The following is a 572,463-nucleotide window of genomic DNA, read 5'->3' on the forward strand; positions in this document are numbered from 1 at the left end:
TGTCTGGTTGCACCTTATAATCACGTAATGGAACCAGTTAGTCGTTATTAGAGCTAAACGTCCTCAGCCTGGTGTTTACCACCTCGCCCAGAAGCTCCTTCACATTCCGTCTCCCGGCCTCCTTTTCCAGCCTGCAGTTCTGCCTGTATTTGGAAAAGTCCGGCAATTCCCACGCACTTGGCCCATTTGCCGCTCCGTAGCTGCTCTGCGTTGTGAATACGAGGTGGCTTCTTGCAGGTTCCGTGTTCCCCCCGGGCCTCAGGTAACCCAATGCCACTCCGTGCAGCTCACCACGCACCAAGGTGGCCTGGTGACACCTGAGAGCGAGGAGCAGCCCAGAGGCTCACAGAGAGAGGAATTCCAGCAAGGTCTCGTGTTACTGCCACCGCTGCGCCACTGTCCCTCTCCGGAGACGCTGCAGCCTACGTGTCCTCTGTATTTAACCGTCACCCTCGGTGAGCAGTGGGCACCATGACAGGCGCCCGGGGAGCAGCGTGTGGAGACGGGACCTTCATCAACGGCACCTCAGTGGCACCTTGGCCAGTCCACTCTGATGCAATATTGCAGAACTCTTAAATGTAATCCAATAATATTAATGAATCCTTTTTCTGACGCTGATTTAAGACGTACGACCTCCTCTCTGTCTCAGGTCAGAATTGTTCAACATCCCTGAATGTTTCTCTGGAATAAACGTGTCAGCAGGAGATGCCGTGGTCATTCTGGTTTTCTATGCAACTCATGTTCAATGGTTGTGGTTTGTGTCCCTGCTGTAAATTAAGGGATCTGTTGCAAATCTCAGTATCAACTTTGGTGCTGGGGGCCAGGCAGCTTTTCCCCTAAACCACTTCACAACCATCATCCACGTGGGGGGAGAGCTCAGAAATGCAGGCATGTTCCATGGCTAAAGAACATTTGTAAATGACTTCCAGAGGAGCCGTCTGCCGGGCTGGGTTGAGTTAGGCATGTTTTTGTTGGTTTCTCTCTTCTCTTCGAGGAAGTCTATCATGGAGGATGGAGCGAGCAGGAGAAGGAGGGTTTGTCTCTCTCACTTGCTGGCTCTCTGACTCGCTGGCTGACTCTCACTGACTCCCTCTCACTGAGTGAATCTGACTCTCGCTGAATCTGACTCTCGCTGAATCTGACTCTCGCTGAATCTGACTCTCGCTGAATCTGACTCTCGCTGAATCTGACTCTCGCTGAATCTGACTCTCGCTGAATCTGACTCTCGCTGAATCTGACTCTCGCTGAATCTGACTCTCGCTGAATTTGACTCTCGCTGAATCTGACTCTCGCTGAATCTGAGACACTCTTTCTGACTCTCGCTGAATCTGACTAGTTTCTCTGGCATATGACCTTGATGCAAGGTCTGAGGTCAAGGAACTCACGGTCACCTCTGCAGGTCTTCAGTGCAACTACAAGACACAAACTCCGAATAGCTCACAGTACACACATCTTGTTTTTGCATTTTGTTGACTTATTTTTCTCATAGACTAAACTTTATTTGAACTATATATGCTAATAGATATGGTAACCCCAGCCCTGGTGTAATGATGAATTTAATGATCAGGAGAGTGTGTGTGTGTGTGTGAGCGCCCATTTAGATGGAGGAGGGAGTAAATTGGCTTCCAATTGCTTTAGTTTGTATAAAACCCAGGCACATGGTGAATAGCCTCCTGACAATCACAGCTGCATACATTAACATTCCTGGACGTGCGGCTGTGGCGCCTTCAGTCTTAAGCCATTTATAAATAATACGTTATCTGTTCTTAGACTTTTTTTTCTTTTTAGTGATTGGCTATAATTTTGAATATTTAAACCAGTAAGGAGTTGATTACCCCAACTAAGTTTTAGCAGTTTTGTTTAAGTTGCAATTAAAAATATGTACGTAAAGTATATATGCTGTTTCATATTACAAATGACACATGTACGTGTGTCTGCTCCCCCATCCTGGTGGCTAATACAGCGCATCTCTGAGCGGAATGTACGTATAAGCAGTGCAGCCGCGTCGCTGGTTGTCCATCCATGACTAGCACCATCTAGTAAAAATCTAAAACGAAAAAGCATTTTTTTAACCAAAACGAGGTCTCTTCGCCAGGCGCCGTGTCTCCTGTGGCCCCTGAAGTAGCTGATGTTCTGTCAAAACACGAGGCCCTTCAGCTGCTGACGTCCCCGCGGACCCCTTCGGGCCAGTTTATTAGTGTTTAAAACCCCGTCACATCCCGTTACTGTCACACGGAATATCTCAAATTAAAAGGAATGTGTTGGGGTTCAAATCGACGCTCGGCCCGTACGTGATTTATTTCGCATGTTCCGGAATCGTGGGGGAAAACTGCGCCGAGCAGCTGCACCTCATTCTGCCGTGAAAGTATCCCGATTCCTGGCTATTTTCTCTGGATATGCTCCCACCGCCGCTCGGTGTCCAGGGCTGTGGGGTGGAAGCCATTTTGGGATTTCCTTTTCCCTCATGTTTTGTCAGACATCAAAGCCCATTTGCCCCATAATGAGGAACAGATTAGCTAATTCCAGCAACTCTGACACTGAGGGGTGTGTGTCCCCGTCCTACCTGCTTCCCGTTACAGGAGGACCATTGTCCAGTTCTGCCAAGTGGCATGAGCTTGTAGAGCAAATTGCGAGTGGATGTTTCGCTCTTTGACATCTAATGACTGACAGTTTAGGGGCCAAAACCAACAGGTGGGATCAGCACGTCCCGTCCAGACCGACGCGCCAGGGCGGGGCGAGTTGCGGACAGCCTCCTGTGGGAGGGAATTCGAGGTGATGAAGGGTTTCGTCTCTCCATCGCTTCTTGCAGCCCAGGCTCATTCTATCTCCCGGTTTATTTTGGCAGGGAGCGGCGCAGACGATCTGTCTTTGTCGGGCCCTCAACACACGGCAACTCTGCCAATTCCAAACCTGCCTCGTATTAATAAAGCCCTTCGTCCCGTTAACTCCCTCTCGCTTTTCCTCATGATAAATCTCTCCGTCTGAGTATCAGTCGGGGAGCTGCGTAGCTTCATTCGAACTTCCTGAAGATCTTCCCCTTTCCTTCAGAACGACATTTTATTTTTATTATTTACTTGAGGGCGGCGTGTCAGACGCTTAACGTGCAGTAAACCCCACTGATTCGGGGAAACTCTGCGTATTTATCTGTAAAAGTTTCAAATATTACTCCAAGCTTTAGTCTTAATAATTAATAGTGATTAATCAGCTACCTTTTTTTTTTTTTAAAAATGATTGACAGCTTTATTAAAGATCAGTTTAAACGATTACGTCAGTCGGTGTCCTGACGGAACGAACGTGTGTCCGTTTTCCAGGCGGATATGATGTTCAACTCGGGCGTGTTCTGGATGGGCCTGTTCTTCGTCCCGGTCACGTCCCTGGCGTTTGATGTTGCCTACAAAGTGTGAGTGTCCTCCTTATCTCCTCTTGGTCCGTGTGCCAGGAACCGCAGTAGGTCTTCCCAGAACATGCTAACAGGGCTCCCGCCTTTTATTAATATTTCGTATGATCTCGTATTCTTTCTGCTGTGCGGTGGAGCTTATTTCACCGCGTGTTCAGAATGAATGCCGATACATGTGCTTTCTCCGCAGGATAAAGAAGGCCTGCTTTAAGACGCTGGTGGACGAGGTCCAGGAGCTGGAAGCCCTGTCTAAAGACCCTGGAGCTGTGGTGCATGGGAAGAGGTACAACGCTGCTCTCGTGTCGCTCACTTTCTTCACGTTCTGAAGTCTGGGCCGCTGTTTTGGTAAAATCCCCGGTGTGCGTGTGAGGAATGAGAAACCGGATAGCGGTCCAGTCGTTCCTGACCACGTGTTAAATCAACGCGAAGACTCGTGGAGTTGTGAGCCGGCCGCGTTTTAACACGTCCAGTTTCATGTGGCCGGGCGTGGCCGGGCGTGGCCGGGCAGCGGCCTGGTGACTGGTTGACTCTCTGGTCTTTATGTCCTCCCTCCGTCTCATCTCCAGCCTGACCGAACGAGCCCAGCTTCTCAAGAACGTCTTCAAGAAGAGCACGGTCAACCTGTACCGCTCCGATTCCATGCAGCAGAACCTCCTGCGTAAGTCCACGCGACCGACACCGCCTGTGTGTGTGTGTGTGTGTGTGTGTGTGTGTGTGTGCCATCAACATACTGACCTGCGAAAACCGAGTTTAATTCAGTGGTGGCGTTGGAACAGGTAACCGCTTGTCCCCCCCGGTCCTCCGATTGGACGGACGGCTTCGTGTTTTTCTGCATTTTACGTTCCGGTTTTGCTGACGCCTTTTGTTTGTGTGTTTTTTTTGTTGTTTGTAGGAGGGGATGGGAGACGGTCATATGTAGTCTGACACGTTTTCTGGCATTTTCCTTTAGCCGTAACGCCCCCCCCCAAACACCCCAAATCCCGTTAGATCCCTGGAGGCCGATCCCACCCCCCCCTTCCTGTGTGTGGTGCCGTGTTAACTCAGTAGTCGTGTAGCTTTTATTAAATGTTCCCACAATGTCATTTCCCACAATGCACTCCTCCCGCCGGCCTCATGCATGCGGCAGCCAAGCCGGCAGCTATTTGCCGATGTCACATGGCACTCGAGGTGAGTGAGGGGTCAGAGGGGTCAGATGGAGGTCTTGTTCCGCCCCAGTTTGTGTGTGTCGGTGGTTCTTCCTTGGTCCGCGTTGCCTTGACTGACTCTGGTCCTGTCCCTCCCCGCAGACGGATACGCGTTCTCCCAGGACGAGAACGGTGTGGTGTCCCAGTCCGAGGTGATCCGCGCCTACGACACCACCAAGCAGCGCACCAGCGAGTGGTGAAGCTTCCCAGCCGAGCCCGCCGCTCTGCTCCTTTAACCTGACGGGATGCCGGGCCGCGTAATCCTGGCCGGAGAGGAGGAGAAGGAGAGAGGGATTTCGTAAGAAGGGAAGAAGAAGAAGAAGAAAAAAAAAAAAAAGAGGAAGGACGATTTTTAAAGCCGTTGCCTGAAGTATTCACCGCGCTCTAGTTGTGTACGCAGCGTTTTTATCTCAGTCCATTGTTGTTCCGTGGGGGGACGGAGGGAGACGCCTTCTATCAGACAATCTCAAATCCCAAACGTTCTTACGGCACCGTTTACACCGAGATGTTCGCGCGCAGTCCTCGTCCTCGCTTTCGCTCTGCTGCTGCTGGTGTTGTGTTGGTGTCGTGGTGGCTCCTCCCCCACCAGCTGACGCGTTCTGATTTGATGTTTCGTTCCAGTGCTCCTGGCCACGTCCACCGTGGGCCCTTTGGTCCAGGCCCAGGACGACGACCTGGTCGAGTTCGCGTGCGCCGAGGACGGCGGCTGTTCTTTATAACCCCCGTCCCTCCCGAACGGAGGGTCTGTCCTTCAAACATAAGTGCCATTAGCTGACGGCGAGAAGAAATCCACACAGTATTGAAACCACATTGTGTCTACAGTCGGTCTGTGAAATTTGTATTTTTATATTTGGACAGGTCTGGGTTTTTGGAACGATCAGCTTTTTGTCCTCGTTTCTTCTACGACGTGGTGAATGATCTGCTTTCTCTCCGTGTGTGTGACTAAAATCTCTTGCTGACTTGAATATTAACGCTTCTTTAATTTATGCTGTGTGTGTGTGTGTGTGTGTGTGTGTGAGTGTGTGTTTGCTTTCTTCTCCCTGTGGGAGAGCAGGCTGTACTGTGGGTTAGAAGTGTGTTCGCTGCATGTGCATGAGAGTGTGTGTGTGTGTGTGTGTGTGTGTCATTGTTGTTGTCCTCTGTCTGACGGATGGTGTGTGTGTGTGTGTGTGTGTGTGTGTCTGCATGACTGTACGGTTCATGGTCATCTACTGTGTACGGCTGCATGACTGTGTGTGTGTTGACTGTTAAAATCCAAACTACTGAGCTGAATACAACGTGGCTAAAATGTCAAATTTATTATCAGTCTTTTTTTTTTTTTTTTTTTTTTAGATCACAATATTGTTTTATTGATATTTTACAATTCCTGTCAATTTTCCTGATCCTCGCATACCTTGAGTTTTTAGAGATTTTTGTAACATAATTAGACCTTTTGTGAGCCGAGTAATCATGACGCGAACTTCATGCGGCTCGGTGGTCGGGTGGTGAGGTTCGGTGAGGTTTGACCCCCGACCCCCCGACCCTCAGGCCGCCGTCTGTGGCGCTTGTTGCACGGTGGATGCTCATGGTTCTGCTACTACATGTATACCTGTCCTATCTAGAACTTTCTCGATATTCCGAACGCGGTCGTCCTTCCTTCTCGCTGGCCAGCGGTCCTCACACGTGGAAGTTGTCGTGACGAGTGACTGTTGCTCTTTTTTTAAATCCCCCCCCGACCGGAACCATTATCCATGTTCGTGGCTGCATGTGCGGGGAAAAGCGGAATCCGTTTTTACGTGTTGACTGTACTCGGAGTTCTCTCGTGTTGGACACTTTTATCAAGAAGTAAATGCACTTTTTCTGATTTGTTTCCAGGCTTTTCTTCTTTTATGAAAATGTTTCTATGTCTTCTGTTTGATTGTTCAGCATGTTGGGACTGCGGAAATCTAAGTGTTCTGTCTTTTACTGCCATAAAGGACTTACTGGAATAAACTGGAACGGAAACCAAAACCCGGTGTGAGTTGCTTCGTTATTCAGATGCACCATGACAAGAATCAGACCTGCTTTCCATCGACTAGAAATTCATTATTTTTCAGCAGAATATATCAGATGTTCTGTCGGAGCGCCGGAGCAGGTCACTTTCCCAGGACAAATCAGGACATGCCAGATTCTAAACAGGAAAATGACATTTTTCCATCTTTAGATAAATAGATAGCATAATTATCATCAGGACTTGTTATTTATACTTTTTTTTTTTAATTATGCAGCAGAGATCAGAGACGCTGCGTGTTTAAAAATATTCTAATAGTAATAGTTTGACCGATGGTGGATCACATGACACATTTCTGGAAGATCAGGTATTTATTCGGTATTTATGATCATGTTTGAGCCGCGCTGTATATTCTAGAGAATAAAACGGAGCCGACTGGAGGAAGAAGGAAAATAAAAGTTTATTCCACGTTTCTGAGCGCTTCACTTTTTTATTTCTGTCCTTTTGAAAAGTCGTTTTGACGGGAGTGAGAAAGTGGGGTGAAAAGAGACTCTCGGGGGACCCCTCAGTTCTGGCTGAAGTCCGTGAAGCCCTTGGCGCCGGGGTAGGGCTCCGCCTGCAGGGGGAAGAAGAACTGCTGGGGCAGCAGGTAGGCGGCGGCCTGCGGCGCGTGGAGGTGGGCGTGGCCGAACGCCTGCGTCAGGTTCGCGGTGGGGGAGGTGTAGGGCGGCGGCGGCATGGCGCCCTGGCTGCTGGCGGCGGCGGTCTGCGCCCGCCCGTCCACCTGGCCCAGGGAGAAGCGGCGCAGGGAGCCCCCGCCCGCCGAGCTGGAGCCGGTGGTGGCCGTGCTGGACTGGCGGGACGGGGTGCGCAGGCTGGGCGGGGCCGGGGTGAGGATCATGGGGATGGTCTCGCCCTGGCAGCTGCGCAGGGAGAAGCGGATGGGCTGCGGCGTGGGCTGCTTGGGTCTCAGGCAGGTGCAGCAGTAGACGGCCACCAGCGAGCCCACCACCACGAACGCCACGAAGATGGAGCCCACCATCAGGAAGGGGACGTACACGGGCTCTGTGTGGGAGAAAAACGCACGAAACTCAGCTACGTACCATCATCGTTAATCCCAGACATTTACACGCTGTGTAATACTTCACGCCACACTTTAACACCTCCTGATCTGGGGGTGTTTTCCAGGGTTCCCACTCAGAATTCCCATGACCTCCCACATAAAGACAAGTCCAATAGAATGTCTGGCTGCTTAAATTCTTCAGCCAAGTATCTGGGAACGTGCACTTGGCCGGCATGTTTGGTGAGTTAGTGAGTAAGGACGCACGTCGAAGCCTCACTGGTTCAAAAAAAAAAAAAAAAAAAAAAAAGCTGCATAAATAGCCGTCAGGTTTTGGTTACAAAATTCCCGGATTATTCCCTGATTGTCCCTCTCTGGAAATTCTTTACTGAAATTCCCTGATATTCCACAAATTCCCTGACCTGGGGGAACCCTGGTTTTATGCTTCAAGTTAAAGTCCCTCATCCCTCCGTAAACGTGGTTCTTCAGCAGGAGTTCCCGCTGAGAACGTCGCGGCACCCTAATCTGCCTCATTTCCTGGCCACATCTGGGAATAAATCATGTTTGTTGGGGACGCCCGGCTCACCCGCGGTCAGCGGCTTTGCTATAAAACCAGCTGGAGAACATGAATATTTCTGCATTTAATATTCTGCGAAAGTGATTCATATGAGTAAAAATAACTCCCATGGCGGCCGTGAAAACATAAACACTGTTTACTGTACACAGCAAGTCCAGCGTTTCAGTAAAATTGATAAAGTTCATGTGCAATACATTTACATTTACAGCATTTACCAGGCACCCTTGTCCAGAGCACCTTACAGTCAGTAGTTACAGGGACAGTCCCTCCCTGGAGACACTCAGGGTTAAGTGTCTTGCTCAGGGACATGATGGTAGTAAGTGGGGTTTGAACCCGGGTCTTCTGGTTTACAGGTGGGTGTGTTATGATGTCATTAACATGGTGTGATTTGGTTTATTTAATGTGTGGTTTTGATAAGGAGATGTTATATTGTTACGCTATTACATGATGTGACTGTGATATTATTTTGATGATATGTTATATTGTTACAGTATTACATGATTTGACTGTGATATTAATTCGATGATGAGGTGTTATATTGTTACAGTATTACATGATGTGACTGTGATTTGGTAGATTTGACTGTGATATTATTTTGATGATATGTTATATTGTTACAGTATTACATGATTTGACTGTGATATTAATTCGATGATGAGATGTTATATTGTTACGGTATTACATGATTTGACTGTGATATTAATTGGATGATGAGATGTTATATTGTTACAGTATTACATGATTTGACTGTGATATTAATTCGATGATGAGATGTTATATTGTTACAGTATTACATGATTTGACTGTGATATTAATTCGATGATGAGATGTTATATTGTTACGGTATTACATGATGTGACTGTGATTTGGTAGATTTGACTGTGATATTAATTCGATGATGAGATGTTATATTGTTACGGTATTACATGATGTGACTGTGATATTAATTCGATGATGAGATGTTATATTGTTACGGTATTACATGATGTGACTGTGATATTATTTCGATGATGAGATGTTATATTGTTACAGTATTACATGATGTGACTGTGATATTATTTCGATGATGAGATGTTATATTGTTACAGTATTACATGATGTGACTGTGATATTATTTCGATGATGAGATGTTATATTGTTACAGTATTACATGATGTGACTGTGATATTATTTCGACGATGAGATGTTATATTGTTACAGTATTACATGATGTGACTGTGATATTAATTGGATGATGAGATGTTATATTGTTACAGTATTACATGATGTGACTGTGATATTATTTCGATGATGAGATGTTATATTGTTACGCTATTACATGATGTGACTGTGATATTATTTCGATGATGAGATGTTATATTGTTACAGTATTACATGATGTGACTGTGATATTATTTCGATGATGAGATGTTATATTGTTACGGTATTACATGATGTGACTGATTTGGTAGATTTGACTGTGATAATGAGATGTTCTAGATTTGATGTCTGGTTTGACGGTGATGTTACAGCGTCATGTGATTGACAGGTGTCAGTAAAAGTGTCTCACGCGCCGCGACGTCCGCCTGCTCCAGCTCTCGGTCGTTGGTGCAGCCGCTCTGGTCCAGACGCGCGTCCGGCGCGGCGCAGCAGTAGCGCAGCGCGCAGGATCCGCAGCAGACGGTGGCGTCCAGCGTGTCGAAGTCCTCCGGGCAGGTGAAGCCCTCGTGGTAGACCTTCCCGCCGCCGTCCATCCAGCCGTGGCAGTACTCCCCCCGCGTCCACGTCACGCTGCCCAGGAGCACCAGGAGCTCCAGGAGCCGCCGCATGGCGCCCACCGCCGGGTCCCGTCAGCGCGTCCCTTCATCCGGCGTCATGCGCGCCAAAAGAAGTCAAGTCCAGTAAAGTCCAGTTTTACAGAAACCCGACTGAAAGTTCCACTTTTTTTACACGCGGGGTCGTGGAGCCTCCATCCACGCACCTCTCCATCCGCGCAGTGGCTTCTCCCCGCAGAGACGCGCTAATAAGAGCCGGAGCGGGGAGCGGGGAGCGGGGAGCCAGGAGCGCCCCTATTGGACAGCCGTGACCCCGAGACCAGGGCGGACCTCGCAGCGCACACACAATGACGATTTATCTTATTTATCACAAAAACAAACGCTCATTTCTACATGCACTGGTATAAAGTTAACTAACTCGTTGTAGACTATATTGAATATAGAATCGCCAAATAAAAGAATTCTAATAAATGCAGTAGTGATTATGTGGATTTAAACGATGGAAATTATTGCCAGGAATAGAAGTGTGAGGACGGTGTGATATTGATAAAGAATAGAAGTGTGAGGATGGTGTGATATTGATAAAGATTAGGAGTGTGAGGATGGTGTGATATTGATATAAAATAGAAGTGTGAGGACGGTGTGATATTGATGTAAAATAGAAGTGTGAGGACGGTGTGATATTGATAAAGAATAGAAGTGTGAGGATGGTGTGATATTGATGTAAAATAGAAGTGTGAGGATGGTGTGATATTGATAAAGAATAGGAGTGTGAGGATGGTGTGATATTGATGTAAAATAGGAGTGTGAGGACGGTGTGATATTGATGTAAATAGGAGTGTGAGGACGGTGTGATGTAAAATAGAAGTGTGAGGACGGTGTGATATTGATAAAGATTAGGAGTGTGAGGATGGTGTGATATTGATGTAAAATAGAAGTGTAAGGATGGTGTGATATTGATAAAGAATAGAAGTGTGAGGATGGTGTGATATTGATGTAAAATAGGAGTGTGAGGACGGTGTGATATTGATGTAAAATAGGAGTGTGAGGATGGTGGATATTGATGTAAAATAGGAGTGTGAGGATGGTGTGATATTGATAAAGAATAGAAGTGTGAGGATGGTGTGATATTGATGTAAATAGAAGTGTGAGGATGGTGTGATATTGATGTAAAATAGAAGTGTAAGGATGGTGTGATATTGATGTAAAATAGAAGTGTAAGGATGGTGTGATATTGATAAAGATTAGGAGTGTGAGGATGGTGTGATATTGATATAAAATAGAAATGTGAGGACGGTGTGATATTGATGTAAAATAGAAGTGTGAGGATGGTGTGATATTGATAAAGAATAGAAGTGTGAGGACGGTGTGATATTGATAAAGAATAGAAGTGTGAGGATGGTGTGATATTGATGTAAAATAGAAGTGTGAGGCTGGTGTGATATTGATAAAGAATAGGAGTGTGAGGACGGTGTGATATTGATGTAAAATAGAAGTGTGAGGACGGTGTGATATTGATAAAGATTAGGAGTGTGAGGATGGTGTGATATTGATGTAAAATAGAAGTGTGAGGACGGTGTGATATTGATAAAGAATAGGAGTGTGAGGACGGTGTGATATTGATGTAAAATAGAAGTGTGAGGATGGTGTGATATTGATAAAGAATAGGAGTGTGAGGATGGTGTGATATTGATGTAAAATAGAAGTGTGAGGATGGTGTGATATTGATAAAGAATAGGAGTGTGAGGACGGTGTGATATTGATGTAAAATAGAAGTGTGAGGATGGTGTGATATTGATGTAAAATAGAAGTGTGAGGATGGTGTGATATTGATAAAGAATAGAAGTGTGAGGATGGTGTGATATTGATAAAGAATAGGAGTGTGAGGATGGTGTGATATTGATAAAGAATAGAAGTGTGAGGATGGTGTGATATTGATAAAGAATAGAAGTGTGAGGATGGTGTGATATTGATAAAGAATAGAAGTGTGAGGACGATGTGATATTGATGTAAAATAGAAGTGTGAGGATGGTGTGATATTGATGTAAAATAGAAGTGTGAGGATGGTGTGATATTGATAAAGAATAGGAGTGTGAGGATGGTGTGATATTGATGTAAAATAGAAGTGTGAGGATGGTGTGATATTGATAAAGAATAGGAGTGTGAGGATGGTGTGATATTGATGTAAATAGAAGTGTGAGGATGGTGTGATATTGATAAAGAATAGGAGTGTGAGGATGGTGTGATATTGATGTAAAATAGAAGTGTGAGGATGGTGTGATATTGATAAAGAATAGGAGTGTGAGGACGGTGTGATATGAAGGGTGTAATGGCGCCATCTTCTGGTCCCAGTTTGTCATTACAGCCCAGCCGCGCTGCTCACGGCCGTTCTAACGCGTTTCATTGGACAGGAAATGCATCAGGTGACGTAAATAATAACAACAACAACATTATTAGTATTATTATAAAGTCATCTTAGGACGTGGACGTATGCGCTTGACCAGTTAAATCCACATGAATAAAGCCCGAATTTTGACACGACATGTCTCCTCTCTGCCTCCCTGGGACGTGAATTGGCGCTTTTCGTGTCCCCCTGGTGGCGGCGCAGGTCCCTCCTGTCCCCCGGGTGGAGCTGCTGTCTGGGGATCGGAGCGGCGGCGCGTCACTCCACCCGCCCACCCGGACCGCGCGTCTCAGACGAGGGTCTAGACGGCGACGCGCGTCTCCGGGCGATGGAGGAGGAGGAGGACCTGCCGCCGCCCGCCGCCAAGATCCGCCGCCCCTACAGCAGCCTGAAGACGTTCCCCGGCAAACGCGCGTCCGCCAAGCCGAGGTACGAGCGGCCCACCATGGTGGACATCCCGCAGCTCCACCACCCGCGCGTCCCCGTCCTCAGCAGCAGCATCAGCAGCATCAGCAGCAGCAGCTCCCGGCAGCCCCGGGAGAACAGGCCGTGCGGCCGCGTCTCCACGTCCGCCGACCACCGGTACCGGTACCGCGGCCCGCCGACCACCGAGCGGGCCGACTGCAGCTACGGCATGAGCAAAGGTGAGAGGTCAACGAGTCACGTGCTCTGCGTGGCTTCAGGCGGAGGACCAGAACCTCAACTTGCACTGGTATCTTCATCTGAAGATCATGCTTCTCTTCCATCACGTCTTCAAGCGTCTCTCGTATCTTCATCTGAAGATCATGCTTCTCTTCCATCACGTCTTCAAGCATCTCTCGTATCTTCATCTGAAGATCAGGCTTCTCTTCCATCACGTCTTCAAGTGTCACTCGTATCTTTATCTGAAGATCATGCTTCTCTTCCATCATCACATCTTCAAGCATTCCCTCGTATCTTCATCTGAAGATCATGCTTCTCTTCCATCACGTCTTCAAGCGTCTCTCGTATCTTCATCTGAAGATCATGCTTCTCTTCCATCACGTCTTCAAGCGTCACTCGTATCTTCATCTGAAGATCATGCTTCTCTTCCATCACGTCTTCAAGCGTCACTCGTATCTTCATCTGAAGATCATGCTTCTCTTCCATCATCACATCTTCAAGCATTCTCTCGTATCTTCATCTGAAGATCATGCTTCTCTTCCATCACGTCTTCAAGCGTCACTCGTATCTTCATCTGAAGATCATGCTTCTCTTCCATCACGTCTTCAAGCGTCACTCGTATCTTCATCTGAAGATCATGCTTCTCTTCCATCACGTCTTCAAGCATTACTCGTATCTTCATCTGAAGATCATGCTTCTCTTCCATCATCACATCTTCAAGCATTCCCTCGTATCTTCATCTGAAGATCATGCTTCTCTTCCATCATCACATGTTCAAGCATTCCCTCGTATCTTCATCTGAAGATCATGCTTCTCTTCCATCACGTCTTCAAGCGTCACTCGTATCTTCATCTGAAGATCATGCTTCTCTTCCATCACGTCTTCAAGCGTCTCTCGTATCTTCATCTGAAGATCAGGCTTCTCTTCCATCACGTCTTCAAGTGTCACTCGTATCTTTATCTGAAGATCATGCTTCTCTTCCATCATCACATCTTCAAGCATTCCCTCGTATCTTCATCTGAAGATCATGCTTCTCTTCCATCACGTCTTCAAGCGTCTCTCGTATCTTCATCTGAAGATCATGCTTCTCTTCCATCACGTCTTCAAGCATCTCTCGTATCTTCATCTGAAGATCATGCTTCTCTTCCATCACGTCTTCAAGCGTCACTCGTATCTTCATCTGAAGATCATGCTTCTCTTCCATCACGTCTTCAAGCGTCACTCGTATCTTCATCTGAAGATCATGCTTCTCTTCCATCATCACATCTTCAAGCATTCTCTCGTATCTTCATCTGAAGATCATGCTTCTCTTCCATCACGTCTTCAAGCATTACTCGTATCTTCATCTGAAGATCATGCTTCTCTTCCATCATCACATCTTCAAGCATTCCCTCGTATCTTCATCTGAAGATCATGCTTCTCTTCCATCATCACGTCTTCAAGCGTCACTCGTATCTTCATCTGAAGATCATGCTTCTCTTCCATCACGTCTTCAAGCGTCACTCGTATCTTCATCTGAAGATCATGCTTCTCTTCCATCATCACATGTTCAAGCATTCCGTCGTATCTTCATCTGAAGATCATGCTTCTCTTCCATCACGTCTTCAAGTGTCACTCGTATCTTCATCTGAAGATCATGCTTCGCTTCCATCACGTCTTCAAGCGTCACTCGTATCTTCATCTGAAGATCATGCTTCTCTTCCATCACGTCTTCAAGCGTTACTCGTATCTTCATCTGAAGATCATGCTTCTCTTCCATCACGTCTTCAAGCGTCACTCGTATCTTCATCTGAAGATCATGCTTCTCTTCCATCACGTCTTCAAGCGTCACTCGTATCTTCATCTGAAGATCATGCTTCTCTTCCATCACGTCTTCAAGCGTCACTCGTATCTTCATCTGAAGATCATGCTTCTCTTCCATCATCACATGTTCAAGCATTCCGTCGTATCTTCATCTGAAGATCATGCTTCTCTTCCATCACGTCTTCAAGCGTCACTCGTATCTTCATCTGAAGATCATGCTTCTCTTCCATCACGTCTTCAAGCGTCTCTCGTATCTTCATCTGAAGATCAGGCTTCTCTTCCATCACGTCTTCAAGTGTCACTCGTATCTTTATCTGAAGATCATGCTTCTCTTCCATCATCACATCTTCAAGCATTCCCTCGTATCTTCATCTGAAGATCATGCTTCTCTTCCATCACGTCTTCAAGCGTCTCTCGTATCTTCATCTGAAGATCATGCTTCTCTTCCATCACGTCTTCAAGCATCTCTCGTATCTTCATCTGAAGATCATGCTTCTCTTCCATCACGTCTTCAAGCGTCACTCGTATCTTCATCTGAAGATCATGCTTCTCTTCCATCACGTCTTCAAGCGTCACTCGTATCTTCATCTGAAGATCATGCTTCTCTTCCATCATCACATCTTCAAGCATTCTCTCGTATCTTCATCTGAAGATCATGCTTCTCTTCCATCACGTCTTCAAGCATTACTCGTATCTTCATCTGAAGATCATGCTTCTCTTCCATCATCACATCTTCAAGCATTCCCTCGTATCTTCATCTGAAGATCATGCTTCTCTTCCATCATCACGTCTTCAAGCGTCACTCGTATCTTCATCTGAAGATCATGCTTCTCTTCCATCACGTCTTCAAGCGTCACTCGTATCTTCATCTGAAGATCATGCTTCTCTTCCATCATCACATGTTCAAGCATTCCGTCGTATCTTCATCTGAAGATCATGCTTCTCTTCCATCACGTCTTCAAGTGTCACTCGTATCTTCATCTGAAGATCATGCTTCGCTTCCATCACGTCTTCAAGCGTCACTCGTATCTTCATCTGAAGATCATGCTTCTCTTCCATCACGTCTTCAAGCGTTACTCGTATCTTCATCTGAAGATCATGCTTCTCTTCCATCACGTCTTCAAGCGTCACTCGTATCTTCATCTGAAGATCATGCTTCTCTTCCATCACGTCTTCAAGCGTCACTCGTATCTTCATCTGAAGATCATGCTTCTCTTCCATCACGTCTTCAAGCGTCACTCGTATCTTCATCTGAAGATCATGCTTCTCTTCCATCACGTCTTCAAGCGTCACTCGTATCTTCATCTGAAGATCATGCTTCTCTTCCATCACATCTTCAAGCATTCCCTCGTATCTTCATCTGAAGATCATGCTTCTCTTCCATCACGTCTTCAAGCGTCACTCGTATCTTCATCTGAAGATCATGCTTCTCTTCCATCACATCTTCAAGCATTCCCTCGTATCTTCATCTGAAGATCATGCTTCTCTTCCATCACGTCTTCAAGCATTCCCTCGTATCTTCATCTGAAGATCATGCTTCTCTTCCATCACGTCTTCAAGCGTCACTCGTATCTTCATCTGAAGATCATGCTTCTCTTCCATCACGTCTTCAAGCATTACTCGTATCTTCATCTGAAGATCATGCTTCTCTTCCATCACATCTTCATGCGTTTCTCTGCTTTTCATCAACAAACAAATGCAATAGTTCTACATGCCTACAGTTTACACCATGACATCAAATTTCACCGCTTTTCCCAATAAACTATGATTCAGGACTGTGGAGATCTAGAATAACAAAGAATATGAGCGTGTGTGTGACCTTTAAAGGCCTTTTTTCCACGAGAAGCAGAACACACATTTCCACTTTTATAGAGAAGAAGAGATGAATTCTGTTCAGTAGAAATATGGGGTGAAGAGTAGAAAGTCGGACCTGTCTACACAGTCATGTAGCCTAAAACACACACACACACACATATATATTGTGTATTAATATATATACACACACACACACATTATTATAGTAATTTATTTGTTTCTTACCAGTGACAACAGGAGTCATTTGTGCTCAAGTTATTATTCTAATTGTTATTATAAATGTAAATATCGTTTGTCGCTGTCTGTAGTCTGGTGTAAATGGCTTTAGGACATTTTCATTTCGGTCTCTTGAAGGAGGGAATTGGATTTGTGTATTCAGGTTTAATTCCTATACTTGAACCCTGACCCACCTGTCTGCTGACGCATCCACCTGCCAGTCCCGTACGTTCGGTAAAAATGGCCGCAGTTCGGTTGTAACCGGACACGGGTTTTAATTCAGAAAGGACAGAGGAAGGGGACACGGCTCCGAAAATCTGCGTAATAACGCAAAATTGCATTTAAACGCTCTTCCGGAGAGACGGTGATGAGAATAAACGAGGCTCATAAATCCCTCTCCCCGCTGCGCGGTGCGTTTAATGGCATTTTATGTGCGGCTCTCTGCGGCGCAGCAGCAGGGCGGGGTTCGGGGGGGTTGGTGGAATATCAGATACGTCTTCCCTGGTAAACAGAGACGCTGGCGCATATTAATAAATCTGCTCATCTGCAGCGGCGCCGTAGCCCTGTCACATGACCGCCGATCACCTGCTGGTGACAGAGCCCTCCTGGACGCCGCCTCCTGCCAAAATCACATCGAACCTGCTGAGACACTGCTGCGCATCTGCCCGAAAAGGTCAAAAAGGTCAAACGTCCCCACCAGACACGTGGCGAGGTCCTGAGCAAAGACGAAATTCTGAAAAGTCCTTCCTGTAGACGCGCCCATCCCCCACCGCCAGGCCCCCTTTTCACAGATGTCATCTTCCGATAGTGACAGACGGAGGAAACCACAGGCTGGTGCTGCAATGGACCGCGTTAACGTGTAAAACGTCACACGCGCCGTTCACCGACGCTTTTAAAATGAGCCAAAAACCACTTTATACCAGTTCTACACATTCAAATAATCCTCACTGAACACATGCCGGCCGCGAGCGCCTTTAACACCAGCCTAAAAACAAGTGACACGACGGCACAGCACACGGTGACACGGCGAAACGTGTCCGCTGTATTTAACCGTCACCCTTGCTGAGCAGTGGGCACCATGAGAGGGGATGGCACCTTCATCAAGGGGACCTCAGTGGCACCTTGGTGGGACGGGATTCGAACCGGCAACCTTCTGATTACGGGGCCACTTCCTTAACCACTGGGCCCCCACTGGCCCCTCCGCTTATACCAACGCTACGCCCTCAAGTCGTCATTACTGAACACACGCCGTCCACGACCGCTTTTAAAATTAGCCTAGCGGTTAAGCAAGCGGCCCCGTAGTCAGAAGGTCGCCGGTTCGAGTCCCGAGCCGCCAAGGTGCCACTGAGGTCCCCGTGATGAAGGTCCCGTCCCCACAAGGGTGACGGTTAAATACAGAGGACACGTTTCACCGTGCCACCGCGTGCTGTGCTGCAGTGCACCACAATGCTAAATCACTAATACTTTCATTGCGAGAAGAAGCACTGTGTTGAGGCCCCATCATGGTAGTCGTGACTGGACGAGAAGGTGGATTTCTGGCCTCCAGAGGTGATGGATGGTGATGGTGATGGTAGGGTGGTAGTAGCCTAGTGGACCAGAAGACCCGGGTTCAAATCCCACTTACTACCATTGTGTCCCTGAGCAGGACACTTAACCCTGAGTGTCTCCAGGGGGGGACTGTCCCTGTAACTACTGACTGTAAGTCGCTCTGGATAAGGGCGTCTGGTAAATGCTGTAAATGTAAATGTGTAAATGATGTGCTGAAATCTCGGTCTTTTCCTCCAGAGAACCGCCTGGTTCTCGACGCGTTCGCCCAGCAGTGCAGTCGGGTCCTCAGCCTGCTGAACAACAACGGGCGTTTCCTGGAGCCCCGCCCCGCCGCCAACGCCGCGTCCTCCTCCCTCACCGCCCACATCAAGCAGGAGGAGCCGGGGGGCTGCCGGGGCGCGCCGGGGACGGTCCGGCTGGAGGAGGACCAGGAGGACGAGGACGCTCGGTGGAACCAGCAGCAGACGTCGGCGTTGCTGCGCGTGTTCACAGAGTCGCTGCAGAACTACCTGCTGACCGGAGCCCAGGCCTCGCCCGAACCCGCGGCCGCCGCCTCGCCCGGGCCGAGCGGCGGTGGCTGGGCGTCGCCCGCGCCGTCAGAGTCCTACGGCCACCCATCCTCTACGCTGCCCGAGGAAGAGGAGGAAGAGGAGAACTGCTGCCCACGCTGCACAGAGCTGGAACAGGAGGTGCTGAGCCTGCAGCAGGAGAACGAGGAACTCCGGAACAAACTGGACAACGTCCCAGGTAGGACACCACAGGGCAGTGTTTGATTTATATTCCCGTAATCAGAAGGTTGCCGGTTCCAATCCCGGTCCGCCAAGGTGCCACTGAGGTGCCACTGTCCCCACACGCCTGTCCTGGCCGCCCACTGCTCCCTCAGGGTGCAGGATGGTTAAATGCAGAGGACACGTTTCACCGTGTCACCGTGTGCTGTGCTGTCGGGGTGAGTCGGTTACAGGACCTGCGAGGAGATACGTACGGCGTCAGGTACTGCGCCGAGGACCTTGTGTTCGTCACCTGGTTCTCGTAATAACGTCTGCTGCCTGTCATCACTGTTGGTCTCCCTTGCAGCTCCGTGTCAGAGTGTTCTGGACTTCTTCAAAGCCGTCCTGCAGCACCACAACCAGTTCCTGCAACCTCCAACCGAGGAGCAGCTGACAGAGGTCCCCATTTCACCTCATTCACCATGAAGAGCCTGAAGTGTGCACGAAGCTGCTTCGTAACCGCCGAGTCTCCACTCTCTTTCAGGGCAGCAAGCAGCTGCTGGGGAACTACCCCCTCTTCATCACCAACAAGCAGTGGGACGAGGCCGTCAACTCGTCCAAGAAGGACGGCCGGCGCCTGCTGCGCTATCTCATTCGCTTCGTCTTCACCACGGACGAGCTCAAGTACTCGTGCGGCCTGGGCAAGCGGAAGCGCTCCGTCCATTCGGGCGAGACGGGACCCGAGAGACGACCTCTGAACCCTGTCAAAGTCACCTGTCTCAGAGGTAACGTCTCAGGGACCTGCATTCTAGAAACTATATTTTCAACGGGAATACAATAAAAAGAAAAGAAAAACAGTGATAAAATAAACCAAAATTCTAAAACTAAATTCTGTAATATTTGCACTTCTACTTGTCCTAATGTTATGGAACATCATTTCATTTCAAAGCATTTGACAGTTCATTTTAATAACATTCTAGGCAAATTATTATCATAACCCAGACATTCAAAGTTCAGTTATTATTCAGTACAGGCCAAAAGTTTGGACACCTTCTCACCATTCAACGTGTTTTCTTTCTTTTCATGACCATTTACGTTGGTAGATTCTCACTGAAGGCATCAAAACTATGAATGAACACATGTGGAGTTCTGTACTTAACAAAAAAAGGTGAAATAAGTGAAAACATGTTTTATATTCTAGTTTCTTTGCTCTGATTACTGCTTTGAACACTCTTGGCATTCTCTCGATGAGCTTCAAGAGGTCGTCACCTGAAATGCTTCTCCAACAGTCTTGAAGGAGTTCCCAGAGGTGTTTAGCACTTGTTGGTCCAGCTCATCCCAAACCATCTGGATTGGGTTCAGGTCCGGTGACTGTGGAGGTCAGGTCTCCACTTTTTTGTTAAGTACATAACTCCACATGTGTTCATTCATAGTTTTGATGCCTTCAGTGAGAATCTACCAACGTAAATGGTCATGAACATAAAGAAAACACGTTGAATGAGAAGGTGTCCAAACTTTTGGCCTGAACTGTGTGTTATATTGAATAGTGGATCAGGCTAAAATATTCATACAATGGGCCGCATTTTAACTCCTAGTACTGTCCATCCAATGTTATACGTAACTGCGCTCGAGTAGCGTTTAGACCAGTGACCAGTCACACCATCTTGGTCATCTTAGTTGCATATATTGGTATTGCATATTATTTTATTGACACCCATTATAAACTGGAATATTTGGTGCAAGTGAGACTAGTTTTCTAGCAAGTTTCTAAACTGCTTGTATGGCTTTTGTCAGAAGTTCATATTGAACTACACAGTACATACATACACGTCACACTTGTTCACCTGACAGCGCACTGTCTCTTTGGAACAGAGTTTATCAGGATGCACTGTGCTTCGAACCCGGACTGGTGGATGCCCTCTGAGGAGCAGATTAATAAGGTGTTCAGCGACGCGGTGGGACACGCCCGGCAGGGACGGGCCGTGGGGTCCTTCCTGGTCGGCGGTGGCGGCGGCGGCGGCCTCTACCTGGAGGGCTTCGATGGACAGCTGTCCCAGGATGGATTCTACCTGAAGCCTCCTCAGAACGGCCTGGGAGACTGAGGCCAGAGACTCAGAGTAGCACTTCTTTATGGATTCCTGCATATCAGTCCGAAGTAGAATCAATATAAACCGACGCGTCGTCATGTTCTAGGTGGTTTGTTGTCCCGTTCCCCACGCAAAGGCAGGTGACATGAATAAAATTCCCTGTCCAGGACCTTCAGATGGTGAGTTTGAAGGCTGGTCTCAGATAACATGAACACCGAGTGACATGTTAACATGAACACCGAAACCTTTTCCGTTTCCTCGCGGCGTGTGTTGGCGGATTCGTTGTTGTCGTCATTAGTACTGTTATATTACTGCAATATTCCGCTCCGACTTCTGAAATGCCTTTCCAACGTGTACGGTGTTTGATCGCTCAGGTTCTGTGTTCCGATCATGTTGTCCCTGAACGTACTGGGGTTTGCGGTTCGAATCTGTGTGAGGATGGTAAAGGTGCTACAGGACATGTCCTTCAGTAGGACACATCGGAAGACAAAGTTCCATGTCGGTTGTCATTTCTGCAGTATAAACAGGATATTTATCCACATGTCCCTCTATATGAGTTAACTAGTGGTGCATTTATATTAGAACGTTAGCCTGTAATTGTTAACCTGGGTGGTAGTAGCCTAGTGGGGTAACACACTCGCCTATGAACCAGGAGACCCAGGTTCAAACCTCACTTACTACCATCATGTCCCTGAGCAGGACACTTAACCCTGAGTGTCTCCAGGGGAAGACTGTCCCTGTAACTACTGACTGTAAGTCACTCTGGATACGTGCGTCTGGTAAATACCATAAATGTAAATGTAAATGTAACCTGACGCCACCAGAATAAGATATTTACTGTAAAAGACGATGCCTTACGTCTCCGCCCATTTCAGAAGGTTGTGTGTAGAAAAGGACGCGTTTCCATGATCTTGTTGTAGCCTTTAGCAGCCTGTCACTGTGGTGTGTACTGATGTTGTGACTGTGAATATTTACCCACAATCCCCCTCTCCAGACTGTGACAACACTGTGAAACGCTGAGACGGAACAAGCTGTTGTGGTTCTTCCCGTGTGTCTCTTCTAATCCTGCTCAACAGACGTTATTTATCAGAAAATAAAGGTCATATCAGCAGGTGATGTGGTGGTTTCTTCCTCATCGTGGTGATAGCCTGGTGGGTAACACACTCGCCTATGAACCAGAAGACCCAGGTTCAAACCCCACTTACTACCATGTGTCCCTGAGCAAGACACTTAACCCTGAGTGTCTCCAGGGAGGGACTGTCCCTGTAACGCTGGATAAGGGCGTCTGGTAAATGCTGGAAATGTAAATGTTCTCATATCTCCAGCTGCACATCATCAGACTGACCTCCAACATTTAATCATAACAGAGTTTTGGATTCCAAATACTGATGCTGGCCTACAAAGCCAAACATGGAGTAGCACCATCCTACCTCACAGCCCTTATTACACCTCGCACTGCACCTGGTATACTCCGAGCCTCCAGTACTGCTCGCCTGGTCCCTCCATCTCTGAAGGTACGAGGAAAACGCTCATCTAGACTCTTCTCCGTCTTGGCCCCTCGGTGGTGGAATGAACTTCCAGCTCAGTCACTGAGCACCTTCACACGGCAGCTCAACACCTTCCTCTTTAGAGAATATTTAGATGAACTTGTAACCTTCTTCTGTATAGAAACTAGAACAGAGTGAATAAAAAGATTGTATTCATATTTGGGGGTCCTAGTGAGCCAGATCTGGATCAGGACGTCTGGTAAATACTGTAAATGTAAAAGTGCTGGAATGTTGAAGCCTGATGTTCAGTAATGACGCGGCTGGATAGACGGACGACGCTGATTGGCTGTCGCCCCCTGGCCCCGCCCACACCCCCACTTTCGCTTTAAATCCCCCACCATCTTGGTCCCCAGTAAAACGGCGGGATGCCGCTGCTCAGCCTGGACGACGAGGAGCGCCGCTGGCTCCCCACGCACGTCAGCGTCACGCTGCTGGCCGCCCGGGGGCTGCGGAGCCGCGGCCGCCAGGGAAGCCGCTTCGTGTACGCCGCGCTGCAGCTGGCCGGGGAGAAGCGGAGCACCGCGCTGGTGGAGCGGAGCCGGGCCGACGTGCCGGACTGGGGCGAGGAGCTCTGCTTCGAGCTGCCGCCCGGCCGCCTGGAGTCCGGCCCGGGGGGCTGCAGCCTGCTGCTGACCGTCATGCACCGCGTCCTGATCGGCCGCGACGTCTTCCTCGGCCAGGCCGCCATCCCGCTGGACAAGGTCTTCCAGGACGGGGCGTGTCCCAGGAACGAGTGAGTGTGCAGGGCCTGTGATGGTGATGTCAGTGATGGAGGGACGATGCTGTGACTCTCTCTCTCTCTCTTTCTCTCTCTCTGTCTCTCTCTCTCTTGTTCTCTCTCTCTTTCTCTCACCCTCTCTCTCTTGCTCCCTCACTCTCCCTCTCTCTCTCTCTCTCTTGTTCTCTCTCTCTCCTTCTGTGTCTCTCTCTCTCTCTCCCTCCCTCTCTCTCTTGTTCTCTCTCTTTCTCTCTCCCTCCCTCTCTCTCTCTCTCTCTCCCCTCCCTCTCTCTGTCCCTCCCTCCCTCTCTCTCTCTCTCTCTCTCCCTCCCTCCCTCTCTCTCCCTCCCTCCCTCTCTCTGTCTCTGTCTCTCTCTCTCTCTGTCCACCCTCAGGTGGCTGAAGCTCCACTCCAAGTCGGGACGGAAGGAGAAAGACTGCGGGGAGCTGCAGGTCACCGTCCAGTTCACCCGCAACAACCTGACGGCCAGCATGTACGACCTGTCGGTGAAGGAGAAGCCCCGGTCCGCCTTCGGCAAGCTGAAAGACCGCGTGACGGGCAAGAAGAGGGACGCGGAGTCGTCCTCGGCCATCGTCCCGGGGCGCTACGCCGCCCTGGCGGCGCAGCCTGCAGGAGAGGACGAGCAGGGGGACGAGGAGCGCCGCGGCAAGGTCAAGGATCTCCTCCTGAAGGGGAAGCTCCGCAGATCCTCGGACACGAGGTCCTGCTCGTCCCTGGCCTCGGAGAGCAGCGTGGCGTCGTCTCTGGGCGACCCGGCCTGCCCTGTTGTGGAGCCGCCCCTCTCGGCCACGCCCGTCTACAGCAGCAGGGTCCTGGCAGATGGATTTCACCGAGAGGTGGACGGAGGGCAGAAAGGTAAATTTCACACCCTTCAGGTGAATTCCTGCGTCTCCACAGAGATCATGCGATGATGCAGGGATGCCGACGTGGAATTTCACTTCCAAATCAGGTGAACTCAGTTCAGTTCGTCCATGGCGGTGGCGTATAGAGGTAAACAGCCGTATTTCACGTGAATTACATCGTTATAGAGCAGGTTCGGGCTCTGGCAAACGTCTAATATTCCACCACTGACCTGGTGATAATGAACCAGTCGAGCATGAAGACTGGTGCTATTAAACAGGAAGACCTGCTGCCCTCTGACCTCTCCACCGCGTCTCGGAGATACCTTCAAACCTTTATAGTTCTGTGGTGTCTGTTTGTTCTGTGGTGTTTGTTCTGTGGTGTCTGTTTGTGTTGTTTGTTCTGTGTTTGTTCTGTGGTGTCTGTTTGTGTAGTTTGTTTGTTGTTTGTTCTGTGGTGTCTGTTTGTGTAGTTTGTTTGTTGTTTGTGTTGTTTGTTCTGTGTTGTTTGTTCTGTGTTTGTTGTTTGTTTTGTGTTGTTTGTTTGTTCTGTGTTGTTGTTTGTTCTGTGGTGTCTGTGTTGTTGTTTTTGTTGTTTGTTTGTTGTTTGTGTTGTCTGTTTTTTCTGTGTTGTTTGTTTGTTCTGTGTTGTTGTTTGTACTGTGTTGTTTGTGTTTTTTGTTGGTTCTGTGTTGTTTGTGTTTGTTGTTTGTTTTGTGTTGTTTGTGTTCTGTGTTGTTTGTGTTTGTTCTGTGTTGTTTGTGTTTGTTCTGTGTTGTTTGTTCTGTGTTAGTTGTTTGTTTGTGTTGTTTGTTTTTGTTCTGTGTTGTTTGTGTTCTGTGTTGTTTGTGTTTGTTCTGTGTTGTTTGTTCTGTGTTTGTTGTTGGTTCTGTGTTGTTTGTGTTTGTTCTGTGTTGTTTGTTTTGTTCTGTGTTGTTTGTTTTGTTCTGTGTTGTTTGTTCTGTGTTTGTTGTTGGTTCTGTGTTGTTTGTGTTTGTTATGTGTTGTTTGTTTTGTTCTGTGTTGTTTGTTCTGTGTTTGTTGTTGGTTCTGTGTTGTTTGTGTTTGTTGTTTTTTCTGTGTTGTTTGTTCTGTGTTGTTTGTTTTGTGTTAGTTGTTTGTTCTGTGTTTGTTGTTTGTTCTGTGTTGTTTGTTTGTTGTTTTTGGGAGGACTCGCTGGGTTTATTTACAGTACGTCAGTGTGTTGGACGCCACGTGGAAATTGTGCGTCTGGGTTTGTCTCATCATTACAGAAACGAAGCTGCTTTGTTGATTTGTTTCCGTGTCGCCAGCCTTCTCGCCACCGAGGGTCATGACCCACAAGCGCGCCCGCAGCGACGAGGCCGACAGGGTCGCCACCTCCGGGCCCCGCCCCTGTCCGGCCGTGGACCAGCTGAAGGGACAGGGCCTGGTGTCCTCCAAGTCCTCCCTGTGCATTAACGGCAGCCACGTGTACACGTGCGAACCCGGCGCCGCGCCGGCCCGGCGGAGCCTGCTGGAGAAGTGCTCGCCGCTGTCCCGCTCCCTGCAGAACCTCGCCCGGCGCGCCGAGGACCCGCGGTCCCTGGAGAAGAACAGGAAGGAGAGCGGGGAGGCGGAGCCGGCGGAGGCGGAGCCGGCGGACAAGGCGCGGCGGCCGAGGAAGTCGCTGTTCTCCGGCGGCAGGAGCGACTCGCTGCCGGCGCGGACCGACCAGGCTGCGCCCCCCCACGAGGGGCGGGTCCGGGGCTGGTTCGGCGCCGCCGATCCCCACAACAAGCCCAGGTGAGCAGCGTCCCGGGAATTCCCTCCTCGCGCCGGAATTCCTCACCTGATCGGTGACATTTTCTAAATAAACGCCAGTTTGGCACGTACGGTTCCATCGGCGCGTTGAACTGCATGAACGCATGATGATTCGTCAAGGCGACATCAGCAGCCGCGTCCACTTCAGTCATGCATTTCTCTGTTTAGTTCTGTTTGGTTTTCTTTTATTTCAGCCGCCATTTTTGCCAACTTTCGTTCTCCGTGTCCCCGTCTCGCTCCGACCCGCAAGCACACGTTCGGTGGGGACATACGAAGAACAGAGTGTAGATCTAACTGTGCCTTCCCTCCACAGCCTGGAAGTCCCTCCTAAGGTAGACACGGCCCTTCCCATCAGACCCCGCACCTTCAGCCAGCCCCTCCCCTTCCCGAGCCCTGCTTGTTCCCATGGCGACAGCCATCACACGAACCCCTTCGCGCCCCCGCCTCCGACCTCCATCCCCATCTCTCCGTCCAACCCCTTCCTCACGCGGCTGCAGTACAACCCCTTCTTCCAGGAGCTCTTAGCCGAAGAGGCCCTGAGGTCTCCGCCCGCTTGCGGCTCTCCTAGCCCCGCCCACCGCGGCGGCGTGCCAAAGAACGCGCTGCCCGCCAGGAGAGAGCGCCCCAGGAGCGTAGCGAGACAGCGGTCCCTTCCTGCCATGATGACGGGGGCGACCGGGGCGGGTGGAAGCGCCTTCCCCAGATCGCCCGCCGACTCCTCGCTCCCAGAATGCACTGGGGAGTGGGACGACTCGTTCGAGGCTTTTGCAGCTAGCAGGCTTCAGTCGCCTTCCCGGCAGGACGTCCCCCCTGTCCCTCCACGTAGACCCGCCAACATGGACAGCTGGCTGGGCCGGCCCCAAGCCGACCAGCGTCTCGACCGTCCAACGGCACAGAGACACAGCGGTGGACGTGTGCCGGGCGCGGCCCCCAGCGCTGTGAGCGAGTACCATTTCCATTCTGGAGCCGACCTGCGGACTCCGGGCATTCCGAGTAACGCGGAAATCCACATTCAACCGGAACGCGCCAGTAAACCCGCCTCCGTCCCCAAAGCCAGCGCCGAGGACGCAAAATCCGGCCCGAAAAGCAGCCTGGACAGCCCGGAATTTGCCTTCGTGGACTCTGATAGTTCCCCGTCTGACGCGACTGTGATCGAGATCTACGATCGGAACGCCAACAAAACCACAAGTCCGACGTTCCCAACGTTCGCCGCGCCGGGAAACTCGCCGGGAACGGCTACGGAGTGTGGCGCTCAAGCGACAGATCATGTGGTCACGACGAGGGGACCGGGCGTCTCCGGCCGCCGGAAATCCGACCTTGAATCAAAGCACGCCGCCCCCGAGATCACAGGGACACAATGTCCTGCCGAGGACAAGACGGTATCACAAGCCGAACTGAAAGAGGACGCCTTGTGCGACAATGAGCGGTCTGTACCGCGCCAGGAGGTCCTGCAGCCCCAATCCCAGCTGAAGGACGGGGACGTCCACCTGAAGGAGATGAGCTTCGAGGACCTGCATGCTAGGGTGGCCCCAGACTCCAGAAACCCCTCAAAAGCCGTCCCCGAGGCGGGACTCTCTCTGCATGACTCGGCTTGTCCCCCTTCCCCTTCCCCGGTCGCCCACACTAACGCTAAACCCGCCCCCGACCCCGCGACCTCCGCCCAAAACGGGAGGCTCCCAGCAGGAGGCACCCTGGCCGTGGCCCCCTACGCCGCCACGCCCTCCACCGTCCAGACACTGGGCGACGCCCGGCACGTTGTTCCGCCCGAGGAGACGCGGCCGGCCAGCCAGAGCAGGTGAGAGCACCCCACTTTCTCCCGCCGGCTGGCGCAGACCCGCGGAGAACCCTCTCCGGCGTCCAGTTCGGGCCCCTCTCCTGTTTCCTGTCCTCCATTCCCCGCTCTGCTCCTCTGTTCCGCCGTTACGTTGCCGTTTGCCCGCCCGCCCGCCCGCCCGCTTGGCTTTCTGTTGGTACTCGGGGCGTCTTGCCGTCAGGAGAAGGGGCCGCCGGTTAGTCCGCTAGCGGGTAGAACCCGAGTTGCGGCCGCGAGTTGCACGTCGCCCTCTGACCGCGGTGCTCCGCCGTGTCCGTTTCCAGCCCGCACCCGGTCAAGCCGCTGACGCCGCCGCCGCCGCCGCCGGGGGAGAAGAGGTCGGAGGGCCGCTCGGTGCTGGAGAAGCTGAAGTCCACCATCCACCCGGGCCGCTCGGCTCCGCCCCCCGCGGCCGAGAGACAGGTGGGGCTCCGCAGGAAATACCTCGTTAATACCGCGGTGCCAGGATGAACATGAGTGGGAGGAGCCTGAAATGTAATCGAATCGGTTCATTAAATGATTGGGCTGTTAGAGAATATCGACATTTCACGAGGTGATCGATGCAGGGACATCAAATTTGGCGGTTAAGGAAGCGGCCCCGTAATCAGAAGGTTGCCGGTTCGAATCCCCATCTCCCCGGGCGCCTGTCATGGTGCCCGCTGCTCACTCAGGGTGATGGTTAAATGCAGAGGACACGTTTCACCGTGTGCACCGTGTGCTGTGCTGTGTATCACTTCACTTGGGGAAAAAAAATCTCTATTTTGGTACACTAGTTTCGTCCACCGGGTGGCACTGCTGAGCTCAGCAGCGATGAGAATCAGCCTACAACCTCCACTCCAGTAGATGGCGCTGTGCAGCAGGGCATTTTTTTTCATGTTTACTGTAAAATATGGCAAAATGCGCATATTTAAATGAACTCGTCCTCAGCAGGCGTCCCTGTCGGAGGCCAGGGCGCAGTACCAGAACCTGACCAACATGGAGCTGATCGCGCTGCTGCTGCAGCAGGAGGCGGACGGCGAGCGGCTGCGGGCCGACGGCGAGCTGCAGCGCGCCCTGCTGGAGAAGCGCGAGGCCGAGCTGAGGAAGATGAAGGTGCAGGTGCGGGACCTGGAGGACTACATCGACAAGCTGCTGGTGCGCATCATGGAGCAGACGCCCACGCTGCTGCAGGTGCGCTCCAGGTACAAGTGAGGACGTCCCCTGCATGTCCCCCGCCCCCGTCCATCAGCTTCTGTATGTTAACACGCCGCCTTCCGTAGTCCAGGAGGAACACTGCCTCCAGAACATTCTGCACTGCAGTACTATGAAGAGGAATCCTGCTAGATTTCTGTATGCAATAAAAACCAAAAAGTCACGTACTTCTGTTGCTCATTATGCTCCGAACCGGCGGTGCATCTTATGAGCAGCACTTTGTATTCTACACATGAACTGTAAATAGTTCCTCCAGTTGTGTATATAACACTGTAATGCTTTGCAAGCCTTTAAATGCACTACTGCAATATGTTACGACAGCTGCTCTTCATGGACATTCATGTTAATGCAGTATCTGCTATGCACACACAGTCCAAAATATAGCATTTTAGCAGGTGCTTCACCTCGCGTTACGACGGCTTTCAAGCTGCATATATACAGACCTTCAGCTTCCCAGCATGCAGCTCTGTCATATTTTACACCTGAACCACACCTGGCTTCCGAGGCGCTTTTAAATGTGGCATAACCACTACGGTCCTAAACAAAATGTGAGATACGAGTATTTTTTAAGTGCTCTGTCAATTCCATGATAGGAAGAAAAAAAAAAATCATTCCTCTGAGTATTTCTATTTTATTTTATTTATTGGATTATGTGACAGACACCCCTTGAAAATAAAGGCAAACTGTCAGGTTCTTTTGTGTACGCGTGTCTTTTTTTATCTCCATAAAATCAGCAGTTGATGAAATATTGATGCGTTGTCCAAGATAATGTTAATATTATAATACTGTCAATTTCTGCAACATGCAATACTTCTCTTTGCAATCATGATGCGAATGTGAAGAAAATGACCCTGAAAGGATTACGCCAGGATTTTGGTGATTTCCAGTCCCTGTTCAACAGGCTGAAACTGCTGTTCCCCTGTCCGCCACAGGGCGGCGCTGCAGCACAAGTTAATTAATTACCCAACCCGGTTCCACACTTTCACATTTTTAAAATCTCTTTTAATGAACATGGATTACTTTAGCAACTAAACGTCGGCTGTTCTTCGCCGAGATTCGTAGATAAATGCCATCCAGGAGGCAGCCGCCGTTTTACCCTCATTACATTTTGGAGCTAGATTGTTGAGACGCTCATATTGCAGCAAACGTCCTGGGATTCAGGACCGGAGGCGTGTGTTCTGCTTTATAGCTCCGCGTCGATTTTGTTCCTTAAACTTCATTATTTGCCGCTCGTTGCGCAACACCTTTGATTGGAAACATCGGTTCTCTCGCGTTCACCCGTTTAAACTACAGCTCCCATGATGCACCATTCCATTGAGCGCAACGCTGGCTGGGATTTGTAGTCGTGCGCGCTCGGCGGTCAGCGGCGGAGCGAATGGTAGAAACTACGCCTCCCATCGGCCACTGCGGCCGACCGCTTGACTAGTTTCCCCACTCGAGTTCACACTTGTTTAAAAACCCCGTTTGATGATTCGCGTCAGCGTTTAAGAATTTTTTTTTTACTGTCCGCGGACATGTCGGGTCCCGGGACCTGCCCGACCTTTCAGCTGGGGAGACCGCGCTACGACCAGGTAGCCACTTCCTCTCTCTTTCTCTAGTTTTGTAAAAGAAATTAATCTGTGCAAAGTGCATTGTTTGCCTCCATCAGCAGCAGCTTGTCCGGCGGAGAACCGGATTCGGGTTCCGTCGCAGCGAAAGTTGCGGATCGGCTTAACGCGGACATCTGACCCGCGGAGCATCATAACGCATCGATATAATTCGATCAGTCAGCGGTGATCAATGGAAAACGATCTCAGTTTTTTTTAAGTAGGGAGAGCAATCAAACGAAAAGAAAAAAAAAAACGAGGCATTAATAATTAATAAGTTTATTGTCATGCAATAATTCTTATTTATTTTTCTGCTTTGTTTTCTTTTAATAATGATATTAGTAAGTTATTAATTTTCCATGCAATGCCGCTGTTTTGTCTGCAGTTCTGAAATCTGGGTCACTTCCATGCAGTTCATCTCCTGTAATGAGTCCAGACTGCAGATCATCTCACGCTCCTCATTTCATTAACGGTGCAATCAGTCACATTTATATACATTTTTACATTTACAGCATTTACCAGACGCCCTTATCAGAGCGACTTACAATCAGTAGTTACAGGGACAGTCCCCCCCTGGAGACACTCAGGTTTAAGTGTCCTGCTCAGGGACACGATGGTAGTAAGTGGGGTTTGAAACTGGCTCTTCTGGTTCACTCGGCTATGAACCATATATATATATCGTGTGAAGCTACAAGGAAAATGAAGGTTTATTTGATGATTGTGTTCGTGCTGCATTTCTTCCTGACCCTGAAGCAGGAACCATGCAGAACATTTCTGGGCCAGATCCTCACCGGCATGGGTGCAGTATTTCTGACTTCTGTATTTGTGTGTTGAGGTGTGTGTGTGTGTTTTATGCCGGGTTTAATCCTGGCTCTTGCTGGATTCCGGAGGATTCCGCCTTTGTTGAAATGAGGCCAGTGCTGGAATGGGGGGGTTCTGTCTGTTTTCCTGCTTATTCTCAGGAGAGTCGGAGCGTATGAATAATTAAAGTTCGTCTTTCTCGCATGCCGACTTCCCGTCTCGTGTTCCGAGGCTGCAGCGTTCCCTCTTCCCCCCAAAACCAAGATCCTTCTTCTCCGTCCCGGCCTTGTTTTGTGGGAAGGAGGCGGGCGATTGGCGCTGCCATGCTGCTGGCGGACCCCTCCACCGGCCCCTCCTGAGACTGGCACTCATTAGTGCTGGCACTGCCACACAGGATTCTGGGAAACTCTGAAGTAAAGAACTGATTCAGACATTTTAAACCCTTTCGTATTCCGCGCGTGAATTTAATCCATCGTACCTGTAATAGTTTAATAACCATTAACATTCAGCGTATTTCCACGTGGTTCCTACGGGAGTAGAAGAGAGGAGCTGATTACAGATTAGACCCTCTGCAGATCAGGAGTTCCACCAAAATGCTTTGATTCTATGGAGCATTTGAATTCTGATGCCCAGACTCAGACTGACGCTAACTAAGTTGGAGCCCAAGGCAACATTTGTAGGTGCTCCCCCAGGGGTTGGGGTTTGGGTTGCAGCCTGAACGCTGCTTTTCATGCCAACTTGGCACGAACGCATTTTACCACTGAGCAGCATAAAAGACTGCGACGTGGAGGGTTGAACAGCGTTTTTTTTAAACCTTTGTTGCAACCTTTAGAGATATGGAGATTATTGTCCCTGTTGGCTTGCCATAGTGGGCTGGGAATCGCGGTGGTCTGATAGGAAAGTTACATCTGATTTAATAGTATTACTAATACTACTAATAATACTAATTCATGTGGTCCTTGTTCCTTTCATATTAAGACACAACACAACAATATTTTATTTTCTTCCTTCATTCGTGGAACGCCTGGATGGATTTGGACTATTACCTTTGGTACCTATAGTACCTTTTAGTACCTATATTAGGTATGTTACCCATATCTATAGTATGTTTTAGTACCTATATTAGCTATATTAGGTATGGTACCTATATTACTTATAGTACCTTTTTAATACCTACATTACCTATATTAGGTATGGTACCTATATTATCTATGGTACGTTTTAGTACCTATAGTACCTATATTAGCTATATTAGGTATGGTACCTATATTACTTATAGTACCTTTTTAATACCTACATTACCTATATAAGGTATGGTACCTATATTACTTATAGTACCTTTTTAATACCTACATTACCTATATAAGGTATGGTACCTATATTACTTATAGTACCTTTTTAATATCTACATTACCTATATAAGGAATGGTACCTATATTACTTATAGTACCTTTTTAATATCTACATTACCTATATAAGGTATGGTACCTATATCATCTATTGTACGTTTTAGTACCTATAGTACCTATATTAGCTATACAGGGAGTGCAGAATTATTAGGCAAGTTGTATTTTTGAGGAATAATTTTATTATAGAACAACAACCATGTTCTCAATGAACCCAAAAAACTCATTAATATCAAAGCTGAATGTTTTTGGAAGTAGTTTTTAGTTTGTTTTTATTTTATAGCTATTTTAGGGGGATATCTGTGTGTGCAGGTGACTATTACTGTGCATAATTATTAGGCAACTTAACAAAAAACAAATATATACCCATTTCAATTATTTATTTTTACCAGTGAAACCAATATAACATCTCCACATTCACAAATATACATTTCTGACATTCAAAAACAAATCAGCGACCAATATAGCCACCTTTCTTTGCAAGGACACTCAAAAGCCTGCCATCCATGGATTCTGTCAGTGTTTTGATCTGTTCACCATCAACATTGCGTGCAGCAGCAACCACAGCCTCCCAGACACTGTTCAGAGAGGTGTACTGTTTTCCCTCCTTGTAAATCTCACATTTGATGATGGACCACAGGTTCTCAATGGGGTTCAGATCAGGTGAACAAGGAGGCCATGTCATTAGTTTTTCTTCTTTTATACCCTTTCTTGCCAGCCACGCTGTGGAGTACTTGGACACGTGTGATGGAGCATTGTCCTGCATGAAAATCATGTTTTTCTTGAAGGATGCAAACTTCTTCCTGTACCACTGCTTGAAGAAGGTGTCTTCCGGAAACTGGCAGTAGGACTGGGAGTTGAGCTTGACTCCATCCTCAACCCGAAAAGGCTCCACAAGCTCATCTTTGATGATACCTGCCCAAACCAGTACTCCACCTCCACCTTGCTGGCGTCTGAGTCGGACTGGAGCTCTCTGCCCTTTACCAATCCAGCCATGGGCCCATCCATCTGGCCCATCAAGACTCACTCTCATTTCATCAGTCCATAAAACCTTAGAAAAATCAGTCTTGAGATATTTCTTGGCCCAGTCTTGATGTTTCAGCTTGTGTGTCTTGTTCAGTGGTGGTCGTCTTTCAGCCTTTCTTACCTTGGCCATGTCTCTGAGTATTGCACACCTTGTACTTTTGGGCACTCCAGTGATGTTGCAGCTCTGAAATATGGCCAAACTGGTGGCAAGTGGCATCTTGGCAGCTGCACGCTTGACTTTTCTCAGTTCATGGGCAGTTATTTTGCACCTTGGTTTTTCCACACGCTTCTTGCGACCCTGTTGACTATTTTGAATGAGACGCTTGATTGTTCGATGATCACGCTTCAGAAGCTTTGCAATTTTAAGAGTGCTGCATCCCTCTGCAAGATATCTCACTATTTTTGACTTTTCTGAGCCTGTCAAGTCATTCTTTTGACCCATTTTGCCAAAGGAAAGGAAGTTGCCTAATAATTATGCACACCTGATATAGGGTGTTGATGTCATTAGACCACACCCCTTCTCATTACAGAGATGCACATCACCTAATATGCTTAATTGGTAGAAGGCTTTCGAGCCTATACAGCTTGGAGTAAGACAACATGCATGAAGAGGATGATGTGGACAAAATACTCATTTGCCTAATAATTCTGCACTCCCTGTATTAGGTATGGTACCTATATTGCCTATATTATTACAGTACCTATACCACAGGCCGGTGTTATAACAGATCAGCATATCAGAATGGCGTACCCTTGGGTAATGCGTTCCGGTCGAAATTGCGTGTATTGTCATTGTCCGTGTGGGGTCATGAACTATCTGAAAAATCCACAACCCAGTGGAAATTCTACAAAAAATCGGAAATGCATATGAAAGGTTGAAAGCTATTTTTGTGTCTTTGCGATGCATATCATGTGAAAGCTCTCGATCCATAAAATGACATTAATTAAAAAAAACAACGACTTAACGAATGAACACAAAGAAGAGGTTGGTGCCAAAAAAAACCCCGCAGAGAACACCATCATCTGTGTGTTGAAAATGAAATGAAACCAACACACGGAGTTGGATCAGAACATGGTCATTTTCTGTTTTTTGGTTATTTTGCGTCAATATAAGAATTATTTTTCTCTTTTTTGCCACATTGGATTTTCTCTGCATGATTTCTGTGTAACTTTGTTGAAGGGCGTATATCTGCATGCTGCGGGTGGGACTGACGGTTCTCTCTCTCGCTCTTCAGAGCACGTTTCTGGGCAGGTTGAGGCATTTTATTGAAGTCATTGATCCCGGAACCTTGTTTGTATCACAGGTAAAAGACGCGTCTTCCCATCCTCCCTTCCCAACCTTTTAATAGACATTTTAATACAATTAATGTTTCCTAAAAATGTTTCCTGATCTCCTATGAGAAAATGTATTAATTTATTGATTTGATACAGAGTCGTTTAAACGCGAGCGTGAAACTCCTGGATGATTATAAGAGCGGGAATCTTCCTCCTGGAGTCACGGATTTCCAGGTAACACCGGAAATGAGTTGTAGGCTCATCTGGACAGTCCTGTCATGGTTTTACTTTTTACGTTTTTTTTTTTTTTTTTTAGCTCTGGGAAGCTCAGAAGATCAAGCAGGTGAGGACGCCGGTCTTCTTCTCATAATCCCGGGATACCAGTACGAACAGCCTACTGAACAGTCAGGGGATCAGAGATGATGAGTGTGTGTGTAATTACAGGCCATTATTCATCCAGACACTGGAGAAAAGATCTTCATGCCTTTTCGCATGTCAGGTAGCTCGCACTGCCTGTTATTATATTCTGGGTTTTAAACTGTTCTGTTCTCTCATCGTATATTTTCCACTCTTGGAACAGGCTATGTTCCATTTGGAACGCCAATTGTGAGTTTTCCTGTTCCTCCCGACGTTATTTCGACTGTAGATGTTTGTGCCGCGGTGAAAAGTGGGTTTCTTTGTGACTCAGGTGGTCGGGCTGCTGCTGCCGAGCCAGACTCTCGCGTCCACCGTTTTCTGGCAGGTGAGAAGCATGCACACGTCTTATCTAAATGAAACATTAATGCCAGGAGAAGAAGAGATGAGACAAAGTCCCTCAAACGTCCAGCACTTACAGCAAATTGGTGAGAGGGGTTTGGGAACATTTTGTGAAGCTTTGAATTCTGTGCACCGCCTTGAATTGAGTGAAGTTATGCCTGGCGGCATTAATTGAACCGGAGTTTATGTTTTGTTGACAATATCTTCAATATTTCAAAGCAATTTGCAGTTCATCTTGTGGCATGAATATTCGTGGCTGAACGGCAATTAAAGCATTAGTGAGAGAGAGAGAGGGAACGCTGTCTGTCGGGCATCATAATTAGCTGTGACCTCATTTGCATCTCGCAAGGGCAGCTGAAAGCCACCAATTCAGCTCGGCTGGGACGAACCGGCTGAACTATCCGGTCCGTGGCCGTACGATCTCCGTTTAAAAGCCGCGGAAACGTGAGCAGATGGTCCCAAGCGCCTCGTCGATGTTCAGAAACCAGACCAGTCGCGACCTTCACGCTTGTATTGCCTCTCAGTCGGTCGAGCGGGTAGAAAAGTGCACCCATCTGCCACACTAAAACACTGGTTGCTAATAATATGAATTAGTGTGATTCAGTAATACTAATATAACACCAACTGGATCAGTAATTAGGACGCAGTTTATGCAGCTCGTGTTATGAGTTAGTGTTGAAAATGGTTTAATCTTTTCCGATATTCATATGTTGTTTAAATGTAAAAAGGTATAATAACCCATCGTTTTGTAGTGAATACACTAGTTTGGCATCTAATGCTGCATCTTCTTCTTCTTCTCCTCCTCCAGTGGTTGAACCAGAGTCACAACGCTTGTGTGAACTACGCCAACCGAAACGCCACCAAGGTGAAAAGATGGACGGAAGCTCTTGGATGAGTTTGATTCTCTAGTATAAAATGAACAGATTGGCCTTCAGTGGGCAGAATTATGTAGATTTACACAATTCAGATTCAGAAAATATCGAATACCGTTCTTACATGATGTTACATGCTTTATTTGTACTTTATTAGCCCACGCCGACATCCAGGTTTTTAGAGGGGTATCTGGGAGCCGTGACCAGCGCCGTCTCCATTGCGGTCAGTCGCCGCTTCCCCGCCTCTCGGTCCAACGTTCCACGTACGCGCCGGTGAATTTGTGTTTGTGTGTGAAAAGGTCGGGCTGAACGCTCTGGTGCAGAAATCCAGCCGCTTCAGTCCCGCAGCCCGGCTGCTGATTCAGAGACTTGTCCCCTTCCCGGCCGTGGGTATGCAGGATAAAAGCACTCCGGCTCGTCTTCACCGGCGGCTGTGTGGACGGCCTTCTTGCTGACGCGGTTCTGCTGTTCTTCCGCACGCAGCCGGCGCCAACATCTGCAACGTGGGCCTGATGAGGCACAGCGAGCTGGTGGACGGTATCGATGTGCTGGACAACAAGGGGAACGTGGTGGGGTCGTCCCGCATCGCCGCCAAGCACGTCAGTGTCCGCCGCAGGGTGCCACGCGTCTGCGGTGATCAAACGTTCTCATTCGTTTTCTCTCTTTTTTTTACAGGCGCTGATGGAAACGGCCTTGACGCGAGTGGTCCTGCCGATGCCCATTTTTGTCCTGCCACCAATGATCATGACCTTTCTCGAAAAGTATGTTATGGTGGAATTATGTTTGTCACTGTGGCAGGTATGAAGATGGACGCAAACGTGCACAATTACCACAAACGGGAATTAATACAAAGTACGACATGACTTACAAGGACAGGCAGACCATCGTCAACCTGAGGACGAGAAACGTCAACTCGGTTCAATTCAAAGAGCTTCATTTGTCCCCGAGGGGAAATTCAAAATGCACAGAAGCGCACATATATAACAGTCGTTACATTAGACACACAATAGCAATTTTCTGTATATTGTACCATTTATTACAACAACACACATGCAAACAATCACAGCAACAGGATAATAGTCGAGTCTTATGATGATATTAATGGCTAGTAAACACCCCACTTGAAACATGGGGTTCCTCAGGGTCCTGTTTTGGGACCATTGCTGTTTTCACGGCAGCACTGTGGCGTGGCGAGAATGCTCTCCCAGTGTTGACGTGGGTTTCTTCTCGCCGTCTAAAGGCGCGTACGCTTGTTGGACGGGTGAGATTTTCACTGCATGTGCTGCCCTGATATTTCAGCTGTTTCCCCTGTGTGACCTACATTACATTCCTGCTGTTTTTAATCGCGCGCCAGACTCCCGCTGCTGCAGACGCACCGCCGGCTGATGCTGCCCATCCACAGCCTGGTGTGCCTGGCCGCGTTCGCCGTGTCTTTGCCCGTGGCCATCAGCCTGTTTCCCCAGATGTCTGAGGTGCCTCCTCCTCCTCTGCCAGACAGCTGCTGTAACTTGTTCCTCCATCACAGTCACGCCGCTGTTTATTTCTCACCTTCCACAGATCGAAGTCTCTCATCTTGAGCCAGAAATCGCCATGGCAACAGATTGCAAGGTGGTGACCTACAACAAGGGGCTGTGATGAACCGGAGAGCCGGAGGAGACGCAAATCGGCAAAACAAAGACTGAATCTGGGAAAGTCCCGTAGGAGGACGGCGTGTAACTAACCAAGCAATACTAACTCAGACCTGTCGTAGCTGCAACCACCGCCGTTCAGGCAATAACAATACAAATACGGTGTTCAGATCGCACCCCTAATATAATGACCGGTGAGAGATCACTGACTAGGGCTATTTTAGGCAGAAAGTGAACATTTTGTCCTTGGAAACAGGAAAAAAGGGGCAAGCGTAAGGATTTGAACCTTGTGATGCCAAGATGGGCCACGGCATCTCCAAAAGTGCAGCTGTTTTGGAATGTTCCTGGTGTGAAGGTACGAAACATGGTCCAGGGAGGGAAAACCGGCTTCTGTGGTCTCCATGGATAGATGGTTTTAATGTTGTGGCTGATTGGGGATTTTTTACATTTTTGTTAGCGTTTAGAATCGTCCTTTGCATGTGATCCTTTTACAAATGTACCCCTGTTCCGTTACTGTATATATATTTTATCAGTGTACATTTTATGCTTTTTTCCCTCTTCATTCAATTACAAGTAATTTGTGGGCCCTTGGCTGCTAATACATTTCTCTTATTTTTCAGTCTTATTGCAATAACAACTTCCTTTTGACATTTACACACACACACACACACACACACACACACACACACACATATATATATATATATATATATATATATATATATATATAATAGCATATGCCACATTTTTCAATTATTCAATATTATCTACTAAAAGTAGATGCTCTGTCAGGTATGGACTGGTCTTTAACAAATTAAAATATTTAATAAATATGTATTATTGTCTCTTAAACGTCATTTTCTCTCTTCCTTTGAATCAGCATTATGGTAGAATATTGCAGCATCAAAAAACCCCAAAAAGAGTGTTGACTAGGCAAGTAGAACATTGATTTTCATCAGAATAAATGTAAAATGTGTTTTTTTTTTTATCTCTTATTTTGACTCCCAATATATTACTGTTTGGGACAGTCCCCCTGGAGACACTCAGGGTTAATGGCCACGATGGCACTGTGGGTACATAATTGTGGTTACATTTGGGGGCTGCACAGACTGTTAACAACTGTTAAAATTGGGTTCAAACCCCACTTACTACCATCGTGTCCATGAGCAAGACACTTAACCCTGAGTGTCTCCAGGGGGGGACTGTTCCTGTAACTACTGACTGGATAAGGGCGTCTGGTAAATACTGTAAATGTAATAATAAGTAATTTTGTGGGCTGGCGTGACCGCACTGTCCGTGGCCTGCTGATACAGGGGCGCCCGGCAGGTGGCAGCAGCGCTCGTCACCTCGTTGCCCGCGGTAAAGGGGGAGAAGAAGCGCGGACGAACGGGCGCTCTGATTGGTGCAGCGGCTTGCGGGGCGGTTTCAAGATGGCGGCCCCCCAGGACGACATGTTTTCCCTCTGCGTGGACCCGCTGAAAGTTCGGCAGAATGTGGAAGTCCGGTTCATCGACAACGTCAAGGTCAGTCGCGCCGTCCACGTGTGAAAAGTGACGTGCGGCGGCGCGAATCCGGCGCAATTCCCGGTTTTCCGCGAACGCGTGCAGCCTGCGTGCCTGGAGCAGCAGGGATTGCTGGGAATTCGGGCTTCATTTACGTCCGTTTAGAAAATGTTGGCTAAATTTAACTTGGTCGGCGACCTTCTCCCGGCTCCTCACACATTAAACTACTCAGTGCTGGTGTCCCTCTTTCTCATGGACTTTAGCTCAGAATCACAGTGCTGGACATGTGACGTCACGCCCACACGCTCATTCCTTCATACTAATTACCCCCAATATTTACTCTAGTTTTTTTATGACGTTTCCTTTCGTATAATTTCTCTGCCGTCCGTTTTAGAGGGGCAGAATAGAAAACAGTCATGTAAATTACAGCTGATGACCTGATGGGGTCAACTTGGAGGAAGAAACACTTGCTTAAGTTCGGCTTTTCAGGGTTTAGTTAAACGATATTTTGGTAAATTTGACTTCTGTGTGTGTTTTTGGACATTTGCACAGAAAATTTTCCTAAGTCATTCAAAAGTCATGGAAGTTCTTTTGTAAAAATGTGTAAGAACCCAGCAATGTCCTCCAGTCAGACCACGCCCACCGTTGGCTCCCTGCGGTTTACGGAGCGGCGTTTTCTTTGCGGTTAATGTGCGTGTACTGATGCTGAAACTGCCAACTTGTTTCGTTCATCTTCAGGGAAAGGGGATATTTGCGAAGAGAGACATCCGTAAAGGAGAGAGCATTTTTACAGAGCGCCCCCTCATCTCTGCCCAGTTCTTGTGGAACGCGTTATATAAGTATAAAGGTGAGAGCCGTGCATGCTGAAGTCTGAGGACCGATCCAGACGGAATGTCCCTGCGGACATAAGCCTAAATGATCAACATGGAACCATGAAACCGTGCTTCTTGTCTCATTATGATGGTTGTCACAATAACAAGGAGTTCTTGGTTCTGTTCGCCAGCATGCGAGTACTGCATGCGTTCTCTGGAGACGGCGGAGGAGAACGCGCAGCGGCTGAGTGGGAAGCCCGGCCTCAGCCTGCCACGGCCGGAACTCTGTAGAGTACGTCCCGACCTACAACAAGCCTGCCCACAGTGCCAGGTGTGTATAGGACGGACGTCTACGTGTTTCTTAAAGGTCCCCTGACATGAAAATGTGACTGCGAGGTTATTTAACATTAATACGAGTTCCCCCAGCCTTTCTATGGTCCTGCAGTGGCTAGAAATGGCGATGGGTGTAAAGAGTGTTTAGTTCATTCTGCTTCACGCCTTCCAGTCCGCGCCAAACTTTGTGGTTGGTGGATGGTGTTGATGACGTCCCGCCTCTCTCCTCCTCATTAGCATTTAAAGCTAGAGACGCAGATATGGTGCGTCCTGGGAAATCTCACCAATTCTGCACCAAGACTGAATTTCAGAAAGAGACTTTAGATACAGAATTAGGGGACCAACAAGACTGATATAAAATCAAAGAAAAAAGTTCATGTCAGGGGACCTTAAAATCCACCTTAAGCACCCATGCTTGAGGTAAGATCCAGAAGACCCAGGTTCGAATCCCACTTACTACCATCGTGTCCCTGAGCAAGACACTTATTCCTGAGTGTCTCCAGGGGGGGGACTGTCCCTGTAACTACTCATTGTAAGTCGCTCTGGATAAGGGCGTCTGGTAAATGCAGTAGATGTAAATGTAAGAGCACCACCCTCATCACCACAGTTCGGAAGATGTTGGTCGCCCTCTACAGGTGATGTACTGCAGTGCAGAGTGCAGACAGGCGGCTCTGGACCAGTACCACCGGGCGCTCTGTCTGGGCGGCTCCCACGAAGACCCCGACCATCCCGTCAACAAACTGCAGGAGGCCTGGAGGTGCATTAATTACGCAGAATGGACCCTCAACCATCATGTGTAGCAGATAGAAATTTACACCTTCTTAAAATAAGGGTGTAGGATCTTAAATTTAAAGGATCTGAGTCCTTCATCTTGCCCTCAGGAACGTCCACTTCCCACCAGAGACCTCCAGCATCATGCTGATGGCGAAGATGGTGGCCACAGTTAAACAGGTGATCAGAGGCGGAAATTCTTTTTTAAATGTTCCTCGAGTATTTTGTTTAAGAGCTCGTAGTTTTTCTCACTTACCCAAGATGCAGCGTTCTGAGCCAATGTGCTCGTCTTTCTTTACTTCATCAGGCTCAGGACAAGGGCCGCTGGCAGAGGCTCTTCTCTCAGTTCTGCTGCCGCTCTGCTAATGAGGAAGAGGAGCTCGCACACAAACTGCTGGGAGAGAAGTTTCAGGTGCTTTACCTTCTCACTGCAGTGCTAACATGTCGAGAGAAGGAAACTCTCTCGTTTAAATAGAGCACGAATACTCAAAAACCCCCCGTTTCTCCCTCCTGTGTTATTATGAATAACTTTTTATGTTCAAATGTTCGATCAGGGTCAGTTGGCTCTGCTCAGAGGTCTGTTCACAACGGCGCTTTATGACGAGCACCTCGTCCGGGTACGTCTGTTTCACCTGCGTTTACGTTTGATTTATGTAATGTCCGTGTACGAGGTGTGTAAAAATGTAATATTGTGTTGGTCTCCAGTGGTTTACTCCGGAGGGCTTCTGCTCCCTCTTTTCTCTGGTGGGGACGAATGGACAGGGCATTGGGACCAGGTGAATAATTATTATTATAATAATTATAATGATTTAAATTTTAATTTGATTATTTGTGTGTTTTTGAACGATGTGAAGTTCCCTCAGCCAGTGGGTTCATGCCTGTGACGCGCTGGAGCTGCCAGACCAGCAGAGGGAGCAGCTGGATGCTTTTATTGACCAGTTATACAAGGACATTGAGAAAGGTCACACACTCACACTCGCACACTCACCCCGACGCACGGCACTTCACCGGCGCGAGAACCGATATCCTATTTCCTGCCTGCAGAGACGGGCGACTTTCTGAACTGCGAGGGTTCCGGACTCTTCCTGCTGCAGAGCTCCTGTGAGTTCGCCGTTCCGCGGGCTTCTCGCGTCCTCTGCCGGTTCTCCGTTACCGACCCCGCGGCCGCGTCTCTCTGTCGTCTAGGTAACCACAGCTGCGTGCCGAACGGCGAGGCGTCCTTCCCCGACAACTACTTCCTGCTCCATCTCACAGCCCTGAGCGACGTCCGCGCCGGCGAGGTGAGAGGATGGGAGCGGTGCATGATGGGAGTTGTCAGTCAGGCTTACAGGGAGGACGCGCCGAGGATTTTTATCTGGCTGAACTCGGTATGATTACACGCGGTAATTGCCGCCTGAGGGCTGATGGAACTTTCGCTTTTAGCTTCCGATCAAAAGTGACAAGTTGACCGGACGTCCAATTAGGACCGCGGACACGATGACGTGGACGCTAATGCAGAGTTAATCGTCGGCCTAATGTCTCCGTCAGCGAGGCCGTGTAGAACCTGGAACGATCCACGGCTAATGGAGGCTTTAGAAGGAGAACGTTCCAGATTTACCTCCTCCTCCCCAGGAACTCCGCCCGCTTCACGATCCCATCAGATTGTAAAATTGGAATTTATGTAAAGAATTGAGTGAGTCTACTAGCAGTAGGAACCTGGCCTGCAGATATTCAATCGAATTGGGGGATATTTTCCCCTCTTGAGAGGAATTGGGGGTTTGACGCCGCGGTTCTTGCAGGAAATCTGCATCAGCTACCTGGACTGCTGCCAGAGGGACCGGAGCCGCCACAGCCGCCACAAGATCCTGAGGTGAGATCCTGAGTTACCCCCCGGCGGGACCCGCGTCTTCATTCACGTATGTCTCCCCTCCAGGGAGAATTACCTGTTCGTCTGCTCCTGCTCCAAGTGCACGTCCCAGGCGGACGAGCCGGATGTGACGTCAGACGAGGAGGAGGACGGTGAGGCGGAGGGAGAGACCGAGGACGAGATGACAGACGTGTGACGCCGCGCGGTCACCCGGAGGGCCACCGCCATACCCCCCCCCAGTACGCCCTGGTATTATTCCAGTATGCAAAACGTGTTTTTTTTTTTTTTTTTTTTTTTTTTTTTTAATCTGTTCTTTTTAGGAGACGCGTCTATGCATCAAGATCTGGTTTTCACTGTGGGCTTTGCGGTAACTGCTTAAGGAAGACGTGTACAGCATATTGTTGTTATACCGTTTTATTATTGTCACCGTGTCTGGGGCCCCACCCGCCCCGCCCGGCCTGGCCCGGTCTCTCAGTTACATCTGAGGGGTTTGTAATGCAGCCAACTTGTTCCCTTACATTCAATAAAAGAGACGAGGTGAAATAACCGCGTTTTTGTGTGTGTGTGTGTGTGATTACCATAATTGGTTTTTACACTGAAGTCTGTTCGCCACGTTGCATAACTACGGGTGGAAATGCGAGATTTCTGCGTTGTGAAAATTGTGTGTGTGCGTGCAAAACGTGATTGGATGTTGGGACATAATCAGAAGGTTGCCGGTTCGAATCCCGATCTGCCACTGAGGTGCCATTGAGCAAAGCACCGTCCCCCCACACTGCTCCCCGGGCGCCTGTCATGGTGCCCACTGCTCACTCAGGGTGATGGGATAAATGCAGAGGACAAATTTCACTGTGTGCACCGTGTGCTGTGCAGCTGTGTTTCACTTCACTTCATGTGTCAACCCCCCCCCACTTGTTCATGAAATGTTTTTCATGACGAAAAACATTATTTCATGAACAAGTGCAGAAACGTCACTTTGTGTGGCAGGGGGAAGATGATGTTAGGACCGGAAGTGAATGTCCAAATATCTGCAAGTAACCGGTGCTCAGCGGTCGTTCACCGTCCTCGAGGACATGTATGGAAACCATGAATCTAGATTGAGTGAAGAATGTTGCGGCCTTGACGTCCTGGTAACTACCTCGTCCCCTCTTTGCGCCGCTCTCTCTGCCAAAATGAATCCTCCCTTTGTGACGATTACGTATTTCACCCTCTCGTACCTCAAATTCCCCCGCCGGTTCAGTTCCGCTGCGCCATTACCGCCTGAAGCACGCCTGTCTCTGAAAAGGCGGGTGGAGTTCGGCACGGGCCTTCAGCTGGAGGGCAAGGTTGTGGAGGTTTCTGCTGCGGCTGTTATAATATTAAGCTGTCTGTATTATCATGGTAAATTTCACACTGTAACGGAACAGTAATTAAACAGTATATGTCCTCCGTGTCATGTTTTGTAGTTCGGGTTTCATGCGGATTCCCGCGCTTTCTCACACTTCGTACTGAAAGCGAGTGGAGGAAGGACGGGGCCCGCCTGAGCCGCTGCCCTTCTGGAATGTTCCGCAGAATGGCCTACTGTCACCGCCGGCCGCACAATGGCGCCCCCCTCTCCCCCCTGGCGGGGCGCAAAGGTCAGCGGCCGATAGAGGCGTTCATCTGAAGATGGCGAGTTCAGGCCAGAGGCGGAGGGTGAAAATGAAAGACAATAATTAGAAGCGGCGAGTGAAAGGGATCTTTATTTCATCTTGGGCCGAGGAGGAGGAGGAGGAGGCTGAAACAACGCAGTCAATGTCTACGCCTCAGATAAAAAAGAAATGTCTCATATAGATTTGAAGACGTGCGAATCTGGCGTGGTGCGAGTATTGCTCTGGCTCTCAGATGAAGGTGCAAATCAGACGGAAGGAGAGCCGAACGGCAGAGACGTGGGCCAATCAATACTGAACGGGTTCCTGATCCAATATGTCCATCGTAGTTTTGTGATAGAACGACCCTGTAACTGGAAACCAAACCAATGATGTTGGCTGAATGGACTTGTCTCCTGGGGTAAGTGAAGAGCAGAAGCAGCTGTTGGAGGCAGATGTGATGAAATTCCCGGAGAGGGCCACTCCGGGGCAACTTTCACCTGCAGTTACAGCTGCGCTTGTCAAGCCGGGTCGTCATTTCCCGCCAGGACGGGCCGGTCTCAGCATTGAAAAGCCACTCCGCTCCGAATGGCCTTGTTTTGTTGCGGGGAGCTTCTGGCATCTGGCTTCGTTCAGGCGTGGGTTAATAGAGTGGGTTATGATTGTGCTGGACGGACGATTAGCTTCAGTTAAAAACAAACAGAAAGCGCCGACGTGGCAAGGACGGAAATGTCCTGTCCATAAAATTACAACTTGGACACTGACACATTTCTTTTGACATTCGACTTGCCAACGCTGCATTCACATTTCTGGCATTTATCAAACGCCCGTATCCAGAGCGCCTTACAGTCAGTAGTGACAGGGACAGTCAGGGACACGATGGTAGTAAGTGGGGTTCGGACCCCACCCACCCGGTCAACGCCGCCCACCCGATCTACCCGGTCCATCCCACCTGACACGCCCACCCAGTCCACTCGGTCCACCCTAAACCGACCCGCCCACCCGGTCCACAGCATCCAAATCTTGCAGAAACACAAGAGACTCGTAAAAAAACTCATACAAACAATATAACTAAAAATTAAATACCAAAGAATTTGGTCGGAAGCAACTTTTCATTTGTTTATTTTGTTGCATTTCTTAAACAAATTTCCTCATTAAAAATGTCATATTTGGTGCGTTCTTCTTATAATCCTTGTCTAGTTCCTCAGTGTAAGAAACGTACGTGTTTCTGGGAAAAGAAAAACCGAACGTATATTGAGGTTAGCTGGACCGTGCACGTGTTTTGTGTGCCTACGTTAATGGTTTTAATAATTCCCGTGCGGATCGGCGGTAATTGAACTGTGAACTGTCTCCTCGCTGCTTCGCCAGTCTCCCCACGTACTGCTGCTTTGGCCGGAGACCTTTGCAACATGCTGACATTTTGCTAAATTTGTGGCGCTCGGTCCAAGTCCGTAACGATATCGCCACGGCGAGAACCCTCCCCAGGAACCAGGAACGTGGGCCGTTCGGCATCTCCTGCATCATCAGTATCTTCAGACCGGAATTCCGTTGAAAGTAATGAACGAACTGTGAACTTTTGTTGTCAGTGGAAACGTGGAAAGCAGCGTTCCGTAATATTCCGGAATGTTTTAGACGGCCATCATGATTTTGTTGGAAGATAAGACCTCTCAGGAAGTGGGGTCACAAAAAGTCACTTTCATTGTCGCGTCCGAATTGTTCAGACCTAAAAATGAATGCAGTTATTGTGGATAAGTAGCCTGCCGGGGATATTCCTTCGCCGAGTGGAATATCTCTCGAATGTCATTGGTTTTTCGGAATGGAGAGGAACCGCGCGACTTATTTCAGCTCATCCGCCGTGGCTCATTAGAGGAAAAAATAATGGTCAAGTAGATTAAAGCTCGTTCAAGCACTTTCAACGTCCTGAAACGAGGAACCTTTCATTTGTCTCTTATTAATAGTGCATCGCTGATCTGAATCCGCAGCAAGCGAAGGCCCCGCCGCTGCCACTTCAATGTCACCTCAATTAAAAGCGCTTTCTGCTCACGGGGCTTCAGTGGAAACGGGACGAGGCCGGCACGGTTGCATTGCAGAATGGGGACAGAGACGCACGTTAAAAAACTGGATTTCCTCGTACTCGCCGTACAGGAGTTATTCTGAATTTAATTTATACAAAGAAAAAATGAAACCCGACTGATGTTGGGATTTAAACGGGTTTGGAAAGAGAAGAAACCCTCCTGGTCAGGGTTAGTCTCTCATTCTGCCTTCTTCCCATCCCAGTTCTGCCTGGCTGCCATTTTGTGGGCCCTCGGGCGCCTCGATAATGCAAATGCTCATACGGGCTCTCAGGGCTTTTGGGGAAATGAACCTTTGGAGATCAATGGCGGCTAAACGTGCAGCATGTACTTAATCACTAGTGAAGTGGGCTGCTGACGGGGGTCATGAGGGACCTGCTCTCTCCTGGCCTGTGGTACGAGCGGAAAGGGAGGACGTCTGTGGCTTTCTGAGATGTTCCTGCTTCGTCCTGCTCCAGGTCATTAGAGATGACGGGTCTCGTGGGAAGAGGTTTTTCACAGGACCCTTCTGGTTCCGGTTTGCTGGACAAACAACACAAAGAGTTCAATTATCTTTTGAATACCGTACTTCAAGCACAACTTCATCTCCATCTTCTCCATCCAGTGCCTGCAGATCTGGGTCACTTTATTGGAAATAAAAGGTGCCTGATCATAACTCACCATATTTACACAAAGTCTGCACTGAAGTAAGATGCGTCTAATCCACCAGATCTCGTTTCTGCTCCCGAGTCTGTTAAAGCCCATCGTTTTTATTCCAACAATTCAATACGTGCCAACGAACGAATACATATCCAACATGGACTATGTTGTGGGTGAAGACGTGTGTGTCAGCTAGAACTATAACAACAGTGTAATGCAAATTCCGCTTGTGCACGTACTGAACCGCATTCCCACCAGGAACAAACTGCAGGCAGAATATTTCACAAAGTGATATTCCGAATTCCCCGCCTGTTCCCGACAAACCGATTTCTGGCCGCTGGGAAGATGTTTTCAGTTTTTAATTCTTTTAATTCTCCCTCAGCGTTAATAAAACACGACTGATGTTGGGATTTGAACTGGTTTGAAACTGTCCAGGCGTCCCAACTGAGGAGCAGCCCAGCCGAACCCCCCCTGACCAGGGCCGGAACTTGGAAATCCGCTGGAAATACGTCTGATTCCTCACCGCGGGGCGAGGAGGCCTCACGTTACATTTACATTTACATTTATGGCATTTATCAGACGCCCTTATCCAGAGCGACTTACAATCAGTATTTACAGGGACAGTCCCCCCCTGGAGCAACTTAGGGTTAAGTGTCTTGCTCAGGGACACAATGGTAGTAAGTGGGGTTTGAACCTGGGTCTTCTGGTTCACAGGCGAGTGTGTTACCCACTAGGCTACTACCACCCTACGTTGCCCCTTCACCGTACCCACCATCTGTCGTGCGTGGGGTTCAGCATTCAAGTTTGTCTCCCTGAACTTTTGCAGAGTTACCCTCTCGCTGGAGGAATCCCAGACCGTACAGGGTGCAGAGTTGGCAGCATCGAGCCGGCAATGTGATTAGAATAGAGGGGGGCTTTAGATTGCTGCGGGGTGGTGGGGGCTCTTATTTAACATAAACCTGTTTAGTGTGGCACATGATTAGTGGCCCTACGTGGCTTCTGTTTAATACGGTGAGGCTCCTTGGTCTCTTTGTGGAGATAATATACTTGTATAAACCTCTTTACAAAACGCACCATCAACTAGAGGCATGAAGGATCCCCCACACTGGCCAGCAGAGACCCGCGAACCAGGAACGGTGGGGTCAGGTCCATGTAGGTCTTGGAACTCTACACATGATTAAACCAGAGAAAACGTACCTGCCTCCTGACCACCAGTCGCACCGGGGTTTCTCATTCTGGTCCCGCCGGTACTGTGACAGTTTTAGGGCAAGAAGTCACATATTAAACAGATGTTGATCAAACCACAAATTTCAATAAGTCACCAGTGGGAGGCATTTTTAATGCATGGTGGAGTGAATAAAAAAAAAAAGCTTTATAAAGGGAACAGTTGTAATTGTGAAGAAAGAAGTGAAGTGATTGTCACATGTGATACACAGCAGCACAGCACACGGTGCACACAGTGAAATGTGTCCTCTGCATTTAACCATCACCCTGAGTGAGCAGTGGGCAGCCATGACAGGTGCCCGGGGAACAGCGTGTGGGGACGGTGCTTTTGCTCAGTGGCATCGAGATTCGAACCTGCAACCTTCTGATTACATGGCCACGTCTTTTTACCTTCATGGCTGCTTTGGTCACTACTGTTTATGAGATGCTCATTAACACAAACCTTCAGGACTGTTGGAAACCGTCCCCATTGTCCAGCTTAAGGTGGTGGAGAGAAGACGCGAGTGTGAAATGATGCCATCAGATTTTATGCCTCACAGATTTTATTTCATAGTCCTGCGTCTTCAGTTTTGACTCATAAATGAGTATGTGCGTCCAGACTATTGACCGGCGGTGTATGGAACGATATTTAGGTCACATATACACAGTCCTTTTAATAAAAAGTACAAAATGCACAATGATTCCAGGAGGTAGTATGAACACAGCAGGAAATAGCCATGAATTTACTGATAATATAAAAACAATTCTTGGGCCATAAACCTTATAATAAAATGGAATAATTGTCATTTGAGTGTCTAGGCTCTAGATTAATAGTATTCATAAAACCCAGAACCTTTGGAATCACTTTTATTGTGACTGTTTGTGCTCAGGCCATCTCATAGCTGAAGAAAGCGTCCAACCTCCACACTCTTCACTGGAAGCTCTTCACTGGAAGTTCTTCTTTGAAGCGCGCTCCGAGTTCCTCTCCCAGCTCCAGCACGTCTGTGTCGCTGCTTCAGAGGAAAATCCACCCCCCCCGGTCCGGACCCCCGCCGCCTCGGAATTATACACGGAGCAACAGGAAATTCCTCCCCCTCGGCTGCTGTCGCTCCGGCTGTGACCTTTCACCTGGCCAATTAACCGAGCTCCGGGCGACCCCGCAGGGTCACCGCCGTGTCGCGCTTTCTTCTTTTTATACGGTCACCTCCCAGACATGCAGCGTGCCGGTGACCCCATGGTGGGTGGCCAGGGACAATCCTGCTCATTCAACACAGCATTTCAGCTCGTTCCAGGGTGGTAGTAGCCTAGCGGGTAACACACTTGCCTATAAACCAGAAGTCCCGGGTTCGAACCCCACTTACTACCATCGTGTCCCTGAGCAGGACACTTAACCCTGAGTGTCTCCAGGGGGGGACTGTCCCTGTAACTACTGATTGTAAGTTGCTCTGGATAAGGGCGTCTGGTAAATGCTGTAAATGTTCCAAATCCTCTCTTTTGGAACCCCGATGACGTCCTCTCCGTCTTCGTCCTGTAACCTGATGCTGGTGTCCAGACCCTCATAAATGTTGCATGCTTCCATTCTTCCCGCGTGTGTCCTTGTGTCCCGGATAAGCGCTTTTCTCCCATTAATCCCCAGCAGCAGGGGGGTGGATGGTATCATGAATTAACAGGGGAGTGAAACATGATGGCGGGAGTCAGGAGATCCGGGCGCCTCGTCCCGCTCCACTGGCTGTCCCTGGTGTGTGACTGGAGTGTTTGTCACCGGCGGGAGGCAGGCGCAGGTACGAGGGTACGGAGGCGCTAATGAACAAGCCGGTGACCTTTACGCCGGGGGTGCGTGTTGTTTTGTCACGACATTGCCGGAAAATGAATCAGCGAAGCCACACGGGTCTAAGATGGAGGGATAATAGGAATAATAACCCCCTGACAAAGATGGAGAATACTGCAATTTAAAAGCATTTACCTGCCACTAACCACACATTTGGTTACTTTAATAATAATAATAATAAAGTGACGTGATTGTGATACAAAGCAGCACAGCACACAGTGCACACAGTGAAATTTGTGCTCTGCATTTAACCCATCACCCTTGGTGAGCAGTGGGCAGCAATGACAGGCGCCCGGGGTGCAGTGTGTGGGGACGGTGCTTTGCTCAGTGGCACCTCAGTGGCACCTTGGCGGATGGGGATTCGAACCGGCAACCTTCTGATTACGGGGGCCGCTTCCTTAACCGCTAGGCCACCACTGCCCCACCTGCATGCTGGAGTGGACCAGCTAACTACCCACCCAGACCTAGTTATTTCTGACACCCAGAATATGAACCTTACTGATGTTTTTTATGAACGAAGGGGAGGGGCCTGTAGGCATGATTGACAGCGGCTCGGAAAGGCCTCTCAGAATGAGGCACGTTTCAAAGCAGATGCGAAGCAGCGCACATCGCCGGGAAAAATGGGAAATAACAACTTGACCGAGTAGCTAGAAAATAATGAGAAGCGAATGTCACACTAATGGACACTCTGTAATTATCCCAGCCAGTGGGCTGTTTTACTCCCCGTAACATCCTGCTATTCGGCCGGTTCTCTCTTCTTCTGACTGAAGGAGCGAGCGGAACGCCCATGAAAGCTGACTGTTGGAACTCAGCCGTCGGTCCGGTTTAATTCTCACTGCGGGCAGGATCTGACATTGCTTTGAAAGAAACTTTTGCGAACGTTGTGTGTTCATTATTCCGGTTGGTAAGGAGGCTGGAGGTTGGCAGGGTCACCACCGGCCACCCCGTCACCCCCAGACCTGGTGGGGAACTTTAGAACCACGTCTTCGGCGGGTTTTTGTGCGTGCTGTGTCCTGCCTGTGGTTTTCACGGTGGTTCTGTTGACAATGAAGTCGTGCAAATGCGTCCAGAACCGCGACAGTCGTACGTGGGCAACACGTACAGCAGTAGAATGCAGAGCAGCTCTGACGAGGGCATTATGATCATAGTGACCGACTGTAGGAGTATTAGTTCGAGTTTTTTTTAACCACTTTTAACATAGTACATAGTTAACATCATTTTGTAATCTTTGTCTAAGAAATTTCCAGATGCGTCTTACGCAGTGAGCAGCAATCGTAACTTATTTACTTCTAATGGACTTCTTTTAATTCACTTCTGATTTCCGTGTGAAGGACGTTTTGTTCACAGAAAGCCATAAACGGAATGTGTTTCACTCGAGCCACTCGGCGTCGTTCTGACGCGGCTCATTATAAAATGCTAATGATTTTCTTCTCGGCATGATGGCCCACCACTTTCAGACAGAACCCGGTTAAAGGCGGTGATCTGAAAAGAAAAGAAGTTTTAATACAGAGTAAACAGGGTCAACGGGGCTGTTGGAAGGTGAAAAAACCCACAAAACGGTACGGTTTGCAGTAAATCCATTAGGAAGATCGTCCTTCTACATTAGTGTCACTGCTCTGTTTGTTTTGCACCCACTGGTGTCCACATAAGCACGTTTCTCACCTGACCTTTGACCCTCACACGCTGTTTTACCCATAATTTTGCTCATTATCGTCGGCTTAAGGGTCATGGCAGCGCGACCGCCCTCTCCGGACGCAGGCCGGACCAAACCACAGGTCCGCTGGGTTTTTTTTAACTACATTGTTGGAGGCCCCGCCCCCTACGCCACGCCACGCGGACCCGCTGACTTCACCTCGGGAAAATGTGGCTGTTGATACAGGTGTCATTCGACAGTTTTCCTGTCAGCGGGGGGGGGGGGCATTTGGGCGGGGTCAGAGGTCAATGCCAGATGCTGGGGCCCGACCTTTTCACCCTGTCAGGGGACGAAAGCGGCGTAGCTTTTGATTTCGTGGATCTAACATCCGACACCGATGGCGGAACCTGATCTCGCTGGTATTTCTGGACTCGTTTCCCCATTAAAGAGGCGGGAAAACGGCGAGAAAAACACGGAGACGCCCTGAAAAAAGGGGGAGAAGTGGTCCGGGTTGTAGTGGGGTTTTTATGCGTCAGTGTGTGTGTGTCCGTAACTCCAACACGCACCACCTGCTGTAGCGAGCGGGAAGACGGCCGCCGTGCCGCCGGTGGCAGGTGTTTAATACCAGGAGATAAATCCAGGAGCGGCGGCGGCCTGCGAGGGCGAGCGCAATAACCACGGCTCTCCGTGGGCGCGCAGATATATGCGGCTAATTGTGCATGGCTGATAAGCCCATCATTTACTTATCTCCTCGTGGTGAAATAAGTCACAGCGAAACGTGTTATTACCGTTAAAAACAACAACAGCATTTTTTATCGTCTCCAGGAGACGCGTCGCACCTCTTAAACCCGTTCGATTTAGTGGAATAATTGTAAAAAGCAGCGGATAATTAGTAAAATAGACGTGAAAAAGAGATGCGTTTCTTACTACCTGACCAGCTGCCAGGTCAGGCTCCGCTGTGGTGGTCTGCTGACCTTGACCTCCGACCTTCAGATCATCGCATTGATGCGCGTTGAAACATCTGAGCCCAGGGAGGCCTGCTGGGAGTCTCAGCATGGAACGAACCAGAGGGTCACCACAGCCACCACCACCGTAACAACTACAGCTTCAGGGATCTTCAAATGGACCAGTAGCATCATAATGGACACGTAATGTACACCATGACACTGGACTACATTCTAGACTTCTCCAACCCTACAACTGTAGGACAAACCATCACCAGCCCGGCACTGACACAACAACAACAACAACATTTTTTTATTTCTTATTTAGCCCAAAATCACATACAGTATGTCTCAATGGGCTTTGACAGGCCCTAGAGTTGACACCCCCCACACTTGACCCTTCTGCACACTAGGAAAAACTCCACACAAAAAAAACTTTAGGAGAGAGAAAAAAAGAAAGGAAGAAACGTTGGGAAGGAGTGATAGAGAGAGGGACCCCCTTCCAGGGTAGAGTGAGCCTGCAAATGGTGTCAGTGCAGGGTTGGGGATGATATAATAATAAGTCCAACAGTTGTAGGGTTGGAGAAGTCCAGGATGTAGTCAGTGTCATGGTCTAGATTACGTGTCCATAATGATGTTACTGGTCCATTTGAAGATCCCTATAGCTGTAGTTGGTGGTGGTGGCTGTGGTGACCCTCTGGTTTGTTACATGCTATGTCCTTGTTAAGCAGTTGTCTGGAACCAGGATTTATTTGCTGGTCTCTTCACTGGGGTCTGCCAGTAGTCTGGGCGCTTGATTCCGTGTCTCGGAGAAAAACAAACAGAAGCAGCGGCAGACGGTTGCACTGTACGACCGATACTGAAATATGTGGTTATGGTGGTATATTGGTGCTACAGTGGCCCGGTACCCTAACTAGGACAGCCTAACTAGGATGAATTTAACTTTGTCTGTGTCTAACAGGGGGACTCTGTGATAAACTGGACTTTATAATTGACACTGTGTCAAAATGAAGTGAAATGAGGGTCTAGGACTTTAGCAAAAAGCCAGAGAAAACAGATAGGTTTTGAGATTGGATTTAAACACTGAGACTGTGTCTGAATCCCGGACACTGACAGGCAAGCTGTTCCACAACTGCGGAGCTCTATAGGAGAAGGATCTGCTCCCATCTGTGACCTTCTGCACCTTTGGTACCAGTAGTGACCCCGCACCCATTGATCGAAGGGGGCGTGGCGGTTCGTAAAGAACCAAAAGTTCACTCAGGTACTGTGGGGCGAGACCATTTAGAGCTTTATAGGTTAAAAGTAGGATTTTGTAGTCAATCCTAAATTTGATGGGTAACCAGTGCAGTGATTGTAAGACTGGGGTGATGTGGTCAAATTTCCTGGTTCTGGTTAGTACTCTGGCTGCAGCATTCTGTACTAGCTGGAGTTTACTCATGTATCTACTAGAGCATCCAGACAGTAATGCGTTGCAGTAATCTAACCTTGATGTAATAAATGCATGGACCAACTTTTCTGCATCATGCATTGAAATGATATTTCTTATTTTCGCAATATTTCTAAGGTGAAAGAATGCTATCCTAGTGACATTATCTACGTGCGAATTGAATGAGAGACCTGCATCAATGATTACACCTAGATCCTTCACTTCAATACTCGGTGAGATAGAAAGGCTATCCAGGGTTATTGTGTAGTCAGCCAGTTTATGTCTGGCTGCTTGAGGCCCAAGTACAAGCACTTCTGTCTTGTCAGGGTTTAACAGGAGAAAGTTGGTGAGCATCCACTGTCTAATGTCCTTCAGACAATTCTCTATTTTGTTCAGCTGCTGCCTCTGATCTGGCAATGCTGACAGATACAGCTGTGTGTCGTCAGCGTAGCAATGAAAGCTAATACTGTGTTTGCGGATGACGTCGCCTAAAGGTAACATGTATAGAGAAAAAAGTAACGGACCTAGGACAGAACCTTGTGGAACACCAAACTCTACTTTACTATGTGAAGATGAAACACCATTTATACCGATCGGTCAGGTATGATCTGAACCATTCAAGGGCTGTTCCCTTAATCCCAATAACATTCTCTAACCTGGCAAGGAGAATAGTGTCGATAGTGTCAAACGCTGCACTCAGATCAAGCAGGACAAGCAGCGAGATGCGTCCCTGATCAGAGGCCAACAGCAGGTCATTAACCACTTTAACCAGCGCTGTCTCAGTGCTATGATGAGGTCTAAATCCTGATTGATATACTTCATGGATGTTGTTACAGTCTAGGTATGCGCTCAGCTGCTGGGCTACGACTTTTTCTAAGATATAAACGGAAGGTTGGATAACGGTCTATAATTTGAAAGCTGACTGCGATCAAGATCCGGCTTTTTAATCAGGGGTCTAATGACTGCTACCTTGAACGAACTTGGTACGTGGCCGGTGCTAAGCGACGAGTTAACAATTTTGAGGATAAATTTATAATATTGGGTGCTATTTGCTTAAGGAACCTTGTTGGAATCGGATCCAAAGCGCAAGTACATTGATTTGACGGAAATATCGGCGGAGCTATTTGTTTTGCTTTTAATCTTTTCTCTATTCGCGACAATTTTAGTATTAAAGAAATTCATAAAATCATCGCTACTATGATGATATTGAGTGGTAGTATCCGTTTCTGTCTTATTCCTGGTTAGTTTGGCTATAGTTTTAAACAGGAATCCGGGATTATTAACGAGGACAGATACGTTGATCGAGCTGCACTAAGAGCCTTCTTATAGTTAAGTAGGCTCTCCTTCCAAGCTATTCGGAATATGTTTAATTTACTTTGACGCCATTTGCGTTCTAATTTCCGGGCGGTCTTCTTAAGCGAGCGTGTGTGATCATTATACCAAGGAATTAAGTTTTTATCTCTTACTATCTTCCTTTTGAGGGGAGCGACTATATCTAACGTACTACGCAGTGTTAATTCTAGACATTTGGTCGCTTGGTCGAGTTCAGTGGGGTCTGACGGTGAGTTTATCAGCGTTGATAACCTCTGTGCCGTACTTGATGTAATTGTCCGTTTGTCTCTATAACGAGGGGGATTGAGTTTGTTGTGTCTGAGACATATTTTAAAAGCGATGAGGAAATGATCTGAGACCATTTCAGATTGCGGAAGAGTAACTATATCTTCTATATTTAAACCGAAGGTCAACACAAGATCGAGCGTGTGACCACCTTCGTGAGTAGGTCCTGTTATATGTTTGTTAACTCCAACTGAGTCTAATAAAGACAGGAATGCTGTTCTTAGTGAGTCTTCTAATTTATCACAGTGGATGTTAAAGTCGCCGACAATTAGGGCTTTATCCACAGATACAACTAAGTTGGAGACAAAATCTGTAAATTCACTAAGAAACTCAGAATAAGGTCCAGGGGGTCTATAAATAATAATCAATGGAATGAATTTAGGATTTTTATTTTGTGTGACTACATGAGTTATATTGGTATATAGAATCTCAAAAGAGTTAAATCCTTGTCCGGGTTTATGAGTAATACCAAGGTTATCCTTATAAATTACTGCGACGCCACCTCCTCTTCCAGTTAAGCGAGGTTGGTGTACATAGCTGTATCCAGGAGGACTAGACTCGTTCAATGCTACAAATTCATTTTGTTTTAACCAAGTTTCAGTCAGGCACAGTACATCGAACCCCTGATCTATAATAATTTCATTGACAATGAGCGTTTTAGGTGTAAGGGATCTAACATTTAATAATCCTATTCTTATATCGGGGGTGCTGGTGGTACGTTCAGAAGGAGTGATAGTAACGGGTAGTAAGTTCCTGAAACAGACACCCCGCCCAGTCCGTGGAACAGACACAGTGTCAGCATATTTATGAGTTTTATTAATGTTTCTTGTAGAATCTCTTGTTTTAATAGAGCGAGGTACAGACACAGTGTCAATATTGTACACGCTGGGTGGCGGCTCTACGCAAATGGCAGATGCTCGGTTTAGCCGGTCTGTCTGCTGCCTGGTCTCGGCTCTGGCGAGTCAGTTTTGTTTTTTGGTTCTAAGACTATGAGCCAAATTTTTAGACAACTGAGTGGCACCCGCCCAGTTGGGGTGGATGCCGTCTCGCCCAAAAAGACCAGGCTTCCCCCTAAATGTTGGCCAGTTGTTAATAAAACCCACTTTATTTTTTGGACACCACTCCGACAACCAGCGATTTATGTCGAGGCGAGTAATACAGGTCTCGTCGCTACACCACTTGCAGGCTCCTGGAAGGGGGTCCCTCTCTGTATCACTCCTTCCCAACGTTTCTTCCCACCTTTTTTCTCTCTTCTAGAGTTTTTCCGTGTGTGCAGAAGGGTCAAGTGTCAGGGTGTCAACTCTAGGGCCTGTCACATGTACTGTATGTGATTTTTGGCGATATAAGAAATAAATGTTGTTGTTGTTGCAATTTCGTTGAAAAGACGGACTCGTTCCATTTAACGTGGTAACGTGAAGAAGGTGGAGTTGAGAAATTCCCGCTTTGTCTCCTATTATAACCTTCTTTCTTTTCACTTTGTTCAAGTTCACGGCGTCACCAGAACGCCCATCAGCAAATCGAGAATAACACACTCCTTCCCGCTGTGTAAATAACTCAAGATCTCACGCAGACGTTCACACACTGTATTCCCACGGAGCCGCGAGTAGACCCCGTCCATCCCGGCCTTCAGTCCAGCTCGGGATAATTCATCTTTCCCCGCTTCTTCACCGTGAGTTGTACCGTTTAACAGTAACGCTCCGCCAGCGCTGAGCTCCCACAAACAAGACGTCAGAAGACATCAAGCTGGCCCTCGTCCTGGAGATGCTTTTGGACGCCTGGCTCATGACTTGTTATGAGCCTCGGACCGGCTTGCTGAGGTTCTGCGCTTTGCCGAGTTAAAGGAACCTCAAGGAGAACTTATCACAGCGTACGGTGACCTGAGGAAATTTATATTAATGACGTTCATCAGAAGCCTTTATCGTCAATGCAATTTATGAGGAAATAACTTTTTGAGGTGACAGAAATGGCACGAGACGCAAGGTTGGTCATGTGATGATAACTATAATGATAAAAGTAAAGTAAAGTAAAGTGAGTGTATATATATATATATATATATACACACACACACACACACACACACACATATAAGTAATATTGTTGATGCATTATAATCAACTGAACGTGTCTAAAAGATGGAAAACGAGACGAGAAGAGAGACCTGTGGAAGAGCGTCTTCCATGTCTGGAATAGATATAGAGTATTCTTTACTTTACTTTACTTTACTTTACTTTACTTTACTTTACTTTGCAGACGCTTTTATCCAAAGCGACTTACAAGAGGACGACACCATTTGATTCTCATTTGATTTCTGTAGATTTTGAGTTTATAAAACTAAGAGCCCTGATAAGGAACATTCTTCAGTCTGTAATGTAATAACTTGTGAAATGCTGTTTTTGTCGGTTCTAATCGGTATTTGTACCGTCGTGCCGCGTCATGAATTGTCGCACTATTGTGATATAATCGTATCGTGACCCGCACAGTCGAGCGTGTTGAACCACTATATTCCACATATTCTCTCGCCGCTTTCCCTTGGAGAAATGTCCAGGACAGGACCAGCTGCGGACAGCCTGTCCAGGGAGAGCATCTGATGCTCAGCATCCGCCAAGGTGCCAGCTTGTTTCCAGCCAGCACTGTCCTCGTCCGGCCCCGCCCGAACTCTGCGGCCAAAAGAGCGGGAAGCCGAGGGTCCGGCACTCCTGTCCATCAATAGCAGAAGCCCTTCAGGCATTAAGAAGAGCGCTGACCACAGCAGCGTTGTGGTGGAAGTAATGGAGGACGGATCTCTCCTTCATACAGAGTTATTACCAGCACGGGTCACATAGTTATTCCAACATCTCCCAGGTTCTGCAGAACAACATTTTCATGCCAGTCACACACCACGGTGCCTCGATGGCAGATCCCATCACGTCTTCAAAGTCTGAAGTGACTGGGCGACCATCAGAAATCTGAGTCATTTCAGACATGAAAGCAGTTGGTTTTCTTGCTTGAAGAATGGATGTCAGTGTAGGCTGGTGAAGGTCTCTCCCTCTCTCTCTCTCTGCATCTCTCCATCTCTCTCTCCATTTCTCCCTCTCCATCCGTCTCTCATCCCTCTCTCTCTCTCTCTCCATCCATCTCTCCCTCTCTCTCTCCCCTCTCTCTCTCCCTCCAGCCCCCCTCCCCCCCCCTCTCTCCATCTCTCTCTACCCCCCTATTCCTCATTCACTCTCTCTCCCTCCCTCGCCCCCCCTCTCTCCCTCTCTCTCCCTCCACCCCCCTCCTCCATCTCTCTCCCCCCCCCCTCTCCCTCTCTCTCCCCTCCACCCCCCCCCCCCCTCCCTCCCTCTCTCTCCATCTCTCTCTCCCTCCCTCCCCCCCCCTCTCCCTCTCTCTCCCTCCACCCCCCCCTCCCTCCCTCTCTCTCTCCCTCTCCTCTCCTCCTCTCTCTCCCTCCACCCCCCCTCCCTCCCTCTCTCTCTCCTCTCTCTCTCCCTCCCTCTCCCCCCCCTCTCTCCCTCTCTCTCCCTCCCCCCCCCCCCTCCCTCCCTCTCTCTCTCCCTCTCTCTCCTGCTCGGACCCGGACAGCCATGATCTCCGCCGCGTCTCCAGACGCCGTGTTACGGGTGTTGGTACCGGGCGGTACCGGTAACTGGTGACGGAACCGCTGCGTCTCTCCACGCGTGGACGCGGAGCGGGAATGCGGAGCGCGCCTCCGCCGCGGGGTTTTTGGGCGCCGCTTCTGCGATAGTTTCGGGGAGCCGAACCGGGGATCTTGGACCATGGATCTTGTGGGAATTTACCTGCTGCAGCTCGTCTTCGTCGGTGAGTGATTTTTATTCCTCTTTTCTAAATGAATATGTTTTATAATCCGACTTGACGCCCTCTGGACGTCATGGTCAGATAAAGTTGGGGTGAAGTTGACTTTTTATCTGGGTGAAGGTGCGTGTGGTTCCTTGTTCGTATGTAGATCAGGTCCATGGATGAAGGGTCTGGTCTGGTAATATGGATCAACTTATTAAACCAGGCCGACTCGTCTCAGATCACATGGAGTTCAGAGGTCAATATGAGACGCTCAGTAGGGACCTGAGAGGGTTAAAGGTGGAAAAATGGGAAGTTATGAATTTGGCCGGCGGTACCAGCCTCATTCAGAGATTTGGTCATGATTCTCTGGCCGAGTCCCGCTGCCACGTTCGTGATTTTTCTCTTGCTTCAGGTTGGGAGCCATCAGTGTCCATTAGAGACGAGCACGGCCACACGTGTTGATCCTGCCCACCAGTAATATCAGTACGGTAATATCTTCACGGACGAGAAACCGGGCTGGTTGGAGACGTGGAGAAGTTAGGACCCAGAAAAATGTGCATTTGATGTGCTTCTAGTAAAGCATCGCTGCTATCGTACGGGAGACGGGGTCCCAGACATGAACTACGTGGAACATGGGGTCCCGGTGGTCCGTGTGGGTCGGGTCTGAGAGAAGTACAAGCTGAACCCCAGTTTCCTTCGCCCACCTTTACACGCATGACCGGGGAAGAAGATGAAGCGGGTGGAGAGCACACCAACGTTCAGATTGTAGAAGCCTAGCGGGTAAAACACTCGCCGATGAACCAGAAGACCCAGAGCAGGACACTTAACCCTGTGTGTGTGTGTGTGTATTATATCGACTTCAGTTATGCTGGTAAACACATTTTTAAAGATCATAGTCACCCCGTGTACTGTGATAATGAGGCCTTCAATTTGCTCAACTCCATCAACTCTGTATTGTTGTAATAAAAACATGAAGGATGTTATTATAGAATTGGATGGATTTATTGGATTAGTGTATTTCAACCGCCCATAAATGCATTGATCAATTATTAGGAACCTATTTGAACAGAAAAATACTATCGATGGCTGAGTTGACGGACAGTTAACCCATTTTTTAGAACCGGCACAAAAAATATTATCTAAATATCTGCTTATGCACACTGCAATTCATATTTATTCATATAAAATACTTTAATATACATTTTCACCAAAGAGCATGTTGCATTACTGCTTATGTAAGTTTTTTACGTCTTAAGACTGGGCGATATATTACGTATATATTACGTACATGTACGTATATAGAACTTTATGAACAGGAGATACTTGGAATTATGACTCCTTGTGATGTTCTGTTTGCTGTAAGAGTTGCTTTCATTTGTTTCATTAATTATTCCAACTGCAATAACTCCAATATAAGGTGGTAGTGGCCTAGTGTGTAACTCACTCGCCTATAAACCAGAAGACCCAGGTTCAAATCCCACTTACTACCATTGTGTCCCTGAGCAAGACACTTAACCCTGAGTGTCTCCAGGGGGACTACTGTCTCTGTAACTACTGACTGTAAGTCGCCTTGGATTAGGGCGTCTGATTAATGCCATAAATATAAATGTAAAAGCAATAAAAAACAGCAGAAGAGACATGCAGAAGAGACAGGCCAAATGAACTCTTTAAAACATTTAAAAATGGCCCTAAAGGACGCCGTGGCAGCAGCAGCAGTCGCGTGGCTTTTATCTTGGAGCGAAAATCCATGGTGGCTGGAAAGGGCGTGAAGAAGGCGTCAGCGGCTGGTTCCTTCTGTTCTCTGTCACACTCCGGACCTTTTAAAACGCTCTTCATCTGTAATTATAGACGCCCCGAGCTCCGGCGCCGGGGCGACTCTTTGCCATTCGCCGAGTGTCAGTGGGTTTGATGGCTCTGACCTTTCTTCCTGGCATTATTCAATACCGCACGTAATCATCTGCCCACAATATTAAACCGTAATAGCTCAACACAGTACATAACACGCGGGGCCGTACGGTGCCGCGGTCGAGGAGCCCCGGGTTCGCCGCGGCAGGTCATTTTTAAAATGGCCACTGAGTCCCGACCGGATGCCCCGGTCTCTGCGTTGCCAGGTGAGAGTTTTGGAGGACTGATGGTTGAGGAGCTTCCATGAAGTTGATCCTCCTTGTGATCCTTCTCGCGTCGCTGCTGCGTTGTGATTGGTTCGGAGGTGTCTTCACCAGTTTCTCTATCGTTTTCACCACGTTCCTGCATAAATGTGACCGACAGCCTGGTTACAGGACATTGGCAGTGACAGTTTGACATCCTTTTCATTCTTGTCTCCTGACCCAAGCTTGTCACGCATGCGCTCTTGTTTAGTTATTTTAGTTTGGTGGCAGTGGCCTAGTCTATAAAGTCCCAGGTTCAAATCCCAATTACTACCATCGTGTCCCTGAGCAAGACACTTAACCCTGAGTGTCTCTGGGGGGGGACTGTCCCCGTCACTACTGAAGTACAGTGGTGGAAATCGGTGTGTAAACGGTGGAACTGGAGCGCGGGTCGTCACTGGGAACAGTCCGGTTGTATGGTGGCCGAGTTACTATGGCAGCCAGGATGAATGGCTTCTCTCCTCTTTATTGTTGTTTAACCGCCATAAATATGAAGTCCCTGTTTTATCAGCGGCGGCGGAACGTTCCCTCCTCACAGTCAGCCCGGGAGGGAAGAATCCGGCCTCGGCCCGGCCGTGGAAACCCGAGACGCTGGTTCAGCCGCGGAGGAAGTGGCACCGGCGTCACCAAAAATAACGAGGCCCCGGGGAGGCTGTTCGGCCCCCAGAAAACACCTGTTTGTACTCAGACGCCCCGCCCGCTATTCCGGGAAGGAAGCGGGTTGTGAAGGTAGCGAAGGCGGAGATGCCCGGGCAGGCCGCGGCGTACCGGCCACAAGTGTTCTGCACCGAGCCTCCTTCTACATGAGGAGCAGTTAATAACCGGAGGGCCCTCAGGAGAACCATCGCTCCACGTTTGGCTCTTTTATGGGGACGTGGGTCCCATTTTGAGTTACTGTACGTCTTTTTTGCCAGATATCAGAGAGGTGTTTTTATTCCGCTGCGGATGATTTATCGACCTCAGGGACGGTAAGATGATCCTGGAGGAGCACCATGTAACATTGCGCCGTGGAGAAACATCTGCCCGACATCTGGGAGGCTTGTACTTGCAGCTGTTGAGGAACGTTACCATGTTTTAGTCCGTACGTGCATTCACCCACACCTCCAAAAAATCCTTCACCAAGTCTTTTAGAAAAGGAGCAGAGTCTGGACGTATTAAAATGAGCTGTTGGTGCTGCTCTCAGAAGTAAATCTCTCTAAATAAATACAGAATCCTTAACGTAGCGGACGTGTTTATTAAGAATTGGTGCCGAAAACATCCAGATGGTCTGACGTCACCATCATCTCCATATTCCGTTTTTTAGAAGTCTGTTATCATTGGAAGGATTGGGGTGGCCCTCATGTAGTAGCCTAGTGGGTAAGACACTCGCCTGTTAACCAGAAGACCCGGGTTCAAATCCCACTTACTACCATCGTGTCCCTGAGCAAGACACTTAACCCTGAGTGTCTCCAGGGGGAGTAAAACAGCTGCAGGCTCGGTGGACATTTCGCCGGCGGCGTATGTCCGCTGCGACACGCATTTCCGGATTTCTCCCAAATTTCCGAGAGGGTCGCACGAACCGCATGTGGCATCCGGGCGAAAAACGAAGCATCAAGAAAACACGACGCCATCAAACTCCTGGCGTGTGACAGGCTACTTCCATTAGTGGGTGTCACGCCGTATTTTATTCTCCTCACGTGGAGGCCCGGTCTTCGCGTCCCAACGCCGCTGAGCTGAGGAAGTCCACTTACACGCCGACTTTTCACAACCAACATCCCAGAATGCACCTCCACGCTTCTGTGCACACCGTGGCGTCACTTTTTCCGTGAGAATTAGTGCCACAAGGAGGGCCACCAGGCTCTGCTTTATCAGCAGCGTTCCGCGTGCACATTCCACGCGCAAGCTAGTTTTCATACCGCCCCCTTGTGGTCTGTATTATTCCAGATGAACCAGCCGGTCAACTCCACCAGCAACAGAATAAGAGCTTTTAACCGCCATGTTCTGCGGTGAAGGCCCATGATCAGTCCCATCGCAGGTCCACAAATTCCAAACCAGCCCCCCAGATGACATCTGGCATGAGAAAACTCGCATACCCGCGAATGACGGCGACGTTGCCAGGAAGGGGAGGAGCTAATACATAAGGTTCACAGGTCTCACTGCCTCCACGTCTAAAACAAACTTGGGCTTCGTAAACGTTATTTTACTGCGCAAGTGGCAAATGAGGCGTGAGAGACAGATGTCAAACCTTTTCTGCTGCGGCAGACGTTACGTGGGGCCATTACGGGGTCTACCTGGCGAGCGACGAGGGACCAGACGGTGGATCCCATTCTTTTAATTACAAAACGCTTTCCAAACCTCGTAATTCTGACACGCTACTTGTTGAGAGGCAGGACGCCAGTTTTCACCACCAGCGCAAATGGGATTTTCCAAATCGGTATTTAAATTCATATTTTTATTTGTCACATACACGGTGTGATATGCAGTGAAATGCTTTAGCGACTGCGACAGACCAGAGTATTGCAAATATTGCAAGTAAACAATGAACCAATATGCAAATATTGCAGACATAACCAAATATTACACTTTTACGTCTTTAACATAAAATATGTGTAACTGGTAGGGTGAAGGTGTGCAAATGAGTTACAGACAATGTTTAAAGAAAAGAGAAAAAGAGCCATAAAAAAAAGAGCAGTAAGGTAAAAAGCGCAGAGTGATTTTGTGCAAAGGGACGGTATTACGGGGACGGTATTTACAGGGACGGTATTTAGAGGGACGATCCTGCTGGACTTGCTCAGGGATTAAAGCGTCTCATAGGCGAGTGTGCCGCGCAGTAGGCCACTACCACCTAGTACCACCTTCGGTTTCCGCCATTTTAAACAAAGCCGCTGATTGCTTCGGACTTCGAGCAAAAGTCCGTAGCGGCCCCTGCCGTGTCTTTACCGTTTCTGGTTATTCTGCAGAACGTGCAGAAACTCAACTGTTGGCTTTCACAGCCTTGTAGTCTCCAAACGCGGCGAGACGAGGCGCATCTGAAGTCAGTGTGAGAAGGGGACGCCGGCACGGCCAGACAGGGACATCCCCATTAACGGTGCTACGAAGGGGGCGTGTCACGCATACGTCAGGACGTTCTACATTTGACCTGGTGCTGCATGTTAGTTTGTAGTGTGGTGGTGGCACAGTTCCTCTTGCAGATCATAAGGAGCACAACGCCACCAGATCCGTTTTCTGTTCACCTTAAACGAAGCAACCGTATCTTCATCTTGATCTGCCTCGCTGGTCCTGCCTTCTGGTCCACCTTCACCCTGACCTTGGGCTGGATGTGTAGTAAATCCAATCTGGAGGAAGGCAGAAGAGCGCTGTAGCGTCCCCGGGGGGGACAGTTCCATGTGCTCTGGAACCTGCGTTCGTCCTCTGGGGCTGCGTTCTTCTGCTGTCCCCTGTCCCCATCTGGGACTGTCCACAGCTGGCAGGTCACGGGAGTTCGTTGTCAACCGAAGTTCTACATTCCAGCTGAGATCCAGATGCTCAGTTATTGGCTCTCCGTGGCGGCAATTTACGTTACTTCTCACGTTCTGTGGACACCGCGGTGAGGGAACTGTCCTCCTATTGACGGGGCTGCTGATCAGATACTGTAATTGGCGACATTACGAGCCCATAAAAGCCACTGCGCCTGTGTCACCGCCGGTCTGGAGATAAAAAGGCGCCGAACTTGACGGCCTGTCGGGTCCACAATGAACCCGCCGTAATTTAATTCCACCACACGGCTCTGGAATAATTAACGTCTGTTTCAAATATCGCCGAAATGGACCGTGTGTCAGAATAAAAAAACTCTTCTGCGCACCAAGACAATTGCTCTCCGCTCCCGCGCTCTCGTCGGTGACACATGGATCTGGTGGCTCCGGCAGATGTGTCACACAGACTCTTTTGTCGTTATTGTGCGAATGACTTCCAGGCGGCAATTACGGTGGCTTGGAAGGCGTCCATGGGAACGGCACCTGGTCAGAATATGTAATGGCGGTCGTGCAACGTCTTGTTATTTATTTCATTTGCTCAACAGTCACTTGTCCTCCTCAGCAGGACATCTAGGCTCTGGGCTGGACGCCGGAGGTCGCGATCAATAATCAGAATCAGAATCAGAATCGCGTTTATTGGCCAAGTCCGTACAGGAACATACAAGGAATTCGATTCCGGTAGACGGTGTCCCTCAAGTACGGAGAAGAAAAGGACGCGTGTCAGTGTTATTTGTACAAGGTGTAGAATCTGTTTATAAATGCTGAATATTAATATTCAGCATTTTTTATTGGGGGGCAGTGGTGGCCTAGCAGTTAAGGAAGCGGCCCCGTAATCAGAAGGTTGCCGGTTCGAATCCTGATCCGCCAAGGTGCTACTGAGGTGCCACTGAGCAAAGCACCGTCCCCACACACTGCTCCCCGGGTGCCGGTCATGGCCGCCCACTGCTCACTCAGGGTGATGGTTAAATGCAGAGGACAAATTTCACTGTGTCCACCGTGTGCTGTGCTGCTGTGTATCACATGTGACAATCACTTCACTTTATTATTAGTTTTTTATTATTTATATGTATGAATGTACATTGTCTATAAGTGTATAAAGATGAACAATGTGCAGTACAATAAAAAAAAAATCCTAAAATCCTATAAACAGAGTAGATAAAGTGCAGCGTGATGTTTAGGAGGGAGATGGCGAGGGGGAAAGAAAGTGCGGCGAATGTTGTTGGTGAAAGTGACGTGATTGTCATTGTGAGACACTGCAGCGCAGCATGCGGTGACGCTGTGAAACGTGTCCTCTGTATTTAACCATCACCCTTGGTGAGCAGTGGGCACCATGACAGGCGCCCGGGGAGCAGCGTGTGGGGACGGGACCTTCATCAAGGGGACCTCAGTGGCACCTTGGCCTTGAATTAACCGTCAGGCCTCCGCTGCCACCAAGGCTCCTGCCGTTGCCGTTTCTACTGACCAGGTCACCGGTGTTGGACTGTTTTCTTCCTGCAGTTTCAGCCAGTGCAGAGTTACGATCGCTTGTTAGATCTCTTATCTGATCAGGGGTCCAATCTGCAGGGGAGAAACGGGTCTCTGGAAGTCCTTCAAATCGCAGGTCTATTGCAGCCACATGTCCTGCCTCAGGTAGGGGACGCTGGCTAATCGGAAGGATCATGTTGTTGGTGGCTGGAAGCCACGTGGGAGATGCAGAGTCGCGCCGGAGGGCTTCGTTCCCGCAGCTTAATCACAGACAGATGCAGCAGCGGAGACACATTCATCACCGGACCTGTGTTAAGCGCTCCTTTCATGGGATTTTCTCAGAGTAAACACTTCCTGTCCTTTTACATTAACTACGCAATCAGCAATTTATAAAGTAAAAGTATTTTTTTTTTATAAAAAAAATTGACTCTCAGATATTAATCGATAATTACCAATTAGTACTGGTATCGATACTGGTAACGTATCAGGTCCAATTACAGCTCTAATTGCTCAACACAAACATGTTTTCTTTATCTTCATGACCATTTACGTTGGTAGATTCTCACTGAAGGCCTCAAAACTATGAATGAACACGTGTGGAGTTCTGTACTTAACAAAAAGTGGAGACCTGACCTCCACAGTCACCGGTCCTGAACCCAATCCAGATGGTTTGGGGTGAGCTGGACCAACAAGTGCTAAACTCCTCTGGGAACTCCTTCAAGACTGTTGGAGAAGCATTTCAGGTGACGACCTCTTGAAGCTCATCGAGAGAATGCCAAGAGTGTGCAAAGCAGTAATCAGAGCAAAGAAACTAGAATATAAAACATGTTTTCACTTATTTCACCTTTTTTTGTTAAGTCCATAACTCCACATGTGTTCATTCATAGTTTTGATGCCTTCAGTGAGAATCTACCAACGTAAATGGTCATGAAAATAAAGAAAACACGCTGAATGAGAAGGTGTCCAGACTTTAGGCCTGTATTGTATATATATATATGTGTGTGTGTGTGTGTGTGTGTGTGTGTGTGTGTGTATAAAAACAGGTCCATTTGCAGGGTTATGCGTCTGGTTCTGTCTGCATAGTTCTAGCAGATGATTTTCACAAGCCCCATCCTTTCTGAAGCGGAGCTTTAGGCCGGAACATCTGGATAAGTGATCGGCTCATCTCCTGGTGATTTATGCGGCAGGATAAGTGAAGACTTAGTGGAGCATCTGAAGGAATTGATTACTGACATGGCTAATTGGCTAAACCCACTGCGACACTGAGACGGGCTTATTAGAAATGTCAAATCGCGCCGCGCATTTGCATCCGTGATGCATGGCGTCTGTTCCAGCTTCTGGCAAGGCAGCAGCAACTGACAGAGCAGAGCTGGAACCATCATCTGTCCTTTCACGACACTCGTCCGGTCAGATGCCGCCACTCGCAAATATATGAAACAAATGCTGCTCACAGAAGTTTTCATTGTTTGGCCTTTTTGGAATAAACATTTGATCAGCAATATTGGAAACTGCACCGAACACTGTGAAATGGCAAAATTACTATCCTTCATAAACAATTAATAAAACACTGCATAATTTATCATCTTTCGACCCACTGATGAATACAATTTGCTGACATCATAGACATTGTAAAATTGCAGGAAAAGGACATAGAGCTACACATACTAGAGGCGTTGAATAGACTGGCATGTATCTTTATTTATTCTACGCTCGAGAACAAAAATTATGGTCAACTTTCTGTTCTTTTCCTCCTGGCCACTCAGGACCCCCCCACTATGTACGACCCCCCTGCGGTGAAGAGACCCTCGGCTACAGCGCAGAAGATAATCAATATTCCATTTGCTTGTCAACCACGAGCCTCTCTTAAATGCACACACGCTGTGATGCAAGGTCAATAATCCTCAGGATGAAGTTAACCGTACAGACGTTCCTTTTTATTCTTTTTTAAACAAGCTCAACACAGACCTTGAAAATCAATATGGCGTTTACAGAGTCAGTTTTTGCCCAGATCTTGAATGAAATGTCATTAGGTCAAGCGTCCATCTCGCAGAGCTGGAGACCAGCGCTGGTGGCCGTGCTGATGATCAGAATCAGAAAACTTTATTAATCCTGAAGGAAAATGATGACAACGATGTGGGTTGCACTTGACTGATATGAACATGCTGCATAGTATTGACCTGCAGAACATGATATTGTCCCTGATTAAGCCAGTCTACCATAATGCATGACATGTTCATACAGCGGGACAGCCTGGAGGAAAGGGCGGATGATCAGTTCAATACTGATTAGTATTGACATGGAATGTTGTTTTTATACTTACATTTATGCCATTTGGCATTGTTGATTTGTTTTGTCCCGAACATGGAAAAAACATGATTTTATCTCTATATCCACTAAGGTCCACTTCCTCACTCGCTAGGCCACCACTGGCCCTAGCAGCAGTGCAGGAGCAATAAGAACAAATAAAGGGCCGCATGGGTACAGATTTCTGCTAGAGAAGTTGCACGGATGGGTGGTGGGTGTGGAGCTCCGTCTAGAGAGGTGGCCAGGTCTGGTGAGATGGTTCTCTGAGTGGCCTTCAACCACACATGTTCTCCAGAACCTCCCTCTCCACACATTCCCAGGATGGGACGGTGATCCAAACGTTCTGGTGGTACCACACACTACAGTCACTGTGCATTGTAGACTGTGTTGAGATGGAGCTGCTACTCTTGCTTGTCAGCTTTGCTCAGTAAACCTGAACCAGTAGCACCATCGTGGTGGAACCCCCCGCCTCGAGTGTCCTTGGAAACGTTTGACTGAATTAGCACAAACATGCTGGTCTGGAAAGGAATGGAGGGGTTTCAACTGTGTAATTGTCCCCTCAGTAGACTCACTTCTCATGCTGATTGTTCTCCGGCACATGAAAGAAGCTGTACAGTCAACGCACGAGCGCGGCTTTCCCGGCAACTACTTCCACGGATAAACAAATGCGGAGATGCAATTAAAAAAAGAAGCTCGGCGCGATGAGCTGAACTGGAAGGACCTTCACGCAACAGCTTCACTTTCCTATGAATATCAACAGGATCCGTGTGCACATTACCTTCTGGTCCCTACTGCTTTTCAGACCCACGCGAGATGTTCCCGCTGCCACAATTACTTCGTTTGACGCTGCGCTGCCGCTGCCATAGAGACCGGGCCGGCCATGACAGTGGCCCTCTGGAAATATATGAAAATATTGTCCTTGGCATGTCCTCGCCACCCTCCGTTCTACCGCAGCGTAATTCCTGTTCGTTTTTACGCCGTATTAGACGTTGACGTTTAAGCAACGTTTTATATTTATTATTGATTCCGTTTTTTAGAGGCAGCAACTGGAAGCAGGAAACTTCACAAATTTCCAATGACAGTCTGGACACACCTACTCTGAAGAATCACCTCTTATGAAGAATCTAAAAGTCTGTTTGATGTTTCCTCCCTCTCATCATAAGCATCTTCATGAGATGAACATGAGTGAAGTTCTCAACACAGGAACCCTTTGAGGAAATCAACAGGACACATAACTCTTTCTAGTCACCTACGTGCTTTACATTATCTCCGAATGGAAGTTTTTGGAAGTCGTATGATGACTGTAGATGGGTGTAGGTGAACCAAAAATGGTTCATTGCTCAAATTCGTATTTAACCTAAAAGCAGAGATTCGGTTAGACACCAAAACATTGATGGTCTTTTCTTGGTACTTCCGAGTTCAGGGGAGATTCATCTTGATAAATAAATTCCACCGACGTCCCTGTAGAATGCTAAATAAAACATTTGGTCCAGTGATAAACCTCGGACTGATGTGCAGCTCATCTGAGCTCATGTGCAATATTTATTCCTTACTGCTGATGCCAAGTTCAATACTGGCAGGAATATTCGTAGCGGGAAGAAGAATGAACCAGCGTATATCATGCAGACAACACGAATGATGCGATTATTGTGCAGGCTCGTGTACTCCGGCATCTCAGAAGCGTTCGATTATATTATCTTTCATCCCTTCAGCAGTGAACATAAATCAAGATTCTTTGAGATGCACCAGTGCTCTTCAACCTTTGGAATTCTCCGTCTCAAATCTGCTCGTGTCTGCATAGTTTCTGCTGCTGTTGTTAGAGGTGTGAACCTTTACTGGTCTCACAATTCGATTCAATTACGATTACGATTATCAGCGCCTCGATCACCATGCATGCCACCACTTTTCAACATGTTCACTCTCGTATTGGTTTCAAATACACAAGCTAAGGATCAGCCACTGAGGTCCCCTTGATGAAGGTCCCGTCCCCACACGCTGTAAGACAACAATGTCGTGCTGGACATCTCTGGACAGATCAACGTTCAGATCTCCATTCCCGCTTCGGAAAGAACACTCACCCGCTTTGATTCTAGCCGGTTGAGGCCACCACAGTCCCTACCGGCACTACTTTTTAACGAGGATTTTTATACCGCTGCCAGATCACCAAGCGACGTCACTATGATGTAATCGATTATGTTCTACATTTACATTTACAATATTAACCAGTCAGTAGTGACAGGGACAGTCCCCCCTTGAGTCCCGCACTCAGGGTTAAGTGTCATGCTCAGGGACACGATGCTAATAAGTGGGGTTGGAAACTGGGACTTCTGATGTTCTGAGGCGAGTGTGTTACCCGCTAGGCTAGGGACGTGACAAAGACAATGACAAAGGGACATGACAAAGACAATACGGGGAACCTCAAGTTTTATATTATAAAAACGTTGTGTAAATTAATAGGTTGTGATAAGTGATACAGTGAAGTGATTGTCACATGTGATACACAGCAACACAGCACACTGTGCACACAGTGAAATTTGTCCTCTGCATTTAACCGATCCCCTGAGTGAGCAGTGGGCAGCCATGACAGGTGCCTGGGGAGCAGTGTGTGGGGACGGTGCTTTGCTCAGTGGCACCTTGGTGGCACCTTGGCGGATCGGGATTCGAACCGGCAACCTTCTGATTACGGGGCCACTTCCTTAACCGCTAGGCACATACCATGCGACCATGTTGCATTTAAATAGTCAATTTTTCTGTTGCATTTATGTGTAGCCCATGTCAAGGCCGAGGAGCGAGGGGCATATAAACGATTGGACTCCTGAAGAGTGTTAATGTAGAACTTTTTACTCTCGGCCGAATTTGGTCTACGTTAGTTAGTTTGTCATTAGCCTGTTAACGTGTAGCCCTGCAGGAGGCGCTGTCCGCGGGAGGAGACTGCCTGCTGGCGGGCGACGCCTGCTCCGCCGACGAGGCCTGCAGCCCCCGCCTCCGCACCCTGCGCCAGTGCGTGGCGGGAGACGGCAGCGTGAAGCTGGGGCCCGGGGCCCGCAGCCATTGCACCAACGCCGTGTCGGCCCTGCTCTCCAGCCCCCTGCGTGGCTGCCAGTGCCGGCGGGGCATGAAGAAGGAGAAGAACTGCCTGAGCATCTACTGGAGCCTCTACCAGTCCGGCATGCACGGTGAGGAGGACGTGGACGGCGGGAGAACGTCCGTGTGCTGTGGTTTCGCGGCCCGTGGAGTGTTGAGTGATGGTGGTGATGGTGGTGATGGTGGGTTCGCAGGTCTCAGCCTGGTGGAGAGCTACCCCTACGAGGCGGTGCAGAAGGGCTACGACTACGTGCGCCTGGCCTCCATCGCTGCGGGTAAGTGATGGAAGGCATGTGAGGGACTCGGGAGTCTCATTCAGAATCGCTCGTTTGTTCCTCAGAAACCACGTCTGCGTCCTAAAATCTGCACCAGTAATAAACCTGTTTAACTATGAGCAATTAGCCATCTATTACATTATTATTACGGTATCTGCCAGCGGTTATGACTAATAATAAAATATTAGCATGGAACCAGCAAACGTGATCAGTCCGGATCGTCTGTAAATTTAAATTCTTTTTCCATCCCCACAACATACCTTAGTTATACTGCAAAGTTGTGTTGACTTGTTTTACTGTTTGGTGTTGTTCCTTATTATATTTTATTTCTTATACTATTGTAAAAATATTTTTTATTACAATTCTTGTTATATAAGAATATGCCTCTTAAAAACTAGCTTTAAAAAGATCAATTATTATTATTATATAAGAATATAGCTTTAAAAATAGCATTTATTATTAATTATTACAGCAATTTCTACGATTCAGCTGGCAGCAATGCAGTGAAGTCCTCGTCTTAAAGAAGAAGCTGGATCATGGATATAATTTCTTCCCTGACGTTCCTCATTGAGATTTTAAACATTTATTGCCACCGTGTCCCTCAGCCTGCATTTGCGGGATTGTTGTCACCTGTGTCATGATCACATGACTCGTTTGGCATCCAGTGTGGTTGGCACGCCTTCCTTGGTATGGTTATGAGGTTCTGGCAGGGTTTGGCCTCTTCTTCAGCATTGTCCCTGGACCATTTTTTGCGTTTTGGATTGGGATTAAAATGACTTTCTTGTCTAGACGAATATAATTTTTGGGGGATTTGGAACGTTTGGCTGCTCAGACTCTTAAATGACGGTCATGGGCTGCTCCCACCTCCAGACACTGGGTGAAAGTTGTCACCTTGTCCCCTCGGTAACGCGCAGGTCCTTCACTCTCATGTCTGCACCTCATGGCGAGGAAATAAACAAGCACCCGACCATAAAAAAGTGATATTAATATATAATATTTTCTACTGAACATCGCAGCCATGTGGGAAAAAAAGTCTGCAGGACAACGGTTGTTCCTTTCATACTTGATAAAATTGATTCATTCTCAGTGGGATAATTATATGGAGTCGTTTATTGACACTGACATTTAGTGACTTAATTAATCTGCAAGCTTTGAATGAGCATTGCATTCAAATGTACCAACTCGATGTAATTTCAATAACCATTACATGCTTTATTACATTAATAATGAATGTTTCCATGTTTAATAATGGTAATGGCATTATGCTCTGTTCGGAATTTAATTTGGTGGAACAGATGTAGGTTATTAAAACTCTCTATAAAAGTAGGCAAATTAGCTCTACTAATTCTATAATGCCAGTACTTATATTACATATTATACAGAATATATTTCTGTTGCTTGCACTCTGTAGAAATGAAGTCCATGTATTGTGGGTCAGATAATAAAATCTCCTACATCAGGCATTATTAGTCTTTCTCAGACTGTATGAAGTGTGAATTATTGATAAAAAAGATAAGATGAGATAAACCTTTTAATAGTGGGGAATTTACTTGGTCACCGTTGAAAGTGGACAGTATGAATTTAAGAGCATCAAAAATGAAGAAAAACAATAGAATACTAGAATGAAGTTCTATGTCACAGCACAGTATAGAAAAAGAAAAGTACAGTATAAAATCTAGGAATATTAATATGGACATTTGTATTGTAAATATGTGCATATATATATATATATACACAGTACAGGCCAAAAGTTTGAACTCACCTTCTCATTCAATGTGTTTTCTTTATTTTCATGACCATTTACATGAAATGCTTCTCCAACAGTCTTGAAGGAGTTCCCAGAGGTGTTTAGCACTTGTTGGTCCAGCTCACCCCAAACCATCTGGACTGGGTTCAGGTCCGGTGACTGTGGAGGTCAGGTCTCCACTTTTTGTTAAGTACAGAACTCCACATGTGTTCATTCATAGTTTTGATGCCTTCAGTGAGAATCTACCAACGTAAATGGTCATGAAGATAAAGAAAACACGTTGAATGGGAAGGTGTCCAGACTTTTGGCCTGGACTGTATGTATGTTGATTGTCAGAACGTTCCTAGAACTTAGTAGGCCAGACAGCGTGTGTTGATTGAGGTTTTCTTCCAGATTCATTGTAAATTACATTAATGTACCATGTTCATCAGATTCCGACGTTGGCATGATGACGGTGAACCGTTGCTTGGACGCGGCCAAGGCCTGCAACGTGGACGACCTGTGCCAGCGGCTGCGCACCGACTACGTGTCGGCCTGCATCAAGCCTTCGTCCAAGTCGGGCCTGTGCAACAGGGCCAAGTGCAACAAAGCCCTCCGCCGCTTCTTCGACCGCGTGCCCCCCGAGTTCACCCACGAGCTGCTGTTCTGCCCCTGCAGCGACATGGCGTGCTCCGAGCGGCGCCGGCAGACCATCGTGCCCAGCTGCTCCTACGAGGCCGGGGAGAAGCCCGGCTGCCTCGCGCTGACCAAGACCTGCAGGGACGACTACGTCTGCCGGTCAGCCTGCCGGCCCAGATCACCTTCTCAGACTCGCGCCTCGCGGTGTGTCAGGCACGAATGACGGCCGGATTTTCCCCGCAGGTCCCGGCTACGACAGTTCCAGTACGACTGCGAAGCAGACGAGGGCTCCGCCAGCGGCTGCAAGCAGGGAAGCCACGCCTACTGCCTGCTGGCCTACACGGGCCTGATAGGTGGGTGGAGGTGACGTGCTCCGAAAGTCAAAAACTGACCGATTTAATCACCCAGGATGACCGACAGAATCAACTTTCCAACCCTGAACCGGTGATGGCGGAAAAGTCTGAGGCGAGGGTCCGAAAACCATAAAAAACGAGGAATAAAATGGGAATAAGTGTGTTTACTTCTACGTTAGAGACACAAAAACCACTCAAGGCCGGACAAAGTAGAGGCTGGGAATACAGTCCGTGACGCAGGAGACGAGGACATATTACCAAATGCCTTTGATGGCGATTGGCTTGAAACGCTCTCTGGTTGTTATATTGCCTTTTTTGTCACGCTCGCTAAAAAGTGAGCCAAAGAAGAATCCTAATGTGTTTACCGCACGCACAGCCTTTCATGAAGACCCTCAAAAGATTTTCACCTCCTCCCCCATTTCTGCACGTTTCGCTGCATCTTCCTGATGCTTTTCCAGAAGTAGATATCTGTTCCACCCATGAGGTGCCAGGCTCCTTATTTCACCCACCTAAAGTTATTATATCAACGCATAATCTTTGCCTTCTTATTGCCATTGATATTGTTTCAGGAGTCAAGCAGAAGTAGGCGGACGGGGCTTCTTTACAGCATTACAGGTGGAGCAGCCTCACAATCAGTAGTGACAGGGACAGTCTCCCGGAAGACACTCGGGGTTTAGTGTCTTGTTCAGGGACACGGTGGTAGTAAGTGGGGTTTGAACCTTGGACTTACCTGCTAGGCTACTACCACCCTTATTCATCATCATCATATTTTAAGTTGCAGGTTCGTACATCCAGATCCTCCCTGCAATATCGGTACCTGAATTTTAGATAAAAATACTTTTTTTTGGGGGGGGGGGGGGGGTTACTCCATGGACAACATTGTCCTGTGCTCTCCAAAACTCACGCAGGTGTCACAACAGTTACGACATGTAAGTTTGGTGGTGAAGGTCTGTAAAACCAGGTTTATGATGGTCATCAAGGCCGTCCTGTTGGATTCTGTACATCCACATGGGCACATGGACCGTGATGTAATCATTTATCACCACATACTGATGATGAACACTGGTTGCCATTTGCAGTCATGCATTTGTTCTCCTGGACGAACAGGAAGTAACAGTATGCTGTGAACATTTTAACTTGTTTATTACTCAGACTTCACTGCTGGAGGATTCATTCAAGGAATCGATGTTTCCACAGGAAGTCCGGTGACACCCAATTACGTAGATAACTCCACCTCCAACGTGTCACCATGGTGCACCTGCGTCACCAGCGGCAACCAGAGGGAGCAGTGCCTGGAATTCCTGGAGATTTTCACCAACAATATCTGTCTAAGTACGTCCTCTCAGTATCGTGAAATTAACCAATACAATTTAATGTTGTAATGTAAAAATGACATGCAAAGCTTTTTATAATAATATCATTATCAACAGAACTATTATCTGTGTGTAACATTGATTTCCAACCTCTGGTCTTAAATCAGATGATTAATTTGTACGATTAGGCTGACTGTTTTAATTGCGGCTTTTTAAATGAAGCATTTTTTGACATGGTCATCTGAAGTCAAAAGTTGACATGGCCCAAGTGACACCTAAAATTGGGGATTTTCTGACATTTCCGTCACACTGTATGGAGAGAGCTTGACCGTTCTCTCAGCTCCGTTCCGGTTTCCTCGTAATGACAGCAGATAGTCCAGTGTCTTGGTGTGAGGAATCTTTATTTGTGTTCTACAGACTACAGAAGGGCAGAAAGAAATGGCGCTTCCATAAACTGTCTCCATATGGCGCTTCCATAAACTGCAATAGAAGGTCTTGCATTGCATTGAGCTTTGGCGTGAGCTTTGTCAGTCAATTCTGATTGTTGTTTCAAGAAAAATAGCTTTAATAATCCTGTGTGAGAAGCTGCACGGTCAAGCTGATATGTGATTGACGAGATGGGAGGGCTTTAAAGGAGTCTCTGTCACTGCAGGAATGTCCTTCAGGTCAAAATCCTTCTCTTCTCTGCCAGAGAAGATCACCAGGCACCATGACAGGCACCAGCCTGGGGAGCAGTGTGTGGGGACGGTGCTTTGCTCAGTGGCAGATCGGGATTCGAACCGGCAACCTTCTGATTACGGGGCCACTTCCTTAACCGCTAGGCTACCGCTGCCCCAACAGTGGAGATTTTGGTCCAACATTCTTCCCTTTGGAGAAGCTCTGATGTCTGTCCTGTCCAGGAGATAAGTCAAGTCAGCTTTATTGTCAATTCTGCCACATGTACAGGACATGCAGAGAATTGAAATTACGTTACTCTCTGACCCATACAAGTAACATTAAATACAAAAACAGTAACAGTAACATTGAATACAAAGTATAAATACAATTAAAAAAAACAAACAAAACACAATATACAATTTTAAAAACACCATATACAAATAAGGGCACATGGTGGAGAGTGCAAAACCATGTAGTGCAACAGAGGTAAGTTTAAAGTGACGAAGTGACAAGTGAGGAAGTTGGCAGACCAGAGCTGCACAGAGTGACTGGTGCATGGTCAGTTTGTGTGTGTTAGGGTTCAGAAAGTTTGTGGAGCTGAAGAGGGGAGTGAGGGGAGTGGGGGCAGAGCTGGGAGGGAGTTGAGTTTCCTCACAGCCTGTTGGGTGAAGCTGTCCTTCAGTCTGCTGGTCCTGGCCTGGAGACTCCGCAGTCTCCTCCCTGATGGCAGCAGGCTGAAGAAGGTTTGCATTGGGTGGGTGGGATCAGCTGCTATGCCGAGGGCTTTCTTGGTGAGGCGTGTGCTGTAGATGTCAAGATAAGCTATAAAGCAAATATGAGGTGGAGATAGAGGAAGGCTTCAGAGGTCTTCTGGCCTGAGCCCGTGGTGTCCGGTGCCAGTGAGCGGCAGGTGCAGCTGCGGATGCTGAGCGGAATACTGAGCCGGCCTGGCTTTGCTCTCCGGAGCGGAATTCCGAGGCGGACGTGACTGACCCCCGTCTTGGTGTCTCGCTGACAGAAAACGCCCTGCTTGCCTTCGGTGACGGAATCGAGGTCACCCCGAGCCCAGGCCAGCCGGCGCCGCCGAGCCGCTCCACGGAGACGGAGGACCGCCGCACCGCTTCCGTGCTCGTTTCCACGGGAACCGAAGAGAGTGTCCTGATTCCTCGGATACCCACACAGGTAAAGAGGCTTAAATACGGTCATTACGGTTCTGAAATCCATCGTTCATCAGAAAGAGTTCATCAGAAAGAGTTGACTAATTAACGAACTCGCCTCACAGGCGATGGAGACAAACAAGCTCTGGAGCGACTCCACCAGGTCGTCCCGCACCCTCGCCAACTCGGGCCCGCCGGCGCTGTCCCGCCCCGCGTCCCCCCTCGTCACCGGGACGCTCCTCCTGCTGCTGCTCCGCCTTGACGAGTGAAGTCCGCCTCACCGTGGACCGGAAGCGCGGGACCGGCGCTCTCAACACCGTGACAGAACGTGGGGGACTGTGGAGACGGCAGCCTTGCAGGGACCTCTGTGTCCTCAGCAGCGTGCTTCGTTTGTGTTGATGTGGACCATTTAGGACGTCACTGTGACAGGGACACTTGTATGAGAGTGAGTGTGTGAGTGTGTGCATGCTGGAAAACATGTAAATATGTACATAACCGTGTCAGGAGGTGTGCAATGTCCTCGTGTAGGACGGTCCAGAAAGCTCTTGGCATGAAGACGCTGCTGCCATTAAGTCCCAGATTACCAGCCAGCAGGAATAAATCAGTGTATCATGAAATGTGGGCTGTTTGGAAAGACCCTTGAGGAAATGGGGCTTTAAGATCATTCCGTTCAACTTGACTGAGGAAGGAGCAAAATCAATACATTTTGGGTGGAGGTACGGCGACTGGGAGGAAGCAGCTCCGCTCCGTTTCTTCTGGCCTGTCCTCTCACCAGGACTTCTGTTCCTGCTTCAGATGTCATTCCGTGCGTGATGTCCCACTGCCGTATGGGCAAGAGACCAGCTGTGGTTTACCTACATAACGTATTCCTTCACATTTCACTGCCAATAAAAGTTGCCAGGTCGTGTTGTATCGGGGTATAAAAATGACCAGACTGTCAGCATAACAAACACGGAGATGGTGGGAAATGCCAAAGTGGCCCAGACTGAAGAACCATGTGGGCGTAAGGGACATTTTGGGCAAAATGAATAAATTCTTAATAATAAGAGTTATTAAACAAACAAACAAAAAATGTGGTGCCAAAAGCCTCATGTTACCATTTTTAAAATAAAAAAATATAGATTTTTTTTTTGATTAAAACATAAAATATTATTCACTGCCTATACTGTCATTTGTGTGTTTAAAAAAATAGTTTTTAATCAAGTTATTGCAAAAAATCAATCGTACTTACAATTTCTTGTATAATTGAGTAATTGTAAAAAAGTGAGAAGTAGTTTGTTTTACGTTTTTTTAACGTTTTTTTTACATAGGAAGGTGGCTGTGACTGACTGGCATGATGTGGCTGTGGCTGAGCAGATGGCGGCGTAGAGGTGTGGGGCTCTTCTGTTCCACGGCGACACTGAACATTAAATAAATGCTGCACAATGTTCTCCTGACAGCCACAGGCTCGAAGTTCAGCTCCCGTAACAGAGGCAGCTTCTTTTTTTTTTTATCTCAAATCCTGGAAAGTGAAGTGCAAATGGTGAATTGTGTCTGACACAGGACACTAAAAGTCATTAATATTCCCCATTTCCAGGATCAGACGTTCAGTGATGTCGGAACAGGGTGCTGTTTCATGCACACATCAGCATCGATAGAATAGACTCATCAGAATCCCAGCCAGGTCTCCTGAGGACAAACCGGTTTTTATGGCAGGCCAGAAACACAGCGTGGCTCCTCTGTGCACACTGCAGATTTTATTCTAATGCCTCTAAAGATCAAGCTATGAGAAATTCTGAGAATTAAATTCACCTTTCTCAGCACAGATCACTGAGAGGCATTTCTAAAGCAACCAGGAACACTTTGGGACTGAATTTTAAAGCAGGCAGAAAACCAACAATATCTGTATCTAAGACTACAGACGATTGCAGATAAAATCTACGATTTAGATGAAATGACAAGTTTGCATTTTGTAATGCAAAAACATGGTGTGAAATGCAGACTTCTTTATTTGCTGTCTGCCGAGGGGATGAAAAGAACGCTTTTCTTTTTGGTTGTGCATTGGACACGGCCTGAAAGCCCCACCGCGCCCCGCCAGCGTCATCTGAAGAACATCTGAGAGCTGGAGGCTGCCTTGCACAGAGGTGTGATTATCTCTGGTCCAGCTGGCAGAGAATCCAGCTTCAGTATTGCAATGAAAGCAGAACACAGTACAGTTTATTATAAAATGTATTATTTTTTACATCCAGTCCATCCAGGCTTGAATCTTGGAATGGATGGACACTGTTGTCACAATTGCTGACAAGGGGGGGGGGGGGTTAGAATGTCCAGAATGAGGAAGAAGGGTGTGAGAGAGCTGTCAATCATGTCTACAGGCTCCTCCCCCTTTTAAACTTTGTTCATTAAATCACCATTGAAGCATGAAACTAGTTCCTTTTTTCTAGCAGTTTTTTTTCCCCAGGAAGTCCATGCTTGAAGAATTCAGCAGTGGACAATTCATGGACAAAGATCTTCTCTGTTAATAGACACGAGCGATGAGCATCCTGCATAAGAATCTGCAATATCAGGGCTCAGGTCTTATAGAGGATTATTTATTCATCTATACAGTTCAGCACCCCAACCCTGCATTTCCTCTGTTTTTATTGCCTCTGTCTTTGTAGTTCTCCTCCTGAACACCAGGACATGTGGCCTTCTATCCACCAAGCCTCCATTTTAAACCCTGCACACGATCAATAGCAGAACGCTGGGGATCACAGGCCTCGCCCCTCCGCCAAGTTCTCTGGCAGAGCCGTGGTCGATTCCTCCTGAGTTCATGAAACATGACAACTTCATTTTCTTCCTCGTTCATTCCGCCGAGTAACGACCCGCCGGCTACCGGGCCTGGATTCTCAATCTCGACAAAAATAAGTACACCTTCGACCCCAGGGGGGCGTGATCTGATCGATGGAGAGGCAAATAATACCGATTTCTACCATGGAGCCATGTACAGGTCACCATAACAGGGACGGAAGGATAATATACGTTTACAATGTATATAACCTCGGTATATAATCTACAGGACGCGTCCGGACCTCAGAATCGGTGAAAAGGAAAGTGGCTGGAGGAGCTGCTGCACTCACTGACCTGGAGAAGAAAGAGAAGCGAATTCGAGTTCGGAACAAACACAGAGCATTTCACATTCATCTACCGCATATTAATAAATACCGGGACTGACTGAGTTCGTTTGCATTCGGCGCTTATTGAAACGCGTCACGCCTCGTGGGTTTTTCGAGATCAGATGGCCTCGCCGACTTCTGCTCCCGTGGGATCGTCCTCATGTGACACCTGAGACCCCGAAACCCTCACTGGGGTTAAAATGCTCTCTCGCTCTCACTCCCTCACCGCCCCAATCCAGACCTGGAGCCCATCCCAGAACACCCCAGATGTTATGGCGCATGGAGGTTCAAAAGAAGTAAAAAATGTGCGCTGGAAAGATTTGAGATGTTTCGTTGTCACATTCCCACACACGCACAGTTCTGCTCAGATGTTCTTCCATTTGTCTCATCTCCCTTTCGGTGTAATAACCCGGAATTCTGCGGTCCCGCCCGTTGTCTTTGCCTGTGCCCTCTGAGGATTTCTGCTCGTACCTCCTTCTCCTGCAGGCAGGTTGCAGACACCACTGACATGTGCGTCGGCGAACCTTTCATGCCGGATAATTGAGCCATAACTTATTCATGGTCCAAGGTCACTTGTACAGTAGCGCCGGGCGCGCCGAGGAAACGAGCCGCAGCAAATCAATAGCCGGAGCCGGCAGGAGCGCGCCGGGGGCCCGGAGAACTCTCCAGTTCGCAGAAGATGCTCTGATTAGAGGTTAAAAGCAACTCGCTCCACACATGGCTGCGTAACCGGTAATTGCCGGCCTCTCAGTCAGAAACGGGGACAAAGAACGTCAACAGCGCACTCGACGGCGGCGAAACTGTCCTTTCACGGCACAAAATGGCCGTCAAAGAGTTCAGGACTTGCACTTTCGCTCGGAATAAATTGCTGCACTTGTCAGACGCCCTCGAGGCAATTAATCCCGGCAAAAAAACTGGATTTTGTGGGTGAAATGACTGGTTTAGGTTGCGACGGTGCACGTGTAGGTGCTTCCCTCCAGATGTTCCCGAACGTGGCTGAAGAAATGCGGAACGCCATACCCACCCCACCTGGGAGTTGCCACACGTCCCGTAAAATACACCATCGTCCCGCACTTGGCGATTAAATCGCGTGTCCCATTTTTAATTAATGTGGGTTTGCTTAACTTTGCAGAAAATACTTGATTTCTGCTTTTCTGGCCACACAATGAACCTGTGGGGTGTCCACTGTCCCCCCTTTATTCAATTCCTTGCTCCACTTCAGGGTTAACGAAGTCTTAAATCTGCTATTTTGGTGGTCTTGGATAAACCTGTGGCATTGACATAAACCTCTGCTCTCCTCCAGACTAATACATGCGTATACAAGGCCACGCCTTTTCATCAGAGACCATCCAGTTTGGACATGCATGTGAATATGAAAACCATGCATGTATATTCATATGAATGAAAACCGTCTGTGGGACGGCACTATACTGATAGTATAGGACAGGCACGCTGCATTACAGATGCCGTTATTAACTAGCACACTTTTACACATGAGGATGGAACTCGTAAAATACTGGACGTGCCAGCTTTATATAACACGATTCGCATAAATAGCAAGCCAAAATGACGAAACAAGTGCAAAACACAATCATGTGTGTGTGTGTGTGTGTGTGTGTGTGTGATGAGACAGGTTCCATGGTGTTTGAGGACACAGAGCCCCCGCTCACCTGCTGAAACGCTGCCCCCTACTGAACAAAGATAGAACTGTAGAAGTGGAATTTCAGTTCCAAAATGAACAAAACCAGAACAACCAGAATAATATAACCTGCTGCTAATGGACAATGACAGAAATATAACCTGCTTCTTACTGTAGATGATTTTGGCAGCAAGTCTTAATTTTAGCTCTTGTCTAGTCCATCGGTGGGCCGTTTTAAAAGTCAATGTGACCCTTGAGCTTAAACGTTGACCCACCACTGGACTAGACTTTCGGTCAAGCTGTGGTTTTAGTTTTTGTAAGTCATGTCCGGACTCATTTTAGTCCAGTCCAGTTTCAGTCTGAGCATTTTAGTCAGAATTATTCATGATTATTTTAGTCTAGTCGATAAAAATGTATTTTAGTCTAATTAAATTCTATTGAACCCAGTACAAGTTCTGAGTAGACCAGACAAAAACATTTTCAAACTTTTTAGACATCCACTCCAGACACGGAAGACCTTGCATGTTGCGTGTATTACATACATGAGACAGTCCATAGCTAATATTAAACGTCCTAATGTTGCATCCAACAGCGAAACCATAATCGCTCCCAATGCCACATTACCAAATGACATTAATGTGAAATGAAATGTGGGCTGCCATAAAAAATAGAGCCAGTGAGACCCCAAATCCCGACGAAGCAGTAAAAAAGACTGCAGCCTTCACAGTGACGTCCCCTAATGAGGTGTATTGTGCCTCGAATTTTACAGAAACATGTTGGATTTACTTTCAAGCCTGTTAAATCCACCCATCCATGAGGAAATAGCGGCATGAATATGATGCCCAGTCTGTTGTGAGTTTACAGGGTCCCTGCTGGAACTCCATGCCAGTGTCGGCCAGGACACGTCCCCAGCTGTCCCCGGGCAGAAGGGACTCTGTGCCGATGCCAGCCGCTCAGCTCTGGTCAGATGAAATTTCCAAATCGCACACACACATCTCATGTATGATTTTACAGGTTAAAAGGATATTTTAAAGACCAAAATTGTTAATTGCACAGTTGTTATTTCACATTGTACAACAGTGCACACAAATTAATGATTCTTCGCAGCAAAACCGGTCCATATTGTGCCAAATGTAGATTTTATTTATTATTATAGTAATAATATAATTCCCATGATTTAGTATAAAACTAGTATAACCTCAGCAATTACGGTTAGACTATAAATATTAAACAGAACTGTCTCTTTACCAGATGTGTGATTTCCTATGATCTCCACAATAATAAGAGAGATTTTACATGAAGACATAAGCAGCTGGAAAACTGTCTGATGTTGCAGCAGGTGGAGCAGAAGCAGGTTTTTGGGTGCCGCATCAGGCTGTGTGGATCTGCCACCATCACTTCTCTCACAAGGACGGCCAGCACCTTCAGGCTCTGTGCTCATGGCTCAGCATGGTGAACCTGTGAACTGACGGTGGTGCTGGAAGGCCTGCGTTCCTCGGCCCTGACGTTTCTCCAGGCCTGCTCGTTTTCACGCGCTCCGCGATGCTGGTCATGAACCGGACCTCGTGCTGCAGCAGGAGTGACGTCGGTTCTCAGATGAAAGAAAGCTCTGTTCCAGATTCATAGCACCTCGCCTGGTTCTGCAGGACCTGCGTCTGTTTCGCCTTGTCTGCTGCAATGCTGAAGAAGGGCCACACAATGAGGGTTTCCTGTCACGTGACAAAGCTCATTTTATTCTGTTGCATTATGTGTGTTCAGTGTTATCATGCTATGCCAATGCTGAAATGTTCTTATTACATAATGCAAAATTCAAACAACGAACATCCTTAAACGAAGTTCCCTCCGAATTTAACTGAAATGCACGCGGCCGACATTCCCATATCGGTACTTCTCTCCATAAATCATTTCATCCTTCTGAATTATTCATCTGAGCCGTTCTCATTACTCCTCCTGCACATGCATATGTATATTTTATACATGTTCTGGCCTCATTTCAAACTAATCTACTGCAGTACTTAAATTACCAAACTTATTCTGCACAACTTGACAATTACCATCTTCTGTCTTGGTGTATATAAAATTCAGAAGGGGAATTAGGGTTTAGATTTGAAATTCATATAATTCCAATAATTAAAGGATTACACTTTATTCCAGATTGAAATGAAAAAGGGAATAATTTCATATCTGCGTGAATGCAATTCAACATCATTTCACAATCTTTATTGCTCGCCTTTCTTCACTCGTGAATCAGAAGGTTGCCGGTTCAAGTCCCGAGCTGCCAAGGTGCCTCTGAGGTCCCCCTGATGAAGGTACCGCCCCCCCACACCGCTGCCCACCGCTCACCGAGGGTGATGGTTAAATAAAGAGGACACGTTTGTTTCACAATGACAATCACTTTCACTTTTAGTGGCCTAGCAGGTAAGACACTCGCCTATGAAGAGCACAAAGAGCACGAAGTCCCAGGTTCAAACCCAACGTATTACCATCGTGTCCCTGAGCAAGACTCTCGTCTGGTAAATGCTGTAAAAGTAAATTTAAGCATATTAAACTCAACACATGACGGGACCTAAGAGGTCCTGAAGACATGTTGGCATATTATCTTCTTCCTGAATTTGTCAGTGGCATCCATTCACACCCCTGGGGCCCCAGGACGTCAAACGCCATGAGGACGGCCATGTCACCAGTTCCAGGCCAGGCCGCGGCGAGCTTCAGCTGGGTGCCGGCGCGGCCCGTGAAAACGCGGCCCTCCCACGCGCCGCTGGCGTTCAGCTGCAGGTCGGTGCGCTCGGCGCCCTGCACGCTCACTCGCCGCGCCCCGGGAACCCGCGCCCCGAAGCGCACCCAGGCCTGCGGCTGCAGCAGGCCGCTGCGAGGCTCCAGCAGCACGCAGCCTTTGCGCCAGGCAGAGTAAATGGACGGGAACGGGCAGGGCGGGGTCGTCTCTGACCTGTTCTTCACCACGAAGTCACACAGAAGGTTGAAGTCTTGGTCGGCAGCCACTGCCTGGCCGTAGAGGCTTAGCTTGTAGACTCCGGGCTCTGGGAGGGTGACACTGATGGTCACGTGGCCCTTGTTGTGGGTGAGGAGCACATATCGGGAGAATGGGAGAACTTCCTGCTTGCACTGCTCTTTTGAAAGTACAGCGTGAATGTCCAGATCTCGCTGGTTGTGGAAGGAGATGTTGCAGTTGCCGTGCTTGCTGAACAGCAGAGCACTCGTGTGGCTGAAGTTGGAGAGACCTGCACTGAGTGTTCTTATGCCAGGTCCACAGGAAGCACTAAGGCCGGGCGGGAAGAGCTGGTTCAGGTTGACGGCTCCACCAGTGCAGTGCAGCAGTAGATTAGCCGCGTTCTTATAGCCGCGTTCATCATGGTTCTCGTAGTCCCTGACGAACAGGGACAGACGGTAATATCCAGCGTAGGGACAGAGAACGTGACAAGTGAGGCGATCAGGTTGAATCTGGGTCAGCAGGCATCTTCTGGCAAGTGTCTGGTCCAGGTTTTTGTGGCTGAGCTCACACACCATCGTCAGAGGTCTGGTGGTCTGTAGACTCAACTCAAAAGATCCGGAATGGATCTGAATGGCTTCGGTTCTGCAGTTACTCTCCATTAGGCCCAGGTTCCTGGAATTTTGCATGAACCCCCAGGACAGGAAAGGGTTCTCAGGGAGTTCCTCCACGTCCTTGGGTTCTGGACACTCCAGTAGGAAGGAGCAGATCCAGTGAAAGGAGCATGGGGCATGGATGGGACGAGCAAAAACCATGATGTTGAAGGTCCCAAGTGTTGGTGGCACCAGGTGTAATTTCATACTGCTTTTGGTGACGGTGAGCAGGCCAATAGGGACATTCACTTCCACTTTGTCCTCATTTCCACTTTGCTTGTACGCCTGATACATAAAGTCCAGTGGCTGAGAAGAACCCATGGAGATGGTACCCTCACCTTTTTCTGCAAAGTGTACCAAGAAGAGAAGAGCAGTTAGTTCACAAGTTTGTTCTGGCTTTGCTTCTTAGCTATTTGTAGGTATGGTGACCCCAGAATAAGGGAATATCTTTTAGATTTCTCAAGTAGGGCCCCTCACGTCATGCTCAACTATCTGGTTGACTGAGGCACCTCTGTGGTTTGGTTGCCCATCATCTGACAATCATATGTCGAATCTTATATTGGTTGGAAATATGGGTCACTCTACTCTTGAGACCAGTGTGAAGCATAAAAACTGTCAATATCAGACCTGTCACCAGCAGGAAGTGTTGTGGATGGAGCAGCGTTAGACCTAGCCGGTAAAACTCAGAGGTTCTCAGCACGGTCTTCTCGAACTCTTCTTGCGTGATGGGCTGTTCCAGCAGCTGCCATTCAGGTTCATCAGGATAATGGGAGTTTATGAAGTTCTCTGGATCGACCAGGAAGTAGAAGTTGTCAAATCTGAAAAAGGAAAACTGAGGTCTTGATATGGGGGTGGAGGTGGGTTGTAACATGCTGAACTATATTCCTCGACCTCCTGACCTCTTGATGAAGGTTTGATTGTCCAAGTCCACCCTGCCTGCACCCCAACAAGCATCCAGCAGGTACCACTGTCCCCCTAAGTGAACTGCGTTCCACACGTGGCTCGACTTGTTCTCCTGGTAGCTCTGGCCCTGCCGGTATCCGATGCCCTTGCCATGTCCGGGAACTTCTCGGCACTCAATGCCCACCTCCCTGCATGGCCATGGGAAGGAAGTTCAAGGTCAGCATTCTTTACTTGAAGATCCACAGTCCAGTTCTCTGGCGTTTTGGTCTCACCTGCACATTTGGCGGCAGATGCCGGAGTATCCGCTGCACACCCCTCGGCCGGCTTCCATGACCCGTTCAGGAGAGCAGAGCTTTTCTGACAGGCCCAGGTACCCGCTGACGTCGTACTCTACACACAGAACACAGTCTTCTGGAAAGGTCCAGTCTCCCCGTCATTTTACCAGCTACAGGGATGGTGGCTTTCAAGCAAAAGCATCAAATATATGAAATCCTTTCATATTCTTAATCAAAAAGACATTAAACTAATGGTGCAGTATTTGCAGACCAGGTCCTAGAGAACAAAACGAGGGATTTTAACTTATGGAAGTTGTCGCTCTGCATAAGAGCAGCTGTAAATGTACATGAAAAATGGGTCTCCTCTGGTATAGTATTCATTATCACTTCAGCTGGTGTCTCTTCACAGTCTCTGTCCATCTTGTGTTGTCTGTTTATTTGAGGCCTGGAGCTTTCACGCCCCAATCAGGAACCTGCGGCCTCAGCATAGCGTCTTGAGGACAGCTGTTTCCCCGTCGGGTGGGAATTATTTAGAGGAGCCGTTGAGTAATTCCTGCTAATGCCTGACATTCAGCTGGTGAAATGTGGAGGAGTGTGTAGGACATCGGTGGTGAGATGGGGTGTGAGGATTAAAACAACTTAACCAAGATTTTAAAACTGCATTTAGTTGATATCTCCTTAAATCCCCCCCAAAAAACGGGGTATAAACTGACCGATGTTGTGACAGATCCAGACCCAGATGCACCGTAACTTCTGCAAGTCATTGGCGGCTCCTTGAGTGATGACCCGGGTGACCGCTTCTACTGAGAAGATCTTTTGGCTCCTCAGCTGCAAAAAAACATCCACGCAGGAGCTTACATTTTCAAATTACATTTACATTACATCGCACATTTATATTCGTCTCACCTCTTCTCCAGCCCGGACAACTCGGGCATCAATACTGCAGAAGACGTCTTCACTGGGGAAGAGGTCTTCTCTGGATTTTCTGCCTGGATTCCGTGGGACGACGTTTTCCCCTCTTTGCTTTGTTATAGCATGTGAGCCGCGGGCCGTCGGTGTTCCTTTCTTTCCTTTTTCATCCGTATTCCCCGCACCTCCCTTCATGGTCTTCTGACCGAGGTGGGTTGATGACTTCCCTGGCTCCACACTCAGGACAGGAAGATGATTGACCAGGTTGGACCTGTGCAGATCTTTGCTTATGGTTTTCAAATGGAAAATTTTATCCATCTTCACGTACCCTTGGGCGTCACAACTCCAACCTGTCCCAAGGTGAAAGGTTATTAGAAACACCTTCCAGATGAAAAGTCACCTCCTAACCCTCACGGCCAGCTTTATACTCCACCTTCTCTGTCCAGTCTGCACGCCTCGGGGATGACAGGCCTAAAAATACAGCGAAGCAGCTGATAAGGAGCTGCTGGAGTGGAGAGGGAGGGGACGAGGTGGGGACATGAGGCGTCCGAGTTCACCTTTTTATACTGATATGTTGGAGCCTGTCTGTGCCAAATGAGTTTATTGCAGACACTTATATTTGGAGTCCAATGGTAATGTGTGAATGCATTAAAAATCCATGGTAACCTTCTCTACACATGGGATCTCGTGCCCTGATGAGATGTTGTTGAGGTTTTTAGACCACAACTCAGCTTCCTGTGTGCTGCGTCAGTGCATTTCTTCTTTATTCAAAGTGCAAGTTGGGTTGCGATCAGGTTACATCTGCAGGCCAGACTCATTATTTTAATGAATTCAGACATTGTAATGATTATTTTGACTGTGTTGCATTACGTTGTCCTTGACCATGCCTGTTCAGATGTCCAAATGTGTGCTGAGTATAACAACGAGTGGAATTTCATTAAAAAGTCAATGTTTACGCCGGCGTGAGACATCACACTGGGGACATTTCTGACCGTTTAATGAATTATTTTCTAGAGCAGAATACATGACCACCAACGACTGAATATCACAGATTGAGACATGAACATGATGGAACTGGCTGAAGGTAAGCACTGGAGCAGCATTGTGTGCTCATTTTACAGAACTGGTGATTGGTGTGGATTCGTGCCGTGCTTATTGCTTATTGACTGTTGAATAATATGTGACCATACAGTATATGGAAATATTAATTGCAATATGAATATGAATGTGTTGTATAGGATGGAAATCACCCACTAACATTTCTGAATGCTGTGATGTTGGGGAAAATGCTTGGTTAGAGCATTGCATCTAGTTTTGCTGATTTTATTAACATTAATAAGGGTTAGGGTTAAGCAGAAAATCCAATTGACTTCTTTAAAAGTATTGACTTTGCACACTCTTTTCAGTGGTAGAATCTTGAGGTATGCCTTTCCTGTCACAGAATATCAAGATTCAAGTCAAGATTCCACATGCAGGGTCCATTTTAAGATATTATATTTTCCTCTAGGTAACTTGAGTGAAATCATGGCCTTTACTTACAGTTAATGTTTTACTGTGCAATTTATCCATCAACAATTAAGAATTGTGGATTTTATTTGTAACTTTAACTTCCAGAATTCTGTCCTAGTGACAGGGCTGCATGGTAAATAAAGTATGGTTTATTTAAGTATCATTATTATATTGATAACGCTGAATATGTTGCTCATGTAGTATGCATTATGCCTTTATTGAGTTCGTTTGTGAGATGGCATTTCCACTGAGGAGATCAGTTCATTTGCTGCATGCAGCCGTGTGTGTCTGTGTATTCCTGCCCTGAACTGGACCCCGGAGGCCTGAGCCGACAGACTCCCTCCCAGGTTATAAATGAGCATCTCAGTGCAGACGGCACAGGCAACACTGGCTGTCTGCTTCATTAGAATCATGCTCGGCCAATTAGTGCGTTAAGTCGTGTAAAGACACGTTGGTAATGGGATCTGTGTGTGAAATGCACTCTGCTGCCAGAAGATGGTGTTGGTCTCTACCCTGGACCGTGTTTCATTACCGTGGGACGGGACTATTGGACAGTAAATACATTAAGAAATGAAAGGGAAATGAAAATGTGTGCTCAGTATAGTCACTTACAGCATATTACTTTCATTACATTGTTGCACTTGTTGCTACCCATTGCACTACATCTAGTTCTGGTTTTATATACATTATTATAGAGCCACATATTTCAGACATATTCCATATTTCAGTTGGAATACTCATCATCAATATATTTTCATAACCGTATATCAAACTGGTGCATATGTAGAATATACACCATTTTGCATAAAAAGGATAAAGGCAGTTTTAGATTTTCATTTGCTGCCCCCTAGTGGAGTCAGGTCATGGAGAGGGTGGCCACCAGCATGCTTTTACCACCCAGAGGCCTGTTTCTGGCTCGTGTCTGACAGGGCTATGCCCGTGTTTCTCTCGCTCTCTTTTAAATAGGGCGCCTCGGGGGGTTCGTGAAGGCCCTCTTTGATGTCGGTTTCAAATGAGGGAAAAAAGCGTAGGTTTACAAGGCATCTAACCCCTACAAAAATAATTAGCCAGTGTGCCCTGAATGATTGCATTGCTGAGGAGGAATTCAATGGCAAGCGTTCGTGTCGAGGGCTTGGGAGTGCTAGCTGTTTTAAATGGATTTGGTAGTTGGACGTAACGGAGTGACCTTGACATTAGTTTCTTTTTGTCCAGAACGAGTCTTTACAAAGTGCAGTAGAGGTCAACTGGACCTCAAGTCATAGCACAATACATCTCCTATACTTCATCCGAACAAAATGCATATAATCGGACTTTTTAAAATTCTAAGCTGGCTGAACCTGAACACTCTCCAGCACGCTAATTCTGCACAATTTCCAACATATTGCCATTGTGGAATTGAGATAAATTTCTGAACACCATCAGAATCTTTTTATTCTAACAGCATGAATCCAGTAGGTTCCAGCAGGCTGAAGGGACGAGCACAGGGACCCAGCGGCTCCCCGGCGGCCCGTCCATGTGCGGACGCGGGGGTGTGGCGGGGTGTGTTTGTAGTGTGTGTCTGTCTGCGTTGGAGGTGGAGGAGGTGGGGGCTTGTTTTGCTCACGTTGTGACATGGACTGAGTGCAGCAGGGGCTTCTGGAGGTGACAGGGCTCAGATGATGAGATTAAAAACAGACGATGGATGGAGAAAGTGTTCTTCAGCATGGGCCAGTTGGTAAGTGGAGCTGGGTGGAGATGTTTTGAAGGCTCCTGAGTGGCAGTTCACAGGAATTAAGGATATGTGAGAAAATATTGTATTTCGGACTTCAGACTGAAGCTGAAGTTTAGTTAAAGTTTAGCAAGTGTGCAATCTGCATAAAAGGATTTCATTTCTGTTTCCTGATTTGTATACTTTCTAAAATAGTTTTTGAAACAGCATCTATGGGAATATAAAGTGTTGCAAAGAAGACACGTCTTCTTCAAATTTTCAAGAAAAAGAAGCAGCGGCTAAAGAATCACGATCTGCAATCTTCTCACTGAATCGTTTCCAGGAAGTCCTCGTCACTGTTCCTTCACCGAGACTTTAAAATGAGACGCCAGAGCTCTGCTGATGCCTCTAATGCAGAATGTTGTCCTCAGCACACAAATCATTGCACCTTCAAGGTTACTTTATTGTCATTTATGTGTACAAAGTGTGATGAGACATCCTGGGAGATACACCTCAGAATGTTCAGTATTGCTCGTGTCTTTTCAGATTTGATCTCTCTAAAAATGTGGCTGTTGTAGCGGGAAATGTTTTAAACCCCGTATGTGGGGTCTTCATTTTCATCAGTGCCAGATATTCAGCGTTAATCAGTTATTTGGTCTCATTTGGTCTGGCGCTCTTCAGAGGAGCTCGGGCCTTGACATTCAGCTGTAATCCTGTCAACACCGGCCTGCTAGGAAACGGACTAACAGGAAGCCCACAGAAACCAGCAGCACGTCCACTGGGAGGACAGGGGACCAAAACAGAGGCATCAGCGGATAACAATACCTGCCATGAGATCTGCACACTTTTCCATCGCTGCTTAAATGTGCTTAGGATGTAGTTACAGCTGGTTGTGAGTCGCTCTGGATGATGCCGTAAACGTAAATGTCCTTTTTATACAATATATAACCTGACCTGGTTTGATTCTGTAGACTGCACCGAGGCACCACCGCCACTGACACCCACGAATGGACATCTTCGCCAGGAGACGGGTGGGTGACGAACACTGCGGTCATCATGCGTGATGTTGTTTTAAACAGTATCGCGCTCTGGAGTCCGTTATCACGTGTAGTAAAGACCCTGAAGATAAAAATGATGACATATTTGCCCAAATTTTTTTGTGAAGCCGCTTGTCAAATGCTGAGAGATTAAAGTGGAGCGAATAAACATGTTTTCAACTATATATATATAATTTTTAAAAATATCTATAATTTGAGCTTTTGTTCCTTTAGAAGAGAAACAAAACGAGCGTAAGGAGAGCGGGGCATTTGAAGAGGGTCACCAGAGTTCTCCTGAACCCACGGAAGACCACAGGCACAGCTATGGAAGTCACATACTAGCTGAGGCTTCAGGTCAGTGGTGTGTCCCACAAAAACAGGAAAATCTGTAAGTGGCGTAGCCTGGATCAGAAAGCGGAACGACGTCCATGCTGGGAATTACTACTAAATTCCATAAACAATACTGCTAGATACCGAGCTACCAACATCATCTGATTCCTGGACTTCTTTAGAAGTGCTCCAGGTATTCGAGATTGAGAACATTTCATCATGACTTCCAGAGCCAACGAGCTGAGAAACAACTTCTTCTTGCAGCAGTTTGTGGTCAGAGTATTAACGCTAAGAGAAGCTAAAAGGTTCCCTCCCACTGAGCTGCTGGATGACCTGCCCTCCTTCTGATGTTCTTGCTAGCGCAGGTTCGAGTACGGTGGTGTGTGTTACGGGAGTTCTGAAAGTGAACGCTTCTGTAGCACTTCCCGTCGGACTCTCCAGCACGTCCCTCTTCCTCTTCCAGTTGCCCAGCCCTCTGCGTTTCTCTTTCGCCGCGAGAACAATGCCAATTGTTCCCATATTTCTGGTGGGGCCCGTGTGCCCTGTGTGGAGGGTTCAGGGACACGGCGCAAGTTAAACTCGGGTTCCCCGCACTTACGTCGTCCGGCATGAATTAATGTGGATTTCCTATGTCCCCCCCTTCCCTCCTGTCCCTGTCCTTTATCAATAGATGCTGCCAGCTCTGGATTTGGTCTGCTAAGCACATCAAGAAGAGTAAGAAGAGTTTTTCTATCCCAATCTGCTCACTAGAGCGGCTTCTAAAGAGCCCGGAACCATGTAGACACACCAGGGGCTGCATCACTCACACTGTTCATCCAATATGAAGCACCACACGTCATTCCGTGCCCGTTTTGTGGATGAACCGATATATTAAGAATGGTAAACTTATGTAAGCAATAATATAGAAAAACAGGTCAGCTAAATTACGGTCATTCGATTTGAAATTTTAACTTTGTCTTTTATTAATGAAGTTACAGTATGTTCAAACGTGGTATGTATGGAGATGAAGTTGTCACATGTAACAATATGAGTAATATCACCTATATTATAATACCGAGAGTATTATGTACAACGTAATGACAGACACGACTGTGTGTGACGGACTCCACAGTACGTGAAAATGACGAACTTCCAGGAAGAAGTGCGGGCGCACCGGGACTTGGAGGGCTTCCTCGGCCGGGCCAGCATTCTTCTGGAGGAGAGGGCGGCCTGCCTGGACCAGGTCCTGCGGCGCATGCTGCAGCATGTGGCCGAGGACGGACAGGGCGGCTTCAGCATCGACCAGGTCATGCGGGGCCTGTTCACGGACGCGGGCGGCCAGCACAACGGTGAGAGCGCCGCTGAAACGCCTCCAGGCGGTCACTCCCCGTCAGTCCGTGACGTTCTTCTGCTCCACCTGCAGTGCACCTTCTGACAGAAACCATTCAGGGGGTGACGACCACAGCCACCGGGGTGCGCTACCAGCAGTCCTGGCTCTGTGTCCTGTGAGTGGCTGGCTTTCTGAAACGTTCATAATTTAGACCTTTCCAGATTTTTGTAGGGTGGACATGCCAGTGATGAGAACTACTCATAAACTGTCCTCTATGGGCTAAATATTTCAGATCTTCTGGTCCTTGATTGAAAAACGCAAACATTAGTGACATATGCAGGACTAGGAGAAGCTGACCAATCAGAACACAGCACACTACTGCTTGGAAATGTCCAGATGAAAGATGTATTTGTGTGTGGTCCAGCTGTAACGTGAAGACCCTGCAGAGACGCCGGGCCTGTATTGCTCGTCTGGAGAGGCCACAGAACTGGGGGGTGAACTGTGCTGAGGTTCGCTACATCATCCTCATCCTCGCTCCACCCAGGACGGTACGTGACACTCCGGTCGCCTGCGAGCCTTCTGCTGCATGACAACAGCTTGATGCTCTCCACCTTCCCCAGAAAAGCACCAAGACGGCCGTGGAGCTGGCCCGCACCTTCGCCACCATGTTCTCGGACATCAGCTTCAGGCAGAAGCTCCTGGCGGCCAGGAGCCGAGACGACTTCAAGCAGGAGCTGGTGCTCCAGTGGCAGCAACTGTCCACCGTCACGAGGAAGCCCGCGCCGGAGGAAGAGACCAACCCCCACAGCAGCAAGCCCCTCAAGGTCTTAACACACGAGCCTCACGAGCTGAGACAACATGTTGATATTTTACTGTTGTAGAACGTGAGTCCCAGGTTCAAATCTCAATTACGACCATGGTGTCCCTGAGTGTCTCCAGGGGCGGACTGTCCCTGTAACTACTGACTGGATAAGTGCATCCGGTTAATGGCATAAAATGCAATAATGATTTTTAGTTCATCTCATGCCCTCCCCCAACGCCGAGACCACCCCAAGGTTCCTCTCGCCGGGCCAGATTTTTATTCCATATTTATTTATTTCCCACCCACTCCCCACTATCAGCCATTAGCTGGTGGATTATAAGGCGCAGTTAAAAAGCAGCTTGGCTGAGTTCTGGAATGGTTTCATTATGTGTGGCACCCAGAAGGGTAAAATTTCACTGCTTCCCTGAAACTTTAATGATGCAGGTGAAGCACCTTCAAAGAGGATCTTAACTATTATATGTCCTGCTCTGCTCTGGAAGGACGAGATTACAAAGAGTTTGAGTGCATCATAGTTTTCCTGTCCTCCCTCGTCTCCTCACTGCTCTTCTCCGCAGGTCGCAGACTTTCTTCGGGTCGGCCGGGGCGTTTACGAAGACCTCTGCCGCAGGCTGCCGTTCTACCCGTCAGACTTCACAGACGGTGGGTCGGACAGAATAATCCGCTCATTCCCAGAGGGAATGAAGGATAAAAACACAACTTTTATTTACATAGAGAAGAAAATGCATGTCAACTTTATTTTTGAAATACTGATTTTTGTAAAATACTGATATCTGAATAACATTCATGTGTTTGTAAGAAATCGTTGGAGATCTTTCAGTTGATTAGGGTGTTAGTAACCTATAGCGGGTAAGAAACTGACCTCTAAGCCAGAAGACCAGAAAGTCCCAGGTTCGAACCACACTTACTACCATCGTGTCCCTGAGCAGGACACTTAACCCTGAGTGTCCCTGTAACTACTGACTGTAAGTCGCTCTGGATAAGGGCGTCTGGTAAATGCGGGAAATGTAAAGAGGTTTAGGCGCTGTCACGGTCACAGTACGGTCCTAGTTCTCTTGGCTCTTCTTTAAATCAGATTCTTTACAAAGTTAAGATCTTGATCCCATTCTGACTTGAGAAAGGGGAACTGAACAGGCCACATGGTCCATGACCTATTCAATGCTCAATTTATGTACGTGGACTGTCTGACTCTGCTTGTTTCTCAGGTTTATGGGGGCCCAACAGGTCCTGGCTGAAGTTCACGACCACCGCCTTGTTCCTCTACATCGCCATCCTGCTGCCTGCGATTGCGTTCGGCTCCCTCAACGACGAGAGCACGCAGGGAGAGATAAGTCAGTCACAGACTTAGATATTACAAAGGCCATTAACACACAAACACCCACACACACACACACACACACACAAACGTACATCTGCTGTGACTATTTAGATGTACAGAAGACCATCATTGGTCAGAGTATCGGAGGGATCATTTATTCCCTCTTTGCTGGGTCTCCTCTGGTCATTCCGTTGACCACTGCCCCTCTTGCCATCTTCATCAGTGGTAAGAGTCACTTACAGCTCAAGTGTTTCTTGTCAAAAGCGTTTCTGATACCATTTTTGTTTTTTGGTTGTTCGTGGTCGTGTGTTGCAGTGATCCGAGGAATCTGTGACGATTATGACCTGAATTTCCAGGCCTTTTACGCCTGCATTGGCCTGTGGAACAGCTTCTTCCTCATCCTGGGCGGTATTTTCAACGTCAGCCTGTTCATGAAGCTCTTTAAACGGTCAGAAACTGCATCAGAGACACCCTCGACCCACATGCTATCCCGATGTCCGTAAATAGCTTTCCGATAAAGGAAATCAGCTGAATTCCTGGAGCTTTGGTACATTTCTAACAGCTTTGTCTGGGTCCCTTTGTCTGTAAACACGTCTCCGGCCGGTAATCTCTGCATCATTGCTTGCCTTGACGGTCGTGTTTTGTCTCTGCTAGTGGCTCACAGGTCGGGCGTTGCTCATGTTTCTGCTCCGCTGTCAATCCAGGTCCACAGAAGAAGTGATCGCCCTGTTCATCTCCATAGCGTTCGTGGGCGATGCCGTGAAAGGCACAGCTAAAAGTAAAACGATCGGCTCTCGGATTCTCTGCGACAGCTCTGTCACGTGCCTTATGCTCCCTCGCTCTGTCCCTGCAGTTTTCCACAAGTATTACCACGGGCCCCAGTTAGCGGTAGCCAACGGCACCACCGAAGGCCTGCAGCACGTGGTGAAGGGCTTTCAGAACTCCACCTCCGGGCCCCCTCTTCAGATGCCCGACATGCTCATCCTGTGCACCAGGGACCAGCCCATCCTCTGTCTGCTACTCATGCTGGGAACCCTGTGGCTCGGCTACACTCTCTTTTTAATAAAGAGGAGGTCATTTTTCTTTTCAAAACGGGTTTTCATTTGTTCATAGGAATTAAATTTAATATCAGTTCATTGCATCTAAATAATAATGGCTTTTGGAGACTAAAGGTTGTGTGTCAAGTAACCTTGATAACCTGCACTTTTGAAATAAAATAGCACCATCTAGTGGAGCTTTCTTAAACAACACAGAAAAACCATCACAACTTCAAGTCTGTTTGCATCTAATAAGGCAACAAAACTAAAATTTCCAAAAAACACAAATTTTATTCTTATTTAATTTAACTAATTAGCTTGTATAGGCTACAGACAGCTGCATTTTTTGAGAACCTGATATTTACTGAGAACTTTAATTAAATGTGTTTTATAATGTTATGATTTTAAAATAATGAATTTTTTTTCATCCACATGAATGATGCTTTTTCCTCACAGCCCCTTCTTGCATGTCAAAGTGAGAGAGGTCGTGTCTGACTGTGCTTTGCCCATCTCCGTCATGGTTTTCTCCTTCATAGGCTCTTATGTTTTCAACGACATTGAGCGTGAGTTTACACCCAATGTAAACCAATAACCAGGACCTTCTCTCTTTTTCCTTCGTAAAATAATCTAGACTAAATCCACTTAAGATATGCACTTTAATATACATATATGATAATTTCCTCATTTCTTATCTGTAATTGTATTTATGCTGCGGTTCACAGTTCCAGTCTTTAACTATTACAACGAGTCCCTGTCCAACATGGCTCCTTTCAACAAGCTCACGGCCCTTAATACGCTCAGTGCCTTGGGTCTCGGGTTCCTGCTGGCCCTGCTCATCTTCGTTGACCAGAACATTGTGGTGTCCCTCACGAATGCACCGGAGAACAGGTACTCTGCGCTTTTCCCTCATGTCTGATGTTCTGTAGCCTCTTATGCAAATTATTTTAGAATTTATTACCCTAGGCTGATTCAGAGAGACTAAATGTATTATCTCAGAAATATATCTTTTATGTATATACTGACATTTTTTTATTTTTACAACTCACATTCACAGTTTTTTCCTCTTCCAGGACTCGTTTGCTTTCTTGTACATTGAATCTTATATTATACAGTGGATTGTACTGTCCACTTCCTGCCGTGAAAATGTAAATTTCCCACTTTTGCGACAAATTATTTTATCTTAAATCCATCGTACCTTGTAGTCATAGCACAACACCATCTTTAAACTTTTTCCATTAGAATACACACGTAGAACTTGCAGGCTTGGTGAGTACATGAACTTGACGTTTGATATTACTCAGTTTTGAAGTTCAGTTCAGACCTCAGTTCAGGGTTTGAGGGCATGTTGCTCAGTCGAAAACCACAATCTAAATCTCAAACCAGAACACCATGACCCGTAGAGGGCAGCGGAGCTCAACTCTACCGCTTCTACTGCATGATGTGTCTCAGGTTGCTGAAGGGCACCGCCTACCACTGGGACCTCGTGCTCTCCGGCTGCATCAACGTCCTGATGTCGGTGCTGGGGCTGCCGTGGATGCACGCTGCCTTCCCGCACTCCACGCTGCACGTGCGTCAGCTGGCGCAGGTGGAGCAGCAGGTCGAGGGGGGACACTTGTACGAGACGTAAGACCGAACGCTCTAATTTCCTGAACGAGAAATGAGGCATTGGAATGTGAGGATGCCGGATGTCGAATTTCTTGGCAGGATTGTCAGTGTGAAGGAGACTCGTCTCACTGCCCTGGCGGCCAACGTCCTGATCGGCTTGTCCGTGTTCCTGCTGCCGGTGCCTCTGCAGTGGATCCCGAAGCCTGTGCTCTATGGCCTCTTCCTCTACATCGCCCTCACGTCCATCGACGGAAACCAAATGTGTGACCGTATGGCGTTGCTGCTGAAGGAGCAGGCACGCTCTCGCCCGTTCGAACCGACTCTCGAACGCTGGGGGAGGCGGCCGCGCGCTCACGCTTCTTCTCTTCCTCCCTTCTGCAGTCCTCATATCCTCCCACGCACTACATCTGCCGCGTGCCGCAGAGGAAGGTTCACTACTTCACCGGGCTGCAGATGATCCAGCTGGCCGTCCTCTGCGCTTTCGGCATGTACCCGCTTCCCTACATGAAAATGATCTTCCCGCTTCTCATGATCCTGCTCATTCCGGTCAGGTACAGAAGCAACTTTCATCTTCACCTAGAATGTGAGGTTTTATGGCCCAGTGAAGCCTTGTAACATCTACTCAGCTCTAACGCATGTTCTGTTCCTGCTGAATAGCATCTCTAACGTGTTCCCCTACCAGGAACAGCCTGCTACCCGGGATCATCGAGGCCAAATACTTAGATATCATGGATGCGCGGCACACGTGATGTGACAAAACACTGGAGGGACAGGGTGCCGGTGTCGACTGTGGACAGATTCTGGCTTCCTTCGGCCTTTTCATATTTCTTGTAACATATTGCATGAGTATTTTTGATAGCTGCTCCTTTGAAATAAATCATGCATCAAATATATGTTTTTTGTAAATGGCAAAAGATTTTCCTTGTTTGATTAGTGTAAATCGAGATTAACATTTCAATGCAGTTTTCTCCATTTTTAGGAATATTTGCTATGTTGTTATCACACCTGCACATAACTCAGTTTTGCACAGTGGTGCAAAATATACTTTTACAGCGTTATCCTGATCGGTTAAGTGTCTTGCTCAGGTAGTAAGTGGGGTTTGAACCTGGGACTTTCCGGTCTCCTGGTTTATAAGCGGGTGTGTAGGCTACCACCACCCCGATAATTACCGATTTATAATTTGTTCGGAAAAGACGTATTCTGCACAATAAAATGATTGAAGTTGTTGCTTTTTCAGTTCATTATGTTTGTAAGAAATGCCGGTTAACAATCAGTTGATGTCTGAAAGACCAAGACAACTTTCTGGGAGAGAGGTTTTTGGATTGCTAGATCCTAGTTGGACTTCAAAAGACCTTCAGAAATATAAAGTGTCACGGTACAAAAGGACCAGGCACCAGCGCATGACACAAGATTAATAAACGAGAACAAAAATGGCATGATGGCTGGAAACACGGAATCATGTCAACCAACGTGGACATGAGAAACCAAGTGGAATATGAAGAGTCTGGACTAGCCAGGTGATGCCAGTTCTCGGAACAAACCTCTCAGAGGACCTGATTTGGACCACTAATACAGCCGCCTTAATGAAGAAAGCCTGAGGGTCCTGAAATGGAACAGGCTGCACGCCGACCTTCTCGTGTCCTTCTATCCAGCTACAATAGAAAGTGTGCTGCTGTTCACCCCAGGATGACCCGGCTAGTGGCGTGACAGTCAGACCCTGGAGATTCTCGGTTTCCTGTTCTACAAACGTGACCTTCATGGTAGAGCCTGCAGAAGTTTATAAAGGCCCATTTTTTGTATTTTGAACCTGTAAATGATGGAAATTATTTATTTTAGTGGACATTTTATCATCTGCACTTTTCATTATTCACAGGAAAAGGCATTTAACGCTGTTTTGCATGCATGCAACCGCACATCTTAGTCCATTTATGTGTGCCACAGAACCGAATACACAGCAGGAGCAAATAGCCCTGGCTCCTCAAGGCTCCTCAAGGCTTCCAGCTGGAAATGAGAGAGGAGCAGGGTCAGTAGGCAGGTGCGCGGCGGTGGAAGTGCCACCTCGAAAGGTCAGCTGTGTAATTAAGGTTCTCCTTCTGCAGGCTGCATGGCGATAAACGTGGGCATTTCACCGCAGCGTTCTGAGGATGCGGCTTGGACTGTTTCTTGGAAGTGAGGTTCATGACGTTAAAGTGGAGCGTGTCTTCCAGTAGGAGGGTGAAGCCTGAGAGGGGAGTTTTGAAAGGAGCGTCTTTGCGTCCCAGAATTATTCAAAGGCACTTGACAAATAATAGAATAGAAATAGAATCTCAAGACATTTTATTGTCATTGCACAGTTAACTGGGCAACGAAATTTATTAACAAGTCCATGAAGGTGCAAGAAAAGGGACAAGTGCAAGATATAAAAACACAAGAGTACAAGTACAGACCGTGTCCTCCAACAGATTATCATTTTCAGCATTTACCAGACTCCCTTATCCAGAGCGACTTACAATCAGTAGTTACAGGGACAGTCCCCCCCCCTGGAGACACTCAGGGTGGAGTGTCTTGCTCAGGGACATGATGGTAGTAAGTGGGGTTTGATCCTGAGTCTCCTGGTTCATAGGCGAATGTGTTACCCACTAGGCTGCCACCACCCCACAGACAGTATAAAACAGTACAGGAGACACTGGGGGGAGGGTGCATATACAAGGGCATTATAAATATAATAAAATATACTGTATACTGTATATTTAAGGGGGCAGGGCTATGGTTAGTAGGAATGAGTGAAACTATTGTACATTTGCTCAGATATTGCACATGGTCATAGGTGGTAGCAGAAGCGGGAGAATGTCAGCGATCTGGTGCATGATGCTGTTCTTCAGTCTGTTGGTTTTACACCTAACGGATCTGAAACAGGAGGGCAGTATGTCGGTTGGCATGGAGGTGTTCTGCTAAAGTCCAGGGAGGGGAGTGGACAGTCGATCACCTTCTCACCTGTTCTGGAGACCCAGACAAGCTGGCGTACTACACTGTACCACGCGGGGATGGCGTACAGCAGCACACTTTCTATTGTAGCTGGATAGAAGGACACGAGAAGGTCGGCGTGCAGCCTGTTCCATTTCAGGACCCTCAGGCTTTCTTCATTAAGGCGGTTGTATTAGTGGTCCAAAACAGGTCCTCTGAGATGTGGGTTCCCAGAAGCTTGAAGGAGGACACCCTCTCCACACATACACCTTCTCAGGAGAGGGGTCGGGGATCGGTTTTGGACATGGTTTTGGACACGCAGATGCTTTGTAATGGCACAGAATTAATTATTGTTAGCTTGTATTAAATTATTCTTTGAGTGATAACACTATCTGTTCAAAATAAAATTGTTATGCATGCAGAGATTTAATTTCTGTGCTCAGAATGTCACATGTTGTTGATGCACAAATCTAATAACAACATGCAATAGTAAAAGGCATCTCTCTCTTCTAAATCCCCATTTCCAGTTACCCACCATCCTCTGGCCCGTTCAGTGGGGCGGTGGTGGCCCAGCGGTTAAAGAAGCGGCCCCGTATCAGAAGGTTGCTGGTTCGAATCCCGATCCGCCAAGGTGCCACTAAGGTCCCCTTGATAAAGGTCCCGTCCCCACACGCTGCTCCCGGGGCGCCTGTCCTGGTGCCCACTGCTCACCAAGGGAGATGGTTAAATACAGTGGACACTGTGCTGTGTCTCACAATGACAATCACGTCACTTTCACTCCTCACGTGTAAAATACACCGCTGAAGAGTTGTGTGTCTTGCCCAGGGTTGGTAATAACTGGAACTTCTGGTTGTGGCAGTACCGCCATCCCGCCGCCAGATGTCGCTGCCGGGCCGCGTTTCGCCGCGGACGAGCCACGTGGTCCCCGGCGTACCCACAATCCCGTGCGCGCCGCGCGTCTGCCCGGCAGCCGCTTGCCTGGTAACCGGGCGTCCGGAGCCGCGAAGCTGGCCGCGTTTCTCCGCCACGGCAGGTATTTACTGGGTTATTCTCGTTCTTTCCGCGGTAACGACGGCGGCCGCGACCGGAAGCTTGACGTGAAGTTGAACACCAGACTTCATCTTTTCCTCCACATGTCCGCGTCTCGATCATCTTTAATGAAAACATGCTGGTCCCACGTCTGCAAAAAGAACCAAAACTTTTAATAAAGTCAACCGCACGACTGATATCAGAGCACTGGTTTAGGTAATAACCAGTGAATAGAAATTAACCAGCTAGTAATAACCAGTTAGTTATGACGACAGGAAACTCTCCCCTCAAATAGTGTCTCTGCAGCTGAACTCCACGTCGTATTTGCTGTGAAGTGAAGTCAGTTACCCACCTGCAGAGACACTGCAGCACAGGACACGGTGACACGGTGAAACGTGTCCTCTGTATTTAACCATCAGCCTTGGTGAGCAGTGGGCACCATGACAGGGGAAGGTAACTTCATTCAAGGGGGCCCTCAGTGGCACCTCGGCGGATCGGGATTCGAACCGGCAACCTTCCGATTACGGGGCCGCTTCCTTAACCGCTGGGCCACCACTGCCCTGGTGCTGCCCGAGAATGACACTCCAGCTCATCCTACAGCCATTAAAAACCTGGACAAGTCATGCAGTTTGAAAAGAGAAGTTTCAGGCTGAAATAAACACATAAAGTTCTGGTGCGGTCATGAATTTTTCCCCCTCGAGTAACTGAGGTCATGAAAGAGTCCTACTATGGTCCTTTAACACCACGCTGTCGCTCACCTCCACATCTTCAGGTATGATCCGGTCCGGCAGGGGTCGACTCCGGGTCCGGAGTTTCATGTCAGTCTTGTGCAATGTTCCCTGATTGTGTTCGCCTGTTGTACAATTATACGAATGTATGAAGCTGCCCGGTTGTGTCCGTCCGTCGTCGGGTCATTGTCTGGTGACGTTTCCCCTGTCTCGTGACGTCGGCGCATGCGTCCTCCTTCCTCGCCATGTCCAGCCATCGTGACACCGGTGTTGAGAAAGCGGAATAGTATAATTGGTGGTCGGTGGCCAAGTTGCTAGGAAACGCATCAGTGTAGAATTGATCTTTAGCGTAACTAACAATAAGTGACAGAAGTTCCGTGTGTGTTGTGGGATTTTTATATAAAACGTGATTGTGGGTGCTGAGAACGTCTTGAAGGCGTCCTTCATATTGATCTCCGCGGATAACCTTGGGAGGACCTGGCTGGAATCCCATGGGGGGAAAATGCATGTCATTACGCATCGCTTGTCTCCATCGCCGCCGCGCCGTATGCGGAGTCGAATAAATGAAACATTTATTTTCTCTGAGTATACTTGACATTACGAGGATTGGCTTCTGTGAGCAGATATGAGAGCAATAATAAGCTGTAATTCAATAAGAGCTACAAAAAAAACCCAACTTGCTCCAGTTCTTCCCAAGCAGTGCGCAAAGGAGGCGGCCGGGTCAAATTTCTGCCTGGCACACGCCATTCATTATTAATCTCCTCTGTTCTGAAATGAAAGGGGAGATGTTTGTGGGAAATAATCCATTATTTGGGATCGTGTAAAGAGAATTATTCAGCAGTCGGAGTGACGATACTGTTGTACTGGCAGCCTGTGGAAGTCTGCAGCCGTAGCTGAAAATTGGTATCTGGGCGATATTTCAACATGTCAGTGATTGCAGCATGAAAAAAAATAAAATAAATAATAATAAAAATTATATATATATATATATATATATATATATATACACACACACACACACACACACACACACACACACTGCAGTCTGCAGTCATCTGGAAGTTTAATCTGGAGTGAGGATGGGTGGCCTTCTTGTCCTCCTATATTTCTGATAACTAGCAGGGCCATTTGAGTTGAAATTGGACCGTTATTACGGTCTCATTATTGCCTAATTGTTCCTCATGTCATGCTTGTTGATACTGCAGTGGTCTTATACTGGACTGTAGGGGTGTGTATTGGCATGGATCACACTAAACGATACATGGGGCAGTGGTGGCCTAGCGCTTAAAGAAGCGGACCCGTAATCAGAAGGTTGCCGGTTCGAATCCCAATGAGCCAAGACGCCTCTGAGGTGCCACTGAGCAAAGCACCGTCCCCTGTCATGGCTGCTCACCAAGAGTGATGGTTAAATACAGAGGACACATTTCACCACATCACAGTGTGCTGTGCTGCTCTGTATCACAATGTACCGGCTGTACAGCGCCATCTACAGGAGTGGACCTCACTAAACGCTCGACTATACTTAGTTTGTATACAAAAAAAAATATTTTGATGGCCCTCTGTCAATATCAATATTTTCTGGCATAATGGTAGTGATAGATGGAAAACTATTGAATTTATGCATGGTTTTAAACAGATTGCAATTTTTTGCCATTGTTTGAAACTGAATGCAATTTTTTAATTTACACATTTTATTTAAGTGTATTTTGAGGAATATTACAAGCCATGTGTGAGTACTTGACCAAATGTTCTTATGTTAAGCAAAGTTTGATTTTTATTGCTGTCCCTTCTAACCAAACAAAATGGCAAGAAAAAAAAAGTAAATGGACAGAAGCAGCAGTGTCTGACTCGGTCAGTACTAAGAAAGTATCACAGGATTTAAAAAAGCACTGTATTTATCGCTTCAAAATTTTGCAAGATGTTGCTCATTTTATAATAATTTTTTGCCGTTCCTCTTCTAGCCTGTTCGTTGACTGCAGGCCAGTCCGAAATCTGCATCAGGCGTTCAATAAATTGTAAAAGTTACCTGGGAACTCAAATGGAATTGGGGTACGCAAACTTTTGCATGGTGACAAAAGTAAAAAAAAAATTTCCAAAAACTTGGAAATCGCCACGTCATCTTTGACTTTATGCCTTTTGATTGATAATTTCATCTTCCGCCCACCTCACAGTCCACGGTAAAGGACATTTAAAGCTGTGACACCACAGTTCTCATCATTCTTTATACTTCATGGCTAGATGTTAATGACATTTTAATTACTGCTATTCTTCTGCTTGGCAGCAGATATGTTGTACCCGATGCTTTTACAATTTGATGCATCCTGGAATTCTTCTTCTTCTATGGATAATCAGCCAGCCGGTGCGGTTCCTACTTCTTCATTGGACACGTCATTGTCACTAATGCATTTTTGCACATCTGTATGTGGCTAAATCCATTTCTGACCTTTTTTAAAAGAGGATGGGCTCGTTTTTACTTGGCACCTTACGTTACATTGCACTCATTTCAATGGATTTAGCTCAAAATCTTTTTCCTATAAAGAATGCAGAACATGAAACGGTTGTGCAACATGAGGATGGCAGACAGTGGTAATGAGGTTTATAGCGGACTCTGGTGGTCAACTTTTCCAAAGTGGAAACGTTTGCATACGCCAGAAAGAAAACTCTCAGACTTTTCTTTCATCAGCTGAGTATTAATTTCTCATTTGTGGCCTCTGCAGTACGTAATAACAGCCCATTTTTGCGTTTTAATAATGACAATGTTCCACGATTTTCCAATTATACAGGTGTAAGAAGTGGTTCTACAAACTTGATTCAATTACGGTGAAACATGCTGGGCCCACAGGGCCCTCAGAAGGATACGGTTGAACTTTGAAGAAGATTCTCAGTGCATTATAATGGGGGCTGAAATTGAGTTTAAAACGGCATTGCAGAGGCCTGGCGGCGTGAGCAGGAACACACAGAACCCTCTTCTGCTTCAGGCTCGCCGCTCTCTAGATTTTACACTGGCTCTGCATCCGTGGAAATACACAGGAGCTCATCGTGTCCACACTGTTTCACTGGGAAGGCTCTTGTATCCTAGCAACGCTGTGAAGAAACGCTGGCTGGGGGCAGCCGGCTCGTACTCGAGAAACTGATGAACAGCTGTTTACGTGGAATCACACGCGTGGTGGAACGAAAGGTGGCCTAGTGCTGCTGCTTTTTATTGATTGGATGGAATTTGCATAACTTTAAATTCCCCCGACTCGTATAGCAATATGTATTTACAGCATTCAAATCTTATGGATTCATAGAAATAGTCGCTAGTTATCTGTATTATCAGTAACGACCACCCAGCCCGTTTTGTTGGTGTGTGGACATCACAAATGTAGACATTTTGGGACCACGCCCACTACTGAACTAGTGAATGTGGTGTTAGTGATCACTAACCATGAGCATTGGTATCCAGTAGGGTTATGTATCACGATATAACGGGTCATGATGCAATTATATCACGATATATTGCGATACTGTACCTATTACGATATTCTACAGCTCACTGAAATTGTTAAAAAATAGAGCTGATATACAATGTGCTGTGATCGGTCTGTCATGTTTTGTGATTTCACTCCGCCTGAAATGCCAGGGAGAAATTCAAAGTAGCCATCTGTACAGCGCTGTAAAAAAGGAGTATAATAACTCTGAATTGCACTGTATTAAAACCACTCCGATCTGATGTTACCTAGCATGAAAGAGGCATTATGGCACAAACGAGCACTTTCTAATTGATTAACACCAGTAGATTACTATTGCCGTTACATGTAAATATTGTATGTAAAAATGTACCAATGTTACAGAAAAACCCCAAAAAAAAGAAGGGAGAAAGAGATAGAGGAAGATACAGAACAGGCTTGAACCAAGTTTCATAGAGGTCGCCTGGTCCAGGAGAGAAACACAGTTAGCGAGAAAGGCCCAGAAACTGGAGGGAAAAATTCCTCAGTTCCCAATGGAAAGGAAAATCAAGTGCCCGAGACCATAAGAGAAAACTCTTTTATACATTTGCTCTCGTTGTCATTTGCCGGCCCTTGTCGTCTCCCGCTTGGGGGTGTCGCCGCTGTCCAACAAAGACACAAGTTAAGATCCCCGAACAAATAGCTGGCCTTTCACGCAAGACAAAACTGCAGAACGTTCCATCTTACAGCGCCATCTAGTGGAGGTTGTAGTTGCACACTGATTCCCATCTCTACTGACCTCACTATAGAAAACAGCACCACGCGGTGGACTAAATTTGTATACAAAAATTTAGATATCTGTTGTCCCTGTATCGATACTATATCACCAAGTAAAATATCGCAATATATTATACACCCTGAGTATTCAGTGTAATATAAGGAATCACCACTAGATGGCACCACTAAATGATAATGACATTTAAAGAGAGCTGTCAGGTGATGCAGCTCCCTAGATTTCATATCACACCTGTGTAAATTACATTACTCAAAAGGCCAGTTGAATAGACCATGACATCCCTCACAATCTTTCTGTATTGATCCTCAGTGACCCTAAACTCCGTGGAGACAAGTGGATCCCAACCACGAGTCCTGAGCGAACCCTGCAAACGAGTGGAGGGGATATGAGGGCCGGATATTGGCAGTCTAGACAGTTTTCATTTGGCAGGAAAAATGAACAGCCTCTTTTTCTGAGGATAACAAGTTTAGTGTGGATCTGTGTGTGTGCCATTTTCATCTCCACCTCTCCTGACTCATTAGTCCCGCGCTGATGCCACTATTCTTCAGGCCTGTGACCAGCACCGGCGTTCCCATCTCAATTCTTCTTTCCTTTTAACATTCAGAGATCAGGGCTCAGAAAGTCTGGGTGCCAATCATCGCTGATTTCCGAGATCTTGCTCCCCCATCAGACCCTCCGGCCACCCTGCAGTTCTCTTTTATTACCCCTGGTTTCTTCTTTAATAGCTCCATTTCTTTTTCTGGAGTCCAAAGATGGTCAGATTAAACAATGTGAGAACGAGAACTTTTACATGAAAGGACCCTGTCTCAGTATTCAGTGCCTCTGTACGAATTGGGGGCAGAGACCGTTAAACGACTTCGGGATCTCGCATTTATATCTGGACATTAAATCCACAACAGAGTGCGCCCACAGTTCGGACGTTATGCTAATCACCGTGGTGATCAACCAAACCTCTTAAGTTACAGCAATGCTGCTGACGATGATTTCATTGCGTTTCGTATTTTTACGGGGCCTGGGCCTCGTATTAAAGCACTTAAACACTTTCGCCTGGATTTTTTATGTGCGAACAGCATTTCTTCTGCCAAGGGCAGCCAAGGGATGCAGAGTAATGATGGCCAACGGGGAAAAAATCAAAGAGGCTGCGCCCTGAAATGTGATACTTTTGTCGTTTTTGGGTTTAAGACAGATTAGTAATAATGCTTGCACTCTCAGGAGGGGACGGAGCATCCATTAGCCTCTGCTCTCTGCAGACTTTTTGATTTCTGATTTTGGACTCTCGTGTGTGCACGTCTGCGGCTGCGTTGAGACGCGCCATTTACATAACTTCCAAGCATTCCGAATAGAAGTCCGTTGCTTCATCTCTTTCCCTCCAATTTTCACACAGAAATAAACGTGGTCTCTCCTTCTGACGTTCCGCTGATAAGCCGCGTGGGGGGTGGGGGGGTGGGGTAAATGCAAAGAGCTTTCCGTCATTGATGCGATCATTCCGTGTCTTTCGGAATAAATCAGTGTTGTGACGCGATATGTAAATGCGACGTGCGTTTTGCTCGGTGGAAACTGGTAAAGCCGCCGCCGCCACTCACGTAGGGCCACTTGCGGAGACGCGCGTGATGTAGCAGCACGTTTAGCCTTTATAAAAGTGCTTAGTGCATGACGATCCCACTTCTGGCAGAAAATCCTGTTTGGGGCGGTGGTGGCCTAGTGGTTAAGGAATCGTAATCAGTAGGTTCAAATCCCGATCCGCCAAGGTGCCACTGAGCAACGCACCATCCACACACACTGCTCCCCGGGCGCCTGTCATGGCTGCCCACTGCTCACTCAGGGTGATGGTTAAATGCAGAGGACACATTTCACTGTGTGCACCGTGTGCTGTGCTGCTGTGGATCACATGTGACAATCACTTCACTTCACAGAAACATTGCATGTTTCAGAGGTCCCAGAGATGAAATAGAAAGGTCACGTGTGCACGCCAGCGCTCGTGCGCTCTTGCCTGCCGAATGGAGCGTGGATGGATTATATTGCGCGAGGACGTTTATTCGAAGCCGTGCTCATTAGGAACCGAATCCTCCAGAAAGGCTCTGACTTCTGAGAGATTGGGGGGATTACCGGGTTATTCCTCTAATATTGGCGGAATGTGGGCGCCCTTCGCAGGGCAGAGAATGACCTATAAATATCAGTCCGGCGGTGCGTGGCAGAGCCAATCCCCTGCCCCTGGATTCCTCTTTCTTTTGATAGTGCACATCGCTGACGCCGAGGTTAATCCTCCTGATTGATTAAGAGGCTTGAGCATGCCCGCCACTGCTTTTATTTGCTAGATTTCGACACTCTGCTGTGGAAAGACAAGCAAAATGAGAAATCTTAATTGCTTCTGAGGCTGTTGGGTCGCTGTGATGACACTTGCAAGTGCATCTCGTTTTCAGCAGTACCCCTGCGAGGCTGGGCGAAGCTGAACTGTACTGAACTGTGACCACGCCCATGATGCCGATGAGGTCTTGGCTGCGATCTCTTTAAATCTGGATGACTGATATGGGTCGGTTGGAGGCATTGACCGAAGCCAGGGCAGTTTCTCAAGTTCTTGTCTCCCGTGGCCCCGTATTGGCAAAGTAGCACCACTCAAGCCTGGTATCCATCGATCAGGAGACTCCCAGCTCCCCGAGATACAATCTACAGGGCATTAGAAGCGCTAGACTGGCTGACCTGATGGAGTCCTTGGCAAGTCATGTCATACATTTGGATGGCGTGCAAAACTCAAAACAGAATAGTTTCAAATGTTTTAGTTTGGCAGCATCCTAGATTGATACAGAGTTTAAAACTGGATGCTGGGACCACACGACAGGAATGCTGATGAACTTCACCTTTACTGGCAAATCGCATGGTGCAGAACACGGACGGTGTAGGTCCAACATCTGACCTAAAGTTTCATGTCAAGGCTGGCGACTCGTCACAAAAAAACACTCTCTCATCGGCTTCTGAAAGTGAAGTGATTGTCATTGTGATGCACAGCACACGGTGAAATGGTGAAACGTGTTCTCTGTATTTAACCATCACCCTTGGTGAGCAGTGGGCAGCCATGACAGGCGCCCGGGGAGCAGTGTGTGGGACCTTCATCAAGGGGACCTCGGTGGCACCTTGGTGGTTTGAGATTTGAACTTGCAACCTTCTGATTACGGGGCCGCTTCCTTAACCACTAGGCCCCCACTGGCCCTGTTCTCAGGAACTATTTATACTAAACTGCCACTGTGCGCCAATTGGCTGATGCCAAAGTCAGTCATGCACTTCCCATTACGGCATTTTGTACCGCATGCAACACCGCGGTTCGAATCCCGATCCCCGACCTGCCAAGGCAAATCACCCAGACGGAGTTTCACTTATTTCAGCAGTTTCACAGCAACTTTCCCCCGGAAAGTTTATCACGAAATCCTGCAGGGACTGAATGAAGAATTTCCAAAATACAAAAGGCAAACATATTCATGGTCTTCAGTGTAGAGGTGGTTTACATTTACATTTCCAGCATTTACCAGACGCCCTTATCCAGAGCGACTTACAGTCAGTAGTTACAGGGACAGTCCCCCCCTGGAGACACTCAGGGTTAAGTTGTCTTGCACGATGGTAGTAGGTGGAGTTTGAACCTGGGACTTCATGTTTTACCCCTGGGGCAGTGGTGGCCTTGCAGCTAAGGAAGTGGCCCCGTAATCAAAAGGTTGCCGGTTCGAATCCCGTCCCGCCAAGGTACCACTATCACAATAACAATCACTTCACTTTCACTCATGAATGAATCTATTTTGACGGCCCTGATGCAATAATGAATAATTTCAAAAGCACTTCAGCTACAAAAAAACTGGCTGGTATGAACTAACGCTTCAGAGTCTGTGAGTGCAGAAGAGGCGACGGCAATGCTATCCCAAGTTCTGGAAGACTTTTTCACGGTGTAGGCAGTCCTTCCATCCCGGTGCTGAAGTGTTTTGCCTGCACTTGTACTCCATCAAGTTGTCTGTATCAGTAAATTAAACAAACTGACTGGGCCGTTTTCGGAGTGAAGAGGAGCTGTCAGCAAATTGCAGGACAATAATGTCGGCTGTTTCAAGCCAAGGAAATGGCGTGGCATTCTAAAACCCTCCTTACCGTCCAGGTTTGTTGTAGAAAGCTGGTGAAATATGCGGTAACACTGCGGTAACGGTGGTGAAATATATCCTATCCAAAGCACGCTGCCGTCAATCAAAATCAAACCACGTTTCTTCAAGGAATATCAGATATCAAGTCATTAAAAGAGACAATGTGAAGGTTTAACCCTCCTTACCGGATTTGCCGTTAAGTTAATGAGGTGGTCGGTGTACTGATGATGCAAGGTCATTATTTTGTGCATGTCCATTATTTTCCACTTTTTGTAATGGTGTTGGTTTTAAATTGAATTGTATGCGTGATTGAAATTTCATGGTAATGAGGGGATGAAACATTTCTTTGTTTTAAAATAATTATCTCTGAAATATAGAGATGTGTTTTGATTTGATGTTGTTCTGGCTGTGATGGGGACAGTTTAGATACATTTTTTATCACGTATCGTTATCATCTATATCATTTAGTGTAAGTTGGCTGTTATTGTTACATTTACGTTTTTACGCTTCTGCCGTTTACCAGACGCCCTTATCCAGAGTGACTTAAAATCTGTATTTACAGGGACAGTCCCCCCGGAGACACTCAGGGTTAAGTGTTTTCACTTTTACTTGTCTTAATATTGAAGATAATGTGGAACATCATTTAATTTCAATGTATTTAACCTGAAGGTTTTGCAGAAACATGGTTACCTCTCGTGATGTACAGTTTTTACTAATGAAATTCTGGGGAAATTATTATCATAACCCAGAGATTCAAAGTTCAGATTATATATGTTAAATTGAATAGTGAATCAGGCTTAATTAAAATATTCATACAATGCACTACATTTTAACTCCTAGTACCGGCCATCATATGTTAAACATAGGACACAACACTCTTGTAGCTTTTAGACCAGTGACATTGTTGTCCCCTACATCACGCCCCCCACATCATGGCTGTGTGTAGCAGAGAACTACTTCCAAAGAAAGGCACAGGTAATTCCGTCATTTGGAACTGGTTTGGTTTTGATGCAGCAGACGAAAGACAGACGAAGCCTTGCTGCAAAATATGTTTCAAGGCTGTTGCTACTGGAAGCAGCAGTACAACAAATCTTTTCCAGCACCTGAGGAATAAACATCCCGAAGAAAACGGCTCCTCTAGCACACCTGCTAAAAAGCAAACTACACTTCCTGACAGCTTTACAAACTGTGTGCCTTATGATAAGAACGGAGCGCGATGGAAAGCGATTACGTTTTATTTTGCCACAGACATGCTGCCAATTTATTCTGTCGAAAAGCGAGGCTTTAATCACATTAGATGCGAGGTACGTTGTCCCCAGTCGCAAGTATTTCGCCGATGTAGCGCTGCCTCTACGCATTTTAACTCGTGAGGACAATCATAGCAATAAAGTTGCACTTTTGACATCTGATGTGTGCAGCCATTTTTTAAGTGCATTGGGAAAAAAATCGAAATTCAAATCAAAACTCAACTTTTTCTTTAAAAATCAAAGATTTTTTTTTTTTAGGCAAAATCGCCCAGCCCTACATGAAAGAATAAAGTTACGTTAAAACCAAATAAATTTGATGTGGCACATGACCCTCTTCCTATTGAAAAAACCGTCACCGTCACCACCCATCTTGAAAAGTTTGCCCCCTCACGTATACTAATGTGCCACAAACAGGACGTTAATATCACCAACCATTCCCATTTTATTAAGGTGGATCCATATAAATGGCCCCCCTGTACACTGGAATATTTTGAGCAATTTTTGTCTGAATGCTTGTAGAGTTCATGGAATTTTATTGTGCCAGTTGGTTTTAACAAAGCGAGACTAGTTTTCTGTGCCCCGCGCCCCTTGTGTGGCTTCCGTCATAACTTTATATTGAATGACAACAGTAGTAAGACACTATGTGCATGTCACACTTGTTCATAGTTCTGACCACTAGTTATGAAGATAAAGTGTTTTCAAAATGTCCCATGCACCACAAGAGAATCCTGCTAGAACGTTTAAAACTTCAGAGAATTTGTGGTCATGAAAATTTGCCCTCGAGTAATTTGAAAAGTTCTTTCAACGTCATGGACACTCCGGACAAGCACGCGGCACCAGAGCGCCCCCCCCGCAGTCAGAACTGACACACATCAGCCCCAGTCCCCAGTAATATAATGCCAGCCATTCAATGCTGTAACTTATTTAAGAGCATGTCAGACATTTTCCCTTTCAAAGTCCTACGTGTAATTCACTCACTCAAGCCATTTAGTGCATATATAAAAAAAAAATCTCGAACGGCTTTATTCATACTTCTGTATACGTCCGTATCTGTGGAAGCCGTGGTACCTGTAGGTGATGCCAAAGATTTCTTTAAAGGCTAACCACCCTTCTTAAAAGGGGTGGTTAACATTTATGCTTCCCTGCATTTCAGTTCTGTAATTGAAACGGAACCCAGAACAAGGTGTAAAGAAATCCCCTCAGTGGAAGGAAGTCATTTCCTTTACAATCAATGTGTAACGTCTCCTCAATGAGCTTCTTTCACGCCGCTCTGCACAATAATAACACACATCTCCACTTGACTGTTGCTTTATGAGACGTTTTTTTTTTGCGATTGGCCTTTGTGTGGTGTGTGCCGTACTACTTCAAGGCAAAGCTCGCTCCTGCAGGTTCCTGTCGGCAGGACGTCCATCATCCCGCTTCTGAGATGATGGGCATGGTGCAGTAATTGGACTGTGTGCTGCCCTCTGTTTGCTCGGGGGCACCGGATTGGTTGTGTGCCGCCATTCTTTTCCGCTCCTTTTATATTTCCGCCTCACCGCCGAGGTTCGGTCCAGCCCGGCACAGTGTTGGTGGCGTCCCCTTCATATATTACCTGTTCGGGGCCGCTGTCTCTGTCTGCTCTCCTGTTCCTCGTCTTCGAGAACGCTTTATTTTATTTGTTGACCCTCGAGGGCACCGGGAAATGAGAAAAGATGCAGATGAGGACGGATGCCACCCTCGCCAATCAATATGTCTTTGTTTGCCGTCCACCCTTGTCCATCAAAGAAGCCTGCCGACGCCCCCTGAATATTGAGGTTGTCTTTGAAGATGTCTGACCGAGACGTCCACCCGCCCCGCTGCGAGCAATTTGTCTGATTAGGCCGGGACATCAACGGGGCCCTCCTGATCGATAAATGCTTATTGTAACCCGGTGTCTCTGTTCCCCGCGCTGTCCTGATCTGCTCCTGTCAGCCGACACCACGTTCGTGGCCGAGGACCCTTCTCGCGGTTGGTTATGCGCTGCGCCGTACCTGGAAGCAGCGTGAGCCCCGCGGTGCCAGTCGCAGTGTTGGCGCCCGGCAGGCGTGTATCTGGAGTGGCGCCGATCTGTTTAATATGCAGATGGGGGGCGTTCGAGGGGCTTTGCCAGCATAATCATTCCCACCTGTTCAGCAGGGGCTGCTATTCTCTATGCAACATAAAGCCGTGTTAAAAATAAATCCTCCCCTCACAAGTTCCGCCATTTGTTACCTTGCCGTACGAAGAAAGGGGGCGAGAGGGAGAGAATGACGGAACTGCGGGTCCCTGGAGACGTTTAAATGTACCAGTTTCAAAGGCTCCAGGCTTAAAATACGAATGAACATGTGTGTGTCTTTGCTATTTTAAACAATAATGGGTTATTTTATTTGCTAAAAAATGTGTGACCAGGCAGAACTACTATGCACTGTGTATATATATACATACTAGAGCTTAATGTTTCAAACCCCACTTACTACCATCGTGTCCCTGAGCAAGACACTTAACCCTGAGTGTCTCCAGGGGGGGACTGTCCCTGTAACTACTGACTGTAAGTCGCTCTGGATAAGGGCGTCTGGTAAATGCTGGAAATGTAAATGTGAAATGTATTAATGCTGTGGAAAGTTAATTAGCTTCATTTACATGTTTAACTCCCAGCTGCACCAGAACCTACTGAAAGTACATCACTATGCATAACCGCTCAGTCTCAATCCCAGGCCCCATTCGGGACATTGGGTGCAGGGCGTGGCACCAGCCCGAACACACGCCGCTCAATGCCTACGTACCTTCTCCAGTCCACCTTCTTGACCACTCGACTGTCACCTTCTTCACTCGCTTCTGTCGCTTTACAACGAGGACCGAGTAAATCTGTCTAGTAAAATCACGTCAGGTCAACTTTCACACATAAAAGTTCCCATCATCCCATTAGATCTATTCTAATATGTGTTTAAAAATGGTGTTTTATCACTAATGTGTAGGCCGTGGTATCAGCTTGATCCTGTGTGAGATTATTATTCGTTTCTTAAACTAAGATAATGTAATATTTATTTCATTTTCAGATGAAGGGACTCGCATTGCCCAAGGTTTAGTGCACAGACTTCAAAGACACTTCGCTGATTCGTGCGCGCTTACAAATAGTCTCTTAAATCTTTGTTAAGGGCCGTGGAAAAAAAAAAGTTGCACATTTTCCATCTTATTTTGTATTCCGCTCAAGGTTTTCGGCTTGGTTTGCCGAGCAAACACGATTAAATAAGAGACAGAGACTCTGTGTGGTATTGAGCCGTCTCGTGCGACGACGGCGGTGCGCCGAGCCCCGGTGCTTGTTCGGGAAATTCACTTGACTGACATTAAGCCAAGATTACAAGCGGGTCACCTGCAGCAATTCTGCTCTGCGCCTCGGTTATGGGCCGCCATGCTTGTTGGAGGGAACATCTTGCTGTGCGTGGACTCCTAATCACCATAAAAAGTCACGTGGTCTTTATTTACCACCAGCTCGGAAGGGCGAGGAAGTGAAGCCTCACCCCAGGCTATCCATCAGTGCGGTGCCCCACCTTCGCGGCCGCGGTGCTACCTGGGGCATGTCTGCTCACCTTTGGACATGATCAGGGGACTGTCTGACCCCTCGCACTCATAAACAACACATATTTCTCGCCGACAGTTAGTCAATGAGTGGACTGATTGTATTTTTGCCGGTGGAATTGGACCATCCGTTTCGGTGATGGATTTGGCGAGCTGGAGTATAAACCAGCCGTAATGACAATGAAATCATTTCAGCGAACACACGCGGCTGTCCAATCACTGCCCGCCTGCCATATAAATCACACGACGGACGTCTAAAAATAGAGCGGGGCGGCGGCCCGGTTGGAGGGCGGGTTCCACGTGGCCGGGAGGGGAAATGTTTGGGTTCCCACCCTGTTGTTTAGTTATTGGTGGAGACACGGAGCTTCTTCTCATTGATCTGTTGCTGACGGAATCAACAGAACCCGGTGCGAGCGCCGGTTCCACCTCATGCCGTTTGTTTGCCGTCGCCGCGTTGGACTTTAATGATCTTCCTTGTGCAAGAGATCTTGACCATTTCAGGGTCTGTTTGGAAAGGACAGATGATGCCGGTTTTAATGCTGTGTGCAGTATTCTGAAAAGTAAAATAATTGAAGTTGTTGCTCCCCATTCAGTTCATTAGAATGAAATGGTGGTTAACAAGAACGGTGAAGGACAAGTTGCAGTCTGAAAGACCAAGACAACTTTTTGGATTGCTAGAAGGACAAATTAAAAGCTCTTTTGGACTCCAAAAAGACATTCAGAAATATTTATCAGACTCTGGAGATTCTCGGTTCCCTGTTCTACAAATGTGACCTTCGTGGTAGAGCCTGCATAAAGGAAAAACATTTTTTGTATTTTGTACCTGTAAATGATGGAGATGATTTATTTTGGTGGACATTTTATCATCTGCACTCATTATTCACAGACATTTAAAGCTGTTTTGCATGCATGCAACTGCACATCTTACCTCTTCTTAGTGCGTTTAGGTGGGACTTTTACCGGACGCCCTCATCCAGTCGACTTACTATCAGTAGTTACAGGGATAGTCCCCCCCTGGAGACACTCAGGGTTAACTGTCTTGCTCAGGGACACGATGGTTGTAGGTGGGTCTTCTGGTTCATAGGCGAGTGTCAAAGAAACTAGGCTACTACCACCAAATACACAGCAGGAGCAAATAGCCCTGGCTCCTCAAGGCTCCTCAAGGCTTCCAGCTGGAAATGAGAGAGGAGCAGGGTCAGTAGGCAGGTGCGCGGCGGTGGAAGTGCCACCTCGAAAGGTCAGCTGTGTAATTAAGGTTCTCCTTCTGCAGGCTGCATGGCGATAAACGTGGGCATTTCACCGCAGCGTTCTGAGGATGCGGCTTGGACTGTTTCTTGGAAGTGAGGTTCATGACGTTAAAGTGGAGCGTGTCTTCTGAGAGGGGATTTTGAAAGGAGACACCGGACTCTTTCTTACGTTTCAGCTCGTCAGGCAGGTTTTCAGTCGCTGTGGCTGATTTCCATCAGTTGAGTTCACCAAAGACCTTCACGGACCGAACCTGTCCAGCGTGGTGCCGCGCTCTGAGTAGGGATGCGTGCCTGAAGAGCATGTCGAGCAGACACCACGGTCAAAGTCGAACATTGTTGAACTCTCATTATTGTACCTATTGAGATCGTTGAGATCGTTTACGTGCAAACGCATCGGATCTTAACAGAGTTACAGACGTTCATTTCTTTGAATGATCATGTTTGTTACTCTCATTGGATAGTTTATGGTACTGTATGTGCATTCGGTAAAATACCATTTACGCTTGACTAGTTGGTTCTAAGCAGTGTTGTACAGGAATTGGACGATCTCCACCTTTTATTTTACATAAAATGGTTAAAAGTCAAGATCAAATTCAGTCAGATGCTTCTTACAGAATTGGGATGAATTAAAGTCCTTATGATATAATGGACGTTATTAAAATAAACATTAAGCGAGATATGATGTGTAACTAATCAACAAGCATTTGCATGTTGAGCAGTAATGTTTAACGTCAGAAAAAAACGGAGCAAAGTAATGTGAAGAACATCAAAATCAATCACACATGTCTGCATATCTGCAAAATAAGTCTACTTTAAATGACAGTTAATGATGTAAAAATGAGAACATTTTAGAGAGGCTAATTTTCATCTTTATGGCGCATAAAACAAATCAAAGGGTAGTTTCTAACCAATTAAGGATGAGTGGGTCGGGGCTGGCCAGTGAGGCATAGTTGCCGACACAGGGGTTTGGTTTAAAAAAATTGTAAAGTTCAGTCAGATGTTGTTGTTTTTTTTATAACTTTAATACCTTGGGAACCGTATTTGTAGTCAGCTGGCACATCAAATAAAAGCTGTTACTCTGACATCAGTTTTCTTCTCATTGGGCAACATTTAGCCGCATTTTGTGCCATGAGCCCTGCAGTTGTTATATATCTTACATAGGGCTGCATGATTATCGCCACAACCATAATCAAACAATTATTTTTATCAATATTGTAAAACACATTTCATTGCACTTTCTATTTTAAACGAACAGTACATGAACACGTCTTTCAGTTAAACCTCAAATAAATGTAATTCATAAATAATAAAACTAAATTTACAAAAGACCACGGGCTAGCAAAAAATATTTTCAACTATAGACAATGAACTGTGATATATGCAGGTGTCACTGGAGGTGGGATGACAGATGCTCTGGTCTGTAGCATGAATAACGCAATTTGTCAAACACAAAATTTCGTAACATGATGTTGTCCAGTTATGTCCTGTTTAACCTATTCATTGTACAGAAAAGTTATATTTTTCACCTATACCGAAACCTGTACAGTATTTAGTTTTAGTTAGTATAGTTTAGTTTAGTGCGTCTACCACTATGTACCATCCGACCTCTACAACTACTACAAAATGCAGCAGCACGACTGATCTTCAACCTTCCCAAATTCTCCCATACCACCCCTCTGCTACGTTCCCTCCACTGGCTCCCAGTAGCTGCACGCATCAGGTTCAAAATACTGATGCTGGCCTACAAAGCCAAACATGGAGTAGCACCATCCTACCTCACAGCCCTTATTACACCTCGCACTGCACCTCGTTTACTCCGAGCCTCCAGTACTGCTCGCCTGGTCCCTCCATCTCTGAAGGTAAAAGGAAAACATTCATCTAGACTCTTCTCCGTCTTGGCCCCTCGGTGGTGGAATGAACTTCCCCTCGAGGTCAGAACAGCTCAGTCACTGAGCACCTTCAAACAACAGCTCAAGACCTTCCTCTTTAAAGAATATTTAGATTAAACTGTAATTTTCTTGTTGTCGAACTTTGTGTACAGAATCTACAACAGAGTGAATAAAATAGATGTATTCATAGTTGGGGTCCTAGTGAACCGGAATTGATCTCTTCATCGATGGTAACTTGAAAGCACGTTGTAAGTCGCTCTGGATAAGGGCGTCTGCCAAATGCCGTAAATGTAAATGTAAATGTATATACGTCTGTATGAAACATTATTTCAATACACGGTAGACTGTGTATGCCGTTGTACTGACACATAAACCAAACTTGAATCTTGAATCTAATTTTACACCATCATGACCGCTGTGGCGATATCACTGACCGTGATATTGATGAATATGGTAATGTGAAAATGAAACCTAACATCTCATAAGGCTTTCTTGAAATACTTCATCTCGATTTTGCTCTCATGAAAGGTTTTATGCACTACATTTAGTTCTCGTATCTGGTGACTTTCTTCATAATTCCTGTAAAAACGGACCAGCGTTTGTGGTAATGGATGAAATCTTTGGTTTCATCCGAAAAATATTCATGATAATACTTTGCGTAAATTCAGCATGAAAGGATTTCACGGGAGCCTCTCTCCTTACGAGACGTGCAAATTTAAGAACTTCCCGCTCTTGGGTTTTAAAAGCATATCTTATCGAGCTCCTTTGATATTTCTACTGTTGTTATGCCAACTGCTTCAGGTTTCATTGCAAGAATCCAAGGACAGAACAAAAAGTCGTGAACAGGAGCATTTCTGACTACATCACTAGAGTTGAAGGTCTAAATGATTGTTCTCCAGAACCCTGCAGAGAACTCGGAAAAGGGGAATGCAACCGCTGGGAGGTTGGGAGTCGGAAAGTGACATCTAATCTACAATTAAAGAGGCCAGGGCTGACCCTGCCTGACCCGCCAATCGATGCTCGCTGTTTTGGACGCGGTGTTGTTGGCGACCTGCAGTGTGTTTACGGGCTAATAACCGGGGGCTTCAGGTGGACCTTCCGAGTTGTGCGACTTGTCAATATTTTTAAAACTGCCATCGATTCTCATTACGGTTAATAGTTTTGCCGCTCCACCAGGTCGAGTAAGAGGAAAATATTTTAGGAAAGGCCAGGTGAGACTAGCATTTCACTCCTATTTTAAACAGAGAAAGAAAATCCAAAAATTAGGTCATATTAAGGACGTTGTGTATAATTATGACCATGTTTGTTAAATTCAGATGTAGGACCATTAGCAAATATTACGCAGATTTTTTAAATTGCTTAGCATTTTGTATTAAAATACCATCTGTACAAAAGAATCCTACTGATGTTATAACACGGGAGTTTTAATTCTAATTAGACTGGTTTGGATGAAATTTTTTTTTAACTTTCATCTCGACTAACTGGTGTTTCCAGGCGCCAGCACGAGCAGGTTTTATTACCACGATACGGGCCAGGCACATGCCCATCGATGGCTGCTTCACTCCTGGCAGTGCAGTCAGAACTTGGCCCAGGGCGCTTCGGCCAGGCCCATCGGAAGCAGGGTGGATTTGCACCGTTTGTCCAATTGTCCCCTAACAAATCCTCCCTCGGAGATGCCTCCAATATGATTCGCTAACCGGGAGGAAAATGATAATAAATAGCCATCTCCTTCTAATCCCCCTGAAACAATTTGTGATTTTGCTTCCCCGCAGCAATTTGTAATGCATTGTTGCCCCCCCTCCACTCTGCCCCCCCCCCCCCCCTCTTTTTAAAGCAATAAATAGCTTTGCATATTTTAGGGGAGTGCCAAGCCGCATGTAATACTGCTCTGCATGGCTCTAATTAGTGCGTACTTGAGAGAATGGATTGTCACCGGGGGCGTGCGCAGCCATGCGTCCCCTCACCAAAATACAGCAGAGACTTCAGTTGCGTAGTCAATATTGCATCGCGGTGCCAGCAGTGTGAAACGAAGGAGACTAGTGTGGCATATTTCTGGATAAAGATGTCAACCGGGTATCTTTTTCAGTGTGGGCAGACACAGTGTCCTCCATCAATCTAGCAGAATTGTCTGAGGGCGTTCTCTTTCAAGAATTCACCCAGTAAAACGTAACAAGCAACTGTGACCCGACTGATGTCGCTGTACGGTATCAGCTCTTGCTCGTGAGATCATGGCTTTCATGAACAGTAACCCTTAAAGGGCAGCTCTCAAGAACTGGAGTGAACCTTTAGTGGTCCATATTTTACTAAATCAATATATTTTATAGTATATTTTAAGGATCTTTTTCATATGCTTTCCTAATATATTAACCAAAAATCCAACAGAAAATGTATAATGTGTTTTAGATCCAGTATTAAAAAATATATGGAAATAGTTATGGCTAATATGGATATTTATCATATTTTAAACAAAATAAAATTCTTTTCTTTGTGCACATATTCTTTGCTGACTTGAAGGATCTTGTCAGGTTGGTTCTTGAATGCAATTTTGGTTAAAATTCTAAATTCTTTATCCTATCAGAATGCCAGACAAAAAGGAAGGTATTTAAACAGATTTGAGTAATTATTTACATACTGAATACTGCATATGTTACATATAATTCTTTTTGCAATTTACTTGGCCTTATTAATACAATTTCTGAAGAAGACTTTTGAGGGTGACGATCCTCAACCAGTAGTGACAGAAATTGCAGATGTTGCCGTAGAAAATCCTCTTCACAAAACGGACAGGACGTCACAACAGATGTTGAACAAAATGGCTGAAGCTAGCAGTATGGAGGAGAATGAGATCTTCGAGCTTTCACTGAACAGTGATGAAGCAACTGCACAAGACATGCATGGTGACATTGAAGCCAAGACATAACTTAGTGACTTCACACTAAAAACATCAAGCCCCTCTCTCAAACCTCAAAGACGTACAGGTGACAAATCAGGACAATTTATGATCATGTGCAAGAAGGATAAAGATGTTTCCTCAGAGGAGGAGTACACTGAGGGTGTTGAACAGACAAGTGACAAATCTGGACAATATACGATCATGTGCAAGAAGTATGATGATTTTTCTGAGGACACTGAGGATGTTAAGGACCACGAATACATAGACCACGAATACGATTTGATAAGCATGATCCAAAGTGAGTCTGTCAATGCTCTGGCCCAGAAGATAACTCTCGAAGAGATTCTGTAGCTAAAAACAAAAAACCTGTTCACGTCAAAGTGTGAAAAATGTTTGAGACTGCAGAAGTTCCTTAGGCTAAAAACTACAGAGGTGAACGAGATGAAAAAAAACTTTTGCCAGAAGGAAAAAGACAATAGGAGCCTTCTGCAAAAAATCAAGAACCTCGAATACAAAATCAGTGTTCTAAATGAGAAATTATACAACATGTAACAGAACGATAAGATGATCTAATTGAAGAACTCTTTGCTCCTCAGCAAGTATGCCCATAAAAAGACGAACAAAGACAAATATAATTATCACTGAGTTATATCACAGTCAACAACAGCAACATTTTTCTTATATAGTCCAAAATCACATACATTTTCAAGGGCTTTGACGCCCTACAGTTCGACCCTTTGTAGACACTGCATGTCCATCATATATATACAGCGCATCACTGTTCCACATTTTATGTTTCATTAAATAAATTTTTTTCCCGTTGTTCACATATAACCTATCAACTTAGTGTTTTTGGGATGATAATGAATAATTATAGATGAACATTTCTTCAACAAAAAAAATCTATTTCATTTTTGCCAAAAAATGTGATAATAATAAAAACTAGAAGCCAAAATTCCAGGGGAAATTTTGATGGGTCTGTCCGGGCATTGGTCACAGCTGCGGGCATGTAATTTGTAAAATGGGAATTCTTTAATGTGGTACTGCAGTATCACTTCAAAGAAGTTTTTTTTTACAAATGCTACCAATGCTAAAACTAGCGATCAAAACATTCCAATGGGAAATTACCCTGTTTCAGCGTTAATAGCTCGGCCAGGCCCAGTCCGATCGCTTATAAAAGTAATAGCACACCTCACGCAACAAAGCTCTAATTTTTGATATATAACACGCGGGTGTGCGTGCTTCGGTACGACCCGCATTAATTGCCGAAAAAAGGCTGAAATAATAAATAAATAAATTTTTTTCGCCCATTTACACTTTTTTGTTTTCCCAAATTTGTGCATGATCCGTAAGTCCGACCGAGGTAAACCATACGTCAAATCGTCGGCCTTGGCGAGATCTACGAGACGACATCAATATCTTCTTTGTATGTCAAACCGTCTGGACGCAAACTCCAAAAAAGTCAAATTTTGGGCTAGAATAATAAACGCGTTCCGAAAACGCTTTTTGGCTAATTGCGCGCGGACCGTAAATCCGGCCGAGCCGAGCCATACGTCAAACCGTGCGTAACGACAAGCCGCACGATTTGATATGAGAGTCGTGTGTGTGCTGTGAAGCGTTTCATTGCAAATTCTTGGAAACCAGATTTTTTCACACTTTTAATGTTTTGGACGTGATTTGTGGCCCTCCTGTAATCCCCAAAGAAGCAACCAATACGTTATTGTGTGCGGAGAGGTCAGGCCTTTGGCCTGACCTCTCCGTTTTTTTTGTGCGTCTCACGGCCTTAGCGTGGAAGCCACAAATGCGAGACATGGCCTTTTTGGCCTCCTTCCCTATTTCCCATGTTTTCCTGACCACTGTTGGCGGTAGCAACACATCCAATATGTCAGATCGTGTGTCTCGGCGAGGCCTTCGGCCTCGCCTCGACTCCCGTGTCTCTAGCTTTTACGGCTGGTCACAGGGAGCTGAAAACCTCTTCCTCTGCGCAACAGTAAACCGTACTTTTTACGCTTTGAACCCGATTTGTGGGCGGGCCGTGCGACCTACCAAAACAAAAAATATATCATCGTGTGCGGAGTGGTCAGGCCTTCGGCCTGACCACTCCGTTGTTTCTGTGCGTTTCACGGTCTTATCGTGGCGGCCTTGGACGTAAGACGTGTCCTTTTATTGCCTTTTTCCCGGTTTTCCGGCTTTTTCCGGGTTTTCCAAACCCCCGTTGGTGCCACCGACTCGTCCCATACGTCGGATCGTAAGACTCGGCGAGGCCTTCGGCCTCGCCTCGATTTTCGGGTCGCTAGCTTCAACGGTTAGCCTCGGGGAGCCAAAAACGCGTTCCCGGCACGATGGTAAACGGTACTTTTTACACGTTTTAACCCGATTTGTGGCCGGGCCGTACGACCTACAAAAACAAAAAATATATCATCGTGTGCGGAGTGGTCAGGCCTTCGGCCTGACCACTCCGTTGTTTCTTTACGTTTGACGGTCTTCGCGTGGCGGTCTTTAACGTTCTTTAATGTTCTTTTTTGCCATTCTCAGCACAATAATAAATGGTCTGTCTTCCTGACAGACCCAACTAGAAACCAAAATTCCAGAGGAAATTTTGATGGGCTTGTCCGGGCGTATTTCGCAGGAGCGGGCATGGCCTCCTGAACTGGTTGGTCTCAGCTGCAAAATCAGGCGGTGTTATTAAAGAAGGCGATGGAGCAGGCGGTCACATGAAATTTGGTGACGTTTTAGAACATGTTGAAAAGATAACATGTCGTCATGTTAATGCTAGCATGCTAACATAAAAATGCTAACAAGGCGTGACCAAGATACGTCACATTACATTTGGTGACGTTTGGAGCATGCTGAAAAATTAGCATGTTAGCATGCTAATGCTAGCATTGAATATGCTAACGGAATGGCCAAGATGCGTCACATTAAATTTGATGACGTTTAGTAACTATTGTGTCACGTTAAATTTGGTAACGTTTTGGACTATGTTTAAAAATGAGCATGTTAGCGGACTGGGTGTGGCCGAGCTATTAACGCTCAAACAGGTCATTTCCCCATTGGAATGCATTGAATGCGAATTTTAGCATTGGTAGTATTTGTAAAATGGGGCCCCTTTTTGAGTGTTAATAGCTCGGCCACACACAGTCCGATTGCTTATAAAAGTAATAGCACACCTCACACAATAAAGTACTAATTTTTGATATATAGCACGCCGGTGTGCGTGCTTCGGTACGACACGCATTAAGTGCCAAAAAAGTCTGAAATAAAACTTATTTTTTTTGCCCATTCAAACTTTATTTGTTTTTCCAAAATTGTGCGTGATTCGTAAATCAGACAGAGACAAACCATATGTCAAAACGTCTGTATTGGTGAGATCTACAAGACATCAAACCATCTGGACACAAAGTCCAAAAAAGGTCCAATTTTGGACTAGGATAATAAACGCGTTCCCGAAAACGTATTTTCGTAAATCCCACCAAGCCGAGCCATATGTCAAACCGTGCGAACGAAAAGCGGCACGACCTGACATGAATTATGTGTATGTGCGTTGAACCGTGTCATCGCAAATTCGAAAAAAACAAATCTTTTCATGAACACTTTTACTAGTTTGGTCACGAATTGTGGGTGTCCCGTAGTCCCCAACGAAGAAACCAATAAGTAATTTTGTGCGGAGAGCTGACCTCTCCGCACAAAATTACTTATTGGTTTCTTCGTTGGGGACTACTAGCGACACATCCAATATATCAGATTGTGTGACTCGGCGAAACCTTCGGCTTCGCCTCGACTCCGTGTCACTAGCTAGCTTTGACGGCTGTTCACAGGGAGCTGAAAACTTCTTCCTCTGCACAACAGTAAACCGTACTTTTTAACACTTTGAACCCGATTTGTGGGCAGTCAGTATGACCTATCAAAACAAACAATATATCATATTGTGCGGAGAGGTCAGGCCTTTCACGTTCTTAGCGTGGCAGCCTTGAATATAAAACATTTTCTTTTTTACCTTTCTCCGGGTTTTTCTGGGTTTTCCAAACCCCCGTTGGCGGCACCAACTTGTCACATAAATCAGACCTAGGTCACTTGCTTCAACGAGTGCCCTGCCCTCAGGGACCCAAAAACGTATTCACAGCACAATATTAAATGGTCTGTCATACTGACAGGCCCAAATAATAATAGTTTCTTTAAGACTAAAGACTCACAAGTTACAAAGTGAAGTGATTGTCATTATGAAACACTGCAGCACAGCACACGGTGTCACGGTGTCACGGTGAAATGTGTCCTCTGTATTTAACAGTCACCCTTGGTGAGCAGTGGGCACCATGACAGGGACGGTACCTGCATCAAGGGGACCTCAGTGCTATGTTGTGTATCCGCAGGGATGCGAGCAAGCAAGTGTTTGTGTTACTAACCCAATTCAGCAGTCTTTGCTGACTTGAGGGATCTGGTCAGGTTGGTTCTTGAATGCAGTTTTGGTCAAAATTAAAAATTCTTTTATTCTACCAGAAGATAGAAGAAAAGTATTTAAACATATTTAAGTATTTAATTTTTGAATACTGAATATGTTAACTATAATCCTTTTTGCAATGTACTTGTTCTTTTTAATACAATTTCTGAAGAAGACTTTTGATGGTGACGATCTCCAACCAGTAGTGCCAGAAATTGCAGATGTTGCCATAGAAAATCCTCTTAACAAAATGGACATGACATCAGAGCAGATGGTGACCAAAATGGCTGAAGCTAGCAGTATGGAGGAAACCATGGTTATGGAGAATGAGATCTTCGAGCTTCCACTGACCAGTGATGAAGCCACTGCACAAGACATGCATGGTGACATTAAAGCTTTTGATGGTGACGATCTCCAACCAGTAGTGCCAGAAATTGCAGATGTTGCCGTAGAAAATCCTCTTAACAAAATGGACATGACATCAGAGCAGATGGTGACCAAAATGGCTGAAGCTAGCAGTATGGAGGAAACCATGGTTATGGAGAATGAGATCTTCGAGCTTCCACTGACCAGTGATGAAGCCACTGCACAAGACATGCATGGTGACATTAAAGCCAAGACTTCACTTAGTGACTTCACACTAAAATCATCAAGCTCATCTCTCGAACCTCAAAGACGTACAAGTGACAAAACAGGACACTATATGATCATGTGCAAGTAGGATAAAGATGTTTCCTCAGAGGAGGAGTACACTGAGGGTGTTGAACAGACAAGTGACAAATCTGGACAATACACGATCCTGTGCACGAAGGATGAGGATTTTTCCTCAGAGGAGGACACTGAGGATATTGATGAAGCCGCTGCACAAGACATGCATGGTAACTCTGAAGCCGAGACTTTACTTAGTGATTTCACACTGCAATCATCAAGCTCCTCTCTCAAACCTTAAAGACAATCTCAATCTCCTCTCTCAAAGCTCAAAGATGGAGCGGTGACAAATCTGGACAATATACGATCATGTGCAAGAAGGATGAAGATTTCTCTTTAGAGGAAGACACCGGGGGTGTTGAGGAGAATGTGGAATGCATAGACCACGATTTGATAAGTGAGTTAGTCATTGCTCTTTCCCAGAAGATAACTGTGCAAGTACAGAATGAGGTTCTGTAGCTAAAAACTAAAAACCTCCACACGTCACGGTGTGAAAAATGTTTGAGACTGCAGAAGTTCCTACAGAGGTGAACGAGACGGAAAAAACTATTTTGCCAGAAGGAAAAAGACAGTAGGAGCCTTCTGCAAAAAAAAAAGAAACTCGAATACAAAAATCAATGTTCTAAATGAGAAATTATACAACATGGAACAGAAAGAAAAGATTCTCTCCTTGAAGAACTCTTTGCTCCTCAGCAAGTATGCCCATAAAAAGACGAACGGAGACAAAGATAATTATCACTGAGTTATATCACAGTCAACAACAGCAACATTTTTCTTATATAGCCACAAAATCACATACATTTTCAAGGGCTTTGACGCCCTACAGTTAGACCCTTTGTAGACACTGCATGTCCATCATATATATACAGCGCATCACTCTTACACATTTTATGTTTCTTTTCAGCCTTATTCTATACTGGACTAAATTCATTTTCCCCTCAGAATTCTACACACAACACCCCTTAATGACAATGTGGAAAAAGTTTACTTGACGTTTTGGCAAATTTATTAAAAATAAAAAACAGAAAGCACATGTACATAAGTAGTAAGTATTAAAAGTAAAGAAAGACATGTTTTAATTCATTATAAATAAAGATTTTTCCCATTGTTCACTTGAAACTAATCAACTTAGTGTCCTTTTTTTGCATGATAATGAAGATCAAAAGTCATGAAGTTAATTATAGATGAACATTGTACATTTACAGTATTTACCAGACGCCCTTATCCAGAGCGACTTACAATCAGTAGTTACAGGGACAGTCCCCCCCTGGAGACATTCAGGGTTAAGTGTCTTGCTCAGGGAGACGATGGTAGTAAGTGGGGTTTGAACCTGGGACTTCTGGTTCATAGGCGAGTGTGTTACCCGCTAGGCTACTACCACCCTATTTAGCAGGAAGGATGCGCTCTGCGTGCTGTACGGAGCTGTTAGCGATCAGCAGAACGTACACCCTGATGGACTGTTCGTTGTCGCCGGACATTTCAACCGTGCGAATCAAGTCAGTTCTCCCTAAATTCCATCAACATGTGGACTTTGCAACGAAATGTCACTGTTATGCTAATTCCAACATACAGATCGCTCGTTAGACGCACAAAACCGGTTCTGAAGCAGGTGAGAACCAGAGAACATTCAAGACTGTTTTGAGTGCTGACTGGCAAATGTTCAGGGCCAGATGATGGGCAGTTTTTTGCTGGTACTTGTGACTAGTGACATGGTGTATTGCAACAGCAATAAAGGCCTTTCGTCATCAGATTGCTTCTTTTTGCTTCAGACTAGAGAAATGTCTTCCTAACCCAATTCAGCAGTCATGTCAGGAAAGTAGGATTGAAAATCATGAATCAGGGCGGTCAAATTTCACACTATGATCGACTTGACTGGAGCTCTGTCCACATCCTCACTAGAGAAGAAAAAAAAACATCTACTTCGCTAAGGCTTCCTTCAGGAAGCCACCCACCTTGTCATATAGGTTTAAAATGCTGGTGTCCTTGCCCTGCAGAGACACATTCAGTTCGTTCAGTTGGCTGAACCCATCTGCCATGTATCACCGCTTTGCAAGTCAATCTGTGTCCTGGAACAAGGTAGCAGGGGAAGATCTCTGCAGTCATTGATGCAGATGCTGCTTCACGATTTCCAGCTCAGGCCATATTCACAGAAGAAAGTGTTGACAGCATAAAATAATGTCCTCCCACCAATGTTTTGCAAAATAGTATGTAGCATACTATGGTATTAAAAAAAAATTCAACTGGTAGTAAACTATTTTCTCTTTTGAGAAGAAAGGGAGCTTAGAGATTGGCCTAAATGTGAAAGTACAGAAGAGTTGACCGCACCGCTGCGAACTTTGGTTGCATGTGTGAAATAGGCTGCGCTCTAGAGCCCTGGCATACAGTAAATACTTTTCATTGTAAATATATTTGTACAAATGAGCCATGTATCTTATTCTGAAATTAGTGTTTTACCAGTCTTACCAGTTTTAAGGGCCCATATTTAACCTGGCATTGGAAATAAACGTACGGGAACCCTGAACCTATGGTTAGGTGGTTTGCCTGCCCATAGAGGAGGGCAATCAGTCATTAAACCTTTACACATACCAGAAAAATAGCACCTGGATTAATATACGTATTCAGTGGCGTCCATTTCCCCTTGTGCCTATAGCTATATTATGCCAATATCTGAATGTTAGTTTTTTTCTTTTTATCTTAATTTTTTAATTTGCTTGGGAAGATTAAAATTTTAGACCTAGCAATGCTTCCATATCATTGTAATGTTGTGACATTTTTTGGTTTTAGTTTTTGAATCAGTTTGTGTGTACTTTCCTAATATATTAACCAAAAATCCAACAGAAAATGTATAATGTGTTTTAGATCAATTATTATGTATTTAAAAAAAATTTAATAGTTATGGATAACATGAATATTTATCATATTTTAAACAAGATATTTCTTTTCTTTGCGCACATATATTGTGCTGACTTGAAGAATCTGGTCAGGTTGATTCTTGAATGCAAGAATTTTGTCAAAATTCTTAATTCTTTATCCTATCAGAATGCTGGACATAAAGAAAGTTATTTAAAAAGATTAGAGTAATTGTTTACGTATTGCATATTGCATATGTTACATATAATTCTTTTTGCAATTTACTTGGCCTTATTAATACATGTTCTGAAGTAGACGATTTATTGTTAAAATCTCCAGCCAGTAGTGCTAGAAATTGCAGCTGTTGCCGTGGAAAATCCTCTTCACAAAACGTACAGGACGTCAGACCAGATGGTGATCAAAATGGATGAAGCTAGAAGTATGGAGGAGACCATGGTTATGGAGAATGAGATCTTCGAGCTTCCACTGAACAGTGATGAAGCCACTGCGCAAGACATGCATGGTGACATTGAAGCCAAGACATAACTTAGTGACTTCACACTAAAATCATCAAGCCCCTCTCTCAAACCTCAAAGACATCGGCTGTGGGACAAATCAGGACAATATACTATCAAGCATAAAGATGCTTCCTCAGAGGAGGAGTCCACTGAGTGTAATAATGAAGACACAAAATCTGGACAATGTACGATCATGTGCAAGAAGCATGAGGATTTTTCTTTAGACACTGAGGATGTTAAGTAGAATGCAGCATACATAGACCACAAATACGATTTGATAAGCATGATCCAAAGTGAGTCTGTCAATGCTCTGGCCCCGAAGATAACTGTGAAAGAGGTTCTGTAGCAAAAAACAAAAAACCTGTTCACGTCAAAGTGTGAAAAATGTTTGAGACTGCAGAAGTTCCTTAGGCTAAAAACTATAGAGGTGAACGAGACCAAAAAACAGTTTTGCCAGAAGGTTAAAGACAATAAGAGCCTTCTGCAATAAAACAAGAACCTCGAATACAAAATCAATCTCTTAAATGACAAATTATACAATATGGCATAGAAAGAAAAGATGATGTAATTGAAGAACTCTTTGCCTCTCAGCAAGTATGCCCATAAAAAGACGAACGGAGACAAAAATAATTATCACTGAGTTATATCACAGTCAACAACAGCAACATTTTTCTTATATAGCCACAAAATCACATACATTTTCAAGGGCTTTGACGCCCTACAGTTCGACCCTTTGTAGACACTGCATGTCCATCATATATATACAGCGCATCACTGTTCCACATTTTATGTTTAATTAAATACAATTTTTCCCATTGTTCACATATAACCAATCAACTTAGTGTCCTTTTTTGGGATGATAATTCAGATCAAAAGTCATGAAGTTAATTATAGATCAACATTTCTTCAACAAAAAAAATGTACTTCATCATAATAATAAAAAAATAATAATTTTTTTTAAGACTAAAGACTAACATCTTAAAGTTACAAAGAAAGTGAAAGTGAAGTGATTGTCATTCTGAAATACTGCAGCACAGCACACGGTGACACGGTAAAATGTGTCCTCTGTATTTAACCATCACCCTTGGTAACAGTGGGCACCATGACAGGCTCCTGGGGAGCAGCGTGTGTGGACGGTGCTTTGTTGTGGCACCTTGGCGTCTCGGTATTCGAACTTGCAACCTTCTGATTACGTGGCAGCTTCCTTAACCGCTTTTTCTTCTGAATTCCAGGTTTTTTGTTATAAACGTATTTATTTACCCCAAAACTATGTGATTTATGGTGTACGTGGGGAAAAAGTAACCTGCAATATGACAAATCACATTTTTAATCACTGTTCAAAGTGCTTCAGCACTTGTTGCTGTCTGTTGGTTTTTTTATTTTTAATTTACATGTAAATAATATGAGCATGCAAAGAACTATTTCACGATATTGCAAATATTTCATTATTTTGGCGTGGAAAATCTGGTTTACATTTACATTTTACATTTACAGCATTTACCAGACGCCCTTATCCAGAGCGACTTACAATCAGTAGTTACAGGGACAGTCCCCCCCTGGAGACACTCAGGGTTAAGTGTCTTGCTCAGGGACACGATGGTAGTAAGTGGGGTTTGAACCTGGGTCTTCTGGTTCATAGGCGAGTGTTTCAGAAATAATATCATTGTAATGTCCGCATACGGTTTTCTGTGCCAAAAGCTGCTTTGTGTTATGGCAAAATCTGCAATTATTTATCTACTTGTTATTTTTATGTTTTATAGTTTTGTGTATAATTTTGAATAAGGCTGTTGCATAACACAGTGTGTTAATAGGGAAGCGCTGTGAATACTGGATGCATATCATAATTCATCCCTCACTTGTAGGTAGGTGTTTTACTGTCTCGCATGTCCACCCTCCGTTCGCATCAGGGTAGAGGCCTGAGCACCGGTTCCCAGCAGGCTCCCTTATCAGGGTCGTGAGCACAATGCATCTGCGGGGCCCGGCGCATGCTCTGATTAGCATTATGTGCAGCGCCACGCGTCCTGCTCCCGACGGGATGTGAGGAATCTGACGGCAGTCACCTTGTCTGGGGCTTCAGAGGAGCCGATGTGCAGATGCATTCTGCATATCAAACGCATTTTTCCATGTTTGCAGCGCCTCAGATGCACTCCTGCAAGGTCACAACTAATTGTGGGAAACTTCCAAACGCATAATTAGCATTTTATTTCATTAACTGTCCATAAATTGTTGATTTAAAAATAAAAACAAAGGTCCCACTTTTGCAGGATCCAAAATCAGAATAATTTAATCTATGGGACACTTTGGTGTTGATGAATGTATTAATTACCCATGTCATATCGACAAAATGATTGGAAAAGAAGTAATTTATTCATTAGTTTCACTGTTGGTTAAATACAATAATTGCCCTGCCTATTACGGCGGGATCAATCAACTTTGAAATTTGTCTCCTGCTTGCTGCCGGCCCGTTGAATATTTTAAGTTTTAAACGATTAATCGTCGATTCAGAGCAAAAGCAGCATTTCACCAGAAAAAACCATTAACGCTGTTATTTTAATCGGCCCGCAGGGTGAAGATACGGGACCACGCGTGGCCTCCAGGTCCTGACCCGTTGATGTTCTGCGGGACGGAGACTGATGGTGAGCTGGCAGGCCGGGTGCACCAGGTCAGAAGGGCGCGTCCGGGGTAATTACCCGAACAGCGGGTCACCGCCCCTTCCCTCGATCCCACTTTGCCGCTCCGGAAAGGTTTGTTGCGTGTGCAAGATGTAAATAATTTCCAGGTCCCCTGCAGCCCGAACACGCGGTGTCCCTGTAGTTGTCTTCGGCAGGCTCAGCTGTCACCGCGATCTGTCAGCACGGTCGCTCTCGCAGCTGGCGCTCTGCTTGGTGTCCCGGTGATTTGCATGGTTTAGAGCAAAATCTGTGCCTGTGGCTCATAAAATGACAATGATAACTGCCAGCTTAAGAGTCTGTCTGCTGTGTAGACCTGTAGGGCGGGACGCCGTCTTCGTATTTCATGTCGTTCTGTTGTTCTTGAGGAAAATAGCTGATGGACAATGATTTTGTCTGACTAATTCATAATAATGATATAAACAAGCAGTCTCTTATTCTTTCATCATTTAAGGATTTTAAAATGATAGACTATTGAATAATTATACAGAGGGGTGAGAACCACCACCACCACCAACATTTATTTCTTATATAGTCCATAATTACATACAGTACGTCTCAATGCGCTTTAACAGAACCTACACTTGACCCTTCTGAATACAAGGAAAATATCCATAAAAAAAAAAAGGAAGAAACGTTGGGAAGGAGTGATAGAGAGAGGGACCCCCTTCCAGGGTAGAGTGAGCCTGCAATTGGTGTCAGTGCCGGGCTGGTGGTGATTTGTCCACGAAAAGAAAAGAAGTCCAACGGGTGTAGTTAAGAGCATCTGTACATGTTTGGCGGTACTGGACAGTGCAGAGTAGGTTGTAGTCCAGTGTCCTGGTGCCCATTGCGTGCCCATTATGATGCTACTGGTCCATTTGAAGACCCCTGAAGCTTTAGTTGTTACGATGGTGGTGGCTGTGGTGACCCTCTAGTTAGGTTCATGCTGAATCGTCTCGTCAGCAGTTCATTGCCATGGACCAGGATCCCTCTGGTCCCTCTGGTCTGGGCGCTTCATTCGGAGAGTAAACAGAAGCAGCGCCAAACGGTGGCATTTTACGACTAGTACACAAAAACGTGGTTGTAGTGGTACATTTGTGTAATAGTGGCCTAAGGTAGTGGATAATCCCGATGGTATCTGGCAAACTTTAGACGGGCCTGGACATGTGCTCTCTTAAGCAGGAGGACTTTTCGAGCGCTGCAGGATATTAATCCATGACAACGTGGTGTGTTACCAATAGTAACCTTTTTTACTGTGGTCCCAGGTATTTTCAGGTCATTGACCAGTTCCCCCTCATGTAGCTCAATTTGCTTTATGTGAATTTTAACTCTATTTAGAGCAGCGTAGATTTTTTTTAGGGGTTAAAACAATGTTGTGTGCCATCTGGGTCATAGTCGAGTTCTTCCACTCAAATATAAATTAGTTTGGTGCCTAAAAAGAGTTGGTTCTTTGAAGGGATCCTGGTTAACATCAGCACGACTCCCTCTGCTGTCACGTCCCTAGACACACTTGCTGGTGGGTGCTGTTCGGTCTCTGTCTGTCTGTGTATTTGTGCTTTTTGGCTCTTTTAGGCTGGCTGGGTGGAGATACTAATTTGCGGATTCCGCCCACTCCCGCCTGGTCTGAATGAGACTTTACCGTGTGGAGTATTTCACAACAACGGATCTCATAGCCATCATACAATTACTACTTCCTGTGTTGGATTTGGCGGCATATGGATTGTATTTAGTTTTTATTTAGAACCAGAATACCCAGGTTCAAACCCCACTTACTACCATTGTGTCCTTGAGCAGCACAACTAACCCCGAGTGTCTCCAGGGGGGACTGTCCCTGTAACTACTGTTTGTAAGTCGCTCTGGATAAGGGTGTCTGGTAAATGCAGTAAATACTTGCTATTCTCACAAAAAGCAATATAGAGTTCCTCTGGAGTTCTGGGTAATATCACGCAATCTCTCTAGAGCAAGACTGGAAACAATCGAGGCAAACCAAGAGCGCTTTGTGTTCAGGACGGGCAGGTTAAGCTATCTCAGGAGGCATCAGCTCGATTCCATCCAGAGCGGTCTGAGCGAAGTTCTTTAACTCGCTGGAAAAGACCAAGCATGAAAACACCCTGGGCTGCCCGCTGTGGGTTGTGTTTTGAGGATAGGATGGAGACCCCGGGGCACACCTCATCAGAATATATGAAGTGTGGTTCCTGAGCTGGCTCCCCGCTCCTCGCAGAGCCTGAGGATCTGGATTAGCGTCAGGCCCTCCGCTTTATGAAATGCACTCGCCGGCCATTGTGCCGCTGCGCCTCTTTAGCGCTGCAGGAGAGGCACCTTGATTGGAAAATCATTCCGTGTTCATGTGTAATATCCTCCGCTCGGATAATTAAGCGGAGCTGTTGTGCCAGCTTCTCCCTCGCTGCCGCATGGCTGCAATTAAAGCCCTTTTTAAAAGTCTATCAGAGGAATAAAATTTGCTGTTTAAAATCGCATCCTGAGGAAATTGGATTTGAGCTAAAACAGACGGCTGAACTCGCACAGTGGAGCATAAACAGTCTTTTCTAATGAACGGCGGGATTATCAATTTGTACAAAAAAAAGAAGAGCCATAAATGCCACCCAAATGAATAGGGGCTGAAGAGCGGGTCTGTTGTGGTCGTGTCGTTTTATATGGGTTTTAACGTGCTTGAAGCGTTTTATTAAAGGTGATTATCGGTTTTGCCTTACGGGTCGTAGATCATCGTTCTGTATCTTCCACTCTCTCACCTGCAGTAGAAGTTCACTGTTGTTATGATATTAAACAGTGCTATTGTGGTGAGTGACCTGAAGCAGAAATGCGTCTTGTTATGCATTAAGTATTTAGCATTGTTTGTATGTGCATTATGCGCATTATGTGCGTATTGAGCTGGAAGAGTCCCCTATTTGTCTTTTAGCAGCAGTGTTTAAGCCTGATTTCGTCTACACTTTTAACAGTGTTATCAACGTTGTCCACATTAGCATAGTTGGCATATAGCATACCTCAAAGCTGATTGGGTCAGATAGTCCGGCCGTCCGTACGTTGCAATCAGAATGGTGTTTATTGCACCAGGAATTTGGTTCTTGCTCTTGGCGTCTCTCGAGCAACACAGTACAATAAAACATAATTTTTGAAACGGTCCTTGAATTGAAGTCCAGCTAATTGCAGCATGTTATAACATGTTATAATACGAGAAGTGTCCTTTGCTCCTCAGCCTGATTGCGTACACGGCCGACGTCCCAGTATTATCGTGAGCGGCTGGTGCGTGCAGGCTCCGTATTGAGCCGCGCCGCAGTCGCGCTTGGGGCTTGGAGGACACCGGAGGATCAGATGGCATTCCTCCGGGTGCCAAGCCTCCCGCAAGCAGGCGGGGGAAATGAACCCCGACAAGTGCCCGAGGTATTAGTAGCATCAGCTCCAGGTATTTCGCTCCTTGGCGCTTTGGGTGGACTTGTAAGGGCCCGCACGCTTCCCTGGTCCACCTGTTTACAGACCTCACCCGCGGGCGTCCTGGCAGGCCCGAGAGCCGCTGTCATGCTGTCCCCAGTCGCCCCAGAGGGAGAAGGCGCGTGCCTACGTAATCTCATTATACCTACTAGTAATCGCGCGTATCCTGCTTATCTCGATTGGTTAATCCCGGCGCATTATGCTGAGGGCTGATAAATAACAGCATTCCATGTGGTTATGAATAAATAATCAGGAATTTCGGTGGAAGCAATTAGGTGTAAATAAACAGATGAAGTTATTAAGGTATTGTACAATTCAACTCGTGTGTTCCAGACCTGCGCCGGTGGTGCGCAGCCGAGGTGAATTATTTGAAGAATATTTATAGAACATGAAGAAATTCTGATTATAAGAGCATGTCCTCTAGTAACGTTCATATGCAGTTCACCTGCTGTGTGTGTTGCATTGCATTCCCTCATTTGGTGGGCGTTTGCACACACACTGAATTTTTGATTAAAATTTTTGCAAATTGATGGCCAACAAAAGATCTATAATAATTCATGTTGATATCCGTCCTTTGCATGTATTAAAATGGAAGCTGCGTGGTTCGTGCCACATCGTGACATATTTTTAGTGGACTCAGCCGAAGTGATAACTCTCGAGGATGACAGGCTGCATAATAGACGTTTGTTTCTCGTCTCGGAGGCAGAAATAGATTCTCGGGCCCGTGGCCGCGGCGCTCCTCTCATTACGGAAAAAGGAGCGTTATTCACCACTCTTCTTTTACCTCGTCTCCTGACGGACAATTAGCGAAGTTAAATTCCGTCCCGAATCGACAGAACGCCGATGACAGCTCTCTCCTTCCCTCGGCAGCTCGTGGAGTGTTAAGTAACTCCGCATCCATACTCCTTCCCCTGGATTTCAGACGACCTTTCCCGGAATCAATTCTCCCCGGAGGAGAACCGAGCGAGCAGACGGCACCATCTGTCCGAGGAAATCAGGGGGTCGCGGTCCGACCGGCGGTCCTGGACCCGTCAGAGCACCCACGTGAGGTCTTACTAGGAAATAAGCGATAAAAAGATGGCCACCGCCGGCCCGCCATGTTCACAAAGCCAATCAAACAGTGTTCCTTCCTTTATTCAGTTCTGAGGCCGCGTTCTGCAGCTCCCTCTGAAGCTCTTATCTTTGTTGTACGGAGCGCGGCGAGGAGGAGCGGCCGGCGCGTTCGGAGTGAATATGATGCGTGTGTAAATAACGCCGGCGGCACTTAACCTCCCCGCCCGCTTCCCGTCCTCCGCTTGCCGGCTGTAATTTATTGTCGCGGGTATTAATAGGACGGCGGGCCGGCGAGGCAGGTGGTCCGATCTGCAAACTCAGCTGCAGGCCACGCCCTACACGCCCTAGAAGGCTGAATAATAGGTCACAGGAACATTTAACCGTATTAATCGTTGACCTTTAACTTATAAATGAGGCGGTGGTGGCCTAGTGGGTTCGAATCCCGAGCCGCCAAGGTGCCACCGAGGTCCCGTCACCACACGCTGCTCCCCGGGCGGCTGTCACGGTGCCCACTGTCACCAAGGCTGACGGTGAAATACAGAGGACTCGTTTCACCGTGTCACCGTGTGCTGCGCTGCAGTGTCTCACAATGACAATCTCGTCACTTTCACTTTGACTAAATAAACTGCTGTCACGGCTGGGATTTTGGTCCTTTTGCCGTGCAGATTCAGCCTCGGCCGCTCGATATCCTATCGCTCCACAATGCGGCCCGGATTGCCGGAACGCCAAAATTCCGAGTGTGGCAGCAGCAAATTGCCCCGCTGTCAGAGGGCCAGCTCGGCGGGCCGCCGGTCGCCGGGGGCAGCGGCGGCATCTGGAGACAGAGGAGGGCTTTATCTGGGGAGGCAGACCTTCTCTCCAGCCTCCTGCCGGCGCCGAGCCGCACGCCGAGATAAGGCGCCCCGGCCACCCGCCACCCTCTCGACTCGTTCGGCTGGGCGCGTCCGCCTGCAGTACGACAGGAGAAAAGAAGAGGAGATGTCACCTTGCGGCGCGGCCCCTCACCCGGAATAGTGCGGCGGTAATCCCGCTAATGCCGGCAGTCCTGCGCCTTTATCTCGTGCTTCCGCTGCAGGTAGATTGATTGATTAATTGCGAGTTTTTGTCATCCTCGATGCCGTGAGTGATGCGCCGCAGCTCCTTCAAAGCCAACCATCTGCGGCCGGTGGGATAACTTCTCGTAATCCGCGCGGTAAAACCAACTCATTACTTGTCTGTGGATTTTGGTGTGAATGCACTCTGTATTCATCCATTAAAAATGTAGTTCAGAGTATTTAGGAAGTAATTATAAATCTGCCATATGCATGATGATCAGGGTGGTAGTAGCCTAGTGGGGTAACACACTCGTCTATGAACCAGAAGACCCAGGTTCAAACCCCACTTACTACCATCATGTCCCTGAGCAAGACACTTAACCCTGAGTGTCTCCAGGGGGGGACTGTCCCTGTAACTACTGATTGTAAGTCGCTCTGGATAAGGGCATCTGGTAAATGCCGTAAATGTAAATGATCATATGCATTCATAATAATGCATATTATCTAGTCTACAGAAAAAGAATCTACATTACATGGAATTTAAAAAATCAGCTGAAACAGAACATCTGAGTTTGTTAGAAATGATTCACGAGTAACAGCTAATATTAAAAAGGCTTAAATTTGATTATCGAGCCCCCCTCTGTGTATTAAAATAAAGTTACGCTGACATCATCAGGCGCCTGTTCGCTTAGAACATCCCCTTGATCAGCTCATCTGCTTTATTCTGTTCTTCAAAGCCATGTGAGAACTTGATTACACACTTGATTGAATAAAGGGCCGAGACAGATAAGAACATGGCAGCAGAAAATGTCTGTGTGTATTGTTTTCATGTATAATTTATTCCTTCGTTGAAGTTATATATGTTAAATAAGGCCGAACTGAGAAAAAGAAAATGAGATCGAGTCAACGGTTAAAATACAACACAAGCGCTCAGAAAAGGAGCTGCAGCGCCTTTGATGGACTCTGTTCATCTATAATTTACACTCCTAACAAAAACAGTTTGATGAGACCATTAGGCTGAGTGAGCGCTGGCGTTACTTCTTTCAGACGCGTGTCCTTGGCTGCGCCGCATCCTGCCCCGTAGACGCGCCCGCCGAGCTCCGAGCGAGCCACGTGGGAATGGCTTTTGACTATCTCGGCGCGAGCCCATCCGTGACAGCCTTCTTAAGACGGGCCATGAAGAGATCTGGCTCATTCTGTCCGTCTTCATGAATAAAAAGTCCGGTTTCAGTTCTATTATCTGAATCTGGCGCTGAGAGGCGTATGGAAATGCGTGTGTGGAGATGGATGCTTCACTTGAGAAACTCCCTTAGAGGGATTTTTAAGAGTTTTTCCTCTTTTGACCTCAAAGTAATTGAATTTTTGAGAACTCCGTATAAATTAACCCACAAGATTTCTTCAATTATGTGTGTTTATTTCTATGCACTACAGACTAAATTATGGGCCATAATTTCTCATAACTATATAGGGCCGAGTGCATGGTCACAACATGTATACCTTCTGGATTAAGAGAAACCAACACTGCTGGTTATCTGCAAGTTAAGGAACAAACTAGCTACCCACCCAGCCTTTCATGTTGGTGTGTAATTATTCCTAAAACCAAGAAAATGAGCTTGAACGAACATTTAAAAGGGGGAGGAGCCTGGAGGCATGATTGACAGCCCTCATTCAGGACGATTGAGACCCCCCTCCCGTCAAGACTGCGACGAACACGTTTCATGTTTGCATTAATTCGAGCTTCATAATATCGGAAGTTCCTCTTTTCATCATCTTTCTGCCACCTGTCAATCCAGCCAACAGGTTTGATCAGACACCACACAAAAACCAACACAGCCCAAGTTTCCATGACTACCAGTAATCTTATCCCTCCTGGGCTTGCTGGAGTGAAGCCCGTGGGAAAAGTCTATTTGATGATCACCCGTGCGTTTTATTTTATTTAACGTTCCGTGAGTGTCGGTTTCACTGCATGGCATCATGGCCTGGGAGAAGAGCAGCAGAAATGACAGGAGCCCCTCAACAGCCGGCTTACTTCTCTGCAGCGTTCCTGGTTCTCCCCCTCTCGCCGTCTCCGTGGAAGAATAAACAGCGCGAGTCGGATTTGATTACACGGGTTATTAGAGGCTCTCATATCCGCCCTCCCGGAAGATCTGGAGATCTCCCGCACGTTGTCGCACGTACAGCGAAGCAATAATGCAGAACGCGGCTACGGCTGCACTCGCCAATGCTTATCAATGCACCGGTGTGAATCCCGAATATTGCCACTCCGGTCGAGATGCCAGGAAGCCAATGTGCCGTAATTAGCAGCGGTTACGAGAAGCTCGCTCTCCGTAGTCGCCCCAAGGCCCTCAGTAGGACAGTGGGCTCCGGGTGTGTTTTTGTCGCTTTGCCCGCCGCTTCGGTGGCTCGAGTGTCCGTGGAAGTAATTAACTTGGTCACGCCGCTCCCGGACAACAGTGGTCCGGAATCGCCGAGCCCTGGGAGCCGTAAAGCCGGACCGCTTAATAGCCCGGGCTGGAGATATGAAACCCAGACGTGGTTTTCCTCCAGATTACTACCACGTCGGAGGGTCCCGGGTTCAAACCAAAGACGTTTGTTGGCTGGTGAGGGAGAAGTGAAGTTGATTCAGCGTCCAGCAGCTGTGGAGAAACGTTCCTCACTCAAAAGAACATGTCAGATGTGCCGCACACAGCGACAGTAGGACCTCTCTTCTCTTGTATCTGCGGGTGCATCTCGCGGTCTGGGAAGATCCCTGGCTTCAAACCCGCTATTCGCCACGGAGGTTTATGTTTGTGCACATTAGAAGATTAAACAATTTAATACCTTCTTGTTCTTGGTGAATTTTGACGTCTAATTCGAGGTCCCCAAGGTGCTGCACAATCTAGTCTTTAAATCTAGATTCTTAAAAACTGCCGTTTTGCAGCCTTCAGAAATGTGCTGAGAAGGAGCGGCCGTGCAACCTTCTCACAACGAAGAGGAATACATTTTGTGCCGTACATAATCCCGGCCGGGTGAAGCTCTCCAGCCCAGAGCCCCGCTGAGGAACCTCCTCTTGTTCTCCGCATAGTCAACGCCGCTCCCTGCACGTCCGGCCACGGGCCGAGCTTTGAACGGGTTGCCAGGTAACCGCTTGTTTGCCGGGAATTGCCGGTTCGGTGCCGCAGAAGTTAATGACCTCAGGTACCGCAATCAGCCTTGATGATCGCTCCTCGCAATATGGGGGAATTGGTATTCATTGTGTCCGCCCCAAACAATGAATAATTTATCGCCGGCCTCCAGCCAGCGCTGGGCTCCGCGGAGGGGCGCGGAGCCACCGAGTCTCGTTCTCATATTCGTTCGCCCGCGGGGGCAGGAGCAGTGCGTGTGACGGGCAGGGTGACAATTTCAGCCTCATTAACGCTTTCCGGGTCGTCTCATTTTAAACCCGCCTCCGAGGTCACAGGTCAACCGGAGGAAGGATTCGCTCATAACAGCTGAACGTTTGCCCAGGGAGCTCCTGGAATCGTCGGACGTGAGGGGCCTGCAATATTATTCCATGTTAATAACATTGAATAATGTTAGAAAGATGTCCTGGTTGGCCTGTAACGTCTGGAGTGTTCTTTTTACTCCAAAATCTTGCAGGGACGATAATCCGAGCATCCGGAGGTTGGAATTCAGAGGAGTGTGTGTGTGTGTGTGTGTTTGCCTGGGCTTTATTTGTCTGGGGAGAAATGCAATCTATCCCTCACCGCGCTTCTCCGTGCACCACGTGAGCCACGAGTCTCGAGATGAATCCTGCCGCATTACTGCGAGTTTTTGCGCCGGAGCAGGGGAACGCCATGCATCTCAGCCTCTGAGGGTGGGTGGATCCTGATAGGAGTTCTGTTGCGGGTGGTGTGCCTCCAGACACGCCCCTTTCATCTCTTATAGACCTTCCTCCGCCCGTGCCAGGTGTGTTCGTGTCACGGCTGGCTCGTGTACTGTTATGTTAGATTTTTCTCCGTTTAACTCCGCCCCCACCCTCTAGTTGCATGTGCGCGTGGCTCCTCCCCATTTCTCTGTGTCTGCATGAGCAAAACAGGACGGAAGGAAGTGGATGAACGCAGGGATGTAGTCCCTGATCTGAGATGAGTGGGGGGGGGCGCACTGATGCGGTGGGACCCCGCCCTCTCTCTCTGTTCACCTGCTGCTCCGCCCACTAGGGGTGTCGAAATCGATTGATAATCGATGCATCGCCATGCAGGCATGGATGACGTTGCATCGACGCAGTGCGCAGCATAATTGATTCGATCATAATGATGTTGCCTGGTGATTTTCTGGCCGCGGTATGAAGAATACAGCGCCGCCGCGGGCAGAAGTTTTCATTTATTTAGTTATTTCCCCCTCTCTGGTTTGATGAAGAACGTTAACCAATCGGCAGCAAATTGTCATGAGCTTCATCCTCTCTGCTCTCTGATCACATGGACGGATTTGCCCGGAAACACAGAAGGAAATGTGTCTGCTTTAATAAATTCAAGGTGTTTTATTCACAAAATCCCAAATGTTTTTTTTCTCGGTCCACACCTCCCGGCACGTCACCCTTAATACAGCGGCACGGGTGACGTTCCTAGTCAGTGTTGATACGTGGCGGCCGCTTAACCCCTTCATTAGACGAACAGGAAGTGGGTAATTAGCCTTTCCTGCATATTAGAACTGGGGCTCATCGTTTTTTTTTTTGTCCCTGCAGAGCAATAGAGAAGCCGTTCGGCATCAACAGGATCACGTCAGACGTGAAGTTCTTTATTTTATGCCTGAAATGATCGTTACAGGATGTGTAATTTTGCAGGGCCCTGGCTGTTCTTTTTTTTGTTGTTGTTAATTGTTGACAGGTGCTGGATGTTATTATTGTTTGTTTTTTTTTAAAGTGACGTGATTGTCATTGTGATACACGGCACACGGTGACACGGTGAAACGTGTCCTCTGTATTTAAACATCACCCTTAGTGACAGTGGGCACCATGACGGTCTCCTGGGGAGCAGCGTGTGGGGATGGGACCTTCATCAAGGGGACCCCAGTGGTACTTTGGCGGATCGGGATTCGAACCGGCAACCTTCTGATACCTTCTGAAACACTTCTTCATGGTCTTCCAGTCCTGACAGCTTTACAACCGACCAGAACCTTCCATTGGCTCGGGTTTGCCAATAAACACACCTCTGCATGTACGGGCGGCTCAAACCTGGTTGTGCTGCATTTGGATTTGAGATGCCGAGCAGGTGCAGGTGCTTCAGGATTTCAGGATCCGAAGCTCACAAACTCACATTCTGGACTAGTTCATTTGTTCATAACGGATTCTACTCACCTTTCCTTGTTAGGATCCTACTTTTATCACTTGGAGAAGAAAGAAAGGCAAGATTCGTCAGTGGTCTCATGACTCTGCTGTTTCTGTAGCCACGGTGTTGTTCCTCGACGTCTGCGATGGGACGTCCATTCCTGGTGAACTGCCTGGCAACCGGGGGTGAAAAGTCCTCAGTGCAGACGCACCAATCAGACGCTTTCGCTTCTGTTCCTGCTTCCGTCTGGAGATGAATGCAGGTAAACATCTCTGCATAACGAGCCCACGTTGGCGATGATGGATGATTCCGTCTCTCCTATTCTGCATGTGGAGCTCCTTGCGAGGAATTGTTTTATGTGTGCCGTTTCGCCAAGAGTCAACCGTGGTCATGGCGCCGCAGTCAACAAGATGATATTTCCTGATATGATAGATAGATGCATCAATGATTTTCATTAACTTGCATTTATTAGGGACCTCGCATCTTATCACTAATCCTCACGTGTGCAGTTTCAAATGGACAAATACGTCGTATGGAACCCAGAACCGAAGTTACGTATCGTTGCTCTGAGTAATATTTATTTAACATTCAATGCTTTATTTAGTCTCCACACTTTGCCAGATTGCTGCTCCTGCTGCTGGCACGTTGCTGCGTGTCACATGGGCCACACGTGTCATCGGGGACTAATTAACGTACAAGCGCAGAGCGCCGCCGTTTTGTCCAGAAAAAGAAAATGCTGTTTTATTGTCTGGATGGGGAATGACAGGCAGATGTGTGATGATGGAAGGCTGAGCATTTTTTATTCAGCGTCTAATGAGAAAGGGACGGAAATCAAAGCAGATTCGGGAAGCGACAGCTCTGCGGCGTCCTCGGGGGACAAAGTGCATTGTTCCCGTTAGCAGGAAAATCAATGTTTTTCAAAGAGGACGCGCTACTTTTTTCCTGCGCTTTTCTGAAAGAAGCCCGTCACACCGCATCTTTTCTCACAGCACGGAGACCGAAAAACAATCAGGGAAATACACGCTCTGGGAAAACGAATACAAAAACCAGTTGTGGTCCCTCATCGGTGAATAATGTCAGATGAAAAGTTGGGTCCATGTGAATGTATGTGTAGTGGATTTAGAGGATCAGCTCGACCGGTAGGTGACCCGTTATTGGAAAAACGTTCCTGTTTGATCATTATGGCAGAAAAGAATGATAGGAGGGAATAACAAAGCACTTCATTTCAAGCTGCAAAAATATAAGTGTAAGTATAATATTAGTGTTGCATGTGTAGCTGTCTGGACGTGGGTCTTCTGTGAAAGAAGGACTGAACTCGCCTGACGTGACCCAGCAGTCACATGACTCCGGGAACTCGGCTTGTCACGATGTGGAAATTTCAAACTTGATATCGAGTTGCTACAGGGGGAGTAACAAAAAATATGAATTACAAACAGAGAAATTGATCAATAGATTAAAAAGAAAAAAAAAACTAAACTAAAACAATGCACTCCTCATGCATATTGTGCAATTACATAATTAGAGAAAGGCAAAAACACAGCCATTCTTATAATTAACAGTGTTGTTTGACAACTAAAATATGCATATAACGTTTGAACGGCAACTTTACTCCCCTCTAGAAACTTTGAAGCTCTTGTCCACATTTTTTGATCTTACCCATCCATCTGGTTGATATCTGAAATACTGCCGTACACTTTGTGCACTGGCAGTGTTGCCAGATCCTGTATGTTGAAGTATCATACCAAGTATCATGGGGTGGTAGTAGCCTAGCGGGTCAGACACTCGCCTATGACCCAGAAGACCCAGGTTCAAACCCCACTTACTACCATCGTGTCCCTGAGCAAGACACTTAACCCCGAAGGGCTGTTTCAGGGGGCTCTGGATAAGAGTGTCTGCTAAATGCCTACATGCAAATGTAAATACCAACAACTTACAATTATTATTTGAGAAATTCTCGTACTCACTCATTTTCCATTCTGACGTTGCTCAGAAAATCTGCTTCAATAACACATTTACATTACATTTACATTTATGGCATTTATCAGACGCCCTTATCAAGAGCAACTTACCACCCCCCCCCCCCCCCCCCCCCCCCCCCCCCTCAGGGTTAAGTGTCTTGCTCAGGGACACGATGGTAGTAAGTGGGGTTTGAACCTGGATCTTCTGGTTCACACTACCACCCATAACACATACCATCACAGGCTGTGCATATTATAGTGCATAATTCAGCCTTCATCATCAAGCCTGATGGCGATGTAGCGTATGCGTGCAACAACGTGCCTTGGCGAGTGAGAGGTCAGCCGCTGTCCAGTCCATGCACTTGCACTAGTGCACGAGGACAGTGGTGAAGGTAGGTTTTTCAGTGTTTATTCTCACACATTTATATAGATTCTCTGTTCCTCATGGCTAATCGCGTGCTGTCAGACAGAGTCTGTTTGAGGACCAAGGGACCTCCAGGTTTGTAGGATTTATTGCTTTATTTATTTCATCTACTACTGAAAGAGATGCTTTTCCTCGGAGTACAACAAGACAAAAGAATACAGAGACTACAGCACAGTACAAGACAGGGCAAAATGTAGTGCAGGAAAAAAGTATAAATAATGTCCAAAACGTCAACTGCACGTCAGCAGTCTTTTTCCTGGACGATTCGCCTGCACAAAAATGACGTATTTCCTCCTGTAGAACATGATCATTGAATATGAACTATTTTAAGTTCATTCCACCCTCTCAGAAAGACCCGTCCTCCAACCGTCCAAGGGTCTAAGATTGGTGGTGTTATCTGTAAAGGTTCTCTTACTGAGTATCTACATTAAACCCACTACAGCCCTGAACTGTTTTACTAATGAATTACATTTTTTTTTTCTAGCTAACCAATGGACCCTTAATTCCATTTGTGAATAAGCTTCTTTGTTGATGCCTGAAGCACCGGGTCCCTCTGAATCCTGCTGGCGACAAGTTGCCTGTGTGTTTTTCCCCTTTTTCTGATCTCCAGCAGCAGGCCGACATGATTTCTGACGTCCTGTAGGAAAAGCCTGATCGCTCGGCTCGAGGCGCTTTTCAGAAGATCACTTTGTGTCTCTGAAGACAGCTCGGGACGTGGTGGTGGGGACCGAGGTGGCTTCGTATTCTGTGATTCAACAAAAGGAGCCTTTAGTCTATTACGTGAGCCGTGGGGGTGCAGCATCGGGGGATCGTCAGTGTTTTCCCCTCCATCTCTCAGATCCTTCCACCGTTTCTAGAGCCTGTGTTGAAACTGGGAGAAAGAAAGGGGCCGAAAATCGATGGCAGAATCGAGTCAACGGGGAGATTTGAACCCCCCTGACCCGCGTGTCGTCCCACTTTCATTTCTTAACGCCTCTGTCGCAGTCTGCCGCAGTTTGTCGCCACTTTGCGTTACCGTAATCGAGCTCAGAGTCGATATCTGCCGCAGCCCGGCTGCTTTTCCGATTGTGGCCCGATTGCCGAGCGTCCGGCCTCCGTTTGGCGGGGTGAACGCATCGAGTTCTCGTTCTTCACACCGCCTCTGGTGAACCTGTTGCTCTTGCGCTTGTGGAGATGCGCTGCGCTGCGCTGCACTACTGGACGCATCAGGTGATTATAAAGCCCTCTTTTTCCTGTGCTGCTGACCTTGTGCTGACTAATGAACACATTTCAGGCCAGGGCATCTATAGGGAATGTATGTTTGGAACACCTTATTATCTTCTAATAAGCTGCCGTATACATGCTGGCCTAAACATTGATTTATTATTAATGGAATGCTGCGGCTTGATGTTGCCTGAACATGAAGGAATCTCCTCTGCTAGTACAGAGATGCACAAATAAAGCAGTTGCACTCAGGGGTGCATCAGGTCTGCATTTTGAATGCATTTTTTTTTTCCAGAGGAAAAAATCATTAAGCTGCTACAGGCTGGGCCAAAAAAAATCTATAAAACAACTATATAACCAAAAATGATCACTATGTATTGGGATTTGTAAAAAAAAAATGTATATTTGTATCACAGCACATTGGTATGACACTCTGCAAACATAAAAGAACAGAACGGACCCAGTTTGGATGTGCACCCTTCGCCATCTTTGCTGACCTTTGACCCTTTTGTTCTACAACCATGTTTGGGCGATTAGGGTGACCAGACGGAATCAGACCAAGTGCAGGACATGTAGAGCGTCCGTGTGTGAGGATGTGGGACAAATGACCAGAGAAGCCAAAATCTCACAGAACCCCAGTTAGAACAGAAACGATATGGAAGTGCTGACCGTCATCCCAACAGACCCCCACCAATCCCCATCCAGCAACCCACACCGTGCTGGAAGAACATGTTCCGTTCTCTGTCGACGCGATATCACCAGCTCTGCTTTTGTGTGGCGAGCGGTAAATGCGGGAAACGGGACGTCTGGTCAGGCGAGAAGACGTCCTTGCGCACAGTGCAGTGAGGCCGTGTTCAGATGTTTCAGGGTGCTCGCTCAAAGTTCCCCTGCTCGTTCAGGGAGCTGCTCTAATGCAATTTGTTTCCCGACATAAGATGGCAATAATAGTCAATAATTAATGCGAGCGCGGCTTGGAGCGTGTGGTGAGGTATTGTGTCAATTTCCTGAGCCGCGGCTCGACAAATACGGCACGTTAGGTTTCCGACGAGAAGCATGCATACTTTATTAGGTGTGCAGTCAACAGCAGGAGGAGAGGGATCCAGGACGCCGTCCGGATGTGGAGAAGGCGCATGGTTGCCATGACAGTGACATATGAGGATAATAACTTCAGCTAAAAGGGCCATTTTGGGTGCAGCCCTGTCTCTGGTGGAAGAACATTGCGGGGTTGCCCCTGACCGGGGGTCTCACTTCGCTGAACAGATGCGGGCGACCAGCGGGCACATTTATTATGAAAGGGAATGTCAGAAGTTCTGGAATTGAAATAACGCTGGTGCTGGTGTTTCTGTCAGTTTTGTTTCCTGTCCTGGGGTCTAAGAAACGCGACAAGGCTGTGGACATAAGTGAAAGCGAAGTGATTGTCACATGTGGTACACAGCAGCACAGCACACGGTGCACACAGTGAAATTTGTCCTCTGCATTTAACCCATCACCCTGAGTGAGCAGTGGGCACCATGACAGGCGCCCGGGGAGCAGTGTGTGGGGACGGTGTTTTGCTCAGCGGATCGGGATTCGAACCGGCAACCTTCTGATTACGGGGCCGCTTCCGTAACCGCTACACCACCTGTGCCCCTAACTGAAAACTGGACGTAATGAATTAATGGTGGGGATTGACAACTAAAGAGCAATCAGCAATTTGAAGATATTCTGAAAATCCAAATTGCGGTAAGAGCGCATCATAACTCAACCACTTTATTCTTCAGATTCCATTACATCATTACATTACATTTACAGCATTTATCAGACGCCCTTATCCAGAGCGACTTACAATCAGTAGTTACAGGGACAGTCTCCCTGGAGCAATTTAGGGTTAAGTGTCTTGCTCAGGGACACAATGGGATTCGAACCCAGGTCTTCTGGTTCATAGGCGAGTGTGTTACCCACTAGGCTACTACCACCCTAGATTCATTCTTATGATGATGATGATGATGATGATTGACACGTTTTATTTATCGGCACCTTTCAGTGCATTCAAGAACACATTACACAGAAGAAATAGGCAGATCGTAACAAGCTGAAATAAAGTTAACACATTACACGAAAACATCAAAACTACTGAAATGAGTGAAAAGTGCAGCAGTGCCCAGTTCAAACAGAATAAGCAAGTTTGGAAAGTTTTGGGATCTGAAGGCCGTAAAGGAATCGATATTCCGGTGGTCGTGGCAGAAGGTGCTAGACAGAAGAGAGAAATTTCATACATTTGCATGAACAGACTCTGCATTCTGTGAGATCCATTTATACATTTGTCTGGTTGTTTTTAGGACAACTCTTGTCATATTGTTGTCATATTTCCCCCCTGCGTGTCGGCGCCTGGAATGTAAGTGGGACAACATGTTACATATTTTCATCATAAACCGAGTCACCAGGCCCCCATCCGCAGGGACGATTTCATTCCTTCCTCCTCTCATCGCCAAATTGAGTGACACCTGAGTTATTGTCTGAAGAAAAGCCGCCCGTCGGTGCCATCAGGGGGTCACGGTCACCGTGCCTGCTCAAAACCAGCGGCCTGTAAATAATATTATTTTTGGCTAATAACGATCAGTAAAAGGTGTTTTATTAAAAGACTGTAGCACCCGCGAGTCCCTGCTTATAAACGCATACACACATGAAACCCATAAAGGAAGATGGCGGTGGAAATGCACACAGCAGCAAGTAATTAGATGTACCGTCCCAGTCCTTCCATACGCGGTGAAAGACAGAGCTGGAAGCTTTCTGGGGACAAAGCAGGAATGAATTCATTTTCAAGTCCACATTCCAGGTCATTTTGGTGTTAGTAATTCAGCTCTGGCGAACAGCGCTGGAATCGATGGCGCCGCGGTTGGCTGTCTGTCCCGCCTCACAGTTCCGGCTCCTGTCCAGATGCAAGACGAATGGCCTGGGATCCGCGCTGATCTGCTATCTCCCCATCGCAGTGTGGACGTGTCGACACTGTCAGATAAGCCTTGTTTCATCTGAGGGGGTCCACCGGTCTATTCCATCCTCAGACTGGTGGCCTTGCTCCTGAGTGGCGGCCTCCTCGCTTTACCCCCGGGTTGTGTGGGATATCGCGTGGAAGAGCAGTGGCGCCTGTCAATAAACATCACAAGGCATGCCAGCCCCCCGAGAGAATAAAAAAAGCAAGCTGCACCTCTGCATGAAAAATGTTCTTTTTCGCTTCGCAATCGATTTTGCATGGCCGTGCACGGTGCAGTTTCTTATGAACTGTCTGCGATAATTCCGTAATTAACCGGCCTTAATAGCCCCCCTTTTATTTACATTTACATCTACAGCATTTACCAGACGCCCTTATACAGAGCGATTTACAGTCAGTAGTTACAGGGACAGTCCCCCCCTGGAGACACTCAGGGTTAAGTGTCTTGCTCGGGGACACGATGGTAGTAAGTGGGGTTTGAACCTGGGTCTTCTGGTTCATAGGCGAGTGTGTTACCCACTAGGCCACTAACACCCTGCTTTTAACATGCAGGAATCCCAACGCGCGTCACAGGCCTGTAATTATCACGGGACTTGCTGCACTTCCTGAGAGGAGCAGGGATTGGAATTCCAGTCAACCTCACATGAATCGCTGTGAGAACATCCAAGGTTACACCTCCAGACATCAGTGATGTTCGGCAGGATGAGTGGAGCTGGATGTTGTGCCATGTTTTCACAGCGTTTTATCACAGATTTGCAATTTTCAGGCACGACAGATGGGCCCAAGCTTATTACCTGGTGGTGGTGTGAAGAATTACATAAAAGCTACTGACTCGATTCCCATGAAACTTGGTGGACTGTTGTCGCAAGGCTCATGAAATGGATCCGTGTCACTGGGCCAGTTTCACTTTCGCATTGGAACAGATGCCTGGACTTTACCATCCTGCAGATGGCAGTAAAGATCATTAGTGAAGAAACATAACATGTACATGTAACTGAAATTGGAACTTCTAAACTAAAGTTGGACTAAAACATCCAGATAATGAAATCATTTGTCGAGCTACTCCTGCATGTACTGCATGGACCCAACCTAGGCTACGTGCTAAGAAAAAAAATATTTTGGTCTGTGGATGAATCTGAGTTGCTACTTGTGAAAGTGAAGTGATCGTCATTGTGAAACACTGCAGCACAGCACACGGTCACACAGGGAAATGTGTCCTCTGCATTTAACATCGCCCTTGGTGAGCAGCGGGCACCATGACAGGCGCCCGGGAAGCAGTGTGTGGCGACGGTACCTTCATCAAGAGGACCTCAGTGGCACCTTGGCGGACCGGGATTCAAACCGACAACCTTCTGATTACGGGGCCGCTTCCTTAACCACCAGGCCACCACTGACCCAGGCCACCAAACCGTGTGTGAAGCCTGCAACTTAAAGTTCTTAGTACTAATTGTTGTTGAATTTCTGTGAATGTTCAATGTTCATATAGCTAGAAGAGCTTTAATTTCTTCAGCGCTCCACATTACTGGCCCTGTCTCTCTGCCTTCTCTTCTAAAGCTACCGATCACCCTGCCCACTGGTCGTGACGTCATGGGTTCTCGCTACTAAATATTTTGTCAGGATCTGGTCATGGGGGCGCAGTTGCAGACATTGCTGAAGAACTGGGGTTGGGCTGAGTGCAGTGGGAAGAGGGATGAAACGCCTAGCCACAATGCTGGGAAGAGCTCACTGGAGGACGCCAATAAATCAATCCATCCAAATTGGTTTGACCAAATTGGTCTTCAGGCATTGGCGAGGGGGAATTCAGGCCATCTCCAGACATGGTGCGGAAAGCCTTCACGAGCTAATGCCCTGGAGGCTTTTTATGAGCTAAAACCAAGAAACTATGCATATTAGGTGAAGACCTTCTATTATCCACTGCTGTTGTACTAGCTTAGACCACATGGGCAGAAATGCAGTGGAGAAATGTAATTGATAGCTAATTTATTAATATACATGTTTGTATTTATAAATAGTTTAAGAGACCACTACAAATGAGCAATGATTTGCACACATTGATGGGGTTTAACTTCTTATTTTTTTTTGTTAACCGATAGACAGTTTAATAAGTCTGACACAGATTGTATGTATTCAGTCGTGGCCAAAAGTTGAGAATGAGACAAATACTGGTTTGCTATTTCTGTTTTTATTATGGCAATTTGCATATACGCCAGAATGTTATGAAGAGAGATCACATGAATTGCAAAGTCCCTCTTTGCCATGAAAATGAACTTCTAAAAAGATGCTAAAAAGAACATATTCCCTGCATGTCAGCCCTGCCATAAAAGGACCTGCTGAGATCATCTCATTTTCATTTCTCATGAACGCAGGTAAGAGTGAGTGAAGAGCACAAGGTACGAGATTCTGTCATGCTGATTGAGTTAGAATAACTGACCGGATGCTGTAAAAGGAGGGGGATGCTTTGTTCTTTCTCTGTTAACCATGGTTACCTGCAAGGAAACTTGTGCAGTCATCATTGTGTTGCATAAAAACTACCCTGGAAGTGCGGCCCTCTCTGTATTACTCCTTCCCAAGGTTTCTTCCTTTCATTTTTCTCTCTCCAGGAGTGTGGGGGGTGTCAACTGTAGGGCCTGTCAAAGCCCATTGAGCCCATACATTTGGTTGTTGTGGAAAAAGGGAAAGGACTCACTCACAATTTTGCCTGAGAACACAGCCATAAATAAAGGAAGTACCAAAACATCACCTGACAGCAACATCTCCCGACCATCCAAGACCAGTTTGGTGAAGAACAATGCATTTTCCAGCATGATGAAGCATCGTGCCATAAGGCCAAGGTGAGAACTAAATGCGAATTGCAGAGGTCCTCGTCGTCTTCCTCCGCTTATCTGGGTCCGGGTCGCGGGGGCAGCATCCCAAGTAGGAAATCGCAGACAGCCCTCTCCCCAGCCACCTCCACCAGCTCCTCCGGCAGGACCTCAAGGCGTTCCCAGACAAGACTGGAGATATAATTTCTCCAGCATGTCCTGGGTCGACCCGGGGGCCCTCAACTGGCTCCTTTTGATGAGGAGGAGCAGCAGTTCTACTCTGAGTCCCTCCCGAATGTCCGAACTCCTCAACCTATCTCTAAGGCTGTGCCCGGCCACCCTACAGAGGAACTTCATTTCGGTCGCTTGTATCCGCGATCTCGTTCTATCTCTCATTACCCAAAGCTCATGACTATAGGTGAGGATTGGGACGTAGATAGACCGGTAAATCGAGAGCCTTGCTTTCTGGCTCAGCTCCCTCACCACGACAGATCGGTTCAGCCCCAATCCGCCTGTCGATCTCCTGCTCCATTCTTCCCTCACTCGTGAACAAGACCCTGATATACGATTTGGAGGTGCTGATCCTCATCCCAGCCGCTTTACACTCGGCTGTGAACCTACCCAGCAAGAGCTGAAGGTCAGAGACTGATGAAGCTAGGAGGACCACATCATCTGCAAAAAGCAGAGACGAGACCAAACTCTACACCACGGCTGTGCCTAGAAATTCTGTCCATATAGGTTATGAACAGAACCGTTGAAGGGCAGCCCTGGCGGAGTCCAACCCTCACCGGGAAGAGGTCCAACAGCTATGCGGACCAAGCTCACGCTCCTCAGGTACAGGGACTGAATGGCCCTTAACAAAAGGCCATCCACCCCATACTCCTGGAGTGCCCCCCATAGGGTGCCCCTGGGGACACGGTCAAAAAACACATGTGGATTGGTTGGGCAAACTCCCATGCCCCCTCCATCACCCTAGCATGGGTAAAGAGATGGTCCACAGTTCCACGGCCAGCACTAAAACAACATTGCTCCTCCTCAATCTGAGATTCAACTATCAATCGGATCCTCCTCTCCAATACCTTGGAGTAGACCTTTTCCACCCTTTGGTCCCACTTCTTAAAAACGACGACCACCACCCCAGTCTGCCACTCCACCGGAACTGCCCACGATGTTCACACAATGTTGCAGAGACGTGTCAACTACGACAGCCCTACAACATCCATAGCTCTGATTCTTCATCGGTGGGATTGAGGAGCTCCTCAAAGTATTCCTTCCACCGCCTGACTATAACCCCAGTTGACGTCAGCAGCTCCCCATCCACACTGTTAACAGTGTGTGCGAGTTGCTGCCTTCCTCTCCTGAGGCGCCGGATGGTTTGCCAGAACCTCTTTGGAGCCGATCGGTAGTCTTTCTCCATGGCCTCACCGAACTCCTCCCACGCCGAGATGTTGCTTTGGCGACTGCCAATGCTGCACCCCGCTTGGCTGTCCGGTACCTGTCTGCTGCTTCTGGAGACGCACAGACCAGCCATGCCCCATAGGCCTCCTTCTTCACCCTGACTGCTCCCCTAACCTGTGGTGTCCACCAGTGGGTACGGGGGTTACCGCCATGACTTGCACCGGCCACCTTGCGACAGTTAGCAACAGCTGCCTCAACAATCGCAGAGCGAAACAAGGTCCATTCGGACTCAATGTCCCCAACTGCTCTCTGGACACTCTGCCGGAGGTGGGAATTAAAGACCACCTTGACAGGTTCTTCTGCCAGACATTCCCAGCAGACCCTCACTATACAGGGAGTGCAGAATTATTAGGCAAGTTGTATTTTTTAGGAATAATTTTATTATTGATGGGTTAAATGCAGAGGACAAATTTCACTGTGTGCACTGTGTTGCTGTGTATCACGTGTGACAATCACTTCACTTTCACTTTCAGTTCAGATCTGACGGGCCGTTCCTCCCAATCACGCCCCTCCAGGTCATGCTGTCATTGTCCAGCAGGACAATGGCGTCCCCATTCGGAGCACTATCTAGCACTCGTCCCAGCGACTCCAAAATGGGTGTGTATTCTGAGCTGTTCCATTTCCCAATAGACAGTCCTTGTCCCCGGATCAGACCGCCAAAGCTCCGGCCTCGGTCTGCCACCCGATCCTCATTGCACCGGGCCAATTTGTCATGGGAGACCCTACTAGGGGCACCAAGTGCACCAGACAACATAGCTCCTAGGAACATCAGGGCTCCACCACGATAAGGTGACAGTTCAAGGAGGAATTGCAGAGGTCTTGAAATAAAAGGGCCAACACTGCAAATATTGTCTCTGTGCACAAACTTGGTGTAATTGTCAATAAATGCTTTTGAAACTTCAATGCTTGTAAATTAAACAAGTGACAAAATAATCTAAAAGCAGAAAACGGTGAAGCAGCAAACTTTGTGAAAACCAGTATTCGTGTCATTCTCAAAATTTTTGGCCACTACTGTAAGGACTGTGAGATAAGTCAGTGATATTTAGCGTTCGCTCTGTTCTTATTATTCTTCACCATCATGTTGTGGAGCTCCTTGTTCTTCTGTTCCATGTTGTATAATTTCTCATTTAGCACATTTATTTTGTATTGGAGGTGGTTGTGTTTTAGCTGAAGGATCCTATATTCTTTGTCCTACTGGCAAACGTGTTTTTTCATCTTGTTAACTTCTGAGAGTGGAGAAAAAAACTGTGACTGTTGCAGGTTCTGTGCCTTCTGCAACTCCACCACTAGCCTCTGGACCAGACCCTGGTAGAAAGGAAGAGACGCATTTTCGATCATGCTTATTATAGCGTATTCGCTGTCTGTGGATCCTGCATCCTCCTGTTCAACATTCTCAGTGCCCTACTACTCTGAGGACAAGTCTTCATCCACATGATCGTACATTGTGCCCCATTCGTCACTTGTACGCCTTGGAAGTAAGAGTGAAGCTTGATGATTGCAGTGTGAAATCACTAAGTGAAGTCTTGGCTTCATTGTCACCATGCATGTCTTATGCATTGGCTTCATCAACACCCTCTGTGCACTCTGAGGAAACATCTTTATCCTTCATGTGCTTGATAGTATATTGTCCTGATTTGTCCCACAGCCGATCTCTTTGAGGTTTGAGAGAGGAGCTTGATGATTGCAGTGTGAAGTTACTAAGCGATGTCTTGGCTTCATTGTCACCATGCTTGTCTTATGCAGTGGCTTCATTACTGGTCAGTGGAAGCTTGAAGATCTCAAGGTTCATAGCCTCTGCACTTTCTTGCACTATTGGTCTGGTATTTGCACAATCCAATGCTGCCTTCAGTATTTGTACTTACACAAGGAAAAGGACTATGCACATACCGAAAAGAATTATAAGAAACATATTCAATGTTCAAAATATAATATAATGAACTTAAATACATGTGTACAAGTCCTACATGTCTTCATTTTCTGGCTGTTGAAACAAAAGGTCTAATCTGATTGGCTGATCAGGATAGAATAAAGAATTTAAGAACCAACCTGACTGGGGTCAAGAAGTTAGGGTCTGCTTCTTTACATTAATTGCTTGTTAGTGAATCGACTCCCCTCCTGTGCGTGTATACTGGGACAAGGACAGTGGTTCAGTAGTCCGATTGAATGGTTAAAGTTGGCCGTCACGTTCCTAAGTCCAGGGGTCTAAGAAACGCGACAAGGGTGTGGAGAGGAGGACGTCCACTGTTACACACGCAACCAAACAAAGCGTACAAACAGTGCTTTTATATACAGTCAGCTAACAGGTACAATAAAACAGCGGACTCAGGACAGCTAACCTACATCAGTACAGCCTAAAGGAAGGGACGGTCCAGCGGGGACAACTCAAACACGCACAAACGTTAACGAAAAGGGCACATAAAGCTAACAGGCTAACACAGGCTAACAACAAAAGCTCTATCACACAAAGCAACAAGAAACATGAATGAGATCCCCAACAGATCTCCGTGGACCCTGGGGACCTCCCAAAAGAGTGCGGGCCTAGCAGACCCTGGGGACCTCCCGAACACCATCCGAAGTCTCTTTATATAGGTGGAGGTGACCAATAGGCAGATGGTAGGTGGAGCTAGTAGGCTTCAACTCCTCCCACGAAGTCAACCTAAAAGTGACAGAACACGTGGGAGCGTACATCCATTGGCAAGGAAAACGTACAATACAACCCACAATCACTCATGCAGTTCGTCAAAAGTCTTTCAATCTGCTTGTAAGTAACGACTCATTAAGGAAGAAGAAAGGGACATTTTATGATATGATTGATGTCTGATGACGAACCTCAGACAGGGCCTGCAATGGTTTCTCCCTGTTTCTCATTCTCTGTCAACATTACAGAAAACAATAGAATCTATTGAATACAAATGTGCATGTACAGGTGCAGTGGTTCCTCTCGATTGCCTGCTCAACTAAATTCAGAATATGATCAATAGCATTTACAATATTTACAAAGCAAATGGGCATTAAAATTAAATTTACATTTATGGCATTTATCAGATGCATTTATCCAGACCGACTTACAGTCAGTAGTTACAGGGACAGTCCCTCCCTGGAGACACTCAGGGTTAAGTGTCTTGCTCAGGGACACGATGGTAGTAAGTAGGGTTTGAACCTGGGTTTTCTGGTTCACAGGCGAATGTGTTACCCACTAGGCTACTACCAACCTGGTCTTGTTATTCTCTTTTCTGGCCTGTTGCATGAACTTTGGTCTTAACATTGCAGACATCTGGTCATTGATTCAGGAATTAGTATTTTGGTGATTCTGAAAGTGGCCTGGATGCACTCGTTCAGTGGAATTTTGAGAAAGTTCATTAAATACCAGTCCAGTGTAAAGCGTGTCCGCTGTTCTGGCTCCAATAAAAAGTTGAATAAAGTAACGTCTCTTAAAAATAAAATGGCTTGGCACAATTCAGCTCCTGCGTTCGCTGATGAGGGGCAGCCGTGGATGGCCGGAAGCCCCCGGAGATCCATCAGGTTGTCAAGTTTCTCATGCGAGTTTCTCATCCGTGCTCTTGCTCATCCGTTCCAGCTGGGAGTTCCGTAATTCTCCCATTTCCTCCTCGAGTTTCAAGTAGGGGCTCGATAGTGGCTCTTCCCTTCTATCTCTTCTATTTCTTTGTTCTCTCTGGTACTGTGTAATTTGGGGTGATTTTTCCCATTCTAATGCCCTTTCATGAATGCAGTTTTCCACACTGTCCAGGGAGCACGGCTCAGATCCGTATATTTATTTATTTATTTATTTTTTAAATAAAAGAGGCAGAAAGCAAAACAACAGCATGAAAAAAAAAAAACTTTAAAAAAAACTTTTTTTTTTTTTCCTGGCGCTGAAATATCCTCGCCGTGGGAACCCGTCATTAGTGGTCGTTACACGCTGCCACTCCAGAGGTTTGAGTGCCGCCGGTTCGCAGGCCGCTGTGAAAAGTGCTTATGGGAAATGAAGAATATGAGAGACGATTTCAATAATGAATGTGAGGGCAGACTGCAAGGGAGGAATAAAGTAGATCGATCGAGAACTATTATGCTGTCACCAGCGTAGGCTGTTTTGTGCAAATATTAAATAGTCGTGTTTTATCAGTGCTGCTTGTGGGGTCATAATTGAAATCATTCTTTAGGTTTTTTTTTTTGTTTTTTTTATGCTGTTCTGGTGAGGAGCTGCTTCTATTCCATCCATCAGCTGAGCTTTTATTTATGGATGGATTTTATTATTTTTATTTTATTTTATTTTTTTTGAGCCGAGTAGAACTCGCTGTCAAATGACATTTAATGAAGCTTTCAGCGATGATTACTGCGCCCTGGACACAAACAGGTGGAAATATTTGGTGCGGCTCCCTGCACGACGCCTGCCTGGCGCACACGTGGGAAACGTGTGTTGGCCCTTGCTCTTCGGCCCCCGGCTTTGTCCGCTCGCAGCCGGGGACGGGCGATGGAGTGCTGCTGCCCGCGGGTTTCCCATTACACCCTGGGCTGCAGAGTAAATTGAAGAGTGCGCCGAAGAACCTAAGTGCCTGTTCCTCGCCGGGAACCAATCTGAGGTTCGGCACCGGCCGGCTTCTCCCGTGACCCGAGTTCAGATTTGGAGCGGCTCGGTAAACACGCACTTACCGGCACGGCGACCCGGCTCCCGGGCAGAGTGCATGCTGGGAGCCGATTAACAGGCAGCCTGACTCAATGGAAATAAAAATCAAGGTGCTGCTGCTGGCTGATTCCCAATGTGCCACGTTTGAAATGTATTGATTAAGGGATCATTAATCGCAGGCTGTGTGATGGGAAGCTTGTTGCTTGCAGCAGTTCACCAAGCCCACATCTCGGTAATGGCTCGGTCATGGTTTCCATTCGGTATCACATCCAGAGATATGAACTCAACATGGTTACTAAATCAGGTTTTACTTTTAAAAAATACAGTTTTTAAAAATAATATCCTGTGCATCTACATAAAGAACGACATATATTGCATGCATTGTGTTATTGGGGTCAATAGAACATTCAAAATGAGCATGAAACTATTCCAAAACACCTCAGTTCATTGGATGGGTAACCCTCCAGGAATGAAGATGGTAGAAGAGGTCGGATTTAAAAAAAAAAAAAAAACTCCTTCTGGACTGCTAAATATATACGGGTCGACTGCCCATACATTTCCCATACAATAAAACACACGTTCAATTATACACTAATAAGAACGATCCAGTTTCTGCCTATAGATTCCCATCAAATTCTACATATTCCAGATGTTTTTTTTATATTTCACAATGCAAAGAACATGTAATTACAAGAACGTTGGAACGTTATCAGTCTGCTACCAACTGTAATCCCATTCATACGTTTGTCCTGGTTTATTCTTCCGAGGAAGAGACGTGGAACAGTCAGTCTCTGTCTTGTGAAAATGAAAGTGTCTGAATCATTAGTCACGGGCCGACGCCCGTGCTAAATGTTATTCAATCTCCAGCACGCATAACATAAACCACGTCTGATGCATCCAAAATCGCTTCCTGGCTGCGACCGCAGTCTGTTGTCATGGTTTCGCATGTCCCGCACCAGGACCAGCCCATACTCTTAATTCCTGATTTCCTGTGAGTCACTTTCATCTGGAAGCCAGGGTTTGATGTGTGTTCCTGGTTGTCAAGACGAGGAACATCTTCTCGAAAGGTGTAATTTGTATTCCCTTTGTTTGCTTGGCTCTTTCAGCTCGCCTCGTTTCCACTGGACGGCTCTTTATTGTGATCTGGCCTGGTATTCCGTAGCAATATAACTTGATGTCAGGTCCGCATTTCAAAAACCACCCCATGCCATTTCCACTTTCATACAAGAGGCGCAGACGCCCACACGCTGTCTGTGCACGACTTGATAAAACACAACATGCACCGAAGCTGTGGGATGTTCTCCAGAAGAGGCTTGTGTCTGAGCAGCCCTGCTGGTTGTCAGGAATATTTTACACTTTCAACGGGGCAGCGGTGGCCTAGCGGTTAAGGAAGCGGCCCCATAACCAGAAGGTTGCCAGTTCGAACCCCAATCTGCCAAGGTGCCACTGAGCAAAGCACCGTCCCCACACATTGCTCCCCGTTAGGGACAGTGGTGGCCTAGCGGTTAAGGAAGCGGCCCCATAACCAGAAGGTTGCCAGTTCAAATCCCGATCCGCCAAGGTGCCACTGAGCAAAGCACCGTCCCCACACACTGCTCCCCGGGCGCCTGTCATGGCTGCCCACTGCTCACCAAGGGTGATGGGTTAAATGCAGAGGACACATTTCACTGTGTGCACCGTGTGACACATTGGTGAGGCAGGAAGTATGTTCAGAGCGTCTCCAAAAACGTTGCCGCTCTGCAGGGGTCTGGACCTACAAAACAGTAGTCCAATAGTCACATATTTTCTAACACTGGAAACAACAGGAGAGCTACTGTAGCAGGGAACCGCTGAAGACTTTGTCGACCCCACCACTAAAAGCTGCTACAATGCACTCATGAGCGTCTGAAATGGACTACGGGCCAATTTCGCTCCGGTCTTACATTGTTGCCTGGGTGATAATGGCTGAACTTGACACTGGAGCGTACTTGAAAAGGGCAGCGGTTCCTGGAAACGCTCTGGCCAACATGCATCTCGCTTGCTGAGGATCCCAGATCCCGTGTAAGATGTGCACGACGGTCACATGTGCACGGGCGGGGGCAAGATTTGCCAAATCTTCTCTGGATCTGGGGTCTGGTTATGTTTGGATGCTTGCAAACGAGATTAGCACTCGGCGCATTTGTCGGAAGAGATGATTCTTCAGCATCTCACGGATTATCTCAATATTTGTTTTTCATTTAGGCCAGGCTCATTTTGCAGCAGAGCTTTTTATAGAGCTCTACAAAAACGATTTTTACAAAACAATAAAAGAAAGGTGGGTACGAACAGAATGCTTTAAAACGAACGTGTACGAGCAACGTGAATCAGGTCGTGTAATTTGAGGTCCTTGTGCGCAGTACTTTTCCCCCTTTGCTTTTTCAAATTGTACCCGTCTTATTTTAGCAGCCAATGCAACTTTTTCCCAAGACTAAACCATCGCAAATACAATGGCGGTGAGGTGAAGAGGGTTTTCCTCCTGCGGTGCATGCCACAATATGTTGTTATTCTTGGACACTTGGAGGCTTCTTGGTTGTATAAGGCCGTTCTTGAGCAGACAATCCCTTCAATAACCTCTGAAGAGGTTGAGTACCGAGAACCTGGTCCATTGACGGGGATTCTCAGAATATCTTCGTTATACCTGCACGGTTTTTTAACTCGGAATTCGATGGTGGCCTTTGTGCGAACCCAGCGTAGAAGACATGAAAAGGCACTTGGCCACTCCAACGACTCAGAAGGAAGATGAGCGTGCTGTGGTCCTGTCTGTCAGCTCCTTCTGAAGGTGATCACGTAAGTTCTCGAGTGGTGGTAACTTTCATTAATAGCCGCAAATGGACGGAGCACTTAAAGCAAATGAAATCTGCTTCTCATTAGGCTGAGGAGGCGGCGTTATTGTCTGAATTAAAATACCATCATCGACTCTTTGCTCATTTGGCAAACAATACGTCTTGATTGACTAAATGTGCTTCTGAGAGGGCGATTGGAAGAGAGGGAGAAATTAACAATGGCTACGTGATTTTCAGGTGATTTATGGAAGTCGGACGGGAGAGAACGTGGAACAGATGTATTGTGTTATCATCCAACGCTAGTTCAGCAGTGAAATGAAACGCAGTTTTTCTTTATTTGACACTTTCTGAGTTTGAGTCGCAGCGACCCACCTCTTCCGGAGACGTGAGACGAGCACAATTTGGACTCTGTTCTTTTTGTGCCAGAGAGGTTGATGTGTTAATGAAGACGCCTGTTTCCGTGCTGAACTTCTGCCTTCCTATTAAAAGCAGGGGGTGGGGGTGGGGGGTTCTTAGCTCAGATGTCCCCAATGTAACAGCTGTGGCTCCACGGATGCGTGCACGAATGAGGGGTCAAGACTGGTGCGGTGGAACTTGGGTCAGAGGTCAGGTGACAGGTGGCTAACCGAGGAGGAGAATATTGTTTCTGCTGTGACTCCTCCAGGATTATTCTGTTTTAAGTGGTTTGTACAAAGGTGGTGCTTGGACAGCCGTATAATTTACCAGGTGGGACTCATCATTGCATATAAAATCAAAATATCGAGTCCACAGGTGATCATGGTACAAGACCTGCAGTTTTTATATCGCCCCCTTGTGGTCTCCAGACTGCATTAAATGGAAAGTTAACTGAAAATATATGCATATGCATGGATGCCGATTAGACAATATATAATTTAACAATATCTCATTTTTCTTTCATCAGGTCTGGAGCAAGCTGAGTGATGATCGCAGCCGGCCCATCCCCGACTGGTGTACACGTACATGGACCAATCCGGTCTGGCCAGAGGTAAGAGGCATTTTTTACCAACACGTCGGGGCCAGTGTCCAGATTGTCCAGAGTGTACTGCTCGCGCAGTACATGCGATAAGTCTGCACTTCGCTGTGACAGTCCTGTGTCTTCCTGCACTTCACTGAATCTGCCGCAACTTCGTCGTCTATCAGCAGCCCCGGAGCCCGGCTTCGCTCTTCTTCGCTCTTCTTCGCTTTGCTTTGTTTACTCGCTGGCTTGTTTGTAGTCCTGAGTGACAGAAGCTGAGCGACATACGCTACCTTGGTTTAGCGAGATGAGACTTGTTTACTGTGACTGTCAAGATTCCCTCACCCGGCGGTGTTACGCAAGTCTAATGTAAGAATATGCAGAGTGACACGCTCACATTCGCTCACATTCGTAGGGCGAGTCAGAAGACGAATCTGTTCGTTCCTGTGAGCCTATGTAAATGTGCATATAAGTCGTAATCATTTGATCTCTGCTTGTTTTATTGGGCTCCCTCTGTGGAAGTCGGACCAGTTGACCCGCCTCGGTGGGATGACTGGGATTCATGTTTCACTGGTGCCGGGCTACAGAAAGTGATAGAGGATTAGCACTTAGTGAAATGGAGCTGGGCCAGACGCCCACAGAGAAAGGGGGGTGGAGGGGAGGAAGAAAGGAGGAAGGGAGGAGGGAGGCGGAGGAAAGGGAAGTTCATTCTCTGAGAGGGATTTAGAAGATGAACGTGTCCGTTTCCATTAGGCTCCGGCCGCGAGTTGCGGGGCGATAATGAATTTGCAGGCGGCCGCCTGGCCTGCCGTGATGATCGCTGTCCACTTCGCCGGTGGTCTGTCTCAGATGGTGTCCAGCTGGGTCAAATCGGGCCCCTGACCGCCGCCTCAGTCTGCGCTGGCGCTGAAGCCGTTAATATGCTGCTGTGTATTTATTGTGCTGCGGCTTTGCTCAATGTCCACAGTCTGTCTGTATGAATGCATTTGACCTTGCACCATGCACCCAACCCATACAAAGGCTCCATTCTGTATGTACTGCAATTACGCTGCAAAAATGGAAAAGATGGCATCAATGGCATTCTTGCATTTTATTAACCTGGCACAGGATGTTTGTCACAAAATATTAAACTAAATATTAAACCATTTATGTTCCACAACAGAATACAAAAGGCATAACATGGCCATGGGCTTCCATTGCATAAATTGCATAATAATAGACTGTTAATTTTACATTTAAATGCATAAGAAATCCAGAAAAAGATGAAAAAAATGCATGATGTGCTGCATGTTGCACAAAAAGCCAAACCGCATGGCGTGACAAACGCATGGAGCTGTTTTTGCCCAGGGTGCAGGGGACGCGAGGGCTGAATGTGGCACGCTGCGCTCGAGTCTTGGCTGGCGCTGGAATGCACAGTAATGCGGAGTGTGTGCACGCGCGTGTCACCCCCGTGAATCACTGAAACGTGGTGAGGACTTCGGAGGCGCCAGCACCGCGCCCCCCGCCGCTGATACGGTGTGACGGGGTTCGAGTCGGGCAACGCGTGGGTTCAAGCGTCGGTCTGAGTTGCACATCCAGAGTGAATTGAGCATTTCAGTTTTTTATCATTTAATATTATTTATTTCATATGAAAATGTTATGTTTCACTGATCCTGAAACCATACTAATCCACCATTGTTTTATATTAATTCTGTTTTTTTTCACTAGTTCTGCTGCTAACTGCTGTAGGCAAAGAGTACTTGCTCAGGGTTGCCAGATAACTGATTGTTTCAGGCCCAAATTGGCCAAAATAAATTGCCAAAATGCACATAATACTATCTAAAAGGGATCTGACTGCTGCACCTGTGTCCTGTATTTTGAGAGGTCTGTTCCCCACAAGCAAGTATGGCTGCAGTACAGCACCTTCCTAATGGGTATGCAGATGACCAATCCATGAACAAACCAGTGCATGGTGCATTCTGCTGCATTGCTTTTGGTATCAAATGAAAGCAAATGACCTTTAACCTCTGAATAGAAACATTTTGGAGTGTTTCACTATTACTTTCAACTGTGTGTGTTTTATGTATTTTGCATAAATAATCATTTCCATCGGCAGATGCCAGTTCCTCATTATGCATTGTTTCCCTTGTCGGGCTGAAGTGAAATTAATTACTTAATCTGAACGTCCTGTCTCGTGTGGAATTTTACGCCCGTCTCCTCGCTCCCGTGGCCTTTTTTATGACTTAATTGTGAAATTTGAGCGCCGTGACCCCACGGACGCCTCACCGATAATGCGCGCCGCCTCCACTGTTGACCGCTTTAAAGGTTAAAAGGTATTTGGTCTTCTGTGAGCAGCCGGGCTTCATTCATATTCATGGGTTTGGCACATATTCAGCGCCGAGGGAATTAATATTGCCCCGTTAATTCTGCAATAAAATCATCTGCAAATCCTTACATCGCTATGTGATCCACCTATACATGTGCCCTAAAGCACAAAATAGGACTAATTTTCCTGAAATTCATTTGCTGAAATCATAAAAAAAAAAAATTTAACCATGGCTCCCACCGGGCTGTTTACACACACACAAAAAAAGTAATTTTCCAAAAATAATTGGTAATTCATTGAGGCTGAGTTTGGTGTGTGTGACCATCCATGAGACGGACTCACCTCAGTCTGTATTTAATCCGGTTTGTGGAATATATCCATTTTTTATCAGCTCGCACTGCTAAAAAAAAACTGAGCCTTCTTCCCAACTTCCATTTCCAACCCCTGGCTTCCCATAAATACGCGTTTGAACCCCTTGGGATGGTCTCTTATGAAGAGTGACTCAGATGAATCTGGAAAATAACCGAACTTCGTCTGCTCACTCTCGGTCCTCGAGGGGAATGGAGAAGAAAGAAGAAGAAAAAACGGGGAAAAACTGACTACTGAAAGAGGAAAGAAAAACCGGGGCGGAGGGCATCAGGATTTATTCATGGCTCTTGGTCAAAGTCATCCGTTAGAGAACTCCCCATTTAGGGAGCAGTGTTCATGCAGCAGCGTGGACCTCCGGAGCTCCTCCCTGTCTGGGCCGCAGCAGGCGGGTTTCATCGATTCCGGAACGGATGACATCCCAAAACTGGGTAAAATGTCCATTATCGCTGTGATTATTGCTGTGAAGCGCACGTTTTACAGTGCAGATGACACTCCGTGGTGGCCCTGTTGCAGCACCGTCAATTTCCTGAATCCCGAGTGGATTTTGCTGTGCCGTGCTGGGCCACGGATCTGGGTTCCCTCTCTGCGGGGCTGGGGAGCAGATTTCAGAGAGCTCGCCTGTCACAGCACCATTGTTAAATGTTTCCACAGGGAACGACAGAAAGTCGTCTCTTCTCTCTCCCTGAATCAGGTTCTGATGCCGGAAATTATTTTTCAGACTCATTTACCCTTCAAATTTTACTGCTTACATCAATTCAAATTTAATTTTAAAATCCATTCGATTCGACCATTTTTTTTGCCATCATCCATGTTTGCTCCAAATTGATTGAAGTATGGAAGCCATTTGCAAGTTTGTAAAATTCAACTCTAAACCACCAAAAAACTAAGAAACTGGTTGTAATGTGAAAATTGGACATGATTTGAGTCCACCGGTCCCTTCAATGATAGAGATGCACTACAAGTTCAACTGTAAACACTACATCTTCTCTCATGCAGCCACAATCTGAGGAAGATGAAGGTTCTAATTTATCTTGTGACCCAGGAACGGATTGATGAGACTGTGGGAAAATCATATTATTTACCTTGGATTTATGGAAATGAGGTGATTGTTCTTTTAACTGCACATCATTGTTTGGGGGCACAAGGAGGGAAAATGCAAGCGTATTCCTTCGGGGGGTACCAATTGAACTAGAAAAGTTTTAATAAACTTCAATGTTGGCTTGGAAAGCAGTTTAAAAAAAAATTAAATTAGTTCATTTCGTGAAATTGGTTGAAAATTTTGTTTATTTGGGCTTTTATATGCATAATAACATGCTAATTTTAGTATACTAGCATCTAATGCTAACGTCATTTCATGAGTCATATGAAATTTGGTGACGTTTAGGACTTGTTGAAAAATTAGCATGTTAGCATGCTAACATAAAAAAAATGCTAACGGTACTTGGCCACGATGAGTCACTTGAAATATATGAAAAAATGCTAAATATGTTGCAAAAATGGTAATGTTAGCCTGTTAACATATAAAACGCTAATGGGGTGTGTCGTTGATGAGTCATGTGAAATTTGGTGACGTTTAGGCCATGTTGAAACATTTGCATGTTAGCATGCTAACATCAAAAATGCTGTCAGGGCTTGGCCACAATGAGCCTTGGTGAATTTGGTGACATTTAGAGCATGTTCAAAATTTTGCGTGTTAGTGGGTTAATGCTAGCATGCTTACTTCATTAATGCTTACAAGGTGTGGCCACAATGCGTCACATGAAATTTGGTGACATCTGGGATATATATATAAAAAAAAATTGCATCCTAGCATGCTAACATCATAAATGCTAACATGGCTTGGCCACCTGAAATTTGGGACATGTTGAAAAAAATTACATGTTGGTATGCTAATGTTAGTCTGTTAACATCTAAAACCGTAACAGGGTGTGTTGTTGATGAGTCACGTGAAATTTGGTGACATTTGGAGCATGTTCAAAAATTAGCATGTTAGTAGGTTAATGCTAGCATGCTTACATCATTAATGCTTACAAGGCGTGGTCACATGAAATTTGGTGACAGCATGGGCTGGTTTTTAGTAATTTTCTGTCGATAGATAGAAATAGTTGCTTTGTGAAAACACAGATGTGGAGCAGGCGAGTGACAATGTCACTGAGTGCTGCAAAAAGCCAAGCGTTTCGCTTTTTTACATTTTTTTTTTTTTGCAGAGTGCTGCGACCTACCTCTCTAAAAAAGCAATTTCAGAAGCGGAGCTCCTGACTCTCAGAGCCCTGATTCCATGTCGAGAGGTGATTTGAAGCAACACAAAGTCCTGGACCATCAAGCAAAACTACTTAGTGTCAGCTTTCAGGGGAACTCGGTCAAAGGACAGGAATGCACTTTATAAACCTTCACAACCCCAATTCTTCCCGAGCAAATAGCTGATGCTTTTAAATATGCCAAAGGTACGATCAAATAGCAGTAGACTCACAAAATGACATTAAAAACAACTCAGAAAACAGAGTGGCCGAGTCGACATGTAGACTACGACTTTCCCCTTATAACAGTCAAATTTTCTTCACCCACTACCTGAAAAGCAAGTTTTTTAAACCGGATAAAGGTCAGTTTTAATGTCACTGTGTAGATATACAGTACAGGCCAAAAGTTCATAACTCCACATGTGTTCATTCATAGTTTTGATGCCTTCAGTGAGAATCTACCAACGTAAATGGTCATGAAAATAAAGAAAACACAGAAGGTGTCCAAACTTTTGTCCTGTACTGTATATAGCATGAAATGTAATAAACGACTAGCTGGTAACATGTTGGAAAGTGAAATGTTCATATGCAGTTCAATTCAAATGCATATATAAAGCATCAATAAAATACAGAACACACAAATGCCTCAGAACAGTCAGAAATGTAAACTGAGATTTTTTTCTTGTTGTTTGTGTTGTTTTTAAATTACTTTTAACCCACACAGGTAGACGTGGAAAGATAAAAAACACATTTACATTCAACAGATTAAGATGAATAAGAAAAAAATGCATAATGTCTGCAAAATACTAACACACTTCAACTGGTGTTTTCTGCAGTGAAACAACCCCCTCCATGACCACAAATTATTAACAACAATAATAATAATGAGGGGCAGTGGTGGCCTAGCGGTTAAGCAAGCGGCCCCGTAATCAGAAGGTTGCCGGTTCGAATGCCGATCCGCCACGGTGCCACTGAGGTGCCACTGAGCAAAGCACCGTCCCCACACACTGCTCCCCGGGCGCCAGTCATGGCCGCCCACTGCTCACTCAGGGTGATGGTTAAATGCAGAGGACATGTTTCACCGTGTCACCGTGTGCTGTGCTGCAGTGTTGCACAATGGCAATCAGTTCACTTTGCTCGATTATTTATTGTTTTATAATTATTGCATACAGTAATTTGGGCCTGTCAGCATGACAGACCACTTACTATTGTGCTGGGAGCAGCAAAAAAGGACACGTCTTACGTTCAAGGCTGCCACGCAAAAACCGTTAAACGTACAGAAACAACGGAGTGGTCAGGCCGAAGGCCTGACCACTCCGCACAATATGACGTATTGTTTATTTTGGTAGGTCGTACGGCCCGCCCACAAATCGGGTTCAAAGTGTAAAAAGTACCGTTTACTATCGTGCTATGAACAAGTTTTTGGCTCCCTGTGACCAGCCGTAACAGCTAGAGACAAGGGAGTCGAGGCGAGGCCGAAGGCCTCGCCGAGACACACAATCTGACATATGGGACGAGTCGGTGCCACCAACGTGGGTTTGGAAAACCCGGATAAACCCGGAACACTGGGAAAAAGGCAATAAAAGGACATGTCTTACGTTCAAGGCTGCCACGCAAAAACCGTGAAACGCACAGAAACAACGGAGTGGTCAGGCCGAAGGCCTGACCACTCCGCACAATATGACGTATTGTTTATTTTGGTAAGTCGTACGGCCCGCCCACAAATCGGGTTCAAAGTGTAAAAAGTGTGGTTTACTAATGCACAGAGGAAGAGGTTTTCAGCTCCCTGTGACCAGCCGTAAAAGCTAGAGACACGGGAGTCGAGGCGAGGCCGAAGGCCTCGCCGAGACACACAATCTGACATATTGGATGTGTTGCTACCAGCAACAGTGGTCAGGAAAACATGGGACATAGGGAAGAAGGGCAAAAAGGCCATGTCTCGCATTTGTGGCTGCCACGCTAAGGCCGTCAGACGCACAAAAAAAACGGAGAGGTCAGGCCGAAGGCCTGACCTCTCCGCACAAAATGACATATTGATTGCTTGTTTGGGGACTACAGGAGGGCCACAAATTGTGATCAAAACATTAAAAGTGTGAAAAAATTTGGTTTCTTAAGATTTGCGAACAAACGCTTCACAGCACACACACAAGTCTCATATCACGTCGTGCGGCTTTTCCTTCCGCACGGTTTGACGTATGGCTCGGCTCGGCCGGATTTACGGTCGGCGCGCAATTCGCCAAAAAGCGTTTTCGGAACGCGTTTATTATCCTAGTCCAAAATTGGACTTTTTTGGACTTTGTGTCCAGATGGTTTGACATAGAAAAAAGATTTTGATGTTGTATCGTAGATCTCTCCAAGACCGACGCTTTGACGTATGGTTTCTCTCTGTCTGATTTACGGATCATTGACAAATTTGAAAAAACAAAAAAGTGTCAATGGGCGAAAAAAAATTTATTTATTTATTATTTGGGCCTGTCAGCATGACAGACCACTTACTATTGTGCTGGAACCAGCAAAAAAGGACACGTCTTACGTTCAAGGCTGTCACGCAAAAACCGTGAAACGTACAGAAACAACGGAGTGGTCAGGCCGAAGGCCTGACCACTCCGCACAATATGACGTATTGTTTATTTTGGTAGGTCGTACGGCCCGCCCACAAATCGGGTTCAAAGTGTAAAAAGTACCGTTTACTATCGTGCTCGGAACACGTTTTTGGCTCCCAGTGACCAGCCGTAAAAGCTAGAGACACGGGAGTCGAGGCGAGGCCGTAGGCCTCGCCGAGACACACAATCTGACATATTGGATGTGTTGCTACCACCAACAGTGGTCAGGAAAACATGGGAAATAGGGAAGAAGGGCAAAAATGCCATGTCTCGCATTTGTGGCTGCCACGCTAAGGCCGTGAGACGCACAAAAAAAACGGAGAGGTCAGGCCGAAGGCCTGACCTCTCCGCACAAAATGACATATTGATTGCTTGTTTGGGGACTACAGGAGGGCCACAAATTGTGATCAAAACATTAAAAGTGTGAAAAAATTTGGTTTCTTAAGATTTGCGATCAAACGCTTCACAGCACACACACAAGTCTCATATCAGGTCGTGCAGCTTTTCCTTCCGCACGGTTTGACGTATGGCTCGGCTCGGCCGGATTTACGGTCCGCGCGCAATTCGCCAAAAAGCGTTTTCGGAACGCGTATCTTATCCTAGTCCAAAATTGGACTTTTTTGGACTTTGTGTCCAGATGGTTTGACATAGAAAAAAGTTTTTAATGGTGTCTCGTAGATCTCATCAAGACCTAATTTTTGACGTATGGTTTGTCTCTGTCTGATTTACGGATTATGCACAAATTTGAAAAAACAAAAAAGTGTCAATGGGAAAAACAAAAATTTATTTATTATTATTATTTCAGCCTTTTTTCGGCACTTAATGCGGGTCGTACCGAAGCACGCACACCGGCGTGCTACATATCAAAAATTAGTTCTTTATTGTGTGAGGTGTGCTATTACTTTTATAAGCGATCGGACTGGGCGTGGCCGAGCTATTAACGATCAAACAGGGTCATTTCCCATTGAAATGTATTGAATGCTAGTTTTAGCACTGGTAGCATTGGTAAAATGGGGCCCCTTTTAAGTGGTACTGCTACTGTGTCATTGCCAGCAAAGGGGGTCCTACAAGGGGTACTGATACAGCAGCAGCGACAGCACTGTGATTCAATGGCAGATTAAACCAGCAGCTTCATTAGGATGACAATCATCCACATTATTAAGACCCCCTGGTCCTTTGGCTGCTTTATTAGGGACATTGTCCAAACATCACCAAATCTAACATGACTCATCTCGGCCACACCCTGTTAGCGGTTTTGATGTTAGCATTAGCATGCTAACATGCTAATTTTTAAACATGCTCCAAACGTCACCAAATTTACAGTGACGCATCTTGGCCACGCCCTGTTACCGTTTTTGATGTTAGCATTAGCATGCTAACATGCTAATTTTTAAACATGCTCCAAACATCACCAAATTTAACGTCACGCATCTTGGACACGCCCTGTTAGCGTTTCTGATGTTAGCATGCTAGCATTAGCATGCTAACATGCTAATTTTTTAAACATGCTCCAAACGTCACCAAATTTACAGTGACGCATCTCGGCCACGCCCTGTTAACATTTTTGATGTTAGCATTAGCATGCTAACATGCTAATTGTTAAACATGCTCCAAACATCACCAAATTTAACGTCACGCATCTTGGACACGCCCTGTTAGCGTTTCTGATGTTAGCATGCTACCATTAGCATGCTAACATGCTAATTTTTTAAACATGCTCCAAACGTGACCAAATTTACAGTGACGCATCTTGGCCACACCCGGTTAGCGTTTTCGATGTTAGTATGCTAGCATTAGCATGTTAACATGCTAATTTTTAAACATGCTCCAAACGTCACCAAATTTACAGTGACGCATCTTGGCCACGCCCTGTTACCGTTTTTGATGTTAGCATTAGCATGCTAACATGCTAATTTTTAAACATGCTCCAAACGTCACCAAATTTACAGTGACGCATCTTGGCCACGCCCTGTTACCGTTTTTGATGTTAGCATGCTAGCATTAGCATGTTAACATGCTAATTTTTAAACATGCTCCAAACAACACCAAATTTCATGTGAAGCACCTTGGCCAAGCCCTGTTAGCATTTTTGATGTTAGCATGCCCGCGCTCCTACGAAAAACGCCCGGACAGGCCCATCAAAATTTCCCCTGGAATTTTGGCTTCTAGTTATTATTATTATTTCAGCCTCGCTCTTCGGCAATTAATGCGGGTCGTACCGAAGCACGCACACCGGCGTGCTATATATCAAAAATTAGTACTATATTGTGTGAGGTGTGCTATTACTTTTATAAGCGATCGGACTGGGCGTGGCCGAGCTATTAACGCTCAAACAGGGTCATTTTCCCATTAGAACGCATTGAATGCTAATTTTAGCATTGGTAGCATTGGTAAAATGGGGCCCCTTTTAAGTGGTACTGCTACTGTGTCATTGCCAGCAAAGGGGGTCCTACAAGGGGTACTGATACAGCAGCAGCGCCAGCACTGTGATTCAATGGCAGGTTAAACCAGCAGCTTCATTAGGATGACAATCATCCACATTATTAAGACCACCTGGTCCTTTGGCTGCTTTATTAGGGACATTGTCCAAACGTCACCAAATCTAACATGACGCATCTCGGCCACACCCTGTTAGCGGTTTTGATGTTAGCATTAGCATGCTAACATGCTAATTTTTAAACATGCTCCAAACGTCACCAAATTTTCAGTGACGCATCTCGGCCACGCCCTGTTACCATTTTTGATGTTAGCGTTAGCATGCTAACATGCTAATTGTTAAACATGCTCCAAACATCACCAAATTTAACGTCACGCATCTTGGACACGCCCTGTTAGCGTTTCTGATGTTAGCATGCTAGCATTAGCATGCTAACATGCTAATTTTTAAACATGCTCCAAACGTCACCAAATTTACAGTGACGCATCTTGGCCACGCCCTGTTACCGTTTTTGATGTTAGCATTAGCATGCTAACATGCTAATTGTTAAACATGCTCCAAACATCACCAAATTTAACGTCACGCATCTTGGACACGCCCTGTTAGCGTTTCTGATGTTAGCATGCTAGCATTAGCATGCTAACATGCTAATTTTTAAACATGCTCCAAACGTCACCAAATTTACAGTGACGCATCTTGGCCACGCCCTGTTACCGTTTTTGATGTTAGCGTTAGCATGCTAACATGCTAATTGTTAAACATGCTCCAAACATCACCAAATTTAACGTCACGCATCTTGGACACGCCCTGTTAGCGTTTCTGATGTTAGCATGCTAGCATTAGCATGCTAACATGCTAATTTTTAAACATGCTCCAAACGTCACCAAATTTCATGTGAAGCACCTTGGCCAAGCCCTGTTAGCATTTTTGATGTTACCATGCCCGCGCTCCTACGAAAAACGCCCGGACAGGCCCATCAAAATTTCCCCTGGAATTTTGGCTTCTAGTATTAACATTAAACTCATGTGGATCGTTGGGAAAATGCTGGGCTGGGAAATGCTGTTGTAGTACATATTTCTATGGGCAAATAACAATAATCATAAGCACCCAGCATCTAGAAATTACCTACATACATTTAGCATTCATGATATGGTTATAAAAGCGTTAAAAATACCTTACAAAACCAAAACACTAATGGATCATTACACTAACATAATTAAATGAATTATGTATTGTAGTAACCACAGTCGTATGATCTCTGTATGAAAGTACTTTCAAATTAATCTTCAAGCCAATTGTAATTTCGAGTGTTAAAGTTCATTATTTTTATAAAAAAGTTAAAATCCTCCATATCGATGTGTATATGCAGTCAGCTTTTAATATTCAAAGCCATGCTCGTATTGACACGCCCCCAGGGAGGCGGGATTTGCAGTGGCTCATTATAATAACTCTTAAACCCCCTGGCAGTTTTTCCAGGCAGGAAAGATGCCGGCGCGACTCCATGCTTGTGGCATTTCGACCGCAAGGCGCCGCGGGCATTTCACCGAGACCTCAGGGAGCCGTCCGCGCTTTATAAAAAGGCGTATAATTTGTCACCTTTAAGTCCTGCTCTGCCTTCCATTCCAGATATGTCCCTCAGTCAGCACTGGCTTCATTTACATCCGCTTTGCAGGAGCGACTCGGTGTAATCATGCAATTTCCATATCCAGGAAGTGGCTCTGGAAGAGCAGCGGCAGACAAACACGGCTCGTTTCTCCTTCTAATTGCTTCAAAGTTGCTTAAAAAAATCAATGCTGCGGACGTTTTAATAGAGACGAAGCACATGTAGGCCCCGCCCACGCCGTGGGGCAAAACAGCGCCGCGCCTGCCATTGATTTGCGCGGCACAGTTCCCTTCGCCGCCTTAAAAGCGAACAAGGATGTTACAAGATTAAAAAAGTAATATCAAGGCTCTTGGGTCTCACCAGCAGATGAGACATTTCTCCACGGCAGTGGTGCAACAATTCAAACTTTTCCATATGCAGTCGGTTCCAAAGTTCGACACCTAGACCAACATTTTATTCATTTATATATATATATCTACAGCATTTACCAGACGCCCTTATCCAGAGTGACTTACAACCAGTAGTTACAGGGACAGTCCCCCCCTGGAGACACTCAGGGTTAAGTGTCTTGCTCAGGGACACGATGGTAGTAAGTGGGGTTTGAACCTGGGACTTCTGGTTCATAGGCGAGTGTGTTACCCACTAGGCTACTACCACCCAATATTCCAATTTCTACACAGGTTGATGTTAATAGTGTCATGGCTGGCCACTGCTCACCAAGGGTGGTGCTTAAATTGGGGCAGCGGTGGCCTAGCGGTTAAGGAAGCGGCCCCGTAATCAGAAGGTTGCCAGTTCGAATCCCGATCCGCCAAGGTGCCACTGAGCAAAGCACCGTCCCCACACACTGCTCCCCGGGCGCCTGTCATGGCTGCCCACTGCTCACTCAGGGTGGTGGGTTAAATGCAGAGGACAAATTTCACTGTGTGCACCGTGTGCTGTGCTGCTGTGTATCACATGTGACAATCACTTCACTTTAACACACACTGCTCCCCAGGCGCCTGTCATGGGGCCCACTGCTCACCAAGGGTGACGGTTAAATACAGAGGACACGTTTCACCGTGCGCTGCGCTGCTGTGTTTCACTATGACGATCACGTCACATTAACTTCGACTTCACTCGTGGCGTTGATCACGTCACAGCGGCAGCGTTTTTTTCTGTGGAGTGGGTGTGTCCGGTGGCCTTGTCCCCGCCTCTGTCCCACCACGCACAGCAGGGGCAAGTGCTTCATTTCCACCCTGGAATCAGTCTGACAGCTGATCTGTTGTGAGAATAAAACAGGACGCGTCACAGTGAACTCCTACGGTGGCTTTCGGTGAAAAGGCAGAGGGTTTATTTTTAGTCCCGCGGGCCCGGCAGCACGATTGTGGAATATCTCGACGGCGGCGAGGAGGCCGCAGTTCCTCGCCGTCGTGGAGTCGTGATGAACCTGATTAGAGGTTCTTTACCTCGGCTTCGAGCGGCCGCCGGGTGTTAATGAGGTCGGGGATAAACAGCGCAGCCGGCCGCCGCCCGCCACATTCCACCCGAGCGCCACGTTCAACCAACGGTCAGAGGTCACGGCGCAACGCCCTCCTTCCATCACTGCCCCTCTCCGGGGCGCCCACGTCACCGCCCTCGGCCGCAGGTGCCCTCCAGCTCCACCCCGGCTGGGAGGGGTCCCGGCGGTGAGACGGGCCAGCAGCAGGGGCGTCGCAGCCTTCAGGCTGACGTCACACACGCGGTCGGAACCCGGCCCTGCGGGTCCCGCTTCGAGCCTGAGAGCAGCGCCCCCTGCCGGCCGTCCCGGTACACGCACGCAGGGCAGAACGCGGCGCATTTCGGTCATGAAGAACCGAGACCGTGAAACGGCTGCGGGGTCTGGGACCTGAGTGGACGTGAACATGCGCGTCACGGCGAACGTTGTCGCTGCGGCGGCGGCGGCGGCGCGCTTCATCTAGCAGGATCCTCCTCCTCCTCCTCGTCTTCCTCCTCCTCCTCCTCCTCCTCCTCCTCCTCTCCCAGCGCGCAGTCCCGTCTGTCGAGCGGGCAGTCCGAGCAGCTGCGCTCCGTCTGCGGATTTTACCGACGAGAGGAGCCGCCGCGATGTTCCTGGTCCAGTACACAGGTAGGCAACTTCCGCCGCTCCGCGACACTCAGGTGACACGCTGCATGTCACCGCGGCCACGTCGGAGGAGTCCGTGGGTTCGGATCTTCTGGCGCGAAGAAGCAGTAGAGAAGCTGCACCTTCATGAGCAGGTCCGTCAAGTTCCGTCGCCGCTCGGTTTATTCTCTTATAATCACAGCTTCCAGCCAACACCGGCAATTCTGCGCAGAGCCGAGCTGTGTTCTTCTGGTCCGCAGATCGCGGCTCCCTCCGCTCCTCCGGGTTTAAATAAGAGAAAAGATTCAAGGACGGAACAGAATAAAGTCGTAACTGACCCCTCAAACACACACTCACACACACATACACACACACACACACGCACACTATATATATATATACACACACACATACACACACACACACTATATATATATACACACACACACACACACACTCACACACACTATATATATATACACACACACACACACACTATATATATATATATATATATATATATATATACAGTATTGTATTGTCTTAATATATATTATATATTAATACAATAAAGGTTTTTGTCTAGATTCAATAGATAAATTGCACAATGAAGATATCGTGATTTTATATTGTAATTGTGAGTGAATTTATTGTTGTTGTTTTTTCTGGCGTTATCGACCGATTTTGTCGGCGGCTCCTCCACATCGACCCGGCTAAACTTTGATGCCTGCGACGGGGAAGTGGCTCATCATGCGCTGCGACGAGCCACTTGCGGTCCTACCACGCGCGTCCCAGTTGATGGATGGGGTGGGCCGGGCAGATCTTCACGCTTGAGGATGACAGGAAACTGTCCCCTCAAATAGTGTCTCTGCAGCTGAAATCCAAGTCGAATTTGCTGTGAAGTGAAAGTGACGTGATTGTCATTGTGACACACTGCAGCGCAGCACACGGTGTCGCGGTGAAACGTGTCCTCTGTATTTAACCGTCACCCTCGGTGAGCAGTGGGCACCATGACGGGCGCCCGGGGAGCAGCGTGTGGGGACGGGACCTTCATCAAGGGGACCTCGGTGGCACCTTGGCAGTTCGGGATTCGAATTACGGGGCCGCTTCCTCAACCCGCGGGGCCACCACTGCTGTAGTGTGTGTGTGGGGTCATTTTGTACAAAGCGCCATTGAGTTCTACTGACTGCGAGGAGAGCTGAACAACCGAATATAAAAATATGACTGTTATACTAAGACTTCAAATAGACATCAAAACAGGAAATATTATCATCCACAGAAAAGTAGCTGCGTCCACCCGTCCTCTGATTCCATCTGCGTCTCCTAATGGACAGACATAAAAAATAATTCTTGCTCAAGATGCTTTCTAATTGCACCATTTGACAAGCGCCCTCCAGGTGAAGATGTTGGGGGTCTTTACTGATGAGCTCGTCTGGACGATTCGTACCTAGGGCCCATTACAAGACATCTGGTGAAATATCTCGCCGCCACTTCATGGGCTGCGTGAGAGCTGCGTGAGAGCTGCGGATTCCGCCGTTTTACGCCCGCAGTGGTGGAGGGTTCTGCTCCTCTCGCTTTCATCGAGTTGATCTGGAACATTTCTACTCTGCTGAGATGTTGTCGGCTGATCTTCTCCAGTGACCTTTCAAGAGCAAGGCTGAGCTGAGGATTGAAGTGGAGTGTCATTGTGAAACACTGCAGCACAGCACACGGTGACACGGCGAAACGTGTCCTCTGTATTTAACCGTCACAGGCACCCGGGGAGCAGTGTGTGGGGATGGTACCTTCATCAAGGGGACCTCAGTGGGATTCGAACCGGCAACCTTCTGATTACGGGGCCGCTTCTTTAACCGCTAGGATGACACTTTGTACCGTCGTAGCCACATAGAGGAACAGGAACCGTTGAATCATTTTCCAAGATATTGTACAAAATGCTCATGGAAATGCAGTGATTGACAGGCAGGGACCGCTGCATGGCGAGGCGTGGCTAACAAGTTATTAGGTGTATCTGATGCTGGCTGACACCCGTATACGATCCCACGGTTTCTCCATTCAAATTCACTCTTGCCTCATTTTGAATGTATTTAATCGTAAAACTCCAACTCGGCTCATGTTGCCACTCCGTCGAACCAACCGGCCTCGTCTTTCCATCCTTGGCGTGTCAGGGTCAGTAAAGACACATCGAGCTGGGAACGCGGCCGATGTGGCGTGAAACCGTACAGGCTTTGGCGGCACAGATTACGGTGCCTGCAGAAACTGGCGTAAAATAAGGCGTTAGCTCTGACGTGTCCGTTCAGTTTAATTAAAGCCGAGGTACAAGCACACCGTAGCTGATGTCACACGTGGAGATGTGTCGCAGAGTTACGTTCGGCCTCCGTAATTAAACCGATGTTTACGCTCTTTGCCAGATCCCGGCGGAGTGCGTGTGCGAACGTTGAAGCCGTAATTGAGTAAATATGAGAACTCGGGATTGTGGGAAGTTGGGTCGTCGTTGTCATTTCCTGCCTCCTCGGCAGCTTCAGATCTCCACGCCACCCCGACCCGCCTCCTGCTTTCGCTCGATGACATTAAACGCGAGCGGCCGTTTCGCAATGTTCTTGTTTGTGCTCCCAGACTCGTGTCGACAAGAGCCGCGGAAATGTCCCACGCGGTCCCAATGCGTGCGAAGTATTTGAATTATTCGGTGGTGTTTTGGATGTGGAATCTGCTCGGCGGATGGTGAAAATTTGGCCGCGGGAACATGGCCGAGTGCAAATGCAGCGCGAAAGCCTGAACATTCCTGACCGGGATCTCCTCTTCTTGCGTTTGATTGGAGCAGTGGGACTGGAGGGGCCTGACGGGTGTCTCCAGGGTTCAAGTGTCCGTGAAGCAGGAGAGAGAGAGAGAGAGCATGTGCGGACAGATGCAACCACATACGAATAACGAGGTGGAAACGATGGAAGATGGAAGGTCTCCGGTCCTGATTTTGCCCCGCGGGTTCGGATCTCCCAGCTAATTGTTTAATCAATTATTGGTATTGAACGGCCCGGCGGTTGATTTTAACATTTACGGCATTTACCAGACATTTTTATCCAGAGCGACTTACAACCAGTAGTTACAGGGACAGTCCCCCTGGACACACTCAGGGTTAAGTGTCCTGCTCAGGGACACGATGGTAGTAAGTGGGGTTTGAACCTGGATCTTCTGGTCCATAGACTACCAAATGGCGACTACCGTTTTTCACATGTTGGAATTGAACCTCGCCGATGGGGACCGTGCTTTTCCTTCCTTCTTCCCTTCCTCGGTGTGTAGAAACGCGTAAAAAAAACCCGTCCCGGTGATTCCTCAGAGAGAGCCGGCGCCGCCCGGGAGAGGCGCGGTGCAGGATGGATGAGGTGGAAATGGACAGAGGGAGGAGAACGTCAGGCGGTGATGGATCAGCGTGAGGGGCGGGGCGGCGGAGGTAATATTGTAAATATATCGCCTCTCCGGAGATAAAACGGACCCGAGTTTTTGTTGTTGCTCCGGCATTTCCCCCCCCCCTTTTTTTTTTTTGGTTTGTCGCCCGCAGCTCTGCCAGGAAAAACAACTGGAAGTAGCGCAGCACGCGCCATGATGGATCGGCCATGGGCCACGAGACACTACTACAGCTTTTTACGCCGGGCCAGTATTCCTGGCGGCTGCTGGCTGATTACCGATTACCGTTCGTCGGCGCCTGCCGGCTGAGGGCTTTGACCACGGCCTTGCTCTGGAGTGTGACGTTCCCGTCGTGGAAATTATATGGAAATAAATCGTTGTGAAGTGTCCGAAAAACAAACATACGCAAATCCACCTGAAGCCTTGTTGGGAGGAGTGCAGTCAGACGGTGAATGGATGGAATAAATACGAGTGGAGGCCGCGGCGACCTCCGTACCCGGAGCGCTGTGGCGTTGGAGGGAGATTCATCTCAACACTTGACTCTCTGTTTTGCCCACCTTGAGCCCCCAGAAATGCGAAGGCCTCGGAGGGGGAGAGGGAGGCTGGCTAGGCGGCTGCGTACACGAACGTCTGTGGGTTTTTTTTTTTTTTTTGGGGGTTTCGTGCTTGGAATTCGTTGTGCACTACAGTGTTTCTGAGAAACGTGGCAATAATGTTTTTTTTTTTTTTTTTTAAGGTTCCTTATCATGGAAATGTGATTTAGTGAGATTATTGACCATTAATCCAAGTTCCTCCAGCCTGTCTACGGTGCTGCAGTGGCTAGAAATGGCGGTCGGTGTAAAGAGTGTTTCAGTCGTTCTGCTTCACCGTTCAGAGAGCGGCAGCTCAGACGGTCTGGTCTGGAATTTGTCCCCTAATGACATCATAAGGGGAAAGGTTACCTCTCGTTTCTCATGCTTTTTCTGCCCAGAGAATTTTCCACCCCGCCCCTAAAACATCACCTCTACCGACCGTCATGGCTTTGCAGTTGCTCGGTGTTTGGATGTTAGTTCCGTCACACGAGAACATCTCTAGGAACAACTCTTTTCCATGGAAAAAGCGAAGACACGACTTCCTGTCTGCACCAAACATTGGTTGGTGGATGGTGCTGATGATGCCATTTCAACTTCTATAGTCCTCTCTCCTCCTCATTAGCATTTAAAGTTACATTTAAAGACGATGAAATGGCGCATCCTGGGAAATCTCAGTGTGAGACGGGATCAAAGTGGCTGGAATTCTGCACCACGGCTGAAGAGACTTTTAGGGACCTTTTAACAAACAATTTCAGTGAACTCACTGAAACTCGTGATTTTAAAAAGGAATTAGACGTGCGTCAAGTAAAGTTTGAGTAGATTTATGGTCCGTGTTATCAGCAAGTCGAGTCAACAGCAGTTCCACTGCACCAAAGTGCTGTACCGAAATACATAAGAAGAATACAGCAAAAGACAATGACTGTAGAGGCAACAAACAGTCATAAAATACATTTTTAAAATAAAAAATGAATTCCGTTCAGTAGCGTGCTCAGTTGTGCTGCCCTCAGTAAATTTCCACCGCGTGGCGAAGGCGTTTTGCAGTCCTGTACTGTTTTTTTTTTTTTTTTTTTTTTGCCGGCGAAGTGAAAACACCGAACCCATCAAAGACACCCTCTGTGTCGTGTTTTTCTTTCTCCCAAACCCCAACGTGGAGCTCGAAAGGCACATAACCAGCACGATGGGATCTGAGTGGACGTCAAAGGGAGGACTGTAGCTGGCTGTTTACCGCCCCGGCGGTGGCGGCTGTCCGGACCGGCCCCTACCTTTCCAGCGGATGAACGGCCCCCGCTGTGTGTGCGATTTGAGCCTAAAATCGTTTCACCTGCAAGATAATATTTCATTTCCTCCCCACGTGTCGCACGGCTGAAGAATCAATGCCCCGGGGTGCGTGGCTTTGCAGCGATTTCTATTTTTACCGCAGGAATGTTTCGTATGAGAGGTCAGTCTGGAGCTTGAGAGCTTCTAGTTGCGATAATGCACCACATTCACATTTCACATGCAGATATGGCCGGGCGCATAATTCAGGAAGGTATGAATGCAGTATGCCCCTCATTAACTTTACCCTTCACACTCTTACTACCCCAATATTATTACCCTAAACCATGTTTATTGCAGGTTTTGAGCCAGAGTTCTTCTTAGTCTAGACGTCTAAGATCTAAAAACGCACAAACCTCAGAAACGAGAATAGATTTCTGCCATGAAATAAAGGACTGTGAGGGCTTTTTGTTGACAAAATTAAAGCCATGCAAAAATGTCCAACCTCCGTCCATACCGCCCATGACCTTCCGCTTGATGCGTCTGTGGTCCTGGTGTCCGTCTTTCCCTATTGTCCAGATCGCGGGACAAAAAAAGGCTGCGGCGCTGCGGCCGGCCGCAGGCTTTTTCAAGGTCTTTCATCCATCAGCGTCTGGAGAGGAGATGCCGGCTGAAAGCGCCGGTGGAGCAGGCCGCTGAAAGCAGGCAGCTGTGCCCTCTGCCCCCTCGGGCCTGCCAGTTAGGCGGACTGGCGGGGAAAATGGCTTCCTTGTGCGCTTCCGTTATGCGGGATTTAATCAGTAAATCACGCGCAAGGAATCTTTTTATTTTTTTTCGTATTAAATTAATGTTTTTACGTTAATTTAGCTGTTCTTTCCCCCTTCTTTTTCCCGTACCGTGCCCGGGGTCATGTGATGCGATGCCAGCATGTGGTTTCGAGCATGTGGCATGTGTGCACAGAAGCAGCAGCACCGGCAGCGATGGAGTCCAGAGGGACCCCGTCCCCGTCCCCGGCGTTCCTCTGTGAGAGCTCATCTGCGTCCGCGTCTCAGCGGCGTCCGCGGTGGCCGTACACGAAATCCCAGAGGCCATCTCGCGGCACGGCGCTGCATGCGTGCGGCTTTTCATGTCCTCCGCCTTTATTATCGTAACTCCACAGCCGGGGACGGCGAAATAAACTCCACACGCACACTGGCGTTACGGCAGCCCACGTCGGTAAATAAATCGGCATTTTCTCACAGCTACGCCGCGTGCTTTATGTCTGATGCCTGGCTTGCCGGGCAGGAATGAAGCCAGAGCTCCGTGGGCGCCGTCTGCTGACGCCGTTTTTTCATCGTCTCCACCGCTCTCCCCGAACTGTCTTCATTGGCCTTGTTTCTCTCTGCGTTATAAACCAGACGCAGGACGTTGCAGAGCTTCTGGAAATAATACTGTGGAGGGAGGCAGGTCATGATGTTCTGGCACGTCAGTATGTGTGGCATTTATCATCATTCTCAGTCCCTCCCTCGCTATCCATGTCCAGGAACCTTTTCAGGTTCAAGTTCAGGTCTGCAGGAGTCGGATGATGAATTACAAATGCACTTCGTCCGTGGGGTGTTAATGAAGACAATTTCAAAATAGGGCAGAGGGCTAACTGGTTCCGGAGCGGCTGTCAAACACCCCAAGTCGTCACAACTAATTTGCTGTACAGTAATTATAGTGTCCTTGCACAGCAGGGTTGGTCAATATTGTCCATTTTAAGGGGACATTAGTTACTGCTGATAACGTCTCTGAACCTCTCGACGTGTTGAAGTGGAAATGCCAGCACTGCCGTGAATAGTGGCCCTCTGCGCCCTGTCACCATCCTAAACTGTTTTCGGGGGAAAGCTGTGGTCCCCGCGCCCTGCCACACCTCTCGTACCCGGCGCTGACAGCTGCATCAGCCTCTCCGCCTTACGGGTAACATCACACCATGCGGCCGGGCAGCTGTGAACTTCCTGGTGGCAGTAGCCTGGAAAATGCCGTCGTGCCCTCTGACCGGAATTTTCCCCCCAGCTGGGTCATGACCGTGGAGCCACCAGATACCCGTCCCTCCGAGATCCTCGTATCGCACTGCATCACCAACATCACTTGCCTGTTATCGTCCTTTGTGACTTGACTGTGTTCCTGTGAGGTTCTATAACAAGATCCCTTTAATTTTTAACTGTCATGGACTTGCATTTTGGGGTGCTCTGGTTTGTGGGGCAGTGGTGGCCTAGCAGTTAGGGAAGTGGCCCCGTAATCAGAAGGTTGCCGGTTCGAATCCCGATCTGCCAAGGTGCCACTGAGCAAAGCACCGTCCCCACACACTGCTCCCCGGGCGCCTGTCATGGCCGCCCACTGCTCACTCAGGGTGATGGGATAAATACAGAGGACAAATTTCACTGTGTGCACCGTGTGCTGTGCTGCTGTGTATCACAATGACAATCACTTCACTTTTTTTGTATTAAATCCCCCTTTATGTGCATAAGTCGAGAGATCGCGACCTCCAACCGAGACTACAATGAATACAGCCATTTTACACCCCCCAAAAATACAGTGAAGTTGTGGAGGGGCTGATATACCGCTCTTCCCTGTCTGGACTGCACCTCGGGAGCTCAGGGCTTCTAACTCCTGCCCACCCTGCATTTCATCTGCCTTCGGCGGGCTTTGTCGCCTCTCAGTCCAGTCCAGCTTCCTGTAGAAGACCGGCGGGGGGAGGCGGGGCAGCTCCAGTCGTCCGTCGGAGGTCAAGAGCCGGGGGGACAGGTGTGCCGTGCTCGGGTACCGCCGGGCCCCTGGGATAGATGCTGACAACAGCCGACTTCAACATCATGGCGCTGAACAGCGCCATTACGGGTGGTGGGGGAGTAATTGGATCCACAAATCACGGAATGGGTGCAGGTTTATGGTGGCACGCTGCTTTATGGCCCTGTAATTCAGCGCCCGGTGGGGAGCCTGTCGAGGGCGTTTTGACGCGCTCGGTGACAGCAGATTTGGGCGGGTATTGCGACCCCCCCCCCCCGTCTCTGCTGAAGAAGGGCCGGTTTGAGAGCAAATGGCAATTATGGGGCCACGCTGGGCCTAAGCACACGGGGACTCTCTCTCTCCGGGCCAGACCCGTCTGCACGGGCTCGCCGGGCCATCTCCAGCGCCGAATTACAGGCGGTGGCCTTTGTTTTGTCGGCTCCCCCGCCAGTTCCCGCTGTCCCAGCCGTGAGGAGGGGGGGTTATTAATGGAGCTGTCCGCTTTTACAACGCTGGTTGATTACAGCCTTTCCCCCCAACACCGCTGGCCTTGTTTGCTGGGAAGGAGTCTCGGGAGGACGATCGGGGCGCCTGGGTAATGGTGTACTAACCGCCCCCTGATACCTGTCTGTGCTCAGTGTCTACGCTGGTAGGTGTGCGTGGTGCACAGATAGCCAATCTGTCCAGGAATCATGGGGCTGGCTACACCCAAACTAGCCATAGTGCAAGTGAGTTCACAATCCGGCACAGTAAGCAGTCGGTCACCTTCTGTCCCGGTTCTCGCCACCACCCACCACCTTCCCCGGCCCTGTGAAGCTGGGCAGGGCCAACGCTGGAGAAGTACAGCGCGTTCCGTCTTCCTCGGCTGACGAGTGAAGTGTGGACCTTCGGGGGTCAAGTGAAGCCCGCGGGAAGCTGGCAGGGCACGAGGAGGCTGAGGCGGCACAAAGATCCTCTTTAATTTTTCAAGCCCATCACTCACTCCCTCCCGCCGCCGTCCCGCTCCCCGTGGACCGGGCCGGTTGGCAGCGGGAGAGCGGGCGGACCTGAAGATTAATTGTTTTCTGTAGGTAGGCGGGGGCACCGCCGACGGCCGGCTTACTTGCGCCCCCGCCGCGTGGCCATATGCCGCGCCGAATCTGTTCCTCCTCCTCGCCGGGCCCGCGGCTGCTTCTGGGAGGGGTCTAGGCCAGGACGGCCCTCCGTGCCTCGGGCTCGTTCATCTTTCCCGCGGATCCGTGCTTGAAATGAGATTTGTCTTCTGAGGGCTTTTTACACGTTTTCTAGTCAATAATTAGAGAGCAGCGGGGACCGCCAGGCTAATATCATGTAGCTTTTCTTTTTACCTCATTGATTCAAAGGCTGTCAAAATGTTGGTAAGAACTGCGGAAGTGTTCCTCCCTGCCATGTAGATGGCCAAATTTCGCCGTTTATTTCCCTGGACGATGCATCTCGATCTGCAAGATGAGGAGAAAGTGCCGGCAAGTGCTTTTCTCGATTTTGCCCCCGCTAGGTGTTTATCACCGTAAACTCTTCATTCGAAGTCCACCTGCTCCGACCACAACGGGGCCCTAAAAGTCCAGTCCCAGAAGGTCATTTATCTCGTGAGTGATGAACAGCAGCACGACAGCGTCTCGCCAGAGTGACAGATGTCTGGCGCTCACGTCACCCCAGGGGCCATTGGGTTGGAGGGATTGCAGACTCTGATGAGCACAGCACTTGGGGAGGAAGAAGAACAGAAGCTAAATTGGTCTCAGTGAGGGAAACATTTCTTTCACTTATTGAAGCGCAGTACGTGCCACAGCCATGTCATTTTGTGTCAAGGAGGCCACTGTACCTTCTAATAAATTTCTAATAAATATCATTTCTAATTATATTTATTTTATAAATAATATAAATAATATTACCACGAGCTGAGCAGGAGGGTTACTGCCCTGCACCTCCAGCCAGGAGCCTCGTAGGATTCCTGCTTTAAACGAATCGTATTAAACGTGCGAGATGTTTTCCGAGATGACGTATGGTGGGGCCACACCGTTTTTTCTCCGCCAGCAGACGATTCGATGGGGAATTAGCTGCAGACGCTCAAAATGTGTTTGCCATCGTCTCTCATGCCCGTCCACATACTTTCCTTCCGCGAGCAGTTGGTCAGTAATTGACAGAGTAATTAGGCCATGTCATTAGAAACAGGCTTCCATTAGCGCAGAGAGGCCATGGCTCTTCTTTAATGAGATCTAATGCTTTGGAGCTCTTTCAGGAACCGCTCCGGCTCTGTGGAAGTCCTTAAAAAAAAAAAACATTTTTTTTTAATAAATCGTTTAGTTAGCCCTGTCGGTTTGACAAAATCTCGAGCCTTTTTTGTGTGCGGTGATTGTAAAGTGGCGTTAGGAACCGCCCTCTGTAAGCTGCATATCTGTCGTTTTTTACTGGGGTCAGGGTTAGTGAAATGTTTAGTTGTGTTGTTATTTCTGCCTCTTACGTTCTTGTTGAAGGGTCCACCCGACTGCAAATGTTCAGAAGTGTTTGTGTGTGTGTGTGTGTGTGTGTGTGTGCGCACTGTGTGGCCTTTGTAGTTTCCCATCGCCTCGAGCATCTCGAGCAGCTCCTCCCGCCTCGGTAGCACAGCTGGGGCTTCAGCATCGGATGGAGATGCAGAAACTGTCCCAGTTCACGCGCAGAATTTGGGACTCGAGTCCAAAGTTGCTGGGAGTTCTCACGTCTTAAATAAATCAAAATGTAAACGAGGCCAAGCAAACAACCTCTGCAATTCGAATTCAAAACAGAATCTTGTGCATTTGTATAGTGAGTAGGCCACTTTTGTCAACTAGCACTTTCTGGACTTTGTGACATTTGACATTCTGTATTTCCAGATGTTGAAATCCCTCTAAAGAACTCTGGCAGAGACGTTTTTTTAGGACCAGGAGCATCCGGGATTAATGGAGGTCTCTTCATTTAACTCTGCACCCACCTTTTAAACCACCACAGCTGTGTGTGTGTCTGGGGTGTGAATGCATCTCCAGGTGAGTGTGTGTGTGTGTGTGTGTGTGTGTGCATGAAAGCGCTGGGGCCGGGGAACCCCACATCAATCCTGCCTCCTCTGATCAAATGTTTGCCCTGTCCGGCTCTGGAAGGATTAAATTTTAATGGTGTCGAGAAGCGGACCCCTCGGTTGAGCTCCGACGCCGCGGCGAGAAGCACATCTGTCCCCCGCGGCCCTCGGCGATGGAGACGGATGGTCTGTGGCGGCAGCCCTTCGCCGGACACATTCGTCTTCGCCCTCCGCCGGCGTTGGATTGGTAATTAACCAGTGGAAGGTGCGGCTGGATCTGGCTGTGCAATTCCGGCACCCACGTCCCCCTCCTCGGTTTCCGCTTCCTCGTCGGCGTCCTAATGCTCTTGTAAGAGCAGATAATTAATGTCGGGGGGGCTTGCCGGGGGAGTCGGCCCCTTTGTGTTTTCCCGACACCGCCGTGCCGCCGGTTTGTTGGCGCGGTGGAGGGTCGGAGGCCTTCTGCGGGCAAGGTCGAGTCCAGCCAACACGCCGGAGACGGGTGGACTGAGGCTTTTAAAGTTGAGTCCTATCACTTGCTCGGAATCAAAGCCCCCCACGCCGGAAACCCACGGCGAGGATTCGCCTAATTAACCGCACTTCTCTGTTCTTTCCGTGTCTCCGTCGACCGTTAAAAATCCACCGCCGAGCTGCGAAAGTGGCCGGCGAATCATTAGCATTATTCTGGTTTTCTGGGCCATGCCGGAGACAGAAAACACTTTGTTTTCTCGTCGGCCCTGGAAAATGAGGACTTTCCGCGTGACATGGACGACTGCCGCCGGGCGAAGGGGATTTATGCTCGCATAAGAAAGGCACCGACAAGGCAGCTTTAGGAAGCACTCGTCTCCCCGGAGACGCCTTTTTTTCAGGTCGCACTGGCACCGCCGGCAGGAACCGTGGAAGGTGAAAGTGAAGGGATTGTCATTGTGTTACACAGCACACCTCTGCTTTTAACCGTCACCGTTGGTGAGCAGTGGCCAGCCAGGAGCCCAAGGACCTCGAACCGGCAACCTTCGGATTTACGAGTCCGCGTCCTTGACCACTAGGCCACCACTGGCCCACTACGCGTTTGCACCGGAATGTTCTAGGTTCTGGTGTTTTTTGGGGGCTATAGAGGGTCCAACTCTGGGATCTCTATTGAAGAAGAAGAACTGTCATATCTACATTTACGGCATTTACCAGACGCTCTTATCCAGAGTGACTTACAATCAGTATTTACAGGGACAGTCCCCCCCCTGGACACACTCAGGGTTAAGTGTCTTGCTCAGGGACATGATGGTAGTAAGTGGGATTTGAACCTGGGTCTTCTGGTTCATAGGTGAGTGTGTTACCCACTAGGCTCCTACCACCCTACATCTGGGTGATGTGTCCCCTTCCTGCTCAACAGCACAGGGGCTGGTTGTCCTTTGGTAGGTGAAGAATGTGTCCAGGGGGCGTGCAGGTAGGAAAGAGAGGCTAGTGTGGTCACCGCACCAGACCGGCCGTATTTCTCTGCAGTGATGCCCCCTACATGCTCTGCTCTTCTCCGTAATGGTTTTTTAGCAGTGCATGCTGGGTAGTTGTCTCTGTGGGTAGCTTGGACTGGAGTGTGACAGTGAAGGTGGCCGTCAGATCAGCACTTCCTCCTCCTTTGTTTAGTTATTTATTTTAGTAAGTGTAGTCATAGCAACAAGGCATCATATTTTTGCCTTCCCGAGGAGTCTTTCAGAAGGTTGTAGACGTTGTCACCAGGCCTGACAGTCAGAAGGATGGGGCGCTTGTTCGTCTGCAGTGATGCTCCTCCTAGCAGAAAGAGGACAGGCCAGTGGGACGGGTCTCTCAGTGCATGCTGGGTAGAGCACCTGAGAGTGACAGTGAAGGTGGCCGTCAGATCATCGCACGCTCTGCACTGATCCATGTTACCCCCCCCCCCCCCCCCCCCCCCTTCACTGTTGTTATTTTTGTTTATATATATATATATATATATATATGTATGTTTTTTGAACGAGTAGTCATAGCAACAAGGCACTGGCCTCCGCCCAGCTGGCCGAGCGTGGCGCTGAGATCATTTTAAGTGTAATCCGATGCTGGTCGAGGACCGCTCGCCCGCTGCCTCTGGCTTGATGTGAATGCCTGATGAGGGGACAAGTCTCCATTAGGTGAAGCTGTGCAGACGTGACAAGTCCCCCCCCCCCCCACCCCGTCCAACAGCACTTTTTGTCACTGTTAATTATCGTGCTTTTTGCCTCATCGCCGGCGCTTAAGACAAATAAATAAATAAATGAAGCGGAAACTGTCACTTCCTGCAGGCTGCGAACGCCAACTTTTTATCCACCTCCAGAACGAGTCATTTCATGTCATTCAGGTCAGTGCACTTGCAGGGACGAAATACGGGAAGATGAAAGTGCGCCGTTCCCGTAACGAGGTCGGGTTCGCGCCGGCTGTGTCACCGGGGCGGACGAAAATGGCCCTGCGTCCAAAATAAACCCGGAATCGACACGACGGGCGTCTGTCACCGCGCTGGCCGCCCACGCGAGCGGCGCGGACGAGCGTGAAGCGTCTCCGAGGCGCGGCTCCCATGCAGCCGCCGGTGCCAGGGTATTGGGGTGTTTACACGGAGCCTTGCCCGGACTTTGTCGTGCGTTTTGCCCACCGCGATCTTGCGAGGCCGCTCCTGTCCCCCGGGCCACTTTGCTCTAATTATCGAGCGGCGAAGGGGCCTGAAATAGGCGCGGTTTACGAGCCCGAGATTTTATTCCATGACACGGAACATGGGTGTGGGTTCAACGTTCCAGCAGGACCCTAAATAGGTATCGAGTGTCGCCGGCGGTGGATTTGGCAGGGCCTGCGGGCTTCTGGACGCTTTCCCGCGAGGGGTGTCTCCACAGCTGGGGAAATCAATTAAAGGAAGCTGCTCTGTCCCTCCACGGCCGTAAATCCGAGCCGCGCTTGAGGACCGCCGCGCGGCCAACGCCACTTCGTGCTGAGTGTTCTGCGCCTGGACAGGAAGTGGGGACCGATGGAGCGTTCTTCTGGGATCAATGTGCTGGCCGTCATGGTGACAAATCAGGGAGTCTGATGGGAGTGGGAGATGAAAGCTGCCAGAACGCCGTTTTTATTATGAACTTACATGAACATGCGTGTAGGAAGCCCATGACGTTTGATCACCTCCAAAACCCAGACGGACATTTTCGGGGAGATCAGGTCACCCCAACTTAGTTGCACTACGCTACACAACTCTACACAACTCAACATATGCAGGTCATATAGTCAGATTTTAAATGCTACTGTAATTTAACAGCTCCGGTGGGAGTGGTCGGGCGGGGTGGCCAATCAGATTTTAAGGGTGGCCTGTGGCCACACCCCTGCACGTGGAGAGCGAGGCTAATTTGGCACTGGCTACTTACACTGGCAGCTTAAATGGGCCTAAAATAGGAATAACAGCTACAGTAAAATTTGCTAATGAACTTAGCATCGGCTTCAAGGCTCTTTTCGCTCACGACAAACGATTGAGACGTCACTGCTCTTTACATTGGCAAGGGAAGGCGGCGATTTAGTCTGTCCCTGACCGTTTTATTAGCTATTTCTCTACAGCTTGGTACGGAAGTCTTGTCACTGGTGACCTTTTGTCTTATTTGTGTGGTCTTGTTCGGATGGGGAGCCTGCAGAGGATGTCAGTGCGTTTCATGTTATGCCCGCGCATGCATTGGAGACATTTTCCAACCACAGTTCAAACACAGATTCTTCATGTTGTCTTCGTTTTGGATGCCGAAGGACAAAACGTCATTAACGTTGAAGCCCGTGCGTCTATTTCCCTAAAAGGAACTCCACAAAGGTTGCAGGGCAGTAAAACAAGTGAATTAAACATCGTAGAGCGCTTCTCTGCGCAGCGGATGCATTTAGTCATCTTTAAAGTCTCCGTCTCCCTGAACGCGGTGAAAATGTCAGGGCGTCGCAGTGTGCCGGTCGGTCGACTCTCTTTATTATGGGGATCCCGTTCGGTCCCCGCTGGGCCGGTTCCACCTCGCAGGGCTGAGAAATTGGGATCCGTGGCCAAAATAATTGTCCTCGTTTCCTTCATGGCGGAAATGGCCGCAGCGAACCTGCCGTCTTCCGGGCTCTGAAGGGCGCTTTCGCATCTCCTGCTGTCGTTTTTACAAAGCAGATAGTTCCTAACAGGCATGTGCTCAATATGATTATATTAGAAAAGGTTGTTTTATTTATATAAAGTTTCATACAAATTTTCCCTTTCGTGAAAACTGCAGCTAAATATATTTTTTCATAACAAAACAATGAATTTCAAATAATAATCTAAACAAAAAATAATTTAAAAAAAGTACATTTCCAAAGTAAAGTAAATCCAAGTGTTGCATGCGTAGCTGATTTTCGGTGAAAGAAGGACGTTACTCGACTGCTTGAGTGTTGTGGGTAAAACACCAGGGCGGCTTCCCTCGCCGCCACCTCCATGTTTTACCGCCTCCTACGTTACGGTCTACGTTTTTTACAATGCAAAAAATTGCACTGGAACTAATGAACAACACTCTCAAATTGAACTAAACAATGGTTCAATTGGCCTCTGGAGTAGTCATGAAATATTGATTATTCTTCGGCATATTTTTAAATTAGCTGCACATTCGGCATCTGGAATTTGGAGCATTTGGAGAATTCTTGTACGTCTTAATTTTTCTGAATTTTACTCACTCCAAACAGGCAAAAGATCGAGGTCTCGGCGAACGGGGGAAAATCCACCCGTCTTAAATCCGCAGGCCTGCCGGACCCGACCCAGTGTGCAGCGGGGCTCCGGCCCTCCTTTATTCACCTGTTTGTTGACTGCTGCCATTGTTGTTGTTCTTTAATAGGGTCTTTCCGTTGAAAGTTGAGCGCCTGGGGGGACGTTAGGATGACCGTTCAATCGGTCCACTGAACTCCTCCACACCAGGAAAAACCGAAACGTCTCAATGCAGCGGCCCTCCAGACATGCAGCGGCGTTCCTTCTGTAGGTGGGAGGAGTGGGATGAGGCATTTTTTAACATTATAGTCTGTGTCAGACTGGCCCACATGTTTCAGATGAACGTCAACTATCGGAAAATTTTACGGCATTTACCAGACGCCCTTATCCAGTAGTTAGAGGGACAGTCCCCCCCCCCGGAGACACTCAGGGTTAAGTGTCTTGGTTGGGAAATCTTAAATCTGTAATTCGACATCAACTTTTATGGCGGTTACCTAGCAACCCACACTTTTTTTAGATAAACTCTCTGCAGTGGTGTTTCCCCTCCACGTCGGCATTTACGTCCTGGTGAGCACCTAGAGATATGGCCCTGACCTCCTCTTCTGTCCCTGTCTCCTCTCGTCCTACTTCGGTCGCCGTCTCTACTTATTTCCTGGACAGGCGTCACCAGTCCAGGGAGACGGTGTCTCACTTCGCTCTCCTCCCTTCCTCCGACGGGCCGTGTCGTGCTCCATTAAAAAATTTGCCCTGTTGTGTCGTGCCAAAAGCCGCTGGCCGCGGCACTAACGGAAAGACGGTTTCTTGCCAGGAGGGAGACGGGGACAAATAATTCAGGCGGCGAGCGCCGCCTCCGCTCACCCGCCGGTACATTAGCACTCTCCTATGTGACAAAACATTTTATTAGCACCTCGCTCCAGAGCTGCTGCTGCGAGCGCGGCGCGTCACGCCATGTCATGGGAAAGTAGCTGGGCCGGGACCCCGGGGACCCCCGCCCACGCCGAGGTGCCATTCTCCCGTCCATTACTCGCCGTGGAATGGAGGGCGGAGTGGCCGCTCTGATGGTGCCAGTGTCGAGTCGTCTTGGCCAACAGGGTCTTCGTAGAATGCGCAGCACAGCACACGGTGACACGGTGAAACGTGTCTGCTGTATTTAACCGTTGATTTGATCAGTGGATTTGAACCCACAACCTTTCTGCTTACGAGTCTACCTCCTCACCCGCTAGACCAGCACCCCTCCGCCCTTCGCCAGAATTTGAGTTGTACGTTACACGGCCGCTCGGGTGGTCTGAGCCGTGCGGCGGGGGGTTCGAGGTGCATGACATCGTCCCCCGTCGTGGCGATTCGTCCCGCTGAATGATGAAGGGTGGAAACGTGAGCCGAGGTTAAAAGGTTTGCTGGTCTGTCGTGGCTTCTACGAGGCTTGGCGGCCGTGGGACGTGCGTTTTGTTCGCCGGAGTCGGATCTCTCTCTGCAATCGATGGCGCGTCGGGTTTCGTACGCCGGAAATAAAAGCCTCGCCGGTTGCCCTCCCGATTTGTCAAGATGGCAGAGAGGATGGAACAATCTGGTCCCTTCACACTGGCACCGCGGAGGATAATCACCCACGCACCGTCGAGTGGGCTCGCCAAGCCAAGGATCCTCGTTTTTGACGCCCGTCTCCCGCATCACGCACGTGGGATTATGCGGAGATTATTTTTAATTAGAATAAATGGTAATAATTTTCCGGCAGCACAGTCGCGGCCGTAACGGAGACGTAGGTCCCGCATTAGCGCCGCCTCCGTCCGGATCGGATCTTAAGCCCCCATCAAGGAGCAAGACGACACGAGAGACGCAGGAAATGGCACTTTCAGAAGCCGATCAATGCGGGTAAACGGCCGTGAAATTTCAGCGTGGAGCCCAGATTTATAAAAAGAGGAGGATTAACGGCCTGAACAAAAACGCCAAATGAGTGATTATTGGCAGCTGCTGGGTCGCTTTACGGAGGCGTCGGTGGAGCAGCGTCCAGGTTTCGCTCTAAATCAGGAGCCGTACCCACCTTCCACTTACATGCCGGGACCGTGCCGTGACTCGGCCGGTGCAGCTGTTGTTTCATGCCGCTTATCGTAAATTAAGGCCGCAGGTCGGCGAGGGGGGCGTCGCTGACGAATCCTCTCTTCTTTATTTAACACGAATTCAATCGATCATTTTCCTGCATTCCATCAAATTCAAACTATTTTTTTTTTCTCACAAACACAGTCGTACACGGTATGATATGCAGTGAAATGCTTTTAGCGACTGTACAGACCACAGTATTGCAAATATTGCAAGTAAACAATGGTTACCAATATGCAAATATTGCAACAATAACCAAATATTACACTTTTATGTCTTTAACATAAAACATAAAATATGTATATATGTATAATATGGTATAAAGTGACAAAGTATAAAAAAAAAAAAGAGTTAAAAGTTAAGTTTGTGCAAGGATTTCTGGGGGATTGAGTCCAGAAGTGATTGAAAGAATCAGCCGTACAGTTTGCAATATGAATATGTAATGAAGGACTTCGATAAAGCGCCGCGCCATTTGCTCCACAAAGATGCCGCAACGTTGTTATTGTTTCATGTTATTACAACGAAAATTTTGTTAACACTAGAACTCCCAGGTTTTTCTGACCCGCTCAGCCCTACCTGAGGTAGGCCAAATGGCCCCGGGATTTGACACTGAGAACTCAACCCTATTCATTTGTAAATGGGTGGCCCATTGGAATGTGTCACTCCCCGTCCACCCATAAAAACATGTAAAAAACGTAAAAAAACGGCCCCTCTCTGGGAGTTCTAGTGTTAATTACACGTTCACGCCAGCTTATTTAGTCTAAGAGGTCAGGTGTAAACTTTTCTCCAGGAAAAGACGCTGTTTACATTTACATTTACAGCATTTATCAGACGCCCTTATCCAGAGCGACTTACAATCAGTATTACAGGGACAGTCCCCCTGGAGCAATTTTAGGGTTAAGTGTCTTGCTCAGGGACACAATGGTAGTAGGTGGGATTCGAACCCGGGTCTTCTGGTTCATAGGCGAGTGTCTTACCCACTAGGCTACTACCACCCTAGTAGCCTGTTATTGGGGCACAGCGTGGAACCACATGAACATTTCTTGGTCAAAATCATTCTGCGTTTAGTTCGACTTGAATCCGACTTTTTGCGCGTCCCTGCTGACGGTTGCGCTGGCAGGGTTCCCGTCTTCAGAGTCTCTTTAATTGCAACATCTGCTTCCCGCACGTTCGGAGGTGTAACTCTTCATCTTCTCGCAGCCAAGGTCTTGCTGCGTTTAATTGCGAAGTGCATCGAATTAATGCAATAACACGTTGATGGCTGCAAAGTGTAAAAACAGGACGGCAAGGAGGCGGGACAGGGACAGCCTCCGTGTCACGGCGAGACCGCCGACGGGCGCGGCTCTTCTGTTGACGATTAGCGTGGCCTTTTTAGCGACGCCGTTGCCGCTGATCACTCATTTTAAACAGCTTGGCCGCGGCGTCCCCGGAAAGATCCAGGGCCCTTTCAACGCGGCAAAGTTGATTAGGCCGCAGAGCCGAGACTCATTAGTTTTGTTTAATGGAAGTGGAGGGAGTGGCTGGCAGATTTAAATAAATTAACCTTCAGCGACGCCCCGGCGGCACGGCGGTGGGGGACTTGTCCCTCCTGCCACTGGTGTAATGGGCTCTGATTACATTATTTCTGCATGGAGTGCGCCGTTGTTTAACCCCGAACCTGCGACGATTAGCCGCCTCGCTCCCGCCGCTCCGCTCTCTACAAACAAGCCGCTGTTCTTCCTGTTTTTCCCCCCCGAACAACAAGCACACAATTTGCGCGTCTCGTTTTATTATTTGACTCTCGCCGCAGGGCCCTCGTGCACGTTTTTCCGTTGTTCTGCCCGAAATGAGATTGCAGCCATCGTGCGCCGTGCACAACAAGCTGTGATTTACAACCTCAGGAGGGGGGCGGAGCTCCCTGCAAGCGCGATTAGTTGTAATTTACATGCTTTCACGGCACGGGCTGAACTGTAAGTAATGTTTTCTAATGATTTGGTGCTTGCTAATGGATGAGAAATTAAAGGAAGAATGGGAATGAGGAATAATGGAGCCATTCATTGTGACCACCAGCATCATTGTTGCCGTGGTATCTTGTCGTGATGCATCATGGGAGTGATGATCTATTAGAGCTGTCAATTGGTTAAAAATATTACATGTTAAACTGTTAATTGTGATTCACTCTGTTCCAGAGTCTGCTGTGGGAAAGAGGCATCAGTTGAGGAAGCCAATCAAACCTATTTACACAGTTTTATTTATTATGGCATAAGTGTCACTGCTGCGGTCCCTTTTACGTCACCCACTGTCACCCTCACACGTTTCTGCAGCTGCGTTTTTGTTTACTGTATGCTCACACATACGCATTGCAGAAACGTTAAATATTTGCCATGAATATTATGCATTGCGAATATTATGCATTAAATAACCACAGCCATTAGCATGTCAATTTTGAAAGCCATATTTCTATTTTCGTGTTCATGAATTATTTCATTTTGAATTCGTACTTTTTCTTCTCCAGTCAGTTCAGATCTTCTTCAGATTATTAGAACGATCATCGCCATAATTAAGGTACGGTGACAAGAGACCGGAGAAGCTGGAACCAGGACCGCTGTGGTAATGTTGCTTGTTTGAATGCCGCTAGGCTGTTATCCTCATTAAAGGGGATTTAAAATGGAAATTTATCCTGAAATTTTTGTATCTATTCAAATGGGAATTTAACCCTAGAACTAAAAGAAGGAGCACATGTGGTCAAACTGACCGTTATGACCCCCCTGGACGGGGACGTCTGCTCTGGCCAGACCCAGGCTGCAGAGGTGCAGGTCTGCAGATGCTAGAGGTGAAAGTCCTGACGCCCAGGGCCCATCTGCATCTCATCAGCACCACGTTTACTGCGCTGAAACGACCCCTGACCCCTGTCTTGGGTGAGGGTCGTGCCGCCTGACCCAGACTGGATGAGGAGATGTCTGCAGAAATTTAGTAGAGAAAATGTCATGTTTTCAGCCGGGAATGCATGAACTTTTACTAAACGCAGAAAGCCGCTCTCGGTTGTTGGGGAATAATAATGACCTTCATTAGTGGTTTTTTTACCGTAAGACACCGCTGTGGTTTTAAATCAGGCGGACACGCCTTCCTTTTTCCTGGACTGGAAAATGTACTTTTCTAAAAGCCTCACTGGTGCATCAGTCAGTAGAATTGGAGGAGACGGGGTGTCTGCTGTGCTTAGAGGGTCACAGCAAGCGACCCTGCGTTGGTCTGGACATCATCAGCCCCCTAAAGCCTGTCACTGCCACCCGGTTCTACATAAAGCTCTGTTTTAGGCTGAGGCACACTGATTACAGCACGAAACCTGACACGTCTGATGCGTGTGTTCATGAGTGTGATATCTGATTATGTGTCATTATGAGTTCTGGGTGTGTCTTTGTACATTTGTGCATGTGTTTGCGTGTAGTTTTAGTCTAGTCTAGTCGTTTTAGTTTTTTAGTAGTCTTGTCATGTCCAGACTAAAAGTCTGACTTATCCATGACTATTTTAGTCTAGTTTTACTCAATGCAAATGGTATTTTAGTCTCTTCTTATTAGTAATGGAATTATATTCAGGCCCGTCAATATAGTAGAAGTACCAGATAAAAATAACCCATTTCATAATTAAAAGGAGGTTATTTTATTATTGTATTATTGATTACTCGATCAGCAGACATCCTGTTCTCCCTGGGTGTTTCGGCACACATTCTGTTTTCTTTTCCACTTCATTGTAAAGAAAGTGTCCAAATTTGGCATCGTCTTTTTTCTTTGCTAACCGAGCACCATATAGCCCACCACAAGCAATAATGTGCAGGAAATGTAAATAATAAACAGGAAGTGGGGAAGTGAGATGGGAGACGCAGGAAACAGAAATACTGCGTAATAATAATAAGACGATTAAACGAGAGGAAATAGCGAAAATAGACATTTTGGTCCAATTTCTTTATTTGTCGACAATATTACATAATTAATTTAATTATAGTTATTGTCACATGACCAGCGTTTTGTCACGTCATGAAGGTTTGTTGACGACATTTCATCCAAAATGTTGTTGATAAAAACAACACTATTTGCATGCTGTGTGTCTGCAGACTCGCTGCAGGATTGTGGAGATGACAGGTGGTCTGACTGGGGCCAGCAGTGAGCCCTGCTCCTCCGTGAAGCTGTGTGTGGTGTGTGTGTGTGTGTGTGCATGCGCCTGTGAGTGTGTGTGTGTGTGTGCGCCTGTGTGTGTGTGTGTGAGTGTGTGTGTGTGCGTGCGAGAGTCAGAGTGAAAACAGTAAAAGTGAATAACAACAGGTCTGTGGCACCGGCAGCCAGAGCTTGTCAACATGGCCCGGGCGCGGCAGCTGCTGTCATGCGGCTTCTCCGTCCCTCCTGCCCACGACTCGTCACCCCGGCTGCCAGCTCACCGTCCTCCTCGGGTATTTGTCAACAGTAATTGTCCCGGTTGAAGGCGAGGGTCCATCTGAGCCGCGGAAGAGCGTGAGAGAGAGGGCGGGGCGGGGAGCCGAGTGTCTGTCCTCATTTGGACTTTTTAAGCACATTGTTCCGTGACCTGATTCTATCTCTGCCCGCGGTAATTAGCGTTTAGGAATAATGTGGCACATATTATTCCTGCCGCCGTCAGAGAATTGCAGCCTCGCAGTCGCCGTCACAGTGTCACGAAATGTGTCCTTCGTCCCTCTTCTCCACTGGGAATGTGACCGCATAACACTACACGTCACAGGATCCATACCATACATCATGGTGCATTATGGGAAGCTGTATATGGCTGTGAGGTGTAAATACAATGATAGGATATTTTTAATGAACACGACTAGACAAATCACAGCTTTTCATCAAAAACAAAGAAATAAGTGTCATTAAATACAAGAAACGTCTTAAATAAATCATTCACCAAAATTTGCATGGAACTTAGACCATATTGCTCAGTATTTGTGTGGTCATAATGTTGCATAAATGAGAATGCATTATTATTTTGCCATAATTTTGCAGAATTGACTTGAAAAGCAACCTCCTGCATCATTTTACCGTGTTCTACCAACATCTCGATAAACAGGACCTTCCGCGGAAAAGAGAAGCCAGTCAACGTAGCGTCAGCTGATCAGGCCGCGGGGCGCGAGTGTCCCCGGTGTCCCCGGTGCGTACGTGTACAGGTGGAGGCGCGGCCGCACTCGCCTCCATTGAACAGTCAATAAAAGCCGTTTGCGAGCAGCGGGAAACCGCGGCAACGTCGGCGGCCCTGTTTATGCCGGGCAGGCCGCTCTCCGCGGGTGCTAATCGATTCCATCACGGCTTCAATTCAAAGTCGATTCTGATGTGCCGGTGCCCTCGGAAGCCGGACGTGGCTGGGAGTTGGCCCCGCGTTCCCTTCGTTTGTTCGGAGGGGACGCGGTGAAGACAGGAAGAGCCGGTGATAAAGGGATGCTGCTTACATCTCACTTCGACGCCTGGCCGGCGGCTCAAATGTAAAACGTGTCACGTTCGCCGCTATTAATACGCCGTCCCCGCTCGGGCGAAAAGCTACGTTAATGGACTTGTACGAATTCCCGGGACAATTGGCATGTTCCCGCTTCCATGATAAGCCGGATCAGTCAGGCACCTTGTTTATTCATCTGTCAGGGGACATAAATCACCGCGGCCGCTCGCCGGGCACGCCGGCTAATCTGCGCAGCCCGCACACGCCGCTAAGAATAGGCGGCCACTTCATTGTGTCCTCGGCTCCGTCCGTCCCAAACCGCCCCGGGGGGCCCTTGTGACCGGGGTTTCGTCACCAGGCGTCTAATTTTGTACCGGGCGGCCCGGCGTGCCAACTGCCAGCGCGACTCCAGACTCGTGCCGCTTGACCTTGAGAAGTTGCCGCCACTTTACTTTCGATTCCTTCCATTATTTTGTGGCAAATGGTGTGGGCTGAGTGAGGTGCATTGTGGGAACATCACCTGCGATGGAGCACTAATGCATTGTGGGTCTCCAGTGACTGGCGCGACCTCTTATTGACACCTGGCCGTTGGGCGAGGGCGCCTCCGTGGCCTCTGGTGCTACGCCGCAGCGGCGAGGATTTCCGCACACGGCAGAACGCTCGGGGATTCTCAGTCGCCTGTGTATAGGCGCGTCTTTCCCGGAAAGTCCTGCCCGTCCCCACAAACCCAGATCTGGAGCAGAGGAACCGTTGACCGCAACCTGTCACCGTCACGAGTGTACGCAGATGTCGAATTTCACCGTCGGCATTTTAAAACCCCGCTCATTCGTAAATATCGGTTATTTAACCATGTAGTCGCCACATGCCGAGATAAATTCGTTCTTCGGCTGGAATGGCCGTAAGCAAAAACGAAGTCACATGTGACAAAGTCCAAAAATGAGCTGAACATTATTGAGGGAGGTTTAAAATCTGAAGTGACACCTGAAGCCTCCAGTGAGGAGCGGTGTGCAAGTGGTGGCCCTGGCGGTTAAGGAAGCGGCCCCGTAATCGGAAGGTTGCCGGTTCGAATCCCCATCCGCCAAGGTGCCACTGAGCAAAGCGCCGTCCCCACACACTGCTCCCCGGGCGCCTGTCATGGCCGCCCACTGCTCACTCAGGGTGATGGTTAAATGCAGAGGACACAATTCACCGTGTCACCGTGTGCTGTGCTGCTGTGTATCACATGTGACGATCACTTCACTTTCACTCTCTTTAAAAATTTGTGAAAGTTCTAGAGTGATCTGTCGATCTGATCTGACGATGAGGGTGAGAGCATTGCACCGTGCACAACTGGTTGTTTTTGATTTGCCGTGACCATCGTTACCGTGAGAGGAACCTGTACCTGACGCGGCATCCTCACCGACTCCTTCTGTACGAGTGTGTGCTCGTGAAAGGTTTTATTTCGTGCGTCTGCAGCTACAGACGACTCGTCCCCGGTTCACCACGCTCCTCCGGCGTGGGCGAGACGCCTGCTCTGGAGAATAGAAAGCGCGGCTTGAAACCCTCCGCCGCCGGTGCCATTAGGAAATGAAAATGCTGCGACCGCAGCGGAAAGCCACACAGACGCCACTTTCAGCCCGGTGGCACTCGGCAGCGGCGGCCTTTGTTCTCCGGCCGAGTGCCGGGACTCTGAGAGGGACGCAAATTAAATTCATTAGGTCGGTGATGCGCCGCAGCCCGGCGACTCCCGGGGACGGGCGGTTTGGGCTTAATCTCCGTGTTAAGTTGTTTTTCATGCGCTGGCAAGATTAATGGTGTAGCCAGCCAGCACACGGCCTCCGCCCTCTCTCTCTCTCTCTCTCTCTCTCTCTCTCTCTCTCTCTCTCACACTGACAGAATGTGAGACAGGCTTCGCGGAACTCCGTAAACAGCCGTGCATGGTGTGAATTCCGCTTTTCCCACCCAGCGCAGTTATCGCACGTCTTTATTGTTTCTCCTACGTGTGGACGTGGCGGTAAAATGCACGCGTTTTGGCCGAGTTTTGGTCTACTCCAGGTTCTTGGTGACCTGTGTCACCATTATTAATAGCGGTGGAACTGATTGTAGAACTGGCACAGTTCTGACCACCGGCGTCTCCCAGTTCCGGACTGTCGGGATGGCAGAAGTGTCCCCGGCTGCGAGCTTGTCCTCGCGCCGAGACCATCAGAGCCCCCACAGTGGCCAGATCTGCCCCCCCCCCCATCTCCGCCGTCCCCACCAGAGCCCCAGAGGGTCTGAGGTAGGTGCTTTTGATGCCATCTGCTCTGCAAATGCAGCCTGGTCTCATTTCCGGGCGATCCCGCCGACGCGGTCGCCGGTACGGCCCTGTGGGTTGGATGATTTGCGCCGCTCGGCGAGGCATGTGCGCGTGTGTGGCTGCTTTAATAACACTGGGTGTCACGACGTGAGCCTCTCGTTGTCATCGGCGATATCGATCCTCAGCTGTCGCTAAGTGAGTTCGACGCCTGGCAGCTGCCGTTACCATCAGGACCCGGCGCTCAGAGATCTGTCAAAAATCAACGTGCCAGAAGAGGACAAACGGCCCGAGACGTCAAACAATGTCTCGAGACGAGTCGTGCGGTTCAGTCCGCAGGACGAAGCGGAAGGAAGCAGGACGGGGAGCTGGACAGGGGGACATTTACATTTACAGCATTTATCAGACGTCCTTATCCAGAGAGACTTACAGTCAGTAGTTACAGGGACAGTCCCCCCCTGGAGACACTCAGGGTTAAGTGTCCTGCTCAGGGACACGATGGTAGTAAGTGGGGCTTGAACCTGGGACGAGTGTCAGGCGAGTGTCTTACCCACCAGGCCACGGATTAAGGTAGCGGGATGGACGGGCGCGGGAGACGTACACCCTTCGCACTCGCGGCGGCGCGTTCCTGCAATCCCAGCATTCTCCCCACGGGCGACCGCATTAGCGGCGGTGTCGTTTACACGGCCGCCCATCGATCGCGGGCTATTACAGACACTCTATTAGCGGTAAGCAGCCTGAAAACACGGCCCGTGCGCTCCGCGTGTGGGCTGTGCCCTTGTTGACTTCATCCGGCTGCCCATCTCTCCTCCACCGACCGTCTCTTACGTCGCGGTTTTGTTCCCTCATATCAGCGCTTTTTTTTTTTTTTTTTTTACGCCCATTAGCCAGTCCTTCCTGCTCGCCCGGCCTCACTTCCTGTTCACCCGCTGGGTTCTCCTCCCCGTTTCTACAGCTCGGTCCAGGTGTTGAGCAGGAGGCAGGGCTCCGTGAGACGGAGCAGATGGAATAGGAAGTGAATTTGAGAGACAAGTTTCACTGTCCTGCTCCGCGTTCTTGTGCATGTCTCGCGTGTCTCTGTCTCGCTCTTCCTCCCTCCTGCCTGTTCTTCTCCCGCCGGAGGCCCACAGGCTGGAGGGATCTCAGAAGCGGTCTTAATTAAACTGGATTGTATAAATCAGACACTTTTACCCCGGCCAAATCCAGCTTCGTAAGAAGAAATGAAGCTCGTACCTGAGAAGAAGCTGGGAGTGGAGGATCTACCAGGTGCTCCAGATGGCTGTGACTGGGCTACCAAAAGCAGGGGGGGGGGGGCGTGAAAAGAGAAGCGTTGTTTTGTAGGAGAAGTGTCTGTCGCGTGATGTTCTCCTGACAGCTTCTGAGCTCGCAGTGACTCCCTGTGTCTGATTTGCAGGTTTTGCAGAAGTTCATACATCTGGATGACATCAAGCATGTAAATAAATACCAACTCGAGTCGGTCCCATTCAGGGTGACTGTCAATGAGAACGCAGGACACTGCTGAGTGACAAACGACTTCTTTTAATCCGGTCCAGCTCGCTCTGCATCCACGTACTCCGTCCAGGTGGCGATCAAAGCTCACGTTTGTTCATTTGGTTTTTATTTAATCTGTTTAAATTCTGTTTTCAGGCCAACATCTGCAAGCCAGCTCCCCCACTCTGTCCACCTCGCCCTTTGACTTTAGGCCCCCAGAGTCTCATCGGTTTGTCCGCGCTCGGCCATTCAGGTTCGTACGTGTTCGTAAGAAGGTACAGTGGCCTTGACCTCCAAAGTCCAACTGAAAAGGGAGATATAACACTCATATGTATGAGGTCTCAGTACGCTTGACCATGGACACCAAGATATAATCAGTTTGCCTTTGAGATGCTCAGAAGAACAGGAGCCCAGTACCATGGATATGAAAAAAATAATTTTAACCGGTAATTATCTCACAGGAGTTCTAGATTAGAGCTAATGTTCTGTTTTAATTGAGACACGTGATAGTGAAGCAGTTGTCATTGTGATCACAGCACACGTGTCCTCTGTATTTAACCATCACCCTTGGTGAGCAGTGGGCACCATGACAGGCGCCCGGGGAGCAGCGTGTGGGGACGGGACCTTCATTACGGGGACCTCAGTGGAACCTTGGCAGCTCGGGATTCGAACCGCCAACCTTCTGATTACGGCGCCGCTTCCCTAACCGCTGGGCCACCACGTTCGTTTTATTCGTCACCTGACTGTTGCGTCTCAGTTAGCGTCTCGGTTGTGTTTATTTATTCCAGAAAAAAGACGCTCTGAGGAACATCATCTCCCTGGAGAGTGACACACCCGCTCTCCTAAAAATAAAGTCTCACACTTTCTTCTCGGTTCCTCCATTATTATGGGGTCATATCTGAGTTCCCTGTTGAGGGCGAAGTGGCAGTCTGGAGCAGTGACGGTTCTCCTCTTTTTTTGATGGTTTTGTCTCGTCGTGTTTATGAGCTCAGTTGTCTCTGCCTGTCTGGAACGACAGTGGAAAGGCGGGGTGGGGGGGTATTGTGATGAAAATGTGCTTACGCAAAATGGGAGATGTGAAGAGAGAGAGAGAGAGAGAGAGAGAGAGAGAGACAGGAGGCAGGGGTAAACAGGGGGCTTCAGAATGAAACGTTTCCATCGGCTTCTCCTCTCGCTGCCTCTCCCTCGCTCCTGTTTCAAAACCGGGGGGGCAAAATAAAGAGAGAAAGATTTGCAGAACGTGGCTGTGCAAATTGTGCGAGACGCTGCTGAAAATCCTGCTTGTAAACACATTAGGGAGCGGCTCGTCTTTCTCTCTGGAGCGGAGATAAAGAGGTGTTCATCAGGAGGTTCCCACCCATCCATAAATACATGAGCTTGCCGGGTGTCAGGGGCCGCTGTCAGCCTGCAGACTGTGTGTGTGCAGAATCAGAAGGAGACCTGCGGTCCCACAACGCGCAGCCTCACACACACACACACACATGCACATGTAGTCATAAACACACATCTCTGTGAGGACCGTCTTTAGCGCTATACATTAAATTCCTAAATACACACCTAAATAGTCATCCTTCTCACACACACACACACACACACACTTACACACACAGACTGTATTACTTTACACACTTACACGATCATAAACACGCACACTTGTTTTTACCTCTTTGTGAGGACCTAAATACTCTCTCTCTCTCTCTCTCTCTCTCTCTCTCTCTCACACACACACACACACACACACACACACTTATACACACAGACTGTATATCTGTGCACACTTACACAATCATAAACACACACAGTTGTTTTTGCCTCTTTATAAGGACGTAAACACTGTCTCTCTTACTCACATTTATACACACAGACTGTATATCTGTGCACACTTACACAATCATAAACACACACAGTTGTTTTTGCCTCTTTATAAGGACCTAAATACTCTCTCTCTCTCTCACACACTTATACACACAGACTGTATATCTGTGCACACTTACACAATCATAAACACACACAGTTGTTTTTGCCTCTTTATAAGGACGTAAACACTGTCTCTCTTACTCACATTTATACACACAGACTGTATATCTGTGCACACTTACACAATCATAAACACACACAGTTGTTTTTGCCTCTTTATAAGGACCTAAATACTCTCTCTCTCTCTCACACACTTATACACACAGACTGTATATCTGTGCACACTTACACCATCATAAACACACACAATTGTTTTTACCTCTTTGTGAGGACCTAAATACTCTCTCTCTCTCTCTTTCTCTCACACACACACACACTTATACACACAGACTGTATATCTGTGCACACTTACACAATCATAAACACACACAGTTGTTTTTGCCTCTTTATGAGGACGTAAACACTGTCTCTCTTACTCACATTTATACACACAGACTGTATATCTGTGCACACTTACACCATCATAAACACACACAATTGTTTTTACCTCTTTGTGAGGACCTAAATACTCTCTCTCTCTCTCACACACTTATACACACAGACTGTATATCTGTGCACACTTACACAATCATAAACACACACAGTTGTTTTTGCCTCTTTATGAGGACGTAAACACTGTCTCTCTTACTCACATTTATACACACAGACTGTATAACTGTGCACTTACTCAAATATAAACACATTCTTGTTTTTGCATCTTTTTGAGGACCTAAATACTGTCTCTCTCACCTACAAACATATATGCACATACTGTAAAACTATGCGCACTTACACAATCATAAACACACACTCGGTAGTTTTTGCATCTCTGTGAGGACCTAAATGGGTGCCTAAACACTATATCTCTCTGACTTACTAAGCCTGCCTTGTGCCACTTCTGACATCTGTGACACTCAGAGAACAAGCTTTTCATGGACCTATTTGCTGCTCATGGCTGCTCTACATCACAGTGAAGGTGGTAAGGGGGGGTTGAAGCAAATTACGGTAGGGGTAAGTAAATTAGGCCACAAACATAGAAACCCCCAAAAATCAGTGTGCTGGAGAGAGAGGCAAATTAAATGAGTGTAGAGCACAGGCCCGGTCTGCCGCTGTCAGATCTGTACTGATGTGCTGCCTCAACAAGTCCTTTGACAGGCAAAGCACTGCTAATAAGTGATCCGTATACCTATTCAGCGCTGACAAATCAAAGGGAGCACAGATCAAGGCTCTGGATAAGATCTGCAAATGGTCTGTAAGACCTCACACACCGACGTACATTACTTGGCCACCAAACACCGAAAGAGGCAAAAGGAACACAAGGCTTCGATGGATGTCTTCAACACTAGGGGGTCCGGTGACCCTAGCCTGACCCCGGGTCTTTTCCCAACAGCTGCTGATGCTCTAAATATCCGCCATATAGCTGACTGGTACAGGAGTGACGTTTTGGGGTCACCCAGCTGCGCTGAAAAAAAAAATGTGACCAGATTTCATGATTCACATAAGACCATGTGTTAGCACCATTCATCTGCACAGAAGCTAGACAACTATCCCAACATTTCTCCCAGGAATTAGTGCAACACCTTAAATAATCTCAATTCAGCAGCCTTGCTAGTTTGCGCAGACATTTTTTTCAAAAGTATTTTTAGCTGCTCATATATTCAGATGTTCTCCAAATGGCATTTCCCCAGTGTTTCTGAAGGCCACTGTTAAAAGAATAATTGCCTTGACTGCTTTCGCACATATTTCGGCGAGACTGCTCTTATTATGGTGCTACATGACATCTGTCTGAGCGTTGACTCGGTTAACTCTCCAGGTGCGGTACACTTAGGTAGATTGTAGAACAGTTTCTCAGTGGCTCAGAACATACGTGGAAACCAGAGATCATTCTTTTTATTTGATAATGGTGTCCCTCAGGTTCCCACAATTGGACCCCTGATGTTTAATCTTGACATGATTCTGGGGCCCAATTCGTATCATAAGCATGTAGAGGTTACAAAGACGCATGAACTGTTTATGAAAACCCACTCAAAACCAGAAACCTTCTGTATTATTATACAGAATAATAACAACGTATTAATGTTTTTTTTGTTTGGTTTTAAAATGAATCTAGAAATCATTGTGCAATTAGAACAGAATTTCATTTTAGGGACTGTTTTTTTGGGATTCCACTCCTCCTGCGTGGGAATGAGAAGGGAGGAAGGATAGATGGATGGATGGATGGATGCATTTCATGCTGGCTGTTATTTAGTGGGGCGGATGGTGGGTAGACGCACATCTGTCTCCGATTTGGCGAATGTTCTCATTGCATGTTTTATTAGAGAGGGGAGACTGTGTGCCTTTTCATATGTGGTTGTGAGTATCAGATGTCGTCATGGGAATGGGACATTTCAGGGACGGTCAAACTCCCGTTGAGGTTAAGTTTATGGGTGGGGTTGGGTTTAGGCGCGTAGTTATTACCCTTGCCGGTCCAGAGGTGTCCTGCAGGCAGGAACGTAGAGGTGACATTGCGACTCTAGCCTGCTTTTATTATTTCATTTTATCTCGAACAGAACAGGTATAAAGCCGAAAATGAATATTTCATGAGTGTTAAACCCGGCATCCCTCACATTCCCCTGTCCTCCTGAAGCGAAAATAATGTCCCGTACCTTCTCAGTCATAGGACAGCGTTGGTTCGTTATAGGCGTTAACGTGGCTTCCCCCAAGCTGCTCTCCCTCTTCTACTCTTCTGTAATTTAGATGTTTTTGTCTTGATATATCAAGGTATTGATGAAAAGTTCCTGTTTTGCCTGACAGGATTAGAAATCGATTGTGCTGCTGTCCCCGTCCCTGCGTCGTAGCCTGCAGTTAAATTAGATAATGAGATGCTATTAACTCCGATTGAGGGCGAACGTGTGATCACAACCTTTTGTTTTGCGTAATCCCGGTCTTTTCTCCAGAAATAAGAAGCCTTCAGTAAATCAGTCCTGCCATGAAGCCGTAATAGAGAACGAGGAGCATAAAAATAGTTTTATTGTATTTTTATATGGGTCCTGTGAAGGCTGATGGTGGGCTGCCGTGGGTTTATTCCCGCAGTGCATTGACAGCTTTGGTCCTGCTTTTTACGGTTATGGATGGATTTGAACTAACCATCTCTCTCCTTCACAGGACTTAATGCGCTGCCCTTTGACCCCGCCAGCAACAACGAACCGCTCCAGTTCAGCAGCTCGGGAGGGCCGCTGGCGCCAGACTGTCCCATGGAGAACAGCCCGGAAAACGGCAAGAAGAGAAAGAGAGCCAACCTCCCGCCAGGTACGTCCCTCGCCACTCGGACAGTGGACAGCCTCGTCCTGCCGCCGGCCTCCCCCAATTCTCTCCACCGCGTGGACCCTACGGGGTAGCGCTTTAATCTGGAGGTTTGCAGCCGCCAGAGCCGGTCAGGCTGCTTGAGCCCACGGCTTATTCTCTCCGTGCGATGCAGAGGGACGTGAGCGAGGGGACTGAAGATGGAGGGAGAGAGAGAGTGTTGCCTGGAGCATCTGTCTGCCTCTCTGTCACCAGTTGTCGCTTTTTTAAATGAGGGGCCTAATTTTAATCAGTTCAAATAATAATTAAAGTGGAAGTGTGTAATTAATTGCGTTAGGATGAGTGGAATAAAGAGGCCTCTCTGGAAGGAGAGGTGCTACCTTACATTGCGAGCTCTCGCTCAGACATTAATTGGCCGGGATTAATTGGTGCTGTTAATAGACCACGCTGTTAGCTATTTTGCCACCACCTCTGCTAACAGCTGAAAGCCAAGAAATCATAATGCACATCTGCTCCTTCAGTACGCTACCTACGCTATCTTCACGTTGAAGGAGTTCACCATGGCCAAACGCCAGCCCCTATTTTTTACAAAGTTCGACCGGCTCCATGGCTACGAGCTTGACTGACGTCCTCATTCTGGACGATCCTGGAGCCATCACATTTTCCCCTGACGTACATCCCAAAGTGTTCCTGGATTTGTGTGGAGTGCGGCATCGACAATCACCACGATTGTACTTGCACTACGAAAGTGACGCGAAGTGCGTGGATCGGGTCCGGGGTAAAACTGAAGGGGCTCTTTCTTCACCCAAGATGCATCTGTCCAGCAGGTTTTTCATGGAAATCGGGGCAGTAGTTCCCAAATCGTTGCACTTTCACGTTAAATGTAATTTTTTTCGTGGGCCAATTCTGTGATTCCGTTTTCAGGGGGCCGAAGCTGTGAACTTTGCAGCATTTCTGTCATGTCGCGTGGAAGGCGCAGTCAACTGGCGTTAAATCAGGAACAATGGCTGCCACATTACTGCCCAGCTGCGGTTTTCCCCTAATTAAATCCGAACGTGCTTCACCGCGCCGTTTTTAAACGGAATCAATGCTTTTGGAAATTACATATCATCAGAGCCCGAAGCTATTGTTCTTCGTAAATTACGCCGTGTTTTTTTTTTTTTTCCTGATGTGAATTCGCACTGTAATTACGCCTCGTGTCGCCGGCTTCCGAGAGCACCGCAACCTCCGTGCTTTTTATGTCTTTTAAGAGTCGCATTAGCGGTGAAATCAGGGGGAGGCGCTCCTCTTGAATGTTCCGTTTCATCGTTGGGTCGCGGCGCGTTGTGCACGCTCCAATACAATGGAGGCAAGCGGCCCTGAAATGGAGCTGATATTGCGTGATGGGCGCTGCTTCCCCACATCAAAGGACGCCAACAGAACCCCCACATCAAAGCCCCCGTAATCTAATCTGGCCGTTCCAGGAAGGCCTTGTACGCCACTGAGTGTTTTTATGAGTTCCTTTCTCAAGTGGAATTGAGGGATGGTGGAAGATACGATGCGCCGTCAAATGGCAGCTCCGCATTGTTGGGGCTGAACCACGGGCTTCGCGATGCAAACATAATCCCATAGATTTTTGCGCCATTGGGGAAGAGCCATGTGTTGTTGAGTCTCACCCACAGCAGGAGAAGCCATGATCACAAGCTCCTCCCAGGCAGGCCGGGGTCGTGGGGTCAAGGAGATCAGTCGCTCGCCTAAAAAGCATCTTCAGAATTCACAATCGCTTCTTCTCACCATGTTCAGCTGCAGCAATATGCTTTTGTCCTTTTGTAAGCGGATGGATTTGTCCCATTAGCCTCGGTGCATCATGAAGGTGTCAACCGTCTGTGGCCGCGGTTCACCTGCCCGAATTTCACCATCGAAATGGTGTCGGTCGAGAAATGCTTCAGCTTCGCCGCCTTTGAAAGGGGCGTGAGAAGCAAAGCATAGAGACAAATGTTCAAGCGAGAGACGCGTACAAATGCCTGCTTTTTTGTGGTGACCTATTTTGGAGGAACTTGAAAGTGCTGAGGAGCGGATTTCGGTGTTATCCCGGCACCTCGGGCCAGTTAACATGGACCTGCTGAATATTTGAACATGTTAGCCTTTCTCCGTTACGGTCCTTCACTTCGTTTGTTCATGCGCGTGTTTCTTTTGTCCAGCAGAAACGGAACAGAATTAGTAAAGTAAAGTTAAGTGAAATTTGTACTCTGCATTTAACCATCACCCTTGGTGAGCAGTGGGCGGCCATGACAGGTGCCCGGGGAGCAGTGTGTGGGGACGGTGCTTTGCTCAGTGGCACCTCAGTGGCACCTTGGCGGATCGGGATTCGAACCGACAACCTTCTGATTACGGGGCCGCTTCCTTAAACGCTAGGCCACCACTTATGCTCATTTTAATGTGGCGCTAATGTGTTAGCTTTTTAAGTTAAGTGAAGTGATTGTCACATGTGATACATTCTACCTTCATAATTCTACCTTCATAAGGTAGAATTAAAAACTAGCCGTGTGGGGAAAAAAATGTATTTAAGTTCAAATTAATTGTGATTAATTGCGAGTTCTACTGGGTTTTGTATGTCGTTTTCTTTCCTTCAGTGCGCCTCTTTATCTTTATTTACATGTCTTTTCATAGATAGTCATATATTTATTCACCTCATTGCCTAATAAAAAATGTGACAACATGACACTTCCCTCCCTGTCTTATACCTTCTTTGTGCTTTGTGACATTTTAAATAATTATGCGATGTAAAATTAACACATTGCAGTTTCCATATGATGTGATGAAAAGTGATGAAAAGTGAGACCAGGTTGTTTTTTTTTATAATGGTACCAGGTCGGACATGATTTTTCACGTTGTCTTGTTGAATTCTCCCGTTGCTTGTGGCTGTTCGAACCTGCCGTTAACCATCATTTAGAGTTGCGCTTCCTGCAGGTGCTGTCGCAGTGGTTGCGACGTGAATTTGTACGTGGGCACGGTGTGGCCCAGGACACGTTGCTGCTATGCGGCTATATGCATCCCACAGGCGCCTCTTGGGTGCCTTCACACATAACATCAGATCACCAGAGACTGAGGGTCACATGTACGTAGGTATTTACCGTATAGGCTCGTCGGCGTAATCTACTGGAATCGAGTTATGTGTTTTTGTTTAGTATTTTGAGAAAAGTAAAATTGGCTCTGTGTGATACATGCGCCCTGCTGGTATAGGGCCATGCTGGCATAGCTGTGTCGAGTGGGATCGTCTCACGGGCGCTAACCTTTCTCCCGGCGCTATTGACCGAAGCCGGGCCGCAGATAAGTGTAGACAAATGGATAAAAACGGTGCCTCCTCTCCCACACACCGCATCAGGCTCCACGGTAACCGGCGGTGCGTGGGCGCGCTCTGGAGCTGCGGATGACGCCCATTGTGTGCCGCGCTGCAATCTGGGTGGTATATTAATATGCCTGGTGTGTGTTGTGCGTGTTTCTATCTGATTTCTATTTTTTCTATTTTTATTAATCCTCATGGCGCCTACAGACCGGTCCCCAAGAATTGTTGCGTTTCATTGGTTTATGGGTGGAATTTATTGGAATTGTAGACTGAAGAATCACTTCCCATTGGTCCACAACGACCATGCTGCAGCGATGAGCTTCTCTCACTACGTGTACACTGTGTGTGTGTGTGTGTGTGTGTGTGTGTGTGTGTGTGTTTGTGTGTGGGGTGGTTGAACTACGGCCCGTTGGTCTTTTTAATCCAGCTCGCAGAAGATTGGTACAAAATTGCCAAAATCAGACTGCTTTCGTTTGACTCTCCCGTAAAGCCTGCCGTTCCACCAGGTGGCACGTGAGGTGCAGATGGAGCTGGTGATGTTTGTCCGAACCCCACGGGTTTTTACACGGGCTTGCACAGTATCTGAGCGGTCTGTTTCGATCAATGCGAGAAAGATACGAAAATGGATGAAGAGTTGAGACGCTGGCCTCTGTCGATTATGGTTAGTTGGATGAAAGATTTGGAGCTCGATTTTAGGGCCGGTGTAACGAGATAATGTGCAGATCTTTCGCTGAACCAGGACTAAGAAATGCGGGGTTGGAATGAGAGCTGGTAGGCGGAGTTAACAGTACAACACGCCCACTTTTCACGCCCAGTGGTACCTGCACTAAACTGTGTTTAACCCCCTATATCAACATGCAACTACTTACATCCGACCGGCACGTTTCCTCCCTCTCTTTCTTTCTCCGACGGGAAGGCTTATCGGCAACACCGTTCACAGTAAAAGTGAATATTAACAGTGTAACGTTTATTTTTATGTCTGATATGTCTGCATCCGGTGCCGGACCGACCCGACCCGGCCCGCCTGTCCAATTATAAAACATCGAGGGCTTGATCATCCCTGCCGGCACCCTGTGACGGTTTCAGGCCGGTTCTGCGTTCCTCAGGGCAGCTGGACGTTACTTATTCATGCCCTCGCTTCTCCTCACGCGCCTCCGTGTCTTCTCGTCATCAAACGTGTGTCTTTTCTGACTATTTGCGCCCTGGGCTGCCTGCTGAGGGCCTGTCTGTGTGTGTGTATGTGTGTGTGTGTGTCTGTGTGCGTGTGTGTGTGTGTTGCCCGGTGGGGGGGGCGTGGCCATCAGATTGTAGGGCGCGTGATGACTGGGTGTTATCGATGCCCGCGCTCCGACAGCCCGGATTATGGATGGTGTGGAGTGACGGCTGACGCCGAGGGTTCGGTGTCAACACCAATCCTCTCCCCACCGCCGCGTGACGGCGCCGCTCCGCGCGGTTAATCAATCACCCACGCCCCCCTACCACCCCGACCTGTCACCGTGGCGACAGACGGCTCCCGCAGGTCTCCGCCGCGCTCCTGTTCCACCTGCTCCGGCTTTTACAGCAAAATGGAATAGAAGGAGTTTTAATGAAGCACATTTATTCACCTCTGCTTGTGTGGTGGGTGTCACTTGGCACGTTGGTTTGGGGACGTGGCAGGTGCCGTTGACTTGCACCAGTTGTGCTGCTTTTTGTGTGTGTGTGTGTGTGTGTGTGTGAGTTCGCTAATACATGATTTGATTATTACTCTGTTGGTAATAAAAGCCTGCAACTATTATGCACACTTCAGACTCCAGTTGTACACAGTTTTACTGGTTTTATAGTGTGTGTGTGTGTTTGTGTGAGAGTCCATATGTTGTGAACATCTGTGTGTATTCTCCTCACGTTCCTCCATGCTTGCACCCATCTGTGTTTGTCTGTGTAAATGTGCAAATGTGTGTCTGTGAAGATCATTTATCTGAATGGCTGTGAATGAACTGATCTCAGATCAGCCCCGTGCTCCAGTAATGTCAGGAGCGACGAGATGACCCTCCCACGACCTGTGCACCGAGTGAAGAGGAGGACTCAGTGCCGCGTTTTAATAAAATCCTTTGCTGTTGCTGCTTGGAAACATGAGAAGATGGGAGTAAAAATAGACGTGCTGGAGATATTTTACTCTCCTGTACATCAACATTTATGTCAGGACTGCAAAACGTATTAATGCAACACATTATTAAGACACTATTTTCTCCTTTTTGCAATTAAAGCACTTCCTGTTGTGACCTTTTCATGGAAAATGCACGTTTTCGGAATGTTTGCATAATACAAGGTAAAAAAATCATTTCATCAACGTCTTAACACATTTTTTTATTCCCATTTCTCTCGGTCCTCCCGTCGTCTGTCGCTCTCTTCTTCTTCGTCTTTCTCCAGTTTTTGGCCTCTTTTTCATCTCCCTCCTCCTTCCCCATTCAGCATGGGTTCTACATGCGATTTCTTCTTTTATTTCTCTCGGCTGCAGAGGCCCGGCACGGTGCTGAATACCTGAGCACTTGTGCTATGAAGGAGACCCGAGCCGCCCGAGGCCCAGAACCGCAGAGACTCGGCGAGGCTCTGCTGCCGGCTCGTGTTTTCAGCAGGACTCATCTGAGGAGAACTCGCTTTTTATCTGCCAGACATGGTCGCGTCTGAAGTCTCCCATTGAGTCGGTAGGAAGGAGGAGATGAAATTCTTAAACTTGTGCACACATATCCCCAAAAAGCCAATCATCCACTCTCCAACAGCTGGACTGGGAACTAAAGCATCAAGCCAATTGCAGAGTGTAGCCCCTGGTGAAAGTCACCAAACCTTTGAAGTAGCTCTTTTTTTTTTTAAATATGCAACGTGATTCTGGAATATCTTGTTTAAAACACGCCGTTTGGAATTAAAAAAAAAACTGAGAAAAACTTGGAATAAATAAAAACGTAGATTCTGATCTTTCCGGGCAGCAACTCCCCTTAGCAAAACATCTCAATTCAAATTGGCTCACTACTGTTAACACCCACGGCGTCTGGAGTTGGGATTGTCTGAACCATCACATTGCTACGATCTCCAGATCCTGCAAGTTCACTCTCAGGCTACGCGGCTCATCATCCAGGCAACGGTCACCTCTAAACTGGACTATTGTAACTCTCTCCTGGCTGGAGCCTCTGCGGTCACCATAAAACCCCTCCAGATGGTCCAAAACGTGGCCGCCACCTCATCTTCAACCAGCCGAAACACACTCATGTCACGCCTCTTCTCACCTCTCTCCACCGGCTCCCGGTAGCTGCTCGCATCGAGTTTAAATCCTTGATGCTGCCTACAGGGCTGTAAATGGAAGTTCTCCCTCTTACACCAACACACTACTAGCCAGATACACTCCTGCACGCCCTCTCAGATCTGCACATGATACGAGACTGAAAATTCCCTCTTCACGGGGTCTCCGGTCCCAATCCACTCTGTTCTCCTTTGTTGACCCTGGCTGGTGGGACAACTTGTCCTGCTCCATTCGACTAGACGAGACCACCACCACTTTTAAGAAGCAGTTGACAACCCTCTTATTCAAAAAGTATTTCAGACGAGTCCAACACACACACACACACACACACTCACAAAAATATAAATCGTCTAGCACTTAACAATCCCCCTGCATATTCTATTCCTGACAAGTTAGGCCTTATCAGGGCTCTTAGTTTGGTAACTACTCACAATTTAAGAAAAACGAATGAGAATTGCTTTGGATAAAAGCATCTGCCACGTAAAGTAAAGTAAAGTAAAGTAAAGTAAACTAGTGCTGATTCATCTGCACCAATGCATTAAACCACATGAGAAGCGGCCTGGGTCCACACCACATACACTATATTATACTCTGTGCTCTGTATTATACATCATATAGCTATTAGCTGGAAATGATGTGTTCTTCCAGTGTAATAATCTGTGACAATATTAATTATTTAGTTAAACATGATGCATCAATAATCATTATCCTATATGATCATAATTGAATTGATCATCATGACACAAGTAAATATTGAATTGTTGGATTGTCTGGTGGTTTTAGTTTTCATATGGCCGCCCTTGTGCCCTTTCCTATAAGGACATGAATGTATTTCTGAATGTAATGGGGTTTCCATTAATACTCATCAAGTGTTTAGTGATGCATGGGGGTATCGGCGTCAGAGTAGAGATGTTTCTTGAAGGTCACCATTGGCAATCGCCTCCAAGGGGTCAAAAGAACCCAGACTTTGCAAGAAAGCCCCGACAGTATGTCCATGTATTCACCTTTTATCTATTTATACCTTGCCAGGGTATATAGTAGCAGATTTGCCATATTATATTAATGTTGGGTTCTATGTTGTCCACTGTGTCCCAGAATTTGAGGCTGAAGTAGCAACTCGGAATTTATACGTGGCCCAGGAGGGTGAAACGGTGAATAAAAAGTGCCTGAAAGAGATTGGAAATATTGTGCTATTAAAGCTTATGTTATTAATGTTTTTGCCCCCCCCGAAGATACTTTAAGTCCATTTTCTTTCATGCCTCCTCGTCCGCCTCAGTTCCCGTCTTAAAAAGGGCCCTTTTCTCTTCGGCCTGCGCTTCCTCCGGGCTTCCTTTTGTTCCAGGCCAGAGCAGACTTCCACAGCGGACCTTGTAAAAATAAAAAAGGTAGAGAGGCGGAGGCGGAGACGGAGAGTCAGCGGAATAGCCTTTTCAAAAAGAGCCTTCGAGCGACGGCGCTCGGGTTAACTGACAGCCTCGGAGGCAGCAGCTGAGAAAAAAAAACACTTCCCCCCCCTGGGGGTGTTATTAGTGTGCATTACGTTCCATTAAACCCTGTACGTATATATATATATATATAAAAGTAGCAGGATTATATGAATAGTGCTCAGATGGGTGTGTTTTAATTCCACGGGGGTAGAGCGTAACAATTCCAGGAGTAAGGAAAGAAATATTCCAGAATAAATAGCCTCTATATCTGGGAATTCTGATGATTGTGCCACGCTACCCCAAACAGTTGAAATTTTCTGCAGAATTTTTAGCATTTTAAAACGCATTTCACCTCTAAAGAAATACGTAGACAACCCTAGTAATTATGTAGCAAACAGTCAATTAAGCTTTCAATTAATTAATCACACAATTTGCCATTAATTCTTAAGACTAAAGATTTTTTTTCTGTTCTGGTTAAATACTGCCCCCTGTGTGCTTGTATTTAAAACGCATTTCACCACTAAAGAAATACGTAGACAACCGAGTATTTATGTAGCAAACCATCAATTAAGCTTTCAATAATTATTCGCACAGTTTTACAATTAATTGTAAATCGCAATTCATTGCTAATAATGATTGAAACGATTGAAACGATTGAAACGATTACAACTATTAATTCATTGCCTTGACGGCCCTTTAATACTCATCGATTATAAAGTGTCTGTAAAATAGGAGGCATGTCTGTATTTTAAAATGCACAATCCAGCTTTATAATGTTAAATCAAGTTTGATGAGTTTTTTTTTAATATTTGCATCCAGTATGAAGCAGGACTATTTTGATTGCAATTTTATGATGAACTGTGCAGCCCACCCTCACTTCCCATCTCACTGTGCACCTGTGTGGGAGACGTCCCTGGATGTCCTCCTGCTGCTCTGGTTCTGCTTCTGATTGGCCGGCTTGTTACTGATGTATGTTGCGTTGTCCTGCTTCATATTGCTGCTGGTCTCATGGCAACCAGGGCGACCGTGACCTCGATTAAACCAAATCGCGGTGCTTTACACGGGTCTGTCCCAGACTCACTGTCACATCGTCCATCGGCCCTAATTAGAGGTGACATTTACAAAGTCTTTTATTAGGGCTGCAGTGGGGGCTGCTGTGTCTGACGCCTAGGACACAAAGTCCCAGGTTCAAACCCCGTTTTACTACCATCGTGTCTCCGGGGGGACTGTCCCTGTAACTACTGGATATCTGATAAATTCCATAAATCTGTAGTCTGTCTGGTGGGCTAGTCTGGTGACTCCATACTGATAACCGTTTTCAGTTCAGACTAAAACAATATTTCTAACGTGGTTGAATTCCGATTTGACGTATACAGAAGCCCACATCCGTTTTACTCTCTGTCTCCGTCGTCAGCTCATCATAATTCATAATTCAACACTCCCGGAGCGGAGGAGACGATTAAATCCAGCCGCTCCTCTCTTCCGACGGCCGCCGGTGACTGAAGAACGCCGCAGATGTTCATCTCCCGCACACGAACTCAGAAGCAGTCTTACACACACATACTCCGTCAAACCTCACTTTTCTGCAGCTGTCCCCCCTTTCCGGAGTCACGAGGTGACAGAATTGTCCTGTGGGGGGTCCCGTTACAGCGCCGCCACCCTGCGATACAGCTGGCTGAGTGGTAAACGCCACCTGCGCCGCGGGACGGCCTCGGGGTGTGTGTGTGTGTGTGTGTGTGTGTGTGTGTTTTAGTGCTGTTAACTTCTTCATTGTAACGGTCAACCGATTAATTGACTAAAAAATTAGTTTTGTCCGCTCTGTGTATATTTAATTTATGGCAATTTATTGTCATTTCGTATTGTGGCGTCATGCTAACAATGACACGGTGGTGACGAGACATCATATTTGCTTTTTTCATAAGTCCAATACGAAAGTAAATGTTGACAATACCCCAGTTTCGACCGTGATTATAACAAAGCATTTCGGAGACTTTATTATTGTACAACTACAACTTTAATCTCATAATTGTGCGACATAATTCCCATAATATTACAACTTTATTCTGGTAATTAATTGGTTGTGATTATTCACAATCAATCACGATTAATCACAATTCATTCTTTAGATCCTGCTATATTATTTCAAATTATTACAATCTAGGCGAGAGTGCATTAATGGTGCTGTTTCCCGTTCATGTGCCGCCAAACTGAATTGTGGGTCCGTCGCTTAGTGTTGCATGAGGCAGAGATTTTCAGATCAGATCTGTTTATATAGATGTCCCAAACGCATTGGCCAGGCCATCAAGTGGCTCTGCGGTTATAAGCGTCCGCCATGGCAGGCGGCCGCTTGTTTATTTTAACACAATGACCGTGATCAACATGTTCGTTTTACAGCGCTTGTACTTGATATTTATTCAGTCTGGTTAATAACCGCATGATATTTAAAGGGTGAGTAGAGCCCTGGCGTGCTCACATCTGTTTAGAAGCCATGAAAAACCCTGTTTACTTGGCCACACACACCGATAACACACACTCTGGCACGACACACACACACACTCATTATTCTGAGAGGTGAAGGGTCCCCTGGCATCGTGACACTGTCCTGAGTGACTAACGTCCTGCGGAATCCTGGTAATTCACTCTCTCTCACCCACGCACGGTTTAGGCAGCAGCGGTGACCCACGCCGCCGCGGCTCGTAACGAGGCGCAGGACGCCGCCACCTCCACCTCCACCCGTCACAGGCAAAGCGCAACTGTGAATGGTCGGCCATAGCTGGGATTCCTGAGAACCGGGAGCTATTTGTCAATCAGTCTGAATCCAGCAAAAAAATACAAAATAAAAAACTCCCAGTCTTCAAATTACTCTCCACAAATAGGACAAAACCACACGTGCTTTTACAACGCAAAGTCCTGCTGTAAATACATCATTTTGCAGATATTAATAATGTGTCCCGGGCTGCGTGATGGAATACCTTATTACACATCGTATACCGTATACTGTACCGCGCGGGGCTGCTGAAGTGTGTGTTTTCTCCCGGTGACGCTGGCAGCCCGCGTTTGAATATAGATGCTTATCCGTAATGAAACGGGGGACGGGGAACGAAAGGCCCATCACCCTGGGCTCACAGTCTTTTAATTAAAGGCAGAATGGGGGGATATTGATTCCCCGTGTGAGCGCCGCACCTCGCGCCCTCCGTAAATGAACAGCTTACCACTGCTTTTCATTTAAAAAAAAAAAAAAAAAAAAAAAGAAGGCGTGTTTGGAAATGGGTTTTGGCAAGATGAAAGCGCCGAATTACTTTGAAGCTGGCAGCGTCGGACCTGGGGATCAGGGTGGATTGGAACTTGTTGTGATGGCGGCGCGTCCATCATCGCGAAATGACTAGCTGAGCTGAGACTCGCACACTCGTTATTCGTCTTCTGATCTTTAACCAGGAACTGACGCTCGTGCAATTCATCTACTCGTACGATATCTGTCACCTGTCTGTCTCTGCGTGTGACAACGTGCCCCGTATCAAAAAAAGAATAAATTCTTCATGTTATCTAACGTCATGAAGAGCAAACACGACGCCGTAATAAAATATGAACCCACATCTCATCTCAGACACGCCGAAGCTGCACCACGCTCCACCCAAGGAGATATGAGTCGCTGCATTGTAGGGAATACGTTAGAACGGTCAATCGGTGCGATTCATCTTGAAATACATTTACACGTCACGTCAGAACCTGACGTGGTCGTGTCTGCGGTGCAGGGAGCACGAGAGCAGAAACCCGTCTCTTTAATGGGTTTAAAATGTATAGCAGTCTTTACTCTTAGTAATAAATTAAAGTTAATATCAATAACTCAATTGTGCATTTTGTTACGCAAATAAGATAAGATTAAATTGTAATAGCTTGAATGTGTTAAAGCACATTTATACATTTAAAAAGGAGAAATTAATCGGGACTGGGATGCTTTGTGGGTATTTTTACTTTGTGAATGAGAACTAGGCCCGTTCGTGTGTGCAGTATGACCCATTAAATCAATATGAACACGAGCAGTCGGCACAGTTGTGATGACAACATTTCCATTTACGTCCATATAGCCAACAACCAAACATTCTACGTTCTGTAATTTAGCCTTTTTTCATGTTCTATGCATCGCAGCTGTGGTTCCATTTTAATTCTTTAGTACATTTCTTTGCATTCTCGTCCTTGCGTGATTATTCTTGTTGCCATAAATACACACAGCAAGAGTCATATTGTCATTTTGCATTTTCATTTGTTCCCCGGCATCCCAGTGACATTTATGGCCACTGTTATTTCCCCCTATCACTAGTCAAGCCTTTGAATGGTGACCTTCAGCTTGTTGCGCCGGCCTTTAAAAGGTTACTTATTTATCTCTACATACACACCTGCATGCATGTGCGCCTACCCGCCGCGGTTCACGTCTTCTCCGGCGTTAATTAGCTCATTTCGAACCCACGCGAAGCCATTTTAATTATGCGCTCCTGTTTAAAACGATTACCGTGTGACCAACAGGTTCTGCACGGAACAGTTGGGCAGGCTGCGATAGTCACAGACGCGAGCGACCGATTCGGCGGCGTATAGCGGACAAAAGGGCCGCTCCCCTCTCCCACGCCACCTGTTAGGGAGCCGCGGGATCCGTCACTCCGGAATTCCCCGGCAGACAGCCCTCATTCAGACGGGCACACTGCTTACTCAGTCAGCCTGGAGGAGCTGTCACCCGCGCGTCACTCATCCCCGTCGGCCTTCGTGTGACGGGTGGTTTTAGGGCCTCCGCCCGTTTGTACGGCGCGGGATTATCTCCGCTCTGTGCGTGTGCGTTTGCGCACAGTTTCTTGCGGTTCCTGCTCGCTGTGACCTGTCACCCATCGTGTTGGTAGTGGGCGCGGTCACATTGTCCGCTCAGTGTAGAGCCGTAAATATTAGTCCTTTCCGTACGATTGGCTGCTTGCGAGTTCGTTTCGGTAAAACAGTTTCGTATGTAAATGCTATTAAATGTTCGTTGGATTTGCAGTTCTCTGCCACCGTCGTCAGGTGAAAATGGATGCTGAGGAGGTGAAACGAGGCTGGATTTGATCATTTACCCGCACTCGTCCAGCCGAGCTTTTAAAAAGGCTCTACAGAGAAGAAGTGAGGGAAACACGCACCTGGGCGTGTCACGTATTGACGGGAGGCTGTGTGAGAGCTGTCAGTCATGCCTGCTGGCTCCTCCCCTTTTTAACCCTTGCTTATAAATGCAATTAAATTTCATCCTCTGGGTGTCAGAAATAATTAGACACCAACAAAACATTGTGTGTGTGTAGTTAGTTCCTCCTCGCCGACATACGGATAACTATCAAGCAGCAGTCACGGCAGATATTTTCTGTAAATACAGAAGACAAAAGGCTGTCAATGTTGAAATGGAACACGAGAAGTTGCACCTCCCATAATTCCTCTGGACGTCATGACCGTTAGTGGGACTCTGGGGAATGCGTTCTGCGTGCCTTGCCTCTCATGTGACACATCTGTTAAGTTGCTGTCATGCTGTAGCTGTCAGGCCTGCAGCTGGTCACGTGACGGAGCTGCATCTGCCCCCCAACAGCCACTTGCCCGGCCGCAATGTCAAGCGCTGCGCTGCGCCGCGCCGCTGGCAGCTCCGCTTGGAATAGCTGCCCCAGAATGCCTCCGTACCTGCCAGTCGGCTTCAGAGGGACCTGCTGTCCTGCGACGTTGACCTCCACCCACAACAGGACTCTGCTGGCTCATTTCGCGCTGTGGATTTTCCATCTTTTACTTTTTCCTTTCTGGAAAGGCGTGGCAAGCTGCGGAAAAGTGGCCCGGTTTTATAGTTCCTCCTCTAGACTCAGGATCTGACGACCTAGATGAGATGATCTCAAATGGAAAAAACCCGTGGTTCGGCAGCACCGGGAACGTGAATAAAAGCCATGACTGTACATGCGTTAACACAGTGTTTACGGTGGAATGAAAAATGGACGTGCTTGCGTCGGTAATGAGAACAGAGCGCGTTTTGCCGCTCGGCCTCCTCCTCGGGCTTCTGTGGACCAGCCCCTGTGACCGGGTGGTATTTGCCGGACCCGCGTTGTTGTTCCAGTGTGACGGATGGCATCGCCGGTGTTCTCCACGCGAGATTTATGCCCCGAGAAAAGCCCCTCCCCCTCTGCGCCATCACGGCATCGGCGGTGACGATGGAGATGGATCTGTCTCTGGGGACCAGGCTGCTGACATCTCCTTAATGCCCCGCTCGGCCAGTCCTTTTTATAATTGGCTGCTGTTGATAAGATCCTGGCAGCCGCGGCACCCGGCAGCGAGTTCAACTCGTACGCCGATAACAGTTCACCGTATTTCTAGATTTCTTCTGCACTCGATCGCCTTGTTGTCACGTTCCTGGTGGCTCCTGCACATCCTCGCCGCTGCCCTAACCTCCCCATTGTTTTGTCACCTCACGTCCCCGCTGTCACTTTATCGGCGCGTTTGTTTCCTGCGGCGCCGCCAGAGAGGATTATTTGCATTTCCGAGCATGAGGGCCTTCGGATAATGTGTTCATCTGTCTCCAACTAGCGGCGTGGGACACTGTTATTGGTGCTAATGGCGCAGGGAACGCGCATTAGCTCCGCACACGACGCCCTTCCATCACGAACAATCTGCATGGCGCATTACACGCGGCGGAAGCCCGGCGGTGCGGATCCGGTCGAGAGAAGAAGTAGGCGAGAAACAAACCATGACGGCCTTCTTCCTGCCGCCAAATTGGACCCTCCAGTCGGGGATAGACTGCTGTCTGGGCCTCAACGCCCCAGGGAAGTCCAGCCCTGCGCCTGGGGCCCCGACGCGGCCTTAATGGCCCCGTGAGGCTAATCAAATTGGCCACCATCCTCCATGCAGCTGGAGGACGAGCAGCGCCGCTTCCACCCAGTAGGAAGTAGGTAATAAATCGCCAGACCTGTAGAAAGATAATAGAACGTGGACTAAATTACCTACTTCCATTACGGCACAAGAACATGCCAGAACCTCACCAGAACACTGCAAATTGTTTGTAGTAGAAGGAATATTCTGTACATATGTTTAATTAATCAAGTGCATTGGCCCGATCAATAGTTGTTGTTTTTTTGTTAAGCCAGCTACATCTTATTAGCCTATTAAATACAAACTTTTAACTGATTATATATCAAGTGGCTGATGAAAGTGAAAGTGACGGCACCGTGACAGCACAGCACACGTGTCCTCTGTATTTAACGCAGTGGGCACCGTGATAGGCGCCCGGGGAGCAGCGCGTGGGGACGGTGCTTTGGTCTTCCTGACTGCTGAATGGCATTTTTTTTTGGTATCGTTTCGTACGTGTGTTTATATGTCCACGTGGTAGTACCCTAGTGGGCAAGACCGAAGTCCCAGGTTCAAACCCCAATTACTACCATCGTGTCCTTGAACAAGACACTGAGTGTCTCCAGGGGTGGGACTGTCCCTGTAACTACTGATTGTAAGTCGCTCTGGATAAGGGCGTCTGGTAAATGCCATGAATGGAAGGAACAGATGACTTTTTTTTTTTTTAGTTTGTTTAGCATGAGTTATGTAGTTTAAAAAATGCTTTAAGTGCTTGTCAAGCCAGGCCTATATATAGAAGCGGAGCTCCTGAAGCATCGTTCTTCTTTGGAACCTGACTTGGGTCTGTTTGAAAGGGAATAAAGGAGCCCGAGCCCATACAGACACAGGATTCTTTTCATAAGCTGATTTTGGAGCATGCCCCGTGAGCGCCCGGTGGATTATTTCAGCGCCAGAGGATAAAGCGGCGAGAACCAATTACAGAGGACGATGCACGAAGGCGCCGAACTCGCGTCCACGTTACCCAGCTCTGGTTTTTTTTTTTACGTATTCGCATGAACAGCCTGCGAGATGAATGCCGATTGCTCTTCCCCCGAAGCTTGTTTGTGCGGTTGATTATTTCCAATTGCACTTTGCCGTTTCCGCTCCAGCCATTTAAACCGCCCGCGTTTAGAAGCGGCGAGTAGAATCCGAAGTGCTGCCTTTCAGCCGCCCGGCACGACAAGAGATTTCAATTAATTAAGACCAATAGACAGCGGCGCTGTCACTTACTTTACCATAACAGAGCCCCCCGCCGCCATCAAGGCTTCCTGTGCCGGATTCTGACGCGCACCAGTTGAAAAGAGGAGTCCGGAGCTCAAGCTGCGCCGCGGGCGCTGCTCTGGAGTGTTTTTGGAGAGCGTTGGCGTCCGGTGTGTTGGGCGCGCCGACTGGACTCTCGGGCCTTTGTAATTGGTCTGGAGCAACATCTCTTCCCTCAGGCGTTTGCCAGGATTAATCTCTTCCGTGTGGAATCCACCGTTCGTTTGGCTGGGAATGTGTTTGTCTGTTTCATGAAATGTGTTGGATAAGAGAGACAAACCATGACCAGTTCGGGGGAGAAAACGCTGCAACCCGCAATAAAACAACTTCTCTCGGACAATTACAGGAATGTGTTTGATTGGCTGTCGCTTGCTCCGTTCATGACAACACGAAGTGACCGACCCAGAATCCTGAACACTTTAATGGTCTCTTTAATAGTTTTAAAGTCTTGAGAATGACTGACTGATAATCGTGAAAGTTTAGACTTTCTCGCTTTAACCAGTGGGACAGGTGGCTTCTTAAAGTGAAAGTGAAGTGATGCAGCACAGCACACGGTGCACACAGTGAAATTTGTCCTCTGCATTTAACCGTCACCCTTGGTGAGCAGTGGGCGGCCATGACAGGCGCCCGGGGAGCAGTGTGTGGGGACGGTGCTTTGCTCGGTGGCACCTCGGCGGATCGGGACTCGAACCGGCAACCTTTTTGATTACGGGGCCGCTCCTCGGCGTACATGATCCGCTTTAACAGCATTTTTGGCTTCGTTTTGGCTACCCTTCAGTACTCTGTGTATGTACGGCCCGCAGAGTGCGCCGTGTACTCGAGTAGTTCTGATAACAGGGCGGCTGTTTAATAAACCCGTTTCTTGTGACATGCTCTCGAAATGATTGAAACACTGCGAGTTTATGAAAAAAAAAAAAAAAGAAATAAGTCGGCGTTCAGTGGGACATGCGGCGCCGACGCTCTCCCGGCGTACGGACGTCTGCCACAAATTGCCCCGGTAATCCGTCATGCGGAGAGTGCGGAAATGAAACCGGCTCGGCTGACATCGAGGCCGCTGTGGCGCCTGGACTGATAGGCCGCGCCGAGAGGTTCCGTCCCGCTTTGAAGAGGTCCGTTCTGCGGCTGGCCTGGAACAAATTGGCAGCTGGTAAAGAAGGACGCCTCCGCTAATATATTTCTGCTCGCCCGGTCTCAACACTGCCAGCGTCCTCCTTCAGATGAATAAAGGACTCTGCGCCACCAACAGGGCTGTAGGTCTTTCTTCTCACCTTCTGACCAGTGGTTGATGCCCTAATTAAGTAAGGATGTCTAATATAAGGTGATGGGATAATTTAACTGGAGCGAATCAACATCAATCCGGACCCACGTGTTAGCTAAATTCTGTAAAGCTCCCAAGACGAGTTTTAGGGTGCTAGTAGCCTAGTGGGGTAACACACTCGCCTATGAACCAGAAGACCCAGGTTCAAATCCCACTTACTACCATTGTGTCCCTGAGCAAGACACTTAACCCTGAGTGTCTCCAGGGGGGGACTGTCCCTGTAACTACTGACTGTAAGTTGCTCTGAATAAGGACGTCTGGTAAATGCTATAGAAAAAAGGTACAGTATGTGGTTGCACGTAGAGTATGTATTAAAATAAAAATATGTAAATATGTATTAAAATAATGGCCTGTTATTTAATAAATTCCAATCTAATTCTATTGAATCGGAGTGACGGATTGAGGCTTGTTTGTGCAACATTTTAATTTGCATTTGTGATGTCGGTTGGAAATCTGCTGGTTTCCAGAAAACTCCGTACTTCGTGGAAACGTAATTCCTGTGCAGAAATGCAGGAATCTCACTGGTAACCGTAGGTGGCAGTATTTTTGGCTGCCCGGGCCCTGGTGGCGATTCATCATGCCTTTACGACCGGGTGGATGATGGCACATGGGTGCTTTATGCGCTGCCGTGCCAGATGTCTTTAAATGTTGGGAACAAGATGCTCGAAGGACATGTCGCTGCCATTTGGCTCCACCATAAACATCTAACATTTGGGTAATGAAGGATTATTAGTTTGAAGTTTGAAAAGTCGGCCAGAGTGCAGCTGAGATTCTGCAATTTCTCCTCCATAATGATCAGTATCTGCTAATTAAGCCATTTTAATCAATTAAACTTAATGGAAATGGGTGGGTGGGTGGGTGGGTGGGTGCCATGGTGCAGATGAGAACCTGAGGCGGGCGAACATCCGGAGAACGTATGAGAGGAAGAGCGGAGCTCATCATCCGCCTCACTCATTTGTTCATTAATGAAGCAATAACAGAGTCATCAGTCAGCAGGAAATGGGGAGGGGGGGCGGAGCTTCACGGCAAGCTGTGATGAAGACAAACCTGCGTCGAAATGGTTTCGGTCCCTCCCAACTCGTTGGAAGCCCCGCCTCCTCTTATCATTGCGATGAGGGGGGAATATTTCTGGGGATGTGGGAAGAAATACGAGGAGCGATTCCCAGCGGCAGACATGTTGTCATGGGAGCCCTGCTGATGGTGCTGAGGATGGAACATGATGCTGATGCGTTTTCCTTTCATATTTGCCAATAGAAAAAAGCAGAAAAAACATATCCGGAGGGAAACTATTATAAATTAGTACATATATAAAAAAAAAAGATATATCTGAAACGAGGAATTCATACTGGATATCCGCTCATTCACGGGCGCTCTTTTTACAACATAAGAACAAATTAAATGTAGTGAGAATCTAATCATGCATCTGACAGATTGTGTAAGAGGCTAAAACAGCTTTTTGGTTTACTGTTAGTCCTGTAAATGTCGGGCTTATTTGAAGACGTTCACATTTACATCATTTACATTTACAGCATTTATCAGACGCCCTTATCCAGAGCGACTTACAATCAGTAGTTACAGGGACAGTCTCCCTGGAGCAATTTTAGGGTTAAGTGTCTTGCTCAGGGACACAATGGCAGTAAGTGGGATTCGAACCCGGGTCTTCTGGTTCATAGGCGAGTGTGTTACCCACTAGGCTACTACCACCACGTTCACGCTCACAGGACCCACTTATATCTGTATTTTGTAACAGTAATAAATGGCTTGATGACGTGAGAACGTACAGCGAAACTCCACATTGCGTTCGTTGAGATTCGTGTCGCAGGGACCGCGGTAAATCGTGGCTTCGTTGGTGTTAATTGGACGCGCTGATCTGAACGAGCAGCCAGGTCACCACTATTCACAGGAAGGAGCTGAGCGGCGCCGAATCTCGTTTCTTCCCTCTCCTCCCCTCCCGTAACAGGTCCTGTCCATCTCCAGGCTGCCAGGCCTGTCAGATTCATCGTCATCACCACGATCAGCATCATCATCATCCTCGGCTGGCTGTGATGTGTGTGAGATGCCTTCAGCCCAGCTGCCAGGAAACAGGGGCATTTTGCACGGATCTCTTATATTCTGGCTTGTGTAAATTTCGGCGAAGGACACACTCGTTCAGGAAGACGGGAACGCCGGTTAATGACCCTTCAGCGGTTGGCTCGCGGCCCCTGCAGCCGTGGTGGCGGTGACGCCGCTGTCACGCCCCGTTTGTCCCGCTGTCACCCGTCCTCCTCCTGGTTTTTACATTCGAATTCATGACGAATTCTGCTGAAACGACTTGATCCGACCACCAAAAAACATGGTCTTGCTAAAGAACGCGGCTTTTATTCGCATTATGCTGAAATCGCCACGAGGGTCATGTTCACCGCCTCCGCCTGTGCTTTTGTTTTCATCCTTAATATTCATCATGCATTTTAATATTCGCGTCAGAAAAATAACAATCCTCTCTAACAGTGACGGCTGGCGCCTGGGGGAAGACCAAAAATAATAGTTTTTCATCTTTTTGAGTAATTGTAAAGTCTTAAATTAACGCTCCAGGTTTAATTAGCTCCCAGATGCACACCTCCCACTGACGGGATGAATGAAAGGCGTGCGCGAAGATCCAGAGGACGGATTTTCTGAGATAATGCAGCAGGCCTCCCCGTTGGCATTAGGACTCTCAAAAGATCCCATTTTAAAAATAAGGCCGATAGCCCAAAATGTTCAGCCGTTTAATTTCGAACGAGCAGAAAAGCAGATTACAACGTGGGGCACCGAGTGCAGCCTCGCGTCCCCCCGTCTCGCATTCCAATCGGCCTCCAGGCCCCTGGTGTGCGTTTCTAATGAAGATATAATGAAGGACAGTTAGCGTCCTTCTCTTCCCGCCTGTAAAAGAGCAGAGAGACACGCCCACAAACATTCAACTGGGACAAAAGAAATCGCTGAAAGGCGGTAAACTGGTGCGCGCCGACTCAGAACCGCCCCGCACCTCGCCTGGCGCTGAGGCCGGAGTTCCCACATCAGATGACGTGCGCCCGCGTTCCGACGCCTGGATATCTGCAGGTAGTTAGTCGTAGCCTCGGTTCGGTCCCCCGTCTCTGTGCAGAAGCAGTAGCGTGGCAGCGTTGGAACGCTACGTGATGTAGTACGACTGTGGTCCTCTTATCCGGAGCGATTTGTTCTAATTACACTGAAAGTGTGGGGACTTTACCATCACGCTCAGCTCATGCAACGTTTTATTGCAACATTGTAGCTAATTAACATAAGAGTAACGTGTCGTTTAAGTACATTAGGCCAGAAGTAATTGCAGAGTTCAGTTGTAGCGGGACGTTCTGGTAGTTTTACTGTTAATTAAGCACTAATGCATATATTACAGAGACATTTATTTCACTTCATTTTGACGCAGTGTCAATTATAAAGTCCAGTTTATCACAGACAAAGTTAAATTCACCCTAGTTAGGCTGTCCTAGTTAGGGTACCGGGCCACTGTAGCACCAATATACCACCATAACCACATATTTCAGTATCGGTCGTACAGTGCAACCGTCTGCCGCTGCTTCTGTTTGTTTTTCTCCGAGACACGGAATCAAGCACCCAGACTACTGGCAGACCCCAGTGAAGAGACCAGCAAATAAATCCTGGTTCCTGACAACTGCTAAACAAGGACATACCATGAAACAAACCAGAGGGTCACCACAGCCACCACCACCGTTACAACTACAGCTTCAGGGATCTTCAAATGGACCAGTATCATCATTATGGACACGTAATCTAGACCATGACACTGAATACATCCTGGACTTCTCCAACCCTACAACTGTAGGACTTATTATTATATCATATCCAACCCTGCACTGACACCATTTGCAGGCTCACTCTACCCTGGAAGGGGGTCCCTCTCTCTATCACTCCTTCTCAACGTTTCTTCCTTTCTTTTTTTCTCTCTCCTAGAGTTTTTTTGTGTGGAGTTTTTCCTTGTGTGCAGAAGGGTCAAGTGTGGGGGGTGTCAACTGTAGGGCCTGTCAAAGTCCATTGAGACGTACTGTATGTGATTTTGGGCTAAATAAGAAATAAATGTTGTTGTTGTTGTTGTTATGTTGGGGATGTTGGTCCCCAGGTTCAGTCCCAGGTTCGAACCCCGCTTACTACCATCGTGTCCCTGAGCCCTGAGTGTCTCCAGGGGGGACTGTCCCCGTCACTACTGACTGTAATTTGCTCTGGATAAGGGTGTCTGGTAAATGCTGTAAATGTAAAATCTTGTTGGTGAGCTGCTAGTGATGCTGCTGTGGCCAGCAGGTAAAATACGGTAAACAGGGTAAATGTATATTTAAAGAGATGCACACTCAGAATATAGGCACACCTGGAACGCCCTTCACACTGCAAGGTCAGAACAAAGTGTTGGTACCAAGGCAGCTTTTGATGCTTCTGTCCAGATACGTTTGTTATCCTGGAGGCTTTATCTAAAATCGGCTTTATTGGGTTTTCCATTACGAGCTGCGTCCCCCGGTCCCTCTCAGCGTGGGTACAGGAATCAATCCCACTCCGCTCGGCTCAGTCCCCCGCTGGAACACCACACTGCACCCACGAGTTCGTGGAACTTCAGACGGATGAACCCACAAATAAAAAGATCAATAAACGATTCACCGGAGTGGCTGGTTTCTGCTCCCATCTTCCATTTCTTGCTCTCCAGTGACGTGGTAACTGGTTAAAGATGATTGGTTAGTAGCTATAGGCAAATGCTTCATTATAACGCCTTTTAATTTGTGTACGTGTTACATGCAAAATGACTACTCTTATCAATAATCAATACAGATCATGATTGCATGTGCCTGATTCATTCATCAGAGCACAATCTGGAACTGGAACATTTGTAAGACTTTCCGATTGATTCGGTTTACGGGATCAGTTTTGAAGGGATCATTTGGCCAAAGAAAAAGATGCGATTTCGCCTGGGAACTGGAACCTTTATGGCGGAATATACAGTAGAGGCCAAAAGTTTAGTAGCCTAGTGGGTAACACACTCGCTTATGAAGCAGAAGACCAAGGTTCAAGTCCTGCTTACTACCATCGTGTCCCTGAGCAAGACACTTAACCCAGAGTGTCTCCAGGGGGGGGACTGTCCCTGTAACTACTGATTGTAAGACGCTCTGGATAAGGGCGTCTGGTAAATACTGTAAATGTAAAGGTAAGTTTGGACACCTTCTCATTCAACGTGTTTTCTTTATCTTCATGACCATTTACGTTGGTAGATTCTCACTGAAGGCATCAAAACTATGAATGAACACATGTGGAGTTCTGTACTTAACAAAAAAAGGTGAAATAAGTGAAAACATGTTTTATATTCTAGTTTCTTTGCTCTGATTACTGCTTCGCATTCTCTCGATGAGCTTCAAGAGGTCGTCACCTGAAATGCTTCTCCAACAGTCTTGAAGGAGTTCCCAGAGGTGTTTAGCACTTGTTGGTCCAGCTCACCCCAAACCATCTGGACTGGGTTCAGGTCCGGTGACTGTGGAGGTCAGGTCTCCACTTTATGTTAAGTACAGAACTCCACACGTGTTCATTCATAGTTTTGATGCCTTCAGTGAGAATCTACCAACGTAAATGGTCACGAAAATAAAGAAAACACATTGATTGAGAAGGTGTCCAGACTTTAGGTCTGTACTGTGTGTGTGTGTGTGTGTGTGTATATATATATATATATATATATATATATATACACACACACGAGTTAATAAGGACCCGAGTCGCCCTGCCTCACCTGGTGAACACAGGTACTGCAACGGAGTCTGTTTATTTAACCGATTAGGATCATGCCGACGCGCCTGCCGGAGACGATTTGAATAAACATGAATATTTGCTCTGTCGCTGTAACGGAATTATTTGGTATTGAGAGGGAGTGGTGATATTATTTGCAGCGGGTGTTCGAGCGCAGCAGTTACCAGGCAGCCGCTTGCTTGTCTTGTCTGGGGAGGGGATTGCGGCTTTGGGTACTAATGCTGCGTTCCCACGGCAGGCGCGTAGCAGACGGGGTTCTTCATGTCAGGTAATGAGCTGTGAGATGTCTCGCGCTCCCTCGCTTTTATAAAACACACTCTTTAATGTCCGGCTTTTTAGATCAGCAGATTTACTTAATTTGGCTGAACTATTCATGAGTTAGGTGGCCGCAGACTTCAAACAAGTCACGTATTTGGAAGTCGAGAAAGCACTCGGAGCGTGAAAACCTCCACCGGGGACAACGGCGGAGCCCCCTGTGAAGTGCAAATTCATCACAAGAACCACTCTGAACGTCTGGAAAAATTTGGGGGGATCTTTTGAACAAGAGACGACCGCGACTTTCCGTACCGAGTTTGACCGACTGCGTGTTTGTCCATTTGGTTCAAGTAGTAGGATGATTCTAAGAAAATTGACCTTTGACCTTTGATCTCCCCCGATGAAGAGTGTTTAGGCCGCTGGGACACATTTATTGGAATGTTTGTAGTATTTGTGCGTTGAGAAATCCATTTGCGAAACTGGACTGATTCTTTTTCTGCTCTATTTGGCAGCAGGTTTACTCCTCTTGCTTGCATGTTTTATTTGGGGTAGCTGCAGAACACGCGTTCCTGTTTAAACATTAAACCGCTGCCGGAGCGACGGCGGAGATGTGGCGGATGGACGGTGAATTACGGTGGGAACGCAGCTCTGCTTCGTATCGCTATTCCACCGTTTCACCTACTCGGTCACATACACAGTCATACACGGTGTGATATGCAGTGAAATGCTTCTAGCGACTGCGACAAATATTGCAAACAACCAAATATTACACTTTTATGTCTTTAACATTAAACATAAAATATATGTAACAGCAAAGTATAAAAAGTGAAAAAATTTGTGCAAGAGTAAAAAAAAGAGTAAAGAGATTATGGGGGGGGGTTGAGTCCAGAGTGATTGAAAGTGAAAGTGCTGGAGTGTATTGGAGTTGGAGGAATCCTGAAGTACAGGGATCAGCGCGTCTTAAGGAGGCGGCTTTGACGGAGAAATCCCGCGGCAGGAAACCAGGCCGCCTGCCGCCTCCTGGGACGTTGGGTGATCATGTGATAAAAAACATGTCCGCTTTCCCGCAGCGATGAAACAATCAAAACCTGAGCTGTTCTCACCGCAGTATAACACGAGCTAACTAAGCTGAAAGGTCCGGTTCTTATTTATCTGGAATATCTGGAATGGTGCAAATAGTAAACCTGAACCGTGGTGTGTGGACCTCAGTGAGACAAACCGCTTTGTTAAAAGTTTTTCAGAAGTCTCGCTGGCTTCTCCATGGAGATTCAGATCGTACCATCTCAGGCCGGCCCCTTTCATTAGCGCCTGATCCCAAACGAGTCAATCCGCTATCTGCCACCGTCCCCGAGTCCCGGGAATGGCGATAAGTGGCCCTAAGATATCATACAATTAAGAGATGAAAGTCTGAGCGCCACCGACATCATTAAAGCTGCCGGCAGCAGCGCGGGCCCCGGCTAATGAAGCTATGCATTGTGGGACTGGAGATCCCAGTCTAGCCGGGATCAAGAGGTAAGTGTTGATTGCTGGATTCACACGCTCTCCCACAATGCACTTCGGTACGGCGATTATGCCATCACCTCCGCGCGGGGTGTTCTGACGTCACTGAGAATCCGTTAATCCGTTAAATCAGGGCCGGAATTGGTAAATTAACAGATAATTACGCTCGTTAGCTTCCGTTTCCTCTCCGCCGTTTCTTTCCTCCTCCGGGTGATCCTGGCGTCGATGTTCCTTTAAGGCCGCTGTAATTGGTCCGTTAGCCGTTGTGGGTCGTAATATAAATTTCCCGGCCTGTCCCGCAGAGAGGCTCCTCTCCCGACGGCTTTACGGCGGCGCCGCACCGCGCGGTGTCCCTAATGCATCTCCTCTCTTGCCAATGAACAAAGACGAATAAACAAATCAAGGCGCGACGGATTGATTGGCCGATGCCGCTGCACCCTCCACAGCTTATCTCATTCCAGGCTCTCCCTGGAACCCCATAAACCCCATAAACTACACGCAGCAGCACTTACTGCAGCATTTATGAATGGAACGGTGATAATTCTGTATTTTTTAAAAATCTTTTTTTTTAGTCGTTTGTCATTGTATTACAACACAAGTACTTTCAGAAGTTTAATACTTCTAGTTTTGTCGGATTTGTATGTTTTGGTGTGTGCTACTCACATATCAGCCAACTCTCTAACAGTGACATTTAAATTCAATGGAATTTTGGCCAATGTGCAAAAAATGATATATTTTGCGCAACGTTAATTAAAACAGAGCTCCTGGCATCTAAGAAAACCTGATTATGCGTTTTTTGGGGGGGAAGACAGATTAAGCGATCCTAAGTGCCACTAAACACCAGTTCGGGAGTCTCTGGCGTTCGATATTGTCTGCAGAAGGCACCGGTATTCCTGCCAGGATCGTATTTTTTGCCGTTTCCCCGCCTCCACATTAGCACAAGCTCAGCTGAGCGTGATGTTGATGTCTCGGCTGTTCGCTGCTCGGCCTCTGCGCCTCCACGCCCTGTTGATTTGACGGAGTGGAGGGCCGGCGAGAAGCCTGGCCTGAAGGTCACCGCCGGCGCCGGGCTCCATCAAGACGAACCGTGGGCTTCTCCCTCCGGGTCCCACCCTCCCACCGGTAATCGCCGTGCATTTGTCCACTTCCTGACCCAGGAAACACTACCAAATAAACATCTAAATAAAAAAGCCGCTTTTTTGACCCGGGTCACGGCTCATGGGCCGGCACCGTTGTTTAACGAGAACCCCCCCCCCATGTTCCGCCTTCGTCCCTCATGTGTGCGTAATTGGTTAAGGCACCCCGGGAAAACAAGGCTTTCCGCGCTGCCCGTGTCATGGTTACCAGATCGGGGCTGTAATTAGCGCGAGTGCGGAGGCGGGAAAATGAGACGTTTTATTACGGGAGCCGGGCAGCTGCAGCTAGAACAATCGGGGACCATCAGCAGCACCGATTGTCCGGGCTGCCGAGGGACGGCCTCAGCCTACCGGGAACAGCCGTTGACACAGACCTTTGAGATGTGAAGCGCATTCGTTGGCCCGGGTCCTTATTAGCGCTAATTGCCGGCGTGGCCGCCCCAGGCAGGTCTGGATGCAAATGCACGTTTGTTGTGGGAATTCGTTAATTGTCACCTTTTGGACCTCATTGGAGCAGCCGTTGCAGCTAACCGAGGTAAGTATATGGCCGGTATGATGCATTTCTGCTTTATTCTGAGCAGTAAAGTTGGACCTGTAGATGTAGACTTCAGTTTAAAGACTTTGTCCTACTTAGTACAATAGTACAAGGAAATTGAGGTCCTGCCCACCACCACCCGATGCAGAGTGTGCAAAACGAGTGGAAGGGATGGGTGGGGTAGCATGCTGGTGTGAATTGCATTATAACGCACTGTAGAAGCATCATAGCAGATGCAGTGTGCATGTTTGCAGTTTATGAGTTTATGGGTGCTATTGCCTGGTTGTAAGGCTGTAAAATTGGGTGAAAAATTGCTTTGGCCAGCCATTAAAAATACAAAAGGGAATCGAGCTCAAGTGCATGTCCGCATGACCAGCCACTGCTGGCCAAGGGAGTGTAGATGCACAGCTAATGAGCAAGTAATATAGAATGTGAATAGGAGTGCATTTTCCCCCATTCTCAAGAAGCCCAGAACAGCTTTGAACCTTAAAATAAATTAATAAATGAATTATTGAAGAAAAAAAAAAGATAAAATCCAAAATGTATAGGGTTTATGGCGTTTTATTGCTTCTGGGAGTTGTAAGAACCAGGATCACGTTAATCTCCCTCATTTTGGAGAAAATATTGCGCCGTGTTTCCAACGCATCTGATATGATTATGAATATATGAAGAAGCGACGGGACTTTTATTTTCTTTTTTTTCTTGTGTGCCCGGCTGCTCTAGACCCCACCGGAGCCGAGCCGTAGCTCCAAATGAAGAGGTCAGGACCATGTTTTGCGGCAGATAGGATCTCAGGCCGTAGTTTTCTCCGGTCGGCGCACGGTGGTTTAATGAAGAGGCTGCCGTGCAGATAATGCTTTCCATCCTGACATTCAAAACAGGATTACCGCCGGCTTTATATTATCCAGGAACAAATAGTTTAAGTGCACAAAGCGCCGGCGTTTTTTCCAGCAGCAGCCCGGCCGGCTTTACCGCGAGTGTTGGACCACCACGTCCAAATTAAACTACATCGTGCTGCTGCTCATTAGCCCGCCGGTCTTTCCCCCATAAATCCCGCATTTATTAAATATTCAAAGCCTGCGGTCCGAGGTGAAATACCGAGGCGACCAGAATCAAACATAGATCTATGGACACGTGATGGACACGTTCTTAATGCATGACGAGGTGTTGGTGGAAGCCACCCCTCTGTGGCCTGCAGAGTACAGCAGCCGCATGGAAGCACGGCCATCGCCGGCCCTGCTGCCCCCGGGGTGCGTGAAACGAGGGGAAATTGCAGTCTTGGCGAGGGCCGGGCGGTAATGAAGGGACGTGGGTGGGTTCCGTTGTGAGGCCTGCACGCCACGTTCCTGTTCGGGTGCACGTCGTTGTGCACTATGAATACTTTTGTCCTCTGACGTGTATCAGTGCTTAGCTGTGAAAAACCTTTGCATTTTACAATTACGGCTTTTACCAGACGCCCTTATCCAGAGCGACTTTCAACCAGTAGTTACAGGGACAGTCCCCCCCTGGAGACACTCAGGGTTAAGTGTCTTGCTCAGGGACACGATGGTAGTAAGTGGGGTTTGAACCCGGGTCTTCTGGTTCGTAGGCGAGTGTGTTACCCGCTAGGCTACTACCACCCAGTAGTTACAGGGACAGTCCCCCCTGGAGACACTCAGGGTTAAGTGTCTTGCTCAGGGACACGATGGTAGTAAGTGGGATTTGAACCTGGGTCTTCTGGTTCGTAGGCGAGTGTTTTACCTGCTAGGCTACTTGCACCCATTAAAGAAACAGAGCAAAACAGAGCAGATGCGCAGCGTCCGGGAGGAGGAGGCGGCATCTTCTCCCGGCCGACCCGGCGAAGCCGCGCGCCGCCCTCTGTACTCTTAAGACCCACAAAGCATAAAATAACGCGCCCCTCCCCAGCTCTGGCTGCTCCTAATTCACATGGTAATTTCCTCTCTGCCGCAACACCCCGCCGGTGAGCCGAGGCTATTAACCACAAAGCGTCGGGGAATCTTGCCGAATCTGCTCAAGTGATTTGCGGCTCTGCTTGACTCGTATATAATGTTCCCTTTTCTATGCCTCGCTCACCATTTCTTACACACACACACACACCGTAATGTCGTATCTGCGTGTTCTTCTCATTACGGTCGCGTTTTGGTCTGTTGCAGAAGGTGTTCGGAACATGAGCCTGGACTCCAGCCCGATGGCGATGCCGATGTCCGACCCCAGCGCCTGGGCCACCGCCATGAACAACCTGGGAATGGCTCCCATGGGAATGACGGGCCAGGCCTTAATGTCAGGTACGTCCCCCGGCAGGCCGTGCAGGGACCGAGTCTGGAGACGCGTCTCCTCCGTGATTCCGCCGCCGCCGCGTTAATGCCCGAGTTAAGCTGAGATTTATGGCCCAGAGAAGTGTGTGGGCGAACGCAGAATGGCTGCTGTGTGTGTGTGTGTGTGTGTGTGAGTGTATTATGTCGGGCAGCATCCCAGGCAGCCCCCCCTTTCCTCTCCCATGACTTGCCGACGTCGGCCACTTTCCCGCGCTGACTCAGGACCACGCCGATACGAGTCTATTCCCAGCCGGGGGAGGTTTCGAACCCGCTCCATTCTATTTTAATAAGCAGGTAGGTGGCCACAGCTGCACCGCATGGTGTCATAGATCTGACACACACACGCACACACACACACTCACACACTGGCCAAGTGAAGACTAGTGCCCACGCGTGGGGGGGGCGACACTAATCCCTGACCGCACCCACTCGAACTGCCGTTGAAACGGCCTCTTCGGCGTACGACAGGCGTGGGAAAGGGGGCTCGGAGGATTGATGGACCCCTGACGCGGCGGCGGCGGCGAAATAAATATTAAATGAAACACAACCAGGCGCTTTCCAGCGGCGCAGCGCACGTCGGGTTTTCCTCTCTGTTTTTCCTTTTCCGCCATCCATCACGCTAATGTTAGTGTTGGTCGAGCCGCTGCCGCTGTCCCATCTGCGGTGATTAATGTCGCCGCGGCGCCGCGTTTTCCGCCCTTCCTTTCTTATTAAAACGACTTCGCCGCACTCACTATAACTCACCACCGCGGCGGGGTTTAAACGCGCGCTTCCGTCAACGCATCTGCCGGACTGGCCGAGTCTCCAGGCCGAGCGAAGTCGTCGAAGGTCCCCGTGGGATGGGACGCCGAGCGGCTTCTTTCTTCCGGGAGCCCCTTGATCGCTGAGCCGTGAGCAGGGCCGAGCCTCGTAAACGTCACATGACTGATTTCCCCTGGGAGGGACGAGCCAGCCAATCATGTCCCTCCCACGACCTACTTCCTGTCCTCGGGGCCGCGTGACGATGGCTGGAGCGATAATGGCTTCCACAATACAATGAACCCACAAATCAATAAAAAAAAGTGAAGTGATTGTCACTTGTGATACACAGCAGCACAGTACACGGTGCACACAGTGAAATTTGTCCTCTGTATTTAACCATCACCCTGAGTGAGCAGTGGGCGGCCATGACAGGCGCCCGGGGAGCAGTGTGTGGGGACGTTACTTTGGCGGATCGGGATTCGAACCGGCAACCTTCCGATTACGGGGCCGCTTCCTTAACCGCTAGGTCACCACAGCAATGTATAGTTTATGTATAGTTTTTATATTAATCGCAACCAACTTTTGAATACAGTGTCATTACCATCGAATCACTACCACTGGTCACGTACGAGGTCGTTACTAGAAAGTAAAGTTTTAGCGCGTTTGATGGATGTTTGTGGATCGGCCAGTGTGGTTTACTCACCTGTCCTTGTCTGGGGTCGTGTGGAGGAAGGCGTGGCAGCTGCCCCGGGATTGGCCATTTTCCCCTCATTAATCACCGGAGGGAGCAGCTGTTCACCCCCCCCCGGTCCCCACGCCGGCGATAAAGCCCAACTTTTCCCTGCAACTTAATTACTGACCTGGCGATGCTGCCTCAGCGTTCTGCTGCGCGGCGGAAATTATGACAAATAATCTTCATCTCCACCTCGCGTGCACGTGCGTCGTCTTTATTCATCTCTGCGTGCAAAAATACACACACACACACACACACACACACACACACACACACACACACACACACACACACACACGAACTGGGCGGATCATGGTGGATATCAATCCTCTGGATGGTTTGGATGGTTTGCAGCCCGGTATTGCTTTTTAAAATAAATCTAAACTTTCCAGTGGCGTGGGGAGCCAAGGTTCCACCAGAGATAAGCGTTCCTCTCCTCTCCTGCAGCCTCTCATCCATTAAAATTACGGCAAAAAAAAAACCCCCACTCCATTAGAGCGTCCTGCACTCTGCCGGTATTTATAATTCATGGCTAATGGCTGACCTCCTTCGCCGGTGGAGTCTGCAGGATGTCCAGAGGTGTGTTAACACCGCGCTCATTTTTCAATATTGTCCTAACAGCACGGTCACATTTGGCTGGTGTAGTGGATCTCTGGCTCGGCTACGGTCCCAGGGCTCTCACTTCTACACAGGAACATACACGCCTTCCACTAACTACCGCAAACACTAACATGCAGAACAGTGAGCAATGCACCAATATGAAACCATCATTACAGATATACACCGAGTATTCAGTGTAAACAACGGTCCAACAGGAACACTTCAGGTGTTCTGGTGATATATTTCACATTCAGCACAGAGGGAGTGTTTGCTGGTGTTGCCATTACATGTATTACATCTTCTGGGTTCCAGAAATAACCAGATCTAGTCTCTAGTTATTTGTATGTTTAAAAATTTAAAAAGGGGAGGAGCCTGTATGCATGATTGACAGCTCTCAAACAACATGTCCTCATTCTGGACTATTTTAACCCCCTCCTGTCTATATGTGACATGTCCAGGTGTATCACAGTGTCCGTCTCCGTTTCCCTCCGTTCACTACACTGCTAACACCACGCCCACTACCAACACCAACATTCAGGTTATCAGGCGCTTTAATTCCAGCGAACGTGACCACACCCACTACCAACACCAACATGCAGGTTATCAGGCGCTTTAATTCCAGAGAACGTGACCACGCCCACTACCAACACCTACATGCAGGTTATCAGGCGCTTTAATTCCAGTGAACGTGACCACGCCCACTACCAACACCAACATGCAGGTTATCAGGCGCTTTACTTCCTAGTGAACGTGACCACGCCCACTACCAACACCAACATGCAGGTTATCAGGCGCTTTACTTCCTAGTGAATGTGACCACGCCCACTACCAACACCAACATGCACGTTATCAGGCGCTTTAATTCCAGTAAACGTGACCACACCCACTACCAACACCAACATGCAGGTTATCAGGCGCTTTAATTCCAGTAAACGTGACCACACCCACTACCAACACCAACATGCAGGTTATCAGGCGCTTTAATTCTAGTGAACGTGACCACGCCCACTACCAACACCAACATGCAGGTTATCAGGCGCTTTAATTCCAGTAAACGTGACCACGCCCACTACCAACACCAACATGCAGGTTATCACGCGCTTTAATTCCAGTCAACGTGACCACGCCCACTACCAACACCAACATGCAGGTTATCAGGCGCTTTAATTCTAGTGAACGTGACCACGCCCACTACCAACACCAACATGCAGGTTATCAGGCGCTTTAATTCCAGTCAACGTGACCACGCCCACTACCAACACCAACATGCAGGTTATCACGCGCTTTAATTCCAGTCAACGTGACCACGCCCACTACCAACACCAACATGCAGGTTATCACGCGCTTTAATTCCAGTCAACGTGACCACGCCCACTACCAACACCAACATGCAGGTTATCAGGCGCTTTAATTCCAGCGAATGTGACCACGCCCACTACCAACAGCAACATGCAACATGTTGGGTGTGACACACACCACATGCTACAGCCTTTGTTGTTTTAGAACATTAATATGGTTGGTTGTGGTCCCTTCCTAGATGCTCTGTGAATCTTCCAGCACCTGAGTGTCTGACCCATTTCTCCTTCTCCTACACCTGAGTGTAGAGGACAAGGCTGACCCAGATTTTAGTTATGTTCTCATTTCTTACAGCAACAAGGTTCTCCCCACGTTCCCCCGCGTCAGAGACGCAGCCCCTCTGGAATGCACAGATAATATTAGCATTACATTTATTTGTCTTTCACATTGTTGCTATAATGCTTTTTAGCCTGGACTGTTATACTACGAAGGACAGGGGCTTTGGGACGGTCACCAATCCAAACGGATCAGCCCTTGACCATCCAGCCAGCTGTATAAATGGGTCTTTTTTTCCAGAACATTTGTCAAATTTCTGCCTGCGCACACTTCGCTTTTCATGAAGCCGCAGCACCCTGCCCCCCTCCTGGCATCCCCAGTGGCCACACCCACCTCTGCCACGTGCACCGTGAATCGGGCCGTTGTTCCCGGCCGGGCACTTTGCAGGCACTGAAGCTTTCGGGACGCTTTATTTTTTTTGTTCTAACGGGGAGCTTGGCGCTGAGCTCAGCAGAAAACCGCCGAATGTGAAGCCAGGCTGGCCCTCGAGTTTGGCGGCGAGAGCGGTGCCATAAATCCGCTTCACATCTGTTTTCTATAGCGGCCAAATAAAAGGCGGCGTAACTTTACAGTAGCATTTGTCACGGTTGTGTTCAAACCAAATAAAGGTGTGATGGTGAAAATGTGTGATCTTCACCTTATGCACGTGTCTAGGACGAAAAAAGACAACATGCTTGTATGCAAATTGTACACTTTGACTTTTTCCAAACGTTCAAATGATAAAGAAAATGACAAAGTAGCTGTTACAAACCATTTATAAATGCTTCATATAAAACTTCCCATAACTTTGGTGTTACATGGAGTACACTGTTGAACACTTGAACTTGTGTTTTATAGAATCAGACGGTTTTCTATTCATTTCTTACCTAGTAAAAAAAAAAAAAAAGAACACAGTATTGTTACAAAACGTTAATCAAGGTTCTAGCCATGATAGAATATTATGAATAATAATAATAGAGTGAAATAGTTGGTGTTAAAGGAGTTTGGTCTATTACCAAGGAATTATTACCTAGGAATTAAAGGGGTGGTAGTAGCCTAGTGGTTAAGACGCTCGCCTGTGAACCAGAAGACCCAGGTTCAAATCCCACTTACTACCACACTTAACCTTAAGTTGCTCCGGGGGGACTGTTACCGAACTACTGAGGTGCCTGACAGGGGATGTGGCCTGGCTGATGCGCTTGATGAAAGTGATTGTCACATGTGATACACAGCAGCACAGCACACGATGCACACAGTGAAATTTGTCCTCTGTATTTAACCCATCACCCTGAGTGAGCAGTGGGCGGCCATGACAGGCGCCCGGGGAGCAGTGTGTGGGGACGGTGCTTTGCTCAGTGGCACCTCAGTGGCACCTTGGCGGATCGGGATTCGAACCGGCAACCTTCTGATTACGGGGCCGCTTCCTTAACCGCTAGGGCCAGCACTGCCCCACTGATGGTAATGTTGCTAAACTCTCCGGTTCCATTATAAGCTACGCAATTGAACGAATCTTAACGTCTAATACAAAATGTCCATTTATGCGAATATCACCGGTTAGTTCAGCAGTAGGCAGCACAGCAAACAGTCCTCCTTTAGGCGTGGCCTGAGCGTTGGTGTAAGCGCTCGTGCAAGCAGTCCGTAAGCGCCGGCGTAGGGTTGTCCTGGTCAAAAACCCTTTGCCCTTCCGGGTCAAACACCTACCAACAACCTAGAGTTTGGTACCTTTATACCTGAATAGGTGCATGCGCCACCCGGTGTTCCACCCTGGATGTTACAACCGTTAACAACACGACATTTGGCTTCTACAGTTGGGTTGAGTTGGTTTCTGAAGAATAAATTTTTTCATGATATGAAATATGAGCTGTGGATCTCGTCACACGGGCCACGCGGCCTGATTAACCGCGGCATGGAGGCGTCGGCGCGGCGGAAGTCGGGGCGACTGCGGGGGCTGCAGCTCGGCTGTGAAACGCCAGGTGAACGCCGCGGATGCCTGACTGCCTCCGGCGGGGGGGCGGGGACTCGTGTAATGAGAGCAGATGACCCTCTTCGGAGCACTGATGTCATTGATTTGTTGTTTGGATTCTGATTAGGGCCGGCGATTCGAGGGCTAAGGCAAGATGTGTGGAGCGCGGCAGAAGCAGCAGCAGCTCGCGCGGCGCCGTGAATGCATAAACAGTTCCTCCCTGCATCTCTGTCTCTTACACACACACACACACACACACTCTCTTCTCACTCTTCCTCTAGCTGCACTGGACTGATTGTGATTTAAAGGACGAGTCTCTCCTCCACGTACGGCCCGTTGTACAATCCGGGCGTGGTTTCACGTTCTCCTGCTAGGATTCCTTGGCACCGTCTGTACCGGATCGTTGAGCTTTGTAAGACAGAACATACTAAAAAGGTGGTGCTACATGTGCATATATGTTTTAATATAATGAAAATTAAATATGTATACATATAAAATAAATGCTCTTTGGATCGGACCTTCGCGGCTTATTAGAGAATACCCAGAGTGCCCTGCATGTTCCTGAATCGGGCTGCAGAAAAATGCACTCCTGCACTGAGAACCATAACTTCTCCACGTCCAGGATGTTGCAGGACTTAAGGATGCGGTTCGAACAATAACACGAACACGCGCAATCCCGTGTAACGTAGAAAACCTCAGCACAGGCGTGGAACAGGGTGTTCAGAAGCGACCAGGTCTCTGTGCAGCAGAACGGCCTTTTGGGGAGACTTGTGGTCAGCAGACGAGCTTTTTAATCCGCTATCCCAGCTCGAAGCGGACAAATCCTGTCCTGCTGTTCCTGTCCTCCCTGAGCCGGACCCGCCGCTCTTTGTTGTTCCGGGAGAAACCGGAGCCTCGCGGCGAGGAGAAAATGGTGCTGCAGGTTTAGATGCAGGTTCCATGCCGCCCGCTGTGATGATGGGACGTTCTCAGATCTGTTCGCATTGCTGACGTCGCATCTAATTCTCTTTATCGTTTAAATAAGCTGCTTACTTGCTGCTTTGATGTTGCATGTTGGCTTCAGTCCAGTTGACCGCGCTGCTGTTCATTTCTCTCTTTTATTTTATTGTATTTTACACGTAGTTTTACGTTTTATCTATAAAATCAAATGACTAATTTACTGCGTTTTTATGGGATCCACACATGGTGCAGTTAAGGAAGCGGCCCCGTAATGAGAAGGTTGCCGGTTCGAATCCCAATCCGCCAAGGTGCCACTGAGGTCCCCTTGATGAAGGTCCCGTCCCCACACGCTGCTCCCCGGGCGCCTGTCATGGCTGCCCGCTGCTCACTCAGGGTGATGGTTAAATGCAGAGGACAAATTTCACTGTGCGCGCAGTGTGCTGTGCTGCTTTATTTACTCGGTCCTGTACTGGAACTGGTCATTTTTTTACTTTATTCTAATAAAGACGTGTTCGCTGGTATGTCCCCGCAGGCTCTCTCTTGCCTGGTGGCCCTCGGTGACGTTCTCCCCTGCACTCCGCCCACGCCTCTTCCTTCCGCTCCGCTTTGCCGGAAGATTCCAGGGAATAAGGATCCGTAAATAATTTCCGCGCTGTGAGTCACGGCCGGCGAGCGAGATGGGGCTTAAATGGAAAGTAACGTCCACCTTGATCGACGCGGATCTTCCTCTGGCTCACCTGAAAGGCGCGTTTTGGGGTGTTCCGGGAAAGCCATGAATAAATATGCACACGCCCCGTTCAGGCGGGCCGCGGCACCCGGAAACCCGCGTCCTCTCCGACCAGAGAGCCGCTTGAATAATTCATCAGCCCTGTGCCCATTACCACGGCGCCCGGGTACAGACTGTACCGAGGGGCACCGAGTCGCACCTGCCGGCGCCAAGTCACATGAAAGGCCGTCGTACACACACACGGCGAGAGCTCCTGACTTGTAGATGCCAGAGGCCGGCTTCACCCAGACAGACATGACGTTTTTTAAGACGTATTTAAAGCACTGGCCTCCTCTGATCTGAGATCAGCAGGCGGGCCTTCGCCTCGCCCCCGACGCCCTGCCCCTCCGGCAGCTCGGAGCTGATAGCTGATCCCCGGTCAGATAAATCCTGCTCTCCGCGACCCCGCATCCTCCGCTCTGCTGCGGGCGGCGTCGATTCTTTAATCTCCACCGAGCCGGACCCCGCCGGACCCCGCCGGACCCCGCCTATCCTCCGTCTGCATCAGCTGCGCCGCGTCGGAATGCAGGGATGGAATTTCGAAGTTGGCCGGAGCCCCTGGGTGCTGCTGTGCTGCAGTGGAATTCTAATATGACGGCGTCTCTCACTTCCACATCACTCGCTCCATCTGGCGCCGCCATCGTTGGGGCAGTGGTGGCCCACCAGCAAGGGTTAAATACAGAGGACACGTTTCACCGTGTCACCGTGTGCTGTGCTGCAGTGATTCACCATGACAATCACATTCCACTCTGGAATTCCGGTGGCTGCGCCACGAGAGGCGGGCAGAGGCGCCACGGGGTCGCCCGCTCGTAACTTCCTGACGCGGTTATTTCTGTTTATTTCGGGGTTCATTTTCTCTGCTGTGAGACGTGCGTGTCTGTGTCCTCCACATCAATGGCTGTAAATGAAAGAATCTGTGGACTTGAAACCCGTTCACGTGGGCTGTGTGTGTTTTAGCAGAAGCCAGCGGTGTGTGTGTGTGTGTGTGTGTGTGTTTTCTGTGGGCAAAGGCCAGCACAAACAGTCAGAGCGTTGAGTCAATATAGGCGGCATGAGGGGATGAGTTGAGATGCAGTTTTATTTATTAATGAGCGCCGGCGCTCGCTGTATTTTTGGCTTTTTTTTCCTCGGCGGTTCTGGCTTCAGCCGGCGGTGCCGTGCTAAACTACTGTTACTAAAGGAGAAATAGAAAAAGACTTACAAACAAGACGTACAATCGACAGAAATAAGGGGGTAGTCGTTTGGAAATGTTTGCTGCGGTGCCCTTCATTTACACTCTCTTACCACAAATCAATCAATAAAAAATAATCACAACAAATCAGGATTTCTTTAAACTAAAGCTTGCTATATCATTTTAAAACGATTGCAGAGACAAGTGTTTGAAAGAGTCTCGGTCCTGAGCAGTACATTCACACGTGCACACATACGACCCAGCTGCATTAATGCCATTTCGAATGAATCTCGATTAACGTGCCCATTTTAAACGGCCAAATATACGTATCACATTATATTTTATTGCTGTGACCGAGGTTAAATATGTATGGTGGCTGTAGAATTATGGTTATAATTTCACCCATGCTGTATTTTTTGCATTTCTGTGCCCCCCAGATTTCGACCCGAGCCTTGGCATGATGACTGGTATTGCCCCAATGAACCCCATGCTGCCTGGCCTAGGCATCGTGCCGCCACCCATTTCTCAAGACATGCCCGTCGTCAAGGAGATCATCCACTGCAAGAGCTGCACCCTCTTCCCGCCCAACCCCAGTAAGACCCTCTGCAGACGCTCCATTCTCGGTGTCCCCCTTGCCATGTATGGTCTAGCTGACCTGGGATCAGCGTTGACAGATACGTCTCATCCCAGCCTCCATCTCACACTCCAGTTAGCATTTATGCATCGACAAGCATTCTTCTCCACTCTCATGCATTTTAAATGACCGTATTGACTTTCGGCCGCCGAGCAGAGCAAGAAAAAACGTCTCTTTCATTTCTGTCTGAGGTTCTGAATTATGCTGGCAGCTTAGGGACCCGCTGGAGGGGGGAATATTGACTTGACATAATAATTGTGATGGGTTCTAAGGTCTGGGTCCAGGAAGAACATTTCTGGACCATACATAAGCATGCTTAGAGATACGTCTTTGGACGGACCAATCACGACATCCTTCATTCGTAAACTGAATAAGCGAGTGGTTTGATTGAGATTGAAGCGTTTGATTTGTTTTGCTGCCAAGATTTGAGACCTTTATAATCACAGACAAAGTGCATCCAGAAAATTTAAAGTGAGCATTTAATACCGGAACACTAATGTGCCTGTTTCCCAGAAATCAATGCTGCTCACATTCGTTTTTAAACAGTTTTTACTGGAGTTTTTTTTTTTTTTTTTTTACCAGTGCAGGCAGAAAATCCTCATTAGACCAAGTGAAATTCTACGAATGCATGTTTTATCCCGGCAGGGCACAGAATATCATGCGGGAATAATTTAGGTAAATGGAGTCGAGTGGGACCTCGCTCCTTTTAAACATGTGGACAGATGATGGAAGTGAGGGAGCGGAGACGAGTGCAGGATGTCGTCCCATCAGCATTCATGGTCCATCTGAGGGGGATGGAGGCCTGTAATTGGTCCAATGACCTCTCTGCAGACAGGACATGTAGAATATGCCTCGCTGGCCGGGGAGGTGGGAGATCTCCATCTTCCCTACAGACGGGGGTCAGGAGGGACACTAATTACCTGCTCTCTCTCTCTCTCTCTCTCCCTCTGTGTGTGTGTGTGTGTGTGTGTGTGTGTGTGTGTGTGTGTGTGTGTGTGTGTTTTGGCTTAACACCGCGCTAATCACAGACTGCACAGTGTTCAGCGGCCACCACCTCAGGGCCTCAGTTCAGACATCCGGTGCCAAATACTTTATTTACTTATTGATCTTGTACTTTTTCTCACCTTAAAGAGCTAGAAGTTTTGCATAGATCTCAAAAACACCTACCAGTGTGTGTGTGTGTGTGTGTGTGTGTGTGTACAGAGGTGACCGTGTTTCAGTGATTAGTACAGCGGGATCGAGATCAGTGAATCTACACAGAAGGTCATTGATAATTCAATTTCTTTTACTTTACATGCCTAATACGTCTCCTTTCATGCACTGTAATTTACTGCACATGAATAAAATAAAAATAAAGTCAAGTTGTCATTAGATACAGTTAGTTACACATAAATACACTATGTTCATTACATAGTTATTACCTCATGATGTTACATCACATTGAGAGAGACGGTTCCCGACTCCCCCTGATGCAATCCGATGTGGGAGCGGAGACACTCCCGCAGTGGGAATATCCCCCCGACCTTCCTGTCGAGGTCACCTCACTGGTTAAACGGGGCGCTTTGTTAATCATCGGGACGTTTTTTGATGGTTTGTGGTGTGAGACAGGTCAGGACCAGGCGGTGCGTTCTCAGACCCCGAACCCCAGCGCTCTATATCAACACTATCGAACGCCGTGTTTGTTCTTCATCTCTCAAAAAGCAAAGGGGACAGAGGACCCAGAAGAATCGCTGTCATACAGGGGCTCGGTCACCACTCGTTCTCTTGTCTCAGAGCGACGCGCAGGACGACGAGAGAGGTGTCCTTTTACCCACCTGACCGCACCAGGCAACGCGCAAGAACCTCCCAGGAAGCGCGCTGGAGCTCTCATTACCCATAATCCCATGAAAACATGGTTGCCCTCTCACCAGTGGGCGGGCTCGCCATGCAGTTGATTACTGCAACTTTATTCTTGCACTTCAAGAAGTGAATATGAATATTATTTTTTATTAATATTATTACCCTCATGAATATCAACAACATTTCCCCACAGCCAATGAGAAGGCGGGTTGGAATTTAAGTCATTGTATCTCGTACCCTCTCCTCGGTTTCTTGGCTCCGCCCCTATCCCGCTCGCCGCTGCTTGATCAGAACAAGGGTGCTTCAGGCCGCAAGTCTGATGAAAAGATCTTCGCTGGAGGTCCGTGATATGTGGTGCGGTCCCACCCCATTAGTGCTGTGAGGGGACGGCGCAGATTATGATGGCGGCGCGACAGTGAGGGCATAACAGCCGCCTGTCTGGTTCATTTAAGAGCCCATGACCCCTGCCGCTCTGATTTACTGGACCTGAGGAACCTAAAAGGAGGAGCAGGAGGAGGGTATCACAACCTTTACGTTTTATCCCTCCACACATCCCTCCATCCCTTCAGGAGAAGTTAAATGAGTGTCTCTGGGGGCAATACTGAAGAACCACGAAACCAAAAAGTCCCTGTAAACAGACTTCTGTAATCTACCAACGGCATTAGTCCCACAATGCCTCACACCACTGGCCCCAGATCAGTCCTGGCACCCGTCCCCACCCGGCTGAGACTGACGAGAGGTGTGTGTATCTGTTGTGCTCATATAGGAGCCATTTCAGCAGATGTGGGGGCATCTGTGAGGCCAGTGGTGGCCTAGCGGTTAAGGAAGTGGCCCCATAAACAGAAGGTTGCCGGTTCGAATCCCAATCCAACAAGGTGCCACTGAGGTCCCCTTGATGAAGGTCCCCGGGCGCCTGTCAAGGGTGATATTTCACTGTGTGCACCATGGGCTGTGCTGCTGTGTATTACAATGACAATCATTTTTTTCTTTCACTGGGAAAACTGATCAGATACTAAAAAGCAACAGCCAATTGATTAGGCTTTGGATTCTAAGGTTAGGTTTATTTTTTTAAGGTTTACATGTTTATAATACAGATGATATTTCCCGTGTGCATGTTTTACGTGTAGGTGTCTCAGTGTGTCTGTGTCTGTGTGTGTTTCTGTATTAGTGTTTGGTGTGTGTGTGTGTGTGTGTGTGTGTGAGTCAGCAGCCTGTTCTCGGTGCACTTGTCATCGTCACAGCAGGTTCCGTATGTTCTCCATCAGCGATGCAGCAGCACCCCGAGGTGCCCCGGCGCCGGGCCTGAGACTGACCTTTACACCCGTCACGCTGTCTGACTGGCGGCTGCAGGAGACGCATCAAACCTCATCTGTGTCAGAGCTCATCCGTGCACACACCTTGTCCGTGCACACACACACACACACACATGCATACACATACACACACACACACATACATACATACATGCGCACACACACACACAGTGGTGGCCTAGCGGTTAAGGATTCGTCCCCGCAATCAGAAGGTTGCCAGTTCGAGTCCCGATCCGCCAAGGTGCCACTGAGCAAAGCGCCGTCCCCACACACTGATCCCCGGGCGCCTGTCATGGTGATGGTTAAATACAGAGGACACATTTTGTTGTGTGCACAGTGTGCTGTGCTGCTGTGTATCACAAGTGACAATCACTTCACAAATACACACCCACACACACACACACACACACAACACACACATTTGTAAGACTCCCACCCTCATTTACAGGGTTGAGTTGAAACGCTCTAGTATCCAGACGACAGTTTTTGTTTGTTTGGATCAGCAATGCGTCCCATCATTTTCTGTCATGCGCGTCCTCTGTAGAACCCGCAGCTGTTGGGTGAGAACGCGGTGGCGGCCTCGGCGGGTTCCGTGTGAAGAGTGTTTGCGATCAGCACCGCAGGGCTTGAAACGCCTGCCTGCTTATCGCTTCCAGGAAGACAAACGGCAGCGGCGGGGACCCGAGCGCCACTGCGGCGTTTCCAGCTTATCAGCTCGGACCCCTCCGCGGTGGACGTCTAGAACACGCTGCGCTCCTCCGCACACCTCCTCGCGGGCGCTGCGCCCCGCCGAGCCTGGCCTGGGAGCCGCCGGAGTTATTTACGGGGCCTGTTAGCCTTCAAACGGTTCTCATTTCAAACGGAACACGTGTGAGGGGCGGGACCAACCAAGCGACTCGCAACCAGCCTCAAACAGTGATCATCACCTAAACTTTGATTCTACTACTGAACGTGAAGTGACTGTCATTGTGAAACACTGCAGCACAGCACACGGTGACACGGTGAAACGTGTCCTCTGTATTTAACCATCTCCCTTGGTGAGCAGTGGGCACCATGACAGGCGCCCGGGGAGCAGGTGTGGCCACGGGGCCTTCATCAAGTTTAACGTGAAGTGATTGTCACATGTGATACACAGCAGCACAGCACACGGTGCACACAGTGAAATTTGTCCTCTGCATTTAACCATCAGCCTTGGTGAGCAGTGGGCGGCCATGACAGGCGCCCGGGGAGCAGTGTGTGGGGACGGTGCTTTGCTCAGTGGCACCTCGGCGGATCGGGATTCGAACCAGCAACCTTCTGGTTACAGCCCACTAATCGCTGGCATGAAGGAAGGAAATGGACGTACTCGTGTGTATCAGCGGAGTAGTTCTGTACGGGTGGGTAGCGGTGATAAAATCCGTCTTCGTCCGTGTGCGTGGCTGAAATGTGGCTGCGTGAGGCAGCTTTTGATGTGGAATTGTTGCATCGAGGAGAGAAAATTGATGCGACGTTATTGGCGCCTCATTTGTCAGGTGTTTATTACCGGGGGTGAAAATAAATGCCGCGTCTGTGCCGGCGCTCACGGAGCGTCAAAATAAGAGGTTCTCTTGCCGTGTTGTGCACGATGGCAGATATGAAGCGAACCGCTTCAAACAATCGAAGCAGCGCCGCGCGGCGCCCCACTCCAGTCTAGAGCCTCGCTGTAAAAACAAATCAGTCGCCGGGCCGGCGCTCCACACGTCCAAATGGGCACGTTTCCCTCCTTGCGTTTCCCTCGGTAAAAAGAAAAATGTGAGGTGATTGTCACTTGTGATACACAGCAGCACAGCACACGGTGCACACAGTGAAACGTGCCCTCTGCATTTAACCCATCACCCTTGGTGAGCAGTGGGCGGCCATGACAGGCGCCCGGGGAGCAGCGTGTGGGGACGGTGCTTTGCTCAGTGGCACCTTGGTGGCACCTTGGCAGATGGGGATTGGAACCGGCAACCTTCTGATTACGGGGCCGCTTCCACCACTGGCCCCACTGGCCGGTTATCGAGCCGCCATCGGAAGGTGCAGAAGGCCGGCAGTCGGGTCGGCGCCATCTGGAAGATGCCCTTTAGCGTGGCCGCTGCTCCGGCTCTGCGATAACAAGCCGCTATAATAAGGCCGCGCTGTCAGACGGCTGACCTTCGGCACAGCCGCAGGTCGCCGCGGCAACCGGAGGACGAGGGGAGGCGGCGTCTCGGAAAAATAACAACACCGTAAACAGGGATTTGGCTGAGCGGGGCGCTGAAGGATGGGGTGTGGCGTTACAGGGCGTGGACGGGTGTGATGTGAAGTCGGAAACGTGAGCATATTTACCATGAGCCACCACAGTCTCACACCGGACTAAACCAAGGTCACAAAAAGGTCACGTCTAGACTCCGGTTTTCGAGGCGAAAATCGTTATATTTTCGTAAACTGGTTTCTTTTTCAGCACAGCAGCTCGGAGATGAAACACTACAACCGTAAAGTTTTGTTCTGGAAGGCCACGGCGATATCGGTGGTGCAACCAGTCAGCGGGAGCGCTGGACCAGGGGGGATTTCACACCCTTTTTTATCGATTTGGTTCACCAACTGGCAGGTTATTCTCCATCACGTCACGTCTCGAGCGCTACTCGGAGTTGCGTAGTGGATCAGAACCTGACGGGACTTTTCACCGTTTTCACAACTCCGTCGGTTTGGATGAGATCCGGCTGACATGCGGCTCCGCGCCCGGCGGAGTCTCCCTGGTTTATGGATGCGGCCTCCTCCCGCTGTTCCTGAAGAACGGAACATGAAGAAGCTCTTCTTTTCTCTCGTACGAAGCAGGGCCAGCATTCCGCACGGGCAGGTTTCAGGGGGTATTCCATAAATCCATAACTTTCCAGACGCCGGCGACCGTGACAGTCCTCCTTCAGACGGGCGGCGATTGGCTATAATCCGGAACCGCGGGTCCATTGATTACTCTCTCGCGGCAGCCCAGACGGAGCTAATTGCGTTTCTGGGGGATGAAATGTCTGATCCGTCAGAGATTAACTCTGTAGATCCTGCGCGGTGGCGAAGGAGGTCGGTTTAATTAGCCGGGAGCGTCTCCGCGTGCACTTTATGCTGATGCTGGTTGACAGACGGAGGAATTACACGTACGTCTCCTCTGGAATTAATAAAGAAGACGCATTAGTCTGATTCATTTCAGACCTGTCACTTTATTGCGTCTGTGCGCCGTTCATATTAATTCTGTTTGTTTTATTCCCGCGAGCGATGCCAACGTCAGCCGGGCAAAAATGTGACTTTAATTCGCAGCGTAAAACAGTTGCGAGAGCGGCAGCGGCGTCCACGTGGTGATGGATCTTCTCGCCCTTTGGCCCTTCGTTCGCTGCTCGGCCACAGATCCCAGTCGCGTTGGGGCCCATTTACCTACAGAGGCGGCCAATTAATCATGCGAACATTCATGATGTTAAAAGCCGACTCACTTCAATCAGATCCGTATTTTTCTGCAGAGTGACTTCTGTTATCAAGCAGCAGTATTACATTGATTATGAACGTATTTGTGGAGTAAATGCTGCTTCTTTCCCCCGTAGAACCCTCGTCTTCAGTTGCGGTGTTTGTTATAAAGACCAAATGCACAATTTCCTCTCATTGCATAATGGCAGCGAGCCAACAGATACCCAGTTTAATATTAAATATGCACACACCAAAGACAAGGTGCAAAATACAAAAAAAGAAATAATAAAATATATGCCACAAGGTAAATGTGGACACAGTAATAAGAACTGCGAATATCTGCAGGATGAGAATATTGCACAAGCAGATTATTACACTTGAGGGGATGAGGGGGACGTAGATAAACAAGGATCAGTGGTTTTATTTTTAATTATTTTTTCCCAGATCTGCCCCCTCCAGCCACCAGGGAGAGACCCCCCGGCTGCAAGACCGTGTTCGTGGGAGGACTGCCGGAGAACGGCACCGAGCAGATCATCATGGAGATCTTCGAGCAGGCAGGCGACATCGTCGCCATCCGCAAGAGCAAGAAGAACTTCTGCCACATCCGCTTTGCCGAGGAGCAGATGGTGGACAAGGCACTTTTCCTGTCCGGTACGAGTCCTCTTACCCACAATGCCCTGAAACGTGCACTGCAGCCTGATCACCACTTATCTAGAGGTGTTGTTCATCCCATTCACACAACGCATGATGGATGTGTGGGAATCGAGAGGCCCAGTGGGGACATTTTCTGCGCTTGCACGCCGCAATATGAGGACCACGGCCTGGTGAATGGAGGTCAACGAGGAGACAAGAAAGCTGGCCCTTTTATAGCGTAGTAAATTCCCATTTCTCGTTATTGAGTCGGACCAAGGGGATAAAACAGACCTTTCCCTCTCGTACCTTATCGGGCTTCCTCAGCACGCCATCGCCAGACACGGCCCTAAATCACCATCTGTATGCAAACAGCGGGACGTATATCCCTGCTTCACAAAAGCCCGTTTAGAGGCGCGGGCCGCGGCAATAATGCTCTCGCCGTTATTTACCGTTTTCTGACTGTTGCCGTCTCCTCAGGACGTCACGAGGAGAGAGAGGGTGGGGCCACTTATTTATTTATTTGTTTGTTTGGGTTTTTTTTTTTTTTTTGCGAGATGGAAGCTGTGGCCCATATATTACGTGTCCTTGTGACGGGGCTCTGCAGGCCTTTCCATAAATAACGCCACTCATTTCACACAGCGAACACACCATATGAAATATTTAACGACGTCTGGGAGCCGTAAAGCCAAAGGCGCGGGAGGGGGCGGGCGCAGGGCCATGCGGGGGCGGGCCGCGGCGGAAGTGCGCGAAGGACCACTCTCATTCCTTCTGACAGGGCTAACACGAGCGACCTCTCTGTTCCCCTCTCTTATTCATCCTCCTCCTCTCTTGCTTTTTTCCTCTGCTTTACTTACATCTCACACACACGCACACACACACACACACACACACACCTAGTACACAAACACACCATCTGATTTCATTCCGCCCACACTAACCTCTCCTTTCTTTGTTTGAATGCTGATGAGGGTGAAGGTTAGATTGGAGGGTGTTTTATAGATTAGCAAGCATTTTACACTAAATCTTCAGTTAAATACACACACACACACAAAAAACACCCCACACTGCAGTAGTTTTGGTTTTTACAACTTTACACATGAATGACACGAAATCGAGCCGATTCATCACAATCTGTCAGTCGATAGGTCTCAAGTGTACAATTTCCTCATATTTTTCTGATTTCATATAACGTCACTTGTATTGTAACTGTGTACTCTGTGTATGTTGTGTGTGTTGTAGAGGTGTAGACGAGTGATAAGAGAAGTGTTGTTGGGTTCGAAGGGTTTTTTTTGAGCCATGGCTCAGAAGATATTAAAGATATTAACATTGACAATAAACATTGCTTGCATGACTTGGGTATATTAATTGTTTGGCAATGCTAGGCTGGATCTGGCAACACAGGCTCAGGAGCATTACGGCATTTACCAAAAGCCCTTATCCAGAGCGACTTACAACCAGTAGTGACAGGGACAGTCCCCCCCTGGAGACACTCAGGGTTAAGTGTCCTGCTCAGGGATACGATGGTAGTAAGTGGGGTTTGAACCTGGGTCTTCTGGTTCATAGGCGAGAGTGTTACCCACTGGGAGCATCGTCTGTAATGTATGTTGCATGTGTGTAAGTCTAAACTTACCGACACTAAAGTCCAACATGCAGCTCAAGAGGTATTTTTTTACTCGAGAAGATCCGCAGATGATATATTCCGTCTTTCCCCGTCTCATCCAGCCGCGCGGTTCTGTTTATTCGGCTTTCATGCGGTTCTGACAGAGGCACAGACAGATTAGAAGTGGTGCCTTTAGAAGGCCGGAGAAGACGGGAGGGCGGATGGAGGGACGAGTCCCCGAAGATGGCATTTCCGCTCGCACACCGGTAATAATGCAGCTGGGGCTTTAGAGCGCCCAAGGTTCCCCGCATCATAAATCACGGCGTGGATTACAAGGGCTTCCAAGTGAGGCCGAATCCGGCAGTTCGAAGCGCATGGATAAATACAGAATGGGTTTTTAATAAAGGTCAGTGTGCTTGGGTTCGGCCTTTTTCTGGTTTACTTGGTCACAGCCTCACGGGGAGTCCCTCTCTGCCGCAGGGTACCGGATCAGGCTGGGCTCCAGCACGGATAAGAAGGACACGGGCCGGCTGCACGTGGACTTCGCCCAGGCGCGGGACGACCTGTACGAGTGGGAGTGTCGGCAGCGCATGCTGGCGCGCGAGGAGCGCCACCGCCGCCGCATCGAGGAGGACCGGCTGCGGCCGCCGTCCCCGCCCCCCATCGTCCACTACTCGGAGCACGAATGCAGCCAGCTCGGCGAGAAGATCAAAGGTGGGCGCTTTACGGATTCTCCGGTTTTCCCCGTCTCATCTCATCTTCAGTTTTAGTTCCATCTGCAGCTTCTGGCCAATTACAACAAAATGACTCAATTTTTTTAATAAAAACCAGTAGAATAAACCCAGATTATACTGGAGCTTTTTGTATCATTTCTTTGGAAAATATCGATATATTCATCGGGATATAATATCGGGATATAATCGTATCATGACCCTTGTACTGTGATGCGTGTCGTATTTCCATCCTTGCCAATACACACCCCTATTTCTGAAGGAACGTTCTAGAAGTGCACTACAAGTATTATTCCTTCTCAGACGTTTGTGTGCAAGAGGTATAAGAAGTGCAGAGAATGGGAGCAGATGGACGCTGCACATATTGACAGATCATCCAGAATGAGGAAGTAGGGCGCGTGCGAGCTGACAATCATGCCTGCAGGCTCCTCCCCTTTTTAAAGTTCAGAAATAATAACAAGCTGGGCTGGGTAGTTAGTTCCAGGTAACTAGCAGGCGGTGGTTTGGTTCTGTCTGTAAATCTGGTTAAATGGCGTTTGAGGCGTCGTCTGGCGAGATGGACCTGGGACAAGAGGAGCGCTGCAGCACTTAAGGAAGCCCCTCACCGAGACCCGGCACCCTGACAAACCTCCACGGCCAACGGCGGTACAATTAGTCGCAAACGAATCATTTCCACTCCGGGTTCGACAGAGAACCGCGGCGACAGGCGACTTTTCACACACTAGAGTGTTCCGCAGCCAGCTGCCATGCGCCTCGCGAAACGGCACGTTTGGTGTCGAAAGAGGAGGAACGAAAGTGTCATCACGCGTTCTGTCCCCGCTTCATACCGGCTGAGGGGCTCTTTTAACGATTACGCCAGGTTGCCGTGGTTTCGGATGATGGATTATTAATGCAAATCGCTGGATGGAGCTTTGAGGGGCTGTGCAGTCAGAGACGAATGTAAATAAATCAACAGGACTGTTCACACACACACACACACACCCACACACACACACCCGCGCGCACACCCACGCACACATACACATACATGCACACACAGATGCACGCGCGCACACACACACTCACACACCCGCGCGCACACATACACATACATGCACACACACACACCCGCACGCACACCCACGCACACACATACCCGCGCGCACACACACACATACATGCACACACACATGCACGCGTGCACATACACGCACACACACACACACCCGCGCGCACACATACATGCACACACAGATGCACGCGCGCACACACACACTCACACACCCGCGCGCACACATACACATACATGCACACACACACACCCGCACGCACACCCACGCACACACATACCCGCGCGCACACACACACATACATGCACACACACATGCACGCGTGCACATACACGCACACATACATGCACACACATGCACGCGCGCACACACACACCCGCACACACACACATACATGCACTCACATATGCACACACGCGCACACATACATGCACACACACATGCACGCGCGCGCGCACGCACACACACGCAACACACACACACACACAGGCCATTTAAGACCGACAAAGCCATGACTGTATGAATATGGACGTTTTGATCGTGCACACTCGCCATGCTTGTTTGCTGGTGTAAGTCGGGCTCAGTATTCACCGGTGTTGGCGAGCAGGAGGAACCCGCCGCCCTGAACACGATCGCTGCTGATGTTTAGAATGATTGACAGCTCTCATGCACAGTGAGTCCTCATTCTGGATTATTGAAACTCACATTAAATCTCACTGTTCTGTTATGTCCTTTATTGTTTTTATCTTATTTAAAACCTGAGAGTTGTGCGTTTGGTACAGTTGGCCATTCTCTATAAATCCATATATTCAGTCTGTAGAGCGCACCGGTACGCTCGTTTTTAAAAGAACAAACAAATTGCACATAAATAAGATGCGCTTGTCCATAATCCACCGGCGTCCCAGCGTCTAGTACCGGAATTGAGCAGCCTGAAGGTCCACAGGAACTCTCCGGCAAAAGCCATCGATCGTCATCGTGCTCACGTGCAGCGGCTCTGGTTGCTTCTTCGACAGCCAGACTGATCGCTTTTAACTCGAAAGTCGTACACGAAGCACGAAACGGCTGGTCAGAAGAATTAAAAGTAAAAAGTGACCAGATTGTCATTGTGAGACGCTGCAGCGCAGCACACGGTGACACGTTGAAAGGTGTCCTCTGTATTTAACCCTTGGTGAGCAGTGGGCACCATGACAGGCGCCCACTGGGGAGCAGGTGTGGGGACGGGACCTTCTTCAAGTTTAAAGTGAAGTGATTGTCACACGTGATACACAGCAGCACAGCACACGGTGCACACAGTGAAGTTTGTCCTCTGCATTTAACCATCACCCTGAGTGAGCAGTGGGCACCATGACAGGCGCCCGGGGAGCAGTGTGTGGGGACGGGACCTTCATCAGGAGGACCTCGGTGGCACCTCAGTGGCACCTTGGCGGGTCGGGATTCGAACCGGCTACCTTCTGATTGCGGCGCTGCTTCCTTAACCGCCAGCCCACCACTGCCCCAGGGCGGACGTCTGATTTATTGAGACGCCTCTTGAACAAATAGCAAAAAAGTGTTTTTTCCGTGTGAGTGTGAGTGTGAGTGTGAGTGTGAGTGTGAGTGAGCTCCATTGTTCAACTCCATTGGTGTTAAACGTGTTGGTGGCAGGAAGCAATTTACCCAGAAATCAGCGGGTAAATCACGGTAAATTACCGGCGTGTCTGTATGTGTGTGTGTGCGGTCGCTCCTCAGCGTCGCCTGTTTGTTTGTGTGGACAGCCGGTGAGCCGACGCCCGTTCAGTCGCGAGTGCGATTGTGTTATTAACAATGAGAACCAATCGCCTCCCGTCCCCCGGCGTTATGATAAAATGTCCCGGCCCGCGGTGACCGGGGACGAGGGGACGTGACGGACGCGTCGAGCCAACAAAGAAAACAATGAAGCGTTAATGAAGGTGACTCTGTGACGCGCGGTGGCTCCAGGCCGCGGTGAATGCGGTGTGAACGTGGCGCCCTGCGGTGCTCGGCCTCGTTCGCGCCGTCTGGCCTGATTCGCCTCGTCCCGCTAACTAGCGTCGGCGACGGGAACCGACCGTGACGTGCCGGGGTCCCTCTGTGGCACGCCGCCGGCGTGGCACCTTCCTCCTCGCCATCTGTCGCTCCGCCTCCCTTCTCACCCGCCGCCCCCCCTCCCTCTCTCTCTCTCTCTCTCTCGCTCGCCGCCAGACGACTCCAAGTTCCCCGAGGCGGTGCGCGTCCTGCTGACCTGGGTGGAGCGCGGCGAGGTGAGCCGGCGCAACGCCAACAACTTCTACTCCATGATCCAGTCGTCCAACAGCCACATCCGCCGCCTGATGAGCGAGAAGGCCGCGCACGAGAAGGAGATGGAGGAGGCCAAGGAGAAGTTCAAGAACTCACTCGCCTGCATACTAGTACAATGTAAGCACAGACCTGCACACACACACGCCTTACACACACACACACACACACCTTACACACACACACACACCTTACACACACATACACACCTTACACACACACACACACACCTTACACACACATGCCTTACACACATGCCTTACACACACACACCTTACACACACATGCCTTACACCTACCTTACACACATACACACACATACACACCTTAAACACACACACACACCTTACACACACATGCCTTACACCTTACACACACATGACTTACTTTACTTTACTTTACTTTATTTGGCAGACGCTTTTATCCAAAGCGACTTACAATGGGAAGACACCAGCAATTCTCGTTCGATTTCTATAGAATATCAAGTATACAAACTAAGAGCCCTGATAAGGCTTAGACTTGTCATTGAAGAGCATGCTCGGAGAGTGTTGGGTGCTAGACTAAGAAAAATTATAATGTATTTATACATTTTGTATTTGTTTGTTAAATGTGTATGCATGTGTATGTGTTAAATTTGTCTGTAATATTTTTGGAATAAGAGGGTTTTCACCTTCTTCTTAAAAGTGGTGATAGTCTCGGCTAGTCGTGTGGAGGAGGGTAGGTTGTTCCACCAGCCAGGGACAACAACGGAGAACAGACATGATTGGAATCGGAGACCCCGGAGACCCACATGCCTTACACACACGCCTTACACACATGCCTTACACACATACACACACCTTACACACACAATCGCCTTATACACACACACACCTTACACACACATGCCATACACACACCTTACACACACACACACACACACACACGCCTTACACACATACACACACCTTACACACAACCCTTACACATATGCCTTACACACACACACACACACACCTTACACACATACACACCTTACACACACACACCTTACACACACGCCTTACACACATACACACATCTTACACACACATCTTACACACACACACAGGCGCACACACATCTTACACACACACACAGACATGTTGCACGCACACACCTTACCCACACACACACACACACACCAGCCTTACACACCTTACACACACACTGAATGGAGGCAGTCAAGTGTTGTTCAGCGCCTCGTGTCAGGTTCACACGTCTCATTATTACTGAATGATCAAAAGGACGAGGAAATGAAACGTCGGATCGCTGTCACGCGCGCGCGCACACACACACTCTCACACACACACACACACACACACACACACACACACACACACACACACACACACACACACACAGAGAGAGAGCTGGGAACTGCAGGAGCGTGTAGAACAGGAACAGGAAGTGGGTAAGTGACAGTGACTGCTGCCCTAATGACACTCAGGGTGGTGCGGCACCTTTCGGGCGCCACGTCGGGCCCCGAGCGCGGCGGCGGTGACATGCGCACATGCCTGCTGTCATCGCCGGACACCGGTGCTGAGAGATGACAGAGGTGAGCGCGGTTAACAAGACGCCTTCTCCTAATTTACCCGGGACACATGACAGGGTTCCCCGCCGCCGCGGTGCCCTTTATCTCTCGCGTCTCTGGTACAACCGCCACCCACCTCAGCTGGGCCTTTCCTTTGTAATTCCTGCCTTTTTTTTCGTTCCCCTGGTGGCGCGGTGCTCGGGAGCGGCGGCGAGACACAACTGGCGTGGTACGAGACTCGTGATAGGCGTAACATGGGAAGGGCCGTAATGTAGCTGCGGCAAGAGCTCATCACACCAAAAAATTCACACAAACAAAACAAACATAAATCAGCGTTGTTGTGCGGCGGCGGCGGAGAGAAGGTAAGTCCCGCCCCTGGCAGCGCCGTGGCGGACGCAGGTAGGGTATGTGGCACGGCCCGGCACGCCTCTACTACACCAGAAATCTGTCACAGGGACTTAAGATGGAGTCAAGTAAGTAGAACCGCACCTTCTCCTCCGCCCACCACCACCACGAAGAACGTTAACCAAATCGTCCTGAGCAGATGACACTCTGATGGGATTCATTTCTCTCTCCCTCTTCCTGTCCCTCTCTCACTCATCCCCTCTCACTCTCTCATCCCCCCTCCTTTTCTCTCTCTCTCTTCCTGTCCCCCTCTCACTCATCCCCTCTCACTCTCTCATCCCCCCTCCTTTTCTCTCTCTCTCTTCCTGTCCCTCTCTCACTCATCCCCTCTCACTCTCTCATCCCCCCTCCTTTTCTCTCTCTTCCTGTCCCTCTCTCACTCATCCCCTCTCACTCTCTCATCCCCCCTCCTTTTCTCTGTCTCTCTTGCTCTCTTCCTGTCCCTCTCTCCCTCTTCCTCTCTCACTCCCCCACCCCCCCTCCTTTTTTCTGTCTCTCTCTCTCTCTTCCTGTCCCTCTCTCACTCATCCTCTCTCACTCCCTCACCCCCCTCTCCTTTTCTCTCTCTCTTCCTTTGCCTCTCTCACTCATCCCCTCTCATTCTCTCATCCCCTCCTTTTCTCTCTCTCTCTCTCTCTCTCCCCCTTCCTGTCCCTCTCACTCATCCCCTCTTACTCTCTCATCTCCCCCTCCTTTTCTCTGTCTCTCGCTCTCTTCCTGTCCCTCTCTCCCTCTTCCTCTCTCACTCCCCATTCCCCCCTCCTTTTCTCTCTTTGCTCTTCCTGTCCCTCTCTCCCTCTTCCACTCTCACTCCCTCATCCCCCCTTCCTTTTCTCTCTCTCTCTTCCTGATTAATTGATTGGTAATTGAAAGTCTGCAATAACCTGCTTTTTCCCTCTTGCACTCTCTGTACGTTCTCTGTATGCTCGTTTTTCGTGATGTCACCACTGCTATGGTTACCAGGACGTGTCCTCTCTTCAGATCAGGTTCCTTTTTAGTTGATGTGCAGGACCCGGCGGGTTGGAACTCGGGCCTCTGAAGTCCCGCTTTTTAACACCCGCTCTCATGTCTGACTGAGGGGGAGTTTACCCATGATGCCGCGGTGTCACGCCAGTCTGTCGCCACGTGGTGAAATCACCACCTTGCTGTCCTTCAGATCGATCTCCTCCATCAAATTAAAAGATGCTGAAGTCGCTATTGATCGCGCCGTTCCGTGTTAATGGGCTGCGGTGGCCTTATTGACTCGCCCGGGTTTATTAAGACCCCCTTTGAAAGGACGATAAGAAATCCTTCCTCGCCATCATAGCTGCAGAGCGCGTGACCGGACGGGGACGGTGCCGTGGCCTGCGTCCGCGTTCTGAGATCTACGCTGCGGAGCAGACGTGCGCTTCTACAAACGGACGTGCGGGAGGCAACGAAATTATAATGAAAATCATGTTGAATTCAAGGTCCGTTTATGTTCATGCAGTTTTTAATTTTTTTGGTAGATTTGAGGGTTCCATAACTGTTTAGCCGTGTGTTAACATGGCAGTTCCCTCGGTCCTAGTCCCATGGGATTCGTGTCCCATGGTTTTACAGTGTGAGAGGGTGGAACCCGGCCGATTCATAACTCCGGATGAGCCGGAAGCTAATATGTTCAAATTCTGTTAATACGCCAGGCCAAGAAATTAATGCAGAATAATTAACGGGTAAAAAACGGACATGGTTCCACCGGATCCAGTTCGGTCCGACCCCACTGTGCTTAATCAATACAAAGCAAGTGTATCCTGGTTGGAGATGCTTCCTCTGGGCCGATGAGGGACACAACTCCCCCCCCGATTGGTTGATGAGCGAGAAAGGCGGCTTGGCCCGGTTCGGGCCCTCGTCGCATGGCTGCATGCGTTTAGTCTGCGGTAGTGTCGGAGCCGGTGCCACGTCCGGCTCCCCTGTCGGCTGGCGTTGAGTGGCACTCTCGAGCGAAATGAGAAACGTGATTGAATTTGCTTCTGTAGGGGCGGAAACGAGAAGAAAAGCGGAACTCTCTCGTGGCGACGAGAACATCTTGCAGCGAGAATTGAGAATTTTGTTTTTGTCCGTTTGCCCGTTTATTTCAGAGGGTCAAAGATTCCGTCAGAAATACATAAAACGTCCTTCATTTCTGACTAGCATTAAAACAGAATCATGTCCATGAATTAAAAAGAACCCGTAGCGGTTGTTTTTTTTACTCCATTTTATTCCATCTAGTGCGGTACGAATAAACGCGCTTTGGCACTCGGTAAGTTCTGATCTTCCTCTGCGTTCCAAATAAATGACCACGACTGGAGAAAACTCTGGAACCTGCCGTTATTGACCTCTCACCTCTCAACCTCGGTCTTTATTTTGACGGGATTCTTTTTTTTCTTTTTTTTTTTTTTTGCTCGCCCGTTATCTCTCTCTCTCTCTCTCTCGCTCGCTCTCCCTCGACCCATCAGAGGTGTCACAGATGGCGGGTCCGCGGCCACAACGCCACCGCTGTCCTCCGCCGCCGCCCTTCCCGCCATTTGTTATCTCGCCGCGATCAGCAGAGGGAGGAAAAGGCCGAACATCACGGGGAAGAAACGCCGCGCGCTCACTTCTCGCCAGATTTCTCACTTTCTGCGTATTAATGAGGTGTCATTAGTGGAACGTCACGTCCGCGGCCGCCAACGCTCAGCCACGTTTCATTAGGCCGCGCTCGGCAGCGTCTGAGCACTGATAAAGGTGAGACCTGAAAAACACACAAATTACTCAACTCGCCTACCAAACAATTCCAGAAATATATTATTTCTGCCTTTGACATCAACTCTGTGGCGAAGGAGGGTCTAATTCATCTTTGTACCAGTACATTTATTCACATTTACTCTCATCATTAGCACGGTCACGTATCAGTCGAAACACAACAGCTCACAACTTGCATCCAGACCCTGTAAGCCCCGCCTCCAGAAATGAGCAGTTTGTTTTTGTGGAAGGGACGGGGAGGGGAAGGAAGGAGAGAAGAAGAAGGGGGTAAAACGTACCTGACTGCCTTCCTACCTGACGCCACTTTTTCATTCCTCTGCTCCTCCCCCATTGGCTCCCTGTCTCTCTCTCTCTCTCTCTCTCTCTCTCTCTGGACGGTCACTGGTCACCCTGGTCCCACCCCCCCCCGCCACAGTTGAGCTGATTGTGTCAGTATTCCACGCCGCCTCCAAACAAAAGGCATGGGACCATTTCTCCAAAGCCCAGCGCAAGAACCTGGACATGTGGCGGAAGCAAGCGGAGGTTGGTTGGTGCTTTTTCTTCTTCTTGATTCGTGCATCAGTGTGTGTCACCCCTGGTCTTGTCATGATGTCACAACCCTGCCGGTGTCCTGCTCTGACACGTCCTCTGCTCCCCTGTCCTCCGCTCTTGGTTTGTGTGGTTGGTGTTTTCTCCACCAAGGTAGAGCGAGAGAGTGTATCAGTGTGTGTGTGTGTGTGTGTGTGGGATGGGTGGGGCCTGTTGACCTGGGCCACGCCCCAGCCTGAGTCGGAGGTAACACACAGGTGCGCACAAGCATGCATGTTCACTCACACACCGACTTCACTCGGCATCAAACACACACGGTGTGCAGAACAATACACCCCTTTCCCCACCTGCAGCCGCCACCCACAGCGGCTCGCGGCCGAGGCCGTCCGTCACGGCGCAATCAAGCTGGTAAGTCCCAGATTGACTCTGCGGTGTCGCCCGACAGCCGCGCCATTAAAACCGCCCCCTCCGCCCCCTAACGGTGCTGCTGCAGGTTTTAGACTCTCTGTTCCTCTCCAGTAAAGGTAGGTGGGTTGTTTTAAAACGCCGGCAACGCGCCGCACCGCGTTCCGCGTCCACGAGTCGGGTTGGCGTCGGGCGATGTTCGTGACGCTGCACGTGGCCTACAGTTTCTGCTGGAATTTGTTCTTCTATTCTTTTAGTTAAAATCGCGCGGGGCCCGTATTTGCCTCCGGTCCTAACCGCGTTGGAAATTTTTTATTATTTTTTTTATATTTAGTGCCGCCGCGCATCACCATGGTTTCTGTTGTCGCACAAAACGAAATTCTGTGTTTGTCAAGTAAATGTTTTATTTAAAAATTTTATTTTTTTTTTACTTTTAGAGTACTCATCTACCTAAAGCAGCCGTCTCGCCGAAAGTTATTCTTTCCAAAATACATTTTCACACATTTACAACATTTCTCAGACGCCCTGATCCAGAGCCACTGAGAGGGACAGTCCCCCTGCTTGGAGACCCCGTGGTAGTTGTTTTTTGCACCCCTGTTTTGCCTCCTGCTAAAAAACTGTAGCAGAATTTTTATTGAATAACATATTGAATAACTGGGGCAGCGGTGACCTAGTGGTTAAGGAAGTGGCCCCGTAATCAGAAGGTTGCCGGTTCAAATCCCGATCCACCAAGGTGCCACTGAGGTGCCACTGAGCAAAGCACCGTCCCCACACACTGCTCCCCGGGCGCTGGTCATGGCCACCCACTGCTCACCAAGGGTGATGGTTAAATGCAGAGGACAAATTTCACTGTGTGCACCATGTGCTGTGCTGCTGTGACAATCACATGTGACAATCACTTCACTTCACTTCATGATGAAATGATGAGTGGTGCTTCTGTGGAGTCAGGCAGCGCCATCTAGTGGTGCCTTTTCCATACAACATGTCCTTGCAACTTAGAGTTGGGTTTAAATGATTTTTCTCTGAAAAAGGAGGAGATTTTTGGAACATCTGACCGTGTGTATTGTGCTGAACGGCGGTTGAATATGGACGGCTCGCCTCTGTTATCACCGGTGTGGCAGGCGGTGATTCCTTCAGATGCCGCCATCGCGGCGTTTTCACCCGGCTGCGTGAAAGTAATTAAGAGTCGCATGTCCCCCCCGAACTCCATTAATCTTCCTGGGGTTTTGGAGGGACTCGGGTCCATGTTTTTTCTTCGGACGCTGGCCGGATCGTTCTCAGAGCCGCCGATCGAGCATGAGCGAGTGCGCCGATGCGTCGTTTAGTAAGCGCCTTCTTCACCGCTCTCCAGCCAGCAGCGGCGCCGAAGCAACATTAACGGTTGTGCTGATGGATCCAGTTCAGAACATCGAGGGGCCGGAAAGATGGAGGCCGTCCCAGCAGTGGTCCCAGCACCCGCGGTGCATGTGGGTCTGTTTGTTTTTGCAGCCCCGGTAATTCACCGGGAGACTGTGCGTTCCGCGGCACTGGACAGATGGCGGTGTTTACGCTGGGCCTTTGTCTCATGCCGTCATGGGACAGTGTGTGTGTGTGTGTGTGTGTGTGTGTGTTGGTGAAGTATCGCCGCTTGCACACAATTAACCAGCGAAAAACGACCCCAACGAGGACCCTGGCACACATACCCTGACATCTGCTCTCACTCTCCACCCCTGCATGTGTGGAGCCCCCTGCTGGTCTGGCAGCGACGGCGTAACGCACCGCTGGCGCCGTGTTAATGGCCGCGTGGGCCGCTAGTGTGTCTTTTTCCATTTCCACTCCATATGTGCAGTGTCTCGCACCGGGGCGTGTCCACACAGCTCAGTTCTCCTCCTCCTCTCCCCCTGCCCTACAGGAGATCCGGAACATTCACAACGAGGAGCTGATGGGCATTCGGCGGGAGGAGGAGATGGAGATGTCGGACGACGACATGGAGGACGTTCCCGACAGCAAGGACTCCGACGAGTCAGGTACCCACAATGCAACTTGCTATCTTCAAAACCCTCCCAGATACGTCTGCCCTGAAGCCACCTTCGTTCGCCACTAAAAAAGGTTCTCATGGGGAAATGTTGTGGCTCCTCACACGGCCACGCCCCCTTTCTCAGCCCCAATTTTTATTAATTAAAAAAATTGAGTCAGGCCGCTAAGTTAGACTTCAAATAAACATTTTATTGGTCTTTTTAAAGCCTTTTATCTAACTGTTATGAGAGTGAGAATTAGTAGGACAGATGATGGGAGGAGCCTGAACAATTAACCTAAATTGACTGTGCTGAAAGACACATGACTGTGCGATTAACGCATTACTTAATTACTACCTTCACATTTTTATTACTTTCTGATTTATTGTATTTCTTATATCACTTTATATATCGTAATAAAGTTCTACCTCGCTCCACAACTCAAAAAACCTCCATGATAATGACGCTTCTTCAATGCTTTTTACATACCTGCAAATTCTGATTGCTGTCAAATTATCAGGTTCCAAATGTGTCACAGTTGCAATTTGCCAGCTGTCACAACCTGACTTCCGTTTTTATTTCCTGCTCTCCACTCCGATTCCCTGGGATTTGCTGGTGTATAATTTGAAATCACTCTGTTCTAAAGTCTGGCTTATCACTGGGGGTTGTCCCCACAACGAATTTAGCACTTCACCGGGAAATGTATTACATGTGTATTACATGTGTATTACATGTTTATTTACATTTTTATTAATACATTTCCCTGTGAAGTGGCACTGATGCTAAATTCGTTGTGGTGACAACCCCCAGTGATTCCCAGGTCCCCACAGGGCCTCCGTAGCTGGAGATCCGGTGACCCGCCGCAGCGTGGGGACGCGCTGGCAGTGCCCTCGGGGGACAGATTGGAGCAGAAGCAGCGGACGTCAGATGTGAGAGCTGGCAGAGGCCGGCGGGCGCGGCTGCCAGCTGCTCGCTCGCCTCAGTTGGGGTTGTTCCGGATGCTGCTGAAGTGCCATTAGGGGATGTTTTGTACAGAAGCTGCTGTGTTAACCGGCGGCGGCCTGAAACGTCTCCAGTGCCTTGTGTTGGTTCATGGTGACCAGGGACCTTGATGATCAGGCCGTGAGAAGGTCCACACCTGGAGAGGCTCGAACCCCTCATCCTCCTCCAGAAGTCCCTTTAAACACATTTTAACCTCGCTGGCAGCACTGTGACAGTCCCACCCTCGTTTTCTCACGACTTCAGCCTAATCGATGGCGACGTGCTTCACCACGCTGCTGTAGCCCCGTGTGCAGAACGCCTGTTTTCTGTACAGTCAGCAGCTCAGAAGTCGGGCTGCTGCTGGTCGATACGACAGCCTGCCATGTGGTGGAAGGTGAATCGCTTGATGAGTTTCAGCAATCAATGCGGCACCTTCCTCTATTCCTCACGCGTTTCTCCTCTCATTCAGCTGCACAAACATGTACTCGTTTAGAGACGTATATTCCACTAATGTCACAATCAACAGTTCACCCATCAGGATGCTGGAATTAAAGCGTCTGATAACCTGCGTGTTGGTAGTGGGCGTGGTCACGTTGACTAGGAATTAAAGCGCCTGATAACCTGCATGTCGGTGTTGGTAGTGGGTGTGGTCATGTTCACTGGAATTAAAGCGCCTGATAACCTGCATGTTGGTGTTGGTAGTGGGCGTGGTCATGTTCACTGGAATTAAAGCGGCTGATAACCTGCATGTTGGTAGTGGGCGTGGTCACGTTAGCTGGAATTAAAGCGCCTGATAACCTGCATGTTGGTGTTGGTAGTGGGTGTGGTCATGTTCACTGGAATTAAAGCGCCTGATAACCTGCATGTTGGTGTTGGTAGTGGGCGTGGTCATGTTCACTGGAATTAAAGCGGCTGATAACCTGCATGTTGGTAGTGGGCGTGGTCACGTTAGCTGGAATTAAAGCGCCTGATAACCTGCATGTTGGTGTTGGTAGTGGGCGTGGTCACGTTCACTAGGAATTAAAGTGCCTGATAACCTGCATGTTGGTGTTGGTAGTGGGCGTGGTCACGTTCACTTGAATTAAAGCGGCTGATAACCTGCATGTTGGTGTCGGTAGTGGGCGTGGTCACGTTCACTTGAATTAAAGCGGCTGATAACCTGCATGTTGGTGTCGGTAGTGGGCGTGGTCACGTTTATCTGGAATTTTACATGAGAGAATAGTCAATGTGATTTCCTATATGATGTACAATGGCCTTACTCCATGCATAGATTTTTAACCCAGCATCAGAAATCAATTAATGAACAAACTTTAGCCAATCACTTTTATTCATTTATGGCTAAATTGCATCAAATGTTGTAAATGGGGCAAAATGCATTCAATGTTCAATTTCAAAGCTGAAGAATACTGATGAATAATAAGACAGTATCTGTTCTGTCAGGTACACAGACCCATTGATGTCTCCCATTCTAATTATCGAACATCATGATTGGCTCTTTAGTTTTTTGGTGACTGCACTAGAACACATAAAAGACAGTGAAGGGATACTCATTGTGAAACACTGCAACACGTCACACGGTGAGACAACCAAACACGGTCACACAACCTTGGTGAGCAGTGGGCAGCCATGACAGGTGCCCGGTGAGCAGTGTGTGGGGACGATACCTTCATCAAATGGTGAAATGGCAAATTTTTATTATTTTTATAAGATCATTAGTTTAGTTTTTAATCTCACCCCTTTACATTTGGTACCAGATATTAAGCAGCATTTCTCCTCTCCTCATTACTGCCTGCTGCATGAGCAGCTGACACTCGGCCTGATGGACTTATCCCTGAGGCCCGTGACCTCTGACCCCGTGAAGAGGCATCATCGAAACTACTTTAATTTAAAACGCATTGTGTTCTAAAGACACTGTTGACAGCCCGGTGGTGATAAAACCTGGAATTATTATTATTTGTCACCATTAGCATTAAGAAAAATCGGTGGTCTAAGCCAGTTTAAACACATGCGCACACACACACACACACACACACACACACACAGCTCATTCTGAAGCTGGAGGATGACCCCACAGGTCACACTGGTATCCTCTGAAGACGCGGCTGTCGTTACGACTCGTCTCCCTTCGGGGGGTCTTATCATCTCCGTCCAGTCACTCACACTCCCTCCATCCCGTCCTCTAATCCTGAGAACCTCTCGGCTTAAACCTGCTCTCCATCACCGGGGTGGTTCCCCGGCGCGACGCAGCCTCTTGGCGATACGTCGATGGCGTCACCGCGCGCTGAGTGGAGCTGTAATTGAATCAAGCGCCGCGTCCGCGCCACGTCTTCTTCACTTTTCATTTCTGCTGTAGGTGAGGGGCAGGAAGTCAAGCCTTTTATAACAACAATTTCCTTCCATTTACTCCCGACAAATAGGGACGGAACGTGCAGCAGAGGAAGAGAGGAACTCTGTTCTACAGAAAAACTACAAAACACCAGTGGTGGCCTAGCGGTTAAGGAAGCGGCCCCGTAATCAGAAGGTTGCCGGTTCGAATCCCGAGACGCCAAGGTGCCATCGAGGACCCACTGAGCAAAGTCACCGTCCCCACACACTGCTCCCCAGACGCCTGTCATGGCCGCCCACTGCTCACTCAGGGTGATGGGTTAAATGCAGAGGACAAATTTCACTGTGTGCACCGTGTGCTGTGCATCACATGTTACAATCACTTCACTTTAAGCATTTACCAGACGTCCTTATCCGAGGGACTTACAATCAGTAGTTACAGGGACAGTCCCCCCCTGGAGACACTCAGGGTTAAGTGTCCTGCTCAGGGACACGATGGCAGTAAGTGGGGTTCGAACCTGGGTTCAGAGACGGGCGTGTGTTCTACTGGGCCAGTGCCACCCACACTACCTCCTATTAAACACCCCGTTCTTGCTTTGTATTCTCCTTCCCACTATCCCTCTCACCAGAACCCCGGTTCTCTGTGTTCTTCCTCAGTTAATCCAGTCCTGTTGCTTCATCTTAGGTACCTACTTAGGACCTAAACAGTGTCTTTATTGGGCCAGTGGTGGCGATTTCAGTTAAGGAAGTGGCCCTGTAATCAGAAGGTTGCCGGTTCAAATGCCGATGCGCCAAGGTGCCACTGAGGTCCCCTTGATGAAGGTGACGTCCCCACACACTGCTCCCCGGGCGCCTGTCATGGTGCCCACTGTCACCAAGGGTGATGGTTAAATACAGAGGACACGTTTCACCGTGACACCGTGTGCTCTGTATCACAATGACAATTCACATAAAAAGGAAAGAAAAATCTACATTAAAAGGGTATTATTAGAAAAGGCGAGTTGGAAGTTGCAAGATGGCCGTTTTTTGTGTGTTTAATTTGCGCGTCAGGACTGGTTGCTCAGGCGGAGGCGCTGAAGGAGGAGAACGACAGTCTGCGCTGTCAGCTGGACGCCTACAGGAACGAGGTGGAGCTGCTGAAGCAGGAGCAGGGGAAGCCGCAGCCGCAGCACAGCGAGGAGGAGGGCGGCCGGCAGCAGCAGCTCAGCTTCCTGCAGCAGGCGCTACAGGGCATGCAGAAGGTTACTGCAGCACGCGCACACACACACACACACACACACACACACACACACACTCGCACGCACCGTTCTAGAATCCTCCCTGGCGCTTTTGTAAAGGTTCTGAGTAAATAAAATTGAGCCGGTTCCTCCCTGTGGAGCAGATGACAGCTCAGCTGTGTGTGAGAGTCTCGCCGTGGAAAACACACACACACACGTGGCTTCATAGCTTTGTGAGGACCTGGGGTAACAAGTGTTTTGTCACTTGTACCCTTTTTTTGGGGTATTACTATTCGTCTTTGGAATGCATTCAGCCCCCACAAAACTATAAAGCAGGGCACGCACACACTAAACCTCCTCGCCGGAAAACATGAAATCAATAAGCAAGAAAAGCTGAAATCCATCCATCGGTATTCAGGACGGGAAGGACTGGGGGACGGAACAGGACACCACCGGGCTGTTTACCCACGCATCAGCCTGGGGTGCGTCTACAAAAACGTCCATTTGACATCTTCCTTTAGGTGCAATGAAAGCGTTTTAAGAGAACAGATTTTATATTTTTATTTAGCCTGAGCCAGACAATGAGAGACAGACACACACACACACACACACACACACACACACACACACACACACACACACTCTCTGTTCTGGCTCGACTCACCCAGCAGCTATGAGCATGGAGATGGGCTATGACGCACACAATTACACACGAACACGCACAGACACTCGGATATGAATACAGCCTGCGGGCACACACACACACACACACACACACACAGTGGGCCGACCTCCGTAGACAGTAGGAATTATCGCAACACACACACAGACAGCGTGATAAATAGATGCCGCAGCACAGAGGAACCTATGGAGAGTGGAAGACTCCCTTGCAGGTGTGTCTCCGCCCGACCTTGACAGCTGGAAGAGGGAGGCGCCCTGAACGAGCGCGGCGTCCCGGCACCTGCGGGCAGGGGTGACCGTCCTCTCCCGCGTTCGCGGCGCCAACGCTAACCAATTCGCTCGGCAGACAGGTCCGATATGAACCCCGATGTTTCCTCCCTTTCTCTGTAGACGCCGCTGGTCTCACTTCCAGCCTTTTCTCCAGCGTGACGACTCTGCTGCCAGCTGCTACGTGTGTGTGTGTGTGTGTGTGTGTGTGTGTGTGTGTGTGTGTTTATTCATGAGGGCTGCCGGGACCTAAATAAAAGCTGAAAGGTTCCCTCGCTGAGGCGCGGCTGTCAGTGAAACCTCATTGCCAGGTGGCGGCTCCCCCACAATGCACTGGGCCTGGCCTCAGACACACACAGGGGCAGAGTCGTCCGGGTGCTGCTGCCTGCAGCTTCTAGCTGAATAGCCGGTTACCACCGGCAACGATGCCACCCTGATGGTGTGCTGTGTCAAACCTGCTCACAAACAAACGCCTTTTTTCTTCTGCAACTGTGCATTTCCGCGTGTTCACACACACAATGCTAGTGCAGATGGTGTAAAGGAATGACGCCAAGAAGCCTTCCACAAAGCCGTTTATCGATCATCAGATGTTTTCACAGTTATACAAATTCACACAAAGGATGTCCCTGCAAGTCGCCATTTATACACAGACACACGCTGGCTCACAAACGTCCCGCAGACCCGCCGCTTATTTATCGCCGCTAATGCTGCACTTCCAGGGGAGGACATTTACCGCCTTATCATAAGCAAACAAGCAGGTAGCACGGCCCAAACCAGCAGAGGTCTTACCAGGGAGCAGGAGAGAAGAAAACGCCGATCTGTCATGTTGAGAGGAGGATCAATTGAGGTGGAGTGTGTGAAAGCAGAGCTGAGAATGGGTCGTTTGTGTTCTCGAGATCTTCCGCCAGATTTGAGCTATCTGCTCTGCCTCCAGTAGGACGGACGGGCGAGAAATGCTGGGAGGAAACTCGTCTGAGGTCGGGTTCTGGTGCACAATGACGTAGGACATGTCATATGAGGACCTGGAACCCAGAGGTGGAGCAGACCAAGACCACCGCTCTCCTCTTGGCATCAGCAAACCCAGCCTAGACCGTTCTTGTCCATGGTTCCAAGATGGTTCCAAGAGCTTTCAAACATGCTCAAGAATCTCTTGAAGGCTCTTCTGTTCAGAGAACAGGTCCTCTCCTAAACTAGAGGACTTACTTCTCTTAATCTTGTTTGAAACTACATGTTTATGTCTTCAATGCGTCACAGCTTTGCATCATATGACAGTGATGTGAAAGGAGTAGGGTCTTCATGTGTGGTGATGATCTGAATATCAAAAGTTATAAGTTGCTCTCTCCCTCTGCAGCAATTACTGAAGGTCCGCGAGGAGCTGAAGCTGAAGGAGAGCGAGCTGGAGAAAAGCTCGGAGGAGAACCAGAAGCTGGAGACTCAGGTGCAGGGCCTGAAGGATCAGCTGCAGGCCCTGCTGGTGAGCTGAGCAAACACACACTTCAACCTTGCAGCACCGCGCCGTTTAACAGAACACGCGATTACCCACAAGGCTTTGCTGATGTTGCAGTCTGGAACCGAGAGTTTCTGGCCTTCTCCAGGCGGGATGGCAGGGTGTGAAGAGACGTCTCAGATCCCACCAGGTTCGGTTTCCAGCGTGGTTGGTCTGAAGGTGGTTTGCTGGATTTTGAGGGTCGGGTGGAAATGTGTGAAATTTGAATGAACCACCTCAGCTCGAATATTCCTCCCTCAGGCTGAATTTAAGCAGATGGGAATCTGCGTCACTGATCCTGGTGAGAACAGTGAGGAGGAAGAGGAGAGTGGGCTGGATGACGAAGGCTGTCAGGCCGAGTGTTAATGAGTCTGGCCTGTCGCCGCGGCTCCGGGGATCTCAAATGAATTCGCCGTGTCAGATTCCCTGTCTAATTAAAATGAAATTAGCTGCAAAATTGTGCTCAGTGCTTGAAAAAAAAAAAAAAAAAAACTGCATTTTTCTTAAGTTCTCTTTAAGTTCTCTCGCTTCTGCTCTTCAGTGGAGACGGTGGTCCGGAGGGAGAACTTCCCGAACGCCCTGCGTTCCGCAACCTTCACACAGAAAATCTGCACCGAAATGTTTTTTTATTTATATGTAAACATGGGAATTTGTCAGTGCTATTTTAACCCCGTAAAGCTGCGGGAATCAGCACCACAGACAGCTCCTCGTCGGGTTTAAATAGATCCGCCCCCCTGTTCCTACCGGTCGTCGCTGGTCAGAATACATTCAAATATCGAGATTACAGTAGTTAAATGATCGATAGAAACAGAAATAAATTATTGATTTATTCAAATGTGAATGCTAATTTAGAGAAGGCTGGTATCTTTCTACATGATTCTGTTATGCCTCAACAGCAATACCTGAATCTCAGGGATCTCATTTGCGTTCATATTTTTTTCTTTTTTATTATTATTATTATTATTATTCTTTGTGAGCAAGATAATATCTTGTCATCTTTAAGGACTTTAGGGGACTTTAGACAGAACAGAAATCCAAGAAAATGGAATAAGTCATTTTGTGAGCGAGCAGGACCCCCCCCAGCTACAGTGGACGCTCATGAAAACAAATTGGCGGCCGTCGTCGCAGCCGGCGAGAGGGCAAAGCCTCGTTCAATTAGCCGCGTCTCACCGCCGGCGCCCTCATCCGCACGCCGCTCACGGCTGGGGTTGCCATGGGGATTATCTTATCTTGGCAGCGCGGACGGGAGCCGCGGGGGACGGGCCGCGAGGTCGCTGTTGACATAAAGCAGAGTTGGGGTCAAACCGGAGATTTAATAGGATAAGGGTAATGCAGATGCATGCGCCGCGTTTGATTTTTGTTCGTCTTTGGCCGTATTGGCTGGTTGGATTATCCCGGCTTTTCCGCCGCACGCCGCGGCTTGGCGTCCCCTTGTTTTATGTAATTGATCATTAATCGGGTGGCGCGACCTTGTGCCCGGGTGGGTGATATTAATTGAAATCTGAGAGATGTCCTGGCTGCAGTGGTCCGTGCAGAATGGGACGGTAAAGGAAGGCGTTCGGCCCGTGATGTATCATGGCCGACAGTCTCATTAATGGAAGAAAAAGAAATCAATTTGCTGCTGGTGTTTTTCTCTTAGATTTGTCCCGGCTGCTGATGAGGCTGTTTTTTTCCCTCTTCTCCTCACTGTGCGTGTGTGTGTGTGTGTGTGTGTGTGTGTGTGTGTTTGTGTGTGTTATGGGATCTGTGGGTTCGCATGATGAATTGGCACCATATGGGTGAGATCTCACTCATGGCCACTTTTGCATTGATTGGTATTATCATGTTGTTTTTTGACTGTGTGTGTGTGTGTGTGTGTGTGTGTGTGTGTGTGTGTGTGTGCGCGCGTGTGCGTACGTCCATGTTTTCTGGAGTTTTAATGACGCCGGTGGTGTTTGTTTCTCGGAGCTGGAGTGTAGGAGAGGAATACCGAGCAGCACTGCAGCTCCACACCGCAGTGGAATAGCAATGAGCACAACACACACACACACACACACACTGTAATCTGTTTTTGTTCCTGATTGGGAACATGCGCGTGTGTGTGGGCAGTGTGTCTGTAATGAAGCCCATCTGTAGAGACTGACCCCTCTGTATCTGTGGGTCACCACCAAGACTTCATCTTCTTACACGGCCTCCTTCTTCCTCTTTGCCTGCGGTGTGTGTGTGTGTGTGTGTGTGTGCGCGCGTGAGTGAGTGCATGTGTGTGTGTGTGTGTGTGTGTGTGTGTGTGTGTGTGTGCGCGTTAGTGAGTGCGTGTGTGTGTGTGTGTGTGTGTGTGTGTGTGACAGAGAGAGATAACTCACTGACATCTCTCCTCATTTTTGTAATTGTCTCCAGCAGGAGACATCAGAGCGGGAGGACAGAGCCGGCGAGGAGAACGCTCATCAGGCCAATGTGAGTGGAAAGCGAGACGTTCCCTCTCCTCCTCCTCTTCTGTCTCTCCCTCATACTTCTCCCACTCTGCCTACCTCTGTCACTCTGTTCTTCCTCCTTTTACCCGTCTCTAGTCCTCCCTGTTTACACTTCCTTACGTGTCGGCCTCTTCCAGTGACATGACAGATCATTAAAGTGCACCAGAAGAAGAAGTAGAACCTGCTCTCAGGATAAATGACTGGAGCTGTTATGACGGGTGGGTCTGTGGGGGGAGATTCGAGAGGAAGCCCGTCACTCCGAACACACCTGAAGCTCGTAACTGATCATGGGGAATATGTCTCTCTCTGTCTCACACACACACACACACACCATCATACCACCCTCTGTGCCCTTCACAACAACCCTTCAAAAAGCAGCTGTGAACAACCTCTTGGTCATTAACACCCAGCCTTGTTACTGCTTACACACACAAACATTCTTTCTTCCGTCCTTCCTTTCTTCTGTTGTCCTGGTAATAGAGTCGACGTGAGCAGCTTGCTGTTCGCTGCCTAAGCTCCCCGGCTGAAACTAAGAGCATTTTTGGCTCCAGTTGCCATGTAAACTAATGCAAAACCCAAAGACTTGCCGACCGAGGCGCACACCGCACTCTTCGTTTCTTCATCCTCACTCCGCAGCTGTGGGTGGGTGGCCGTCCCTGCGGCTGACCTGAGATCAGCAGCCGTGAAGGGGACTCTATTATTTCTTACAGTCCTGTGGCCATGAATCAACCATGTAAATACAAGTGCATTAAAAAAACATAAATCAAAGGCAAAATCATACAAGGAAATATTTTTAAGTTGCCAGAGTCTTGTCTAGTTCAGAATTGAATTAATATGGGAACTTCCGAGTAATGGAGGACCAAAAATGTAGCCCTGAGGTACGCCCTCACGGACACAGGGCCTCCACGAACTGTCTGAGCTTTGCTCTGTCTGCTCTTCCTCGGCAGGAAGCTGCCGCCTCAGCCGTAGTGTCCTGCAGCCAGGAGAAGGAGGGCCAGCCGGAGAAGGGCCCGCCCAGCCCGGTGAGGTCGGAGCGGGAGGCGCTGCTCGTGGGTGAGTTCATGCGGTCGAGCGGTTGAAGGAGCACCTGGACCGCCTCCATCACCTCGCCGCCTGGCTCCTGCCAGACGAGTTCCTTCCTCGCCTCTGGTGCCTTTTAATGATCGCGTTTTGGCCGCTCGCCTGATGTGTTTGTGTTTCCGTGTGTGGGAGCGAGGAATTGAGGAACAGGGAGCAGAATAGGCAGCGTGAGTCTGAATGTGTGTTTATTGTAGGGTTTTGTCTCCAGTGTTTATTCGTCTGGAGATGACAGTGACGTCATTCAGCTTATTTATCCGACGCCAAGTAAGTTGTAGTGCGTGTTACCACTGCGTGTTACTACATTTACATTTACATTTACATTATTTACCAGACGTCCTTATCCAGAGCGACTTACAACCAGTAGTTACAGGGACAGTCCCCCCTTGGAGACACTCAGGGTTAAGTGTCCTGCTCAGGGACACGATGGTTGTAAGTGGGATTTGAACCTGGGTCTTCTGCTTGATAGGCGAGTGTGTTACCCACTAGGCTACTACCACTCCTAATTCCCCTTATACACAGGGTGTGTCGTGGGACCACGCCCACTACCAACACCAACATGCAGGTTGTCAGGACTTCAATTCTAGTGTTCTGATGAGTGAACCGCTGGATGTGACCAAAATATGGTCCAGTGTCTTAAAAAGCCACGCAGGTTGGGTGAATTCGTGATGCTCTATTGGCTGTAATAAGTGGGTGATGAGTCTTGGAAATTCTGGGAGCCTTCGATCAAACGCCAATCTTCCACTTGAAAAGACAGTGGCCTCCTTTTGTAGATCACTTAAAGATGAGTTGAGGGAAGTCACAGGAAGTGTCCTTGTCAAAAAAAGACGGCTGCTGACGGACCAGCGGTCTGCTGACTGAAAAATAATCACCGACTTTTATAGAACAGAAATCAAGACGCTGGCCCGTCCTTGTTTGCCGGCACTCATCAGTCATCCTGTCCGGGTCCCTAATGAAGTTGCCGTACAAGCAGACTTCAGTACGGAGTCATTGTTGGAGTCGTGGGGAAGTCGTGACGTGAAAGCATCAGTGTAGAAGCAAGAAATGAACTGAAAGGTGGAAATAGTGTTGGTCATGTAACTATAACGAAATATAACACACATAAAAAAAAAAGACTTAATGTGGCTCACGTATAAAAAATTTCGATAAAGATCTCGTTTAATGACATTATTTTAATGTAATGTTTCGGTTTCCCGTGTCTCCCATCTGGTTGAACAGATGTTGTCACTTCCTCAATGTGCATTCGTGACATTAATTAGATTTCAGGACACTTATGGTGGTTGAGGAGGTGTCTTCGACCTTTGGAGACACTTTCTTTGCAATGAAGTGGAAAAGGAAAGTGAACATTTGTCGAAAAACACCGCGAGAAATGCGGCCACTGGAATGGCTGTCGAGTAATCTTGAGTCTGTAAGGGAACAATAATATAATATAATAAGATGACCTTGATTTAATTATGAAATGGGTTTGCCTGAAAGAAATGTTGTTTTTGTCTGTTCTACTTGTACTATACTGACTGCCTTGAATAGAATTACATTACTAATAAAAAGAGATTAAAATACAATTTTCTTTGATTAAAACTAGACTAAAATATTCATGGGTAATTCTGACTAAAATAAGACTAAAATGATTAGACTTTTAGTCGACTGAAACTTGACTAGAATTAAATTAGTCCGGACGAGACTCGGCTAAAACCGATTCCGCCTGTAGCTAAATCATGTAAATGGTGTAAACGCACCTTTTACACACAGCCCAGTGAGCAAAAATGTCTGCAAATGTGCAAAGTAAAAGTCGGTTTGCTTCTACTTTTGTATGTACTTTGTGGTTCATTCGGAATTGACGGTTGCTGTGGTTACCGTCAGTGCTTTTGTTACCATATGGACAGCGCTTGAAGCCGACCTCTCCAGTCCACCTGTCGGCCAATCAGAAGCGGCCATTCCCGCAGATCGGGGTATAATTAGACTATCGCCGTGCCAACGATGAGCGGCTTAATAAACATTCACGTTGAGAAAAGTGGTTTTCCTTTCAAAAACGCGGCAGCGCGGCAAGTCTCCCGTTTATCCGGATGAAAGGCCACGCCCCGCCTTATCTGTTATTGACCACGGAGCGGCTTATCGGGCCGCCGCGTGGGATGCGGCTGCTGATGCAGGTGCTGCCGCTTGATAAATAGAACCCACGGGACGCAGATGGAGGAGGTCTGGTGATCCAGGGAGGCATCAAAGCAGCAATTATGCCCTCCTCCTGAAGCGCTCGGTTCAAGCGCTGGTAATTGGCAGGAGTGGTGATCGCTTCTGGGAGGACGCGTCGAGTGTCCGGAGTCGCTTCGTAAATGGGACGGGATGAGGAAATTAGCCCCTAGTGTGTGTAGTGCAGACAGGAAGCGTCGCCATGTTAACACACCTGCACTTCTCTGTCACAGGAATAATATCCACCTTCCTGCACGTACACCCGTTCGGGGCCAGCATCGAGTACATCTGCTCGTACCTGCAGCGGCTTGACACCAAGGTAACGCACACACGCACACGTCAACTCTGGAGCACAGTACTGCTCAACATATTGGATTTTACACTTGACGAAGCCAATGCCGTTTGCACTGAATGCTTGTGTTGTTCTGCTCTTGTGTTGCACCGCGGCCCCCGGAGGAACCTTGTTTCCTTTTTGGTTTTACGTACTATGTGCATATGATAGAAATGACAATAAAAACCTACTTCTGCACACACACACACAGTCTCTTGAGAATACACTGTTTATGAGCACACTTGGTTCTTATCGTGGTTTACGGGGACATGCACAACGTAAACAAAAGTTGCCCTCCAGAACTGGGCTTGTTAAGTAAATAAGATTCTCGTGACCGTAAATGAATGTCTGCAGTAAGTAAATGTTGCAGCAGGAGTTTTCAGGGCTCACGGGGACATTAAGTGTGATTGCGAGGACAAAACACACACCTGTACACGGACCTGACCAGTTAAAACACCACTTACGCCATACACCATACACACATTCAGGCTTAATTACAATCAGGAAACCATTTACCTGCTTTAGAACACAGGTTGAAAGGTGGAACCAACATCTTCTCCAGATGAAATTCGCCAAAAGTCTGGACGCTCCTGCATTTTTTTACATTACAGAACAAAACTGAAGAAGCAGGACTATGAAATAACACGCATGAGGTTGGGTAATAAATCAGGGAGCTTTTGCTGTGATGGCAGCGTTTCACACTCTCGTCTTCTCTCCACCACCTTAAGTTGGACAACGGGGACGGTCTCCAACAGTCCTGAACACTTTCTCATCGTTCGCTCATGTTAATGGGCATCTCATCAAGCGGATTTTAGTGAACAAAGCCACCATGAAGGTGAGAAGAGGAAAAAACGGATTCATCATGCACACTTCACTGCCTCCTGATCCAAAAAAACCCTCCACCACCCTGCATCTCCTCCCCAGTGAACGTCTGGCACACATGCTGTGCTAGAGAGAGTGTCCTAGCCAGCAGACATATGGGTTTCCTGGACGCCAGGCCCCACCCGTGGCAGTTCACACTCCCACCGACTAAATCTGCTCAAAGCCAGAAGAAGATGAGCTCCCTGGTTGGGGGTGAGTAGATTGCTCTGTGTCCACCATGACCTGGGGCGGGGCAGCAGATCGATCTGGATCCTCTGAGGACCTTCTGCTGCATGTCAGGAGCTGATTGGGCAACCACGGTTTTACTACGTGCCAATCAGAACCATCATGTAGCACCTGGAACTGCCACACTCAGGAAGACCTCATGCCGACTTCCAGTTGGAATCCTCGGGTGTTTTTGGTGGGAACGCTGATGATCTCGTCGGGGTCGCGAGACCTGGTTTCCATCCGGCTGCTGCTGCACCTTCGTTCACAGCAGGCGTGTGGAACCAGCACGTTCACTCCTCGCCTCTAATTGATAACCGGCAGAAGCCGAACCCGGCGGACCCGGAGCTGAGGAGAAGCGGGTCGAGCTCCCCGTGTCTCTCCGCGCAAGAACTGATGGAGGGGAAGCTGTGAGGGGTCCGGAGCTGAGGGTCCGTTCATCCTGGCGCTTTTAGCACGTCACCCCACACCGAGCCTGAATTTCGCTGGTTTGGGGTTCCTCTTGTCCTCGAACTCTAACCCATGTGTCGTTGTTGTCTTCTTTAGATCAGCACGGCCGAGGTGGAAGCCCTTCTGGGGAGGTTACCCTGCACGTTCAGACAGGAGCTGACCGGCGTAGGCGCCAGCCTGGAGAAGCGGTGGAAGTTCTGCGGCTTTGAGGGCATCAAGACGGCGTGAGGCGGCTGATTGAGGAAGACGGGTCCCTTTTTTTTTATATATCAGAGCAGAGACAGAGTGACAGTAAGGCAGAGGGGATGGACCTCCACCGATCATCTGCCGAAGACCTGCGCCATTCTGGCCCCATTACCTGGAACTGCACTCTGGGGAAATTCATTTCACAGCAGGTCTTGGTTGGCCAGAACTTGACTCTGAGAGAGAGTGTGTGTGTGTGTGTGTGTGTGTGTGTGTGTGTGTGTGTGTGTGTGTGTGTGTGTGTGCACGCATGTGCTCCTCACATCGGTGGACAGTTCTGAAGGGAGAAGATCTGTGTCTGCTGAGCGACGATCATCTCGTTTCCCTCCAGATTTGTATAAAAACCTATAAATAAACATGAATATATTTCTTCACTTTTCTTTCTCTGTATAGGCGGTTATCGCTTCCATAGGTTTTGTTAATATTCTGTAAATGCTTGAATAACAAGTTGATATTTTGAAATAAAAAAAATAAAAATAAAAACTTCTGCAGGGTGGAGCCCAGCGCAGGTCTTCTGTTCACCTGGTTTTGATGATTTGGATGGTGAGTCAGGATCAATTTATTTTAAAAGCTTAAATTCACAATTCAAAAAGAGGAGGGGCCAGTAGCCGCTCCCTGCAAGTAGCTCCACCCCCAAGCTTTATAAAATCCTTTACATTTACATTTACATTTACATTTACGGCATTTGGCAGACGCCCTTATCCAGAGCGACTTACAACGTGCTTTCAAGTTACCATCGATGAAGAGATCAATTCCGGTTCACTAGGACCCCAACTATGAATACATCTATTTAATTCACTCTGTTGTAGATTCTGTACACAAAGTTCGACAACAAGAAAATTACAATTTAATCTAAATATTCTTTAAAGAGGAAGGTCTTGAGCTGTCGTTTGAAGGTGCTCAGTGACTGAGCTGTTCTGACCTCGAGGGGAAGTTCATTCCACCACCGAGGGGCCAAGGTGGAGAAGAGTCTAGATGAATGTTTTCCTTTTACCTTCAGAGATGGAGGGACCAGGCGAGCAGTACTGGAGGCTCGGAGTAAACGAGGTGCAGTGCGAGGTGTAATAAGGGCTGTGAGGTAGGATGGTGCTGCTCCATGTTTGGCTTTGTAGGCCAGCATCAGTATTTTGAACCTGATGCGTGCAGCTACTGGGAGCCAGTGAAGGGAACGTAGTAGAGGGGTGGTATGGGAGAATTTGGGAAGGTTGAAGATCAGTCGTGCTGCTGCATTTTGTATGAGTTGTAGAGGTCGGATGGTACATAGTGGTAGACCAGCTAGAAGGGAGTTGCAGTAGTCCAGTCGTGAGATTACTAAGGACTGAACCAGTAGTTGGGTGGCCTGGGTTGACAGGTAAGGGCGGATTCGTCTGATATTGTAGAGAAGGAATCTACATGAGCGGGAAAGGTTGCTGATGTGAGTCGAGAAGCAGAGTTGGTTGTCTATTGTAACTCCAAGGTTGAGGGCTGTTGCAGAAGGAGAGAGCTGTGAGTTGTCCAGGTAAATAGCAAGATCCTGATGTGGTGAAGAATCTGCTGGAATTAATATTAGTTCAGTTTTGGTGGGATTCAGTTGGAGGTGATGGGCTGCCATCCAAGACGAGATGTCTGTTAGACATGCAGAGATTTTGGAAGCAGCATGAAGATCAGAGGGAGGAAAGGAGAAGAGGAGTTGTGTGTCGTCAGCATAGCAGTGGTAGGATAATCCATGTGATGGATGATGAAAAATGATGATGAAAAGATAATGAATTACATACAATAATAGCATCAAAATGCAGTGAGAAAAGTATTTCCTGTTGTTTCCATATATACTGATATTTTTACATTTCTTATTACACATTTACATTTACAGCATTTACCAGACGCCCTTATCCGGAGCGACTTACAGTCAGTAGTGACAGTCCCCCCTGGAGACACTCAGGGTTAAGTGTCTTGCTCAGGGACACGATGGTAGTAAGTGGGGTTTGAACCTGGGTCTTCTGGTTCACAGGCGAGTGTGTTACACACTAGGCTACTAGCACCCTATCATAACTAATGTTATTTTTTATAGAAGGCTACAGTATATTAATATTGCATATTTTAGGTGGAAATGAACAATAAAGAAATAAATTATATATATTTGTTATATATTATATTATTTATTTATATCTAAACATGTAAACGCTGTATCTACACATCATTTTGTAAATATTTGATTATATCTTTCCTTGGGACTGACAATATGAACAATGTGGAGAACGCCTTTCTGCATCTTTGTATATATTTTAAAAATATCTGATCAGTTGAACTGCGCACTGCGAGACGGGAAGTTATCATTTTTAAATATTGCAGCAGAAGCATTTACATTATAGATGAGCTGCGTTATCCGCCATTTCCGGGTCCTTCCACAGGACGGTTCCACCTGGTTCTCCCTGGAACATGTGTCTGCAGGTACCAAGTGTGTGTTTCTTCCTCCTCCTCCTCAAAGAGCCCAGACCTGAACACAGAACAACTGCCGTCTGCTGCTATTAAAAACGGTTTTTGTTAATATTATGTCTGTTTTTATGTCTATCTTTTTTTTTTAATTATTATTATTCATTGTTTCTTGGTTCTGGATTAAACTGGAAGTTCCGTCCATTTCAATAAAATCTGGAACTGGAATTCTTCTCCAGTCCTGCCATCTTCAGCGAATCCAAGGCCGCTGCCAAAATGTTTCTATTAACATTGCAAAGTGGCGGTTTTCCCGATTATCCGGCAATTATTGGGAACAATGGCCCGTCTCTGGAAGTCATTATTCCAGACGGCAGTAAACAGAAAGCCTGACGAGTGGATTGGCCGCTTTTTGTGTTAAGTAATACGTTCAAGCCCTCAAATCACAGCGTCCGATTTAAACTGCCAGTCAGTCAATCAACAAATCAATAAATCAATAAGTCCATCTGCATCATGGACTGAAGATTTTGGGTTCAGTTACAGTGCAGTTTTTTTCCCTTTTCTACTTTATTCATTTTGTCTTTTTATTCATTTATTTTCTGTGAAAAATAAATGAAAATTAATTCCTGGCCGGGCCTGAACTAAAACAGCTCCGCTCGTTCCAGGGGACGCGGCCCCGCCCGGTCCGCTGCTTCTGCAGGGCTTCCAGTAGACCGAGGCGTGATTCTCCAGCTCCCCCTACTGGCTCCACCCTGTCGCCGCTCTGAAATGAGTGGCGTGCGCGTGGAAGAGACCCCTGTCCCAAATCGAAGCTCCGAGCCAGCGCCACGCCGGGATGAAAGGTCACCCCCCTTGTTCTGTTGGCCTCACGCCTGATTGGTGATCAGGAGGCGGGATGTGTTGGAATAGAAACGCTCCTGGCTCTCGACTCCGTGACCTTTCCGAGATGTAATAATCAGGACGGATATTCGCATATTCGCATGTCCCCCTGCTGAGGTTCCAGTTGAACGTCCCTGCGGAAACCTGCAGAAAGCTCCGCACACGCCCGCTTAATCGTAAACCAGAGCCGCTCCGGATTAGCGCCGGGACCCCGATAAAACCAGACCGACGTCCACTTATTCCTGACTGATGCTCTGGTGCCGGACCCTCGACATGGTGAAAGTCCCGGGTTCGAACCCCACGTACTACCATCGTGTCCCTGAGCAGGACACCTAACCCTGAGTGTGTCCAGGGGGACTGTCCCCGTCACTACTCCGGATGAGGACCTCTGGTCGTGGTAGTGATGGTGCCGGAGGCAGCGGGAGGATTTGGTGGCTGGATGCCCTTTTGTTCGCAGGGAGAAGATAACAGGATTAGCGAGACCTTTACGCTGCGGGTTCTTTTCTTAGCACCACTGCTGAACAAGGGGACGGCTGGTGCTGTCAAAGGTCAAAGGTCACGTTTGTTTCCTGCGCCTCGTTTAATTCATTAATAATCATTGAAAATCAGTGAAAATCAAATCATGCAGACGACTGTGTGTGCGCCTGTTTTTCACTTCTTTCTCCATGGCAACGCTGGGAGGTGGGACCCAGGAATCACCTCAGTTCAGGTCTGAGGGACGAGGAGAGGTACTTCATTTCATCTGGCAGAACATCATGTACCCCTCGTCCAGAACAACCAGGATGTGAGGGACACAGAGGGCCTGGTTCACACGATCCAGGCAGAGGCACCAACAGAGGTCACTAGAGTTCAGTTTTCATCTGTCACTCACACACACACACACACACACACACACACACACACAAATTCTGTATCACAAAGTTGCAAAAAAATATATATTTTTTCAATTATATTAAAATAGTTTAGAAAACATGCCAGATTCTACTAAACTGGAATGAGACATGAAGCATATTGAAGGACTTGTCAATCAAATCTTTTACATGCTCCTGCGTGTGGACATTTAAACTATGTTTGTAATTCTGCTCCGGTAAACAGTGACTCCGCCCCAGGAATTCCGCCCGCCGCCCGGCCTGAAATAGCCGCTGCAGGGGGCGTGACGTCACGGGGACTCCACCGGGACCGGAGAGTCTCACCTGCAGGGAAGTTCATTTCAGAACCTCCGGGGCGTCGGCGTGGACTCAGCTCTGCCGATCATGTAAAAGTCCGTTTCGGTCCTTTTATATTCGTCCTACGAGAGCGGACGTGGAGAGGAAAACATCATAAAGCACCAGGAAGCCACTTTACAAGTAAGTCTTATTAAAAATGTTTTACTTTCCTACATGTTGCCTTCACCCTACTGTTAATAGCTAAATATGAAATATGACTAGAAAAATAAACAGAGTTCACGCGTGAGCGCGTACGCTGGAAAAAAAACATCGATTCCACCAGATTCGTTTGATTTAGGCCGTCCAAATTCCTCTGCAGTATTTCAAACCACACGTGTGGAGCAAAATGATTTTATAAAGTTCATAAAACATAATTTGACATTGAATCCAAATTAAACATGTTATTCTTACATGATTTACATTTTACAACATTTAGACATTTACGGCATTTACCAGACGCCCTTATCCAGAGCGACTTACAGTCAGTAGTTACAGGGACAGTCCCCCCCCTGGAGACACTCAGGGTTAGTTGTCCTGCTCAGGGACACGATGGTAGTAAGTGGGGTTTGAACCTGGGACGATAGGCCGCTACCACCCGATCAGCTGGTTCTCGTTTAACTGTGGTGCGTTTTGTTGGAAGTAAAGTAAAAGTTGGAAGTAAAAACGCGGTTACTTTAAGTTGTAATGTTCCGGCTGCCGGCGGCTTCTCCCGTGCGACTAGATAAGAGATCAATAATTAATCCGGGTGTCCTTGGCGCGTATTTTCACCATGAGAGGAGTTGCGCGGTGACAGGCGGTAAAAGCTGCGGCTGTGCGTGGACGGCGGGGTCGACCTTATCTCCGTGGCACGCCAGCGCAGGATCGGTTACAGCGAGCGTGGCTCCGGTGTCAGCCCTCTCAGTGTCCCCGAGCTCTTCAAGCCGCCAACAGAGGTCCTGAAATAGCTAAGCACTTTATTTTGGTCCCCGGGGCCACGGCCTCTGAGTAAGGTGCTTTGCGGCAGCGCCGCAGCGCTTCACGGTTGTTGTCTGCCGGACAGAGGGCCAGACATGTATCCAGACGCCTTCGAGGCGGCCGACCGGATCGAGGGCCTCCCCGCGCCCTCCAGACGGACGTTACCCCACCTGGAGGACGAGGACGAGGACGAGGAGGCGCGGGGCAGGGGCCAGAAGAGGGTCGGCCGGTACCGGCACAGCCTGCAGATGCTGAAGCCGTTCCGGATCACCAACAAGTGAGTTGCCGTGAGCGGCGGTGTGCTTTTCTGGCAGGGACAGGACGTGCCTGATAAGACAGCCGGTTATCTTGCGCCGGCAGACGTCCCTCGGACTCGCGTCTTTAACGCGTCTCCCCCCTCGCAGACACCAGCACCCGGTGGACAACGCCGGCCTCTTCTCCTTCATGACCCTGCAGTGGCTCTCGCCGCTGGCCTGGACGGCGCACAGGGCCTCCGGCCTGAGGATGGGGGACGTGTGGGGCCTGTCCTGCCACGAGGCGTCCGACGTCAACAGCCAGAGGTGAGCGCCGAGTCCCGCCCCTCCCCGGCTGCCCCGTCACACGGAGCAGCGAGTTCTGCCACTTGGGTGATATTAATAGCGAGGATTAGAGATTAGAGGGACGGCGCTGCCCGGGCGTCCTCCTCTGCCAGGGGTTATGTCACTAAGACGTTCCCGTCCTTCCTGTACCTGGCGCCCGCTTCTCACCGCTTAGCCAGCTTCTGGCCGCCGCCCAGCGCCGGTTTTACTTCATCCGTGGGACCTGATCCGGGAAGGCGTGTTAAATAAGCGGCAGAAGTGGTCAGAACGTGCCGTGCCGCGTCTTCTGGACTGGTAGACCTTCCACGTGTCTGACACGCCGCCAGGGGGGACTGGCGGCGGCGGCGGCGGTTATGTAACCCACCTTCAAAACACCGGGATCACTTTTAATGACGGCCGAATTCTGCTAAGAGCTGCGTTAGATTAGATTGTTGTTGCAGAGAGAACAGGATCAAAGAATAACGTTCGAAGAACGTAGAATAACGTAGAATAAACATCCACAACACACACACAAATTAATCAATAATGAAACTACATTTCTTTAAAATAGTTGAGTGAAAGTTACTAAAAGTGTAAAATAACACAAATAATCAAAGAAAAGTGACAGTGAAGTAAATGTCATACACAGCAGCACAGCACACGGTGACACGGTGAAACGTGTCCTCTGTATTTAACCGTCACCCTCGGTGAGCAGTGGGCACCATGACAGGCGCCCAAGGAGCAGCGTGTGGGGACGGGACCACGGTGGGAATCTCCGTGGGAATACGGGGCCCCTTCCTTAACTGCTAGGCCCCCGCTGCCTGATTGAAAGTGTTAATAATGTTGACGTGTATAGATGTTCTAGAAGAGCCGGGTGTCGGAGTCTCTTTCTCCACTCATGGTGTGTCATTGTTTCATGAAAAGAAGGACGTTTTGCAGTAAATGAATGTTTGACATGCGGGGACTTTGTTTTGGACCTCTGCGTGGACCTTCCCAAATGACGATTATGAACAAGTCACGGCATGTTGCGCTTGTTAATTGGCTTATTAACTTCTGCAGCGCTGGTAAAAACCACAGTGTCCAAAACAAGGAGAACCTACACACGTCGCTGCAGGGCTGCATGCCTCGGTGTAGGTGAATAATGTAGGTGGAGGTAGCGCGAGGGGTGTAGACGTTACCCGAGACCTTCAGCGCCACCTGCACCATGACCTGCATGTTTTTGCGGCCGCGTGACGTGTGGAATGTTTCTGCGCGTTAATAAAGTCCTGGAACTCTGTCCAACTGCCAGGCTGGAGACCCTCTGGCTGGAGGAGCTGAAGCACCGGGGGAAGGACGGAGCCTCCCTGGCCCGGGTCTTCTGGAGGTTCTGCCAGACCCGGATGCTGGTGGCCATCTTCTCCCTGCTCATCACCATGGTTGCCGGGTTCGTGGGCCCGGTAAGAAGCAGCGACGGTGCAAATTCCTGCTCCAACCGCCCTGCGGACCGGACTTCATCTAGGTCCTGGAGGACGTTAATCTTTCATTATACCGTTGTGGAAAACGAACTTAAATCTGTTTTAAATTATCACGCGGGTTTAGTGCTCTAATAGGCTTTTGTATTTATTAACTCTGCATTAAATGTTGAAATTTGCTGACTCGGGTCGTAGTTCAGGCCACTTCCGCAGTGCTAATCGCTAATAGCATTAGCTCGATTGCCTCTTATGCAACGGTGCACCCGTTTGAACCTGCAGCCGCTCTCGGCTCCCTGCGGTTTAGCACGTGTTGCTGCCGGTCCTCCCGACTTTGTGGTGCAGCTTGTTTTGTTTTTGTGGTCCATGATTCATGTCCCATCTTCTCCGCGTCCCGCCCGCAGGCCCTGCTGATCCGGGCCCTGCTGGAGTACTCGCAGAGCCGGCACGAGGCGCCGGTGTTCGGCATGGCGCTGGTGCTGGGGATCTTCTTCACGGAGCTGGCGCGCTCCTGGTCCCTGGCCCTCATGTGGGCCGTCAACTACCGCACGGCCTCGCGCCTGCGGGGGGCGGCGCTGACCCTCGCCTACCACAAGATCCTGCGGCTGCGGAGCACCAAGGACGCCGGCGTGGGAGAGGTGCGTGAGTCCCGGTCCCCGTCTCGGCCGTGCGACGCCGCCTCTCGTACTCACGACGCCTCTTCATCCCCCCAGTTGGTGAACATCTGCTCCAGCGACGGCCAGCGGATTCACGAGGCCGTCTCCGTGGGATGCCTGCTGGCCGGCGGGCCGCTGGTGGGCATTCTGGGCCTGTCCTACACGGCCTACTTTCTCGGCCCCACGGCACTCGTGGGTTCAGCCGTCTTCGTCTTCTTCTACCCAGCCATGGTACGGTTCCCCACGTTGTTCTCCTCCGTCTTTGGGTGGAAGTGGCCTAGTGGGGTAACAGAAGACAGGTTCGAACCCCACTTACTACCATCGTGTCCCTGAGCAAGACACTTAACCCTGAGTGTCTCCAGGGGGGGACTGTCCCTGTAAATACTGATTGTAAGTCACTCTGGATAAAAATAGGGTGGTAGAAGCCTAGTGGGTAAGACACTCGCCTGTGAACCAGAAGACCCAGGTTCAAACCCCACTTACTACCATCGTGTCCCTGAGCAACACACTTAACCCTGAGTGTCTCCAGGGGGACACTGTCCCTGTAACTACTGACTAAGTCGCTCTGGATAAGGGCGTCTGGTAAACGGCGTAAATGTAAATGAAATGAACATTGAATTTGTTGCATCCGCAGACTCTGGCCTCTCGACTAACCGCCTACTTCCGGGAAAAGTGTGTGGCCGTTACCGACAGTCGAGTCCGGCTGATGAACGAGGTCCTGAGCTGCATCAAGTTCATCAAGATGTACTGCTGGGAGTCGGTCTTCTCCTGCAACGTTCACAGTGAGTGGATGAACCCCAGACGTCCCGTAGCCGGCCACGTCTGGCACAAATAACCCCCTTCCGGGCCCCTTGGCGGAGGTCGGTGCACCCCACATCTTCCCGTTGGAACGGGTTTTAAAAGCCCTTTGAAAGTTGGTGCCTCCAGAGGGTCGTAACACTTATCCGAGAATTTCGTGTATCGAGAACGAGGATCGTTTCACACTTTAATCAAAGCTGTAATTAGGCGGCTCAGGAAGCCATTATCTCTTCGTCAGAGCCGTCGCTCGGTTATTGTAATTGCCAATCAGATTCGTATCTCTTCCGGGCACCAACATTTATACTTCTGGCTTGTTTGATGGCGAAATGCACGGAGGGTCACAGTTTAATGCTGAACGAGATGAAATGAGGCGTAATGACGTCGAAAGTGGTACATAAGTACATAAGTAATGATGGAGAGACAAATATTTCACATCATGTACAATATTGGTGGCCTAGCGGGAAGGAAGCAGAGTCGTTATCAGAGGGTTGTGGGATCGAATCCCGAGCCGCCGAGGTGCCACCGAGGTCCCCTTGATGAAGGTCCTGTCCCCACACGCTGCTCCCCGGGCGCCTGTCATGGTGCCCACTGCTCACCAAGGGTGATGGTTAAATACAGAGGACACATGGTGTGCTGTGGTGTGCATTATAATGATAAAAACAGTCACTTTCATGTCTGTAGAGTCGTGGGTCCAGAGTCAGAATGATCCGTACAGGTGGATTTGTTGAAATGTGGTACTTGTAGGATGAAGTAGAGTTAAAACCTCAGGCTCCCACCATGCAGTCAGAAGTGCAGAAGCGCAGGAAACGACTGTTGGCTTCGCGGTTTTTGCAGAGGTGCGATCAGAGGAGAGGAGGACGTTGGAGAGGGCCGGCTACGTCCAGAGCCTGACCGTGGGCGTGGCTCCCATCATCATGGTGATTGCTTGTGTCTGCACGTTCACGCTTCACATGGCCCTGGGTTATGACCTCACTGCCGCTCAGGTGAATTCAGAAACCCGTCGGTTTTTAATGCTTTTTCCGCCTCTGCCGTCTTATTTCACATGACTGAGGGTTGTGATGTTAAGCAGCGTCGTTTTTCAGGCGTTCACCGTCGTGGCCGTCTTCAACTCCATGACCTTCGCACTCAAAGTCACTCCCCTGGCTGTGCGGGCTTTATCTGAAGCGGCTGTGGCCGTTAAGAGATTTCAGGTGAAGCTAAAAGACCATTCTGAGCCCATATAACTGCACCGTGTGTGTGTGTGTGTGTGTGTGTGTGTTAAAATAATAAACATTATCTCTTCAGAGACTCTACAAGATGGACGACAGGGAAGTGATGTCCACAAAACTGGAAGATCCCGAGAATGTGGTGGAGTTCAGGGACGCCACGTTGGTGTGGGAGAAGTCCCGGGGCTACACGCCGCCAGGAGGAGAAGGGCGGGGCCCCCAGAGGCCAAAGTGTCCCGGCAGGGGCATCAAGCGTTTTCTACGCAGGGAGAAGCTGCGCCTCTACATCCCCACGGAGGAGGGCAAAGGTCAGGACGAGAGCCCCAACGGACAGCACCTTCTCACCGACATGGAGCAGGAGAGCCCCCAGAGCACCATCTCCTCCACCCAGAGCATGCGGCCGCCCCTGCACAAAACCCTGCACCACGTCGACCTGCGGGTCAAGAAGGTTGGGGCCATGTCCACAGAGCTCGCCTGCATTAGCCCCTCCAGGATTTTGCGATTTGTCGTGATCTAAAATGGCTGAATTTGCGGCAGCTTCGGTCAGTTCCTCTGTGTCTCAGTCGGCTACTTTCGTTTGTGTCCCACCACAACGTTGCAACGTGTGACAGGAACGCGAGAGTGACATCGGCGTCTTGACTTGAACAGCGTTCATGTCGTGTGTCCTCATTATAGCGGCCATGAGGAAAAGGGACACGCAGCAATAGTTTAACCCCACTTGGGTGTCCAAGAACACGTTGTTGAGGGTAAACGTCTGCAATTCCTGGCGGGGCTGATCACGCGTTCGGTGGCTTTGGCATGGCAGTGACCAGGCTGTTGGCTTCTGTGTGTCCCTCAGGGGTCCCTGGTGGGGATCTGCGGCGCCGTGGGCAGCGGGAAAAGCTCCCTCCTCTCCGCTCTGCTGGGTCAGGTAAGGGGATACGGTAACTAGAGATCAGTCGGAGCCGCGGCTCTCTCCCCAGGAGTGATTTGGGGCTTCGGATTTCAAGAGGCTGCAGAATTGAAATTTGATTCACAAGGAGCTGCGCCCAGTTCCTTTAATCCTGAGCTCACCGTTTCTGCGCTGCCTTTAAGAAAAGGAACTGAATCAGAATCGGAAAGATTATAATAGAATTCTCTTCTCCTCTCAGATGACCCTGGTGGAAGGTTCAGTGGCCGTCAGCGGGGGCTTTGCCTATGTGGCCCAGCAGGCTTGGATCTTCAACGATTCCCTGAGAGAGAACATCTTGTTTGGCAAAGAGTTCAACGAAGAAAAGTAAGAAATGCAAGAATTCGAAATTAGTTCAGGACAATAAGAAACGCTCGTGCAAAACTGCAGAACCAAATTTGAATAAATAGTGCAGTAGGATGCTTATCATCAATTTTTAATAATCAAGTCAGGTTAATACCTGACCAGTTTAACCTGACACTGGAAATAAAATAACTGAGATGTGAATGTAGAAATGTAAAAAGTGTCCAAAGTCCCACATTATTTATAAAGATCACCCGCTACTGCAAGGCAACGCGCCCCCATAAGGAATCTCACAGAGATCCTAAACACGGTGAAGATACCTATATTTACTGCAAATATTGCCACAAAAATAACACCTAATAATACAGAATATCATCTACATTTGTAATGTATTGTTTTTAATTCAGAAAACAGTCGTTACATTTTACATATTGTTACATATTTATTAGTACATTTTTTCTACAGTTCTTCTAAATGGAAAATTCACCAAGCCATCATTCAAAAATTGAACCTGATCCGCCAATCAGATTAGACTTCTGAACGCAGAACATCTTGTAGAAAAGTATTTTAAGAGATTGTGAGTCGTTATATCAGCGTTTGAACCGGCGATTTTACACGGTTCTCACTAGGAGACCAGCAAAGTTTAGGGGTCGGTGGCTTTTCAGTGCGCCACTGACTCCAAAATTGGGAATTGCCATGGGGACTGAAGCTGTGCAAAAGGGGCAATGGAGAACTGTTATGGGGAGCACATGGGGACCAAAATAACTGAAGCAGGCCAGCCAGGTTGGAGGAGACCAGGGTTATGGGTCATGAGATCTTAGCACTTCCACTGACATGCAATCCCCTTTTTAGAAGATGTTTAAAAACGTAGGCGTCTGTAGACATGTTACGTCCTCGTTCGGGACGATTTAAACCCCCCAATCTCCTCTCGTTCCCGCCATTCTCTATACTCCTAATAACATTAGTGAATGTGGATGTGACGATAATGAATGTCCCTCTGTGATCAGGTACCGCGCTGTGGTGGAGGCCTGCTGCCTAAATCCGGACATTGCCGAACTGCCCTACGGGGACATGACTGAGGTACATTTCATCCTAACGGCTTCTTTGGCGGAACCTGGTCCCCGAGTGAGAGTCCACTGCTCTTTACAACGGCTGGCATCACGTGACGTGAAGTGGCCGCTTTCCTGCAGGTTGGGGAGCGCGGCGCCAACCTCAGTGGCGGGCAGCGCCAGCGGGTGAGCCTGGCACGGGCGCTGTACAGCGAGCGACCCGTCCTGCTCCTGGACGACCCCCTGAGTGCCGTCGACGCCCATGTGGGCTCCCACCTCTTCCGCAACGCCATCCACCGCGCTGCCAGGAACAGGACCGTCCTGTTTGTGACGCACCAGCTGCAGGTACGCCGTGCTTGATGGTGCCTTCTTACAGGAAACGGCACCGCGATCTTCCTGCGCGTTATGCTCACAGCAATAAATCATAGATAACTACAGAAAAAGGGCCTGAGATGCAGAGTTAATGAGTTCCTGGGGAATAATGAGAGTTAATAGGAATAAAGGGGTGGCGAATGAGCGTTAAATGATGGAGAATATATTAAAAATATGATTATTATTATCAAATGCAGTACTTGGCCGAGTGTGACGACGTGGTCCTGATGAAGGACGGGCGGATCATGGAGCATGGTACCCACGCCCAGCTGATGGACAGGGACCGCGAGTACGCCGGCCTCCTCCACAACATGCAGCAGGAGGTGAGGGTCCCGGGGAGGGGAGTTCGACTTCCAGAACAACCTGGTGCTACGTGGAACGTTTAAATAACGTTACCTGCGCGACATCAACAAACCGGCTGCATAAAGTACAAAAACAGAGGACACCGACAGTGCAAGAGTGACACCTGAGGCGAACAAAACATGTAGACGACAGACAGACTAAACTAGTGAAATGAATAATGTCAAATGAAAAAATGCTTTGCTCGGTGGCACCTCACTGGCACCCTGGCGGCTCGAGATTCGAACCGGCAACCTTCTGATTACGGGGCCGCTTCCTTAACCGCTGGCCCAAGAAAAATGAAGGTGAAAGGCATAAAAAGCAGAAAAACTGTTCGAATGCTGCTGTAATAGATAATATGTTTTAAGCATAGAAGAGATGTGTGTGTGTGTCAGATTAAAGAGGTAGTAGCCAGTGTGTACCACACTCGCCTATGAACCAGAGGACCCAGGTTCAAACCCCACTTACTACCATCGTGTCCCTGAGCAAGACACTTAACCCTGAGTGTCCCCAGGGGGGGACTGTCCCTGTAACTACTGATTGTAAGTCGCTCTGGATAAGAGGAAAGTCCCTCAGGTGTCTGATGGCCTGTGGAAGGAGGCAGGAGGGTGAAGAGGGTGCATGTGAGGGGTGTGTAGTGTCCTTCACTCCATCCTCCATCCGCTGCTTAATGGGTCGCTTCGATGTTGCAGAACCTGGTCCACAAGAACCTGCAGAACAAGTTGAGAGACGGTGAGGGCAGGAAACGTTCTGCCCTGGAGGAGCCCGCGGCGAGCATCAGCCCTGCGGAGATTAAAAGGGCAGGTGAGAGGGGGGTTTAACATTTTCATCCAAACCTCCCCTGACCCACCAGAACGATCATCATCGCTTTCTAAATCCCATATTGTGGAAAAGGTCGTTCGTTTTTCGGTAGTCAGACTGTTTCTTTGTCGCGATCGGCGATCGATCGGCACCTTTAATCCCGGCCCGTTTCATCTCGTCGCCGCAGATCCGCTCATGCAGGTGGAAGAGAAGGGCTCGGGCGGGGTCTCCTGGTCTGTCTACGGCGCCTACATCAAAGCGGCGGGCGGCCCGCTGGCCTTCCTCCTCAACATGCTCCTCTTCTTCGGCACCACCGGCAGCGTGGCCTTCAGCAACTGGTGGCTGAGCCACTGGATCAAACAGGGCAGCGGGGTGAGTTGTGGCAGTGCCGTTCCCGGGGTCAGGATGCGAGCGAAATACGGCAAAATACGGCCGAGAGCGGCGTACCGATGCATGCTTGTTGCACATCGGCAGGGCCAGAGTGCGTCTACCAAGTCACTGAAGATGAATAAAATTGTCACCGTAAACTGATGTAACGAAGTCTCCGTGCGATAAACCCAATTACCGGAGCGGCAGAAAAGATGGAGCGCGGTTCTGGCAGGAAGACTCCCGGTCACCTGTGCAGAAAGCGTCTTTGGTGACGGCGCGTTGGCTCTTTGTCCTTCGCAGAACTCTTCGTGGCTGCCGGGAAATGAAACCCTGGCCGGCGACAGCATGAGGCTCAACCCGCACATCCGTTACTACTCCATGGTGTACGTGCTGTCCATGGGAGTGGCGCTGTGTCTGAAGACCACGAGAGGATTGGTGTTTGTCAAGGTAATCCACCTCATTCTCGCTTTCACGCGTTTTACCGAAGGTTGCGTTGGAGTCGGCTCTCTAATCAGGTCTTGGGTGGAAGGAGACCTCAGCTACATGAATGAATGTTTGGCCATTCGGCACCAGGTCCTTTTTTCCGCTCTGCTATCAAGATGAGGCGTATTCATCATCTGCACCTCCTCGTTCCACCAGGTTGTCACGTAATCGATTCATTTCAGATAATGTGATGAATATATAGGCTGCATACACAGTTCTTCTGTGTAGAGTAGTGGGTGGGGTTAATAATAATGGCTCCTCCCACGTCCAAGGATCATCAAATGTTCCTCCAGCAGGAACTGACCATTGATGACGGGTCTGTGATGGTGTACCATGTGGCCCGTGAGGATGAGTGAAACCCGCTGCTTCCCAGCCCATCCCAGTGAAACGAAAGAAATAATCTGCTCACCATCTTCAGGCTGCAATGAGGAGCCGTTGTTCCGTCGCCGCTCTTCCCTCTAATTGGCTATCTCCTCATCCGCCGTCCCTCTCCGGGCTTCTCCGCCCTGTAATTGAAACGCCCTGCATGCGAAATCCATTTCTCTATCTGGCGATGTGACACGATTTGCCCCCCTGTGTCCCTCTGGGCGTCGGCCCCCTTTCCTTCATTAAAGAGCACCGACGGCGCGTTAAACACTGCGTCCCACCGTAATTCTGACACTTTTGGGTTTGATTATGTTCTTCAAAAAAGGCCCTCAGGGGAGATTAGGAAAGTTGGAAAAGTCCATGAGGCAGATTTGGTCTTCTGCTCGGCGTTTCCGGCCCTCGCCAGGCTATTTTTGCGAACGCGTGTTTGGTTACAGCGTGTGTTCGAGAATTCTCGAGCAGGAACGATGATGGCAGAGCAAGCGTTCCAACGCCTCGCGACTGGCTGAGACGCTCACGAACAAGAGGTCGCTTTCAAGCGCTGATGGGGGCAGGGCGCTGAGAAAGAGCAGGACTTTCATTCCATTATTTCTGCATTATTTCCGTTTTTCCTTGTTGTTTTTGAGTATTTGTGGCCCGTCTTTCCACGGCATCCGTGCAGGAGCCGACGTTCAAGTTGATTTATTTCACGTTCATGCCACGCCTGTCTGGTTAACCATTGCAGTGCACCCTGCGGGCTTCCTCCGTTCTTCATGACAAGCTGTTCCAGAAGATCTTGCTCAGCCCCATGCGTTTTTTCGACACCACGCCCCTTGGCCGCATCCTCAACCGATTCTCACGTGACATGGACGAAGGTTGGGAGGACACCACTTTTCAACAATCTAGTTTGGTTTAAAAAATTGGTACAAAGGTGTACATACGTGTAATTATTTTATTTTTAAGGGGGAGGGGACTGTAGGCATGATTGACAGCTTATTTAACCCTTAGCTGTCACTACATTGGGTCAGTGGTGGCCTAGCGGTTAAGGAAGTGGTCCCGTAATCAGGTCTGTTTCCTTACCCGCTAGGACACTGCAGTCCCTGTTGCATTTACATTTACATTTACAGCATTTATCAGACGCCCTTATCCAGAGCGACTTACAATCAGTAGTTACAGGGACAGTCTCCCTGGAGCAATTTAGGGTTAAGTGTCTTGCTCAGGGACACAATGGTAGTAAGTGGGATTCGAACCCGGGTCTTCTGGTTCATAGGCGAGTGTGTTACCCACTAGGCTACTACCACCCTGTTGCGTCACTACATCTTATTTAGCACTGGGACAATATCTCAAGCAGGAACTGACTGTATTTCAAGGATTTTACATTTATGGCATTTATCAGACGCCCTTATCCAGAGCAACTTACAACCAGTAGTTACAGGGACAGTCCCCCCCTGGGGACACTCAGGTTTAAGTGTCCTGCTCAGGGACACAATGGTAGTAAGCGGGATTTGAACCCGGGTCTTCTGGTGTGTAGTTACCCACTAGGCTACTACCACCCTCAATGATCTTTGTTCATAGTCTGAAACTGAACTGGCTCTCATCATCTGTCTCTCTCTGCAGTGGATGTCCGTCTGACCATGCAGGCCGAGATGCTGCTGCAGAACCTGACTATGGTGCTCTTCTGCCTGGGCGTGGTCAGTACCGTGTTCCCCTGGTTCCTGCTCTCCCTTCTGCCCCTTGGTGCTTTCCTGTATCTCATCAACCGCGTCTCAAGGTGAGAAGATGTCATGAATGCCTTCCTGCATTAATGCGATGTGTAATAACCTTCAGAGCTGACTCAGTCATGTCGGCCTGAAACACCAATCCGCTGCAGCCTCACGTCGTCTGACCTGAGGGACAGTCCTGTGGTGATCTGTGACATCTTGTGGTCAAATTGGGTAATTGGGTTTTCAGCAGAGGTTGGATGTAGGGTGGCAGTAGCCTAGCAGGTAACACACTGAACCAGAAGACCCAGGTTCAAACCCTACTTACTACCATTGTGTCCCTGAGCAAGACACCTAACCCTGAGTGTCTCCAGGGGGGGACTGTCCCTGTAACTACTGGTTGTAAACCAAACCCATATTTGTATATTGTGGTGATCCGGGCGAGTTAAATGCAACCGGCATCTCCTGCCTGTGATGCGATTTTGAAAACGGCCACGCTGCATCACGGCGAGATCTGCGATTTGTAATTCCGTGTAATTCCGTGTAATTCCGTGTAATTCCGTGCCTCTGATGACTTTGCTGCTCGAGTCTGTCTGCATGCAGGTATTAGACCCGGTGCCTCCCACCTGAAGGAATGAACGTGGCTCCATCTCTGTCGTTTAATGTCTCCCATTCTGGACATTCTGTTTTATATCTGCACACAGAAGTAGAACTTCCATGAAAGCAGGTTCTGGCCCAGTTGTGGGGTCCGGACAGGCCTGCGACGGGCCTCGTAAACCTGCTCATAAATCAGGCTTCGGCTTTTCCCATCTGAGCAGCCGGAACGCTTCCGGATAAGGGCCCGTGGGGAGAATAATCAGCGTGAAATAGATTATGGATTTCTCGCCAGAGCTCGGCTCAGCCGGATTTAGCGGCCCGCAATGATGAATCTTCCTGCGCCGTGTGCCGCAGGTGGGTCGGGAATTTTTTTAAAAAGCTGTTACGCACGTGTGTGTCTGTCCGACAGGGTTTTAATTCGTGAGCTGAAGCGGCTGGAGAACATCAGCCAGTCGCCCTTCACGTCCCACATCACCAGCAGCCTGCAGGGACTGTCCACCATCCACGCCTATGGCAGAGGGTTCGACTTCCTGCACAGGTGAGGGAGACGGCGAGATTCGGCGAAACGGACGAAAGTGTGAGGTCACGCGTGGAGATTGTAATTTCCCAAATTCTCAAATTTTATCTGCATTTTCAGATATTCATGGGAAAATTAATATTTACTTTCTGTACTGCAGAACAACACAAGAATTTATCAGCTTTAAATTTGTTGTGTTAAATTGGGGCTTTCGAAGCTAACGGTGATCACGTGTCATGCAAGGGATGGAAACTGTTAATTATTACTCACGACAACATCGACCAGCCGTAAACCAGGCAGGTTTGCCGATGCGTTTGCATTCGAGAAATGTCTTTGATTGGCTGGAACTTGCCCTCTGCTGTGAATTCCTGCTGTAAGTAATTAATCCCACAATTCAGTCAAAGCCAAGTGAAAGTGAAGTGATTGTCACTTGTGATACACAGCAGCACAGCACACGGTGCACACGGTGACACGGTGAAATTTGTCCTCTGCATTTAACCATCACCCTGAGTGAGCAGTGGGCACCATGACAGGCGCCCGGGGAGCAGTGTGTGGGGACGGTGCTTTGCTCAGTGGCACCTTTGCAGATCAGGATTCGAACCGGCAACCTTCTGATTACGGGGCCGCTTCCTTAACCGCTAGGCCACCGCTGCCCCAGTGACAAAATTTTTTTTTAAAAATGTGAATGGGAAGCGTCTCTGTCTTATAACGTCATTATTAGTGTGATGAGTTTCAGATTGACGGCCGCTAATGAAATATGACCAGCCTGTCCTGACCCGTCCTGACCTGCTCTCAGATATCAGAACTTGCTGGACACCAACCAGGCCGCCCACTATCTGTTCAGCTGCTCCATCCGCTGGCTCGCCGTGCGCCTGGACCTCATCAGCATCAGCGCCATCACGCTGACCGCCCTGCTCATCGTCTTCATGCACAACCAGATCCCGCCCGCCTACGCCGGCCTGGCCATCTCGTACGCCGTGCAGGTATCTGCAGTTGTCCGCCGTGCCAATTAAAAACCAGAACGCCAGGGTGGGTAATAATGGCGCCGTTGTCCGGGGACGTTTGGCTTTTGACGCGCTGCGTGATGAGTTTCTGTGACTGACAGCCGTGTGAAAATGAAAGGTCTTGTGCTGGTTCTCCTCCCTCCCAGCTGACCGGACTCTTCCAGTTCACCGTCAGGCTCCTCTCGGAGACCGAGGCACGCTTTACGTCGGTGGAGCGGATCAATCACTACATAAAGGTGAGGGTTCCTGCACGGTGCTCTGGTCGGGCGTGACGTTCCGACAGCCTGCAGCAGGAAGCATATGGGAGCCGCCGTGAAGCCTTGTCAGCGGTACGTTCCGAAAAATAATCATCCCTTTCTCGCCTCTGCAGAACCTGGACTCTGAAGCCCCCCGACAGATCACCGGCGTGTCCCGCCCCGACGCCGACTGGCCGCGGGAGGGAGGAATCCGCTTCCAGGACGTGGAGATGCGCTACCGTGACAACCTGCCGCTGGTGCTGAAAACGCTGTCCTTCGGCGTCCTGCCAGAGGAGACGGTGGGGATCGTCGGGCGAACTGGTTCAGGTGCGGCCCATTCACCATGCTGGCCACGCCCCCATACCCATCAGACCCCTGGTTTACGATGTTTATATCTATCATGGGCAGAGTGACTCTGTTAAAGGGGTGGTAGTAGCCTAGTGGGTAACACACTCACCTATGAACCAGAAGACCCGGGTTCAAATCCCACTTACTACCATTGTGTCCCTGAGCAAGACACTTAACCCTGAGTTGCTCCAGGGAGACTGTCCCTGTAACTACTGATTGTAAGTCGCTCTGGATAAGGGCGTCTGATAAATGCTGTAAATGTAAATGTAAAATGTAAAAAAATTGAGACAAATTCTTAATCATGAATAAAAATTACATTTTCTTTTTATTCAAGATGTCCAAACTTTCGATTGCTGGTATATTAAAGGCGAATTCAATGTGGTCATTTATTCGCTGATCCAGTGAGAAAACCCTAACCCTAACTCTTTTTATTTCTTTTATTGAACAGTATGATAATAAATTCGATGTAAACTGCGTTATCAGTGCCAGCTGGAAACACCACTTATCCTGCCACGCGATCCGTTTACGCCCGCAGGGAAGTCATCGCTGGGCGTGGCCCTCTTTAGGCTGGCGGAGCTGAGCGGGGGCTCCATCTTCATCGACGGCGTCAACATCGCTCACGTCGGCCTGGAGGACCTGAGGAGCCGGCTGTCAGTCATTCCCCAAGAGCCGGTGCTGTTCATTGGCACTGTCAGGTACGGTTGGCGTCACCCCCCCCGCCGCGCCTCGTAATTGCGGCTCGGCACACAGCTGGGTTCTGTTGACGTGCCCTCCCCTGACAGGTCGAATCTGGACCCGTGGGGGCAGCACACAGACGAGCAGGTCTGGGAGGCGCTGGAAAAGACTCACGTCAAGGACATGGTGAGCAGCGCGGTGGTGCCGCATCGTGGAATTTTACTGCTGCCACTCGTGCGTGATTAAAATCTACGGCGTGTGTTGCTCTTGTCCGCAGGTGAGCCAGCTGCCCCACGGCCTGAGCTCCGAGGTGAGCGAGAACGGGGACAATTTCTCGGTGGGGGAGAGGCAGCTGCTCTGTGTGGCCAGAGCCCTGCTGAGGCGCAGCAAGGTGCGGTTCCAACATTCGTCGTGCACCCATCTTCTTCCCAATTTACACCGTTTATGGCTTTTTTTTACTAAATACCAACTTAGCATGTGACAGAAAGTTTAAGAAAGCGGCGCAAACACCAGCCAATCAAATCCATTTAAGCAATTTTCCAGCTGAGTTCATTGCAGCTTAAGCGACTGTGATTGGTTGACGCATGGTGGACGTGCAACATTAACATTGTCATTTTATTGAAAGGGTTATTATACATTTAAAATTAATTACAGCGATTAACCAATTCATTAGGACAACCCAAATAATTTAATATTTTCAGTTGAAATTTGGCCCTGGTAAAACCACGAAGTCCCAGGTTCAAACCCCACTTACTACCATTGTGTCCCTGAGCAAGACCCTTAACCCTGAGTGTCTCCAGAGGGTCTGTCCCTCATGGACTCCACCCCTCTTTCCTCTTTCATTTGATGTCACGGCTTTTTTTAGATCATTATAGGATAGCGTAATAAATGTAGAAATAATTAACTTTTTTAAATGTGACCAAATAAAAGAATGTGTAGAAATCTATTGGTTTCTAATGCATTGGACATCCATGACAGGACCATGTAGCTGCACTGACAATGTAGGTGTATATCGCCACCCGATGGCTGAAAAGCAGACCTTCCGCGCACTGAAACACTGATTTAATAACCTGAGAGCAGTTATATGAGCGCTGTGTGACCTGCTGCAGGTTTTGCTGCTGGACGAGGCCACAGCAGCCATCGACTCTGAGACGGACCGTCTGCTCCAGGAGACCATCCGTCACTCCTTCGAGGGCTGCACCACCCTGGTCATCGCCCACCGCCTCAACACGGTGATGAGCTGCAACAGGATTCTGGTGCTGGACCAGGGCCAGGTCTGTCACCACGACTGACAAAATGAAATATGCCAATAACGACCCCGATATGTCTGTGACGCTACGTTTTTTTTTCTGTCTCTCTTTCCTGGGAAAGGTTGTGGAGTTTGATACCCCCTCGAGCCTGCTGGAAAACGAGAACTCCCTTTTCCGAGCGATGGTCGAGGCTTCTGGTGGAGCAGCCGAGTCGGAAAGTCACCAGGGCTACTGAAGCTGCTCGACGTTCAGATCGGATGGACGTTGCCATGAAGCTGCTGCGTCCACAGGATCTGCAGAGACGGAGATCTGCAGCTTTATCATTCGTCCGTGTGTTGGACGGCACTTTCACTTCTGTTGGAGCGGTGCCCTGGCTCAGAAGTCTGCGGCGCCATTTTCTGCCTTTTCTTAGAACCAGCTAAACTTTGCACAATTTGATCACTTTTTTCCCTTTTTTTTAAATCTCGGTTCACCACAAGTACAGAATTATGACTGAACCAGCCAAAGAAAAAGTATAACAGAGCAAAAACACACAGAAATATTCATTCCTTCATCATTTTATTTCAAGTACAGGCAAAAGAATGTGGAGAATTCATTTCATATGTGATCAAAGAATTGATATTTATTATACTGTCATATTTATGGCATTGTTTGGGAGAGAAGTCTTATTCCAAAGCACATAATTCATAAAGGATCTTTGTAATTTTGTGGTTTGCAGTGCTTTTTGTGTCTAAAATGTATTTTTGTATTTAAACTTCATTGTATGCATATTGCTTCAGAATATGCATGTACAGGATAGTCACTCTAAATACGAGAGTAATGAATGTTCTGAGAGCATCATTTTTTAAACTGGACACTTCAGAAAATGTGCGTTGTACTTTATTTCATTTGCACCTGCATTACTTGTGAAACAGAATTTTCCTGTAACTGTGTAGCTTTTCTAAAGAGAGTCGTGTGTCCGCAGTACATTAGTCATTTTAAAGGATGCCTTGTTATAAACCAATATTTTTCTAATGTTTTTGATTGTCATAAAAATCCTTTGTGAATTAAAGTATTTTTATACATTCATCAAACACAGTTTTTGTGTTTATTTTTGTGCCTACTATTTATATTCATGACGTGTTTACTTGTAATGCTTGTAAATTAGATCTCGACTGAATAATTTTTTTTATATACTGTATCCTGTTGCTTGAGACACCAAAAGACGGAACCAAACTTGATTGTCATATTTTGCCTGGTATTATTATCATTACTATTATTATTACTATTGTTATTAATATTATTATTATTAAGACCTTGGATAATTTCTTTGGCTTGTTTTATATCGTTTCTGTTGGTATATTTTTATATTCCAATACTTGATTGTGATATTTCACCTGGTATTATTATCATTATTATTATTATTAAGACCTTGGATCTTCTCTATTTTTATATTCTGATACTTGAATGTGATACTTTGCCTGGTATTATTATTAAGATTATTATTAAGACCTTGGATAATTTCTTTGGCTTGTTTTATATCGTTTCTGTTGGTATATTTTTATATTCCAATACTTGATTGTGATATTTTACCTGGTATTATTATCATTATTATTATTATTAAGACCTTGGATCTTCTCTATTTTTATATTCTGATACTTGAATGTGATACTTTGCCTGGTATTATTATTAAGATTATTATTAAGACCTTGGATAATTTCTTTGGCTTGTTTTATATCGGTTCTGTTGGTATATTTTTATATTCCGATACTTGATTGTGATATTTCCCCTGGTATTATTCTTCTACTTCTTCTTATTAAGACCTTCGATCTTCTCTATTTTTATATTCTGATAATTGAATGTGATATTTCCCCTGGTATTATCATTAAGACTATTATTAAGACCTTGGATCATCTCTATTTTTATATCAACAACAGCGGCGCAGCGTGGGACACGTGCGCATGCACGCCCCCCTACTTCCGGCCGCCGCGCGCCCCAGCGGAAGTGGGGGAGCTGGCTGCGATGCGGCGGGGATGATGGCCGCCTTCGGGATCCTCAGCTACGAGCAGCGGCCCCTGAAGCGGCCGCGGCTCGGCCCGCCGGACGTTTATCCCCAGGACCCGAAGCAGAAAGAGGTGAGCGAAGCCCCCTCCAGCCGCGGTGCCGCCCGCGTTCGGCCGGTGGGGAGCGCCGCGGAGCGGGCCTCGGCGGCGGCGACGACAATGGAGCCCGGCCTGGAGATGTCGCGGAAACCGGGAGCTTTGTTCGCCTGCGTTGGCCGCTCCGCGGGTTTTAAAACCGGCGGATCGGGCTTTCGTCCCCCGTTTCGTCCCCCGTCGGGCCGCGGGGGGTTTGTTGACGTTTTCTGACGCCTGTCGCCGCAGCTGATGGAGCCGATGTGGCCGGAACTGAGGTCCGCTCAGAGAGTAGAACGACTACAGATCACTTATTAATCAGGCAAGTGATCGATATTCCAGCCACGACACGGATCAGGTTCTTACTTTATAAATACAGAAGCTGGTGAGGTGACAGAGAGCGAAACGTCACATGTGTCCCCGGTGGTGGCCTGGGAGACCAGGGCTGAGATCATCTGGAACGTGGTGTCCTTCTCCCAGGCTGGGTGGAGTTGGTCAGTAACGCCCTCGCTCGCTCCTCTGTAGAAGTTGCTGGACTTCCATCCCAGAGTGGACCTGATCTGACTGGTGTATGAACGTATAATGAAGTACACAGTTCCGACGTTAAAAACTGCTGGCCTTACGTGCTGCTGCGTGTCTCCTTTTAAACCTCACGTAAGTTACAGCCGGTGACCTGATGGGTCCATTTTACTTGGAGGAAGAAACGCTGTCAGAAGTTTTCTTTTCTTTACGCATTCGCTCAGACGTTTACGAGAACGCAGTGATGATAATCAGCCGTAGAGTAGCTGTCGTCTATAAGATAAGAGTCTCTTATCGACCTGACGTGTGCGTCATATTCCAGTTCACTGTGGAGCCTTTTTAAACCCAGTCTCCATTTTGTCGGTTCGTTTCTATATGAACTGTTACGAGGTTCTCCACCGCAGGTTCTCCACCAGCTTTACACTTTTTTTTAACACGTACTGCGACTCTGTTTGACGTCTGGTGTTTTTTTTTTTTTTTTTTTAGCGTCTTTTCCCCCGGTGGAAATGTGGAAATGCGGTCATCTCTTCCCACCACGATCCTTTCTTTTTGTCTGCTGTGCAGCCTGAGAAAGACACAGGAGGCGTTTCCAATTCACAGCTGAAATGAATTGTGGGTCTCGACACTTCACGTTGAATGTTTTGGTTGGTTGTAGAATTGATCGCTGGAAGGAGCCGGCATTTGCTTCAGTCGCGGCGTCTCCATTTACATTTACAGCATTTACCAGACGGTGTTCACGGGGTCTGGAGTATGGGTCCGTACGGGGTCTGGAGTACTGGTGTTTGGCATCTCCGGTCTGTACGGGGTCTGGAGTATGGGTCCGTACGGGGTCTGGAGTACTGGTGTTTGGCATCTCCGGTCTGTACGGGGTCTGGAGTACTGGTGTTTGGCATCTCCGGTCTGTACGGGGTCGGGAGTATGGGTCCGTACAGGGGTCGGGAGTATGGGTCCGTACGGGGTCGGGAGTCCCGGCGCACGCCCCCTCCGCTCTGTACGGGGTCGGGAGTATTGCCGCTCGCCGCCTCCGCTCCGTACGGGGTCGGGAGTCCCGGCGCACGCCGCCTCCGCTCCGTACGGGGTCGGGAGTATCAGCATTCAGAGTCTCCGCTCCGTACGGGGTCGGGAGTATCAGCATTCAGAGTCTCCGGGCCGTACGGGGTCGGAAGTATCGTGTTCGTTGTAGTGTATATTGTAGAACTGCATCGTCTCACTTGTGCTTTTTTTCTTGCTTCTTTAGGACGAGTTGACTGCGTTAAATGTGAAGCAGGGTTTCAACAACCAGCCGGCGGTTTCCGGGGATGAGCACGGTACTGCTAAAATGTCAACTTCAACCCGTCTAAGGTATGGCGTTCACCGAGGACGTGTCACTATGTGTCACTTGATGTCACTTGCTGACAAACACGCTTGTCTGTGTTCCCTCCAGATCAGTTCAAACTTCAGCAGCATCATCGCGGAAAAGCTGCGATGCAACACGTTCCCAGACACGGGCAAGAGGAAGCCGCAGGTCAACCAGAAGGACAACTTTTGGCTGGTCACCGCCCGGTCCCAGAGCTCCATCAACAACTGGTTTACAGACCTGGCCGGCACCAAGCCCCTCACGCAGCTGGCGAAGAAGGTCGGACCTCCGCTCACTTCTTTCCAGCCAACGTCCCCGGGCTGAGACTGAAACTCGTGTTCCGTATTTCTTCCAGGTCCCCATCTTCAGTAAAAAGGAGGAGGTCTTCGGCTACTTGGCCAAGTACAGCGTGCCAGTGATGCGGGCGGCTTGGATGATTAAAATGACGTGTGCGTATCACGCCGCCATCACAGAGACGAAAGTGAAGAAGCGCCACGTTGTGGATCCCTGCATTGGTATGAGCCTCTTGTAGACCACATCTCCGCAGGGTTTCCCAGTGTTCTAGTTCTGTGGAAAAGAGTCGGAGGGGCGTTACCTTTCTAAATGAGCCCCTCTCTCTCGGCCCTGCCCTCCTTATGACAGAGTGGACGCAGATCATCACCAAGTACCTGTGGGAACAGCTGCAGAAGGTGGCCGAGTTCTACAGACAGGCTCCCAGCCCGGCCTGCGGCTCCCCGCTCCCGACCACGCCCGCCGAGGTGGAGACGGCCATGAAGCAGTGGGAGTACAACGAGAAGCTGGCCATGTTCATGTTTCAGGTGTGCGAGGACGTTTTTACGCGCTGTCGACTTGCCGCAGTACGTAGTAGGAAAGTTACGTATCGTTATTATTACTACTGCTTAGTAATAATAATAACTACTAATAACTACTTTGCTACTTGGGTGAGTTCGTGTGGACTTGTTCTCTTCATCTCAATACAATCTAGTTTTAAGCAACACATTTTTTGTGGTGTCCCGTGGACAGATGGAGTTTCGTCTCGCAGTGTAGCCACATAGAAGCAAAGCACTACGTACGCTTTGTCATATTTTCTCGTATTAGCGTCTCGTCTCATTATCTCTCCTCTCTCTGAGCCGCCTGTGCGCCGCTGTTTTAGAAGCGCTGCTGTAAGGGACGATACGTTCCTCTTCTTTTTAGGACGGTATGCTGGACAGACACGAGTTCCTCACCTGGGTGCTGGAGTGCTTTGAGAAGATCCGCCCGGGAGAGGACGAACTCCTGAAACTGCTCCTGCCGCTGCTTCTGCAGGTGAGTTCCGAGCCGGGGAACTGGCCCGCGGCCCCGGTTGTCACCCGTCCGCCTGTCGTGACCGCCGCCCGTTTTTTTTTGTCCCGCGCCGCAGTACTCCGGGGAGTTCGTGCAGTCGGCCTACCTGTCGCGCCGGCTGGCGTACTTCTGCACGCGCCGCCTCAACCTGCTGCTGAGCGACGGCAGCCTGGGCCCCGCCGCCGGGGGCCACCAGCCCCACAGCATCGCGGCGCAGCCGGGCAACGCGCTGCCCGCCACGCCCACCTCCCAGCCCACGGGGGCCAGCCAGCCGCAGACGCCCTTTACCGACTTCTACATCTGCCCCCAACACCGGCCGCTGGTGTACGGACTCAGCTGCATGCTGCAGGTATTCATGTTGAAATGTAACACACTCGTCTACGAACCAGAAGACCCAGGTTCAAACCCCACTTACTACCATCGTGTCCCTGAGCAGGACACTTAACCCCGAGTGTCTCCAGGGGGGACTGTCCCTGTAACTACAGGGTGTTTGTAGTCTAGCGGGTAACACGCTCGCCTACGAACCAGAAGACCCAGGTTCAAACCCCACTTACTACCATCGTGTCCCTGAGCAGGACACTTAACCCCGAGTGTCTCCAGGGGGGACTGTCCCTGTAACTACAGGGTGTTTGTAGTCTAGCGGGTAACACGCTCGCCTACGAACCAGAAGACCCAGGTTCAAACCCCCCTTACTACCATCGTGTCCCTGAGCAAGACACTTCACCCTGAGTGTCTCCAGGGGGGACTGTCCCTGTAACTACAGGGTGTTTGTAACCTAGCGGGTAAAACGCTCGCCTACGAACCAGAAGACCCAGGTTCAAACCCCCCTTACTACCATCGTGTCCCTGAGCAGGACACTTAACCCTGAGTGTCTCCAGGGGGGGGCTGTCCCTGTAACTACAGGGTGTTAGTAGCCTAGCGGGTAACACACTCGCCTACGAACCAGAAGACCCAGGTTCAAACCCCACTTACTACCATCGTGTCCCTGAGCAGGACACTTAACCCCGAGTGTCTCCAGGGGGGGACTGTCCCTGTAACTACAGGGTGTTAGTAGCCTAGCGGGTAACACGCTCGCCTACGAACCAGAAGACCCAGGTTCAAACCCCACTTACTACCATCGTGTCCCTGAGCAGGACACTTAAACCTGAGTGTCTCCAGGGGGGGGCTGTCCCTGTAACTACTGGTAAATGGCCATGTGAACTAAGAGGCAAAAAACATTGATCACGATGTACTGTCCCATATTGGACTATTAGATTATTTGCCACGTCACGGGCATCATACGCGCCTGTTTTCTTTGTCCTCTGCTTCTTTTCCAGGCGCTACGTCCATATTCCGGCGCCTCAGCAGCTGCGCGTGCTGGTTTAAAATACGAAAGACGCTCGTTTCTGCCATTTTTTTTGTGCTGGTGAATTTTAAAGCCTGGTATTTGTTTGCAGTGTAGCCACCTATTACAGCCGTATTTGCCCTGTTTTATTCCTCTGCACCTTCACTATTCTTTTGTCTGTTTCGTTTGAACTTTGTCGGTACGTAACTTTGTTTAACGCATGTAGCTGAAATGACAGTGAAAACGCACTTGAACTCGAGCCCTGTTGTTTTTCCAGAGCATCATGCTGTGCTGTCCCAGTGCTCTGGTGTGGCACTACTCCTTAACGGACAGCCGTAACAAGACGGGCTCGCCGCTGGACCTGCTGCCCATCTCCCCGTCCAACCTGCCCATGCCCGGCGGCAACACCACCTTCACCCAGCAGGTACGCCTGGCGGGACGCGGCGCCGGGACCCGCTGTCCCCGCTCTTTATTGTTGTCCAACGCGAGGCCTTCTTCGCCCCTCAGGTCCGTGTGAAGGTGCGGGAGATAGAGGAGCAGGTGAAGGAGAGGGGGCAGGCGGTGGAGTTCAGGTGGTCGTTCGACAAGTGCCAGGAAACGACCGCAGGTGAGTGGCTGGATTTGTTTTGGGGGCGGGGCTCGTGAAGTCCTGCCCGTACCTGAGAGCCCCTGTTTCTGGTGTTCCAGGGTTCACCATCGGCCGAGTGCTGCACACCCTGGAGGTTCTGGACAACCACAGCTTTGAGAAATCGGACTTCAGCAACAATCTGGATTCGCTGTACAATCGAATCTTTGGTTCGGGGCAGAGCAAAGACAGTCATGAGGTGTGGGGGTACAACCAAAAAAAGACGACATATGACCATCGAAGGAAGGACGTGCTAGAATCATTTATTATGGTGTCATTATGTTTCTCAGATGAGCCCAGATGATGACGCGGTGGTCACTTTGCTGTGCGAGTGGGCTGTGGTGTCCAAGCGGTCTGGCCGCCACAGGGCCGTGGTGGTGGCCAAGCTGCTGGAGAAGAGACAGACCGAAATAGAGGCTGAGGTGACGCACACGTTGACATTTGCGCCGCTTATGCCTTGCGATCAGTAGTGACAGGGACAGTCCCCCTGGAGACGCTCTGGGTAAAGGGACACGGTGTACCGGGCTCCTACAGTCATTAAAAACATGGAAAAGTCATAGAATTTGAAGAGAATATTCCAGGTGTTGAGAAGGTTTGGAATACCAAATAAACATTTGGAAAAGTCGTTGAAATTTGATTGACATAATGAATGAATGAATTAAATGAATTTTTTTTACTTTTGCACAGAGATACCTGAGAAATTTGTCTTTGAAAAGTCCCGGAAAGTCTATGGTAAAAATGTGTAAGAACCCCGGTTTGTAGGAAGTGGGGGTTTGAACCTGGTACCTCTTTCTGTTTCTGTGTTCAGCGGTGTGGAGAGTCTGAGGTGGTGGACGAGAAGGGCTCGGTGTCCTCGGGGTCCCTGTCCTCGGCCACCCTGCCTGTGTTTCAGGACGTCCTCCTGCAGTTCCTCGACACCCAGGCCCCCATGTTGAGTAAGTGCACCTCACTTCTCCCGTCATCTTCGCCATTCTTCTCGTCGTGAAGGAGGGGGTCGAGGTCTGTAGATGAGGGTGTCATAATGATTTACCCCCGATTCTGTGTAGCTGATCAGGCGAACGAGACGGAGCGGGTGGAGTTCTCCAACCTGGTGCTCCTTTTCTGTGAACTCATTCGCCACGACGTCTTCTCGCACAACATATACATGTGCACGCTGATATCCCGCGGCGACCTGGCCTCGGACCTGCACCTGCCCCGCCCACGGTCGCCTAGTGACGAGCCGTCGGACGAATCGGAGCGCAAGGAGCAGGATGCAGGCAGTAGTGTCAAAATGGAGGTGTGTGTGTGTGTGAGGGGGGTTCTGGAGCTACTCTGGAGGTCTTTAATCTGATTTTCTCTGCTTACCAGGATGCCAGCCTGTCTGAGTCCATGGAGCTAGACCACAACTCCAGCGCTCATTTTGACGAAGTACGGCCCTTTGCAGTCCCCAGTCTCTTCGCGTCTCTTGCCTGTGCAGAACCCTGAATGTCTTCCTCGTCTCCCGTTGCAGATGTTCTCTCCACCGATGCACTGTGAGTCCAAGGGAAGCCCCTCCCCTGAGAAGCCGGTCCCCGATCAGGAGGGGAAGAGCACTGCCAAGGACAAGGGCATGGACCCCGCCTTCCCACTGGTATACGACCAGCCCCGCCACATCCAGTACGCCACCCACTTCCCCATCCCACAGGTGAGGCACGTTCTTCAGGAGCAGAAGATGTTCTGCTCTAATGTAACTGCACCAGTCCACTTTAATCTATGTATGTATATGAAAATATACATAAAATACTTACACACAGAAAAGCCAGAAAGATTCTTTTGAAAGTTAAGCGTTAAAAAGTTTTGCCCTGTTGCCCTGGTTACTGTGATGGACTGGGCGTAGCAGGTGAGGATGCACGCCCGTAACGACGCGCGTTACCTTACAGGAGGAGAGCGCGAGCCACGAGTGCAACCAGCGCCTGGTGGTCCTGTACGGGGTGGGCAAGCAGCGAGACGACGCGCGGCACGCCATCAAGAAAATCACCAAAGACATCTTGAAAGTGCTCAACCGTAAAAGCACAGCCGAGACTGGTAACGTCCGCTACATTTACAGCATTTACCAGACGCCCTTATCCAGAGCGACTTACAGTCAGTGGCTACAGGGACAGTCCCCCCCTGGAGACACTCAGGGTTAAGTGTCTTGCCCAGGGACACGATGGTAGTAAGTGGGGTTTGAACCTGGGTCTTCTGGTTCATAGGCGAGTGTGTTACCCGCTAGGCTACTACCATCCCGCATGCATCGTTTCAACGTTATCCTCTTTTATCCTCGTTTTCTTTTTTTTAAATATGCAGACACCTTGCCATCTCTGAATCTGCATATTCATAATCACGGCCCATTTACATGCTACTCCCTGCCATTCTCTCCTCGCGTGGGCGTTGAGCCCTGTTGACCTCACCTCAGGTCGTGTAATGGGGATGTAACTGAATGTCTTAACATTTCACTCTGCCGCCGCTGGGACGGCACGGCATTCGGTCGGTGGGGACTGTTAATGGCCGCCGGTGAGAAGCTAGTGTCACTCTGAGCTCTGCTGAGCGTGTGCCGCGCTCTGCATTCGCAGTGGGTGAGGAGGGCCAGAAGAGGAAGAGGAGTAAGCCAGAGGCTTTCCCCACTTCGGAGGACATCTTCTCCAAATTCCAGCACCTCTCACACTTTGACCAGCACCAGGTCACCTCACAGGTATCTTTGATCTGTGAACTTCATCACTATCTGTAACTATATTTACTTTCTCTGTTGACTAAAATGCAGTAAAACCAAAGCACAGGAACTAAGAACCATTTTTTTTTTTTTTTTAGGTGTCCCGGAACGTTCTAGAACAGATCACCAGCTTTGCCTTAGGGATGTCCTACCACCTGCCCCTGGTCCAGCACATCCAATTCATCTTTGACCTCATGGAGTATTCGCTCAACATCAGTGGCCTCATTGATTTTGCTATTCAGGTATTAACATTTCTGCCATTTACCAGACACCCTTATGCAGAGCGTCTTACAATCAGTGTCTGGAGACACTTGGGGACAGGATAGTAGTAAAAGTAGTAGTAAGACTAACTTTTTACCCTGCTTGTACTGGTGCGGCTGACATTTGTTTATTACGCGGCATCACATTTAACAATTCCGTTTTGCAGGTTCACTTTTTAAACCGCTGTGTGTATAGGCGACATTGACGTGTAAATGAGTAAATATCAATCTGGTTAACAAAGTTCATTAGTTTAAGCACAGTTCTAAAAGAAAGGGAACTTACTGAAATGTGCGTCACTGGGCCGAAATTAAATAAAAATAAAATGTAAATTAAGTGTGAGTGTTAAGGGCCTGAATGGGATTATCATCTGGGCCCGATGATCCGTTGCTGAAAGGGACACTGGGCCAGGACGTTTTTCTCTGCATGTAACGTGTGGTATAGATGCTCGTGCGTTAAATGAGCGATCAGGTGAAGCTGAGGCGTTGAAACGGACGCTAGATTCTGCCGATTACGAAAGCAAAAGTCTGCGGCGTGGGGGAAAAACGCTAAAATTATAAACGCACATGAGACGTGTTGGTACAGTGGTGTTGGCCGGGTCGGGGTGTCTGGTTTGGGCTTTTAAAAAGCTGTACTTGTCGGATTCAGGTCTAGCTTTGAAGGCCTGATTAAAACGTACAGGATTATCCGGACCACGCCCCGCCCTTCACCCCCTGGTTTAGAATACAACATGGACCTAATACGCATTTGTTGCGTGAACCACATGGTGTATATACAGAGATTTTTTTTTTTTATATTATTATTCGCTGCTTTCTAATACCGCCCGCAATGTCATTTTCGGGGCTCTCTATAAAGCGTAAAATAGTTTGTGCTTTATGTAGACGTGAGCGCCCTGGAAAGTATGAATGAGAACGTAATTCGTACTTTTAATCCATTCCGCATCTGCAGCTGCTGAACGAACTGAGTCTGGTGGAGGCCGAGCTGCTGCTGAAGTCGTCTAATCTGGTGGGCAGCTACACCACGGGTCTGTGTCTGTGCATCGTGGCCGTGCTGCGGCGCTACCACTCCTGCCTCATCCTCAACCCCGACCAGACCGCGCAGGTTTTCGACGGGTACGCTGCATGCAAACATCACCCGGTACATAAGATAACGGCAACCCGTGGGTTTGATAGACGAGGCGTTTGGTTTGTTTCAAGGCTGAGGATCGTGGTGAAGTCCGGTGTGAACCCGGCCGACTGCTCTTCAGCGGAGCGCTGCATCCTGGCCTACTTGTATGACCTCTATACCTCCTGCAGTCACCTCAAAAGCAAGTTCGGGGAGATCTTCAGGTGAGTTGGAAAACTGTGCCATCGTCAGCCAATCACAATGCGGGGTTGGTGCTGTATTGTGGTGTAACACCGAATTATGACCCTGTGGCACCTTTTTTTTTTTTCTCATGTTCTGGTAGTGAGTTTTGCTCCAAGGTGAAGAACTCCATCTACTGGAACATTGATCCATCCGACTCCAACATGCTTTGGGACCAGGTCTTCATGATCGACACCATCGCCAACCCATCGGTTCACAACGTCAACCACTCCTTGGTGGGCCAGCTCCTTAACGACAGCGCTGCCAACCGCTACAGCTTTGTCTGCAATGTCCTCATGGACGTCTGTGTGGACCACCGGGACCCTGAGAGGTACTTTTTTTACTGATTTATATACATTTTTGCAGTATGGGGCAGTGTATGAATGTATATTCTTTGCCCTGCAGGGTGAATGACATTGGCATCCTGTGTGCGGAGCTGACGGCGTACTGCCGCTCGCTCAGTGCAGAGTGGCTGGGAGTCCTGAAGGCCCTCTGCTGCTCCTCAAACAATGGCAACTGTGGCTTCAACGACCTGCTGTGCAACGTAGACGTGAGTTGCTCAGCTGTCCTTTCAAAAACCTGCCTTAAAGGTCCCCTGACATTACATGTTTTTTTTTTTTTTTTTTTTGCTTTTTTGGTATCTGAAGTATGAAGAATTAGGGGCGGAAAAATAATCAACCGGTAGATAACCTTTCCCCTTATGACGTCATAAGGGGACAAATTTTAGATGCGACCGTCTCAGCCGCTGCTCTCTGAACGGTGAACCAGAATGACCAAACACTCTTTACACCTATCACCATTTCTAGCCACCGCAGGACTGTAGACAGGCCAGGGAACTCGTATTAATGTTCAATAATCTCATGACAGGGGACCTTTTCAATTTTTATTTATTTCTTTTTGCAGGTGAGCGACTTGTCCTTTCATGACTCTTTAGCCACATTTGTGGCCATCTTGATTGCACGCCAGTGTCTCCTCTTAGAAGACCTTGTCCGTTGTGTAGCCATCCCCTCTCTCCTGAATGCAGGTAAGCTTTTACTCCATTACGTATGGCCTCTCCATGGATGTTGAGGGCAGTAAATGTGTTTTTGAGGCCCTCTGGCCAGAGAACTGAATGCTTTTGAGAGTCTTTCAGGGAAAAAAGGTCATCAAAGGCGAAGTTCATGTTGGTTTTTCACAGCCGTCCCGTTACATTCACATGTCCTCTTCTCTATAGTTTAGATGCCTTTACTCCGGAGAGGAACATGTGTGGATTTGGTGCCGAGCTTTGCCCATGTGAGGGACAGTAATGTTTTCTGATGGATTTTTGTGTGCTTTGTGTGTCCATATCACAGCCTGCAGCGAACAGGATTCTGAACCGGGAGCTCGACTTACGTGCAGGATCCTGCTCCATCTATTTAGAACGCCCCAACGTAATCCCTGCCCTCAGGATGGTACCAAGTCAGGTAATACTCATGCTCTCTCACTCTCGTATATAGAGGGGTAGACCATTAGGGCTGGGCAAAATGGCAAAAATCACATTACACTTTGCCATATTGAACAATTAGATTTTTCAAGAATTTTTTTTAGGGCTTATTCTGATAAGAAGACCAATCAGGATGCTGTTTGTCCGTCCCGACTACATGAACAGGCAACATGCGTAGTTTCTGGGGTATTTTATTCATTTTGCGGCATCAGGGAGCGGCTGTCAACATGCGGGAGACTCCCGGAACGTGCGGAGATGTGGGATGTCTTTTCAGCCATTTAGTCCTTTGCTGGTCTCCATTTGTCATGTAAATCCACACACCAAAGACTTTTTTTTTTTTTTTTTTTTTTTATTATTATTATTGTGTGAAATGGCCAAATCTGGTCGCCGAGATCAAGCTGAATCTTGTTGTGCTCATAGATCACCCAGCCATATGTTGTATTTTTTTGGTTTTTTTTTTTACTGGCGTAATGTCAGTTTGCTCTCTTTTTTTAGACAAGTCTACGGTCGGGATCCGATCGTCATGTGATCGCCATCTGCTCGCTGCTTCCCAGAACAGCATAGTGGTCGGTGCTGTCTTTGCTGTGCTAAAGGCCGTCTTCATGCTGGGTAAATGCACAATTCATGATTATGGTTATGATCTGTTACATGCATTGTGTATGTGGGTACATTGGCATGCGTTTATATATAATACTGTATAGGCGATGCTGAGCTGAAAGGCTCCGGGTTCTCCCATCCCGCCGGCCTGGACGACATAGGAGACGACGACATGGGCTCTAAGAAATCTGGCGGGAGGAACGTGTCAATAGAGACCGCCAGTCTGGACATCTACGCCAAATACGTGCTGAAGAGCATCTGCCAACAGGTGAGGTCCAGCCTCAGACCAAAATTCTGAGATGTTTGTCACCCCTGGTGGACGAAATATGAATTGCACGATAAAATGAAATTTCTTCAGCTGCTCCTTTTGCCTGTTTGTTCCCTCCCGATTCCTCTCTCTCAGGAGTGGGTGGGTGAGCGCTGTCTCAAGTCCCTGTCCGAGGACAGCAGTGCGCTTCAGGACCCGGTGCTGGTGAACATCCAGGCCCAGCGTCTGCTGCAGCTCATCTGCTATCCGCACCGGCAGCTGGACAGCGAGGAAGGGGACAACCCTCAAAGGCAGCGCATCAAACGCATCCTACAGGTCAGCCCCTCGCACCACAGAGTCACACATTCCTTCCTGTTCTGTTGAAGAGTGGAAATACACACGGAATACAGTCCCAGTGCGGCATATGACGGCAAAACAACAATCTATCGAAAATCGCGGCACTTCATATAAACAGAATAACCTGCAAATTGTTCTAGTTACACACAAAACCGAGGAACGGACTGTTACAGTGGGATACCTGATTTCTTTGTAGAACATGGACCAGTGGACCATGAGGCAGTCCTCCCTCGAGCTTCAGCTCATGATCAAACAAAGCACCAACAACGTAAGTGAGGCGACGCAACGCGCCGATTCCGGATGATTTGCGCATGCATGACGGGAGATTTCCTCCGCAGGAACTCTACTCGCTGCTGGAGAACATTGCCAAGGCCACCATTGAAGTCTTTCAGAAGAGCGCCGAGATGAACTCCAGCAACCCTTCGGGGAACGGGCCTTCCGTCTCCAGCGGCTCCGTCTCCAGTAGCAACAACGCCAGCAAGCTGAAGCCGGTGCTTAGGTGGGTGACCGAATTCAGGCTGACCTCAAATAACATGAATGTCCCAACATAACCGCGGTCCTCCCCCCACGCAGCTCCTCTGAACGCTCGGGGGTGTGGCTGGTGGCCCCGCTGATCGCCAAGCTGCCCACGTCGGTCCAGGGCCACGTCCTGAAGGCCGCCGGCGAGGAGCTGGAGAAGGGCCAGCATCTGGGCTCCAACTCCCGCAAGGAGCGAGACCGACAGAAACAGAAGAGGTCAGGGGACTCGTCTGATACGATCCTACATGTAATCAGCAAAAAATGGGTTCAGGGTTTCTGCGGCCATTATAAAATCCTGGAAAAGTCATGGAGTTTGTAAAGAGGATTTTCCAGGCCTTGAAAGTTTTGGAATACGAAAACGTTTTTTCTACGTCTACAGCTGCAACGTTTAAAACTTGCACAGGTCTCTTACGGTACTTCATATAGTGAACCACGTCACATTACCTCCATATTCCAGCACCTTCACAGTCGCGTGTCTCCTTTTAAAAAGTCATGTAAATTACATCTGATCTCCGCCCGAACCGGATTGGGGCCGAGTTGTCATAAGTTCGGTTTAACAATATTTTGGTAAATTTTGACTTTTAGTAATTTTTTTTTTTCCCCTGACATTTGCACAGAAATTTCAGATAACGTATGGTCATGAAAATTTGCTTTACTGTCATGGAAAAGTCATAGAAAGTCTAAAATGTGCAGGAACCGTGTTTATTTCAACGTGTGTGTGTGTGTGTGTGTTTTAGCATGTCTCTGCTGAGCCAGCAGCCCTTCCTGTCTTTGGTGCTGACGTGTCTGAAGGGTCAGGATGAGCAGAGAGAGGGTCTCCTCACCTCCCTCTACAGCCAGGTGCAGCAGGTAAGGAGCCACGCCCTTCTTCATGTTCCTACCACAGGACTGGCGCCCTCGTCTGGACCAAACTGAGTGTTGAGTGGTTTTGCAGATCGTCACTAACTGGCGTGAAGACCAGTACCAGGACGACTGCAAAGCCAAGCAGATGATGCATGAGGCACTGAAGCTTCGGCTCAACCTGGTGAGATATTGACCCTCCTGGTCCGTTTCTAACACCGTTTTGGTTAAATGTGGATTTGAACGGATTCTATTTCTTTTGCAGGTGGGTGGGATGTTTGACACGGTGCAGCGTAGCACGCAGCAGACCACGGAGTGGGCGGTGCTTCTCCTGGACATAATCAGCAGCGGAACGGTGGACATGCAGTCCAACAAGTGAGGGCAGCTCTCCCGAACGCGCCGCGCAGCTCCACGGCCTCGCCGTGCCGCCCCACTCACGCCTTCGCTCTCTTTCCTCCCCGCCAGCGAGCTGTTCACCACCGTGCTGGACATGCTGAGCGTGCTGATAAACGGCACGCTGGCGGCCGACATGTCCAGCATCTCACAGGGGAGCATGGAGGAGAACAAGCGCGCCTACATGAACCTGGTCAAGAAGCTGCGGGTAAGCCGAGAATCCAGGGAAGCGTCGCCTTTTTGAGGCGTTTTGACGCTGACCACGTCCTCCTGCAGAAAGAGCTCGGCGATCGGCAGTCAGAGAGTCTGGAGAAGGTGCGACAGCTCCTCCCTCTGCCCAAGCAGACCCGTGACGTCATCACGTGTGAACCTCAGGGCTCGCTCATTGACACCAAGGGCAATAAGATAGCTGGCTTTGAGAAGGAGGTACGATGCTCCGTTTTTGGCGGCCTGCTCTTAATTTCTGCATCTCGTCTCAGTGGTGTCAAAAGGTCATGCCATCTTTACAGGGACTGCAGGTGTCGACCAAGCAGAAGATCTCGCCGTGGGACGTGTTTGAGGGACTGAAACACTCGGCGCCGCTCTCCTGGGGCTGGTTCGGCACGGTCCGCGTCGACCGCAAGGTCGCCAAGTTCGAGGAGCAGCAGAGGCTCCTCCTCTACCACACCCACCTGAAGCCGAAGCCGCGCAGCTACTACCTGGAGCCGCTGCCCCTCCCGCCGGAAGAAGAGGAGCCGCCCACTCCCGTCCCGCAGGAGCCGGAGAAGAAGATTGTGGAGACGGTGAAGCCGGAGAAAAACGTTCCCGCGGTGCCATCAGACTCCAGCAAGAAGAAGTCCAAGAAGAAGAAGCCCTCGTCTGCTAATAAGGCAGAAGTGAGCGACCATAATGTTTACATATGAAGAATTTTTTCCCCCCATATTTTAGGGCAACTGAATGGAAGTAAATAAATGACTTCCGTTAACGCAGCTCACACGCGCACGGCATATCAATAGACGGGAATGGGCGTGTCTGGCGTGCAGGGAGCACAGGAGTGGCAACCAGTTGTTTCTCACTCGCGTACGATTGGCCAGTGTCCTCGGGAAATTTGGTTTTATATGGTTTTGATTGGCTGGCGCGTCGTCGTTTATTGTGAATCAATAGACCGACAATTCAAGTGAATGGAAGCGCATACATTGAAGCCCATAATTAATCAATAATTATTGCGAATACTTAATTATAAGCAGCACGGATGTTTTATTTGTTTATTTCATTATTTGGCTCAGGACTTTGGGTCACGTAACCCAGGCGTGATGCAGTATGGACAGGGAATGACCCCTGACCTCATGATGGGTCAGCAGAACCCATACGGCAGGATTGCCTACACTCCGCAGGCAATGCCAATGTACCCGCAGAACCAGCCCCTCCCTCCAGGTGAGTGACCAATCCCGTTCCACACAGCTGGCGCGCCGAAAAAAAAAAAAAAAAATGTCTTGGTTGATCCTGTCTTTGTAGGAGGTCCAGGTTTGGACACGCCTTTCAGACCGAGAGCGGCCCTGCCCACAGGCAAGCTCATGCCGACTCGGGCCAACTATGGCGGCGTGATGCCCATGCAGGCCGGCATCCCTGGCATGATGGGCATGGACAAGCAGCCGTATCAGATGGGCTACAAGCCGCCCGCCGCCATGGCTAACGGGCCGATTCGGCAACAGCTGCAAGTCCGGCTGGTGAGTTTACAGCCAGCTGAACCCAGGGGCATGATGGGAATGGTCTACAAATTTCTGGGGAAAATCCCGACGGGTGTTAAACGGCGCTGAGCGAACGCAGGGGAACGGCAACTGACTTCGGCTAGTTAGTTGCCGGACGTGGACGAGCCCGAACTCGCCGTACTCGGACCAGGCCGCCACGGTCGCTACCGACAACTATTTAACCAGAAAACGTCACGATGAGAGAATCCTTCATGTTCTGCGCTGCATCGATTATGAGTCTGTGCACCAGCGTGAACTCTTGACCCTTTGCTTTGTTGCGCATTTCAGCAGAACCAGGGCCAGAACATAATGGGTCAGCAGATGAGACCGATGCCTCCAAACCCGCAGTACTCGGCGATGCAGCCGTCACAGGCAAGTGTCACCACGTCCGCGGTTTGCTGGACCCTCAGGTCCTTCCTGGATGGCGGTGTGAGGATTGTTCTCGTTCTCGCCTCTCGCAGAACCTGTCGCAGGGGTACATCAGTTACATCGGCCCCCACTCCCAGGCCGGTGGCATCATCCCCCAGCAGTACAACAACCAGAACTTCCAGAACCCGCACCCCAGCGCCAACCTGGGCGTGGTGGACCCCGCGCGGCAGATGCAGCAGAGGTCCACCGGCTACGTCCACCAGCACGCGCCGGCCGGCTACAACATGCAGAACACGCAGAGGTCCGAGCGCGCAGGGACGTTCCCGTCTGTCCCAACCCGCGCCGGTTCTAGATGATCACGTCTCGCCCTCTCTTCACCACGCGCAGGTTTCCCCACCAGACCATGCCTCAGTCGCAGCTCATGCACGGGCTGGGCCACCTGGGTGGGCAGGGCGTCCACCCCAACATGAGGTCCAATCAAATCATGGAGCAGCAGGTCCAGCAGCAGCAGGTGCAGCAGCAGCAGGTCCAGCAGCAGGTCCAGCAGCAGCAGGTGCAGCAGCAGCAGCAGCAGTTCATACAGCAGCAGCAGCAGCAGCGGGTTCTCCGGGTACGGCCCCGCCCGCCAAATGGGAGAATTTTCAAGGCCGAACGAGAACTCTTCAATCTCTCTCTCTCCCTGCAACCATAGCAACAGCATTCTCAGCAGGCGCAGCAGGCGCAGGTGCAGCAGACGCAGGTGCAGCAGCAGCAGCAGCAGGTTCAGCCCCAGCAGGTCCCGCAGCAGGTGTCGGCGGCGCAGCCGCCCGCGCAGCCGCAGAACCAGGCGCTGGGCATGCAGCCCCTCCCCCCGCAGCAGCCCATGGTGAGTCTGAGCGCCGCGCGTTCCGCCCGCCGCCGGTAAAGAACCCGCGGTTAAAAACGACCCGCTCGCTCCTGCCCGTTACAGTTCCCGCGCCAGGGGATGCAGCAGACCCAGCAGCAGCAGCAGACGGCGGCCCTGGTGCGGCAACTTCAGCAGCAACTTTCCAGTAAGTCCCCCCACCCTTCATCATCATCATCATCATCATCGTCCACGAGCCGCACTGCTGCTGCAGAAGTAAAAAAATAATAATAATAATTCCTTTCCCTCCTTCTGCCAGATACACAACCTGGACAGAACACTGCCCCCTATTACTAGGAGATGGCGAGGGAGTGTGTGTGTGTGTGTGTGTGTGTGTGTGTGTGAGAGAGAGAGAGAGAGCGCGAGCGAGCGAGCCATGAGACCCCGAACGTGAGGGTGCGTAGCCGTATGATTTTTCTCTTCCGACGTCATCAGACCCGATCAGTGTGAAGAAGAGGAGGCCGAGTGGACCGCCGCCTGCGGCCAGAACCGACCAACTGATGATGGATGGGACGCTGCTGTAAAAAAAAAAAAAAAAAAAGTTATTAAAATTTATCATGGGAGTACAGTGGAAGAGTTTATGTTTAAAAAAAAAAAAAATTATAAGAATAATGCAATTTTTTAATTTTATTTCAATTTGTACAATTTCTCAGTTTTGTGTATTTCTCATTAAAAAAATTAGTCAGTTTTTCTGTCTGCTCTTGTTTTTTTTTTTACTTGTGTGTAAATTTGTGGCGGGTAAGGAAACAACCCGGTAATCGGGAGGTTGACGGTTCGAATGCCGGAGGTTCCATGCCAACGCGCTGCTCCCCGGGCGCCCGTCATGGCTGCCGGCTGCTCGAACGTTTTTATCCAGACCCGGCCTGGTAAATGCTGTGTAACGTGACGCGACAATATTAAGCAAACCCCAATCCAAAATCTCTACATTATCAAAAAAAAAAGTGAAGTGATTGTCACATGTGATACACAGCAGCACAGCACGCGGTGCACACAGTGAAATGTGTCCTCTGCATTTAACCATCACCCTGAGTGAGCAGTGGGCACCATGACAGGCGCCCGGGGTGCAGTGTGTGGGGACGGTGCTTTGCTCAGTGGCACCTTGGCGGGTCGGGATTCGAACCGGCAACCTTCTGATTACGGGGCCACTTCCTTAACTGCCCCACATTATCAGACTGATCTGCCGCCCAGGTACTCGTCCAGTCCCTCATAACCTCATGACTGGGTTACTGTAACTCCAAATCCTCCACGCTGCCACGTTCCGAGCCTCCAGTCCTGCTCGCCTGGTCCCTCCACCGCTGAAGGTACGAGGAAGACCCTCGTCTAGACTCCTGTCGTGGTGGTGGAATGACGTTCCCCTCGCGGTCAGAGCAGCATTTAAATGCCATCTTAACACCGTCCTCTGTAGACAGTAACGTAACTTGCATCTTTCTTACAGTCGGACTCATGTAAAAACGAGTGAATAAAATGAATGTGTTCATGTTTGGGGTCCCAGTGAACCAGAACTGATCCCTTCGCTGATGGCAACATGGAAGCACGCCGTAATTCATTCTGGATCAGGGCGTGAGGATGTGAGTGAGTAGTAGAAGGTTGCCGGTTCGAATCCCGAGCCGCCAAGGTGCCACCGAGGTCCCCTTGATGAAGGTCCCGTCCCCACACGCTGCTCCCCGGGCGCCTGTCATGGTGCCCACTGCTCACCAAGGGAGATGGTTAAATACAGAGGACACGTTTCACTGTGTGCTGTGCTGCAGTGTCCCCTACTTCATAATGCATTATAAACATGTTTATAATGAATGCAGCATTTTATAATGACTTATAATGAACCAACAGACTAAAGAACAGCAATTACCGAATTTACCAAACTGCTTCACTTATTTCTACTGACCAAAGCCCCCCCCCCCCTTATTTACCATATTTATGATGCCCTTGCATGTACCCCCCATGTCTACCTATATACGGTCTACCTATACTGTGTGTTAGTAGCCTAGTGGGGTAACACACTCGCCTATGAACCAGAAGACCCGGGTTCGAACCCCACTTACTACCATCGTGTCCCTGAGCAAGACACTTAACCCTGAGTGTCTCCGGGGGGGGACTGTCCCCGTAACTACTGACTGTAAGTCGCTCTGGATAAGGGCGTAAATGTATACCTGTATACTGTGTATGTGGTGTTTTTATCTTGCTTTTTTTTATAATTAATAAACAGACTGCGGAGCTCCTTTGAAATAAATTTTATTTTTGCTCCAGTCTCTGCGTCGGTGGAACATCTTCTCCCCTGCCGGACCGCGGTGTCACTTCGCCGCCCTCCGGACCTCCCTGCCCTTGTGGTGCCCCGGACTCGGCTCCAGCCGGGCGAAGAGGACCCCTCTGTGGGGCCCGAGCGCCCGTCCCTCCAGCGCCGAGTCCTCCCCGTGAAACCTCGGCAGGAAGCGCCGCGCCGCCTCCCAGGTTCGCTCCTCGCGCCGCACCCCGAGCCGGGACAGGAGCCTGTCGGCCAGCTCCGGCACCGCCGGCTGCAGGAGCGTCCCGTAGATCCGGAGGCACTCCAGGGACACGTGGAGGACGGTGGCGTGCCAGGACCGGTCCTCGCCGCCGCCGCCCAGCTTCCAGGGGGCGTGTCTCTGGACGAAGCCGTTGGTCTGGCGGACGCAGCCGCCGATGGCGTCCAGCGCCTTGTACACCTGCACGTCCTCCAAGTGCCTCGCCACCACGCCGGGAAGCGCCGCCACCGAGTCCAGCATCCGGTAGTCCTCGGGCGCGGCTCGACCCGCGGAACCCCGGCGCGGCTCCTTCGGGAAGCAGCCGGCGCAGAAGCGCGGGTGGACCTGGGCGGGGTTGAGCGAGGGGGCCGTGCACCGGTTGAGGAGGCCGCCGAGGGCGTCGGCCAGCTCGCTGTTCAGCACTTTCGCCACTTTGCCATCGTCGTAGTCGCAGTCGGAGTCGGCCACGCCCTGCCTGAGCAGGAAGTACCTCAGACCGTCTGCGCTGAACTTTTGTGACCTTTCGACGGGGTCCACCACATTCCCCAAGCTCTTGGACATCTTTTTACCGCCCACCGTCCAATGAGAGTGGACGTGGATCGCCCGTGGCAGGGGCAGCCCCGCCCCCATGAGGAACGCCGGCCAGTAGATCGCGTGGAACTTCAGGATGTCTTTGCCTACGACGTGGTGAGCGGCGTTCCACCAGTAGCTGCAGTCGCCGGGATACCCGAGCACCGTCAGGTAGCTCACCAGGGCGTCCAGCCAGACGTAGACCGTCTGCCGCGGGTCCCCGGGGACCCCGACGCCCCACCGGAGCCGACTCCCCTGTCGGGAGACCGAAAGGTCCGGCAGGTCCTCCTCCAGCCAGCGGAGAACGAGGCGGCGGAACTTCTCCGGCCGCACGGCTCCCGGGTTCTCGCCGAGCCACCGGCGCAGCCGGGGACGGAACTGGGACAGCCGGAACATGTAGTTCTCCTCCTCCGTCCACTCCACCTGGAAAACAGACGGCACAGCCTGTAGAGCGAGACCCTCCCACCGCGCGGCCGCACGCCGGCGGCGGTGAAGAGCGGGTACCTTGTGGCCGCTCTCCACGGACACCTTGACCGGGTCCCCCGCCGCGTCCGTGCCGTCGGCGACCTGGCCAGGGGTGAGGAAGCTCTCGTCCTGCGTGGAGTACCAGCCCCGGTACGAGCCCCGGTAGATGAGGCCCTTCCCGCGGAGCAGCGCCCAGAAGTGCTGCACGGCGCGCCGGTGCCGGTCCTCCGTGGTGCGGACGTAGTCGGTGTGCGCCACGCCGCACGTGCGGAACAGGACCCGGAACTTGTCCGACACCTCGGTGCAGAAGGCCAGGGGCTCCGTGTTGGCCGCGTCTGCCGCCTGCTGGATCTTCAGGCCGTGCTCGTCGGTGCCTGCGACAATCCCACCGTCACCGTCACCGTCACGATTATTCATTTTAGAACAGGGTTCCAGTTTAAAATTCCCTGACTAACCAAAAAAGTGAAAGTGAAGTGACTGTGAAACACAGCAGCACAGCACACGGTGAAATTTGTCCTCTGCATTTAACCATCACCCTGAGTGAGCAGTGGGCACCATGACAGGCACCCGGGGAGCAGCGTGTGGGGACGGTGCTTTACTCAGTGGCACCTCAGCGGACCGGGATTCGAACCGGCAACCTTCTGATTACTGCTAGGCCACCACTGCCCCATCACAGGATTATCTGTCAGAAGTGGGACAGATCAAAAGCCGAGTTTCCATGACCTCCTGTGTACAGAAAAGTCCTATATGACAAGCCTCACTGGGAACAGTGGTGGCCTAGCGGTTAAGGAAGCGGCCCCGTAATCAGAAGGTTGGCGGTTCGAATCACTAAGCAAAGCACCGTCTCCCCACACGCTGCTCCACGGCGTGTCATGGTGCCCACTGCTCACCAAGGGTTAAATGCAGAGGACAAATTTCACTGTGTCACCTTGTGCTGTGCTGCTGTACTTCACAATCACAACAGGTTTTGGTTACTTTTTTTGGTTTGGAAATGACCCCTGACCCGTGGGAACCCCGTTAGAAGCAAGGCAGTTTCACCACCGATAAGATGACCTGGAGTGTGACCTCTTGACCTCTGTGACCCCGCTGTTACGCGCCCTTTTTGGTGTAAATGGCCCCCCATACTCACCCGTTGCAAACCTGGAGTCGAACCCGCGCAGCAGCTTGTACCTGTGCAGGCAGTCGGCGGTCACGGCGGAGTACAGGTGGCCGACGTGCGGAGCGGCGTTGGCGTAGAACACGGGCGTCGTGACGTAAAAGGCGCGCTCCCTCCCCGCGCCGGCGCCGCTGTACGGTCTCCGGGGGGGGCGCGGCGCAGGCGACCCCCGCGTCCCCAGGAACACGGAACCTGCGGCGGCGAGGCGACGCGGCGCCATCGCGCTTCTCGTCGGAGCCTCCTCCGGATGTTACGGCTTGTGACGCAATCACGGCACTGCGTAGCGCAGGCAGTGTTGCCAGGTTGGCTTAGTTTTCTCCATCCGCCACAAACATTAACACAGAAACATACAATTATTACAAATAATCGTATATCTACACGTTATTTTAAGCGAATCATAGACGGTTGGATCATTATTACTGGGGCTAAATTTATAAATGTGCAATTGTTCTGGTGTACTACTACTGTTTTTGAGTTCTGGAACGGCTCGGCCCAACCTGGCAACACAGAAAGCGTGACCGGGGGGCGGGGTTTACTGCGCGACTAAACGCGTCAGTTCGGCCGCGATAAAAGTTTTAATTCTAACGTGCGCTTCGGAGAAGGAAGTTAACGCGGAGACTGCGGTGCGGAGGATGCGGTTTCGCCACAACTCGGCCCAGGCCCCGCTGCGCGTCTGAAGCGTTTACGTATTAACTTTACGAGAGTGAAGACGAGAAAGCGCCCCGGCGAACGGTTGGTTTATTTACGTTGCAAAGATTCGACCGCAATTAATTGCAAAAATTGCGGATCGCCTCCGCTCCTTAACTGTCGCATATATCCAATCTCTCTTAAACAAGTGAACTTCTAGAAAGAACTTGTTTTCCATGGTGCTCAAGCAACCTAACATCTGCTGCTTCTAACTTGCATCAAGTTTCATTGAAAGTGAAAGTGACGTGATTGTCATTGTGATGCGGCACAGCACACGGTGACACGGTGAAACGCGTCCTCTGTATTTAACCGTCACCCTTGGTGACAGTGGGCACCATGACAGGCGTTCGGGGAGCAGCGTGTGGGGACGGGACCTTCATCAAGGGGACCTCAGTGGCACCTTGGCGGCTCGGGGATTCGAACCCGTAGCCTTCAGATTACGGGTACCCTTCCTTACCCACTAGGCCACCGCCGTCCCACGTGATGTCCCGTGATGGCCGGGGTGGGGTCACATGACTCACCAGGGTAACCATGGGAACAAAAAAAAAATCTGTTCTATGGCTCTTTATTATTTGCTTTCCAACTAGTCACATGTTGGGTTGTAGTTCTCCTTCACGCCGGCAGACGATTCAGACTAGCGAGGAAACCGGAGAACCCGCAGCACACAAGGTCGGGACTCGAACCCGCAACCTTGGAGGCGTGCGGCTGAGCCTGAGTTTAATACTGGTCTATTCTTCCTACTTTTGAAGATGGATGCCGACGCAGTGACCCGGTTGGACTTCTACATCGGCCTGTCCCTGGCCGTCAGCTCCAGCCTCTTCATCGGCGGGAGCTTCATCCTGAAGAAGAAGGGCCTTTTACGCTTAGTGAGCAAGGGTTCCATGAGAGCAGGTGACGTCCTTTATCAGTCGTCTTTATAACCGTCTTTTTCTGCGGGGGGGGGGAACTCATGTTGCGCGTTGTGACGCAGGTCAGGGCGGCTACGCTTATCTGAAGGAGTGGCTCTGGTGGGCTGGACTCATATCAAGTACGTACCCAAAATGTCGCATCCGTAGCGGCGCTTCTGTCACTGGGTGACAGCGGTCCGTTCTGTCCCGCCGGGGCGGTAAAAGGGGGTCATTGTGGGATGTGAGGAACGTCCAGGTTGACACGCCTCGGCGGTGTGTGTGAGAACAGATCCGTTGACGAGCTTTCGTTCCCACAGTGGGCGCCGGGGAAGCGGCGAATTTTGCAGCTTATGCCTTTGCTCCAGCCACATTGGTGACGCCGCTCGGTGCTCTGAGCGTCTTGGTGAGGTACGACCCTTTTCTTTTGCCGAGGGGGATTTTAAATTCCATCTGTCGTTTCTTCTGAGGTTTTACCGCCTTTGAGGTCCGGATTAGTGTCAGATTAGTTGGACATTGGACATTTTCCTTGTCCCCGCAGCGCCGTCCTCTCCTCGTACTTCCTGAACGAGCGGCTCAACGTCCACGGAAAGATCGGCTGCCTGCTCTGCATCCTGGGCTCTACCGTCATGGTGATCCACGCTCCTCAGGAGGAAGAGGTGGCCACGTTGGCGGCCATGGCTGAGAAGCTCAAGGACCCAGGTACATTCATGTCATAATACACCACGAAACAATGAAATAAATGCTCAATTACATTTACTTTGTGAATATCCAAATTTTTGGCCAAAAAGTTGCTATGATCGTAAAAAGAGTGATTCATCAAACATACTGCTCCAGTTATTCCAATTCCTAAAAAGCCTGGCGCAGATCCTGATCATTTCGATCATCTTCATCCAATATTTTGAGAAAGTTGTTGCATCTCTAACTCCACTCACACCTCAATAACCATAATTTGGATGAACAATACGCACAGAAACTTCTTTCCATCCTCAACCTTCTCGACCTCAGTGCACCATTTCACACCATCTCTCATAATATTCTTCTGAACAGATTATCATCTATTTGCAATAATCATACCCCCCCTCACCTGGTTTACTTCATATCGGTCAGGTCTAGGGCTGCAACTAACGATTATTTTAGTAATCGATTAATCAGTCGATTATTTTTTGATTAATCATAGAATCGGAAAAAAAGAAAATCATTCATTTCCAACCCTTTATTCAAAAACAGAACCAAAATCTTTAGAAAGTGCACAAACATGTTGCTCCTTGAGCTGTTATAATAATAATAAAATAAAAATTGACTAACACAAAAAACATACACATGTATGCTTTACATCTGCCAAATATAGATTTTTTTTTTAATAAAGTGCCACCTGAGCTGCCAGAACAATAAATAATTTATAAAAAAAATAAAGAACAATACAAATCACACTCACACTGACACACACACACACACACACACACACTGCAAAAAATGCTTTTCTAACTTAGTAGTTTTGTACTGATTTCAGTCCAAATCTCTAAAAAATCTTAAATCAAGATACATTTACTAGACACATGAAATAGCATAAGAAATTATGTCTTGTTTTCTGATAAAACATCTCAGAATTAAGTGATTGTTTAAAACAAGCTAAATTTTCTGCCAATGGGGTAACAAAACTAATCTTAATGCGATATAATCTCAAACAGAAGTTTTAAGCATCACTTAATTTTCTCATGCCATTTTTCTTGTCTAGTAATCTTGATTTAAAATTTTTTAGATATTTGGACTGGAAACGAGACACAATTACTAGGTAAGAAAAGCTTTTTTTGCAGTGTAGCTATACATGACAACAGATAGAAAAATGAAGGGTCCAAAAAAGGCTAGTGAATAAAAACATGTCTTTAGTCTTTTAATGCAAAGTAACTATAGCACCCCTGCTTTACTACTGTTATTAACGCGCTAACTTGTCATGCCTGTCAAGCTGGATGACGGGTAAACATTTACATTTACAGCATTTATCAGACGCCCTTATCCAGAGCGACTTACTATCAGTAGTTACAGGGACAGTCCCCCTGGAGCAACTTAGGGTTAAGTGTCTTGCTCAGGGACACAATAGGCAAGTCATCCACGCGGAGACGCAGAGAACAGTCCGAACGCTGTTTCATCCCCCTCCACACCTGTAGGTGGCGCTGTAAGTCCCCGTCTAGTTCTCCTCCGCGGCGAGTTAAACACCAGCACCAGGGACATTACTTTCCTCACTTCAAAACGGAACAAAAGTAGGATTATGTAGCGACTTTCCCTGCTACTGAACTCCCTTCTTACTCCTCAAACCCTCCAACATGTTTGTGTTTCAGGTGCTGGATCATTGCCGTCGTGCTCCTGTCCCGTGCCATGTTGCTTTTGCATATTTTCGCGCAGATTTCTCTGCCTCCACCATGTATCTGTCCTCTACCTCCGCTCGTTTTTTTTTTTTTTTTGCTCCACGCTGTCTATGAGGCGGCAAACTCTGCTAGCATCTGTGCTCGAGAGACCGAGTGTGTTCACTCCGCTCCGCGCTCAAATAAAGTTTTTTTTTTTAATAATCAAACATCTCCACGTCGCACGACATAAAAAATCGATTAGGAAATTCGTTGCCAACTCCTTTAGTAATCGATTTTTATCGATTCAATTGATTCGTTGTTGCAGCCCTAGTCAGGTCACACTCAGATTCTTTAATTTAAATCCCACTCTTCATGTACGATTCCTCTTTCTGCAGGTGTGCCCCAGGGTTCAGTACTAGGACCTCTTATTTATTTACATTCTCCATCTTGGCCATTGTCAGAGTTATATGTCGTTCTAACACTTATTAAATAACTGGAGAAGAAAGACACGAAGCATTTGGATTCTTTTTTACTTGCAAGGAGAGCGATCAGAGACGCACATTACAGCATGCCTCCAACAGCTCTGTGGTTTCTGACGCGCCTCCTCCTTTTATTCAATACAGGGTGGTACATTCAGACGTCAGCTGGGTTTGTCCCGAACATAGAAATTTGTAGAACTTCACTGTTATCTCATGATTGATGGTCTCCTGCTTTCTCCATCTGCAAGTTCTCCGCTCGCTGTTTTCCCAGGTCCTGCCAGGTCTCGGTCACCTCGCCCCGGCGAACTTGTTTTGCAACGCTTCTCGTGTTCCACGGTTTCTCTTCCGAGCAGCTAATGATTCATGTAGCTGATGTCTTTTAGAGATTAACATTACAAATACAGATGTTGGCTAATGTTTACTATAGCTGGTGTTTTCCTGCGGTTAACATTCCAAATACAGATGTAATACAAAAAGGGTGATTGCATGATAACTTATATACTTTTTCAAACAGCCATGTATTCAGAAAATATAATATCAATTTACATTGCTGATGACATCCTCTGTCTTATGGAGGTTGGATCCTGGTTCTCAAATTTTCTCAACCCAAACAGTAATAAAACAGAAGTATTAATTGTTGGTACAGCCTCCACTTTAGCCAAATCTCACCATTTTCCCCTTTAATATGGATAATTCCCCCATCCATCCCTCCTAAAGAGTCTGGGTGTCGTATTTGATAGAACGCTCGCATTCCAGTCTCATATTAATTTCATCCTTTGGTCTGCGTATTTTAATCTATGGAACGTTTAACGGTTTTAACCCCTTCTGTACTTCCCATGCTGCTGCCGTTGTCTCCACTTCCCGGTCATACCTCGTACTCCCTCAAGAGAACACATCACCCCGGTCCTCCAGTGATCTAAATGATGAATTCTCACCTTCAAGTGCATCCGTAACCTTGCCCCTCCTTATCTATGTGGCGTTCTTCACGTGGCCACTCCTTCCAGCTCTCCGGTCATCTTCTGCCCGTCTCATCACCACGGGGAACGGAGCTCTGGAACGCACTTCCTCCTGACATTGGGGAATTTAGCTTCTTTTCCTTTATTTAAGTCACGGCTCAAAACTCATCTGCTTAAACAGACTTATTTGCTTAAATAATTTTTTTTTTGTTCTTCTTCCTAAATGAATTTTAAGTTGTAATAAATAAGATAGAAATAATTTGCTGATTCGCCAGACACCCAGGTATTGTGAATTTTGACCTCCAGACGAATAACCAGCCTCTCTACATGTATGCAGACGTTCCACCAGAGTTTATGGTCTTCTCTCTCCTCCCAGGTTTCATCGCGTTTGCCGTGTCTATCGTAGTCAGCGCCTTGGTCCTGATGTTCTTGGTGGCGCCGCGTTACGGGCAGAAGAGCGTTCTGGTGTACGTCTTCATCTGCTCCATAATCGGCGCGCTGTCGGTGTCGTGCGTGAAGGGCCTCGGGATCGGGATCAAGGAGCTGTTCTCGGGCGTGGCCGTGCTGAAGGAGCCGCTGTTCTGGGCGCTGCTGGCGTGCCTGGCGGTGTGCATCAGCATACAGATCAGTTACCTGAACAAGGCGCTGGACATCTACAACACGTCCATCGTCACGCCCATCTACTACGTCTTCTTCACCACCGCCGTCATGGCCTGCTCCGCCATCCTGTTCAAGGAGTGGCTGCAGATGTCCACAGACGGCGCCATCGGCACGGTCAGCGGCTTCCTCACCATCGTGCTCGGCATATTCCTGCTGCACGGCTTCAAGGACATCCCCTTCACCTGGGACACGCTGCCCTTCTACCTGCGCCGCAGCGGGACCCGGGCGCGGCCCTACGTGGCGCTGGCCAGCCAGGACTTCCTGGCCGAGGCGGAGGAGGCCGGGAAGAAGAACGGCGCGGTGACGACAGGCGCGCGTTAAACCAAACCAGACTGCTGGACTTCGCCAAACGTTCCGTACCAGATCGTTTGGTCTACTTACCTTAAGCTGTTACTAATTTATTGCCAAAGATTACTTTACTAAACCTCAGTCTGGCCTGATCTACCAAAAATGATCAATCAATACTCACCCAGATACCTTCCAGTTGTACAGCTGCTTGTTGTGTTGCGGTACACTCACCACAGGTCAAGCAGGGAGCATGGGAGCGGCCTCCGGCGCAAACTGCTCTGATTGGCCAAGGCTTTTAAAGAATTTGCATACGTGGACTTGATTGGCTGCCACTTGCTCCGCACTTTATTTTCGGCACCACCAAGTTAAAACTGAATTGGAGCGCCTCCACGGCATCAACGTGTAACGTTTCCTACACTTCCATAATGTAATATGTGATATGAATTAATGTAACAGGAGTTAGACACAGACGTTACGGTGGCCGAGTGGACGGGGAGGAGACGTTACGGTGGCCGAGTGGACGGGGAGGAGACGTTACGGTGGCCGAGTGGACGGGGAGGAGACGTTACGGTGGCCGAGTGGACGGGGAGGAGACGTTACGGTGGCCCGGTCGACGGGGAGGAGACGTTACGGTGGCCCGGTCGACAGGGAGGAGACGTTACGGTGGCCCGGTCGACAGGGAGGAGACGTTACGGTGGCCCGGTCGACAGGGAGGAGACGTTACGGTGGCCCGGTCGACAGGGAGGAGACGTTACGGTGGCCCGGTCGACAGGGAGGAGACGTTACGGTGGCCCGGTCGACAGGGAGGAGACGTTACGGTGGCCCGGTCGACAGGGAGGAGACGTTACGGTGGCCCCGGTCGACAGGGAGGAGACGTTACGGTGGCCCGGTCGACAGGGAGGAGACGTTACGGTGGCCCGGTCGACAGGGAGGAGACGTTACGGTGGCCCGGTCGACAGGGAGGAGACGTTACGGTGGCCCGGTCGACAGGGAGGAGACGTTACGGTGGCCCGGTCGACAGGGAGGAGACGTTACGGTGGCCGAATTCCCCTGAAACGCCTCATCTCTACGTGCCTTTTATTCAGCATCAATTCCATACGAATAAACGTCCGGGATCACAGAGAAACGGCTTGAGTTTTTGTTTTCGTTTATTGCTAATGCACAATCGAACATACATGATTTAAACATGATTAGCATCACGACCAGCTCTTCAGCGGCCCGCAGTCAAGCGCCTCCCGGCTGGCGAGGCGAAGGATCCTCCAGTACGGTTTACGGCACACATGCACGAGTGCTGGGGACACGAGACCCGTAACGAGGCACTTTATCTTCCCTCCCCCTCCACACGCGGTGCGGCCGGGGACGGCGAGCGGGCGCAGGCCCCGCGCGTCAGTTCACGCGGCGCCCGGGCCGCTAGTCGGACATGGTTTCCGAGAAGGAGCCGCGCCCCCGCTGCGTCTGCTCCAGCCGGTTCAGGATGAACTGGCTCGTGTCGATGAAGCGCTCCACGCAGTTCACGAAGCACGCCTCGGTCTTCGAGTCCAGCTTGGGTCCGGGTTTGTCCATGCACTTCTCCTGCGGCAAAAACGGCTTTTTATTACTACCGGCTGCGGTTTCGAAAGTGACGTGATTGTCATTGTCATTGTGAAACACTGCACACAGCACATGGTGAAACGTGTCCTCTGCATTTAACCATCGCCCTTGATGAGCAGCGGGCGAGGAGCAGGGTGAGTGGACGGTACCTTAATCAGGGGGACCTCGGTGGCACCTTGGCGGATCGGGATTACGGGGCCGCTTCCTTAACCGCCAGGCCACCGCTGCCCTTTTAATACACTGCGGTGGAAATGACAGCAAGGCTAAGGGACGAGGCCTCTTCTTGTAAAAAGAAAGTATTACAAACAACAGTAAAATCACCAATAATCATTTCATGTGAACATTATATCCATTCGGGGCAGTGGGGGCCTGGCGGGTGAGGAAGTGGCCACGTAATCGGAAGGTTGCGGGTTCGAATCCCGATCCGCCGCAGTGCCACTGAGGTCCTGTCCCCACACACTGCTCCCCGGGCCCCTTTCATGGTGCCCACTGTCACCAAGGGTGATGGTTAAATACAGAGGACACGTTTCACCGTGTGCTGCGCTGCATGTGCATCGTAATGACAATCGTATCACAAAAAAAAAAAATCGAAACTCAAAACGATACAAAGCTGAGGATTTAAAGTCAGGCGCAGGGACAAATGGCTCTTATTATTTCATGAAATGAACGACCGAGGCGCTACTTGGTTGTCGGTGAGAAATAAAAAGATTCCCAGGGTCATGACATGTACATTAGCTGAAGAACTAGCCAGAACCGTACACAGCGCCGCCAGGCCATACCGAAAACGGCCATTATTAAGCAGCTGGCTTAATGACACTCGCCTAATTAATTTAAAACACTTTAAACATGATTACAACTGTAAAAAGGCTCATTTCGCGGAAATGATGAACGGCTAGCGTTAGCATTAGCGCTCACCCAGCACACCTCCGTCATCTGGTGGACCAGCTGCTGGAACCGCTGCTTCTGCGACTCGATCTCGATGAAGTGCTGGAGCTGCGGGTCCGCCGCGACGCCCTGGTTCTCCATTCGAAACGCGGCGCGGTGGGCGAGGGCTTCGGCGCAGGAGGGACCGACCACGGCAGCGCTGACCTTCACGTGTCTCGACGAGCCGCCGACGTCGGCGGAAGACGCGGCGGCCAATCGCGTCACTCGCGTCTGTGACGTCAGGCAACATGATTGGACGCGGTGGAAAACGGGACCGCCTCCCCGTTCACGCCCACTAACCCACCGTAAATGAGCGTTATTGCGTCACTAAAAAGCTGTTTTACAGCTTTTGCGTGTATTGTACATGCTTTAATTTTTGCCGAAATCAATGAATATGAAATATATACAACTCGTAAACAGAGATAAAGAAAGATTTTATTTTCACATTCTATCTGTTTACAAATGTTTTAAATAGGAAAGCTTAAAAACTACCTTTGTAAAACCACAAAAGGCATTCATTTCTCAGGATTCAAAATCTATCTAAATGCTGAAGGAACAAACTTACAACAATAATAGTATTTACTATAATCTGCTTTATAATCTATCTAAAGCATCCTTTGCTTCAATTTTAAATGCTGAACGCAGCAACTGCATTTTTTAAGTGTTTAAAAAATAAAAAGCATCTTTTAGATATAATTGTAACCAATCTATTCTATAATGCTTATATTAAAGGTAGAAAATATATATATTTTAGACCAGATTGCTTCTATCCTTCCATTCTTTAGCAATCTAACCAACCCTGGCCAATTATTTGAATGAAATAAAGCATCTGATAGTATTCAATTTTGGGCCGCTGTAGGGGAAACACCGGTTCACAGTATAATAAAAACCCCGAGCCACTGTCCCAGAAATATTAACAAACATGGAATGTGGCATCAGTCTCTCTTTTTGCCAGACTTACAGCTAAAATTAGCTCATGTTGCGCGTACATCTGCTGTAGAAAGTGGAAATGAAAAGTGAGGGGGTGGCTTGGCTTTCAGGAACAGGACTGACAACCAGCGGTCAGAGATGGACGCCTCCGACGTCCACGACGGCCTGACCCTGAGCATGTGCAGCGTTCTCATTTCCCCGCGGTGGATTTCTCTGGTGGGAAGTGTCTCATCAGGGTAAGATCAAGCAACAGAACTTGGAGGGCTCAGCATGGCCTACTGCATCTCGTACAGCAAGTCTTGGACGCTTGCTGACAGGTCCTGAAACGTGGGCCGGTCCTCTGGCTTCTGAAATGCGAACAGAGACAGACTTTTTTCAGTTTTCTCTCGAAGCGGGACCAGTCCAGACCCGAAGGACATACCTCCCGCCAGCAGCTGCTCATGACGGAGTAGACCTTCTCGTTGGCCAGCTGAGGGCGGTAGAGACGCAGACCGCCGGACACCTTATCCACGATCTCCGTGTTATTCAGACGCTCGTAGGGCATCCTGCCCAGAGTGTATATCTCCCACATCAGCACGCCTGTTCAACGGAGGTTTGTGTCATTACGTGCAACAGCCTACAGAGGAGCTCCGATTAATGGCGATCGCAGGATGCCGACCGTATGCCCAGACGTCCGACTTGCTGCTGAACTTGCAGTAGTTCAGAACTTCGGGGGGTGACCAGCGTACGGGGAACTTGGACCCAACTGAACTTGTGTACTCATCGTCCAGCACGTACCTACATAGAAAGTCATGTTATAAAAGCCGGACGTCTGTCCTGGTCACCGTCCGTGATGTCGGCCGTACCTGGACAGCCCGAAGTCCGTCACTTTGATGGTGCCGCTGCCATCCACCAGACAGTTCCTGGCAGCCTGAAGTAACATTGCAATGAATTGTCACATGTGATACACAGCAGCACAGCACACGGTGCACACAGTGAAATTTGTCCTCTGCATTTAACCATCACCCTTAGTGAGCAGTGGGCAGCCATGACAGGCGCCTGGGGAGCCACTACATCCCCCAATGTTTGCATGAGGGAAGAGGCAAGGAACGTTCCTCCTTGCGACCGCGTTGTCTCTGTCCCTTATGAAAGCGATTGGTGGTGGATGTTACACAATGTCCGATGGTTGTGCAAACACCGTTTTTTTTCTTAACTTCTAACATACAGAAACATACAGAAGCAATATAAAAAAAACCCAGACAACCGTTGAGGTTAAACATATACAAGGAATAAAAAAAAAAAAAAAGCGTTGACTGCAATAATCACAAAAAAAACCCATTCCGTTGTGCCACTCACCAGGTCTCTGTGGATAAACTGCTGGGACTCCAGGTAGGCCATGCCTTCGCTCACATCTTTACACATTTCCAAGAGCTGGACGGGGTGCGGGCTCTGCAGGGTCTCCCTCAGGTAGTTCAGCAGACACCCGTTGGACAGGTACTCGGTGACGATGTAAATGGGACGCTGTTTGGTGCAGACGCCGTAGAGCTGCACCAGGTTTTCGTGGCGCAGCTTCCTGCGGGGAAGAAGGAGGTGCTCGGCAATGCTTCTCTCATGGTGGCCAGCAGGAGCGTCTTCATCACAAACCAGGACTTACATCATGACCTTGGCCTCGTCAATGAAGTCGTCTTCAGACATGGAGCCCTCTTTTATCATTTTAATGGCCACATCATGCTGACCCTGCCACTTGCCGTACTTCACCACGCCAAACTGCCCGCTGCCCAGTTCCTTAATGAATGTGAGGTGATGGGGGTCAATCTCCCAAATCCCTATATCAATCAAAACATGGAAAAATTCAGAGGGGTTTACAGTTAGATATTGCATCATAATTCTTTTGTTATTATTAAAAATTGGGTTCAAGAAGTTTTGCAGGCAGATTCAAAGCTTCTAAATACTAGTTTTAAATGAGTTATACAGAAGAGGCCAAAAGTCTGGACACCTTCTCATTCAATGTGTTTTCTTTAATTTCATGACCATTTACGTTGGTAGATTCTCACTGAAGGCATCAAAACTATGAATGAACACATGTGGAGTTCTGTACTTAACAAAAAGTGGAGACCTGACCTCCACAGTCACCGGACCTGAACCCAATCCAGATGGTTTGGGGTGAGCTGGACCAACAAGTGCTAAACACCTCTGGGAACTCCTTCAAGACTGTTGGAGAAGCATTTCAGGTGACGACCTCTTGAAGCTCATCGAGAGAATGCCAAGAGTGTGCAAAGCAGTAATCAGAGCAAAGAAACTAGAATATAAAACATGTTTTCACTTATTTCACCTTTTTTTGTTAAGTACAGAACTCCACATGTGTTCATTCATAGTTTTGATGCCTTCAGTGAGAATCTACCAACGTAAATGGTCATGAAGATAAAGGAAACACGTTGATGAGAAAGTGTGTCGAAACGTTTGGTCTGTACTGTATGTCATACTATATGTCTGCTGGGGATTTAGGGACAGTAATGTATAAAAAATATTATGTTTTTGTTTTGTCATAGTGTTTCAAGAAGAAAACTCCTAATGTTACCAGAATAACTAAAAAAAGAATAAAACTCACAAGATAGTTACAAAAACAAAAAGAAAAAATGACTAGATTAACATTAACATTAACAAATTATTTGAATATTCTGGGGGTTGGCAACATGCAAGTAAATATTTCGCCCCGAAACACATTGACATGTTCTATGACTTGGCTTTATTTCATCCACACGTTAAGCCATTGGGCCCTGACGGGCCCTGCATCGCTCACCGTATCCCAGGCCTGCAGTGGAGGGCGCACTTTTCGCTTTATTGGACACGATGTGCTTCAATCTGCTCACCAGGCCTGCCGGCGAAGGATGAAGAACGAATGAACGTTTGAATGAACGTTTTAACGTTTTAAATGAGCTGACGCGCAGCGGAGCTTCAGAGTGAACGGCGCTCTACCTGCCGCGTTGTGCTGGTGGTAGTTAATGAGCTCCGGAATGGTGGCGAAATTGTGCTTCTCGGCCAGGTAGAAGAGGCCTTGCTGAGTGGTGCATATGTTGTAGTGTCGGCAGCATCCCGCGATCTCCCTGACGGAGGAAACGTTCACAGCGCGCTTTGCATGGAGGCATTTACATCCTGCTTCCCCGAGCCGAGCCGAGCCGGTCAGATCAGATCTGATCCTCTCGCTCAGCCCACGTGAAATAAAAGTCGGAATTGTAACAGAACACCACATCTCACCCTCCGGCCTTGGTGAACACCGAAACCGTGTACTTTCCTGCTTTGCTGGAGTCTCGCACCAGGAACCCGCCGTCCTTGTTCTGCGGTGAAACAGAGCCGGGAGGTTTAAGGTGTGTTCGTACAAGGGGGACGGTCAGGTGGAGATGCCACTACCTCGGTCTTCAGCAAATGCTCCGCCTGGCTGCGGTTGGTGCCCTTGCAGTACCAGCTGTGATGGCAGACAGACACGGCGCGTGTGAGTGAAACTGTGACTGTACACTGTGACACCACCTTCCCTCGGTTAAGATCTCTTCAGGCGCGGCCCCTGGCTAACTGAACGATTTTACCAGCGTGTGGGAAAGGGCGGAGCTATGGCGGCGACGTGTTGTTGCGCAACTTGGCCACCGGGGGCACAGCGACGTGTGCTCATGTGACCGCAACTTCCCATTTGGCCTTGCTGTCAGCTCGAGTGTGAGGTGCGCGAAGCTCTTACTCGTATTTGTCGAGACTGTTCGTCCCCTCGATCACGTAGTTGCTCGGAATGTATCCTTCCTTCCTGGGAAAAGAAGAGACACACTGCAGTAGAAGGCAGCTGCAGAGCTCGGTGATTTACCCCCGGTCCCAGTAACGTCCTTGCTCACCCATATTTGTCCCTGGCTTTCCACCAGTTGGGATCGCTCATCTCCAGGATGGTGTACTCCTCGTCCTTCCTCAGCTCCAGGTCCTGCGGTGTGGTGGGCGTGTACTCGTACTGGGCGATGACCGTCATGCCCTGAGACGTTGTGGGGGGCTGTGGTGGCTGCGGCGGGGGAGGCCTTGGTGGCTTGTCCTACACAAAAATAAAAGTGGTAAACATTATGAAATACTTGACTGATCTGCTCAAAATGAGGCTTGATGGCGGTGAAGCTTGGGGCGGTGATGGGTAGTAGTAGCCTGGTGAACCAGAAGACCCAGGTTCAAACCCCACTTACTACCATCATGTCCCTGAGCAAGACACTTAACCCTGAGTGTCTCCAAGGGGGTACTGTCCCTGTAACTACTGATTGTAAGTCTCTCTGGATAAGGACGTCTGATAAATAGCATAAATGTAAATGTGAAGGAACTGACCTCATCTGGAGTTGGTGGGAGAGGTTTTCTGGTTGTACGCCGAGATCCATCAAAGCGAAACCCTTTGAATAGATGTTGATAGATCGAACTGACGAAGATGACCAAATGAAACTCGTCATGCTCACTCTGCGCGGTTACAACTCTGACCTCCGTTCCGGGACTCCAGCACTCGGCACCCGATGGCCTGCTTGACGGCCTGCTGGCAGCACTTCCACACCCCGTCCTCCCAGAAGCAGGGGTGGTACTTCTGCATCTGGTCCTTGTTGAAGATGCGCACCACTTTAACACAGGGACAATTCCGTCAGGTCCACACATGTTTGGCAAGAGCTCAGAAACAGGCGTGTCAGTGGGACTGGGAGGACAACTTCCCAAGTTCTCCCACACCACTCCACTGCTTCAGACTTAAAATACTTATTCTGCGTTCATCTAGACTCTCCTCTGTCTTGGAGGCTAGGTGGTTGATGTTCCAACAGCTGAGCCACTGGAGATCTTCAAATGCGAGCTAAAAACCCTCCTGTTCAGGAAATGCCTGGGCAGAAATATTTCTCCTTTTCTGTTCTTAATTACGGATTAGAGTGTAGAGCGCTAATACGGTTGCCGGATTTGCATGTGGAAATGAAGCTCCGGCTTTTCAGTAGGTTCACTCCAACAAGAAGAAACCCAGACAACCTTCTTTCAGCCACGTCGGTGGAATCTGGACTCACTGTGTTTAAGGCTGTGGATCCACTGCTTTCGGATCACGTCGTTCCTGGCGAAAACGTACAGAGGACCTTCGTCGTAGATAATCTGCAGTGAGGAGAGAGAAAGTGTCATTATTTAAGGGTCCGTCCTGTTTGTCATGATGTGACCACGCCTCCACCTCACCTGGAAAGGAAACTGCCGCTCCGGCGGGGCGCCATCGTCCGGCGTCACCGTCTCGACACACTTCACCTTTTCCAGCTCCACAAAGCCCTTCAGACTCTTCTTTTTCTGTGGAGACATCACAGAGCGTCAGCCAGGGTCATCATGAGATGTTATAATAATAAGTGAAGTGATTGTCACATGTGATACACAGCAGCACAGCACACGGTGCACACAGTGAAATTTGTCCTCTGCATTTATCCCATCACCCTGAGTGAGCAGTGGGCAGCCATGACCAGCGCCCGGGGAGCAGTGTGTGGGGACGGTGCTTTGCTCAGTGGCACCTCAGTGGCACCTTGGTGGATCGGGATTCGAACCGGCAACCTACTGATTACGGGGCCACTTCCTTAACCTCTAGGCCACCACTGCCTCACCACCACTGTTGGACGGGGCGCCGACGGCCAAACGCGTACCTGCTTCTCGGCGTCGTAGTCATAGTACGAGATCCTGTCTTCCGTCAGGACAAACAGCCTCTCCTTGTAGTTCAGCGGCGAGGTCTTCTTCTTCTGCTGGGAGCGCTTGATGAAGACCTCCTGCAGGCTGCCCTCCGACATGGTTCACTCCCGTCACCTGGAACCAACAGCGCTCTCCGTAATTCGCACCGCTGACCGCCGGCTTTGCGTGTTTGCATTGGACGTGTCCTGCTGAGCGGAAGGACGGCCTCATTTACATCTGTCCCCGCTTCTCCGCTTCCTCGTTCCCCGTCCGATAACCCCTGACCCCGGGTTGATGAAGGTCGCTGCTGATCGATTTCAGCTTCTGTTAATCATTGAATGAGCGGGACAACGGGACGTATTTACAAGGCAAAATAAAGCCCGCGATAAAACTCCGATCATCCGGAAAATCCCGTACGGGATGTGTTCTTTCACATTTCACTGCCGTTTCGTGTGATTTGCATCTTATCTTTCGCTTACTTTTTATACTTGCTCATTAAAAGCCCAGTTTCGTTGTCTAGGCGCCTCATATCTTTACTTTACTTTAACCAAAGCGACTTACAAGAGGACGTCACCAGCAATTCTCATTTGGTTTCCATAGATTGAGGCCTAACTTGTCAGGAAAAGAACATGCAGGGGATTGTTAAGTGCTTGTTTTGTGTGAGTGTGTGTGTGTGTGTGTTGGACTCGTCTGAAATACTTTTTAAACAAGTGGGTTTTCAGCTGCTTCTTAAAGGTGGTAGTAGTCCCGGCTAGTCGAATGGAGCAGGACAAGTTGTCCCACCAGCCAGGGACAACAAAGGATAACAGAGTGGATTGGGACCGGAGACCCCGTGAAGAGGGAATTTTCGATCTCGTATCGTGTGCAGATCTGAGAGGGCGTGCAGGAGTGTATCTGGCTAGTAGTGTGTTGGTGTAAGAGGGAGAACTTCCATTTACAGCCCTGTAGGCACCATCAAGGATTTAAACTGTGAGCAGCTACCGGGAGCCGGTGGAGAGAGGTGAGGAGAGGCGGGACGTGGGTGTGTTTTATTAATAATAATAATAATAATGTTCTATTATTACTAGCGTTATAATTTGGCAGTGTTGTAAATATGAAGATGGAAGGAATGCAGGGGTGTATATCGCGTCTGCAAGTTTATCACACGTCAGCATTTCCTGGCCCCTGCTGTCACCGGCCCCCTCCCCCCGCGGCCACCAACACGCACCGTAAAATGACGACTGGGAGCCAACTTATTATTATTAATAACAACAAATTTTGTAACATAAATATACATCATTTCAAGACTTATTTACTAATAATTATGATCAATCTTTTATGCATTTTTATCTATGTATTTATGTTTGTGCGTTGGTATGAACTGAACGGAGAGAAAGTTGTTGGCGGCGTGAGGGCCGTCAGTCGTGTCTACAGGCTCCTCCCCTTTTTAAATTCGGCGTTCAGGCCCGGCGGCGTATTTACGAGCCCGTGGTTCCTCCTGTGTCATGGTGACACTGGCTTGCGGTTGCAGGCCTGAGACCCCCCCCCCCCCCCAACATCTGTCTCCGGTCGTGCACAGGAGCGGGACCCCGAATCTACACCCCGCGAGAAAAGGGGAAGACGCAGAGTTTGCCGTTTCTGTTTCATCGCCGCCGCTCCTGATGCATCTGGAACGTAACGTGGCAGCTCCTCACGCCCGTGGCATGTCGCCGCAGGGCAGGACAGAACATTCGCACGTCAGAACTACCGACTTCGCACGGGTCCACAGCAGCCCGCATTCCATCAATATATAATGGCACCGCATCTCGCACGCCTTCCATCTCCACCGGCCGTGTGGACGCCTGGCTGCGGCGTTCAAACACACGCATGTCGCATTCGTACCGTGAGAGCAACTCGGTGAAGAGGAAGCACGGCGTCTCACCTACCTGCCTCTCTCTCTCTCTCTCTCTCTCGTGCCGTGACCCCGTCGCCGGCGCGGCCGCAGGAGACCTGGAGCAGAGGTGGCCGAGTGGCTCTCGGCGAGAGTCAGGCAGCGCCGCAGACCCCACCCTGTCTGCAGAACTGAGCTGGAGCCAGTTCCCCTTCTGCTTCCTGCTCATTTTCATATCAGCAGCCAGTCGTCACCCAACGCTGCACACGGCTGGAGGTTCGCGCGGCCTCACCAGAACGCCACTTTACGGCAGCCTGCGGCCCTTTTCGTTCGGGCCCGCGGCCCTTTTCGCTCGGGCCCGTGGTCCTTTTCACCTGGGCCTGCGTCCTTTTCATTCAGGCCCGGGGCCTTTTTCGTTCGGGCCCGCGGTCCTTTTCGTTCAGGCATGCGGCCCTTTTCGTTCGGGCCCGCGGCCCTTTTCGTTCAGGCATGCGGCCCTTTTCGCTCGGGCCCGTGGTCCTTTTCGCTCGGGCCCGTGGTCCTTTTCACCTGGGCCTGCGTCCTTTTCATTCAGGCCCGCGGTCCTTTTCATTCAGGCCCGGGGTCCTTTTCACCTGGGCCTGCACCCTTTTCATTCAGGCCCACAGTCCTTTTCGTTCAGGCATGCGGCCCTTTTCGTTCGGGCCCGCAGTCCTTTTCGTTCAGGCCCGGGGTCCTTTTCACCTGGGCCTGCGTCCTTTTCATTAAGGCCCGTGGCCCTTTTCATTCAGGCCCACAGTCCTTTTCGTTCGGGCCCACGGCCCTTTTCATTCGGGCATGCAGCCCTTTTCGTTCGGGCCTGCAGTCATTTTCACCTGGGCCTGCACCCTTTTCATTAAGGCCCGGGGCCCTTTTTGTTCAGGCCCACAGTCCTTTTCGTTCGGGCCCGTGGTCCTTTTCACCTGGGCCTGCGTCCTTTTCATTCAGGCCCCGGGGCCGCTTCCTTAACCGCTAGGCCACCATTGCACCACAACGTAGTAGGTAAGGGAGTGGACTCGTAGTCGAATCCCGACCCGCCAAGGGGCCACTGAGGTCCTCTTGATCAAGGTGCCATCCCCACAGTGGTGTGACAGTTGTAGCCTAGCAGTAAAGCAAGCGGACCCGTAATCAGAAGGTTGCTGGTTCGAATCACGAACTGACAAGGTGCCACTGAGGTCCCCTTGATGAATGTACTGTCCCCACACACTGCTCCCCGGGCGTCTGTCATGGTGCCCACTGCTCACCAAGGGTGACGGTTAAATACAGAGGACACGTTTCACTGTGTGCGTTTCACCGTGTGCTGCGCTGTGTATCATTTACAGAATTTATCAGACGCCCTTATCCAGAGCGACTTACAATCAGTAGGAGACACTCAGGGTTAAGTGTCTTGCTCAGGGACACGATGGTAGTAAGTGGGGTTTGAACCTGGGTCTTCTGGTTCATAGGCGAGTGTGTTACCTGCTAGGCTACAACCACGACATCACAATGACAATCACTTTACTTTTACACACTGCTCCCCGCACACCTGTCATGGCCGCTGGGTTAAATCCCTCCGTGTGCTGCGCTGCAGCGTTTCACTTCACTTTCACTGTGGGACCGTGTTTGGTGGACCAGTAACGTCCCCACAAGACCTTGTGGCTTCAGGGCCTGATGAGAGCAGATGGTTGCAGGTGTTTTTGATTTCTTTTCTTGAACCGTAATGACGAGCCGACACCCACGAGATTTTCCGTGCAAACTGTATTCTGTATAAAAGCAAGGTCACGCCAGAACATCGCGTCACAACTCGCGTCTCTCTGCACCTCTCTCTGTCACAGCTCATGCCATGTGTCTAAGAAGACTAAACATTAACATAAAGTATTTACAATATTGCATACCTGTATAAAAGCAAGGTCAGAACATCGTGTCACAAATCGCGTCTCTCTGCACCTCTCTCTACAATATACAGTAATAACAGAACATAAAAAAATATTCACAAAATAACACACATGCAAAATATTCCGAATATGTACATAAATTAAAATAGAAGCAATAACTTTTTACACACAAACCCCACGCACCTCTCACAGCTCAGGCCATGTGTCTAAGAGAACTAAACCGGGTCTCCAACCCACTAACCCAAGGGCACGGCCACATCCAACCACTTTTCGGGGGGTGATCAAAGTTTTAGAACCCACATAACTTTTTACAATAACCATAAATTGAACAAACAAAAATACAGAAACATATTGAACATAACCAGAAACATTAACACATTTTAACATTCTACAATTAAACAAACACCCTGATTGTCGTTATAATTCCCTCACCCACATCAGAATACAGGTAAACAAAATAAAAGTCTTTAGAAAATAAGAAAATAAAAGACACAAGAAAGAAGAAATACACTTATAAATCTAGTGTAACCATTTAACTCCGGCACACAGGGTGACCTCCTGGCCGCTGGGCGGCGATGCGCGCTCCCGGTGGGTGGCGCGCGGCCGGGGTCTTTATCAGAAAAGGCTTCCGGGGTCAACTTCCTCTTCGCCGCCGCATCGGGTCCGCAAACATGGTGAGTCGAGAGGTTCCCCGCCATCCGCCACAATCCTTCACGATCCGCCGCCATCCCCCCGTCCAGCCTCGTCAAGGCGCCCGGTTCGGCTCGTTTGGAGCCGGAGCGCCGCGATATCGGGCCACGATTCTGTATTTTCTGCGTGTGAAGCTTAATCGCTGCCGGCGCCTCGTCCTCATCGTTACCCGCCGTGAAAACGGCAGATTCTCCGTTTCGTGGTTAATTCAGGACGCCGCCCGGCGTCGGTAGTTGTGTGTCCGGCGGTTCGTCTGTTTTTTTTTTTTTTGTCTAGTCGGCCTGACGCCAGCTGTCTCCGCAGGTGAACGTGCCGAAGACCCGCAGGACCTACTGCAAGAAGTGCAAGAAGCACCAACCCCACAAGGTGACCCAGTACAAGAAGGGCAAGGACTCGCTCTACGCCCAGGGTGAGTGTCCGCCGGCCGGCGTACGCCGAGTTTATTCGAACCGGGGCCGCCACGCGAACTACAGATCCCATAATGCAGCGCGCCAGGCGCCTCGCCCAGTCTGTACAGGAGCAGTTCCCACGTGGACGGCGAGTGGGGGTGTAAAGCACCTCTTAGATTCTTTTTTTTTTTTTTTTAAATCGAATCCCGAACCTTCAAGGTGCCATCGTCTTCCCGCATACACGAAGCCGCCAAAGCTCCGTGTCGGCAAAGTGCGAACTGCATCATGGGAACTGTAGTAATTTTTTTTTTACCCTACTTAATCTATATAAAGTGGTCCCGTGGTCTAACTGACCGTGTGACGTGGCCTGGAGAAATGAAACATATTTTTTATGCTTGCGAAGTCCCACTGATTTAATAAAGGATGTCCAGAATCATCAAGCTGAAGAACAAGTTTAGCGAAACCAGTGGACTCGGCCAAGCTGTGTTCGTGTGTAATATAGTCATATATAACAGTGGCGGGGGGGGGCCCCCATAATAAGCAGGTTCACTGTTTGAATCCCGATCCGCCAAGGTGCCACCGAGCAAAGCACCGTCCCCACACACTGCTCCCCGGGCGCCTGTCATGGTGCCCACTGCTCACTCAGGGTGATTGGTTAAATGCAGAGAACAAATTTCACTGTGTGCACCATGAGCTGTTGCTGTGTAGCATATGTGACAATCATTTCACAAAATAAATAAAAATAAAGCAGTGTTTTAATATTATACACTCGACATTATATTTATTTAAGACAATAGTACAAAGTGAAGTGATTGTCACATGTGATACACAGCAGCACAGAACACAGTGCACACTGTGAAATTTGTCCTCTGCATTTAACCATCACCCTGAGTGAGCAGTGGGCACCATGACAGGTGGCCGGGAGCAGTGTGTGGGAACGGTGCTTTGCTCAGTGGCACCTTGGCGGATCGAGATTCGAACCGGCAACCTTCTGATTACGGGGCTGCTTCCTTAACCGCTAGGCCACCACTGCCCCTGTCTTATCTTATAAGGGCTGTTAGATTACATTTATTTGTCTTTGTGTTCTTTCGTTGTTTTTTTTTTTTTTTTTTAATACGTCCACTTCCTGCTGTGACTATGTAAATTTCCCACTTGTGGGACTAATAAAGGATCATCTTATCTCTTTAATTCCTGAAGACAGTTTAAGTCAGTTTTGCATTTAAAAGGGTAGTTTGGATGTAGTAGTCGGTAGTTTGTATATGTATTTCCTCATCTAGATTTCTTTAAAAAAGTTTTATGCAGGTTAAATTTTTTTTACATTTGCAGCATTTACCAGGCGCCCTTAATAAATTTACCAGGCGCCTGAATAAAGGGATGGTAACGGAAGTTAGTAGTCCCTGTAACTACTGACTGTCGCTGAGTCAGTAGTTACAGGGACTACTAACTTCCGTTACCATCCCTTTATTCAAAACTGAAGGAAGATAATCTCTATTCACATGTGAATCTCTATTCTCTGATTGGTAAGCGGTGATCTTGTCCTCGTGTCCTCACCCTCTCTCTGTCTGTGATGCAGGTAAGAGGCGATACGACCGCAAGCAGAGCGGTTACGGAGGCCAGACCAAGCCTATTTTCAGGAAGAAGGTACGGAAGCTCCACGACTCTTATTAATAAATTCTCCAGCTGTTGCGTACCACGGGATGGGTCGTACCCAGCGCTCCCTGCGGAGCGCGGTACTGATGCACGTGTGTTGCACGACAGGCCAAGACCACGAAGAAGATCGTACTGAGGCTGGAGTGTGTCGAGCCCAACTGCAGGTCTAAAAGAATGCTGGCCATCAAAAGATGCAAGCACTTCGAACTGGGAGGAGACAAGAAGAGAAAGGTGAGGACTCGTCTTTATCTGGACGTGGTGGAGGATGGACTTACACTCATCTTTTTTCTTTTATTCTTTTTCAGGGCCAGGTCATCCAGTTCTGAGCTGGACCTCGGTAAAATGTTCACTTCAGTTTTCAATAAAGTGCTAAAAATGAAGTGCTCTGTGTGCTTTTTTTATTCATCACTGTGGAAAATAGAACATCTCTACAAAATCATCGTCTTTGATTTAAAAAAAAAAAAAAAAAAAAAATGTAAACGCTTGTTGGTGCAAATTGCTGCATTCAGTGCACGATCGTCAGTGTTTCTTCAGGGGGGTCAGCGTGATGAGCGCGGTCCCGGTCGGGTTGACCTGCAGCAGCAGCTTGCTGAACAGGTCCTGGACGCCCAGCTCCCGGTACTCGGGCAGGATCTGGGTGACGTTGCACCGCGGGTCGCAGTAGCTGGAGCTGGGCAGGGTGGCCAGGACCAGCGGGAAGAGCCTGGGACCCCCGATCTCCTGTCTGTTCAGCACCGCCAGGGCCAGCCTGTCCCGGGACAAGGGTCTCTCCCACAGCTCGAAGCCGGCTGCCTGACAAGAGAGACCAAAATCGCTCAGAAACGTCTGGAAAGTGGGTGTCTACACTGTAAAATATACCTAGTTCCCCTCCACGCGTTGTGGATTGTACCAGCATGCATTGCGTGGCCAGTTCAGTAGGGGCGTCAGAAGATGGGGCATAAATGTAGAAATAGGTAGTGCCGGTCTGCTTTTACTCATCGGTAGCTAAATAATAAAAATGATATTGTTACACATCAGAGTGTCATTATTAGTGGTGGGCATAGATTATTTTTTTTTTATCTGCATTAATCTCACTGTAATCTTGGTATTAATCTAGATTAAAATGGCTCATTTGAATTCTGCGTTTAGGCGGTACTTGAGATTGGAAGAACTACAGTAAACTAATTCCGCTTTGCACAAGGTGCAAACACCCTTTGTCTTGTCAAGGTTTCCATTGGGAAGCTTCTTAAAAATACATTTTCCCTGAAGCAAACCCGGCGACTTCATAGCTGCATCCATGTTACCACGTCCCGTTTGATGCGGTAATTTCACAGTTCGAAGACTCGTTCTCGCCCCCTACAGTGCAATTTGGCTAGGTATACATCCGCGCTAAAATATCAAGGTGAAAGTCATCATAGCTTGCGTAGTATGGACCCAGCTCCCAACCCAACTTTGTGAATAGATTAATGGCGCTACTTTTTTTTTTTTTAAATCGCCCGCTAAGAGTCTCGCGTTAACGCCAATAACGGCCCACCACTAGTCATTATTAAACGAAATTTGGAATAACCGTTCCAGTAATACGATTACACCCTATAATGTGAATAAATAAATATTAAGTTCCACTTCATTTTGACACTAAGTTGAGTAGAATTACATTTACGGCATTTACCAGACGCCCTTATCCAGAGCGATTTACAGTCAGTAGTTACAGGGACGGAGACACTCAGAGTTAAGTGTCTTGCTCAGGGACACGATAGTAGTAAGTGGGGTTTGAACCGGGGTCTTCTGGTTCATAGGCGAGTGTGTTACCCGCTAGACTACCAGAATTAACTGAAAAGCCAGAGTAGATTTTACTGTAGTTTTGTGTGGGACTGAGCGTGTATTTTCACCGATGCGACGCGGACTCCCTGTCGGCCCAGCGGGTCCTGGTTCACGGCGATGACGTGCGGGTTCTGCAGCAGCTCTCTGGACCTGGGGCAGATGTTCCGCAGGTCGTTGGACATGATCAGCGGCGCCGCCATCATCGCCCACAAGGCCATCTGGGTCTGCTGCTGATCGTAGCTCAGGCCGAAGTTCCCGAGGACCAGCTGGAGGCCAAGCGGGCGGGACGTGAAACGCTGGTAATGAAATATTGAGACATGGCCACGGGCGTCCGGGGTCCGTACCATATCTGGGTCGTTCCAGCCCCCGGGCCCCGCTGCGGGCGTTATGGTCTTCTGATGGGATGCTGCCCAGTCCAGGATGCCGGTCACGCTGCTCCACGAGTCGTAGACGTCGCCAGAGTTCCGCCACTGGTTGCACGTGTCTCGTATGGCCGTATAATTGGGCTGCATTGGTTACGGAGAAACTAAAATTGCGAACGGTACGTACGAGTGGCAAGAACCGGGACAGTTACGGTTCTCCACTAACCTGAGTGTAGGGCCACTCGTAAAGGGGCCACTCACAGGAATAAACGATACCCCTTCCAGTCTGGTTCAAAGCCTTGGACATGTTCTTATACCCTGGAAACAAGGCATCGCGGCAAATTAAAGAAAAATGGCTTCCATTCGATGGCGCAAAGAATGCTGCCGAGCGAGGTTTCATACCCTCGGCCAGCAAGGTCCAGTTGGGCACGTTGCACCCGTCCAATTTCAGCAGGTCCACGCCCCAGTCGGCGAAGGTCTCGGCGTCGGTTTCAAAGTGGCCCAAGCTGCCAGGGTATCCAGCGCACGTCCTCGTGCCCACGTCCGAGTAAATTCCCAACTTCAAGCCCTTGGCGTGAACCTGAAAGAAGGGGAATGATTAGTAGGATCAGGAGATGGTTCACATGGTAATAAAAGGGTAAACTTTTAGTCCTGAGTGAACTTTTAGTTCTTTACGACCCGCCACGCCCCCTTCGATCAACGGGTGCGGGGTCACTACTGGTACCAAAGGTGCAGAAGGTCACAGCTGGCAGCAGATCCTTCTCCTATAGAGCTCCGCAGCTGTGGAACGGCTTGCCGGTCAGTGTCCGGGACACAGTGTATAAATGCAAACTGAAAACACATCTGTTTTCTCTGGTCTTCTGTTAAAGTACCAGACACTCATTTCACTTCACTTTGACACAGTGTCCACTATTATGTCCACTTTTTCACACAGTCCTAGTTAGGGGACGGGGCCACTGTAGCACCAATATACCACTATAACCACATATTTCAGTATCGGTCGTACAATGCCACCATCTGCTTTTGTTTGTTTTTCTCCGAGACACAGAATCAAGCGTCCAGACTACTGGCAGACCCCAGTGATCAGACCAGCAAATAAATCCTGGTTCCTGACAACTGTTAAACAAGGACATACCATGAAACAAACCAGAGGGTCACCACAGCCACCACCACCAACTACAGCTATAGGAATCTTCAAATGGACCAGTAACATCATTATGGACATGTAATCTAGACCATGATACTGACTACATCCTGGACTTCTCCAACCCTACAACTGTAGGACTTATTATTATATCATATCCAACCCTGCACTGACACCATTTGCAGGCTCACTCTACCCTGGAAGGGGGTCCCTCTCTCTATCACTCCTTCCCAAGGTTTCTTCCTCTCTTTTTTTCCCTCTCTCCTAGAGTTTTTTTGTGTGGAGTTTTTCCTTGTGTGCAGAAGGGTCAAGTGTCAGGGTGTCAACTGTAGGGCCTGTCAAAGCCCATTGAGATGTACTGTATGTGATTATGGGCTTTATAAGAAATAAATGTTGTAGTTTTTTTTGCGATACAGATGAAAATTGCCAGAAGGGGGCAGTATGGTTACACCTTCTGGCAGTCTGCTGCAGCTTTATTACAACACAACCACAAAAGACGTCCAAACTCACGTAGTTGGCCAGTTTCTTGATGCCGCTGGGAAAGCGGGCGGGGTCCGCCTGCAGGCGCCCCTGTGCGTCTCGTTGGCGGGCGGGCCAGCAGTCGTCGATGCACACGAACTCGTAGCCGGCATCCTTCCAGCCGTCCTCCACCATCCGGTCGGCCATCTGCATGAACAGCTCCTCCCTGCGAGCGTACAGCGGGCACCGGTCACACACGCCCAGGCCTGTCACCCGTCCGGAGCGTCCCAAAGCCCGAAAACGTGCAACATGTTTCAGGTCAATTACAAATATCCTCAATTTTTATGCCATTTTTGATGATAATTCCAGATCCAGACATTGTTCATGTTGTAAAGAAAATGTCTGTTTAATGTCACTGGGGCAGTGGTGGCCACCAAGGTGCCACTGAGATCCCCTTGGTTCAAGATTCAAGATTTGGTTTATTATCCATACAACAGTATACACAGTATACCATGTATTGAAATAATGTTTCATACAGACCCCCCCATAGTGCAATAATAAAAGCAAGAAAAATATATACGTATGCACATACTAAACTAAACTAAATACTGAAAATAAACAAAACTAAAACTAAATACTGTACAGGTTATCTGAACAGGACGAACAGGACAACATTTACATTTACGGCATTTATCAGACACCCTTATCCAGAGCGACTTACAATCAATACACATGGAGCAACTTAGGGTTAAGTGTCTTGCTCAGGGACACAATGGTAGTAAGTGGGATTTGAACCTGGGTCTTCTGGTTTATAGACGAGTGTGTTACCCACTAGGCTACTACTACCAAAATCATGTAGGATTCTTGTAAGTGGATATGTTGGATATTTCAAACAGGACACACAAGACGAGACAAACGTGCAAAATGAGCAGAGATGTGTTGAAGGTACCGTCCCCGGTCACGGCTGCCCACTGCACGGGACACATTTGGCGGTGTCCCCATCTGCTGTGCATCACAATGACAATCACTGCACTTTGGGGCAGAGGTGGCCTAGCGGTTAAGGAAGCCGCCCCGTACCGTCCCCACACACTGCTCCCCAGGCGCCTGTCATGGTTCCCACTGCTCAGCAAGGGTGATGGGTTAAATGCAGAGGACACGTTTCACTGTGTGCACCGTGTATTTCACTGCTGTGCTGCAGTGTATCACAATCACTGCACTTTCACACCGTGCAGAGGCTCATGTTCGGTCACTAGACTTTTACAACCATCTTAGTAGAACTCAGTTACAGCGGCTGTCAAAAATGGGGAAAATGTGATTTCTGAGTCGAGGAATATATCTCATGAACATAGTAATAATTCCTATTTACGGTTTAATCCCGAGCCACTGGCACAAGTGGCATAAAGTAACTCAACTCCTCTCCTAAGTGTTTGAGCTTAATGAGGGTTAACAACGACTTTTCTGGTTAATGCAGCCCTGTGTTCAGCGCGGCCACTCCTGTCACCTGACTCGTTCTGTCACCTGACTCGTTCTGTCACCTGACTCGCTGCCGGGTAACTAGCGGGAATTAAAAAGTCGACCTGACGCAGTTGTCCGGCTCCAGCGCGCAGTCGACGTTGCACATGAACCGTTCCCAGTGCAGCCAGCCCATGGTCGGGGTGAGAGCGAGGCCGTTGTCCAGCGGCCGCGACGGACGGACGGTCAGGCTCAGCAGGAGCGCGACCGCGACAGCCTGCGACATGTCGCCCCTTCCGCTGATGCCAGAACTACGGACACTTCCAGACAAACTCGCGGCTCGACTTCCGCGTCCGCCCGGGGACCCGCCCACTCGCGTGACGTCACGCCTCCCGGCCCAATCACGACGCGCCCTGACTTCCGCGTCCGTGCGGGGACCCGCCCCTAGCTCGACGCCACGCCTCCCGGCCAATCACGTCGCGGCCTGACTTCCGCCACTCACCTGCGTCCCATGATACTGTATCTCAAGTCTTGGTGCAGAATTACAGCCACTTTGATCCAGTCCCGCAGTGAGATGTAGCTTTAAATGCTAAATGACTGGGTGTTAGTAGCCTAGTGGGTAACACACTCAGAAGACCCAGATTCATAAAGTGAAGTGATCGTCACACGTGATACACAGCAGCACAGCACACGGTGCACACAGTGAAATGTGTCCTCTGCATTTAACCCATCACCCTGAGTGAGCAGTGGGCAGCCATGACAGGCGCCCGGGGAGCAGTGTGTGCTTTGCTCAGTGGCACCTCAGTGGCACCTTTGCAGATTGGGATTCAAACCGGCAACCTTCTGATTACGGGGCCGTTTCCTTAACCGCTAGGCCACAACTGCCCCGCAAACCCCGGTTACTACCATTGTGTCCCTGAGCAAGACACTTAACCCTGAGTGTCTCCAGGGGGGGGACTGTCCCTGTAACTACTGATTGTAAGTCGCTCTGGATAAGGGAGTCTGATGAATGCTATAAATGTAAATGCTAATGAGGAGGAGAGCGGCCTATAGAGGTCACAAGGAGACAAATTCCAGATCTGCAAGTCCAAGCTGCCGCTCTCTGAACAGCAAAGCAGAATGACCAGGATGGCTAAGGGAACTCATTTTAATGTTAAATAATCTCACAAAGTCACATTTTCAAAATATCCGAAATTTGACCACCAAAAAAAAATAGCACTGTCAAACTGATCATCAGGAAGATCTTATTCCTGTGACCAGGCCAGATAACCATGTCAACTCTGTTCCTTTATTATCTGACATCTGAACGTTCATCTACGTGACCCTTTAGAGAGAAATCCCCAGTTAAGTTACTGTGGGTCCATTAGTTACTTCCATTTTTCAATTCAAACTTCAAAATCCAGAAATGTCCCCAAACGCTGACACCACATTGTCAATATTTATATGATATTAAACCATATTTGATATGAACGGTGTTGCAGGTGATTTTATAATACAAACAATTACATTTTATAAAACAAACAATAAAAGTGCACTGCTACGATGTCTGCACCACCATGTCCTGAAAAGCTGGTGTTAATGAACACAAACCCTGACATTTACTCAAATGTCAAGGGTGCATGTTTCAACCTAAACATTATCTGAGACTTCCAGTAAGGGACAGGCTTGATACAAACAATTTGTCACCCGCCGTGGCTCCTATCAAAGCATGTGTGAAGGTGCCTCATGTCTAAATGTCAGATTTCAATTTGGCCCAGCCCCCTTGATGAATGGACCAGTCAAGTGACTTGGTTACAGATTTGCATCCCCAGTCGTAACGGGATCTCGCTTTAGCCGATGATGGATCCTCCAGATTCCGGACTGGATGCCCGTCTTTGGTGACACGAGACAGATGGGCTGCGCGGGTGGGAACCTCGCAGTTTCCGCTCCGGGTCCCATTCTCCACTGGCATGGGGAAAATGTCGCGTATGTCGAGAGCTTATGTCAATCTGTTGATATCTCTCCGGTTCATCCCAGTTAGGCCCAGTAGGCACCAAACAGTTAATGGTTCCTGAAGGGCTCCAGACCTCGGAGTCTAAGTTTAAAATGCAGGCGGGCTGTCAAATATGGACTTTATGTACTTTATTACGGTTTTATCTGCTTTCCAATAATGGTTTGCTTTCGATTGTGGGTAAATGTTATTTACAATGATCTCCAAGCAGCTTCCTTGGTGGATATTCCAAAAGGCCGAGTTGAAAGAGCCGCGGTACATTTCGAGAAAATCGATTTTAATAGTTCAATCAATACGTGATTCAGCTTGTAGTCCTTTAAAACGTCACGGAGCATGCAAAAATGACCTTCATTTGAGCTATGATTACGCATGGTGCCTCTCCTGATGTAGCTTTGAGGACACGCAGCGATCCCGTGGTCCTGCCATAATTCGATAAGCCCCTTTAATGCATATTGTGGAAGTGGTTCGCTAAATCATACCGTTATAAATGTGTTCTGAACTTCCACCCTCCCAGTAAGGTCGTCTTTGAGTTTCGCTTTTAACAGGAAACATCTGCATCCTCATCTGCATGCTTGGCTGCTTGGCTTGGTGAATGTGCCTTAGTTTTGTATGTAATGCACTGGAATATGCAAAGAAACTTGCTTTATCAGTTATTTTCTTGAGCTGACAGGCATGTGAAACACGAGTCACGATTGCAAGAATACAAGAGCACAAAACACACGTGTTCAAAAGTATAGGCTCATTTCAAAATGTCCTTGTTTTCTATGAAAATTGAAGTGATTACTATAGTAAATAGAGATAGACATTGACGAGGAAATAACTTCCCACTTGTGCTGATGCACCAGATGCTCAGCTTGTGTGAATTTGTCCATTTTTATCGTCTGGCAGTTCTCATATGCACGTGTATGCAGATATTTACATTAATGGCATTCATCAGACATCCCATCATTAACAGAAATATCCAGCCATGCAGCCACTCATTTACAGCATGAACAACGTCCGGACTGGAGTGAGTATATTTCTAACGGATCGCCGAGGCTGGCGGTGTGATGCATCAGGAAAGGAAAGTGTTTTTTTTTATTTATTTTTTTAATTGTCTTTTTATATTCCAGGCCCATTCATGCAGACACGTCTGTGTGCGAAATTTGTCAGAACGCTGTAGAGACGGAGAATGGAGAACAATTCATTATCTGTGCTACACTTGAGTGGCGTGCATGCAGCCCTGAAAATCGCCTGACGCAGGCAAAATTGGATTAGAATAGCTGTGCATCCTGGTTTGCATATTGCTCTGCTCCCCTTTGCCAACGTTTGGAGGGTTTCCCATTCAAAGAGACAAGATGGATGCATTAACCGAGGCGAACGTCTGGGTATCTTGAACTAAGCCTCTCCTGACAGTATGAAATCCCCAGGTCCTTCACCGTTGGCCCTGTCGCAGAAAGTAGGCTGTGTTTCTTTTTGTAGAATCACATGAAATCATTCTCAGATTCTTTTTAATGCAATGCATTCAGATCCTCTTGGTATAGGAGACTGTTGCAGAATAATGTTTTCTCTTCCTTGGTTGATTCAATCATAGGCTTTATTTCTAATTTATTGACTATCGTAGTCCTCCAAATAATCCCATAGAAAAACCATTTCAAATGCAAGAAAGTTATGCTTTTTAACCTGCACAAGAATTTTTAAAAAACATGATTTGAGCTTGCAAACTTTCATCATTCGGTTCAGTCTCATAGTTGTTACCCGCAGCCAATGCTCCTGAAATGATGATTTAATGCGTTTGGAACAGCGGCCTCTCCAACCATCTCCTTTTATTAGCTTTGTGCCCGGCTGGGTCTTTCTCACCTTCCTACTTGCTGTCCAGAGATGGCAGCACGTGTCTAATTAAAGTGGATTTTACGTCCTTCATGCGGTCGCCGGGGGTGCCGAGCAAGTTGAAAAGTCTAGCGGCTTCAGGTCGAGCTCACATTTAATGTCTTCACCAGATGTAGGCGGCGGAGGGCATATAAGAGGCCGTTGGCAGGTTTACCGGTCTATACTGTGCATATTTACATCACCAACTGCAGCGGAACTCACCCCATCCAGCCATTTTACACCTTCAGACACCCTGCAGGCAGTTAAAGTATAAAAAGGACAATTTATCCTGTACGTGTGACAGTTTCTGACAGCCATGTGAGAATAAGGACATTTTGCCAACTTTGTGTGTTGATTTAATAATAATAAAACACATGCATCATGGCGTTTACTGCATTTGAACCATTTTCCAAGTGCCTTTGCATTCAGTCATTTAGGTTTTTATTTAATAACTTTATTTTGTACAAAGAGACGAGCTTTCAGTTGACATGTGGTCTCAATTGACCCAAAATGTCATCCGTATGATTTTCACTTTTGACTCCACGCGTCAGATGTTGCAGTGAGGTGAAGTAAGACCTGGTCCTGGACGTTTCGGACCCGCATTTAGTACCTTCCCCTCCGGATTTAGCTGCGGAACAAAACGGAGTCGCCCACATCGGAGCGGTGATAAAGAGAGATTATGCCGCATTTATGGCGGGAATCCCGCGAGGGAGGTGCGATGCTGCGGGCGACGGCGTTGGGATTCGGGGAGGAGCTGCTGGATGGCACTTGGCGGCTCGAATCACACCCGTGGCCCTCGTGGGTCCAGCTGTCCCCCCACTCCTCGCCGAATTATTACCTCCTCGTTCCGTGGTAGGAACCGGTTGCCGTGGCAACAAGGCCTGCACTGCATCAGTGTTACTGTTCTACCGTGCACACCCCCCCCCCCCGACGGGGGAAAAAATACTAAAAAAAAAGAGCGTTATTTGGCTAATCATGACCCGGCGAAATGAAGTCTGGAGGAACAGCGGGTCAATGCTTGTAAGATTGCTTTTTCGCTCCTCGCGCGGCCATCTTTTTGCAGTTAAGCACCACTTTAGCAGAGAGCTCATTACCTAATTTCAGCGGGAGAGCAACGCGACCTCCTTTCCGTGCCTCGGAATCCAGCGACGCTGCTCGCCGATCGACTGGCTTCGGACTGGTCCCACGGAATTCTTTATTTCGAAATTAACCCGTGGCCCATCTCACTCTGTCACCCTCTAATTACTCGCACTTTGCGCATTGATTATGTGTTGGAAGGAGCTGTACGGTAACCATGGTCCTGGTGATGAAACACGACAGTGAGGAAGCGGCCTCCCTTAAAACCCGGTCCGTGGCTTCCTCCACCTTCTTTATTCCGTATGGAGAAAATGACCTTTTTTTGTTGTTTAGAGGAAGCGAAAGGCCAGAGTATTGAAATTGTACTTTTATAGCCAGCTGTGGAGAAGGAGCAACAGAGGGGGAGATGTGTCTGGGGAAAATAAAACCAGATGAACAGAAATCTTTTCCTTCTTTTTTTTTTTGAAATGAGGGCGGAATGGGAATTCAGACAGAGACACGGGGAAATCAAGAGCACGAGATAAAGAAAGTGGGGAGGATGAAATGTTTTCTGTTTGGTTCACCGACCCATCGCTTCTCCATTAAAAATTCATGTAAGTTTGATCCGAGCGGCACGATGTGTATATTTTGTATAATGTATATTTTATCTCATATTTAAATGTGTACCCGGCCATTCTGATTGGCTGAGAGTTGTTCTGGGACTCAGTCCACTCCAGTACGTTGTTGCAATGTTACCAGGTAAACTAAACTAGCTGTGAATTACCAGGTAAACCAGCCGTGATTAAGGGCTTTTTAACAATAAAATACAAAAACGTTGCAGGTTTTCATCATCATAAATGAGCAGAAAAGTGTGGCTGAGTGGTCACTAGAAAGCTGGTCCTTTGATGTTCATGTGTATTTATTTCTGGAAAAAAATTGGTGTCATGCATAATAAAACTTTTTCAGCTTTACAGATGCATCTGAAGTCGAGGTGGTCTTCTCTTATTTCATCTCTGCTCCCTGCAGCTGGTTTCGCTGGTGTGACCTGCATGAAAACACAACCTACACTGTCCATCTTGTCAGTCAAAGCTGGACATTTGGTGCTAGGAACAGTGAGAAAATGTTCCTCAAGTTGCTCAACCCATTCTGATCCAGCTGTGCATTCAGTAGGCAGTTCCGTAATAAAATAAGACGTAAGTTTGATGAATCAGACAACCGCTGTGTGGTCTCTGGTCTTCATCCCAGAGGTCCAAGTCTCGTACCTTTCGCCAGGTGGAAATAATCATTTCCCCCTCGTCCCCCTAACACCAGCCACGCCAAAGCGGCAGACACACGTCCTCTCCACCCTGCACGTCTCCTGGATGCCGAAGCAGTGATGTGGCACAGAGAACGAGAACAAAGAGGAGGAGGAACGACACCCTGTTTGCCCAGACAACAAAGCAAAGCCTCGGTGCTCCGAGAAAGGAGACGGATGAAGGCTAGAGAGAGCGAGGCTTCTCTCCCTTCTCTCTGTCTGAGTCTCGGGGTCTGCTTCCCTCAGGCTGCTTTTCAGGGAGACGGAGAGACAGCAAAAGCAGAGAAGCGGCTGGAAATGCGAGTCCAAGCAGGACAGTTTTTAATATTGCATTAGTTTTACTTTTCAGGAGGGGAGATGAATGCAGGAGGGTTCTTGTGAGTGATCTGAATTTAGAGGCGATGGTTGGCTTCTGTCTAATCTGGCGCCCCAGAGGATTTCTCATGGTGAGATTCTGTGTAGAAACACCTCCCTCCCCAGCGTTCATTAGCCGGAGTGGTTTGAACACGCTAATCTCCATAATCTGTTGAGAACTCAGCATTTGACTTCATTTTTGGAAGATGGGCTTCTGCTGGAGTGCAATCGGAGTTGAAGGTTTCTGTGCAGGAGCTGTTCCAACACCCCACCTCTACTCACTCCACCTTTCATTACAGGTCCCACTGAGAACCAGAGATCTGCTCACAAACACTGCTGGGCTGAGAAGCAAAAAAGGGTTGCAAGACGATGCAACTATAAACCAAATGACACAATCTAAAATATAATAGTTATAAATATATATATAGCTAAATATGTATAAATATATATAAAACATCATATAACTCCTTCAATTACTACATATTACATTTTATTACTTTTGTAAATTATGAATGAATATTCATATCCGCAGTGTTTACCTTATATAGCAGTACTTAACACTGTCACTGTTCAGTAGATGAATTATTATATTTTATATTATTATAATTGATCAATTTAATGAAGATAATATACTAACAGCCACCACGAGGTGAAACTTTAGGCATCTTTTCACTGTAAGATCATACAGTTATGAACAACTCCTAAATATTTAACATTTAAGAGTACTGAACAATGTGAGGAACTTCATGGTCAACGGGGGTCACTCAGCACCCGTGAACTGTAAAAACGCGCCTGCATGTCACCTCCGTCACATTTTATTTTTCTTTTTTCTGACATCTCTTTACTTTATAATGTCAGTTGTTATTATGGATCTGTGCTTTGACTCGCGGTCAAGTTCAAGGCTTTGGGCCGTAGTGTGGTTGGTGTTTCCCTTGTAGGCTGTTGGAGGGGTGGAGTCTTGGGATTGAAGGCGCCGCCCACTAACCAAGTCGGCAGATGGGAGTATTTTAGGGCTACTCCGGCCATCAGTCTGGACCGTTTCGAGCCAGAGGAGGACAGAGAGAGGAGATTTAGTGTGGTCATTGTGGTCCTAGTGCTGGTGTATATTTATCTCCTCTTGTGTGTGTGTGTGTGTGTGTGTGTGTGTGTAGTTTTCCTCCAGGATTTGGTCGATGGTAAATAAACGTGTATTGTTTTCCTTCAGGACATGTCTGGTCCAGCAGTTGGTTCCAGGACTGCCATGTGTCCCTGGATTCGTTTCAATGTCATTTTGCAGCGTGATGATCTCCTCCTCACCAGCAGAGCTATCCAAGTAGAATAGTGCTACTACTGCAGAAACAATGCCATCCACATCGATACTGGCACCAAATGGAAAACACGGGTTTGCCTCATAATGTGAACAGTGAACCATCGCTGGAGTGGCACCAGTTCTGATGGAAATGAGCCTACTGAGGGGACACTGGCTCAAATTCCATGAACGTGTGGAAAATATCTTCTTTAATTGTAAAATGGTCAGCAGCTCCTCTTTGTTACTCATAACTCCAAAAAAAACCACACAAAGCTGTGCCACATTCATCAAAACTGGATAGAAACCGTCACATGTGTCAGTGCCATCTGCCAGTCCCTCGCGGTGCCATGTATCTGTGCTCCGAGATAACGGCATCTCCATCCGTGACCTCGGTTTTATTTTATAGACAGAGTTCACCTGCAGCCTCTACAAACGCCTCTTGAACAACCTGAATATATGTTTTTATCATATGAACTGCTGTGCTGCGAACTGAGTTTTCAGTTCTAAACTCGGGTACGAATCATGTGTACTTCATCCATTAACTGCAGATAACAGTGATTATGGTTTCTGATGAATGATATATATGATATATACATGATGATATATATAGCAGTAATCAGTAAGCAGTAATCAGAGCAAATGGCGGCTATTTGGAAGAAACTAGAATAGAAAACATGTTTTCAGTTATTTCACATTCAGTTATTTCCGGTGACTGTGGAGGCCAGGTCTCCACTTGAGTACATAACAAAGGTTTTGATGCCTTCAGTGAAAACTATGAATGAACACATGTGGAGTTATGTACTTGTACTTATGTAAAGTGGAGACCTGGTCTCCACAGTCACCGGACCTGAACCCAATCCAGATGGTTTGGGGTGAGCTGGACCCCAACACGTGCTAAACACCTCTGGGAACTCCTTCAAGACTGTTGGAGAAGCATTTCAGGTGACGACCTCTTGAAGCTCATCGAGAGAATGCCAAGAGTGTGCAAAGCAGTAACCAGAGCAAAGAAACTAGAATGTAAAACATGTTTTCACTTATTTCACCTTTTTTTGTTAAGTACAGAACTCCACATGTGTTCATTCATAGTTTTGATGCCTTCAGTGAGAATCTACCAACGTAAATGGTCATGAAGATAAAGAGAACATGTTGAATGAGAAGGTGTGTCCAAACTTTTGGCCTGTACTGTATATGTGTGTGTGTGTGTGTGTGTGTGTGTGTATATACGAGTGAAATAAACCTCACATGAGTGGTTATGTGCAGGTTGCTATGCAGAAGTGATTTAAAAATACTGCCGTGTTTCAGTATGCTTCTTTCTCTTGTGGGTGAATACATATTTTATGGACACACAACCTTGGGCGATGGTGAAACATTCTGCATCGTTATTGATTCTGCTCGCCATCGCTAAGAGACCCAGGATTCTTTGTGTGGGATTAGCATGACTTCTCTCTGGGGCTCCATTGACAGTCTACATGCAGGAAGTGAGGAGAACCTGCTGATCATTCCCACGGGCAAGACCAAGGACAGGCTGTGGACATTGCTGACCTGCACGTACCTCATAAATACATTCCCGTCCTTCCCTGCGTTATTGAAGGTCCGCACGTGGACATCTGTAAATCCTAAAGACGAGACAAGGAGAAAGTCCAGCTCATTCTACCCCGTCTTTGTGGTGTGACCCTGCCTGGGTATCGGGGAGGAATCCTTCATTATTTCAAAACTATGAAGAAGTGGTGGCTTTAGCTCATCGATAGACCCTTTAAAGGTCTTGTGGCCCACCTTAGAGCTTCTCACACTGCAATGATGGGGAGATCTTGTCGAGAAGAGCTGTGAGCTGCTAGGGTGGGTGGTGAGGGGACGGCTCAAGTGCGTCTGCACAGAAGCAGCTCTGGCGTGAAGGAGATGATGCAGGATGTACTTTGGCTATTTAATGTACACCCTGCATGGATTTCAGATTTGGAAAAGCCTCTTAAAAGCCAACAAAAGTGGTTCTTTCATACAAAATTTGAAAAATGTCCCATTTTCGAGTGCTACCTCAAGTTTCCATATATATGTGCATCCAGTGATCCTCGATTTTCCTGCCTTCTCGGAAAAACAAGACCTGGGAAGAAAAGCGCGAACCCTTCTCATCCTCCTGAATGGCTTTTTCGAAATGGAATAGCCAATCATTCTGACATCTGCCTATTGCCTTCCGAAATACGGAGGCAAGCGTGGAGGGCTTAAGAGAATCTGTCAACCCGACGCATTTCGCTCTCGTTGAAGCACCCTAAACTTGTCCAGGCAGCGTGCTGTCAACTCACGTTTCAGGGTGTATGTGTGTGTGTGTGTGTGTGTGTGTGTACACGCATCTTTCTTTGTTCACGCTTGCTCGTCAGTAACTTGTCACCGTTACTCGGTGGGCGCCTCTGTTTGTGTGCCCAGCGGTAATTACAGGACATTGGACTTGTCACACACTCAGAGTGGGCGGGGTTTACGTCACCGATGTGAGTTTTGGTTTAAAGTCAGTAGGCGAGCGATGCTGTGCGTCCTCACGTGACGCAAGTTACAGTATACGTGGACGCTTGATTAGTTGCGCCTCAGACGTTTATGAGGGACATTGTGTCCAGGCCGCAGGTGTGAACTCACTTGTGTGAGTTTGTTTGTTTGTTTGTTTATTTATTTATTTCAAACTCATTAGCCCATAAAACACCTCCTGACTTCCCATTAAAAATCCAATTTGTCCTTGTGTCCACGGACAGGACGCCTCTTCCACTGCGTCCAGTATCGCCACAATGAAGACACATCAATGGTCGCTAATTGGGATCATACAAGGACAAGAAGATGCCGCGTGGCTCATGGAAATTGCCCAGATTTTGCATTTATGAACAAAAGCAATATCTCAAGATGACAGAAAGGCCAGCGTAAATTTTTCTGTTTTTTTGACGCTGACTAATGGAGAGTAATGGAAAAGCATTCCAAACAATACAGAAAATCAATCTGCAGATGAAACGGGCGGAGGACCCGACTTACTCAATATCCGACTTGCGTCCCATGAAGCGAAATGAGTTACGTTCCAGATCTCCTGGTAGAATATCCATTTATTCAAATTTAGACAAAAGGGGAAGTACACATTTGTGCTGTCTGCGATCATCGAGGAACTCTGTTTATGTACAATTTTTACATTTTTTAGATATATATAATTTTTTTTTCTAATATAATCTCATAGTGTGTTAATAAAAGAACGTCTGGAGAATAAAGATCTGATTCCTGCCCGTCTCATTTCAAGTTGTAAAAAAAAAAGCGTTTGAAAAACATTCATTCGGAGATGCGCAGTGGTGGTAAATTTCAAGTCGCAGAAACCCGTCCGTTGTCATCACACTTCCTCATCCTTCTCGCGTCGGGCTGTGGAGCCCGTGTTGGACATCACCCTCCTCTTCATTCTCTTTTGTAATCCTGAAGTCACACCTGAGCACGTTGGTGAAGCGCTGAAGCAACTTTTTTTTTTTTATAGCAGGGATGCAAATGAAATATTTCCTAATTTTAATGCAGCACTCACACGCAGTTTTGGTTCAAAGAAAACGTAGCAATGAAAAGAAAGGGAGGAAGAGAAGTATTCGTTGCCGCAGTGTGATTACAAAGCTGCATGGACGTCCTCGTGCCGCAGAACTTTGTAGGTGATCCAGTAGAAGATGTTGAATATGAGGAAGCTTAACGGGAACACGGCTCTGGATATGGTGTCGATCCTCTTGGCTCGGTCCACGAATCGCTTGCGCACGGCGTCGCTGTCGTACATCATGGTCATCGGTGGCGGCGACGGGAACACCGTGGATCCCTCCATGGCTGTTCCGTCTTTCGTCTGCAGGCAGTGGCCCAGGCCATAACCACGGAAGTAGAAGCCCCGGCTTTCCCTCACCAGCTCCTCCTCCTGGAAGCAGTGGAACGTAGATGTCAAGGTTAATCACGTCCTGACTGCAGAACGTACGAAAAGCCGCAAACTGCAATCTTCCACCGTCCTTTCTGTACTAGGTTGCAAGTTTCCAGCTCTGGTTCCTGCCTTCCTGAGATGCTTTAAACCTCATGAAACAGGACCAGATATCTTCTGGTCCTGAAGACCATGGTGCACATCTCTAGTTAATCTGTGCAGATTGTCACACTGGTAATAAAGTGTGCGGTGAAAGAGAGGCCGGTGACAGAGAACCAAGCCGAGAGGCAAGACGTTTAACCTTCTCTTTGTGGGTCGAGGACACGTTTCGGTTTTCAATTGGAAATGCGAAATAATGGACCTCTCAATTACGCCTCCACAAACAATGGGCCCTCCCATTTGATGGATGGCAGTGGCTCGCCCTCTTTCCCGGAAAAAGTGACTCGCTTTTCATACCGTCCCTTAGAATATTAATAGGCGTGTGGCTCTGCTTTGACACTCCCCTTGACACCAATAAAGATGGCAGCGGCAGGAGGGGGGCCACGCTATTTCTGGGGAGTTCGGATCTGGGTCCAGTTGCAGCTTAACGCCTGAATTGTCCTGACGTGATGCGTTCGGAGGTTCTCACGCTGATACCAGCGTCTCCTGGAATAATGTTCCAGGCGTGTGAAGCGGAAGTTTAATCAACACATCGAAGCTGAGAAATTACACCTCGTGCATTATTCCTGTTTTCCCCAAAAAAATTTAACTCCTGTCCCAGGTTCAAACCCAACTAACCACCTTTGTGTCCCTGAGTGTCTCCAGGGGGACTGTCCCTGTCACTACTGATTGTAAGGCGCATTGGATAAGGGCTGGAGATGTAAATATAGGTAAGTTGTCATGTGATCAAGGGAACTTGGTACGCAGGGATGACATAAAGCCCACAGGTCATTTAAAATGTCAGCTAATCTTAATAAATACGTGACTCAATACAAAATATCAATAATGTGCTCATTAATATATCAAACTGTTGTGAGAAACAGGAAACGAGGGACTGAAAAAGACATAGAGCACAGAACGGTGAGGACAACAGCAGGAGGACTAGGGTTAGTGAGGTCATACAGGTCACAGGACAATTCCATCCTCAGTGGGTTGGTACTCGTACGGGTCTTAAGGACCGTTCCAGCATTAAAATAATGTTGCAGTACTTTTCAGTTCGTTTGAACAGTGCTGCTTTTGCAACAAATGTTGGATTCATAAATTACAGAATGTTCAAGATTCTAAAATAACCAGACTTAGAGCAACTGAGAGCAATTCGTAATAAGGCTGTTTTACACATCTAATCAAATTTGCAAAATTTTGCTTATGGTACAGTGTGTATGTTTGTGTGTGTGTATATATATATATATGTAAATTAGACAGCGGACGAGCACCAGGCCATTACTGACGTGTGATGAGGACAGTGTGGATATTTCATGCACGTGGGGGGAGAAGGCTTCTAGTGGAGCAGGGTCACAGTTACAGGGCTTTACCCTGGCGCAGGCGTTGCACCGCTGCTTGGGGTTGCTGTGGTTGGCGCTGTGGTTGGCGCCGTTGCCAGTTCTCTTCAGCGATTCCTCGCTGCTATGCTCACTGGCCTGGACCTCAGACGGGATGGATACAGAGAGATGGTAGAAATGTGATGTTTTTCCCGGATGTTCTATTTAGTCTTTCCTGCATATTTGCACTGGGTCCAGATGGCCTTTGGCTCTGAAGAAGTTCTTGTAAAGGGGGAGACGGGCACGAAAGGAGGCTTGAAAACAAGCAGAAAAACTGCTCAGGCGAGATCAGGCAACGCTGCCATATAACACAGATGCAGCAATGTCTAAAGATGAATGAATAAAACCTAATAATACTGTATAATATACATTTTTGACCATATTCTAGTATTTCGGCGGTTGAAAGTTTAAAGTTTTGTTGAAAGTGTATTTTTAATTTTTTTTGTATATATCTGTAACGTTTGCCTCTCTACACAGACGCGATACAAAGCCTGCTTTGTTCTGTCCTGGCGGGGGTTCGGTACCGTGCCCTGTTCTGAGATTTGTTCATTGGCCCAGGAAAGGTTTCGCCAGGTTCCGTGGAGGGGCGCAGATTACCATGGAAACAAGCCGCTCCCCGTTCCCTCACATGTAAAGTGACGGGCAGCTGTGTGTGCGGTGCTGAGTGCACAATGTGGGCGCCGCTCCCAATCAAAGTGTGATCAGAGTTGACAGGAGGATGTGTGCTTGGTGTTTATATGCGTGTGTGTGTGTGTGTTATGTGCTGCTCACTATTCTCTGCCTCCGCTGCTTCTTCCTCAGTCTGATGAACTCCTTGTGTTGCCTGGAGACAAAGTTGACCGCTGCGTACTCAAGCAGGGCGGCGAACACAAACAGCAGGCACACGGCCATCCAGATGTCAATGGCCTTTACGTAGGACACCTGGGACACGAAAAAACACACAAGACACAAGGTCACCCCTCAATCAATCGAGCGATTGATTAGGCAGCTTTGGGGAATAATCAGCAGCTGTTGACATTACGCCCTTCTCTAGTGACATCTAACAAACCCAGGCGGAAGGTCAAAGGGCAGTCAATGCCAAGTCTGTTTACCAGCCACCGTCCTATCTATAACCTCCTTGAGGATTAAGGATGGGACAATAAATCAATATGGCAATACATCGTGGGGCAGTGGTGGCCTAGCGGTTAAGGAAGTGGCCCCATAATCAGAAGGTTGCCGGTTCGAATCCGCAAAGGTGCCACTGAGCAAAGCACCGTCCCCACACACTGTTAGTAGCCTAGTGGGTAAGACACTCGCCTGTGAACCAGGAGACCCAGGTTCAAATCCCACTTACTACCATTGTGTCCCTGAGCAGGACACTTAACCCTAAGTTGCTCCAGGGGGGGGGACTGTCCCTGTAACTACTGATTGTAAGTCGCTCTGGATAAGGGCGTCTGATAAATGCTGTAAATGTAAATGTAAATGCTCCCCGGGTGCCTGTCATGGCTGCCCACTGCTCACCAAGGGCGATGGGTTAAATGCAGAGGACAAATTTCACTGTGTGCACCGTGTGCTGTGCTGCTGTGTATCACAAGTGACAATCACCTCACTTCATCTTGTGATACCGATGATAAGCGATGGCTAATTTGTTGTGGCAATTGAGTCTCAGCTGATTTAGAAAGTTTGATGAATAAAGTTAGTTGTTTTTATCTATGCAGTTTAGATCATTGTAAGGTTTGCTCAGACTAAAGCCAGGTCTGCAGTTTACCTTAGGCAGAGAAGCTCTCGACCCTGAGCTTTGAGTGGTCATGGTGAGGACAGTGGTAATTCCCAGGCCCACTCTCGCCGGTGCCGCATCCATGTTTATCCAGAAGGACACCCAGGACAGGATGACGATAAGCAAACTAGGGATGTACATCTGGATCAGGTAGTATCCCATCTGCCTCTCCAAGTGGAACTTGACTTCGATGCAGGTGAATTTCCCTGGAACACATGTGAGGGTCACCAAAGCAGAAAATGGGACAAGCTGTATAAAAGAAGGGCTGCTGATAGTAAACCTGTGTTGTAGTGCTTGGTGCAGTAGCCAAGGTCCTTTTCCTCCTTAAGGACAAACTGTGGCAACATTAGATCATCTGCCACCTGCACTGGACCATCTGAGAGCCATTCAAAGATCAGGTCATTCATGGTGTAACCAACTGTAGTGATGGAGGGGGAGATTCAGATGGGCAGAACGAGAGAGAACTTGTCAGAACATTATAACATCTAAAGACAACCGAGGCAACAACTGGTTCTGACCAGGACATCTTCTATTTCTCCGTGGTCCAATTCTGATGGTCACACCTCCCACTGTAAGACCTTTGGTGGTGTTCTGACAGAGGTTAGCCTCTCCAGTGAGTCTTGTCTCCAGTCTTGTCTCCCATCAGCTTGTCTCCAGTCGTCCTTCCTTGGACCACTTTTGCCATTTTATTCCTCCAGAGCTGATCACTCCTCGAACAAAACCTACTCTTCACCCCGCTCCAGTGAAGATTCCACCATCTGAAAACCATTCCATCTCCCTACATTCCCATTCCCCATCTGCTCCACCTTTCACGATTTCACCCCTCCGGAACACGGGGCGATTGTGGGTGCATTAAAAACACATGAAGACTCAACACATCCGAATAACACTGATGTCTATCAGCGAGGGGGCCTGTTGGGCCCCGAGTCACACAGACATCAATTATTCAAGATATTATCGCCCATCCATCCCAAACACCTGTCAGAAAACAAACCAGGCAAGAACATTACATTCTTCCACCTTCGGAAACGCTTCGGTGGAGCTGAAACATTTTATTGTGTCGTTTGAATGCAAATCTTTAATAAAACCTCGTGCACCCGTTGCATGAAGATAATTTATCATGAGTGTTGTGGATTTGGAACACATTCCGTGTAGGCGTCGGCCCTGCTTCTCCTCGCATGCGTTGACGTTCCGAGACAAGGTGACCACGCCCTTCAGCCGAGTCCAAACGCCTGATAGGGACGACAGCTGCTCATCCCATAATCACCAACGATTCGACTGGTAAAGGTGGGCGCGTCCTCCACCGAGTACGAAGGCGACTTGTTGGATTCGTTTTAGGGAAGGTTATCCCGGGTTATCTCGCTCGCTCCTGCAGTCCGTAGCCGCGCCTCATTTGCCTCACAACGTCTTTTTAAAGATGATGCACGAGGGGCAAACCCCCCCCGTCGGATATCCGCTTAACTTGATTTAAGTTGGGTCTCCCGGAGGGAAGGACCGGGTCACCCAAGGGCCACCGAGGTGCGTCGCTTTATAAAAGAGACACAGAATGAAAATTTCATTATTGATATCCCGGAAATTGGTTTTCCCAGAAGGGAGATGGTATCCGGCAGGGGTCACGGCTGGAGCTGTACCGTCTTCCTCTTCTTCTATCCCGCATTTTTTTTACCAGGCAATAGGCACATTGTGCATGACTGACAGACGATCAGAATTGAATTAGTCTCGAGGAACGAATGGGAATTGGGTTTCTCTCATTTCCGGGTCACGACCACATTTCCTTTTTTCCCTCAAACTTATTCCGTCACCGGCACACGTCCACGTACAAATAGAAGAACAGCAACCCTCCGTGGGTTATTTCAACTCATTATGTTGTCCGAAGCTGTCGGAGTGTGAAAAGGGGAGAGGAAGACGGGGGGACAGACTGAATGGGGTAAAGACACAGAATAAGACACGACTCACAGCTCTCAAGCTGCATGGTGCACGTTTGAATATCCATGGGGAAATTCTTCAAGTCCATGGGGCACGACAGGATGAGAGTAAGCCTGAGTAGAGGGGAGCGAGAAAAGAGGTGGAGAACAGACAGAGGAGCGACATTGGGAGAGATGCAGAGAGGGAAGGGGAGAGGAGAGACGGTGTTAGAGTCAGAGAAAGACAGCTCAGATGAATAGAGACAGGAGAACATAAAAACCGTACCACGTCCTGAGGTGCGGCCGCAGCGGTGTAATGTCCCATGATGCATGGTGTGTGTTTTTTTTTACACGGGATAGACACCCATTCAACAGCGAGCTAATTGGCGGACGGAATCGTGCCTTTATTTACGGCCGTGCCGGGGCCCGGGGGCGGGAGCGGGGGCGATCGGAGGGTTCGGACTGAGGAAGTGCTGTAATTACCTGCCGTAACGCCTCGCTCCGAGGCGCGCCGCTCGGGGAGGCTCGTTTCTATGGCGCCGGCATAATGTGCAAGCCGGGCCTGGGAAATGTCCCCGGACGCGTGACTGATGGATGAGCCTTTTATGTTTGCCCAACATGTCATTTATCCCCCGGTCCCGGAGTGGCACTGGACGGGTCCCGGCGGTCGCGCAATGATTTGTTTGCAAATAAACAGAATCAATAGCGAGAGGCGACGCCCGTCTCGCATGTCAGCCAGTGTTCGTGGCACAGAGGCAAATGGAAACAACTGCTCGACTTAAGTGCAGTTTAACAACAGCTCACGTCCTGATTAGCTGGTGCTAATGGGGTTCTCTACGCCCCTAATACCCCTGGTACACTGGGGATGTCAGCGGACGTCACAAATGCGACCCCGCCCACTGCCAGCACCAACGTGCGGATTATCAGCACGTTTATTCCGTCCCTCGGTTGCGTATTTCTAATTCTAGTTCCAAATTCTGACGATCTTCCCATGTTGGTGTGGTAGGCGGGTTAGGTTGAAGGTGCCAGTTTGGACACAGACGTTGGTTACCTGATGCTGTAGAGGACGTTTCCATTCTGGAAGATGCGGAGCAGCTTGTTGTCTGTAGTGACCTCGTGGAAATTTGCCCCTTTCTCGTTGGCGAAGAAAAGATCTGGCTTCCAGATAGAGTCCAGCATGGAAGGGTCCAGGTCTAAAGAGGCATCGGGGTACTCGCTGTAGGCCAGTCGTGGGTCGTTCCACTGCTGCCGCAGGAACACGTTGAGCCTGTAGTCCTGGTGGAGAATGCAGACGTTATCATCTGGGTTGGAATTAGTGTTGTTCTCGTCAACAAATTTTTGCAAATTTCCTATATGACGTGACAGAAACGAGACAAGATGCAACATAGATGCTGGACATGTCTTGATAGCGATATATATCAAAATATATCATGTCATATTGTTGAAAATAAAAATGAGACTTAATGTGGATTACAAAATAAAAACTAGATTAAATAGATGAGAACAAGACGAGTTACGTTATTTCCTTTCATTTAACGGCGTTATTATTATTATGCAGAATGTCTGTTTCCTGCGTCGCACAGATGATACACATAAGTGGCTTTGACTAAAAGAAATGTTCTTTTTTGCTCATGCTTCTCGTACTATATTGACTGGGTTGAATAGAATTACATTACAAAAATAAATAAATAAATAAATAAATAAAAAAATTGACTAAAACTAGACTGAAATATTCATGGATATTCTGACTAAAATGAGTCTGGATGTGACTAATGAAAACTAAAACATTTATAGTTGTGATGGAACCAAAAAAACAACATTTCTCAAAGTTTTATCCAACTTGATGGATCAGAGTCGTGTTTAATGTACGTTGGTGTTACATAGAGGGGCTAAAAAGGAGTGACGGAAGAGGGGATTTAGTTCGAATGGAGGCCGCGATGCTAATGAACTGGTATAATGGAGCCCCTCAGGCACTGACCACAGCATGCCTCATCAGGCCCGGAAGGTTCTGAAGCAAGCGCTAAAGCATTCATCAGAATAAACATGAGGCTTCAGCCGCATTATCAAATGGCTCTGTTGCGCGGCTTTCTGACCCATAACGAAGAGAGCCTCGCCCCCCAGGGCATTTTCCGCGTTGCTCTGGCCACCTCACAGCGGTCCTCTCTGACATTCTGCTGACCTCACCTCAACTTTAAGCCCCGGGGGATCTCGTGTTTCTTTCTTTTTGTCTCACTTTTCTCTCTCCTTCATTTTAATAGCACAGCGGACAGTTCATTATCCACACATCCGTTGACCCCGGCGCTCTCGGGAGATCCATCTCCAGTTAAGCCATGTTCTCGCTTCACCAGCGCATCTCTTTGTCGACTTCGAGATTTCGATTAGCATTAATTAGTCACTGATCTCATTTGTTGAAGCATTGTGTGCTGTCATATATTGAGGCTGCAAACCACCTACCATAGTGGTTTCTGTGATGGATCCAAAGCTGTTGATGAAGATGTTACAGGTGACGTTTACTGGTGGACCTGGGTGGAGAAGAGAAATTGTTTCCAGTGATGCAGAATTTATTCAGCATGCACTTTGGTCACTCCAGAACATTTTTAGAATAGAATTTTTTATCGAGTTATAGAATAAATATATAGAATTCAGTAGATTTTTTTGTCATCTTATTGATGTGCAACAAAGGAACTATGAGGCTGCCTGCAACATAGTTAGAACATCCCATGTGTTGGAGAAGATATGGAATTGAGTTTTGAGGGTGTATTTAGAAAGGATTTCTCTCCAGCTCACCTTTGAAGTTGGGTCTGATGCGAGCGTCATAGCCGGAGGTCCTTCCCATGAGCTTGTCCAGGAAGTCAGATGGGGACATGGGCTTTTGGGCTTTGCAGCAGCCTGGTCTGCCAGCACATGGGCAAAGTGAAAGTGAAAAAAAGAGAGAGATGAGACAGAAGTCGGCAGGGCCAAATTCACCCAGCCTGAGATAAACTGCAGCTTTTTTCACCGCATGCAGTCATTGTGCTCGAGCAAGGCAGCTCCACGCAGGCCTTAATGTCGGAGCAGATAGACCTTAAACACCAGGGGACCTGGGTGAAGAGCCCTCCTGACTCTGAAAGTGGGTCCAGACACAGCACGTCTGACAGGTTGATGGCTCAATCGAAATGCCGTGGATTTCACACAGGGGAAGGAGGACTTTGATTCTCGCTCCAGCCTGGCAGAGCTTGCGTCTGACGGGCGTGTTGGGGTAGATGAAGCCGTCCCAGAGCTCCAGGGCCTCCTCCTCACCGCCGCCCCCCTGTTCCAGCCTTAGCCTGCTGATTTTCCACTCTTCTTTTCATGCAATTGTTGGCAGATCAGTCATGATCCCTCACCGCTTCCTGCGGAGTGCTACCGTAAATCCTGCCCAAAGGGCTTTGCCTTTCAATTCTTCACCTTGCGGAATTGAAGACTGGCCAGTTGTCACATCCCTGAACTTAAGTTAACACCCTTATTTTATACACTGTGGCCTTTAACTCGTCCAACAGTATCCCACGGATCCGGCCGGGCGTTCCGATTGGCTGCAAAAGTCATTACACCTCCCACATACCATACGGGCGTCGTCGTTTACTAGATCCACTGCATTTTCAACTTTCCCACAATTTAATGGGATATGCTGGACAGCGAAGCCAAACAAGAAATGCGTGCATTGACAGCACCACGACTGAACGACTAGCCGATCTCTGTCCTCGGAACGAGCGGCCGATAATCCCAGCGACGCAAGCACATTTTTATCACCCTAAAATAAATGGGTGTTTTGCACACAGTGAAAGTGTACAAGTTGCGTCGATTGTGCTATTTTTATTGATACGCCTCTGATAAATGGAGAGCTTGACGCCGTTTTTGGCGTTTGACACGGACACATTTATGTGTACCCGGACCAAAGCTCTGTGACTCGGTCTGATTTTACTTGACAACTTTTCACACATCTGGGGATTGGAGAGTTTGAGCGGAAGCGTTCAGGACTAAATCGCAGTGACGCTGATCTGTTTAGTCTTACTGCAGGAAAAATAGATCTGATGCCTGGGTGGAGAGTGATGGCGGCTGAAGGCGTAACTGGAGGCCGTGCGTTCTGTGGTCTCTACGTCAGATTTGCACGACCGCCTGGTGAGATCGGAAGGAGCTATTGTTACTAGAAAATGCTGTTTGATGTACAGGCCACCTTGCAGCGTCAATGCATCAATGTCCATAAAACAACAAAGGCGTCCGATTTTCTTTTCCCTACAAGCTATAATGTGTTTCGCATTTCGGTGACCTTTGGATTCATCTCTCGTGTGTGAATAAAGTAAGCATTTCAATTTATGGTTTGTTCATACATGGGAATTTTTTGACCTCTTACATTTTATTTCCATATAGTCTGTTTTGGATCGTCCACATATTTAAAGTCCTAGAGCCAAAAGCCAGAGAAGATGCAGAGAAAATCTGTCTTTTTTTATTGACCCGAAGGGCATTCTAATAAGTAATAAGTAAATCAGATTAATAGTCATCATTGGGACTGATGAGATTCCTGATTCTGGGATCTGCTTTATTAAAAGTTTGTTATAAATTAAGGATCCCTTCCTGAAGACCTCTGTCCCGATACCCATGCATTTACTGGCATGTAGGATAATATGGAAACGTCTGAGAAGAATTATTCACCACGTTCCACTGCCTCTGAAAGGAGATTTTAATTTATGGAGCTTTGTCTAACGCCGGTGCTTCTGCAGCCCTCCTGAGCCAGCTGAGAGGTTGGTAGGGGTCACCGTCCATCTTCCTCAATCTCAGGCGTTGGGAAACTGATCATGAAGACGACCCCTTGGCCTCCGGTCTGTTTCTGACGCTCCACGTTTGACCGTCAACAGAAACGAACGACTGACTGAACATCCTTTACAGTCTCTCATTGATGATATGCAGATAACGCCATCTGGCCTCGCCGTCTTCTAACTGAATTTTGCTCGGTTTTTGGAGGAACATCCTCACAGAGGAGCTGTAAGAGAAAAACTAATAACCGTTTATTGCCTCCTGAAAATGTCGACGTTTATGTCACAGCCAAGGCTCAATTGAACAATAAAAACCAAGGATCTAGTCAAACCTGGAAAAGGTTACTGGCAAGATTACAGAAGAATTGTGTAAAATTCCAACAGTCATAAATCCTGGTTGGGTCATTGATCTTTAGACTGTAGTCTGTACAGGTGTTCCGGTGTGAATGTGCTGAAACTGCTCTGAAGCCACAGTGTTCCCAGAGGGTCCAGCTCACCCCAAACCATCTGGATTGGGTTCAGGTCCGGTGACTGTGGAGGCCAGGTCTCCAATTTTGTTAAGTACAGAACTCCACACAGATGTGTTCATTCATAGTTTTGATGCCTTCAGTGAGAATCTACCAATGTAAATGGTCATGAAAATAAAGAAAACACATTGAATGAGAAGGTGTCCAGACTTTTGGCCTGTACTGTATGTTTTTTCATGGAACATGCATTGCAAACGTTGTATTGTTGTGGATAAATATTCTAATACCAGGTATTTCCTTAAAGCTTCCAACTTAAAGCTTTCCGACAAATCTTAATATGAGGCCTGAACAGCGCCTTTCCTTAGACTGCGTCGCATCAGAATGAATGCCGAACACAGACCTGAATGCTGACACAACGTCTGCATCTGCATTCGGAAATTAAGGCAAAGTGCTGATGCCTTCTGCATGGGAACAGGGGCAAGGGCTTCAGCGCAAGGTGTCAGGCAAGCCGACCGGCGTGTGAAAAATCCCAGCTTTGATTAATCGTTCTGGGCCTCTACGCAGCCGAGCCATGTGCAAATGCTTACAGTGGCTTTATGGGGCACGAGTCCTGAAGGATTTCCCCCAGACGAGTTGTACAGAACTTTTTACTGCTCCGTATTTCAAGCGAAGCTTCGTTTGATCCGATGTGGCGATGCAGCTACGTTGGCGTGCATCAGTGTGGGCGTCACAGTCCACCGCTGATCAGGGGACCGCAGTGGCACACGTGGGAGGCGGACAGTAGACCAGAACGGCAAGTCATTATTTCCCTGTGTGATGTCTTCACAGTACGACGTTTTACCTTTTACGTACACTGCATGTCTTATCAACACTTTAACTGATGGCTCTTAATACGAAATGCATATGAACGTGCATCTAGAAACCAGGTAGAAACGGACAGTTTAAACACCGGCGCCCATCTTTTCTGCGATCATTAGCGAGCCTCGGATCTGACAGCACTTCACTTCAGAGCAAGACGTCCGAGGTTTCATTTCAACACCTAATCCTGTTTTTCTGTGCCGAGCTAAAGAGTTGCGCTGACAAGCCTTTAATTTGGGGGGTGAGTTACATCAGAAACGCGTTCGGCACCGTCAGCAAAACACCGGCACGTCGTGATGATGGCCGCCAGACTCTTTTTCTACTGTCCACGTCCAATTCACTCCCTGTGCACCATCCACTGATGCCAGGAGCCATATCGATCAACCAAGGATTTACAGAAGCATCCATGTGCGTTGGACATCTACGCATCAAACGTTATTAGCATTAAAGCTGGAACACGCTGAGTTGCTGCACGTTCCTGCTTCATGCATATTCACGCCTCACAACGCAACGCCACTTTTAACGCGGTGGGCCGCTAGTATCACCCGCCGGCGAGGTTCTCCGTGGCGACAGAGAATCTTTAAGCAAGGTGACGGCTTTTATAGCCCCCGCTCAGGATTCACCGGAGCACACTGCTTTCAATTAGACAGGAGTCCGTATTCCACACATGAGCTGGCAACATATGCCGCTAATCGCTGTTCATTAGTGAGGCGTCTGGAACTCTCGCAACTCGGCCATTCGGCGGGCGATAACGTGTGGGAAACAGGTCGTGCAACCTGTTGTCGCAGAGGCACAATAATCCATCTCCGGGCCGCACATGTTGAGTAAAGTGCAACGCAAACATCTGCGTATCCGGATTAGTTGTTCTGCCTCGATTCGATTTGGCAGTTTAAAAAAAGAAAAGAAAAGAAAAGAAAAGGCCTTTCTGCTTTTGATCAATAGCGTCGTCGGGAAATAGGATTTGGTGCGTTCTGCAATTTCCCTGCTGCCCATTCGATGGTTCTGATGGTGATGGCCCCCTCCGACCGTCGCACGAGAGCAATAAATCTCGCCTCCCCGAGTCGAGCGAAAGACAAGAAGAAAGAGAAGAAAACACAACAAGACGGAAGAAAAGGGGACGCTTTGAAAAAACGCTGCTGATCAGACGAAAGTGGGCAGCGGTTTTCCTGAGACGTGTCCCCTGGTGTCTTTCTTAGCGCTGTACAGAGGTACTAACACAAGCGTTCCTGGCCGTTTGAAGGTTGGCCGTTGGTGAACGGAGCTCTGCTCTTTTCTTCTCGGGTCTGTCCCACCTCAGGAACGCTGAACCCGGCAATCACAGAACGTCTCAGTTGGATATCACGTCCTGAAACCCTTATTTCCTCCACATTATGACGTGAATCACGTGAACAGGTTGTCGTTCCTTCCCTGGACGTTTGAAGGTTGGTCGTTGGTGAACGGAGCTCTGTTCTTTTCTTCTCGGGTCTGTCCCACCTCAGGAACGTTAATATTTCTTCCCTGAACCCGACAGTTGGGTAAAAACACCAAACAGAAAGGCGTTTTGCTGTGAGGAGTCCAGCCCCAGGGAGTCCAGCGTTCCTTCTCGTCTCATTTTAACGCTGCATCTCACGTCCCACCATCCCCCATCGCCGCATACAAGCGGCTTCATTTTCACCGTCGTGTAATTACGCAAATCCGCCGGCACGCGAGGCGTCTTGTACGTTTAGACGCTTGGTTCTGAGCCCGAAGGGTTAATCGCTTGTTGTGATACTGCGTCTCGCGCGTCCTCCTCCTTCACCGGACGCTGAACGCCGGAACGGCTCCCATTTGCGGAGAAGAAGGTGCTTTTTAATTGGCACCATCTTCACTCTGTAGGCCTTCCTCAGAAGAGCGGCCCCGGCTCTACTCCACTCGGTCACCGCACGCAGTAATTACGCTTGTTTGAGTCCTTTTTAGAACACAACACCACCTGATTAATATTTCATCCGGGGCGAGAGAAAGAGAGAGAGAGAGAGAGAGAGAGAGAGAGAGAGGATGGATAATTGAGTTTACAGTATTCAAGGTACAAGACCAAATCATCGGGGGTCATTAATATTACATATCGCCTCGTGTTTCTTATTGCAGCTGGCCGGGAATCCTGCTGTATAATTCTGGTTTAATTAGTTACTCGTGGATTCACGTTTCGGACGGAAAGTTCGGCTCTGGGGTGGAGATCAGCGTGAGGACAGTCGTAAAAAAAAAAAAAAAAAAAAAAGCTGAAACCGAAACGCATGTTTCAGAAGGTCTCCCTTCCGGAATTTAGCCCGCCTTGGGGCCTGGGAGGGTCTGAAATCCCAGCTGATTGCCTCCCGTCATCGGTCGGGCTGCGGTGACAGGCGCGCTGATAACGCTGTCGCCCTGACAGACAGTTCTGATCAATCTGCCCCTGACTGGATCTGCTCCTTCGGCGCTGGCGAAAAGCCGGAATAAAAAGTGGCAGCGCGTTATTGGTCGCGATCGAAACGGGACGAAGATTAAACGAGAAATCATGGCCCCGAAAATAAATCCCAGCTGCCTCTGTCTCCTGTTGAAATGTCACCGTCCTGCTATCTCCGCTGCAGCGCCTTCCATGTAGGGGCGACGGAAAAATGACATTTAGCACGTTCAGTGATCGGCATCTGCAGCCGAGCGCCTGACGTAAAACGGGCGAATTACAAAGCATCCGAACCGCTGAAAGCGGCGATGATTTTTTTTGCTGAATTTACACTATAAAGTGGGCCGGCTCGACTGGTCTGTTGAATTAGTCCGCCGACCGAGAGCGACGGGGGAAGAGCGAGGAACACAGTTAACGTGCAGAATCGCTTATCTGGCCTCGGATTTATCATCAAAGCAACGGTGGGCGAGTAAATAATAGTGGCAGCGCTCACAGTTGGATTTGCATGTCTGGATCGAGGCTCATTATCCTGCCCAGTTCCAGATCACGTCCCGAAACCCTTATTTCTCCCACATTATGACGTGAGTCGCAGATTCGAACAGACTGAAGCACAGATTGATGTTCCATCGTGAACCTTCAGCTTTAGAAGGCGAGAGAACCGGATGACAAATGGCTGGTAGTAGCCTAGTGGGTACCACACTCGCCTATGAACCAGAAGACCCAGGTTCAAACCCCACTTACTACCATCGTGTCCCTGAGCAAGACACTTAACCCTGAGTGTCTCCAGGGGGGGACTGTCCCTGTAACTACTGGGTGGTCGTAGCCTAGCGGGTAACACGCTCGCCTATGAACCAGAAGACCCAGGTTCAAACCCCACTTACTACCATCGTGTCCCTGAGCAAGACACTTAACCCTGAGCGTCTCCAGGGGGGGACTGTCCCTGTAACTACTGGGTGGTCGTAGCCTAGCGGGTAACACGCTCGCCTATGAACCAGAAGACCCAGGTTCAAACCCCACTTACTACCATCGTGTCCCTGAGCAGGACACTTAACCCTGAGTGTCTCCAGGGGGGACTGTCCCTGTAACTACTGGGTGGTCGTAGCCTAGCGGGTAACACACTCGCCTATGAACCAGAAGACCCAGGTTCAAACCCCACTTACTACCATCGTGTCCCTGAGCAAGACACTTAACCCTGAGCGTCTCCAGGGGGGGACTGTCCCTGTAGCCACTGACTGTAAGTCGCTCTGGTAAATTCTGTGGCTTCAGGACATGTGTTTGGACTTCTTTTTTTGAGGGTTGTCACCTTGGGCCAGTATTTGGTTGTCATGCGTGCTCGTTATTTTGCATCAGCGTCGAAATAAATTGCAGATAAAAGAATGCATGAGTCCAGCTTCGAGTTGTAAGAAGATCAAGGTGATGTTATTCCAGAGGGCCGTCTGTGAATATTACGCTGATAGGAATTCTGCGTATTGTCTTTGTGCTTTATTAAACAGTGCGCTGTTGCTCTATGTTTGACGTATTGATTGAGCTTTTGGCTGCTCAGCTGTGGTTGGAAGCGTACCGTATTTCTGGTAGCGTAGAGATCCCCGTTATAAATGAAGTTTTCAGCAATGCAGGCTTAAATTTGTCACCCGTGACAAGGCTCATTATCCAATCACTTTTTATGCCATTGAAACGCCCGTTTATCCTTGTAGGGTACTTTTCAAGATGGCCTTCAGGTTCTGTAAAAATAGCTGCCTTCAGATGCAAAGATTATCCCATTGATCAAAGTCGATTGTTCATTTGTCTCGTTGCGTTTGTCGTGTTTGGTGTAATAAAGTGCAGCGTTGGGAGAATTCGGGACGTGGGGTTCTGAAGACTGAGAACCTCGCTTGTCGGATAATGAAGGGGAACAGCGTTTGGCGGCGTGGCAGGAGGGGCCATCTTGTCTGTGATCGACGCCACCTCGGCTCGGCGGGAGGATCTCAGCAGGTGATCACCGCGACTGTGTGTGTGTGTGTGTGTGTGTGTGAGTACAGTAGGCAGACAGTATAATTAGAACCCGCAGTCCGGTTGGTGGGGGTGATTAATGTCTTCACTTTTCTACCTGCGCCGTGTGATTATGGATGGCGGTGCCAGCTGGCATTAGTGTGGGTATTAATCACGTGCCCAGATATGAGTGCCTCTCCTAACCACCCTCCTTCTGTGGAGTCGGCTACCCTGCTGAGTCACCTGGTTAATCCCCGCTGATGGGAGGTCTCCCTGGCTTCCAGAACTTTCCCCCACAGGAGCTCGTGCCGAGCTTGGGGCCGGGCCTGAAACTCCATCAGACGGCATCTTCAGGTGGAACTGGCCTGGATCAGAGCCCAGCAAGTACAGGCAGACACGAGAACTGGCAGAGGACCATGAGGAACCCACCTACCGAGGCTTCGCTGAGTTTTCTTCTCGCTCCACATGAGGCGGGCGACGTTCGGCTTTGACTCAGCACAAACCACCAGCAGCGTCAGACGTCCCTGTGAGATCACATGTCCCACAGGGAACCAGACATCTACCGCCTTTGTCTCCACTCTCTGGGCCAAATTAGAGGGATCTCAGCTTCCCGGCCTCTGTCGAGCCAGAAGAAAAGTTATTCTAAGCTTTGCCAAGAATGAACAGCAGCTGTCAGCTGATTCCAGTCAGGAAATCCTCTAGAAAACGTATTCTAGAGACCTCAGATCTGGGTTCCACCAAAAATCCTGGTTGTCGTAATGACCTGATGCTATTGGGCCTTTGGGCCTGATGCTGTTGTAAATGTGCCCCGTTTTTCAAAGCAGTCTTATTTATTCTCACTGAGCTGGTGCCAGGTTCAAGTCATAAAAAAAAAATGAAATATGCATAAAGCACGGTGTAACTGGACGGATCAGCACGGAGAACCGTGAATTTTAGCAGAACACTCTTTTGCTGACCATGTTTTTTTTTCTGGCCGTGCCGTATACAACACCAGCGTAGAGCACAGAACCTCAACGAAACGGACGTAAACGTCCTCTCGCCAGAATCCTGCCCCGTTAGCAGCTTTTTTCTGGCCGTGCCGTATACAACACCAGCGTAGAGCACAGAACCCCAACGGAACGGACGTAAACGTCCTCTCGCCAGAATCCTGCCCCGTTAGCAGCTTTTTTCTGGCCGTGCCGTATACAACACCAGCGTAGAGCACAGAACCCCAACGAAACGGACGTAAACATCCTCTCGCCAGGATCCTGCCCCCTTTAGTAGCTTTTTTCTGGCCAAGCCGGTTACAACACCAGCGTAGAGCACAGAACCCCAACAAAACGGACGTAAACGTCCTCTCGCCAGGATCCTGCCCCCTTTAGTAGCTTTTTTCTGGCCAAGCCGGTTACAACACCAGCGTAGAGCACAGAACCCCAACGAAACGGACGTAAACGTCCTCTCGCCAGGATCCTGCCCCCTTTAGTAGCTTTTTTCTGGCCGTGCCGGTTACAACACCAGCGTAGGGCACAGAACCCCAACGGAACGGACGTAAACGTCCTCTCGCCAGAATCCTGCCCCCTTTAGTAGCTTTTTTCTGGCCGTGCCGGTTACAACACCAGCGTAGGGCACAGAACCCCAACGGAACGGATGTAAATGTCCTCTCGCCAGAATCCTGCCCCCTTTAGTAGCTTTTTTCTGGCCGTGCCGGTTACAACACCAGCGTAGAGCACAGAACCCCAACGGAACGGACGTAAACGTCCTCTCGCCAGAATCCTGCCCCCTTTAGTAGCTTTTTTTCTGGCCGTGCCGTTTACAACACCAGCGTAGAGCACAGAACCCCAACGGAACGGACGTAAACGTCCTCTCGCCAGAATCCTGCCCCCTTTAGTAGCTTTTTTCTGGCCGTGCCGGTTACAACACCAGCATAGAGCACAGAACCCCAACGAAACGGACGTAAACGTCCTCTCGCCAGAATCCTGCCCCCTTTAGTAGCTTTTTTCTGGCCGTGCCGGTTACAACACCAGCGTAGAGCACAGAACCCCAACGAAACGGACGTAAACATCCTCTCGCCAGAATCCTGCCCCCTTTAGTAGCTTTTTTCTGGCCATGCCGTTTACAACACCAGCGTAGAGCACAGAACCCCAACGGAACGGACGTAAACGTCCTCTCGCCAGAATCCTGCCCCCTTTAGTAGCTTTTTTCTGGCCAAGCCGGTTACAACACCAGCGTAGAGCACAGAACCCCAACGGAACGGACGTAAACGTCCTCTCGCCAGAATCCTGCCCCCTTTAGTAGCTTTTTTCTGGCCGTGCCGTATACAACACCAGCGTAGAGCACAGAACCCCAACGGAACGGACGTAAACGTCCTCTCGCCAGAATCCTGCCCCCTTTAGTAGCTTTTTTCTGGCCGTGCCGGTTACAACACCAGCGTAGAGCACAGAACCCCAACGAAACGGACGTAAACGTCCTCTCGCCAGAATCCTGCCCCCTTTAGTAGCTTTTTTCTGGCCGTGCCGTTTACAACACCAGCGTAGAGCACAGAACCCCAACGGAACGGACGTAAACGTCCTCTCGCCAGAATCCTGCCCCCTTTAGTAGCTTTTTTCTGGCCAAGCCGGTTACAACACCAGCGTAGAGCACAGAACCCCAACGGAACGGACGTAAACGTCCTCTCGCCAGAATCCTGCCCCCTTTAGTAGCTTTTTTCTGGCCGTGCCGTTTACAACACCAGCGTAGAGCACAGAACCCCAACGGAACGGACGTAAACGTCCTCTCGCCAGAATCCTGCCCCCTTTAGTAGCTTTTTTCTGGCCGTGCCGTATACAACACCAGCGTAGAGCACAGAACCCCAACGGAACGGACGTAAACGTCCTCTCGCCAGAATCCTGCCCCCTTTAGTAGCTTTTTTCTGGCCGTGCCGGTTACAACACCAGCGTAGAGCACAGAACCCCAACGAAACGGACGTAAACGTCCTCTCGCCAGAATCCTGCCCCCTTTAGTAGCTTTTTTCTGGCCGTGCCGTTTACAACACCAGCGTAGAGCACAGAACCCCAACGGAACGGACGTAAACGTCCTCTCGCCAGAATCCTGCCCCCTTTAGTAGCTTTTTTCTGGCCAAGCCGGTTACAACACCAGCGTAGAGCACAGAACCCCAACGGAACGGACGTAAACGTCCTCTCGCCAGAATCCTGCCCCCTTTAGTAGCTTTTTTCTGGCCGTGCCGTTTACAACACCAGCGTAGAGCACAGAACCCCAACGGAACGGACGTAAACGTCCTCTCGCCAGAATCCTGCCCCCTTTAGTAGCTTTTTTCTGGCCGTGCCGTATACAACACCAGCGTAGAGCACAGAACCCCAACGGAACGGACGTAAACGTCCTCTCGCCAGAATCCTGCCCCCTTTAGTAGCTTTTTTCTGGCCGTGCCGGTTACAACACCAGCGTAGAGCACAGAACCCCAACGAAACGGACGTAAACGTCCTCTCGCCAGAATCCTGCCCCCTTTAGTAGCTTTTTTCTGGCCGTGCCGTTTACAACACCAGCGTAGAGCACAGAACCCCAACGGAACGGACGTAAACGTCCTCTCGCCAGAATCCTGCCCCCTTTAGTAGCTTTTTTCTGGCCGTGCCGGTTACAACACCAGCGTAGGGCACAGAACCCCAACGGAACGGACGTAAACGTCCTCTCGCCAGAATCCTGCCCCGTTAGCAGCTTCGAATCTGGGAGTTGCCGTCGCTGTTTCAGCTTCGCGTGCCAGCGCCAGGTCCGAGCTCGGGGCGAGACACATGGCAGCCGGCGTGAGGTCGGCAGAGAAGCCTGCCGAAACGAACTGGTGCCCTGTGCTTTAAACAGCAGGGATCCTGGGGTTGCCAGCAGAACCGAACGTGCTCTTGTGATCATTAACACTGTTAGAAGTACACACATCATTTTCTAGACAATTCTGGAAAGCTTCTTCGCGCTTGTTGGCTGGTCCAAGCAGAAGGAACGGTGTTATTTCCTGCAGAAAGAGCAGCGAGGCGTGTTTTACTCGGTTTAACAAGGAGGTGCCGTACGGCTTATGCTAATCTCCTGAGTAGGTGGCGGCGAGCTCAGAAGCTTCTCCAGAACGGAGGGGGGAGAGTCTGGGATCTCCTCCAGGGGGGTGGATTTTGACCCGTCTCCCTACATCGTAGTTTAACCTGGCTCCTCCGGCACCCCGAGTCTGCTGCACACCACGACTCTTTCTGTCATTTGTGCTGGGGGAAGTGGTGCATGCTGGGAATTGATCGACTGCGCCGGGTTTATTCCCGCCGGTCCATTAGGGCCGCGGGAGACGAGAACAACGAGGCGGGCTGGTGTGATACCGTTCTCTCGCATGGGGGGTCGGCTTTAAACATCGGCCCCTGCCAGGTGGCCCTCATGGCCGTTTAAATATCTTTCAGGCCTGCCGGCGCAGCGTCTCAGAAGGACGTGCTCTTTGGGAGAAATGCAAGCACCAACATGCTGACCTCATGCAGCCGAGTCTCCCTCGCCGTCTCCCGCCCCGCCACCGGCTGTTGCTGCCATACGCGGCGGTCACCTGGCCGGGGTCGGTCTGGTCGGACATCAAGGTGAAAGCTGGTGCAGGAGCGAGTCGCTGTGGCGTAATAGATTGGGTGGGGTGCAGAGGTCCGGCCGTGTGTGGTGGACGCAGATAAACACGGGGGGAGCGTGGCCGTGCATGTCTGATACCCGGCCCTCGTTCTCGAAGCAGCGGCGGAACCACACAGTGAGCGGTGGGGGTCAAAATGGCAAAATTGGGAGAGATCCTATCTGCATGTGCTGTAAAAAGAACAAATCACCGGTCTGGCCAAAAACATTCCTTCCAGGTGATGAATGTATAAATGAGGCCTTTCAGAAAAAGTACATGGAGGAAATCTAAGCCACAATCTACCGTCGCTGCCGCACTGCTAGAGTGATGAATGGGACACGGTAGGGCAAAAAAAACAAAATCCATGAACATTATTTTAAATTCGTATAACGCAATTTTGGTGTCTGTCAGTTGTGATAATAGCAAAAAACAAACAATATTATGCTACTAAAGTAGCATTTTCAATCATAATTTGTCTGCAGCTCATTCTACTTGTGAGAAAACTGTATTGCGAATCGTATTGTAAGACGAGTGCATTGTTTCATCCTTTTTACATTTACATTTACAGCATTTATCAGACGGCCTTATCCAGAGCGACTTACAATCAGTAGTTACAGGGACAGTCCCCCCCTGGAGACACTCAGGGTTAAGTGTCCTGCTCAGGGACACGATGGTAGTAAGTGGGATTTGAACCTGGGTCTTCTGGTTCATAGGCGAGTGTGTTACCCGCTACGCTACTACAACCCAGCTCTTCTTGAGTAAGACATCGAGCCACACTGGCTCTACTAGTGGACAGAAGTCCAGTAAACACAATGTTAAGATACGTGATGTCCGTATTGACTGATCCTTCCTCTGCTGTGGTGTCAACTCCCACTTTAAAGATGCATTACAATCTGATCACACGAGAGGGATGCTAATGTTTGATGCAGGACCTTTTCCACTGACCGGTCATAGCTCTGTAGTCCGGTTCTCACTCTATTAAAGAATAAGCGAGCCAGGAGATTGTCCATCCCATGATGCATTTCAACAAACATCACTGTCACCTTGGTCCTTCCAGCCCTCCTCAAGGGTGGCCAGTCAATCCCGCTAATGGGTGCTGTTCTGGGACTGAACCAGAGCTCTGACCCTGCGGGGCTCGAACCTACAGCTTTACCCTTCAGAGACCAAACCCCCCTCAGTGCTGCTCCCCCATTAAACATAATTAGCTGCCAAGAGACAGTAATGGCGCAGGCATCAGACAAGTGGATCAATATGTGGCAATTCACGGTGGCAACTGGCCGCCGACCGAAGCGATGCTGCCGTAACTGTAGCAACCGCCTCTCGCCGGTCACAGAAGTCCCGATCCAACTCGGCGGGGAAGTGAAGTGGCCGATTAGTGCCACCCAATTTAATTTGCTCACACATGAAGCCGTTCGAGGGCAGAGGGGGGACATGGGATCCGTCCTCGTCCCTGGACATGCAGTGAAAGTTGTGTGCGTGGTGTGCTCGTGGTCTTCTGTTTAATGGGAGCGACCTTGAGCCCGGTGCCTCCGAGTGCGTATATCATAACCGAATAAGACAGATGGGAGCATCTCACCCTCGGAAAGCTGCACTATACAATCATTTGAAATAATTTACTATTTGCATTTTTGTACAAGACTTTTTACATTTGGTTGGCTGATTGAATAAAAATGTGTCGTCGTGCACAGACACGTCTCGCACTTCCTCCCACTGGGTGCTGGGTGGCGCTGTGGTCGGGTTAATTATCAGAGGTCCAACGTGGGCTGCTGAGGAAGAGGGGAGGTGGTGGGGATTCCCTCGGGGTCGGCCCGTAATACGTGGCTCGCGGCGTCAGAGGTCAGCGGTGGGCAGACAAGTGGTCAAACAGACTAAATGGCCGCGGTGCTCTGGGGAGCCCTTCAGGATCGTATCCGGTCGCGGGCGGTAAAAAAATGGTGGGGAGATTTCCACAGCCGTCCATTTCAGACCAAATGGTGGAGAGCCCTTTCAGGATCGTATCCGGTCGCGGGCGGTAAAAAAATGGTGGGGAGCCCTTTCAGGATCGTATCCGAAATGTAATGAATATTCAAGCTTATCGCGCTTTAGCTCGGAGTTTCTCTGTCTCATCAGCGTTTTTTTTTTTTTTTGGGCTTCTCTGCAGACCGAAGGAAGGCCGTAACGTCTCATCTCTGGAACGGGGAAAGGTCAGGCCCCCTCCTCAGCAGCCAAAGCTGAGTGAAATGAGATGAGAGCCATCATTCACGTCTCCACCGTTGGCTGAAGTCTCCACGACACCCGCCATCTGTCTGAGCTCCGATCCAATTCCCTCCGCGGCGCCCGCCGTATTTGTGTCACCCGCTTCTGAGGCTCGCCGTCTTTTTGCTACCCTTTCACCCCCCCGTGTTTACAGCGAGGCATCGAAGCAAACCAACAGATATTGAAATAGAACGGGTTTCGGCAGATGTGACTCCTGTAAACACGCAGGAAAAGGCGAAATACCGTACGGAACCGTTACAGTTTAAATACTTTAGTGTCAATGGTCCCCGCCTTTGGAGCAGCCAGCCACATGGTCTTTAGTTGGTGTGTTTGAGGTAGAAAATTGGCTCCGCCTCCTCCCAACCCTCCGCTGGCATCAGTCAGAAAACATGAGATGACTAAACATTAAAATCACTTATGGCTTTAGTGTAATGAGTAGAAGTAGGAATAGTTCCAGTAAAAGGGACAAACCCCCCCCCCCAAATTGTTCTTGGAACGTGCCATACAACGTCCTTGGGACAGAAGTGAACATTTTGGGAATCTTTAGTGAACGTTCAGAGGATGTTTCTTTTTAGATTTCCATTGAACTATAAAAATGCACGGACAAACTGGACGTATTCTGCTTTTCTGGACAAGAACAGGTGCTGGCCATGTTGGAAGCCGTGTGATTGGTCTAATGACGCTAATGGCAGTCGTGCCAGACAACAGACCTCAGGTGCCATCACTTCAGGCCATGAAGGGTCCCGTCTGCAGCGTCGCCATTCAGTGTCCAGCTACCACACTTCTTCTTACTCCAACCGTCCACTTCCTCTGCGTTCCCGCGTTCCTCATATCCCGGCAGGCCTAGAGGGAAGCTCATTTGCAGTTTTGTGGAGGTTTTTTATTTTTTTTGCTTCCTCACAGATCTTCTATTCCTTGTACAGTTTAATTATTGATAGTAGATGCAAAAAAATCCTCTGTCTCGTTTCGTACAAGCGTCAGAACTCCTCGCAGGACTCACCCGCACCCAAACTTGTTTACACGTCTCAGAGTGTCTGGATTAAAGAACGCTTTCATGCCGCACGGCGACGGCATTAAATTAACGTCTGTTTTTTAGCGCGCGAGAGAGAGAGAGAGAGAGAGAGAGGTAAACCGATGGAAAGCTTCATTCCGCACTGCCGCTGGTTTGTAGCCGCTAGGCCCTGTTGTGCCACTGATGAAATCTGCAGAAATGCCTCGCTTCTCTAATCGATAAGCATTTTCGATGAAATAAACACAAAAACCTGGTCTTATTTGGCAAGCCTCTCGTTAGTATCGATATTCCTGAACTGTTTGACATTTTTCCCACATTTTCACTATTTTCGCCTTCATAAAACATACATGTTAATTGTGCATCAAATGCAATCTAGAGAAAGGACTGGGGATTGGATGCTACTTCCTGCTGCAACGTAACGTAATGTTCAGTGTTCCAAAATGTTTTATTGGTTGAGCGTTGTCCTAATATTTGCTATTTCTTCTGCTTACATAATATGACTGGTCCCTGCATGTTTGACCCCTAAACTGACCCCTTTTACCCGGAGTGACAGAGTCCTTTTCACTAAAACACAGGTCCTGTCCCCCCGGCAGCCATGCAGTTGTGTTCGAATGCTCTGACGCACCTTTCCCTATTCATTCCCCCCCTAAGAGGAGTATTATTTAAGGTTGCCTGAGGGTTATCTGAGGGTTCCTGCTAATCAGACGCCTCGTGGCACTGCCATGAAGCCACATGGTGATTTTCTGCATGTTTAGTAATGAGGGTGGGAGGGTCCGCACAGATATCGACTCTCGCAGAGGGTCTTCACCCTCATCCTGTGCGTTTCCCTCCTCCACGTTCCTTCCTCGCTCCGCACCTCATCCCTCCTGATTTCTCGGAGGAAGCGTCTCCGAGCGAAAGGCGGGTCGCTCCAGTGGCGCCCCTGCTGCCGGGATCATGCAGATTTTAATTCCACGCCGTCGACACCTGGGCTCGACGGGCCGTGAAATAGGTGCCATCCTACCAAAAAAAAAAAAAAACTTTCCCTCCCCTCCTATTTTTCCGCCTGTAGGAGAGTGAGATTTCCACAGCCGCGGATATTAAGGACGGGAACGAGAGAGAGAGAGAGAGAGAGAGAGAGACCAGGCGTGGGGGCTGCATCCTCCCGGGCCACGAATGTATTTACACCAACCAAACTTTCATTTTCCTCCCAAACACCTCGGCACATCCCTTCACTCCGACTTCCACAAATGCCCCAAAGAACCATGATAATTCCACCTGGACCCGGATCAGTGCCTTTAAAAGCCCCCCCGGGCCCTTTATCGCTTTTTAACGTAAATGCTGATCTTATGAATGCCTTGCGCTTGATTTGAATAGTTAAAATGGGAGTAATGCTTCTTTCTAATAACCCCACGGTGATGCGCGGTGTTGTTCACTCGGGTTTTCTGTGACCTGCACGCACGTCAGCGATAACGATCAACCTCCATCCAGCCTCACCTGCTTTTCATGGCCACTTTACCTCCTTTCGTCCGTGGCTGTTCTATACAGGTGACGCTCTGGTCCCCTGAAGCCCTCGCACCCTTTACATCACCGATCAGATTTGATGCCCTATTAATGTGAGTCATCTAAACTTCTAGACAAATATTTGTCACGCTTGCATGCATTCAATCACACAGTTCTATGCAGGTGATGGTTTTAAAGAACGTGACTCCCAGAGAGAAAAAAAGTGTCTTACCTGATGATCCCCCCTTGGAAAAACCCAAAAGAGAAGACATATAGAATCCGTATGACCTGTGAGGGCATCCTCTTCCTCAGTCTCTCCAAGACCCCGTGGAATAATCTGCGGTGGCAGGCGGAGGAACTAGCAAATCCACAGAGCGGCAGGTGGAACTGGGCGAAACGGCATTGTCTTCTCCCAGAGTGGTGGTCCTCGCCTCTGTGGAAAGTTCTCAGCGGCCCCCCCTTCCCTCCCGCTGCTGCGCTCCGACGCTGTTAGATCCACAGCAGAAGCTGCCCTCGGCAGCCAGACAGCAGGAGACGGGGAGTGTGTGTGAACATGCATGTGTGTGTGTGTGTTTGCGTGTGTTTTGGAGGGAGTGGGCGCTTCTCTCTCTCTCTCTTTATGGCAGCTGCTCGCTCCAGGAATTATAACGGGAGAGGATTTTTAAAGGGCCAGTAATTCATTTGAAGCTACTGAGACAGACAACATGCATTTAGTGTGTTAATTGAAACTAGTCTAGAGGTGAAATAATCCAATTTTGGTCTCTTCACATTAAGATAATGTTTTAATTGTATACTAAAAAGGTAAAATGGTACCTTCTTACCTCAAACGTCCTAAAGCCAGGAGCTGAAGTGATTGTCACATGTGATACACAGCAGCACAGCACACGGTGCACACAGTGAAATGTGTCCTCTGCATTTAACCATCACCCTGAGTGAGCAGTGGGCAGCCATGACAGGCGCCCGGGGAGCAGTGTGTGGGGACGGTGCTTTGCTCAGTGGCACCTCAGTGGCACCTTTGGCGGATCGGGATTCGAACCGGCAACCTTCTGATTACGGGCCGCTTCCTTAACCGCTAGGCCACCACTGCCCCTCCACTTTGCACCATCCACTTTATTTTTATTTTTTTATAGATGTCACTTTACTAATGCACTATTAATATATAGATCTGTTCACTACTCATTATGGTGTTGTTATATGCATCTGTCTTATTTGTATTATGTTGTATGCAAATATACTCTTTGTTCCTGCAATGTCAGAATTGGTAAACTATGTCAATAACATACAGTACAGGCCAAAAGTCTGGAGACACCTTCTCATTCAATGTGTTTTCTTTATTTTCATGGCCATTTACGTTGGTAGATTCTCACTGAAGGCATCAAAACTATGAATGAACACATGTGGAGTGGTAGTGTGGTAGTAGCCTAGTGGGTAACACACTCGCCTATGAACCAGAAGACCCAGGTTCAAATCCCACTTACTACCATCGTGTCCCTGAGCAGGACACTTAACCCTAAGTTTCTCCAGGGACTGTCCCTGTAACTACTGATTGTAAGTCGCTCTGGATAAGGGCGTCTGGTAAATGTCATAAATGTAAATGTAAATGTAAATGTAATGAGTTATGTACTTAACAAAAAGTGGAGACCTGGCCTCCACAGTCACCGGACCTGAACCCAGTCCAGATGGTTTGGGGTGAGCTGGACCAACAAGTGCTAAACACCTCTGGGAACTCCTTCAAGACTGTTGGAGAAACATTTCAGGTGACGACCTCTTGAAGCTCATCGAGAGAATGCCAAGAGTGTGTAAAGCATTAACCAGAGCAAAGAAACTAGAATATAAAACATGTTTTCACTTATTTCACCTTTTTTTGTTAAGTACAGAACTCCACATGTGTTCATTCATAGTTTTGATGCCTTCAGTGAGAATCTACCAACGTAAATGGTCATGAAGATAAAGAAAACACTTTGAATGAGAAGGCGTGTCCAGACTTTTGGCCTGTACTGTATGTGGATGCAATTTGGTTTATAATATTACAAATACATGTTAAATGCGATGGAAAAACATGCAATGTTTAAAGTTTCACTAAATGCCTTTATTCAATAGGCCGGTGATTTTTATATTGCACTAATCACCCGATTAATCGTCTGACCTCTGGTTCTTTTTATCACCAGCCTGGTTCAAGTACACTGAAGCCGTTTTAGTGCCAGTACACGTACAAAAGTGGAAAGATTTCTGCCTTCACTCCTCGAGCTGTACGAAGCATGCAGATCCACAGGAGTTACTGTGCGAGAAGTATGCGAGCTCTGAGGGGAAACGTTGCTGCATAACAGCGGCGGCTGCAGAGCATCCCAGTTATTCTGAATCTTTCACTCTGTTTTCAACGCCATCTGGTTTAACAGTATGTTGATCCACACAGACGTTCTGAGGAAAAGACAGCGAGCAAAGCGAAGATACGCAACGGTGTGAAAAGGAACCGTTAATGGCTTTCTAAAACTCAAGATCAAAGGGCTGCAGCTCAACTAGACAAATCACTCGCTGGGCCTGACCATCAAATTGCTTCTGTTTCAGTCATTTGTCTTCTCGGCAGATCACTCAGCTTGTGCAAAAGCATCTCCTGAAGAGATAAAAGCTTCACTCTGTGTGCCTTTTTTAATCTGTGGCCTCACCTCCCTGCAATTACATCTCAGCAGCTTCTTCAGTAGAGCATCAGCCTGCAGTATGAAGCAATATAAAGTATGTGATGAATATCTCTCTGTCGGCCAATGAGAAGTTCTGGATTTTTGATCAGCTCTTGTGGTTTGTTGGTCTGCTTGGGAGACGGGTGTGTATGAAATGGCTTGATGCTCTCTGTAGCATCAGCTTCTACAATAAAACATATAAAACATATTCAGAGATCTTAGAGAGAACATGGTATTATAAACAGTCTGTTTTTAATAGTAAATTCACCATATGAATTTATTAGGACTGTTGGGGGTGGGCGTGTCTGTCATGCAGGGAGCATATGAGTGGCAACCAATCATGGTTTCTAGTTTCGTGCTTGAAACGTCCAACATTTTCCTGTCTTTCTGATGAAATTTGAGGACATGCATACACACTCTTACATCACTTTTTTTTTTTTTACGTAGCGGACACCATCATCTTAACACCATCATTTGATGATGAGGAAGAGCAAGAAAAAAAAAAAAGAAAAAATCAAACATAATCGAATATTAATGCTGCTTGGCATCCCTGCTCCACTGACTGTGAAGACACGGCGTCAAATCAGGTCACCAGTTCATCCGTTTGCTTCCCGTGTGCCTGTCCTGCGTCATCTCGTGTCTTCCCAATCGCTCCATCGGCCTCCGCTTCTAACTGCGTTGACTGCGCCCCAAGAAATGGACTCATCATGTCTGGTGTACTTTTTTGTTCTACACTTGCAGACAGGATCAGGACAAAAGGCACCAGAGGGATAAAGGGGATCTGCTGTCTAAATGCACAAAGCTGCATTTTCTTTATCCTTCAAGGACCATTAGAAAAAGGCTAATGAATTCCCTACAGAGTCCAGGGCCGCTGAACTGCCACATTCCTAGAAGCAGCCTGGTGCAGGAACACACATGCATGGAGGTGCTTTTGACTTTATGCACCATTTCGGTCATCTACTCGGCCATTTATTCTGAGCTCTTAGTGCTGTGGACATCTACATCTATGGGAACAGCAAATACAAAAGGACTTTCGCAGTAAAGCAACCCAGTAAAACTATGCTCAGAAACTACGCTCAAGTCCCAACTCATCAGCCTCTGATGTGTCTCAGATGATTTCTACTTAATCACCAAACCTCTAATCAGTTAATCAGATAGAGAAGAACGCGACAGATCTTAAACTCCAGATCTTAAACTCCAGATCTTAAACTCCAGATCTTATCAACATATATATAGAAGTACGTGTCCTTTGTGAAATTGTATTGGGAGGCTGGTCGGGGTTTTCAAACTCTCACTTTCTTCCTTTAGATGATCTGCATCCTGATCTGTTCCAGACCTCCATAGATCACACGGGCAAAAAACGGGTTCCTCTGGAATTAGGTGGAAAATGACCTTACATCCCCCGAGGTTTCTGGCCAGCGTACTCCATCCCCGTCCAAATCCCTGCGGGTAGATGGATCAGCGGCAAATCTCAGAGAGGTCGGCAGCTAAAAACCCTCCACCTCAGCTGACCAAACATCCATCTTCGTGCTTTCAGCCGAATATAAAGGAGGGGTTTAGACTGGAACCCCCCCTGCCGATTGTCAAGCAGAGGGGAGTTAAGGGTTTTCCTCCTTTATTGTTGCACCATATTGACTGCATACAGAGGAGGAGCAGCAGGGCCGCTGACCTGACCTTTGCTCCGTCTTCTGCTTTTTTTTCCCCCAACTGGAAGATGTTCTGCTGTACTGATGGAATAACGTGCACTCTTCATTTTGACTCTTCAGACCTCTTCTGTATAGATTTTCAGATATTGATATGGAGGTTCTGTTTTAATCATGAATTTTCGGTACCTCCCTGTGGGCGTCGCACCGAGTAAATGCACCATGATGGTGCGTCACTGCTTCAGTCTGGGAGTAACCCCCCCCCCCCCCCCCCCCCCCCCCCCCCACACACGAAGACTCGTTTCTACACTGCTGGGCAAAACGGACCACAGCCTCACAGCTAGCGTACGACCTTCCTCAACGAGGAAGACGAGAAGCCCATGAGGCCGATGGACGAGTGCAGCCACATTGACAGGTGAGACTGACAGTATGGACCTGCATGACGTTTGCCAAAGGGGCAGCTGCCAAGCTGGGCATCCCATGGCCCGAAGTCCTCAGAGTGGACACCACATCTCGCTACAAGGGCAAGCGGTTGCCGAAGGCGAATTTCTCAGCCTGACAGATCCTGTGGGCTTTCCCGGAATGCCTGGAGGAGGCCACACGTTCATGGAGCAATCCATTTTCCACCAAGAACCCCATCCACGGAGGGTCAGCACTGGAATGGGCTAACATGGAGTGCAGCAGATTTTTGCTTCTGCCTCTTGGCAAACCTCTTGCTGGAATCTCACCCTGCCATTAACGTTTACTTCTTTTCAGTCCTCCCTGCTGCGTGCTTGTCCTGGTCCTGGTGAGGACAGAGGCATATATCAACCATCAGCTGCAAATGTTGGTCCGCAAACTGATATTGTGGAGCAGCACTCGGCTCCTGTCGCTGCATACGACCCACGTCCCAGGCGCAATGAATCTGGGAAATCCTCAACATGGAGACCCACAGTGGTGGTGGCCCACATTTCACACAGTGAAATGTGTCCTCTGCATTTAACCGTCACCCTTGGTGAGCAGTGGGCAGCCATGACAGGCGCCCGGGGAGCAGTGTGTGGGGACGGTGTTTTGCACATTGGCAGAACCGGCAACCTTCTGATTATGGGGCCGCTTCCTTAACCACTAGGCCACCGCTGCCCCTCAAACTACCATTGTGTCCCTGAGCAAGACACTTAACCCTGAGTAAATGTAAATGGCATGTTGTTGAGGAGCAAAACTATGAATGAACACATGTGGAGTTTTGTACTTAACAAAAAAAGGTGAAATAAGTGAAAACATGTTTTATATTCTAGTTTCTTTGCTCTGATTACTGTTTTGCACACTCTTGGCATTCTCTCGATGAGCTTCAAGAGGTCGTCACCTGAAATGCTTCTCCAACAGTCTTGAAGGAGTTCCCAGCAGTGTTTAGCACTTGTTGGTCCAGTTCACCCCAAACTTTAAGTTCAGATCTCTTAAATCATCATAATGCCGGTAGAACCAACATTGAGAGGATTCAGATGGAAGATGAGATTCTTTGTGCTGAAGCTCTGCAGGTGAGATTGGATAAATTGGATGGCGATTAGGGGGTCTGGTGGTATGGTCACATCAAATCTATGACAGGTCTCCATCATATCATGCCAACCTACAGTCAGCCTATGTACCGTTCAAAATCTGATTGTGGGTGTGCAACAGACCTATCAAAAGATGTGCATGTGTTTGTTAGCATTGCATGTGCTTTAATGTGCTTTGGGTTGGAGACACTGTACAGTGTCATGTATGCTCAACTTTGACAACTTAATTAAACCAATCCAAATGAATATTTAAAGGAACGTGAGCACTTGCAATTCAAACCGTGTCCAGCTACGGGACCCGTGGGACGCCCATAATGCTGTCATTAGGTTATAATTCAAATCAATGCCATGAATGAACAGGCATCAGGCCTTCAGTGAACAGCCAGAATGCAATTAGGGTGGTGTGGTGAAGACGTTTGGAGCGAGTGGTTGGGCAGAAAATCAATCAAAGGTATAAGATAACAGAGAAGGAGGAATTGGATTCGTATACATAGGGCTTTCCTCATTAATCAAATGTTAATAAAAAATATTGATGGCTTTAAAAAAAAATGGGATGCAGCCTCCTCTCTTGGTAAGACTCAATTAATATGCCTGGCCCAAGCCGGGGAAATTAAACCAGTTGGGGTTCGACGTCTTGGGTAGGGATGCTTTTTGAACGTGTTTAAAGACCATAGATCTCTCCCTTCAATTAGATGTGTGTGTGATCATATTTAAGCGTCTCATAAATAAAGATGTCGCTCCCCTCTTTAAATCTTAATCTCTCTGAAAAGTGAAGTGAAGGTGAAGCACAGCACACGGTGACACAACGAAACGTGTCCTCTGCTTTTAACCATCACCCCTGGACATGCGCCCGGGGGCAGTGTGAGGGGACGGTGGCACCTCAGTCTATCTCTTACGCTCTTAAAAAAAATGATCGTAGGAATGCAGGCATTTTTAATGGAGATGCTGTGTCCTACACCTAACAAGAATATAAGTGGCCCAGTTAGAGGTACCTATAATGTGAGCTTTATAGAAGAGAAGGAAATGAATTATAAATGACATGTTCTCCTTGCAGAGTGAAATTATGAAGCATGTCCCTTTGATCGCTGCTGTGAAATCGTATTTGCAATGCCCCCCCACCCCATTTTGAAAAGTATGGGCTGTAACAGTGAACATGTGGATCTTTGACACCTTGCGGAAATTGGAAAATTGACTATAAAATCACGCAGCTCCGAGATCAGGCCTTACGACAGCAAACGACTTCCTGTCCTGTAACCAGTGTAACAGGTTTTAATTTTGCATCCTTGTAACTACCTTGTAATTATAGTATATAATATTATATATATAATGTGGTGGGTGTGGGAAGTATAACCTCCTTTTTTCTGTAAGACGTCTTATTAAAACCCACTGCCACAAGTTGGAAAAGAAATAAAATGATGTATAAATGACTTTGTGTTTGTGTATTGATTCTTCTGGAGAGCTGCTCTTGGAATTTTATCTGGTTTCATTATGTGGTGCGGTGAAAGCTGCATTGCTGTAAATTATATATATAAAAGTCATTTGATAAGGAATTTGTTTACGATTTCAACATTTTTTCTCAGCTAACATCCCCTTGACAGTTCTTGAGTGATGTCAGTCATTTTAGTCATCTTTAGTTATATTTGCTTGATGTACGCCAGCATGGGGTGGTCCAGTTCATGGCCAGGTTGGGTGGCACAGTAGCACATCAGGTATTTTTCAACCTCTTGATTTATACTTTCTGTCTGTCATGTGTTTTCAGTGTTCAGTGTTGCAGACCTGTCTCCATGATTGAGAGATAAACTGGGGCCCCCATTCCACCATGACTAGGATGGGGGTGTATCTGTTGTAGAGCGGGACGCTGGTGACGAAGTCCAGTGAGACGTGCATGGAGATCGCCTCGACCCCTCTCCCCAGCTGTTTTGGGGCCTTCCCTCGTTGCAGCTGCCTGATGACATCCTGGACAGGCATGCGTTCCGCTGCACCTCGTTCTGGCCCACTCTTACTGTCATTGGGATATCTAGGGGGTGCATTTGAGCACAGGTCTCATGCCGCTTGTACTGCTGGGAGAGCATAGGGGCAGGAAGCAGTCCAGGAGCAAAGCTCGGCCCGGTTTCGAGGTCTAACAAGAACAGGCAAAGATATTACGAGAGAATGGTCACGAACAAGTGATCAATGGCAAGGAAAAAGCTAGCAGGTACAGAGGAACAAATTCACTACTGAAGAGCGGGTGAGGATGCAAGCTGGCGAACGGATGTTTAATGGTGCCTTGCCCACGTCTGGGTGGGTCGGGTGCCATGACACCAGCCGAAACATGTTAATCACCGCAGTCACTCATAAACGTCTGAACATCTTATACAGCAACTATTTAATATGAGTAACAACTGACAGCAAGCCATATTACAAGAGCTCGTGCTTTAATGCCCACGTAAAAAATAAATAAAAAAATACTTCAAGTTCACACCTTGGCAAAAAAAAGGCCTTTCAGCAGCAGAAATGCATTGACTCCAACCTTCAGGCCTCACCAAACTTTTATACCTGGCTCTCCGATAAGGGCCTTGGAGCTGAAGACGTTCTTTCATTCGTGAGGACTTTCCTCATGTCTTACAGAATTCCTTAAACTACATTTTGTGAAGCCTGACGGCTTTTCTATTGCTGATAATTTGCTCTTTGAGCGCCAACTGAGGCGGGTTTTAAACAGCCATTCCGGACCATTTAACCTCTCCCGCCGGCCTCTTCGCATTCACACCTGCTTCTCCTGAAGTCAGCAGAGTCCTTTGTTTGTAGGGATGTTGGAAAGGCCGTACAGATAGCGCAGCGTTCTTGTTTATGGCGTCGCTGCAGTCTGCCAGCACTCTGCACGTGCCCAATAATAATCATATAAGTATCAATATAAATAATGTGTATATTGGGTGGGCTATGAATTTCTCGCTGTGTTGTACTTGTGTGCATTTTAATTATGCATCTGCTTTTATGTGCATCAGAATTAAAAAAAAAAAAAAAAGCCTAATTGCTTTTTGCTCGGTGCACGTAGCTTTCTTTTAATGATGGGAGTGTAAATCAGCCGGAGGAGCAGAGGAGCTGCCATTATTTGCGGTGCTATGGCCACCTCCACCCCGTTTCCCCCTATTTTCTCTGCTGCTTCCAGGGACTTGGTCTCTGACCACATGAAAAATATCTGTCTGATTTTTACTCCACCGGAGGACAACTGGATGCCAAACAAGGGTAGTTACAGCGCCACCTACAGGTGTGGAGGAGGGTTAAAATGCGCTCATAACATTCTAGGCATCTTCATTTACATTTACATTTTCAGCATTTATCAGACGCCCTTATCCAGAGTGACTTACAATCAGTAGTTACAGGGACAGTCCCCCCTGGAGACACTCAGGGTTAAGTGTCTTGCTCAGGGACACAATGGTAGTAAGTGGGATTTGAACCGGGTCTTCTGGTTCATAGACGAGTGTGTTACCCACTAGGTTACTACCAACCTGGGATGGTACTACTTTACTTTACTTTACTTTATTTAGCAGACGCTTTTATCCAAAGCGACTTACATGAGGAAGACACCAGCAATTCTCGTTCGATTTCTATAGAATTTTGAGTTCACAAAACTAAGAACCCTGATAAGGCCTAACTTGTCAGAAAGGAGCATGCTCGGAGATTGTTAAGTGCTAGACGAAGAAAAAATTGTATTGTTTTGTGCAGTGTGTCTGCATGTGCGTGTGTGTTAGATTTGTCTGAAATATTTTTTGAATAGGAGGGTTTTCACCTGCTTCTTAAAGGTGGTGGTAGTCCCGGCTAGTCGTATGGAGGAGGGCAGGTTGTTCCATCAGCCAGGGACAACAACGGAGAACAGAGATGATTGGAATCGGAGACCCCGTGAAGAGGGAATTTTCAGTCTCTTTTCATTTGCTGATCTGAGAGAGCGTGCAGGAGTGTAGCTAGCTAGTATTGTATTGATGTAGGAGGGCGCAGTTCCATTTACAGCCCATTACAGTAGGCAAGCATCAAGGATTTGAACTCAATGCGAGCAGCTACCGGGAGCCAGTGGAGGGAGGTAAGAAGAAGTGTAACATGGGTGTATTTTAGCTGATTGAAGATGAGACAGGCTGCCATATTTTGGACCATCTGGAGTGGTTTTATGGTGACTGCAGAGGCTCCAGCCAGGAGAGAGTTACAATAGTCGAGTTTGGAGATGACCGTCGCCTGGACAAGGAGCTGTGTAGCCTGTTGCGAGAGAAAAGGCCGAATCTTGCGAATGTTGTAGAGAGTACTACCAAGTCTTCATGTGGACAACAACACTTCAGATAATGCTCCCATGTGGACGCAAGTATTTTAGAATCCGAAAATCCGTTTTGGCTTTTAAGAGCCTTTTTAATAAACGTCACGAGCTTCTGGTTTGAATTAGCATGGGCCAAGAACTCTGCTCCATTGCTCTTTTTTAGTTGTGAGTGGTAGTAGCCTAGTGGCTTAGAGACCCACCTCTGAGCCAAAAGGCCACAAAGTCACAGATTCAAACCCCACTTACCACCAGATCAAGACCTGCTAAATGCCATAAATTTAAATGCTATTAACTGCTCCACTCTTTCCCATCTTCCGATTCCCCTCGGCAACTTTTCTCCTGACAGAAAATGATCAGAGGTCAAGGAAGCTCAGGTATAAATGATAATTGTGGTAGTAACCTAGTGGGTAAGACACTCGCCTATGAACAAGAAGACCCAGGTTCAAATCCCACTTACTACCATTGTGTCCTTGAGCAAGACACTTAACCCTGAGTGTCTCCAGGGGGACTGTCCCTGTAACTACTGATTGTAAGTCGCTCTGGATAAGGACGTCTGATAAATGCTCTAAAATGTAAATGTAAATGTAATAATAATTTCCATTATTACCGGTCCCACAGACCTGAACACCACACAAGAATAATAATGAAAGTGATGAAAAGTGATAATTATAAATCACTGTACTTTTACTTTTCAGACTGAAGTACATTTGAAGGCAAACACTTTTGTATTTTCCTCAAGTGTAAGTTTAAAGTGATGATAAGATCCTTATGAGTCCCACAAGTGGGACATTTACACTGTCACAGCAGAAAGTGGACAGTACACGATAAAAAATTAAACAGCATAGAGAATGTTACTTTTACTCCAGTAGAATTTTGCCTTGGGTCCAATAAAAGGTGAGAAAAGATTCAAATGACAAGGGGAGGTAAAATATGATAAAATATACCTTGTGCATCATAATTCATACTTCTGGCCTGAGGCAAAGCATATTAGAAATGTGAGATTATCAGCAGTTCCAAATGAAGTCTGCGGACAGGAAAATAACATCAATCAGCTGTGAAATGAGTCTGGAAAAGCTCGGACTAATTAGCGTCGCTGTTCATCGAGTGCGATGTGGTCAGAAATACCCGGCGTCTCGAGGCTTCATTTCTGTTGTGTGTGTGTGTGTGTGTGTTTTGTTGCAATTGTTATTGATGGATAGAGTTGAGCAGAGTTGAGCTTGGATTCAGTGTGGAATTCCCCGGTCGCTAACTTCTTGCACCACTGCATGGGCTGATCCGAATCGCGTTCTAACCCATGATGCAATGCAGCGCACTCGGCCTCATGCGTTCTGCGTACAACCATTTCTATCAAAAAAAAAAAAAAAAAGAAACTGTGGCAATGAAGCTACGTTTAGTGTAGCACTGCATTGTATGCGACATGCAGCTCAAATCTTATTTCTGTGCTTGAGAAGCACCTCTGCATCATGGGAGAAAATGCAAAGTCCCCCTTATCATTATGCCTCCGTGAATAAAGCCCTGTAAAAGGGAATGGACTGCAGCAGCGTGTGTCCAGAAGACTTCGCTTGTGTTGCTTCTCAGTTCTGGCAATTTGCACATGCCTGCGGGTTCGTTTCCGGTGTCCTTATTGGCCAGCCTCTGCGCTTCATTCCTCCTCCGGCCCACAGAGGTGACAGGCATGCCGGGATGCTGCATCTGCTCGGAGCGTTTGGCCGCTCCCAGGGAGGCCTGGGTCGCCCCGGAGCGTATGGTGGGCGGTAATTGAGTTTTTGGCAGGTGGATCTGGGAGCTTCTCGCTTGGACAAGTGTGGGGTTCCAGAAATCTCCGGTAATGACTCTGTAATGAGTATTGGAGAGGCTGAAAAAGGGTAATTCTTCTAAAGCCCCCGAATGTCGGCAATCTGAGTTCTTAAACTTTCCTGTCTCCTTTAATTCCACCGAGACGGTTGCACTGATGCGGCCCTCAGTCTGTCCTCCAGGACAGGGACATGCAGAAAGTTCTAAATGATACCAGGATCGTGTTTTTTGTCATTTTAACAGCTAAACTTCTTCTTGCATTTTCTGCATGAAATAGAAACGGAAGAATGTAAGATATGAAGTAATAATGGCTGTGTATCTTCATATACTAAACTGTGTACAAGGCTGTCACACACAGGCCACACAGTTCCCGAGGTTGGTAGGTTCCGTGTTCCAAGTTCTCAGTGGTCTGATGGGATTAGAAGATGCTCATCACCCCTCTGGTTCTGGATCTTGATGTTCTGAACGGTTTTCCTGATAGCAGCATTTCTGCAACTATCTGTGTAAGTGCTGCTGCTATTCGCCTGCTACCATATATGGTGTTGAGGATTGAAAGCTCAAGGTCAATAAGCTGCCTTCACCACTCAGCTGAAGCGATTCGGTTGCTGAGGATCTTCTCGATGGAATTCGGTCCACCTTATTGGAAATTGAAGCTCTCCACATGTTACACTGCTTCCCCATACGTGTGGATGTTCTCTTCCCTTTTTCTCCTGAACTCAGTAATCACATCCTGGGACAGGTCCTCATTATAAGTTAAACACACTCCAAGACCAATGTTCTGACCTAGCGTAACCATATCTCCATGGAAACCCAATAAATATTCCACATTGTCCAGACCCTGGACCAGTGTTCCCACAGGTTTTCTCCTCGTTTGCCAGCACCTTTTGGCACCGCAACCTGGGCAGTGTGGACGTGTAAAAGTTTTATGTTAATATGCCGAGACACATACATATGGAAGCGGTGCAGTTTCATACGTGAACGTGCTCAGTGCAGGTAAAACGGGGGTCACCATCCAGAATAAACTAGATCCCTTTCATGGGCCTCAAATGAATGAACTCTGCCATTTTATTAAAATAAGTTAGAGCATTTTGTGTTACTCTGGCATGGTGGTACAATGGTGCAATGTCTGCGTGTGCATTTCCTGGATTCTGGGCAGATGGTCGCAAGGAAGCACTACAAGTCTGAAACGCTGATGCAGGCAAGTTGGACGCATTTATACTCGGTTTCATCGCATCTCATCACACGACTGGTTGAATATAAAAGAGCCGCTCTACCTTCATTACCATGATGGAGGGCATGTGTTTGTGTGTGTGTGTCTGTACACAAACGTGAATTTACACATATTTAATTATTTACGAATTGTCGGACAAAAAGAAGGACAAACCTAAACTCTGTCCTCCCAGCACATGAATGTTTAACACATTTTCATCAGCATGTCTAAATGCCCCTAAGACCCCATATCGGGGGGCATCAGACCCCCACCTTCCTTGATGAAAGCGTGTAAATAAATATCAACGTGTGGATCGTATGGTGTGTTCGCCTGTACGATATCGATATGGAGAATCATCATCAGTTAGTGCCGTTACTGCAGACGCCGCTGTAGCCCGTAGCAGCGCCCACCGCACAGCATGCTGGTCCAGTTCGACAGCAGTCGCTTAGCCCACTGCGAGATTTCGAATGTAGGTTAATTGCTTCCTAACTCGACTGTATTATTAATTACGCGCCCCCTCCCGCCGCCATGTTTTTGTATTCAGGCCGAGTCAGGCGGCGTTCCTCACCACAGCTTCTGCCGTTCTGTGGCAGATTCTTCCTGGTCTCGTGTCGTGAGGGGAGACCTCTACTGCGGTGCTAATTGAAGTGTGAATAATTCAGCGCCGCTTTGGCTATTTGTTTTGATAAAGGGTCCTCTGCTGGGAGGGCGAGGAAGATGGTGGGATGGAGACATGCAGAATAATACAATAATGAAGCCCCCGATGCATTATTCATTATACATTTTCTGCTCTGCAAACCAGATAAATGACGAACACCATGCTGTTCTTTACAGTAGCTGTTGTTAGGAGAGGAAAACTGAGACCCTCCCCTGCCAAACTACTCTTCATGTGTCAGACAGAGGTTAAAGGTCACCCCTACAGTGCATTCCAGTCTGGACTTCCAGCGTGGAAATTTACTGATGCAGCAAAAGCCTGTTTGATTGGCTGAACACACCGTGCCATTTTACCTGCTATGCTCTGATATAATTGTAACTCTGGTCTCTCATCTCTGCAAATGAGTTCGAAATGAACCTGTCCTCAAATCTGACTGATGCCGAGAAGATTGGAGCCAAGCTTACCTACTCGCGTAATGAAAGGGCAAAATTAATACGCGCCACTGTAGACAGTTTGCTGTTGCCACTAGAATGAGGTCATACATTCTCGATGTCCCCAATACTCTGTAACCACCCTTGGATTTTGGTAATGCACACTCAGCGTTGTGGGTTCGAATCCCGAACGATCATGGTGGCACTGAGGTCCCCTTGATCAAGGCGCCGTCCCCACACACTGCACCCCGGGCGCCTGTCAAACCCCACTTACTTCCATTGTGTCCCCGAGCAGGACACTTAAACCTGAGTGTCTCCAGGGGGACTTTTCCTTGTAACTGTCACGTCCATGCGGGCATGACGCGGCGGGTGAACGGAGAGGAGGACGTGGAGTGACGAGGAATGACGAGGAATGGAGGACGCTTTCACCTGATATCACGAAACCGGGGTTTAATTATTGAATCACAGGACAGGGGAGACATCCGAGACGAAGACATTGGTGAACACGGAACATAATTTCAAAGACCTGACAGCGGACAGAAACGAACAGGGCAGCTTTATACAATTAACACAGGTGAAAACGATTAGGGAACATTACACAGGACAACAATTAAACTCCGGTCCGGATCTTGATCCTGATCCGGACCGGAGTAACCCCCATTTCGGACCGGATCCTGACAGTAACTACCGAGCTTCAGAGGAAGTTTGAATATAAAGGAAGTTCAGAGGTCAAACCTTCGTAAAGAGTGCAGTAATCTATCCAAATCACTAAGATGTTGTCACCTGCGGTCAGTTGCAGCAAGGTTTAAGGCAGGGTTTAATCCATACCAATGGATTGGTATAAAGTCCCTTTATACCCATTGCTACTGTGGTGAGATGAGGTCACATCTATACCATTGTTTCGCAAATATGCATTCCTCCTTATTATTCAATAATGACCATTTCCTGAAAATCTATAAAATCCAATCAATTTGATACGGAGCGGAAAAAAAAAACAGGATTCTGATCAGTATTGACCAGCAAGACCCCCAAATACAAGAAGCAATACTCATTGGACTCATACTGAGTGTGTGTGCATGTGTATATATTGTGTGGATGCGGAAAATGTGCAACTGAAACAGGATCTACGTCTTCTTCTTCATGCATGTCCTACAACTATTTTGACACCTTTCTTTGAAAGAACCCATGTTTTCGTTAGAACTATTAAGAAATACTTTTCAGTATATATATATGTGTGTGTGTGTGTGTGTGTGTGTGTGTGTGTATAAATTGCAACTTACTCAAAAGATCTACTGCTACACTTGCTGAGCAGGAAACTCACCCTTAAGCCCAGAAGATGTGTGTTTTTGCCACGCAGGAGTATCCAAGTGAGAGTAGATGCTTCTAGACTCTCGAAAGTCAAAAAGCAAACATTTCACCAGCTCAGGATGTGCATGTATTTTTCCCTCCCCTCACAAACTTTATACGCTCGTCTTGACTTCAAGCTTTTCACTCGTTCTGAGATGAAAGTTGTGAGATCCTCTTGCTTTCGTCCTTTTACATATTTTGTCTGTGTGTGTATGTGTGTGTGTGTGCGTGTGTGTGTGTGAAAGCTTCTCTTTGCTCATACAGTGGATGCGAGCACCGATCCCACCGATACCGCTCCCACTCCGATCCAGCACTGGCCATCCCACAGAGATGCTTTTGATAGGCTCATGCAACCGTACTGTCAGAAACCACTAGAAAATGCAGCACCTGAGAAGCAGTATTCTCTCTCTGCAGGCAAGAGTAAAAAAGAAAAGGTTACACAATTTAACATCCCAAATCCCAGAGCACAGCAGTGTGTGCGTGCGTGTGTGTCTGTGTGTGTGTGCCTTCAAATCTCAGAAGGCTGGTGCACACTGACATTCTCTGAGCTACAGAAATCTACTACAGCTGTTTTAATTTTAGTTTTAGTCTAGTCATTCTGTCCAGCTGCCATTTTAGTCTAGTCAAGCATTTAACTCTTATTTTAGTCAGAATTACCCATGAATATTTTCATTCTAGTCAAAACTGATGACATTTTTGCCTAGTTTTAGTAAATGAAAAATTAACTAAATCTTTCTGTAATGCAATTTTTTTAAGATTAAATATTGTCATTGTCACTTCTCAAAGAACAATGAAATTTAAGGTGCAGTTGATTCAGTGTGAAGCATATTAGTTAAGACAGGAAATAAGAAAGACTTAAAGACATAAAATAGTAATAAACACAATATATACAAATTACACTGGAAAAAATGTACCAAAAATATACAATTGCAGTGCATTTTTACAGTTGTGCAAAGATATTGCACATTACTTCTCGTAGCGAGTTGGTATTGCACAGTTTATTTTGAGTGTAGAATCTGGATTGCTTCTGGATAAAAGCTGCGTAAAAGCCGGTTTGTCCTGGATTGCATTGCTCTGTATGTGGAAGTGGCGATGACTGGGGTGTAATTAGTCCTGTGAAATGTCGATTGCTGCTTTTGCACCATCGTGAGGTGTAAATTTGTTCCAGGGTGTGGAGCTGACCCGATGACCTTGTGCAGCTGCCGTAATACGCCCACAGTCCGCACGTAAGTACACTTTCTATGGAACAGTGGCAAAAGGCCACTGGAGCAGATTCTTGGGGAGCTGGTTTCTCCTGAGAATTCTCAGAAAGTACAGTTTCTGCTGCGCCTTCTTCAGCACCTCCTTGGTGTCAGGTCGTCCTCCAACTCAATGCCCAGGAACCTGAATGCAGGGACCCTCTCCACAGAGTCCACAGATGATGAGCATATGGGTCTGCAACAAACTGGGTGGAGTTCGTACGCCTGGTATTACTCACGTCCATCAACAGAATGCAACAGTCCCTGGTGCTCTTTTCAGTAGCAATCCGCAGTCAATATAGTACAAGTACCGAGCAGAACAGACAAAACCCCATTTTCTTTTAGTCAAACCCATTTCATAATTAAAACAAGGTTATCTTATTATTTTATTGTTACTTTATAGACTCATTCCAGCGTCCGTGTTTTTCAACGCACGTTCAGTTTTCTTTTCCATTTCATTGTAAAGAAAGTGCATCCATTTACATTTACATTTACAACATTTATCAGACGCCCTTATCCAGAGCGACTTACAATCAGTAGTTACAGGGACAGTCACCCTGGAGCACATTAGGGTTAAGTGTCTTGCTCAGGGACACAATGGTAGTAAGCAGGACTTGAACCTGGGTCTCCTGGTTCATAGGCGAGTGTCCTGGTTCATAGGCGAGTGTGTTACCCACTAGGCTACTACCAGCCCTATTGCATCCAAATTGAGTTTTTCCCCACCATCTGATAACCCACCACCACATATCGTATCTGTGACCCACCAAAGGCATTATGACATACAAACAATACACAAACGGGGATTGGAAGAGTGACGTCAGACAAACGAGAACCACACTGTAAACAACTCAGACCTTGTCCATCACCGAAAGGCCGGGCATCGGGCATGTTAAGATGGTAATCCCAGCCCAGGTCCATTTACGCCAGAGGACATCTTCATCGTTCTTAATGAATACGAACGGACGTACACAATTGAATACAACAATGACAAAAGAAACCCAAATCCAATCAGCGCAAATAAATGGGGGGCCAAGCGGCTGCATCTAATCCCCTTAATCAGGCGCAGCGTCCGAATGCACCTCCTTCCACAAGCAATCCACAATAAATACAAGCTGCAAATGTAAAATGGATGAGTATTGATGGAAGTATGGACACAGAGAGCCTTTTTTATGATTTAATGAGTTCTAGGCAAACGAGATCAAAGGCCTGGATTCCGTACAAGGCGCAACATGCGTGGAGCAAAACCAGCAGTTTTCTCATCAAATATTTCACACATCTAGTATTTGTTGTCCCATGTTACTTCAGGATAAGGGATAAGTTTCTTTTTTTGCATGTATTCTTTAGTTCTGAACATGGTAAAATAGGAACATGGTAATGGTTCAGAGAGATTTTTCGGTGAGACACGTGTCTAGAAGGGCACGTAATGGCTTCTTATCTCCCCGCACATTATCTCTAAATGCATTCAGACTAATGACACGCTTGCAAGGCCAACCAGGAGCCACAATAATGGCTTCCCTTGTCTCCCAAATGAGGAATTGCACCGATAAACATGGTTAATAACCAACCAAGGCGGGCCAGGGTAAAACGCTTCAACAACCCGAAGATGCGGGACGCTGATTTGCGGAAACGGCAGATCACCGGAGAGGGTTTAAAAAATGATTAAGTGGGAGGGCATCCATTTACTGAGTAGCGATAAAAACAGACAGACACAAACATTGTCCAAACGTTCAGAGTATCATGTCCTTGTCTGTGGAATGATGGATTCTATAAGCACTCTGACTGCTTCAAACAGTAATATAACATATGAGGTCACCATAATTAGTCTATTATTGAGGAATGACATGGTGACGTGCTGCATTTTAAGCAGCAGTTGGCATGTGGCAGCTGCAGTAATGTACGAATCGGGAAATAACATACGCACAGCAGGGGCAGTCATTAAAAGAGCAAGAAAACGATATTTTTACCCTCCCCAAGAGAACGTCTCAGTCTTATGTTGGATTATTTCCTGATATCCTGCAGAAGTTCATACGAAACAGGGGAGTGTGAGATCCAAGCCGCAATCTGGAACAAGCGTGCGAGCAGGGATCTCATACCCAACCCCTTTCAGAAAACTGTTACCCAGCATGCCGTGCTCTTTGCAGAAGGTAACCTTATTAGCCGGGTTGGTTGGATTTATTAACACCAGAGAAGAGCACAATACATGCCGGAGGCAGGAGCACGAACTTTAACCACCAGGTACAATTTACTCCAGTGAGCGTAATTAGTGTTGACTTCATCCTGAGACAGATGAACGGGCCAGAACTAGACCTCATTGCTGAATTGTAGTAATTAAAGCGCAACGCCGACTCAGTCTAGTGGAGTTCTACACACACCTCGCCATGTTAGTGGACGATGGGTCCTGCATTCGTCCAGTCCCCAGAATTCAGTGTACCAGTAAAGGACAAAAAAGCTTTTTGCGTTCTCCATGTTCTCCAGACCAAAGACCAAGGACCACTGTCATCAGCCTGCTATTTACCATTCTGCACAAAATAAATGTTTATTTAAATCATTTTAGTATCATAAATCTTAATTCTACGTAAGACAAATACGTAAAAATATATAAAATACATAAACCTACATCAAACACACTTAAGAAAGTTTTGATTTTCATATGGATGTGTAAGATTGGGTGTTGCAGGACCATGCTTTTGTCTTGCATAGCAGCTGTATACAAGAAGATGTGTGAGGTTCCTGTGCCGGTGGTTGTGCGTGAAGATTCGGCACCTCTGTTTTACATGCCTTTTTTCTGAGACATTCCTGTGTCAATAGTTGTGCGTGAAGATTCAGCACCCCTGTTTTACATGTCTTTTGTGTGACTGCAACGTGTGAAGTGTCAGCCGTCAGGACCGCCCACTCTCTTTGTCTTCCCCAAATGGGAGGCACCGGGGGCGTGACATCAGAAACAACAGGTTCTGATTGGTCAGTGACAACTTCCTGTAGGCCAGTGACAACTTCCTGTAGGCCAGGGGTATAAAGGTCTGCTCACATGTGGAAAAGAGGACTGAGCTTTCTTGCTCAGGGGTTTTCCATCGGAAGCCGGAAGGCTTCTGAGTCTTTCTCGCCCCCTCTCTTTCTCTTCTCCCTCTTTACTCTTTCTTCTCATTTTTATTTTCTCTGTAACCTTGGTACCTTTTTACATTCAATATTCACATGTAACTACAATAATTATTTACCGGTGTTAATAAATTAGAAACTGTTCATTTTTAACCTCTATTGTGCCATGCCTCTTTCTGCCAGGTAACATCAAGTTGGAGTGGTTGAATACAGTGCTTTTAAGTGGAGGGAGAAAGAGTTTTTCTACACTCTGGTCTCTCTCACATCACATGGTCTTTTTTACAGATGTCAGAACAGGCTTTGACAAACTTCTGTGCATTGTACACATTCCTTTAGAACCAAATGCTCAGGGGCATTGAAGAAGCCGTTGAAGGTCCAAGAAGATGTTCTTGGTTTGTACAAAACAGGAATGACAAGAGTCAGAATCAGAAAATTTATTAATCCCGAAGGGTTTAATTAACCAAGGGAGATGGTTAAATGCAGAGGACACATTTCACTGTGTCACCGTATGCTGTGCTGCTGTGTTTCACAATCACTTCACTTCCCTTTCAAGTGCACAGAGATACCGAGAGACAGACATACATTTATGAGTATAAAAACAAATACAATGATAACAATAAGTGTGTATGTAAGAGTTAAAAGTTAAGCGTCAATAAGTGAGTTATTGCACAGAACAATCATATTGGAAACATCAAATGGCAACAGTTTCCAAAGCAAAGTGACGCGCGTTCAGAACCGTCACTGTGCGCTGTTCACCGAAGCGTCGTATCCATTAACGTGGCGAGATCACGCACCCCATAAACATAATGTACTTCCTGCAATTATTCTGGGGTGCTCTCGTTTTGAATTGATTCTCTATTTGGCTCGGAGTTGGGCGCCGTGTTTCTAGTAAACATTTTCTGCCTGCTGCTGTCCTAATGATTCACGTGGCGGCGAGGAGGTTGGCGGCCGCGACACCGCGTGTCAGCGCTCAGCGAAAGCAGGACAAGGGTCCAGGTGTCACGTTTGAGAGGTTTTCTATATGGCGGAATGTCAGGGGTCTGGAAGGGTGTCGTGCTCATGGACCATAGATCACCGCTCATAACTCCTCAATAACTTCTCCCGAGGGGGAGGAAAGAAAAGGAAAATCTATATCTGTTGGGCGGCGGTTAAAATAGGTTTCCACGAGCCTTGTTAAATCACACAGACCCCTCAGACCAGATGTTGCCTGAAGGTTCTCTTCTCCTCTCTGAATGACACCGTGATGGAGTCTGAAATGATGCTGGAGTTTGATGAAAGGGCTTGTGTGTGTGTGTGTGTGTGTGTGTGTGTGTGTGTGTGTGTGTGTGTGTGTGTGCAGGGTGGGCCACTTCTGTTCTCCCAACACCGCCTGGAGCGCTGCCTTCTCCCGTCACTCCCTCCTTCTCCCCCTCCGTGCCCTTTATAATCACTTCTTTCCAGCAGTGACACACTCTCTCTCTCTCTCTCTCTCTCTCTCTCTCTCTCTCCCGCTCTGCAGATAATTTAGAACTGGCTGGTCAGCAGAGATCTGGCCTTGCCATGGAATAACCTCCGTACGACTCCGCTGCCCTGATTCACAGCCTGGCTGAATCATCTCACGAGTTGAACCATCTCTTCTGGGCTGTTGGTTTTTCTGGAAAAACTGTTCGCTTTTGTATAAAAAAAAAGTGCTAGAAAAAGTAGCGACGAGTAGCGACGGTGCACACAGTGAAATTTGTCCTCTGCATTTAACCCATCACCCTGAGTGAGCAGTGGGCACCATGACAGGCGCCCGGGGAGCAGTGTGTGGGGACGGTGCTTTGCTCAGTGGCACCTCAGTGGCAGTGGCGGCTCGGGATTTGAACCGGCAACCTTCTGATTACGGGGACGCTTCCTTAACCGCTAGGCCACCACTGCCCCACTGGAGCTTTCAGTTACATTTGCAGTATTTACCAGGCGCCCTTATACAGAACGCCTAACAGTCAGAACGCCTAACAGTCAGTCCCCCCCCCCCCCCCCCCCCCCCCCCCGGACTGTCTTCTGGTAAATAGACGAGGTGAGAAACCCCACAAAACCGCAGCTGTCCGGTTCATCTTGATTACTAACACAATATCAGCAGAGACGATACACGCAGCAGAAAGAACAAGACAGTTTTCCGCTCAGTCGAGACTCATTCCACAAATAACTTTATTTACACGCATATAAAAACAAAATTTGTTCAAAAATATCAAAAAAATAATCCATGTCAACATAAATGTCAACAATCGAATCAGTCATAAGTAAAATAATAATATGTGTTATTAAGTAATATTATCTATAACTGATAAAGCAGCTTTAAATAATTTCTGGAGTTACGAACTACGGAGATATACATTTTTTTAAATCAATCAGTGCCCAATATGTCAGTTATGCTAATATAAGTTATATGCGAAATGAGATTTCTGTTTTTGGTGTTTATTAAGGGTTGGCACATTCACGGCACAATTGGTGGAGGGACTATGGCCAGGTATGTAGAAGTCTTAGACGGGGCTTATCTGGGATTATTTGGGATAATCTACAGTGTGTCAGGAGAGTCCCGTCACCCCACGTCTGGGATCCGGACAGGCTGTTCGCTCCTTGGCAGCCGAGCTCGCGCCTCGCACAGACACGTCTTTTTAAAATATTCACGCGCGGTGTGAGATGAAGTGCACACATCGCTGGTAAAACATCACATCTGGACAGTGAGCGTTTCTCTCTTCGCGCCTGTCGGGGAGGTGAAGGCCTCACCATTCGGCTCTCCTGGAGTGTCATGTTCTCCCACTCCAACTCCAATTTGGATTCTCGTCGGTTCAAATCGAGCCCTGACAAAATTGACGTGTAGTTGATGAGGAAATTACACAATGTTGGAGACCAATTAAAATCCATAATAATCTCAGGAAATTGGAACGAAGGCGCGATCGAACGTTCCTTGTAATTATTAGATTTTTGATGTTCATTCAGTGTATCGCTGCCGCAATAGAGGAATCAGTTCATGGGCGTGGAGGAACAGATTCGTGTCAGGCAGTGACAGACGAACTGGGTCTCCAGATATCGTCTTCCTGGACGCTGCTGGCTTTTGAGGACGGCCGGCGCTCCCCATAACTCAGAGGCGGCCTGGAGGCGCGGAGGACGGAAGAGGGGGGCTGGCCGGAGCTGATAAAGCCCTCGTCCTTCAGAGGTGAGCAGAGATCGGGGTGGAGTGGGCCGCTGGAGGTCATCTTAATCACCTCTGGGTGCAAAGATACGGGCATCGAAGGTTGGGGGGACTCCACAATGCCATAAAATCTGCATTTTTTTGTGAGGAAACATTTCAACGCTTGTAAATACCCATTTCATTATGGATTATAAGCACATGTATTATGCATTGAATGCTGTACATAACGCATTCTAGTGCCTTGTAGGCATCCGTAAACTGTCATGGACGCTTGGAGTCTGATGTTTATTTCTCTTTTGTCAGCGTCTGTGTGCAATTTCTGAAATCCGCACAGTGGAACGCTCAAGTCAACAATGGCACTGGCCGTGATTTATGTAGTGAGCAGAGTTCTGAAGACCATACACGGCAGAATGCAGACAGGATGAATGGTTGAAAACGCGGGGTAATTGTCCACAAAATTCTCATCAAAACGTGCAGTTTCGTGACGTGGGTATATTTATAGTTGCCCCTGGCCTGGCGAGATTGCCATCGCTGCCCCTGCTGCACATGATGAATAGTCGCGCGCCGCTGTCACCGTGGAGACGTTAAATGACTTCGATACCGCAGTTGTGTGTCTATAAAAAAAAGAGAAAAGTAGAAGAGCCTTGTTTGTTCCAGTGTGCAAAAGCAATGAAGTACCCACGTCACAAAAAAAAAAAGTGACATATACATAGAAATGTTCATCCAAGGCTCTTTCCCCTCCTGACATTTGTGTTCTTCTGCAAGTTTAATGAGGTTAGGGTCACTTGGCACTCTGAGGATAATAAGTAAGAGAATATAGTCATTTTCATTTGCCATTTAATTGGTTTTCTTCATGCAAATCTCCAGATATGAAGAAGGAGCTGTTAATCACATCTTTGAATAAGAATCATAGAGGCAAATATCACGTGCTTCTCTTTCACACTGGTTTATGCAATGTCCTTTGCACAGTGTCTTTTTGCATATTTCCTTCAGTATTTCTACAAATATACTACTGGTGGGAATAATGGCCGATCATTACAACACCGTTACCGTTACGGACAATAACATACATAATGATGACTAATGTTGAGTAAGGTAAGAATGTAAATGTTAAATGTACATTAACGAACGATTTTAAGTTACTTTCCCTGGTAACTAGTTACATTTGTAATGCTGTTACTAACTCTATGCTGTGACTGTAACTAATAACTTTATTAATGTAATGTGCCCAGCACAGTAGGGATGTTGAAATTAATCGTATAAACGAGACATGGACATCCAGACATAATTGATTATATCATAATGACTTTGCTTGGAGATTTTCTGACCAATAGAATCAAAGCGGGCGAGTGTTCTCTCTGCCACTTCAGAACACACACACGAAGCGGGAATGGAGGCAGAACTGATCTTAAACTGATCCAGTTTGGCTCTGGATAGTTCCATTTCCATTTCCAGCTGCACTGTATCCTTGTTATTTTGAGCATTTTAATAGGGGACACAAGCATGTCTCTGTTTCAGCAAATGATCTTAGTCCTCTTTCACAGCATTGCACAGGTGTGGAGGTGTGGACAGCGTCCTCCCGCAAGATGCCTTCACAGATGGATGCAACTGCTGGCAACTGGATTAAGTGCGATGGAGAACAGTGGATCTGGAATTGTCCGAGATAAGAGGAGCAGCTGGCCTGGGGTCAGTAGCGTCGTCCCTTGAGTTCGGTTGTCCTTGTGCCATGAATGTTTCAACACTGGCCTTCCTGCCAAACCAATGGGAGGTTCACATCCCAGCCTGCACGCTCACGTGGGAGTTCACATTTACATCTGGGTTTCCCCATGACCTTTTCTTCCCTGGAAGTCGGCCTACATTCAGAAATCAGCTGTGCTGTGGCCAAACGGAGGGACAGCATTATTCCAAATGATCCTTCATGTCTTTCCCGTTTATTTGGGTTGATTCCATTGATCATCAGTGTCCTTTCTGACTTTTTCTGTGTCACCAGCCTACAAGCCCTGACTTGTGCAACGTTCAGTGCTCTAACTTGCACGGTTTGAATTTTCCGAGCAGAAAAATGCGTCCACAGCGAGGACATTAGTGTTTGGGCATTCAGGAAGTGGCCTTCTTCTCCAGTGCTGGCCTGCTTCCCTCTGACGACTCCACTCAGCCCCACGTCCACCCTGTTCTCCGCCTTCGCTCAGATAACGTCACACACGTTAATTAAGTTTAATTGTCTCTGGCTCCTTTCAAGTGGGCCTGAAAATAAGTCCTCTTCATCTGCAAGACACATCTGTCCATTTGAGACACACTAAGACGGCAGACATAATCTAAAGAGGCTCACCGACTAAATATACGGGAAGGATTTTGGAGGATTTATTATTTCAGTGGGAACTTCCTGCTGGGAGAGACAGTGGAGCCTTTGTTTGGATAAAAACAATTATGAAAAAGATGCTGGACATTGAATCTCACATTACAATTTGTCCCATTCACAATTTGTCATTTAAAAAAGCAGCAATTATTGTTTAAAATTGCTGACATGACTAGTGATTTGTAAACAGCAATTATTCTAACTATTGTTATTATTATAAATTATGTGTTTTTGGATTTGGCTTGACATCTAGAGAAACCGCCCCCCAAAATTATTGTGTCAAGAGACATTGTTTGATTGTGAACAATTTGCAAGGGTTTAAAACACTGCATTTAATTAAAGTTTGCCACATGAATAGCAACCAAAATGGCTGCAATTAGAATTCATGGTCACCACCGTGCAGCCCTACTAAATGACCTAATTCTGAATATTTAATATAACGTCTCAACTGAGGTGCATAGCTAAATATTTAGATGCATTTTGAATGAGGGGGATGCATTATTAAGCACAGAGTGTAGTATTCATATGTTTTGTCTCAATAGAGCAGGTTTTGCATTTCCCACTGGGTCCGGCTCAGCCTTCATGCTAATGCAATCCAACCAGAAGAACAGCTCCTAGCATGGAATACCATCTTGACCAGCCTCAATCATATTATATACGATTATATTGGGAACATTGAAGCACAATAAAATACCAACCTAATACAGCTAAAATATTCACTCTAAAGTGACCTAGAGGTCATGGACCATGATGTGACTGGAAGAAGATACTGGCACATGATGAAAAAAGTCCAGTTTTGTTCCCCTTCATTTCCAGAACACTGGAAACTTCCAATAAGACCTTCTGTTTTACCAACAGGATAGTGACTAGATCTGCCACGCTTTTATCTCATCTAAGGCAGACACTGAATGAACATTCCTTGTGTCCTTTGCAGGGAGCATCTCCACCATCTCTCTTCAGCAGTGCAGTGGGCTATAATTACCTCCCAGTGCCAAAGCTTTACCCTCTGTTCCTTTTTTATGATTTGCTCACATGCATGTTTGGAATTTTTGTTCTATGCATCCATTTTCTATACTAAAACTAAACGTTGTTAGTCTATGTCTGGGTTCCAGGGAAGGTGTACCTCAACAAAACAGCCTGCACCCGAAACGTCCAAGTTGGCCTTGGACCTGCGAGAGAAGGAGTCGGTGCTTTGGGAAAGGGAGGAAAATCAATACAGCGTCCCCTCTGCTCCCTGCCTCCCTTTTTATAGAATCTGGGAGTGCAAGTGTTAATTAGCGAGTCAACTGTGTCGTTAATCAGCGGCGGAGTCCCGGGAGGTGCGGACAGGTAGCAGATCCCTTCCAAGCCAGATAAGTGACTCAAGGTGAGTGTGACAAATTCCACCTTCAAACCGCAGGTTACACGCTTTTAAAACGACGAAATTCTCCTGCAGCCGTGGATGCATGCAACATGGCCGTCTGTGTTCTAACGGACTTATTGTGATGTGTGACGTCTCTTGACGATACAGTTTTACCATGTTTATCATCCCATTGTTTTCACGACTCAAACGACTCAATCTGGCAATAATTTACAGCGCATGCTGTATATTTTAATGACGTAAATTATCAATAATAAGCGCCTCATATGCCACAACTTACATATTATTATCTATTATGAGAGCGTCATACATCAGGCCTTTATAATTACGATCTCATCTGAGCAAGTTTCCAGAGGTAATGAGGCCATAATGGCATTCCTCACTCCATGGAGTTCAAATGGCCTGCTTGACATGATGTTCTCTTAGGATTAATAAGGTCTTCAATGCTACAGACACCATCCCTGCAATCAACGGCCATAACTCACAGCATCCCATTACAGTGAAAAATGGCGAGTGCGAGCGGTTATGTCCACGGTTATGTTATTGGATGCAGGTAGTGGGGACTCCCTGTGTTTCTAATTCCATTTCAGCATCCTCGGGTTATATTACTGTCTGTCTTACGAAAATTGCTTTTTTTAAAAACATGATTGAAGGACCCGTATTTGCTGCCACAGCTGGACCCCAAGCAGCAAAACAGACAAATTCTGAGGATCATTTGCCAGTGAAATTGCTGAAATTTAAATTATTATTATCTGAACTTTTGGCACAGAGGAATCAAGTCATTCTGGACATTTTTTTAATGAAAAAACACATTTTTATATAAAAAAAAATGTGCTTGCAACACATAAATACACAGAAATTGTGATGTGTGTTTGTTACATAATTTTTTTTATTACCGTTCGTCACTTGGGAAATCATATCTCTTGCAGTGGTGAGTTCTGTGATGTAAATGTTGCTCTCGCACTAATCCGAGATACCAAATGCGATAATATTAAGTTGTGAACTCAAAAAAACACATTTTGTCTTCTTGAGGTCTCATGAAACCTTTTGTTAGGTTGAGATAGTTTGGAGATAATAAGATAAATATGTCCTCTATGGACTTTTCTATCTAACCAAAGAAATCAACAAAATAATTAGGCCATAAAACATGCCTGATTTACACTTTCTCATGAGGTGGAGCAGTAGTCGAGTTCAGGGTGAATTTTATCGTTTATCAGACATATTTTGTGCTGATGACAGTGAACATGGAGGGAGACCAACTGTGTACCATTTTTATTGTTCTTTACTATCCTAAAGCAACATGTACGGAGTGAACTTTACGTGTCAGGTTTACAGTTTTTACTCAAATACCGGTGTATGCTCTGAATGTAGCCTACTAACCCTTTAAAAACGTGTGTTAAACGTGCTGATTATTGACTACAGTACAGGCAAAAAGATTGGACACCTTCTCATTCAATGTGCTTTCTTTATTTTCATGACCATTTACGTTGGTAGATTCTCACTGAAGGCCTCAAAACTATGAATGAACACATGTGGAGTTCTGTACTTAACAAGAAGTGGAGACCTGACCTCCACAGTCACCGGACCTGAACCCAATCCAGATGGTTTGGGGTGAGCTGGACCAACAAGTGCTAAACACCTCTGGGAACTCCTTCAAGACTGTTGGAGAAGCATTTCAGGTGACGACCTCTTGAAGCTCATCGAGAGAATGCCAAGAGTGTGCAAAGCAGTAATCAGAGCAAAGAAACTAGAATATAAAACATGTTTTCACTTATTTCACCTTTTTTTGTTAAGTACATAACTCCACATGTGTTCATTCATAGTTTTGATGCCTTCAGTGAGAATCTACCAACGTAAATGGTCATGAAGATAAAGAAAACACGTTGAATGAGAAGGTGTCCAGACTTTTGGTCTGTACTCTATGTTGGCTTGCCGTATTGGAGGGAGAAGACTTCAGGGGAAATTTACATATCATTATTATTATTGCTTCTACTCCACACATTAATACAAATTATTTGTAAGAAACGTTTTTTTAAACAAAGTTGGCACACGCATTATTGGCATGTGCTCTCGCGCTCGCGGTATTTTACACAACAGACCCGTGCATTCATTGATAAAACAGCACGGGGGATGGAGCATTTTAAAAGGGGGACGACATGTCTCCTCATCCCCCTCAACTCGAGTACTGAGACAGAGGAGTAACGATGGGTCCCTAGATATCAAGTGTGTGTGTGTGTGTGCAATGCTGACACCTTTTATGTATTCATCTGTCTGACAGAGGAGACCTCAGCACATGTGGTGGAGGAACGCGTCCCACCGCTGCCCACTCTGCCCGCCGTGATATATAAACCCACGCCGCTGTCAGCCTTGAATAAATTGGGAAGGTATATTCCGTTACCCCTCGCAGCAATTTATTACGGTCGGCACGTAGGCATCAGCATGTTTTTGATCTTCCCGGAGATGGACGACTTTTTCCGGATTGGTAATGGGAGAGAAGTACGGCCGGCTTCTGCAAGAATCAGCTGCTGGAATTATCACTTTAAATTGCTGAAAAAAAAAAAGTTTTTTCCTTCTTTTCCATCTTCCATCAGTGCAGATAAATGAGGACGGTCGGGCAGAATGGGGGAGTCGAGCAGCAGAATTACGCGGTTAATTTTGATTCTCTTGTATGTGGCCATGCATATGTGTCTTGGTGGGCGTTTTGCCGGGTGCATGTGACAAGAGATTAAAGCCACAGCTGAAATGTCCTAATGTTCACCGCTGTGTAGGCCCGACGCGCCGCTCCACCGCAGTTTACTCCACTAAAGAGGTTGGCGGGACGTAAAACTGCCAGTCACCCGTCCCTTCCCCGCCGGCCCATCCAGTCCCTCATTTCACTCGGCGATTTGCATTCCAGCCGCTGCTGATGGAAGAGCCCACCGTGTTCGGCGCCTGCCTTTGAACTCCTCGGCGTCCGATTGGTCCCTGACTCCAGGCTACAGAAGGCTGAAAGTGATGAATCTCGGCTCCACCGCCTCGGATCGCGCGGTATTGGAATTTGAGTTCAAACTGACAGCGGCATGTCTAATAATGTTCCACATTTCCAGTGTGTCAGTGTGTGGTTTTGTAATCATGGTTTAATCCCAGCCAACGGTCAGGACGAGTCCCGACAGCTGAAATACGGCAAACTACTCTAATTCAACGATGTATCTGAAAAGAAAGTCCATTTGGCGGTTTCCTGGTTTCACGTTTATTCCTGATCCTGGAGCTGAATGGAGCCTTTTTGGGTTTCACTCATTTCGTTCATCTCCTCCACTGTAGTGGAGAAGGTGGCTGTTGGGTTGATAATAACCCGAGTAGATTTCCGTAATTAAGTCCACCTGCTGGTTGAATAGTTATGCAAATCAGTTAATCAGCCCGACCGAGTGAAGCGAGACACTGACGCTGTCCACAAATCAACTTAGGAGATTCGTCTGTGCCAATACATTTTCATACTCTCACAGTAACTTTGATTCTGATTAGATGATCAGTTCGAGTGCCGTTTCTGACCTACAAAGAATGTGCTCTAGTACAGAGCCCCAGACGTCACGTTTCCATGCCCACGGATGCTGCCGCCGGTCTCTTCGCATGAACTTGTTGCCAACGCGTCTCTTCTGCTGGACACACCGGGCATTGTGATGCAAATGGTATGCAAATCCGGCTCTTTTTCCTGAACCCAGAGCCGTTGGAGTGAACATTTGCATAAATACGCTGGCGGTTGTTCCGCGGCGTTGTTCCATTAACCCGAGTCGCCGTGCGCGACAGCACCGTATCGGCTCTAATCAGCCTCCTCCACCATGCGTCCCGAACCCGGCGCAGGCACACAGGCCAAGCGCCTCATACGACTGGACAAACACCTCATACGATTTATCATGCGTATGTCTATCTCGCACGGCTAATTAGCCGGCCGCGCGCCACGTCTCGGAGCTTCGCGACGTGCCGAGCTTACTCGCCCGTTGTTCTCCTGAAGGCCACGTTGATCTGTTTGGCTGCCCGTTTTTCCGCTAATGTGCTCCCAAGGAGGGAACGGTTCTGACGTCGATTCGGACGCCTCCTACTTCCAGCTGACGGTGCGACGGGGTTCGGCCGAGGAAGGATGACTTTAGATTACATTTGCAAATGATCATAGCTCCTCTGCTCGTGGGAAAAACGGCGCAGCGCGGCAGTGGAGCCATTAGCATATGAAATGGAGATGCGGCGTAGAAAATAAACGACAGGCCTCCAGGTTACATTAACGCAGCCGTCCCATAAACATGCGCTGAAGAGTAAACAGGCGCGTCCATCAGCAGTCAGTCCTTCCGGCGCCCACTAATGAGGCTGTCAAACCCACGTCGGTTTCTCACCGAGGCGGCTTCGTGTGGTGAACTCATGACGGCATGGGTGGTAGTAACCTAGTGGGATAGACGCTCGCCTATGAACCAGAAGACCCAGGTTCAAGTCCCACCATTGTGTCCCTGAGCAAGACACTTAACCCTAAAATTGCTCCAGGGGGGGACTGTCCCTGTAACTACTGACTGTAAGTCGCTCTGGATAAGGGCGTCTGGTAAATGCTGTAAATGTAAATGACGTTATTGCTAACCAGAGTCACAGGTTCTTAACCTCGCCGGTGGTCTGGAGCGACCCCCACGGTCAAGTCAGTTTCGCCTGGACACTGGATTCCAGCTCGCAGGTAGCTCGGGTGACGGAATGGACCCAGTTAGGATGTGGCAGCTGAAGATAAGATAAGATAAGATAAGATAAGATAAGATAAGATAAGAAGAACTTTATTTGTCCCGAGGGAAATTCTTTTGTCAACAACATGCTCAATGCAGAAGGAGAAACAAGAGGAATAAATTATATTTACAAAAAAATAGTACAATAGAGCAAATATCAAAAATAGCTTAAGGCTCAATAGCAATAATGATATTCCTATATCCAGTGAAATGGCCGAGATGGTGCTAAGTGACATAATGATTATGCCATGGGTACAAGTGAGAGGGGGGTAAAACTAACATTCAAAGATATCCAGGTGAGTAGTATTGCACATCTGAGTGAGAAACATTTGTGTCTGAACAGCCCTGAGAAAATCACCTACAGAGCAAGGACGACTTATACAATCGGCTTATCGGAGGAGAGACAGGTCTCAACATCCCATTCTGGACACAGCGGACAAGTCAGTTTTTTTTTCTCTTTCTAATTGAGGTCCTGTGATGCTTTGATTAATGCTCGTAATGTTTACCCGGAACATGGTGTCCTCTGAGCGAGAGCTCTGCCAGGTGGGGAAGATGCAATTTTGCATGAGAATGCTGGGCAAATTGTCTCATCACACAAAATCCAAATTAGCTTTGAGTGCGGGGTAGTCTAAACAAGCGAGTTTAAGTGGACGTCGTCCCTCACAATCCCTCGATAATCCGTCTCAAATCCCCGTGGATGCAGACCGGAGGCTTCATATTGATTACATGGCATCAGCTCGGCTGGGTTTTTTTCTTCACGTTTCTGAACTGAACGCTCTGAACCGAACTTTCTGAACATCAAATGTTTGATCTTTGCTCATGAAGTAATTGTTGTCTGAGCTTTCGCATCGAGACAGGCGTCGCTATCTACGATGTTAATCCTCCGGGGGGTCATCGTGTCCACAGATGTCAGTTCTGCGAGCAGAACATCATCTCTTTCACTTCCAAATAACGGACATTTGATGGTCCAGATTGTAACGTGCCATCAAAAATCACTATGCACATTCAGTTCATGTGCAACTCTGCAGCAATTTCCCCCGGAGGGCGTTGTAGCTCTAGACAGAGGGAGAAGAATCGACGCAGCATCCCCAGACTTTATTTAGGAGATGCCACTGAAAGAAAGCGCCTGCGGGGATGAAGGGTAATAGCTGCGTGAACTCTCGCGGGGCATTCGCTGCAACCTTGGTCCCTGCCAACCCCATTAAATATTAATGGGAACAGGAAGTCAGGGTGTCAGGCTAAACCCTTGCAGGGACGCCCTTTCTGCTGTAATTGAAATGCTTCTGGGGTCGGCGGCTAAAGATAAAAAGAGATTCAGATTCAGGTCTTTAATCCATATGTATCTGCTCTTGCCTGGCTCTGGAATCGGAGGCCAATGATAATAGACCTCTTCAACTAATAACTGTAAACTGTTTCGTAAAACACTCTTAATATTGCATGCATAAGTAAATAAATAAATAGACCGAAGCAATCCAGAAAGAAAGAAATATATAACAAAATAAAGTTATTAAAGGCAAAATAAAATATTTATTTATTGAGCGGTATATACAGGGCGGCTGACAACAAGTTATCGGTTTATTACTTACCGGAGAAATTGGGATGCGTGAAGCATGTGGCCGAAGGACAAACACAAACCCCGTGCACATGGTAAGGAATGTATTTCCTGATTCTGGGAAGGAGGCAGAGCCAAACGAAACCATTTGTTTTAAGTCAAATTTAAAAGGGTTTCATGATGAATGTAATTATTGATTGGAATGTATTATTTTGATGAATAATTTGTATAAAATATGTATAAATGTCAAGTTATATATATAGTTTTTTGAGATGATGCTTGTAGGAGTAGAGATGTTTGGAGGATATTTTATATATATATATTGTCATGATTTTTGGATAAAACAATTGTTTTATTATTATTTCTAAATAAATAATTGCTCTTGTTTTTGTTGCTTGTATTATTAGTATATTTGGTAGTGCTGGCTGTGTGAAGTAATGTGAAGATGCCATGAAGGCTCGGTGAGCACTCGGCGCCTGTCCTCCTGGGATGTACAACCTTTTACACTGTGATTCATGGGGATCATTTGAGCTTGATCGGTATCAGGAGAGCTGAAACAGACCTAAAGCCTGACTTCCATGCCTTTATTTGCAGTTGGCTTCAGCTGAACCGGGTCTGCAGTTTTATACGGGGGGTTTTCAGCTGCCGCAAGGTATCGGCTGTCAGACAAACAAATATTTATAGCCGTGGAATAGGCAGAAAAAGGAAAGAAGTATATACAGATGACAACTGACCTTTTAAATCGGGCGTCGAGTAAAGCCGGTGGGAAGCTTCTCCGTCCAGAGAACGTACTGTTTTCTGCCCTAAGCCACCAGCAGATAGCAAGGCCAGCAGCTTCAGTGAAAAGCTGATAAATATAAAATATTACCCGAGTCCCTGGGTGCGACTGGCCGGCGTTGCTTCGCTGCACCGACTATCTGCCCTACCAAGCGAAAGGACAAACCGTGCCCGGCATGAACAAGGGCAGCGTGGCCTGTCTGCACCGATGAGACCTCGGTAATGTAAGATTTATGTCTGTTTCTGCAACAGCAATTTGGAGGAGGGCCGACCCGACCCCACCAACATGATCACCTGAGCCCTGCTAAGCAGATGCATTACAGATGCAGCACTGGCCAAGAGAATCTGAAGCTGAGAACTCGTCCCCAAAATGTACATCCTGGCAAAGGAACACTGTCACCCTCGCTAATTCACATGGAGCGAACAGAGGTCTCCGTCCCCCATCGCCATCCACCATCACTTCATGACTACAAGGAGTGCAGAATTATTAGGCAAATGAGTATTTTGTCCACATCATCCTCTTCATGCATGTTGTCTTACTCCAAGCTGTATAGGCTCGAAAGCCTACTACCAATTAAGCATATTAGGTGATGTGCATCTCTGTAATGAGAAGGGGTGTGGTCTAATGACATCAACACCCTATATCAGGTGTGCATAATTATTAGGCAACTTCCTTTCCTTTGGCAAAATGGGTCAAAAGAAGGACTTGACAGGCTCAGAAAAGTCAAAAATAGTGAGATATCTTGCAGAGGGATGCATCACTCTTAAAATTGCAAAGCTTCTGAAGCGTGATCATCGAACAATCAAGCGTTTCATTCAAAATAGTCAACAAGGTCGCAAGAAGCGTGTGGAAAAACCAAGGCGCAAAATAACTGCCCATGAACTGAGAAAAGTCAAGCGTGCAGCTGCCCAGATGCCACTTGCCACCAGTTTGGCCATATTTCAGAGCTGCAACATCACTGGAGTGCCCAAAAGCACAAGGTGTGCAATACTCAGAGACATGGCCAAGGTAAGAAAGGCTGAAAGACGACCACCACTGAACAAGACACACAAGCTGAAACGTCAAGACTGGGCCAAGAAATAGCTCAAGACTGATTTTTTTGAAGGTTTTATGGACTGATGAAATGAGAGTGAGTCTTGATGGGCCAGATGTATGGGCCCGTGGCTGGATTGGTAAAGGGCAGAGAGCTCCAGTCCGACTCAGATGCCAGCAAGGTGGAGGTGTAGTACTGGTTTGGGCTGGTATCATCAAAGATGAGCTTGTGGGGCCTTTTTGGGTTGAGGATGGAGTCAAGCTCAACTCCCAGTCCTACTGCCAGTTTCTGGAAGACACCTTCTTCAAGCAGTGGTAGAGGAAGAAGTCTGCATCCTTCAAGAAAAACATGATTTTCATGCAGGACAATGCTCCATCACACGCGTCTAAGTACTCCACAGTGTGGCTGGCAAGAAAGGGTATAAAAGAAGAAAAACTAATGACATGGCCTCCTTGTTCACCTGATCTGAACCCCATTGAGAACCTGTGGTCCATCATCAAATGTGAGATTTACAAGGAGGGAAAACAGTACACCTCTCTGAACAGTGTCTGGGAGGCTGTGGTTGCTGCTGCATGCAATGTTGATGGTGAACAGATCAAAACACTGACACAATCCATGGATGGCAGGCTTTTGAGTGTCCTGGCTGAGTGTCCTGGCTATCTTGGTCGCTGATTTGTTTTTGAATGTCAGAAATGTATATTTGTGAATGTGGAGATGTTATATTGGTTTCACTGGTAAAAATAAATAATTGAAATGGGTATATATTTGTTTTTTGTTAAGTTGCCTAATAGTTATGCACAGTAATAGTCACCTGCACACACAGATATCCCCCTAAAATAGCTAAAAATAAAAACAAACTAAAAACTACTTCCAAAAACATTCAGCTTTGATATTAAGGAGTTTTTTTGTTCATTGAGAACATGGTTGTTGTTCAATAATAAAATTATTCCTCAAAAATACAACTTGCCTAATAATTCTGCACTCTCTGTATTTCTGCCTGACTGAGAGAGAGAAATAACGATGTCGTGAGATGTAATAAGATGTTGGAAGCCGTGCCATACTATTGCAAGTTATCACGCAACCAAAACCTAAAAAGAGTTTGTGATGCATTTTATAGGCGGGACGTTTGCACTGCAGTGCAATGCATTTCCTGACCTTTGACCTTCTATTATCATTTGCCTGATGTGAATTCTTGTTCAGTGTTGTTTTCCATGGACTTTGTCATAATTCCGAAATGACCTTCGTCCTTCCATATGATTGCATAGCAGCTTCAGAAAAATTCACCTGAAGTCGGAACACCGCAGAAGCCTAAAAAGCATACTGTTCTGGCCTCAACTGGACATATGGACGCTGAAGTGCACTGTGCCAAAAAGTCCTGAAAAGTAATTTCTTCCAGAGCAGACTCCGGGGACTCCTAGTTAATCCGGCATGTCCGTCACCCATAAATAGAGTGCTTGTAAAGGCGGCGGTTAAATCGGGCTCTGTAAGGCCGGCCACTTATTAAGGGCTATCGTTCTCTCCTTTCCACTTGGCTGGACGGAGCAAATTGGCGGAGGACATCTTAAAACTGGAAGAGTGTGGCGAGAGTCGAGAGGCACGACGGAAAAGTCAGAAGAAGACACCTTTGTATGGTATTGGGTTTAAATTATGTATTGACAGGGCGCCTCATTAAAATAATAATGCAACGTCCTTACAAACGGAGGAACGAATGAAACGTTTCACGCCTCGCTGCGCATCCAGATATTTGCTTTGTAAATCATGGCGAGGCCGGTGATGAAAGCGGCTAATTCCCCCGGTTGTATTGATTAAAACATACCCGGTGTGTGCAGATGTAGTAAATTCCAGATCAGGGTTGCGATACGGTAAATGCCAAAATGCACGCAGGCCGTGTTCTTGTCTAACAACAATACACCTGAGATCATGCGCTTTTTATGAGCACCGGCGTGACAAACAGGACAGAACTCTCTCTCTCCAGTATTGCTGTTTAATTATTCATGACCCCAGTCGGTCAGTTGTTAACTTTGCATTATTACAGTAGTTTTAGATCCTTATAACCTGTAACAATATGCAATAAACTCGTAAACACACACAGATACACACTTTTATCTTTTCTTTGTCCAACAGTAACCTTTATCTGCAGTCCTACTGGTTGCAGCTTAGCCGAGATGCAGCCGCACTTTCAAGGACTACATGGCAGGTTCTTTCCAATAACGGTCCTCTGGGGCCAGATACTGCGTTACTCTGTCACCCATTACTTGTGAGGGGGCTTTGAAGGGTCTCTGGCCAACCACAAGTACCAGTGGTTTAATTAACTGCCGGGCTAAATGGAAATCCTGGACTGGATTTGGATTTAAATGGCTATAATGGAGTTGAATGGATTCATGGACTGCAGCTTGCGTCATAAAGGAGTGAAAAGAATACGCTGGAACTGCACGATTACCACTACAACGTACAGGCAAACACAAGGGTAAAAGTAAGAGGTGAAGGATGGAAACAGGGAACCTATAAACATAAAGAGGCTGGAAATGGATGGGAACTTCAAGGACCAAGGCTGTCACATTCACGGAGGAGGAGGCAGAATGCATGTGCAAGTGAACAAAAAGACTTTAGTGCATGAAAACAAACTGAAAAGGCGACATGAATATGGTAGTAGCCTAGTGGGTAACACACTTGCCTATGAACCAGAAGACTACAGAGTCACAGGTTCAAATCCCACTTACTACCATTGTGTCCCTGAGCAAGACACTTAACCCTAAGTTGCTCCAGGGGGGGACTGACCCTGTAAATACTGATTGTAAGTCGCTCTGGATAAGAGCGTCTGATAAATGCCATAAATGTAAATGTAAATGAATATCAGACAGTGGGCAGAGCCATCTGTATAACTCATGAACAAACAACAGGACCAAGCGAAAACCGAGAGCAACTCATAGACGCCCTGTTTTCATTAACTTGTGAAATGCCATCAGGGTCACAGGTGAAACCAGCCATCATAAGATGCCCTCAGTGTCCAAATGTCCTGTGTACCAGGGGCGACCTCTAGTGGCAGGGGCCTGCGATTGGCCGATATGTGACTGCGGCACAGCATTTCACCCTCCAGCGATTAAAAATAAAAAAGCTGATATTTCTGTACTCGGTTCGTTTTATAGTTCCCAGTGCCATAGCCGGGTGCGAGAACCTCGCATTTTGCTGGCGTTGTAATTGCACGCAGTGAGGCGACATGATTATTCTTTTTTACAGAGGTGTAAACGGCCTGCACCAGCTGTTGCTCCCAGTCTCTGGTGGTGGGGGGCTCAGAGGCGGACCAGTTGTTCCCAGTTTCGGCATTGTGCAAATCTGTTATTCTGCACAGATAAAAGGATGGTGGAAAGAAATAACAAAATGAGTGAAACAATTAAAAGAGCTGAAATGAATGTGAATATGCTGTTTTATCCATATCCATCATCATACAGCAATGTTTTGATTCTGGATATGAAAACTCACCTATACAGTCAACAGCGAAACTATAGTCTGTAACCTGTATAATGTATTAATTGCAATGGATAACAGCAATTAAAAAAACGGGATTCATTTAAATGCATGTGCACAATTATCAGTTTTTTTTTCTGCTTTCTGCATTTCTGAGAAACGTCATTCGCACTCTCAGCAGGCAATAAGCAGAAAAGGCCCGGTGATTTTTCCCTCAGCGAAGGTCCCTGGGCTTTCTGCCTCATTGGCTGACGCACGGAAGTCAATATATCAGTAAATGTTTACACTTCCACAGGCCATAAACAATATGACACGGCGATCCGTTATTTGGAATCATGTGTTCTGCTGCAGCCCCCCAACCCGTCTGCTCCGTCTCACATCGTTCGCAAATATTTATTTGTTTGTTCAGTTCAGTTCGGCGTTGAGCTGCAGAACCAAGCCGGGCCCTGATTGCAGAGCAGCGTCCGCTCACGCGCTTTATAGGAAATCTGAACGCTCATTCTGGATTCATGGATCTACGCTAAACTATCTGACGACAGCTGATGCAGCTGCTTTTGTGGAATGGTTGGTTTTGTGGCTTTTCAATGCAGCTGTAAAGAAACTGTTAGCACAGAGATACGGGAGCCTGTATGTGGTGCTGAGATTAAATCTCTGCTGCGTTGCATACATCCAACATTCGTTTCTGCATGCAGAATGCAGAAAGCGGGCAGGGAGGGGTCTCCATTATCATGTCTACTTTCAGAAAAGCTCCCGCCGTAAAAAAAACCTACTCCAGTCAATTAAACCCAGGAGGATCTACTGACACCTCAGCCCCTCCATCTTTATGGGCAGTAAAGAGACATGCCGGGGCCTTTAGGGACTCGGCGGGGCCCGAATGGGCGTTTCATCTCCCTCCGAATCCCTTGCGTGACAGGCCCCTCGGGCCACGTTCAGTCCTGATTCTTTGGAGAAGAAAAGAAGGGATTTAGCCCCGCTAATACAAGCCTGCGGCCTGGTGCTATGTTTAGATGCGTCTATATGTCCCCCCGCCGATCCTTTAACAATGAGAGATTATAACTGCAGTGGATGTGCTCTCATGCATTTACACATAGCTGGATGCAAAGACACAAACCAGTTCGTCTGAAAGGGTGATTTATTCAGAAATGCCAAGGAGTCATGCATGCACATAACCAAATAACCTGTTTCAGGTTAGGCTGTTTCATGACACTTATGGAAAGTGTGCAGAAGATGCTCATGCACTCAAGATCACATGGATTTAGTGCCAGAGTCCGGAAGTTTTTTTTTTTGCATTTTGCTTTGTTTAAAGGTTAATCATATTTAGAAATGTGGATTAGTTGAGTTGAAAGCGATTACTTGTCATGTGACACACCACAGTACAGCACCCAGTGCACAGTGAAATGTGACAGGGGCCCGGGGACCTCGGTGGCACCGTGGCGGTTTGGGATTTGAACTGGCAACCTTTCGATTACAGGTCTGCATTCTTACCTGCTAGGCCACCACTGCCCCAGTAACCCCTACTTCGCTGATAAAATGATAAGATGGTCCTTTATTACATTGTCATGGCAGAAAGTGGACAGTACAAGATAAGCGCAGCAAAAAAAAAACAATAGCACAGACATGTCGACTGTATAATATAAAAAGTTCAATATACAAATAAGCAAATAAATAGTCCTAGAAAAGAAAAAACAGTGAATGTGAGTTTTAAAAATGAAAATATGTCAGTATGTACATAAAAATATATTTGTGAGATTTTACATATGTACAGAGTGGGTAGATATAGACATATTGCACTTAAGAGAAGTGGAGATGGGGTACTGGGGTACTCTACTTTACTATGTGAAGACGAATCACCATTGATGTCCACAAACTGATACCGATCGGTCAGATATGATCTGAACCATTCAAGGGCTGTTCCCTTAATCCCAACAACATTCTCTAACCTGGCAAGGAGAATAGCGTGATCGATAGTGTCAAACGCTGGACAAGCGGCGAGATGCATCCCTGATCAGAGGCCAACAGCAGGTCATTAACCACTTTAACCAACTTATCTTTTGTAAAGCAGGCAAAATGGCTAGAAAATGTCTCCCTGCAACTTTGCACAAAACATTTAAGTAAAATCAACAAAAAAAAAATGCTCGTTCTATAACCATTTTAACCAGTTTAGTCAAATAAACAAAAAATGTTCATTATTTTCCCAAATTTACACTCTTGGTTAATGTTACTCAGTTTTTGCAAGTTGGATTTTTTACAGTATGTGGGTCGTTTGGACTGGGAAGTCTGAATGTCTGAATGTGCTGTTGTCCTGTATGCACCATTGTGAAGTCTCAGTTGCCAGACGTCTCCTCTTAACATCCCTGAAACTCTCAGAGCTGTGAAGGAGACCAGTCGCCGCTCGGCACAGCGTAACAGCGCCGGCCGAAGTCCTTGTGGAGGGAGCCGGGGCGTGTTGGGGCTGGAGGTCAACTGTATTATTTTCAAGGTAAGGATGCGCGGCCCTGAAGAGAAAACCGCCAAGTCAACACTCCGGCCAGGAAGGCATTACAAAACTCCTCAGAGAGTCAACCCGCCTCAAAGCCTCGACTCAGCTCTTCACCCCCGACTATGCCCTGCCGACGAGCGCGGACACCCTCATTAAACGCCTTCCGTAATGGAGGAGTGTCCGCGGGACCCCCGCCGGCCTCGGGGGGAGACTCGGTCATCGATCCTCCTCCAGAACAACTGAGGATACGGGAGGTTTGAAGGACGAGATGGAGACACGGTTTCATTTTCCACCATTTTATTCTGGAAACAGAGCCGGCTCAGAAATGAAGAACAAAAGTGCGGCATTGTGGTCTGAATTTGACGGCTTTTTTAGAGTTTACAGTCTTCAGCTGCAGAGCTCGGATCAATGGCCATGTTTTATGCTTTAATTTTGGGGCGAGGGACGCAGACTCGTCTCAGTGGTCGATAATAACAAGCGACCAACCCGTCAGCCAATCGGAGCCCCGGGCTTGTTTACCATTGATGATCCACGCTCTTTAAATACACTTTATTATCGATCAGTTCCACCAACCTTGGCCAATTCATTTGTGAGGCGCTCACAGACGCTCAACAAGCCAAACACACAAGACACACACTCGGTTGTAACACAAAATAACACAGCAGTGCAGCATGCGACGGGGGAGTGGTGGCCTAGTGGTTAAGGAAGCGGCCCCGTAATCAGAAGGTTGCCGGTTCGAATCCCGATCTGCCAAGGCACCACTGAGGTGCCACTGAGCAAAGCACCGTCCCTACACACTGGTCCCCGGGCACCTGTCATGGCTGCCCACTGCTCACTCAGGGTGATGGTTAAATGCAGAGGACAAATTTCACTGTGTGCACTGTGTGCTGTGCTGCTGTGTATCACGTGTGACAATCACTTCACTTTCACTTCACTTTCACTTTACCCACTTGGGGTAACCAGAAGACCCAGGTTCAAACCCCACTTAATACCATTGTGTAGTCTGTAACTACTCTGGATAAGGGTGCCTCCAGTACTGCTCGCCTGGTCCCTCCATCTCTGAAGGTACGAGGAAGACGCTCATCTAGACTCTTCTCCGTCTTGGCCCCTCGGTGGTGGAATGAACTTCCAGCTCAGTCACTGAGCACCTTCACACGGCAGCTCAAGACCTTCCTCTTTAGAGAATATTTAGATTAAATTGTAATTTTCTTGTTGTCGAACTTTGTGTACAGAATCTACAACAGAGTGAATTAAATAGATGTATTCATAGTTGGGGTCCTAGTGAACCGGAATTGATCTCTTCATCGATGGTAACTTGAAAGCACGTTGTAAGTCACTCTGGATAAGGGCGTCTGCCAAATGCCGTAAATGTAAATGTCTGGTAAATGCTGTAAATGTAAAATGTAAATGTCTTGATTCTGACCTCAGTTGATCCTTGAGAACGTCTGTTTTGTTTGTTTTATTTGCGGCGTAGAGTTAGGGATGTTGTCCTGACAGATCATTTGACCGCCTTGGCTAAGCGAGCAGTTCGGGGTCGAATGATCACGCTGATTTGCCAAACTGTACAATCACCTATAGAAAACAAGGCGGGAACATGGGCATCATAACGACCATGAAGAAGGTGGCATGTTCTCATGAATCCACGTAAAACTCCTTGTGGAATCGTCACACATCAGAAATAGTTCGTTTGAGGATGAAGGGCTCCCGATTCTCCAGTTCTTCAGTGCTGGAGTGGAGTATCAGCATCATCGAAACACACCCACAGCAAACTGACCAATGCTTCAGACCCTTTGAGACCCTCACATGGACAATCAATAATCAAGCAAGCATAAATTCCAGATGTTGTTTAGAAGATCTGGTTCCATACTTCAAACACACTATCAAATCTGTGCTGCATTTCGATTCACCACCGTGGTTTAATGTTTGAACGTCCACCTCGCCAGCACATCTACCACCTGTTAATGCCCATTCAGCTTCTCACCCCTGGTGGCCATCAGAGTGGAGGGGAGCCAATTAAATCACTGTAGGTTAAAGTGCATCTGGTTGGTCCTGCAGAAACCACATCAGCCATCAACAAAGGATGAACGTTCACGAACTGCAGAGCAGCTCACAGTCGCTTGAGCTCGCTGAATAAAACATGGCGCCAACGCGGCCGGCCAGGGCGTGATGAACGCCGCGCGGCTCCTTTGTCAGTCTGGGCGTAGCCACCCAGGGATTCGAGGGCCGCCGAGATCTATTCCCGGCCGTAACAGGGGTGGGGACTCGGGTGCGGCCGCCCCGCCGCTTCGTGCCACTGGCAGATGCAATAAGGGCTGATAAACTGAAATGATCGTTACTTGGAAACGCGGTTGTTGTTTCTGCAGATTTTTCAGATAGCGACTCAACCCGGGCCTCCTTAAAAAGCACCACCAGCAACTTGTTTCCCCTGAAGCTGTCCGAGACGTAACGCCTGAAAGATGTTCATCGGGTGAACTTATCCCACGCTGCGTCCTCTGAACAGGAAAGAATCTCCGGCTGAAGACCTGCACCACGCCGGCTGCCTCCAGCCAGAACAATCGCTTATGCATTCCGGCCAGGTTCTCCTCCTGACAGCTGTTAGACATCCCCGCTCCGGACGCCCAGACGCCAGGCTGAGCAGGCAGAGGGCACTGTGGCACCGAGGATTCCTTTCAGGAGCTGGGAATCTGGGCCAGTCTTAATTTTAATGTGACACTCTCCTCCAGCGCATCCTCTTGCTTATTCCCTTTCATCCCCCAGGCCTGGATTTGGTGGGCTGCAGTGGATTGTGGGAAGGGTGTCTCAGAGAGCGGTTGCATCTCAATAACGTCACGTTTCACGTGAGTGGAAATTTGAAACTGTGACTGCCGCCGATTTGGCTTTTCCATTAACGTGCATCATCAGGAAGATATGAAGGCCATCACATGGCGCCACTGACTTGGATCGATACGCCAGTCACCGCACGCCAGCGTCCGTTACGTCTAATATTTACATAACGTCCCCAAATCGATGCGAGGGCCCTCGCTGCCGTGAGAGCCTGTGATTTGTTGTCCATGGCAACGCTGTGCAGAGGCCGATCCGTCATCAGTTTACAGACAGCTTGAAGCGGGGTAATTGCATGGGACGTCATTATGGGGGGGGGAGCCAATGAGGACATTTCTCATGTTAATGAGTTGAAGTGTCCTGTGCATTTTCCGCGATGTAGCCAAATGATGCTACTTTGCCTTGTAATGTTTTTCATTTGTGGCGAATTCACAAAGAGCACTTATACAATCGTACAAAGCATGCATGCACATGTAACAGGAATATAGAGGTGGAAAGTATTTGGGAAGTATGAACTACATTCCCCAATTTTACAGACCTAACATCAGACATTGTGCAGCTTTCTCTTCCACGGGGGTCTAACCAGGATTTTATATGGAACCTCTGCCCCCCAGTGGACAAAGGAAGTGATGGCCGGTCCTGTGTGCTGTGTGCAGAAGACTTTCTGTGTGCTGTCATAATTTACACAATTAAGAGCTTTCTTCTTCTTCCCTGTGTGACAGTCTAGTGCAAATTTATCTCTCTTCTCAGCGGTGAAGCTAAAGGTGGCATTAATCAGCACATGCAGTTAATTCCCACCCGACGGGGAAGTTGTTACCGAAGCCTCACGGCATCATCAGAAATTTCCTTCTCACCATATGCACGCCGGCTGCTATTTTCAGATCACAATCAGTCCTTGCTTTGCATGCGTTTCTTTGGGAAACATGACTTATTGCAAAACGCTGATGACATCTTCTTCTAGTCGCGTTCTGCTTTCATTTGCTTGAAAAATTACTCTAAATTAATGACTTTTTTGTGGGGTGGGGGGTGGGGTGGGGTGCACGCAGCAGGTCACAGGCATTAATTCATGCTCTTTGTGTTGGTCCTTCGAGGCAGGTCATTTCTCAAAGTGCTTAAATTTCTATTAGGTAGCAAGCTGTGTCGGGGTTCTTGTGGGGATGTTGTAAAAAAAAAAACGTTAAAGCAGAGAATCAGCTTCATGCAATTCCAGGTGGTTTTCAATTTCAACTTCAATCTTTGTGCTTATTAAATTTTGGCTCCAAGTTCTGCCTTCCGAGGTTTTTTCTGAGATCTCGTTATAGAGTGTAAAGGCTGTAATAATTTTCACCAAAATGAATTTCTGAGATTGAGAGAATTTCAGGAACCTCTTATTCAAATGTTGAGATAATTGGAAAAGGAAAGTCCCCTTTTTCAGCCTTTTTCTGTGAGTCAAGTCTCACAAAAGTTCCAATTACTAAATGACTTACTCAGTGAGTTTTTGGACCATCCATGTAGGTCACAACATCAAGATTAAATGGATGCAAAGCCCAACATCTGCCCAACATTTTTGTTAATGCATTGCATTGATTGCATGATTGATTGATTGCATTGCATTGATTGTCTTTTAGTATTATTTTGCAATATGAATTGTTGTGCACTACTCATGCACTTTATCTTGACGTTAAAGCTTAGTTTATATTGTAAATATTCTTGACCTGTATCTTCATTTAATTTTACTTTTTTTAAATTATTTTAACACGCATCTGCTGGTTTGCTCCAAACAATGACCTCTGCGATGAACTTTGCCACAGGGTGGCACTGTAACACTTCTTTTAGAGATTTTAGAGAGAGCGAGAGAGATTTCAAACAACATTGGTCTAATAAGGGTCTTATGTGAAAAGTGAAAGTGAAATGCTGCAGTGCAGCACACGGCGTCCTCTGTACGAAACATAGCGAGCAGTGGGCAGCCGTGAAAGGCGCCCGGGGAGCAGTGTGTGGGGTCGCTACTTTGATCAAGGGGACCTCAGTGGCACCTTGGTCTGCCTCCTTACCCACTAGGCCACCGCTGGCCCATGTTTCTGGAGTTATACTTCCCCCAAACAGCAGCGCTTTGATTTTCGGAGCCAAGGTCTCTTTACGTTTCCTGCGATAACGGAAATCTTGTGCTGTAAACATCTTCGAGGAGCCGAGCAAAATTACTCACTTATCTCCAAATTGATTAAAGTCGCCGTGAGTCTGTGGTCTCAGGTGTGCCTGTGTGGAATAAACGGCCGGTGAGGAGATAGTCGAGCTGAGGAGGATGAGAAGGAGCTTAAATCAATGTACCCTGGGCTGTTTGTAGCACTCACCGTACTGTAAATTCAATTTGGACCGGTGGTCGACTCCTGAGTAGCGTTTAATTAATCTTGTTGGGGAATTTTGGAAATGTAATTTACACTAGTTCAGGTTGGTGGTGGGGCGGTTTGTCTTTGTCCCTCAGACAGGTTTGATTACTGGTCCGAGGTTAAGCACTTCCACCCCCTTCCAGGGAAGACCCATGCACCACGCCTTCCGTTTCTTAAAATGTATTATTCGGAAAAAATTAAATGAAATTTTAAGTCTCTTGTGTTGTAACTGTCAGAAAAGCATTTAGCTGAATAATAAGCGTTATATACAGTACAGGCCAAAAGTTTGGACACACCTTCTCATTCAACGTGTTTTCTTTATCTTCATGACCATTTACGTTGGTAGATTCTCACTGAAGGCATCAAAACTATGAATGAACACATGTGGAGTTACGTACTTAACAAAAAGTGGAGACCTGACCTCCACAGTCACCGGACCTGAACCCAATCCAGATGGTTTGGGGTGAGCTGGACCAACAAGTGCTAAACACCTCTGGGAACTCCTTCAAGACTGTTGGAGAACCATTTCAGGTGACGACCTCTTGAGTGTGCAAAGCAGTAATCCGAGCAAAGAAACTAGAATATAAAACATGTTTTCACTTATTTCACCTCTTTTTGTTAAGTACAGAACTCCACATGTGTTCATTCATAGTTTTGATGCCTTCAGTGAGAATCTACCAACGTAAATGGTCATGAAAATAAAGAAATCACATTGAATGAGAAGGTGCTGTATCCAATGCTGACTGTAAAACTGCAGGATAACATTATCAATTCCATTGTAATTTCCACCGCATTTAAATATAACCAAAATTGTCACAGCCACTTTCAGGGTGTGTTGGGAATGGAGAAAATAAATGGATAAACGCATTTTCAAAAATATTGTATAAAAAAAATTTTGTATTAAAAAAAAATTGGTATAAATTCTGTTCGAATACTGGCTGGAAATCAGTGGAGCCACGAGCATCCCAGCAGAGGAGTAATAAGTATTTCTCGTTTTGTTGAATGCTTTGCAACGGCCTTTTGCATAACGCGCTGATTTAAGACTCGTTTGAGTGTCAAGTTGTACTTTTCCCTCCAACAGGTTGATGAAGCCCGCGGGGACGCATGGCTGGAGAGCCGCGGAGAGGACGCTCCTGTCACAGGCCCGTCGAGCCTCTCCACTTTCATAATTGGGTTGAAATCAGCCAGAGCTTTCAGCTTCCCATTGTGCTCCTCTCTAGAACATAATCTTCTGGAGCGTGTGGCCGGGAAGTCTGTCTGCGGCGCGCCACCGGTGCGGCGGCAGGTAATTACAAATTTCAGGCTGCGAGATATGACAAGTGCCATATTAAAACAGTGAATTCATTTCCATTGATTTGCCAGGTTAATGTGTTTGATAAAAATTCATCTTTTTGCCAAATGGGTTTGAGCCGGATGTCATCTGCGGCGGTGAACTGATGGGGCGGCGGCTGTCAGGCCAGCCTGCTCTCCAGCGTGGATTTGTTTCTGCAGGAAGCCCCCTGCCTCCCTCGCATCGGGGAGGGATTTCTTTTGCACTTTAATTGGATATGGGAGCACAAATCAATAGCAGATAAAGATCTCGCCGAGGGTTGTTAATCAAAACCGCTCTCACCAGTAAGTCCCTGCAAAGAGATGATTATGTGGCTGCGTCGGTGCCGTGGCGCATGCTAACAACTTTTCATAAACAGCCCGGTGGCTTGGGACCACGCCTCAGTAAAGCCGTGCCCTGAATCCTGCGTTGCTGTGCGCTTACTGATGCAGCAGCCAACCATTATAAAAGGTAAAGGAGACGAATAAAGTAGGAATAAAAAGGCATTTGCTGAACGGAGATCACTGAGATTTTTTGAGATAATGTGAAAGTTTTTGTCCTTGTGAGACGTGTCCACCTTTAGCGGGGACGGTATCTTGATCAAGCGGACCTCTGTGACACCTTGGATTTGAGTCTACTTCCTTACCTGCTAGTCAAAAAGTGAAGTGCACACGGTGCACACAGTGAAACGTGTCCTCTGTATGTAACCATCACCCTGAGTGAGCAGTCGCCCGGGGAGCAGTGTGTGGGGACGGTGCTTTTCTCAGTGGCACCTCAGTGGCACCTTGGCGGATCAGGAATCGAAAAGGCAACCTTCTTATTACAGGGCCGCTTCCTTAACCGCTAGGCCACCACTGCCCCACCACTACCTGTCCACCACTACCTTGAGATTAATTTGGACTGCTGCAGCACAATCATGAACATGTTATCCACCATTGTTGTATGTAGGACAACATCAAGATTAACCCTATGTTATGTTTACATCAAAAAATGGTGAAATACAGTGGTCTTCATCCCCAAATATGCGTCAGGCAAAACTGTCTGCAGAAAACATAATAAAGACAGTGGCAGGGCCCACTAGGATGGCAGTGACTCGTGTAACAGACATCAAGTCAGCTTTTGAGCTTGTCATGACCAACTCAATACAGAAAATCATTTTTGAAATGACAAATTTAGAAGGCAGGCGTGTTTTGGGGGAGAAGTGCATACATGCATATTTGGGAGTCCTCATCCTGGGGTCTGGGGTCTACAAATCAAAGGATGAATTAACAGCCAGTCTGTGGGATGCAGAGACAGGCAGGGCTATATTTCGTGCCACAATGTCTCTGGAGACTTTTCACATTTTCTCCAAAGTAATCCGATTCGATAATCGAGAGACAAGGACTGTCAGAGGGGAGAGAGACAAGCTGGCAGCTGTTAGGACAGTGTGGGACAAGTGGGTAGAGCAACTCTACTCTATAACCCAGGCCCTAATGTCACAGTGGATGAAAGGCTAGTGGCATTCAGAGGTCGCTGCCCTTTTAGGCAATATATGCCTTCCAAACCAGCCAAATATGGCATAAAAATCTGGGCAGCATGTGATGCAAACACCAGCTATGCATTAAACATGCATAAAAATAAAATTTTTAAATCATCAATGTCATGTAAAACTATTTTGTTTTATATGCAGGTATTTCCAACATACATTTAAAAAGTTTAAAAATGCAGTTTTTATGAAAAATAAGTGAATTATCCTCATTGAACCATGATCTGTAAGAGGTAAAAAACACGATTACACCAAATATTGATTGAAATGGTTAGTAATGGAGTTAATAATGAAATATAAACGATGTTTATTGGGATTTTTTGGTTTCTGACACTTTTGGATAAGTAAACATGTCCCGGGTCAAATTGACCCAGGAACATTATTGGTGTTCCTAAGAAATGAACATAACAGGAGGGTTAAATGGATGCAAAGTGGCCAAAATCTGCAACAACTATATTATTTAATGCATTGCATTGATTGCATTGTCTTTTATTATTATTTATTGCTGTTTTTGCAATAAGAGTTGTTGTGTACTACTCATGCACTTTATTTAACTTTTTGGTTTGGGATTGAGCTAAACCGTCAGCGTTTTTCCACACAAAAACATCAATTTGGACGCAAGGCCATATCGGAACGAAAATATTACATTTTCTGAGAAAATTGACAGGGCCTAAGACTAGGTAAGGGGGAACTATGTCTTGGACTCTCCAGGGCACCAAGAACATTAAGGGTCCTGAGAAGGTGGTCTAGTTCCACATTAAAAAAAGTAAACACTGGCTAAAAATGGAATTTTGGCATTGACGTAATGTAAACAAACCAATCAAATCTGCTGTTACCTGGTTTATTCACATTAGAGCAATGCTAAAATATTAGGTGTGACAGATTATTTGCAATTCTTTAATTAAAATTCTGTGCATTACTGTTCAAGTCGCTTCAATTCACACCTTGGATCTGACATAACGGCTCACACTGTGAGTGCAAGACAGAAACTTCTAATAAGGTGATAAACACCTTGTATATAAATAACGTCTGCGTGGCTGGATGAATGAATGGGTGCGAGGGAGTGATTTCGCCTGATCAGGATATAAATCCGGGAATGTTTAAGGGTTTTGATTTAATTTAAATATTTTTTCATATTCTAGTTATTGTCTTATCTAAATAGTTACCAGAATGGACTAGCATCACATAATAACTTGTAGCAGTGATGACCATTATGTTAATATAGTTCGAAATAGTTATATTCATAGTATAATGAAATTATGACAATAAACAACACTACTACTACTACTAAAAATAATAACAATAATAGCATGTTATTATTATTAGTAGTAGTATTATTAGTAATATTATTAGTGTTGTTATATTCCCTCCCCTTCTCCTCCTCTGCTTCTAACTCATTCTCACAACTCCAACACACACAGAAATAACTATATGTTATCTATACCCCCTTGTTCGTTTAAGTTACTGTCTGCTCTGACTGTTTTATGTGGTTTATGTCTCTCTTACCTTTTGGCATTTAAAAAAACTCAACATTTTCAGCACTTTCTTTTGCTTTAACCACCAAATAGTCTAAAGATTTCATCCATCAAATGCTGGAGCTTTTTTGGCGATATTTTTTGCATATTTATGTCTGTATTTTGTGCTCTCAACTGATGTGATATGTTTGACGGGGCCCTATGTATGTTTTATGCAGACTGCACCATTTCTGTCATCAATGATTTAGCTCACTGATGTACTTCTCCCCGCCAAAGTTCTGCCGGCGCTCCTCCTACACGCAGACAGAAACATTACAAGCAGGCATGGACAGGCGCTCCCGAGCAGTCATCTTGTCTCATCAGTGGGATGTGGAGCTCAAACGGGGCCTGCTAAAGCGCATTCCAATCTCCTGTTGCTCTCCAGGTACGATCCAAATCTGAAGAGCATTTACGAGACGTTGCGAGCGGCAAACTTTTCCGAGACGGAGTGCGATGTGCTGTCGGAGCTGGAAACGGCCCTCTTTCCTTTATTACTCCAGTTCTGCCGCCGTTGATGGTGCGTTGAGCCGGGAGGGTTATTATAATAACCCAAGGCCCCGCATTCATTTTCTTTCTTGATTGGTTACAAGGCAACCAGCGATTAAGGCACAAGTTTGGTGCCACTTGACTAATTTTGAATGCAATTGAGGCAAAATTGTGGCAAGCGCTCGCTTGCAGTCGCTTAAGCGGCCTTGCATGTTGCTGCGACGTAATGAGCTTCGAATTTCTCCCGTCACCGTAGGACCACGGTGATTTACTCCGGTTTAAAGCTTTAATGGGCGCGCCATGTTGGCCTCCTCCCTGAAAATGCGCTGCGGAGTTGATACCGGCACCGCTGGAGATCGACTTGGAGCACTGCTTTATTGCCCTGCCGTTCCTTCGCATGCCAATCTCGAGCTCCTGTGGCGCCGAGCCCATTTCTCCAGCCGCTCGGCTAATGCTCTGACTCGGCAAAGCTGACCATTGTCATTTCCCCTCCCGCTCCTGAAAGGCGCCGAGAAGTGCTAAGGAACCTGGGTAATAACCTTCAGGGGGAAAAAAAGGCCTGTGATTGCACCTCCATTTGCCACGGAGGGGGCGCCACAAGCACTAAGACGGGCCGTGAAGGAAACGTCTGTGGAGAGATTAAAGGATGGAGGAACAGAGGGGTGGTCGGGTGCAGGTGGAGCCCGGCAGCCCACCTCAGGGCCGGGGATTAGCCAGCATCGCGAGGAAACTGCTGACTGGCGCCGTCTAATCCTAATGGGCCGCTGCGGGGCTCTCCGCTGGCGGCCATCGCCCGGTGGAGTAAACAGGACACCGTCAACAGGGGGAGTCGGTTCTCTGGGTGTGGGGTCGTGGGAGGAGATCAGAGCGAAGTGCCAGAGCCTAGTGGACCAGATTCCGTCCAAAAAACAGACCAGGTACTCATACGCACGAGCCGAGTGACCTTTCGTCGGATCATCATCATCTGAGGTGTCTTTGCAAGACCCAGAGACGATGCAAATGTGGAGCAGAGCATGACTAAGTGCCCACGCTCCGGAGGCAGGGCTAAACGTGGCAGAATTACTGGTAATGAGGACAATCTCATTCACCCGAACCAACGCGCCGGACCTTAGCTTCACACTGCATGGATACATTATCCAGCATCACGCATGAAGCTCCTGTCATCTGATTGTGCTAATGCTAATAATTGCCATTTCAGAGCCCCAACCACCGGCCCGTCTCGAAATCCCAGAAGCGATTCTGGTTGTTTGCAGTGGACTGCAGTACTTGGTTTGGTCTCAGGGTGGCAGTGTAGTCCTGCAAGCAGCGTTGCCAACTGGAACTGGGGACAACGACGTACAGGGCAGTGCCCGTTGCAGTCATATATCTTTGTAATGCAGTAGCCCAGGGCGGTGCTACAAACACGAATACCATAATAGGGATCAGGCAGACAGCTGGCTTTGATTCATCTCATTTTTTGAGCGACTGTAAAAATGTTGGGTGGTAGTGGCCTAGCGGGTAACACACTCGCCTACTACCATCGTGCCCCTGAGCAAGACACTTCACCCAACTACTGATTAAGGCGTCTGGATAAGGGCGTCTGGTAAATGCTGTAAATGTTGAAATCTGATTGGCCGCCTCTTGGGGTGAGTAAACAGCTGTTTGCAATATTTAATGGTTTGCGTATGTTGACTTTCAGTTGGTAAGTACATTGTCTGCCCCCCCCCCCCAATAAGAAAGGTCTGCACACGCCCCTCCATCTACCCACTTCTCTTCTCACCACCAGAACCCGTTGGGGGCACGGAATGCTCTTATCTAGTCTCTATTGTGGACGCGGTGACATCGCGCCGGCGTCTCTCATGGCCAATGTTCTCCTGCACTTCTTCGCTCCCATATCACAGCTGCTCGGCGGCTCCCTGAGCGAAAGCGAGGGCTCACGTCGAGCTGCTGGTACCTAATTCTTCATTATCAAGGCAAACAGCAATTTCACTCCGCTCCCTAAAAAAGAAGTCGTCCCATGGGCGTTTCCCTCTGGCCGCATTTCCTGCTAGATGTTTGGGTTCTAATCTTACAGTAGCATTAGGGGTTAAAACAGACCAATATAACGATTTCCTTTCGTTTCCAGAGGGAAATCATCTTCATCGCTCTCAGATTCCTGTCCCTCTGCTTAAAATGAAGCATGAAGCTTGATTTCTGAGAAGCCCTCAAACTGGCACCTTCTCGTACTTCGCATGGTCTCCGTCCCTCGGCGGGCAGCTAAATGTTACGACCCAGACACCAAGTTCTGCAGTAATAAGTGAAAAAGTAAGTTTGACTTGCTCCAGGCCAACCGCGCTGCTGACTGCGGATTGATTTTAGCCGGGCATTGTGTTCACAGGAAGCGCCATGAATTTAAATGCCTAGGTGACGGCAGGGTCTGAGCAGAAAAAAAAAGCACGGCCGGCTCCGTTGTGGGAGGTTTACATTAGAGGGAACTCATCATCGCGCGACCCCGCCGCGCACCGGTGGAGGGAAAGAGTTGGAAAAGGTCGGGTCGCAAAAAAACCACAAAACAATCCGCATTATTAGCGGATTTTAATTCGGAGGGAGAGTTGTACTCCGTGCCAGGATTTTATGCGCGCCCAGAGGCTGTGGGACACATCCTCGGAGTTGCATGCCCTTGTTGTTGGCCGCTGTAGAAGAAGTCAACGGTGTAATCACGCGCTCTTGTGCTGATTGCCCGCGGTCATTTCCAGCAGCTGCCCTAAAGTGCTGCGTGTCGGTTATGAATAATAAATGGAAAGTTAATGCATGTCAAAGTGGGACGACGTGTGTGAAAGAACACCTAGGCCTGGATAATGCCGAAAAAGAGGCTTTAAACGCGACCCACTGTCGGCTGGGAGGGCGAGGCGGCCTGATAGGCCGACCTTTTCCACTGCCGTGACCTCTCGGGATGGCCGCTGCTCCACTTCCTTCCCGCCCGTGTTTTCCTGCTATCCTTATCCCCGAGAAAGATTCTTGAAAGATCCTGCTCTCCGTTCCCAACAACAATTAAAATCTTTGCATTTTACTGGAACCGTTATTAAGAGCCACATCCATCCATATATCCATATATCCAATATTGGGGCAGTGGTGTCATAGCGGTTAGGGAAGAGGCCCCGTAATCAGAAGTTTACCGGATCGAATCACGATCCGCCAAGTTGCCACTGAGGTGCCACCGAGCAAAGCACCGTTCCCACACACTGCTCCCCGGGCGCCTGTCATGGCTGCCCCACTGCTCACCAAGGGTGATGGTTAAATGCAGAGGACACGTTTCACTGTGTGCACCGTGTGCTGTGCTGCTGTGTATCACAAGTGACAATCACTTCACTTTCTTTTATAACGTTTCTCAAATCAGGCCCCCTCAAAAATCCACATTCCTGTTTAGATCTTCATGAGGGGTCTGCTCAGTTTCATTTTCATTGCAGTGCATTCTGGGAGTGCGAGGCGGCCTGATGGACAGGCCTTTTCCACTGCCGTGACCTCTCGGGGTGGCCGCTGCTCCACTTCCTGCCCGCGTTTTCCTCCTATCCTTATCCCCGAGAAAGACACTTCCTGCTCTCCATTGGGATTTTACTGGAGCCGTTATTAAGAGTGACATCCATCCAGCTATCCATCATTTCTCAACTCAGGCCCCTTCAAAGATCCACATTCCTGTTTACATGCTCAGTTTCATATTCATTGCAGTGCATTCTGGGAGTGCACCACACTCCCGGTCCGTGGCGCTTTTCGGAGTGCGGCCCTTGTAGTCAGTTATGAGGTGTGATGTGTTTACATGTGCGCGCTTCAGAAGGGAATCTTGAAAGCCTGGAAGATCTGAGGGGTGAGGAAGGGCACAGCGAGGGGTTGCAGGACGGGGGAGTGGTTTTCATGTGAAATTTGTTCCCTTTTTTGACACGCGCCGCGCGACATGAACCGACAGCGCGGATTTCATTCGCCACGCTAGCCTCTGATCACGTATTAATATCAGCCTGGGGTCTCCGCCTCGCCGTAATCACGATCAGAGGCGCGGAAATCAGGAGGCGGCGCAGGCAAGTTATTTATTCGGGACTGTTCCTCGCTGTCGTTCGGGGGTCAAGGAAGACCATGGGATGGCGCGCCAAGCTGAAAGTGCCGCGCCTCGTCCTGCTGATGTTATCTTTGCTCTTCTGTCTAATATGATATGCCGTAGAGCTCGGCTGCGAACACGCGCCGGCATCTAGCCGGATAGTGGAGCTGACAGTCCGTGTCAGCCGGGTTGTTGTCTGCCAAGGAGGGTGCGCTAACTAGCGCATTTATTATTCAGCCACATTCACTCTGTCTTTTTGTCTTTTCATCAGCCAGCCTGGAATTTATTCAAGTTCATATCAAGCCTGGCCTCTCCGAATGCTTCTTGAATGGTAATTGACTGTACTGTACTGCTGCATATTTACATGAAACGCCCAGAGACTGCATTGATTTAAAAGCAATGAATGCGTCTAATTAGTTTTATCAGTGCAACTTATGCATTCAAAGACACGTCTTTAAAGTCTTAAATGCACATTGTGAATATATTGGGTCATCGACTGTGTGAGATTTCAAACAGGCTGAATTCCTTTATTGTTGCGGTGGGGATTCAGTGCCAAATAAGGCGTGATTCAATATCGCGATGGCATGTGTGAGTCATGAGAGAGATTTTGAGCGGCTCCACCTTCTCCAACCCGCTTCCAAAAAGACTGGGAAATAAGGGATATTTGCTCAACACACAGCGAATGGAGCCCAGCCCATCCAGCATAGCAGTCCAGAACCTGAAAAGATAGGGCCGTAACTAGATTTCAGTACTTTTGATCAAGCGGGGACAACTCAAACACGCACAAAAGTTAACATAAATGGCACATAAAACTAACAGGCTATCACAAGCTAACAACAAAGGGTAGGGTGGTAGTAGCCCAGTGGGTAACACACTCGCCTATGAACCAGAAGACCCGGGTTCGAATCCCACTTACTACCATTGTGTCCCTGAGCAAGACACTTAACCCTAAGTTGCTCCAGGGAGACTGTCCCTGTAACTACTGATTGTAAGTCGCTCTGGATAAGGGCGTCTGATAAATGCTGTAAATGTAAATGTAAATGTAACAAAGGGTCTATCACACAAGGCAACAAGAAACATGAATGAGATCCCCAACAGAGCTCCCTGCAGATCTCTGTGGACCCTGGGGACCTCCCAAAAGAGTAAGGGCCTAGCAGACCCTGGGGACCTCCCGAACACCATCTGATGTCTCTTTATATAGGTGGAGGCGACCAATAGGCAGATGGCAGGCGGAGCCGGTAGGCCTCAACTCGTCCCACGAAGTCAACCCAAAAGAGACAGGACACAAAAACACAGCCAGCCACACAGAACACGTGGGTGTGTACGTCCAGGGACGTAACATCGTCATAAGTGCGCAACTTGAAAGAAGTGAACAATACTCAAACATAAACAGGCTTGAGGGTTAGACTAAGCAAAGGCCTATAGAATTAAACACAGACAACCAACTGGACAACGGACTGGAGGCAGTAAGCAGGTTACATGAAGGCACCAACGTAAAACAAAATATTAAACATTCAGACAGGGAGACTGAAAGAGATGTGGCGCCACCTGGTGGCCCGGAGGTTCTTCTTTAAAGTCAATTTGGATGTACTGTAGTCTGCTAAATGAACATAAAATAACACACCAAGAGTGTGACTTCTTGATTAGTGTTGCAAATAATCATTTTATTTGTCCTCGCTCGGTGCGCTAACTTGGGTGCCTGGCCCCATGGACATCTGAACCCGAGTGAAAACACCACTTGTTGTTTCTGATTTCCAAGCAGCCGGGCAAAGTTGTGTGTTGTGTGTACAGCAGGCGTGTGTTGCAGGTTTCCTATTCCAATTCAGGCCCGGCAGAGTGTTTCTGCGCTCTGAGCAAGCAGACTGGGCCATGCATTTCTGGAGACTGTCCATTAATTAGATCCTTCCACCGGTGGGACATAAGCTTCCTTTGCCACAATTACATCCTCCCAGAATTTGCATTTTAATTATAATTTGTTGATTACAATCATGTCAAGCATTAAGTGATTTATAATTAAAGGACTCAATGGTGCATTTTTGGAAAAAGAAATTTTAACTTGACTCTTCCTTTTTGATTAGAATTTGGTCCTATTGTGTTCAGACCAGACAGCGAGCCAGACAAAGATGGATTTTTTTTTCTTGCTCAGAAACATATGCTATATTACCTCCTTACTAGAGGCGATCAATGTAAAGAGTTGTTTGAGAAACCTTTCCACCTTTCTTTCTGTGAAATACCTCTGACAAAAGTTTATAGCAAATAACGAGTGGTTTATAGAGGTGACCTAGCTTTTAAGGAAGCAATGGCGTAATCAGAAGGCTGCCGGTTCGAATCCCGATCTGCCAAGGTGCCACTGAGTTCCTCTTGATGAAGGTCCCCACACACTGCTCCCCGGGCGCCTGTCATGGTGCCCACTTCTCACCAAGGGTGATGGTTAAACACAGCGGACACATTTCACCATGTCACCGCGTGCTGCGCTGCAGTGATTCGCAATGACAATCACTTCACTTTCACTTTCATAACTGCGGTTGAGTCTCGGGAAACGGAAAAACAAAAATATGAGCCTTGATCTGAGCCATTTTATAACTGTGATGTAGTCTCATATTCCCACATGAACATGCACACGTGATATGAATGAAAAATCATTCTATATTTGTAAGGTCCTCTGTGTAGCAAGAATAAGCATTTTTCAATGTGAGGACTAGAAGTATTTTTTTTATTTATGTTAAAATGAGCCTGTGAATCACAGCAAGAGTTTAAAATATTTAAGATGTTACAATAAAATAACACTGTTAACACTGCTGCGTTTGAGAAAATTGCATAAATGCGTCTTTTTCTCCCACAATTCTGTTTGGACTCTCAAAAAGTCTTAAAATCTGTTGCAAAATGGGGAAATAATGAATAATGAGTTGGCAGTCTAAAATAAATATATCATAAATACAAAATCCCAAACACATGCTCATCATGCTTAATGTCAACCCCACCAGGCCTGCATGTCTTACAATTCGCTCTTTATGTATTCAGAACAGGTCTGACGGGTCCTGCCCGAACATTTCCTGCTCTACAGCCATTGCGGCCATGCCCGCTCTGGGGTTTCTATTGAAGGAAACCAGCGCTGGACAATGGTCCCCCTCTCCCACCAGGCTGAACTGTTGACAGGACGTCCATTTATCAACTCATGAGACTGGGTGTCGTGTAATTACTGCCGCATATGTGTGTGGACTCCGACTTCCTCTTTTGGCGGGAGGAGAAACACAGGCCAATCGGACCCGGTAGACATCATTTTTGTGGGGTATTAGTCACACAAAGAAATAAGGGTACAAACAGGGTACAATATTAAACCTCCAGGTACAACTGTTCCTTTCAGTTGATTGTACCTCAAAAAGTACAGGACAGATCCTTTGTGATACCATGTTAAAGGTATATGATTTGATTATGGTCCTTAAGTTGTCCCGTCCTGTGCGTTGATTGGCTGGCAGTTGACTAGAGAATCGGTGGGCGGAACCATAATCCCAATCTCCGCCCAGCAGGACAAAAGGACAGACACAGCAGTGTATAGCTCAGTGGACTAAGACTGAAGGTTGCCGGTTCGAGCCCAGCCTCCCCAAGTCTGTGGCTTCTCACGCAAGGTCTTTTACCCCCAGCTCCCTGGGCAACACAACACGTGTCCTTTGCAGACCACTACATTATACTTATATGTAAATATAATTTTAAATTCCAGTCGTGACAGGTACACAATTGTCCATTAAATGGTACAGATGACTAAGGTACAAAAACCTTCGCATGACATCACAAAACAGGAGTTTAATCTTGTGATGAACAGGACAGGGGACGTAACATAACAAAACCTCGATGGAGAACAGACACAAACAGGGCAGCTTTATACATCAGACACAGGTGAACATGATTAGGAAACATTACACAGGACGAAAGTGAAACCCCTTCCGGACCGGATCATGACAGCTTGAGCTTTTTCAATAGCGTTTTTAACCATTAAAATTTCCAATCTTTTCTATATTTCTAACATCTATATTTCAGAATTTTGCTCTGAGTTTACCCTTCAGACAGGGTATTCAACAATGGACTCTGGGTATTCAACAATTGGACTCTGCCCAGCCACTCTCGGCCCGGCCCCGAGCCCAACGCAGCGCACGCTGCCCAGCGGCCAGGCCGCCGAGGGAGAATTCTCATGGACTCTCATCTCGTGGAATTCTCATGAAGCCGGGCGTCATGGCAACCCTTGGGCCTGGCTTCCGGCGAACTGGAGGTGATTAGGGCCTTATAAGGATGCGCCGATGCGGCCTGCTGGTGCTGGTGACTCATCCTGGGCTACGGCAGAGATGGCAGCCCACCATGCAGATGTTCTCTGTGATTATAGCTGAAAATGATGAATTTAAAGGATTACTGTCATTCTGTCGCTGCTAAACACACCCTGCATACGATATAATGGATTCTGCTAAATTTCTAATTAAATTGCTGTAATTTCACACAGTGAAATGTGTCCTCTGCTTTCAAGCATCACCCTGAGTGAGCAGTGGGCACCGGGGAGCGGCCTCAGTGGCACCTTGGCGGATCGGGATTCGAACCGGCAACCTTCTGATTACGGGGCCGCTTCCTTAACCGCTAGGCCGCCACTGGTCCGATTGCTTGTACCATGCAGTTAACGGACAGAGAGGACAGTTTCTGTCCACATTCCTGCTGTGTGCATCATGAAGTTTTTTTTACATTTACATTTACAGCATTTATCAGACGCCCTTATCCAGGGTGACTTACAATCAGTAATTACAGGGACAGTCCCCCTGGAGCAACTTAGGGTTAAGTGTCTTGCTCAGGGACACAATGGTAGTAAGTGGGATTCGAACCCGGGTCTTCTGGTTCATGACACTTTTACTTAGTTTTCAGTAAGGCAGAAGTTAGGAAACATCGCGAGGACCATGATGGGGGCAAAAATAAATAAATAAAAGAGAAGAGAAGCCAAACGTGAAATATGACACGAAAAAACGAAATTTCCAACGGTGCTGTAAGGATAAGCATCAGTAGCCGGTGTTTGATCAGCTGTGCCGTTTTCAGGGAGACCCATGAATAATTTACCTTTTGCTCTCCTTTCATCTGCCGCCTCTAAACACGGCGCTCAGCACAGACCGAACCGTGCCGTAAACACCCCTGCAGCCGAACCCGAGTCGGCGGGGTTGGGCTTAAGTGCACGATCAACGCCGGGCACATTGTGCATTTTAGCTGCCAGGTCATCAAAACCCTTTTAAAATATCATCCAGACGTACAGTTATATCCATGCATACGCAACGACAGGGTTTAAACGCGGGCCGAGCCACCGAACGGACTGAAGTGCCGGCAATTATGAGCCACTTCAGGTATCTCCCCTTAAGTGCTCCAACGTCCCGGCCGGTACAGGCGTGCTTGCGTTTCCGGGTCCTGCCCGCCTGCCGTCAAATGACGGGTGTAATAGCGTGTAGTTATGCACTTGCGGCGATGTGATACAATCGTACCGGGTGCGACTGAAGTGCAGCCGCGCACGGTGTGCATCGGAATGTGGTGCCACAGAGCTGGGTGCCTGGGCCTCCAATCTGAAGCCGTGGGCTCTGCACGGATGGTAGCGTGGCGAGGGACGTCTTGTCCCGTGAACGTGGCGTATTTCTCCCGGCTGCACACTGACCCGTGGGAAAGTGGCATCTTCTGAAAAGCAGCTCTGGACGTTTATAATTATAGAGCTGGCATGTAGATGCTGGTGGGGCGGATCTGCTTGGCCTGCACTGTGCATTTCCTGTTAAAGTGAAAGTTTCTCCCGTTTTCCCCAGTAAATGCATTTAAGCGAACGGACTGCAGTGCGCTCCGGGAACAAAGAGTGGAAATAAGACATCATATTGCATGAAGCAGAATCAGATGACCTGTTTTTTTTGGGGGGGCCTGGCTCTGGGCCGGCTGGTGGCATATTGGCTGCACAGAATTTCATCTGCCGGTGTGAAATCCTGATGAAACTATGAAATTGGACTGGATGGATCTCACTCGCACTCTGGTAAAGGTGCGCCTTGTCATGCATGGTACATCTTCAAAGTCGGTGGAGGGCAACTTCCAAAAACCGCTGCAGTCCTGTAGATGCATTTGCAATTGACACAAAATTCACGAGATCTCTGTCACATATGCGCTACATAATAAATTGCACGGTGCACACAGCACCGGAACTCGCTTGAAACGTGCCGGTGGAACGGAAGAGTGATGAGCGCTTTAGTTCTGGAGGAGCCATCGGCCAAAAACCACCTGGAAGAATAAACAAAGAATTTTAGCCTTATGGGCAATTAAATAGGGACGACTGCTTTCAGCACACTGTCGAAATGGAGAAGAAGGTCCCTTTTTCACCCACTGTGACTGTGTGTGTGTTTCTGTCCCCACCTACATGGACTAACAGAACATCTGGTGAAGCATGTAGGACGGAGTGTTATTGCAGTTTTATTGGTGACATTTTGTGTGTGTGTGTGAACTACTGATATCCTGCTTATCAGAAAGAATGCCCACAAGGCACTTTCTTAACAAGGACTTACTGAAGATACGCTGCGCCGGGGTCATGAATGAGTAACGAAAATAAGATGGAAGCAACATTCTCAAGGGAGACAGAAGCAGAGAGGAATTCTGTGTTCAACAAACCTGAAGAGACCTGGAAGAAATTTTATTTAATTTATTTACGTCTCATTGGTTGACAGTATTTGCTGAAGTGATTTAAACAACAATTTTATCACCAGTTTGTTTCATGGTAAGATGTGCATGAACAGGCATATCAGCTTCATTTTACACTGGAGGTTATTTTATAATATTACATTTGGAAAAAAAAGATTTTTTAATAACTTATTTAATACAGAAAAGGATTCTATTTTGGAATGGAATATTAAATGGATGGAATCAAGTTTTTTTGGACGTTGTTTATCACCTTCAAGAGAAATATAAGTGATATAAGTGAGTGAAAGTGAAGTGATCGTCATTGTGAAGCACAGCACACGGTGACCTGTGTCCTCCGTATTTCACCATCACCATTAGTGAGGTTACCTTGATCAAGGGGACCTCAGTGACACCCTCGTATTTACGGGTCTGTAATAACAACGAAGGTCTTTTCGTGGGTTTATTACAGTTTTGCACTCGTTTATTAACGATTTATTACACAGACGCTCGTCCAATAAGAGCGCTCCGGATCAAGAACGAGCGCGTGGCTAGAAACCCCGCCCACCGCCCCGTCGTCGTTCGGACGGACGCGAACCCGGACCAATCGCCGCGGCAATCTCGGCTGCCCCACACGCGGCCCTGAGCCAATGGCGGGAGCCAATGGGCGGGGCATCAGCGGGCCCTGGCAGTAAAGCTCGGTTGCGGCGGCGAGCCTGGGACTCGATCTTTGTGAGTTTTTGTTGTTTGCCTGTGGCAGGTTGTTAACGGATTTTATTCCGTTTTATTTTGATTTTTTTTATACGCGCCCTGCGCCCGCCTGCCGCGTCGCCGCCGCCGCGTTTCCGCCGCTGCTGGATTAAAAAAAGGCGTCCCCCGGTCCTCCGTGATGAAGTCCTTCCCCGCTGGATGCCGCCCTGAGGACGGACCGCCGTCTCCCGCCCTCGTGTAAAAAGTTGCCCGGGATCGTATGGCGTTTGAAGGCACCTGACGCCGTTTGGGAAAGTGCGAAAGTGGGCTCCTCATCATGGACCAGCCGGGTCAGGCGAGCGGAGGGGAGGACCCCAACAGGCCCTCCAAGAAGAAGTCCAGCGAGGACGAGAGCAAGAAGAAGCTGGTACGTATTCAGTAGGGCGAACGTTCTCGTCGAAGAGGCGAAGGTCCTTCACATGGCCTGAAGAATCATTTCCAGCCCAGAGCCAGCAGCCCAGAGCGTGGCCGCCGGTTCCTGGAGAAGAGAAGTGATTTGTTCCGTTATCACGGATCTTCTCCTCACGACCACGAGAGCCACGGCCAAGAAGTGAAACCACAGGAAATTCCGCTGTCGAAATAGCGGCACTCGTGCTTTTTTTGTTCTGTAATTTGCTGAAATAAAGTTCACGCCGTGCTACAGAGACGCGGCGCAATGTGAAGAGCGAAGTTGGGGGTTTAATGTAAGCAAACTGGCGCAAATTCTCCGTAGGGTAGGAAGTGGCTTCTATTTAAAGCGAACATTTCTGACTTACGCCAGAGAGGAGGAATTTGGCGGCACTCAGGAAACACCCCCCCCCCCCACCACCTTCCCCGACTGTGGCGGGCTAATGGTCCCGGCGTCGTCCAGACACCGGAAACGGTGCTCGTCGTAATTCCAGTCTGAGTGCGTTCCTATCAGATCGATGGTTTCGGCCGTCATGGCTGCTGGGATGTTTATAGTACATACTGCTCCGGTGTTATGTAAATGTTAGGACTTTAGGGGACCCTGGAGAGGACAGGCCGCGTCCTGCTTCAGGACAGGCCGTGCTCTCCAACCACTACAAATATGAGTAGGAAACTCGGGCTGAAGAGGCCAAAACGTGGCATGTTACACAATGTCAGGACAACAATATATCTCGGTATTTTACCAGCCGGTCGATACGGGGACATCAGATCGCATTATTTTTCTATACAAATTTGGTCCATAAAGAAGAGCAGAGATGAGAATCAGCGTGAAACAACAACCTCCACTCCAGTAGATGGCGCAGTACATCTGGAGCTTTGAATTACTTTGAGTTAAATCACCAAGCACGACGGGCCGACCGCAGCACCTGCTGTTTCAGCTCGGGCTTTCACATTTCAGTGAGCTGTAGCATATCACGATATATCACGATGGGGCAGTGGTGGCCTAGCGGTTAGGGAAGTGGCCCCGTAATCAGAAGGTTGCCGGTTCGAATCCCGATCTGTCAAGGTGCCACTGAGGTGCCACTGAGCAAAGCACCGTCCCCACACACTGCTCCCCGGGCGCCTGTCATGGCTGCCCACTGCTCACTCAGGGTGATGGGTTAAATGCAGAGGACAAATTTCACTGTGTGCACCGTGTGCTGTGCTGCTGTGTATCACATGTGACAATCACTTCACTTTATATATCGTGAGACCCTCGCCAATACACACCCCTACGCAACACACTCACTGCAGGTTGCTTGTCCGTATTTGAATATAAAGCGGAATATATGGTGTCGTCGACGTGCTTGTCGTGATTGGAAGTCTAAATTGTGTCTTTAGCTGCTGTCCCCTTCAGCGGTGGGAATACAAATTACGGAATAGGAGGAAGCACGGCAGGAGGTTGCTCCTTGTGTCCCGTAAAGGATTCAGATGGAGAGTCTGTGCCGTTTGGTTTTGCATCTCAACATGACTTTGCACGTCTGTACAAAGTGGGAAATTGAAAGTGAGCAACCATGCACGTAAATGAGGGAAGTTTTTCTGCTCAGCGGAGCAAATCGAAGAGTCCGCACGGCCGTTCAGCACCAGCGTTCGGATGATGTCAAATAAACGCTGCCGAAAACGCTGCCAAAACCTCGACAAGTGCTACACTTGGGGCAGCGGTGGCCTAGCGGTCAAGGAAGCGGCCCCGTAATCAGAATGTTGCCGGTTCGAGGCCTGTCATGGTGCCCACCGCTCACCAAGGGTCGCGGTTAAATACAGGGGACACGTGTGCTGTGCTGCAGCGTTTCACAATGACGATCACAGTTCACTTTCACAGCGATGAGCGAATGCTAAGCGCCAATCGAACGCTGCTACGAAATGCAGAAAAAACAACAATGCATCCATGTTTAATTGTCCACGTGGATTATGAGATTCATTTCAATACCTCTAATCCTATATAATAGTTGAATGCTCCGATTTGCAGAGATCTGTTCTGTTCACAGACTTTTGCAACTTCGTGGGACAGGACATGATCTTGTTCTTTATAGCCTGGCTGAAAAAAAAAACCTGTTGATGTAACCAGGCTGTTTTTCTCCACACACACACACACACACACACACACACACACACACACACACACACACACACACACTTGCTTGATGACCTCACTGTTCCACATGAGAGTCATTTCCTGGCCCGGCTTCTCACTATTGCCCAACATAGCTGTCAGAGTTGCCGGAGGTCTCCGGGGTCCCAGTCTTGCGAAATGCTCCCCTGTTAAAAGTGCGATTTTTTGGGGGTGGGGGCTAAATAATGATTAATAAATGCATGCATGCGTGGCGCACGCTGGGCTGCTCCGTCGCTGCTCGTGTTTGAGCAGAAGGGATTGTGTAGAGTCTGTTTAGAATGGGATTAGCAGCTGGTGGCCGGATTCCTGCGCTCGACGGGCTCCCGGTCGCGGCCTCAGCCAGACAAAAGCACGATTTGGGAGAGAGCGGCCGTGGCGGCTCCGTTTGTTTAACAGAGTAACCGAACGGGCCCAGAGCTCGCCGTGCCACGCCGAGATGTGCGTCTATTGATGTTCTGTCAATCAATCCATTTTGGCCAATAAGCACCTAGCCAAAACATTTCCTGATTCGAATGCTCTGTCTGGTGTCTGCTTCTGGTTAGAGTTGTTTTTTCCGGCTGACCAGGTGGACAAACGCGGTGAAGTCATTTGAGTTGAATTTTCGAAAAATCCACCTTGTTTGGGTGACCAGGGCTCCGCATGCTGGAGGGAATCAGCCAGGGATGAACATTGTGCTTCATGACAGGGCAAACTTCACAGAGGCCGTTTCGCTTTCACTTGGCTCCACCCCTTTTCATTGCAGGCCAATGGGCTTGAGTGCAGGGTTAAGAGCCTTGCTCAGGCACCCAGTGGTAGTTAGTTCTGCTCACAAAGCAGAACGACATGTGATAAGCGGTGCAGAATTTAATTGTTTGGTGTGCAATGTCTGCGTCGGTTTACTAGTTGGGATGTGCCGATTATATGCCAATATCTGGAGATTGTTATTCTGTTACACTTTACGGAAAAATACGACATAAATATTCGCTTAATACTGTTTTCTGTACTATAAAATACAACAATTACACAAGCTTATGTATACAATTATTAAATATACAGTATTATACACAATATTTAAATAATAAATATTTGTGCACCAAATATGAACATTACCGGACTTCCAATGAATTCCAAATAAAAAGTGCAATCACAATTACATAAGTGTAATCATAAACTCATAAACGGGGCAGTGGTGGCCTAGCGGTTAAGGAAGCGGCCCTGTAATCAGAAGGTTGCCGGTTCGAATCCCGATTCGCCAAGGTGCCACTGAGGTGCCACTGAGCAAAGCACCGTCCCCACACACTGCTCCCCGGGCACCTGTCATGACCGCCCACTGCTCACCAAGGGCGATGGTTAAATACAGAGGACAAATTTCACTGTGTGCACCGTGTGCTGTGCTGCTGTGTATCACATGTGACAATCACTTCACTTTTTTTTCTTTTTTAAGAAAACCATCGTAACAAATATAAACTGATTATATAAACAAAACATTGAATCAAGAATCAATTTTTCTTCCGTACAAAATGATGAGACTCTGATCAGATAGGGCGAGGGTGACCCGTAGTGCGCATACGCATATAACACACTTATTAACCTAAAATTTTACTGAAGAGTACTAGTACTAGTGTACTATGTAATTAGTGGCAAATGAATCTGCCTAATTTTATTCTAAAATTCTTTAAATGTCTACATGTCAGCTGGATTTCAGAAGAATGAGTAATTAACAATGTGTGTTTTACATCATGTTCCGGTTTTTTGTTCATGCTTGGAATGTGTATTTAATTAAAGTGGCATTACTACCACCTAATTAGAATATAGCTTTTTAAATTTGCTGATTAGAAGCCCCATTCTGCTACCCGTTTTTTTTTTCCATCTGATGATGGGACTTTAGTTTGGCCCACAGAGGATTTATTCTCAGGCCCGTTTAAAAATAAACCTGGCAGTGTTTGGGTTTGAAATCGTGATAAAGTGTAGGGTAAACACTGACAGAAACTCTGCAGACCCAATAAATGAAGTACGACAAGCCATCCGCCGCACTTTTCGGTTTTACTGAGTGCAGCGCTCGTGCCGGTGCCCAATCTGGACCACGCAGGCACGGAACCCATCGGGCAAGTGGCACAGATCGGGTACCGACAGCGTGCATGGAAATGAGCAGGGCCGTTCCTGGCCTGTTTGGTGCCCGGTGCAAAAAAAATAATTATGGAGGGACTGCATGATGAAATATGAACAGGCATTGTTTTACTTAAATTCTTTTCTGACTATATTATTGATGTAACCTCTACAGCTGAATACAGAAAATGTTTATTATACAACTTCCTGCTGCCTTTAACCCTTTCAAATCCAGTTACATTTAAATCTACTTATCAATTATATACCGCCGATATAAATATATATATATATATATATATATATATATATATATATATATATATACATACACACACACACACACACACACACACACACACACACACACACACACACACACTGTCTACCGTCTATAGTTATATTGCAATCTGAATGTGTAGGGTCTTCCTAGACATACTGCATTTCTAATCCAAGCCAGTGAAATGTTCAGAAATTTGGTTGTGTAGTTGTGGTGAAAGTGTGCCGACAAATACGAGGACATACACACATTCTACATGCTTATGTTCAGCAGACCTGCTCACATTTAAATCCTAACATGGAGCATTATTCCTTATATCCCACAGCAGCCAGTAATCTTCTTTGCACTTTCTAATTCTGTCCCATATTCCTGTCTGGACGTGGGGCCCAGGCGGGGACGGTTTAACAGGGAGAAACAACAGGAAAGAGAGCAGGGTGTCTCACAGGAAGTAAGGAGAGGAAGTGGTGTCGGCTGGCATTGGGGGAAGACTCGGGCCGGTCCTTCTGACATCACCGGCCCCTTAGTCGGATATTTTTGGCTATGGGTTGGCCTCATCCCCAGATAAATTTACAATCGCTCCCCACCTCACACAATCAAACACAGACCAGCGGGATCCCAGGGCAGACCCTGGGAAAAACAAGAAACGTTGGTCTGAGTCCAGGGAAAGCCGTTCACACCCACCCTATAAAAAAAAAAAAACCCTTTCATGCCAACAATTCTTTTTCCATTTACAGTCAACTGATATTTTTACCCGATTGTGCTTACTTGGTGCCGTAAGCCCCCGGCGGCCTCTTCTCTTTCACCCTTCTTTCATTTTTTAAGGTTTGCAATAGAGAAAGGAGCAGATGGGGCGGGGGGGGCGATGAATGGGTCCCTTCACGCACCCCCTCTTCCTGCACAGCTGGGGCATGGCACGGCCTGGAGGTGAAGGCCGATCGGGGAGCGCTTGTGACCAGAAACAGATCATTAAGTGAGTCAGAGTGATACTCGTGCTAATGCGGGGGCTAATGCTAATGCCAGCGCTTTGTCATGACTGTAGCGCGTCGGTGAGCAGATTAGTTTGAGGGATTTGGTCACGATTAGAGATGCACAGTAGATCCAACCCACCTATATATAGGTTATTTATTAATACTGGTGCACGCACGACAGTCACAAGCAAAGTCAAAGTGAAGTGATTGTCACATGTGATGTGACAAAGCAGCACAGCACACGATGCACACAGTGAAATTTGCCCTCTGTATATATCCCATCACCCTTGGTGAGCAGTGGGCAGCCATGACAGGCGCCCGGGGAGCAGCGTGTGGGGTCGGTGCTTCTGATTACAGGGCCGCTTCCTTAACCGCTAGGCCACCACTGCCAAACGGGAGCGAGGGGCCGGACGTCCTCTGCGGTGACGTTTGGTGCGAATCCCTGCCAGCGCGGTGGCGTTTGATGTGGCGCCTGTGCGCGTGCAGAAGAGCAGGGGGCGTGTCTCTGTTTCGCGACGTTCGCATGATGAGCACCAGAACGGACATGGCGGGAAAGGGGGGTGCATGTAAAGATAAGAGCTTCCTCGCAGCCAGCGGCAGGTTGCAGGTCATGTTTCAGGCGTGACGCAGGCGACGCCTGACGGCCCGGCGGAGTTCATGTCAGGCTCCCGCCAAAACCGCGCCAGCCCTCCTGGTGCTGCATGTAATTGGGTCGCTTAAAGATTAGGGGTCCTTGTCCGATTGGTGGAGAGCGGAGCAGCAACGGTCGGGGGCGTTTGGGATTTACGTCAGGAATTCACATGCATCGTTCAGGACAAACAGAAAAAAAGAAATATATGAACAACCATGATTCCTCAGTGTGGAAGAGAACCTGCTCAATCTTATCTTGAAACCTTATTAGCCTTTAAGCAACTTCCTTTTTCTGAGTCTTATGTTTCAACAATGTTCGTCAAACAATGTTTTGTTATAGTTTGACTCTACAATTTTGATGTAAATAAATGTATATTTTTCATTTACCAAACTAAGCATGAGCAATTGTCCATCATAATGCAAAGTATGAGTAAATTCTACATTTCCACATCGGATGGAGCAGGTTTTCCGGCGTATCTCAGTTTTTTTCTGCATGAACACCAAGTTTTAGGCTGACTTTGTAGTGCACGTCAGGCTCTGCTTTTCCGATGGCCAGAGTCCCCCTTCGTGACGCCGCCGCTTGCCGCGTGGGACCTGGGGACGTGTGCTCTGTGCCCGTTTGGCCTTCAGGGCCCATTGTGCCTCCCCTCAACTGCAAGTTAACTCGAGGAAAAGCCGGGGCCACGCGAGTGGCATCCGTTCTGCGCCACCATTGCATTTTACGACTGCTCTGTTCTGCCGGCCCCCGGCGTCTCCCGAAGACATGGGGCCATTAGGCCGAATGTCGGCCCCCTTTCCACCGGAGCAGCCTAATTTAATTGGAAACACCGCAGCTTGATAGTGCTGAGGCGGAGAAAAATGCAGCATTGAGCAGCGCCGCAGGGTGTCGGAAGCCTTCCCAGCTCCCCCGGCAGAAATTTTGCCGAAATCCTGAGCTTCGCAACTCCGATTCTCCATTGGAGGAAATGTTAAATCGACGGAGAGCTTCCTACCGCTCTACAGGGAGGTCGACTCTAGATTTCCGGAGCATGACTGTACCGGGGTTTCAGCTATGAACCGCCATCGTGGTTTGCTGATGTGTTAGCTGTCATGGCCGCACTTCTTTTCCCTGGACTTTGGCACGTGTTAAAATGTCAACACAGCCATTATTAATTAGTATGTTCATTTGGAGTGGACTAAATAACTGTGACAAGGTAGCCATTGGTAGTCAGCAATTTCATTAATTTATGTGAATAAAAATAGCAAAAAGTGCCAAGAAACTGATATTTTGTGAAAGAAAGAAAGAAAGTGAAGTTATTGTCATTGTGATGCACAGCAAGCACAGCACATGGTGTCACGGTGAAACGTGTCCTCTGTATTTAACCCTCACCCTTGGTGAGCAGTAGGCACCATGACAGGCGCCCGGGGAGCAGTGTGTGGGGACGGGACCTTCATCAAGGGGACCTCAGTGGCACCTTGGCGGTTTGGGATTCGAACCCACAACCGCTTCCTTTCACGCTTAGCCGCCACTGGCCCAGTTCTACCAATCTGGAAATATAATGATATATTTGATATCATTATAGAAGTATTACTTCTGTTTCATCTAGTGTTTCTTCATATTTGGATTATTGATGTGTGAATCAATATTTGTTTGTTCAAGTCAAGTGTTACAAGTGTTTTTCCCTGTTGAGGTTAATTGTAGACTAAGCGTTCACACACTTCCAAGCTCCAGTTTCAAGCAGATGTCCCACGGCACGGTGTCGCGGAGCATGGCGCTAGCCTGGGAACGAAATCTGGCAGATGAAGGCAGATGATCAGGAGTGGAATGGTGGAGTGGAGTTGAGCAGGGGTTGCCAGGACCTGTCAGTGGCGTGCGCTGCCGAAGCCAAGTTGGGAGCGGAGTGTTTTCTTTGTATCTGCGCAATTAGAACCAATTCAACCAATCCAAGCCTGGTTTCCTCCCAAGACTTTCCACTTTGCCGTGAAGTTCAGCGTCAGATGGTGCAATGGGCTTGGCTTGTTGGCTAGGATCGTTTTACCTTGTCCACGATATGTAGATCTGTTTATTTGAAGGTGTAAATTTCAAGGTGTGTCTGAGCCAGTTTGTGCCACCTAGTGTCCGGTTTGGGAACAAAGTTAATACATGAAGTCAGAAATATGAATTTTAAGATTCAGATTCTGAACGGTACAGACTATTAATCTATTCTAAAAATGAATCTTAAGGTCCATTATGGTGCTGCAGGCCTAGTTTAAATTAGGAAAATGCTCCTTTTTGTTTGAATGTTGTTTATGAACATTTTATATCATTTTGTCTCTTTCTGGCATCACGATATATGGTGTTTGAAGTGAATTTAGAGGATTTTATAAATTCCCATGAATGACCATTAGAATGCTCATAATCACATTCACCAGCTTTTTTCTTAAATTTTCATGTTGCTGGTATTTTGGGCTCGTTTTTATGACTTGACCGGGAGGGGTGCTGGCGCTCGTTTATTGCTGCCACTGAGGCACAGACATTAATCATAATGGAAAAAAAATTGGGTGTTAATAAAGCCAGCGCGGCCCAGAAGGTGCATTTGCCTAATTGTTACGCTACAAATTGCATTGTTGCTCGGGTGGTGTGATAATGACCTTTGTGCCATTAACTGATAGCTTGCCCCAAAGTCGGCGTAATTAGCTCACTTTGTTTCTCCGCCGTTGTTTCCAAATTGATTAAATGTATTTAATTATGTCCTTTAAAGAGCACGTTGGCATTTTACATGCGAACGTGCTCAAGTTTCCTCCTTTTGTAATAATAGCAGGCAAATCTACTCCGTTTTTGGCTAATGCACCAAACTTGATGCGAACCAGACTGGCTGAGACTTGTTGTGCTGACGGACCACTTCTTTGTTGTTGTGATGTTAATTTCATTAACGAACCATGTGAAAATGCTCGTTTTGGTAATGATTTGGCCTGATTTGTTATCCGCCGGTCATCCGGGCACCCACGTCAGGCCATGCGTCCTGCGGCTGGGAAGGGAGAGCAGAGGTCCACCGCACCGGAGCTGCTGAACGCGCCGATGCCTGCTTATTGTCATTTCAGCGTGTTATCCGGTACCGTCTCCGGAACCTGGTGCTATATGTAACGTAAAGTTACGTATACCGACAAACTGGCTATGTGAAGCATATGGACAGAAACTAGCTTCATGCTGATAGGCTGGCCGCTGTCACATGGGTCTTTAATGTATTTTTTTTTCTTCTCATATTTAATTTCATGTGAAATGTCTGTGTATGTGCAGCCATACACAATGGCAGGGCTGTTTTGAGTTGCTCCTCATTTGTGTTCCCTTCAACAGAACATACACATAAAAACACTGGCTGATGACATGGTAAGGCGACCACTTTTCAGTTTGTTCTGCATCGTTTTTTGTTTTTTTTGTTTCCACGTCCTCTGTCACGTTCCATGACCGTATTGGGACGACAATTCATTCAAAAAATACTTGTGGATAGATCAAAGACATAAGAGAATACTAATAGCATAACAGAAAAAATTATATTAATATTCAGATATTAATATTCTTCTGTAACTCGTACAGAGAGCCATTAGCCTGTTGACCTCCCACAAGTATTTGACTTCATTGTCGAGTGTGTCATCCGTAATTCCCGCTCGTTTGCTTCCACACTTTCACCCACTCGTGCATGAGCCACCCTGACCCACATCACCCAATGACTACTAACTAACCTCGACTGGTGCATGGTTTTTACCCGCCCCGCCCCTCTGACCCAGTAACCGAGGCACGGTCCGTCTGTGTTCGCGCAGTCGCTGCTCTCATGTAGTGAGTGTGCCAGTGTAACTTCACTCCTGTCATGTACCTGTGAACAGGTAAGTTCGCTCTGATTATAGCTCCACTGGTGGGGGTGCAACGGTACACACGGTAGTAGGTGTATTTAAAACGGTAAAGATGCACCGTGAGATGGCAAAAAAAGATTGAATCCGAATGCAATAAAATTGATTGCGAAACGTTCTGGAGTTGGATTCCACATAGGGAATCCAGATACACATGCAAGACTTTATGCAAGAAGAAACATACAAGCTTTTATTTTATTTACGTAGGCTCTGGAAAATATAATTTGTATAATTTAAAATCAAAATATGAAAATTAATAATAAATTAGCTAAACAAAAAAAAAAAAAAAAAAACGGTGAACTGTTATCACTGTTAAATAGTCATTTGCTGTGACCATGGGGATTATTTTAATTTCACTACCCTTCCAGTGGACAGCTGTGGACAGCTCCATGGATTTACTTCTTTCCCCTTTTCCCATACGTTGAGACGTTAGAGTTTCCAGGTCAGTCTGAAGCCCTACCTGGCATTACAGCCTGAGCATTAAAAAAACTAGGAGACGTACTGAGAAACGGCTCTTATATAACCTTGTCAAAGGTCCCGTGACAGGAAAATGCAGTTGCTCTGTGATTTGATGTAAAAATGAGCACAAATTCAGTCAGGCAAGACTCCGAAGAGCCAGCTGGTTAATAAAAATTTTCTGAAAAACACGTCTGTGAGTCTGCGCCAAACATTGTGGTCGGTGGACGGTGTTGATGACATCAATTTCCGGCGAACGCCCCATCAACTCCTATAGGCCGCTCTCCTACTCATTAGCATTTAAAGCTACAGACACCGAAACGGCACGTCCTGGAGAAACCCCATTGTGGGACTGGATGTAAGTGGCTGTACCACGGCTGAATTTCGTAAAATAGACTTCAGATACCGTATTAGGGGACCAACAAGACTGATATAAAAGCAAAAAAAAAAAGAATGACAGGGGAGCGTTAAGGATGCAGTTTCTGTGTGAAACGCTTATAAATTTGGATCCGCATTATGTTGATCAAACTGTAAGGCCCGTACCGTTACAGCCCTAATAACTAGTATAGGACCATTTAATTATAGTTCCTCTAAATCATAACAAGCACACAAAGACATGGCTGCCGTTCTTTTGTGCACGTCGGATGTTTCACGGGTTTTTCTTTCACTTTTTGTTTGCAGCGCGACCGGATCACCAGCTTCCGAAAGCAGGGAGGGAAGAAGGAGAAGCCACTTATCCAGCACCCCACGGACCCCCTGTCCACTCAGGCCGAGCTGCCCGTGCCCCAGCCTCTGTTCGACGAGCGCTCCATGAACCTCTCGGAGAAGGAGATCATTGACCTGTTCGAGAAGATGATGGTGAGTGCCGATCGTACAAAAGGCGTAATAGCGGCAGACATCGTCTGAGGTGAGATGATGGACGTTCTGAGTGAAACGGGGGGTGCGATGGCACACTGAGAGCTGGATTCTACCTGGATCAGACAATAACAAACCTCAGACAGCAGCGCACAGCCGAGTAAAAACTGAAGAGGCGTTAGGCAAGGTCACATCCTGTCACCACCGCCGTTTAATCCGCAGAGTGAAGGGAGGCGCTGGAGGGCTGTCAAAGATGGAGTCGGAGCTAGAAGAGGTCTGGTCCAGAGTTCCTGGCGTGCCAGTTATTGTGAGAAACACACGTACGTTCAAAACAGGGGCTTCAGAACAGGACGGCTGGAATGATGGAACATGCACAACCCCCCAAAGTACCTAGGCTACCAATCTGGTACTATTCTGGGGAGGAAATATGAGACCTAAATATTTACTTAAATACTGTCTTCTGTAATTGAAAGACAATATAACGAATACACAAACTTATGTATACATTTAATAAATACACAATATTATACACAATAGTAAAATAACAAATAGTTGAAACGTGCAGCACATGTCAGGAGTTAAGATGTACTACAATCATAAACAACAACCATAAATAAATCAGAATGTAAACTGGTTATGTAAACAAAACGTTCACTCAAGAATCAATTATTGTGCAGTGCATAGGCGGTCAGCAAATATTGACGTGAGCGAGGGTGAGCGAGGTGACCTGTTGTTCCGACTGCTCACCTAACAGCATTAAGTAGGCGCGGTTAAAGCGGCACCGCCGCATAATAATCATGCCTCATTAATTCAGTTAACAACCTGAAAAGGTATATCACGATATTTCTACACTGCCCACAAACCGTATAATCACTGCTCCTCCATCTTGGTTCTGTTTCTACTGACCGCTCTGTGCGCTGAGGGTTGCTCGCTGTGTTGCTGGGCATGGCGAAAGGTCGTTCTTCAGCACACACGGCTTTAACTGAGAGTGCTGGCAGGATGTACTGCATGCATATGAGACATTTAATAACCTATAATTTAACTGAATAGATCAATACAATTATTTGAATCGTTGTTTGATGCACGTATTGGATCGGCGAGAAGGGTCGCCACAAAAGTGCTATTTTAAACCCAGGAAAGTACTCCATACTTCATACCATTGCCTTTACTGGTGCATTTCTTACGCCTGCCACGTTGGCATCCGAGAAATTACTCACTGCTCTACACAGACCAACTCTTCTGCAGTCAACTCCTAATTGGTTTGTAGTGCTGAACTCTGGACACCACTCACCATCGCAGATCGCCGTCTCAGCAGGCGTTCCACGACGAACACCCTTCTTTATAACTGAGTGAATTACAGTTATTGTAAATAAAATGACCGCGCGAATTCTAGAATTGTGCGGTGTCTGATTGCTGATGCGCTGCACGTCGCCCAGCGCATTTTGGTGCCTCAGATGTGATGTTCTCCACCTGAGCGACCCTGGAGGGCGTGGTCACGGCACTTCCAGCACCTTCCCTGTCCCAGATAGTCAGCGAATGAGTGAGCAAAACATCAGAGTGTTCGACAATAAGGCCTTTATGTGGACTGTCAAGTGAAGTGTTTGTTCAGAGTCTTGTGATTTTTTTGGCCTTGGTGGACGTGTTTCTTCCTGAACAGTGAGCTGTGTTAGACAGCAGCAGGCCCCTAGTGGACGAACGTCTCTGAACTTCAACCCGGGCTGGCATCTCCAGTCTCAGCCCAGCTCCACCAGCACAGCGGGCTCGGAAACCTCCTGCGAAAGTGGATTTTAGTTCCAATGTGTGTGTGCGTGCATGGAGGAAATCAATACTCATGGGATATGGGTCTGTAAGAAGCGCTGTTAATGGACGGGAGCCGTGTTTAACCTCCATCTTGGTTTTTTTTGGTGGAGTGGGGGGGCTTCAATCAGGAGGTGGAGAGGATGGAGGCTAAATGCTCCCCATGCAATGCAACACAAGAGGCTGAACAGTGCCCCCTTGTGGTTCAGTGATTCTGTGCCTCGATTGGCATCTGTAGCTTCTTATTCTGCCCTGGCGTCCCACGCTTACAGCCGAGGGCATTCTTTTATCCCGCCATCGTCCCACAAGCAGAACATGTCCATTTAATCTAAGCACCCATTTTCCACCGCTGCGTTTGATACGGCCGGTACTTCCAAATGTCTTTATTTTTTTTCCCCATCTGGGAAAGTCATTTTTTCCCCGCCCCTGCGTATTACGTTTTCCATGCCACTCACTCCCCGTCACTCACCTTGCCTTTTCAATTGCTGTGTTTGTGCTCAAGATGGCGTGACATTAAACCTGCGCCTCAATTTGCTGTTCGACAAACGATGCCGTGCCTGAAAAGGGCTGCATGAAAACGGCGGCTGCCGGAGCAGCAACAACATGGTAATGAATTAAAGAAAGCTGCGAAAGGTCCTTCCAGAATTGCCCTTTGTCTCCTATGTCTCCTACATGGTGGTATAGGAAGAGTTGCGGCTTCTGCCCTGGTGATAACTGGCCTCTCATGTTCCATTTGCGGCTTTGTATGTGTATCCTTGGAGCTGAAAGTGGTCGCCGGTGGATCCCTAAAAACTGCACTGCATATACACAGAAAAAAAGGAGTTTAATGATTAAGGAAACACGGAATTATTCCTGAAAGGAAATTGGTATTCCGAGGACAGGTGGGTGTTCCAGACATGCACCTGGTCCAAGGAGGAGTGGTCCACCATCAAAACACATCAATAAAATAAAATAATATCAAATCCTGAAGAGTCACAAAATAGAATAAAAATTAATATAATGAAATCCATGCAAACAGAAAAAGATTGAGTTACTCCTACCTGGATCAGGCACGGTTATTACCGGCACTCCTTTTTAACTCAAATTTTCATGCCACTGACAGAGAATCACCAAGCAACATTGTGTACATAATCGATTATGTTCTGCACTGCATCGATTCAGAATCGCCCACGTATGAGATTAATTCCAACACATCTAATCAGAACTGGAGCTGGGTTTTACACCGGGTGTGTTCTGATGTTAGCGACACACCCTGTGTCATTTCGGAACCTCGGTGGACCCTACCAGTCCATTAATGTGCAGTTGGGACTCTGGTTGGAGATGTTTGTGTGGGGCAGAGGAGCCTCTGCTGGGCGATGCATCCCACCCTCATCGCCTATTCTTCACCGTCTCCCCTCTCCCTCTCCTCCAAATGGAGGATTCATCTCAGCCACAGTGCCGGCTTTGAACCGGTGCATTAACAAAGCCGCCTTTTTCGGAGGTGCTTTGTGTTGCGCGCGCCTCAACGCGGTGTCCGCCTCTCCGGGTGGGGAAATAAGAGGCTCCTCATCACGGGGGCATTAAAACCCGAGACGAGTGGCCCAATATGCCCGGCTGTGAGGGGTTGACAAAATAACCCCATTGCCGGAGATGAAAGACAATAAAATCTCTGCGCCGGGGCCGGGGCTTTTCTCTACACTTGCGTTGCCAGCGGTGCAAGACGGACATGATGGCACTCATTAAGTAGCTGCAGCGGCGCAGTCTTCTGGGGAGTGGGAAGGTACAGGTACAGAGGGGCCTTGCATCCTCCTCGCTGTCCTTGTTTTATAATGGCGCGCATCGGCCATAATGATTTTCCTCTGATGCTGCTTTCTCAAGTCCATTCCTTTTTCGCCACTCCGGTTGCCTAGGTAATTATTTGGGGAACTCACCTGTCAGTCATCCAATCCCTCTGCTCCCATTGGCAGAGATTTCTTGAAAATATGCCTGCTCATATATGACGTTATAGAAGCAAAACGGAAGATGCAGGACTATGAAATTACGCGTGAGGTTATGTAAGGATTTGCGTCTCTCCAAATCATGGAGCTTGTGTCTTCTCTCCACCACCTTAAGTTGGACAACATGGACGGTTTCCAACAGTCCTGAATGGGCATCTCATCAAGCTTATTTTGATGATGACGATAGTGAGCAAAGCAGCCGTGAAAAAGAGGAGAAAACAGATTCATTCTTCACTTTCTCCTCATACAACAAATACTAAATATGTTTCTTCTAATGGATTCTTCAAATCTTTAGAGTAGGTCCAAGGAAATCCACACAACAAGACAAGTTCCTTGTAACAAATGTGTAACAAACTTTAAACAAATGAAGTGATTCTGATTTACTTAAATAAACAGATAGAAACAGATAGAAACCTGTATGTTGGCGAGGACGAAGTAACTACCCACCCATGTAATTATTATATGTGGAGCCGGACCATTGTCTCCTAGTTCTCACAGTCGCCTATTTTGATAACCGGGTGCCGCTTTTAATAAGCTAAAGTTCAGAGGTTAATTAGCCATTAGTGGACACATTTTTTTTTTTTATTCTGAATGTAGTTTGATTTCAGGAGGAGCGAATCCAGTTCAACAAAGAAACAAACCAAAATTAAAGGTCCCCTATTATGAAATAGCGTGACTTTGTGCGACGAGTTCCCCTAGCCTGTCTATGTTCCCGCATTGGCTAAAAACGGCGATAGGTGTAAAGAGGGCTTTCAGAGAGCTACAGCGCAGACGGTCGGATCTGGAATTTGTTCCCTAATGACATCATAAGGGGAAAGACCAGCCCAGAGAATTTCCTGCCGCTCCCCTAAAACATTATCTCCTGAGAAATGTGCACGAATGTGTTTTCTTAGTTCCGTCACGCGAGACTGAAGAACTATTGGGTTAATTAAATGATTTTCTGGAAAAATGCAGACGCGAGACTACTTCCTGTCAGCGGCAACTTGAAATTGTTGATGATGTCATTTCCACGAATGCCTGCTCACTTCTATAGGCCGCTCTCCTCCTCGCCCCACCTCTTTCCTCCTCATTAGCATTTAAAGCTACTGACCCCGAAACTTCATGGGAAATCTCATTGTGGGACTGGATCAAAGTGGCGAAATTCAGCCACGGCTGAATTTCGGAAAGAGACTTCAGATACAGTACTAGGGGACCAACAAGATTTTATTTCTATACGCACATCTACACACATGCATAATTTATATATATAAGTTAGTATAAGTTATCGTATATCTGTACAGAGTGTACTTCAGAACAAAGATTGCAATTAGAAAACAGAGAACCAGCTTCACAACTGGATGAAACGGGAGGGTTAAGTAGACGGTCGTGAGGGAAGGTGTTAAAAATTCAGCTAATAATGAACGTGCAACGGCTGCCATAGAAACAGAAAGAAGTGCCTTACACATTTCCCCCCATGGCCTGCCGTGTTCGACTGCACCCACGTCTCCTCTTGCCTCCCACTTGAGGGCAGTATAGTTCCACCGACTCGTCCCGGAGTGCCGCCCTTTTTTGGTTCGTACAGACGACCCCTTTGTCTTCTGAATGAAGCACATACCTGATAAACACACACTCTCCGTCTCCATCATATCGCTGGCCGCCATGCTCATCCTTTTTAGCGATGATGGGCACTTGTCATTGCGGGGGAATAAAACAAAACAGACGTGCCGTTATTATATGATGGGCGCCAGTCCGACATCAGCGTCCCTCCCGCTGCATTCTGTGTCATTTCCAGTGCATTCGAATGTCATTATTACCAACCGTGGCGGCCAGTCGCTGCTTTACGAGGCCATTGAATGAACACCGGTGAACAGTAGGTTAACCACCCCGCCCGTCTTCTCTTCTGCGGCCCTACAGGAGGACATGAACCTGAACGAGGAGCGCAAGGCCCCGCTGCGAGGGAAGGACCTGAGCACCAAGCGCGAGATGGTGGTCCAGTACATCTCCGCCACGGCCAAGTCTGTAAGTCTGGGGGGTGTTGCCGAGATGGGGAGTGGATGGCTGGTGGGTAAATGAGGGAAGAACAATGGAAAAGACCAAATTTACTGGACCTGAGCTGCTTTCTTAGCCTCTCTTGCTGTTTTTTTTTTTACCACTCTACCTTCCCTTCTCTGTCCTGGGTTCTTATCGGAATAACCGAACTGCACCCCCTTCCCCCCCAGTCCTTATATCCTGGAGTGAAGGAGCGGGATCAGGCTTTGATTAGGATTTCTGCAGTCGAGGCCGGGCAATCTGAAACATGACACTTCCATCACCGTCAGCCAATAAAAGCCGTGGATCCCGCAGCCCAGAGGGTAATCCGGGGGTCTTAGGGGCGAATCCCTCCCGTTCCGTTTATGAAGTCGCTGCCTTGGAGACAAGTGAGATGGAATATACACGAGCGACTCGGTCGGCTGCCGCCATGGCCGGCCCTCAGCGTCCTCGTTTATTACCTTTCTCATTGTTATGATAATTAAGCGGCATTATTAATAATGATGATAATCAGGAATGATTGAATTCTTCACAGGACCCATTATGCCCCGGTACGGCTGGCTGGCGTTGTGAAATATTATTCAGACGAGCGGCGTGATCTGTGCGGTGGAGATGGAAGAGGCCTGTGAATCCAACACACACACACACACACACACAGACACACACACACAACCTGAGAAGCACCTGCAGGGCGCCCAGGTTCGGGCGCAACGTCGCAGCAGGGCCGGGCGGGAACAACTAATACGTTGCCTGCATTCTGGGGCGGAGACGTGTTCCAGGGCGATAAGTGCTGCTTTCACCGGAACGTGCCACGCGGCGCCAGGGCGAGCGTGCCCCCGCCTCCCCGCCCAAGCAGCCACTTACAAATTCCGTTCATGCAGCTTACAGGGATTATCAAGAGCAATTAGGCTGCGTTTGATTTGTTGGGCTAAAAAGCTATAGGCTTTGCACATTTAAATAAGTGCTAAGCGATCCAGTGCCGGGGAAGGGAGTGTTCTATTTTTCGCCCGTATGCTTCTGCTAGCTGTTCCAAAAAGGCACGTTTATGAAGTTAATACCAGTGTTGGGCATTTACGTTATAAACCCCATCTGACGTTCTATTCGACTTTTTACTGTTCTTCCCTTTCAAAATGGCGTCAGTAGAAAGAAGGACAGTTCACGACGCCAGATCTGCATCTTCCTGGACTAACCAGGGCTGATGCAGCATCGCGCCCGGTGCCACTCAGGCCTGGACGGAGGGATTAAGATGTTGGGGTGACCACCGTGCCACCTCCACCTCTCCTGTGGTGATCTTGTCAGGGCACCTTGTTGCTTTCCCTCTTTTGTCGGGGACATGCGACAGAAGAAGGCTGTTTACGCCGCACCCTCCGCACCCTCGGTGCTAATAGAGCCAATCTGTCTAAATAAAGACAGCCGGGTGCGTTCGTGCCTGTTCACCGTGTTGGGTCGGGTTTTTCAGGGCTGCGGGAAACTCCTTTTTTTTTTTTTTTCCGGCCGCCACGCCTCCCTCATGTCGGTCCCTAGCAGCAGTCGGATGCATTTAGGGAGTCTGAGGGAGACCTCGAGCTTAAATACACCGCAGCTGTCGGAACGGCACTGTTGTCTCGTGGCAGCGGGAGGACACCCCATTTATTACCTTCATCTTTCTCTTTTGATACCTCGCATCCGAACCGCTGCACGAAACGGCATCCGTTTCGCATAAAAAACAAGAGTTTACTGTGTCGTTTAGTGTGCTGTAGTCTGGAGATGTCTTTACTTAACATCTTGTCGAACATTTAGGCGGGACGTGACAGCTTTCCCTCCACCCCGGAAACTTTTTTCTTCTTTTTTTTTTTTGTTGGTGTAATTCAACTCGTCCATTTGAAAAGCGATAAAAACGCCACTTGGGCATTGCAGCGGCATGGGCGCCCCCCCGACTCTTCAACGCAGCACGAGCAGATTCTCCTTTTGTCTCTGACAGATGCATCCAGATGCGTGCCTCTCCCGCTCGAGCAATCATCTTCTCTCGGCCCTCCCCGACAAAAACGCATTAACGTCGCCGCGCGCTCCCCGCCACCGATTGTTTTCTCCGCACGACCCGGCCAGTCAGGCTCGCTCAGGTACCGGGGCGGCCATGCGTCCGCTGAGCGCTCCAGACAGTACCGTAGCGGCGCTCGGCGCGGGCCGAAGAGCGTAATTACGGCACCTGTTCTAATAATCGCTCCCGACAGGCCGCGCGGCGCCGGAATGCGGGCCCTGTCAGAATGACACGCGCCGGTAAATAAATAAAGCCAGCGCGCTCGCAGCGCGGCGCGTTTGATGGCTAGAAAGACTTGGGGATATAAATGCTCGACTGGCTGACAATTCCTCAGAAGTTTGTTTACGGGCGCTCCTTCGCGATTCCGCATTAACACGGCGCGCCGCTGCATAATTCAACATTAGAACAATTACTACAAATTCAGGAAGTGACAGCGTAAACGGCAAAAACGCGGCGGTATTCGTGCAAATCGACGTGAGCAACAGCTCCCGGCTTTGACAGCTCGGCTCCCGGATGACGTCCGTCCTTTTGATCGGCGAATCTCTGAGATGTTATCACCGGCGCGTGTCCCGGGGTCAAAGGCCCAGATGTGACAGGCCGCGATTCTGCGTAGACGTGAAATAAAAAGTCCCATTGCGTAACCAGGGTTCGAGAATGTACTGATAACAGTGCAACATCAGAGCCGCCTAAACGTTACACATAGCGTAGCAAATAAAGCATTTTTAAAACATGGTGTCTGGAAACAAAGGTGCAGCAATATGTTTTAATAGGGTGCTAGTAGCCTCGTGGGTAACACACTCACCTATGAACCAGAAGACCCGGGTTCGAATCCCGCTTACTACCATCGTGTCCCTGAGCAAGACACTTAACCCTAAGTTGCTCCAGGTAGACTGTCCCTGTAACTACTGATTGTAAGTCGCTCTGGATAAGGGCGTCTGATAAATGCTGTAAATGTAAATGTAAATGTAATATCACATCAAGAATTCCCTTACGTGTTTTTAAAAAGTGGCCTTTTACACTTGCTATTCTGAACCCGTATCGCAGCAAAGTCCCTGCCTGGAGGGTGGCCGGCCCGGCTTTGCAGCTCCTGCGGGCCCTGATCAAGGTCCGAGCAGCCTCTGGGCTGACCAGCGTGTCGCCGGGAGGGGCGGAGCAGAGCTCGGGGCGTGGCCCGGGCGCAGACGGCGCCCGCCCGCCCGCGCCTCAACCCCCGCGGCACGTTCAAAGATTGAAACACGGTTTACAGGAATTGACAGATAACAAGGTTAAAAAAGCAAAAATCGCGCTGACTTGCGCGCACTCGTGGGCTGCGCTCTGTAAATCTGACACCTGAGCGAAAGTGCCTGTGACAGGAGTCTTTTTTTTTTCCTCCTCCGGGGACGTTGCTTTCGTTTGTTTTGCTCGGAAAAAGCCGGTTTTGAGGGTGGAATTCATCAACCTCTACATAAAGATTAGGATCGTCGCCTCCGAAGTCCTTCGTGGCGCCTCGTCCTAAGCGCGCCTTTCAGCAGATAGCGGGCGGGCCTCTTTTTGTCTTGCACCCTGTAGCAGAAATGCAAAATATACGTCCGACTTTCCCAAACAAGAGCCCCCACACCAGAGTGGCAAAAGCACAGAGTAAAAAAAAAAAAAAAAGGTCAGACGTAGAGATTGATTTGTCTCCATTATCGTACAAAGCTGCCTACAAAATGGCAGGCATTATCTTTTTCTTCTTTCTTTTGCTTCCCCTCCCTTCTTTTCATGCTTTTTACGTCTGTGCTTTAGAAATCAGCTCAGCGAAGTGAGGGGAGAGAGTGTTTTTTCGTGTGTTTGTGCATGCTTGTGTGTGTGTTGGGGGGGGGGGGGGGGGGGTTGTGTCTTTGTATATCGATGCACTGAAGTGTTTTTGTCTTGTTCGCTGGTAACTTCTAAAGTGTGCTGCCGGTGAACTGCGGGCCTCTACTAATCACTGTGCCGTTTGTGTCTTTTTGCACATTAACTCCGCCGCCGCTGACCGATGCATGCAGATAACGGGAAGCAAAATGATGGTAAGTAGCAACTGTTTTGTGTTCACTTCTGCCCCCCCCCCCCCCCCTCTCTCTCTCTCTCTCCTGTTGCCCTTGTTGAAGAGATGGGTCATTTTTACGACCTGCCTTTGTACTAGTTTAATAGGCTGCGATTAGGAGAGGCGATAAATTGTCCGCCCAGCTCCGAGGCTTTTAAACGGAAGGATTTTGAAATTATACACCCTGGAATGAACTGGAATCCCAGCATTTTGAACCAAAGATTAGCATTTAAATATTGCTTCATTCAGTGAGGCAGTGTGTGTGTGTGTGTGTGTGTGTGTGTGTGTATATATATATATATATATATATATTATGCTCAAATAATCATAATCTCCAATCTGATCTCTTTTAACGTTCAGCATTTTAATGGCTGCCATTGTTTGTGCTTTTCAGACACCCGTTTTGAGAACGTATCACGTAATTAGATTTCCTCCCGCACACTCAAGGTTGATTGAACAGTGGAAAGCACACTGGCTCCATTCCACAAACACGCTTGGCGAAACGCCCGCGCGCCGCCCCTGTTTTGGGTTTGTAATAATCGTTGTAAATTTGACCCGTCTTAGCGCTGCGCCGATTCTTCATTGCGCCGCTCCGCGGTGCGGTAATTGTCGCGCCAAACGCGCCCCGTGCCCGCCTCGTTGCGTTTCTTTCCTTTATTTGTTTGGAGGGGAGTCCCTGTTATTGCCTGGCTAGTGAGTATCGCCACCGTCGCCGGTGCATTATTACTTTTGGGGGGGGGATATCAACCTGCCCAACGTGCACCAGATCTTCCCGGAGAATCGATCTGACCGAAGCGAAGGTTCTCGCCTGGACGTCCTCTCCTGCAGGTCACCTGTTGTGTAGTTGTGCGTGTCGGGGAGGCGGTCCGCTCGGCCTTCCCTCTGACCTCTCTGACCGCCTCCCGCCATGAGGACGGGGGGCTGTCAGCTCGCCCGTCTCCTCGCTCGCCGCGGGTCCCGGCCGGCCGCGCGGTTAAGCGGAGTCCCGCCGGCTGGGCAGATTGCCATTTTCACGCTGTCGGGCGGAGAGGGGGCTTCCCACGTCTCGTCCGCCTCCGAATTTCCTCCGAAGACGATGCTCCCGAGCTAAACATCCCGGCGCTTTTTTTTTTTTCCCGGCTCACAGCCGAGCGGCAAGACAGCAGGACGGCCGCGGCCGGGCCGATCGATTGGCCCTCGCCGGCGTTTCCCGAGCGCGAGTGTGGACTGATGGACACAGATTGGCCAGGCCCACGTTTTCCGCGGGGCGGCTGTCGATACGCCCCGCTGTGCGCCCGCGGAAGCGCCCGGCCGCGGCTGCCGAGGAATAAAGCCGCGGTGACCACGCTGGGCCGAGAACGCCTCTCAGATGCGCCGAGACGAGGTGCGAGACACGACTTGACCTCCGAAGGCCTTCTGGGCCGCGGGAGCAGATCGATATCCACCGGGGCCGCCCGGCAGCGCTCGGGATACCGGTTTCTGTGGAAACGTGTTATCGAACCTCTCGCCCAGGTGGTGATGGCGGCCAGAAAAGTGCGGTCTGAAGGGATTCTGGGAATTAACTTGCTTCCTGCTATACGGTGCAAAAGAGACAAATCTATGCTAGCAGGTCTTGAGCTGCGTATCCAACATTATTATTTTATTCATCCGAGTAGAACCTTTACTTTACTTTACTTTACTTTACTTTACTGACGCTTTTATCCAAAGCGTTACTACCAGCAATTTTGAGTTTTTGAGTTAAGAAAAGGAATAGAACAAGCTCGGGAATTGTTAAGCTCTAGATGAATTTTTTGGGTTTAGTTTTCTCCCCCGCCTGTTGATTCTCCGAGTTGTCTTGTTCACCGCAGCCGCATTCCCACCAAACGAGGAACCTTGACATCGAGTCGACTTCGTCTCCGGGCGCTCTCGTGGCGGCGCCTCGTCCCCACCCCGTCCACTCGGCAGCGGCAGAGTGTTTAAAGCTCCTCTCGTCCTCCTTGTCTTCCCTTTTCTTCCCCCTCGTCTCCCCGCCGCTCTTCTCTTCTGTTCCCTCTGAGGGCATGAAGAGCGCCGCAGGAACGGAGCGAATGCAAATAAAAGCCAAGGCTGCTCCTCAGCCTACCCTTTACCTTCCTCAGCCTCCTCCTCGGCCTGAAAGGAGCGCTTTTGTTTCAGGCGGGCCATTAAAGGTGACTGCGCGCACAGCGCCGAGTAGATTTGATATGGCACGCGTCCTTGGCGCTTTCAAAGACTGGCAATGAGAGATGAATCAATAGGCTGTGGTTCCCTCAGCCCCCCGCGCTACTGTTTGGTATAGATTCCCGTTTTTAATTAGGATCAAGGATATGCTCTTTGAAAATGGTTTTCAAAGGGTTGGCTCATTGTGGCAGGAAAGTCACCTGGAGGCTTCATTTTGGTGGCATTATGAACAAGAAAAGTTAGTTTAAGGTTTTTTTTTCTCTCCCCTTCCAACCATTCCTGGCCGCCTCGCCTTTACGGACTTTCTGCATTCAGCGCTCCTTGTCTTCTCCTTCACCTCAGCTCTCCGCCTGCTTCCTGCTTTTAACGTGAACAGCCCCCATGCGGATTCACTCCGCATCCATCCTTCTAATCATCCAGTCCTCTCGTCTCCCCCATATGGTGATGCCCTCCCGATCACACTCACTCCTTGTTTGTGCTACTTCAGCCAATCCCGCCCATTACGTCCTGTTCTGCTTGTTCTTCTCACAAGTCCTCCAGTGTTGAGGCTTCTACCTCAATCCTCAAGCTGTTCTCTGTTTGGTCTTTTCAAATTTAAAACGTCCCCCCCGATGCGATCGTGCGTTTAACTCCGCAGATCACACGTGCCGGATTATTTTTATATTTCATGTCATGTACGTGTTGTATGTCTACGTAGCGTTTGAAAGAAAGTGAATTGGACAACTAGTGAGAAGTGTTTCAGAAATGTATTTTTTTATCCGTCTTCCTCCAGTTAAAGTCGGGGCGAGTTTGGCGTTTTTAATATTTAATATGTAGGAATGACTCAACACGAGAACAACTTGAGAAACTGTCTGTAGCATTTGGAAGAACGCTTGGAGAAAAATTGAGTTGGAAACGCTGGAAAAGCGGGATGAGTTTCCGCAAGCCGGCCGCTTTAATGCGGTTTATTCAGAGTAACGGCGTCCACCGGTCTCATATGAAACATTATATATTCTATTTTCGCCTCGTAACACACAGTCCAGCGGGAATTCGGACGCCGTTCCTCCGCTTGTCTCCCCGCGGCAGGAGGCGGGTCGTATGAAAGTCGGCACGGGCCGAGCGCGGATTGACAGTAGGACAATATTCATTCCGATGCACGTCCCCGGCCCGCTGGATTCTTTATTAAAACCTCGGTGGTTACGCGGACGCCAGACGTCCCCTTGCATACAATTTTAATGCGCCGCAGTCAAGTACTAATTCAGAAATGTCAAGTGGGATGTGATTGATTCGCCCGTAATACAATTCCCAGACCTTTATGAAGGATTATTTATATTGCGTCGGCCCTGTCTGGATTCGGCGGTGACATATTGGCTGCAGCGGAACATGAGGATTTAAATATAGTGCCCGGCTTCTGAATTAAACAGGATTTTTAAATGAGTCTCGCTCCCCTTCCACCGGCCCTGTAGGTGACGGCACGATAATTGCCCCGCGTCCGGGTCGGCGACTTTAAAGAAACACCGGTTGTAAACAGGGGCGAAAGCGAGATCCGAGCGCGTCAAGGAGAGGAGCGTCTGCTATGTTTCCCGGCTCTTCATCTGTCCCCGCGTTTGTTTTTTGCTGATCTGCGCCCATCTGTCCACGCCCGAGCGTCCCCTGCTGCAGGCTAAACTTCATGCCGTTACTTCACAGCCCCGATCCGTCCTCGCAGCACCTGTTGAAGGACATTTTTTTATTTCTTTTTTTCACCCAATCTAGACATGTGCTAACAATCGAAAGTCTGAACGCCTGAACAAAGCTGAAGATGCTGGACTATGAAACAACACGTTTGAGGTTGTGTTTCGACAAAAAGTTGAAGATTTGCGCCTCTCCAAACCAGGGAGGTTTAACGCTCACGTCTTCTCTCCACCAAGTTGGACAACGGGGACGGTCTCCGACGGTGCTGTAGGTTTATACTGAGCACTTTAATTTCATTCACTCATGTTAATGAGCATCTCATCAAGCGGAAAAAAATGATTCATCAAACATACTTCACTTTCTCCTCATACATCAAATACTAAACATGCTTCTTGCATCGGATTCTTTAAAATGGCTCCGTCTTAGTCTCCATAACCGTCACAGAGTAGGTGCGTCCAGACCTTTTTACTGGAGGCTCCTCCAGGACCATGCAGGCTAGAGTCCTGTTTTTATCTAGAAGGTTCTGGATGTGTATGGTGCTCAGTCACAGCCCCTGAGATGCATGCTTACCAGAGGAGGGCAGCTTTCACACCACCGTGCCGCACAAGGCTGTTGTGCCTTGACACATGCAGACGCACGAATGCACACTTGAGCGTGAAGGAGCCTGTGAAGGTGCATTACTGAGCTGATGACTCGGTCGTGGCTGAGCTCGCTGCTGAACGTGCGTGTCTGCTGGTCTCTGGTCTTCTGCTGGAACCACCTGTGCACCGCGTTAGTAATGATGCTTGCGATGTTTCCCTAGAGACCCTCAGCTCTCTCCCTGCGGCGGCTGGTTTTACGGCTGTCCTCTGTGGAGCTAGTGACCATGACGCCCGGTCAGACACACTTCAGCTGGAACGGCATGGTTCCCGGATGCCTGTAAAAACCCCGCCTCGCCTCTGTATCCCTGTTGATCGCCAGATCGCTGCATTACTGCAGTGTCTTCTGTCTCCTGCTCTGGCTCGGACGAACGAAATGGCCTCTAGATGGCAATAAATGTCCTCGGAATCACACCGAGCGGCTCTGCAGAGTCGGTGAGGGCTCGCAGTGATGAGGGAGGGGGCGAAAAGCACCATAGTTGCCATGGAACTGACCTAATGGGTTGCTCTTTGCTTCTGTACACCACGGCGTCTGGTTGTAATGCCATTTGTAAGAAGCCTGATCTTTAAAGTGGGGGAGAAAATAAGTGTGAAACGTCTCAACAGCATTCGGATGCTCCTCTCGATATTTCTTCTTCTTCTTCTTGCAGTGCTGGCCAGAATATTGTAATGCCGCATTGACGTTGCAGGCGTGTGGCCCTTCCCTGACCCTCCCACGTGTTCCTACTTCCTGCATTTCGGCTCCGGGACGCTGAAGATGGCGCTGAAGCGCGCGTGCCGTAGCCTGTTTATCGACAGCCTGTTTATCGACTGACCACTTATGCAATCAGGTCTGAATAATTCATGGTGGCGCCGGAGCCGTGACCGGGCCATAAGACACGTTCGGGAAGGCAGGGGAATGAAATAATGGAATAATGAAACGAACGAGTGCGGTCAGCCGGTGGCGTGCGAACGCGCCGCCAACTAGGCCAGATTAAGACTCGCATCGATCTATTTAGGAGACGTCAGAGACCCTCGGTCTCCACGGAGCAGTCCCTCATCAGATGGTGACGCTCCCTCCCCCCCCGTATACCGCGCCGCCACCTCACCCCGGTTCAGGTGCTCGCATCAATTTTTAAAACGCGGCCATATGGCGTTCCTGTTTTCTTCAGGTGGCTGCGCCAAGCGGTCGCTACGGGAATCGATCCGGAAAACCGGGAAAAAAAAAACCCCCACGCCGACAGTGACGCAAGAAGAGCTGAATAACGGACAGATGTGTGAAAAATCACAGATCGAGATTTTGTGCACTTAACGTTCCAATATTCTTCCTGTTCTACGTGCCCAGTTTGGTGTTCCAATCAAAATCTAATATTTAATTCTTGAGGAAACTACCGAAAATTCCCGTGGTCGAAGCAGAAATTGGTCAAGATTCTTCCGTTGAAGGCCATAAACTTCACAGCAGCGTCGCTGGCGGCGTTATGTGAACGCATTTTGCCGACAGAGCGCAGCTCGGAGCATTAAAACCGGCGAAGAAGTGCAATAACTGCAGCAAAAGAAAGGAAATTGTTGGTTGCATCGTTGCTTTTTCCGCCCCTTCTGAGAGACGGCGCGCGCACTAATGAATCCTGCCGTTTTAAGGAGGAGCAACGAGGAGCTCCTCTTCACATCTCCGGGGTTCTGTTCTCCGCGGAACGGCAACGGTAGAACCGGCTTCTATTTCCTGCTATTCCCTCGGCTCTCCGGCGTTTGGAATATACATTTTCAGGAATTCCTAGTTGTACGGGCGTAAGTGTGAAAAGTAGTCATCTCAGAGCCCAAATTCTAGAAATGAAGCAGAAGAACACAGATCAGCTTGCACGGTGTTGTTCTAAGAGCTGCTAATGATGAAGCTGATAATATTGATTTGAAAACGAGAAGAATAGCCTCTCGTCCCTGGGCGGCAGTGTTAAAGGCGAAAATAAACTGCTCATGTTAACATTAAAAAAGACAATTACGACAAAAGAAAATGAGTTTTTCCCCCCTCGTGCTCTTTCACTCCTTTCATTAAATGTAATTAATGGTTCATGGAAATAACAATTGGGCTTCTGAAAGAGGCCAGAGTTACACCTTGCTGTTCTTTGTTGAGCATAATTATATTTATTAATGATCGCCAAAGACTTTTCACGGCTTTTTTCTTTCTGTCCCAGTTTCCTATTCATTTTTTCTCCTCCTCCTGTCACTTAATTGTGTTAGGCCGTGCGGCCGAGGCCCGGAGAGATGGATTTCATTATGAAGCGGCACCGTCCACCTGGAAGAACAAAGCTTAATCAAAGCACGTGGCGGTTGGGGGTACGATTTGGATGTTATTATGGTCTTCACATTCATGCTAATTCCGCCCCCCCCAAAAAAAATATGTTTTTTTTTGTCTTCTCTTTTTGTTTCATTTTTTTCCTATTTTTGTGTTGAGTTTTAGCAAAATTTGTTTCAACAAAACTTAGTACATGTATTCTTTAGCAGGGCAGACGTGACTATTCTATTCTATTCTATTCTATTCTATTCTATTCTATTCTATTCTATTCTATTCTAATCCTTTTCTAAAGCCCCTTCTAGGACAAATTCGATATTTCCTCAAAATTGTCTAAATCTACGATAGCAGCTTCGTTTCTAGAATGAAAAAGGTCCTTTAAAAAAACAGATGACAACTATGGCCGCTAATGACCATGATTCACCAAATTGCTGTGATGATTAATTGAAAAGGAGCTTCATCTTTCATTGGCCTTATGTCCGTCATACTGTCCACTCCAGACTGAAGTGCCAAATTTTGACAACCCCCCCATGTGCCCTCTGCAGCTTTGGGCCATTGCCGCTGCCCTTTGTTAAACGTCTTTAATGGAACTAATCAACTCCGCGGCTCCCGGAAGAGGACAGGTTGGCGGTCTGGGTTGCGTCTGGGGTCGCCGTGGTCGTGCCCGGTTCGGAGAAGGATGTAAATGAGCATGCAGGCTTCTGAGGGAACATTACAGCGTGGCGTGGGCCATTTTCATTTCACGAGCGCGGGCTTTCATCTCAGCGTGGCTCTTGTTTTCTGCTCTCTGGGAGCCCGCCGCGGCCTTCTGAAGTTGCTCGGATTCATGCAAGTGGCATGTTGGGAGAACGGCTTCACGGCGCTGGACCCGGACCTAATGATGACTTACATTTACATTTACAGCATTTACCAGACGCCCTTATCCAGAGCGACTTACAATCAGTATTTACAGGGACAGTCCCCCACTGGAGACACTCAGGGTTAAGTGTCCTGCTCAGGGACACGATGGTAGTAAGTGGGATTCGAACCTGGGTCTTCTGGCGAGTGTGTTACCCACTAGGCTACTACCACCCATGACTTGATCGGCACGATACTGCGTAGTGACAGGGAATATCGGGAAGATTTTTTCTCCACTTTTCTGCTCCTTTCTGTTCTTTCCGCAGAAGTCAGAAGGGCTCGGCGATATTCGCGGCGCCATGCGGTGAAATCAACGAGGCGATATGACTCTATTCAGAGCCTGATGTGAGAGAGAGAGAGAGAGAGAGAGACGTGAACTGACATATTTCACTGTCTACCCCCCCTCCCTGCTCGTTCCCGCTCTGTGTGGCCAGAGTTTAATCCCCACGGGGTGATTCCTGCGCTCCACCGTGGCCGGGCGCCGGCTGCATAGCAATGCGTCCTCCTCACCCCGCCCTTCATCTCCCGACGCCGTGTTTATTTCACTCCTTTTTTTTCGTATTTTGCGTCCACACCCACCGTATCCTGCGCTAATGAATTTTTCATCAGTCTGTTATTAAGCGCCGTACGGCACGCTCCTCCTGCTCCATTCCCCTCGCCGCGCTGCGGTTTCCGCAGACAAGCCAGCCAGGCCGGTTGCGATTATTTCCACATAAAATATCGCGATTGATAATAAGCAATTAGACGAGCGTCACCTCTACCGGCAGCACTGTGCACCAGGCTGCAAAGTAGATTACGTATTTTCCCATCAGATAACACCGTTTTTACAGAAACACATCTTATTTACGCCGGGTAACCCCACCCGTTTCCGCCACGTCGGCGCCGCACGTCCGCCTCAGCGCCGCGGCCGTTTGTCTGATTGGATTGAGGCTTGCAGCGGGCCTTTTACAGCCTTTATGTTTGACATGCTTAACCACAGCGTGAACCTCGTGGATTTGGCATCAGTGCGCCTTCTCCATTTGAGGCAATTATAATAGGATATCAAGGGCGCATAATGATGTGTGGGCATTGTTATTTGCTTTTGTTCGCAAAACAATTCCCTGGGTTATTGCATTTTATGGATGACGGCGTTGATCACTCGTATTACGGCTGTGTAAATGGGAGGCAATAAATTACCAGCTGATTGAAGACGGTGCCCTCACGTCGGCAAGAGAGCCGTTTTCTCTGCATGGCTAGCATTTAGTCTTTTTTTAAAATGCAATGTTTTAATTGTTCCAGCCTCGCCGAATTCTTCGTGGCGCCCTCTCTGCATTCTCCACAAGCATATCTGGGAGTTGGGAAAGGACAGCCAAGGTGTGGCGCGCCTCCGCCGTAAAATGGAAATTCGGGGACAGCCAACGGGCCGGTGAATTCAGATCAGGCCATTAACATGCGCCATCTCAAGGACTTCCTCCGCAGCCCAAACGTTCTGTCCCGCCTGAACGTGATGACTTCGTTTCCCATCAATCGAGCGTCCTCCCCTCCACCCCTGACACGCCTTTTTTAATGCGCCACTTGACATTTGTCCACCAGATATTAGATTTAAGGCAATTAAAGAACAAAAATATTTTGGCCACAGCACTTAATTTTAATACATTTTGCAGACAAAAGCACATTTACGGTGTTTTTTTTTTTTTTGTCTCGTGGCAGCAAGATATAATGCAAATGTGAAAAGTTTTGTAAAGTTCTGTCCGTTTAATTGCACGGAGGAATGAGTGAAGGCGGGCGATTAGCGCGGCCCTCCCGGTCCCCACCGCCGCGAGAGCGGGAACGCCGCTACAGAGGACGGAATAAAGCGGAAGTAAATAACCGCCAGATGGCCGAGGTCTGTCGGAAGCCCCCCCCCCCCCCCCCCCCCCCCAGTACAGTTTTCTGCTGACCCTCTCGGTTTGAAAAGTGCTGATCGCCCAGCCTCCTTTCATGCATCTTCAAAACTCCGCCGCACTGATTGATACACTGTGGAATAGGCTGCTTCATTTTCACTTGAAAGGACATGGAAGGTCCCCGTCCCCCCCCTTCTTCTCAGGCACTGGAGGCTCGTAAGCCATTACAGGGGTAGAGAGAGGCACAGGCCGGGAAAGATAATAATCTGCCTCCCCCCGAATCGCATTAATGAAAATGAACCTCTGTTTGCGGCGGAAGAAAATAAATGAAATGCTGCCGTTTTTATTTTTTAACTATGCGGGAGGGATTGCGCGGGGTAAACATTTAAATGGTGGGTTTTTTTTTGTTTTTTTTTTGACACTTGCGCGGTGCACGTTTACGCTGCGTCGAGAAGCCTTGGTTTTTTTGACGGCCGTGCAGGTGGCCACGTTTAGCGGCTGAGGGTCCTCCGTGCTCCTCAGAAGCATCCAGCCAGGTGCGTGGCTCCCATTGTCCGGGAAGCCCCAGCACCTGCGAGGGGGTTTTAGCCGGGCCTCCGGCGACCGAACCTGAGGTAATTATGTGTTTAGCGCCTCGGCCGGCGCCGGGAGATGGACCTGAGCTGCCGGGTGGATCTGTAGGCGTCTCCACGGCCGTGGCCCCTTCCCTTCCAGCCACGACCCGACGTTAATGAAGCCCGCTCAAGTTGCGGGCATTCAAAAAAACCAAAAAAAAAACTTCCAAAACAACCGCGGATTGGTGGACCGTCTCTGAGCAAATCCCAGATGGTGGCGGTGCAGCTTGTCTGTCTGAAGCCCAGAAGGGCCTGAGGGGCCGGGAAGGAGGAACCATGCCCAGCTGGTGCTCGCAGGATGAACAACTCCCCGGCAAAGGCTGCCCTGCCAGCCACTCGCGGTCCAGGGCTTGCCGCGCACCGTTGGTCTGGAGGGGGGGCGCCAACAGGTGAACAGATTGAGTGAAAATTGCCTTTTTTTTGTGCAGGAACACGAGTGACAGGCTTCGCACTCGGCCTCCCGCAGTCGTCATTTTGTGCTTCAGATTACTTTCGGCGCCTCGGCACCGGCGGCCTTTTAGGCCGGGTGATGTGGCCTCCAAAGCAGTCATGCCGGCGAGCTCTTTCAATGCCCTCCCATGCAGACGTTCGGGTGAATGCAAACTCTCCGCCGAGTGAACGTGGCTTTTAGCCCCGCGGCCTTCCTCCCTCCTGTCTTAGCTCCTCGTCACCATGGTTTTGTCCTTGTCTTGTTATTGAGTGGCGCGCTAATGATTATTTTCTCTCGCCGTGAGATAATAGTCGTACAGACGGAGAACGTTGACACTGGCAGCGGCGGAAGCTTTGAATGACAAAACTTTTCACTTGGTCTCTTTGTAAGTAGCCTTGACTGGAAAATTGGACAGTTTCCACCGTAAAGGAGGCATTTATTGGATTGGAAAGGGCATTTTGAATGCCGTCAGGTTGTGCTCAGTTGTGGTGATATGCGACTGGATCTTTGCTCAAGTTCGAGTTCATGCAAATTTAACGAGTGAGGAATGGAAGGAACCACAGGAACTCTCCTTGGTGTCGCATGCCATGAGTCACCAGATCAGGTTCTCTAGTTTGCTAGTGTGATGGACACCAATCAAATTCTAATTTTATTTGTCCCATACATGGTGTGATATGCAGTGAAATGCTTTAGCGACTGCCACTGACCACAGTATTGCAAATATTGCAAGTATACAATGAACCAATATGCATATATTGCAAACATAACCAAATATTACACTTTTATGTCTTTAACATACAACATAAAATATGTGTAACAGGTAGGGTGAAGGTGTGCAAATGAGTGAAAGTCCATTCTTCTAAAAGATCTTGCCTCAGGTGGTGTCGTGAGGGTGGTGGAGATCTCCTGTTAGTTTAGAGATCTGGGAACTGAGTACCATGCTGGACATTTCACAGACTTTACACTTAAACACATGAGGAACACGAGATCGCAAGGAAATGGCCACAACACAAAGAGCATGTCCGAACACGTCCAGGAACGGTGATCCAGTACTTGCAAAACAGGAACCAGAGCAAAAACGCTCAACCGAGAGAAGCCACCTGGACAAGGCCCAGAAGCCCGTAATCCAGCAGTAATCGTTCGACAGAAACCCCAACTTCAGGGAAATCCTCAGCGGTGTGCGTAGGAACCGTAGACAATGTGTGGGCTCTTCCGACGGATTCGAGCTTCACGTCTCAGAACGTTCACATTTTGTGAAATCAATTAGTTGAGAAAAAATGACACCACCACGTCTGTGAGGATATTTAACATGTTTTCCATAGACTGGCAAATTATGTCACCATCTGGTAAAATGTAATAACGATTGTCTTTCAGGTGTCGCGACAGATGGAGCTATTTATGGCAAAGCACAGCGCTGCCCCCCCCCCTCCCCCTTTACAGTATTTACATTTACATTTACGGCATTTACCAGACGCCCTTATCCAGAGCGACTTACAATCAGTAGTTACAGGGACAGTCCCCCCTGGAGCAATTTAGGGTTAAGTGTCCTGCTCAGGGACACAATGGTAGTAAGTGGGATTCGAACCCGGGTCTTCTGGTTCATAGGCGAGTGTGTTACCCACTAGGCTGCTACCACCCTATTTACGTATTTACAAACCGGAGAGCACCAAAATGGGATTTCACGCGAGTTTTTAATCGACATTGCGAAAACTTCAAGTTGACGAACGTCCGGCTATGGCTCCGGTGATTGGTTCCCCCGCTCGTGCGTTATTTCCCGACCGCGACCCGGGCCGCACTCCTCTACCTGCCTGGGATTGACCAGCGTTTTCAATTTGCACTCGGTCACCTCGTGCCCGCAGCGGCGCCCCAGCCAACGCGTTAAAAGCCATTAAACAACACTCAACTTAATCACTCTTTTACTTTTCATAATTAGGACCCGAGGCTACTGTCAGCCCCGCTACCGTTCACACTTGCGGTTTTCAGCCACAAGTTGATTGGTGTTAAATTAGATGCCACGACTGTTTTATTAACACATCTGCCGGGGAGGCTGACTGCCACGTGGAGTCGAAAGGGGCAACGTTCCCGAGCCATACGTTGCTGGTTTCTACCTTTCTTATCGGTGAGGAGAGGAGCGAGAAACAAATCAAAGAAGAAAGTGGATATTTCTTTACTTCTTTAAAGGAAGCCATCGCTGAAAGCCCGGGCTAACCTCTGAACGTCGTGAATGTCCGAAAAAAATCCCTGCTGCTTTTTGAAGAGGACTTTTCACTTGAGCGGGGTGAAGACCAAAGTCCTATTAGACCCTCAGCAGCGTCTCCCTCCGTGGGCCGTGTCAATACAGAGCGTCCACCCGCGGGTGCTTCCAGGTGGGCCGGCCGCCTCGGGAAGCCCTTTCAGCGCGGCGCTCTCCTCGCCGACCCCACCTGAAATTGCCAGGTCTGATGCAGAGCGGAAGATGGAAGCGGTGGCCAGTCACGGGGGGGGAGGGCGGACCTTTTAAACACTCCAGCGCCGCGGTAAATAACCACGGCAGCGAGCGCGCTCGGCTGAGCCTGGCTTTAGGTGCTTTTTGCTTGCTTAATTATTCTAATATGATATAATTGCAGTCTGTTTGAAGACCGCGGGCCCGCTGTCTGTGGGGGTGTTTCCTTGGAAAGCAGATGTCTCTTTGCTTTGGGTCTCGCCTTGTGTGTGTGTGTACTATATATAGTCGACGTCTCCATTCTCTGCACCCACATGCTGATATAAACACACACTTGCAGACAAAGGACAAGTGTGCCATTTGCAGCACTCACTTTTTAAAGTTCCGCTCCCACCAGTGGGTGTCAAAAAAAATCTCTATCCCAGTTCGTTATTGATCCTCCACATTCGGGCGCGGAGTTGTACTTTCCGAGTGCTATATGAGATGTTCGGTAGTGTCACATGAAGTATGTCTTGTGGATTTACAGAAGCGAGAAGTGACTGCTGCATGCTGATTATCTGCATATTGCAGAGGAGGAACCGACTACCCACCCAGACAGTTTTGTTGGTGTGTAATTATTTCTGATACCCAGAAGACCAACTTTAATGGGGTTTTTTTTTTTGTAAACATAGCTATAAATGAAAAATAGTACGTGTTCTCTAGACTCGTTAATACCCCTTGTACACAGGGACCAAGCCCACTACCTACACCAACGTGCAGGTCATCACGTTTTTATGCCAGTTTTAACGTTGCCAGGTTTTGCCTGTCCAGTGCCGTGTTGGATGATGTGTGGGTGTGTGACTGCCAGCATTGCCAGTACGAGGGGGTAGCTGCAGCTGTCAGGCCCAGCGTCGGGCATCGAGCGCTCGCTGTCGTAAAGCAGCATCAACCCTGCTGAGTGACAGGCGGTAGAGTAAATGACATCTTGACACATTTCCTTTTGAGCCCTTTCAACCTCACCCCCCCCCCCCCCCCCCCCCAACAAAAAAAAAAAAAAAAATACATGCAACATTAACATTGCTGTTTCAAACTTTTCTATTCTTTGAAACTTCTGCTCTGCTAGTGGGGGGAAAAAAAAAAAAACGAGAAAGTAAAACCACTTCCTGTCACATTAATGACATGACAGCATGGGGCGCGATCGGATTGAAGCTCCCGCTATTTGCCACAAACATTTCAGCTCATCTCGTGATTTGCCAAAATAGTATTTCCTCGAAAGGGCTGTCAAAACACGAACGCTCTGAGCTGTGAAGCCGCGTGTAAAGACTTTCACGGCGCACGCTGTAATTTAGTTTTTCCGGGTCGGCCTCTCATTTTGCCTCGGATGTGGCCTTGGCGCGACCCTGTTTATTTAAAGCACGCCGCTCCGTCACTTCTTCCTCGGGAATTAATAAGACCCCGCAGCAGCCCAAATCGGCTTGGCCGTCTTGTGAGTACGCCACGCCTCGGGGGGAAAGCATTTAAACGCCGTCCCGCTCTCCCGCCAATACAAATGGCCCAAATCTGTGCGAACGGGGTGGCGACGTAATTTGTTTTTTTTTCCTTTATGAAGTGATTCATTCTCCTGCTGGGCGTGCAGCGATTTCTTCTAACTCGATTGTGAAAAAAAAAAGTCTAAATAATGTCATTTTTACCACGAAGGGGATCGGAATAATTGCCGCTAAGCGGGAGGTGTCGAGGTGAAGAAGACACGACGCGACGCTCGGACTGTCGGGGGGGGGGGTCGATAATCAGCGGAATGAAGATGAATATTTTCTTTTTCAGAAAGGTCCTGCGGCGCTCTTTGTTCCAGGTTCCATTGGAACGAACGCTCCCCGCGGTGAACCTGAGCTCAGTGGCTAGGAGGTGCGAATCCGTCTGGAAAACCTTTCAGGTGTTTTGTCGAGAGTCTTTATGGCAAAAGGTCGCTCCGTCGGCAGACGTGTCACGTAGGTGAAAGAGGCGTCGCCTGCTTGGTGAAGAAGCACCTCGGCTAATCGCAATCCCAGCAACTCCAGCGGGCCGAAAAGTGGCGGTTATTACTGGGGGCTCTTCGGGAATGGGGAAGACAATAGGGACGAAGGCGTCAGTAGAGGATCAACATTCCCCCCTCGCTACCTGCTACGCTGCCTTTAGTGGAGACCTTTTGTATTGGCGGAGATGGATGAGTTTGTGTCTGTCTGTCTGTGGGGGAGAGACATGCCACGGAACAAAGATATTAGGGCAGCATATACTGTAAATAATGATGTATTCAGTTTATAGTCAATATTAAATAGACCTTGGGAACAATAATGATGATCAGAATCATTTTATTTAGCTGTATGTTACATTGAAGAAGTAAAGTCCAAATATGTATTGTGGAAGTGTTTAACCAACAATGCACAATTAGATGGAGTATCAAACTATATCACAATTGTATGGACATTGTATGGATGAGCAGCAGCCACAACTGTCCACAGCCAGACCTGCTTAGCTTCCAAAGTGGACATGACTGATGTAGCTACTGATGTGGACATGACTGGGTTCCAGTACTGTACAGGCTTTCGATTAATGAGCCAACAGCCTGGTCTCGAATGTGTCAAAATTGACGACCGAGTTTGTGTCTCTGTTTATTTTTAAAAAGGCAATTACTTGACTTTACCCATGGAAACGTAATGTAATTTTATCGATATTGTGAAAAAAAGATCATAATATCAATAATAAACAATATCGATCACACGCCCAGCCCTGACAGCTATCGACTATTCCTCAGCGTCCTCGTCCGTCCGGGTGGACGGAGAGCCGCGGAATTCAGAAAAGCTAATGTGAGTGATTTCTGCACGGTCTGAGGCCAGACATTGATTTTGAGCCACGGCTTCTGGGATGGTGGTCTTACATTTATATTACTGTTAATCATTACTCTCCTGGCGTCTGATCAAGCGCGCCGGGTGATTAAGATGGTGCCGCTAATTAATAAATTTCCCAGGCGCGAGCCAGCAGATGGTTTAAGCGGTTAATGCGGCGCCCCGATATCAGGCCTGTCTACCGAGCCTTGCTGCCGTATAAAAAAACGCGACGAGCCTTAAACCCCCGTATGGCGGCGTGGCGCCACCTCCTCTGACGTGCCGCCAGCCTACCTGCTCTCCCGTCACTGCAGAGGCCGTTATCCCCGGCATTCCATCTCCGTCACTTTGTAGAGGTAACGCTCCCCTCCGCTATCACCTTGAAGAGAGTAAGTGGATGAAGGGGCTTCGCCCGCCCGTTTCTGAGACGTGGGGCCGCGCGGAAGGACCAGAAAGAAGGACGCCGACAGGTTGCGGGTTACCACATTAATATATGTAGTAATATTAATCAGGCGCCATCTGGTCATAAGGTCTTCAGATCCAGGCCTGGTTTTCAGTTCTCCCATCACACGTTTCCTTCCCATGGCTCTTATGCTCGAGATTTCGAACAGGGGGGTTTTGCCTCTTTTTGATGACGAATGCTATTGGCTGATGGCAAGTCAATAAAAAAAATTGATCAAAACACACAGTAATGGCCATATGCTTATGTATTGGGAGTCAACAGCCAGTCAGAGTGGTGGAAACGAATCCATTTGAGAAGGACCAACAGCATGATACTAATGAACCCGAAAGTTGCAGGTCTACAAATGAAGTGAAGGTGAAGTGATTGTGAAACACTGCAGCACAGCACGTGGTGACACAACGAAATTTGTCCTCTGCTTTTAACCATCACCCTGAGTGAGCAGTGGGCGGCCATGACAGGCGCCCGGGGAGCAGTGTGTGGGGACGGTGCTTTGCTCAGTGGCACCTCGGCGGCTCGGGATTCGAACCGGCAACCTTCTGATTACGGGGGCCGCTTTCCACTGCCCTCCCAATGGACCTTACAGCATCTAAAATGATTCCCCGCAGCATGGGGAGTACAGGATGTGTAGAACTCAGCATATTTGTGCATTTTTGCAGAGATGCCGACGCCGTGTGTGGACCTTTTAATACGTCTGATGATCTTGTCGCTCTCGGATCACATTTTCCAGCCACCGTGATCACGACAGTGCAATGTCGCAGCTTGGCACCGACGTGGATGCCCCCCCACGCACCCTGACTGCAGCCGACGGCAGCTGGAGGGATCTCAAAGCCGGAGCCGGCATCATCCTGGCTCGGCTGCTCTCCGCGCCGCTGTGTGTGGGCTGAGCCGCTCGGGGGCTTTCAGCGATGTTTGTGTCTTCGCCCACTCGCCTGGTGTGCAACCTTTTGGCAGGGGCTCAAAGGGCTGGAAAGAACACCACCTATGGAGCCAGAGAGTGTGTGTGTGTGTGTGTGTGTGTGTGTGTGTCAGTGTGCTGGCCGCAGTACCAGGCTAGGGCCCTATCTGAACACGCTCGCGGCTACGCTGGCTACGCTGGCTACGCTGGCTATCGGCGCTCTCCCCGCTCGCTCCCGGCGGCCTCTCAGCTCAGCCGCTGGGCGTTCTGTGCGCGTTGCCGTAATTTGGAGGTAAGGATAACAGTGCTGCCGGTCGAGGTCGGGGGTTAATGCGTCCGTGGCAAACGTGCGTCCCGAGACACGCGTGTTTACCCGGCCGGCGGCGGATGCCAGGAGCATGAGATTTCCTCCAGCACCAGCGAGAGAGAGAGAGAGAGCAGCCAGAACATGGCACCCCCTCCAAACACACACATCACCACCCAGGTGCCCACCCCGCCGCACACCAACACGCCGGTGGCTTAAAATAAGCACAAAGGGAGGAAGATCTGCCTCGGTTGACATTCCTGCGGTCTCCATTGTCCCCTTCGTGCGCGTGAAGTGTGTGAAAGTGTCGACACGCGCATTCGCCGACAGGGCGAACAATGCGGCCTTTAATAGCCTCCCAGGCATTGTGTTAAAGGTGCAGGTGAAGACAGACGTTTCTGCCTTGCACACCAAGTCCGCAGACAAAGGAGGCGCTCGGCACGCACCGGACCTGTTGTTTGGCGGCACAAAGGCCCGCCGACAGATGATTGTCACTGCTTTAGTCAGCTGAGCCCGGTGCCAGGTTAAAAAAAAAAAAAAAAACCTTCCGATGGTGAAGCCCTGCTTATCGCCGGCGGGGCCGTGCTGCCCGGGACACGAGTCAGATCATCTCTCCTGCAGGGACGGAAGAGTTACAAAAAGCCCCGAGGTTAAAGGGAGCCGGGGAAGAAGAAGTCGATGATGAGGCTGCGCCCGTTAGATTTATTTGCCTTTACCACAAAGCCATGTGGGCCGCCGGAGGAGCGCGGCGCGCCACACGCTGTGATCTCTATGTGCACGGAGACTAAATAGGATAACAGCTGGAGGTGGGGGGATTCTAATATGGAACTTTTTTTTTTTTTTTTTTTTTTTTTTAAAACATTCCATCATGGGAAGCTTTAGCTTTATTATCAGAAGCGGAGTTTAATATTCCCCGCAGAAATGGCAGACTTAAATGAGAGGATTTTAATATGCCGGTCAGAACTGGTGCTGCTGGCGATTTTTGCGAAAGAAAGGGAAAATGGCATAGGGGACTCCAGACAAAAAAATAAAATAAGATAAAAAAGCAATAAGGGCAGAGTTTTAGAAATGATTCTGCTTTTGAGATGTTAGTGTTTCTGCATGCCTTATGCTTCTGTCTCAATGAAGACCACACGCCTTGCTCATGCACAGTCACATTTCTGGATTAAAATGTAGAGCGGAAACATACAAAGCCATAAAGTACTATAATTTAAAAAAAAATAAAAAGAAACAGAAATAATTGATTTGTCAAAGAATGGGCAACCGGTGCAGACTTTTTTTAAGCTCATCTAATACATGTTTAGGTTGTCAGATGCGAAATGCATTGCAGCCGTATATTTACATTCAGACTGGGGGTGTGCGCATAATGCATATGCAAAAATGCCTTGTGGATTATTCCATATGTATCCACATTGTTTAAATCCGGTGTGTTTATGCAGGACACGTGTGCATATCCATGCAATATGTTTTTCATTTTCCCACTATTGAATAAAATGTTAGCTCAGATTAGCGCATATAGGTAGCAGCAGTGGGAGATTTAAGTTTTTATTAGAAAACATGCATCTTGTCATCTGGAGGCTGGAAAACAAATGACGTGCTCCTGCGCTGGTAATGCACCTGCAGATAAAGTGAACCTTTGCGTGATAGCCGGCACCCACCCCCCAAAAGAACTCCTGCACCAAGCTGTAGATTAGGTGCTTCCTCTGGTTTGTAAGGCTTTTGTATGATTGATGAGAGGGATGGTGGGTCGGGGCAGGATAATGCCGCTTCGAGCCACTGTCACAGCCTCTCACGTTTTTGTGGCGCTATGTAATTGGAATTAATTTATGCTAATGTTTGTGCATTTTGGTTTTTTCAAACCAAGAAAACATATGCTGCTACCACAGCTAACTGAATTAATGCAATTTACCGCGGTCCATCGTGCGACGCAAAGTCTTTCCAAAGTCATTTGAGTTTGGACACTTTTAATCTCTGCGGACATCTCCACACCTTGGATAATAATTAAACTCCCCCCCAAATCCAGTCTGCACCCCCCTTTAATCTTGGCTTGATAAATTGCCATTTGTCTTTATTGTGGTAGCAGCCGTGTTACAGGCGAACGGCACGCGCCGGCGTGCAGCAAAACAATTTCCTGGCTCCATGTTTCAGTCACTTAAATACCCATCATTTCGCCCTGACAACTTAATGCTTTGTTTTCCTGTTTATGGGACGTCATGTGGGCACAATGTGTAAATTATTGTCGCTGCTGTCGCAGTTATTAAGTTGCCCAAACTTCGGTGGGTTATTAGTGTTTGCCTAATTCCGTCAGCCGCGCCAAGGCCCTCGCCGACGAGCCCGATATTGCCAGTCCTTGTTTATTGCGATGCTTTCCCGAATCGAGTAAATTATTTTATTTGCCGGATGGAGACTTGTTAATGATCTTTCAGCAAATTAAATAACCTTGGGCAATGCTAGGATTAATTAGATAATAAGAATCACATCTCTTTTTATCTGTCCCCCCCCCCCCCCCCCCCCCCCCCCCCCCACCCCGCTCTCTCTCTAAATGCATTATGTCTTGATGGTACTAATGCCTAAATTGGTTTTCATTTTAACGGCAGATCCCAGAACTAGCAGAAGTGAATTTGGGGCCACGAAACTTACTAATGAGTTTCAAAGAACGATAAATGAAGTGGAGTTATGTTAGACTGGCGTCTGCGGCTCCCTGGACCGGAGCCGATTTGTCAGTTCCGGCATCAGGGAAAGCATCGGCCATCCCCTGATATATCCCGATCCCTCCTGTTCGCGTCTCATTGGCTGCTTTTGCGGGAAGTTCAGCGTATAAACACTCGACTCGCAGTAACGAGATGGGGGATTGGGGTCTGGCTGGATGAGCACTTGAACTGTGGTAAAACGCTGCGAGTTGCTGGACCGAGAGTCGGGAGTGGAGACGTATGTGAATTAATTGCCAGACTACCCAATGAGACGTCATTGGTTTATACAGTACGATAAAAATAGCGAATCTGGTTAAGCAGTCGTAATACAGATGTACTGTTTTTTTTAGAAAAATGTAAACTCGTTTTGTCATGTGCGTGAATAATTCTGACTGCCATTATTTAATCAATGGATGATTTCATGCATGTACCATGCCTTATGAAGACTCTACTGTTTACTGCAAAATATTACTGTTTATTTCGTTTAAATAGTTGCCCGTATATACTCATTATGCAAATTTTTTTTAATGCATAGATTTCTTTGGACACATGACTTATAAATAGGGTTATTACACTCATTGTCAGAGTTAATGATTTTTGCTTATTTGCTAGTTCATCCTCTTCAAATACGATGATTCAAAACGCGGCGTTTGGTGGCCGAAATCCGCAGGAGTATTCATTAGCACGTGTAGACGATTCCAGGCGAATGCATGCATGGTGGGGGCAAGAGGGGCGTCCATGGGAGCACTGCATCCGCGATAAGCACCAGGATTATGCCGCGCTCGCTGCGTACGCCAATACAATTAACAGTCGAGTCGACATGCAAATCCTATTAGACAAGTGTCAGGGCATTAACAGTAAAAAGGGATATAAAAATCGCCTGACCTGTCTTTATTAGATTCTGTCGGAGGGAACTAAGCAGGTTTAGGCAGTGTGTATCAATCACGGGGCCGTCTTTCGAAGATAAACCCATTACTCGCGAGTTATCATCGCGCCGCAGAAAATTACAGCCGCTCCCTTTGGTGCCGAAACGTTGCGCCGCATTGTTCACACCCTGGGAGCACAGTCATCCCAGAAGCTGATTAAGCGAGATCCCGGCGAGCCCTCCCACACTTTCCCCCACACCCTGCCGTATTTCTCTCCCTCTCCCATGTCCCGTTCCCCTTCCACACTGTTTGGCACCGAAGGCCCACTCGCATCAATATTTATTCTGTGGCGGCTCGCAGAAAGATGCCCGGGGGGGGCGGAGCTGCACAGACAGCGGGCCGTGGGGGACTGTGGGCGCCGCCGCAGACGATCGCTAAATCATTCGGCAGACGCCCCCCCCCCCCCTCGCCCGGAGATCGATCAGGACGATCCCGCCGTGACCTCTGTCCGCCGCCCGGCCAGCGCTCGTTTGTCCTTCACTCCCCGTGGACCCGCGGGGTTCTGCGTTAAAGACCTCGGACGAGAAGGAAGAAATAAAATGAAACCCCTTACCTGTGCACTTCAGCTATCTGCCATCTGTCTTCAAACAAGTCCGCGTCGTTCTCATCAAAGCGGCTCGTCTGTTCCTCTTAGCTGCGGTAACAAAGCAGGCCGGCGCCGTGCCGCATCAGAGCAGGTGTGAAGGAACGGTTTGGCAACGCAGTTTGATCCTGGTATCTGTAAAAAAAAAAAAAAAAAAAAAGCTGCTGTTGTATAAGTTCACTTCAGCGACTTTGGATGAGAAGATAAAACGAGCGGCTGAATTGAAGTCGTACCAAAGTTGTAGCCTAACATTTTTATGTCTGCTTCTCAGTAGATGCTCCGGTTGTTGTTTAAAAGCATAAAAGAGGAGAAGCCTGCCCTCCCAGCTCATGATGCAATGAGGGCTGCTGGAGAATGGAACAAAGCAGGTTGGCGTGAAAGGAAGCAAAGTTTCTCAGATGCCGTGAAAATAAATTCTCTCTGTCAGAAGCTCCTGCACAGTTCCACGCATAGTTACCGCATGTGGGGGAGAACCAAGCGAATGGTCGTCATATGCCAAAAAAAAACCCCAACACATTGACCTTTTAACAATGACCTTCTGATCGCTATAACTGGGTCTCGAGCACCGACCGCAGCCATTTCACGCTCTGTGGAAGGCCAAAAGCTCCAAAAACCTGGTAGAGTTGGACACTAAGACATAGCTAGCTAAACCAGGGCTGTGACTGGGCAATCAGTCTGAAAATATATTTTTTAAAAATGCTGGCTCCTACATTTAGAGCATTTATCAGACGTCCTTATGCAGAGCGACTTATAATCAGTAGTTACAGGGACAGTCCCCCCCTGGAGGCACTCAGGGTTAAGTGTCCTGCTCAGGGACACGATGGTAGTAAGTGGGTCTTCTGGTTCATAGGCGAGTGTGTTACCCACTAGGCTACTACCTGTCGATATTCTCATCAGTTTTCTTGTTACTTGCTTTTTCTTTTTAGACTCAAGTTTCAAAACAAATATAAATATACATAGAAAAGATTCCCTATGGTGTATCAATCTTTACACATGACAAATAAAAATGACCAATGAAAAAGAAGAGGAAACAGCAACTTGCTATTTCTTGTAGTAAGTTAGAAACGATGAAGTTAGAGAAGTTTCTGTTCCTCTATTTTTACACTTAAAAACATCTATACTTCTCGAGTGAAGAATGCGTGGTGAAAAGTGATTGTCATTGTGCAGCGCAGCACAGCACAAGGTGACACAGTGAAACGTGTCCTCTGTATTTAACCATCACCCTTGGTGAGCAGTGGGCAGCCATGACAGACGCCCGGGGAGCAGTGTGTGGGGCTGGGGGCTGTGACAAACATCTTTTCGAACTTATTAATTGTCCCGGACATGCTCCTCTTTCATTTTCTCTTCCCCTCTCCCACGACTTCGCCTCAGAGCAGATATGTTCTTGCGGCCAGGGATGGTATGTCACGACGCAATTTGGGAGACGGGGGTTACAGAAAGATCGGGTTTCTGATAGCCACTTACTGTAACAAGGCCGGGTTTGGTTTCGCCATGGATTTCTGCTGTGATGGGAGCATTTAGTCCGACCATTTCTGCTTTAACTCCCAGATCAAAATACAGCATCGTTATTTCGCTTTTTATTTTTATTTGAATGTCAGTTTTTTTTCCAGAATAACATAACATCATCGCCTTATTCAAACAGTGTTCTGCTTATGGATAGTTCATGCGTAATTGGCTGATTCTGCACCATTTTTTAAAATAAAAACATTAAATATTAAATATGTGATGTGCTTGCCTTTTTCTGTTTAAATGTTCCACCAAGGGAATGCGGAATCATTACGAAAAAATTGCATCGTTACACCAGCTTGCCAAGTCCAATTAACCACATTTACATACACAATGAGCTTTTCGATGGCATTGTCGCGGAGCAGCCGGCAGGACCGCTGGCGATGGGATGATGTGTTATTCGTCGCAGCGGACAAAAGTCAACTTAGGGGACGGAAAACTAAAAAAAAAAAAAAAAATTCAACCTACTAGCACTAGCCGAGAAACGTATGGTAATCTGCGCCTGACCGGCAGACCGTGTGGACCGTTTGCTGAGCTTAATTGACAGATTCCCCACCGTGTGGGGTAATGGCCCCTCTTCACCACGTGGCCGCGTGGAACGCCGTCGCGCCGCGCAGCCTGTGTGTTTGACCTGTGCTCCGTCCGGCTGCTTCTTCTGCCTCGAGTGGCTTTGTGAGATCATGTCTCTCAGGCTCTTTATTGCTGTCTGCAGAGCTGAGTGGTTTTGTGTGTGTGTGTGTGTGTGTGTTCTTGTGGTCTCCGTGGTCTCTTCCTCCGGGTGGAACGCATTTGATGGAACTTGAGAGAGTGTTAATGAGGCCTGCTTACTATTCTTCTCCTTCCCCAATACCATCATTGACTCTTCTTGCCTCCACAGACAGTTCTCCTCTGTGTGTGTGTGTGTGTGTGTGTGTGTGTATTCATTTCTGCTGTATTTCTGACAATTTTGGGCAAGAACATCAATTATGTATTTTGCCTTTTGCCGGGGATGTTTTAGCCTCATTCCAACAAGCGTTCTTTTCAGTGTCTGTTGCATTCTAACTATGTTCTTTGGTTTAGCTCAACCCGTATCATCTATAGGACCATCTTGTAAAAGGAAAAGTGATTTAACGCTGTTAGAAAACTGAAAATAATTATTTTTAGAAAAAGGATCATTCAGATCGTGAATGTAAATCAATGCAACGCAAAAAGACAATCGTTCCAGAAGAGTTCGGCGCTGTACTTCAGTCCGGAGCTGAGGTTAGTTGCTCATTTATAATACATTTGTCCTCAAAAGGGTCTAGAAAGAGTGTGCGTGAGAGTGTGTGTGTACAGGGAGCCCTCCTGTCAGCCTTGTATTATGAGAAGTGATTGAGTTCTCCTCCATGTCTGCAGTTTGGGAGCCCTGGGGTCCTCAGATGGCCGCGGTTCCCAGACTTCAGCTGCATTAGAGCACCTGACCGGCCATGTCTGCAGCCCCCCCCCCCCACCCCCAAAATCAGCTCTTTCGCCGTCGCCAGTGTTGTGAGAGCCTGCTGGGTTTTGAAACATTTATCGTCTCTTTGCACAGATCTCATGCTTTCAGAGCGTTGAAAGGCCCCGGAATAGCACGTCCGCGCGTTCCCCTGCTAATTCGCGGCAGTTGGAGTTTCGGCGAGTGCATCTCCACAGAAGAAAGGGAGTCTGCCGCTCCTCTGGAGGGTCAATGAAGAGCTACGAAAAGAAGGAATGTTTGTTAAAAACGAGGAGGGATATGGGGGGCCGAGGGGAGAAAAGTTGTTGTTGAAGGCTGGCGCGCCGCTTTTGTCCGATGGCGGGGTGGTTTTGTTCAAAGGGTCCTCGGGGAAGGGGGCGGGGCCTATTATCGCGTGCGTCTCGTGACATCGCGAACGCTGCGATCTCCCGTTTTTATCAGTTATCGGGGAAGAGGAACACGATGCACAGCAGGAAACAAATGCATCTCCGCTCCCTCCAGCTCCTGCCGCCGAGATTCCATATGCGGGACGTTTCTTTCTTTCCCTCTTCAGGTCGATCAGACGTGCTGTCAGGCCCGATTCTGTCTCGGGACATCCTATCTTCACTCTCGGCCAGGAGAGGCTGGGAAGGAGCTGCTTTAATTGCCCTAACTTCCCTCTTCCCGCCGACAGAAGAAGCCCCATTACTGACCGCATGCCCACAGCATCGTAATCGAGGTGCGCGTCAGAGACATGTCCAGCGGCGGGACGAGACACCCCCTCGTTGGCAAGTTGGGAGATTTATTCTGCGTTCACAGTTGACCTTGCGTTGCCTGGGAAAGCCGGCGTAAACAAAGGACTAATAAATCAACTTTAACAAGCCCAGCCCCGGCCCCCGCGGGGACCGCGGTGCAGCTCGCGGCCCGGCACGGCCGATTAATCCCTCGCCCCGCCGCCGCCGCCGCCGAGAATACCTGTAGATTCGATTTGCTCCATTTCATTTCATGAGATGCGAGCGCGGCTTTAATTGCTTGGTGGAATTAAGAGCTTCTCCGTTGGTCAGTGATGCTCTCCTTCTCCCTCGCTACCTCTGCAGATCGCATCGTCTGCGGCTCTCAGATCGCAGCCAAGTTCACACGCGTGACACATTTACATCGTATATAAAATGCCCTTGTCCACAGCATCTTACAATCAGGGACAAGTGAGGTCCTCTGGTTTATCTGGGTCCTCTGGGCCAGTGGTGGCCTAGTGGTTAAGGAAGCGGCCCCGTAATCAGAAGGTTGAATCGCCAAGGTGCCACCGTCCCCACACACTGCTCCCCGGGCGCCTGTCATGGCCGCCCACTGTATACATATATACAGTACAGTACAGTAGGTTTGGATACATCTTCTCATTCAACGTGTTTTCTTTATTTTCATGACCATTTACGTTACGTAGATTCTCACTGAAGGCATCAAACCTATGAATGAACACGTGTGGAATGAACACAAACGCCTCAACAGCATAAGCACATATACAAAAAAAAGGGCGGTGGGTGAAATCCCACGTAAACGATCGCCAGTCCTGGTGCTGCTGCCAAAACGGCGCACACACAGACCCACCGGTTCACGCCGGGGGGGTACGAAGCGGGCGGAGGCGTGGGGTGGGGGGGGTGAGTGCATATCAGTGCGTGTGTGTGTGTGTGTGTGTGTGTGAGATTGGGTGTCCTTGGGTTGGTGGAAGGGAAGGTGTTGAGCAAGTTGTGGAGCAAACAAAAATATATGTTGTAAAAATATGTGAACAATGAAATAATTCCAGGTTCCGTCGAAATATCCAAACTGTTGGTGATATACGGAAATTTTTTTTATGATGACAGCCAGATGACCAGAACATGGGGAGAACTTCCAGTGCCAGAACCCAAACGACTCGTTAAGCCATTAACACTCGCGGTTGTCATCTGGGTCTGGATGCATGTATGTATCTGTGTGTGTGTGTGTGTGTGTGTGTGTGTGTGTGTGGTATGTGTTGGGGGGGGAGGCGCAGAAGGTGAAGCTATTCTGATGTCACCCTGGAAGGGTTTTGAAGTGCCGCTGGGTGCAGCGGAGTGAATATCAATGCGATGTTGTGGTGGTGACGAGGAACAGGGTTGACACGCTGTCACAGCGTGATGAAAAGCGCCGTGAGATGATGTGGCGTTAGTGTTCTTCCTGTCCGCCGAGAGTTGGAGGAGGGTGCTCTTGCTATTTTTTTCCTTTTTTTTTATAGTGTGTGTGTGTGTGTGTGTGTGCAGGTTATTGCTTTCTCCCTTCTTGCCCATACTGTTGCTTTCCGTCATGGTAGACCCTGACCACCCTCTAGACAGAAAGCGATTTCTTCTCGTGGCATCAGCAGCAGAATGGCCGCCTGAAGGGCTTGCTTTAGGGTCTGGGCAGCGCCAGGTCGACCCAGGTCACCTCTTGGCTAATGGACATCTTCTCTCAGGCGCTGCCCATCCATCTCCTGCCTGAGGTCTGCCCCTGTGTGCTTTAAAATTTTAAGGCGGCTAGGAGAAAGGGATCTGGGGGATCACATGACCGGCACAGACCAACATTCCGCAGGATGACAGTGTCCATCACCCTCCACACACCAGGGGACGCCGGTTTACCTCTTTGTCTGGGACATGGATTGTGAATTTCACGCATGCAACCGCAAGCTTTAGGCACAAAACTCAAGGAACATTTATTTTTTTGTGGGTTTGTGGGGACCAATGCACAACTAATTCACTTAATTTAGTACTTCCTAAATTAAAAAAGTGTTAATTGCACTTATTAATTTAAAAGATTTAATAGGTTTGCATGTGCATGACGTCCCCTTCTTCACAGTGATACCTTCAGTACTTACTTGCCTTTATGGCTTCAGCCTCTGTAGTTTTAAATACGCATTTTAAACACTTGAATGAGCCATAACGAATCTCAGTGAATTTAAGGTGCAATTTGAATGAATATGAATGAATGAATTAGATGGAATGTGGAGGTGGAGGAGGTTGGGGCTTTGCGGCGTGCTGCAGAGACTTTTTGATAAATAAATAAGGGGCCGAGCCTCGTATCCAGCGCCGAGCCGGCAAATTTGTATGTGAAAGCATGGCTGGGGTCAAGAGAGGTTTATTCGTACCTGAGAAAAACAGCTTCAGAAAACTCCCCGGAATCAGGAACTTCAGACGGAGAAAGGGAGAACGGATCCTAATTGCACCCGCAACCTCGTGTTCCGCGTTCTTTTGTAACATAAAGATTTGCATTTCATCTCAACAGACGACTTTTTTTTTTTTTTGTGTCTAGTTTGATACAATAATCTCATTGAAGTCCTTTTCACCAGATGTTTTCCCATAGATGAGCAAAAAAAATTGCTATTCATATCTCTATAATTGATTGTAATATGCAGAATTAATGCTCGCGGTTTATAAAGAGAATTCTTAGAGTGTTTTTTGGGTCCTTTTGAAATTCAAAACGGGCCGGCGGCACATTGTACCAACTCTCTAAAGCCCGCCGAAGGTCTGATACACATCTATTTGCATATCCTATGGATGATTATGTGCAAAACAAGTTGGCTATTGTTACGGTGGCAATTAGGAGGATGATCAAATGTGGATTATGTTGTTTTTTTTTTTTTTTCTTGGTTCTTATTTTTAGCACCTCTGCATTTCCATTTAGATGACTGTTTTTGTCTGACACAACTTCTAATGATGTCCAAATCCAGTCCAGACCGAAATCTGTTCATTTGGTATTTGTGTGTGTGTGTGTGTGTGCGTGAGAAATGTCCTTCCTGTCTGTCGCTGCATTTGTATGAGAATGGCCAGCTGATTATTGAAACGGGGAGCGGGAAGGACGCCCGCGATATTAAATTCCTGTCAGACTGGTAATAATGAAACCTTTGCAGCCCTTGTTGAATTATAGATTAGACTTCTTTTGTTGGGTGAGGTTAGACTGTTGGAACTAAAATTTAATAACTTACCAATTGCATTACTATGGCCATAATTGCACAAAGGAGCTGAAGTCTGTGCGAGGGGGCACATGCCATTCTGAAAAGCTGGAATAAATTCACACACGTGTCTAATTCTATTAGCAATGGGCTTGTGGATGTAAGAGAATATTAAAGGCTTTACTGTTTAGATCGCGATCACTAACACATCCATGAAGTGGACATCGTGAGTGGGGCACCTGATCCGAGGAGAACCAGCGTGGTTGCAGCCAATTTTGATGGTTTTGAAGGCCATTATTTCCAGCGGTGGCTCTCCAGTGGCGAGGAAAATGTGACTTTTGTCATTGGGGGTGGACGGAGCCGAATACTGTAGCTGCTGGCCACCAGAAGGGGCGCTAGATGATGATGTGGCATCTGTTTTTTTTAATAGACGATGGTGTGTTTTTTTTAACGTGAAGGTATATGCATCAGTCAATAGCTCAATATAACTAGTGCTGTTGTTTTTTTTTTAAGCATGGTGTTCTCTCCCTGGACTTGAAATATGAAATATGAGTGACACGATGCGTACCCGTGGCAACCGCGGCGACTGCTCACATCCTAATTTAGACCCTCAGATTTCCAAGGCTCAGCCCTGCTTATTCATCGGAGTCGCACTTCCACACTCACACACACACGTCACATCACACAGCCTGAGCCCGTATCTGGGGACGATCTGTGCGGTGGCTTCATTAGAATGTGGTGTTGGTGCCTGTCGTGGGAGTTGCATCTTGTTTTCCTGTTTGATTTGGGGATGTGTGTGCGCGTGTGTGTGTGTGTGTGTGTGTGTGCCAGTCTACTCTGTACCAACTCTGAACAATATTGGAACGTAATAGCAGCTTTTTTTGGCACAGAAGTACAGTCAGGCGGCCATCATGATGATTGTTGGTGTATTCTGCACGCTATTCATATTGGAGAGGCAGTTCTGGGCGCGCGTCAGCATCCCGCCACAAATTCCATTACCGGGGCTTTTTCACGCTCGCACGTGTGTGTCACCGGCGGAAATGGAGCGGGGTGCGGGGGTGCGTTCTGGCGACTCTCCGGCTGCCGCGCTGTTTTCCTGGCGGGACGCAGCTACACGATGGAACAACCTCGTTAAACACCCCCCCCTGCAGCCAGAACGCCCCGGCTGGGGGGGCAGGAGGGAGAACTGCCGAACCCCGACTCCTGCACGTGGATTGCTTTTCCCTTGACCCTAATGCAAGGTGACACGCAGCTAAACCCCCTCAGCAAAGCTGTGTGAAATAGGTGTGTGTGTGTGTGTGTGTGCGCGCGTGTGTGTGTCAGCCTCTCCTTTTTTCCCACCATGCCTTTTGAAGGTAAGCAGCTCTGCTGTGCGGCTAAAGAGATGAGGCGGGGAGGTGTGAGAACTTTTTCATCCGACTGAATGGTGAGAGAATTAAGCATGAAATGATGGCGGAGAGGGTTGCAGCTCCGGAGGCAGCCGGCGCCGGTGACACCGGAGCGGCGTTTTAGATGAGCAGTCATTACCAGCCTGGCCGGCTCGGTAATCTTCTGAGGAGAAAGTTCTCACAGTCAAGGACTGATCAGCAGAGCCGTCCATTCCCTCTTCGTTTCTGGCCAAGAGGACGTCTAATACAATTCATAATAAGAAAAAAAAGTGGACTGTGCGATTACACCGGATCCCGCCGCCGGCTGCACAATACATGATCTAAAAACTGCATCTCACTTGAATGGAGGAGAGCGGCGGCAGCCGTCTGCATTAAAAATGAATCTTCTGTTCCACTTCCACCCGTGTGACCGGCCACCCGAGTCTGACCCCAAACGGGAAGTACCAGGATGTCCATATTAAAAATAAATGTTGGAACTGAGTCTGTGAAGTACACCGTGACAAAGGCGTATACATCCATTGTATAAGTATGTGAAGTATTAAACGGTTATATGCCAGTTTAAATATCCCAGCGCAGTGTTTTGTCTCTTTATGACACTATTTGAATTCATTCAAATTAGCAATAGGAATAAGTGAGACTAGTACTAGTACCAAAAAGAATGTTTCGTGTTTTTTCCATGTTTGGATTTAATGGTTACAAATATATTTATTTATATTAAAATTATTACCAAAATTATGAAACCCTCCCAAAAAGACCAAGTTGGTGGGCAAAATGTCCCTGATGAGGCATAAGGACAAAATATTTTACAAGGAAATGTTACTGATGTGCCGCTTTTTGAATGGTTTTAACATGTAACGGCATTACCTTTATGTTCCGGTGTCCTGGGCAATAATACTACTACTACTGTATATTTAATTTAGTCTTTTGAGAGGGACAGGCGGGTCTACTGATGCTGGCCTATAAAGCCAAACATGGAGTAGGACCATCCTACCTCACAGCCCTTATTACACCTCGCACTGCACCTCGTATACTCCGAGCCTCCAGTACTGCTCGCCTGGTCCCTCCATCTCTGAAGGTAAAAGGAAGACGCTCATCTAGACTCTTCTCCGTCTCCGCCCCTCGGTGGTGGAATGAACTTCCAGCTCAGTCACTGAGCACCTTCACACGGCAGCTCAACACCTTCCTCTTTAGAGAAGATTTAGATGAACTTGTAACCTTCTTCTTGTCTGACTTCTGTACAGAAACTAGAACAGAGTGAATAAAAAGATTGTATTCATAGTTGGGGGTCCTAGTGAACCAGAACTGACCACTTCATCCATGGTGACATGGAAGCACATGGATAAGGGCGTCTGCCAAATGCCTTAAATATAAATGTAATTTACACGTATGCTGATGAACCTTCATGAACCCTTCACCTTCAAATAATACTCAGAAGTGGAGTTGTGCAGGTTCCTGACTAAAATCCTCATCTCTGCATCAGAAATAACTCCAGACCAACAAGAAGGGCTGGGTGGCTAGTTACTAGCCAATATCTTGTTACTGGGTGATAAGAAACAGAGCCAGTGGGTTATATATGGCGCTCCCCAGTGTTGCACGGTCTTCATAAAAACTGCTCTGAGCAAGACTAATCGGTGCGTTGAACTTTCTTTTGCTCTCCTCGAGAGACCCTCGCGGGAGGATTTTGTTCCGCAAACCGATTGGTCGATGCCTGTTTGATGAGGGTAAAATTACCCGATGCTGGCCGTAATAAGTCTCCGTTATTGGCCGCGTCGGCCTGAAACCGGCCGCCCTGCGCCGGGCCTCATCATTTCCTGCTCTCTGTTTACACGGTGGTGTGTGCAAACAGCTTAGAAGTTGTGACGGCACCGAGTCATTATTCTTCAGAGCCCGCTGGCCATGCCTCTTAGTTGAGTCTGTCCGTTTCATTAGGAAAAACCAAAATAATGAGGTTATGCTTCAGAGATGAAAATAAGGGGAAAGCGGGAGAAAATGAGACGTTTATTGGTCCTGAAAAAGACTGCAGTGTTCTCCAGACTTCACTCAAGGCTGAGGACATTTCATCAGCCACCATGAACACAATCCCTTCATATATTGTGCGCATTAGAAGATAAAGGCCCGAATGAAAGTGCTGATAATCTTCATGTTGGTGTTGGTAGTGGCCGTGGTCACGTTTTATTGCGAGCGTAAAAAAACGGTGGGAAAGGGAGGAGATGGATCTACAGTACAGGCCAAAAGTTTGGACGCACCTTCTCATTCAACGTGTTTTCTTTATTTTCATGACCATTTACGTTGGTAGATTCTCACTGAAGGCATCAAAACTATGAATGAACACGTGTGGAGTTCTGTACTTAACAAAAAGTGGAGACCTGACCTCCACAGTCACCGGACCTGAACCCAATCCAGATGGTTTGGGGTGAGCTGGACCAACAAGTGCTAAACACCTCTGGGAACTCCTTCAAGACTGTTGGAGAAGCATTTCAGGTGACGACCTCTTGAAGCTCATCGAGAGAATGCCAAGAGTGTTCAAGCAGTAATCAGAGCAAAGAAACTAGAATATAAAACATGTTTTCACTTATTTCACCTTTTTTTGTTAAGTCCATAACTCCACATGTGTTCATTCATTGAGAATCTACCAACGTAAATGGTCATGAAAACACGTTGAATGAGAAGGTGTCCAAACTTTTGGACTGTACTGTACATCCATCCCCTCCCTTTCTCCTCCGTTTCCCTCCGTATCGACAATTTTGGGGTTAAATAGCCCAGAATGAGGAAGTCGGGTGTGACTGAGCAACCGCTATGATCGGAAACCACGTGAAACATTCGCACAGATTCCCGTTTGCTAAATGTAGGGCCTCGAGTGCTCCCGATCTCTGCGTTCATTTTTTCCCTTCTTGCCCTCACCCTTCCTGTGAAGTCTTCGTTACACTTTTAATTAGGACGGCCCAGCTGAGATCGGAGAGATGGAGGCTCGAGGGGAGCCCTATTTCCAGCCCGTTTGAAGATGTCGGTGCCGCGAGTTAGCGGCCGCAGCGCTACCGTTATCTTTAGACTCGACACGACTCCGGTGACACTTCTCTCCCCCAACACCCTCCCTCCCTGCAAAAATACCTCCCGCCCATCTTCTCTCGGCGCTCGCGAGCGCCGCCCGCTTTATCCGGGCGAATCTAGGCTGCGCCCCCAGATCCCCCCGCGTGGCGAGATTAAGGAAGCCGTCACTCGCCGCCGGGAGCCGGCGTCTAATCTCTCGTCCCGGCCTCCGGAGAGGAGCCGCTGATCCTAACTGTGCCCGACTTCGGGAATAGTCTGGTCAAATCTCATCCCGCCACCCGGCGATGCGAAGTTCACGTTGGTCTGATGCGATTTCTGTGCCCTCAGACACAGGCGCTTTAAGTGGAATTCCTCGCCCGGAACCCGGTGCAGCGCCGCGGCCCGATATCGGCACCCTGCTCGTTCCAAGACGCGAGATTGGAGGCGGCTTTTCGTGGAAGCGATGAACTGAGGCCGGGAACACGAGATGGGCCCGGATACTCGCCTCTTTTTGTTTGGGGCCTTCCCCTCGCTCCATCTTTCTTTCAATCTAAAAAGCACAGCGCTTTTATCGCTTTATTTACGGACGCGAAGGCAGACTTCTACCGGAGCAGGCCCGTCGCTCACGTCTCGCTCTCCCGCCCGAGTCCGGGGGGGCCGATCCAATCCGAGCGCTCCTGGGCGGAGTGGGCTGGTTAGGCAGATGCCACAGCGCATTTGTAATGGCCGCCATTAGGGAGAGGCCGCTTTAACGGAGCGCCACTGTCAGGAAAACCGATCCCGCCACGCATTACCATTTACAGCATGACGCGCCAAGTGCATCCTGGGATTGGTGGCTCAATGCGTGCGGGTCAAATCCGTGACCTTATCTGCCGAAGCCTTTAGACGTGATCACTTCCTCCTGTTGGTAGTCTTTTTAATAACCTGCCCACGCGTCCAGTGTGTAATATCTCCAAATGAATGAATCCTTGACTGTGCTGTGATGAATTTGACTCCCTCGATATTCTGTAGGGTTCTGTAACACCTATGGAACGTTGCACCAATTATCTTAAAAGGAAGCGGCTATGGAATGTTCTTCAACTGGATTATAACCACCATAAATCAGGTATTTTATTTTAAAGCCGATGCCATCGATTGGTCACCCCCCCTTTTCGTGCTTCCAGTGACCTATGATTATTACAGTTTGAAATCTCTGCAGTTTTTTTGTATCTGAAAGTTGCTGAAACGATTCAAGCGAAGAAGTGAGCAGCGATTGATTGCGGCCCTTCAGAAGTCATTTTTCCCCCCGGCCAACGCTGCGACAACGCATTAGAAGATTAAATGCGACGTCCGAACACTTCTGTCGCTGCTTAATTGATCCGGTGGCTCCCACTGGATGATGTGCCGCTATCGATCCCCCTCCACCAATTTCTTGATTGCACATTTTTGAAGGATCCAAACTAACGCCTTAATCATACACTTGCGACAATCGGGGAGTAGCTCCTAATCAGGCCCTTCTGCCGCATCAAGGCGCGAAACACTGCAGCGCAGCACGCGGTGACAACGAGTCCTCTGTATTCAACCGTCACCCTTCTGATTAGGGGGCCGCTACCTTAACCGCTAGGCCACCACCTCTTTTCATTATTTACTTTCTTCACCTTCACATGTACTCATGAAATAAAAATCGAATTACCTGAGCCATTCAGGAGCACAGATTCAGACGGGACGCCTGGTTCATTCTGGAAAGGGGTTCATTACCAGGGAAACGTTCTTAGCGCTGATGGACCCGTTTGGGCCCCTCCGGAGTTCTTGTAAGACGCGTCTGCTCTTAAATTTTTCCAACACGGATCCTAACAGCTCACCTCCTCTGTCTGCAGTTTAGCTCCAACTCGGCTGCAGCTTTATCAGAAAAATATCAGAAATAATGAAAAGCACTCATTCGGTTCAATTTTAATAATTCACCCCCCCCCCCCCCCCCCTCTCCAACTCCTCCTGTTCGACACCAAATGATCCCCCGGCGAAGTGTGTACTCGCTGCGAGAAATCAAGATGCAGCCGCTGTCTCTTCGCCAGCCAATATACTGCTGTCAATCACACGTGTAATGCAATCTGGACGGTGTTGATGTTCGGCGACGCTCCCCTTCTCCCCCACCGGCCCGTCGACGGCGGTAAATAACGGTAATAGTCTGGCCTCACCTGACGAGAGCGATCCCCCCGTACCCCGCCGCGTCTTTTTAAAAGAACGTTACTCATTATGTTTTTTTTGCATATTTATCTAGCTGTGCTGAAATGCTTAAATTGGTTGTCACTTAACCCCGCGTGGAAGGCAGTAGACTCGGTTCACGTGGCAAAAAAATAAATAAATAAATAAAATTGCCAACAGTCGGTGAAAAAGAAATGAATTCTCTTACTGATGGGTGAACTTGTTCGGGTGTCGACATCCATCATGACATTTTTTTTTGTTTTTTTATTTTTTTCCTCCTCAGGCAGCGGCGGTTATTTTCCCGACGCTGTTTCTAGACGAACGTTTCAAGAGTGATGGTGTAAATGCACCGCGTCGCAGCCGCTGGAATAATTACGTCCTGCGGAAGGACCTTCTTTTTCTCCTGATTTCCTGTTCTTTATATGTACTGTGTATATAGCGTTATTTAGCACACAAAAGCTAAATTATGCAATTTTTTTATGGCCCATCACAGTTTACCAGAGTGCATTTATGATTTTGTGGATATACGGGCATAATGAGTGTATTGTCACATGATATGGTGGTATTTATGGATTATTGCAGTTGGTAACATATGAACCGCAAGACCCAGGTTCCTGAGCAAGATACTTAACCCTGAGCGTCTCCAGGGGGGGACTGTCCCCGTCGCTACTGATTGTCTGCTTAACACCATAAATATAAATTATATTACCGATAATACATATCTTACCAGCCCGGGAGCCACGAGTGCCGTTTTCTGCTGTTAAGATGTTTGCCTAAGCTGAAGGGCCGACCCGATTGACTTTGACCCTCAGTAATTTGGAGGTGCCTTCACGGTGGCCTTTATTGATTGGTGCTTTTAATCGCGCTGATCCTGCCCTGACGTGGGCAGGTACAGGAGAGCGGGCGAGGGGACAGTTGACATTTCCTCTCTCTACCACCAACCTTTCTGTAGCACAGAGATTAATCCAGTCGCTCAGTGTGAGCGTGTGTGTGTGTGTGTGTGTTTGTGCTCGACTCCAGGCTGTGGCATGGCACCGGCATGCCCCTCTGCCCGCAGTTCCCACCCGGGGCCTCTAGAGGGCACTCTTTGACCGCGCCGGCGCCGCTGCAGCCCATTCCCCGAGATGTATGTGTTGTGAGCTGCTGTATAAACTACGGTATATCTGATGGGGAAATAAGTAGGTTTGGCACCAGCCTGACATGCGCTGCCACGGCTGGAGGAAGCCCTCTCCCCTCTCCCGCTCGGGCGTAGGGGGTGCTGCGGTGTTGGGTGACACATGATGGGTGGGGATTGGCTCAGACTAATGGGATTTAATATAAACGGCTTGTCTGCAGCGATGCATGTTGATCCGCCTTTGCATAAAATGTGTGTGCGCGTGTTTCTATCGCTACCTGTTATGATCCGGAAATGTGTTATTCCGCTAAATACGTGCACCTGCACGCACAAAAAAACACCGTCGCTGAGTTTCCCACGTCCAGACACACCTGTGGAGGGCAGCTCTGCTGGGATGGAGATGGGACCACGGGTTTTCATGTTTACATTTTTACAGCATTTACCAGACGCCCTTATCCAGAGCGACTTACAACCAGTAGTGACAGGGACAGTCCCCCCCTGGAGACCCTCAGGGTTAAGTGTCTTGCTCAGGGACACGATGGTAGTAAGTGGGGTTTGAACCTGGGTCTTCTGGTTCATAGGCGAGTGTGTTACCCGCTAGGCTACTATCACCCACTTAAAGGGACAGTCCTCTCCCCTGGAAACACTCAGGGTTAAGGGTCTTGCTCAGGGACACGATGGTAGTAAGTGGGGTTTGAACCTGGGTCTTCTGGTTCATAGGTGAGTGTGTTACCTGCTAGGCTTCTACCACCCATTTACAGGGACATTCCCGCCCTAGAGACACTCAGGGTTAAGTGTCTTGCTCAGGGACACGATGGTAGTGTCATAAGCTAGTGTGTTACCTTCTAGGCTACTACCACCCATTTACAGGGACAGTCCCCCCCTGGAGACACTCAGGGTTAAGTGTCTTGCTCAGGGACACAATGGTAGTAGGTGGGGTTTGAACCCGGGGCTTCTGGTTCATAGGCGAGTGTGTTACCCGCTAGGCTACTACAACCCATTTACAGGGACAGTCCCCCCCTGGAGACACTCAGGGTTAAGTGTCCTGCTCAGGGACACGATGGTAGTAAGTGGGGTTTGAACCTGGGTCTTCTGGTTCATAGGTGAGTGTGTTACCTGCTAGGCCACTAACACCCATTTACAGGGACATTCCCCCCCTGGAGACACTCAGGGTTAAGTGTCTTGCTCAGGGACATGATGGTAGTGTCATAGGCGAGTGTGTTACCCGCTAGGCCACCACCACCCACACATGTTGGGGGCGTCTCCTCGACGTGTGCGTGTTTTCTCCCTTAATCCTCATTCTCTTCGCTTGCATCCTAATGCCATCCCAGACCGAGAGGAGATTAATTCAGCCCTCTTCCCCCTAATCTCCCACAAACCAACACGCCGTGGGTGCGTGCACCTTGAAGGTCAGGTCCTTGGCTCCTAATTAATTGCCGGGGCTCTTTGATAGCGTTTATTTCGACGGCTAAGCCGGCGATTAACGTTCCGTTCGAGCTCGTTTACAGTCTTGCTTTTGTTTTTTTCCGTGTTCTAGCCGACCCCTCGCCTTGGTGGGATTGTTGTCGACTGCTCCGCCGCCGCAGACTGCATGTCACCGGAGGAAATGCGGAGTTATGCGGGAAAACCTTCATTAAATATGCTTAATGGCGTCGGCGTGGAACTTGGCGGCGGGGAGAGAACCGCTTTATTCGTTCCATTTTCATGCCGGAGTTCCTCCATTTTATTGGAGGCGGCAGGTGCATCGGCGAGGGCACGCTACAGCACGCTGACGGCGTCGCCGTATCTCACCGGATGGGCAATCGCGCGCGTTTGCCGCACGATGGACCTCATTACGTCCGCCCACTGACCAGTTCGGCGTTATCTGTAACGGTTTACCGCCAACTTACCGCAGCGTGCCACCCATTGTTGGGCCAGAATGAGATGCTCGTCTTACCCGGACTCAGGCCCCCGCTCCGGCTCCGCCGGTGAATAAACTCGGGGGAATTCGCGTCCGTCGGCGGTGTTGCACGCGGTGAGACGAGAGTGACAGGATTCCCGCCGTCGCTGTCGCATAGCGAGCAGACGTACCTGTTCTCATGTTAATCGCTTTGTCCTGCTCCATTGTGCCGGGAGGCGATCTGGGCGATTTGGCAACGGCAGGCTCGAAAAAAACAAAGGAGGCCATTTGTCCCCCCGGCTGCCACTGGCTGGAAGAATGTGTGGGAGCGACTCTGACTCGAATCAGTTCATGATCTACGTCTAAACCGCACGTGATTGTCACATGTGATACACAGCAGCACAGCACACGGTGCACACAGTGAAATTTGTCCTCTGCATTTAACCATCACCCTGAGTGAGCAGTGGGCGGCCATGACAGGCGCCCGGGGAGCAGTGTGTGGGGACGGTGCTTTGCTCAGTGGCACCTCAGTGGCACCTTGGCGGATCGGGATTCGAACCGGCAACCTTCTGATTACGGGGCCGCTTCCTTAACCGCTGGGCCACCACTGCCCCCGGGCGCCTGTCATGGCTGCCCACTGCTCATACTGCGTGGCCATGCCCCCCAGTATGTGACAAGGGACGCACCAGTGAAAGTGAAGTGATTTGTCATTGTGATACACAGCAGCACAGCACGCGGTGCGCACGGTGAAACGCATCCTCTGTATTTAACCATCACCCGTGGTGAGCAGTGTGTGGGGACGGTGGCACCTCAGTGGATCGGGATTCGAACCGGCCACTTCTTTAACCGTTAGGCCACCACTGCCCCAATGGCGGTTGTTAAATCACAAGTTAAACCTTGTGTTACGATCACTACGGTGCACATGAAAATGCACGTCCACTGTCAGCTATAGACTCCAATTGGTAATGAAATTAGCTCCATAACTTATTAACTCTAAATAAAGGTACAAACAAGGTGTTTGGGTGTCGTTCAGGTCACCAACCATCTACACTCAACTAAAAGACCCGCCATCTTCTGCTTCCGAAACCGCGTGTCTGTCCCAGTCGCCGGTGCTGCAGATCCCAACCAGTCAATCCATCTGACAAAAATGGATTATTGCTGCGTTCATCACAAATCAGGAATGCGGGTTAATCCTCATCCCTGATACCAGCATCATCCCGTCAATATTTCACGTGTGCCCAACCAACTTGTACACGTCGGGTGCGTTTCACGAGAGGCGGGAAGGGAGAAAAAATAAAAGTCTGTACAATAACATCTCATCTGCATCATTATTGCCCCGGTACACCGGCTGCATGTGCCTTTCACCGCAAATGGCCGTAAATGCTGCCTTTTGTCCAGGTTGTATAGTGGCAAAAGTGATTCATCAAAAGCAACAGAAATAGACTGAAAGAGCAGGAATGAAAAAGGATGATTGATTCGCCATAAGTCTTCTGTTGAATGTGAAAGTATTGATGCTTTCTCGTGGAATACTCCACATAACTGCCTAATGGTGTATGAAGAAGCATGTGGCAAATGCATTAGCTTCTTAAGCACATTTTATAGAATTCCTAACTAATCTATATTTTTTAATTAATATGGTTTCATTACAGTATTGTCTATAAAATTTCGCCATCGACAGTGACCAGTGTAAATTTCTTCATCTTATCATTTTTACTCCTAACATCTTGATCCAGGGTCCATTACTAAGCAACTGAGGCTTCCTGCCTATTTTGCAATGCATACATGTTCATAATTCTCAGTTATTGACCCAAAAATGGATAAAAAGAGTCTTTGCTTGACTACCAGCATCTCTTAAATCACTTAACGATTACGATCCATTTGATGACATTTGGTTAGTCGTGCGGAAGCCGTTCAGGTTAAATTGTTAAACTCCAGCGTATGCTACAAAATGGCCAGCGTAAAGTTTTCCCCCCGAAAATCAGGTCCTAACTGTGGTCTCCATGGTTACAGAAAGTTTGGACTTCTCAGTTGTCTATAAATGCGGAAGAGCCGACGGAGGCAAAGGGATGGGACGTCGGCTTTATATCTCGCCATAAAACCTTCATTTTTTTTTATAGACGGCCTAACGGCGGTTTGACCTTGAGGTGAAGACGCGATGCGGACTGAATAAACATTATTAGCGGTGACGGACACCGCCCGTCCCCGGTGGCGGCGTGCGTTTAAAGGACTTTTGTGAAGGTGCCGCCCGCCCCGCTTGGCTTCGACGTTGCGCCGCACCTTTTCATTTGGCCACTGTAACTTAAAGGTCGCGCCTTTGTGTTTGGTTAAACCCCTGAGAGGGAGAGAGAGAGAGAGAGAGAGAGAGAGAGAGATTACTAACAGCCGGGAAACGTTTGTCGAAAGCTTTTGTTGGGGGAGTTGGCACAGGTGGTCGGCGCTTTGAAAGTTCATTGTTTAAGCTGCAGCGTGATATTGAATGGGGACGCGGGGACGGACGAACCCCTCCACCTCGTTACCCGATTTCACTCTCTCTCTCTCTCTCTCTCTCTCTCTCTCTCTCTCGTCCCCGTGACGTGCGGGTCGCTGGCAGGTTCCGGCGTGTTCTCCCGCCGTCGCATGCTCCCCACGTGCCAAGCGGCAGCAGCTGGAATCAGGGGTGCACATGACACGCCGGGGTTCTTCTGTCAGCCTGTGTGTGTGTGTGTGTGTGTGTGTGTGTGTGGGGTTGTGCATGCATGATGCTCGCGCGCGTGCTTGTTTTTGTTTATGCTGTGCGGACGTGCGAGTGGGTGGACGAGTGTGTGTGTGGGGTGAGTGGGCAGATGTGTGTGTGTGTTTTGCATTCATATCTTAGTGACGAGCTAGTTACACATTGAATATACATAAGTGGCATTTAATACTGCCACAAGTCCCCAAAAAAGATGGCAAAAAAAAGTGTGTGTGCGAGTGTGTGCCAAACCGAGTGGCATCATCTCTCCACTCATCTCCTCGGCTAAGGACGCCGTCTCCTCTTTTTCACCCCCCCTCCCGTTTTTTAATATTTGTGGTTATCGATCGGCCGGCGTAATGTAATTCCACCATCCGTTTTCCCCCTTTGCAAATACTGGGAGGTGAGAGGTTGCGCGGCGGCCACCGTAAATCCTCTCTACACTCCGCCTCCTCCCTCCCCGCCGCTGGGCGCGGGCCCAGGGCCGTAAAGACGCCGCTCCGGACGAGTTTTACAGTTGGCACCGGCCGCCGCCCTCCTTCCACTTCACCCTCGCCCGTCTCCGGCCGGCCTGAAAACCTATAAAATCCCGTCCCTGTCCGGCTGCGAACTGAGAGGCCTAATTTCCAAATCAAATTATAAATCTTTATAAATCTGTATAAATGATTATAAATCACACACACACACACTCCTCACGGGCACAATCGGACGCTGACTTACGAGGCCCCGGAGCGGGCGGGCCCCCGATGAATTGCCCGGCGAATTTGATAAAACGGATGCGGCCGGGGGCCCCGTGGCGCGGCGCTATGATTTAATATCGGCGAGATTTAGCGCCGGCACGGAAGCCCGACCGGTGTTGCCGATCCTCGCGGTGCCTGTTATTGCCCGTATTCCGCAGGAACCGGGACAGATAATGATTTATATCCAATTAAACATCCCGATTTCCACCGTCCCCGCACAGGCGAAACGCGGCGGCATCTGCCGCCATATCCCAGCCAGGTCCCTGTCATCGGATGTCTTCCGCGAGAGAGAGAGGGAGATATCCGGATAAAGAGATCACAGGAAGAGGAAGCGGACGCCAAACCTCATCGTCCGGGGGCCGCGGCACACGATCCACGTCCTCGTGCCCACCGCGTCACGCCAGCGCCATTTACCCGGACTGTTCTATCTCTCAGACAGGCCTGCCTGTGGCCCTGAAGCCCGGCCGTAGACGCCACCCTTTTTCACCAGGGGCGTGTCCGGTGGGCCTTTGGGCATGCGCGCGTCCCCCTCTCTTTTTTCTCCCCCCGTCCCGGCGCTTGGAACGCTCTTTGTTCGGTCTCCCCTCGTTGCCGGGGAAAATTGCTCTGGACACGGCCTCCGACGGCGATGTGTCGCCATTTTGTGACAATCTGATGTGACAACCGGGGACCCTATGCGGCGCGGAGACGTGCGGATTGCAATTTCGCCCGTTTCCACGTCTGAGAGTGGCGAGTTGGAATAGCATCGCGAATATCCAGATACGAGGCTTGTCAGAACGTTTACGGGTTACGTAGAGAACGTTTACCCAACGTGCATTATCGGCACACCACACCGTGCGCCATAAACTATTTCTTTTGGCCATTTATTTGGAATAAAAACCGCGGAGGGATAATAACCACGATAATGGGCTTGATAAACATCTAAGTATGATTAATAGTACGAAAATGGGTTCACACAGCACACGTATTTCACGTTTCGAAGGGCAGCTTGACTCGGCACACGGCACGCACGTCAATTGGTATGAACCAGGAGACCCAGGTTCGAACCCCACTTACTACCATCGTGTCCCTGAGCAGGACACTTAACCCCGAGTGTCTCCAGGGGGGGACTGTCCCTGTCACTACTGACTGTAAGTCGCTCTGGATACGGGCGTCTGGTAAATGCTGTAAATGTAAATGTTAAATTCAATTCCATAGATGCGTCTTCCGTCAACAATTTGCTGTCCTTCCTTTTCCCGGAGTTAAAAACAAATAAAAAAAACACCACCCGTAACAACAGAGTCCAGCGGCAATTAAAATGTTGTCCACAGCAGACATTTGAAGAAAAAGTTGTGTGTATGGGTGTGTGTGTTTGCTGAGGCCTTTGAAGTACCCTGTTTTTCCACCCACTATGTTTTCTCAGCTTTCTCGATCCTTCTTCCTGGACTTCTCTCGCTCGTTACCATTTCTTCTACGCTGCAGAAGTCCCGGCGTAAAAGACCTTCAGGCTTTGATATTTTCCCGGCCCTCCTCGGGCTCCTCATTTGAATAGCGGCTCGGACTGAGTGGGGCGATCCGAGGCAATCTGCGGCGGGATGGACGCGGGCCCTGGCTGAAGGTTAACCAACGTGCCCCCATCCCCGATGTCCCGCGAGATCCCGCTGCCGCCTGTCAAAAGACTGCCGGCGGTGGCGCCGACCTCTCCTGGTCAGGCATGACCTCCAAACCAGCCAACTGTGGAGCTTTTCTACCGACGCGCCAGAAACACCGCGCAGCACCTGCAACCAGCATACGCCAAGGAACCGTTTTAACGCTCCTGCACATAAGCGACTCCAGGAGCGCAGGGCATTGTGGGAAGGTGTCCGAGCCGGATGATGGATGTCTCTTTCTGCGGGCATTAGGTGTTCTATTTTTCACCGCGGTTCTTCTGGACGTCTGGACCTCGCGTGGCCTCGGTTCCCTCTCCTCCGAGCCGGATTGGGGGGGGGGGGGTTGACTAATCGGGGGAGTCTGTTGTTGGCGCGAGCGCCACTCCGTCCGCCGGCGAAAGGTCACACCTGTCACTGGAGGATCCGGCGCTGGCTTCTGGCCGGGGAAGCGTCCTGCGTGCTCCCGCGTGACCCGCGGCGTCCCGCCATTCACAGAGATGAGGAAATGTATTCAGACTATGGACCCACAGATACCCCCGAACCCCTCAAAAGCCCTGGTTTGTCTGTGGGTGTCAAGCACCGGGTTGACCAAGCCGACAGCAGGAAGTGTGTGAAATTTGGGGGACCCGCCCACAGTGAACCTCGATCCGATTGTATTAGAATTTTTCCTAGTTCACCCAAGACTAATTTTGGAGAACCAAATAAATCTATTTTTGATTTATTTTTAATAGAAAATTGTTAATTGAAACTAGATGTTGTTGAGAGAATGGAAGGGAAATCATTAAATTTATATTTTAGATTTAAATGAAAACCACAAATCACGAAATCCCGCCAAAACACAAAATACAATACTAATATTGGACTAATTCCAATTTTGTGACCAAATATGATCTAATATGACATGACGTGAGTATTAAGTACTGGACATGTTGGTGTTGCATTCAGACAGGATATTCACAATGGACCGCAAAGAACCGCGGAATCCATCATGCAGGGTGGTAGTAGCCTAGTGGGTAACACACTTGCCTATGAAAAAGAAGACCCAGGTTCAAATCCCGCTTACTACCATCGTGTCCCTGAGCAAGACACTTAACCCTAAGTTGCTCCTGGGGGACTGTCCCTGTAACTACTGATTGTAAGTCGCTCTGGATAAGGGCGTCTGATAAATGTCGTAAAAAGTTTAAAAAAGTGTAAGGTTTACTGTTTAATTACATGTTTAATTACATCGTCATCTGGCCCATTAACGCGGCCTCTTCCGCTTTAACTAATTAGTAAATAGTTCACCTGCATGGGTTTAAATAGTCACCGTTCAGTTGAAAACGGAGACGGGCCGTGAGTAAAGAGGCGGCGAATCGGGCTGGCTCGGCCGCGCCCCCCTTCCGCGCCCCGGCTGCGGCGCGGCGGGCCTCCGCTCAACAAGCTAATTAATCTCCCTTTGTAGGCGTGGCCACGCCAAGCCGCAGCGGCGGGGGCTGCCGATGCAGCCGGGCTCGGGAATGGTGATGGATCGGGGGGTTTTAGTGCGGCTGGACGGACAGGAAGTGGGAGATTTAATGATGCGAATATTCAACAGAGTAGACGTTCGGTTCCATCATGCCCCTTTCAGAAGCCCCTCCTTCATGGCAGGGCGTGTACCGTGCCGCTGGCACATCTGTCCGCCAGGCTCGTTCGAGTGCGTACATCAGTCAGGTCCGCAGGTGACCGTGTGCCGAATCACCTGCCCGGCCCGTGATGCCATTAATCACAGTAACCGCGGACGCCGCGAATCCATCAGCCGTCTGGCTTCAGACAAGCAAAGCGGCCTCCTGGGCCTCCGGCCCCACCCTCGTCACCCTTTCATCCCTCGCCCGCATGCTCCCCGCGGCATCACGGTTTATCCGTTTTTTTTCGCTTTAGCTGCCGGTGGGGTCCGGATCAAGCGGCGGTGGCCAGCGCCGCCGCCTCCGCCCGGCACATGAAAGCCCAGAGAAAGTGAACATCCAACTCCGTCCGGCGGCACGTCAGCGGCGACGCTCAATTATTTCTCCTCTCCCTCCTCTCATCTCTGCTGTTTGTTTGCTTGTCTCCGTCCCCGGCGGAATTTCGGCATTCCGCGTTGCCGCGCTCCTGCGCCGCCTGCTTGTGAGAGCCGGAGGACGGCGAGGCGCTTCATTAGGGCGTTCGCGCCACAATCAATGTAGTCGAGACAACAAGCCTTGCCCAAATGAGATCCACTGTGAGTTCCACCCCTCCCTTCTCGCCTCCCTCTTTAACTCGGGTCGCCCACTTACTCCTCCGCCACGGCGGGTAAAAAATGCAGAGCCGGCGAGTAAACAAAGAGCCAGAGAAATGAGGGCGGTGGTGCCGCTGACTGCACCGCTGTCCTTCAAACAGCGCGACGGAAGGCCTACTTCGACCTCGGCGCATCGAACACAATCCCCCGAACTACGCCACATCCAGCCAATTCACCACGAGTTGCCGGAGACGAGGACTGTAGGCACCCTGAAACCCGTCATGGCCGCCCACTGTTCACCAAGGGTGATGGTTAAATGCAGAGGACACGTTTCACTGTGTGCACCGCGTGCTGTGCTGCTGTGTATCACATGTGACAATCACTTCACTTAAAAAAATTAGGCTAAAGTGCTCTTTATCACGGTCCATTATTTGCTTATTGGGTTTAATAAACTGCTAAGATCTGCGATACACCTTCATATGACATTCTGTACAGAAACTAGAACAGAGTGAATAAAAGGATTGTATTCAACTGACCACTTTGTCCATGGTGACATGGAAGCATGTTGTAAGTCGCTCTGGACGAGGGCATCTGCCAAATGCCTTAAATGTAAATGTAAATATGACACCCCTTCATAGCCCTTCACAAGAGCCGCGTTTGATGCACCGTTATGGCGTTTTTGCAATATTTTTATTTTCTGTTGCCAAGAACGTCTCATCCTGACGCCGTGTGGCTTTCGGCAGATATCACTTTAAAGAGGATCTCCTGCTGCAGTCGTCCCCCCTGCCATCCTGCCACCCCGCTGACAGCCGTCTCTCTTGTTCTGCCGTTAATTGGCGTTTAATTGAAAGGGTTGATTAAAACGCGTGGGAACGAAGAGGCTGGGCTTATTAAGACAGACGGCTCCAGGATGCGTCCCCCGCCGAGAGTCTCCGTCTTTTGCTGGACCCTCTCAGCCCCGCAGGAAATGGAAGTGGAGTTAGAAATCGGCACTGAGGTTATGACCGGTGCTTCACTAGATGCTTCCACTCTGCACCGCACTGCTGCTTCAAGAACCTTTCTCTTTCAATTTCACACCTAAACACACCTCCAGTCTTGGTTTTTTTTTCTTGCTCTTCCGTGTTTTTCTCGATTTTATTCAGTGCAAAACGATAAATACAGTTAATTGACCTCATATATTCAATTTCATTTTATTTTCCCACCATCATAGAAATATTAGCAGCCAAGTGTGTAATATTAATATTGTTGTGACCTCCACTTGTTTGAACAATATGTAATATTGTTAAATCAGAGTCTAAAACACGTTTTTTTTCAGTCTGTGCCACACGAATGGTCTTTTTTTCTTTTTTTTTTAAAAGAAGCCCGACTTTGATCTGTAAATATTTTATTAATGCATTCATTTGCCTGGCTTATTCAGCTCTGCAATTTTCTTTAATGTACCAGTAAACAGCCTCAAGTTGTTTAGAGCAGGTCTGATTCGTCGCCGCTCCTTTTGATTAATTTGGTCAATGCTGTGAGTGGTGGTTCAGGTTTCTCTGGCCCCAATAATATTTTATTGATAACATCACATTTTGGGATCAAACGCTGCAATTCGACAGTTGAAGAGACATTTTGTGCGGATTTGTGCGAGAGGAAGATCTCAGGCAGGCCGATTCTCGGCACACGCGGGGGTGACATTGTGCCACACTTCACTTTTAGACTTGCAATTTCCTCCCGAAGGACATCTGCTCCAGTTATCCGGGGGTTTAACGGCCAGTAAAGCTGTTTCCGCTCCTTTCCCAAAACTTGGCATGCCCTCTTTTTATGAAGCCCTTAGACGTCTTCCTCGATTAATCATGTACGGGTGCGGATCTCGATTCACATTGCACTGGACACTTCAGATCTCAGGACAGCAGGTACTGCAGATCAGTGTTGTGGTGTGAACTTCCTGTAGCCTGAAGGCTTATCGGTATTGAGTGTCATGTAGAGAAGAACCACTCGATGGTGCAAAAGTTGCCAGGTGTCAACATAGAAATATAAGAGACGACCAGTTAGGACACTTTTTATGCAGCTAATGATTTTTGAGGCCTTAAAACGGATAGCATCGCTTGGTTTGACTCATTGTGAAATGTTCATTTGATTTGAAATTCTCGGCCACTGAGAGAGACATGTGAAAATGGATGCCGAGGAGGTGAAACGGAGGCAAGCCTCTGCCGATTATGTTTTAAACCCGCTCATTTCCTTTCCCTCTCAGTCTAGCGCTGGTAGTGCAAGCGAAGAAAGCTGGGCTTTTAAAAAAAAGTATCTTCATGTCGTGTCAGGTCGGGTCGAATGGGATTTTTTTCGACGTTTTTCGGCCCGATTACAGCTCTAGTGTGCAGAGGACACCACGTCTGTTCCTGTGGAGTAGAGTGCTGGTGCCGAGGTTTTTCAGGAGATTGCCGGGTTCTATTAGTGACATGGGGGGCCATGATCTGCAGGACATGATCTCCTGTCAAAGCAGGCCGGCGCTGGGCGGGGTGAAGGAGGGTCCACATAACAGCCACAGACATACAAGTGGGGAAGAAACGAATGCCTTCAGGACAAGAGACACCTGTCCTTGCTGGTAGAGTCGGGGTAGCGACTGGGTAGTGTGTGCTGGTGTGCGTTTGTGTTTTTTGACGAGACGACGCCTCGCATCATTTGAATTCGATGGTTGGCACTGGAGAGGTGCACCCCTGGGAATAAGTGTCAGGCAGTCTTTTTCCTCCTATGCAAATTCCAGCTCAAAGTGTTGATTTATGCTCCAAGGCCCTGCTTCTTCAACACAACGTTGTGGACCAGTTGCATCATTATTATAAGAATAAAAAATAAATGGCACTTATTGTGCTGTGGCTTTCAGTTGAGCTGAAGCCTCATCCATTAAGAGGGAATGAATTCATTTCCAGTCAGCTGTAAATTTGAAGAAAGTTCGTTGCAGGCCCCGTCTGCGGTACAGTACGGTAATTTGATCATATCGTCGCAATTACGTCCCACAAGATGCAGGCGCACAGGGAGCGCCGCCGAACACAATGCTCATTAACGGTGAATCATTAACACATTCGGCTAAATTTAAAATGCTATTGTGAGGGAGAAAAATACATTCGTCGTGGATCATTTTCTTTTAATTTTTTAATACGAACATGGATGGACCCTTCACGTCAATAGTCCAGTTCTGGTTGTACACTAACGTCTATATTAATTATTCATTCACCATTTCATGTATGGATGAAGGTTTAAAAAATTTTGGCAAACAAATAAGTTATAAAAAGTTTCATTTGCAAAAGACCTAAAACCTTCCTGTGCGATCATTACAATGGTGTTCATCTGGGCTGTAATGGTTCCGTCCAGCTGACCCCAGCTTCTCTGCGGCTCGCTGTTTAATGTCTGTGCGACAGTGTTGTGGGCCGTGTGTGTGTTAGAATTAAAGGGACAAATCTTTTAATGCTGTAATCTTCTCTTGCTCAGATCCCTGCTGTCGAGGGGTGTCTCGGCTGGCCCAGTTCAATCAGCGCCGAGACCTAAATTTGTCTGGAGAAAGAAATGTTTTTACCCCCTCTTCTCCATGAATTATGTTTGTTAATTTTTTTTAAAGTTGCTTTAGATGGCAACATTATTATATTTTTCCATTTTACAAAACCTCAACATTTTCATCTGGATAGAGACGTCTTCCAACGTTGAGATACCGTTCTGAGGAAAGATCTCTGAGGAGATGCCGTTCGGAGGAACGGGATTGGTTGATAAGCCGCCAGATCCCGGGTTGTTTTTTTTTTTTTTTTCTTTGTTGCCGCGCTGAAAAAGGAGAGGAAGCGGTGGAAACAGCTCATAGGTTGTTTCCGTCCAGCCTGCAGCGGTTGTGGGTGAAAACGCCCGTGCGGGTTCCATGGCTCCTTGAACAGAGGAGGAAGAGCGTGAAGACCATCTCCCTGGGTAGATCTACTGCTTTATTTCCAAGCAGCAGGGGACGGTCGGCATCTCAACTGATCCGTGTTCCTGCTGACCTTCTGAGGCCCAAGTTGGAAGTTCTACATTCGAACTCTGTGTGTGTGTGTGGGGGGGTTTATTGGGACTAGTTTGCTTCCAACGCTGCCATTCACATTCGGCGTATTTTTGTACCATTTAGCTCTGACGCTGCTTGATCGGCTCTAATTGTGGAGATCATATCTATCTTCTCTTTCAGAAGATCAGTGGGGCACTTTAGTAATTTTCATTAATCACATACTGAGAAGAAGTAATTAAATTTTTCATTATTTCTTCTCTCTTTTTTTTTTTTTTTTTTTTGCGGCATGCATTCAAAGGCCAGCGTGTTAATATGACGGAGTTCGCTAAACGTAAAGATTATTACTGTGAAGTGTGCCACGGATAATTTCCCATTTTGTTCTTGGTTAAGTATTAGCCTACGGTGCTTTCAGAGTCGTCGTTGTTATTCCTTTTTTGCCTATTGAACAGAATGGGACAATGGTAATAATTAGACATTTGACTCAGAAGTCGTTATTCAGTATTGCGACTGTGAGAAGTGTGGTTCAGCGAAGAAGCGCGTTATCTGCGTTATCATAATCACTGCAGGCCCGGGCGTCCACCAGGAGCCTGAATAAAACATCTATCAGTCTTGTTAAGCCGGACAGGACTCGGCGGAGGCTGCCAGCTTGTTATGGCCTCATTACCAGGTGAAGATGACATGTGGAGCAGGGGCTGCCTGGCCTGGCACGCCGTCTTCCTCTGCCAAGGTCCCGGGCACCGAACCACCCCACCACCCCGTCTCAAGTAGGGCACGGCAAAGAAAACGCGGGGATGGAGGGGGAGGAGGAGACCTCGTCCCAAAGTGAAATTGACAGGCTCGCCGGAGTAATTGCTCCCTATACACTGTGCTTTTGGCAGGAAATGTTGCTATCGACAAATAAGGATTCAATAGGATGCGGAGATGAGGCTTTTGGACGTGGTCAGCAGGCTCGGTTGGGTTTTTTTTTTCTTTTCTCTCTCACACTCACCCTCTCTGTCCATCTTCACACCTCTTCCCTGGACTTCCTGGACACATTAATGGCCGTTTGCTCACGTGACTCTTTAGCCAAGAGACTCAAGAAGAAGCTCAATTACACGCCGTGGCCTGCTGTAATGTTGATATCATCCCACGAGTCTAGGCGGTGCTCGGCCGTTAAGCCACGTATTATGGTCTGTCTCTGGTTTCCAATGGCAAAGGTCGGTGGGTGGTGAAACCAGACCCTTTGCCTTCCTGGAGTGAGCGCTCATCCTTATGGGAATTGCTGGGCAGAAATAAATAGCAATTGTTTATAGCAATTTTCTTCCAGACGTACCCTTTGCTGAAGATGCCAGAGAATCACCGTGCCAAATTTGTTATTTGTTGCCATTCCACGGTGCTAAAGTTTTCCGGTTTGACATCATAAAAATAGAATAAATGAGTTTTGCCTCTATTCAGAGTGAACTTTTAACATAAATATCAAGTATGAATCTAATCTTATATATAGTTATATCACAAGTGTCGGTGATGAAAGGCTCTGTGTTATAGTACATTTTAAAATCAGGCAAAAGACTCATGGCCAGGACTGAGAGCCTCAGGAGAAGTTTCTATCCTCAGGCCATAAGGATGCTGAATGAGGACATGCCACCACACCTCACCTCACTCTCAACCATCTGAATGTTCAGTGTGGTTTACTGCAGTCTGTTACTGTCACACTGGTTATTGCAAAATCCATGCACAGTACATGTCCACCACCCGTGATGTGTCTCATGACTCATTGAATAAAATGTCTTGCCTGCGTTCTATTTTACTTTCTCCCTTATTTTGTTTTATTTAACGTGTACTGAACCATGCAGACAAAACAGGGTGTTTCAAGATGCATTTCAGAGTGTGTTGTGACAAATAAAATCTTGAATCTTGAATTAAGATGCAAAGCACCGTCCCCACACACTGCTCCCCGGGCGCCTGTTATGGCTGCCCGCTGCTCACTCAGCTCTGGTGTTATAGTGAACTGTAGAATATCGCAAAATGTACAGTATCATGACATTTCGTGATATAATCGTATCGTGACACCTGTATCGTGCCACCTGTATCGTGATACATATTGTATCATGAGATCCTTGCCAATACACAACCCTATTCATCATTATTCAGTGTCATATGCTGAAGGATACACTATCATGTCACAAAATAAGTCTTACTTACTGAATGACTTACTAAATGGCATCTTATGGCATAATTAAGAATTAGTTTTGTCCTTTCTAATTGACAGTTTTATAGAATTTCAAAAGTAAAAAAATAAAAGCTACTGTTATTTCTTTCTTTTGAAATCATATGGCATGATGTCAGAGGTCATAGATCAGAGTGAAAACGTTCATCAGAACGGCTGTAGCTGTTCTGGATTCAGTGTGAATGCGGGATGCAAATCCATTCCTCATTGTGTATACAGTTCACCGTTTGCGCCTTTTATCATGTGGCGGCGTGAAAGGAAGGCCCCCCGCGGCCTTTTCGCCGCTCTGACGCCGCTTGCGTTGCCTCTTCCCATCCGCCTGCGTTTTGTCTCTGCCAGCCACTCGGCTATTTCACATACGCCGCTTGTTTACCACCGCCGGGGTTCCTGGTGCTCCTCGGTGGGAAATCTCTAAAGCCACGCCGGCGGAGATTTCGGTTTTATCCGCTGCTACTTGGCACCTTCGTCATTCATTTCACCGCTTTTTGGCGCCGTCTGTCTGTCTTCTTTGTCGTCGACGTGTTTTGTTTGACTTAACTGTTATCTTATACTTTATGTAGCACGCAAACTTTATTTCACTCTGTAACTAAATGTTCTGAAATGACAATAAAGCTCAAACAATTCAAACTCTGCAGCTGCATTTCAAATGCATTAAATTGCTATACTTAAACTATACTAAAAAATTCTGTTGAAGAGGGAAAAGTTCTTGCGCAAAACTTAAGTGCTCCTTTTGAAATGCCCACGAAACACAGTTGTGGAGCGGCTGCATTTCCATTCATTGATGACATGGACTAAGAAAAAAAGGATTTCTGCCTCAAAAAATGCATTTAAAATGCATGGGTCAGCGTGACCCACAACGTAATGTGGGTATTTTTTTTTTTTTTTTGTACCATAATAGCAGGGTTAAATTGAATCGGCAAAAAATTAAGAGCTGTAATGTTTTTTTGTGAGCCTTGCTGAAAACCCTCTTCTTTCCTGCTACCGTAATTATGTTGAAGATTTGTGCCGTTGAGGACCCATGCTGAGGGTGCCGTGGATACATCAGTCTGAAGCATGATGGTTTTATTTTGCACGGGCGCCAGCTAAGAAATCAGGCAGGGTACGAGTCGGCAGTGTTCCACAATGTTCCGCCCCGAGCTCTGTTCGGCATCACTTCGCTGTGTGTGGAGTCCTTCTTTAGAGCCGGGAGATTTGGCAGGATGACGTGCCGACTTCTCTCTGCAGGGGCGAGCCCACACGTCTACCGCCGTCAGCCTTTCTACTGGTCAAACACACTGTGTGTGTGTGTGTGTGTGTGTGTGTGTGTGTGTGTGTACTTGCTACCACTTGGAACACTCTTGCCCTACACGGTCAAATGAGATTTTTTGATCTCACCAAGGTGTCTGATAGCGATTAACTGTCAGCGGGTTGAAACCCTCTTCATTCCACACCTCTTTGAGTCGCCGTTCTATGTATTTCGGCGACAAATTCAAAGAATAAAAAAAAAAATGTAAAAAAATCGGAATAAATGAGCAGCGAGGCATCCAGACACGAGTGCCGCATGATGCAATTAAGCAATTTGCAGCCTGCCGTGCCCCGCTGCATGGACGAAAATGCTGAGCAGGCCCAGTTATCCTCCTTTTTTGATCGAGACGGCAAGACGAGAGTTGGTTATTGGTGACAGGAGCTCGACTGACTGATGCCGTTCACGCATCGTGGTTTTGTACCTTCTCTGCAATGAATACAGCCAGAGGTTTGATTAGATGTGAAATCTACAAGCAAATGTTAAAGCAAATATAACGATAGAAACTGAAATTTAAGTATTTTTTTCATTACATTCATTACATCCTATTATTTTAAACAAACCAATGAATTCAGGGTATCTGCATCATTCATTAATTGCAGCCAAAGAGCAACATTTGTTCTTGTATAATTGCGTCAATTGTTCTTATTTAACGCTACTTTGTAGATACATTGTATCTTTTTTTTTGTCATCAATGGAACTATTGTGTTTCAGAACAGTCTTAATAAATAATGGCAAAAAGATTTGGAGAGTAAAAAAGGACGCGTGCAAGCAGATCTCAGTTGAGGCTGCAGATGAAAGTGAGACACTGCAGCACAGCACACGGTGACACGGTGACATGTGTCCTCTGTATTTAACCATCACCCTTGGTGAGCAGCGGGCACCATGACAGGCGCCCAGGGAGCAGTGTGTGGGGACGGTACCTTCATCAAGGGGACATCAGTGGCACCTCGGCTGATTACAGGGCCGCTTCCTTAACCGCTAGGCCACCAGTGTCCCTAGATGGAACACCTGCCATCGTTGACATTTCTTCAGGCCATGTGACGGCGTGTAGAAACTACGTCCATGCTATGCAGACAGGGACTCACCCACAGACTCGAACCTGAAAAGGGATGGAAAGGCGGTTTATGTGTTGCGTTCTTCCGTCCGAACAGGAAGAGACTTTCACGTTTAGAGGTCCTATCAGAGGCTTCCTGCAGCTGCCAGAGCAGCAGACGTGCCGGCGTTTCTCCGCACCGTGGGTTCAGCAGCCCTTCCCAGCCGGCTCATGGATAATTCCTCTGTTGGAATATTCCCATATCAACCCTCTCCGCCTTCCGGTGGCTCCATACACTGTCAGCATATTCATTATCACCTAAGCCGAGAACGGGCTGCGGCACAAATTCTGCCGGGGCTCCGGGACGGGGGAGGGATGGGAATCGTTACCATGCAGCCATATTCTTATATTCTTAGTTTCACTACCGGACTTTTCTCTTTTTCACTCTTGTTTTTAACTGTTGTTAGATGATTTCCTCACACTTCACCTCAACGTTCTGATGCAGACATGCTAATTAAAGTGCCACAGTGACGGCGAGAACCGATCGCACGGCTCCCTCCATTTCTAATCTGCTTTTCACTCCGGCAGGGCGGTCTGAGGAACAGCAAGCATGAGTGTACGCTGTCGTCCCAGGAGTACGTCCACGAGCTACGCTCCGGCATCACCGATGACAAGCTGCTCAACTGCCTGGAGTCCCTGCGGGTGTCCCTGACCAGCAACCCCGTCAGGTCAGCCCCTCCTGAAACCAGTCACAGCACGCCTCCTCCACCAAACGCTGTTGGCTGATCCTGGGCTCGTAAAGCAAAGTTAATATGAAAATTCAAAATATATATATATAAAATCAAAATCCCGATCCACCAAGGTGCCACTGAGCAAAAGCACCGTCCCCACACAGCCTGTCATGGCTGCCCACTGCTCACCAAGTGTGATGGTTAAATACAGAGGACACGTTTCACCGTGCGCTGTGCTGTGTTTTACAATGACAGTCACTTCACTTTCAATTTAAGTTGACCTTTATTGTCATTTCAGCTACATAATGAAAGTGAAGTGATTGTCACACACAGCACAGCACACGGTGACACGGTATAATGAGTCCTCTGTATTTAACCATCACCCTTAGTGAGGAGTGGGCAGCCGTGACAGGCGCCCGGGGAGCAGCGTGTGGGAGCAGTGGCACCTTGAACCGGCAACCTTCTGATTATGGGTCCGTTTCCTTACCTAATGTGCACAACACATTAAATCGGGGTCGTGGCTGCTGCAGGCCGTCACACACACACTCACACACACACACACACACACACACACAAACCATAAACTCACACCTGCAGACAATTAAGTGTCATCAATTCACCAAACATCAGGTTAAGCTGCCATCGGAAACCGGAGGACCTGAAGGGAACCGTGGAGGTGTGAAGCCACGGCGCGAACTGTGAAATGTTAATACATACACGAGGACGCCCTATCAACACTCCACACACACACACCAACCCAACACCTGCATCATGCCGCGACCTCCCAGCCGCCCGCCAGCGTGGTTTTGTCCTCGGCTGTTTTGTCCGGGCCTCGTCTCTGCTCGATAGCTAATTGGCGCCGGGTCTCAGAAGGCCCGTACTCCAGCCGGTCCGCACGGAGCCGCAGCACAGGCTCACTAAATGAGTGCAGCTTATACAGTCATTGACAGCGCAGCAGGCGTTCCTCACCACTCTATCCATTACGGCCTAATAGATAGGAAGTCCACTTTTTACACTTCAGAAAGCAAGGCATTCGCAAAGACCTTAATAAGCATGCTGGCCTCACCGACGAGATCAACCACATCCACTTTGATTTCTTTCTTCTCAAAGCAGCTCACTCTCTCAGTGCCCCCCCCCCCCATCCTCCTTTTTTTAATAAATCTGGTTTGATCATAGCTAATGCACTACTTAAAATAATTTCACATTCCCCCTTTCAGTTCTGCTCCAAGCTTTTATTGGCCTTTCATTCGGCAATAATTAGGCCACGCCGCGCACGGAAGCCCCTTCCCACCAAACTCGGCTTCCTCCTTCCCCGTCCGCCTCGATGGGATATTCAGATATAATTTGGTCCCAGGAGCTCAGGGCGGCCCGCTGATGGGGACGAGTCCCTTAATTTTTGGTCCTATAGAGTGGTCATCAGAAGAAGCTTGCGCGCTCTTCTTTGAATCCGTATCTGCTTGCAGAGAGAGGGAGAAAGCATTTTTTTTTTTTTTTCTCGAAAGCCCCCCAAAGGAGAGGTTACTTGATCCAATGAGTGCTGCAGACGTTATCCTTTTTATCCACACAGCCTGGACCCTAATAGGCTTTTTTGTAGTCTAACTGGCAAGATCACGCATGCCCACAAAGCAACAGACGAGGCCTGCTCAAACAACCAATTAATAGACACGGCCCTCCCAAGTCTCTCTCTCTCTCTCACACACACACACACACACACACACACGACACCCCGTGAATACAGATTTCACACTCGCTTGTAACTACGCCTGTGGGCCTCTTAAGGGCAAGTTCGCCCCAAAATCAAAACCACATATTTTCCCCCTTGGCTTTTAGTGCCGTATATGGACTATTTTCTTCATAATGCACAACACTTAGCCTGCAATTATCTGCCAGGTTCATGAATAGAGGCCCCAAATGAGCTTATATTAAGCCATCCGGTGTTTGTTTTCTCATAAAAACACTTATAAAGATTGGTGAGAGTTGGATAAGTGTTTTATTTTGCATTTGGCAGCGTGCAGACTCCCTAATGGATGGTTATTTTGGGGGCGGCGCTGGGGGGGTGTTTGGGACATGCTATATAAGACTGTCAGGAAGAATGTCAAAAACCCAATTCTGGTTTAAGTATCACAACAATTTGTCGGCTCCGTTTGCATGCAGGACGTTTCGGCAGAGACACAGCGCTACAGACCGGGGGAAAATGTACGGAAATGTACGGAATTTAGGATTTTACGGTGAACCGACCCTTTACTTATAGCACACACACCCAGATGATTGGGCCATTATAGTGAGGAAATAAAGAAAAGAGATCCACCCCCCGACTCGCGACAGCGCTAGAAGTTATACCTCAGCCCCCCCCTCCTCCTGCCGGCACGACGTGTCCACGTCAGCGAATCGGAGAAAGGGCAGCGGAGAGACGGGAGGGAGGCCAGGACCACCCCCTGGGCCTCTCTGACACCCACAGAAGGCCAGGCCTGGCCGGAGGAGACGGCGGCACCCTGGGGTGACGAGCGCAGCCTCCGCTCCTCTCCCCACTTTTATTCGTTCTTTACTTTTTTATTTTTTTTAATGGAGAGGTGGCTGGAGGGAAATCTCAACCCCGAACCAACATGCCAAGGGTACTCACAATTAATAAGAATGGAAGCTAATTGTCACGGATCACAACACACAGACACACACACTCATTTGTGTCCTGGCCTCACTATGTTAATGTAACCTTTGCAGTGTACTTTTGAGTCTGAGAAAAGCGTGCAGAGGCGTAATGCATTAGGTGTCGTATTCGCCGTCCGCACCACTGATCACCGCTCGGCAGGAAGACGGGCGGACAGGAATATGCATTTATACGGTTATCTGTGGCCATCGGGGTCAGGGGTGCAGAAGCAACAAGTAGTTCACGGCTCCGTGCATCAACCTACACAGATATCCACAGCTGCCAACGTCGGGCTCTCCGGGGCCCCGGCTCTCGTTACGCCGTGAACTTTTGTCATGCTCCTTAACTCCTGCTGTCGTAAGTCTAATGATGTGGGCAGGAATCTGCGATAGGGGGACTGAGGTTATATAAAAGCCTGTTTTCTCAGGGTCCACGTGGTGAAAGTGACGGTGAAACGTGTCCTCTGTATTTTACCGTCACCCTTGGCGAGCAGTGGGCAGCCATGTCAGGCGCCCGGGGGCAGCGTGTGGGGACGGGACCTCAGTGGCACCTCGGCGGCTCGGGATTCGAACCCGCAGCCTTCCTCACCCGCCAGGCCACCACTGCCTCTGGACATTTCAGGTTCTTGCTGCCCGCTGCATGTTTCTCGTCAGGTTTTAAAGTGAATTATAACCCTCGACTTTGTCTCTTTAACTAAAGTGGGAGCAAAATTCATTAGTAATAAAAATGGCCCAGGGCCCCTTTGCTATATCTAGGGGGGCGATTCGTCATGGCGCCCTTCCGCCCAAACATCTGCACTTACGGCTAATACATTACTGCGCAAACTCTTCTAACTCATGGCCCTCGCAGTCGTGCCTTTCCCGACATTAATCTCGGCGGGTCCGCCACTGCGAGGGATTACGAAGGTAGCCGGCGCGCTGATCTGTTTACAGTGGCTGGGACAAATGACCGCCGTGTCCGCATGCGGTTCCATTTTTCGCCGCACAAATCACCGAACGTGCTCTGTTTAATCTTGATTTATTTTATTTTATTTTTTTACGTTTAACACCACGCCGTGATTACTTCTGACCTCGCGCTGCGATAGGTTGAGAGTCGGGCTGTTCCTGCGTTTGTCTGGTTTCAACATAAGGTGCCAAACCTGTGAAACTTACCTGATTGTTGTATGATTGATGTTGCATAGCAACAATAGCAAAAGTAAAGGGTTATAAGCATATTATATATATATATTATACCATTAATACCTCACTTGTATTGCACTTCACTACCTATATTCAAGTGCAAATGCATTACAGAATGGGGTGGTAGTAGCCTAATTGGTAACACATATAGTTCTATGAACCAGAAGACCCGGGTTCAAACCCCACTTACTACCATCGTGTCCCTGAGCAAGACACTTAACCCTGAGTGTCTCCAGGTGGGGACTGTCCCTGTTACTACTGACTGTAAGTCGCTCTGGATTAGGGCATCTGATAAATGCTGTAAAAAAGAATGTTTTACTCATTTTGCATGGATAACATATTGCCACACTCATGCATTGTTTATTGGGCCCTAAACTGCAGGATTTTATCTCGCTTCCTGTCAATCTGCAGCAAAATTAAAAAAGGGGGGGTGAGTCGCGAGCGTGAGCGCTGATTCCGCTCGGCTGGGCTTCTGTTGTTGTTGCTGCGCGTCGCGGCGCCGGCTGTTAAATTCTGCCGATGGCCGGTGTTTGTCTAATAGTTTAATTGGCTGGGCCGGCACCTGTTCTCCGGCCCAGGTGCCCGGTGGGACGGCGCTCGGCCCCGTACCTCCTGCCGATCCCTCGCAGGTGTGCGGCGCGCAGATGGCGGCGCCCGCGGCTCATTCCCTCCCGTTCGACGGGATCAGGCCAGTTTATTATTTTATTCATCGATCACCCCCGCTACTTCCTGCTGCATTCTGCGCCTGCGCTTCATGTGGTCTGGTGGTCCCCTGACTACCTTGCAGAGGCAATCACAGCCATCCCCTCATGGTGGTTATTTATTCAGGCCGCACCGTGGCGTCCCTGTGTAAGACGTGAGCAGACGATCACCAAAAGGCGTCAAATTAAAAGACGAGAGGCATTTCAGCATTTCAGTTTTCTTCCAGACCTTAATTAACTTATTGAGCAACGACTTGTTCACAGTAATTTCTGGGAAAGGGCAGGTGATGCAGATTTGATAGTTGCATAAATTCTCCTTCTGCATGACTCCTGAACGTTGTGAAAAAGAAGAGCAGGAGAAGGCCACAAGAAGACAGGAGGCTGTTTTCTCACGATGCAATCTACTGGCAGTGAACAGGGATGGACAGGCACTGGAAACATGGATTCGAAGTGTTTGTCATTGTGCACACAACGAAATTTGTCCGCTGCATTTAACCCATCACCCCCGGTGAGCAGTGGGCAGCCATGACAGGCGCCCGGGGAGCAGTGTGTGGCGACGGTGCTTTGCTCAGTGGCACCCAGGCGGTTTGGGGTTTGAACAGGCAACCCTGCGATTACAGGGCCGCTTCCTTACATGCCAGGCCCATAAATAAATGTCAACATATTCTGGCACCATCAAAGTATGAGTTAAAAAGGATGACAGTGGCAAGATAATGATTCACAATGGTTCAAGATGGTTCACATTCTCCTGGCCTCACAACTATTGCCAACCATCAGCGGTTTTGCAGAATTGGACGATTGTGTGAAAATCCACCAAGATCTGAAATGATCTTATCTGCTACAAAACGATGTCTTAATAAGCTACATATATATATGCATATATAAGAAATGCATTATCTTTATCTTTATGCCTTTTTGGTGGCTTTACATCTTCTGCTTACTTCACCATTCACAGTAACAGATATTCTAAGCAAAGATGTCAAAACTTATCATACTTCCTCGCTCACTTTTTTGGGGGGGTGGCTGTTTTCCCCCATCTGCTTCATGTTTCGATGTGAATCACTGCCACAGGGATGGCATCGCAAGCGCCTGCACGTACTGTTACACAGCAAGGAGGGATCCAGAACTTTCCGCACGCCCACCCGGCCTCGAATTCCCGCCGCCCTGTCATCCTGCCCTGAGAGCTGATAAACGAAGCCGCCGTTCGGCCAGCGCTTACACCCAGTCAACGTTCCTGACCCCGTTCCCCATCAGAACCCGCCTGCCGCAAGGAAAGCCCGGTTCAGCCCCTGACAGCGGAGGGGTTCGCCGCGACTCGTCAGGCCCGGCCTTTGAGTCGCTCGGCGCTAAGCCCTTCAGTATTACTGCCTGCAGACGCTAAACCCCAGCAGTCACTTCTATATTGAATTTGCAAGCTCTCAGATCCGGAGCCCCGAATCAGACAGAATTGAACTTGGCTCCAAGTTTTTTATTATGCCAGAATCTTCATAGCGCGACGTGCGTTTTCTCTAGGCACTTTTTGTGCCGTTGAAGTGGTGTTTGTGTGTGTGTGTGTGTGTGTGTGTGTGCATGCTGACTAGATAGATCCCTGTGTGGTTTTGGAATATAAGAGAGAGAAGAGATGCACGTTATTGTTAAGTTACAACAAAGCTGTATCCCATGGTCTTGTGTTCCTACCGGCCTCATTGGAACGTGTCTAAGGAGCATCGGGGGAAGAAAACAGCAACAGCGACAACAGAAAATTTTGCAAACTGTTAAGATATAACCGTTGGCACAGAGGTAAATAGGTACAGTGAAAATTAAAGGGAAACCTTGAATTAATTAATGTAGCCTCTTTTAGCATTCAGACATTTTTTTTGTCACCTGACTGTTGGTAGATCAATTTATTGTCATAATATATAACATGAAACATTATTAATGAGTAAATGAGTAAATGAGTAATTAATTCAATGAAATCAATGAACCCAAGGAACTCCTTAGGGTTCATTAGGGTTCTTCCTTCATATTCAGTGTCAAATAAGGAAGCACCACTAGATGGTGCTGCCTGATCATGAAGATTTAAAGAAGATTAATGGAACTATGGGGTTTCCCAGGGCTCTGTACTTGGCCCTTTGCTGTTTTCCTTATAGCCTGGGAACCATTTAAATAAAATAGAACATTTCATTAAATATAAAATTTCATTAAATACCCACGACACCCAAATCTACTTGCCTCTAAAATGGACCGACACCAGTTTTTTAAAACTGTTACTTGACTGTTTGGATGACATCAAAGAATGCATGGCTGTGAGAATGCATGGCCAGTACCGACAGCCACTGTTCACTCAGGGTGATGGGTTAAATGCAGAGGACAAATTTCACCATGTGCACCATGTGCTGTGCTGCTGTGTATCACAAGTGACAATCACTTTACTTTAAATTGGACCTTAGGATCATACATTAAGATCTTGGTACAGAACCTGCGTGTAATAATGGATGGCGATTTGAAAATGGACAAGCAAATAAGTTTTCTGGTCAAGTCAAGTTTTATAAATTTAGACTTTTAGCCAAAGTTTAGCCTTTTTACATTTTAATGATATTGAGCCATACATGCTTTTATCACATCATGGCTTGACTACTGCAACGGTCTATATATATATATTTTATCACAGCTACAGTTGGTTGAAAATGGAGCATGAACAAATTACACCAGTTCTGGTTTCACAGCACTGGTTGCCGGTATGGCCCACCATACATAACGGATCTTGTTTATCTTCAGCCAGCCCCTAGATCTCTGGCATATAATGGGTACGCCCTCCTCCACATCCTCTGATCTCGCCGTAAGCAGAAGGATGACAGAAGCCTTCTCAGAGCCTGACATAAAATTTGCTTCCACTACCTCAGCTTTTAATTCTCACTTGTTCTCTATAGCCTTTTCTATATACTGCATTTGTAGTATACATTTGTATGTCCTTTTTAATGTTTTTTTGCACAGCACTTTGGTGCAGTGGAACTGCTGTTAATGTACTCTGGAAATAAACTTAGCCTTGAAATGACTTGACTTGATGTTGTTTATAGAAATATACTTATTTCTATAAACAACCTTGTGGTGTCCAAGAGCTCTTATTCCAGATTATTTTAAGGATTAATTGTAATGTGCGCATATTAATCTTATATTGATATTATAACAGAGTGCCAGTCAACAATCAGCGTATTGCTGTTTAATGACCTACAGAGTAAATGCCATTTTGAAGGTAGTTGGGGTCAGATGAGCTGGTATGGCTGATTTGTGTGGTTTTGAGTTTGGTTACAAGGGAAAAAGCTGCCCCTGCATTTTGAATGCGTGACGTGTCCTCAGCGGCTGAGGACGTGCTTATGGGCGGTGTATTAATGTAATGACGAGTCAACGTGGCGGTGATGGATGTCCGGGGGGAGAGGCGGAGGTGCCAGTGCAGTCTGCCGCCGACGCTTTAAACTTTGTCATTCCTAATGCAGGAATTGCTCACTCATGAATAATTGATCCTTGGCGCCCGTTTTGCGGTGCTGAATGGTGTTTTTCTGCCGTTAAATCAAGCTCGGCAGCGCGCTGCGAAACGTGAATCACAATGTTTTATAGGAGGAGAAAACGTCCCGCATGCACATATATTATTTCATTATAATTCCATTTTGACTTGGCCAATAATTCTGTCTCTAAGGACTTATGATGAATGACGGACCATTTCGGCAGTAAACCTCCGATTTCAGTACCTGTGTGTGGCGAGGAAGACGTGGAAATCGCCGCCATTTGTGTCAAGGACAAGATTGTAGGACGCCGGGACGGACTTGACTCTTCGGGTCAAGCATCCATCTGTTGCGCTCTTCAGAGGCCTCGACTTCCTCGAGGAGGGGGGGTCGAGGAACGGAGGGAAACTTATCAACACTTCACCTGTCTGCGCGAAAGTAAAATCGTCACCCTCGCCGCGGCGGCCGGTTTTGAAGCTCGCTGCCGGGGTCATTTCTTCTTGCGCTGCGTTGCCAGACTCAACTCTCCAGACTCCAAATGTTATTACAAACCGCGCCACCGCCCCGGGCTTCAGCTAAGCTATTTTGCTCCAATACTTGTCAAGGAGAAGTAAAAAGGGGAGAGATGTATAAATTATAAATTAATATATGCGTGGGCTGGCAAGGCGTACTTGTTCCCTACACTCCTTTTTGGACAGTCTTGTATGTGTGTGTGTGTATATATATTTCCCCCTCTACCTTTGTCTTAATTAAGAGAATTTGTATTGTTACTTCCTCTTCTGTCCCTGTTGAGTAATTATCGCAGGATTTATTCTGGCTTAAATGCACGGTGGCCATTAATAAACGTGCTAATTGCTATTTGCGAAGCGGCGCAGAGCGAGGACCACCTGAAAGAGAAAAATCTCATTTGTTCAAAGCCCCGAATGGCGGTGCCTGGCAGCGACTGTTGCAGCTGTGGAGGGGTCCGGAGCATTTTCTTTTTCCTGGAGGAAGCGAACGGAAGGAAGGAAGGAAGGAAGGAAGGACGAACATCGAAATGCCTTCCGCGGCTGGATGTATTTTAAGCGAGGCGCCCATTTCGTTTCATGCCACCATCTGTTAACCTCAGTGCCAAATGTGTCTTTGGTGGGCCCGGAGCGAGGCATACATAATTCACGCGTCTGATTCGAATTCCATATTGATTTCGTAAAGAAGAAAAAAAGAAGAATCTCAGGTATGCGGGGAGGAAGTAAGGGCTGAAATAAAAGACCTCTGTTCTCTGTATTAAATGTCGTGTGTTTTAGGTGTGTGTGGTTGACGCTCAGCGCGGCGGCCACGTCTGACTCTGGCTGTTGTTGAGGAAGCTATTTAGACGGAATTGGAATTGGGAGCGCGGGTGACCTACTTGTTCCCGGCAGAGTGACAGGTGGCTGCAGCCGCTGCCGCTAATGTAGAGGCGCTGGGAAGTGCAGACTGTAGTCTGGAGTCTGGAGTCACTCCCCATTACCAGCAGGCTTGTGACTCCACGGAATGGGAGGGCGGATTGGGCTCGGTGCAGCATGGAGTCGGGGACGGTTCCCCACTCTATTACACATCTGAAGGGAAGTGAAGTGATTGTCACTTGTGATACACAGCAGCACAGCACACGGTGCACACAACAAAACGAGTCCTCTGTATTTAACCCATCACCCTTGGTGAGCAGTGGGCAGCCATGACAGGCGCCCAGGGATTCGAACCGGCAACCTTCTGATTATGGGGCCGCTTCCTTAACCGCTAGGCCACCACTGCCCCTTCTGGAGCTATTTGAAATCAGAAATTAAGGGCCGTTAATGGTAACAAACTGAACTGAGCAACGGAATGTGAACTGACATGAAAATTTGTAATTGGCTGAGGTCAATCGTGTCGACGTGCCAACCGACTACGCAGCTGACCACTAATCGGTGCTACATGATTATTTCATTACATCATTCCGTTGCATTCATTTTTAATTCTACTTTAATATTCTAACCGTGCCGATGATTATTATCTGATTAAAAGTGTCACGACTACAGACTTACGGGGGAGGGAAGTGCAGAAGCAGGACATGCTGGGAAGGGGTTTTATTATAACAAACAATAAATAAATACAAATAAATAACGGCGCGGTGACCAAAAAGGATTTAAACACACGGGAGAACTAATACTAACCCGCGGGCGTGTGGCGATTGCCAGAACTCAAAAACACATTCACATACGTGCACAAGGTCCACTAAAATGTCGTCCCTTCCGAAGGGGCGGAAATCTGCGGCCTTTATGCACTGTCAGGATTGGCCACCGGTGATGAGCCCAGCTGCAGTCAATCCTGACAAAAAGGTTGATGTTGTGGTGTTATTGATCTGATAAACAGAATTAATGCCACTTGTGTGTTTACACTTGATCATTTTTTTGGAAAAGGCTAATCCGAGCTATTGATATTGAAAGATTGTAATTATTGACTTGTTTAAAGGGTGTCAAATGACACTTTTTAAAGCTGTTGCTTTTTTTTCACTTTTCATTTTTAAAACCATAAAAAATTCTTCACCAGGTGTAAATTGTGCCCCCCCCCCTCTAAGAATGAAGTTGCCGCTTCGCCAGGTGAGCCGGACCCCCGTGCAAGAAATTCCCACCCGAGCCGAGGGCATTGGTTTTTCCATTCAATTAATGGTGCAGATCAATCACCGCTCTGGCAATTTTCCCACCCGTTTCTTCCCCCACCCCCGTTTAAGCTGCGCGGCGCCGGGGGGGTCTCGCTGTTTTGGAGATAATTAGTAATTTCGGGAGTGTTTTTCGCTCGACGGGGAGCCGTTTGAGCGAGCCTGGGGACCGCTGATGAGCCGTCTCCCTACACGTCTCTCCTGATGGACATGTCGGCCGCCTTCAGCCATTTCTTTCTCACCCTGGGTGACCCCACCCTGGCGACCCCCAGCGCTGCGTCACGCAGGAACTACCGCTGTCCTCAGGTGTAGGCCGCTCGTGTTGTTTTCCCTGTACGATGGAAGGTAAAAATCCATCTGGCCACGCCCAGTCCACGCCCAGAGTGTAAAAATCAGCTGCGCGTTTCTCCCTCCCTCCCTCCCTCCCTCATTTTAACGAACCCCATTTTGGAGCAAGTGCGCAGAACAAACACGCCAGGGTCTCCTGGAATTATGGAGGTGCTCTGGTGAGGTTAGGACCCCTGGTGGAGGGTCCACTACAGTTCGCCACAAAAACTTTTGCATGTAACAAGGCGCATTTCTAGTCTCTTAATCTATAAAACTCTTCTGCGGCCTGTGACCTTTCCGCCATATGCTCCCTATGTGAGCACAATGCCCATAGGATGGTTGAAAGGTTCTTATTAAATTGATGTTAATGAACTGCTTGATGGGATTGCATAATGCTAATTTTATTATTTATATGAGAATTATTCTCACCCTCGCAAAGTTCAAGACCTTTAAGTCATGACAAATATATACCACTAAGAAGGCCACAGGAGACCGTGGAGCAGAATGAATTGGACCTGGGAGATTCTGTTCACATTTTCCTCAAGTATTTTATTGCTCAAGAAAAAAATCTATATAGTGAGAAATGCTTTCAATATTCTGAACTTTATATAATTAAGACACCATCTATGTGCTGTTTTTGTTGGTGTGGGATTTTTTTTCTGACACAGTTTAAAAGGGGTGGAGCCTGTAGGCATGATAGACAGCTGTCACTACCTATACTTCCTCATTCTGGACTGTTTTAACTCCCTCCTGTCAATTTCTGACCCGCCCAGGTGTAATGCAGCATTCATCTTCTCGCCCACTACCACCACCAACATGCAGGTTATCAGGCGCTTTAATTCCAGATAATGTGACCACGCCCACTACCAACACCTACATGCAGGTTATCAAGCACTTTAATCCTAGTGAACGTGACCACGCCCACTACCAACACCAACACGCAGGTTATCAGCTCTTTAATTCCAGTCAATGTGACCACACCCACTACCAACACCAACACGCAGGTTATCAGCTCTTTAATTCCAGTCAATGTGACCACACCCACTACCACCACCAACATGCAGGTTATCAGGCACTTTAATTCCAGTGAATGTGACCACGCCCACTACCAACACCAACATGCAGGTTATCAGGCGCTTTAATTCCAGTGAACGTGATCACGCCCACTACCAACACCAACATGCAGGTTATCAGGCGCTTTAATTCCAGTGAACATGACCACGCCCACTACCAACACCAACATGCAGGTTATCAGGCGCTTTAATTCCAGTGAACATGACCACGCCCACTACCAACACCAACATGCAGGTTGTCAGGCGCTTTAATTCCAGTGAACATGACCACGCCCACTACCAACACCAACATGCAGGTTATCAGTCACTTTAATTCCAGTGAACGTGACCACGCCCACTACCAACACCAACATGCAGGTTATCAGGCGCTTTAATTCCAGTCAACGTGACCACGCCCACTACCAACACCAATATGCAGGTTATCAGGTGCTTTAATTCCAGTGAACGTGACCACGGCCACTACCGACACCAACATGCAGGTTATCAGGTGCTTTAATTCCAGTGAACGTGACCACGCCCACTACAACCACCAACATGCAGGTTATCAGGTGCTTTAATTCCAGTGAACGTGACCACGCCCACTACCAACACCAACATGCAGGTTATCAGGCGCTTTAATTCCAGTCAACGTGACCACACCCACTACCAACACCAATATGCAGGTTATCCAATGTTTCTCCAATGTTTCCTGAACCATCGCTTCTGAGTTGGTGTCAGTTTGGAGTTGAGAGGAATTTGCCGAGGTCCAGGGGAAACCACACTGGTTCTGAATACGTCACAAATCCTACAGCCTCGGGTGTCAGAAATAAGTGTGAGACTTTTCCCATTCCACAGTTCTCACCATGATGCAACGAGCAGAAGTCAGTCCAAGAGAAGTAACTGCGCAGGAGTTTGCACGGTTTTGACCGGATGGGGGTGGTGACGGATTATAAAAACAATCATTTGAAATGCCTGTTGCAATACGTGTGTCACTCAAATCATTCTCATTGCCTAACACTGATCCGCATTACTGGTTTAGATTATATGACATTTATTATTTCTTTACCATTGAGGCAGACGAGATTTATGGATTTTCGTTGAACAATATGAAATTGTGGTTTACCGGCCTGGAGATAAACAGTTTTTTGTCTCACTTTTATGAAGCTGGGCTGTTAATATTTACTTTTCCATGCACACACACACACATACACACACACACATATATATATGTGTAATTGCATCGCCCTGTTAGAATTAGAGTACTGTACATTGCATACGTAAAAAAAAAAAAAGCCCATGAATTTTTCATTTTGCCTGCGGATTGTACACGATTGCGTGAAAAAAAAAAAAAACATACACAATTTCGGTTGCACTTAACCACAGGATTACACCCATCAATATTTCATGGCCGAATTTCACCATCCGCCGCTTGTCACCCACCATTCAGCCTCCAAAGTTAATGAAATCCTCTGATACATGTCAGGAGTGTCACGGTGAGGCTGCCGATAAGGAGCCGGCGACTGCATCAGATTTGACAGGACAAGATCTTCCCGCTCAGACGAAGCGGCTTGGCTGTGACAGGCAGGGGCCGATATATAGACATGGACAGCGCGTGCAAGCGCCACGGAGAATTGTCCGCGGCAGAATCCGGGCTCCGACACCCTTCCGAAGTGATCCCGCCCCTGCCCGCCGAGAGACGGTGTCATGCCTGGCCGTGATAAAAGCCGGTGACAACACACAAGGGAGGTGTCTTTAACTTCGGCCCACTTCAGCTGTCACTTTTACCTTTTAAAGAAGCTTTTATCTCCCTGTTTTCCTCCTTGTCAGGGATCCGGGGTGAAATCCAGACGCCGCCACTCTCATGACGGGATCGCGCATCGTCGCTCGGCTCCTTGATTAAAACTAGATAAGCGCAGATACGATCTATTGCAGTTCCTCGGTGCATTAGGGATGCTCTGAAATACCACTGTTCACATCTTTATTTGTATTCAGATAGTCGCATTTTTTTATTTCGGGTCTACGTACCGCAGTGGACATTAGTAAAAGGTTCTGCATCACCATAGCTATACTGAAAAAGCAAACACTGGTCATATTGAAAAAGCAAAGTAATCACTCACGCCTAATATTTTAGCATTGACGTAATGTAAATAAACAGGTTACAGCAGCATTGATTGGTTTATTCACATTGCATCAATGCAAAAATATTAGGTGTGACAGATTTTTTTAAGTTTAGACAGTGGTCACTTTTTTCAGTGTAGCTATGGTGACGCTGAGATTTTTGCTGTAGGGTTCAGGGTGAAGGATGCATTAAAAAGGCCTTTTTGGAGGATCAGCCATTTTTTAGGAAAGGGTTTCCATCAAATGTCTTCATTACACAGTTTAAGGTTCACTTTATCACTAGCCACTGTGCAAAAATACACAGCTTGATGGGATTTCGTAATGCTAATTTCATTATTTATTCAAGAATTATTCACACCCTCGCAAAGTTCAAGACCTTTAAGTCATGACAAGTATATACCACAAAGTGTAAGTATATGAACAATTGAACAATCCAGTTGCATTATAAATGAAACGTATGACAGCCTGCATGAATCTAGACTCATTTAAATCAGGCGTTTTGAAGGACGACATATTCACAGCACGTGAACACTGCAGAAGAACAGCCATTTAGCTTATTGTTGTAGTTATATTGACATACAGGGTCTTTACTGAACGCGAGTGGGGCGTATAGGTTGGTGTAGAGGAAATGTGAGTGCAGTTCACAGTCCGACTGAAGTGAGAGCGTCAGAGCAGTTGTCAGAAACCGCGTTCGTCAGTGATACGAATGTGTTGCTACGGTGATACATGCCTGATGGCAAAAGAGCAAACAGACAGTGGGAGGCGAGTTTTGCCCTCCACAATGCGGCAGATGCCCTGCAGGGAGAGCAGCAGCACACTGTTGACCTCCTCATCCACTCTCACCATCGCGCTACAAGGTGGACAGTTCCCAATCCAGATGTGCATAATACAATTTTCTTGACATCTGGCAACACTGCTGATGAATCACACCCTCCTGCAGTGTGAAATAGTGGCACAACAGTGTTTATTTTATGTATATGCATGTATAATACATTTAAATTTAAGGCATTCCGCAGACGCCCTTATCCAGAGGCACTTACAATGTGCTTCCATGTCACCATGGATGAAGTGGTCAGTTCTGGTTCACTAGGACCCCCAACTATGAATACAATCTTTTTATTCACTCTGTTCTAGTTTCTACACAGAAGTCAGACAAGAAGAAGGTTACAAGTTCATCTAAATCTTCTCTAAAGAGGAAGGTCTTGAGCTGCCGTGTGAAGGTGCTCAGTGACTGAGCTGGAAGTTCATTCCACCACCGAGGCCGAGACAGAGAAGATGAGTGTCATATGAATAAATGGCACATGTAGATGTCACACGCTGCAGGATGGAACGACGCATTGATAATGAGCAAAAACTCAGTTCAAATGTAAAGCTAAACTGTAATCAGCCCTCGGCCCTCGCAGCTCATTCATCGTGAGCTTAAAATCGCAAGTTGATCTCTGCCATGCGAACTCATGAGGGAGGAGCATCTGTTTGTGCTTTCCTGAACAATGCATTCACATTTGGCTCCACCTCTCCCATGCACGCATGCATTTACATTGTGCATGGTCGGAGGGTGGCCAATTTCACTTCTCCACGCACGGACTCTGTGTAATCTCGGCTCCCGCCTTCCATCTTTGCGCCATCGCTCGGCAAATATTAGCCTCCCAGTGCAGGCAGCCGCAGAAGGCCCGCAGTCGGGGATTGTCTGTGGACTTACCGAATTGTTCTCGCCTCGTCTGCCTCTCCCGGCCCTGATTTAGTCGCGGCGCCGCCACGCCGACGTCGCCTTTTTCATAAACACGGCCCTGATTGTGCATTGCGGACGAGATTGTTTTTTGGTAAGATCTAATATTTGTTACTCTGCTCTAACCGTGTGTTTGCGCGCGACGCACTGCCGTTGGGAGCAAAGTGCCGGGGAGAAAATGGCAAACATGGAACCGGAGGCGCTTGGTAAACAGACAGTTACAAATTCCGAACATTATGCTGTTTTGTTTTATTAACAAAGCAGCCTATTATAATGTACTGTACAGCAAAACCATAATAAGTTGCAAATTGGGTTCAGCCGCATGGTAATGAATTTTGAGTAATGGTGTGGCAAGCCTCTGAGTGTTTGTAATTTGCAGCAAATTTCATTGCGGATCAGAGAAATCCTCATATCGGCCCTTAATCGCAGGTCCTCCGCACATCTGCTAGTCAATACAAATGACTTTAATATGTATACTGTTATTGCACAAAATCATTGTCAAAAAGCGGCTAGTAAATCACTGACTTATGGCCCTTTAATGCGACAAATTGCTCCATGCATTCTCGCTTATTGACAGTCCGGCGCGCTCGACAAGCGATGCAGATGTCATAATCTGGCGTTGATCATGAACCGGGCGCTTGCCCGAGCGCCTCATGGCCCCGGAACTCGTTTGCCTTCAAATGGGATTGTTTGCTGTCTCCAGATACACTGTGGTTTATAGCCAATTATCCCTCACGCCCCCGTTATTGATTACAGCGTTATCTTCCCTGCATGATTTTATCTCTGCACGCTTCAACACGGACCACAGGGTTGGACGGCGGAGGGGCGGCGGCCACAAGAACACGATCCCAATTGAGCAGGCAGACCGGGTTGGGGCCTGGGTTGCAAAATTACAACCAAATGCATTATTATTTTGTTCCGGATTCACAATGTCACAAGTAAAGAGGGGTTCGATGGTGAACTGACCCATTTTAACCCATAAGCCCTTGTGGCTGCGGGACAGGGCTGTATGGATGGGTCAATGGTGGCCTAGCTGGTAAGGACTCGGACCCATAAATTGGACCCTGAATCAGACCCGTAGCACTGGGTAGTTAGATCCTCCTCTTAAACATACCGGTTTCTAGTTTCTGTACAGGGAGTGCAGAATTATTAGGCAAGTTGTTATTTTTGAGGAATAATTTTATTATTGAACAACAACCATGTTCTCAATGAACCTAAAAAACTCATTAATATCAAAGCTGAATGTTTTTGGAAGTAGTTTTTAGTTTGTTTTTATTTTTAGCTATTTTAGGGGGATATCTGTGTGTGCAGGTGACTATTACTGTGCATAATTATTAGGCAACTTAACAAAAAACAAATATATACCCATTTCAATTATTTATTTTTACCAGTGAAACCAATATAACATCTCCACATTCACAAATATACATTTCTGACATTCAAAAACAAAAATAAATAAGTGACCAATATAGCCACCTTTCTTTGCAAGGACACTCAAAAGCCTGCCATCCATGGATTCTGTCAGTGTTTTTGATCTGTTCACCATCAACATTGCGTGCAGCAGCAACCACAGCCTCCCAGACACTGTTCAGAGAGGTGTACTGTTTTCCCACAGGTTCTCAATGGGGTTCAGATCAGGTGAACAAGGAGGCCATGTCATTAGTTTTTTCTTCTTTTATACCCTTTCTTGCCAGCCACACTGTGGAGTACTTGGACGCGTGTGATGGAACATTGTCCTGCATGACAATCATGTTTTCCTTGAAGGATGCAGACTTCTTCCTGTACCACTGCTTGAAGAAGGTGTCTTCCAGAAACTGGCAGTAGGACTGGGAGTTGAGCTTGACTCCATCCTCAACCCGAAAAGGCCCCACAAGCTCATCTTTGATGATACCAGCCCAAACCAGTACTCAACCTCCACCTTGCTGGCGTCTGAGTCGGACTGGAGCTCTCTGCCCTTTACCAATCCAGCCACGGGCCCATCCATCTGGCCCATCAAGACTCACTCTCATTTCATCAGTCCATAAAACCTTAGAAAAATCAGTCTTGAGATATTTCTTGGCCCAGTCTTGACGTTTCAGCTTGTGTGTCTTGTTCAGTGGTGGTCGTCTTTCAGCCTTTCTTACCTTGGCCATGTCTCTGAGTATTGCACACCTTGTGCTTTTGGGCACTCCAGTGATGTTGCAGCTCTGAAATATGGCCAAACTGGTGGCAAGTGGCATCTTGGCAGCTGCACGCTTGACTTTTCTCAGTTCATGGGCAGTTATTTTGCGCCTTGGTTTTTCCACATGCTTCTTGCGACCCTGTTGACTATTTTGAATGAAACGCTTGATTGTTCGATGATCACGCTTTAGAAGCTTTGCAATTTTAAGAGTGCTGCATCCCTCTGCAAGATATCTCACTATTTTTGACTTTTCTGAGCCTGTCAAGTCCTTCTTTTGACCCATTTTGCCAAAGGAAAGGAAGTTGCCTAATTATTATGCACACCTGATAATGTCATTAGACCACACCCCTTCTCATTACAGAGATGCACATCACCTAATATGCTTAATTGGTAGTAGGCTTTCGAGCCTATACAGCTTGGAGTAAGACAACATGCATGAAGAGGATGATGTGGACAAAATACTCATTTGCCTAATAATTCTGCACTCCCTGTATTTTTGTTTATGTTATTTACCAGACGGTACAGGGACAGTCCCCCTGGAGACACTCGAGGTTAAGTGTCTTCCTCAGGGACACAGTGGTAGTAAGGGGTTTGAAGGTTCCCATGCACAAGTCCTATTAAGCCCTAGGAATACAGCCTTAAATGTCAAAATGTGCTAATGATGCCAATGGATTTGTGAGAAAACAAAATTACATAATTAATAGGCCACTTAAACATTTTGCTTTTATTTCTCCATTTTAACATTGACCTTTAAGCAGTAAAATATTAATTATCTAGATAGAAGTGTTTTGTTTTTTTGTTAGTGTGAAACATTTCATGGCTGTTGTGAGAAGTAAGTGTTTTTTTTTTTTTTTTTTTACTTTTTTCTTCTAGCTGGGTGAACAATTTTGGCCATGAAGGACTCGGCCTGCTGCTGGACGCTCTGGAGCGGCTGCTGGATAAGAAACAGTAAGCTCCAGCACACACAGCGCTGACAAGACGCGATTAACTCCGCGTCCTCCGAAGTATTTGCTCTCCTGCCTGCCACAAAACATTTTCCTTTATTTCTGCAGACAGGAAAGTATCGACAAGAAAAACCAGCACAAGCTCATCCAGTGTCTCAAGGCTTTCATGAACAATAAGGTGTGTTGGCCTGTTTGATGGACTGTAACTCCCCCGCTCCAGCCTTAACTCTTCCAGTAATAGCCAACCAATTCCTAGACTTAGATTGTCAGATATACAGACCTTGAGAGTAATAACTCTGTTCCTACAGTCAACATTTGGGGGCTCTTTAAATACATTTATGTGCACTTTTCAAACATAAAAAAGGATTTTTTTAGAAAGCAGAACTCGAGTGTGATTTCATGCAGAGTGTGTGTAAGAAACAACCATTGTGCCACTTGACCCTAAATGTGCTATAAAGGTAAAGCTCAGGAATTGTTTTAAATGAGCCTATAATTTCATCATAGGCAAAAATCTGTCATTTGTAAATAAACCGGCAAACATGAGTCAATAAATATGTCAAACACTTTATGTGCAATGCCTGAAAAAATTACCTGCTCAATATCTGATATGAAAACTGCTTCATCCAGGTCAGTTTCAGTGTGCACAAAAACTGTAATAAAGTGTGTAAAGCAAGGTAATTCACTTTAGAATAACAGAGATTACCTGCATTTTTTTTCTCGTCTAACCTATTCCTGCTTGAAGAATTGAAAAAAAAAGTCATACATGTGATTTTTTTCTATAGTTTGGTTTGCAAAAGATCCTGGGTGATGAACGCAGCCTCCTCCTCCTCGCCCGAGCCATCGACCCCAAGCAGACCAACATGATGACGGAGATCGTCAAGATCTTGTCTGCCGTGTGCATCATCGGAGAAGAGAACATGTGAGTTGTGAGATTCAGAACAATGTTAAAAATGCATAAAATGATGTGTCTCGCTCCCTCTGTGCATTAAATAAATGTTTAGGCCGTATCAGGGCTCTCAGTTTTGTAACTCAAAAGCTATAGAAACCGAATGAGAATTGCTGGTGTCTTCTCCTTGTAAGTAGCTTTGGATAAAAGCGTCTGCCAAGTAAAGTAAAGTAAAGTAAGTAAAGTAAATCAATGTAATAGACTTTATCATAGCATAAGATAAGACAAGATAAGATAAAAGTTTGTCTTATCTTATCTTATTACTTTACTTTACTTTACTTAGCAGACACTTTTATCCAAAGCGACTTACAAGAGGATTATTAGTCTCACAAGTGGGAAATTTGCATGGTCATGGCAGAAAGTGGACAGTACAAGATATGATAAAAAAAATCTTACTGTATTGGTAAATATAAATGTATACCTAAAATTAAATAAATATGTATGTATGTATGTATGTACACATAGAATATATTTATGAATATATATTAACTGAACAGATATACAAATATTTAAAAACACTGCGACATTGGTTGCATGTGTGTACACTGACAGACGTTGACAAGAACGATAATATTGCACCAGAAGAATTGCTCATTCTTACTAAATTGCACATTTCACCCAGTATTATTTTTTATTATTATTATTATCATCACACTCTACATAAAACAAACCGTTCAAACCGTTAGCATGAAACCATTCAGTGGCATAATTTACTGAGACAGTGATGCACAGCTAGGCCAGAAACAATTTATGTTAACTACCTCTAGTCATTTAAAGCAGCATAATGACAATTTGGCTCTTTGCAGCATCTCTAACTTGCATTTATTGACTACTGTCATAATACATTTTTTTATATTTGCTCAGACGTTGTAGTTGCATTTGTTAACAACAAAGCACCGCTTTTTTTTTTTACCACAAATTTGAATTCAAAACTGTCCAATTTGGTAACATAGGCCCATACATGCCAGGTTCACTACCATTTACATTTACAGCATTTACCAAACGCCCTTATCCAGAGCGATTTACAGGGACAGTCCCCCCTGGAGACACTCAGGGTTAAGTGTCTTGCTCAAGGACACAATGGTAGTAGGTGGGGTTTGAACCTGGGTCTTCTGGTGCATGGGCGTGTGTGTTACGTACCAGGCTACTACCACCCAGTTGGTAGCACCATGGCACTCCTCACACGTCCTCCCCGAGTAGAGTGGAGAAAGGACTGTGCTGCTCATAATCAGATTAAAGAAATATATTTGTAGACAACCTGTCAGGGAGAGATGTTTTCTGCGCTCAGATATTGCATTTGTGGGGACGCTGTGAGACGTGTCGGAGTCTGTTGGTTAACATGTTCTTATTTAGCTCTTTGAGCTGTGTAATGTATTTAAGTGCTCGGCGGCGGCCATGAACACACAGCCTGGCTGACAGATTATAAATTGAATCCAGAGCTCTGTTTTTTTTTTTTTTTATAAATTTTTTTTTTCTTATTGTGTCTGCCACAGAGCTGGTCTAGAATAACAATGGCAAGCGAAAGCTGCACTTCAAAGTGAGTCTGCATCGGCTGATGGAAAATAAACAAACCCGGCGTCGGCGGTCCGAGCGCATTACTTCTCACCGCTTATTCAGGACCACCGCTAATCACTCTTAACAATTCCGCAACGGGCCGCAGACGGGGGAAGATGGCAGCTGATCACAGGCGCCTCACTTCTCCTCGTCGCTGCGGGATTGGATGATGCTCCCAGCGATGGCATCAAAGGGCACGAGCAGGTGTAGCTTTTAGCGCCATAATTATATCTACAGTTGCAGGCAGGCTTCAAACTTGGCACGTTACGAAATAAATAAAACATCCCGCGAACATCTGACGGCAAGCGCGGTATATTTAGCCCGACGTTTTATACGGGCCGCGGTGAGACGTTTCGTGGCACCTCTGACAGCCCGGCGTGCTTCACACCTCCTGCCAGTCAGCGGCGGGGAGGAGACGCCTTTTCCCTCGGAAAATCGCCGGCCCGGGCCCGGAGGATCTTCTTTCGTGGCCGTCGCCCTGAATGCCGCAGATAAAGACCGGGGTGATGAATGTGGCGTTTTAAGGCCACGCAGATAAGAGCCTCTCGGTGCAGAACCCCGTCCGTCGACTTTTCCGTTTCAGATCCCGTATCCTGATCCAGCCCCTCGGCGAACTCGATGCCGTCCCGGTTCCATTTTTGCCTCCACCGCTTGCCCGAGGTCATAAATTCACCTGATAATGCCGATGACGGCTTATTGGGTTTTTATCGAGGCCAATTTCACGATGATTTATAGCGTATTGGCCAAAGAAAACGCGTCGACTGATCAATACGTAGATTAAAGGCGAAACTCTTCTCCCCGAATGCATCATAGGCTGGAGGCCGCGGACGAGGAGCAGGGACGGAATTCCCCGATAACGCTTTTGTCTCTCGGCCCTCAGTTTGGACAAGATCCTGGCCGCCATGACGATCGCCGCGGAGAGGAACAACAAGGAGCGTTTCGCCTCGATAGTGGAGGGTCTGGAGAACCACGAGGCCCAGCAACTGCAGGTCAGACCAGAACCCCCCCCAAAAAAAACCACACGCGGCAAATTACAGTCATACCCAAACTTTATAGTAAATATTAACATTTACAACATCATGTCTGAACCCATCACGTCTGATAATTCAATCTGATACCGTTCGTAGTTGCATTTATAATATACAGTAGAGGCCAAAAGTCTGGACACACCTTCTCATTCAACGTGTTTTCTTTATCTTCATGACCATTTACGTTGGTAGATTCTCACTGAAGCCATCAAAACTATGAATGAACACATGCGGAGTTATGGACTTATGTCACGTTCCTAAGAAAAGTGACAAGCGTGTGGAGAGGTGGATGTCCGCTGTTACACACACAACCAAACGAAGCGTACAAACAGTGCTTTTATATACAGTGAGGCAACAGGTAGAATAAAACAGCGGACTCAGCACAGCTTACATTTACATTTACAGCATTTATCAGACGCCCTTATCCAGAGCGACTCACAATCAGTATTTACAGGGACAGTCTCCCTGGAGCAACTTAAGGTTAAGTGTCTTGCTCAGGGACACAATGGTAGTAAGTGGGGTTTGAACCCGGGTCTTCTGGTTCACAGGCGAGTGTGTTACCCACTAGGCTACTACCACCTTCAGCTAACCAGCATCAGTACAGCCTAAAGGAAGGGACGGTCCAGCGGGGACAACTCAAACACGCACAAACGTTAACGAAAAGGGCACATAAAGCTAAAAGGCTAACACAGGCTAACAACAAAGGGTCTATCACACAAAGCAACAAGAAACATGAATGAGTTCAGATCTCTGTGGACCCTGGGGACCTCCCAAAAGAGTGCGGGCCTAGCAGACCCTGGTGACCTCCCGAACACCATTCGAAGTCTCTTTATATATAGGTGGAGGTGACCAATAGGCAGCTGGTGGAATTCAACTCCTCCCGAAGGTCAACCCAAAAGAGACAGGACACAAAAACACAGCCAGACACACAGAACATGTGGGAGCGTACGTCCAGGGACGTAACACTTAACAAAAAGCTAAACACCTCTGGGAACTCATCGAGAGAATGCCAAGAGTGTGCAAAGCAGTAATCAGAGCAAAGAAACTAGAATATAAAACATGTTTTCACTTATTTCACCTTTTTTTGTTAAGTACAGAACTCCACATGTGTTCATTCATAGTTTTGATGCCTTCAGTGAGCAAATGGTCATGAAGATAAAGAAACACGCTGAATGAGAAGGTGTCCAGACTTTTGGCCTGTACTGTATAATCAGCACGTCATGTAGAGAACCTAAAAACGGTAGTTAAAAAGCAACACTTTCAGAGTCAAAGTAGAACATTCCATTTAGCAAACATTTAGCAGCGAGCTGAGAAAGCCTGAGCGTGAAGTGACAGAAGCAGTCAATCAAACGTTCTCTCGCCTCCTGGTGAGAAGTGTGCGGCGTGAACTCCGCCGTCTCCGTAGGAGCCGTTCAATGGGTGAACAAACAATAACAAAAATGATACAAATGTGGGTTCTGAATAGAAATCGCGTTAATTTGGGGGAGCAGTGGCATATTGCATTTCACGTAGAGCTGAAAAATGCTTGTCAAAGAGCAGTTGATGGCATCTTCTGTTGCAAGAACAAAAGCTTTGGCAAGTTTTTTTTTTTAAATCGGTGCGAAGGAGACAGCTGCCTGTCTCCGTGCCTGTTCACGTTCCCGTCACCGCTGCCCTCTCTTTATTTTGTGGTGATTATGGGAAAAAAACAACAGATCTCACTATTCCGCTTGTGAATGGTCAGCTGTCCAAAAATGATTTTTTCAGCAGAGAAGTTTATTTCTGAGAAGTTTTATTTTTTTTTTATCCCAGCTGGGGAATAAGAGAAGGATAAAAAAGACGAGAAAAAAAAAAAAACGCCCGAGCAGCAGAAAAAAAAAGTACACTCTTCTCCATAGGATTATGTAAAGCAGACACTGACAGCTTCAAAAAAAGAAGAAGATGTAACATACGAACATAGCTCCAGACCCGTGCAGCGATAGGTCACCACACTGACTGCGGCAATAAAAAAAATGTCTTTGACATTTGCCACCCAGTGGGCCCTCCATATTTGCTAGATTTATACCCTGCACAGGCCCTATGCTACACACACATAAATATTTCATGGAATTCCCCGTGGCATGCGGATGTAGGCTCTTTCGCTTTGAGGTGAACAGATCTCTTCCCATCTGATAGATATGGAGCTGAAAGTATGGATGCTCCTCTGTAGAATTCTTATTTCACCTCAGCCTCTCGGCCATGTTTTTCCCCCGAATGTGGGCCACGTTCACTAGAGGCTCGATTTAAATGCTAATAATCTGCATGTAGGCGTTGGTAGTGGGCGTGGTCACATTTGTGACGCCTGCTCACATCCCCGTGCACAAAGGGTAGTGGGAGTTTTGGACATGGACGCTGTGACAAATTGACAGGCAGGGGTTAAAACCATCCAGAATGTGAGAGACGTCAATCATGCAGGCTCCTCCCCCTTTAATATTTTGTTCTCCCTCTCCAACATGGAGATAACTAGCAAGCAGTCACTTCCTTCTGCCTGTAAATTTAGAAGCAACATTTTAGGGAAATATGGTCCAGTGTCAGAAAAACTGCTGTAAACTGCCGAATTAATGTAGGGAAGTGTGTAATATTGGGCCCTCCAGGAGGCTGACGGTGATTGGTAATCAGCTCGGTGGCCGGAGCTCAGCTTCATTAGCCAGTCTGTCTGCAGGAGTCGCCTCTCGGAGGTTGCGTTTGATGTCGAGCCCAGGTAGAAATTGATAGTTCTGTCACTCTCAGGTCTGCTTGTTCACACACAGACACACACACACACCTCCTCACCCTCGTCTCATCCCTGCGTGTCTGCTTGTCAACCTCAGAACCTCGACCCGGTGATGGGCTCAGGCTGCCGGGTATTGAAACGCAAGTCGAGCCTTTCAGAGTAGAAATATAGAAGTAAGAGAATTATGAAATGTCTTCGTCTGTGCAGAGTTGTAGTTATTACTTTACTTTCTACTCCCACCGCCCACAACTACCATCATGTGGTGGCAGAACAAAAATCACACGTTTGTTGTATGAATACATTAATGTTCGGCAAGGATGAGAGGGGAATTTGCAGGTCGAGTTAACACCAACATACAGACACACGCAATGCTCGCCAAATGTTAATAAGAACAGATGTAGAGTAGATTTAAATACTGGGAGGCAGCAGAGGGGGACCAGGACTGCAGTGACCCCACAGTACAAGGAGACGAGACAAGAGACTCGTCCTCATTTTAGGAACACTATGTATTTTTAGACGCTGGTTATATATTTCCACTTTATATATAGGCATAAATGTATTCTGATTAAATGAAGGCTATTTGGAAGCCTAATCTAGTGGCAATTCCTTGTAAGACAGAATAATTAAAGAGTTTATTAAATTTTTGTTCTTTTGTGACATTTTATTAAGACAAATGGTGATTTTTTTTTAGCTATAGTCATCAGGAAACGTACTGATTTTTGATTTATTGATTTATTGGAACATCGTGAACATGGGGTTGGGGTTGTATGTGTACTGTGCATCGTGTTATTTATTTATTATACTTTTCCGTATTATTTTAAATAGGTTTTTTTTGATTGCACAAAAGTGCATGAGAAAAAAACCCCAAAACGAGTCATTTGGCGGGGAGCCTGAAAAGCATTTATTTGTTTGTAAAATTCTGAATAAAATTTGCAAGAATTCAAATCAACTAACCGGGGAACGCCACGACGCTTTCGGTAGTTTCTGATGAGCTGAAATAAAATGGAGAACAGACAGAAGGAAATTCCACTGATTGGTTGCAGTTTTGTTCCTCCTGGCCCCTTTAAAGCGGCTGTTAATTAAAAGAGCCGCCACTAATTGCGGGGGAAATTAAAACACCTTGCTGATGCAGGGTGTTGGTGGGCATCGTGCACGGGGCTGTTAATGCATCCCCCCTCGGCTCGTTTTCTGAGGCGAGTGCCGTTGCCCGTCCCGGCCGTGCCAGTCTTAATTACTCCTCTGGCGCTGGTCCTGTCGCCTCCTCTGGCGCTTCACGCCGCACCTTTTCCTCCGCTCTCCGATCCAGAACCTCCGCCTTCGCTCAGCAAACCAATCCTAACCCCCCCGTGCTCTTTTTCTCCAAAAACAAACACGGGGCGGGGTTCCTCTGCCTCTTGAGATACGGCGCACGTAGTCTGCGGAGAAAATCCGACAGCCGGCTGGCTACACGCTCTAATTGAATCCACTCCTCTCTATCCAGCCTTTTTTCTTTCTTTCTTTCTCTCTCTCGCTCTTTCTTTATTTATTTTGCTGAAAAGTGGAACTGGAAGCTCTTTCCCTCTGAGTGGGCATCATGGTCCAGTGCCTTTTACCCTGTGCTCCGGGGCTCGTGGGTAAAGTAATGTGGCCCGGCTGTCACCGTGGCCTTCCTCTAGGTGTTTGTGTCACAAGGAGTGTTTGTCAAACAAGGTCCTGAAAGGGACCACAGAAAGCATTTTCAATGCCGGAAATTGTTGCTCCTTTTACTCTGGGATAAGAAGTTTATCATTTCAATACTGTGGGGAAAAAAAAGGGTAAAAAACAATCAATATGGTACAATATTGATCATCTCCACAGCCTCAGCAGAGGAATCAGGAGAGGTATCTATACATATATAATAAGGAAAGTAACGAAGGCGAAAGCTAGCACTAAAATATCATACAATACGATGCAAAATACAACATTATAAATTTAAAGTATGAGGTAGTAACTTATTACACATGAAATAGAGAGCTGTGCAGTTTGTCCAGAGAGGGTATAGAACAGCCAGTGATAACCTGATACTTTTTTGGGCAGAGGACAGGCAGTTTGCCGTTTGTCTGACTGTTTCCTGGCGAAGGGGACAGGTGGACTGACCTTAGATGCAGAGCCCAGATCCTCACGTCCATCACTCCATTCTTTGATCGATCCTGCGGCCATAGTGCAGGAGCAGCTTTCTCCTGACTGGCCAGTCGGGTACTTCGCTATCTCTCCCTCCGTTCCTCCCTCCCGCTCTTCGTATCTCTCCCAGGAGCCACCTTACTGCCTGTTAAGGCCCATCAGCACTTTCTCTGGCCTTTTCCCTTATCCAATAAATCAGTTAAAAATGCACATCTGCTCCATCGGCTCCCATCTCGCCCTGTCCGCGCCGACCTTGCCAGATCCCCCCTGCAATATTTCATTTTATTCCTCCTCCCCGTCTGTCCTCATCTATTATGCCCAGGCTCTTTTTTCTCCTAATGCAGGCTTTGATCCCTCACATTTTATACACCGAACATGGTTTGAATAAACAAATGTCACCGTCCTCAGCTGTAACTGTGTCCCACTGTCTTGATGGTGGCAGGTGGCCTGCATGCAGCTGATCAACGCCCTGGTGACCTGTCCGGACGATCTGGACTTCAGGATACACCTCCGCAACGAATTCCTGCGCTGTGGCCTCAAAAAGATCCTGCCGGTGAGTACAAAGAGGGAAAAAGTGCATAATATCAATAATGTATGCATGTTTTTGTCAGAAATCCCATTATGACCCGACTCGTGCATTGTGCATTTTTAACGGCTACAAAAGAAATTCTTTATTTTTCAATCACTCTGCCTGGTCCTGGATTGGCATCGTCTGTTTGCGGTAGCATGGAGTATTGATCGGCCGACAGACAGATCCAAATAAAACACCCCAGTGCGCGGTTCAGCCAACTGGGCCAACATATCGAGCTGGAAATCATCAAAACGTTGAAATACAAGCATAAAATAAAACAGGCATGTAGAAAAAAATCATTTTAGGACAAATGAAGAAATATGCATGATGGTCCCTGTTACTTACAGAGCAGTCGCTCGTTGTGCTGAAATTACAGTAAATACCCTGCTGGGGAATGTGGGTCTTTGATTACCTCAAAATTGTACATTCCGACCCTAGTGACTGATCCACTCGTCCCCTGTAGTGTTGGGCAGTTGACGTCATGGCTCAAGATTCGGGCTAAATTTCTATTGTTTTAGCCGGGTCAGGTCGGGTGGAGCTCACACAAACGTCCGCTCAACAGTACCTCTCCTTTTTGTATATTCCCTTTGTGTCCTGTTATAAATTTATTTTGTGAAAGGTTATTTGGATTTGCAATTGTCAGCCACGGTCGTCAGGTGTTTTAATTGTGAAAGAGACGCGAAAATGGATGCTGAGGAGGTGAAATGGAGGCCATCCTCTGGCGATTGCTGCAAACTCGATCCTGTCCTTTCCCTTTCAAGTAGAAAGTCGGGCTTTTTATAAAAGCCATACATGTCAGGCCGGGCCGGGCCTAACTTTTTAGGCCCGATTACAGCTCTAGCTCCGTCTGGGGCTGACAGACTTTGACGAGAGGCGCCTGAGTGGATCTCAACTCTCCTCCTTATCAATCAGCCCGAGTGTGTCAGCGTTACAAGGAACCGCTGGCCTCCTCCATCGCTCAGGTCTCATTTGCGAGGGCACGTCCTGCTTGTTAATCAGTCATGGTGACTTTTGCTCCTATTATTGCAGCTATCATTATAATTATCTCCGCCTCGGCACCTCGTGTACAGCTGCGTTGCGAGGCCGCCTATGAAAAATGCGTCCTGCAACTTGCCCTGTAATTGTGATTAATGCTTTGTTTCTTTCCAAGCGCGTTTTTCCCCAAAAATGCTAATGCATCGTACACAGTTGTTAAGGCCATTTCTTTACGGCTGCCGTGGCACGGGTGCCATGTCTGGCCCTACCTGAGACAGATGGTGCGCCCGGGGAGCCGCGGGGCTGATGGATAGCTCCTGAAAACTGGGTTACATTTTGGCTTTTGCCTCCGCCCGGTAAAGCGCATCATCTGCGATTCGTATTGAAGTCGTGGCGGCTGCCAAGGCTGGCAGAGAATGGAGCCACGGACACTCAGGGGTACCATTCCAAGAGAGCAAGAAAAGCAATGTTGACGAAATTGAGCTGGGGACGGTATAGAACGAGATTTCTGCGAGGCGCTGCATGCCGAAATCCGCCATTATCTGCCGCATGGATGGATTGACTCCGTTGTTGTTTTTTTTGCGGATCGCAGGAGCTGAAGGAGACGGAGGAGCTCGACATCCAGCTGAAAGTCTTCAATGAAAATAAGGAGGAGGACACCATTGAGCTGTCCCACCGCCTCGACGACATCCGCGCCGAGATGGAATATCCTTTTCCGGTCTTAACGCCGGTGCTGCTGAGGGAGTTGCTTTCGTCGAACTAAGCTTATCCAAGCCGAAGTCAAGAGCCCGAGTTCATTTGGATGGGATTTGAGAATCCTGTTTTTTTTTTTTCCAGTCAAGAGGTCCAGACCCTGGTAAACAAGCCCGAGGTTCCTGGTCCTCAGTACGTCAGCTAATCACCACACACGTATCCCAGCATTCCCACCATGATCCGACCTTAATCCTACACAAATGCCAGTCTGTGGCAATATGTATATTGATCGTGAGTGCCTGTTAGCAGTCATGGAAGTTTGGAAGTCTGGTCTGGTCTGGGCTGAGAGAACATGGCCACCTGCGTTAATAATTCATGGGTCTGCCTGGAGGACTTGTAGATACCTTGGTCCTGACAGGACGAGCACGGACCAGCAAGTTCTCACAGCAACACACAGATGTTCACTTCACTAACCTTTGCCTGCTGGAGCCCCGGTGAGCAGTGTGTGTGTATGTGTGTGTGTGTGTGTGTGTACCCTCGAGCTCTGCAGAGTGACAACCAAAGAAGCTCCTCAAATGGAGGAAAGAGCAGAAAAATCCCCACCTGGCCTAATGATTCGGCTGAACAGCTTCCGAAATGCGAGGGGCAACGTTTATTTCCAAGGACAATTTGGTATTGATCAGTGAGAGGTGTGCATAATGCTCTCTCTCTCTCTCTCTCTCTCTCTCTCAACCCCTGGCTACTAACCTCACTGTCTTCTCCTCATGAATATTAATGGCCAGAGGTGGTCTCGGATTTGGTTCTGGCACTGGGGGACTTCTGGCTGCACATGAATATTAATGAGTCAGGTTTTTTTTTAGGTTCTCTGATTGATTGACCCCTTGGTACCTCACAGACCATAAACCCAAAAAAACGTTTCCCTAACGTAGAACTGCCTCTTGCTTAATGCTAAACTTTTTCATTTCTTTATTCATCTGGCAAGTGACTGGTGTCCTGAACTGGGCGAAAAAACACCAAATTCAGCAGCTACTGCTATCAAAATTAGTTTTTATATACACTACCAGTCAAAAGTCTGGACGCCCCGATTCTGTGGCCGTTATGGAGACTAAGATGGAGCCATTTTAAAGAATCCGATGCAAGAAGCATATTTCATATTGGTTGTATGAAGAGAAAGTGAAGTATGTTTGATGCATCGGCTTTACGGCGGCTTTGTTCACTATTGTCTTCATCGTCAGCCGCCCGATGAGATGCTCATTAACGTGAGCGAATGATAAGAAAGTGTTCAGTATAAACCGTCCAGAAAGGTGGTGGAGAGAAGACAAGAGTGTGAGATGCTGCCATCACAGAAAACACCTCCCTGATTTGGACTTTTTGAACTTATTTTTTTTGGTTTCTTAAATAACCTCACGCGTGTTGTTTCATGGTTCTGCGTCTTCAGTTTTTTTTCTATAATTTTAAAACTGCATACATGAATAGGTCTGTCCAAACTTTTGACTGGTACTCTATGTAAAGTTGAATATGTTGTATTCCAAATGGACATTACCAAGACTGAGAACCATGGTGAGAAAACCGATTTCTAATTTAAATTTGAGAATCCTTTGGAAAATTGTCATTGCAGACGTAGTGACATGTGACATGGGCAGAGTTTCTACCAGGGATGTAGCGATGCACTAAAAGTCAATAGAAATGTTTGAGGACTAAAATCAATAAAGTGAGATGGGATTGTCACAGCGAAAACCAAGTCCTAATTCGTACCCATCCATTAATCAGTCATGGCTGGTTCAGTGCTGGGTTCTAAGAGTAAGAAAAAAATCAAACCAACAGAATTGTCATTCATGTTGGATGTGCATGGAGTTCATTGCTTGTGATATATTTTTAACCAGTAGCTTAAACGAACTCAATATGAGTCTCTCTCTCTCTCTCTCTCTCTCTTTTCTCTTGGGTCAGGAATCATGGGGGGCTTCATTTTCTCCACCCTGACAGAAGTGGGATGGTTGGAAAGTCTCAGATGATGAGATTAAGTACATAAGATTACTCTCCTGCTCGTAGCGGGGGGTCCCTGAGATACCGCGCTCCACATTTCCAGTTTTAAGCCGATCATTAATGATGCCGAAATATAGCACAAGGCCTCCGCAATGTCAGTTTGTGCTTTAAAGTACGGCCTCTATTTACATATCGGTGTCCTGATGCTGCTTTACTTGGCTGTTTAAAGCATCTTAAAATGTACAAGCGTTTCATCTGCTAAATAGAACGCTGCTTTTATTCTGGTTACTGCTGTCGTGATGGAGGCATCGTTTCAGCACGTTGCACGTCTTCCTTAACCGCACCCTGCACCGATGTGAACGAAGTTTACCACCTCCTGTCCAACATGGTGAAGGACACAGGGTCAGAGCCGTATTTACTGTCCATCCTCCAGCATCTGATGCTCATCAGAAATGACTACTACATCCGGTGAGATTCATCATCATCATCACACCACAAATCCACAAATCACTATGAGCATGACAAACTGCCGTTAAAATATGAGGGCCGGTGCTTTATTGATCACCGTATTATTTTATTGATATACTTTTGAGGCATTGATTTATTAAAATCAGGCACATTAATGTTCCATGTAGCTTGGAGACCAGGAGGAGGCAATGTTTTTACTTTACTTTCATGTTCACACATGAAAAAAAGTGTATTTTTTGCCTTTTATGACATTTATATCAGTGATCATATTATCATTATTATTTTGTGCAATTGATTGCTTGAAAAAGGCATCAATTCCAATATTTATTGCGAACAAACCATCATTGTGACCCAAAGCTCAGTGTTAAGCCTCTGTTCGTAGTGACCTAAGCGTGCCTGACACTTGAGGTCCACAATGACCAACCACCGGACACTGACCCTAATGAACAAGAAGAAGACGAAGAAGACAAAAAACCCCTTGGGGGAAAAAAAAAAAAAAAAAAACAATGAATCAAAGTGGCAATGCTGACCGTGAATTGAAATGCTATTCTTTATTCTGAGCGATTAAGTAATTATTCAAACGACCGACCTGCCCGGTGTCCTGCCTGCCGGTGCAGAGGTGTCAGTCAGAAGCAGGAGCGAAGCCCGGCCACACTGGAAAGCGGTGACAGTGATCAATTCCCTGCTGTGTCAGACGTTTCTGCCGGGATAAAATATTTTTTTTTAAAAGAGCAGCAGATGAGGGGGACAGGGGAGATAAAAAAGAGGAGTTTACCATAGACAAGTTTCTCCTCACTTTGGTTTATGAATAATGGATCTCGGGACTTGTTGGAGGGAGTGAGATACTGGGGGAAAAGTGTGTGTGTGTGGGTGTATGAACAGAAGAAAAATTTGCCCTATGAGGAGTTTATATATATATATTTATACACATACATACAGTACAGGCCAAAAGTTTGGTCTGAACACACCTTCTCATTCAATGTGTTTTCTTTATTTTCATGACCATTTACATTGGTAGATTCTCACTGAAGCCTTCAAAACTATGAATGAACACGTGTGTGTGTATGTATGTGTGTGTGTATATATATATATTTTTTTATATATAAAATTTCTCTTCTGTTCGGTTTTCTGTCTCAGAGTCTCACATCTGAAAAATAAAAAAAATTAAAATAATGTGAAACTATACAATTGCGTAACTGTATTAAAAATGATGACAATATTATATTAATGTAATACCAATTAAAATATCCACTGATCGGCTATAGCATTGTGACCACTGAGAGTTATATGCATTATATTGATTAAGTGCCTACCCTGGCACCTGGCAGTTGGTGGCATACATTTGGCAGCCTGTGTCATAGCATCTCCGAATCTGCAGTGGTCAGGACCTACCAAAAGTGGTCCGAAGATGTAAAAGTGATGAACCAGCAGTGCTGGAAAGTGTTGCGATGGGGCAGGTTAATGCACCCTGCCACACTGCGAAAAAAATGGACCATTTGGGCACATGTGCATTGAGCGCCACAACATACAGGGTCCACTAATGATGGTATTGGTACCACAGCAGATACCTTCAGAGGTCTAGTGGAGCCCATGGCTTCTTTCTGTGGTAAGAGGAGCTGGTCAAAATGTTGTAGTATAGTGATCTGTGTGGGGTATTTGTATCAATAGAAATGGCACGCTTTGATCTTGCCGGTGATGTAGATGTAAACATGACAGCCAGCTGGGTCGTCTATACATTCGATCCCCCGAATTCATTAGGCAGATCAGTTTGTTTCCTTTGAAGCGAGGAAATAGTTTTATGTGCTGGATTAAATGGGTTGGCGGGGAAGCAATTTGTCTATAATTTAAGATTAAAGGGCGCCCTTAAGACGACAGGCTGCTTTGATGGCCAGATCGCCACAGGGATGTCAAGGGGAAGTAAGGTTCTTTTTTCGAGGGAAGAGCGGACACTTGTCGATAGGGGCAGGTTCTTTTCTCCTGATCAAAGCCTACGTACGAGCATGCATGCTTATGTCGGCGTTTGAAAAGAACGCCGACTTTGTCTCGAAAAGCAAGGGGTTGGTGTCCTGAAATTCTCAGAAAACCGGCATCCAGAGTGACGTGCCGGCATGAGGGGCCGCGTGCTGCTTTCTTTGGTGGGCGCCGTGACAGTTCTGGGTCAGTCCCGAACCCTACCCCAGTTATCTGGAGGAAAACAGTGGAAACAGGGCGGCTTATGGAGATACCGATGCAGTCAGCACCGGGCTTTACCGCCACTCCCGGAACACCGGAACTGCTCGAGCATCCCAAAATTGATGGGATTTCTGCATCCACGCAAATATGGAGCTCTTCGTAAAAGTTATTATCACGGAGGCCTTGACGGTCCCCGAGCTATAAACTCGGAAGAATCATCTCTCCCAATAAAAGAAGTTTATTACTGAGAATCATCAGTAATGATAATAATAATAATAACACATATAAAGAAACAAATAGAAGCTCACTCCCCTTTCTAATTACGGCGAGTGAGATTTCAGCCCTCCACTCATTTAGGCCTTAATATCCTCTCTGCCCCGCTTCTGGAGTATTCTCTTGAAAATGAAATGCACCACAATAGTGCCGGTCTGCCGGGCTCATCATGCCGCCCCGCTCAGAGCAATTAATTTATTTGGAACACATGAATGCCCTCCCACCGCGCCGGCGCCATCTTCGCTGAATTCGATTGTAAATAAATAAATAAGCGAGGACTTTGAACAACCTTTGATTCGCTTATCTTCCCCGGCGCCGTGTTATGATCCGGCGCTTGTGTGCCGCGCCGCCACGCGCGCCGTATCGCTGAATAGCACGAGGCTGTACACAGAGGCCCCGCCGCAGAATTAGAGCGCGGCGAATCCGGCGTCGGCGTGCTCCTCTGCCTCCTAATTTAGGTCTCCTATTGATTTCCCTCTGGGTTTGCGAAAACACTTCGTGCACACGAAGATCAAGTGAGAGCATGGAAATATAAAATTCAGCCTGCCAACCAAACGCAAGTCGACAGCCCTGCAGATGTAGGCCAGAGTACACCCTCCGAAAGCTACTGAGTAGACGTTACGAAATAAGGATGAAGGCTAAACCGACTCTGATTAGCCAGTGGGGAGGATGTGGTTCGTAATGAGTGCAGAATTCCACCAAGAACCCGCTCTTTTTTGAATCGCATGGTCTCTGATGGACCTCGATGCCGTGGTACAACTTGGTTTGAGTCTGAGGGTCCAGTAACAAATTCTCCTCGCATTACTGGATACCAAGGCAGCGGTAGCATGGAGCAAAGCCTGGAGATGAGGAACCTGTCCTCCTCTGGTCAATTTTCATTGACAGTTGCCAGTCCAGGAGGTTCTGTGGAATTTCACCCAAGTGCTATCAATCTTAATGTCTTTCAATGGCTTAATAACTCAAAATGTATTATTAAATGAAAAAAAATACCAACATGTTCCTTCTCAACACAAATATGTTGATTCGAAAAACCGTATGAAATGCAGAATAATGTTTTCCCTGCCACACTGCTATCGAGTGGGAATTTATTTTCCTCATATTTATGCAGAGTTTTAATAACTCATTGAAATGGATGCAATTACTCTTTTTGTAATGTCTCTTTGTTCATTGATTTGTAGGATGGAGGTTTAGGGCTTTCTTTAGTTTCCGGCTTTCTTTCAATTCATGAACAAGCATGGCACAACAGTGTCACATTTTATGTAATTACATTGTATGTAACTCTGTAATTGCTTTAAAAGCCAACTCTAGTCTTACGAATGAATCACAATTAATCACAATTAATTAGCAAATTGATTCCCCCGTACTCCTTACCGTTTTTTCCCCTACGACCAGCAAATGGATTTCGTTTGACACGGGGTGACGTTTGACAGTTTAGTTGTGAATCCTGGTTCGGCGGTGGGCTTTTGTCTTTTATTTCCTCTCCACTTCTTTTTAACGTTTTTTTTTTTTTTTCCCTTTATTCAGTTTGTGATGTGAATACTCAATCACAAAATCTAAGGAGATCCACCTGCTGCACAACGGAAAAGGAGAACGTTTCAGACTACATCAAAACGAATAACTGTGTAGGTTTCAGCCCCGGGCCACGGCTGATCCTTTTCCTGACAGAGGCTCGTCCCAATCAAGTCAATTAGCGAAATGGTGCTGCGAGAAACTCCCTCGTAACCTGCAGAAATCTGCCGGGCGGGGAATAGAAATCTCAGGGAATTAATCGGTTAAAATTATTCAGTACCGGAGGTGAAGCTTTTCAGGATGCGGCCCGGTCATTAAAATGCGGCTCCCGTTTGCTCGGGGGGGACGGGGCGAGGCGAGGCGACGACGCATTTCTGCTGGGGAGAATTGCATATCTGCTTCAGACATTCAAGGTCATGCTTGGAACATAATTATTTGCCACTGTGGAGCTTGGCTTAAGTTGACATTGTATTTGCTAAATGTCACTTGCAATTAAAGTTGATAATGTAACTTGGAAAAGGTCAGATGCCAAGCGGCGGCGGTGGCGAGGCGTCCCAGGACTCTTTTCCAAGCAGCCAGGTGGCGACTGGTTGCCTCATCCTTTTGTGGCATTGCCAGGCTTTCCTTGCCATTGTGCTCTACACTATGCTAAATAATCATCTTAGATTTGCCTAAAGATGGCTGGTAATTGGCCAAAAATATGAAGGTTGATTGGTTCACCTTGAATGAGCTACAAACTTAACTTTTATTTTGGAAATACATAAATACATAAACTCAAATAAAAATAGTTTGGATGCATTTAATAATGCAATTTAAAAATATTTCCTGCATGGGGCACGCCCACTACCAACACCAACATGCAGGTTATCAGGTGCTTTAATTCCAGTGAACGTGACCACGCCCACTACCAACACCAACATGCAGGTTATCAGGTGCTTTAATTCCAGTGAACATGACCACGCCCACTACCAACACCAACACGCAGGTTATCAGGTGCTTTAATTCCAGTGAACATGACCACACCCACTACCAACACCAACATTTTTTGATTTCCTGTCCTAATCCTGCTACACCTTTTCAGGCCCCAGTATTACAAAGTGATTGAGGAATGCGTGGGACAGGTGGTGCTGCATCGCAGTGGGATGGACCCTGACTTTGCCTACAGGGAGCGGCTGGATGTGGACTTCACGCACCTTGTCGGTACGTCCCTCGGTATTAGTTATGTCTTCTGCCTTTTCTCCGGGCTTCATGCTTCATGTCCTTCTGTGGCTGTGTGTAATACATTTTCCAGGATAAGTAATATTCAGAACTAAATGAAGGAATTTTGTATCACTTAGGGCTAAATGATTTTCGATTAATGCTGGTGAAGAATCGTACAAGTTCAGGAGACCATTGTATGGATAAATATTTGAACAGGATAACTCAATAAAACATATAACCCCATAAATGGCTGATATGATCTAAGGTGTGATTGATGTTGACCTTTACCTGCTGCTGAGATGCTGTATGTGTAGGTGAATGATGCCAACAGCAGAGCCGCTTCCGCTGACATTTTGAAATATAGATTTAAATTCACTCATGGCTCGTCCAAAGCTATTTCACCCCTCTTCGTTCTCTAGATGGTCATCACTAGGGTTATGATTTTTTTTTTTCGTACATTATGCTATAGTCAGTACAATCGGCTTTGTGATTGGCTGAAAGGAATTGTGGAAATCGCAATATCTCATAATATTAAGATAAATGTTTCAGTTTTCTACATTCTTTACATCGTTCATGTTGCTGATGCTGAATGATGTTGCTCAGGAGCAGCTGGACCAGATATGTACCATTGAAGATATAATAAATATATGTTTATGACCTTGTGCCACCATACCAGTACCAGCGTGCCGCGGCATCACTCCTCTCGTCTATTATACTTTAAACGAACCGCGTAGCCTGAGGAACGTTGGTTTCCAAAATGAAAAAAGTCACTCGGCTTGTGATGTCTTCTTTTCTCAACATATTTTAATGAAGCCTGCAGGCCAGACTGAATTTTATTTCAACCAAAGGAAACAAGCAAACAAACAATAGAAGGGGCTTTTTTTTCATCCACTTGCTTGTTTTTGTGCAAGAACATGCTTACCTTGTAAAAAAAAAAATCATTCACATTTGTCTTTGTAAAAGTCACGAAAGCATTAGATACAATCTCTACTATACCGAAAGATCAAAGAATGCATTATTTCCCCACATTATAGTCGATGGAATGTCGTGTTTGGGATGTGACTGATTCATCTCCTTAATAGGGCTGGATGAAGCACATCGTATGTCTCAGTTTAGCCACGTACAACACGCCACTGTTGTGCTAAAAATGTTGCCGTGCCCTGCAGTGGTCTCATTATCTTCCTCTGCGTCCCTGGAGATCTTCCCTACAAACACCTGCACGCACCTGACGAGCGGGATGATGTAGAGTAATCGCGCACAAACAATGCATTGTGGGTACAGAGAGATGGCCACGGTCCTCGCGTCAGGAGACGTCAGGTCCTCGGAGGACAACTATTTACTCTGGACGGGGGTTGCTTGTTTTTGAGATGAATTACTGTAAAAAAAAAAATATATATATATACTTTTGGAATTAAATTTGCAGTTCGATGGTTTCACTTTCTTATGTGCCATCAACAGTTCTGCAAGTTGCCAACAAAGGCTCATTAAAAGTTTTTGGAGATACCTGCCAAAAAAAAAAGACAAAACATACCTCAATTTTTTTTTAATTTTATTTTTAGCACTTCTCACTTTGCTCTTAATGAGTCTAAAGCAAAATGTTGTGGTGTCTCTGTTCACACCTTCACTTCTGAAACCCGCTGAGCGGATTATTCGGAGAGCTGTAGGTGCTGAAGAAGAAGTCTCCAACCGTGAGATTGAGCATAAATGTATGAAATTTTACTTCCTCGGTTAAAGTGGCAATATTGATCTTCATCAATCATTGATTTATATCGCATGTGACTTTTTTTTTTTTTTTTTGTAGGGAGAATCATTTTCAGGCAATGGTTATTCTACTACGTTCCCATTTTTCTTACACTGATAAAATGCCTGAATTTCACACACAATACAGTTTTTTGCAAGATTATATTTGGTCAGTACTAGAGTAAAACAGAATGGAAATTGTACAGTTAAGCAGCCTTCAAAGTAAAATAAACGGACACATTCATTTAAAATAAGCAAACTATAAATTATAGTAAATCATATTTACTATAATTTAACATAGTTCCTCTTCTTTATTGTGCATTTTTTACAACATTTTATGGGCTACAAAGTGACTTCAATTCTGCTTATGAGTGATTCTCAGTGTGTGTGTTTGTCCCTCACAGACCAGTGCGTGGACAAAGCAAGAGTGGAGGAGAGCGAGCAGAAGGCTGGCGAGTTCTCGAAAAAGGTGAGCCATTCATCACCGGACTCCTCCATTGGTATGCCGCCGCGCTCCTGCCACCAAACTTTCCCCCCGCACTTCTCAGACTGCCCATTGATTGCCCTGCCCTGATCAATAACTGGCAGCCGAGCTACATGATCTGTATCAGTAGTGGGCTGATCGATGGCGATGCTCCGGTGCTCGAGCTTAAAATATGTAGAGACACCGTTTCAAAACCGTTTACTCTTCCAGCCCATTGCTCTCTGTCTTTTGGGGCTTTTTATTCCTCTTTTCCCGTAGTTTTTTCCCCACCACAATTGATCAGGGACATTTCTTAAAAAACAGCAATAAACACCAGACCTTGCTCACGATGTGGACAGCATATTATCTTTGATGCCTCTCTCTAAACGCCTTTTTTTTTTTATGTTGAGACATCTTTGAGGCCTTTTTGTTTTAACCTTTGGAGATTAACACTTCAGCTCGACCACACAATACAGAAGAACTCGATTAGCTGTACAGGGCGTCTTCAAAGATTTCTTTAAGTCTCAGGAGTAGCTCCCAGTTCCCTGCGGGTCTTTACTCGCCTCTTGCGAGTGTTTGGACGAGCTGATTCCTGAGTCTGCGACTGTACCTAGTCTCCCATTTTCACCGCCGAGCCAAATGTCAGGACATGTTGGCAGCGGTGATAATCTTCAGTAGAAACCGGCGGCGGCTCCCATGCCGGCCAGGTGAAAACTTCGGCCGGTCGCCTTTCTCAAAGGTTAGACCAGTCAGCCGTGGCCGAGGGACCCAGCAGAGCTGGAGTATAAATAGGCGAGGTGTGAGGAGCCAAGATGGTGTGTGCTGATATGTCCTGCATTTGGCTGCCCCTGTGGAGAGACCTCTGATGCTCAGCCTGTGTGTTCATGTTTGTCTTTTGTTGCGTGTGTGTGTGTGTGTGTGTGTGTGTGTGTGTGTGTGTGGTGGCCGCTGTCCTCAGTTCGATGAAGAGTTCAGCGCTCGGCAGGAGGCGCAGGCGGAGCTGCAGAAGCAGGAGGAGAAAATCAAAGAGCTCCAGGTGCAGATCAGCACCCTGCAGGCCCAGGTAACACCACCGCTCTCACCTCCACCACAACTCCCCTCCTGAAGCCCTGCTTGTCCTCGAATGGCAGCCCCACACCCTTGTTGTAAAAAGTGTCTGCTGATCTGCTGGAAGCATATTCCCATAAACGGCTAAAAAAACCATCGCTACTTTGGCTCGGGCGGTCAGACGGGCTCCGGATGAAAGACCTTGCTAATTTGGTCAAATTGAAACCTTTTTATCTTTTACCGTGAACCCA

General features: G+C 47.9%; 20 protein-coding genes and 1 long non-coding RNA gene across 51 annotated transcripts in view; 13 read left to right on the forward strand and 8 right to left on the reverse strand.

Moving 5' to 3' along the window:
* Positions 1-6,570, forward strand: part of atp8a1 (ATPase phospholipid transporting 8A1) — a 50,995-nt gene extending 44,425 nt beyond the window's left edge. For 5 of the 6 annotated variants that reach the window (XM_028960079.1, XM_028960082.1, XM_028960078.1 and 2 more), the window contains 4 exons: positions 3,312-3,400; positions 3,588-3,680; positions 3,964-4,055; positions 4,684-6,570. In XM_028960079.1, the coding sequence (XP_028815912.1) occupies positions 3,312-3,400; positions 3,588-3,680; positions 3,964-4,055; positions 4,684-4,781 (372 nt within the window). In that variant the 3' untranslated portion in view covers positions 4,782-6,570. Of the gene's footprint in view, positions 1-3,311; positions 3,401-3,587; positions 3,681-3,963; positions 4,056-4,289; positions 4,565-4,683 lie in introns of all 6 variants that reach the window. The other variant, XR_003743011.1, reaches the window with a different exon arrangement.
* A 416-nt stretch (positions 6,571-6,986) lies between these two features.
* shisa3 (shisa family member 3) lies at positions 6,987-10,172 on the reverse strand. Its single transcript, XM_028960086.1, has 2 exons — positions 9,737-10,172; positions 6,987-7,615 (listed from the first exon to the last, which is right to left on the reverse strand). Exons 1-2 carry the CDS (start codon positions 9,993-9,995, stop codon positions 7,116-7,118), a joined length of 759 nt encoding a protein of 252 aa, XP_028815919.1. The 5' UTR covers positions 9,996-10,172; the 3' UTR covers positions 6,987-7,115.
* A 1,996-nt stretch (positions 10,173-12,168) lies between these two features.
* bend4 (BEN domain containing 4) lies at positions 12,169-22,274 on the forward strand. 2 transcript variants are annotated; one of them, XM_028960272.1, is made up of 5 exons: positions 12,169-12,989; positions 18,607-19,116; positions 19,444-19,535; positions 19,621-19,861; positions 20,949-22,274. In XM_028960272.1, the coding sequence occupies exons 1-5, from the start codon at positions 12,674-12,676 to the stop codon at positions 21,176-21,178; spliced, it is 1,389 nt and encodes a 462-aa protein (XP_028816105.1). In that variant the 5' UTR covers positions 12,169-12,673; the 3' UTR covers positions 21,179-22,274. The 2 variants fall into 2 exon arrangements, with proteins under 2 accessions (XP_028816105.1, XP_028816107.1); XM_028960274.1 differs by having other exon boundaries at positions 19,626-19,861; positions 20,949-21,147.
* Positions 22,275-23,045: 771 nt separating this feature from the next.
* rab11fip5b (RAB11 family interacting protein 5b (class I)) lies at positions 23,046-29,768 on the forward strand. 4 transcript variants are annotated; one of them, XM_028959444.1, is made up of 6 exons: positions 23,046-23,443; positions 23,824-24,305; positions 25,582-26,053; positions 26,385-27,866; positions 28,169-28,307; positions 28,812-29,768. In XM_028959444.1, exons 1-6 carry the CDS (start codon positions 23,076-23,078, stop codon positions 29,073-29,075), a joined length of 3,207 nt encoding a protein of 1,068 aa, XP_028815277.1. In that variant the 5' UTR covers positions 23,046-23,075; the 3' UTR covers positions 29,076-29,768. The 4 variants fall into 4 exon arrangements, with proteins under 4 accessions (XP_028815277.1, XP_028815278.1, XP_028815279.1 ...); XM_028959445.1 differs by having other exon boundaries at positions 28,815-29,768; XM_028959446.1 differs by lacking the exon at positions 28,169-28,307 and having other exon boundaries at positions 28,812-28,988.
* Positions 29,769-30,497: 729 nt separating this feature from the next.
* sfxn5b (sideroflexin 5b) lies at positions 30,498-39,249 on the forward strand. Its single transcript, XM_028960573.1, has 14 exons — positions 30,498-30,646; positions 35,130-35,198; positions 35,326-35,403; positions 35,486-35,512; positions 35,614-35,668; positions 35,750-35,775; positions 35,858-35,911; positions 36,734-36,790; positions 36,955-37,020; positions 37,097-37,187; positions 37,281-37,396; positions 37,473-37,558; positions 38,152-38,269; positions 38,355-39,249. Exons 1-14 carry the CDS (start codon positions 30,590-30,592, stop codon positions 38,430-38,432), a joined length of 978 nt encoding a protein of 325 aa, XP_028816406.1. The 5' UTR covers positions 30,498-30,589; the 3' UTR covers positions 38,433-39,249.
* A 545-nt stretch (positions 39,250-39,794) lies between these two features.
* smyd5 (SMYD family member 5) lies at positions 39,795-43,958 on the forward strand. Of its 2 annotated transcripts, none has more exons than XM_028960571.1 (13): positions 39,795-39,948; positions 40,666-40,774; positions 40,931-41,070; positions 41,708-41,829; positions 41,954-42,023; positions 42,151-42,255; positions 42,398-42,460; positions 42,549-42,619; positions 42,698-42,804; positions 42,888-42,944; positions 43,029-43,123; positions 43,622-43,692; positions 43,756-43,958. In XM_028960571.1, exons 1-13 carry the CDS (start codon positions 39,856-39,858, stop codon positions 43,883-43,885), a joined length of 1,233 nt encoding a protein of 410 aa, XP_028816404.1. In that variant the 5' UTR covers positions 39,795-39,855; the 3' UTR covers positions 43,886-43,958. The 2 variants fall into 2 exon arrangements, with proteins under 2 accessions (XP_028816404.1, XP_028816405.1); XM_028960572.1 differs by having other exon boundaries at positions 43,790-43,958.
* Positions 43,959-60,232: 16,274 nt separating this feature from the next.
* Positions 60,233-80,197, forward strand: gfra4b (GDNF family receptor alpha 4b). Of its 2 annotated transcripts, XM_028960247.1 has the most exons (8): positions 60,233-60,456; positions 72,742-73,017; positions 73,120-73,200; positions 75,379-75,724; positions 75,809-75,918; positions 77,116-77,250; positions 78,907-79,070; positions 79,171-80,197. In XM_028960247.1, exons 1-8 carry the CDS (start codon positions 60,414-60,416, stop codon positions 79,312-79,314), a joined length of 1,299 nt encoding a protein of 432 aa, XP_028816080.1. In that variant the 5' UTR covers positions 60,233-60,413; the 3' UTR covers positions 79,315-80,197. The 2 variants fall into 2 exon arrangements, with proteins under 2 accessions (XP_028816080.1, XP_028816082.1); XM_028960249.1 differs by lacking the exons at positions 78,907-79,070; positions 79,171-80,197 and adding an exon at positions 77,884-78,214.
* A 5,213-nt stretch (positions 80,198-85,410) lies between these two features.
* LOC114768534 (kyphoscoliosis peptidase-like) lies at positions 85,411-89,875 on the reverse strand. The gene is made up of 7 exons (XM_028960887.1): positions 89,503-89,875; positions 89,310-89,424; positions 88,594-88,711; positions 88,318-88,509; positions 88,046-88,236; positions 86,454-87,762; positions 85,411-85,498 (listed from the first exon to the last, which is right to left on the reverse strand). The coding sequence occupies exons 1-7, from the start codon at positions 89,821-89,823 to the stop codon at positions 85,411-85,413; spliced, it is 2,334 nt and encodes a 777-aa protein (XP_028816720.1). The 5' UTR covers positions 89,824-89,875.
* Positions 89,876-91,176: 1,301 nt separating this feature from the next.
* LOC114768367 (sodium bicarbonate transporter-like protein 11) lies at positions 91,177-101,382 on the forward strand. Of its 3 annotated transcripts, XM_028960600.1 has the most exons (20): positions 91,181-92,728; positions 93,673-93,732; positions 93,973-94,092; positions 94,739-94,782; positions 95,180-95,396; positions 95,471-95,552; positions 95,802-95,925; positions 95,998-96,201; positions 96,755-96,839; positions 97,403-97,528; positions 97,627-97,740; positions 97,831-97,963; positions 98,220-98,293; positions 98,369-98,588; positions 99,009-99,115; positions 99,275-99,440; positions 100,002-100,175; positions 100,257-100,452; positions 100,539-100,708; positions 100,840-101,382. In XM_028960600.1, the coding sequence occupies exons 1-20, from the start codon at positions 92,692-92,694 to the stop codon at positions 100,904-100,906; spliced, it is 2,520 nt and encodes an 839-aa protein (XP_028816433.1). In that variant the 5' UTR covers positions 91,181-92,691; the 3' UTR covers positions 100,907-101,382. The 3 variants fall into 3 exon arrangements, with proteins under 3 accessions (XP_028816431.1, XP_028816432.1, XP_028816433.1); XM_028960598.1 differs by having other exon boundaries at positions 91,177-92,728; positions 97,627-97,963; positions 98,220-98,588; XM_028960599.1 differs by having other exon boundaries at positions 91,177-92,728; positions 95,204-95,396; positions 97,627-97,963; positions 98,220-98,588.
* Positions 101,383-104,049: 2,667 nt separating this feature from the next.
* On the forward strand, positions 104,050-285,029 carry enox2 (ecto-NOX disulfide-thiol exchanger 2). Of its 8 annotated transcripts, none has more exons than XM_028960941.1 (18): positions 104,050-104,133; positions 135,125-135,303; positions 165,189-165,272; positions 210,970-211,113; positions 239,936-240,067; positions 249,059-249,214; positions 250,284-250,334; positions 256,278-256,484; positions 258,547-258,780; positions 262,043-262,255; positions 267,244-267,350; positions 269,653-269,767; positions 274,112-274,302; positions 276,578-276,700; positions 279,089-279,145; positions 280,110-280,215; positions 282,657-282,742; positions 284,387-285,029. In XM_028960941.1, exons 3-18 carry the CDS (start codon positions 165,248-165,250, stop codon positions 284,516-284,518), a joined length of 2,079 nt encoding a protein of 692 aa, XP_028816774.1. In that variant the 5' UTR covers positions 104,050-104,133; positions 135,125-135,303; positions 165,189-165,247; the 3' UTR covers positions 284,519-285,029. The 8 variants fall into 8 exon arrangements, with proteins under 8 accessions (XP_028816774.1, XP_028816778.1, XP_028816776.1 ...); XM_028960945.1 differs by having other exon boundaries at positions 279,092-279,145; XM_028960943.1 differs by having other exon boundaries at positions 135,125-135,221.
* Positions 285,030-286,648: 1,619 nt separating this feature from the next.
* Positions 286,649-290,258, reverse strand: LOC114767912 (uncharacterized). Its single transcript, XR_003743002.1, has 3 exons — positions 289,697-290,258; positions 289,012-289,106; positions 286,649-288,678 (listed from the first exon to the last, which is right to left on the reverse strand). It is a non-coding gene; the product is annotated as an uncharacterized LOC114767912 (long non-coding RNA).
* On the forward strand, positions 288,971-307,030 carry LOC114767911 (multidrug resistance-associated protein 5). 2 transcript variants are annotated; one of them, XM_028959800.1, is made up of 29 exons: positions 288,971-289,164; positions 290,063-290,254; positions 290,382-290,537; positions 291,823-291,970; positions 292,387-292,620; positions 292,696-292,869; positions 293,273-293,420; positions 294,271-294,419; positions 294,519-294,626; positions 294,721-295,089; positions 295,480-295,551; positions 295,772-295,896; positions 296,880-296,952; positions 297,063-297,266; positions 297,491-297,616; positions 298,325-298,436; positions 298,621-298,805; positions 299,103-299,249; positions 300,376-300,505; positions 301,248-301,401; positions 302,337-302,465; positions 303,241-303,427; positions 303,595-303,684; positions 303,819-304,011; positions 304,568-304,727; positions 304,815-304,893; positions 304,985-305,098; positions 305,817-305,981; positions 306,079-307,030. In XM_028959800.1, exons 2-29 carry the CDS (start codon positions 290,073-290,075, stop codon positions 306,190-306,192), a joined length of 4,227 nt encoding a protein of 1,408 aa, XP_028815633.1. In that variant the 5' UTR covers positions 288,971-289,164; positions 290,063-290,072; the 3' UTR covers positions 306,193-307,030. The 2 variants fall into 2 exon arrangements, with proteins under 2 accessions (XP_028815633.1, XP_028815634.1); XM_028959801.1 differs by lacking the exon at positions 288,971-289,164 and having other exon boundaries at positions 289,191-290,254.
* A 906-nt stretch (positions 307,031-307,936) lies between these two features.
* Positions 307,937-325,589, forward strand: med12 (mediator complex subunit 12). Its single transcript, XM_028960386.1, is given in 45 exon segments — positions 307,937-308,071; positions 309,828-309,903; positions 309,906-309,931; positions 310,014-310,205; positions 310,282-310,441; positions 310,569-310,744; positions 311,121-311,231; positions 311,326-311,598; positions 312,851-312,997; positions 313,081-313,180; positions 313,261-313,397; positions 313,489-313,620; positions 314,007-314,133; positions 314,245-314,474; positions 314,546-314,605; positions 314,688-314,861; positions 315,097-315,241; positions 315,769-315,887; positions 316,004-316,147; positions 317,112-317,275; positions 317,360-317,491; positions 317,611-317,838; positions 317,913-318,057; positions 318,411-318,531; positions 318,839-318,949; positions 319,465-319,578; positions 319,671-319,834; positions 319,970-320,149; positions 320,367-320,438; positions 320,509-320,669; positions 320,744-320,905; positions 321,427-321,538; positions 321,624-321,713; positions 321,795-321,904; positions 321,995-322,130; positions 322,199-322,348; positions 322,432-322,797; positions 323,188-323,335; positions 323,417-323,628; positions 323,938-324,021; positions 324,111-324,319; positions 324,406-324,628; positions 324,710-324,883; positions 324,968-325,049; positions 325,161-325,589. Coding segments are annotated over 45 exon segments (6,519 nt in total). The 5' UTR covers positions 307,937-307,969; the 3' UTR covers positions 325,199-325,589.
* A 1,505-nt stretch (positions 325,590-327,094) lies between these two features.
* Positions 327,095-329,820, reverse strand: mars2 (methionyl-tRNA synthetase 2, mitochondrial). Its single transcript, XM_028960106.1, has 3 exons — positions 329,543-329,820; positions 328,453-328,787; positions 327,095-328,371 (listed from the first exon to the last, which is right to left on the reverse strand). Exons 1-3 carry the CDS (start codon positions 329,787-329,789, stop codon positions 327,190-327,192), a joined length of 1,764 nt encoding a protein of 587 aa, XP_028815939.1. The 5' UTR covers positions 329,790-329,820; the 3' UTR covers positions 327,095-327,189.
* Positions 329,821-330,091: 271 nt separating this feature from the next.
* LOC114768042 (magnesium transporter NIPA2) lies at positions 330,092-336,719 on the forward strand. 3 transcript variants are annotated; one of them, XM_028960109.1, is made up of 7 exons: positions 330,092-330,301; positions 330,862-330,925; positions 331,006-331,147; positions 331,227-331,283; positions 331,461-331,551; positions 331,682-331,842; positions 335,297-336,719. In XM_028960109.1, exons 3-7 carry the CDS (start codon positions 331,006-331,008, stop codon positions 335,899-335,901), a joined length of 1,056 nt encoding a protein of 351 aa, XP_028815942.1. In that variant the 5' UTR covers positions 330,092-330,301; positions 330,862-330,925; the 3' UTR covers positions 335,902-336,719. The 3 variants fall into 3 exon arrangements, with proteins under 3 accessions (XP_028815942.1, XP_028815941.1, XP_028815940.1); XM_028960107.1 differs by lacking the exon at positions 330,092-330,301 and adding an exon at positions 330,614-330,781; XM_028960108.1 differs by lacking the exon at positions 330,862-330,925.
* Positions 336,720-336,992: 273 nt separating this feature from the next.
* On the reverse strand, positions 336,993-338,586 carry timm8a (translocase of inner mitochondrial membrane 8 homolog A (yeast)). Of its 2 annotated transcripts, none has more exons than XM_028960112.1 (2): positions 338,383-338,586; positions 336,993-337,440 (listed from the first exon to the last, which is right to left on the reverse strand). In XM_028960112.1, the coding sequence occupies exons 1-2, from the start codon at positions 338,482-338,484 to the stop codon at positions 337,279-337,281; spliced, it is 264 nt and encodes an 87-aa protein (XP_028815945.1). In that variant the 5' UTR covers positions 338,485-338,586; the 3' UTR covers positions 336,993-337,278. The 2 variants fall into 2 exon arrangements, with proteins under 2 accessions (XP_028815945.1, XP_028815944.1); XM_028960111.1 differs by having other exon boundaries at positions 338,374-338,586.
* A 213-nt stretch (positions 338,587-338,799) lies between these two features.
* Positions 338,800-347,030, reverse strand: btk (Bruton agammaglobulinemia tyrosine kinase). The gene is made up of 18 exons (XM_028959972.1): positions 346,872-347,030; positions 344,946-345,102; positions 344,497-344,601; positions 344,337-344,418; positions 343,780-343,911; positions 343,633-343,694; positions 343,167-343,354; positions 343,019-343,081; positions 342,700-342,754; positions 342,547-342,626; positions 342,268-342,395; positions 342,092-342,166; positions 340,946-341,117; positions 340,648-340,864; positions 340,158-340,222; positions 339,971-340,089; positions 339,734-339,891; positions 338,800-339,659 (listed from the first exon to the last, which is right to left on the reverse strand). The coding sequence occupies exons 2-18, from the start codon at positions 345,084-345,086 to the stop codon at positions 339,588-339,590; spliced, it is 1,914 nt and encodes a 637-aa protein (XP_028815805.1). The 5' UTR covers positions 345,087-345,102; positions 346,872-347,030; the 3' UTR covers positions 338,800-339,587.
* Positions 347,031-349,328: 2,298 nt separating this feature from the next.
* Positions 349,329-351,817, forward strand: rpl36a (ribosomal protein L36A). Its single transcript, XM_028960395.1, has 5 exons — positions 349,329-349,382; positions 349,702-349,807; positions 351,361-351,428; positions 351,546-351,668; positions 351,743-351,817. The coding sequence occupies exons 1-5, from the start codon at positions 349,380-349,382 to the stop codon at positions 351,761-351,763; spliced, it is 321 nt and encodes a 106-aa protein (XP_028816228.1). The 5' UTR covers positions 349,329-349,379; the 3' UTR covers positions 351,764-351,817.
* Positions 351,818-351,922: 105 nt separating this feature from the next.
* On the reverse strand, positions 351,923-357,013 carry gla (galactosidase, alpha). 2 transcript variants are annotated; one of them, XM_028960344.1, is made up of 7 exons: positions 356,780-357,013; positions 355,254-355,428; positions 354,002-354,179; positions 353,826-353,917; positions 353,582-353,743; positions 353,306-353,503; positions 351,923-352,229 (listed from the first exon to the last, which is right to left on the reverse strand). In XM_028960344.1, exons 1-7 carry the CDS (start codon positions 356,938-356,940, stop codon positions 351,957-351,959), a joined length of 1,239 nt encoding a protein of 412 aa, XP_028816177.1. In that variant the 5' UTR covers positions 356,941-357,013; the 3' UTR covers positions 351,923-351,956. The 2 variants fall into 2 exon arrangements, with proteins under 2 accessions (XP_028816177.1, XP_028816178.1); XM_028960345.1 differs by having other exon boundaries at positions 352,042-352,225.
* A 10,524-nt stretch (positions 357,014-367,537) lies between these two features.
* Positions 367,538-393,930, reverse strand: glra4a (glycine receptor, alpha 4a). 2 transcript variants are annotated; one of them, XM_028960734.1, is made up of 9 exons: positions 393,557-393,930; positions 376,344-376,445; positions 376,011-376,078; positions 374,608-374,831; positions 373,609-373,691; positions 371,933-372,070; positions 371,644-371,858; positions 370,668-370,817; positions 367,538-368,382 (listed from the first exon to the last, which is right to left on the reverse strand). In XM_028960734.1, the coding sequence occupies exons 1-9, from the start codon at positions 393,594-393,596 to the stop codon at positions 368,089-368,091; spliced, it is 1,314 nt and encodes a 437-aa protein (XP_028816567.1). In that variant the 5' UTR covers positions 393,597-393,930; the 3' UTR covers positions 367,538-368,088. The 2 variants fall into 2 exon arrangements, with proteins under 2 accessions (XP_028816567.1, XP_028816566.1); XM_028960733.1 differs by having other exon boundaries at positions 376,344-376,450.
* Positions 393,931-455,521: 61,591 nt separating this feature from the next.
* diaph2 (diaphanous-related formin 2) overlaps positions 455,522-572,463 on the forward strand; it is a 324,298-nt gene continuing 207,356 nt past the window's right edge. For 3 of the 5 annotated variants that reach the window (XM_028959481.1, XM_028959484.1, XM_028959485.1), the window contains exons 1-16: positions 455,522-455,961; positions 465,404-465,436; positions 467,092-467,268; positions 472,932-473,036; positions 477,069-477,089; positions 531,598-531,737; positions 550,650-550,724; positions 550,829-550,898; positions 551,503-551,639; positions 554,101-554,209; positions 559,561-559,671; positions 561,257-561,369; positions 563,692-563,808; positions 568,844-568,962; positions 571,107-571,171; positions 572,124-572,228. In XM_028959481.1, coding sequence (XP_028815314.1) covers positions 455,872-455,961; positions 465,404-465,436; positions 467,092-467,268; positions 472,932-473,036; positions 477,069-477,089; positions 531,598-531,737; positions 550,650-550,724; positions 550,829-550,898; positions 551,503-551,639; positions 554,101-554,209; positions 559,561-559,671; positions 561,257-561,369; positions 563,692-563,808; positions 568,844-568,962; positions 571,107-571,171; positions 572,124-572,228 — 1,587 coding nt within the window. In that variant the 5' untranslated portion in view covers positions 455,522-455,871. The remainder of the gene's footprint in view (positions 455,962-465,403; positions 465,437-467,091; positions 467,269-472,931; positions 473,037-477,068; positions 477,090-531,597; positions 531,738-550,649; positions 550,725-550,828; positions 550,899-551,502; positions 551,640-554,100; positions 554,210-559,560; positions 559,672-561,256; positions 561,370-563,691; positions 563,809-568,843; positions 568,963-571,106; positions 571,172-572,123; positions 572,229-572,463) is intronic. The other 2 variants (XM_028959482.1, XM_028959483.1) reach the window with 2 other exon arrangements.

Source organism: Denticeps clupeoides, chromosome 18 (assembly GCF_900700375.1).
Source record: "Denticeps clupeoides chromosome 18, fDenClu1.1, whole genome shotgun sequence".
In the NCBI taxonomy this organism is placed as follows: Eukaryota; Metazoa; Chordata; class Actinopteri; order Clupeiformes; family Denticipitidae; genus Denticeps; species Denticeps clupeoides.

What these genes read in the sequence shown, in the direction of transcription:
- shisa3 (XM_028960086.1), bottom strand. Translation starts at nt 9,995, where the DNA reads ATGCGGCGGCTCCTGGAGCTCCTGGTGCTCCTGGGCAGCGTGACGTGG. An exon ending in GCAGGCGGACGTCGCGGCGC is followed by an intron (nt 7,616 to 9,736) that starts GTGAGACACTTT and finishes TCTCCCACACAG; the next exon opens with AGCCCGTGTACGTCCCCTTC.
- bend4 (XM_028960272.1), top strand. Translation starts at nt 12,674, where the DNA reads ATGGAGGAGGAGGAGGACCTGCCGCCGCCCGCCGCCAAGATCCGCCGC. An exon ending in CAGCTACGGCATGAGCAAAG is followed by an intron (nt 12,990 to 18,606) that starts GTGAGAGGTCAA and finishes CTTTTCCTCCAG; the next exon opens with AGAACCGCCTGGTTCTCGAC. An exon ending in CCGAGGAGCAGCTGACAGAG is followed by an intron (nt 19,536 to 19,620) that starts GTCCCCATTTCA and finishes ACTCTCTTTCAG; the next exon opens with GGCAGCAAGCAGCTGCTGGG.
- rab11fip5b (XM_028959444.1), top strand. Translation starts at nt 23,076, where the DNA reads ATGCCGCTGCTCAGCCTGGACGACGAGGAGCGCCGCTGGCTCCCCACG. An exon ending in GGTGGACGGAGGGCAGAAAG is followed by an intron (nt 24,306 to 25,581) that starts GTAAATTTCACA and finishes CCGTGTCGCCAG; the next exon opens with CCTTCTCGCCACCGAGGGTC. An exon ending in CCCCCGCGGCCGAGAGACAG is followed by an intron (nt 28,308 to 28,811) that starts GTGGGGCTCCGC and finishes ACTCGTCCTCAG; the next exon opens with CAGGCGTCCCTGTCGGAGGC.
- sfxn5b (XM_028960573.1), top strand. Translation starts at nt 30,590, where the DNA reads ATGTCGGGTCCCGGGACCTGCCCGACCTTTCAGCTGGGGAGACCGCGC. An exon ending in GAACCTTGTTTGTATCACAG is followed by an intron (nt 35,199 to 35,325) that starts GTAAAAGACGCG and finishes GATTTGATACAG; the next exon opens with AGTCGTTTAAACGCGAGCGT. An exon ending in TGTTTCCCCAGATGTCTGAG is followed by an intron (nt 38,270 to 38,354) that starts GTGCCTCCTCCT and finishes CACCTTCCACAG; the next exon opens with ATCGAAGTCTCTCATCTTGA.
- smyd5 (XM_028960571.1), top strand. Translation starts at nt 39,856, where the DNA reads ATGGCGGCCCCCCAGGACGACATGTTTTCCCTCTGCGTGGACCCGCTG. An exon ending in ATGACGAGCACCTCGTCCGG is followed by an intron (nt 42,461 to 42,548) that starts GTACGTCTGTTT and finishes GTTGGTCTCCAG; the next exon opens with TGGTTTACTCCGGAGGGCTT. An exon ending in GCGACGTCCGCGCCGGCGAG is followed by an intron (nt 43,124 to 43,621) that starts GTGAGAGGATGG and finishes CGGTTCTTGCAG; the next exon opens with GAAATCTGCATCAGCTACCT.
- gfra4b (XM_028960247.1), top strand. Translation starts at nt 60,414, where the DNA reads ATGGATCTTGTGGGAATTTACCTGCTGCAGCTCGTCTTCGTCG. An exon ending in CTACCAGTCCGGCATGCACG is followed by an intron (nt 73,018 to 73,119) that starts GTGAGGAGGACG and finishes GTGGGTTCGCAG; the next exon opens with GTCTCAGCCTGGTGGAGAGC. An exon ending in CACCAACAATATCTGTCTAA is followed by an intron (nt 77,251 to 78,906) that starts GTACGTCCTCTC and finishes TCTCGCTGACAG; the next exon opens with AAAACGCCCTGCTTGCCTTC.
- LOC114768534 (XM_028960887.1), bottom strand. Translation starts at nt 89,823, where the DNA reads ATGGATAAAATTTTCCATTTGAAAACCATAAGCAAAGATCTGCACAGG. An exon ending in TTGTCCGGGCTGGAGAAGAG is followed by an intron (nt 89,425 to 89,502) that starts GTGAGACGAATA and finishes GTTTTTTTGCAG; the next exon opens with CTGAGGAGCCAAAAGATCTT. An exon ending in ATCTGCCGCCAAATGTGCAG is followed by an intron (nt 88,510 to 88,593) that starts GTGAGACCAAAA and finishes ATGGCCATGCAG; the next exon opens with GGAGGTGGGCATTGAGTGCC.
- LOC114768367 (XM_028960598.1), top strand. Translation starts at nt 92,692, where the DNA reads ATGGATGGAGAAAGTGTTCTTCAGCATGGGCCAGTTG. An exon ending in CGCGGGCGGCCAGCACAACG is followed by an intron (nt 95,397 to 95,470) that starts GTGAGAGCGCCG and finishes CTCCACCTGCAG; the next exon opens with TGCACCTTCTGACAGAAACC. An exon ending in CAGTCCTGGCTCTGTGTCCT is followed by an intron (nt 95,553 to 95,801) that starts GTGAGTGGCTGG and finishes TGTGTGGTCCAG; the next exon opens with CTGTAACGTGAAGACCCTGC.
- enox2 (XM_028960941.1), top strand. Translation starts at nt 165,248, where the DNA reads ATGGACCAATCCGGTCTGGCCAGAG. An exon ending in GAGAGCCAACCTCCCGCCAG is followed by an intron (nt 211,114 to 239,935) that starts GTACGTCCCTCG and finishes GGTCTGTTGCAG; the next exon opens with AAGGTGTTCGGAACATGAGC. An exon ending in TGTGGCGGAAGCAAGCGGAG is followed by an intron (nt 267,351 to 269,652) that starts GTTGGTTGGTGC and finishes CCTGCCCTACAG; the next exon opens with GAGATCCGGAACATTCACAA.
- LOC114767911 (XM_028959800.1), top strand. Translation starts at nt 290,073, where the DNA reads ATGTATCCAGACGCCTTCGAGGCGGCCGACCGGATCGAGGGCCTCCCC. An exon ending in CCATCTCGTACGCCGTGCAG is followed by an intron (nt 303,428 to 303,594) that starts GTATCTGCAGTT and finishes CCTCCCTCCCAG; the next exon opens with CTGACCGGACTCTTCCAGTT. An exon ending in GGATCAATCACTACATAAAG is followed by an intron (nt 303,685 to 303,818) that starts GTGAGGGTTCCT and finishes TCGCCTCTGCAG; the next exon opens with AACCTGGACTCTGAAGCCCC.
- mars2 (XM_028960106.1), bottom strand. Translation starts at nt 329,789, where the DNA reads ATGGCGCCGCGTCGCCTCGCCGCCGCAGGTTCCGTGTTCCTGGGGACG. An exon ending in CGACTCCAGGTTTGCAACGG is followed by an intron (nt 328,788 to 329,542) that starts GTGAGTATGGGG and finishes GGATTGTCGCAG; the next exon opens with GCACCGACGAGCACGGCCTG. An exon ending in CCGTGGAGAGCGGCCACAAG is followed by an intron (nt 328,372 to 328,452) that starts GTACCCGCTCTT and finishes TCTGTTTTCCAG; the next exon opens with GTGGAGTGGACGGAGGAGGA.
- LOC114768042 (XM_028960107.1), top strand. Translation starts at nt 330,750, where the DNA reads ATGGCCGGGGTGGGGTCACATGACTCACCAGG. An exon ending in CAAGGGTTCCATGAGAGCAG is followed by an intron (nt 331,148 to 331,226) that starts GTGACGTCCTTT and finishes GTTGTGACGCAG; the next exon opens with GTCAGGGCGGCTACGCTTAT. An exon ending in GCTCTGAGCGTCTTGGTGAG is followed by an intron (nt 331,552 to 331,681) that starts GTACGACCCTTT and finishes TTGTCCCCGCAG; the next exon opens with CGCCGTCCTCTCCTCGTACT.
- timm8a (XM_028960111.1), bottom strand. Translation starts at nt 338,484, where the DNA reads ATGGAGAACCAGGGCGTCGCGGCGGACCCGCAGCTCCAGCACTTCATC. An exon ending in AGATGACGGAGGTGTGCTGG is followed by an intron (nt 337,441 to 338,373) that starts GTGAGCGCTAAT and finishes TTTTTGCCGCAG; the next exon opens with GAGAAGTGCATGGACAAACC.
- btk (XM_028959972.1), bottom strand. Translation starts at nt 345,086, where the DNA reads ATGTCGGAGGGCAGCCTGCAGGAGGTCTTCATCAAGCGCTCCCAGCAG. An exon ending in AAAGCCAGGGACAAATATGG is followed by an intron (nt 343,082 to 343,166) that starts GTGAGCAAGGAC and finishes TTCTTTTCCCAG; the next exon opens with GAAGGAAGGATACATTCCGA. An exon ending in ACGGACTTCGGGCTGTCCAG is followed by an intron (nt 340,090 to 340,157) that starts GTACGGCCGACA and finishes CTTTCTATGTAG; the next exon opens with GTACGTGCTGGACGATGAGT.
- rpl36a (XM_028960395.1), top strand. An exon ending in GGACTCGCTCTACGCCCAGG is followed by an intron (nt 349,808 to 351,360) that starts GTGAGTGTCCGC and finishes TCTGTGATGCAG; the next exon opens with GTAAGAGGCGATACGACCGC. An exon ending in AGCCTATTTTCAGGAAGAAG is followed by an intron (nt 351,429 to 351,545) that starts GTACGGAAGCTC and finishes GTTGCACGACAG; the next exon opens with GCCAAGACCACGAAGAAGAT.
- gla (XM_028960344.1), bottom strand. Translation starts at nt 356,940, where the DNA reads ATGTCGCAGGCTGTCGCGGTCGCGCTCCTGCTGAGCCTGACCGTCCGT. An exon ending in CTGGACCTTGCTGGCCGAGG is followed by an intron (nt 353,918 to 354,001) that starts GTATGAAACCTC and finishes CCTTGTTTCCAG; the next exon opens with GGTATAAGAACATGTCCAAG. An exon ending in ACGAGTGGCCCTACACTCAG is followed by an intron (nt 353,744 to 353,825) that starts GTTAGTGGAGAA and finishes TAACCAATGCAG; the next exon opens with CCCAATTATACGGCCATACG.
- glra4a (XM_028960733.1), bottom strand. Translation starts at nt 393,624, where the DNA reads ATGCCCTCACAGGTCATACGGATTCTATATGTCTTCTCTTTTGGGTTT. An exon ending in CCATCACAGAAACCACTATG is followed by an intron (nt 374,832 to 376,010) that starts GTAGGTGGTTTG and finishes ATTCTCCACCAG; the next exon opens with GACTACAGGCTCAACGTGTT. An exon ending in CGAGAGCTTCTCTGCCTAAG is followed by an intron (nt 370,818 to 371,643) that starts GTAAACTGCAGA and finishes TTCGTGTCCCAG; the next exon opens with GTGTCCTACGTAAAGGCCAT.